General features: G+C 42.7%; 9 protein-coding genes, 3 long non-coding RNA genes and 1 pseudogene across 28 annotated transcripts in view; 5 read left to right on the forward strand and 8 right to left on the reverse strand.

Moving 5' to 3' along the window:
* Positions 1 to 3,599: 3,599 nt before the first annotated feature.
* Kctd14 (potassium channel tetramerization domain containing 14) lies at positions 3,600 to 9,025 on the reverse strand. The gene is made up of 2 exons (XM_013116252.3): positions 8,793 to 9,025; positions 3,600 to 4,727 (listed from the first exon to the last, which is right to left on the reverse strand). Exons 1-2 carry the CDS (start codon positions 8,901 to 8,903, stop codon positions 4,077 to 4,079), a joined length of 762 nt encoding a protein of 253 aa, XP_012971706.1. The 5' UTR covers positions 8,904 to 9,025; the 3' UTR covers positions 3,600 to 4,076.
* A 34,021-nt stretch (positions 9,026 to 43,046) lies between these two features.
* Positions 43,047 to 45,938, forward strand: LOC101844390 (thyroid hormone responsive). The gene is made up of 2 exons (XM_005073944.4): positions 43,047 to 43,650; positions 45,365 to 45,938. The coding sequence occupies exon 1, from the start codon at positions 43,179 to 43,181 to the stop codon at positions 43,629 to 43,631; it is 453 nt and encodes a 150-aa protein (XP_005074001.1). The 5' UTR covers positions 43,047 to 43,178; the 3' UTR covers positions 43,632 to 43,650; positions 45,365 to 45,938.
* Positions 45,939 to 52,135: 6,197 nt separating this feature from the next.
* Ndufc2 (NADH:ubiquinone oxidoreductase subunit C2) lies at positions 52,136 to 59,932 on the reverse strand. The gene is made up of 3 exons (XM_005073943.4): positions 59,626 to 59,932; positions 52,999 to 53,142; positions 52,136 to 52,302 (listed from the first exon to the last, which is right to left on the reverse strand). Exons 1-3 carry the CDS (start codon positions 59,792 to 59,794, stop codon positions 52,253 to 52,255), a joined length of 363 nt encoding a protein of 120 aa, XP_005074000.1. The 5' UTR covers positions 59,795 to 59,932; the 3' UTR covers positions 52,136 to 52,252.
* Positions 59,933 to 67,945: 8,013 nt separating this feature from the next.
* Positions 67,946 to 101,051, reverse strand: Alg8 (ALG8 alpha-1,3-glucosyltransferase). 2 transcript variants are annotated; one of them, XM_040728333.1, is made up of 14 exons: positions 100,889 to 101,051; positions 94,716 to 94,783; positions 86,948 to 87,026; positions 82,894 to 83,087; positions 80,999 to 81,108; positions 80,433 to 80,500; positions 77,512 to 77,638; positions 77,137 to 77,240; positions 76,297 to 76,417; positions 74,510 to 74,649; positions 72,756 to 72,895; positions 70,677 to 70,774; positions 70,212 to 70,284; positions 67,946 to 68,562 (listed from the first exon to the last, which is right to left on the reverse strand). In XM_040728333.1, the coding sequence occupies exons 2-14, from the start codon at positions 94,721 to 94,723 to the stop codon at positions 68,331 to 68,333; spliced, it is 1,494 nt and encodes a 497-aa protein (XP_040584267.1). In that variant the 5' UTR covers positions 94,724 to 94,783; positions 100,889 to 101,051; the 3' UTR covers positions 67,946 to 68,330. The 2 variants fall into 2 exon arrangements, with proteins under 2 accessions (XP_040584267.1, XP_005073999.1); XM_005073942.4 differs by lacking the exons at positions 94,716 to 94,783; positions 100,889 to 101,051 and adding an exon at positions 90,280 to 90,423.
* On the forward strand, positions 90,484 to 128,674 carry LOC121132879. The gene is made up of 3 exons (XR_005869586.1): positions 90,484 to 90,807; positions 126,119 to 126,657; positions 127,500 to 128,674. It is a non-coding gene; the product is annotated as an uncharacterized LOC121132879 (long non-coding RNA).
* Positions 123,960 to 144,677, reverse strand: Kctd21 (potassium channel tetramerization domain containing 21). Of its 2 annotated transcripts, none has more exons than XM_040728340.1 (2): positions 144,456 to 144,677; positions 123,960 to 126,887 (listed from the first exon to the last, which is right to left on the reverse strand). In XM_040728340.1, the coding sequence occupies exon 2, from the start codon at positions 126,856 to 126,858 to the stop codon at positions 126,076 to 126,078; it is 783 nt and encodes a 260-aa protein (XP_040584274.1). In that variant the 5' UTR covers positions 126,859 to 126,887; positions 144,456 to 144,677; the 3' UTR covers positions 123,960 to 126,075. The 2 variants fall into 2 exon arrangements, with proteins under 2 accessions (XP_040584274.1, XP_040584270.1); XM_040728336.1 differs by lacking the exon at positions 144,456 to 144,677 and adding an exon at positions 143,818 to 143,874.
* Positions 144,010 to 166,351, forward strand: Usp35 (ubiquitin specific peptidase 35). Of its 3 annotated transcripts, XM_013116380.3 has the most exons (12): positions 144,010 to 144,357; positions 150,598 to 151,369; positions 152,253 to 152,385; positions 154,407 to 154,536; positions 154,927 to 155,028; positions 156,186 to 156,344; positions 160,316 to 160,509; positions 161,777 to 161,870; positions 162,671 to 162,777; positions 163,206 to 164,478; positions 165,269 to 165,480; positions 165,868 to 166,351. In XM_013116380.3, the coding sequence occupies exons 2-11, from the start codon at positions 150,697 to 150,699 to the stop codon at positions 165,431 to 165,433; spliced, it is 3,030 nt and encodes a 1,009-aa protein (XP_012971834.1). In that variant the 5' UTR covers positions 144,010 to 144,357; positions 150,598 to 150,696; the 3' UTR covers positions 165,434 to 165,480; positions 165,868 to 166,351. The 3 variants fall into 3 exon arrangements, with proteins under 3 accessions (XP_012971834.1, XP_012971833.1, XP_005073998.1); XM_013116379.3 differs by having other exon boundaries at positions 144,010 to 144,381; positions 165,269 to 166,351; XM_005073941.4 differs by having other exon boundaries at positions 165,269 to 166,351.
* Positions 166,352 to 167,494: 1,143 nt separating this feature from the next.
* Positions 167,495 to 332,483, reverse strand: Gab2 (GRB2 associated binding protein 2). The gene is made up of 10 exons (XM_005073940.4): positions 332,299 to 332,483; positions 232,690 to 232,990; positions 193,474 to 193,717; positions 176,594 to 177,168; positions 175,583 to 175,650; positions 174,402 to 174,666; positions 173,713 to 173,803; positions 172,893 to 172,995; positions 171,481 to 171,606; positions 167,495 to 170,854 (listed from the first exon to the last, which is right to left on the reverse strand). Exons 1-10 carry the CDS (start codon positions 332,371 to 332,373, stop codon positions 170,711 to 170,713), a joined length of 1,992 nt encoding a protein of 663 aa, XP_005073997.1. The 5' UTR covers positions 332,374 to 332,483; the 3' UTR covers positions 167,495 to 170,710.
* LOC121132881 lies at positions 178,448 to 179,104 on the forward strand. The gene is made up of 2 exons (XR_005869588.1): positions 178,448 to 178,598; positions 178,734 to 179,104. It is a non-coding gene; the product is annotated as an uncharacterized LOC121132881 (long non-coding RNA).
* On the reverse strand, positions 185,222 to 193,460 carry LOC106021456 (annotated as a pseudogene).
* On the forward strand, positions 208,414 to 209,413 carry LOC121132883. Its single transcript, XR_005869589.1, has 3 exons — positions 208,414 to 208,552; positions 208,628 to 208,817; positions 209,009 to 209,413. It is a non-coding gene; the product is annotated as an uncharacterized LOC121132883 (long non-coding RNA).
* Positions 332,484 to 358,400: 25,917 nt separating the features above from the next.
* Positions 358,401 to 444,975, reverse strand: Nars2 (asparaginyl-tRNA synthetase 2, mitochondrial). The gene is made up of 14 exons (XM_040728351.1): positions 444,589 to 444,975; positions 440,996 to 441,105; positions 437,348 to 437,468; positions 435,630 to 435,770; positions 428,754 to 428,834; positions 413,814 to 413,908; positions 388,517 to 388,649; positions 382,152 to 382,250; positions 382,011 to 382,048; positions 378,845 to 378,911; positions 374,788 to 374,925; positions 365,147 to 365,244; positions 363,143 to 363,169; positions 358,401 to 359,321 (listed from the first exon to the last, which is right to left on the reverse strand). Exons 1-14 carry the CDS (start codon positions 444,727 to 444,729, stop codon positions 359,177 to 359,179), a joined length of 1,434 nt encoding a protein of 477 aa, XP_040584285.1. The 5' UTR covers positions 444,730 to 444,975; the 3' UTR covers positions 358,401 to 359,176.
* Positions 444,976 to 466,254: 21,279 nt separating this feature from the next.
* Tenm4 (teneurin transmembrane protein 4) overlaps positions 466,255 to 576,716 on the reverse strand; it is a 735,641-nt gene continuing 625,179 nt past the window's right edge. For 9 of the 13 annotated variants that reach the window (XM_040728368.1, XM_040728396.1, XM_040728393.1 and 6 more), the window contains 16 exons: positions 569,127 to 569,343; positions 555,651 to 555,770; positions 549,420 to 549,681; positions 546,667 to 546,934; positions 544,273 to 544,416; positions 541,209 to 541,458; positions 538,955 to 538,975; positions 530,749 to 530,981; positions 526,294 to 526,448; positions 520,987 to 521,864; positions 511,290 to 511,462; positions 508,117 to 508,352; positions 503,845 to 504,141; positions 500,448 to 502,062; positions 494,788 to 494,930; positions 486,686 to 491,873 (listed from right to left, as the gene is read on the reverse strand). In XM_040728368.1, the coding sequence (XP_040584302.1) occupies positions 491,115 to 491,873; positions 494,788 to 494,930; positions 500,448 to 502,062; positions 503,845 to 504,141; positions 508,117 to 508,352; positions 511,290 to 511,462; positions 520,987 to 521,864; positions 526,294 to 526,448; positions 530,749 to 530,981; positions 538,955 to 538,975; positions 541,209 to 541,458; positions 544,273 to 544,416; positions 546,667 to 546,934; positions 549,420 to 549,681; positions 555,651 to 555,770; positions 569,127 to 569,343 (5,771 nt within the window). In that variant the 3' untranslated portion in view covers positions 486,686 to 491,114. Of the gene's footprint in view, positions 466,380 to 486,685; positions 491,874 to 494,787; positions 494,931 to 500,447; positions 502,063 to 503,844; positions 504,142 to 508,116; positions 508,353 to 511,289; positions 511,463 to 520,986; positions 521,865 to 526,293; positions 526,449 to 530,748; positions 530,982 to 538,954; positions 538,976 to 541,208; positions 541,459 to 544,272; positions 544,417 to 546,666; positions 546,935 to 549,419; positions 549,682 to 555,650; positions 555,771 to 569,126; positions 569,344 to 576,716 lie in introns of those variants that run through there. The other 4 variants (XM_040728404.1, XM_040728378.1, XM_040728370.1 and 1 more) reach the window with 2 other exon arrangements.

Genomic DNA, 576,716 nt, shown 5'->3' on the forward strand with positions numbered 1-576,716 from the left:
ATGTCACAGTGGCTGTTTTTAGGTTTTTATTTATTTATTTATTATGAATATAACATTCTGCCTCCATTTATGTCTGTATGCCATAAGAGGGCGCCAGATCTCACTATGGATGGTTGTGAGCCACCATGTGGTTGCTGGGAATTGAACTCAGGACCTCTGGAAGAGCAGTCTGTGCTCTTAACCTCTGAGCCATCTCTCCAGCCCCCTCCCATTTAGGTTTTCTTTTGTTTTTGAGGTAGGGTTTCTCTGTGTAGTCCTAGCTGTCCTGGAACTCACAGAGATCCACCTGCCTCTGTCTCCCAAGTGCTGGGATTAAAAGCATGTGCCACCACCGCCCAGCTCCATTTAGTGTGTTTTAAAAGTATTTATTTCTTTTTATTTATTTGGTTTTTTGAGAAAGGGTTTCTTGTGGCCTTGGAGGTGTCCTGGAACTAGCTCTTGTAGATCAGACTGGTCTCAAACTCACAGAGATCTTCCTGTCTCTGCCTCCTGAGTGCTCGGATTAAAGGCATGTGCCACCAACGCCCAGCCTTAAAAGTATTTCTTACTTATTTTTTGTGAGACAAGAACTTTCATGTTTCCCTGAACTCAGGATCCTTCTGCCTCTCTCAAAAAGGAGGTGAAGGACATAGTAGCCAGCTCAGTATGGTTTTGGGGTTTGTTGTTGTTGTTATTTTTTGTTTTGTTTTGTTTTGCTGTGTAACTGTAAGGACAAATCTTAGTTATCTTCTCCTGTTCTGTCTGTACTTCCATACATTGTTTCACATATTTTGTCCAGCTTTTTCATTGTTTAAACTAGAGAGGTAATTCTGGCTCTTGCCATTTAAGTGAAACAGGGAAATCAGAGTCTGGAAAGATAGATAAGTGATTAGGATGCTAAGTTGTTGCATGCTATGTAAGAATGAGGGAAATGTTAATCAAAACAACTCTGAGATACCATCTTACTCCTGTCAGAATGGCTAAAATAAAAAACACCAATGACAGTTTATGCTGGAGAGGATGTGGAGAAAAGGAAACACTCCTCCACTGCTGGTGGGAGTGCCAACTCGTACAGCCACTTTGGAAATCAGTATGGAGATTCCTCAGAAAATGGGAATCAGTCTATCACAAGACCCAGCAACTCCACTCTTAGGCATATATCCACACATTCATACAACAAGGATGTCTGTTCCACTATATTCATAGCAGCATTATTTGTAATAGTCAGAACTTGGAAGCAACCTAGATGCCCCTCAACTGAAGAGTGGATAGAGAAAATGTGGTACATTTACACAATGGAGTACTATTCAGCAGAAAAAAAAACAATGGAATCCTGAAATTTGCAGGCAAATGGATGGCACTAGAAGAAACCATCCTGAGTGAGGTAACCCAGTCACAAAAAGACAAACATTGTATTACTCTCTCATATATGGATTTTAGACATAGATCTGGGGAGTGCCAGCCTACAATCCCACGGCCAGAGTCTGGGAAACAGAACCTTCATTCAGTGGCTGATGGAAGCAGAGGCAGACTCCCACGGCTAAGCACTGAGCTCAAGGAACCCAGTGACAGAGAGGGAGGACTGCTGAACAAAGGGGTTAAGGCTGGGCTGGTTTAACCCCCAGAAACAGCTGACCTGAACAAGGGGTAGCTCTTGAATCCCAGACTGATGGCTGGGAATCCAGCATAGGACTGATCAAGACACCCTGAATGTGGGTGCCAGTGAGGAGGCCTAGGCAATCTATGGGGCCTTGGGCAGTAGATCAGTATTTATCCCTGGTATACAAATGGACTTTGGGCTTCCATCCCACAATGAGAGATGCACTCTCACCCTGGACTCTTGGGGGAGGGTCTAGATCCTGCCCTGGATGAAATGACAGACTATGAACACCCCCATGTAGGACCTCACCCTCCCTGGGGAAATGAGGGGGTGTTGGGGGCATTGGAGGGAGGGTGTGGGAGGAGGGGAGGGAAAGGGAGAGGGACCTGGGATTGACATGTGAAGCAACCTTGTTTCTAATTCAAATTTAAAAATAAAAATAAAAAAAAAGAATGAGGACTCAAATTTAAGTCTCAGCACCGACATTTAAAAAACAAAACAAAACAAAACTGGGCATGTCTGTGTGTACCTGTAACCCAGCACTGGGAGGCAGAGACAGGTGGCTCCTGGGAGCTCACTGACCAGCCAGTCTAGCTTAAACAAAGTTTCCAGTTTAGTGGGAGACCCTGTCTCCAGGCAATAAATCAGAGGTGGTAAGAGTATGGGTGATGAGAACTGTACCCCATAGTCTGAGGCATTTGAACATCTGATCTTCGGTTGGCAGTTGAGGTAGTGTAGCCTTGCTGGAGGAAGTGCGTCACTGGGGATAGCCTCTGACAGTTACAATCTTCCTGCCATTCCCCCTTCACTCTGTTTTGTGCTTATGGCTCTGGATGAGAGGTTCCAGCTTTCTGCAGTCATGCCTGCTGCCCACTACCGTTCTCTCTCTGTCATTATAGACTTCAAGCTTCTGGAACCAAAAGCCAAATGAAATTCTTTTAGAAGTTACTTTGCCATGATGTTCTGTCACAGCAACAGAAAAGCAGCAAATACTGGGAAGCACTTGACATTTTCCCTGGACTCCATATAAGCATGCGCAGGCATGCCACCAGCAACCTCACATGCATTTGCTGCATGCACGCAGGTGCGCACACCACACACACACACACACACACACACACACACACACACACACACACACACGGATACATGTATGCCATGGCATACCTGTGGAGGTCAGAGGATAATTCTTAAAAGTTGGTTCTGGGCACAGAGGACTGAGAAGGCCTTCATCCAGTAATCATGGAACCAGACACAGAGATCCACAATTAAAGAATCAGGCCGAGCTCCAGGAATCCAGTCAAAGAGAGGGAGGAGGGAACATATGAGCAAGGGAGGTCAAGATCATGATGGAGATAACTACAGAGACTCATGAACTCTAGACTGACAGCTGTGGAGACTCCAGGGAACCACACTACACCCTCTATATGTGGGAGACAGTTGTGAAGCTCGGACTATCTGAGGGGCTCCTGACAGTAGGACCCCGATGCAAGTCTGGTACATGAGCCACCTTGTTGGAGCCCATTCCCTATGGTGGGATGTCGTACTCAGCCGTAATGTATGGGAGAGGGGCTTGGTTCTGCCCCAACGTATTGTGTCAGACTTTGTTGACTCCTCATGGAGCCCTTACCCTTGAGGAGAAGTGGACTGGGGGGGGGGGGATGCGGGGGAGCAGGAGGAGAGGTGGAAGGAAAAACTATGGTTGGAATGTAAAGTGAGATTTAAAAGAGTAAGTAAATAAAAAGTTGGTTCTGTTCTTTCATTGTGGGAACTGGAGATTCAACTTAAGGCACTGGGCTTGCAAACCAAGTGTTTATCCACTGGCTTTTATGTTTGTTTTTGACAGAGGGTGTATCTGTATAGCTCTGGCTATCCTGGAACTCCCTCTGTAGCCCAGGTTGGCTTTGAACTCAGAGATTCACCAGTCTCTGCCTCCTTGCTAGGATTAAAGTAGGCAAGGCCTACTGTTGTAAAGATAATGTTACAAACCACTGGAGGAAGTTACAGACCACCACAGCTGTGAGATTAAATAAGAGTCCTTTATTTAATCTGGGACTGATGTTAGACTCCGGCCACAGAGATATCTTGGCCCCTAAGTTGAGCACCACAGAGTTTATAAAGACAAAGTCACAATTACAGCACAGGCTATGGAAGTTTCTAAATCAGGGTTATTTCCCAGAAAACAAGGAGGAACCCTTTGATCTGTTAAACATTTGACAAATTCCATTTCTCAGAAGATGGGAGAAATGCTACTTTGTTCTGGCAGGATGTGGCTCCAGAGGGGAGCAGGTGTGGAGTCAGGATAGCCTGATCTCTCCAGAGCCATTTCAATAGGGTTTCAACCTATATGCAAAGCTGGCCTCGAACTCATGTTAGTATTCTTATCTCAGCCTCCTAAGTGCTGGAACTACAGGCTCAGATTTAGAACATGGATTTTGATGACAAGTGATTTTACAAGTCACCATAGCCCCTAACAAACAGTCCCCACTCCTAGGGATCACCACCAAGTGAAGACGAATATCCAGAAGCATGTGTAGGGGTCCCTATTCAGGTGGTACCTCTGAGGGGACACCTTATACCCCTGGGCTCTAATGTCCTTCTCCAGGCAGTACACAAAGTCCTCCGTCCCGGGGCCTGCCTTCCAGGGCCCAAACTTGACAACAGGTGTCTTTTTGGCCTCCAAGATATGCAACGGCTCCACACACTTTGCCTCCTCTTCCTCTGTGTGCACCACACACACCACCACCTTTGATAAGCGCATTGCCACGGCCTCTGCCCGAGCCAGGTGCAGCAGGACCTCCAGGTTCTCTCTGTAGTTTGGCACTCCCAGCAGGAACTGCATCCGAGCCACTTGTTCACCAAAGATCTGTGGCATGTCCTCCAGAATCTTGACCAAGAGATGGATTTGGTAGAACTTAGCCTCATGGTACACCTCAGGGATGTACTCTGTAGGCACTTTCCCGGTGCGTAGGTAGTCCAAGATGGGCCCAAAGTAGGTACCAGGACGATCGATGAAGAAGCGGCCCTGTGCATCTTTGTAGTGTCTCGCTGATCGGGATAATATCTGTGGAAATTTGGAGTCTGGGTGTTTCATGAGGGTGCCCATGGTGGTGGTATAGAACTGCCCCCCAACATTTAGCTCCACAACCTGCAGACACAAACAGTACAGTGAACCAACAAGGCATGTCCAGGAGACACCGCTACAACTTATTAGGGGATGTGCTGTCTGCTCTACAAAAAAAAAAAATAATAATAACTCTGTTCAGTGATAAAGGTTAAGGCTGGATTTCCAACCTGAAGATTCAAGCACAAGTCATTGTGGGGACCAGGGATGGGGCCAGTCCTTCAGTTTGATTCAGGCATGACCTCATTCTCAATCTGTCCATTTCACTGCCTCTTACGATTTAAGTGAGCCTCTTACGAATTAGGAGAGCCAAAGGCAAGCAAGCTGCGGGGCGCAGAGGGGAAAGCACTGAGTTGCCATGGCAACAAGTCATTTCAGCTGTCTAGAGATGAGATGGTAGAAGAAGGACCCAGAACATACAACTCAGGAAAATAAGCTCAGAACCTATGTCCTTCCGCCTCCCTTAAACTTCAAGGCCCCTTGGCAAGGCTGTTTGGTTGACCTCGAGGTCACCTGTATGAAGCAGGCAGTTTATCATGGAGCACAGACTAACCCCTGAATAAATCAGTATGTTGTCATCCCTATTCCCCTGGAGCTCAGCGATTAGGTCCTCTCAATACTCTGATGTTACAGATGAAGATACCTAGAGAAGAGATTCGCAGAGCATGAAGTGCAGTTAGGTTCAAATGCCCATCAGTCATTCTAACTCACATTGGGGTGGGCTGGAACACCCACCCTAACTCCTGCCTCACTGCAGCCAATATTAGCTCTATGACTGGGGAAGTTCACTATTTTTCTCTACCTTTAGCTTTGGCGTCTGTGAAAATAGAAGCAAAATGGGCAGAGAACTCAAATCCTTCCAACTCTTAAAGTCTAATCCATCAGTCACTTCAAAAATCCTTTCTGCCTAGGCAGTGATGGCACACACCTTTAATCCCGGCACTCAGCTAGCCTGGTCTACAGTGTGAGTTCCAGGACAGTCAGAGCTACACAATGAACTCTATCTTTTGAGGGTTCAAAATAAAATCAAAAAACAAAACAAAACAAAAAAAAAGTTATTTCTGAAGCTAATTTACAGAAACCAGTTTCCTGGCTAGCTTGTACATCATTCAGCACAGGAACATGAGCTGTTGTATCAGGGCTATACAATAAGACCACATTTCAAGCAAAACAAAACAGATAGTCTCTTACACTAACACTCCGTGCTCCGTTCTTTTATTTATCAGCCCTGTCCACATGCTGCTTTATCCTGTTCCTTTTTTATGTTTTTATCCCCACACCCCACAGAGTTCCCAGCCTCTGTGCAAACCTTAGCTTCCTATCTTACCCTGCCCAGTGTGCTCCTATAATGATGAATTTTTTTCACTCTCGGGAGGAAGACCCCTCTTCGTCTTTACTACCAGTCCCCTTGCCAGCTCCTGGGTGGGTGGGAAAGCCTAGAGTGGCTGGGAGAGACTTTGCCTCTGGGGGACACCTGCTGGGTGTCAAGTCAGTGATAGCCATGCAGATGCAGGAGTGGACCAGACTCATCTCTCATCCAGTTCGGTCACAAGGGTCCCTACTCAACCCAGCACTCATACATTTCCCAAGATCCCCTCAGCTGGGTGAATGAGTGACACAAACACTCATACATTTCCTGAGATCCTCTTAGCTGGGTGAATTAGCGACATCAACACTCGGATTTCTTTAGTCCCCGAAGATCTCTCTCTAAGCCCCAACACTGACCTCTGCTATTGTTTCCCATTTTTGCTAAGCCAGAAGCCTAGGATAATAGGGCTTCTCCTCCATCTCAGTCTCCCCCACACACCATTCACCACCAAGTCTTGGCAGTTCTGTCTGCTTGGTAAGTTCGATGATGGCTTACCCCTTGCTAGGGCCTACCCCCAGATCCATTCCACATATTGAAACCAGAGTTCTTTTTCTCTGAAGCAAACCTGAGTCTCCTGCACTGAACACTTGAATGCCTTGAGATTACCAAGGCTCTTTGCAGCAGGCCTACTGCTTGGCCTCAAGCAAACAAAAAACAAAAATCACCTACTGCACCCCTCCTTCTATCCATGGCAGAGTGGAGTCACAGGCCTCCAGGACTACTTCAGTCTTACCTTTCTATCACTGAGTCTATCCATCTTTCTTTCTCTCTTTCCTCCTTCCTCTTTCTCTGTCTCTCTCTCTCTCTGTCTCTCTGTCTCTGTCTTTCTCTCTCCTTCTCTCTCTTTTCCTTTTGGTTTTTTGAGACAGGATTTCTATATAGTCCTGGCTGTTCTGGAACTTCCTTTGTAGACCAGGCTGGCCTTGAACTCAGAGATCTATGTGCCTCACAAGTGCTGCAATTAAAGGCATGGGTCACCATGGTTCCCCAGGGACCTTCCAGAATGGTGGTTTCATGACCCCAGAATGACATATAGTTCTGCTTACAGTAGTTGCTCCCTTAGGATCTCCTGTTTGTTCATCCTCCATTGGCTGTGAGGTTTGAAAGGGGACACTAGGCCTAGCCCATAAGCATCACCAGCACTGACTAGCAGGGCAGAGCACACCAGACACACTCAGTGAATACCTATTAGACTGAATGCCTTGGCCCGGATCCGAAGCACAGCTTGGTACTCTAATAGATGCAGATCTTGCCCTACCTGGCATCACACTCAGTGCTGGCTCCATGCATGATCTTCGCCCACGAACTCATTTAAGCCCTTCTTGAGCAGGGAAGATGGAACACCCTGAGTTTGAACACCTTGACAGGTAGCTCTGAAAACAGCCCACGATGACATACTCATGACCCTATTGGAAAGAGCCACTTTCCCTGCTGCTGGGTCTGCTCTCTCTCCTTACTCTAACCTGATGAGAAAGAGAATTTATTCTCTTACAGTGTACCCAGACCCGCTGTTGTTAGCTGCTAAGTGAGGCAGGCACCGTTAGGGTCTAACTTCTACATTAAAGGGGGACATGTCACCTACTTATCACACCCTGTCTTTTCTTTTATTTCAACTGAAACTCTGGAGAAATTGAGTTTTCTGATATATTCTTTTAGGCAACTGCTATAACACAGAATGAGCATGTCCAAAGAGAATTCATGTTGCCCATCTTTTTTGTTTGTTTGTTTGGTTTGGTTTGGTTTTTCAGGACAGGGTTTCTCTGTATTGTTTTGGAGGCTGTCCTGGAACTCACTCTGTAAACCAGGCTGGCCTCGAACTCATAGAGATCGCCTGCCTTTGCCTCCCAAGTGCTGGGATTAAAGGCGTGTGCCACCAATGCCCAGCTCTTTTTTTTTTATTTTTATTTTAAAGATAGTCTCCAGAAGCCCAAGCAGGATTGTAGGTATATGGTGTGGAATTCAGTTAAAGAATGATTATTAGTATTTGTTGTTCCTGTTTTGTTGGCAGTGCTAGGGATTGAGTCCCGGTCCTCCCGAGTGCTAGCAAGCTGTCTCCACCACGGAGCCTCATCCTGGGCCTAAGTGGCCTCTTTAAGGTTTTGAGCATGTGATCTATGAACTAAAACGGAGTATGTACTTTCCTGTCTGGACATGTAGACTGCTTCAAGAACATGCCCACCGCTCTTGGGGTCTAACTTCCGTTAATCTTTCTCCCTTCTTCTCCTCCTAGCTTTGCACACAGCAAACCTGGCTTGGGCTTCCAAAGTCCTCTCACCCAATCTACGAGAGAAGGCAAGCAAACAGGGTGCTCTTTGGAGCAGAGAGAGTGTGCTGGAGCTGGCTGGCCAGCCAGGCTACTCCTATCATGTGGCAGAGCAAAGGGACTAACTGAAGTACCCTCCCCACCCCCACCCCAACTCCCACCCCCGGACTACACCAAGCCAGACGTTTTCGGAGGGGACACACACAGAAACTAAAACAAAGTTAAGTGGGAGAGCCAAGGAAGATAAAAGCAAATGAGAGACTGCACAGAGCTTGGCGGAGCTGGAGGCAGGAACGCACAGATATAGGAGTTTACTGACAGGCTCAAAAGAATGCTCCCTGGGGGTGGGGGTGGGGATGGGGGAACTACAGGAGGGTGGGCAAACGAAAATGGAACATAACTAGGAACGTGTACGGAGTGGGTTGGGGCGTTCAGGACAACGGAGGGGTGCACTTACGATGTCCGGATCAGAGCAGATGATCCGGGACTCCTGGCTGGGCTCCTTAAGTTGGTTTGCCGGTAGAGACTCCTGGCTGGACTCTTTGAGTTGGTTTGCCGGCAGGCTCATCCTGGTTGGAAAGGACAGCTCGCACTGACTACACAGCACTACCTTGGGTAGCTAACTTGTGGGCGGGAAACAATCCTGCCACGTATCGATAATTTCCCAGCGGGAGAGGCTCGTGACTCCCCGCCCCCAAGGAACTCTATGACTGGACCTCCCCCTAGCCTCTTTTGTAAAACTCTTGAAGTGCCTATTTAGCTGGGTTAAAAGCGCTCTGAGATGTTGAGCATGGACCCCGTTGGTTCTTTGGGCTGTCATCAACTTCAAGTAACCTATAACTTCTCAGGGAAGGGGTACTGGGAGGCAAATCCTGGGGCTCTCAGAGGGCAAACTGTCAGACCAGAGACTATAAAATAGTAAATTAGAAGGAAAAAAAAAAAAAAACCCTGCCACTCAAAGGCAAGCACTGTGAAACTTGCCTGTTCAGTTCCTTAGTTCTGAGTGAGAAAAGTCTTCTCTAAAAAATATTTACACGCCAGGAGCCCAGTATGGTCAGTAACAGCGACAACAACGAGAAACTTAATTCAAACGAAACTGATTAGATAGTGCAATTACACACTTGGCAAAGAAAACAAAACCTGAGAGACTGGGGCATAGCTCAGTGGTAGCACACTTGCTTAGAACGTACAAAGTCTGGGTTTGAACCCAGAAAAACACACACGTGCACACCCCCCCAAGGAAAAAGAAGATATAAGAAAGAGGGAAAGAAGGAGAAAACAGCCCCCCCCCGAGTCAAAGTATAGTCAAACTAAGTTTCAAAAAATGTTCACAGATAACAAGGGGTCCCTCAAAAAAGGTCCAAAGCCACAAACCACAAAAGGAAACGAAGTGTCGAAAGGAAAACAAGCTCAATCCCCAGAGACACTGAGATTGCCTGGCATACAGTGTGAGCATGTTTAGTGTCATTAAATAAGGAAAAGAGGGCCTCTTAAATAAGGACTGCCAGTGTGGCTATGTGGTAGCACCCTTGCCTCGCATGCGCCAGGCCCTGAGTCCTGTCTGAAAGGTTCAGGCATTACACTGGCCTGCCCCTGTTACCTGGCAGAATGCACTCAGGCAGCACTCTGGTCAGCCCAGGGTCCATGAGAACCAGTCTGTATGCAGGTGTAAAGGACCCCTTTAAGAGACAGACCCCCACCCACTCATGCTCTCTTACTCCTCTTGCTCTGCTCTTACCCCCCCACTCTCTCTCTCGTCTCCCCCACCCCCCCTCTCTCTCGTTCGCTCGCTCGTCTCTCCCCCCTCTCACTCTCCCGCACTGTAGTAAACTATAGTTAATGTATCTCTCGTATCTTGTGTTCCATCTCGAGCCTTCTATTTTTTTTTATTTATTTTTTTATTTTTTATTTTTTGGTTTTTCGAGACAGGGTTTCTCTGTGGCTTTGGAGACTGTCCTGGAACTCGCTCTTGTAGACCAGACTGGCCTCGAACTCACAGAGATCCGCCTGCCTCTGCCTCCCGAGTGCTGGGATTAAAGGCGTGCGCCACCACTTTGAGCCTTCTAATTTTAATCTTAAACAAAAGAACAGCATGAGCGACGAAACCCAGGAGGCTCTTTCTGTGGTCTCTCCCGTCACCTGCTGTCACCTTGTTGGCAGTCGCCTGAGACACAAGGATCCTTCTCCCAAGCCCCAACAACCTACTTTTTTCATCTGCCAGTTCGATGCCACCCAGTAAGACACCCTTTCTCCCTGTCAGTACATTTCCCATGGATGAGGCCTATCACCGCATTCATGGAGCAGTGTGTTCAAGCTTTAAGCCTTTGGGGGTTTCGCTGGCTTTCGGAATTTGGGTCTTATTGCTTTTCAGCTTTTTCGCCCTTGGCCGTGATCTCAGGCTGATGAGTTCTGAGATCATACTGAGCCAACTTTGAAATCACCCATGGGAAATACACTTCAAATTGGGAGCTTACATTTTATGGGACCTTTATGGTTACTGCCAGCGGACAGGTAAATGAAAGGAGTTACTATTTTTCTAAGCTTCTACCTCTCTGCTGACCTTCTACCGAGTTTCTTCTCCACGAAGATGCTAGCGACTTGCAGTGGCCCTGCCTGGGGCAGTGTCTGCTCAGGACTCTCTGAGAGATTTTAGTCACATCCTGCCACTTTCCATCATGGTTGGGTTCGGATGCCAGCGGCTCACAGTGAGCTGGTCTGGGGCAGCATCTGCTCAGGATGCTCTGAGAGGTTTTTTTTTTTTTTTATTTTTCCCCCCACAAATGAGGTTTTTGGGTTTTGTGCATTCATTTCTCAGACCCATGAGGGGTCTCGAATTTTGTACACTAGCACTGTCTGTAGATTGGTATATCCATTTCTCAGACCTGTGGTGGTCTTTTTTTGGATGCGTAGACTGGTGCATTCGTTTCTTAGACCTACGGTGGTCACATATCTTTCTGCCTCACTCGTGGAGAAAACAACTTCTGCCAGCAACGGGAATGTGCTTATGGTGGCCTAGCTGTAGGCACACCCACTCGGTCTAGGCCGTTTCTGCTGGCCGTTTCTGCTGACAAACCCTGTTGACAGATACACTTCATTTACTTTTTAACTTTTACTTTTGTCTCTAATTTCTTCTTTCACTGGCGCTGTTGCGCATGGCTTGTTTATGGAATACTGTGTCTTTCCAGGGCCCCCTGTTCTATCTGCAGCAGATCTGCTTTCGTGTCACTGGCAGTTTAAGTCTACTCTGTCTCTTTAAATCTCCTGTCTGTTTGCTACAATGTGCAAATCAGAAATTACACTCTGGTTATCCCTTTCACTCTTATCCAGTCCTGTTTGATATATCTGCTTGTCTCTGTACATGTGATTTAAATTTAACTTTGTATTTAAAAATGTAAGCTAACTCTATGCAACTTAAATTTAACTGTGCCAAGTCTCAAATATTTCTGTATTGTTATGCATCTTTAAATGATGGCAAACATTTAAAGTTATAAAGGTGTATTTCAAATTAACAAAATATTTATACAACCTAGTCCTTCCTGTAAGCTGTTTACAAAGGTAAAGCTTCTATTATATACTCGACATACAGCCCTCAAATGCTCAGAGATCTAGAGAACTCGGCATTTAAATGTTTTATTAAAAAGCTTTTTATAACAGAGACACAAGCCAGCTGCTGACCCTACCCTATTTCCTCCAAAAAGACTGGTGGGCACTGAAGAAACTCCACCCATAAAAGTGGCAACGCTAGCCACTGAACAACCCTGCCTTTCACCCCAACTGCTACAAAGGACTCTTCAGACTGTGAACAAGAGGACAGTGGAATCGACTTTCTCCATGTCGCTTGGGTCATGGCAGGCAAGTCTTCCTATAGTTCTGTTCCACAGGTCCCATGCTGTCTGCAGAAGGCAGGTGTCCTTAAAGCCGTTGCTCTCAACAACTGTAGAGGACCTTAGGGATGACTGTCCATGCAGCCAGCTAGAAAGTCTCTCTCATTCTCTAATCATTAACTCAGGTAAAATTTTATCCTTCTCAAGAACTCTGATACTTTTGACAGCTGGTAGCTTTGGTAGCTTAAAACAACAACCAAGGTTATAACTGTCACAAAACAGATTTCAGGAACAGGTATTTTAAGGTTTATCTATATAAGATGGGGATGTGTATAAATTAAAGTTATGATTGTCTGAAGATAAAAAGGCTTAGGTAATGACAAATAAAGTGAATTGAGACACTAAAAAGAATGAAATATGTTCCAGATTTCTCTTTCTTTTTTTCCTTTTTTTTAAGATTTATTTATTTATTGCATATAGTGTTCTGTCTACACACCAGAAGAGGGCACCGGATTGAACTGTAGATGGTTGTGAGCCACCATGTGGTTGCTGGGAAATGAACTCAGGACCTCTGAAAGAGCAGTCAATGCTCTTAACCTCTGAGCCATCTCTCCAGCCCCTTTTTTTCCTTTTTTAAATTTAAGTTAGAAACAAGCTTGCTTCACATGTCAATCCCAGCTCCCTCTCCCTCCCCTCCTCCCCTGCCCCCCCACCAGGTCCCCAAGTCCCCTACCTAATCCCCACTCTGATCCCCAGGGAGGGTAAGGCTTTCCATGGAGGATCTCCAGAATCTGTAATTTCCAGATTTCTCTTTCACTATGCTGTTCATAGTCTTAATATTAATAAAGTTCTGATAAGCTACTAATCCAACTCTAACAGAGTACTAAACACCAAACTATACCACTATATGATCATAACTGCAAGGTCAAGATTAAGGTACTTTTTATTATGCTAAAAATATCTGTCAGTTTAAAAAATGTTAATGCTTTCAGCCAAGTCATTTCTAACATAAATATGCTGCTAATGTGTCTAATACTTATGTTTTCACAAGCTCAAAGGATTATTGTAAGTTCCAGGGAGTTGAATTGGACCCACCCAAACAGGTCAGATTCACTCCAAATAAATATTATTCAATCTCTCCCTGGTCCCAGCACTCTTTTCCCTCATCTTGGGACCCCTTGGGAACCCTTTCCTCCTCTTACAATCCTCCCCTCAAGTACCAGGACATAAAAAAATATTTTTCCTAAACTTAACCTTATCCTCTACTCTGCTAACATCTTACCAGGTCTAAGAGGCACCAGAGAGTTCCATACAGCCTGGACTGCAGTGGAGCAACCAGCTACCCTAGGACATGGCAGCACCCCAGCTTTCTCAGGTCCTCCAAAGATAGTCAATGTCCCTCAGGTCAGCAGGAAGCCGTCTTGAGAACTCAACATCCTTATTCCCTAACCTGCCATGCCTAACACCCCACCTTTTTAATAACAGGTAAAGGTGAGAATGAAAGGTTCAGGCATTACACTGGCCTGCCCTGCTACCTGGCAGAACGCACTCAGGCAGTACTCTGGTCAGCCCAGGGTTCCATGAGAATTAGTCTGTATGCAGCCATAAAGGACTTCTTTGAGAATCCCTGTTTTGGGACTCTGTCCAACAGAAAAAAACAAAACAAAACAAAAAAAACAAAAAACAAACCACACCATTCTGAAGGAATATGTGAATGGATATGTTTACTACTGATCATTTGTGTTAGTAAAATTAGATACAGCAAAGAGTTGACTAAATCAGGTCTGTCTTTCCCATGCAATGTTATGTGTCTGTTAAGAAGAAAGAGATAGGGGCTGGGGAGATGGTTCAGCAGTTAAGAGTGCTTGCTGTTCTTTCAGAGGACTAGAGTTGATTCCCAGAACCCACATAAGGTAGCTCACAACCACCTGGTAGACTCAGCTCCAGGGAATCTGATAACCTCTACACACACACACACACACACACACACACACACACACACACACACACACACACACACGTGCACACGCACGCCTGGGATTCCAACACTTGGAAGGCAGAGACAGGACAAATAGATATTCAGAAGTTCAAGTCCTTATCCTTGGCTACATAGCAAATCTTAGACAAGCTTGGGGTACATGAGATCCTGTCTCAAAACAAGCAAACAAACAAAGAAAAAAGTAGGGCTGGAGAGATGTCTCAGTTGATAGAGTGCTTGCTTTACAAGCATGAGGACCTGAGTTCCACCCTCAGAAGCCATTAAAAATACTCAGTGTGGCTCAGCATGGGGGCACAAGCCTTTAATCTCTGAGAAGGCAGAGGCTGGGGTTCCTCCATGAGTTTGAGGCCAGCCTATTCTGCATAATGAGTTCCAGGGTAGGCAAGGTTATACAGTGAGACCCTGTATCAAAAGCAAAACCAGAAACAAACAAACAAAAAACCAAGACAAAACAAAACAGCAAAAACAAAAAAGTCAGCAACTCAGTATGGTGGGACAAGTTTGTAATCTCAGAGCTGGGAAAACAGATAAAGGAGGATTCCTGGGGCCCACTGACCTGCCAGTCTGTCTTAACTGATGAACTGCAGGCTATAATAAAGAAATTATAAAGACCTAACTAAGCAAGAAACCTCTGACCGTAGGCCACACACTGTTCCCACAAGAAAAAAGGGAACTTCAGCACACCACCAATTGTGTCAACGATGACCTCTAGCCTAGTTCATTGTCTCTCAGAAAACTGGGAACTAGACTGCCTCTTGACTCCCCCAGACCACGGGACCTGTTCATCAGCCCGCCTTAACAAAAGACAGTTATACTTCTTTGCTCGATACTTATTGTCTTGTGATAACCTTGTATAGAAACTTTGTATGAAACTTCGTGACATGATATCAAGGGTCTCATGAACCCCAACCCCTTTTTTGCTTCCCCTTTTGCTCTTTAAAAATGCCTTGGGTTGTGGCTTGGGGTCTTCAACTCTCCTGACAGAGTGGGGCCCCAGCTAGCTGGTCTCCTTTGGAAATAAAATCAATTTTGTGCTTGCATTTGAATGTCGCTGGCTCCTTGAAGCCTTGGGGGTCTCCCTTGGTGGGCACAACACAGCCCAACAAAGAGACACTGTGTATAGGTAAGAAGTTTCCTGAGGGTGACACCTGAGGTTGCCCTCTGGCCCCCACACACATGCATACACATGCACACGTGCATATACATGCAGCTCCACAAACATGCACACACAGAATTAAAAACAATAAAGCAGACAGTTGGTGGTGGTGCAAGCCTTTAATCTCAGCACTCAGGAGGCAGAGGCAGGTGGATCTCTGTCTAAAGAGTGAGTTCCAGGACAGCCAGGGCCACACAGAGAAACCTTTTATGAATAAACAGAAACAAACAAAAAAGATAAGTAAATAAAATGAAAACTAAAATAGTAAGTATTGTAGTGGTGATATAGTGGGGATCCGATGGTAAAGCCATAACAAACATAGCAAACCATCTCTTCTGTTAGTTATAGCTACATGTGCCAGCACATTATATGAAGCAGAGAGTGCTGGTTAGATTTTTGTCATCATGAGAAGGGGGAACCTAATTGAGAAAATGCCTCCATCAGATTGGCCTGAGGGCAAGTTTGAGGGGGATTTTCTTTATGATGGTTGATGTGGAAGAGCTCAGTCCACTTTGGATGGTACCATCCCTGGGCAGGTGCTCCTGGGGTATATAAGAAAGCAAATTGGGCCGGCCTGACAGAGCAAGCCAATTAAACTTGATGCATGTAAGCAGTATTCCTCCATGACTCCTGTTTCAGTTCTGGTCTCCAGTTTTCTGCCTTGAGTTCCTGAGGTGACTTTTTTCAATGGACTGTGACTTACAATAGATAAACCAAATAAAACCTTTCCTCCCCAACTTGGTTTTGATCATGAGCTTTATCGCAGTAATAGAAACTAGTGTTAACTGTCGTTTTTCAGTTGGTTAGGTGTAGAAATGAAGAGACTTTTTTTGTTGACATTAGTTACAGTAAGAGGGTAAAAAAAATAAATAAAAAGCAATGTCAGGAAGAAGTCAACTTTTCAACGTGAGGGATCTAGAAAGGCTTCAGGGAAGAGGTGGCATGTAAACTCGGTCTTGATGGAGGAAGATACTTACTTGAGAGAGACCTGATTAGATTTTTCATTAGAAAGTTATACACGTGAAGGAGAGAAAGAGTAGGAAAACAAGCACACATTGCACAGTCTTTTTTTTTTTTCTTTTTTCTTCCAGGCTGTCCTGGAACTCACTATGTAAACCAGGCTGGCCTTGAACTGACAAAGATTCACCTGTCTCTGCCTCCTGAGTGCTGGGATCAAAGTTGTGCACCACATGCCCAGCTTGAATGCTGTCTCTTATATAACACCTACAAATATCTAGAAATATTCAATCGGCAAGGAAACTGAAGCTTAAAGAAATTAAATGAAGATCATGTGATTTTCAGAGCCAAGTTTGAACTCTGTGACTGGTAGTGTTGTCAGCTAGGTAGACATTAGAATGACCTCGGAATTGTGTCTCTGGACATGTTTGTGGATGAGTATTTAGATTACATTAAATTAAGACGATCCACCCACTATGGGTGGCACCATCCCCTAGGCAAGGGATCTTCCATTGTGTAAGATTGAGAAATCAGCAGGTCACTAACCCAGATGTGCTCCGGTCATTGTGACTTCCCCACTATTATGGACCATAACCAGAACTGCGTGCCAAATAAACCCTTCCTCTTTCAACTTGCCTTTGCCAGAGAATTTTATCAAAGTAATAGAAAAGTTACTAAGACAATGGCTTTTCTCTCTCAATAGTCCTCTCTCTTGACCATGTAGAACTAATTGCTTTGTATCAGAGGGTATTGGGCCATTTTCTGTCACTCTTGCCAAATTTCTGAAGCTAGGTATTTTTGTTTGTTTGTTTTTTTTAAGACAGGGTTTCTCTGAAGCTTTTGGAGGCTGTCCAGGAACTTGTTCTATAGACCAGGCTGGCATCTAACTCACAGAGATCCACCTGCCTCTGCCTCCTGAATATTGGGATTAAAGATGTGCTCCATCATTGTCCGGCTTGAAGCTAGGTGCTTTATAAAGAAAAGAGATTTATTCAGCTCAGTTTTTTGATCAGAAGTCCCTATTGATTCAGTCTCTGGTGAGGGCTCCTCTGACATTATGGTGCATGGGTACATTTCATACCAAAACCCAGGGAGAGACCAGGAAGGTGTCAATAACAACCTGGTGCACAGAGGTCCTACCTTTGAAAGGTTCAGCCATCTGTTAACATTACTAATGGGAAGTCCTGTGTATATGTCAATAAAGCACTGTTGGCCAATAGGGAAGTAAGATAGGTGGGACTAGGAGTCTAGGAGGATTCTGGGAAATGTAGTGAAGGGAGTCGTTACCATGTGATTCCTGGAAAGAGGAAACGCAAGTCTGTGTTCTTGGTAAGATAAGACCTTATAAAAATATATATTAGTAATTATGGATCAATAATTAAGTCAGAGCTAGCCAATGAGAAACAATAGCAAATGGCCAACAGCTTCATAATTAATATAGCCTCCTGTGTGTTCATTTGGGACTGACGCAGCTCTGGAACCAGGCTGGTGGGAAGACTACATGTTACACATTACCACACTGAATAGAAAGTTTCCAACACACGAAACAGCACGTTTCCAAATCACAGCGCCAGGCAAGGTATGTGCCATCACTCGGAAAGTGTCCAAGCCATGTAGAGGGGCCTATGGTACCCCGGAGTCTGGTTTTACTACTTTACACTCCACAGAGCACTTTGCTTTGAGCAGTTTGACTCCCAGAGGGATTAACGGTGTAGACCGGGATGACTCCGCAGAGAGGCAGAGCTCTCAAGGGCCTTTAACCCAGAGTGGGGGCCGAATCAGTCTGCACTCCTCGCCTTTGCTGCTCCCTCTACTCTGATGCCCTTTCCTCTAGTCTGCCTAGAAAACTCAGACTGAGCTTTGAAGATGAGTTTAGTTGCACTCCTCCCTGCCCCATTTGGTATATATTAGCACATTGGACCCTCACAGTTCAGGTAAGGGAAGGGCACCACCTCTGTTGTATTGACCCCTAGGCTACCAGAGAATTAAGAGTCCCTTTCAGATCTGTAGCAAACAAGAGACCAGAGTGTTAGCTCTGGCTCTGCCACTGGGTCTCAGTATTTCCTTGGCAGTCCCTGTTCATCTCTGGGTCTATTTCTCTACCTGTAACATGGTAGAGGCCGGGGCATTAACTGAAAGGGTTCTTGTAATTTCATCTTGGTTCATGCTATGACCACAAAAGAATTCAAAATGCTGCTTGCTCTTGTCTGTGACTGGATCTTCTCTCCCTCTGGCCTAGTTGCAAGAACAAGCCCTGCTCCCCTTTGCCCTCCTCCCACCGACCCCCAGCCCTTTGTTCTTCCTCCCGAGACAAAGCTGCCAGCCCCTTTACTCCCCAAGCAGTTGGGCTTTGAGCCAGCCAGTCAAGTGGCAGCTGGGACGCAGATGAAAGAGCCCTCAGAAAGCTACCTGTGGCAAGATGCCCAGCCCAGGCTTGGCAGCTTTGAGCACAGATGTCCCGTGAGGCATCCTGTCCACCACTCCTACACAAGGCACTCTTTGTGAGCCAACCCACGACTACCCCCTTTCCTTTCCTCTGTTCCATAATGGTTTGAGAAATAGCCCTTAGGGAGTGCTCCGGGCTTAGACCAGTCTGTCCTGCCTTTGTGCCAGGGAGTTTGGAACGTTTTAACCCATTTAATCTTCAGAACTGCATTGGTAGCAAGGATTGTCTTTTTCTTCTTTTTTTAGACAAGGTCCCACTTGTTATACTAGTCTTAAATTTGCAAGTCTCCTTCCTCAACCATCTGACTGTGACTGAGATTCATTCTCTCTCTCTCTCTCTCTCTCTCTCTCTCTCTCCCTCTCTCTCTCTCCCTCCCTCCCTCCTTCCCTCCCTCCCTCCTATGTCTCTCCCATCCTCCTCCTCCCCTTCTTCTCCATCTCCTCTTATTATTCCTCCTCCTCCTCTTCCCCCTTCTTTTTGAGATAGGGACTTTAGCCCAAAGTGACCTTGAACGTTCTGATGTACCTGATGTACTTGAACTGATGTACCTGATGTACTTGAACTTTTGATCCTCCTGCCTCTGGAATGACAGGCATATGTCACCACAGCTGGTTTATGAAGTATTGGGGCTCACATTCAGACTTTCTTACAAGCCAAGCAAGTCCTCCCCCTGCTCCTGCCTTCCCCCCCCCAGACAGGGTTTCTTTGTGTAGCTTTGTAGACCAGGCAGGCCTTGAACTCACAGAGATTCACCTGCCTCTGCCTCCAAGTGCTGGGATTAAAGGCGTGCGCCACCACTGTCTGCCCCCCCCCACCGCACCCCGGCCACCGCCTTTTTTTTTTTCTTTCTTTCTTTTTTTTTTTTTTAGATAGAGTCAATGTAGCCCTGGCTGTCCTGCTGTCCTGGAACATTCTATCTATACCGGGTTGGCCTTAAACGCACAGAAATTCACCTTCCAGTTCTGCCTCCTGAGTACTGGATGCTGGGCTCTAAAACAATTTTCCTCTTTCTTTCTTTCTTTCTTTAATACAGGGTTTCATATAGCCAAGGCTGGCCTTGAACTCTTTTGTCTCCTGCCTCCATCTCCCAAGTGCTGAGATTACAGGTGTCTGCTATTACAGGTGTATATTATCTTAAAAGAAGAAGAGCACATATCTCTGAGCATCTGCTGAGGCAGAACTGAAGGACAGGGAAAACAGACGAGACATGGGAAGAGAGAGGCACCCTTCACCCTGTTGTCTGGCTGATGTCTCACCCACCCCTCCGGGAAGTTTTATAATCTTAACATATCCTTTTAGCTCTGGTAACCTCTGGGCTGGCAAGATGACTCAGTGGGAAAAGCCACTTGCTAACAAGCCTGGTGAACCAACTTAAGGGCGGAAGGAGAGACTAATGTCCTCTCATCTCTGAACATGCACTGTAGCATTTGTCCACTCACCACTGAACATCTCTCTCTCTCTCTCTCTCTCTCTCTCTCTCTCTCTCTCTCTCTCTCTCTCTCTCTCTCTCTCTCTCTCTCTCTCACCTCTGGGAGCCTCACATTCTCAGTGGTACCCCTATAGGATTTCTCGGAGGAATCTGGGGGCCATGTACTGCCAGTGCTAGGTACAGGCAGGCATCCACATTCTGCTCAGACAGAAAGAATGCCTGAGCTTCCTTCCCAAAGGCCCCAGATCTAACTAGACCCCTTCTGGAGAAGCAGAAACTAGAGTCTCTGGGTATTGGATGTAACTCAGTGGTAGAGCACTTGTTTAGCATGTGGTAAGACCTAGGTTCAGTCACCAGCATTAAAGTCAATTAACAGCTTGGTCAATTTAGCCAGAGAATGGGTCAGGGAGGCCAGGGATACTCTTACTTCACCAGCTCATGGGCCCCTACACTTAAGAACACCCCGGGCTAAAATTCAAGATGCCCAGAGTGTTGAGTATTGACAAGAGATAGCTTTTGTTTCACAGGCAATATCTTTTATTTTATCTGTTTACATAGATTATCTTATTTAGTCTTTGCAACAAATCCATAAGTGAGCCTGAAGGAAAAGTGTCCCTGTTAACGAACCTAGATGATTTTTTGCATTGTGAAGCAAGCCAGTTGCCAGAATGAGCTTTTGGAAAGAAAGTTTATTTGTGAGCAAGGCATCATGAGTAAGAACATGGAGGCGAGAGACCAGGACTCACACCTGTCTCTCTGAGGGGACATTCTGGGTAAGATTTTGGGTTATTTGTGGAATAAGCAAATATGTGAATTAAGGTATGGGGAAAGGTGAGGTTTGGGGGTAAAGCAGTCAGAGACCTGTGCATCCATGACAGGTTTTGTTCCTGATCATGGGATGCAAGTTGTGATGTGGTAGGCAGCATTGGTGCGATCTAAGGTTGTGATTGAGCTTCTGGATGTCAAGAGGGTTCCAGTCACAGGTGAAGAGTCAATGTCAGTTCAAGGCCACACTGAGCTACATGAAATTGATCCAGTCCTAAAGAGAAACAGCTCACGAAAAGGTTACCTCAGCACTTGGGATCGCATGCTTTAAACCCAGCACTCGGGAGCTAGAAAAGGAAGAAGCAAAGGGCCTCATGTGGAGATTTGTTCTCCAGTCATGCAGAGGAGAGGACAGCCCTAACAGTCTGAGGTAGAGGGAAGAGCTAGTGGCCAGCTGCTTTGCTTTTCTGCTCTTCAATCTGAAGCTTGAACCCCAATATCTGTCTCTGGGTTCTTATTAATTCATGTTACACCCAGCTCAGTGGTAAAGCACTTGCTTAGCATTCGAGTAACCCTGGGTTCTATTCCCAGCACTGAAGAGACTAACTTAATCTTCCACAACTGGTTAAATAGTGGGATATGGTTAGAAACCTGCATATAGCCGGGCACACACCTTTAATCCCAGCACTCAGGAGGCAGAGGCAGGCAGATCTCTGTGAGTTTGAGACCAGCCTGGTCTCACAGTGAGTTCCAGGACAGTCTCCAAAACAATACAGAGAAACTCTGTTTCAAAAAACCAAAAAAAAAAAAAAAAAAAAAAAAGAAAAGAAACCTGTATATACCTGGTTCTAAGGGCCTGTGATGGTTAGTGTCAATGTTAACATAATCCAGAATCACCTGGGAAACAGGCTTCTGGACATGCTACTAAATGGTCCTTTGATTACATTAAGGGGGAGGATAAGCACACTGTGGGTTATATTGTCCCCTGACTGGTATCCTGAACTACATAAAATGGGTAGCAAGTGTTATTCATAGCTCTCTTCGTAGGGTTGGTCTAGTCACCTGCTACAGCCAGGCCTCAAATAAATATTTGCTAAGTGTCTTAATTACGTTTGTCTTGTTATGATAAGACACTATGACTAAAGCAACATACAGATGAGTTTATTGGGGGCTTACAGTTCCAGGAATGAGAGTCTATGATCATCACAGCAGGAAACATCCAACAAGCATGCATGGCCCTGGGGCAGCAGCTGAGAGCTTACAACTTGATCTACAGGCACTAGGCAGGAAAAGTGACTTGAAATTGTGTGAGTCTTTTGAACCTTCAAAGTCCCCCACCATCCTCTTCCAAGAAGGCCACAGCCTTCTAACCCTTCCCAAACAGTTCTAACTGGGGACCAAGTATTCCAATATGAGCCTATGGAGTCCACTCTCATTCAAACCACCACAATAAGTTAAAAATGGCAAGGAAAAGAGAGAAATATTCAAGTGCCTGTCCATGTCAAGCATTTTACAGGGTTTGTCCTATTTGCTCCTTGTTGTTATCCTATGTGGTATACCATTGTCACAAACATTTTCATTCTCTGTCCCTCACTCAAGGGTGGACCACCATATAAGAGGAGGGGCTGGAATTCATGTGAATCATTCTTGGACAAATAGAAACTTCGAGAGCAAATGTTATCTATTTTGGACACTCTCCTTAGCCAGCCACTCCCAGACCTTCTCAAGCACAAACTTTCCAGCCCAGCCAGAAATCCATGCCCTCCCATGTTTGCTCTCGGGCTACGGATCCAAGTTCACAAGTCTGTGCCTTGTAGGGATTCTCAGCTCTCTTTTCAGTGTTGTTTAATGAGCAACCTACTCACCAAGTTCCCAAGGGTTGGACCTAAACCCCAGGTACTGTGCATGGTGCTCCTTGGACCCCCAGTCCACCATGCAGGTCAGCTTCCTAAGCTCTAATGATTAAAAAAAAAAAAAGGAATTTCTGCTAAGTCCCCAGACACAAACATCAGCCCAAGCTGGTGCCTGGGGGCGGGGGTCTTTTCTTTCCCTCCTCTGACTCTCATAACTTGCACTGTCCTCTTTAGAAAGCCTAAGAGGGCTTGGTGGCATCCTAGCACTTGGGAGACAGAGACAGGAGGAGCAGGAGCCCCAGGTCTTCTGTGTTTACTTAGTGAGTTCAAGGCCAGCTTGCGCTACATGAGACCCTGTCTCAAGGAAGCAGAATCATTGCCTTGGACTGGAGGGATGGTCTAGTGGGTAAAACGCTTGCCTCAAGGTGTGAAGATGTGAGTTTGGATCCCCAGAACCCATGTAAAGCTGGAGGCGGTGGTGTGCATCTGTTATTCCAACATTCTGGAAGGCAGAAACAGGGGAATTCCCTAGACACGTGCAGGCATAGCGGTGGACAAAGACTGACCCGAACAAGGTGGCAGGCGAGGCTGTCAACTGACATGGCACATTTGTACCCACATTCACACACATGAAGAGAAACATACAGACACACAAAGAGTAATAATAATAGTAATAATAATAACAGTCTGGATGTGGTGGCAAACACCTTTAATCCTAATATTCAAGAGGCAGAGGCAGACAGATCTCTGTGAATTCAAGGCCAGCCTGGTCTACATAACAAGTTCCAGGCTAGCCAGAGCTGCATAGCAAAACTCTATCTCAAAAAGCAAAATAAAAGATATATATAGTTATTTGTATTTTATGTTTATGAGTGTTTTACGTGTGTGTGTGTGTGTGTGTGTGTGTGTGTGTGTGTGTGTGTGTGTGTGTGTATGCATCACATCCATGCCTGGTGCCATGGAGGTTAGAAAAAGTCATCAGATCCCCTGGACTCTGAGTTACAGACAGTTATAAGTGAAATGATCAAGGTAACACCATCTTGTTCTGAGATGCAATGTGGGTAGGAGTAGAACAGCCCCTCCCCCTTTTATCTCTGCCAAAGCCCCCAGGAATCAAGGTACTTTGTCAGCCATTGAGCCCAGGGACCCACTGAAGTATTTACCTTATTATTCTTTATCACTAAAAACTTGGGAGTCAGATACCAGCATAAGAACCTGATTGGTCAGAGAAACGACCCCACTGTTCTTAGGACACACTCACCCTGTACCTCTGGTCTGCCTTTGATTCTGCCCAACCTAGCCTGGACACTCTTGCTTTGGTTTCTCCTTTAGAGCTTTTGGGAAACAAATGCCTTATGGAAATGAATAATATTCAAAATATATTGTCATGTTGCTTTAGTTCATTGAAAAACTGACTCTGGAGATTGGATTTGGCCTTCCTACTTTAAATCCCTGTCCAGAGTCAGGATGGCCCCCTGACTCTGTAACAGGGAAAAGAAAATAAAAACAACAAAACAGCCCAGAAAGAAAGATGTCTCTGTAATATGTGGTTTTAGCTCTGAGTACCTCTCTGTCATTTGGTTCTTTTTTCTTTTTTTGGTTTTTCGAGACAGGGTTCTCTGTATTGTTTTGAAGGCTGCCCTGGAACTCACTCTGTAGATCAGGCTGGCCTCGAAATCACAAAGATCTGCCTGCCTCTGCCTCCCGAGTGCTGGGATTAAAGGCATGTGCCACCAACGCCTGGCGTCATTTGGTTCTTATTTATAAAAGTTATTTCACCATTCCAAGGTCATCCATGTCTCTGAAACTCTTACTGAAATATAAACTTTCTCTTTCTCTGGACTGTACGACCATGATGGGGGAGGCTAAAAAGCTGTAAAATCCCAAGCAGAGAAAAAGTATTCTTTTCTTTTTCTTTTTGGTTTTTCGAGACAGGGTTTCTCTGTTTAACAGCCCTGATTGTCCTGAAGCTCACTTTGTAGACTAGGCTGACCTCAAACTCACTGAGATCCCCCTGATTCTACCTCAGGGGTGCAAGAAAAAGTTTTCTTAAAACTTGCAATAAAAAAGGTTGGAAAATATATATACAGGTAATCTTAATTTGTTACATGCCATGTGTGTAATTTGGCTTCAACTCTTGTTTAGGGAAATGAAATAAAAAGAAAATAGTCAGTAGGTATGAGAAAAATGTTAAAAAAATGGTTGTAATGTATGCGGTTTTATTTTTCAGTAAAAGGGATTAAAGTTGTTTGATTAAGGGTGGATTTTGTACGATGAAATGAAATGTTGTTTTAAGATTGGAAAACAACATACGGGACAAACCACAAAAGCTTACAGTCAGGTTCCAAAGGTCTGAGTATATTAGACAAAGTTTAAGGAGGATGGGACTTAAGGATAAGATATGTTTGATGATCAACATCTGAACATTCCTAAGGCCATATGGTCTGTTGGTGGTAAGAAAAACTGACTTGAAAATGTATGTCTCATCACTTGATGCCTTTCCTAACTCTATCAAGCTTTAACCATTTGGAGAAACTAAGTAGTAACAAAACTGTGGTAAATTATTTTAAGTTTCCATATGGAAACCAGGTTTAAACTGCTGCTCTCTCTGCAATTATATTCTTTGTGATAAATTAAGTTTCTTAAAAGAAAAGGTTCATTAAGTTAATTTATATCTTGTGAAAGTGCATTGTAAAAAAGATCAAGAGAATAAGTTCCCAGTTTCTCTGCATTTGTGACCTGAAGTTTATTTTGGTATTGAAAGAGCTTCAATTTTTTAAAAAAATGTAAATTTAAAGCTCAAAATATTAACACAGATAAATTACCTTAATTTATAAAATTCAAATCTTATGTGAGTTAATTTATTGTAAACTATTAAAACAAGAGTAACTCAGATATAAAAGTTAGTGACCACTCATCTTATAAATGAGTCTTACAAAAATATATACCCAGCAGTGTACACATTAAAGAACTTGTGTCATGTTAAGTAAAATATAATTCATTTACAGAGACAAGATTAAAGGGCAAGAACCATTTATATTTCCTATTATATAGTCTTCTGTATGTATTGTCTGTGTTAAACCTAAAGCAAGAAACTCAAATCAAATTTATAGTAAACTTAAATTTAATATAAAATAATATCTAAAATTAATTTTTAAAAACTGGTTATAAAAATTAAATCCTTAAGTGAAATGGGATAAATTCATCCTTGCATCAGAGAACATATCCATGTTCAAGTACTTACTACCTTTTCTTTGGGAAGGGACACAGACCCCATCAGACTAAATTACATGCTAGCCTCATTACAGGATAAGGATGCAAGGGGAATAAGACCTGCTGAGTCTTCTGCTGTTGCCTCCAGCTATATAGACCAGGCCAGGAAAACCCCTTTCCGTGTCCATAGGGAAGATGAATTGCTCCTCATGTTTTGAGTGACGTGTGTGTGTGTGTGTGTGTGTGTGTGAGTGTGTGTGTGTGTGTGTGTGTGTGTGTGTGTTGACAGGGGTGGGAGGTGGAGTCTTAGAGTCTGCACACATATCCTAAATGTCTCAAACAACACAATTACTCTGCACTCAGTGTCTAAGATGACAGGTGACGATATTGTGAATGGGGGAACCTTGTACATAAGCCTGCAGCTGTACCAGTCTGGGAACTGCATGCTAATTTAATTGGTCACATCCTACACCTGGCCTCTGAGTCACCTACTATTAGCAAAATCTAATTACAAGACTGAGAGATAAATACCTGATTTTGTAAAGACCCTCAAAAGAGTTAAAAAATATAAGACAGAGGCTCTGCCACAAGACCAGTTAACATAGCAGGCTACACCATGGATACTCATTTAATCACAAAGCTGAAGCATGTCATCCTGTGGATCCTCCATGCCCAGATGAAGAAAAGGATCCCTACCCCTCAGGAGGAAGAAACTGGGCCATAAAAGTCTACCCACACCAGCTTCTCTCAGTCACCTTGCTGAGACATCAGGGACCAGTTCTCCAGCCCTGTTTCCATCATAAACCTTTGAACCGGAAAGTCCGTGCTCAGCCAAAGCATAAGAGAGTCAACAGGGGATATTTGGGGCATCACCATGTCCCTTCTGCCCTTTGGACTCCTGGTACTATTAGTGTTTCCTATAGGGTTAACCCCAAAGGCTCCTCAGGACTGGACTCTGACACAAATTTCTATAGGTTCTGCCATATCTCAAAGTAATAAATTTGAAAAAAGAAAGAAAGAAGGAAGGAGGAAAGAAAGAAAGAGAAATCCAGTTTCTTTAATAAATTATGCCTGACTGCATCCAAATAACAGTTAGTCCTTATAAATCATGAAGAACCCTAGTTCCAAGGTAGTTTGATTAGAATCCATGGCTGACCACCTTACTCACAGGCCCCAAAGGGCCTGTCATCCTATCCCTCCTAGGTCTAATGGATCCTGCTAAAATAACTGATTGTTGGATGTAGAACAACAGATAGCTTCTGTTAGATTAATGACCTTAGGGGCCCAGTGCCTGCCCCATCATAAAAACCTAACCCTGAAAGTAACTAGAAGTGAGGGAGGAAATGAACAAGCTAAAACTGTCTTGTCCTGACAGCACCCTGACTCCATCTTGTGTCTGCTCAACCCCTGAAGAGTAAGGTTGGTCAAGGCAATACATTTGAGGCTTTCCACAAACTTGACCAGATGCATAACCAAATATGTGCTGAATATATTACCAGAAGGAATGCCACTAGGTTTCCCTGGCCTTTCCTCCAGCAATAACATTACTCTGGTTTTTGTCTTTAAGAAAATTGTACCCCTGAGCTTCGGTGCTAAGAGTTCTTAGGGGCAAGAGTCATCATCTTCACTATCATCTCCTCATCCTCACTATCATCATAATCATCCTCATCCTCACTATCATCATAATCATCCTCATCCTCATCACAATCATCTTCATCATCCTCATCCTCATCATCACTATCATCATCATCATCATCACCACTATCATCATCATCCTCACTATCACCATCACTATCATCACCATCACTATCATCACCACCTCACCTTCATCACTATCATCATCATCATCATCTCTTCATGTGTATGTCTCCCAAGTGCTAGGATTACACCATGCCAGGAATACATTATTTAAAACTTTTAAAAAGATTTATTTATTTATTTATTTATTACATATACAGTGTTCTGCCTACAGGCCAGAAGAGGGCACGAGATCTCATTACAGATGGTTGTGAGCCACCATGTAATTGGTGGGAATTGAACTCAGGACCTCTGGAAGAGCAGCCAGTGTCTTAACCTCTGAGCCATCTCTCCAGCCCCAGGAATACAATTTTAAAAATATTTTTGAAATTAAAGTAATTATATAATTCTCCTCTTTCCTCTTTTCCCTCCAACCTTTCCCACAAACTCTCCTTGCTTTCCCTCTCAAACTCATGACCTCTATTATTTGTTGTCACACAAATATATATGTGTGTTTGTGTGTGATTATATGTGTCTATATATTCCTAAATATATTAATACAATATACTTGGTCCAAATACAGGTACTTATATGCCTATGCTTTCAGGGATGAGCATTTGGCTTAGTTAACCAATTTGGAGGCTTTTCCCTTGTGAAAACTAATCTCCTGCCCTCAGCATGCCTTAGTACCTTGTAGCTCTCTGTCTAAGATTGAAATCCCATGACATTAGTTCTCAACCTTCCTGTTGCTGGGATCCTTGAATACAGTTCATAACTGTAATCTTGCAACTTCTATGGATTATAATGCAAATATCTGATATGCAACTCCTATGACCAAAGGTGTCACAACCCACAGGTTGAGAATCACTGCCCCAGGAGATACCCTTTTCCATGTTAGCAAGTCCATTGATGGTCGTGCTTGTTCAGGTCATGCTTTTTTTTTTTTCAAAATTTTTAAAGATTTATTTATTACATATACAGTGTTCTGCATGCAGGTATGCCTGCACGCTCTTAACCCCTGGGCCATCTCTCCAGCCTCTCCGGTCATGTTTAAGCAGTCATGTTGATGAGACTTCATGGGTGTAGCTTCTTTGACATTTCTAGGAGGCAAAGTTTCACAGCCAACTCTCTGCTTCTCTGGCTGTTACAATCTTCTGGTCACCTCTTTTGTTACGATCTCTGAGTCTTTATCTGTTGGGTTGGACTACCCTGTCACTTGTTCTGTGTACTTAGATCATGTGTGGTTTTTTTGTAATGGTCTCTATCTGTTGTAAGGAGACAGGTCTTTGATGAGGGGTGGGATCTATATTTACCTGGAGGTATTAGGACAAATATATTTAAAATATAGGTAGGCGGTGTACTGGTCTAGTAAAGTGGTAGGTGTAGGTTCTCCTTCAAGAGCCATGATTTGCTAGTCTAGCGTAGTTAACTTGGTTTCCAATAGCAAACATGGTTTCCCTCTTGTTGTGTGGCCTTAAACCCAATTAGAGAGCTGTTGGCTACTGCTAAAGTATAGATACAACTATTGTGTCCTTGGGAATCCTGTGCCACACTGCTCATAGGGCCTAGGCATCATAGCTGGGTAGGGCCATTGCTAGTTTCCCTCCCTTGGAAGCTTGGATGGAACCATCATAAAGACATTTTTAAGCTGTCTGTTTTCTTGGAGGGTGCCCCAGGGACAAAACCATGTCCTGGTTCATAGCTGATGACCCCTGCTGCTATGGCAACAAGCAGTTTTCTGGTGAATTCAATTACTGGGTTTCCACAGTGAGAGCACAGAGCAGGAGTTGGCCTCCTGCCAGACTTTGAGAAAATTCCCTCCACAGGGAAAGCACAGTGTTTGTAGGGAGGGACCAATCTGGATTTAGATGATTAAAACAATTTACCAAGGGTGGAACCAAACTGAAATCCAAGATGACTCTGAACAGGGTGGGGAGATAGAGGTTAGTGACACCCCATACATGTTTATCCATTCTGAAAATTCGAGTTGTACGGTTTTAAATATTCACGTACACACATATATACATATGCACATTATTTCCCCCTCTAGTGCCATGGGGATTTTCTCATATTATAAAGAGCCTTTCTCTTTTCGTTTTCTTTATTACTGTTTATTCATTTGTTTACATATTTATGAATGGCCCTTACCCTGTTGCCTGGGCTGACTTCAAATTCCCAACCCTTCTGTCCCAACCTTCCAAGTGCTAGGACTATAGATGTGGGCCTCTGCACATGGTATTGTACTATTGTTTTCTTCCAAGTACTATGACTTGCCAAACTTGTATCAACATATTTCTTTCCAAGCCAGAATTTCTTTCTATAGCCTTGGCTGGCCTTGAACTCACAGAGATCTGCTGCCATTGCCTCCTGAGTGCTTGGATTAAAGGTGTGTGCCACCACTGCCCAGCAGAATTTCTAATTTTATTACTTTTAATTATGTGCCTGTGTCTGTGGGTGACTTCAGGTCACCATGGAGGTGTCGGCATTCTGAGGAGCTGGGGTTGCAGGCCGGTGTGAGCTGCTGGATATGGGTGCTGGGAACTGAACTCCCCTCCTCTGCAAGACTAAAACACTCTTGACCACTAAGATATTTCCACTAAGATATGACCACTAAGACTTTTATTTTTTATTTTTTTAAAGATTTATTTATACTATGCATACAGTGTTCTGGCATGCAGGCCAGAACAGGGTGTGAGATCTCATTATAGATGGTTGTGAGCCTCCATGTGGTTGCTGGGAATTGAACTCAGGACCTTTGGAAGACTAGCCAGTACTCTTAACCTCTGAGCCATCTCTCCAGCCCTAGACTTTTATTTTTATTTATTAACTTTTTGGGGTTTTTGGGGGGGGACAAGTTTCTCTGTGTAGCTCTGGCTGTCCTAGAACTCTTTGTAGACTAGGCTCACTTTGAATTCAGAGATTTACCTGCTCAAAGGTATGCACCACCATGCCTGATCTCCTTATTTAAAAAAAAATTTATTGGGGCTAGAGAAATATATCATTGGTTAAGAGCATGTACTGCTCTTCTAGTGGACCTGAGTTTGATTTCCAGTACCCTGATATAGAGATTCACAACAACCCGCAACTCCAGTTCCAGGGGAGCTGAGGCCTCCTAGGGCTCTATACTCCTAGGTACACACACACACACACACACACACACACACACACACACACACACACTTTTTTTTTTTTTTTGGTTTTTCGAGACAGGGTTTCTCTGTATTGTTTTGGAGGCTGTCGGTCCAGCCTGGCCTCGAACTCACAGAGATCCGCCTGCCTCTGCCTCCCGAGTGCTGGGATTAAAGGTGTGCGCCACCACTGCCCGGCCACACACACACTTTTAATTATCTCTTTTTATTTAATGTGCATTCGTGTTTTTGCCTGCATGTATGTTCATATGAGGGTGTTGGATACCCTGGAACTGGAGTTGCACACAGTTGTGAGTTACCATGTGGGTTCTGGGAATTGAGAATTGAACCCAGGTCCTCTGGAAAGCAACCAGTGCTCCTAACTACTGAGCTATCTCCTCAGCACCTCTCAAAATTTTAAAATAATATAGATGAGTAAAATCGTTTGAATTACAAATTTTATATTTCTCTCTCTCTCTTTCTCTCTCTCTCTCCCTCTCTCCCTCTGTGTGTGTGTGTGTGTGTGTGTGTGTGTGTGTGTGTACACCTGCACCTACTTGTGTACTTGTGTGAGCATGTGTGTGAAAGCCATAGTAGGGTGTCGGTATCCTCCTCTAATCACTCTCTCCCTTTATTTTTAGGTTTTGAGACAGGGTCTCAAGCTGAGAATAACCTTAAACTCCTGATTTTCTTGCGTCTACTTCCAAAGTTCTGACATTGCAGACATGTGCCACTGGGTGCCAGGGCCTGAATCCAGGTCTTCATGTATGCTAGGCAAGCGTTCTACCAATTGAACTGAATGAAAAAAAGAAAAGAAAAAAAAAAAAAAAGGAAAGGACATGATAGCTCCTAGGTATGGTGGAGGAGAAAGTTTATTGTTGATAAAAGGGAGAGATAGCCAGAGGCAGGGGCATCTGGGAGAGTCCAGAGTGGCCATGATCCTGAGTCATATGAAGAGAGGGGATGAGGGAGAGGGGAGAGCCTGACCAAGAGGCCAGGAGGGTAAAGACTAGATTTAAAAAAAAAAAGATCAGGTGACCGAAATGACTGGATTATACAGGGAAGGGCAGTCTAATGCTTGGGCTGGAGAAGTTTAGGGTGGGGGCGAGATAACAGGTAGGGACTGAGGGATGCTGGGAGAACCTGGTGTTAGCATCCGCTTTGATATGTTAATGAAACCTCAGTGAGCCACATCCCCAGCCCTGTGCCCACACTATAGCTAAACAGCTATGTTGTATGGCTTTGTCTTCAGTGTGTGAAGTTACATTTCATTTCTTTCTTCTTTCTCTGCATTGTAAACAGCAATGCAATGGGGCCTTCTTATGTCTAAACACTTGTGCAAAGAGTATGCCCTGCTTTGAGGATTCTAGCCTATTGCTAAATTACTGGGACTACTACGCCACCCTCTGGGGGCACAGCGTGTGGGCATCCCTATTTCTGCTTTTGCCTCATGTTCAAAGTCTGGTACCACACAGCTGTGTGACAGTTGTTTTAAAATCAATTCATCTGGGCCAGAGGATGGCTCAGTGGGTAAAGGTGCTTGCCTTCAAGCCTGACCACTCAAGTTCAGGACCCGCAAGAACGGATCCCTACAAGCTGTCCTCTTACCAGGCGTGCACTGCAAGCCAGGTTGGCTGACAGCCAGACCTACAGTGGAGCCAGGACTTCCCCCAGCTGTCTCTTGTGTCTTGCTGGATCTGAGGCAGGAACATTCTTCAGGAGGACTCCAGAGCCCAGCCTAATCCCCTCCCCAGTTCCCACACTTCCTCTTTTCCTATCCCTGTTCTCTCTTTTCTGCTTTCTCTTTCTCCCTGGGTTTTTTTTTTTTTTTTTTTTTTTTTTTGCTGTTTGTGACAGGGTCTCACTGTGTAGCCTGGGCTGGCCTGGATCTCAGTTTTGCAGATCAGGGTGGCCTTGAATTCACAGAGATCCATCCACCTGCCTCTGCCTCTCAAACGTGGCATTAAAAACGTGCGTCACCAGAACTGCCATCTCCTTCTACTACTTTACCTCTGGTCTTTGTCTGGCTCTTTTCTCTGTGTGTCTACCTTTTCTCTCCCTCTTGTCTGTTTCCTTCCTTTCAATGTTTTCTCCCTTGAGACCACCCTTCTTTCTTTTCCTTTCCAGTGGCTCCCTGTCCTTCACCCACCACTTGAGCACTGTGAGTCACTATTTCCACAGAGAGATCAGTCAACCTGGCTTTTCCAAGCTAGTACTGGATTTGAATGAAGATGAGCTTGCCTCTCCCAAGGCAGTGCTAACACATCACAGAACTGGGACCTAACCCAGCGTGCTGCAGGCTTTGGGAGCTTCCAGGATTTGGGAGTCACACATTCCATGGAGCTTGTCTCCAAGGCTCTGCCACCCCAGGCTTTATCACACTGGGCTGATGAGTCATCAGAGGCTCAATGGCAGTGGAGAGCAGACTTCTACATATGTACAGGTTTAAGATGCTAAGCAGGGAGCCCAGCAACACAGCAGGTCACCATAACCTTGCTTCCCACCGTGTGGCCTCACTTCACAATACCAAACTCCTACACTCCCAGACATATGAGGGCAGATATGTCTAATAGCACTGTTTGTTTTAACCCAAGGGTCCTCTCCCACCTATGCATGTATGTGCGCCTGTGTTTGCATGCGTGCACATATCTTTGTGCATGTCTCCTTAATATAACATTTGTTATCAGAAAATGGCTAAACAAATGGTGTCTCCTATTATGAATAATATTAATTCACTAAAGGATATCCACTATTAGGTATCCATAGAAGCACAGAGTAGATTATTGATAACCAAAATTTTTGAAAGGGAAGAATGATGAATTATTGCTTCTGGAGGAAGGGTGTTGTGTTTTGTTGAGATAGGATGTTGAAGACCAGGTCACAGTAAATCTCCATTTCTCACCCCAAGGCACTTCCCAAAACTCAGGCCTCTTCCCACAGATGGCCTGGCACCATAGCAATAACCCATTGCTTAACAATGCTTGTCTTGCTCTCATTCTCCTGTACCCCATTTGTCTCCCCCCCCATAGCCCACGTTGACTTGGTCCTGTGGGTCAGGGTAATAGGAGTTCTCCATGTAGTTCAAGCTGGCCTCAAAGCTTTGTTTCTCCTGCCTCTGCCTCCTGAGTGCTGTAATTATAGGCATGGACTCCCCCAGGTTCTGCTGGGGTACGGAGTTTCTGTTTGGGGTCATTGTATGATATATTTTTAAAAAATATTTATTTATTTATTATGTATACAGAGTTCTGCCTGCATGTATCCCTGCAGGACAGAAGAGAGTACCAGATCTCATTATAGATGGTTGTCAGCCACACTGTGGTCGCTGGGAATTGAACTTAGGTCCTCTGGAAGAGCAGTCAGTGCTCTTGACCTCTGAGCAGACCCCATTGTATGATATGTATGACACACACACACACACTTACACACTGTCACCAAATTACAAATTAATATATGCACTAACATGAAAGATGTTCAAGACTGAGAGTAAGACGTATGGTATAAAGTATAAAAGAGTGTGAGTGTGTTTATGTGTGCTCACAGAAAGGAATAACATCACTTTTGATGGAGGCTGGGCAGGCAAGGAAGGGGGAAATTCTTGATCTTTTATGGTACCGAGAAAAGATACTGGATTGTGGACAGCTGATTTTTAAAAATGTACTCATTTAGTAGTATATATGTGTGTGTGTTTTCCTCTGAAAAATATTAAGCATACTATACCCCACCATCCTTTAAAAACCTCAGAACCAAGTGAGAAGTTATATATATTGGGGCAGCATATCAGAATACTTAGTGTAGAAGCAGGCAGGGGACAGCTTGGACCAGTTGGATGTCAGGAGAGGGACTCCCTGGAAGAGGTGACATTTTGGCTTCAAATGCCAAAAGGTGGTCACCAATTGGAGGGGCAGAGCTCCCAGAATGAGGCCAGCCTTTTCAGATGCCAGTCGGATTCCAGACCCACGGAATATGGGAAGGTGGTTTCCTGTAAACCTCTCTCTTCTGTTGTTAGGTGAGGGGGACGGCAGCTCCTTCTACTCCCGGGTTAGATAGAGGTTGTGGAGACAAGGCAGGAGAGCTTTGACGGTTCTCCAAAGAAAGTTCCCCTCCAAGTTCCTAAAGGTGTTCAGTTTTCTCTCTGAGGTTAGGGGGTGAATTTTAGGCGTTTTCCCTCCGGTTTTATGAGTCCTGTGTCCTGGAGGCAAGATCTCCGCGGAGGCCCACCGAACTGCTCGGCAGAGCCCTCTGTTGGCCGGAACCAGAGCGTCAGGCTCTCGCCCTTGTGCCTGGGTTCGGACCAGTCTGGGTAGCCTGGATGGACTCTTAAAACAGCACGACATCCATTTCCACAGTGGGAGAGGGAAGAGCTTGTCTGCTTTTGGGAGTGAGGCTGGATTTGAGGAGTTAAGATAAAAAGAAGAAAGAATGGGAAAGCTACCTTGGAGTTCGGGAGAGAGCCACAGCTTGCCAAATCCTGTGTGTATAGATGATAGTTTGTGCCTTTAAGCTTTTCCTTTAGGCTGGTATTTCTTCCTGGAACCAACCTCTCTCTCTCTCTCTCTCTCTCTCTCTCTCTCTCTCTCTCTCTCTCTCTCTCTCTCTCATTTGTACAAGAGTGTGTGTGTGTGTGTGTGTGTGTGTGTGTGTGTGTGTGTTCATGCCCATGACTTCTCAGGCTGGAACTTGGCATGGAGGTCAGGTTAGTTCACTGCTGGCAGGGAATAAGGCCAGGAAGGCCAGTGAGGTCAGGATAAGTCTTTGAACTTTAATCAGCAGGTGGTTCTCCAGATGGACTTTGCAGCAGCTTCTCGTTCTCCAGAGGTGACTGGAGAGCTAATGTAAGAGGATTGCAGCCACAGCCTCCCTCATCCTATTGCAGCCATGCCTGCTTCTTCCCTCTCTTGTTTGCTGGGCTTCAACACAAAACTTCACTTGAATAAATATCATAGGCTATGAAATCAAAATTGAGAGCGATGAGCAGTATGGCAGTCATAATAATGACCCTAGAGTGCCGGGCGTTGGTGGCGCACGCCTTTAATCCCAGCACTCGGGAGGCAGAGGCAGGCGGATCTCTGTGAGTTCGAGACCAGCCTGGACTACCAAGCGAGTTCCAGGACAGCCTCCAAAGCCACAGAGAAACCCTGTCTCGAAAAACCAAAAAAAAAAAAAAAATGACCCTAGAGCTATCTTTCCCCTAATCCCTGGGCCTGTGACTATGATGGCTTACATGCCAAAAAGGAATTAAGGTTGCAGAAGAAATTAAGATTACTAATCAGCAGACACCGAGGCTGGGGGATCATCTGGGACTATCCAGGTGTGCTTAGTACAAGTAGGGAAGAAAAGGCAAGGGGGGGGGGGGGTCAGCAGAGTGGTGGGAGAGAGGCCTTGATGGGAGAGGAAGAGAAAGGCATGACTGACAAAAGAACACAACAGATTCTAGAAGCTGTGGGGGCCACAGAGGGAATCCCTCCCCCAGCACCAGAGAGGTCTGCATTCCTGATGACATCTTGATTTTAGGCCAGTGAGATCCATTCTTGAACTTAGACTTCTTCTTTTTTTTTTTTTTTGGTTTTTCGAGACAGGGTTTCTCTGTAGCTTTGGAGGCTGTCCTGGAACTCGATCTGTAGACCAGGCTGGCCTCGAACTCACAGAGATCCACCTGCCTCTGCCTCCCGAGTGCTGGGATTAAAGGTGTGCGCCACCAACGCCCGGCTGAATTTAGACTTCTAAGACTCGGTTGTAATAAATAAATCTGTGTCCCTCTGAGACAGTAGATTTATGGTAGTTTGTGACAGCAGAGATAGAAGAAGCCATGGGAAATGTTTTCAGAAGGAGGAATGGGGCCCTTGCACCTCAAGACTGACTGTGAAGGGAAGATTCGTGGAGAAGCCGGAACAGGAACCTGGCCCTGTGAAGCCCTGACCTAAAGGAAGAAGCCCTTAAGGATAGACAGCTAGGGATGCTCAGGGGCCGGAAGTCTGAGAAGGTTCAGGACAATGGTGCCTGTTGGCCGAGCTTTGTTCCTGAGCTCCCAGATCCTTTGCTTTGTTTTTTGAGACAGAATAGGTTGTGTAGCCCAGGCTGTCTTTGAACTCCAGATCCTCCTGCCACTACCTCTCATGTGCTGGTGGTGTGTGCCATCATCCCTGGCAAGTTTATGGATCTTGATCAAGGTGTCTTCTCACAATGACTCTTGTCAGCAGTTGCCCAGAGTGGGCCAGAGGCTCCCCAATCACTCCCTGGACACTGTCTGGGGCCTTAGCTTGGGGACTGGCCCTGGGGTAAGTCCAACAGTTCTCCTAAATACACCAAACTCATTGAGAAAGGGAATGACCAAGGAAGAAGATACAGGTAAGCCCTTTGGGTCCCGGGTTTCCCAAATGAGCTCTTTCTGACCAGTTCCTCACTCAGGGGAGCCCAGCAAAAGCATGTGGAGTGAAAACAATAGAATTTAAAACACACACACACACACACACACACACACAAAAGCAAAGCAACAACAACAAAACACCTGGAACACAAAGAGGGGAGTCTTCAGGCTTTTCCTTTATCATTTATCCTTTTGGAGCACTTGAGATATGGAGTCAGCAAACCAAGTAGTTCAAGGCCAGCGTTAGCACATAGGGAGTTCCAAGCAAGCCTGAGCTATACATAACCCTGTTTAAATCAATAAATAAGAGCTGGGCAGTTGTGGCGCACACGCTTTAGTTCCAGCACTTGGGAGGCAGAGGCAGACATGAGTTTGAGGCCAGCCTGGTCTACAGAGCAAGTTCCAAGATAGCCAGGACTGTTACACAGAAAAAACTTGTCTTGAAAACAAACAAATAAATAAAATGAATAAATAAATATCACTAACCTTTTTGGTAAGCAAGGAAGGAAACAGGATCCTGAATTGAAGGGCAGGGGAAGAGGAAAGATTTGGACATTGCCTTCCAAGGGTTCCCAGATAAGCACAAAACAGTGAAAGGTATTGTCTGGTGACGGGGTTCTAAAGTGTCAAAGCCTTATTATAGTAAGTGGTAAATGTGGCAGGTGAATTCTCCCAGCACGGGAAGCAAAATGTGGATGGGAATAGAAATTAGCTCTGTTTCCTCTCAGTAAATTTTAGGGGCTGTGTGACCAGATCACCATACAGTCTTGCAGCCATAACAGTTCGATGTTTGTGACTGACAGAATGATGAGGGAGCATTTTGAGGAGGTGCACTCCTTCTCCACAGACTCAGAAGACCAGCGTGGCTTGAGATACCGGCCTGTGAGCCCATTGCATCAGCCACAGGAAGACTGGCTTTTCCCAGAACTGGGGTGAGGGGAGGTTGGATGGAGGAAGTTGGGAGTGGGGCTGGATAGGAAGACCGACTAGCTTCCTGGGTCCTCTCTAGTCCAGACTTCACGCAAAGCCTGCAACAGTCCTGCTTGAGGTTCTCTGAACAGCAAAGACTCATTACAGCCAGCATTAAGTAGAAAGAACCCGGACCTCTTGGTATGACTGAGGACTCCAGAGAACGGTCCCTGTCGCCTCTTTAATGCACAGTCCTTAGACTCTTGATGTCTCCATATCCAGAAGAATTTTTTTCAGCTTGAAAAATTGCCTCATTTAGCTCGACCCCTCCAGTTTCTAGGTAGGAGACTGAGGCCTACAGAGACTTGTGGTGTATGGAGTGTTTTGGGTGTGGATAGCACTTGCTCCTTAGTCTGGGAGGACATACCACAGAAGCTGCCTTCTCAAGGATAACAAGCATCTGGAGTTAGGCCTGAGACACTGCATGACTGAATTTTGAAGCATCTGGGACTGCTGCTCTGCCGTGACTCTGGTGTGTTACCTTCTTTTATCTTCTCCCTAATGTACATCACAACATGGGCAGTGTGGTAATGCAGCCAGATTTCATGTGTTCGTCATGGCTCTCCTGCAGACCTCGACTGCCTACCATCCTGTTAGGACACAGTGCTGACACACAGAGGCCTCTGGTGTAGGGGCTTCTCTAGGGCTTAGAGCACATGGTGTGGGAGCAGGAGCAAGGCAGATCACAGATAGCCTCTGACCTTGGGGTTTGTGTACACCATAAATGGGCGTCAGACTCAAGGCCTTACACTGTGCTACAGACCCACCTGCTACTAAGCTACACCTCAGCTCTGAAATGCTTCTGACTCTGGATCTCACGAGTCAGGACTGGAGAGAAACTGTCAAGGAAAACAGCCTAGGAGGTGGGGGTAGATGGTTCAGCAGTAGGATGCATGCTGGAGAAGGCCCTGAACTTGACCTTAGCCGAAAGGGGGAGGGAGAAGAGGAAAGGTCAGAAGGGAAGGGGAAAGAAGGAAGGGGGGAGGGGAGAGAAGGAAGAGAGAGAGAGAGAGAGAGAGAGAGAGAGAGAGAGAGAGAGAGAGAGAGAGAGAGAGAGAGAGAGAGAGAGAGAGATTCCTAGCAGCCTAGCTACAGGGCGCCTGGTGACGTGTGTGCATGTAGAAATCACTTTAAACTGGAAATGCTGCCCCTACTTTGGTCTGCAGCCACTTGGGCTCAGGGCCAGCTGAGGTTACTTGGGGGCAACCTGGGTAGCATTTGCTCGCCTTACCCTTGCCACACATTCACATGCTGCTCCTGGCCAGGCCCTTGACCCCAGTCCCTCGGGGCTAATTCATTTTTTGTCCAGCTTGGGGTGCTCAGGATGAGGTTATCCCAGGGGTCACATCTGCCAGCCTCAGTTTCTCCATGTGGTTGTAGTCTTGGAAAGGTAGAGAGAGAGAGAGAGAGAGAGAAGAGACACACACACACACAGAGAGAGAGAGAGAGAGAGAGAGAGAGAGAGAGAGAGAGAGAGAGAGAGAGAGAGAGAATGTGTGTGTGTGTGTGTGTGTGTGCAAGCTGAATCTTGGAACCCAGAGTCTCACTGTTGCTAGGCACTGGCTCTACCTGAAGATTATCTCTCTTCAGCCCAAGGCTAGGGAAATTAACCGAAGCTTGAGGACTAGTCCAGCTCCTACACGTCCCTTCTTTCTGAGGGCCTCGTGCCTGCCTCCGCCCAGCTGAATCAGACATGGCATCTACAAGAGCAGGAGCACTATACCCTAAAGACCCTGTCTCCCCGTCCTGCCTCCTTCTTTGTCTAAATCTAGAATTTGCCTGAATCCAGCCTTAGGGCTAATGTCTTGACTTTGGGCAAGTGTGTGTGGGTGTGTGTATGGGTGCATGTGTGTATGCATGCATGTAAAAGTCCAAGTTCAACCTTGGGTGTCATTCCTCAGGAGCCCATCCACCCTTTGGGATTGAGATTCTCTGGGACCTGGTGGTCACCAATTCCAGTTAGGCTTGCCAACCCAATAGCTGCAAGGTTCCCGTTTTCGTCTTCTCAGTGCTGGGATCCAAGCACCCACTAGCAACCCAACTCTTTATGGGGGTGCTGGTGAGCAAACTCAGATCCTCGTGCCTCTGCAGCAAGAACTTCACCAGCTGAGCTATCCCCCAGTTCAGTCTGTCAGCTGACGTGACACATGAGGTGGTCACAGTTTATCCAGGGCTTTCTGGCTGTCATGGAGACCAGGAGGCCGTCTTGCTCAGTAGCTTGCTGTCTGGGTGTTTCTGGTTGTGCAGACACCTCGAGGTTCTTCCTTCGGTTCCCGAGTTTTCTGTGCTGGCTCATGCGCACATTCATTTATTCACCTGATTGCTAACCCACATTCTCCTCTCTGCTATCACACTCACTCGCTCTGTCCCTCTGCTTCAAACCGAGAAACATGTCTGGGAATAGGCCGGCCACAGGAGGGATTTAAAAATGCACAGTGTGTGTGAGGCATACCAGGCAAAGGAGGCCTCACCTCTAACTCCAGCCCTTGGGAGGCAGAGACATATGGATCTCTGTAAATTTGAAGCTAGCCTCGTCTACAGAGTGAGCTCTAGGACAGCCAAGACTACACAGAGAAGCCCTGTCTCACAAAACCAAACAACCAAACCAAAACAACAAGAAAACTGTGAAGCATGAGGGTCAGATACTCCGGAGGAGTCCCTGCCCTTGAATCTAAGGCCTGGAGACCATAGCAAAGACTAGCTCTTGAGTTTTCTAATTGCAGCAGAAGAGGCCCAGGAATGACCTGGCCGCTGGGTGAAAGTGACAGGAGGCAGCTATTCCAGAGCCTCCAGGGGCCCTTCTGGCTGTTCTCCATGCCACGCTGGAGTCAGCTTCCCTAGGCCTGACCACAACAGAACAGTTGTTTGCCAGTTCTCCCTGTGGCCCTGGGCTTGAGCACTAAGGCAGAGGGTAATGTCCTCAGGGACCGGGTTGTGGATTCAAAAGGAGTTACACAACCAGGGCTGGAAAAGGCCTTCCTTTGGAGATTTCCACACCTCTCAGTTACCAGCCCATGCTAGACCCAGGGAGTTTGGCTGCATGGCAGCCGTGAATGGCACCAGGACCCTAATGACAGTGCCCTGCCTCATGACCTTAAGTTGGACCCATGTTCAGCATGAGCACTGGAAGAAATTCTCTCCAAAAAGTATAAAACACATGACTATAAGGCTAGAAGTACATCAGTAAAACATTAACTTAAAAAAAACTCTTTTTGCTGTCACAGAGGACCTGGGTTCAGCTCTCAGCACTCACATGATATCTTGCAACATCTGTCAATCCAGTTCCAGAGGACCCACCATGCTCTTACTCTCTTCTGGCCTCTGTAGGCATCAAGCATGTCTCTCCCTCTCCCTCCCCCTCCCCCTTTCTCTCAGGCAAACACTCATGGACATAAAATAAATTTTTTTTTCTTGGAAACAGGGTAGCCTTCGTGGTCCTGGAACTCGCTCTGTAGACCAGGCTGGTTTCAAACTCACAGAGATCCATCTGCCTTTGTCTCCCAAGTGCTGGGATTAAAGGCATGCATCACCACCTAGCAAAAATAAAAGAGGGCTGGAGTGATAGCTCAGAGGTTAAGAGCATTGGTTGCTCTTTGGAGGACCTGGGTTTGATTCCCGGCACCCACACAGTGGCTCACAACATCTGTAACTCAAATTCCAGTGGTCAAATCCCCTCTTCTGACCTCTGCCGGCACCAGGCACACATGGGGTGCATGCACACAGGCAAAACTCTCATACATGTAAAATAAAATGTTTATGTGGTGCAGAGGCATGCACACAGGCAAAACTCTCATATGTGTAAAATAAAATGTTTATGGACTAACCGACCAAAAACCTCATTTACTTAATTCCGTTTATTTATCTGCTTATTATCTTTGTGGTGATGTGATCAAATGCTGAACCCCTGTATGTTATAAAGCCTATCACTGAGCTACATCTCCAAAGCATAAATTGTTTTTGGATTTACTTTTGGGTTTCTCTGAGGCAACATTTTACTTTGCAGCCTAGGCTGACCTGGAACTCATTATTTAGCCCAGGCTGGCCTCAAATTGATGGTGATCCCACTGCCTCAGACTCCTGAGTGTTAGCATTATTAGTTCAAGTCATCACAGCTGGCAAATTCTTTAACTTTTTTTTAATAGTTTTATTTAACCTTTATATGCATTGGGGTGAAAGTATCAGATCACCTGCAACTAGAGATACAGACAGTTGTGAGCTGCCATGTGGGTGCTGGGAATTGAACCTGGGTCCTCTGGAAGAACAGTAAGTGCTCTTAACCACTGAGCCATCTCTTTAGCCCTCAAATTCTTTAACTTAACATATTAATTTTGGAAAACTGCTCTTCCAGTTCAATCTAGGAAACAATTTGATGCCAAGTCTTTATCTACTGACTGATATGGGCTATACTGGACTAATGTGTCCTGCCAGCAGTTCTGTCACAGACAGGTGCTTGGTGGAAAAGTACTCCTGCTAGGACTTAGTCATGACATCACTCACTATGACTGGACTTCTGGCTCTGGTTTCAGGGCTCTTTGTCTTGCACCAAACTGTTCCATTTCAGGATACTGCTCCTGTGTTCTTTTCACAGCCAGTTACCTAGATTGAAGAACTAAGCTGTGTGCATTAGGAGGGAAGCAAGCAGCAAAGACGCAACTTGACTTCAGATACTCTAAAAGAAGTATTGGTTGCCTGTAGTCAAATGTACCGGCTGCCAAGGGGACAAAGCTTCCTTTTAACTGGCTGGACAAGCTGCTGAAGGAAGAGCTGGCCTCTCACTGAGGCAGTCATGCAGGCCTGAAATTACAAGCAGAAGGCTGGCAGGTTTGTCCCTGGGTGGATGGATCACCTGATAGAGACACTGGGGACCAAACCCTGGGATTGGCTTAAAACAGGGCTGTGTTGATCCAGTGGCTGGGCTTTGGCATCCTGTCAATCTTCTGTCTGCTCAAAAGCCTAGAAATAGTGCTGGGGCAGTCTGCCGGATTCTGAGAAAGGAAGCAGCCATGCAGGTGCTCACTAAACGCTACCCCAAGAACTGCCTGCTGACCGTCATGGATCGGTACTCGGCCGTGGTGCGCAACATGGAGCAGGTGGTGATGATCCCCAGTCTTCTGAGGGATGTGCAGCTGAGTGGGCACGGGGGCTCGGTCCAGGAGGGAGCCCCAGATCTCTATGCCTACTTCACCATGCTCAAGACCATCTGTGTAGAAGTGGAGCACGGGCTGCTGCCAAGGGAAGAGTGGCAGGCCAAGGTGGCCGGCAGCGAAGCCGGCGTCACGGAGAATGAAGCTGTTGAGGCAGAGGAGGCAGAAGAAGAGAGGATCTCGGGGGAGCTGGACCTAGAAGCTCAGTTTCATCTGCACTTCTCCAGCCTCCATCACATCCTCACCCACCTTACCCGTAAAGCCCAGCAGGTGACAAGGAAATACCAGGAAATGACAGGACAGGTCCTGTAGGCCTCCAACTCTAAGGAAGGTAATGGCAGTCCTGCCAGTGGGTTATACTCCATGAAGGGACAGGAGGGAGGAGGCCAAGCGAGCTCTCACGTCAGGGGTATTGGGACTATCAAGTGGGAAGGCCCAGGACTGGGCCTGTGTGCCTAGCATTCGCACCCTGTTGATAAGCAATGACTGTGAACTCCTACAAGGGAGAACACAAATGTAGCCTATGAGCACATCCCTCCTGTGTGTGTGTGTGTGTGCATTTGTTAGTAAATGTTTGTAGATTATGACTTGAATGAGTCTATTCCCAAGGTCAACAGAGTTTCTCTGTGTAACAGTCCTAGCTGTCTTGGAACTTGCTTTATAGTCCCAGCTGGCCTTGAAGTCATAGAGATCCGCCTACCTCTGCCTCCTGAGTGCTGGGATTAAAGGTGTTTGCCATCATGCCTGGCTTTCAAGGCCAACTTTTTGAAAGTTTTTAAATTATTTATTATGTTTTTGGTAATATACATATATATGTATGTACACACACACAGATATGTATATGGATGTGTGTGTGTGTCATGACACACATGGGAAGGTCAGAGAACAACTTGTGGGGGTCAATTCTCTCCTTTCACCGTGTGGGTCTGAGGGATTGAACTCTCATCATCAGACTTGGTACAGGGACCTTCATCTGCTGAGTCAGCCATCTGGCTGGCCTTTCATAAAGTTACTATTATTACTGTGTGTACATTATGTATGCTATGAGGAAGGGAGCTCTATGTGTGTGAGGTCAGAGGACAACTTTGTGGAGTGAGTACTCTCCTTCCACTTTCAACTTGGGTTGCAGGGATCAAATCAAGTCACTAGACTTGGGAGGTGACCTTCACCTTCTGAGCCACCTCACCATCCCAAAGCCACAACTACCTCTCCTCCTCCTTTTCTTTTCCTTTTTTTTCTTTTTGTTGTTGTTGAGACAGGGTCTCTCTATAAAGCTCCTGGAACTTGCTAAGTAGACCAGGCTGGTCTTCTAGAGGAGCTGGGTTCAATTCCCAGCACCACATGGCAGCTACCAACACTCTATAATACCAGTTCCTGACACCCATGGAAAAACATCAATGTCCAGTAAGCATGGACAGTAGTTATCTGAAATTATAGATAATGTCCACAGAGCTCTCCCCCCAGCTTTAATGTCGCCCTCTCAAATCCTCATCTTTTGCTCTCCATAGCCTGTGTACCTCACAGGACAGCTGAGCCGAAGAATGAGGGGCACTCAGAGGTCAGAATCCTTCCATGGACCTAAAGGAATGAGCCTCTGTCTGTACCCACTCCCAACAGTGCTTCAATCCAGGCTTCGACACTACCTTGTTCTGGAAGGTCTCCTGGTAGGAGCCTTGGGCTCTCTAGACCCACAAGCTTCTTAAACTCTGACTCATGACCATATGGAGTCATAACTGAAAATCTTTTTTTTTTCAAGACAGATTTATTTGTACAGTTCTGGTTGTCTTCGAACACACTCTATAGACCAGGTTGGCCTTGAACTCACAGAGATCTACTTGCCTCTGCCGGCCAAGTGTTGGGACTTAAGGCGTGTGCCACCAACACCCGGATTGATTTGATTTGATTACATTCTCTCTCTCTCTCTCTCTCTCTCTCTCTCTCTCTCTCTCTCTCTGTCTCTCTGTCTCTCTCTCTCTGTCTCTCTCTCTCTCTCTCTCACACACACACACACACATTTGACTTTTTAAACATTCCACACTCTACAGGTGACTTTACCCTGAGAGAGGGAAGACTGACGAGGACTCAATGGTGCATCAGCCTTGGGACCGGAAGGGAAGACCCAGCTGACAGCGAAGGGGACTTGTGTCTCTGGGAAGCTTCCCCACCGACAGCTGATGGAGTTTGTGGACTCAGTTGCAGGCTCACCCTTAAGATGTCTGTTTCGATTCCCAACTTCTCCTCCTTAGCAAGGAGCCAAAGTTCACATCTCGTGGATGTCATTTAGTGCCCAGTGTCACAAGTTATTTATCCCAGGAGCCCAAATTCCCCTCATGTATAAAACAGAGATGCTGTGTCTACCTCACAAGGTTACTAAAAGGAAACAGGGAATCAAAAGCACTTGGCACGTACTGACACTCTAACAGCTGGCATCGCTCCTAACGCCGGAATGCATGCTATGTGTAGCTCTTGCTTTTCACCCCACAGAAGAGGCAAAGGTAGCTGAGTGTGCGAGACGAGCTACTCGCCCCGTTGAATCTGATGACCACTGATGAGGCTGAGCACAGGTGAACTATGAACCTATTTATTGCAGTCACAATAAAAAAAATCATGGTGTGTTCATGTTTTTTTCTTTTTTAAAGTACTGTCTCTAATATAATTTCCACAAGTGCACTCTTGGACACCAAATTCTGTGTCTGAGTTTCCCAGAAACAATTTGTTATATCCATACTGTTACCTAATTTGAAATCAAGTATCTACTAATTTTACTCACCTCTAAAACCTAATCTGATTATATATAGGTTTGTAAAGAAAAAGAAGGGGAAGGGCTGCAGAGATGGCTCAGTGGTTAAGAGCACTAGCTGGTCTTATCTAAATTTAAACTGGAAAAAAAAAAAAGAGCACTAGCTGGTCTTCCAGAGGTCCTGAGTTCAAATCCCAGCAACCATATGATGGTTCACAACCATCTATAGTGAGATCTGGTGCCCTCTTCTGGCCTGCAGCTGTACATGCAGGAAGAACATAAATAAATACATATAATGTACATAAGAAAGGACTTAGAGTTGTCCTGAAAGAAGTGTGTGTATTTTAACCTTAGTTAGGGTTTCCATTGAAAAAGAAAAAAGGGCCGGGCGTTGGTGGCGCACACCTTTAATCCCAGCACTCGGGAGGCAGAGGCAGGTGGATCTCTGTGGGTTCAAGGCCAGCCTGGTCTACAGAGCAAGTTCCAGGACAGCCTCCAAAGCCACAGAGAAACCCTGTCTCGAAAAACCAAAAAAAAAAAAAAAAAAAAAGGGGGGGGGGTGAGCAGCATTTGGGTTTGATGAGCTGTAAAGAATTGTTTCTCTGTGAGTTCCAGGACAGCCCAAACTACATACTAAGACCCTGTGGTGACAAGCACCTTCTGTCTGCTAGGTGTGGTTTTCTAGTGTCAAAGCTTCAGCAGACTATGGCAGCTACCAAGTTTTTTTTCCGGCATGATCTATCCTTTACTAGCTTTGTCAAACTATTCACCCTATTGAATCTTCCCAAACCCCACTCTGCATTGTTATAGAGAGAGCTCAGAAATACAAGCCTGTTTTAACGTTTAAGGGGGCGTGGTTAGATGGAGCAGTGGGTAAGGATGCTTGCCACCAAGCCAGAGGACCTGCGTTTGATCCCTGGAAATCACATAAGGAGAGAACCAACTCCCATACACCGTCCTCCACACACCTGCCATGGCATGTGCCTGTGCAGACACCCTAAATATGAAATGTAAATATAAACCCTTTTGGTGAACCAAGAGTGACGTGTCTTAATCCTTATGCTTGGATGAACTGAGGCAGGAGATCAAAAGTACACAGTCAGCTGGGCTACATAGGAATGAGGTCTCATAAAATCCCAAACCCAAACCAAATAAAACCTTCTGGTAACTTCCCAGGACTTACTGGGATCAAATTGAAATCTCTTTGTATGACGCACACACTTCATAATCTCGCTTATTTTGTACCCTCCTGGCACCGGAAGAGTAGGGGGGGGGGATGTTGGCAAGGGTCACATACTATCTCAGACTTCACAGGCACAATTGTCACTACTATTCAAATCCATGGTTGGAGCATTAAAGCAACCACAAACAACACATACACAAATGAACATGGCTGCTTTCTAATAAAACTTTTTCAATACTGGGTCTTCAGATGGTATGGTTCTTGCCCAGGTTGCATGACTTCAGTCCCCAACACTGGGGAGGTAGAGGCAGGAGGAACAGAAGTTGAAGGTCATCTTCTGCTACACATCGAGTTCAAAGTCATCCTGGACTAGAGACTGCCTCACAAACAAACAAAACAAAACAAAAAAAAAAACCAAAAAACAACCGTCCCCATAACTTTATCAGCAGTAAGCCAAATCTGATTCACATACAAGTTTTTCATTTATTTTTTGTGTTACTAGGAATGGAACCAGTGCCTGTAGCTGCTACAAAATATTCTACTGTAGATACATATACTCTACTGAGCCATATCCACAGACTCTAAACTTAAAAATATTCTAACCAGGTGGTGGTGGCACACCCCTTTAATCCCAGCACTTGGGAGGCAGAGGCAGGTGAATTTCTGTTTGAGGACAGCCTGGTCTACAAAGCGAGTTCCAAGACAGGCTCCAAAGCTACACAGAGAAACCCTGTCTCGAAGAAAAAAAAATTATCTTGAAACACCAAACCAAAAAAAATTTTTTTCTTTTCAACTAGGGGCTAAAAAGATGGCCCAGGAGTTAAAAACACTGGCTGCTCTTCCAGAGAATCAGGGTTTGATTCCCAGCACCCACATGGTAGCTAATCACCATCTGTAATTCCAGTTTTTTTATTGACATTTATTTATGCTGGGATTTTATAATGCTGGGACTAAAGGTGTGCACCACCAATGCCTGGCAACATTTATTTCTTTTTATATAACTTTTAATTTAAATTAGAAAATCTTGTTTTACATATCAATCCAAGTTCCCTCTCCCTCCCATCCTCCCATGCTCCCCACCAACCCCCCTCTACTCCCCAGGGAACGTGAGGCCTTCTATGGGGGATCATCAAAGTCTGTCACATCATGTATCTAGGCTGAGAGAGTATCCCTCCATGGGGAATGGGCTCCCAAAGTCCATTCGTGCAGTAGGGATTGGTTCCACTACCAGAGGCCCTATAGACTACCAAGATCTCCTGACACCCACGTTCAGGGGGCCTGGTTCAGTCCTGGTAACTGGTTCCCTGGCTGTCAGACTGGGGTTTGTGAGTTCTCACTTGTTCAGGTCAGCTGTTTCTGTGGGTTTCCCCAGCATGGTCTTGTTCGCTTTGCTCATCACTCCTCCCTCTCTACAACTGGATTCCAGGAGTTTGGCTCAGTGCTTAGCTGTGGGTCTCTGCTTCTGCTTCCATCAACTACTGGGTAAAGGTTCTAGGATGGTGTTTAAGGTAGTCATCAATCTCATTATAGGGGAAGTGCATTTAAGGTAGCCTCTCCACTACTGCTTAGATTCTTAGTTGGGGTCATCCTTGTGGATCTCTGGACATTTCCCTAGTGCAAGATTTCTCTTTAAACCTATAATGGCTCCTTTTATTATGGTATGTCTTTTCTTGCTCTCTTCTGTTCTTCCCCTGACTCAGTCTTCCTGATCGTTCATGTTCTCCCTCTCCTCTTCTCCCTTTCCCTTTCTCCTACTCCCCCCTCACCTCCACCCCTGTGCTCCCAATTTGCTCAGGAGATCTTGTCTCTTTCCCCTTCTCTGGGGGACTATGTAGGACTCTCAGAGTCCTCCTTGTTTCCTAGCTTATCTGGTGGTGTGGATTGTAGGCTGGTAATCCTTTGCTCTATGTCTAAAATCCATATATGAGTGAGTATATACCATGCTTGTCTTTTTGTGACTGGGTTACCTCACTCAGGATGGTTTCTTCTAGTTCCATCCATTTGCCTGCAAATTTCAAGATTTCATTGTGTTTTTTTCCGCTGAGTAGTACTCCATTGTGTAAATGTACCACTTTTTCTCTACCCACTCTTCAGTTGAGGGGCATCTAGGTTGCTTCTAGGTTCTGGCTATTACAAATAGTGCTGCTATGAACATAGTTCATACAACAGATGTCCTTGTTGTATAAATGTTCATCTTTTGGGTATATGCCTAAGAGTGGAACTGCTGTCTTGTGGTAGACTGATTCCCATTTTCCTGAGAAACCGCCATTCTGATTTCCAAAGTGGCTGTACAAGTTTGCACTCCCACCAGCAATGAAGGAGTGTTTTCCTTTCTCCACATCCTCTCCAGAATAAATTGTTCTAGGCTGTATAACTCCAGTTCCAAGGAGACCCAGGGCCCTCTTCTGGTCTGTGCATGCATTGCACACATACACACAGGCAAAATACCCACACACATAAAAAAACTAATTAATATGAAAAAAGAAAGGTCTGTATTGATACTCACTAACAAACTGTTTTAAAAAGTATTTCCAACTGAAAGGAGGGGGCTAGAGAGATGGCTCAGCTCTTAAGAGCACTGGCTGCTCTTCCAGAGGACCCAGGTTCAATTCCCAGCATCTACATGGCAGCTCACAACTGCCTATAACTCCAGTTGAAGGGAATCCTGCACCCTTTCCTGCCTCTGAGGGCACCCACTCTGTGCACAGATATACATGCAAACAAAATAAAATACATAAAAAACGAGTCTTTAGAATAAATCTTTCAAGTGGGCTGGTAAGATGGTTTAGGGGTTAAAGGTACTTGCTGCCAAGCCTGGAAACCCAGGTTTGAAGGATTCCTGCAAGTTCTTTTCTGACCTTCACATGCATACATAATACACAGAATACATGCACAACACTTTATGTAGGTGATGTTTTCCTGTACCAGCAGCAGCTCTCGAAACAGCTACCCAGTGTTAATATTAATTATAAATGCTTGACCAATTAACTCAGGTTTGTTAATAGGTAACTCTTATTTTTCAGTTAACCCATATTTCTTATCTATCCTTTGCCATGTGGCTGGGTACCTTTTCTCAGTATGGCATGCCCATCTTGTTTCTCTGTCTGCTCTTGACCCCCGACTCGCCCTTTTTCTTCCCAGCATTTCTAGTCTGGCTCTCCTGCCTAACCTTATCCTGTTCAGCCTTTCGCCAGTCAGCTTGTCTATTAAACCAATCATAGTGACATATATCCACTCAATGTAAAGGAATAGTCCACAACTTTAAGTCTTTCAAATTTCTTAAATATGGACAAATAAGCAGCCACGGAGGTGGGTGGCTCTATGGATTACTGCACTTGACAAGCCTGGGTCTTAGCTGGTGGAAGAATACTGACTCCTGCAAGATGTCCTCTGAGGGTCACCCATGGCACATACAAGTGTTCTTGCTCTTACACACACACACACACACACACAGACTGTGATTAAAGGTGTTTACTACCATGCCTAGCTAATAATTTTTTGTAATAAACCAAAAACAAAAAAACAAACTAAAAAACTAAACAAAACAAAAACCCCCAAAACCAAGAATTCAGTGGGTGGTGGTGCATGTTTTTTTATTCCAGCACTCAGTAGGCAGAGGCAGGTGGATCTCTGGGAGTTCAAGGCCAGCCTGGTCTACAGAGTGAGTTCCAGGACAGCCAGAGATGTTACACAGAGAAACCCTGTCTTGAAAACCACCACCACCACCACCAAGAGAAAACAACGAATGATTTGAAGAGGGGGAGGAGGAATTGGAGGAGCCACCAGAACACAGCCCACAGAATCAACTAAGCAGGGTTGTTCATAGGGGCTCACAGAGACTGAAGCAGTAGTCACAGAGCTTGGTGTTTTGAGCTGACTTCTGACAGTGGGAATGGGGTGTCTCTGACTCTTTCACCTGCTTTTGGGACTCTTTTCTTCTACTGGATTGCCTTGTCCAGTCTTGATGTGAGGGTTTAGGCCTGATCTTATTGTATCTCGTGTCATGTTCAGTTGATGTCTCTGGGAAGCCTGCTCTTTTCTGGGGGGAGATGGGAATGGGAAAAGAGGGGTGGATTTAGGGGAGAGGGCAGGTGTAGGGGCTAGGAAGAGTGGAGGGAGGGGAAGCTTTGGTTTGAATGTATTGTATGAAAAAAGAACAAATAAAAATTAAAACAAAACAAACAAGGATTCAGAGGCCAGAGTTAGTGCTGGCATACACCTATAATTCTGAATTTCAAAGGGAGGCTGAAGTAGGATCGATGTTTTGAGGCTAGCCTGAGCCACGAAGCAAAATTTTGTCTCAAGATGAGTATGACAGCATATACCTGAAATCTCCAAAGTTGGGGGGGGAGGTTGGAGGATCAGGTGTGCAAGGTCATTTTCAGATACAAAGGGAGTTCAAGGTCAGCTGAGTTATAGCAGACCCAGCTTTGAAACAAACAAATACTCATTTATTTATTTTTGGTTGTTTTTTGAAACAGGACTTCCCAATGTAACCTTGGCTGACCTGGAACTTGCTATGTAGACCAGGCTGCACAAAAACTTACAGAGATTAACTTACTTCTTTCTCTAACTATGTACTAGGACTAAAGGTGTGCACCACCACACCCAGCTAAATACATACATTTTTAAAAGGAGCCGTGGTGGAGAGATGGCTCAGCAGTTAAGACTGTATACTGCTCTTGCAAGGGTTGGAATTCAATTCCAAACACACACACTGGGCAGCTCACAACCACTTCTATAAACTCCAGTTCCAGGGCATTTGATACCCCTTCTGGTCTCCTTGGATGTTCAAGTCTACAAACCTGCACCCCTCTCCCCCACATACATGGAAGCACTCAGTGCACAAGCATACATGGGCACACATAAACAGAAAACAGGAAAGGAACAGAGTGCTTATAACAACTATTTTAATTACATTTACTAACCTAAACTTCAACTGTTACAGAGAGAAATTCCATAAAATTCAGAAAATACTCAGGTTGTGGTGAACAGGAGCCTTTGAAGACTTCAACGCACTGGATGGAATACTTCAAAAATTTCACCGTAAGTTTTCTTCTCTGTGAAAGAATCATAAAAGATTCATTTTAAAGTTATACTTTAAAAATGTGGCGGGTATTTGTGGCACACACCTTTAATGCCAGCACTTGGGAGGCAGAGGCAGGCGGATCTCTGTGAGTTCGAGGCCAGCCTGGTCTACAGAGCGAGTTCCAGGACAGCCTCCAAAACAATACAGAGAAACCCTGTCTCAAAAACAAACAAACAAACAAAAATAAAAAAAATTCTATTTCTTGGGTTAGAGATGTGGCTCAGGAGTGGAACACTTTCTGAGTGTGTAATAAGGCCACAGGCTTATTCCTCAGCATTCAGAAAAAACCAGAAAACTAAGAACCAAATAAAGGTTGGAATCTGGAATGTGACTATGTAGTGAAAAAGGGGCATTCAGAATGGATATGTGTTTTGTTTTTGTTTTCCAGACAGGGTTTCTCTGTGTAGCTTTGTAGACCAGGCTGGCCTCGAACTCACAGAGATCCACCTGTGTATGCCTTCCGAGTACTGGGTTAAAGGCGTGCGTCACCACCTGGCTGGGTATGTTCTTATGAAAGACATTTTATATGGATTCAAGAGATTCTGGTCTACTAAGGAATATGTGGGAGCGCATCAACAAGACAGTATCTGAAGCCATGGACAAGATTAGTCAGGGAAAATGAGACAAAGTCAACAAAGAGGGTTTTCTTTCAATTAACATGAAATACCTTTTTCAGGAAAATCTTCTGGATGTAATTTCATATACCCAAACATGTCATGGTCCCTCACAGCATACAAATACTCTTGACGTTTTAAAAGAAAATATCCAACAAAATAAAAGGAAGTAACGTATAGAAGTTGTCGATGCAAACCTGCAATTGACAAACCCCAAAAGCAAAAAATCAGTCAAAGCACATAAAGAATTTCATTTTTATGTTACATCCAGAGAACACCCCTCCAACCCCATCCCCAGGGTCTCACACAACCCAGATTAAAATTGGTACTTGCTTTCCTTATATCTTATATCATTCTCCATCTCAGAGAACGGCCAGTACTACCATTCACCAAAGAGTTGAATACTCTTCCATTTTACAGCCTCTTTCCCACACCCAGATCAGAACTCTCCCCCTTCAGACCAGAGCCACCTGCTCTGATCCAGCTTTGACTTGGTCACCTTTTACCTCCATCTCAAATTTCCATCTGTGAAATACCAAGCACTGGTGACTGCAGTGCCCAGCGACTACGTCATCATGCTATAGGCTCAGATATCAACAACTCTACAATGGCTTCCTAACTTGTGGAGTTCAAAGGGCGTGGTGACTTGAAAGAAAATGGCCCTCATAGGTCCACAGGGAGAGGCACTATTAGGCCTTGTTGGAGTAGGTGTGTCACTAGGGAATGGAAGGGCTTTGAGGTCTCAGATGCTCAACAAGGCTCAATGAGGCAGTCTCTTCCTGCTGTCTTTGATCCAGAGGCAGAACTTTCAGCTACTACCTCTCCAGCACCATGTATGCCTGTGTGCTGCCATGCCTCCGTGGTGACAATGGACTAAACCTCCGAACTGTAAGTCAGCCCCAAGTAAATGTTTTCCTTCACAAGAGTTACTGTGGTCATGGTGTATTTCATAAATGGAGAGATGGCTCAGTGGTTAAGAGCATTGGCTGCTCTTCCAGAGGACCAGGGTTCAATTCCCAGCAATCACTGGCAGCTCACAACTGTCTGTAACTCCAGTTCCAGGAGATCTGGCACCTTCACACAGACATACATGAGAATAAAATATCAATGTACATAAAATAAATAAATCTTTTTTTGTTTTTGTTTTTTGAGACAGGGTTTCTTTGTATTGTTTTGGAGCCTGTCCTAGAACTAGCTCTTATAGACCAGGCTGACCTCGAACTCACAGAGATCTGCCTGCCTCTGCCTCCCAAGTGCTGGGATTAAAGGTGTGCGCCACCAACACCTGGCTAAAATAAATAAATCGTTAAAAAAAAGTTGTATTATAATTTGTTCCTGTCTCTACCATCATATAGTACCTAATCTATATCTATTAAATTAATTAATGGCTTTGGGCAAGTAAAGTTACTACCTCTGAAAAAAAGAAAATACCTGATAGGCGGTGGAGGCAGCACACACCTTTAATCCCAACATTTAGGAGCAAGTGGAGGTGGATCTCTCTGATTTCAAGGCCAGCCTGGTGTAGAGCGCAAAATTCCAGGATAGTTAGGTCAACACAGAGAAACACTATCTTGAAAAAACAAAACCCAACCAACCAACAACAATGAAAAATACCTACTTTACCTTTCTTATTCTAGTAATCAACAAATCAAGGCAAAAATGTATATAAAGGAATTTTGGAAAATGTGGAAAGCAATAAAAATATAAGATACAAAAAATACTTATTTTTATGTGTGTGTGTGTCTGTGTACCTAAGCATATATGTATGTGCACCAATAAATGCAGTAGCGTGTGCAGGTCAAAAGAGGGTGTTGGATCCTCTAGAACTCAAGTTACAGGCATTTGTGAGCTACCATGTGAATACTGGAAATCAAACCTGGGTCCTCTGTAAGAGCAATCAGTGATCTTGACTACTGAGCTACCTCTCTAGCCTGACAAGTTATTCTTATAGTCTGGGACAGGAGAGAGTCCAAGTTCTTTTGTTGTTTCAAGGCCTGATTTCTTTGTGTAGTCCTGACTGTCCTGGAACTAGCTCTGTATACCAAGCTGGCCTCAAGCTCACAGAGATCCACCTGCCACTGCCTTCCAAGTGCTGGGATTAAAGATGTGTGCCTCCATCACCTAGGTGGGTCCAGGTTCTTCTGCTTCAAACAGCCATGAATCCCCCAAACTGGTTCTCTGAGCTATAGTAAGCTAGTGCTCCAAGCCCTCCTGTGTGCCACTGAACTATACAAAAGCCCAGACTACAATGACCCACACACTTCTCAGCAGAAAACCTTACACATGTTTTAGATATTGAGGCCAGGACCCAAGGCATGGCTTGGTCTTTCTCCAGGTTTCCACTCCCCCAGCTTTCTTTCTGTAGTTTTTCTCCACAATCTTTTTTCCTTTCTTTCCTTTATTTGATGAACCTAAACCCGGAAGCCATCGTGCTATTTACATATGATACATTACCAATATTACACTAAAAATCAACAAACATTTAATTTTTAGACTTAATTACCAACTAACTTGAAGTGGTAAAAATCAACAAGGTTTTTTGTTTGTTTGTTTGGTTTTCAAGACAGGGCTTCTCTGTGTAGCTCTGGCTGCCCTGGAACTCTATGTAGACCAGGCCGGCTTTGAACTCTGAGATCTGCCTGCCTCTGCCTCCTGAGTGCTGGGATTAATGGCTTAAACCACCACCAACTGCAAATATAAGTAGATTTTTTTTTCAACAAAGGTTTTTAAACACAGGTGACAGACAACAGAATAATGGGACAGTGGTGGTGCACAGCTGTAATTACAGCACTTAGGAGGCAGACACAAGCAGATCTCTAGGAGTTCAAGGTCAGTCTGGGTTGTAAATCAAGTTCCAAGACAGACTGGACTGTTACACAAAGAAAACCTGTCTTGAAAACAAAGCAGAAAAAGAAATGCTATTTAGTATTTCCTACAAACTTAAAAAGAGATTTGCATATCATCACCAGACTATTCCATTATTACCTGTAGAATGTCAAGTATTCTCCAAGGCTACAGTCCAAAACTCCATCATTCATCTCACTTCCCACTCAACTCTCCAAGAAACACCACACAGGGTCTCACTTGTTACTGTATATTACGGTTTGAATGGGAAATGTCCTCCACTTAGGCACTTGGTCCCCAGCTGGTGGTACCATTTTAGGAGGCTGTAGAACTTTAGGAGGGTGGGTCTACCTGGGTCACTGGTTTTGAGGGCCTGAGGTCTTATACCCTATTCTCAATTCCTGTCTCACCTTTGTTTCCTGACTTGCTCTGATGTGAGCAGCTCCTGGCAGAATGGGCTACATCTCCTTTCTTTCTTTACCTTTTCTTTTTGAGACAAGGTAATGTTGTAATTTATAAAAAAAAAAGGGGGGGGGTTGAGAAAAAGACAGCCATAAGACAGACCTCACGTGGAGGTTTTTTGTTTTTTAGGGGAAAGGGAATGGGAAAAGGGGGAGACAGGAGCAGCAGAAGAGAAAAAGGGGAGCAGACAGGCCGAGAGACAGACAGAGAAAGACAGGAGGTGGGCAGGGCCCTTTTAAAATGTAGTGAATGTGCACAGGTGGCTGCAGCTGAGGATATATCCTGTCAGAACCCCAAGGACAGGCCAGTACAGAAGCCTGAATACTAACAGGTAGCCCTGGCTGCCCTGGAACTATGTAGACCAGACTGGCCTCAAACTCATAGAGGTCTGCCTGACTCTCTCTCTAATGAGTGAAGAAAACTGTTATCCCTGGCTCAAAAAATTGTTTTAAAATAAACTTCTTTATGACTTATAATCAGTAAATGTTTGATTTATACACCTACTTTAAAAGTCACCTGGTTGTGGTGGTGAGCACCTGTAATCCAGCACTTATGAGGCAGAGGCAAGCAGATCTCTGCGAGTTCCAGTCCAGTCTGGTCTACATACTGAGACCTTTTGTTTTTGTTTTCTGAAACAGGGTTTCTCAAGTAACAGCTCTAGCTGTCCTGGAATTAGCTCTGTAGACCAGGCTTACATACTGAGATTTTTGTCTCAAAGGAAAAAAACAAAGTTGGGCAGTGGAGGCACACGCCTTTAACCCCAGTACTTGGAAGGTAGTTCCAGACCAGCCTGATCTACAGAGCAAGTTCCAAGACAGGCTCCAAAACTATACAGTGAAACCCTGTCTCAAAAAACCAAAAAAAAAAAAAAAAAAACCTACACATTGGGGGTTACTCAAATATTTCTTGGGCAAAGCGTGCTGTGAGTGGACAAGGTTTAAGAACATTGAGCTATACCAACACAGTTCGTCTTCAGTAAATGCTGTAGAGGAAAATGGTCTTCAGACCACCATCTCCAACAGCAATCCAGGTTCAAGGAATTTAGAAGTTTAGACTCCCAGTCCCAAGTGCTGTATACATACCATTTCATTTCTGACATAGATAGAAAATTTCCTTGGAATTGAATCACTAGTAGGATAGAGAGAGTGTCACACTCCAAAGCATATGTTCTTCTGGTTAGCCTGGAACTCACTCTGTAGACCAGGATGGCCTTGAATGAAGAGATCTGCCTGCCTCAGCTTCCCAGGAACTGGGATTAAAGGTGTGCATGCCTGCCACAAATCATATGCTCTTCTCCAGCTTCTTGAAGAAAAGCTGAACTGGAAACACTGAGGTGCCATAAAGTGACACACAGTCCATATCCTAGTCGATCTGTTCTTTCTATGGGATATTTCCCCCCATATCTGTATCTCTTTCATGCTCCCAAAGTACTCTCTATCACGAGATTTCCAGCGTTCTTTTTTTAACATTTCTTTTTTTTTTAAGATTTATTTATTTATTACATATACACCAGATTGAATTGTAGATGGTTGCGAGCCACCATGTGGTTGCTGGGAATTGAACTCATGACCTCTGGAAGAGCAGTCAGTGCTCTTAACCTCTGAGCCATCTCTCCAGCCCTTATCACGAGATTTCTATCAAGGCACATATCTACTACTCCAAGATCAATAGCAGGTATTTATTTGTACTTCTGACTAACTTGCAGCTCTTCACCCCACATAGTCAGTGTGTACCCAGTGTCTGGCACAGGGAAGGTCTAGTCAGTTCCTTCTCACTCAGCACCTTTTGTGTGTTATGCACTGTGTCCATAGAACTCACAGAAATGCCATAACAAATACATGAAGATCCATTCTTCTCATCTGTTAGATGAGGAAACTGGCAGATTGACCACATGACCTGCCAAGGTGACACAGACAGAAAACAATGGAATAAAAACATGGAGTTCCCAAGTGACAGGCTTAGAAGAATGTGGTGTGTGTGTGTGTGTGTGTGTGTGTGAAGAGAGAGAGAGAGAGAGTGTGTGTGTGTGTGTGTGTGTGTGTAGAGAGAGAGAGAGAGAGAGAGAGAGAGAGAGAGAGAGAGAGAGAGAGAGAGAGAGATCTCCCTAGAAATACAAACAAAAGATTGTGTCGAAAAGAATGTCCAAAATAGTGTTTGAGTACTAATGGTCCTAGGATTTCATGTATGTTGGCCTCCAGGCCTAACACAGAGATGATTAACTGGGATGATTCTTAGTGGCTGGGACCATTTCATTAGCTTTCTTGTAACTGTGGTCCTTAGCTTCAATTGATGGTTTGTATACTGACAAACCTGACCCTTACCACTGAACTCCCTCGGCTCTCAAAAGTTTTACTGTCTTACCCACCCAGAGGATAAACTGCCATCATTTACACAATATAACCCCTGCAGTTCTTACCTAGTCATGCACACTGAGCAATCAAACCCACCCAGTTTCACAAGTCCTTTCGCCTCCTCCTCAGGCCTAGGAAGCTCTTTTAACTTTGCCTGATACTCAAAGTTCACAGTGAGATGGATGAAGACACTTGCTACCAAGACTGACAAGTGGAATTCAATTCCCTCAGGTTGTCCACCAATTCCCTCAGGTGGTCATCTGTTTCCCACATACCCCCACACAAATAATCAATAGGACAAAGTTCGAAAACACCCAAAGTTAGCTTCCTTCCTTCCTCTTTAGAATTCTACAGTTCTTAGCACAGTTGTGTTAGCTATAATCAATCTTGACAGGAAGTCAGTGACATACTAGAATATAAGGCTTGCTGGTTTATTGACAGTCTCCTACTCAAAATGTTCTCCGAACAGCCGTAGTAGAAGCATCTGGGAGTTTGTACACATTAGCCCCTTCCCCAGACCTTATGAGTCAAACCAGTATTTTAGCAGGATCCCTAGATTATTCTTATGAGTTTCAAGTCTATGAAGCTGTGGTTCACACACTAATGCAAGCCCCGCTCCTTAACTAGCCATGAGACCGTGGGCAAGCTGCTTTAACCTCTCTTAGGTTCTGGGTCCTCGTTAGTGACAATACTTTCCCATGTCTTTTTTTTTTTTTTTTAACCTACTGTTATCACGCTCATAAGAGTGACAGCAGTGCGAGTATGGAGTGAGCAACAATTTAGCTCGAAGAAGAGCTCGAACTAAGTGTGAAACCTAGAATTCCCTGCTGCGCCGCACCTGAGTTTCTTCAATCTGGTTAGATTGGGTTCTGAAGAGCTACAGGGGGCCTACCGCCTGGGGAAGCCAGGCGCTCGCTCTTAGCTAGGCAGGAAGGCCCCGAAAAGCACGGATGCGGGGGGCGGGCCACGGCAGGCAGCCCCGCAGCCCCTCCTGCGGGCGGCTCCCGCTCAAGCAGCCCTCACCTGCTTTGAACACAGGCCTCAAGTGCAACGCGTTATCCAGCAGGCCGGCGCAGTAGCCCAGGAAGCCGGTGTAGACAAGCCGCGGGTCGTTGAGCTTGGGCGGGGGCAGGCCCCGGGACTCATCCGGCAGGAATGTTAAGGGTTCGTGGCCCGGCCGTCCGCTCATCATTTTGATGCCGGTTCCACGTGAGGTCTGACCTCAAGACCGTAACTATACGAAAATCCACCACGACGACCGCGGCGACCGATACCGTTCTCCTCCGAGCTCCGGGCTGAAGGGCACAGCGCACGGCGGTGCGGCGTCCAAAAGCTTCCCCGCCTGTGCAGCCTTAGGAACACTAGCACTCGAGGTTCCGGGCTACTAAGTGGCCCACAATACGTGAAGACTCGCGCTGACGTTGGAGTGAGGGTTTGGGGGCCAGATGCCAATCCAGTCCAGGGGTACAGTAAATGACCCAAAGTGGGCAAAGACGAAGAGATATTGATATTTATTTTTGCCCATTTCTCACACAGGAAAAATCTTCCCAGTTTCCCTTCACCTGCCCCCCCCCCCCCACCGTGCTTCTTCAGAAAATATTATCTTTGCATTCAACAATCAACACCCAGAAGTGGTCGTGGTGGATAGTTCATTTATTGAATTCCATAAAAGCTAGCTTTTCTGGGGTTCCAACTGTTCATGTGCAGTTACATCCTCCAAAGCCTAAAATTAAGGTACGGTCTGCAGCGATCTGCAGCGAAGTATTCAGAGAAGGCCTGGAGCAGATCGTTTAACCTATTTTTTTTTTTTTTTGAGGGGGGGTGGTTTCGAGACAGGGTTTCTCTGTGGCTTTGGAGGCTGTCCTGGAACTAGCTCTTGTAGACCAGGCTGGTCTCAAACTCACAGAGATTCTCCTGCCTCTGCCTCCCGAGTGCTGGGATTAAAGGCATGTGCCACCACCATCCGGCTAACCTATTCTTGAGATTCAGTTCTGGTGGTAATCTGCTAAAATGATTCCCTCTGGGCCTTCAGGTCTATGTATATAGCTGAGTGGAGTGTTCCCTAAAGGAATAAGGAGTGAAAGAAAGAAGGAATCTATAATAGTTTGTCAAAGGATTGCCCAGTCTCTGCTCACTTTCCTAGAATAAGGGGTATTCTCATATTTGAGCAGTTCCTTTTCCAAGGCCCTTCCTTACAGTACAAACAAACAAACAAAAAGCCCCAAAACAAACAAAAACCCAGAGACTGATATTGGGGCTCAAGTTGATGGTCAAAAAAGCAAAGCAGCCGGGCGTTGGTGGCGCACGCCTTTAATCCCAGCACTCGGGAGGCAGAGGCAGGTGGATCTCTGTGAGTTCGAGACCAGCCTGGACTACCAAGCGAGTTCCAGGACAGCCTCCAAAGCCACAGAGAAACCCTGTCTCGAAAAAACAAAAAAACAAAAAACAAAAAAACAAAAAACAAAAAAAAAAAGCAAAGCCACTAGCTCTTACCTCTACCTCAGGCTGAAAGGACTGTCCTGTCCTCAGCATGGCTGGAAAATAAATCTCTCCACCAAACCTCAGACTGCAATCCTGTCTCCACCAACCTCAGACTACAAGCCCAGACCGCTACCTCTGTTTTTTTTTTTTTTTTGGTTTTTTTGAGACAGGGTTTCTCTGTGGCTTTGGAGGCTGTCCTGGAACTAGCTCTTGTAGACCAGGCTGGCCTCGAACTCACAGAGATCCGCCTGCCTCTGCCTCGAGAGTGCTGGGATTAAAGGCGTGCGCCACCGCAGCCCGGCTACCTCTGCCTTTTATACTTCTCAAATCCTGGGATTAAAGGCATGTGATCCCTGAGATCACCTTTGTGTGAGCTGTTTCTCTTTAGGACTGGATCAATTTCATTTCACTCAGTGTAGCCTTGAACTAACAGAGATCCATCTGTTTGTCTCTTGAGTCCTGGGATTAAAGGTGTGTGCCACCACTGCCTGGCTCTATGGCTAGCTACTATGGCTGTTGGGATTAAGGTGTGTATCATCATTGCCTAGCTCCTGGCTTGTGGCTAGCTTTGTTTTCTGTACCCTCAGGCAATAATACATCACCACACTTCCTGATACTGAAATGTCTTTGCGTCCTATCCATCCATTGGTGACATTTAGCATTTTTATCTAGAAGAATGCTCACTAAACCACAGTTCAATACAAATATATATGCATCAAAGACCTGAGTGCTAGCTGGTGATGGTGGCACTTGCCTTTAATCCCAGCAGGCCAGTCTGGTCTACAAAGAAAGTTCTAGGACAGTCACAGGGGCTGGAGAGATGGATCAGAGGTTAAAAGCACTAGCTGTTCTTTCAGGGTCCAGAGTTCAATTCCCAGCAACCAAATGGTGGCTTACAACCATCTATAATGAATGAGAGCTGATGCCCTCTTTTGTCACGCAGGCATACATGCAAATAGAACACTCATATACTAAAATCAGTAGATCTTTAACTCCCCCCATACAAAACAAAAGAAACAAGCAAAATGCTAAATAACAGGTCAGAGTAAAGTGTGAGAATGTTCCTCCATTTTTGTGCTCTTTTCAGTGAGACACAGAGAAAAGCATTAGAACATGTGAGTGGATCTCTATTAAAAGTGTAGTGGTACATGACCTGTAACCCGAGCAGTTGGCAAGCAGGAAGGTCATCCTTGGGTACAGGAGTCCCTGTCTAAATATTTTTAAAAAATGAATGTATAATCAAATAATACACAAAAGCAATACAGTTGCATCAGCATGTTCAGACTGTGGGTAAGAGGAAGGGAAAGGGAGACTATATGTAGGGTCTGAGAGTCTACCTAACCCTTATGTCAGTCCTGCATTTAAAGTTTAAATGGTTTTCTTTCCCCTGTATCTTTGTTGAGCACTGGTTTGAACTGGAAGTTATTTATTCCTTCTTGAGATTTGCTCACAGTTTTTAATTTGTCCCCACAAAGCCTGCTAGCCTGTCCATGAGGTAAGGAGGAAGGGGACTTAAAAGAACCATTACCAGAGTCTACTATTAGGGCACCCAAGGAAAAGAGTGAGACACTCCTTTCCATGGTTCCACCACTCACCTCTAACTTCTACCTAACAGAAGGCCTGGGGCTGGCAGTGTAACCTGGTGGCATGAGGCCACTGGGCAACAGGTGGACTTGTGTTTGTTGAGACAGGGTCTTTACATGTTTCTAGGTAGCACTAACTGGTCTGGATTTGATGTTTAGACCAGGTGAGCTTCAAACTAGTGGTAGCTTCCAGCCTCTATCCTCTGAGTGCTGGGATTAGAACCATATACCATTCTGGTCACCTTCACCCCATCAAGAGGACTCTTCATGAGGATGAAAAGCACTGCTGGCCCGGCGTTGGTGGCACACGCCTTTAATCCCAGCACTCGGGAGGCAGAGGCAGCCAGATCTCTGTGAGTTCGAGACCAGCCTGGTCTATAGAGCGAGTTCCAGGACAGTCTCCAAAACAATATAGAGAAACCCTGTCTCAAAAATCAAACAAACAAACAAACAAACAAACAAACAAAAAAGCACTCCTGAACTGAAATATTTTTAAGCAATTTTTTTCAAGTAAAAATGAGAAAGCATATATTAGAGTTTTCCTGGAGTACACCAAATGATTTGAAAGTTCACACCTTATGGTCCAGTAGTTACACATATCATAGCCTGCTCTACCATATAACATTGCAGGGTGTGTTGGCTCACATCTGAAATCCTAACTCTTGGGGCCTGAGGAAGCAGGAGTTCTAACATTGAGGTCAGCTTTGGCACCAGAGTGAGACCCTGTCTCAAACAAAACAAAACAAACAAACCAGGAGTTGGGAGATAGCATAGTGATAGAGAGCTTGCCAAATGTGCTCTAAGCCCTGAGTCCCACCTTCAGTTCAAAACCACAGACAGAACAAAAAACTATTACATGAAAACATTTTTTTTGTGGTTTTTAGAGATAGTAGGGTCTTGAGTGATGGAGAGATGGCTCAGTTGTTAAGAGTGTTTTCTGATCTTTCAGAAGACCGGCACCCAAGTTGTTCGGCTTATAACTGCCTGTCACTCCAGCTCACACACCCGTCCCCAGCTCACCACTCCCACTGTCCTCTGGGCCTCAATCTCAGACTTAATTTTTTTTTACATTTTTCTAGCATGTGTATGTGCACATGGACCATGGCACTCTTGTGGTAGACATAGGAAGATTTTTGGGAGTTTGTCCTCTCCTTTGACCTCGTGGATTCTGTGGATCAAATGAAGGTTGTCAAGCTTGGTGACGTGTGCCTTTACACACAGGACCATATTACCTGCCTGATTTTTTTTTTCCTGAAACAGGGTTTCTTTGTACAGTCCTGGCTGTCCTAGAACTATGTAGACTAGGCTGGCCTTGAACTCAGAGGTCCACCTGCCTCTGCCTCCTGAATGCTAGGATTAAATTTGTCACCACTGTTGTTGTGATTTGAAAGAAAATGGCCCTCAAAGGGAGTGGCACTACTAGGAGGTGTGGCCTTGTTGGAGGTAGTGTCAGAGTGGGCTTTGAGCTCTCTTTTCTCAAGCTTCATTCATTGTGACAATCAGTTGACTTCCTGTTGCCTGCTTATGAAGATGTAAGGACTCTCAGCTCCTGCACCATGTCTGCTTGTACACCGACATGCTCCCCACCATGATGGACTGAACCTCTGAGCTCCCACCATGATAAACTGAAGCTGTGAACTGTAAGCTGCCACCACAATTAAATGTTTCCTTTATAAGAGTTGCCATGGTCATGGTGTCTCTTCACAGCAGTAAAAATCCAAACTAGGACAACTTGCCCAGCTCTGATATTTTTTAAGGAAAAAAATTGAAAAGAAAATTACATAGTCACACATATTGGTTGTCTTAGAACTTGAGGCAGGATGATTAGGAGTTCAAGAAAATTCTCAGCTACATAGTGAGTTCAGGGTCAGCCTGGGAAACAGGAGAGCTTTCCTTGGAAACAGTAATAGAAAGATGCCAACCTAACCAACGTAGGGAGAATGAGTACTGAGGATTGAGGGCCTCACCCTAGGCAAGGAAAGCTAGGTAGGAGATGGAGGAAACTGAGGAAGGAAAGGGCCTTTTTCTCCTGTTTCTGGTTTGTCTCTTGGCTGACACTGAGGAATTTTTACATAACTGACCAGTCTACCTGAAACAAAAAGAAGTACAAATAAGATCTTAAAAAATAATTTGTGTGTGTGTGTGTGCCCATGGGGGTCAGAAGAGAGCACTGGATTCCTGGAGATGGAATAGTCACAAGCAGTTTATGAGCCATCTGAAAGGGGTGCTGGGCATTGAACTGGGCATTAATGAATATGCCTGAAGTCCAAGCTCCTTGTGTGTACAAATAAGGATCCTTTATCAGTGTCTCCCAGCACTCCCTTTCTATCTGTAAGTGTACATAATGTACCTGGCAAATCTGTTCAGGGACAGGGTTTTGCAGAATATTCCTCTAATAAAGGAGAGGATTGGCAGGCAGAGAGAATAAACAGGAAGAGAAATTTGTGAGAAGATTAAGGAGCAAGAAAAAGAAAAGAGGACATTGGGGGCCAGCCACCCAGCTACACACAGCAAGCCAGAGTAAGAATAAAGGTATACAGAAATAGAGAAAGACAGAAGCCCAGAGGCAAAAGGTAGCCGGGATAATTTAAGTTAAAAAAAGCTGGCAAGAAACAAGTCAAATTAAGGCTGGGCATTCATAGGAAAGAATAAGTCTCAGTGTATTTGTCTGGGAGCTGGCTGGGTGGTGGACCACCCAAAGAGCCAAAAGAGTAAAAAAAAAAAAAAAAAACAACAACGGTAGTGGTGGTTAGCAAAATGTGGTGGTTCACTAGGTTTCTTGTGTTAGCTTATAGTTGGTTTTTTGTTTTTTGTGTGTGTTTTTTTGTTTGTTTGTTTTTTGAGACAGGCTTTCTCTGTGTAGCTTTGGAGGCTGTCCTGGAACTCTCTCTGTAGACCAGGCTGGTCTCTCAGACTCACAGAGATCCTCCTGCCGAGCACTGGGATTAAAGGCGTGTGCCACCAACGCCTGGCCAGTTGTTTGTTTTTTGAGACAAGGTCTTCCTATGTAGCCTTGACTGGCCTTGAATTCAGAGATCCTCCTGTTTCTGCCTCCCAGTGATGGGATTAAAGGTGTATGCCTTCTTGCCTGACTCTGTTGTGGCACATAGAGAGGTCAAAGGAAAACTTTCAGGAGTCAGTTCTTGCCTTCCATGGGTTCTGGGGACAGAACTTAGGTGGCAGGGTTTGTGGATGACACTTTGCCATCACCTTGATGGGCCTGTTTTGCTGTTTTATTTGAGTCAGGATTTTCATGTATCTCAGGTTGGCCTCAACCTCACTATGTAAACTCCTGATGCTCTGGCCTTTACCTAAATGTTGGGACCTGTGCCAAAAATCTAGACTCCCATGTGTGACCTGAGGAAAACAGGTAAACACATTCAAATGTTACAGCTATTCATGGAAGCAGACCCCTAGTACAGTGGGAGCATATGTGAGGGAATGGAAAGGAAGAGGGAGAGTAAAGGACTCAGATAAATAGCAACGGGCAAACACCGAACACTTAAAATATTTTAGGCTGGGCCAGGTGTGGTGGTGAATGACTAAATTACCACATCACTCAGAAAGTAGAGGCAGGCAGAGCTCTGTGAATCCAAGGTTAGCTTGGTCTACAAATTGAGTTTCAGACCAGCCAGGGCTACACAATGAGACTCTGTCTCAAGCCCCCTTACTCCCCTTAAGTTTAAAACTTTTCTTCATATAATCATTTTAGAGATAAAGACACCATGGTAAAGAATGGTTAAGTAATTTTCCGGGTGGCTCAGTGGGATAAGGTGCTTGCCACTAAGTAATTGGAGTTCAACCACAGTACCCACATGGTGAAAGGAAAGAAACAACTCCCCAGTGTTATCTCAGACTTCCACAGGTGGACACCATGGCAAGTACATACCTACACATACATACACATACAAATGAAAGCTTGATTTCCAAGCAGGCTGTATGGCTCTCAGGCCCCTACCCTTTAATCACTATGCTGTGCTAGGTTTAATATTTAATATTTACACACACACATAAATACATACAAACAAAACAGATTGTTATTTTTGTGTGTGATGCTGGGACTAAACACAGGGTGCTAAGGGGATGGTCAAGCTAGAGGTATGCCTTCCTTTCCCTTTGGCACAGTCTAATTTACTATTACAACAGATAACAGACAGGATGACTGGATCAGCACCCCAAGGTGACACTGACTTTGAACTTTCTTTGTTCTGTAATGGATAAATACCATGGATAAAAGTTGTGAGTCAGCTGGGCGCTGGTGTCACACACCTTTAATCCCAGCACTCAGGAGGCAGAGGCAGGCGGATCTCTGTGAGTTCGAGGCCAGCCTGGTCTACAAGAGCTAATTCCAGGACAGCCTCCAAAGCACAATATAGAGAAACCCTGTCTCGAAACACCAAAACCAAAAAACCAAAAACAACAAAAAAAAAGGTTTGTGAGTCAGTTATGTTGGTTGAATTTGAATGTGCAGCACATGGTAGGAAACCCAAGGACCTAGATAGAGTGTACATGAAGTAGTCTCAAGAAAAGGGAGAAAAGGGGACTGGAGAGACAGCCCATTGTTAGAACAATGGCTGCTTTTGCAGAGGACCAAAGTTTGGTGCTCAGCTTGCAGACCATGTGGCTCACATCACCTGTAACTCCAGTTCCAGGGGATCCAACACCCTCTTCTGCGTTCAGACAGCAAGCACACATATGTGGTGCACACATATACACATAGGTACACACACACATAAAATAAAATAAAAACAAATCTTAAAAAAACAATAAATAGGGCTGGAGAGATGGCTCAGTGGTTAAGAGCACTGCCTGTTCTTCCAGAGGTCCTGAGTTCAATTCCCAGCAACCACATGGTGGCTCACAACCATCTATATTGAGATCTGATGCCCTCTTCTAGCCTGCAGTTATACATTCAGACAGAACACTGTATACATAATAAATAAATAAATCTTTAAAAAGAGAAAACAATAAATAAAGGAAAAGCTGAAAGCACTTCAGTGTTCACAAGAGGAAGGGTTACATGGTATCCTTCTCTGCACTGCAGGGCTTGCTGTGAGACAAATGACTAGAGGTTCCTACTGTGGTCTGGAGTCTCTGTGGCTTTGCCAAAGCATCCCATTAAATATCTCCCGGCTCGTTGAGTGTTATCACCGTATCATTTCAATGAGAACAACTCTCCTGGAACAAGGTGTGCAGAACAGAGACTACACCATCTGCCCATGTGTGTGCCAACAGGAAAATAAATGTAAGAATTAGTAAGGACCCAAAACATTTTGATATTTTATGCATAAATATAAAATGGCATTTTATTTATATCTCTTTAGGTATAGAATCTAATAATGCATTACATCCTAACAATGGTCAGTACCAGCTACAGAAAATTATGCTGTTAATCACCTCCTGGTTCACCTTCAGTGGGCACAGCAGACTATTTTATCAGAGGAAAGGGAGAGCTCTCTCAAATGGGTTTTGTTGTTTAGAGAGGGCAAGTGGCTTCTCACCATGGAAACAATTGGGTTGCTAGGCAGGGCAAGGCCAAGTGTAGAAGAATGGTCCTTAAACAGATCTACTAAATAAATAGATCCTGCCACTGGCAACTTTCTTCAAGTTCTGATTAATAGCACATGAAGTAATTGCTTGGCCTTCATCCAGACACTTCTTTATTCATTGCTTCTTTGTCTTGCTGACAAGACAGCCAGTCAACACTGAAACATACAGCCGGGTCCAGGCGTATGTGATGCCCACTGCACAGTACACGGAGGTCAGTAACAAAGGAATGAAGGGGTACTTCAGCTTCCAGGAGGTAAGAGGGAATATGAATTCACAGAAGACTCCCAGAGGCCCCAGGCCGAGGAGGTAGACAGTTTCCATCCAATTAAAAAGCGGGTTTTCTTTTCTGAAGGAAAAAAGTCTGACTTTAGATGAGTCACACCTGGTTAGCAAACAGTCCCTGCTCATGTCTCCACCCGCACTCCCTCAATGTGAATGATAGCCAACACTGAAGTCGAAGACCGCACCGAAGTTTTACATGTAGAAAATCCATTATGCTATGACACTCTATTACCTCAACACTTTAATCTACTACTTTTAGCTATGCTGCTCAGGCAAAATTAGTTCTGTATTTAGAGGACAGATAGGGTCTGGGTACTGTGACAGTAGAGTAAGAACATAGATGGAAACAGGGATCCTAAAAACACTTAATTCTGGTAAAACATAAGTAACTTATATTTTTGGTTGTAAGCATAGCTTTTAACTGCTGAGTCATCTCTCCAGCCCCCCAAAATTATAGGAATCACAGTACATAGTTTAGAATGTAAAGTAATTCTGACCACAATTTTTAGTTTTTTCCCATTTGTATCTGTAGCTATGTAACCTTATCTGTAATGAATATCTTATATTCTATTCTTTGGTTTTTAAATAAGGTTTTAAGCTAGGTAATCTTCTTCATATAAACCCTTCCCCCCCAAACTAAGGATACAACTTATGCTGTCATATCAGAAGGACAGGTTTAAGGGAATTCCTCCCTTTACTTATCAAGTATATATAACAGTTACATTACTATTATAAATTAGGAATTACTATGTATGTGCATGTACATCTGTGCACATGCTGAACTGAATGTACACGTGTGGAGGCCAAAGCTTGAAGTAAGGTGTCTTCATAATTACTTCTCTATTTTTAAAATTAATCATTTTATGCTTATGAGTGTTTTGCCTTCATGTATGTCTGTGTACTATGTGTGTGCCTGGTGCCCATGGAGGCCAGAAAAAAAGGTGTTGGATCCCCGGGACTGGAGTTAGAGAGTTTTGAGTCACCATGTGGATGCTGGGAATCAAACATGGTTCTTCAGAAGAGCAGCCAGAACTCTTAATTGCTCCAAGCCCCCCTCTACTTTAGTTTTTGAGACTAGAACACACACACACACACACACACACACACACACACACACACACACACACTCAAGAGCGCAAAGAGGGGGAGGGGAGGGAGAAGGGAGAAACAGAGTGAGAGAGGGAGGAAGAGAGGGAGGGGAGGGGGAGAGGGAGGGAGAAAGGGAGGGAAGAGGGAGAGAGGGAGGGGGAGGGGGAGAGGGAGGAAGAGAGGGAGGGAAGAGGGAGAGAGGGAGGGGGAGGGGGAGAGGGAGGGAGAAACAGAGGGAGAGAGGGAGGAAGAGAGGGAGAGAGGGAGGAGGAGGGAGAGAGGGAGGGGGAGGGAGAGAGGGAGGAGGAGAGGGAGAGAGGGAGGGAGGCAGAGAGAATGCAAGCCAGTCTTTTGCTAAACCTGGGCATCACGGATTGGCTATACTGGCTAGTCAGCAAACATGAGCTGCTGTCTCTGCCTACCCAGTGCAAATGGTGCCTGTTTTCTGTAGGGGCTGGGAATCTGAACTCCAGCCCTCCAGCCCTCCTGTTTACACAGAAAGCTTTACCATCTCAAGTATCACCCCAGTCACAACTTGATAATACATTTGAAATCCTCTTTGACCATTTAAGAGCAAATATTTCACAAAAGGGAACAGAACCTTAAATGTACTTTTAAAATTACCTGAATAGTTTCTTCAGAGAGGAGACACTATAAACGGTGAACAGTAACATGAGTAAGATTTTAATGGGAAGCTCTGTTGGGAGACACAAAAATACAGATGACAAACTAGCACGTGGGCATTGCTAATATTCTTTTCTTTTCTATTTTTTTTACACAGAATCTCTCTACATAGCCCAGCTGGCCCAGAACTCTCTATGGAGAGCAGGCTAGCTTTGAACTCACAGAGATTCACTTACCTCTAACTCCTGAGTGCTGGGATTAAAGGTGTGTGCCACCATATCTAGCTAACTATTTTTGAGACAACTAAATAAACTTCAAATTAGGGGCAAACCAGAGGTTTTAAGAGAAATAATAAAAGTCTCTTCTTTTAGAAGTCTCCCAGTTATTTAAGTTAGAGTGCACTGGTTTTTAGGCCTGGATGGAAAGGGCACGGTACCAAACACATCTTAAAGAGAAGCTGCTTACCTGGGGCAGTGAAAAGCAGAGGGAAGAGGGAGTAATGGCCTGTCGTGCTCAGAATCAGAAAAATTGTCGCATCTCCTGCCTTTTCCACAGACAAAAGGCTAAAAATAAAAAATTCTTACAGTAATTTCTTAACACAACTGAAATGTGATTACACAGCTTAAATAAATCTGTCTATTATTATTCTTAGGACTGGCTAGCTAAATGAAATACTGATGATAATTCCACTATAAAATGAATACTGATTCTGTTACAAGTCAACTCAAATGAGAACTGGCTATGTTAGTCTAAAAAGTTTTTCCAAAGTTTTATTTACTTCATTAGTATGTTCCGTGTACACACACGTCTGTGACTGTGTGTATGCATGCCTCATGCCCATGAAAGTCAGAAGGCATCCATCCCCTGGAAGCAGTGTTACAACTGTTAAATGGGTGCTGGGAACTGAGTAGGGTCCTGTGGAAGAGCACCTGGTGCTCTTAAGTTCTGAACCATCTCTCCAGCCCCTGGGTGTTGTTTTGTTGTTTGTAAAGCCATCAATAAAATGTTTCAAAGAGAATAGGGGAGTAAGAAAACACACACACACACACACACACACACACAGACAAAGAGAGAGAGAGAGATAGATAGAGACAGAGACACAGAGAGAGAGAGAGACAGAGAGACGGAGACAGTGAGACCTTGCTTTGTTGAGTTGCTTTCCTCAAAGACATAGGACTGGGAGTTGCTTAGTGGAAAAGACAGGGAAACCCACAGCTAATCTTTTAGCTAGTTCTGGACCTGCAATGTGAGTTCAGACTAGAGTCTGTTCTACTGCATAATCTGGACATTCTATGGTTCCAATGAAATCATACTGATTACAGTTTAAATGATTCCTCATAGCCAGGCATTGGTGGTGCACGCCTTTAATCCCAGCACTCGGGAGGCAGAGGCAGGTGAATCTCTGTGAGTTCGAGGCCAGCCTGGTCTACAAAGTGAGTTCCAGGATAGCCTCCAAAGCCACAGAGAAACCCTGTCTTGAAAACCCAATAAATAAATAAATAAATGAATGAATGAATGAATGAATGAATGAATAAATAAATAAATGATTCCTCATGATTTGGGAAAACTCTCAAAAACACAAAGAGGCAGGTTCCATTCTCATCTTTGTACTGGATTTTAATGAAGAGTCAAGTGGACAATTTCTATTTATAGTACTTTTAAAAAAGCACCAAGCATGGCGCACACCTGGGAGGCAGAAACAGGCAGATCTCTGAGTTTGAGGCCAACCTGGTCTACAGAGGGAGTTCCAGGACAGTCAGGACTACACAGAAAAACCCTGTCTCAAAAAACAGTAACAATAACAACAAACCCCCATTTAACAAACCATAAAAAAAGCAAAACAAGTGAGATGATCACCAAACTCAGCAACATAAGGTCAGGCTGGAGTCCTAACTGCAACTTGCCAGCTCTGTGACTTAGTTTTTAAGACAACATCTTGGTATGTAGCTCAGAATGGCCTTGAACTTACGATCCTCTTGCCTCAGCCTCCTCAGTACTAGGGAATACAGGCATGTGCCACCAAAACAGGCTTAGCTATGTAACTTTGGTAAGTCATAAGCTTGCAGATCTCTGTTTTTTGCAGATTCTAATATGGGATTACATCAATTTATCCTAATTATCTTAAAGGTTGCTGAGCAGCTCAAAATAAAGTATACAAACCAATAAGATAAGAAAGAAACAATTGAATAGCTCTGAAAGTCTAAGATGGACAAACACAAAGACACTGTGTAATGCTTGGTCCTCACTTGACTAACAATAGGGAACAGGGAACCCAGGGCTTTAGTTTTGCTGATGTGACGATACCAAGAATGCCAATTTTTCTCAAGCCATGCTCCCACGCAATACCCAGACCTATTATGGCATTTAATCATCAAATATATAGACACAATGTATGGATTTCTGCATACCTCAGAACCCTCACAGGTCTACAGATACAAGCCAATCAAACCATTACCCTCATTCCTTTCCTCTGCTTATCCCACCCACCAGACAAAACTAGGACAGCTTAATCAAAACATGCAACTCTCTGAGCTATTTGCTTACCTCATTGGGAGAATTGCAAGGAGTATGGCTTTTTCATGGACATGCCACCCAAACATGAAGGAACTCAAGGCACAAAGAACCAGGCATCGGAGAAAGCCTCTGGGCCCTTGGGGTTTAAACCAAAGACAGAAAACAGAGGGCTAGAAACAACAGGTAAAGACAGAGCTTCAGTGTCATTTAAAGACAGCTTGCAGAAGCAAGGCACAGGTGTAAACAGTCTGTGTCATGTTTGAAAACAGCAGAACTAGGGGGCTTTCCACTTCACTGGCATAACCCAGCACTCTGTGCAGCCCCCCAAAGCTAGTTTTACAAAAGAAAATCAAGAACATAGGAACATGTACTTACTTTATCAAAATGAACCTTATCCAAATTAATAAACAGTAAGTTCTGGGATATAAAATTTAATAACTTACTATCTGCTTAATTAGCTAATATTCATTGAACGTACTAGGTCAAACTACAAAAATTCATATGTATTTTGGGGATAGTGCATTAGATTTATCAGTTTTGAGAGCTGCAATGCAATTTATAATAATAAGTCATAGCCCTTTATATATTCAGCTTACGAAGCTGGGGTTTTATTTATTTATTTTAAACTTATTTCTGTCTCTTTCTGGTGTTATATGTGTGTATGTACTTTTGTGTGGAGTAAGGACATATGCACACAGATCAGACAGAGGAGGATGCTGGGCATTGCACACTCCATCACTGTGCTATTCCTTTTCGACAGAGTCTCTTGTTGAACCCAGAGCTAGGCTGGTAGCCAGCCAATGTCAGCCATCTTCCTGTCTGCGCTCCACACTGCTGGGAGCTGACGATCTGAGATCCTCATGTTTGCACACCATGTTCTCACTCTCTGAACCACGGCCCTAGCCCCATGGCTGAGGTTTAGAATTTTTTAAATATCAGATAAAATCTGTGATTACACAGATTAGCAGAACTTAGAAACCGGCATACTAGTACTGCCACAATTAAGTGGAGCCAAGTATTTTGCCAGAAGATTTCGATAATTTAGAAACCAAAATTAAAGCTAATGTGTAATTATCCTACCAAAGCTATCACAATGCTGAAGTCACAGAGCACTGACAGGTGTGAGTGAGGCTCTAACAATAGCCGACCCACAGCAGATTTTTCTTCTTCTTGTCCTCCCTCCCTCCCTCCCTCCCTCCCTCCCTCCCTCCCTCCCTCCCTCCCTTCCTCCTCCCCCCCTTTTGAGACAAAGTCTTGCTGTGGAGCCCAGATTCCTGCCTCCACCTCCCCAGAGCTGGGATTGCAGCCTTGTGTCACCCTGTCTGGCTTCACAGCAGACTCTCATCTGATGTGCAAAGAGCCGCTGCTTCTCTCAATTCATTATCACCATCAAGACAAAATACCCTGTTTTCCAGACACATTTGATCATTTAGCCAAGGATGAGAAAAAACAAAACAAAGCTTGGATGTTCTGCCACAAACATGTTCTCTTTCTCCACAGCAAGCTCCATGCCTCCTACTTGGGTTTCCTTTTTCCTCATGCCAGGATGGACAGATGGCTTAAACTGCCACTGGCAAGACTTTCTCACAGAGGCTTTTCTGGTAATCCTCCCTCACTATGTTCCAAGTTACTGAGAATTGCTAGGAAATATTCCAGTCTGCAGGAATTCAGCCATGGAACTTATCCTGTAGTTGGACAAGCTTGAAAGCCGAAATTCAGCCATCACTGTGATAGGAAAAGCAGAGGAAGAATCAACAAGTGGGCACCACATGCCAAGTTCTTACCAGTATGGCTATCAGTGTACAGATGAGGGTTGCCAAAGGGGAAACTGAGGGAAGGACCGTATGCTGGAACTGCTGAACCAAACCACTTGTCATGGAGGCCCTGGGGATCTGGTTGGGATCAAGAAGCTTCAATTCCAAACCTAGAGAGTAAGCAGATATTTTACTTTAGTCATCAACAGGACTCCCTTTCTTATGAGTCAAAAATGCTACTAAATCTTACAGCTGTTCACAGCTGGATTTCATTGGTTTAAGTCTGTGCTGTGCTGCCTCCAACACATGCTTCTTTCTGGTTTCAGATGATAATCTATAGCTATAGACTAAAATTGGAACGAGCTATTTGTGCAGCCTACTGGAACCTTGTGGGCAGGCAGCATTCGAGTAGCAACCTTCTCCACCACTTACACGATGCAAGCTATTTTAAAAGCAGACCATGCCACAGCGAACTTGAGTCTTTCATTTGCTGAAGTATTAGGTTCATGGCCCTGCATACAGCAGCCGTTGGTGATACGTCACCTTTCTGCCTCTCCAGCCTCATCTGCACTAATGTGGCTCAGTCACAATGGACTAAGTGTGAGTTCACAGCATACTGCCCTGTGGTCATACAACTCCCTTTGAATGACTCACCTACTAGTGCTGCTAAACTTGGTCATGCAAAGAGAACTCCTACATCAAGAGGCAAAGCTGCTCTGCAGGTTCTCCAGCACTGCTTATGTGCTTCCTATCTCTACCATACTATGTCTCTTATATATGTCAGGCGAACCAAGCCTGGAGCAATGATGCAAGTCCCACCCAAAACAGGCTCCAGTGTAAAAACAGTGCAGTCAAGGCAGCCTGAGCACCTATTGCCTTTTCTATTGTCAGCAACATGGGGAAGATGTAGCCTACCAAATGTATTTTCTATTTACCTCTGCCTGGCAAGTGTTAAAATTACATGAGTACACAGTTCCATGACTAGCCATCTCCCCTCTTTTTTTGAGACAGGATCTCATATAGTCAACTCAATCAAGAATGACTCTGAACTTCTCATCTTCCTGCCTCCATCTTCTGAAAGCTAGGACTGTAGGTGTACCCCATACACCTGGTTTATGCAATGCTGGTAGCCGAACTAGGATTTGCTTTCCACCAACTGAGCTACTCCCCAGCTCCTGATTTTCTCTTAAAATTAATGGCTATTCCCCTGAGATTTTGGACCTGATACTGACTCTCCATGTAAGGCATCTTTGGGGAGCAGGTGCAAGGTAAGGTACAGCAGTTTCCTGACGCAGGCCTTGTACTGCACACTAAGCTGAACCGACAACAGCTTGTCACAATACAAATGTTTGAAGTTACTTTGATGCTGGTTTGATGAGTGAGGAATGAAACCAAATTATGATTTCTAAAAATAAGTAAGTAAACAAAATAACCATTTCCTATAAGTACGTAACTCCATGTCCAGGGGATCCAGTACCTCTAGCATCTATGGGCACCAGCACACAAGTGTATACCCTCTACCACATAATTATAGATCATTCTTAAAAAGCGTCTAAATATTTAATCTACTTACCCAAGGAAAGTATCTACAACCTCACTGCCACAAGGAACATTTGTAAGCAATGCAGTCCACTTACTGCACAACAGACTCAGTCTCAAGCAATTCAGTTCTGCTCATCCTGAGCTGAAGTGCAGGGCTGGAGACCAAGTAATCCAGAACACACATCCAAACACAAAACACGGGTAGGTGTTTGCACTTCTCCATGGGACTAGTCCTTTCATTATTCATAATCTAAGGAAAAAGCTGGGTACCATACCAATGACAGACAGTGCTTTGTCCAAAGCATTGTACAAAGCCCAGAAGTTTGGAGCCCAGTAGGCATGGCAAAGGCCCCTCTTGAAAGGAAAGAGTCGGGAAAAGACTTGTGGCAGTTGGTTCTGTTGAAAGAGAAATGAAACAATTTAATAGCCATCAACTTACTCCAAATTCCAAGACAGAACAAGAAAACTGCCTGTGTACAGTGCATAGAAAGTTCAGCATTCTGGGTTCCAATCTTTGTTTCTACAAGTGAATGATCCTAATCAAGTCACAGACTTCTTTTTGCCTAACCTTTTAACTGGCCAGTGAGAATCACAAAAAAATTAGTGAATACCCATTCGTTCTACTAAGAAGTATAACAAAATTGATAAGGTTCAGGGAGAGCACAGGGTGTGGTCCATCCTAGCTTGCTGAAGTGTTGGGGAGCAAGGAACACCACATTAGATGTAGTGTTCTTCCATCTTAATAGAAGTAAAAAACTGACTTTGGGGTATGGAGCAAAGAGAAAAGAAAATATCTGGACATCTGCCCCAGGTACTTTACAGTGTTTACTGTGTACAAAGGATGATCTGAGAGACTAGAGATATTAATAAGTAGATGCATTTAAGTAGAATCCATAATGAGAACTAATTCTCTAGTGCAATCACAGTCTCATGCTTTGAACATGCACAGAAATGTGCAATGAGCACCTAACTTATCTTTGGTAGGAAAGTAAGAAAGGAATTTTTACAGGTGCTTCATATACTTCCTACTCAATTGTTCTTTCTAATAACAACAAAACCAACACTTACACTACTTTTTAAAAAGCAAAAATCAGAAATAAAATAGAATGTCTTACCAAGGCTATGAAAGGGCCCAACGAAAGAGCAGAAACTAGGAAAACAATCAGTCCCAGGGAAATAACACGAACAAAGCTGAAGCTGTCCCATCGGACAGTGCCATCTATGGAAAAGGAAAGCCGTATTACCAAGAACGCGAAGAACTACCCTCCAACAATACATGGGGTTTTAACGGACAGCCCAAATGTCCTCCCACTTCAGCCTCCTTAGTACTGGGATTAGAGGTGTGTGCCACTATGCCCCAGTATACCCTGATCTCTTTGTGGATGGTGAAAGGTTTATAGATCAGGACCCAAGAGACACCTGTCATGCTCCATAACAGTGTCAGCTGCAAGGAAGAAAATAAGGATTCTGCTATCACTGCTAAGACTTGCCTGGTTTGCTTGCAGTGAAACAGTAAGATCGCAGCAGATAGATACCATACGCTGGTGCTACATAGAGGTAGATGTGCTTGAAATGCAGGAGGACAGCAAAGAGAAATGCCCCTTCCATATGCCTTTTCTAGGAGACAGAAAGGAGAATATATCACTTTGAATTCAAGGTGGATGAAAGGGAGACTATAGTATTCTGGAGTGGATCCTAGAACAGAAAGAAGACATTAGTAGAAAAACTGATGAAATTCAAATAACCAATGCTGGTTTCTTAGCATTGCTGAATGGTTGTTCAAGGTAGCACTAGGAGAAAATGCATGAGTGAGGGGTATTCAAGGACTCAAAACTATTTGGGAAACTTTTCTGTGTAGCTAAAATTATTCTCAAAAAGAAAACAAGACAAAATAAAACTAAGCCCACCTATTTTTAAAGTAGACACCTTTAAAATAAACAAGAAAAGACAAAACAAAAACTGGAGTCTTCTATGTTGTTCAGGTTGGTCTCCAGACAGGGTTTCTCTGTGTAACAGTCCTAGCTGTCTTGGAACTTGATTTGTAGACAAGGCTGGCCTCGAACTCACTGAGATCCCCCTGGCTCTGCCACCCAAGTGCTGGGATAAAAGGCATGTGCCATCACCTCCTGGCTAGTCTCAAACTCTTAAGTTCAAACAAATCTCCTGCCACAGGGCCTCCTGAGTATGAGGATTACAATGATGTGTTCTACCACACCCAACTAAAATAAAAACTACTAACATTTTAAAGAATATTTTATTATTAGTGTTTTGCTCCCATGTTTGTCCACATGTGTGCAGTGCCTGCAGAAACCAGAGGAGGGCATCAGATCCCCTGGAACTGGAATTACAGATAGTTGTGAACTTCCATGTGGTGCTGGGAACTGAAGACAGGTCCTCTGGAGGGGCAGCTGGTGTTCTTAATTGCTATGTCATATGTCCAGCCCAATAACTATTTCCTCTCTCTTCTTTTTTTCCTGAGACAGGCTTTTTCTGTATAACAGCCCTGTCTATCCTGGAACTCACTCTGTAGACCAGGCTGGCCTCGAACTCAGAGATTTGCCCTGCCTCCCACTGAGATTAAAGGCATGCACCACCACTGCCTGGCCAATAACTATTTCTTAATGGATATACTGTAAAAATAAAATGAAATGTGGTACCTGGTATCCACAACCTCACTGCCACAGGGAAATTCTGTAAGGAATGCAGGCAGTCCTGCGGCAGGAAAGACTCAGCGGGAACTGCTGCCCTGCTCATCTGAGCTCAAGTGCAGGGTTGGAGACTAAGCAATCTGAACACACAACAAGGGCAGGGTTTTCCACTTCCTGATAGGGCTAGGCCTTTCAGCATTCATTAAGTGAAAAGGCTGGGGATTCCATTTGAAAAAATCCTGTGTGTGTGTGTGTGTAACACTATACAGTTTTCTGTATTTCTGAGATATTTACATTTTCTATAATAACATTTAAAAAATGTGGGGGCTGGAGAGATGAATCAGCAGCTAAGAACATTTCCTGTTCTGTTTTTAGCACTGACATGATGGCTTAACACTGCTTGTAACTCTACTTCTAGAGATATGATGCCCTCTGACATCTGTGGGCACCTGTACACACCTGGTGCACATAAACTCATAGGCATAATACATACACATACAGACAAAATAACAAATAAATCATTACTTCATCAATATATAGTAAGCATCAAGTCTGATGCTAAGATACAAGGTATGTCATACTGGGCAGTGGTGGTGCATACCTTTAATCTCAGCACTTGAGAGGCAAAGACAGGTGGATCTCTGTGAGTTCAAGGCAGCCTGGTCTACAGAGTGACTTCTAGGACAGTGATGGTGGTTACAGAGAAACCCTGTCTCAGAAAAAAACAAAAACAAAAAAACCCCAACAAAACAAAACAAACAAACAAACAAAAAACCAACCAAACAAAAAAAGATACAGGGCATACCATCAGTAACCACAAACTATATTCTAAAAAGACAGAGACAACTCAATTAACTTGGTCAAAGAAGGGCTAGGGTCAGAAGATGAATGAATATAATCTATAATGTTGTGAGAAAAACAATTGTTTTGTGTGAATGGGTTGTGCTGGGGATTGAATCCAGGGCCTAGGGCATTCTAGGCAAGCATTCTATGACTAAACTATATCCTTACCCCATTAAACAAACAATTAAAAACAAACAAACAAACAAACAAAAAGAGACTCCAGTGGTTAGAGCGGTTGCCCAATATGTGTGACACCCTGAGTTCTATCTCAGCATGGTCTCATGATATCATTGCCCAGACTGGCCCTGAATTCCCAGGTCCAAAGGATCCACCTACCTCAGCCTTCTAAGCAGCTTGGACTGCTTAGGGCACACCACCATGTCAGGCTAAGGGGAAGAAACATGGTACTTAATCCACAGAAGTAAAGGTATCCTGGCTAAGATAACAAAACTTCAGACAAGCTCAAGCTAATTTTAACAAAAGACGTCTGAATTCTACCTACCTCATAGGAACTGGAGAAGAACCAAATGTGGCTATACATTTTATTAGCATTAAGACAGAAACATGAGTCTTTTGATTTCAAATTCCATATTTCCATCACACTATTCTAACTAACCAAAAGCTTTTAAACAGCAAGTGCTGCTAGAGATTCTACCTGACAGAACAGTCCAGTCAAACACAGAACTCTAATCCACACCTGCCACACTGTAATGAGTTTTTAGGATATAATTTTCCCATTTGCAAAAACAAAGAAAAATTATCATCCTAAGAGCATGCGGAATTTGTGGAAGTATCAATAAAAGTGTTTATATGGTGAAATTCTGAACAGGGGGTCAAATAATATCTGTCATCCACTACAATGTTATCTTTATAAGCTAAAAACTAAAAGGGGAAATGTAATTAAGTTCTTCTGTGTTTACCTGAAATAACCGTGCAATGGAGAGCAGCATTAATCCAGATAAAAAGCCATTGTACTGGAAATGAATATCTGGATGGATGTCAAGGAAGATGAGGACACTGGATTCACAATGAACTGTAGATGCTTTCTTAAGAGTAAATTAAAAATAATAGTTTAACTGGCTCACAACATTAACTCCTCGGGGACAAAGTATTTTAATAACCAGAATCCAGTAAACTTGGAGAGAGCACTGTAGGAGTGAACCCCACAAAGCTATCCGCCCATGAGGGCGGAGACATGTAAACTGACACAGGTAGATATAAAAGGAAGTGAAAGAAAAAGGAACCTCCCTTTTTTCTCCTGGAAGCCAGCCATGCTTCTAACTCCTGGTCTGTGAGACTCTGTCTCTCTCTGGTAAATAAATATATTGTTTTCCATATATAGCATCGAATACCATCATAGAGCACAGTTTGGGGAGTAAAGTAACCCAGACATCCCCCATTCAAAAGCAGGTCACATTTAATAATCATTACTACATAAAAATTAACTTATTAGTATATACCACAGGATGTAGTATACCAAGGATACGGTCTACAATTAACAACCCAAAGTTCCACAACAGTAGCACAGACAGAATAAACTTTGGCTTCTCTGTAAGTTCTTTGCTTGTTTTTTTTCCATCAATGCATTTACAGCACCTACATGGACACATCAGGAAATAGAAATAGAAATAACTTTAAGCTTCTTATAACATCACAATACTTCTACTTTCAGTCATTTCTGACAAACTGTCTATGTTATCCATGGTTGATCTCAGGGCTAATTCATATCCTTTCCTTGGGTTAGCCGATCAGATACAAAGGTTCATTTAATGAAACTAAAGCCAACAAATAGAAATGTAAGCCCTCAAAGCAAGGATTTTAAAAATGAGAATACAACTGATCGTTGGTGGTGCACTCCTTTAATCCCAGCACTCGGGAGGCGGAGGTAGGCATATCTCTGTGAGTTCAAGACCAGCCTGTTCTACAGAGCGAGTTCCAGGACAGGCTCCAAATCCTTAAAAGTGAAGGGGGTGGGGGGGCAAATATGTAGTAGCTCCATTGGCAGAGTGCTGGCCTCATACACAGGGGACCCTGTACCAACTGAGCACAGTAGTGCATGCCTGTATTCCAGCTCTGATGAGCAGACATCATCAACAACATGGCAAGTTTCAGGCCAACCTGAGCTACATTAAGACCTTCTCTCAAGGAAAAAAAAAAAAAAAAAGAAGGAAGGAAGAAAGGGAAGAAGGGAAGGAGTGAAAAATACAAGCTATGACTCAGTGGCAGAACGGTACATGCTACAAACTAAGCAATGAGAGCAAGACTCTGGCTGGGTTCAACCCCAATGTATACGTATGGCCCATATATTCATACACAGAGTGAAACACTCAGACCAGTCTTGGGCTACACAGTGACACCCTGTATCAAAATTAAATAGAACTGCAAAGCTGTAGTTCCCCACTACCCAGATGACAATGACGACAAGAAAGCTTTATGGAAGGGGCTGGGAGATAGCTTGTCAGAAAAGTACTTCCTGTGCAAGCATGAAGATGAGTTCAGTCCCTAGAACCAATATTAAAAAACACAGCAAACAAACAAGAAAAAAACAGTGCTGTACTTGTAATACTAGTGTCAGGAAGCAGAGTCAGGTGTATCTCTGGGGACTGTCATTCAATTTGTTTTTTGAGACAGGGTCTCTTCCTAGCTTGGAACTTGTCAAATAGGCTGGTCCTACTTGTATCCAACATCTGAATAATGAGATCACAAATGTAAGCTACCATGCCAGCCTTTTTCACATAGTACTCTGTATGTCTATGTAGAATATGCATGCCTGATTCCTGCAGGTCAGAAGAGAACATTGGTTGGTCCCTTGGATATGAAATTATAGACAATTGTGAGCTGCCGGAAGGCGCTGGGAATCAAAACTGTATCCTCTGCATGAACAGCAAATGCTCTAAACTGTTGAGTCATCTCTCTAGCCAACCATAAGATAATCTGAGTTTACTGGAATGAAACTACCTAAGAGCAGACTTTGGTAAAGCACAATGGATATGTGTGTATAAATGTGTATGTACTACGTGTAGTTATGTGTCCCACAAAAGTGTTTGGGAGTGGCCAAGGAAAGGAAGGCATGTGGAGTTATCCTTTGTGAGAGAACTGGTCCTGGAATGCTATCTGGATTTGTTCTTTCAACAATACTCACAGAATCTTCTCATACAGTCACCCCAAACCCTAACTTATCCATATTTTTTCACAAAACCTCTCAAGACTGCTCCCTGTAATTACTCTCAGGCACTTTAAAACTCAACCTGGGTTTTGCTGGTTCAGGATTTGCTATTATATGAACAGAGTTGTGTTTCCTGTAAATCAGCAGCAATACTACAATTTCTCAATATCTTCCACACAAACAAAAGTCCATACAGCATGACATCTGCCACTTACTCGTGAACAGCATAAATGAAGAGTACATCTGTCAAGATGACAGAAAACCTCTGGAAAAGCAATGTTCTTGAGCTGCAGTAGTTCAGGTTATGGATATTAAGCATCTCTTGATCAAAGTATTGGGCAATATGTGATAGGACGTATTCAAACCATGCAAAAAAAGGGGGGTAATCCAAGGTCCATTCTGAAGTCGCCTGTGATAAAAAAAAAAAAGTCAAAATTAAAACACACCATAACTAAACAAGTTATAAACACTTAAAATTGTTCACTCTCAGATCTTTAAAAAAGTAAAATGAAAAAAGTTGCACTTAAAGTGTCTTAACTATACAGAGTTATTTGTATGGAAGGAGAACTAGAAGATGACGAACATGATACACACCTATAATCCCAGCATTAAGAAGGGTGAGGCCAGAGAATTTTGAGTTTCAGGCCAGCCTGAGATTTCTTGGCCATGTATCAAGTGCTAGGCACCAGATTCCCCTGGGACAGATAGTTTAAGTCACTATGTAAGAGCTGGGATCTAACTGTTTCTCTGTAAGAACAAGTACTCTTAACCAGAGCTAATTCTCCAGCAGCCTTTTTTTTTCTTTTTTCTTTCTTTCTTTCTTTTTTTTTTTTTTTTTTTTTTTTGGTTTTTCCAGACAGGGTTTCTCTGTGCAGCTTTGTACGCCTGTCCTGGAACTAGCTCTTGTAGAACAGGCTGGCCTCAAACTCACAAAGATTTGCCTGCCTCTGCCTTCTGAGTGCTGGGATTAAAGACGTGTGCCATCAACGCCTGGCTCCTGTTACTCTTCTCAATGGAAACTTCTTTCTCTACAAGTCCAGTATAGGCTCTCTGGATAATAACTGGTTCAAAGTCTCTCTGTGATTAAAAGATAAATAAACCAAGGTAAGACTCAGGACAAAATGCTTGTTTGATCTCTGCTCATTTTCTTTCTTTCTTTTTTGAAGTCCTGGAGGTTGGATTTAGGCAAGCATTATCACACTTAGCCACATTCCCAGTCTAGACCTCTGCTTACATGAATGAATGACAGACAACTGCTAGGTCTGGAGAAGTCATGACCTATTCACAACCCCTGCAGGTACAAAATACGGACACTTTAGTCACAGGTAAATCCAGAGGCTCTCTGTCTCTAATGAACCCACTCATTGACTTCTACAGTTATGATGTAGTATAGAATTCCTCTCTAATCCCAAGTCTCCAATGTAGGATGTAAGCAAAGCAAAATGACTCACTGAACTGAGGAAAGAAAACTCCAAGTTCTATTTACAGTCTCATTTTTAAAATTACTATTTAAACATATCAACAGAGTAGTGGTTTTGTAACTTACATAGACATATTCAACAGAACATACTCAGAAATGATTTCTTGCTGATAGGGACAATAAAAATGTTTAGGAAAGTTCTAAAATCTCTACTGTTAATTTAGACTTTAATCCCATTTACAAATGGCATAAAGACACTCCCTGGACCGCTCCACCCTGTCCAGGCTATCTCCTGCTGAGCCTCCTTGCCACACCGCTGCACTTTGGTTTGTTAGTTTCCTGCCTTGTTGGCAGAAAGAACAAGAAAGCACCAGCATCTCTTATATGAACCTCTTCTGTGTAAAGTAAGCAGACTCAGGAGACGTCTCAGCACAGGGAGAGGGGCCCTAGGATAACGGTAGTGGAAGTAGGAGGAAGTGAAAACACCTAGGGAGAACAAGAGAATTCAAAGGGAAAGGAGAACAACGGAGCCTGAGAGTGCCAGTTTCTTAAGAGGCATGAAAGTAAGCAAAGGAGACTAAGGAACAGTCAGAGAGAAAGGAGATGGCAAAGCAGAGGACTGCCCTTTCATAATATAATGCTAATAATTAACTCATTCTGAGTACTTATATTGCACTAAGTGCTTCCCATTTGTTTCATCTTAATTAGTGTCACTTCATAATTGGAGACACATATTACTCATCTTGGTCATTAAGTAGGAGAGCTGTCAAACCATCTGAAACCACAGCCCAAGCTCTAGACTACTAGCCTACATAGTACTTTTCCTAGTTGGTATCCACACATGCAAACCAAGATACCTCAAGCAAAACAGTCAATTAAAGTTCCCCAGCACTTCTATGAGATATTTACAGTGTTGTATATAAACATAAGTTCAGTCCCTTGGGACAACTGTGTTTTAGGACTACCCAGACTTGGGGAAGCAAAACCAGCTGAGGATATAGCTCAGTTCATAGAGTGCTTGTCTGTAGGCAGAAGGGATCTCCAGTACTGTGTGTGTATATATATATATATATATATATATATATATATATATATATATATATATATAGGCCCATCCTCAGCTAACGCCTGGGCTACATGAATCGAACTTAAAAAACCAAAAAGAGGTCAGAGAGAGATGACTCAGTGGTTAAGAGTGCATACTGTTCTTGTAGAGGACCTGAGTTTAGTTCTCAACACTTATGTTATGTAAAGAGGCTCACAACTGCCCATAACTTCAGCTCCTGAAGATCTGATGCCCACTTCTGGTCTCTGTAGGCATCTACTTACACACACAAATCCATGCACATGCATGAGTAAAAATAAAAATCTTAAATGCAACCCTGTAAAACCCAGAATAATACCATCCTGTTTTTAGTTGTGTGCTTGCAGGAATGCCTATCCATGAAATGTATGTGGAGGCTAGACACTGCTCTCCACTTTAGTTTTTGAGACAGGATCCTTCACTAAACTTGGGGCTCACCAATTTGGCTAGCTAGACTCACCAGCCAGCGGACTTTATAGATGTGCCTGCCTCTGCCTCCCAGGCATTGAAATTACAGATGCATGCCAATACACCCAGCCTCTTATGTGGGTGCTGGCCACCTTAATTTAGGTCTTCATGATTATGTAATGAGTACTTTACTAACTGAACCATCTCCTCAGTTCTGGAAAAATACCTTCCTGAAATCAACAAAAAAAAAAATTCTTTGGGGGTGGAAGAGAAGGTTCAGCAGTTAAGAACACTTGCTACTACTCTAGTAAAGGGTCTAGGTTCAGTTCTCATTATCCACATGGTGGCTCACAATCCTCTGTAACTCATTCCAGGAGATACATTGCCTTCCTCTGGCCACCAGGCATCTACATGGTGCACATGCATACAGGCAAACCACTCATAAGATAATCTTTAATTCCTTTTGTTGGGGATAGAGAGATAGCTCTTAAGAGCTCTTGCTACTCTATGAGAGGACCCAAGATCAATTCCCAGCATCTACACAGGTGGCTCACAACTGTTTGTAACTCTAGCTCCAGGGGGGATCTAAAGCATCAGGCCTCCACAGGAACCTGCACTCATGAACACACACCCTTCCATGTATATGCACATAGCTAAAAAATAAATCTTTAATATTTTTCCTTTTGTGTGTGTGTGTGTATCACAGTGCACATGTGAAGGTGAGAGAATAGTTTTCTATTTAAAAAAAATTAATAGTGTGTCCACACCACGGAATGCATGTGGAAGCCAACCTGCAGACAGGCTCCCTCCTTCCACCATTGTCAGGTTGTTAGACTTGGCTACAGGCTGTCTCCCTGGCCTAGAGCGGCCCGTTTGCCTGGCAGTTAACAGATCTTTCTCTTTGCACAGAGCTGGAGATCCACGATAGGGCCTGGTGCACAACAGGAAAGTGCTTTACACTGGGCCACATTCCCAGTCCTGAAAATCGGATTTAACAGCTATAGAGATTCTACACAGCATTTCTTTTGCTGTTGTTTCACTTTTGAGATAGTGTCTGGCTATATAGTCCAGGCTGGCCTTGAGTCTTGATCTCTTTGCCTTAACATCTGCAGTGCTGAGATTACAGGCATGTGCTGCAATGCTGGCTTACATAAAATCTTTTTGTTGCTTTTTTTTTTTTTCAAGACAGGGTTTCTCTGTGTAGCTCTGGCTGTCCTAGAACTCACTCTGTAGACCAGGCTGGCCTTGAACTCACAGAGAGCTGCCTGCCTCTGCCTCCTGAGTTCTGGGATTAAAGGTGTGAGCTATGAAGGCCTGGCAGCTTACATATAATCTTAAAGGTGAAAATAAAACTTACCTCATAGTACCACTGAGATACTGGCAAACTGTGAGTAATAGCAAGCCAATTTCGGTGTACTTCAAAATCTGTGGAATGGCTAAACAAGGCAATTACAGAACAAAGTGAGATTTTGAAACAGTTGTATCTCATATCGCATAAAACAACATAGCATGCACACATGCACAAGGTCATTATACATCTATCTCACTTATTAAGAGGTCAGGCCTCCCTCTATGTTGTTGGGGGATCTAGGAGTTTGTATAGGGGTCTGAGATATCCAAGGGCTGACACAAAATGGGTTCTCAGACCACTGCACAAAAGTGACTTTCTCTTTCTTACAAGCAACTCTAACAAAATCCATAATCCAGAAAAAGGCTTACAAAGGAGGGGCTTCAAACATTTAAAATCACATTTATATTATTTTGAGTGTAGGTACATGTGTGAAAGTCAGAGGACAATGAATGGCAGCTGGCCCTCTCCTTCTATTATGTGTGTCTTGAGGGTGAAATTCAGATTGTTAAACTTGCCATTAGGGGTCCTTTTTTTTTTTTTTCCCTGAGACAGGGTTTCTCTGTATTGTCTTGGAGGCTGTCCTGGAACTAGTTCTGTAGACCAGGCTGGTCTCGAACTCACAAAGATCCACCTGCCTCTGCCTCCCGAGTGCTGGGATTAAAGGCGTGTGCCATCCACAATGCCCAGCTGCCATTAGGGGTCCTTTACCCACTGGGCATCTCAGGAGTCCAATGACTTTTTTGTTGTTACATAGTCCTGCCTGGTGTTGAATTTCCTTCATAGACCAGGCCCTGAATTTACATCAATCTTCTTGCCTTTGCTTTCAGAGTGTTGCGATTATTGATATGAGCCACCATATCCAGCTCTTGTTTCATTTAGACCACGCTCTAACATGGACTACACTACCCGCCTCGGAAACTCTCTTGAATTAACATCAATTAATATATAGGTGGTTTTGTGTATTGAACCACACCAGCCCCACTAGACAAAACTAAGACATGTAATCCAGGCTGGCTTTTCTATTTTTTACATTTATTTATTCTGTGTACAGGAACGGAGCAAGCTGTGGCCTGTGTGCACTCATGTACACATGAGTCTGTGTGTTTGTGCTCGAGTGTGTATGCAGATAAAGGGAACAGCTTGGGAGAGTTTGTTCTCTCCTCTCACAAAGTAGTTTCTGGGGGATCAGCTCAGGCTGTTAGGCTTGTCTGAAAGTGCCTTTGCCCTGGCCATGAGTTCTTGATTTTCAGCCTCTACATCCTAAGTGGTGGAATTATGCATATACCCAGCTTAAAGATTCCTCTGCCTGATAAATCAGTTATCATTCTACCACCTGCTTTCAAACTGTGGAATGCTGTTCGTTAACAATATCCTTTATCACACTTACAATTTATGTTATTATTTGAGAAAAGGGTTTGCAATGTAGTCCAGGCTGGCCTCTAATGCATGATGCTCTGACCTTGGTCTCCTGAGTTATGGAATTACAGACATGGGCTGCCATATTTGGATTTAATTCATACTATTCTGACATCATTTTAGTCAGATTTGGAGATGAGTAGTCTCCAAATTACTTTGGTAACCAAAACCTTTCATTAAGTTGTGAGTTTCCCCATCTCTACTGTAAGCAATCAGAAACCCTTTTTCTCCTTGGTGCTCTGATTTAGTCTAGTGCTTGGAATAAAGTAGGGGGGCTGGAGAGGTGTTCACTGCTCTTCCAGAGGACCTGAGGTCAATACCCAGCACCCAAATGGTGGCTGAGGCAGAGTGATCTCCAATTTGAGGCCAGCCTGGGCTACATGGTAAGACCTGTCTCAAAACTAGCAGCAGCAACAAATCAAAAACACATATATAATCATAACACTCAAGAAGCAGAGGCAGGAGGATTGCTGAATGTCCAAAGCCAGCCTAGGACAGTGAGACCTTGTCTCAAAACAAAACAAAACAAAACTTTTTCATATAAGTATAGGTATTTCTTCCTCATTCAATGGTGATATACGAATGAATGGCTATAAATATTCGGAATGTGAAGGTTAGTTTTGCAGTATCAGCAGTTAATTTTTCTAATTAATGAAGAAAAAGAATGAAAGTAATTACAATTTTTTGAAAGTATTTGGGGAAAAAACTACGACTAGAAACAAGATGTCAAATAGCAAGTAACTACAGTGATGTGTTTGCTCAAAGTCAGGGCACTTTCTGGAAAAATGCAACCTTAAGCAATTTGTGCACCCATTACAGAGAAGTTACAGAAACTAAGAAAGTTATGGCATCACAGGAAATTCTTGGTCTGGAGAGATGGCTCAGAAGCTACAAGGACGTGTTGCTCTTACATAGGATCCACACTGGGCTGCTCACAACATCCTGTAACTTCAGCTCCAAGGAATCTAATACCCTCTTCTGGCCTCAAAGGGAGCCCCACAAATGTGGCATGCAAACACACAAATAAAATAAATCTTACGGAAAAAGAAACCCCATAATCTTACAGGACTGTCATTGTATATGTAGTCTATCAGCGACAAAAACACTGTCACCAAATGATACATGACTGTACTTGGTATGCAATGTGTTTGCCACGCTTGGGCCTGTTAGCCCTTCACTCTGTATTTACACAACTAAGTGCTGGTTCCTGTGCTTTTAGTTTGGCTGTACACTCATTTTCTTTGTTTTACACAAGTCTACATGTTTTCCCCAGCCCTGGGAGATCTCATCCTGGGTATGTTGCCCTGTGCCACTTTTCTTCTTTTTCAGCTTTTAACTACAATGACAACTTTCTGAGCTTAGGATCCCGAGCTCTTTCCTACTACAGGGCTTTTGGACTTAGTCTTTCCTACGCCTGAACTTTTTCAGATTGGTTGTTCTTTTTCATACTGGGGATATAAACTCAAACATCACCCCCTAAAAGAAGAGTAAAAGCTCTGCTGTCAGTTACTGTCTCCTTTATACATCTTGAAGAGTCTGAAGTTTGCCTCTCCCACGTCCAGGGAAGATGAGGTCCCAACCATCTTCAGGATTTAGAAAAGCGCCTGGTCCTTTAAGCAGCAGGTCTTACTGTTCGAAAGACTGACAGGTGGAGTTGGGGTTATTGCATTTGAAGGATGAGGACCCCGACCCTAAGAAACTTGAAAGTGGCTTGCCCTAAATTAGCGTAAGGACTCATCCTGGACAGACATAGCTATATTCTAGCTCTCAGGTTAAGTTATCAAGCGGTGTGATAAAAAGCTTACAAAGGCGAAGAAAACACATGGTCTTTCTTCCTCATGCCCAGAACATCCATACAGGTCTCGCCCACCCTGCCGGCCGCGGGGCCTCCCCGCCCAGCCCCTGGCTCTACAGGTCCTTACTAGGTGGGGATGAGGAGGCATTTGAGGAGAGTCACCCCGAGAGCCAAAGCCGAGAACCAGTGGCCACCACTAGCAGCAAGAGAGAACGCCGCCATTCCTGGAGTCCCGTCACTTCCGGGATGCTGCGCATGCGAGTAAGACCTTTAGAGGCGGTGCCGGCGAGCTCTGCGCATACGCCGAATTCTCTAGGCTTTGGCAGGAGAGCGCGCCAGCATTTAAACCTCCCGCCCAGGCTCCGTTGTTTTAGACAGAGATGACTCAGCTGCGCCTGCGCGGACTTCTAGGGTGACAGTTATTTGTTTGTTCGTTCGCTCGTTCGTTCGCTCGTTCGTTCGTTCGTTCGTTCGTTCATTCATTCTGGTTGTTGTTAGTACGTACTTCCATTCAAGTAGTGGCTGGCCGGCTGCTTTGGGTCGTGATTTTGAGTTGGAGATAACAACGTGAGAAAAACCCCCGTTACTTACTAGGATGAAAGTTCTCGAGAGAAAGAATACTGAAACGCCCCTCGGAACCGGAAGTTAAGTCCAGGTACTGAATGGTCTGAGCAGAGATACAGAGCTGAAAACCTTTCTGATGCTAGTAGCGCTTTGCTAGGCTCTCTGTACGGCACCTGCTCCAAGCAGGAGGCCAAAGTCTAGCACTGACCACGTTTTTCTTGTGGTTAGTTCATTCACAATGAATCTCTGGCTGGCTTGGAACTCACAGAAACCTTTGTACCTCTGCCTCTGGGGTGCTGGGACTAAAGACTAAAGGCAGTGGTGGGACACACACACACACACACACACACACACACACACACACACGAGGGAGGGAGAGAGAGAGAGAGAGAGAGAGAGAGAGAGAGAGGAGACAGAGACAGAGAGACAGACAGAGACAGAGAGACAGAGACAGAGAGACAGAGACAGAGAGAGACAGAGACAGAGAGAGAGACAGAGACAGAGAGAGATGCTTGAGATGGTGCCAAGAAAGAATAAATGCCCAGTAATGGGTCAGAGAAATTAAATGCCTCACTAATGCATGGCAAAACATTAATAGGAATTTATGCCTCACTCGCAGCTTCATATACCACCTATATATTTATGATGCTCAGTTTTATACCTCAAACCCAGCCTTCTTTCTCCCGGATTCTTATTTCCAACTGTCTGACATCTCATGGGTGGGTTCCTTCCCAGCCTCCTTGCCTCTCTCCCCTTCCCTTCCTTCCCCTCCCCTCCCCCTTTCTCTCCTCCTTCCTCTTCTCTCTTCTTTTACATCTCACCTCATCTTGGAGATTGAATTCCCAGGGCTTCACACATCTAGTAATGAGCTACATCCCTGCACTTATAAGCATTTTAAATATTTGTTTATTTTATGTATTTTGAGGCAGAGTTATATATATATTAATATATGTCAATATATACATATATATATATCAAACTCACCCTGGATCCCAGGCTGTCCTTCAACTTTCAATCCTTCTGCCTTAGTTTACCAAGTAAATGACATTCACAGGTTCTGGTGATTACGACAAACCTCCCACGTGTTATATCTAAAACTGAATTCATGATTTTTTCAATATTATCCACTTAGAGAAAGATATCAAATATCCCCGTTTACCTCCCTCGCACACCTGTTCAATTTGATATGTCACTCACTACGATAGTGTTCTTCTTTTTGAAAGGAGTCTCTCTGTGTTGCCCAGGTTAATCTTAAACTCCTGGACTCAAGTAATCCTCTCTCCTTGCTGTTCTCCAAGCACACCTCATTCTAATCCCCACCAGCAACCTCATGCTTCATTGTAGGTGACTGGTTGGCCTCCAGGTAGCTTATCATTACATCTACCTGCTTGGTTAAGAAATAATTTCAAAGATAAGCCAACTTGGGATTCTAGCTCCTGGTTCTTTATGTTTTTGTCTATTGAAACAGGGATATTACCTAGGTTAGCCTTGAACTCTCCATCCTCTTCCCTCAGCCCCAAGCTTCAATTACAGTCATGTAAACCACCAAAACTGGCCAATCTCACGAGTCTTCTCCCTTTCTCTTCCTCCTCCTCTTCTTTTTTTCTTCTTTTCCTTCAAGGCAGGGTCTCACTATGAAGCCTCAGCTAGTTTGGAACTTGCTATCTGCAACGAACTTGTAGGTCAAGCTGACCTCAAAGTTACAGCAATCATCTGCCTCTGCCTTCCAAGTGCTGGGTTTGCAAGCGTTACTGCCATAGCAGGATAACTCATGTGATTTCTTTCTTTCTTTCTTTCTTTTTTCTTTTTTTTTTTTTTTGAGACAGGGTTTCTCTGTGGCTGTCCTGGAAGTAGCTCTTGTAGACCAGGCTGGTCTTGAATTTACAGAGATCCACCTGCCTCTGCCTCCTGAGTGCTGGGATTAAAGGCGTGCGCTACCACCGCCCGGCGTGTTTTTTTTTTATAAAGACGTATTTATTTTTATCTTATGTGTATAGATGTTTTGCCTGCCTGTATGCATACTCGGGATGTGCTTGCAGTGCCCACAGAGACGAGAAAGTGTCGGATTCTCTGGAACTGGAATTACAGATGATTATGGTTGTGAGCTTCCGAGTGCATGCTGGGAACTGAAACCAGGTCCTCTGGAAGGGTATCCAGTCTTCTTAACCATTGAGCCATCTCTCTAGCCCCCTAATTGTGCTTTTTATTCAAGAACACCTGAATTTTTTCTGACCCTTCTTTAATTCCTTAGAACCTGGATATTGAATAATTCCTTTTTGTCTTCTCTGGCTTATGCACTAAATCCCATCAGTATTGACTAGGGCTGTGGCTCAGTGGTGGAGTGCGAGCCTAGCGTACAAGAGGGAAAATCTTACCACTTTTTCTGTGTTCAGTCCTTGTGTTGGATAGCATTATGTCAATTTGACACAAGCTATAGTCATCAGAGAGGAGGCAGCCTCAATTGAGAAAAGGCCTCTAAAGTCGGTGGTCGTACATGTTTTTAATCCTAGCACTCCGGAGGAAGAGGCAGGCTGATCTCTGTGAGTTCAAGGCCAGCCTGGTCTACAGAGCAAGTTCCAGGACAGCTAAGGCTACACAAAGAAACCCTGTCCCTAAAAACCAAAAATTTAAAAAAAATGCCTTCATAAGATAGGCAGGCAAGCCTGTAGGGTATTTTCTTAATTAGATTGATGTGGGAGGTCCATTATAGGTGGGGCATCTCTGAGCCAGTGGTCCTGGGTTCTATAAGAAAGCAGACTGAGTAAGCCTTGGAGAGCAAGCCACTAAGCAGTACCCATCCATAGCCTTTACATTAGCTCCTGCCTCCAGGTTCCTGCCCTGCTTGAGTTCTGTCTTGACTTCCTTTAATGATGGACTCTGATGTAGAAGTGTAAGACAAATAAACCCTTTCCTCCCTAAGCTGTTTTGATCAAGGTGTTCTATCATAGCAGTAGTAACCCAAACTAAAACAGCTCCCATGTAGGGAAATGTTTGCATCTTGTGTGTGTCTATTGCATATTCAAACCCACTTCCTTAACTAGGTTTATTGTCTCTGAAAGAAATGTTTATTTATTCCTTCTTTCTCTCATTCCCTCCCTCCTTTGTGCTTTCATTTCTTTTTGTTTTGCTTTGGAACAAGGATCTTACTATGCAGTGGTAGCTGTCTTAGCTTCCTGAGTGCTGGCATTACAGGGGTGTGCCACCACACTCAGGTGTATCTGAATTTCTGAATCGTGTGTGTGTGTGTGCTTGTTGCACACAAGTGATCATGCATTTTGTGTTAGAATCCAGGGCCTTGGCATCCCTATTAAATGTTCTATCATTGAACTACATTCCCATCGCTCTGGGGCTTTTTTTCTATAGGAAGCAGGGACAGCATGAAGCATTTTTAGCAGGACTTTAGCATAGCTGCATTGCCGATGTTCAGTGTCTGTGATAATTAATCTTTACTGACAGTTTGACAGGATTTAGAATTACCTAGGAGATATACCTCTAGGCTTGTCTATGAGGGCTTTTCCACAGAGGTTAACGGAGGAGGAAAAATACCCCGAATTAGACAGCATTTTTCACTGGGTCCCAACTGATTTAAAAGGGAAAAGTGTGCCGAATACCAGCATTTATCTTTCTGTTCCCTGACTGTGGATGAAACTTGACGGGCTACCTTGAATACCTGCCTTCCTTACCATGATGAACTGTGTGTCCTCAAACTTTGAGCCAAAAAAAGATTCTCCTTTCTTTTTTAGATTTATTTATTTATTATGCATACAATATTCTGCCTGCATGTATGTCTGAGAAGAGGGCACCAGATTTCATTATAGATGATTGTGAGCCACCATGTGGTTGCTGGGAATTGAACTCAGGACCTTTGGAAGGGCAGTCAGTGCTCTTAACCTCTGAGTCATCTCTCCAGCCCCAAGCTGTTCCTTTCTTATGTTGCCTCTTGCCAGGCATTTGGTCACAGCTATAACAGCCCCCCCGAGTCTTAGTAGTCCCCCATACCTTAGCATAATTTATACCATGATAGAAGTTCCATTCAAGCCATAAACTTGGCACATAGACATCATCGCCTGCCAAAATGAAAAGAAAGACGTAATTCATCAAAGTCCATAGTTCTGGGAAAGTCTCTAAATATACTAACCTTACTTTTTGGCTTATGTAATTCTGCTTTTGGCTAATATGTCTTGCTATATCAATCTAGGATATGGTTTTGTCCTTAAAATTACATCCTGAGAAAGGCTCAGGGCTACACTGGGATTCCAGTGTAGTCTCCAGTCAGCTACAAAGACTTTCTATGGACTTAAACCCATGTCCAAGTAGTCTTCTCTGGTGGATACCCAACAACAACAACAACAACAACAACAAGCAAAGTAAGTAATGCAAGGTTTGTCTTGAGTCCAAAGGGGCAAGACTGTTCAAGGTGCAAGGTCAGCTGATCTTCTTTCTCATGTTATGATCAAGCCACTAGAATTTGAATAGGAACTAGAATTTGAATAGGAACCAGCCAAGATAATGCTCAGGAGGCCAAGGCAGGATGATTGGGAATTCAAAGTCTGCCTGGCCTATGTAAAAAAAAAAATTACTCTTGGTGTAGTAGCTCACACCTGTAATTAGCACTGGGGAGACAGTAGGGGGATCACCAAGTGTTCTAGTCCAGCCTGGGCTATTAACACACACACACACACACACACACACACACACACACAGACAGAGAGACAGAGACAGAGAGACAGAGACAGAGACAGAGACAAAGAGTAAGCTTTGAATGACAAAGGTTGTTACAATTCCTTGCCTGCATGTTCTTTTGGCACCAGGACCTCAGTTTCAATATTCTTGCTAACATGTTTGCACAATCATCTCTTCTTTGTGGTGGACAATATCTATTTTATCTTGTTTGTTCACTCTGTTTCATTCTCTTCCTTAATACCCTATTTCATGGCATCACTATAATGGATTAGCAACCAAGGGCTAGGAAGGAGGAATTGTATCTAGGACCAGCATCATTTTACTTCTTCCTCCAAACTGAGGGCTCTAGTGTAATCAGTCTGCTCTTAAAAGGTTTCCCTGAGAACTGGAGTTATAATGAGAGCCCAACACTGGCCTGCTGGCTTTTGATTCAGGAGGGACAACAATGACGTAAGCTTTTGTTGAGTATCCATTGCCACTCCTGGGTCCATTGTGTCAGCTCTCGGATAGCTAAGGACACTGACTGACATCAGGGTGAATCATCTTCTGGTTCTTGCGTGTCTCCTCTAGGGCAAGTACTTTCTTGTGGGTGTTGACCTGGGCTACTAAGACCCATGTAGCAGCCAACCCAGATTCGAGACTTTCTCTAGTCCAGGTCTCTTTGGTTTAATCTTCCATCATTAGTGTTGTTGTTGTTGGTTTTTTTTTTTTTTTTGCTTTTCTGGTGCTGCAGCCTGGGGCCTTGCAGATGCCAGGCAAGTGTTTTACCACTGAGTTGTATCCCCCAGGTGGGCCTGGGACACCTCCTATGGCTCAGGCAGGTCTCAGGCTTGTGATTCTTCTGTCTCAGCTGCCTGAGTGGATGGTTGTAGGCCTTCACCACTGAGCTCTGCTTCTTTTTTTTTTCAGTCTCTGACTAGCCTGCCAGGCATTCATTATTGCTCAAGAGACTAAATATAAACTCCAAGCTGCTTTTCTTCCCCTGTTGAGGAAATGGCTAAGAGCCCTCATCAAAGCTGCATTCATTGCAAGGATTTCACTCAACTGTTATCTTTTAAAGATGTAGAGTCATGAAGCAGCTCTCTGGTTTTTGAGGAGTTTGTTTTGAGACAGGGTTTCATGTGTCAGAGTCTGACCTCAAACTCACAATGTAACTGAGAATGACCTCCAACTTTTAACCCTCCTGACTTTACCTTCTAAGTACAGGGATTATAGGCTTGTGTCACTCACTATATGTCCAATTTTATGCAATGTTCCAGATTGAACCCAGGGATTGTGCATACAAGACAAGCACTCTGCTGTGTTGTAATTCCAGCACCTCCGTTTTTTGATCAATACCTAAAAATTTCAACATCCCATCTGTGAAGTAGATTTAAGTTTTCTTTTTAAGAAGAGTGCGTGCGTGCGTGCGTGCGTGTGTGTGTGTGTGTGTGTGTGTGTGTGTGTGTGTGTTTGATGCATGTGCAGGCACAACCATTAGATGACATGCATGTGGAGATCAGAGGACAACTTTCAGGATTTGGTTCTCTACCTCATCAGGCTTGTGCAACAAGTGATATTATCTGCTGAGCAGTCTCATTGGCCAGAGATTTTTTTTCTTCTTTGATAGTTTTTATTGGATAGCCTCCATCTCCCTCCCCTAGGTCATAGGTGTGAGTGGAAGAAGAAGTCTCAGTACAAGGGAAGTAGGTAACATGGGAGTCTTCTATTCTAGGTCAAATGTTTTTATCTTTGCCTTTTATGTCTCTGTTTATGTGCAGTCTCAAATGTCCTGTTTCCATCTTAGAGTGAATTGGCTTCATAGAAATGATAAAATACCCACAATGGGTAGGTACAGATGTATACTAACTTGATGTATAGTTTATTAATGGTTTTTAGAAAAATTACCACAACTTTGGTGGATTGAAACACTGCAAAATTATCTCCTAGTTCTGGGAGTCATACGTTTAAACTCATTATAATTGGGCTGGAATCAAGGTGTCACTACGGCTACATTCCCCCTGGAAGCTCATAGAAGAGAATCTGTTTCTGCCTTTTCCAACTTCTGGAGTCTGCCAGTGTTCCTTGGCTTATGGCTGCATCACTCCAACTTCTGTTTCAAGGTCAATGTATTCCTTACCTTTCTATTGATGTGGTAAAAATCATGACCAAAGCAACTAGAAGGAAGAAAGGATTTTAGGATTATAGTTCTAGAGGATTTAAGAGTTCACGATGGCAACAAGTGGCACGCATGGTGACAGGAACAGAAGTTGAGAGCTCACCTTTGGAACTGGAAGCTGGAAGTAGAAAGAATGTATTGGCAATGGCACCAGACTTTAAAACTTTAAAGCCTGCACACAGTGACATACTTCCTCCAGCAACTCCTAAACCTACCCAAACAGTGCCACCATCAGGGGACTGCAATTTCATATACCCGAGGCTATGGAGGACATTCTCATTCAAACTGCCACACTCACTTTGTCTTCATGTCTCTGTGCGTTAAATCTCCTGCAGCTTCTCTTATGTATAAACTAGGTGTGGTGGTGTACACTTGCAATCCCAGCCTGGAGATCTGTGGTGGAGCACACCTGTAATCCCAGCCCTGGGAAGTCAAGGCAGGGAGGGTTAAGATTTAAAGGTCATCATTGACTATATAGTATATTCAAGGCCAAGTGGGCTTTGTGAGATCCTGTGTCAATAAACAAACAAAATGTATAACTTGATCACATCTGTAAAATTTTTTTGCCACATAAGGGAACATTTATAGACATTAGGAGATTTAGGACATGGATATCTTCTTAGGATATCTTTTTGGTAGGTAAAAGCCTACATCACTCTCCACTAGAACCCTGAGGTAAACCAAGATATACTTTCAGCTGACGAGTTAGTCTCTGGCACTAGAGGTCCTTAGGCTGCAACTCTCCTTTCATAGTTCTCTAAAGATGTTGTGCAGCATCCTTTGGCCCACAGCTCTGGGTCATGTGCCTGTGTCCTTTATAGTACAGACTGAATTTTCTCTAAGTCTCAAACCTGACAGCCTTTCAGGTCATTAGATAGGTGATCAAGCCCATCTATTTTATACAGTCTTCAGAATCCTTCTCCCATGATAGCAATGCCAATGCACAACTTGTCTTTCACCTCAGAAGGAGTGTTCTAGACTACTGCACTCATAGAAATTTCTACCATATGGCAAACCTTTGGATTGTCTTGGAAATTTTCTCCTATTGTCATTGTTTGAACTTAGTCTTTTCTATTTGCCAGGACCTCTACCATTTATATCCTTCCTTCCTTCTTTCTTTCTTTCCTTCCTTCCTTCCTTCCTTCCTTCCTTCCTTCTCTTTCTTTTCCTTCTTTTTCCTGTCTTCTTCCTCTCTCTCTCTCCTCTCTCTCTCCCCCTCCCTTCCTTCTTCTTTCTTCTTTCTCTTTCTATTTCTTTGTGGTGGCAGTGGGGTGGTGGTGTTGAGACTGATTTTCTCCACGTAGCCCCAACTGTCCTGGAACTTATTTTTTAGACCAGGCTGGTCTCGAATTCACAGAGATCTGCCTGTCTCTGACTCCTGAGTGCTTGAATTAAAGATTTGTGCCACCACCATCCAGCCCTCTATCTTTCTAATAGGCCCACATTGATATTCTCTGGAGTCCAAAGATGATAAATTCCCCATAGGAGGGAGGGAGAAGTAGAGAGAGAAAGAGAAAGGAAGAGAGAGATTCTTTCTAGAGAAAAGTGAACTGCTTTTGTTCGATCCTCGGTGCTGATGGAGAGCTACAACACATTTGTCAGATCAGTAACCATATCTCAAGGGCCAGAGGACGTATTTTCCATCCAATACGGTAGCTGCATATTTTAGGTATGATTGCAACCTAGAAAGTTTATGGTAGTCCACTCTCATTTTCCGGAATCTAGTTTCTGTAGTGTCCAGATTTCATGGAGATACAACAGGAGCGAACAGACTTCCACCCTCTAAATTGTTTTTGATGGTCTTCCCTCTGAGATGTGGTACTGCTTCTAATTTACTGTCTTGGCTTCTGTGGGGCTATGGAACATCAATGTTTGCATTTGACCTTTTCTACTATAAAGGCTGTAACTTCTCAGGTGAGAAAGCCAATGTGAAGGTTCTGATGTCTGCCAAATGTATCGCCACCAATGTTTCCTCTCAGAAACTGGAGGACTAGCTGCAGGTTGGGTTGGAAACATATTGAACCATTGTGACATGGACTTGGGCTAGAATTCCTTTTATCATTTGGCTTCTGTAATCCAAATTCATAATGTAAAAGTGGGTTGATAGTCCTTGCCACTTAGAGTTTGGGTACCCATTAAATGATAACTACAAGCATTAACAGCAAGCAGCTCTTGGCATAGATAGTGTGGCTGTTCAAAAACAAAAGGTGCTGGCCTGTCTTTCTGCAGACATCCTGGCTCCCCTTGGAGTGATTAACTTGACTCTTGAGAGTTTTTCCTTCCCAGATTGCCCTTCACAGTAAAGCATGGTTATTGAAAGTGAAGACTGAAGCCTGGCAGTCGTGGTTCATGCCTTTAATACCAGCATTCAGGAGGTAAAGGCAGGTGGATCTCAGTGAGTTCAAGGTCAGCCTGGTCTACAATTCGAGTTCCAGGACAATTAGGACTATTATACAGAGAAACACTGTCTCAAAAAACCAACCAACCAACCAAACAAACAAATAAAATAAGCCAAACTAGGTCCAGATGGTAGTTGATGAAAAGTGAAACTTCTTTGTTCAGACTTTTTCCTGAGAAGTAATCATTATTATCATTATTTTCTCCTATGTGCATGCTCTCTCTCTCTCTCTCTCTCTCTCTCTCTCTCTCTCTCTCTCTCTCTCTCTCTCTCTCTCTCACACACACACACACACACTAGTTAACTAATTATGTGAAAATATTAATTTTATCTTAAAATTGAACTTATCTTAGTGCCTGAGAATATCCCCAGCCCACCCCAGGTGTGTGTGTGTGTGTGTGTGTGTGTGTGTGTGTGTGTGTGTGTGTGTGTGTGCGTGCGCCCACGCGCATGTGTGTTGGTATGGCAAAGTGTCCAGTATGGTGACCAGAAGTCAACCTGTGGGATTCAGTTTTCTCCTACTCTGTAGGTTCTGAGGATCAAACTCAGGTTATCAAGTTTGTAGGCAAATTCCCTCAGTGACTAAGCCATTTCACCACAGATAAATAACAAATAAATGTGAAGAAGCCACTGAGGAAGATACCCACCCAATGTCGACCTCTGACCTCCACACATGCATCATGTATACACACAAGTTCATGTATGCACACACAAGTAATAAAATAGAACAGATATATTTGCACATATGTCACAATGTGCAAGGATATCTGTAGGATAAATTCTTAAGTACAGTGTTGCATTAAAGAGTCTGCACATCTGGAAAGTCACTAAATGGTCTTTCCAAGAGATGGCATTAGTTTGCTACCTGCCCATAGTGATAGTGTATGAGTGCTTGATTCACCCATCACACTGACGCTTTGGATTTAAACCTACTTGTTTTCCTTTGAGCTACCAGAAGAACACATGAACCATCCCCATCATAACAGTCTTTTTCCTGGGTAAGAATTACAGATTTGTTTTATCTGATAGTGGGACTGGATCTTCTGTCCTATCCTGTGGGTCCTACTCTTGAGGGCTTGGTGCAGGTGACCTGACCACAGGACTCAACCAGAATAGCTTCAGGTCGCCTGGGTAATTGAGAGCCAGGCTGGTGCCCTGCCTCATAATGGAAGTGCAAACAAGCCAAGTTCTATAATGGAGCACAGAGCCATTGCCGGGAAACCACAAATTGCTGACTTGCTCTGGCAAAGAACACTTCAGAAGCCAAGTCCAGGAATTCTAAAGATGCATAAAGATCTGGGTTGGGGGAGGACTTGCTTTTAGAAAAGAAGCCAGCAGAAAAGGCCTTGGTGGTACTTCCTAGAGAGCCGGTGAGAAGCCATGGCCCTTTGCCATTCCTGATGATCCCAGGACACTAGACTGCTAGAACTAGAGTGGATGCCACACTCAGAGTTCCTCCAGGAAGTAGCCTCAGAGTGTCCAGACCTGAATGTTTGCTTCCCACAGACAATGCAGGGTTGCATCTGGCCTCAAATCATGATTCAGGCACTCACCAGCTCTCTGACCTTGGTGTAAGGTATATTTTAATGTATCTATGTCTCAAATGTCCCCTCCTTGCTTCAACTTTCTCAGCCACAGATTGATTGCTATAATACCTGTCTCAGAAGGTCATTCAACGAGTAAATATAACTTAGCATGGTACCTGGATATTTACAATGGCCTAATGAATTATTATTAATATCATTAATAATAAGAGGGCCCAGTAAGAGATGTAAGGGGAAAAAGTGTTTGGAGGAGGGACTGACTATCTGAATTAGATCTCAAAGAATTGAGATGATTTGACACATTGGAATGAATGAAGTTAATGTACAAAGGTCTCATACTTTCCTGGGCCCAGCTAGCAGACAGTGCTGGAGCCTTAGTGGCAGAGCAATGTAGAAAAGAGTCAGTACTAAAAGCAGTAAGTTATCCTGCTGTGAAGCATGACCAGTACTCCTGGCTTAAATGGCATCAACAGTGGTGTAGTAGAATATTACCTTCAGGTGTATGACTTTTGTTTATGCTGCATTTGTTTAACTTAGTGAAGCTGTGATTCTTTGCCTGTCTAAAACACCTGATGGTCCTAATAAAGAACTGAATGACCAATAGCAAGGAAGGAGCAAGGGTAGGCGGGGCTGGTAGACAGCATAAATAGAAGGAGAAATCTGGAAGAAATAAGGAGCAGAGCAAGAAAACAAGGAGAGGAGGACGTCAGGACCCAGCCACCCAGCCAACACAGAGTAAGAAGGAATGTAAGATATACAGAAATAAGAAAGATAAAAGCCCAGAGGGAAAAGGTAGTTGGGATAGCTTAAGTAAAGCTGACAATAAACAAGCCAAACTAAGGCCAGGCATTCATAAGTAAGAATAAGCCTCCATGTGTGATTTACTTGGGAGTTGGGTGGGCAGCTCTCTCAAAAGTCCTCAAAAAAGCCAAAGAGTAAAAAGAGTAAAACTTCATACTATGCAGTGATACTGGCATCTTCAGTTACATTGAAGTGTAGGACTGGGTACAGCAGCAATTTCTGTTCAATAGAAACATTTTCTTCAATATGAGTCTCTTTTGAGAAGACTTGGACCTTGGGGTCTTTATTGTATCTTAAGGATGAGCCATGTAGTGTACTTGGTTCTATATTTCATACTTCTTGAAACCAGAAGAGCAAGCACTGGATATCTGCTGAGCCTGGTGGGATCATCATCATCTCCTCCTTGTCTCCTCCTCCTCCTCTTCCTCCTCCCCTTCTTCATCTTTTTATTATTATTATTTGTTACCATTATTATTATTTGTGACAGGATCTCACTTTGTAGCTCAGGCTAGACAGGGAGTCACTACTGAAGCCCATAATGGCCACCTCCTGCCTCAGCCTTTTGAATGCTGGAATTTTAATGAAACTGTCTCAAATATTCCCTATCCAGTCTTGTATTTCAAGATGACACACTCTTCCAGGATCCACCCCTAGCCTTTCATTACCATGAAGCAAGGGACTGAAAGTTTGTACTCTAGGCCAAAATGCATGTGCCATTATATTTGGAAATGAGGCCTTTGGGATGTAGTTAAGTTGTGAGATGGAACGTGCATGATGACATTGTGTATACAAGCTCAGAAGTGGGCCCTTACCAGATACCACATCTGTCGGCACCTGGATCTTAGACTTCTCAACCTTCAGAACTCTGAGAAACAGCATGCATTGCTTAAGTTACCTAATCTATGCTATTTTTATTTCAGAAACCCAAATTTGCTATGAAAGTACTTATTCTCTTTCATCGAAGAAAGTGTAGATGTAGCCATGGTCCAGCATGCTGTGATGTCAACAATACAGGTTCCTCTTCACTATCCTGAGTATGCATTTTTCATATTGTAGTCTCTGATGACTTCTTCTGCCACACACTTGACATTTCAGGTAGCAAAAAGAAGGGAGGGATGAAGAGAGTCATATTCTGTGAGTAGTCATATACTGTGAATGGGGACATTCCCCAGAAAAGTTTGACATCTACCATGTATGTATGTATGTATGTATGTATGTATGTATGTATGTATATCTAGTGTGTGTGTATGTGTGTGTGTGTGTGTGTGTGTGTGTGTGTGTGTGTGTAGACGCTATGGCAAGTGTTTGGTGATAGAGGACAACTTGCTGGAGTCAGTTCTCTTCTTCCCAGGGACAGAACTCAGGTCATCAGTGTTGGCAGCAGACGTCTTTACCTGTTGAACCACCTTGAAAGCTTTTCAGTCATATGACTATAGTTTGCTCTAAGGAAGCAAGGGAATATGATAAATATAAATACACATATATGTGTTTTGGGGAAAGATTGTTGTCAACTACTTGACTAAAATTTGGGCTAACACCTTAGTGGTGTTGCCTCTGATAAGTTGCCCAATAAATAATCCTCATTCATTCTCATGCAGGCAACCATAGTTAATCTTAGTGGGCCCAAAACAACTAAAAGCATCAAAGTAGGAGGGACTTGCTGGGAAGAGGAAGGGTTTCTATGGGAAGGTGGGGGATGAGAGAGAGCCATGGGGTGAAAAATGCCCCAACTCAGTATATACATGTATGTATGAAACTGTCAAAGAATAAAAATTTAAAGGGCAGGGGAAATGTCTCGTGAGAGTATATAATGTATTATTCAAAAGGGCTGCATATATGAGGCCAGAAGGTAAGGCCATGGCTGTGTCTCTAGGCCTCTTTCTGGACTTGAATTCTGAGTGGGAGTTTTGGGTGAGGGTGGGCGATGCTTTTGATGAACACATAGCAGAGGGTAGACAGGAAGTCTTCCCACAGGGAACTTCCTCTGTGAGGATGGTCTAGAAGTAGGGGGTCTGCCCAGGCCCCGTCCACCTTCGGCACTGCTCTCCCATAACTGTTGCCAACTTGGCTTTGTTCTCCTTCCAAGAGCCTTCCCTCCTGGAATGTCTTCCCTCAGTTTCTGGCTCTAGCAACCTTCCCTCTCCCCTTAGAGTTCAGATACTGCCCTCCTGACATACCTAGCTCTCCAGCCAGGGAAGAGGTTCCCTCTTCTCTCTGCATTGGTTCCTTTACTAGTTGCTCCCAACCTTGCTCGAGAATTTTCTGAAACAGCCAATATATGAGGCTGGTGCCTCAGTTTCCCTAGCACTCAGCACAGGGCTTGAATGGGAGGGGCCTGTTTATGTCTTTGGATGAGTGACCCCATTGCTTCCCACACACAAAAACAAATTCAGAGAGGTAAAACAATTGGTACACAATTCATAGCCAGTTAGAGAGAGAGCCGAGGCCAGACCCTGGGACTCCTGACTCCTACCCTACTGTCTTTCATACCGCCTCATGGGCGTGGGATATTTGGAAAAGCTATGAGCGTCTTTGAGCATTCCTTAATTAACCTTGGCATTTTATCCCAAAGAGGACTTCTCAGAGAGTGCCGGTGGGAAAATGAGTCATGAGGAAACAGGGAGAAACAGACAAACAATCCTGAGATGTATTTTGCTGACCCAGTCCTTAGAAACATGAGAATAAAACATTCCAAATGAGCTGGGGATTGGGCTAGCAGGGCACTGAGTCAACTTGGACGAAATTCACCAAACAGATTCTCCTTCTTTTCTCCTTTGGAGAGGAACTGTTTTCTGGTTTGTCTGTATTTAAGAAAAAAATTAACACAGAGCCTCTCTGTGTATCCCTGGCCATTCTGGGGCTCACGGGGACCTGCCTGCTCTGCCTCTTGAGTGCTGGGACTGCACCAACAAGCCCAGCTAGAAAAATCTCTAAGGCAAAGTAAAAATCATGGTAGACTTCATCAGGTTCTAGAATCTTAACAGAAGCTCCAGGTATGTCTTCTTTGTGTCTCCTTCACTGGTTCTAGGTCCTGGGACCTGGGTATGGTTTATAGCACAGACAACTGGGGTGCATGGGTATGGTTTATAGCACAGACAACTGGGGTGCATGGGTATGGTTTATAGCACAGACAACTGGGGTGCATGGGTATGGTTTATAGCACAGACAACTGGGGTGCATGGGTATGGTTTATAGCACAGACAACTGGGGTGCATGATTCTCCCTCAGTCTCTTCCCTGCGTCACCTTCTGCTTGCAGGGCTTCTATGACAAAGTAGTTGGTGGTTTAAACAACACCAGGAAATTTTCTCACTTCTCTGGAGTCTTGGAGCCCTCAAACAACGTGTCAGCAGGGTTGATTTTTCCAGAAGGCCTCTCTGCATAGCTCACAGTTGGCCTGCTTCATGGCCCAGGTGGGCAAATGAGTAGGGAAAAGGCACAGTGAATTCAGAAGGAAGTGAGCCTAAACAGCATAGGGAAACAGGGCACAGACTTGTAATGACTGTGTTCCAGCTAACCCTCGCTCGATTCCACTTCATCTGAAATAACTTCAAGATACAAATGTATTTTATGTTCTATCATGTAAGATAGAAACTGACAATTAGACTATTAATTGCTAAATTTTATTCTGATTTTACTGATGCTGTACTTGAAAAAATATGTGTTAGGATTGATGAAAGATAATATATCCAGTTTTCTGGGTCTTGGCAGCAAAATCTACTGGAGAGGGAATAGGTTGGGTATCTGACTAGTGCCTAAGATTCTGCTGCTATTCAATATCAGGTTTTAGCAGAGGAGTAGAGCGGTAAATGGTCAGGCTTACTAAGGATAATCACTAGCAGGACTATCCACATCCCTGGCCAGGAAAGAAGTAAAAAACACTGCTTATGCCCCATTTGAGGTTTCGTGGACCCTGTGAAATGAACCTATGGCTTGTTTGAATTCTTGTTTCAAAGCTACTACTCACTGACCAAGGGGTTGAAATGAGAAAGACTTCCAAGTATGAAGGAGGGCTTTGTGTGCAAACACATAGTGTATGGGAGAGGGGAGTGGGTGTCAGGGGTCCCAGAGCCTGGCCTTAGCTCCTCCTTCCCTGCTGGGTACGCAGCTTCTCATGGATCAGGCAGTGGAATTGATTTACTCATTCAACAACTGTGAGTTGAGGACCTCCCACAGCAGTGTGCCGAGGGATAGGGACAGAGATGCCTCTGTTTCAGGAAAGCGCTGCCTGTTGTGGAGAGAAGAAAGAGGACAGACAGGAGGCCGCTGCACTGTGCCACACTTCTCCTCTCCTTCTAGCGTCACTGAAGTAGTTAAAACAAAGGTTTTTTTTTTCTTTCCTTTTTTGAGGTTTTACTGTATAGCACAGGCTGGTGGCATCCTCATGACCTTCCTGACCTCATGACCTCAGCCTCCTGACTGCAGGGAATTTCATTTGCGTTTGTGAACAGTGTTGCTGGCTCAGGGTCTAGACTTCCTCTGTTTGACTTAAAGCCAGCTCTATTCCTCTCCACCGTAAGTGGCCTGTCACAAGTTTGCTTTCAACATAATGTTTTTTTTTTTTTTGTCTGTTTGTTTTTTTGAGACAGGGTTTCTCTGTGGCTTTGGAGGCTGTCCTGGAACTCGCTCCGTAGACCAGGTTGTCCTCGAACTCACAGAGATCCGCCTGCCTCTGCCTCCCCGGTGCTGGGATTAAAGGCATGGGGCACCAACACCCAGCTCAACATAATGTTTTTTTTATTTTGTGCCAAAAATAGCCAACAAATGTCACATTCTGTAATTCCCTGTAGGTTCCCCTCTGTCATTAGCCAACTAAGAGTGAACCTGTTCTACTCAGGAGAGGGGGGTCAGGGAGCTTTGCTTGTCTATGCTGGCTTCCTGTTAAGGAGGCAAGGGGCACCATGCCCCGGTAGACTGAGCCACACCCTCACAAAAGCTTCCTGACTATAGTCATGGGAGGGTTCCTGGTGTGACCTACCACCTACCAGCTCCATTTTGCCTGGCTGTAGAGTGCAGTTTTTTCCTTGCCAGCCACCTAGGCCCTGCCACAGTTGTAGTCCCCAAATAACTCATAGGATGCTGTATTAATTATGAAGCTGTTGGCCGTTTGCTTGGTTTCTTACTGGCTATCTCTGACTTAAGTATTTAACCCATAATTGTTAATCTAAGTATTTCTCTTACCGGAGAAAAGGGTCTGCACCTCTTACTCCTATGGCGGCTACATTTTGGCTCCCTCTGCCTCTCCCAGAATCCTCCTTGACTCCTAGTCCCACCTATCTTGCTTCCCTATTGGCCAACAGTCAAACCAATCAGACACATTTTTACAGAATGACATCACCCAACACCTGGCCACTTATCCCTACCAGCACTTAATGCAGTCCAGTGTTTCACACTAGGAAATATGTGTAAAATACAGCCATATGATGGTTCCATCAATTTAACATCTTGGTTATAGGTGCATGCCGCAAGATGAAAGCGTAGTTGCAAACACAAAGGGGCCAGTCTCTTGTCTGACAGCTCCGCAGGACCAAACACGGACATTCTGGGCTCTGCTGGAATGTTTCCATGGGTAAGAGGGTGGTCTTTCTATCAGCTCTGGCTAGAAAAGACTTAACTGGAAGAGCAGATCCCTGCTGTATTGCATTTTGCTGAGGAAGCTTTCAGGCCTTGGATAGTGAAGAGATTCACTCAATGTCATTAGGAACACCAGTGGAAAAGCCTGGATCCGAGTCCTGGCAATTGGAAGCCTGTTCTGTCGTTGGACATAACCTTGAAGGAGGATTCAGTGTGTCAGATCAATTCCCAGGAAGATTTTTTGCCCCAACTTGGCCACTTAAATTAAATGATATTTAATTAAATTTAAACTTAGCTAAGTGTGTATTATGTGGAGGACACTCTACTTACAATGTGGCCACAGGCAAGTCATGTCACCTTCCTGTACCTCAGTTTCCTCTTCTACAAAGTAAAGCCCTTTTGGTCCAGCTTCTCTTGGGAGGTTAAATGAGGAAAAAGAAGTGAAGTGATATATCCATTAGGGGCATCACTAAGCAGGCCATCCCATCTGTGAGGTTCATGCCACCTGGAGCTGCCATAGCGTTGATTTATCTGTGTCTTTCCCAGAAGCCTTCCCAAAGGATGGATATGTATTTCACAGGGCCCATCTCTGGGACTGGTATGTTGTTTAGCAGAACTTGCAGATGTCATAGTTTGGTTGGGAGAATATAATAAACAGAATGGATTATAATTAGAAAAAAATATTTTTGGTGCTGAGGATAGAACCTAAGGCTTTGTGTACACTGGGTGAATACTCTGAGGCAGTTCCTAAATGATAGAAATTGACTTCTCATAGTTTTGGAGGCTGCTAAATACAGCCTGTTGAGATACTATGTATCATTAAATCAGCTTTCCATGATAATAAAAAATATCCGCTATAGGTTCTTATGAAGAGAGATTTGGTTTTGTAGGCAGAGATACAGCCTAGTGGTAAAGTATTTGCCTTGCATGTGTAAAACCCTGGGTTCAATCCCCAGCAATAATAAAGTTTCTTTAAGCTGGATGTGGTGGCACAGTTGTGGAATCCTAGCACTTAGGTTTTAAGGCAGGGGGATTGTCACTTGGAAGCAAGTCTAGGCTTATATTGAATTAAGAGGTCAACCTGGGCTACATAGCAAGCCCTTGTTTCCAAAAAGTTTCCTTTTGGGTGGGGCCTGTGGTGAGGGTAATAATATATCATGGTAGTAGTACATTCCAGAGCAAGGAGTTACACCCAAGTCAGGAAGAAAGAGAAGATTAGATAGTGTGGCAGCCTGAATGAAAATGGCTCCACTAGGTTCATAGAGAGTGGAGCTATTCAGAGGTAAGGCCTTGTTGGAGTAGGTGTGGCCTTATTGGAGGCTGTCTATCACTGCAGGTGGGCTTTGAGGTTTCAGAAGCTCAAGCCAGGCCTAGTGGCTCACTGTCTCTTCCTGCTGCCTGAAGTTCCAGATGTAGAACTCTCAGCTACCTCTCCAGCACTATGTTTGCCTGCTGTATGCAGGCTTCCTACCATGATGATAATGGACTAAACTTCTGAACTAGTCAGACCCAATTAAATGTTTTCCTTTATAAGAATTGGCATGCTTATGATATCTCTTCATAGCAATAGAAACCCTAACTAAGATAGACAGACATAGAGAGATAGACCCACAATTATTTTCTGTTTCTGTTGCCATTTTTTTATTGAGCTATACATTTTCCCCACTCCCCCTCTCTCCTCCCCTTCTACCCTCCTGCTCCACCACACTCCCAATTTACTCAGGAGATCTTGTCTTTTCCCCCATCTTAGGCAGATCCATGTATGTCTCTCTTAGTGTCTTCTTTGTTATATAGTTCTCTGGGGTTGTGGCCTGTAGGCTGGTTGTCCTTTGCTTTATGTCTAATATCCACTTATGAGTGAATACATATTATATTTGTATTTCTGGGTCTGGGTTACCTCACTCAGGATGGCTTTTTCTAGTTTTGTCCATTTGCCTGCAAATTTCAAGATATCATTTTTTTTTACTGCTGAGTAGTACTTCATTGTGTAAATGTACTACATTTTCCTTATCCATTCTTCAGTTGAGGGGCATCTAAGTTGACTCCAGGTTCTGCCTTTTTATTACAATGATGCTATGAACATAGTTGAGCAAATGTCCTTGTGGTATGAGTGCGCATCTCATATTTCCAAAGATGGTATTGCTGGTTCTTGAGGTAGATTGATTCCCAATTTTCTGAGAAAATACCATACTGACTTCCAAAGTAGCTGTACAAGTTTGCATTCCCACCAGCAATGGAGGAGTGTTCCCCTTACTCCACATCCTCTCCAGCATAAGCTGTCATCAGAGTTTTTGATCTTGGCCATTCTGCCAGGTGTAAGGTGGTATCTCAGAGTTGTTTTGATTTGCATTTCTCTGATAACTAAGGATGTTGAGCATTTCCCTAAGTGTCTTTCAGCCATTTGAGTTCTCTTTTTAGATCTGTACCCCATTTTTATTGGATTATTTGGTCTTTTGATGTCTAGTTTCTTGAGTTCTTTGTATTTTGGAGATCAGTCCTCTGTCAGTTGTGGGGTTGGTAAAGATCTTTTCCCATTCTGTAGGCTGCCATTTTGTCTTGTTGACCATGCCTTTTGCCTTACAGAAGCTTCTCAGTTTCAGGAGGTTCTAATTACTCATTGTTGCTCTCAGTGTCTGTGCTATTGGTGTTATATTTAGGAAGTGGCTATGCCTATGCGTCCAAATGTATTTCCCACTTTCTCTTCTATGAGGTTCAGTGTAGTTGGTTTTTGAGGTTATTGATCTATTTGGACTTGAGTTTTGTGCATGGTGATAGATACAGATCTATTTGCATTCTTCTACATGTTGACATCCAGTTATGCCAACACCATTTGTTGAAGATGCTTTTTTTTGCATTTTATATTTTTAGCTTCTTTGTCAAAAATCAGGTGTTTGTAGGTGTGTGGATTGATATAATGTTCTTTAATTTGATTCCATTGTTCCACCTGTATATGTTTATGCCAATACCAACCTGTTTTCATTACTGTAGCTCTATAGTAGAGTTTGAAGTCAGGTATGGTGATGCCTACAGAAGTTCCTTCATTGTACAGGTTTGTTTTGGCTATCCTGGGTTTTTTGTTTTTCCATATGAAGTTGAGTATTGTCCTTTTGAGGTCTGTGAAGAATTGTGCTGGGATTTTGCTGGATATTGCATTGAATATGTAGATTGCTTTTGGTAAAACTGTCATTTTTTTACTATGTTAATCCTACCTACCCAAGATCATGGGAGATCTTTATATTTTCTGATATCTTCTTCAATTTCTTTCTTCAAAGATTTAAAATTCTTGTCATTTGATTGAAAATTTTTTTCCCAACCTTTAACTCTCAGGTAATGTCTGTCTTTGAGGGTGAGGTGTGTTTCTTGTATGCAGCAGAAGGAAGGGTTCTGTCTTCGAATCCATTCTGCTAGTCTGTGTCTTTTTATGGGTGAGTTAAGGCCATTAATATTGAGGGATATTAATGACCATTGATTGCTCATCCTTCTTCGATTTGCGATGGTTGTTGTTGGTGGAATTATATGTGGAATTTCACCCCTTTGTTCTTTTGGCTGTTGGTAGAGAGGGATTCTCTAATGCTTATGTTTTTCTGGTTGTTAGCTTCCTTGGGTTGGAGTTTTCCTTCCAAAATTTTCTGTAGGGCTGGGTTAGTGGACACATATTGCTTGAATCTTGTTTTCTCCGTCTATAGTGATTGAGAGCTTTGCCGGGTATAGTAGTCTGAGCTGGTATCCATGGTCTCTTAGTGTAGGTAGAATATCTATCCAGGACCTTCTGGCTTTCAGAGTTTCCATGGAGAAATCAGGTGTAATTCTGATAGGTCTGCCTTTATATGTTACTTGACCTTTTTCCTTAGCTGCTCTTAATATTCTTTCTTTATTCTGTATGTTTGGGGTCTTGATTATTATGTGGCGAGGGAATTTTTTTTGTGGTCCACTCTATTTGGTGTTCTGTAGGCTTCTTGTACCTTCATTGGCATGTCTTTCTTAAGGTTGGGAAAGTTTCCTTCTATGATTTTGTTGAATATGCCTTCTGCCCCTTTGAGGTGGATTTCTTCTCCTTCTTCTATACCTATTATTCTTAGGTTTGGTCTTTTCATGGTGTCCCATATTTCCTGGATATTTTGTGTTAAGGATGTGTTGGATTTAAGGTTTTCTTTGGTTGATAAATCCATTTCTCCTAGCGTATAACACTTGAGATTCTCTCTTCCATCTCTTCTATTCTGTTGGTAATGCTTGTATTGGTAGTGCCTGACTGTTTGTCCAGCTTTTCTATTTTCTGCCTTTCTTCAGATTGTGTTTTTTTTTTAATGTCTCTATTTCAGTTTTCAACCCTTGCAGTGTTTACATTGCTTCTTGCAATTTTCTGTTTATCTTTTCGTCCGTTTGTTGCCTTTTATGAATTTTTTGGTTTGTTCTTTCTTCCATTTCTTGCATTTTTTGGTTTGCTTTTTGTTCCATTTCTCGCATTTTTTGCTTTGTTTCTTCTTCCATTTCCTGCCTTTTTTGGTTTGTTTCTTCTTCCATTTCTTGCATTTTTTGCTTCATTTCTTCTTCCATTTCCTGCCTTTTTTGGTTTGTTTTTTCTTCCAATTCTTGCATTTTTTGGTTTGTTTTTTCTTCCATTTCTTGCATTTTTTGGTTTGTTTTTTCTTCCATTTCTTTGAGGGATTTTCCTATATCCTCTTTTAGGGCCTCTATCATTTTTATGAAAGTGCTTTTAAGGTCGTTCTCCTCTGCTTCGTTCGTATTGGAATGTTGGGGTCTTGCTGGTGTGGAGTCTCTAGAATCTGGCGGTGTCATATTTGTTTTTCTGTTGCTGAGTGTATTTTTGTATTGTCTCTTTCCCATCTCTCCAAGAATCAAGCAGGGGTAGCAATCCTAATATCTAACAAACTAGACTTTAAAATAAAATCAATCAAAAGAGATGAAGGAGGTCATTACATACTCATCACAGGTGAAACCTACCAAGATGAAGTGTCTATCCTGAACATCTATGCCCCCAATACAAAGGCATCCACATTCGTTAAAGAAACATTATTAGAACTTAAATCTCATCTAAAGCCCCACACAGTTATAGTGGGAGATTTCAACACACCACTCTCACCACTAGACAGGAATACCAGACAGAAACTCAACAAAGAAGCAAAGGGTCTAATAGAAGTAATGACCCAACTGGGATTAACAGATATCTATAGAACATTTCATCCACATAAAAAAGAATATACCTTCTTCTCACCACCACATGGAACCTTCTCAAAAATCGACCCCATACTTGGCAACATATCAAACCTCAGCAGCTACAAAAAAATTGGAATAACTCCATGCATCTTATCAGACCACCATGCTTTAAAATTAGAATTCAACAACAACACAAATTGCAGAAAACCTACAAACTCATGGAAATTGAATAATGCTCAACTGCACCATCCCTGGGTCAAAGAGGAAATAAAAAAGAAATTAAAGACTTCCTCGAATTCAATGAGAATGAAGACACAACATACCCAAACCTATGGGACACTTTGAAAGCAGTGCTACGGGGGAAGTTCATAGCACTAAGCGCTCACATGAAGAAACAGGAGAACAGTTATACCAGAGAATTAACATCACAGCTGAAAGCTCTAGAACACAAAGAAGCAAACTCCCCCAGGAGGAGTAGACGCCAGCAAATAATCAAATTGAGGGCTGAAATCAATAAAGTAGAAACCAGGAAAACAATACAAAGAATCAATGCAACGAAGAGTTGGTTCTTTGAGAAAATCAACAAGATAGACAAACCTTTGTCCAAACTTACCAAACAGCAGAGAGTGAACACGCAAATTACCAAAATCAGAAATGAAAAGGGGGACATAACAGACTCTGAGGAAATCCAGAGAATCATTAGGTCATACTATGAAAACCTGTACTCCACAAAATTCAAAAATTTAAAGGAAATGGATGACTTCCTGGACAGCTATCATTTGCCAAAACTAAATCAAGAACAGATAAGCAATTTAAATAGACCTATAACCCCTATGGAAATAGAAGCTGTCATCAAAAGTCTCCCAACCAAAAAAAGTCCAGGTACAGATGGCCTCAGTGCAGAATTCTACCAGAATTTCAAAGAACAGCTTATACCAATTCTTCTCAAAGTGTTCCACACAATAGAAGCAGAAGGGTCTTTGCCAAACTCTTTCTATGAGGCTTCAATAACCTTGATCCCCAAGCCACACAAAGATACAACTAAGAAAGAGAACTTCAGACCAATATCCCTCATGAACATTGATGCAAAAATACTCAATAAAATACTGGCAAATCGGATCCAAGAACACATCAAAACAATCATTCACCACGATCAAGTAGGTTTCATCCCAGGGATGCAGGGATGGTTCAACATATGAAAATCCATCAACGTAATCCACCATATAAACAAGCTGAAAAACAAAAATCACATGATCATCTCACTAGATGCTGAAAAAGCCTTTGACAAAATCCAACACCCCTTCATGATAAAGGTCTTGGAGAGAGCTGGGATAACAGGGACATACTTAAACATAATAAAAGCTATATACAGTAAACCAACAGCCAACATCAAACTAAATGGACAGAAACTCAACGCAATTCCTCTAAAAACAGGAACAAAACAAGGCTGTCCACTCTCTCCATACCTTTTCAACATGGTACTTGAAGTTCTAGCTATTGCCATACGATAACAAAGGGGGATCAAGGGGATACAAATTGGGAAGGAAGAGGTCAAACTTTCACTGTTTGCAGACGATATGATAGTTTACATCAATGACCCAAAGAACTCTACCAGGGAACTCTTACAGCTGATTAACACCTTCAGCAAAGTGGCAGGCTACAAGATCAACTCAAGAAAATCAGTAGCCCTACTATATACAGATGATAAAAGGGCTGAAAGAGAAATCAGAGAAACATCACCCTTTACAATTGCCACAAACAACATAAAATACCTTGGGGTAACGCTAACCAAACAAGTGAAAGACCTGTATCGTAAGAACTTTGAATCTTTAAAGAAATTAAAGAAGCCCTCAGAAAATGTAAAGATCTCCCATGCTCTTGGATAGGTAGGATCAATGTAGTAAAAATGGCAATCCTGCCAAAAGCAATCTACAGATTCAATGCAATCCCCATTAAAATCCCAGCACAATTCTTCACAGACCTTGAAAGAACAATAATCAATTTTGTATGGAAAAACAAAAGACCCAGGATAGCCAAAACAACCCTGTTCAACAAGGCAACGTCCGGAGGCATCACCATCCCTGACCTCAAGCTCTATTACAGAGCTATAGTCCTGAAAACAGCTTGGTATTGGCACAAAAACAGACAGGTAGACCAATGGAATCGAATTGAAAACCCGAGTATTAACCCACACACGTACGAACATCTGATCTTTGACAAAGAAGCTAAAAATATACAATGGAATAAAGAAAGCATCTTCAACAAATGGTGCTGGCATAACTGGAGACTGGCATGTAGAAGAATGCGGATCGATCCATGTTTATCGCCATGCACAAAACTTAAGTCCAAATGGATCAAAGACCTCAACATAAATCCAGCCACACTGAACCTCTTAGAAGAGAAAGTGGGTGGTACCCTTGAACGAATTGGTACAGGGGACAGCTTCCTGAACATAACACCAGTAGCACAGACAGTGAGATCAACAATTAATAAATGGGACCTACTGAAACTGAGAAGCTTCTGTAAGGCAAAGGACACAGTCAGCAAGGCAAAAAGGCAGCCCACAGAATGGGAAAAAATTCACTAATCCCACATCTGACAGAGGGCTGATCTCCAAAATTTACAGAGAACTCAAGAAGCAAATCTCCAAAACACCAAAGGACCCTATTAAAAAGTGGGCTGCAGAACTAAATAGAGAGTTTTCAATAGAGGAGTCTAAAATGGCTGAGAGGCACTTGAGAAAGTGATCAACATCCTTAGCCATCCGGGAAATGCAAATCAAAACAACTCTAAGATACCATCTCACTCCTGTCAGAATGGCTAAAATCAAAAACACCAATGACAATTTATGCTGGAGAGGATGTGGTGAAAGGGGGACACTCCTCCATTGCTGGTGGGAGTGCCAACTGGTTCAGCCACTTTGGAAATCAGTATGGAGATTCCTCAGAAAAATGGGAATAAACCTACCACAAGACCCAGCAACTCCACTCTTAGGCATATATCCAAAAGACGCCCATTCATACAACAAAGATGTCTGTTCCACTATGTTCATAGCAGCTTTATTTGTAATAGCCAGAACTTGGAAGCAACCTAGATGTCCCTCACCCGAAGAGTGGATAGAGAAAATGTGGTACATCTACACAATGGAGTACTACTCAGCAGAAAAAAATAATGGAATCATGAGATTTGCAGGCAAATGGATGACACTAGAAGAAACCATCCTGAGTGAGGTAACCCAGTCACAAAAAGAGAAACATGGCATGTACTCTCTCATATATGGATTTTAGACATAGATCTGGGGAGTGCCAGCCTACAATCCTATGGCCAGAGAGTCTGGGAAACAGAAACTTCATTTAGTGGCTGATCGAAGAAGAGGCAGACTCCCTTGGTTAAGTACTGAGCTGAACTCAAGAAAGCCAGTAACAGAGAGGGAGGACTGATGATCAAAGGGATTAAGACTGGGCTGGTTTAACCCCCCAGAAACAGCTGACCAGACAAAGGTTAACTCTTGAATCCCAGGCATCAGCCTGGGAATCCAGCATGGGACTGATCAAGACCCCCTGAATCTGGGTGTCAATGAGGAGGCCTAGGGAATCTATTGAGCCTTGGGCAGCAGATCAGTACCCATCCCAAGTATACACACGGACTTTGGACTCCCATAGAACAATGTGAGGTGCACTCTCACCCTGAACTCTTGGGGAAGGGTCTAGGCCCTGCCCTATATGAAATGACAGACTATGGACACCCCCATAGAGGGCCTCATCCTCCCTGGGGGAATGAGGGGATAACGGGGGGGGTTGGGGGGAGGGCACGGGAAGAGGGGAGGGAATGGGAGAGGGACCTGGAACTGACTTGTGAAGCAACCTTGTTTCTTATCTAAATTTAAACTGGAAAATAAAATAAAAAGAGAAAGAAAAAAAAAAAGAAAATTCTTGTCATATAGGTCTTTCACTTGTTTGGTTAGAGTTACCCCCAAGATAGTTTATGTTATTTGTGACTATTGGAAAGGTTGTTGTTTCTCTGATTTATTTCTCAGCCAGTTTATCATCTGTATATAGGAGAGTTACTGATTTTTTAAAGTTAATCTTGCATCCTGCTATATTATTAAGGTGTTTATCAGTTGTCATTCCCTGATAGAATTTTTGGGGTCACTTTTGTAAACTATCAGTAAATAGGGAAAGTTTGACTTATTTTCTAATTTGCATCCCCTTGACCTCCTTTTGTTGTCTTATTGTTATAACTAGAACTTCAAATACTATGTTGAATAGATATGGAGAGAGTGGACAGCCTTGTCTTATTCCTGATTTCAGTAGTATCACTTTGAGTTTCTTTCCATTTAGTTTGATGTTGGCTGTTGGGTTACTGTATATTGCCTTTATTATGTTTAGGTATGTTCCTTGTATCCCTGCTCTCTCCAAGACCTTTATCATAAAGGGGTGTTGAATTTTGTCAAAGGCCTTTTCAGCATCTAATGAGATGGTAATGTTTTTTTTTCAGTTTGTTTGTATGGTGGATTACATTGACAGATTTTTGTATGTTGAACCATCCCTGCATCTCTGGGATGAAGCCTACTTGGTCATGGTTAGATGAATTTTCCAATGTGTTCTCGGGTTAAGTTTGTCAGTACTTTATTGAGTATTTTTGCATCAATGTTCATGAGGAAGATTGGTCTGTAATTATCTTAGGTCTGTCTTTGTGTGTTTGGGTTTCAGGGTAACCATAGCCTCATAAAAGGTTTGGTAATGTTCCTTCTGTTTCTATTGTATGGAACAATTTGAGGAGTATTGATATTAGCTCCTCTTTGAAGTTGTGATAGAATTCTGTGCTGAAACCATCTGGGCCTGGGATTTTATTTGTTGGGAGACTTTTTGATGATTGTTTCTATTTCCATAGGGGTTATAGGTCTATTTAATTTGTTTATCTGGTCTTGATTTAATTTTGGTATTTGGTACTTATCCAGAAAATTGTCCTTTCCTTTATATTTTCCAATTTTTTGGAGTACAGGTTTTTGAAGTATGACCTGATGATTCTCTGAATTTCCTCAGTGTTGTTATGCCCTCTTTTCATTTCTGATTTTGTAATTTGGATATTCTCTCTCTGTCTTTTGGTTAGTTTGGATAAAGGTTTGCCTATTTCGTTGATTTTTCTCAAAGAACCAACTTTGTCTCATTGATTCTTTGTATTGTTTTCTTTGTTTCTATTTTATTGATTACAGCCCTCAATTTGATTATTTCCAGTCATCTACTCCTCCTGGGTGTGTTTGCTTCTTTTTGTTCTAGAGCTTTTAGTTGTTTTATTAATTCCCTAGTGTGGACTTTTCTAGCTTTTTCATGTCGACATTTAGTTCAATGAACTTACATCTTATCACTGCTTTTATTTTGTCCTATAAGTTTGAGTATGTTGTGATGTCTTTTTCATTGAATTTTAGGAAGTCTTTAATGTCTTTCTTTATACTTTCTTGACCCAGTGTTGATTCAGTTGAGCATTGCTCAATTACCATGAGTTCATGGACTTTCTGCAATTATTGTTGTTGTTGAATTCCAACTTTAAGCCATGGTGATCTGATAAGATACAGAAGGTTATTTCAATTTTTTTGTATCTGTTGAAGTTTGCTTTGTTACTGAGTATGTGGTCAATTTTAGAGAAGGTTCCATGGGGTGCTGAGAAGATGGCGTATTCTTTTGTGCTTGGGTGTAATGTTCTATAGATGTCTATTAGGTCCATTTGAGTCAAAACATCTGTAAGTTCCTTTATTTCTCTGTTAAGTTTCTATCTGGGAGACCTGTCCAGTGGTGAGAGTGGAGTGTTGAGTCTTCCACTATTAGTGTGAGGGGCTTGATGTGTGACTTAAGCTTTAATAATGTTTCTTTTACAAATGAGGGCACCCTTGTATTTGGGTGTAGATGTTCAGAATTAACTTCATCTTGACAGATTTTTTTCTGTGATGAATATGAAATGACCTTCATCTCTTTTGAGTAATTTTAGTTTGAAGTCTAATTTGTTAGATATTAGGATAGCTACACCAGCTTGTTTCTTAGGTCCATTTGATTGGAAAGTCTTTTCCCAACCCTTTACTCTGAGGCAATGTCTGTCTTTGTGCTTGATGTGCTTTTTTTGTGCAGCAGGAGGATGGATTCTGCTTTCATATCTAATCTGTTAGCTTGTGTCTTTTTTAATAGGCGAATTGAGTCCATTGATGTTAAGGAATAGTAATGACCAGTGATTGTTGTGATATATTATTATGATTTAATAAAGCTTGCCTGAGGATTCAGGATGCAAAGTCAGCCACACTAGTTAGCTATAGAAGCTAGGTAGTGGTATGCACCTTTAATCCCAGGACTGAGGATTAAGAGATAAATGGATCTCTGCTAGTTCAAGGCCACACTGACTACATGAAATTGATCCTAAAAGAAACAGCTCATATGCTTTTAATCCCAGCACTAGGAAAGTGGAGACAGAAGTGATATGGCTGGGTGAAGAAAGGAATAAAAGGCAGGAGGAGACAGGAACTGAGAACTTTTGCCTCTGGGAATTTGTGGAGACAGGATTGCCATTTTGGCTTGGTAGAGGTAAGATCTACTGGCTTGGCTGCTTTGTTTCTCTGATCTTCAGATTGAAGCTCGAGTCTAATATCAGTCTCTGGATTTTTATTTTTTATGTTTCTTCTATGATTTTGTTGAATATATTTTCTGTGCCTTTGTTCTGGATTTCTCCTTCCATTCCTATTATTCTTAGGTTTGGTCTTTTCATGGTGTCCCAAATTTCCTGGATAGTTTGTGTTAGGAATTTGTTGAATTTAACATTTTTTTTTGACCAATGAATCTATTTCCTGTATTGTAACTTCAACACCTGAGATTCTCTCTCCCGTCTCTTGTGTTCTATTGTTTATGCTTGCATCTGTAGTGTCTGATCATTTACTCAGATTTTCTATTTCAGTGTTCCCTCAGTTTGTGTTTTCTTTATTTCTTCTATTTCAGATGAGATTGGGCACATTCAGGGTGGTATGTCTGTAGACTATTACCTCTGTTTCAGTTTTCAAGTCTTAAACCATTTCCTTCACCTGTTTGACTGCATTGTCTTGGTTTTCTTTAAGGGATTTGTTGATTTCTTCCAGTTTTTTGTCTTTTCCTTCATTTCTTTAAGGGAATTTTTCATTTCCTCTTTAAGGGCCTCAATCATCTTCATACAGTTATTTTTAATGTCATTTTCTTCTCTTCATCTATGTTGGGATGTTCAGGTCTTGTAGAACCACTAGTTTCTGGTAGTGCTGTATTGCTCTTTGAGTTGTTGAATGTATTCTTACCATGTTGTCTACCCATATCTTTGTCCAATAAATTAGATGCAGGCAGGACTGAGCCTCAGGTCATCGCTCCTCCAGGTGCAGATGGGCCCAAGGCTCAGATCGTCTCTCCTCTCAGTGTAGGCAGAGCCATGGCGCACCTGTAGGCAGGTGGGGCTGAGGCTGAGGCTGAGGCTGAGATGGTCAGATGGTCTTTGGCTGATACTGTCTTCCTGCAGGGTCTGGGCCTGTTTCGGGTGCTGACACTGTCTCCTGGTTGGTGTGCCCAGAGGCATGGCTTAAGATAGTTTCTGGATTCTGTTGCTGTGGATTCTTCTGGGCCTCTCACTCAGTTGCTGATGTGCATGCTCTCTCTCTATCCCTCTCCCTCTGTCCCCTGACTTCCTGACTGCTTTCTCATTTGCTGACATCTCACCTTCTATCACACAATTATTTTCAGTGAGCTAAGGACCTCCCACCACTCATCTCTTAAAGGCTCCATCCTGGGAAGCAAGCCTTTAATTCGTGGACCTTTGGGGAACATTTACCATCCAAGGTATAGCTAGCTGCTTGTTCCCTGGCCATTGTTCACTGTGCTCTCATGTAGTAAAAAGGGCAAGGGCATCCTCTATAGTCTCCTTTATAAGGTTACTGATCCAATCATGAGTTTCTACCTTCATCGACCATCTTTCAAAGGTCTTGCCTAAAAGAAAAAGAAAAAAGAAAAAGGCAGTTGTGGCATGCACCTTTAATCCCAGCACTTGGGAGGCAGAGGCAGGCGGATCTCTGTGAGTTTGAGACCAGCCTGGTCTACAAAGTGAGTTGCAGGACTGTTATACAGAGAACCCTGTTTTTTAAAAAAAGCAAGCTGACACCTGCCTTAAAGAGCTTGTCTTAGGGCTCCTGTTGCTGCAGTGAAATACCATGAGCGCAGCAACTTGGGGAGGAAAGGTTTATTTGACTTACACTTCCACATCACAGTTCATCATCCCAGGAAGTCAGGACAGAAACTCAAATGGCAGGAACTGGTGCAGAGGCCATGTAGGGTTGCTGCTTACTCGCTTGTTCCCCATGGCTTTCTTAGTCTGCTTTCTTCTAGATCTCAGGACCACCAACCTATCAATAACACCACCCACAACGGCCCTGGTCCTCTCTCATCAATCACCAATTAAGAAAATGCCCCACAGCCTAGTCTTATGGAGGCGTTTTCTCAGTTGAGGTTCCCTCCTCTGGATAACTCGAGCTTGTGTCAAGCTGACATAAAACTAGCCAGCTAGAGCTAGTGACTGGTTTTTTGTTTTGTTTTGTTTTTTTTTAATTGTATTTACAGAAAAAAATTGGAGCAGACTTTTGATCTAAAGAGAAAGGCAGAGCACCTTCACTTACAAAAAGAGTGGCAGAGATGGAGACCTCTCTCTCTCGACTCCAGAACTCTGTGCCTCTCTTCCCAGCTTACCTGTCATACCCGTCAAGTCACATTGGTGACTTGAAATGAACCACCCGAGCACACTTGTGCCATAGAATGTGGTGAAGGCTACAAGCCAGAGCTTCCCCCAGAGGGGCGGCTATTTTCCAGTGCCACACTGTGGGTGAACAACCGATGATAAACACCTCCCTGGGTGTAGGGTTGGGACTCTTCTGTTGGTGGAGTCAAGAAAGTGGAGCTCATGCAGAGTGTTAGGGGATGGGCAGATGTTTGCTGTGAAGACAGAGTGGTAAAGGAGCAGCCCAGACAAGGGTGACATAGAACAACATATCCCGTTTCTGGAAAGGAAACTGTGGGTATGAAGGAACTGGGTAGCCTAGGAGTTAGTAAAGAGAATTTATTACATAAATTCAATACAACACTCAGGTTGGGGGGAGAGTATCTTTTGCTCGTGAGCTGGATTGATCCCCAGAGGATTTCAAATGTGGCTTAACTGGGCCTTTACCCAGCTCTTGGTAAAAGGGAACCTAGACCTTGGCAGGGTGAGGGGGACCTGGCGTAACAAAGAGAATGTCTTGGAGTACTCTAGGCTACTAGCTGATTGGGAAATGGTTGCAGAGGCTTAGAAATGCTCTGGGAATTGGGGGCAGAGGCGAGGGTCAGACACTCATGGTTCAGATTCACTACCTATGAGACTGGCTGGCAGCACCACTCTCAAATCCTGTTTGCTCATCCTTTGGTTCAGGTGGAACCTGACAGGTATGGGTGCGCTGTGATCCTCTGGTTTATACTAAACAACCTTTTCCCTCAGGGTCTCCAGACCGGGTGAGTTTGTCACCTCTACTGCTCGGCCTGTACTACACTGACCCAAAGGCTCTGAAGGAGACTGAGGGCACCCAGCTGTCTGGGCAGATGGAGCTGTTAAAGCTAGGATCTTTAGGACCTGGAAACCAGCCTGGTGGCTGAGTTGTTTTTTGTTTGTCTTTTGCTCTGGGAAATGATTACAGGGCCTCGTTTCCCTGCCAACCACTGCCACCAGCCCCAAGTCCCTGGACACCTAGGCAGACACAGATGGTCAGTGTGAAGAGACTGCAGCCCAGAACAGGGATGAGTGGTGCTCTGGTCACGAGCTGACCTTGGCTGACCCCCGTTCACAGAGCCTGTTGGGAGTAATTCATAAAAGGAAGCTGTAATCGGGCAAGTTCTAATAAATGCTATGATTCAGGTCACATAGTGACTAATAGCCATGGGATGGCTGCGTCTGGGCTGCACTGTGGAACACTGTGGCGAGGGCAAGGAACTCTGTGGTCATTCCTGCACAGGGAGCATGGCCCCAGTGGCAGGACAGGGTCATGAGGCTGGGCCTTCCTAGAAATGGAAGGATCATTTGGTGGTCCTGAGTTCAGGTCACAGAATGCCATCTAAGGAAGCAGCCACTGCTGGCCTCCAAGTGTGCAGGGACCCTAATGGGGCAGGCCTCATGCAGCGGTTATCAAGGTGCTCTGGCATTCCCATCGGCACCCTTTCTGACCGTATGCTGCATGTGTGGGGACAGAGCAGAGAGCTGACAGAGATGAAACCTCTGCAGTGTAGAGCTAGGTTGACTGGGTGCGCACCCTCTGGGAGTGAGGGGCTCAGAACAGCCCAGCCTGCTCCACTGTCACACCCATTAATGGTACCACACACTGCTCTGTGTGCCTCCTCTCACCTATCAGCTGGGAGCTGGGAGAGCCTGTGTTCAGTGCACCACCTGCCCCCATTACTCCCCCATCAGCGGCTGTGTGGGAGAAGCACCTGCCCCCACGCCTCTCCTGCCTGCCCTCAGTCACTCCTGTCAATTCTGTCGATGGCTAACCCACTTTCTACCATCCATAAAGCTCTATGTGGGAAGAACACTCTCTTTCCCGAATTCCCACAGCATGTGTGAGGAGCTCATTTCCAGGCTTGCTAGCTAACTCTGCCTACACAGGGGTCTGCCATAACTACTCACCAAGAGAGCATCAACTGAGCTGTGTTCCAGGACCTGCTGGAATTCCTACCCACTCTTTTAAGGTGACTGGGGCGGGGGGTGTTAACCCAATGAGGAAACGAGTCAGAGAAGCTCAGTGACATGGCCAAGGATCTAGCAGTAATCAATGGAGCCAATTCCAAACTGGGTCCATCTTATTTAAGACTGGAGATTTCCCCTTTGGAAGCAGACACAAAGTAACTGTCATTTATCCTTTATTTTCACATACATTACTTTGTTTGATCCTCACAACAGTCCTGTGAGGTAGGTAGGGTTATGTATTACTATGTGCCCATTTCGCAGATGAAGAAATGGGGTGGCTCAGTGAGGTGAGTGACTTGCACAGTCACATTGTGTGTTAGTGGCTTCACAGGTTCTGTACTTGCTCTAAAGTCAAGCTACTGAATTAGGAAGCACCAAAAAGATGGAGGAAGCAGTTTTATGGAGAAAAAAAAAATAAAGGGCAGTGCTGATTTCTGAGGTTTTTTTCCTTATTTGGCCATGAAAACAGCTTCTATTGTCCTGGCTGGTTCTCTGATGAACCTTCCAGAATACCACTGGTGCAGTGGCTCAAGACAGCCACGAAGACTCCTGAGCCCTGCTGTGGGGAGAGAGAGGCCTTTAATGCATCAGGATCAGGTTTTGCCTTTTGCCTGTAACTATGAGAACTCCTCATTCACAAGGTGTGACCCTGGAAGCCCTTTGCTTTGTCCACTATGGATGCTGTTCCAGGCTTTCCTGCCTGTGTCTGGAGCTCAGCTCCAGAGGGATTGGGACTCTCAAAGGTACAGTCACTCCAGGGATGAATCTCAACGTGCAGTTTAGAGGTCCATAAGGCTCCTCGCCTGTTGGGGAGTAATGATCTGGGGTTTCTTGCCCTTAATGTATCTCAGGCAGACCCACAGGTAGTTAGGACCAGACAGTATGACGGGGAAGGCTGCTTTCTTAATAGAGTATTAGGGGCTGGGCATTCACTCCAGGGGCAACTGTGGGGCACAGAGCACTCCTGGACTACATCTTCCCAGGTGGTGATCTTCGTAGCAAGAAATAGAAGTGGGCTGAGCCATCGCTGGTGGGGAAGGCTGAACTGGGTGCTATGAACAAGGCAAAGCCATGTAAAAGAGAGTTGGCTTAAGGACAGAAAGGAGCTAATTTTGTTAAAGACAAATTGCAGAGGGAATCTGAGTTCTGAGTAGTGATATGGTCAAAGTGTCTAGTCAAAGCAAGGACAAACATTTGTGTGAAAAGGAAAACCTAGTACGTGTACCCGGCAGGACAGATCTTGGGTCAATATTGAAAGAACTTTCTAATAACCAGCATGGCTCAATCTTGGCAGAGGCTGCCTGGGAATAGAGAGCTTTCTGTCACCAGTGGGTATGCAGGCTGGCAGAAGTGATCCCTTGGAGGTACTCAAGGAGAGGCACTCATCCCCAAATGTACTGGGATGTCCCAGAGGAAGGGGAAGAACTAAAAACTACTGGATTATTTTCCAACCCTGAGAGTTCATAATATATTGGTTTAAACCGACTTGTTTCAGTGATGCTTCCAATTCACGGGAAGAGGGTTCTGCAAGTCAAGCAACAGGCCGGATCATAATGTGTCTTTGTTTCAGCCCCAACACTATCCCATCTTTGCAGGAAAACATCCACTTTCTGAAGCCAAGAGTCCTTTAATTCAGCCTCTTTAGGAGGGTCATCCCCTCCTGCAGAAGCCTAGACACTCACTCCTCTAGGTCATGGGACAGCTTGACTTTCTCCCTGAGTGGAGCCACAAAGGGTTCTGGGAGCATATTGCATTCCAAACCACCCAAACATGGTTGCCTTTGGGCAAAGGTGTCTTGGTACCTAGATGCATCCTCCAGAACAAAGAGCAGATGTGATGGCATTTGCTGTACATGTTACATCCTAGGAAACTAAAAGGAGCCTCTTGTTCCCACCCTACCCCTTGGCAGCCAGGGCTCTCTCTGGAGATGGGTGAGACACTGACTCGGGGTGTGGTGATAACCCATGAGAAAACTGCTCCCCCTTTGTCCCAACCAGAGAGTTCTCCTGTGGGCTCTTCTTGTATCAGCTGACTTATAACTTGTCATAGTAAACTACCCATCACCATCTCAAAATGCCAAGAAAAGGTGGTTCTGTTTCGAGGACATGTGTATTCCAGAAGGTAGACTTCATCACGGGGAATCAAGTCCTGCTATGCAATTAATACAGATTAGTGTAGGTCCCGCTTTGTGCCACTGGTGAGACACTCTCCTCAAAGCCTTGGCTGACATGAGCTTTTTTGGGACTCCTTCCCCAGTGTGGCTAGTGTCTTTTTACCTGTACCGTATTAACCGAATGATCTTGTTGTTCATGAAGTCCAGAGCGTGTGGATGGGAAGAATCGATGCAGAATCCGTCACTCAGAGCGATTTTCAGCACCTCCTCCACAAAGACCTGGAAGCTGTTGATCTGTTTGTTGGCAGGCACCACCCACAGCCTTTTGAGGTTCTGCTTGGTGTACTCTTCCTCTGGAAGGCCTTCCACATTGGCCACCCAGTCAAGAGTCAGGTGGTTGGGGTCCTGCAAGTGGCTGGTGATGGAGGACAGATTGCCATTGGAGCAGTAGAAGAGCTTAGAGCCAAGGAGCTTGAGGAAGAGGCAGGATGTGCTGAAGATGTTGGCATTGAACACCTCCATGCTGGAGGATGACAGGCTGTAGATCTGAGGTGCCTCCCGCACGGTGAAGTGGACTGTCTGCACGCGCTGCTTCAGCGTGATGTTGAGCATGGCATTCTTCTCTGCCTTGGAGAGCTCTATCTCCTTTTCCTGCAAGGCCTCAATCAGGGGCTGTACCTGGTAGAAGTCAGCTTCCCTGCGGAGCAGGCCCATCTCCTGGAAGTCCTCTGGCAGGTCCAGGTGAGAGGTCCGAAGGAAGTTGAGGATATAGCGGAACACTTTGCCATCACGGTCGATGAAGCAGTTACCCTGGCTGTCCCTCTTGGTGGGCATCTTCCCACTGAACATGGCACCCAGCATAGAGTCAGGGAAGCTGGTCAAAGTTGCCAGTGAGGTTGTATAGAGTTTCCCCCCAACATTCAGTGTAATGGGGTCAGACATGGTAGGAGGCTGGGTGCCTGGAAATAGTTCTAGATGGGTAAAATGAGAAAGGATTATTATCCAACCATATCTGTGTAGTCACAGTCCTTAATTCCTAATTATAGGTCAAGCCTACATTGAGGATGAAATGTATTAATGCCTGATGAATGGCTGATAACTGCTGCACATTAGACTCACAGGGGAAGAACCACACACACACACAAAACTGTGTCCTGGTACTCAGGAAGTTTTGAAAATCCTTAGTGATTTCAAATGTTGAGAGGCTAGAGAGCCACTGGGCTGAGGAAGAAAGGAAAACAAGCCTGGGCTAAAAGCTCCCTGAATTCTTTTATAATACTAATTTGCATAGATAAGAGTATTTCATCTTTTGACATAGTGTCTTCATTCATCCCTGTTGCAGACAAGGACAGCTGGGCCAGGACTTATTATTCCTGGCTTAGAGAAGTGAGTGCTTTGGCAGGATTCAAACTCAAGTTCCTTTTTGTGAGAGAAAAATGTGTAAATGATTACTAGCTAGAGAATGTTATTCTTTGATGTAATTAACAAACGTTTTGATTGGGCTCAGTGCTCATCTGAAATGAATTATTTTTCTCTTTCAGTTTACAAATAACTAACTAGTGCCATTTTTATCTATCTTCCAGAACTACCATGGATCACTTAGTTTCTGGCCTCCAAATGACAATCCTTTTTGGACCCCCCATCTCCCCCATCCCTACCCACTCTGTCGTGAAGAGTCTCATCCTCACATCTGAAGCTGACTGCAGAGCAGTGTTCCTCCTGAAGGCGCTTTACCCACTCTTTCAAAACACCCTTGGCTAGTGACGGCCCGGTTGGTGGAACATTCATTGCTCTTGCAGAGGACCGGGTTCAATTCTCAGCACTCACATGGTGGCTAACAACTAAGTGCCTGCAACTCCAGTTCCAGAGAATCTAATGCTCTCCTCTGGCCTCTGAGGGCACTGCATGCCTGTGGTGCACAGACATACATGCAGGCAGAATATTCATACTTAGCAAATAAAAATAAGTAAAATATTTTTGAAAGACAATGAAAACACCCCTCACTGCCTCTAAGCCTTCAGCATCTAGGGCATTTACCTCCTTAAACTGTAAGCCCTGGGTCTTTTTAAGGTTCTTGATAGCATGAGCTATACCCTCTCGGCTTCTACAGGAGCATGTAGAATGGATTCAGTAGTGTTACACTGACATGGAGGTGGGTAGACCAAGAGAAATAAACCTCAGGACTGCCCTACAGAAGAGTATGCTGGGGGATGTGGGGGGGGGGCAGACAACAGCCAGTGCAGGTGTGCTGACCAGACAGACGCATGGAGGGCTGGGGAGACGAAACACCCTGCTCAACACACAGGTCCATGGGGGTGGGGCGAGAGAGGCAGCAAACGCTTCTCTGTGTGCCTGCCATGTGAAGAGTGCGTCTACATCGAGACCCCTTTCTCTCCAGCGATGGGACCAGGATGGACAAAGATCCCAGCTGCTTTGTTCATCTGGCTGGAAGCACCTGAAGGTCTAACGGGGCTTTTTGATATTGCTGCAGAAAAGCATTAACCATCTGGAGTGTCTGAAGAGGAACAGCCCACGTTGAAGTTACAAAACTCTTGGCAGAAACATGGAGCAGATGGGCTGTGAGACAGACATTGGGGAGGGCCAACAGAACTGGGTGGGCAAGCAGCTGTGGAAGGGGTGGAGCCAGCACTTGGAAACAGCAGCTGGGAAGGGTGCTTAGGGCTAACAGCTGAGTCGGGCACAGCAGGATCCAGGAGTGGGTCACCCTTACCTGGATTAGATAAACTAATCCACAATCTTCTCTTTTCCCATTCCTGGACTCTGGTCTCCTCTTTTTTTCTTTTAGACAACAACCTGCATATTTTAGTTTTTCTATCCTTGAGAAATGTCATCCCCACCTCCGCCTTTCTAAAAAACCAAACTTCAAGCCTAGGCTTTGTGAGGTAGTTGATCTCCACAGTCTCAGGGATCAGAGGGGCTGAACTGTATTTCCAGACAGTTCTGTGGCCCAAAGACTCTGTCTCCTTCAGGTGTTAGTGCAGAAGTGGGGTTGGCGGGGCGGAGCACAAAGCATTCCTGGAGATCTATGGGTGGTGCCTGAACACCATTTCTCTGCTTGCAGAGTAGCAGAGGGATTCCCTGGCTCTCGGGCCTTTGTCTGAGGAAGGCAGCAGTTTCAGGTAGTAGGAGCAGATGTAGGCTAAGAAGGCAGGCCTCTTGCCCTAGTTTGGGAGGCCTCTGTGGGGTCTGCTGCAGACCACTGAGTCACGCAGCAGTCTTCTAAGGCCCCAGAGTCACTGTGTCACAGTGTCTACTGTAACAAGCTCACAGACTCTGGTGCAAAATGTACACTGACATGACACAGGGGCAGGAAATGGCAGCTCTAGAGGGCCAAAGAGTTTCCCACGTGAGGTAGTTGTGGTAGTGATGAACTAATACCACTGAGCTGCAGCCTCACCTGTACCCAGCTGCCTGTTGGCGATCTCTACCAGATGTTCACCAGGCATCAGAGCTCAGCAGGATCCCTCTGCACCTGACCCACCAGCTGCTGAAAGCAAGGCCTGGGAGGCAGCCTAGGTTCTTCAGCACTACGGTATGTCTTGAGCCCATTTCAACAAGTACTACAGGAGCTTAGGCCTCACCCCTGCATCCTAGTCTATATATCACCCCTTGGCTTTGTCTTCTGTCTATTCTCTATTCTGGTCTCAGACCAGATTCTCCTGAAGCACTATTCCTCATCTAAACCACTTTGCCCTTCACTCTTATCCCAAGCCCCACCTAGCTATACATTCCGGGCTGCTTTGTTCGATATTCATACATGGTTCTCCCTCTTAGGGTGTCTATTGCTGTGAAGAGACACCATGACCACAGCAACTCTTATAAGGAAAACATCTAATTGAGGGGGCTCATTTGCAGTTTCAGGGGTTCAGTCCATTATCATCATGATGGGGAGCATGGTGGCATGCAGGCAGGCATGGTGCTGGAGAAAAAGCCAAGTGTCCTACATCTTGTAGGCAACAGGAAATCAAACTGACAGTCACATTGAAGGAAGCTTGAGCAAAGACCTCAAAGCCCACCCCTACAGTGGCCCACTTCCTCCAACAAGACCACCTCCTAATAGTGCCACTCCCTTTTCTTTCAAGCTACCACATTCCAATCCATGACCCCCAAAGGGGGCAATATCATAATGCAAAACTGCATTCAGTCCAACTTCAAAAGTCTCCATAGCTGTAACAGTCTCAAACTCACTTCAAAGTCCAAAGTCTCTTCTGAGACTTGTGACAATCAACTATAATCACCTACAAAAATCAAAATCAAAAGGCAGATCACATATCCATTCCAAAATGCAGGGAAGGGAGCACAGCAAGGAAACACTGTAGCAAAGCAAGACAAAAACCAGCTGAGCAAACTCCAAGCTCTGCATCTCCATGTCTGATGTCAAAACGCTCTCTCCATTTTCAACTCCATTCAGCTCTGTTGACTGCAACACACTTTTTCCTCTTGGGCTGATTCCATTCCCTGTTATAGCTCTCTTTGGCAGGCATCTCAGGACTCTGGCATCTCTAACATCTTGGGTTCTCTGAGGCAATCCAGGATTTGCCTTTACGGCTTCACAGAATGGCCTCTCTAGGCCTCCATTCAGGGACGCCCCTTACACGTGCCTGGCCTCATCGGCTTTATTCCATGATTCTTTATTCTATCCTTAATTCTAAAGCCAGAACCACATGGCTGAAGCTGCCAAGTTCTTCTGCTTGCTAGGACAGCACACGCCGGGTCAATTACATCTTCATCAGCTTTCTGTCTTTCACTGCCTAAACTTGGCTGTCCTTTGAACTTCTCTTATACCAGGCTGGCCTCAAACTCTACCTTCCCAGTGCTGGGATTAAAGGTGTGCCCCACCATATCCAGCTCTAAGCTTTTCTTTAGTTTCTTTCCACAAGTTAGAAACTTAGCTTATCCCACATCTTAATCTGTTTATCTCCTTGAACACATAATTTAGCTCTATTCCTATTCCTGGTGCTCTTTTTCTCCTCAAAATTTTCATTTTGTAATTTACCCTGATCAGCTTCCTCCTTTTCATTATGAATTTTCATTAAAGTTACCACTAAAAACTACACAACAGAGTTTATACTAGGCTCTTTTGAGATTTCTTCTGCCAATGGAATTAATCCAATTTTCTTCACTTTATCCTCAGGCAGACTCTTCAGAGAAGGGCAAAAGACAGCCACCTTCTCCACCAAAATATCACAAGAATGATCTCTAGATAACATACTAAAAATTCAAGCCGGGCGGTGGTGGCGCACGCCTTTAATCCCAGCACTCGGGAGGCAGAGGCAGGCGGATCTCTGTGAGTTCGAGGCCGGGCTGGACCGACAGCCTCCAAAACAATACAGAGAAACCCTGTCTCGTAAAACCAAAAAAAAAAAAATCTCCTCTGAAATCTCTTGAATGAACCCCCAACAGTTCAAATAACTCTTAGCACCTGTCTTCCGTGTACCTACTAGTATGGCTTTTAAGCAGTCCTTAAAGCATTCCACTGCTTTCCTAACCCAAAGTAACACAGCCCAAATTCATGGTCAGGCCTATCACAGGGTACCTGATTCCTGGTATCCATTTCTGTCTTAGTGAAGAGATACCATGACCACAGCAACTCTTATAAGGAAAACATCTAATTGAGGGGGCTCATTTGCAGTTTCAGAGGTTCAGTCCATTATCATCATGATGGGGAGCATGGTGGCATGCAGGCAGGCATGGTGCTGGAGAAATAGCCAAGTGTCCTACATCTTGTAGGCAACAGGAAATCAAACTGATAGTCACACTGAGGGAAGCTTGAGCAAAAGAGACCTCAAAGCCCTCTCCTACAGTGACACACTTCCTTTAACAAGGCTATACCTCCTTATAGTGCTATTCCCTTTAGGGGTCATTTTCTTTGAAACCATCATCTTTTCTTTGAAACCCTCCATCTTTTCTACTGTAGCTAATAAGGCCTAAACGAGGAGTCAGTGCATCTGTAAGGCTTCCCCCAAATTTCCAATGTTAAGAGCTCTCTTCTCACTGGGCATAGTGGTTCACACTTTTAATTCGAGCACTCAGGAAGGCAGAGACAGGAGGATCTCTATGAGTTCCAGGCCAGCCTGCTCTATATAGCAAGGTTCAGACTATACAGCATTACATAGGGAGTTTCTGTCTAAACAAACAAACAAACAAACAAGCAAATCTCTTCTGAGGGCTTCAATCCTGCTCAGATTGGTGTTTCAAGCCTGTATCTTTGCCACTTGAGAGGTTGATGCCAAAAGAATTGTAAGTTCAAGTCTAGCATGGTTAATTAGTAAGTTCCTGTCTCAAAATTTAAAAAGGGCCAGGCTATAACTCATTAGAAGAATGCTTACTTAGCATGCAGAAAACCCTAGTTCAATTCCTAGTGCTGGAAGAAATGAAGTCCTCTTGCCCCCACTATGTCTAACCCTTTCTCTAACTTCACAGAACATCTGATGAGCTACAGATTTTATTAGAATGTGTAAATGATGCTTAGTTTCTGAAAAAGCAAAGTGTTTGTCTAGGGAATTACAGGCATTTTCCCAGGAGGTTGAAGTGGATTACGATGATGTCCAGGTCACAGAAGAAAAGGCACACATCTTAGGCGGGGCCTCCCTGCTCGGGTTCATTCACACCACCTTTCCCTGTGCCACTCATCTGCCGGAGCTCCCCAGGATGGTCTATCATCATCATCTCAGAGTTCCAGCCCTTGAAGAAACCTGATTTCCTTCTCACCAAGTCCTCGTCTCATAAGCACTGGCTTTTGAGAGGTGAGCATGCTCAGTCTTGGAATAGGGACAACATGGCAAGCCCCAGACATGGTGGGGTATGCCTGTAATTCCAGCAGCTGGGAAAGTGGTGGACTGACTGGTCGGCACCAGCTGCTCTATGGCAGTTTCCTCTGAGATAAAACAGTTCATCTTGGAAGGAAGGTCCAGATGGGAGGGCAGTTCCCTAAGAGACAGGACATGAAAATTGAGGCAAAACAAAAGGATATTCTAGGGCGGTGGTTCTCAAGCCCCTAGCGCTGCGACACTTTAATACAGTTATTCATGTTGTGGTGCCTACAACCATAAAATTATTTTCATTGCTACTTTATAGGTGTAATTTTGCTACTGTTACAGATTATAATGTAAATATCTGTGTTTTCTGATGGTCTTAGGCAACCTCTGTGAAAGGGCCAACACCCACAGGTTGAGAAATGCTGTTCTTAAGGGAGGTGAAGCATTCTATCCAGTAGGGAAGCTTTTACTTTTTTTTTTCCTTTTTTTAAGACAGGCTTTCTCTGTGTAGCCCTGGCTGTCCTGGAACTTGCCCTGAAGACCAGGCAGACCTCAAACTCATACAGGGAAGCTTCTTAAGCGCCAAACGTAAATAATTCAAGAGTTCCAGGAAGTCCCTGAAACTGACTAGGTTCACTAGGCCTCTCCCTTCTCAAGCATATATAAACTATACGGACTGCAGAGAGATCCTCTCAGACAAGCTAAGCTGCCTGGAGGAGGCTCAGAGCACATGGGCTCCTGAGATACTTTCCAACCTGCTGAGCTGCCTCCACTCTGTGCTGTGTGCTCCAGCTTTCTGAGCTGTCACTCAGCGGTTCTGCTTCATCCAGTTGGACTTTGGTGGTTTCCTACCTGGAGTGAGTAGACATTTGTTAACATTTTCTCATGAAAAGTGTCACACAACACCAGCCTAGGCTACTAGCAGGCTCTAGGCCATTCTGAGCTTTATAAGACTGTTGTCTCACAATACAAACCACAGAAAAAGTAACACAAAGAAATCTTGAGCATCACTACCCATTAGAGGCATGGAATTAACATCATGATTACCATGGTAAGTCTATGAAAATAAAAGTGCTCATGAAAAAATAGCAATTCCAAATGTTGGTGAGCACACAGCAGTGGAATGCGACAACACACTGATGATAAGAAGACAAGAATGGTCTACTGTTGTCACGTGACCAAGTGAGGCCACTCATGGAGAAAGGAAGCTATGTGCCATGGAATTCTTTAGGTTAATGTCTAATGTAGCTTTGTTCATGATGGCTCAAATCTAGAAACTACTAAATTACAAAACAAATTATGCTACAGCATGTAATGGAGTATGACTCAGAAATACACATTATATATAACTTTTATACATACATACACACATAAACACACACACGCCATATAGATGAATATAGATGAAAAGCATTACCACAAGTGGAAGGAGTCAGCCTCAGAGGTGTGTGTGTGTGCATGGCTCTATTTATATAATATTCTGAGAATGAAAACTGGATATAGAGATCTGCTAGTGGCCAGGCTACCGAGAAGGCATGGGCTATGAAGAGGCACAAGTGAATATTTTGGAGTGATAGAAATTCTGTGTATCTTGATGTCATGGTGGTCAAAACTTAATAATTATAACTTAGAAAGAATGAGTTTTATTATGTATAAATTATCTCTATAAACTGGAACAGAGAATGTTATAGCACATTAATGAGTCATGAAAACAATACAGTAAGTGGGCTGTGACCAGTTACATCTATTGCTATGAGATTTGTTTCAGTTATGTGTGTGTACTGATCATAAAATTTTACCCCAAAGTGAGACACTGGCATGCTGAGGGCTTTAAAATAAAACAAAAATGAGGTATGGATTGTGACTATAGGGAGGAGAAAAGAAAAAGCTCCATCTGTAACGTGTAGTTTTCCCGGCCAGCTGCCTGGGCCCTGCTTGAGCTGTCTGAACCCCCCAAATAACACACAGGACACTATATTAATTATAAGCAGTTGTCTATTTGCTATCGTTTCTCATTGTCTAGTTCTGACTTAATTATTGACCCATAATCATCAGTATATATTTTTATAAGGACTTATCTTTTCGAGAACGCCAGACATACGTTCTCTTCTCCGGGGATCACATGGTGATGGCTCCGTTTACTACATTTCCCAGAATCCTCCTAGACTCCTAGTCCCACCTATCTTGCTTCCATATTGGCCAACAGTGCTTTATTGGCATATACACAGGACTTCCCCATCATCCATCCTTTCAAGGTGAGAACGGAATCTATGAAATAAACTAACAGTAAAGATGTTCATAAGAGGAAAACCATGTAAATGCACAGTACCACAAATAGACCACAAAGAAGGGTTAGATTATTGAAGTCTATATAGTACCCTGAGAAAAAGGTAGGAACAGGAGCTGGGAGCTTGCCATACAAGTTGTGTGTGGGGAAAGATCCTTATATGGTAAATAATGATTATCTCAGGTAATAAAAGAATGGGTGACAACCTATGATAAAACCTCTTTTGGGCACTGGGTATAGTGTTCCTCCATCTATTCTATGATTCAGTTTATCTTCCGTGTTGAGATGTGTTGAGACCCAACAGCTAGGGAGCTATTCAAGGCAGTTCTGTCTTTGGCTGCATAAAGGATCTTCAGAGAAACCCCTGCCTGCACCTGGAAGAAGAAGAGCTAAGAACCAGAAGGGTTTTGTTTTAATTCAAAGCACTCAGCATGCCAAGTCATACTTTGGGGAGTCATTTTCTGAGCCCCTAGCTCTTTGAGAACGACAACAGGACGCTTGTCTGTATAGTCACTGTCTAGCACACAGTAGGTCCAGGTGGATTGATGTAATAACTATGCATCCTGCTCCTGACTCTAGGTCTAGGTCAGAGTTCTTTTCTTTTGGTGTAATTACTGATCTTGCCACCACTTCTGAAATACATATGAAAGGGGCATCCTCCATTAATCTAACAAGTCCTGCCACCACAGTGGGATTATGTCAACAGCTGATGTCTGGACAGCCCTTAAGAATAGTGCTGGTTGTCAGAAAAACCAGCTACTAGAGGATGGAATTTCCACCCCTCACCTTCCAGCAGGAACTAGAGTGACAATCACTAAGGCTAAATGATTTAATCAGCCATGTTCACATATTGAAGCCTCCACAAACACTCAACAACAGGATCCTAAATTGGTAAACCCCAGGAGATACCAGGAGGGTGGGGTGCCTGAGGGAAAGAAGCTGCCAGCCTTTTCTCCATACCGGGCCATGTGCACTTCTCTGGCCTTTTCTGAATTATCCTTCTACAATAATGTAAAAATCTACTAAGTAGACTGCCTTCATGCATTCTGCAGGTCACTCTTACAAATCACCTGGCCTGGGTAGGAGGTCACGGGGACCTCTGATACAGTTAGTTGGTTAAAAGCACATGTGACAACTTACAGTTACAACTGTCATCTGAGGAAGAGCAGTCCTCTCTCTGAACCTGTAGGGTCTGCACTAACTCTAGGAAGACAATGTCAGAGAATTATTGTATGTGAGGTATTGGTGTTGGTGTTGATGTAGGAGTTTTTTTTTTTTGGTTTTGTTTTTTGGGGGGGTGGATTGAATAAGAATAACCCCCATAGACTCATACTGAATGTTTAGTCATCACATAGAACTGTTTGAAGGGATTAGAAGGATTAGGAAGTGTGGCCTTACTGGAGGAAGTGTGTTAGTGGGGTGGGCATAAGGATTCAAAAGACCAAGGCAGGTCCAGTGTCTCTCTCTCCCTGCTGCCTGTGGATCAATATGCAAAGCTCTAAGCTCCAGGGCCTTGTCTGTCTGTGTGTTGCCATACCCCCTGCTGTGATGATAATGAACTAACCCTCCAAAACTGTAAGCAAGTTAAATGTTCTTTTTGAAATAAGTGTTGCAGCCAGGCAGTGGTGTTGCATGCCTTTAATCAGGCAGGTGGCAGAGGCAGGGCCTCACAGAGAAACCCTATCTTGAAAAGCCAATACACAAATAAAGAGTTGCCTTGGTCATGTTTCCTCTTCACAGTACTAGAACAGTGACTAAGATGGGGTAGGGGTGTAACTCAGTGGTAGAGTATTTGCCTGGCATGTGAGGTCCTGGGTTCAGGAAGTGGTGCTTAAGGGTTGAGTTGTATAGCTCGGGAGCATCTCCCAAATATATGCAGTCTTGGTTTCCATGCCTAGCACTACAGACAGACAAAGCTGGTGAGAAAGCCATAACCACAGAAGGCGTTAATAGCCTCAAAAAGTCTCGAAGCATCTTGCTCAAAGCATACTGCTCTGCAACCTGCTTGGCAGGCCAGCAGCTGCTACCTGTTGTTGGGCCTCACTTAACACTTGGTAACGCTTTATTCATTTTAATTAATTTCTTTTAATTTTTGGTGGTGGGGAATCAATCTAGAATCTCATGCATGTTAGCATGCATTCTATCACTGAGCTACATTCCCCAGTATCTATTCATGTGTGTGTGTGTGTGTGTGTGTGTGTACGGAAATGAGTCACACTAAGAATGCTGGGCAAAGGTAGTTGGATATTTACTAAGATAGAAGTAACTTACATGAGCAGCTGAGAACTGGGTCAGCGCTCTATGGTTTCTGAACCTCGGCCGGGATCTAAGAGAGCTCGAGAGCCCACTCCTGTCCTTCTTTTATCCTGATTTCTCCCACATACCTGTGACCACACCCCAAGAGGGGCATGGTCAGTGCTGCGGGTATGTGATCTCTCCCTACACATACACACACACACACACACACACACTATTTATTTCCGTGCTGTGGGAGATAAAACCCATGACCTTGGGAATGCTAGACAGTCTCCACTACTGTGCTATACCCTCAGCTGTACTCTAATAATGATAAATGGAAAAGCACAAAGAATGAGTCTGTTGTGCTAAATGCTTCCTCCATGCCTTTACTAGCACACTTTGAGGTGGTCCGGGACACACCACCCTCAAATATGACTACATAAAGCCAGAATACACCATGTCCCCTTTGGCATATTGATTGTTTAGTTATTTTGAGAAAGTGCAGACACAGGAGCAGCTCTGGACAGATGCACTTGTAGAAAGGGAATTTGCAAGTACAAAGGAAACTCATTAGGACTCAGAGACAGCTATGGTCATCTGAGACCATCATCCACATAAGAAGCCAACCCCCATTCACTACACATTTCCTCCCCCACTTTCCCATAATTCCCCACCACTGTCAGAAGCTCAAGCTCTTCTTTCTCTAGCCCAGGATGCTGTATAAACTTAATCACAAGTTCTTTGAGCTTTCATATCTGTGGACCCCCAAATGTGTGCACACTAACCAAAATGGGTTTTCTCCTGTATGCTTCAGCTATCTTAGGCATCTAATACCCATCTTTCTTTCCTACTATTACCCTCTCCAGTTTGCAGAGGAGGGAAACTGAGGCTCAGAGAGGGCAAGTGATGCTCAAGGTCCCCTATCTAGTCAGTGGAGGAGCTGAGATGTGAATCCAGTCAAAGCTCACACCTCTGCCCATTCCCTTCTATCACAAGACCCCAGTGTGCAACCAAAGCAAGAGATGCCCACATTTGCATGCTCAGTGTACACAGCTTGGAGCTCTGCCACTCAAAGCTGAGGACAGGGGAACAAAGTCCCAGAATGATGAACAGCTCTTGCACAATGCAGGTGTCCACTCAACAATCAAAACCTTTCTACAGCAACCCAGGACTGAAAAAGCAACATACAAAAACTAGGTCTTTAAAGGCCAGATTCAAAAGGTAAACCAGGATGCAAACTAAATCAGGAAATAGAAGTTCTAAGCAACAGCCCCTGTGTGTGAATGAACAGTTAGTTCTCTTATGAAGGTTTGCCCAGTCATTTGAAGCACAGGGAGAAAGAAAAACAACCAACCAAACAAAACAGCTTTCTCTCTCTCTCTGGGCAAACCTCAGGCACCAAAGCAGGAGATGGTAGTGCCTTGATCCTTAAGAGCACTTGATGGGGCAGTGGGTGCCCCACCTGGCTCTGTGGAAAGGGGTAATTTCAATCCAGTGCCTGAAAAACACCATCTGCAACCTTTAATTAAGACCCCTGAAATAGTAGTCTTTGAGATATTCCATGAGAGCTGGGCCCTGCAATCCCCAGTCCTTGCAGACTCCAGGAGGCTACTTGTGTGTAGTCAACTTGGTTGTAGGTGTGCTAAATATAGTGACCTCTTTAAGATTCAAAACACTACATCAAGGAAAGTATTACCTCCACTTTACAAAGGGGGAAACTGAGGAGATTCGATCACTTGCCCAAAGCAGTGGCAGGCTGTGTGTGGAGGCTACTCTGTCAGCAGGGTGGGCCCTCTGCAGCCTCTGGGAGTGAAGGCCTTTGCTCCTGTAGGTGCTTTCACACTGCCCCCTCAACTCCATTCTGATCCATATGCCAGGACAGAGAGTGAATATTTCCTGAGTGAACAATGACATGCTCAGAGCCATGTAAAGCACCATTTTTCCTGAAGATTACTTCATTAAAATGGCACAGCAGCAGTATGATTAACATCCTGGTTCTAGATTTATAAAATCAAGGGCAAGAATAATGAAGACAGCTACTTAAGACCACATACTGAGAGAAGGCTGGGCTGGATTTCCAAATGATGACTCTGGAGCCTGTGTCCTGGCCAATTGCGGAAGCCACAGTATTTTACTAAGGGCCAGAGACAGAATTTGAATAAGGCTTGCGATGCTTTTGAGATGAAAACAAAAGACATTGATTGATTAAGTGTTGTGGTGCTAGAGATCAAACTAGGACCCTGTCACTGCTGGGCAAGTGCTGTACCACTGAGATACTGAGCCCAAACAAAAGAGATCAAGGTTGTCCTAAAGTAATAATAAGGGCTAGTGATGTTGACCTTTGATATGCTGTCAGTGAGGACCAACTGTTGTAACAACTGTAAATCTACTATAATAATCCCTCACCTCTCTCTGTTTCATTCACTCAGAGCCTAGAAACAATCTATCACCCATGAGCGCACCTGCATGGGTCTTTCAAGATATCTCCTACAAGAACAAGGGCTTCCTGGAGAAATGGATGGTTCCTGGATTTTTTTAAAGGGAAAGTTGCAGTTGGGCCTGGAACTTCTTCTAACATAACAAAGAACAAAGACTAATAGGTTCACAACAGAAAAATACAGGAACTGGCCTCAAGGGCAGCTTTAGGATAATTTGAGTATCAAAAATAATAGTAACAATAATAGATTTTTAGCACACTGACTTTTTTAGAACAGGTCCAAGGAGGTGAGGGGAACATGGAGTGAGAAAGAAGAAAATGTTTTTCTAAAGGAAGGAATACCAGGCTGGTGGTGGGCCTGGTGCTGGTCTAAGCTTCTTTTCCTGTTGCTGGATAAAATGTCCTGATCAAAAGAACCCCAGGGAGGGTTTATTCCAGACTGATGTTCGAGGTGCAGCTCAGCATGGCCGTGAGTCGGGGCAGCAGGGCATGCAGCACGGCACATGGTTACACTGCATCCACAGTCAAGAAAGAGAGCGCCATGAGCTGCCGCTCAGTTCCCCTTCTCCATTCTATAGGAAGGGAACAGTCCCATCCATCATTAAGATGGGTCTTGTGACTGGATAGAGTGGCAGATGCTTTTAATCCCAGCACCAGGGAGGCAGAGGCAGGCAAGGCAGATCTCTGAGTTTGAGGCCAGCGTAGTCTACACAGTGAGTTCTAGGACAGCTAGGGCTACATAGTGAGATCCTATCTTAAAAACAAACAAACAAACAAACAAACTAAAACGATGGGTCTTATGGTGGTTGGATTGGGAATGATGTCACTAGGCTCAGATGTTTGAGACTTGGTCTCCAGCTGGTGGTGGTGTCTGGGTAGGTTTAATAGGAAGTACATCACGGATGGGGTGGAGTGGGCTTTGAGGCTTCAGGAGTCATGTTCCATTCTCAGTCTGCTCTCTCTGCTTCCTACTTGCAGTTCAAGATGTGAGCTGTCAGCTGCTCCTACTGCCAAGATAGAGTCCTCTCCCTCAGGATAAGCTCAAACTCTTCTTTAAATTGCCTTGGTCACAATTAAAATAATCAAGATAATCTCCCATGCATGCCCAGAAGCCCCCCTCCCAGGTGATTCTAGATTCTAGATTCTAGCACAGTGGTATAGGCCTGGTTTCCCAGTACCTGGGAGGGAGAGATAGGAAGAGCAGGAGTTCAAGGCCAGCCTGGTCTACAGGAGACCCTGTCTCAACTTACTCTTTCACCCAAAATGAACACCAACTAATATAGAAGGAATGGTAGAATTCGAAAAATACCATTTTGCAGCCTTCAATGTTACAATTCAGGCAAAGGTCATCAGTGGATGTGGCATGGAAGGAATATATAGTCTAGGGCAGTGGGTCTCAACTGTCCTAATGCTTCGCCCCTTTAACACAGTTTCACATAATAATTATTTTCATTGCTACTTCATAACTAATTTTGCTACTGTTATGAATCATAATGTAAATATGTGTTTCTGATGGTCTTTGGTGACCCCGTGAAAGGGTCATTTGACCCCCAAAGGGGGTTAAGACCCACAGTCTAGAGATTTGTGTTACTGACGTTTTCCCTGTTACCCTGGAGACATAATGCTGTCATGATGTTAACTACTAACCAAATGGAGGCCCCTGATATCTGTCTTCCAGAGGTGATGGAATCAGAAGTACACATTGCCAATAAGCCTGAAATAAAACTTGCCAAGATCTAATCATTAATGGACTAATCAAATATATATAAAAGGTGAGATGATTTGCTGATTAAAGAGATGCTAACAAATACAGTATGTGGATCACGACTGCATCTGATTGTTAAAGGCAACAACTAAAGATTTTCAGTGAAGGGCAATCTGAGGAAAATTTAATAGCAAGTACTAATTTGGTAACTATTATGTAGGAGAATCCCACTATTATGAGATGGATATATATTAGAGAATTTTCTCAGACAAGGTCTAGAACCCAGGGTGGCCTAGATGCAATCTTCCTGCTCAGTGTCCCAAATTCTGGGATCACAGGCATGTGCCACCATGCCTGGCTAAGATAGTCACATTCTCTTCTTCCCTCTCTCAGCTCACTCTCAATTTCTCTCTCCTTTTGTGTGATAGGTTTCCATAATGCTGCCCTGCCCTAGCTGGTCTGGAGCTCTCTCTCTCTCTCCTCTCTCTCTCCTCTCCCTCTCTCTCTCCTCTCCCTCTCTCTCTCCTCTCCCTCTCCCTCTCCCTCTCCCTCTCCCTCTCTCTCTCTCTCTCTCTCGTTTCTCTGTGCATCCCTGGCTGTCCTGGGACTCAAGAGATCCACCTGCCTCTGCCTTCTGGGGTGCTGGGATTGAAGGTGTGCACCACAACCACCTCGAGAAACAGATACTCTCACAGCCCTGCTATAGACACCAACCATGCACGTCATTTCCTTCCTCTGCAACTTGGCTTCTGTCATCGCCTATGCCAGGAATTCAAATGAATCAAATCTCGTTCAGCTGCCGGGCCTCACATGCGGGACTCATATCCTCCTCTTTGACTTGCAGCTCTTTATGCTCACTCATTGGCACAACTAACCTATGTAGACAGGGCCTGCTGGGGCTGGGAAGCCCCTCTCTAGCCCTGAGACAAGCTGGACAGGGAGCAGGGAAGATTTTTTTTACTCTGTTTGGTTTGAACCATTTTCACCTTACCCGACAGACTTATTTACCAACAGGGATATTTATTTACCTGTCTTGGTGATACATACTTTAAAACAATTCCATTTAAAAACACTTGAATTTTCAATTTGGAATCAAAGTCCTAAGACAAGGTCTCACCGACTGTTGGGCTGTGAAGGCAATGAAGGTTTCCATTGTGGAGGGGAGTGGACAGAGCACTGTGTAAACTTCAAAGACCACAGTCTTAAAAGTGAGTAATGCCTTCCAGTCAAGTAGCTACTTCCCCACCTAACCCAGCTAGGGCTTTGGCTCAGAGCCCTGTGACTTCACCTTCACCCCTTTTACACCCAACAGATGTGTCTTACTTAAGTTGCCTTGCCCTGTTCTGCCTCTAAGAGGCCTATGGACTGCTCCACAGGACCAACTTCACAAAAGAGTAAAGGTACTTCCTGTTGTTCTTTTGTTTCAATTACTGGCGGGCGATCTAGACTCAGTTCACACATGGGACTCTGGAATTTGTCACCATCAGGGCAGAAAGGGAAAAGTGGACTGGAAGAAGAACCCACCCAGCCGGATACAACGTCCCTGCTTGCACAGAAATGCTTTGCCAAAGATGGCCTCCCTCACCCGAACTTTCCTCAGCCATCTTGGCTCACTGTCCTGCTTTGCTGTGTCCTTGCAAGCATTCTCTTCCTGTGGTCTTTCCATGCCTCCCACAAAGATAATGATAAACAAAGGGCTTTGAAATCACTCCCGCCTGAATACAGCATAGCGGGTGCATGGCAGTTGGAGGAGCTGAGGGACCTGGTCCTGGACAACTCTGGAAGGGTAAGGTATCAGAACGTTTATTTCTTCCCTACACTTCTTCAGACCAAACCTCTGTTTCCCCTGCTGCAGAAAAGGGCAGGGTCTTTGAAGGCGTTTGTGGCAACGTGTTCCTCAACTGGAAACAGATATGGTGAAGCCTTTGCAGGATCCAAGAGTAGAATGAGTTCTGTGTGTGACGCACTGAGCTCCAGGGATGGGCTCTTTATTTCTAGTCACATGGAAAGAACGGTGTTGTGTACGTCCACAGACCCTGGCCCACAGCTCAACTACACGTACTGGGTTCGCCAAAGCTGGGAGGGGTCCCTGTCATCCTTGTGGTTTGCCCTGCGCTGCTCCACCTAATCCAGCACCCACTGCTCAGCTCTGGAACCCGACCCTCTGATCAGACAAGATGCCCCTTCTCATCTAGAGATCCCGCTCCTCTCCCCACCCACCAAAGGCTCCTCCCACAGCGCCCCTCCCCAGCCCCGCCTCTCTAGTAGCCCTGTCCACCCCCCAACCCCGAAAAGCGCCCCTCCCCCGCGCCCAAGGGCGGGGCTACCCCACTTCACTGATGAGAACAGCGAGGCTGCGACAGATGACATTTCACGGCAGGACAGGTGCCCCGAGGGCCCCATTATGCGTCTGCTGGGTCCCGAGCTCCCCCTCTCCCAGGCGCACCGCACCCACCTCCAGCCCTCGCTCGGCAGCCTCCCCTCCAGCCAGCGCAGCTTCGCCAGGGGGCGGGCCAGGCGGGGGCGGGGGCGGGGTGTCCCGGGCCGCGCGCTAGCCGCCGGGACTTGTAGTCTCCCCATTGAGCCTCACATCGCCGCGCGGGGCGCGCGGACTTCACCTCCCAGGAGGCAACGCAGAGAGCCAGTTCGCTACTGACCCTCCCCGCCGGCCCTCGGGCCTGCTGGCCTTAAAGGGGACGCGGCCCGACTGGAAGCTCGCGGGGTAGCCCCCACTCTGGCTCCGCCCTGTTTCCCGCACTTCCCCCTTCCCCCCCTGGCTCCGTCCCGCAGCCCCGCGATCGCGCAGCAGAGTTTCACTGCCTAGGTCCGTCTAGGGTTGTGCGGAGCGGGGTGGGTGGAGTTGACCATCACTGTGGCAGCAGCATCCCTTAGGTCTCGGACCCCTCTGTAGGGGAGTCGAGGACCCGCCCTGACCTAGCCGGACTCAGCCTCGTCCATCCTGGCCCTAGCGCCCCGCCCAGGAGTGGGTTCTGAGGTAAGGCCCACTGAAGTCCAGGAGGTAAGAGGGCCTTGGGTGTGAGTGATGGTGGCAAGGAGAGGTGCACCTTGATTCTTCGAGAGCCCCATACTTACCCGCAGGGTTCTGAGAGCTCGAGATTGGGAGGTGGGAGGTCTAGGTTCTTCTCTGGGCCTTGCTGTGTGACCTTGGGCTAGTACTGCCCCTCTCTGAGCCTTAACCATCTTCATCAACTGAGTATAGAGGTGGTCCAGCTCCTGCCCCCCTCAGTACTGAGAGCACTCACACCTATTATCACGAAGTCTGCGGAGAAACCCCAATCCCAGTCTGGGCTGGGGAGGGGTGCTGTGGCATAAGGAAGTGAGAGAGGGGACCCAATGAGAGTACATATCGACGATCCAGAGGCTGTCTGGTCGTTTTAGCGTCCCGGAACCTGGGACTCTTGACAACCCTTGCAGATTGGATAACCGAAGCTTAAGCTTGCATCCTCCCTCCTAGAAAGTCTGGGTTGGGAGAGGGGGCTGCTGGGTCAGCAGAGGTTAGTGAGGGCTAGTTTTGTAGGCAGGGGTGAGTGTGGCCAATCCCAGAGATGGAACAATGCTGTCATCTTCCTATCATTCCTCTTCAGTAATAGGGCACTTGCCTGCCCCCAACAAAACCCTCGCTCCTTCTTTTCCAGGACCCAGGACCTTGAGGGAAGGGTACTGTCTGTGGCTGCCTTGGTCAGACACTAAGTTAAAAATCTGACATTCTGCAGCTCTGAGACCCAAGGGACAAAAGGTGCCCCCAGGAAGCCCTGGCACCCATGGGAGTCAAGGTGTGGGGTATGAATGCAAGGGACTGAGAGAAGATGAATTTCCCCATTCCCAGTGCAGGGCAGGGACCTGCAGATCCTTCCTCCCCCTCTTGAGGAGATCTGGTCACAGCTGACCTAGGGGCTAGCCAGGATCAGGACTTTATTCTGCTCTTCTGCCTGATTGTGTGGATCATTTCTGGGATGGCCTCTTTCTAGTCTAGTCTAGTGGTCTCTGTGGGCTGTCTTACAGCTCTCCAAGGGTTGTGGACATTAGAGATCAGGCCCAGGCAGAGGAGGGCAGGGACTGTACTCAAGGTTAAGCCTGTCTCTGGAAGCTACTTTTCTGGTCACATCCTTGATTTTTATCTTGTGTTGCCGTCACATGTCTCTCATCAATAGCTAGGCACACCTTCACGGCCACCTCTGTACTTGGGTACACTCCATCCTGGGCACTGCGTACAGAATAGGACGGGTCCACTTCCTGCAGCATCAGCCCCTAGCCAGGTGGGTGAGAGGGAGTGAGTGCTGGGGCCAGTTAGACTGTGGAGGATGCAGGAGCCAAGAAGGCCTGGGAGCCAGAGCTCAGACACTAGCTCTGTGGAGAGACAAGGAAGGGCCTGCAAGCCGGGCATTGCAGGATGAGTCAGAATCCATTGCAGGAGAGAAGAGGGAAGCCCTTTCCCATAGAGAGGACACCAGGAAAAATACCAAACGAAACGCAAACCCTTCTCAAATTCCCATCTATGTCCTGTAACAGTGTCATGTCGCACAGACAGCCAGTGACAGGCTCTCGAGTGTGGGCTTTGTCGGAGGGGGCTCGTGGCCTTGAGGTTCTGAGTTGCCAGGCAAGAGGGAAGTTTTCCGAAGTGAGGTTAATCTGATGGCATTGCTGAGAGAGTTGGGGCCAGAGAGAGACTGAGGAGGCGATGAAGGCCGAGCTGATCTCTGGAGGTCTCAGTTTCTTTCTCCTTCTCCACAGCCCCCCAGGTGGTGATAGAGAAGAGCCAGGTCCCCGTCCTGAGCTGAAGCAGGGAACTGTCAACACTCGGCTAACATGCCAAGGGTATCCCATGAGGGGCAGATGAAGGCTCAGGGCCTTCTGGGAAGGGTGTTGCTTCTCCCAGGTGCTCTGGAGCATTCATACAGAATGTACCTGGACACCCAGGTTGGAAGGCTGGCAGAGTGAAGGCACCAGTTCAGGGCTTAGGCAAGGGCATCGGTGCTGGCTGGGAAAGGCCAAGAAGTGAGTGGCCAGTCATCTTCCATTCGGCTCTCAGAGGCTGGGAGGTGAAGGAGCTGCTTCCTCCATAACCAAGGCCACCATAGTGGCCGTGGGCTAAATGAAAATCCTGGACTGCTGTCCTCCGGGATTTGTGCCCGGGAGGATGGATCAGATGAGAGACTGAGGTTTAGAAAACCGCTGTCCAGCCCAGGCATGAGATAAAGAGGGGCTGATGTTGGGGGAGAGTGGAAACAGTTGGCAGGGAGTGCTCACCTCCTTCCCCTCATAGTATGTGTGTTCCCTCCATGACACAGGGCCAATAAGAGACTCAGGGTGCCCAAGCCACCAGCTTTTTTTTTTTTTTTTTTTTAAACACTGGCCTAACCCTAGGAGTGGCAGATGCAGAACAGCTCCCATTTTCCATTGAGAAAGCTGAGGTGCTAGGAGCTTGCCCCAGGCAGGCCTGTAGATCTTAGTGGAAGCCTCGGATCCGCCTCTGGATGCAGGCTCTGGTAAGGGAGGAAGGCTGCTGCACTTGTGTGGAACTGGCTAGACTCAGAGCCTGTGTGGACAAGCCATCCCTGCTGGGGAACGCAGCCTTCTCCTCCGAGAGAGAGGTGGCCTACAGCTTCTTCCCGGAACGACAGCTGGTTCTGCTGTGCCCTGGAAATGTGTCTCCCCCTACTCCCTTCTCCTGCCCTCCGTTTCTGGCATGCAATTGGAGTCAGGTGAAGTCAAAACCTCTGAAGCTCTTTTGCATGAATGCATCCAAGATATCACCGAGTGGGTTTACTGGTAACCATGGTGACAGCTGACCCAACTGCTTGCGTAGGCGTTGAAGCAGGTAGCAGGGCTTGTGCTTTGTGGAGAGGCCAAAGACTGAAGAATGCTGACTTTGGCTACTGGAACTTCTGGTGGTACTGATGGACTGGGCTTCCAGTTACCAAGTGCAGCCCACCTGATGTAGTGGCAGGTAAACCAGCAGGGAATTCTCGGTGTTTGATCATTCTGTTTCTGTGGTTTAATCTAATACCATTTATTCCCATTTTTAAAATGAGAAAAGCAGCCCATATATATGCCTTACTCAGGGTCACACAGTGCAAGTCTCCATTTCTACTTTGATTTTTAAAAAATCATCTTCTAGAACCTTCTCTGGCTCCGGAATTCCATTTGTGCTTGCCCTATGCCCTCACCCTCTATACAAGATGCCAAAATCTCATTGATTAAGGTTTCTTCTTAGCAGCATGCATGCTGGGTTTTCTTGGCAGCCTGGGTTAAAAAAGCATGACCTACCCACTAGTCTACACCGCAGGGGGTGACAGCTGCTGCCTTCTCTTATGCCCTGCCTAAGAAAGAGGGCCCCGGGTGACATGGTGGTGGTGGCAGTGCCATTCTGTTTCTTGTTAATTCTACTTGTTGTGCTGGGGATCCAACCCATGGCGTTCTACACACTAGGTTCTATTACTGAGCCACACCCTCTACCTTGAGGCTAGTCAGTCTTTAAAGGCCTCAGGGTCATGTTTTGCCAGTTGCTCTCTATAAACACATCTGCTTCCACCGCTAGGCATGCATCTCCTTAAGGACCCGAGACTTTCCACATGCCCAGCAAGGGTGTCTTGTTCATTTCATTGCCCATTCAAACCAGTGAGAGGCTCAAGGGGCAGAGTAATCTTGTTGGTAACCAGAGTAGGCCAGATAAGCCTGTCTCATAGTAAAAATGGGGTCTCACCTAGCGTCCTTCCACTGCCTAATTGAGGAGACCTGTGCTGGGCCCTGGGCATTTGACTTTCTTTTTCTAAGATGGAATCTTATTTAAAGCAAACAATGAAACCAGCTGGGTTCACACCTGTGATCACAACACAAAAGAGACTGAGGGAGACGAAGTGAGACTCAGGTTCCCCTGTTCTTCGGAGTAAAACTCCATCTGAAAACAAAACAAACAAGCAAAACGAAAATAAACCACCTCCCCCCCACCCCAAGAAGCCAGGCGTGAGTACTTGAGAAGTGGAAGCAGGAAGATCAGTAGTTCAAGGCCAGCCTGAGTCACACGAGACACTGTCTCAAAACAACAAAAATACCAAGCAACTAAAACTTACATTTCAAACAATAGCAAAATATAAAAAGCAGAAGGGAGTGACACAATGGGAAAACCACCTAAGCAATACCGCTTAGCCTAATGTTAGTGTGCTTGCCTGGGGTACATGAGGTCCTCGGCTCAACCCCAGCACTGTCAAACAAATGAAATGTCACAGGCTTGTGCGAAGGCCCTGCTGACTGAGGCGGCCAGGCTAGCATTTGGGGGCCGCTGGTCTGGGCTGTGTGCACCCTCCAGTCACTGAACTCCGAACATTCTAATTTGTTGTGGGAGATGCTAGCAACTGAGAAGTAAACTTGGTCCCTGTCCCAGGGAGCTCACACCCTGAGACAAAGGGGCCCCTGGAAAGAGACATGCAGTAATGACAGGGTGCAGTTCAAAGGTAGGACACCACAGTGTGCATCTCCATAGAGCCTGGTGTATAGTTGGTTCCAGAACAGCTCAGGCTCTGAATCATGTTTTCTGGCCCACTGTCCAGGAAATGTTCAACCGACTTCACCCAGATGCAGTGTGAAGCTTCAATAGTTTCGTGGAGTCAGTAAACAAAACATCTACTACTTGTTGGGTTTTGCCTAGAGTAGGATTAGGCAGAGAAGGGGCGCCTTCTCTTATGTGCAAGCTAGATGAGAAGTGACCCAGCTGTAGCTATGAAAATCAGCCAGAGACTCTGGAGTCAGAATGGGTTAGTGTGGAGGTTTCCAGAGAACAGCCCAGGTGCAGGGGCTCTTATGCCACAAGGCAGTAAGAACCTCACTTACTCAACACATGCCTACTGTGTGCTAGTCACGTGCCAGCTGCTGGGGAGGCTGATACACAACACTTGCTTCAAGGACCATGCTTAGTATGGTGGGGAGGCTGCCACCAGCCAAGTGCTGTAGAGGGGCCATGCAGGATGTGTTTATCCTGGAGGTCTGAAGCAGATAGGAAGGCCAGGTGAGGCTTTCTTGGAGTACCAGCCAAGTGTCTTAGTTACTTCTCTATTGCTGATAAAACACCATGGCCAAGGCAATTTATAAAAGAAAGTATTTAATTTGGACATATGGTTTCAGAGGGTTCAGGTCCACCATGGATGGGCAAAGGCATGGTGACAGGAACAGCTGAGAGCTCACATCTTGTTTAGGAGGCAGAAAAAGGTAACTTTTGAAACCGCAAGCCCCACCCCCTTGTACACCACCCCCAACAAGACCACACCTCCCACTTCTTCCTGAATAGTTCTTTCTGTGGGGACTAAGTATTCCAACGGGAGCCTGTGGGGGCCATTCTCATTCAAAACACACCAAGCAAGGAGAGGAGGGGGGTGAATGCATGTGACAGTGGGAACCCAGTGGACAAGAGCAGGTGCTGAGGCTGGAGAAGCAGGTATCGCCCCGGGGTGAAAGGCTGTGGAGTCAGGCGGGGTGGGAGGGCATTGGGATGACCCTAGCATCAAGTGGTGGCATCTGTGAGAGGGGAGCAGGCCTATCCTAGTGCTTTCCAGTTGCTGTGGTAAAACACAAAAGCAGCCTAAGGGAGAAAGGATTTCTTGTGGCTCCGGGCTGAAGTGTAACCATCAGGGTGGGGCGGTCAAGGCGGCAGAACTTGAACACACAGGATGATGAGAACAGTGAGGACCTGTGCTCAGGTCGTTTTCTCCTCCTTACACAGACGAGGATCCCAACACAGAGAATGGCGGGTGGGTCTCCCATCTCAAACCAAGCCAGATAACCCCACAGGTGGCCAGAGGCAGAAATCCCTCACTGGTGTGCCCAGAAGCGTGTCTCACAGGTGATTCTAGGTCCTATCAAATTGATAATATCATCCATCACAAGGATAGTATGATGGAACCGGGAGTGGGCTCACCTCGGACAGGTGTTTTAGGCTTTTAGGAAAAGAAGTTTGCCCAGTGACTGGTAGTGACAGGAGTTTAGAGACTGAATCCGGCAAACAGCACAGCACTCACCAAGAGAAGTTTGCAAACTTGTAGGTGATCAGAGAAAAGGGTCCGCCCCCCGCCCCGTGGATTACCCAACACTATTTACTGCTGTCTCTTAAGAGTCAACGCCCACCTATTTCAGGAGTGTCTGTAGTCACCAGAGAGGCTGGGCAGGTGCCGTTCTGATCTACTTCTTTGTGATAAAGATATTCGTGTGTTGTTCCATTTTACAGAAAACCGAGGCCTTTCTCCAGTGTCAGCACCCAGGGATCTGGACTGGGTGTGTGTCAGAGCGCTGCCCTGCTCCCTGCCCCCAGCAGCCTCGGGCGGTCATGGACAAGATCCTGGAGGCCGTGGTGACTTCCTCGTACCCTGCAAGCGTGAAGCAAGGGCTGGTGCGGCGAGTGCTGGAGGCTGCCCGGCAGCCCCTGGAACGGGAGCAGTGCCTGGCGCTGCTGGCCCTGGGTGCGCGCCTCTACGTGGGTGGCGCGGACGAGTTGCCGCGCCGCGTGGGCTGCCAGCTGCTGCACGTGGCGGGTCGCCACCACCCGGACGTCTTCGCCGAGTTCTTTAGCGCGCGCCGCGTGCTGCGCCTGCTGCAGGGCGGTGCGGGGCCCCCGGGGGCGCGCGCGCTGGCCTGCGTGCAGCTGGGGCTGCAGCTGCTACCCGATGGGCCCGCGGCCGACGAGGTGTTCGCGCTGCTGCGGCGCGAGGTGCTGCGCACCGTGTGCGAGCGGCCGGGGCCAGCCACCTGCGCGCAGGTCGCCCGGCTGCTGGCGCGCCACCCGCGCTGCGTACCCGACGGCGCGCACCGCCTGCTCTTCTGCCAGCAGCTGGTGCGCTGCCTAGGCCGCTTCCGCTGCCCAGCCGAGGGCGAGGAGGGTGCTGTGGAGTTCCTGGAGCAGGCCCAGCAGGTTAGCGGGCTCCTGGCGCAGCTGTGGCGTGCACAGCCCGCCGCCATCCTCCCCTGTCTCAAGGAGCTGTTCGCTGTCATCTCCTGCACAGGTGCGTGTGCAGTCCGGGCAGTGGCGGGAGCTAGGACAGGTGCGGGTTTGCACACACGGTGGACTGCCATGCTCACTTTTAGTGAGCAAAGCTACCTTGGGCATTTCCTGTGAGTGTTACCCGTTGGTGGAGCTGGAAATGCAGGGAGCATACCACGTGGGGCGGAGGATGAACTCAGTTTGGGAGGGCAGAATGGTGGATCTTTGGGTAAGGAAGTTTCCATCTGGAGCCATTAATGTCTGGCAGCAAGCAGGGGAGCTTGCAGGTGATACCTATACTCAGAATCTAGCCTATAAAAATAAATTTATTTTTATTTCATGTGTATGAGTGGCGGCCTGTTGTATGTTTGTGCACTGTGTGTGTGCTCCCGGTGCCCACTGAGGTCAGAATATGGCACAGATCCTTTTTCGGTTGTGAACCACCATGTGGATGCTGGGACCCGAACTCCCATCTTCTTCGAGAACAGCAAGAGTTCTTGAACACTGAACCATTTCTCCAGCCCCTGAACTCTGGAATCTTGATATCCAGTTGCCAGACAGAAGTGGATCTTAGATTCCAGTGCGGATGACAGAGTTGTGATTTCCCTGGTCGTAGGGTTGTGCAGCCAGGAGGGAAGAGCCAAGGCTAGCCTGTGTGCCGGGATCTGGCCCTTCCTCCCAGGACTAGCTCCAGTATTAATGCTTCTGAAGGGTTTCTCTTTCCATGCACATTTGGGACTTAGTGTCAGCATATGCCAGTGAAGGGTTTTTGAATTGTGTAACAATGGAATCGGAGACTTTGATGTTGTAGGGGGAGGGAGGTGGCCCCATGTGTTATTTGCAGAGGCCCAGCCTAAGTAGAGGTAGCATGAGGGCATGGAGAGCTCAGTCTAGCCCTGTTCCAGAGGAGGAGCCACCGTCCAGCGCCTTGGCCAGTGTGGTCCAGCACCTCCCGCTGGAACTCATGGATGGTGTGGTCCGGAACCTCAGCAATGACGACAGTGTGACAGACTCCCAGATGCTGACCGCCATTAGCAGGTGGGTGCTGAGGTTAGTGGGTAGGGGGTGGGCTTTTCCCTCACTTCTCTCTGAAGCTCTGGACTCTGGATGGGGACTCAGGCTATCCATGGTCAGAGTCCAGGTTTTCACACCTGTTTACTCATCTGTGAGTTCTACAGTCCTGGCCTTGAGTTGGATGTAAAGGACACAATACTGTCCCAGTGATACCATTGGACTAGGTACAAGCATGTGACTCTGAACCCTCAGCCTCAGTTTCCCTCTCTATGAAAAGCAGAAGTGCGTGGTGGTATGAGAAGTTAGGGGCTGAAGGGATGGCTCAGTGGCTAAGAGTTGCTTGCCCCTGAGGACCTGAGTTCAAATACCCACCACCTGGCACGGCCATGCATACAAGTGACTTTAGTGTTGAGGAGGCAGAGATGGGCAAATCCTTGGTGTTTGATGGCCATTCAGCGTTAGGGTTGGGGTGGGGGGACCCTTAAGATGAGTGACAATAGAGTAGAACACCTGCTGTGCATTAGATTCCATTCTGCAGGTGTAAGAGAGCACACGCACCAAGACACACACAGACACATGCTGTGAACGTAGTTTTGATGTGCTTTATGAGTCTGGAAAAGACCAGAAACAGAGTTTGGCTTTTTTCAGTCTCTGAATCTGTGATTCTCCCTCATTTGAATGTTGTCACCCTGTGAACTAGCTTAACCTGCCTGCCTTGTGACCCCTGACTAGGCTGCCTGCATTCCTCTCTTCAGGCGTTTACCTGTGCAGATCCCATCTACCTGGCATGTCCCCATCTACCTGGCATGCCACCATCTACCTGGCATGCCCCCATCATCTACCTGGAATGCCTCCCTCAGCTGTTCTTCCTGTATCCATACACAGAGCCATCTCCATAGGGCTTTCCTGGATTCCTTGTCTTTAGTGGGTTAGGGTTAGGCAGGAGGGGAGTGGGTTAGGGTGTAGACAGGAGGGGAGTGGGTTAGAGTGTAGACAGGAGGGGAGTGGGTTAGGGTGTAGACAGGAGGGGAGTGGGGTAAGGGTGTAGACAGGAAGGAAGTGGGTTAGGGTGTAGTCAGGATTAGGGGGAGTGGGTTAGGGGGTAGTCAGGATTAGGGGGAGTGGGTTAGGGGGTAGTCAGGATTAGGGGGAGTGGGTTAGGGGGTAGTCAGGATTAGGGGGAGTGGGTTAGGGGGTAGTCAGGATTAGGAGGAGTGGGTTAGGGGGTAGTCAGGATTAGGGGAGTGGGTTAGGGGGTAGTCAGGATTAGGGGGAGTGGGTTAGGGGGTAGTCAGGATTAGGGGGAGTGGGTTAGGGGGTAGGCAGGAGGAACATGTCTCTCAAGAGCCAGTCCTGCCCTAGGCCTCTCAACTGTGGCTTTGTCTCAGCTCTCTAAAGTGGTCATAACTGGAGCCATCAAAGAATGTGTTCAGGATTAGCAAAAGTGAGCCGCCATGTGAGGCGTAGGACAGCATCATGGGAGCTTTCCTAGTACCATTGTTCTTTCTCACTGTGGCACAGTCAGGCCATGTTTGAGTAATGAGAGTGGTGCTGTCTTCCTGGGCATCTACCACATACCAGCCCCATGCTCAGTCCAGCACACAGACCTGGCGCTGTCGATACCGCAGGGTTGGCTACTGCCCTCTTAATGTGATAGTTCTCAGGAGGGGTTTTGTCTCCATTTGCAGATGAAGTCCAGGCTCAGAGAGGGGAAGTGTCTTGCCCTGGTCTCCAGCAGGGGCTTGATGGAGCCAGAGTTCTCAGACCCAGGTGGAGCTCTTTGCCAGGATAACCTGAAAGTCCCTTCCCCGCTGTGGTTGGGTACATTGGGTGAAAGGGTCTGGCTTCCCTCTGAAGGACTGTGAGTCATATCTGTGGGTATGTCTCTGGGCGGATTTACATTTTCCAGGAGTGTCCTGTTTGTCCCGAAGACCCAAGTGCCCTGTGCAGGTGTGAGGCAGGACTTTATGGTCAGTCCCTGGGCTGCCCTTACTCTGGCTTTTGGGCCTCCCTTGTCCCTGTGTCACCGTCACTCCCCTCCCCAGGATGATCGACTGGGTGTCCTGGCCCCTGGGGAAGAACATTGACAAGTGGATCATTGCCCTTCTGAAGGGCCTGGCTGCCGTTAAGAAGTTCAGCATCTTGATCGAGGTTTCGCTCGCCAAAATTGAAAAGGTTGGTGGCCCCTGTCCAAACCTGGCCTTGTGGCCTTTCCCACTGGTCTCTTCTGGGAGCAGTGCAGGTGTGGGATGGTAGAGTACTGGGGTCCCACCCAAGCAAGCTCACCATGTGACGAGGCTAATTCACTGCTCCTCTCTGGGCCTCAGATTCCAGCTCCATTACACTGACCACTCATGCCCCCCCACCCGCCCGCCACTCACCTAACCCTGGCTGCCCATCTCTCCATGGATTGCTCCATCCAGCTCCGAGGCACGTCTGTGTTCTTCCGTTGTCAGCCTGCTGCTTCCCCTCTCCTGTGTCTCTGCTCCCTTTCAGGGGTCACTGTGGTCACACTGGCTTTGGGTAGCTCAGGTCTGGGGACCCCTGACGCAAACTCTTTTTCAGGTCTTCTCTAAGCTGCTGTACCCCATCGTTCGGGGAGCCGCCCTGTCTGTCCTCAAGTACGTGCTTCTGACTTTCCAGCACTCCCATGAAGCCTTCCACCTGGTAAGGGCCCTGCTGCTCTCTGACCTGCCCAAGACCTAACATGGTTTTTCTGCTGGGAGTCAGGGAGTTGGGGCTTTTGGAGCAAAGCTCTGGATCTCAGCACAGGAGGCTCAAGGGCTCTGTTGTAGAGATGGGAAACGGAAGCCAGAGGACGTGCGACTCTGGCGAGCACACTGTAGAATGGCAGAGCCTGGCTTGGTGACAGCTGCAGGCCTTCAGGTCAGGTGTCAGGAGTGGTGCTCCAAATGCTCGCTTACCTAGCTCCCAGACAGACCTTCCTTCCTGAGATGGACGGCACTGGGCAGCGGGTAAGCAAGTCACTGGCCCCAGACAGTAGAGGACAGGGAAGGTTCCAGACCATTTGGTCTGACTCCCAAGCCTGTGTCCCTCCTTCACTTTGTTGCCCACCAGCATCCATTGGCCGGGCCTCCAGCCCAGGCCCCACTACGTGTCCTCCAGGCTCTCTTAGGGGAGTCTTGTGAGACCCTCAGTTAGAGCCTTAGTTTTCACAGCCCCTAGACAGGCAGTAACTTTGCACTTTCCAGTTTGTTTGAAATGAGAAAAGATCAGAACCAGGGATGGGGACTAAGTGTCACCGTGGTGACCTAAATCTGGAATGGGGTAAATCCCCAGGATGGTAGGAGAGGAACAAGGTGATGTGTGCCTAGAGCCTGCCATATATAAACGCTGGCTTCCTACTCCAGGCCCTGCATTCCTATGGCCCAGCTACCCATTATGCCATTGGGATGTAATACCGTGAGGGGTTTGAAAATTGAAACTCCTAACACTGGGGAACTGAATGGGCTGAATGGGGAACTGAGAGCAACCTGACTCAGACACTACCTTCTGTACCCACGACGAAATCCTGACAGGTTATACAGCCTATCTGGGCCAGGGGGTGTAGCTCAGTGGCAGCGCTCCTGCCTGGCACGCACAAGGCCCCAGGTAGGGTCTCCAGCACCGCTAGCCCCTCCCCCGTCATATAACACAAACCAGGTGCTCATGCTGCTCAGCTCACCCAGATGGCTGGCACGGCCTGAGCATGTGCTGCTGGGCAGAGGAGCCTGCGGCTGTTCAGGCCTGTGGCCCTTAGGGCAAGTTGATTGGGTGAGGCTGAACAGCTGGCGGTCTCAGCTAACCCTCCTTTTCTCTTGTAGCTCCTCCCTCACATTCCTCCCATGGTGGCCTCTCTGGTCAAGGAGGACTCGAACTCTGGGACCAGCTGCCTAGAGCAGCTGGCTGAGCTGGTGCACTGCATGGTGTTTCGGTTCCCAGGCTTCCCGGACCTGTATGAGCCTGTCATGGAAGCCATTAAGGTGAGTGGACAGCCTCTTTGACAAAAGCTTGGGCCTTCTTTGAGGTTAGCAGCCTCCATCACCGGAACCCCTGCTGCTTCCTGTCACCTCTCTGGAGCCATTGTATGTGTCAAGAACATGGAGGTCTGCACTGTCCCGCCGGGGTCATCTTTTCTCATGTGCTCTGGGCCTTTGTGTCTGCTAGTCCTTCTGCAAACCTCTCTTCCTCCACCTGATTTGTAGCTATTGCTTTATTGTATTTTAATTTTCTTGTTTTTTTAATTAGCATACAAGATCACAGCACCTCTTACCATCTAATGTGGTTTCCAGGATCTCAAAGATTGTGTTTGTGAGCCTTCTGTGAGCTGTCAGTGTCTGCCTCACTTCCTTCCTGGGTTTCAGCAGGGCCTCTCGGTGACTCCTGCAGCACCAGCAGTGTCTGTCACATGCCACTGTGTGTCCCGAGCACTCCAGAACAGGAGTGACACCTGGTTAATAGGACTAGGCTGGAGTCCTGCTCTCAGCCAAGCTGAGGTTGGAATCTGGGGACCCAGGCATAAAGCAAACCAAGATGTTTTCCTGGAGGAGCTCTTGAAGCTCATTGGGGCGACAGATCTGCTTACAGGAAGTCCAATCTAAGGACCACTGATACAGGGAGAGGTTCCAAGTGCAGTAAAAGCTTCTTTCAGAGCCTCTGCTGTGATACTCACAGTACAGCAGACCCTTGTCTACAACACATCTGGGCATGTGTGTTGAGACATGGAGACAGCTTTAAAAAGGGATTTATTTTATTTTGTGTGTGTATGTGTGCCTGTGTGTGTGTGTGTGTGTGTGTGTGTGTGTGTACGTACATATATGAAGAGTTCAGAAGAGGGCATCAGATTCCCTGGAGCTGGAATGACAGGTAGTTGTGAGCCACCTCTTGCTGTGCCTGTGGGAACTGAATTCAGCCCTTGTAGGAGCAGCCGAGTCATCTCTCCAGTCCATAGCAGACATCTCTTAAAGTACAGAGTGGATCCTGCAGGGGAATGAGGGGGGAGTCTCCAGGGAGCCCCAAGGGAAGAGAAAACTGAGTTCCCGAATGGTGAAGGGGCTGGAGGATGATGCGTGGGGTGGGTGGGGATCAGTAACACTGCCAAGTTCCACGGAGGAATTTGAGCTGGTGTTGACAAGCTGTGATGCGTCCCCACTAAGGAATAGGGGTACTATGAAGCCCCCTGAAAACTAACAAAAAAGGCTTCAGTATTGATAAAAAGAATAGTCCAAAGCAGAAATTGGGAAAAAATTTCTGGCTTGGTGTAGACCCTAGACTAGGAAAAATAAAAAGAAATTTGTAACCACCAGGTTTAGGGGTTGAAATACAGACCATTTGGTGGTGTCAGGATACTGCTCACTGAAGGCTTTAGTTTTTTAAAAGTATTTTTAAACTCATAATACCCAAAAGTTGTCTGGTAGACACAAAATAAGCCAGAAATATAAGGTGGTATTGTAGATGAGTTGATCTAGAAATTACTGTTATAAAAATCTTTCCCAGGAGTCAAAAAGCTATGTCTCTCCTTTCTCTAAAGGCTCTAGTGATAAACCCAGGCACAATTCTGCCAAAGTTCATGCCTGGGAGCCAATGAGTTTATAACGCTTTACAGAGCATAGGAGGGGCTACTTACAGGGTGTGGGTGATCCCCCACCCCCTGTAGGCTCCACCTGGAAAGCCTTTACCCAGCATGTATGAGGGACTTCCCTGTGGCCAAATAGGTGGAGCCCCTCCCCTAGTCTTTCCTAACCTATGTAGTCTAGACGCTCCTCAAGGCCACGTGCAGTTAAAGCAGAGGTTTGTACAACAGGTCGTGGGTGGTGGGGAACTTCCTGGAAAGCCTGGTAGAATAGAAGATAGGAGTTTGACCTTGACCATTAGAGTCTGGCATAAGGAAGACACTTCAGACAATTCATGGGAAGGACACAGGTGGAGGAGGTGGCTCTAGTTTGGTAATATGTCAGTGGTGTGCAGGGGTCTTCAGAAAGCCTTGAATCCAGGCAGAGTCACTACTTGTTTAGATTGGAGTTGCCCAGGCTGGCCTTTAACTTGTAGTCTTCCTTCAGCAATTACCCAAGTGGCTGGGATGACAGACAGCTTTTTCTTTTCTGTTTAAAAAGTGTCATCTGTGAGAAGTGACTTGTGTACCTGATAAATGATCCCGGGAAAGAATCAAGCAAGAGTGTTGGGCACAGTGTGGTCAAGGTCTGCTGCCATAGCTAGAGTGTGCTGGGGGCTCCGGCACTAAGCCCTTGACTTTGTGCTCAGGAGCTGGAAGGATGTGCTGGCTCATTTTATGTCAACTTGACACAAGTGTGGTGGCTTTAATAGGTGTGGCCCCCATAGGCCATGTGTTTGAATGCCTGGCCCATAGGGATTGGCACTATTAGGAAGTATAACCTTGTTGGAGTAGGTGTGGCCTTGTTGGAGGAAGTATGTCACTGTGAAAGCAGGCTTTGAGGCTCATATATGCTCAAGCCACGCCCAGTATAGCAGTCTCTCCTGCTGTGGTTTGTGGATGAAGATGTAGAACTCTCAGCTCCTTCTCCAGCACCATGTCTGTCTGCATGCTACCGTATTTCCTACCATGATAATGGACTAAATGTCTGAAACTGAGCCAGCCCCAATTAAATGTCTTCCTTTAGAAGAGTTGCCACGGTCATGGTGTCTCTTCACAGCAGTAAAATCCTAAGACACCATGCTAGAGTCATCGGAGAGAAGGGGTCCTCAATTAGGAAAATGTTTTCCGAAGATCCGGCTGGAGACAAGCCCGTAGGGCACTTTCTTAGTGATCGGTGTGGGAGGGCCCAGCCCACTGTGGGTGGGATTATCCGTGGACTGAGCAAACCAGTAAGCAGCATCCCCTGTGGCCTCTGCATCAGCTCCTGCTTCCAGGTTCCTTCCCTGCTTAAGTTCCTTCAGTGGTGGACTATGATGTGGAAGTGTAAACCAAAGAAACCTTTCCTCCCCCAGTTGCTTTTGGTGTTTGATCACAGCTATAGTAACCTAACTACAGTTAGAGGAACAGTTGGGAATGCCTTGACACCCACTGTGTAGCAGTGTGCTGTGCTCAGGTGTTTGTCTCTGATGTCACTAGAACTGGCACCAGACAGCCTCTTGGTGCAACTATTGAGTGTAACAAAGGACACTGGGGAAGGCATGCTGGGCCTGTGACAGTGGACCACCTCAGACCCTTTTTTTTTTTTTTAAGATTTATTTATTATATATACTATGTTCTGCCTGCATGTCAGAAGAGGGCACTAGGTCTCATAGATGGTTGTGAGCCATCATGTGGTTGCTGGGAATTGAACTCAGGACCTCTGGAAGAGTAGTCAGTGCTCTTAACCTCTGAGCCATCTCTCCAGCCCCAACCTTGGACCTCTTACCACTGTTGCAGGACCAGTGCCGGGGTGACTGATTTGCCTGAAAGCTGGCTCTGTAATCTCAAACTGGGAGCAGAGTGGGGTCCCCATTGTGACAGCGTAAGTGCCAGACTAATGGAAGGAAGAGTGTCTTCTCTTGGCAGCTGAAGAAGCAGGCATAGGGAGGCCACCAGACTGGATCATGCAGGAGAGTTAGGGCTGGAACTGAGGTCTCCACACCACTAGATCTGGCTGCTGACCTGCGTTGTCATGGCTTAGAATGTTGCCCCTGGGCTCTGCCCAGAGCAAATGTGTTTGTCACTGTGACTACACAGTTCTTTGCTCTGCTGAATCCTGGAGTTTTTCATCTCTGAGATGGGGATTGTTTCTTCAGATTTGTTACCTGAAAGATCACACAGACGGCCCACCTGACAGAATGTAAGACCCTAGAGTGAGTTGTCAGCAGGGGCTGCACAAACACCTCTTCTAGACTCTTCTGTGTGCTTGGGAGGGAGTGGTGGAGTGGGTTGGAGTCCAGGAAGACTTCCTGGAGGAAGTCAGCTCTAAAGCTACCACTGGTGTCTACTGTTCCTCCTCAGGACCTCCACATTCCCAATGAAGACCGAATCAAGCAGCTGCTGGGGCAGGATGCCTGGACCTCACAGAAGAGTGAACTGGCTGGCTTCTATCCCCGGCTCATGGCCAAGTCAGACACGGGCAAGATCGGCTTAATCAACTTGGGCAACACATGCTACGTGAACAGTGTCCTTCAGGCCTTATTCATGGCTTCCGAGTAGGTGCTGTTCTGCATTGCTTTCTCTGTTCTCCGCCCTCCCTCCCTCCCTCCGCCCTCCCTCCCTCCCTCCCCCTCCCTCCCTCCTCCCTCCCCCTCCCTCCCTCCCTCCCCCTCCCTCCCCCCTCCCTCCCCTCTCCCTTCCTTCTTCCCTCCCTCCCTCCCTCCCTCCCTCCCCTCTCCCTCCCTCCCTCCCTCCCTCCCTCTCCCTCCCTCCCTCATGATACAGACTTTTTACTCTGTAGCCTAGGCAAGCTTTGAACCTGCCTCAGCCTCCCAAGTGGTGCCACACTTCCTTTTCTGCCATTAAGAAAGTACAATGTCCATCACCCAATCACCCATGGCTCTTGATACACCTTGTGGCTTGCTTGAAAATCCCTCAGGGCTCCATCTTTGACTCTTTGAGGAAGCATTCTCCTGGTGGTTCTGGTGTGCCTCTGGCCATAAGTAGTTTTCTCTAAGCTGCAGAAGTGGTGTCTAAGATGTGTTGGACTACTGCTGTCCTCACTGCCTGCTGAGGGGCGAACTTTGTGTTCTGGTTTCTGGGATATACAGACGTTGCGTCTATAAAATACAATAAAAGGATTTGCCAGAACAATCCCCTGCTTGACCTATGTGTGGTCATGTGATACTAAGACCTTACAGTCCTTTGTGCAGCTCAGGTTCACTTTGTCTGAGACCTGCCATGGAGTGCCGGGTGCTGTCGTCTGTGCAGTGGCCCTGTATGGAGCCTTGTGGGACTGCTGAGAGGCAGTGTGCTTCAGGGACAGTGGGTCTCAGGAGGACACCCCGACCCCACAGGATCACACACTTCCCCGAGGGCTAGTCTCCCTGCAGTGTCCTCTTGTATTAGGGAAATCCTCTGTTGGAAGTTGCCTGGTTTGAGGGCAGGGGCAGACTTAGCTCAAGCGTGACTCTGGCCAGGGCCCTGAGCGGGGGCTGCAGGAATGGGTTGGAGGGCTGAGACTGGGAGTGAATGGCAGTCCTGATGAGTTATCATGCAGTGTGCCAATGCAATGCTGATGTTAGCAGAACCTGGCACACCAGTGTTCCCACATTTGAAAATTGGCATGTTTGAGTCCTGGAGTCATGGGATGTCAGAGCTGGAATTCATGACCCCAGCCACACCAGGCCAAATTGATCGCCATCTTCTCCATGGTCTTTGGCCTCACCTGGAGCAAATGCCAGAGGCTCTGGGCGGCCTGGTATAGGGGAGCAGCAGCTCCCTGGGACTTTGGCTTACCCGGGGCTCCTGTTTCATTTGAAGCTTTCGACACTGCGTGCTCCGCCTGACTGAGAACAACTCACAGCCCCTGATGACCAAGCTGCAGTGGCTCTTTGCCTTCCTGGAGCACAGTCAGGTGCGTGCTGGCTGCAGAGGGGCAGGGAGGGGAGGTAACGGCAGGCCTGCACTGACACTTGTCATCTAAGACCTGCCTGCACCTGCTACAAGCTTCCGTTCTGTGGACTGAGCTGCTGAGCCCCAGCCCAGGCCAGCATCAGTTTATAGCAAACTTCCAGGCCCATTTGGTGTCCTAATGGCAGGGGGTGCACCTGGTCCTCTTCCTGGGCTGCACCACCCCAGTCCCCTTCAGGGTTCAGTCCCGTGCACTAATGGACTCTCATCTGCTGATGGTAAAACACCTCAGTTTCCTGGGTCTCTGACCTGAGTGACCAAAACAAGCAATGCCTGTGTCCTTCCACAATCCAAAGCCATTGGCCAGGGATGTGGGAGGGGAAACTACAGGCTGGGTGGGGTCTGACGGCACACAGGGGAGGGACAACTGGAGATGATGGAAGTGGAGACAAGGCTTTGGGAAGGTGTCATGGAAGAGGCCTCTGTACTCTGGGGAACTCACTTTGGTAAGGGTGGGGGGTGTTTTAAGCAGAGAAAACAATGAACAAAGGCCTGGAGAGACTTAATGTGGTTTGTGAGGGCAGAGTGGATTCCTAGAGTTATCACCAAGAGGAAGACGCCCCACTCCTGGGCCGCATGGACTTGCCTGATGGAATGTGGGTCAGAGCCAGCTTGGAAGGGGAAGGTTGTAGGTTAGGAGGCTGACATGTTTGGAACACAGTCTTAGATCCTCGGGCATAGTTTGCTGCCTGCTATGTGTGTGGCTTGATCTCCTGACCCCACCTTTTACCTGTCTTGTCCTAGAGGCCAGCCATCTCTCCTGAGAACTTTCTCTCTGCGTCCTGGACTCCTTGGTTCAGCCCTGGGACCCAGCAGGACTGTTCAGAGTATCTGAAGTACCTACTGGATCGGTAAGAAAGGCTGGTGGTTAGGGAGGTGTGGATCCCGCGAATGTTGTGGGGTGACAGCTTGTCCTTCTGAGCTGGGTTGGATCTTTTTGGAAGTAGGAACACTTCCTTGCCCTTCTGGAAGGTAGAGGAAGGTGTATACCATAGGTGTGCAAAGATGCTGAAGTTGGTGAAGCCCGGGAGGGGTCTGTCAGTGTGTGCATGTCACTGTACTGCCCGAGGGTGCCAACCCAGCACACAGCTCTAGGGTCCATGTTCATGTAGGCTTGTGCCAGGTGAGTGTGTCAACACACAAGTATGTTAGCATGCCACTTTGTACGGGGTGGGGATCATCTTGCTAGGCTCTTACAAGTGTCTGAAGTATGGTGGGGAGTGTGGTGGTGGTGGACCTGTTTGTCCTTGTGTCCACCTGGTCTCCCTGCTTGTTCTAGGCTTCATGAAGAGGAAAAAACTGGGACGAGGATCTGTCAGAAGCTCAAGCAGTCCAGCTTGCCCTCCCCACTGGAAGAACTCCCTAGTTCCAATGCAACATCTGTGGAGAAAATGTTTGGAGGCAAGATTGTGACTCGGATATGCTGTCTCCACTGCCTCAATGTTTCCTCTAGGGAGGAGGCCTTCACAGATCTCTCTCTGGCCTTTCCTCCTCCGGAGCGATGTCGTCACCGCCGCCTGGGTGCGGTGATGCTCCCAACAGAGGATATGCGAGCCCAGGAGCTAGCCCTGGCTCCCAGAGCACCAGGGACTCAGAGGCAGAGGAAGCACTGCATTACGGGGCATGCCCCCTGCACTGGGCTAGACATAGAAGGCCGGGGCATCATAGGTACTGGTGGACAGAGTGGGCAGGAGGAGAAGGCGGAGAGGGAACAGGCCGGGAAGGAGGAGGAGGCAGCAGAGGAGGAGCAGCAGGAGGAGGAAGGAGCAAGAGAAGAGGAGAAAGAGGAGGGGGAAGAGAAGGAGAAAGAGAAGGAAGACGAAAAGGAAAAGGAAGCCGAGAATGGCAAGGAGAAGGAGGGGGACAGTTTGGGGCCAGGGACCCACAGGGATACTGCCATCCCGCCCAGGGAGCAGGTGTGTGGCCCTGAGGGTTCCCGCTCTGTACTAGACCTGGTCAACTACTTCCTGTCCCCTGAGAGGCTGACAGCTGAGAACCGCTACTACTGTGAGTCATGCGCCTCTCTGCAGGACGCAGAGAAGGTGGTGGAGCTGAGCCAGGGTCCACGTTACCTCATCCTTACACTACTGCGCTTCTCCTTCGACCTGCGTACCATGCGGCGTCGCAAGATCCTGGACGATGTCACCATCCCCCTCTTGCTGCGCCTGCCACTGGCTGGGGGTCAGGGCCAGGCCTATGACCTCTGTAGTGTGGTGGTGCACTCTGGCGTGTCCTCAGAAAGTGGTCACTATTACTGCTACGCCCGTGAGGGTGCTGCCCGGCCGACCCCTGTCCTGGGATCCACGGACAGGCCTGAGCCTGAGAACCAATGGTACCTGTTCAATGACACCCGGGTATCCTTCTCATCCTTTGAGTCTGTCAGCAATGTCACCTCCTTTTTCCCTAAGGACACTGCCTATGTGCTCTTCTACCGCCAGCGGCCCAGGGAGGGGTCCGAGGCTGAGCCTGGCTCTCCCAGAGTCCGAGCAGAGCCCACCCTCCACAAGGACCTGATGGAGGCCATTTCCAAAGACAATGTCCTCTACCTGCAGGTGAGTCCCCTGCTGAGGGTCAGTAGAGACCCTCTGGCACCCGATTCCATTCTTGGGTGAGGACTTAGCCCAGCAAGACACCCACATAGGCCAGTTATGTTCTTTTGAGTCACCCTCAGTTTTAAATGCATCCACACATTCAGCACTTAGTGGGGATATGTTGGTGGCTGGCCAGGCACACCCTTTAACCTCAGAGGAATGGATGCTGAATAATAGCACAAATTGATGATGCTGAAAGGGGGAGAGGGTTGAATTAATGGGCAGGGACTGCTTCTGGTACCCTTAACGGGGTCACTTTTTCAGTGGTCTTCATATCCCAGTGTCCTGCTTTGTCACCGCCTCAGGCTTCCTTGTCAGAGTTAAGAAAATAGCCATGGGTGGCCACACCAGGGCTCTGTGGGTCCTGCACCTAGAGTTGTCGTTTCCTGTGAGGGGCGTGAGGGCATGGGACACCAGTCTGCCTCTACATTTGTCGGACCCGCAGTGGAGACGTGGTGAAGTCTGACAGAGGCTGACCTTAGTTTAGCAGGGAAGAACTTGCTCATGGGCAGAAGATGGACCTCATACCCCAAGAGAGGCAGTGAGTGAGTGGACAGCTGAGGTCCCTGGCACTTGTCAGCTAGTCATCTAGTATGAACAAGTTCTTCCAAGGGACTTGAGTGATCACTGGGAGGAAAGTGTTGTTTGGAACTTAGACCTGCTTCTCAGTGGGAGCCAGTGTGTGTGTGTGGGGGGGGTCCGGAGATGCTGGCAGGGTTGTGCTAAGCCCACTTCCTGTCTTCATTTCCAGGAGCAGGAGAAGGAGGCCCGGAGTAGGGCAGCTTATATCTCCACACTCCCTGCCCCTCCACACTGGGGCAGGGGCTTCGATGAAGACAAAGATGAAGATGAAGGCTCTCCAGGGGGCTGCAACCCTGCAAGTGGCAATGGTGACTTCCACAGACTGGTCTTCTAATGGGAACTTACACCTGTGGGGTGTCACAGGCAACCTCAGTGGGCCAGGTGGGGCTCAGGGCCCAGGCAGAGTGCTCTGCCATCTGGGGTCTTAGGAAGCTGTGGAGGCGAGCCCAAGGTGAAGCAGGTCCTTTTGAGGACAAGGAGGATGGAGAGGGACCATCTGGGATGTCAGACTACAGCTTGAAGGGCAGAGAAGCTGGAACCCAGAGCTCCTTAGGCAGCCATCCTGTTAAGATGCTATGGGATGTTTCGGTCAAGTGTCCTGACTAACTGGGAGCAGCTTAGATGAGCCCACTCGGGGCTTTGCCTCCCTGCAGGCCCAACCCTGGGAAGCCCAGGCAGCTCAGGAGCCAGGGTGGCATCAGTTTGGTGTCCTGCATCCAGTAGCACTTCCTTTTATTCTAGCTCCTTCACCCAGCTCTTCCTCCATAGGAGAAAAAGCACAGCTGAAGTCAAGTCTTTGCACTAAGAAGGGGACTGACTGTGTTCCCCCTGCCTGACCTCTTATGTCTTCAGGGGGGTCCTAAAACAAGGTATGTGGGTGCCTTCACCCTCTGTGTTTCTGAGGCATGTAGTGGAAGGCAGCATAGCACAGCTCAGAGGGAAGAATCTTCCCCTCCCCTCCCCTCCCCCAAGCAAGTCACACCGGGAGACCTTCCCTCCCCAGCCTGCCTCAGTGCCTGCGATGATGCCCTTGCATCCAGAGTCCTTATTTACTGAAGACACTAGTCTGTCAGAAAGCCATTGTCATTTGAGGAAACTAGCTGGCTTGGCTCCTCTGCTAGAGTGTGAGGGCTGGGTGGGTATGAACTGTGTAATGCACACAACCTCATTGTGCCCCGAGACTACTGTAGCCCTTCTCAGTGGAGAGAAGGAACTCGTGTTCTTAAATAGGAATAAAACTCGCTTCCCTGAAGCCTGTGCAGGATGCTCTTCTTACAGCTTGAGCTGTGGTGTCTGCTATCCTCTGGGATGGTCACTTGTGACTACGCAGTGGCTCCTGGTAGGTAAGATGAGGATGTACCCCTGTCCTGGAGGTGCTTGGTGGTAGGCCTTGGAGGGTCCAGAGCTGGCAGCCTCCTGCGGCAGAGAGCAAGGGTGTGGCTGGGGGTGCTTCATGAGATACCTTGGAGCAGACTGGTTTGTCAAGTGAACACAGAAACCCAACAATGACTTCAGATTCCAAGAACTGTGAGCTGTCTTGAAACATGTGCCACCACCGCCTTCTTCTTTCCCTCCTCTGAGAAGGGGTCATAGCCTGTTCCTGGATAGACAAGGTGTGTGGGCTGGGACAACCTGGAAGCAGTTCTCCAACATTCCAGAGTCAACATTTAGCTCTTTTTAAAAAGATTTATTTATTTTTATTGTATGAATGTGTCTTCAAGTGTCTATGTACCATGTATGTGAGGAGGCCAGCAGAGGGCACCAGATCCCCTGGACTGGAGGTGCTGTTGTGAGCCACCAAAAGTGGTGTTGGGAACCAAATGGCTGAGCCGTCTCTCCAGTCCTAATATCCGTTTCTTTCTTCAGGTTATAGGTCTCAATCTTGAAGCCAAAGGGGGACATGGGTGGTTGTGAGAATGCAGGGAGAGTCTGAGACTGGCCTACACCCCCAAATCCCTTCCTTCCATGCTTACTCATCCTCTTAAGAGGGAAGCGGCTGGGAGGTTGTAATGGTGTCGTGACAAGGGGTTTCAGGGCTGTGGTAGATGTTTTGTTCCAAATGCCAGACTCTGGAGCTGTCAGGGAAACTCTGTCCTGCTCCCGCTTCAGCGTCTGGAGTGCTGGAATTATAGGTGTGCACCACCACTCATGCCAGATGCTGGTCCTAGAAGAGGGTTCATTCCTCTTCCAGACCTGGAAAGGTGCCCAGTTACAGCCCATCAGGGTGGAGCAGAATTCAGCATAGCAGCTCCTGGGCTTATTCATAAAATGACCCTGAAAGGAGTTTGTCAGAGGTGGTGTGGTTGTTTGACAGCATCAGTCCCAAGGCTGCCCAGGATGGGACGAGCGCAAGTTTCCACACCCCTAAAGACCATCTCCAGCAGCCCACTCTGGGTTGCATTTCTAAAGGACTTTATTGTCCTGCTTCTACACCATAATAAAAAGGGACCTCAAGCTCCAGGCCTGTACCATTTGTCACCACTACAAAAACATAACTCACTTGAACACATTTCCCGCCCCACCCCCAGACCTCACAAGATAAATACATGTTACAAATTTCTTTGAAAACAGAATAAATTAATAACTTAAGTGATTAGGCACCAACAATGATTTGAAAAATTAAATGTCAATCTTAAATGGCAACAAGACATGAATATAAGACTAGGCTGCTTCTACTTCATTTTCTCTTTTCAACAAATAGTGACAATCCTGTGTGAAATGATTCTAAGTTTCAAGACACAAGTAGCCAACAGATTACACAAGAACACATACCACCAGATACCATGACAGCACAAATCACCACTTAGGCGCCCCTGTCAAGTCTGGCTGCTCCTGCTGGGCCCAGGCCCCGAATATGGCAAGTTCCAGAAAGATGGCCCTCTGAGGTTAAACTGCTTCCCCACAATTTACAGCCAAAGTCCTAAATGGAAAGGAAGAGCTACTTCCCCTCATAGCCTGTAAAACTCTGTTGTAGGGAGGGAGGGAGCCATGGCTGGGACTATAGAAGACAGATGGCCCAAAGGCAGACTAGACCCAAACCCACATTCCAGTAACTTGAGAATGGTTGTCCTTCTGTTATGGGATGGGGACTGATTTTCATGGTGTCAACTATAGCTATCAGCAAAATACAGAGAGGGAGGGATGGAGTTAACTAGCTAATGTTCTGTGTGCTGCGCCTCCCCTGTGACCCAGACCTTCAAAGGATCCTTCAGGGTCTCCTCACAGCAACACAGCATCAGCTGGGACCATCCCATTTCACAGATTGGCAAGTCTCAAGGAGATGCCATGTCCTTTCTTCACTGTTCCTACTCAACTTTAACCTTGCAGGGTGGAGCTGGAAGTGTCCCTGCAGGACAGGTTCTTGTGGGAGCTATGCCAGCTAAGAGATGATGAGTGTTCTTGGGTCACAATCCTTGACAGCCACCAGGGGAGCTGAATTTTGACCCATAGGTTGGTCAAAGGACTTTATTTTTTTAAAATGGAATTGGCTTTTCCTATTCAGGGTTTGGAGGATGGGTTGGTAGGTACATTAGACATAGTGCTAGGAGACTGGGCATATCGAGTCAGAGCTCAGCTTTCCAAAGGTTGGAACCAGAGCAGGACTAACTAGACTTGAACACCTCGGTCTCGGCAAGTGGCAGCCAGGTCCACCCACATGGCACTATCAACTCAGAACATGCACTCGGGTGGCTGCTGGCGCCAATGATACCTGGACCTGCTATGAGCTCCAGCTCCAGTCAAAAGCTTAGCTATGTGGGAGCCCCACTGAAGGGTCTTAAAGGGTGCCATGAGCATGGGCAAAGCCAGCCAAGTACCCTGTAACCTTGTTCAGTGCCACCAACCACAGCGCCATTTCACTCAAAGTGATAGCACACACTTCCGAGGCTGCCGTCCCGCCTTCAAACACCTTCTGTTCTCAGAGCTGAGGATTCCCTCATCCTGTCCCCTCTGGGGAGCCAGCCCTGTCTGCCTGCCTTTTCTGCATAACTCATTCTGCTTTTTCATGAGGCCTCCCCTTGCTGTGGCCCAGTCTCTCTTAGCACCTTCCCTCCTTCTGTACTTGGGAGTAAGTAGTCTATCTTTTACTTTTCTCACTGGTTGTGACCTCACAAGGTAGGATTCATCCATAGCACAGGGCTTGGCAGCCATTACTAAATAATCCATCCTCGTGTGAGAAGGGCTATTACTGAGGAACTGCTCGTTAGGGCTCTTTAGAGGAGACAGGAGAGGTGTGCCTCTAGTGCCAAAAGGTCCTAGATTTAGAGGATAATGGTCTGATCTTCTAAAACAAAATGAAATGCTGGTTTGTTCCATTTTCTATGAAATGTTTGAAGATTTGGCCAACCACCTTCCACACAAACACGTTCAGCACTCTCTGCCATATCGTAGGAGCCTTAAATGATGTCTACTTCTCATCCCTCTGACCCCACGGGAGGAGAGGGATAGTCTACCATCCCGTAGCTGAGGACACCTTAGAGGAGAGCTGAGAAAAAGACCTGGCCTGGCACTTAGTCACTGCCTCTATCTGGCACAAGCCATTACCCAGATCTTCATGTATTCCCTAGATTTTATCAAGTATGGCTCCTTCCCATTCTCCCTCCTGCAGTGGCCTTGGGCTCTCTATCAGGCCCTCTGGATACCTCCCCACCTGCTGCGTGGCCAGCCTCCCAGCCCCTAAGTCATCTCTGCACCCTCCTACTTCCTAGTAACCTGCTTTCTGTGCCATCACTGCCAGTGTCCCTGGTGCCTAGCACACTCCTGTCCCAGGGCCCTCCCGCATCCCAGCTCCTGCATCACCCCTACTCTTTCTCACTCTCTTATGTCTGTCTGGGCCAGGAAAGAACACTTCCTGTCCCAGAGTGGCTGAGCCCTCTAGCTCCAGGGTTTGTTACTCCAAGCCCTGTTCTTTGTTCCCAGTCGCTTGTCATCACTTTTCCTTCCTGCTGTCCTTCATCCCTTGCCTCTCCCAGTCTACACCAGTGCACCATGGCCTGATAATTGGGTACCACCCTGCAGGCGATTAGCTACCCTTCTGTGCCTGGGAACCCAATTTCTTTGTCACTCAAAGAGACTTCTGACCTTCATTATCAACCTTCTCTTCTCGTGGCAGCTGCCTTTCCTTTGCCAAAAACAGCAGGGAGGTGAAAGCCCATGTCTACTTTAGTCTGCTGATCCTCGGCTCCCTGGGTTATCGATTACTCTGGGAATGGAGAAGCAGCCCTGAGGTAGAGGGTCGAGAGCAGTGAGCAGACAGGAGGCATGGGCCTGGCTCAGAGCCTCAGCCCTCCCTCTAAGAGTCCAAGCAGCAGACAAGTGGGTCCAAAGCAGGAGGGTTTTTTTTTTTTTTTTTTTTTTTTTGGCAACAGCTCCTAACAAGGGTGGTGGAGGCACAGCTAGTATTGAGATGTCACAGGTAGACCCCAAGTGGCAGAGGAAATATCTGTCAGGCCCTTGCCTCCAAGGGGTAAGGGTCAGGGTCCCTGATGTTGAGTGCTTTAAAGGCTGAACGTGGTACAGAGGAGAGGAGATGTGGGGAGGGATGGAGAAGGAGGTGACAAAGAGCCAGCTCTGAGCAGCTGCTCATGGCCCTTGAACTTGGTGCCCCCCTTTATCACAGCTTGGCACCCTTGGAAGGTTCTGAGGACTGCCGCACATCTGTCCACTCCTGCATGGTGTTCTGCAGGGCCTGGGTCTTCTCTTTATCCACTTGGACATAATCTACCTTCTCATCCGACGTGACAGATGATGTGGATGGCTGAGGGGACAAAAGGAATGACTATGAATTACCTACAAGGCTATCACTTTGAATGGCCTCAAGGTCTTGTCTGTGCTGAATGTGGACTTCAAAGTGAAATCCTGTGTTGGAGGCCACAGCCTGCTGGCGTGTGCTTCCTAGCTTCCAGGATAAGCCCACTATGCCTGGGCCCTGCTACTGGTTCAGGCCAGATGACTCCACCTATCTTCCTTTGGCCACACTTCCAGGAAAATGGATGTGCTATATGACAATAAGCTCTCAAAACATGCTGAGGGAAACTGTTCAGGTAGACCTCCTTGCTGCCTGGGCTGAGAGTAGTCCTTATTGAGGCTCTCCCAGGCCCTGAAATTCTTCCAAGGGATACAGTGTTTTCTCCATCAGGGCTCTTGGCCCCATCCAGACTTTTTTTTAAAGGGTATGGAGACAGGATCTCCGTGTCTTGAATTGTTAACTGAAGCCCTTTGTCATCCTGAGCAATCCCTGTGGGTGTATCCCATGGAAAAGAGATAGGTAGACGGATGAAAGTCAATAGACTGAGGGGATTGGTGCCCTACAACGCCAATTAAAGTGCAATGAGTCATAAAATGTCTCTGGAATGGGTCTCCTAATCCCCAACCTCTAGGTACCTTGCGGTGAGGGCTCGGGGAACCCGGCTGGAAGTCCAGGGCTAGGTAATCCACACTGCCAGTACTCTTCTTCGGAGCTGGGCTGTTGGTGCCACTGGGGACAGGGGATGCAGACACTGGGTTTTGCTATGATAAAGAGTAAAACTGGGTAAGTTAAACAGCCCCAAGGTTTTCAAGGTGACACTTATCAGAGCAAGAGCTCCTCTATGTCATGCACTGAGCCATGCACTGTGACTTTTCATATTCTCATGTAAGGCTTTATTGCAGTTCACTGTTTAATTCACTAAAGGCTGAAACACCGAGGTTTAGGAAGGACAGTGAGTCACCTGGTATGTGATAAGAGCCAGGGACTTTTAAAGATGATTTTTTTGTGTGTGTGCATTGATGTTTTGCCTGCGTGTATGTATATGTGGGTATCAGATCCCCTGGAATTGGAGTTACAGTTATGAGCTGCCATGTGAGTGCTAGGAATTGAACCCAGGACCTCTGGAAGAGCAGTGCTTTTAACCACTGAGCCGTCTCTCCAGCCCCCAGGGGGTATTTTCTGACCACTCATGTACCTGTCTGCCTCAATTTAGGGAGCTCTTCCCAGGACACTGTCTCTCTCCTAGAAGGCCCAGCCTCAGTTTGCAGGTCCCTGGTGAGCAACTTTCTCCCACACTTCAGAGTTTCCTATCACATCTGGGCATAAGCAGCTTTTCCACAGGGACCCGAACAAGTCCCCTTGTTTCTGGGTGACAGGTCTTCATTTCTTCATTTCTTCAGCCATTCTCCATGTGAAAGGTTCTAGGGCCCTGTCTTCAGCTTTAAGAGAGCAGTTTCTTTCTTTCATTTTTAAAAATATTATTATTATGTTCTACCTACAATATTTGCCTGCATGCCAGAAAAGGGCACCAGATGTCACTATAGATGGTTGTGAGCCACCATGTGGTTGCTGGGAATTGAACTCATGACCTCTGGAAGAGCAGCCAGTGTTCTTAACCTCTGAGGCTTCTCTCCAGGCCCGAGAGCAGTTTGTCTTAAAGGTGCCAAGGTCTAATTGTAGTAAGAAGCGGTAGTTCATTTTAATGATTGATCTGTTCCCTGGATCTTGGCAGCCTTGCAACCATGTCCTTTTCAGTGACCTCAGAGAGGAACCATAGCATGCTGTGTATGTGTCCACTACTGCCACCACCACAGGAGTTATATATCTGCATGTCTCTCCAAGGGTACCAACCATGCCACCTGAATTACAGTAGTGAGAGAGACAGGCCACCAAGGGTCTTTAAGAGACAGACATTAGGGACAAAGCTGTGTCTTTCTAATGGTGGGTAACATTCATCTGCCCAGGAAGGGTCTGATTAGGAGGCTAACTTCAGCCATTGCAAGGTGGCAGAACTGGGAGGCGGGCCAGTGAATGAGTGAGGACTCACCATAGGGACATAATTCTCCTCGCTGTCTCCCGAGTCTGTGCTGGTGATGCTTTGTGTGGAGATGGGACGGCAGTACTGGGAGGAGCTGGAGTTAAAGGCGTGGCTGTTGGACAAAGAACAGAATGAACCCTGAGGAGATACAGTTCTTATACCCCAGACCTGGGCCGTCAGAGCTTCACGCTTCTGTTATCAGACTGAGATCTAATATAGGGAAATTTTAAATCATTTCTCCTTCACAGATGAAGAAAACAATTCCAACGAGATGAAGACAGATTAATAAAACAGAAGATGGTTGGCATCTGGGAAGACCCACCGTAAATGTGTGTAGGCTGGGGCTGTGTGGAACAGAAGGAACAGCCGGGACAGGCATGCCTTTTGCTTTCTGGCTCTCATGCCCTCCTCCTTACTATGATGTTTCTGCCTTGCCACAGGCCTCAAATGAGCACAGATTGAAACCGAGAACCAAAATAAATCTATCCTCTTGAATTGTTTACACCACATGTTGTGTAACGAAGACCAGGAACCCAACAGAGCCCCTGATGTAACATTAGCATCAAAATCCTGGTGTCAGGTGGTGGCACATGCCTTTAATCCCAGCACTTGGGAGGCAGGTGGATCTCTGTGAGCCTGAGGCCAGCCTGGTCTACAGAGTGAGTTCCAGGATAGCCAAGGGTACACAGAGAAACCCTGTCTTGAACCCCCCACCCTCCCAAAGAAAATTTGCTTTCCAGAGGTGAGGAGGGAAGGGAAACTGGGATTGGGTTGTAAAAAAAAATCCTGGCATCCTAACCCCCAAGATCCTGCTTCTACAGACACTCACTTGACCCTGGACCAAGACTTGGTGACAGGTGACTTGAAAGGGAGCTCATCGATGACGGCATTGTTTCTCAGGTCAAGGGGTGTTGGCTTTGCTACAGTAGGAACAGAATTCAGGAATCAGTGACTAAACTACACAGACACATGCTAAGCACATTTACAAAGGCCATCAGTTATATACAGGTGACCTGGTTTCAGGACTCCCATAGATACAACATGCCAGATATTCAAGTCCATGTCATCACATTAGTAATCCGACTTCCAAATGAAAAAACGGGACTCATGGCCTAACAGTTTCTTATAAAATTAAACAGTGTCCTGAAAATCACAGTGAAAAAAGTTAATGGTACAGGACCCTGCAAGCCTCAACTTCACAAGTTCAGAGTCCTAGTTGGCCAGACCCATGGGCTATATCTCTGCCCAACTTCCCTACTCTTCTCTTTGGATCCCTGTTTCTCAGCTAAGGCCAGCAGAAATCCAGTTTGGACATTTCCTGCTCTTGATGCAGGTCATGGATCTACTACTACTGCACCTCTGTGGTAGACTACATGAGTACTAGATGCTTCCCTTTTAAGCAAATCTGAAGTCTGCATTTGCATCATTTGCACAATTACGCACCCCTAAGTCCAGTATACACAGAATCTCTAAGCAAATGCTTTCCAGAGACAGAAAGGGGGGAAAGAGTAGGCTTACCTTTCCGATCAGGCTTGAGGTTACGATTGACCGGGGGTGGCTGGATCTCACTTCCTCGGCTGGGGCCTCTATGAATAGGAAGGGCTGTGGATGGGTAGCCTAGTGGGTCAAAGTGATGGGGCCCTGGGCTCATGGGGATGTAGACACTTTGGGAATTTTCCCCTGCTCGTTCCATAGCCAGCAGGGTAGAAGAACCTGGGTTCATGGGCACATAGTTGTCATCAGAGCTGGCACTGTTTGATCGACCCACGATAGTCTTCCCTGGCTAAAAAAAAAAGCAAAAGACCTATTTGTAACTAGTGAAAAGAATTAAGGTGAGACTCTACAAGCTGAGCTGTCCCAGTTGGTTGGTTAGCTACACGTTGAAGCTACAAAGGAGACCTTGGGAAGACCAAATAAGGAACTGTAGTGGAAATCGAGGAGAAATAGGCTCTGAAACTTGTTTCATGACCCCTTGAGAGCCATCTATAATTTGTGATAAGACTCAAGTCTACGGCTTGTGGCTAGGAGTATTCAGGGTCCGGATGCCTGGCTAAGGCAGAAGGCAGTCCAGATCAGAAACAGCTCAGGATTCACCACTGGTAAGCCACTCTAGACCCTGGCCAGGGCTCTGGAAGGTGAGGTTTGCCAGCTACACTTCCCCTGTCCAGCACTGAGACTGTATGAACAGCAGAGCAGCCCTAACTTCAGCCATTCTCCAACTCTCAGCATACCACACAACACAGCACATCTGCCTGCACTGATCTTCATTGTCTTTCCAATGGGCCTGTACCTAAGCCCTGATCAGCTTGCTTTCAATCTGGACAACTGTGGTCAACCCTTTCCAGAGGCAGCCTGGGGTCCTCATGTAAGCTGTCATCTCTCATCACTTCTGCGTTCCTATTTGCTATGACACCTCGATTGCAGGGCTGTTGCCTTAGAAGACCCTCTACTTAGAGTGTGCCTGCTGCATTGTATTCCAGTCTGTCTCAGGACCAGATGAGGGTACCTTTTTCACTTGCCAAAAACACTTCCTTAGGGTGCTAGACAGGGACAAGTAGGCAGATCCTGAGGGAAATGCCATCATTCTTCAGGTGCTGTGCTTTTAGTTACATTGGGTGTGGCTTTTTCTCCACCATGACTGACCCAAGGGGCCCTGATCAAATCCCACCCCCCAGGAAAGGACTAACACTCTCACTCACAGATTCAGCAGACCAGCTGGCACTCTCTCCGCCTCGGGTTGGGTACTCGTAGGTCTCACAGGAAGAAGCTGTGATGAAGGAAGGAAGGTGGTTTATACTCATACTGCTCCCCATGTTGACTCTCCCTGTCCCTGTCTAGTGTGGCCATTCTCCTGATTTTCCCAAAGGTACTTCTGTGTCTTTGAGGGACAAAGTGTTGCCTGCTACTCACCCGTCTTGATCACAAGCTTTGCTTAAGTCTCAGGTATGTTCCAGAGTGGCTACCTGCAGAAGGCTTCCCAACTTCAGCCCTAGGTTCTTCTAATACCTCTCACTAGGCCCTTTCTCATTTCTGGGAATACTTTAGTAATGGCACTTAGACTAATTACTTTTGTTGGTTTTCTTTTCCTAGCAATAACTGCGTTTTGAAAGGCAGAGGCATGTTGTGTATGTGTTGTACAGTTCCAAAGCCCAGGGTGACTGCTCAGATAGACTGACTGACTAAACTGGAGGCCTGACCTCAGAGGCTGAAGGCTCATCGGTGCTGCTGTCATAGCAGGGGATGAAAGGATGTGTGAGCTCTAAAGAGAGATCACTGAACAGAGGGTATATGCAGAACTAAAATTCATCTGTGACAAGTGAGGCTAGAACGTAGGGACTTCAAGCCAAAGTTCAGACTACAACCAGAGATTTTGCCATGACTTAGAAGTATCCTGAAGAAAATTTTGTATTATTTACTTTGAGTCTATATAGGTTTGGCTCAAAAAAATTGCCAATCTTCTAAAGTTGTTTTTACATCTTTGGCTTTAGTTTGAACCTCCAAAACCAAAATAACATTTCCAAAGCAGTCTGTGACATTCTGCCACAGTGGGTGTCATGCTGATAGCTGGGGACTGATAGATGAAGCCTTAACTTGTATCACTGAATTGAGTAGGTTTGCCCTAGCCTAGGGGTGACCAAGGGATAGCAATATACTGAGAATGCCTGGGCCACCTCCCTGGCCCTCTGGTCTCAGCTAGGGATTGCACTGACCTCGGTGGAGTCGACTGTTGTCCATTGCAGGGAGGGTATTGCGCCTGGGGATAGTAGCAGCTACAGATCTGCTATTTTCACTGACTGGAGGTCTTTGTTGAGGGCTTCCCCACCGAGGTGTTTCTGCTTGACTTGGCTTGGGAGGTCGAGGAGGGGGAGCTATGGCTGAGTCTCCAGGAGTGGCCACTGTCATGGCATTGTGGTTCTTGTCCAGTGTGAATGTTCTAGGGATCTGGTATGCTGAGAGAGGGGTGGTTGGAACATCCATATTGTCCACTAGGAGGTCTCCAAACTCCCGACACAGGGTGTTGCTAGGTGTCTTGAAGGTATACACATCCTCATTATCTGTCTCAGACCCTGTGAGGCTACCCTTGGTGTGACTGTGTGAAGCCAGGCTACGGGGGAGGTCATAAGTACTGTCTTTGAATTCTGTGTTGTGTCGGCTTGGCTTGGGAAGGCTATAGAAGCCATGGACTTGACCGCTGACTCCGTTGATACAGTGTCCATTGCCCTGGGCAAGTTTTTGCACGGCTGTATCACTCTTCTGCCGGGTGCCCTGAGAGAAGCTGGCACTCCTAAAAGAGAGAAGAGAAAGGGTGCAGTGAGGATAGAGGATGTTCAAAGCAGCCAGTTGGTGTGGGAACCTGAGGAATCAGACAGACTTGAGGGTTATCTAGTTCCTACCACATTAACACGTGATCTTGAGATTTCTACTTTTGGCATCTCCAAAACAGCGATTAAAACCATACTTTGAAGATTGTGTAGGAGGCCAACTCTAGTGTATCTAGCATGTGTATGTTCTAGCAATGTTAACCTTTGTGACCCTCCTTACTCTCATGGCTGTCATTAGCAGGGAACAGGGTCATTCCTGGAGCCCACAGATATAACTAAACCAGTAGTGGTGCTGCCGATCTGTTCACTGTTTGAAATACACAGACACATATGAGTACAAAAGCTGAGACAGTGGCAAGTTGTGGGAGAAAGCAAGTCATTTACCCTCTGAGTTTTAGTTTTTTTCTCTTTAAAGTGAAGTCATATCATGGGCACTGATGCTTGCATTTTACAGAATTAATTTAAATTTAAGTTGTAGGCTTATTTTCAACCAGGAATCATAGTTTGTTGAGAGGAATCTGGTTCATTCCCGATATCTAAAGATATGTAGGTAAAAGGAGTTCTACTTGAGAACTATATTTAGAATAGAAAGAGGTATTATTTTTTATTATTTTAAATGATGGTTGTGGGAAATAAGGCAGGCATTAAAGAAAATAATTGTTAAGAAGGCAACTTATGTTAGGTCCTAGCGTTGCTACTGACACATCCTGTGACATCATCATGATGTTCTCCCAGATGTGACCTAGTATGATGTCTGAGAGTCCACCTGGATCAGAGGCTCTACAAGCCTTTCAGTTCACAAGAGCCTGGGTTCCACATAAGTATTTTGGTAACCTGGAAGGTGAGGTTTGAGCAACAGGGAGCCATGCTCTTCTATCTCTATATTGATCCTTCAGAGATTCCATTTGGGGGGTGGTGCAGAAAAAGGGATCAACCCCTTCAGCAGTAAATCTCAGTCTTTTGTAGACCAGAGTTAGCTATAGAGACCTAGTAACAAGCTCTGGGAGCTATTATTACAATAATGTGCAGTACACACTCAGACCTGTACATTCCCATGGGTGTCATTTGAACTGGGGGCCACTGGTGATCATCTGCTTTCCCTTAGCTCACTTGATGGGAACTTGTTATAGATATGGCCACCAGGTGGTGGTAGAAAATAGCTCCCAGAAGCTTAGAAAGCTGAAAGGAACCAGGTGTGCTGGCCAGGTTCCCCTTAACTCTGGCCACTGGTTGCTAGGAGTACTGTTTCATTCCCCAAATATTTACCAGCTGTCCTCCCTAGGTTTCTGTGTTCTTTCTCCCATTCCAGTCAATTCTAAACACATTACCAGGCCAGAAACTATGGGCCCAGGATAGATGAACAGCAGAGCTGAGGCAGAAGAATCGATGGCAGGTACAGAGTGTGTTCCCATTTGTCTTTGGTGCTTTTAATTTTATTATTGTTTTTGAATTTCCAACCCTCTGCCAGATATCCTCATTTGATTTATTCATTTGACAAACACTTGCTGATGTTCTCTTTCCTGTCTAGGCCAGCCACAATGGTTACAGGGATGCTACCTGCTGTGTGCTTGGAAATCACAGGAGGTGCCATCCCTGCAAATCTCTACAGTCAAGTCTGAATCTGTCTGGTGGTGGGATGAAGTGTCAGGAAGGCTTTTCCACAGACATCACATCCGAGTGAGTTTGGAAAGAAGAGTGGCAAGATAAAGTAAAAGGCATTCCAGTTTGAGGTCAAAGATGTCTAACCCAACTTGGCCAATTTAAGGACCTACACGCTGCTCATGCCAGAGGAAGGAAGACAGAAAGACACATACTGCATGATCTCACTCGAATGGAATCCAAATAACTTACAGAAGCAGGGTAACCACCATTATACACAATAAAATAACACAATGGTTATCTGTCATTTTTTTTTGTTTTGTTTTTACGAGACAGGGTTTCTCTGTATTGTTTTGGAGGCTATCGGTCCAGCCCGGCCTCGAATTCACAGAGATCCGCCTGCCTCTGCCTCCCGAGTGCTGGGACTAAAGGCGTGTGCCACCACCACCCGGCAGTATCTGTCAATTTAAAAAGTTAAGTTAGTTTGGTTTGGCTATAAAAAAAATATGGCAGTCCAGGAAGACTCTGAAGCAGTGGCAGAGCATCACAGGTTTCCTGCAGTAACTACAAACATATTCCAGAATGGACTCGTCACCTTCCTTCTAGTCCATTTCTGCCTTGACTCTCCAGTCTTGGGAAACCAGAATAGAGGCGTTATCCATACTGATTTTTATGCATTCCACTCCAACTCAGTTCCTTATGATTTTTCTTCCCTGATCAATGAAAGGGCTAAAAACTGATCTCCTTCCTTTCTTTTTGGGACCCTCTGGTCATCTGCATCCTGCTAATACTTTCCCAGACTTCCCATCCAAATGTCATCAGTATAGTCTCAATGACTTAGCACTATACCCCAACCTTTAGGTTTATTTCAACTTTTCTTACTGATACTCTAGAATGCACTCACCAAATTTACTATATACACTAAACCCCCACCTGCCTCTGCCTCCCAAGTGCTAGGATTATAGGCAAGTGCAACCAGGGTCTTTTTTTTTTGTATTATTTTTTTTTTACATTTTATTTTCCAGTTTAAATTTAGATAAGAAACAAGGTTGCTTCACAAGTCAGTTCCAGGTCCCTCTCCCATTCCCTCCCCTCTTCCCGTGCCCTCCCCCCAACCCCCCCTTATCCCCTCATTCCCCCAGGGAGGGTGAGGCCCTCCATGGGGGTGTCCATAGTCTGTCATTTCATATAGGGCAGGGCCTAGACCCTTCCCCAAGAGTTCAGGGTGAGAGTGCACCTCACATTGTTCTATGGGAGTCCAAAGTCCGTGTGTATACTTGGGATGGGTACTGATCTGCTGCCCAAGGCTCAATAGATTCCCTAGGCCTCCTCACTGACACCCAGATTCAGGGGGTCTTGATCAGTCCCATGCTGGATTCCCAGGCTGATGCCTGGGATTCAAGAGTTAACCTTTGTCTGGTCAGCTGTTTCTGGGGGTTAAACCAGCCCAGTCTTAATCCCTTTGATCATCAGTCCTCCCTCTCTGTTACTGGCTTTCTTGAGTTCAGCTCAGTACTTAACCAAGGGAGTCTGCCTCTTCTTCGATCAGCCACTAAATGAAGTTTCTGTTTCCCAGACTCTCTGGCCATAGGATTGTAGGCTGGCACTCCCCAGATCTATGTCTAAAATCCATATATGAGAGAGTACATGCCATGTTTCTCTTTTTGTGACTGGGTTACCTCACTCAGGATGGTTTCTTCTAGTGTCATCCATTTGCCTGCAAATCTCATGATTCCATTATTTTTTTCTGCTGAATAGTACTCCATTGTGTAGGTCTTACTATGTAGTCTCTACTAGTCTCTAATTCATGATCTTCCTACCCCAGCCTTCTGGGTGTTGTGATTACATATGTGATTACATGATTACATACATATTACCATATTGGCCTGGAAAGCTTCTAACTTCAACCTGGCAAGGTAAAGATTCTTCAGAACGGGCACAGATGGTTTACTCCTTAAAACCATTTCTATACCTCTGAGCATAATCATCACTTGCTTAATTCTGTTCTTGGAGTAGGTATGAACTATTATTAGTACTATGCCTTATTGTTGCTTGTTCCTTCTACCAGATTGTGACTTCCTTGAGAAAAGAAATTGTGTCATAATTATTCTGCTCTGTATCGGATTACCATTTGCCACATAAGTAGCTAGTGAATGTCAATGGGGTGAAGAGTAGGTGCATGACTATATCAACTTGTAAATAAATAAACTGTGGTGTTGCCATGCTTTTCCCTGAACTTGGCCCAAACCTTCTGGTCTAACATTAAAATCTTTGCTCCTTAGTGATTTTTCACCCAAGCCAGGGTTTTTCTGTGTAGCCTTGGTTTTCCTGGAACTAGTTCTGTAGACCAGGCTGGCCTTGATTTCTTGCTAGCTAAAAAACCTGAATACTGCTGAGCAACTCCTTGTCTCTCAGCTCTAGGGTTGTGGTGTTCCTTATAACAGCTACCATTCAGCCATGTCCATGTAACCTAAAGTTAACTAAATTCAATTAATTACTTTTCTCCTACCTGGTAAGAAGCAACTTATGGGAGGAAGGTCTGTTCTGGCTCACAGAGACAAGAGCATGTAGCAGCTGGTTTTACTGCATCCAAATTAGGATGCAGTCATAAATACTCATGCTTAGCCTGCTCTCTCCTTTCATTCACTCCAGGACCACATCCCATGGAATAGTTCCTCACACACACAAATTGAGTCTTCCCTCTTTAGGTTAACCTTTCTAGAAACACCCTCATAGACAACATAAGAGGCATATTGCCATGGTGATTCCAGATGTAGTTACAGTCAGCTATACTTCAAGTGCCCATTATTCTTGTGTGGCATATGGTTATGACTAGGCAGCAGGGACAGAAAATGTATCCATCATCTTAGAACATTCTAGGACACATTCTAGGTGCAGATCCTATACTTATTTTTATTAGCTTTGTTCTCATTGTTAGAAGAAATAAGCACAGAGCTTTGCCAAAATAAGTTCTCAATTGCAACCATATCCAGATTACAACTCATGTTTCCAAATTAATTTAGTAATGTATAATGCCTGTTTTTAAGGCAAAGGACCAGCAAGATATTTTAGTAGGTAGAGTTACTTACACACAGGTCTAATGACCTGATTTCAATCCCAGATCCCACAAGGCGTCAGGGGAGAACCAACTTCCAAGAGTTGTTCTCTGACCTCCATACATGTTCTGTGGCGCATGCTCACCTGCACCTGTGCACACATATATACTGTAGTGGTTTGGATGAGAATGGTCCCCACAGGCTCATATGCTTGAATGTCTGGTTCCCAGTTAGTGGAACTGTTTAGGAAGGATTAAGAGGTGTGACTTTCTGGAGTATGAATGAACTTGGGGAGCCTATTCCACTCTCTCAGCCTAGGCTCTGCCCTGGATGATATGACAGACTTTGGAGATCCCCCATGGAGGGCCTCACCCCCCCCCTTGGGAGCAGAGGGGGGATGGAGTAGGGGATTGGTGGGGCAGGGGAGGAGGGGAGGGAGGGGAGCTGGGATTGATATGTGAAGCAAGCTTGTTTCTAATTTAAATTAAAAAAAGAAATTTAAAAAAAGGAGGTATAGCTTTGTTGGAGGAGGTATGTCATTTGGGGTGGGTTTTTAGTTTTCAAAAGGTCCAGTCTCTTTCTTTGCCTGCTGCCTGTGAATCAGGATGTAAAGCTCTCAGCTAGTGTTGCAGCATAATGCCCATCTGCTTCCCACCATGATGGTCATGGACTAACCCTCTAAAACTGTAAGCAAGTCCCCAGTCAATTTCTTTCTTTTGTAAGAATTACCTTGGCCATGGTGTCTCTCCACAGCAAAAAAGAAACAAACAAATAAAAACCCCTAAAACAGAAAAAAACAAAACAAAAAACCCCCAAATAGTAATTAAGGCACATGCATTCAAACGAAGTATTAATATAACAATTCTTATGTGTAGAAATATTTTTATCTCACTTGAACTAGTAAAACACTGATAGACAGTCAATATGGGTGACTTACCTCTGTACTCTTCTGTATACCATGCACTCTGCTGCTGTTTTCCTGAGTCACCACCCACAAGAGAGGCTCCCAATATTCAGTCATTGGTGAACATTTACTAGTTTGACCAACTTAAAGATGAAAGCTAAGTTCCACAAAGATAAAATGAAGTAGCCCAGGCCACTGAACAAGTGAGTGATAAATCTATAAGTACTACTTGCTTCTCTAGAGTCACAGGTGAGAGATAGGCAGAGTGATATAGTGAAAAGAATGTTTCAGGGATCAGAATCAGCTATATAAAGCTCAAATTCATGTTCTACTGCTTTGTGATCTTAGACCACTGATTTAACCATATTTACCTTCAAATCCCTTATCCGCAGGATGGAAAAAACTAATGCAAAAGTTCATTAACAATCATAAGAGAAAAAATAATCTAGTATTTAGACACTCAGTTGTCTGTATGATGTATCCTCTTCTACAGCGCGCATAATTTCTTGGGAGCCTAGAGTGAGAGATCACAAATTGCTAATTCCAGTAAAGACTTAAGTACCTACTTATCAGCATTCTGAAATAGCTGTAGGTCTTATTGAAACGGTCTTTTGGATGAGTATGTCTAGTGTGAGTCCTGAGAGTCTGCCTTTCTGTTAAACACCAGTTACTTCCCAGTGCAGCTTGTCTGCAAGTCACACTTTAAGTAGAAGACTTTATAAAATAGTAACATTTCTTCTAACTTCTTCTCCCATGAACTGCTAAAGCATCCGAGAACAAATGCTTAAATATCTCTGATGGAATTAGCAGCTAGAGTGTTCCTGTCCCATCCACTGCCTCCTCTGGAAGCCTATTAGTCTTCCTGGTCAGAGTTCATTTCTTCCATTTCTATTGTAGTTTTTCTTATTTTCTCTGTCTTAATATCATTTGGAACTTTTTGCCTCAGACTGTGCATTTTTTAAACTAACGTGTTACTGGTCTTTGAAGTTATAGTCCAAATAACAGATGGAAAATAAACACTTGAACAAGCTAGGTATGGTAGGTAACACTGTATCACCAATATTCAGGAAGCTGAGACAGGATAATCAAGGCCACCCTGTGCTTCATGGAAAATTTAAGGTTGGTCTGTACTACATAACAAAACCTTGTTGCAGATTATCTAATAATAGTAGCAATAATAAGAAATTTAAGAGAATATTAAACTGAAAAAATTCAATGCCTCTTACTTTACCTATGAAGTCCCTATTGCATGTGACCCAACATGTTCACCACGTAGTTAGAAATGCCCAGACTTGAGAAGAACCTGTAAAAATGTTGACCCATAGCTAAGAAAATTCAGAATAGCCTTAAAGGGTTTTAAATGTTTGATTAATGGTTTAAAAAATGCTTACTAGAGGAAGTAATGGTGAGTTTTAGAAGCAATGTAGAAACTTTGAAAGACATTTTAGGAATTCCAGTTCCACTGAGAAGCATAAGCCATGTCAAACTATGCCTGTCTAAAAAACCAAAAAAAAAAAAAAAAAAAAAGAATTGAAATGGAAGCTATTATAATCAATACCATACAAGCAGAGGCTCATTCTTGCCAAGAAAAAAACTAGGACCAGATGGATTCACTCTTGAATTTTGTGAAACCCTTTAAGTAAGAATTATGCTGATATTTCTTCAGTTATTCCAAGGATCATAAAGTAAGGGACCCTTCCACATTTATTCTGTGAGCCCAGAATTGCTGTTACCAAAACAAAACTGTGGATCAATGTCTTTGATTAAGTTAAATGCTTAAATGTAAAACTTTCCCACAAAATCTTATTCAATATCACATGAATAAATCCCCCCAGCATGCATACACACACATACACACGCACGCACACACGCGCGCGTGCGCACACACACACACACACACACACACACACACACACACACACACACACAGTAGTATACCTTAGCAGATAAAGGTACTTTCTGCTAATCCTGACAAGTTTAATTCCTGGACTCCACATGGTAGAAAGAGAAAATCACTCTTGTAAATTGTCTTCTGACATCCACACACATGCCATGGAATAACTGCCATAACACACACACACACACACATAACAAGTAAGTAAATGAATGAATGTAATAATTTTTTTAAAAAAGAGATCATTCACCATGATCAAAATTATCTCATTCCAAGGACAGAGGTGAAAGGATGGTTTACCAATCAATAAATATAACACACAATGTCAGCAAAATGAAAGGTAAAAATCATGTTATCGTAATAGATCCATAAAAAGTATTGGATAACATTCAGAAACTGCTTATGATAAAAGCCTTTAAAAATTGAGAACAGAAAGCTTATATGATAGTATAGTAAAAGCTACTTATGTAGCCGGGCGGTGGTGGCGCACGCCTTTAATCCCAGCACTCGGGAGGCAGAGGCAGGCGGATCTCTGTGAGTTCGAGGCCAGGCTGGACCGACAGCCTCCAAAACAATAGAGAAACCCTGTCTCGTAAAAACCAAAAAAAGGAAAAAAAAAGCTACTTATGACAGACTCATAACCAACATTATGCTGATTGGGAGAAAGCTGAAACAATTCCTTTAAGTTCAAGATTATCACAAGAGTGTCCATTCTATTAGGATTGCTTTGGGGGTATGTGGGTATGTGTATGAGTGTGTTTCCATATGAATTTTAGAATTGTTTTTTCTAGTTCTGTGAAGAATATCATTTCAATGTTGATGGGAATTATATTAAATTTGTAGATATAGCTATTTCATTTCACTTATTCTGCTAATCCATGAGTAAGAAATGTCTTCCCATTTTCAGGTGTTGTCTTCAATTTCATTCTTAAAGTTTTTTATTGCAGAGGGCTTTGGTTTCCTCTGTTACATTTATTTATTTTTGTTATATCTTATTGTGAGTGTGTATTCTGATTTACTTATTCAGAAAGAATGCATATTTTAGTGAGCTAAGTTTCAGTTCTACATTCTGTCTAGAAAATGAAGTTTCTTTTTTTAGATTCCTGAATTCTGAAGTTGGTTTGAATCATCCCACCTGGAGTGATGTTTTATTTGAGACTTTGAATTATTATCCATATAAGTTGACTTTTCTATGGCTCTTCTGTGAGGAGTATCCAGCCCAGAATAATGTCTAGAGAACCAATGAGGCTTTCACATAAATCTGTGGATTGAGAGAAATTTTTTGCTGTTATACTTTGTATCATATGTTGTTTTGAAGCACTGTTCAGGCTGGGAAGGCAAGGGTGAAGGTTTTGCAATGGTCTTTAAGTTGTATATTCCTGGTTCCAGGGACCCATCAGGGTACTATTCGAATACAAGTTCTTGTTGGTGGTGCATCACCATCCATCCTGAAAGAGCTCGGACATGGCATCCCAATCTGTTCGCACTTTACCATGACCATCTGCAAAAATAAGACTGCCATAGTGTGGGTTTCTGAGGAAACAAGTAAGGTTCTGTCTCTGGAGAAATGTTGAGCAGCTGAAACAATGGGAAGTAGCCACATCAGAGGAGTCAGTGCAGTTACAAAACCCTGTGCCTCTGGAACATGCAGGACACAACCCAGCCTCTCTTGGGCTTCAGTCCCCATCCCACTTTTCACTCAAGACTTCCCTCCTCTGTTAGTGACTGTTTGTGACTCCAAACAGATATGACAAAGATACTCGGAGCTGTCCTTGAACTAAAAAGCAAATGATCCTTCTGAGGAGTGGGAAGATGAGACAAGGCAGGTATTTTCATTTCACATTCATGTTTGTCTGCCCTTAGGAGTAGCTCTAATGGCTTGTCAAGGCAATCATGCATTGCGACATTTATTTCTTGGTTTGTTTCTTTGGTGAGTTGTTGCAAATGGGATTTTTTTTTCCCTGATTACATTCTTAAAAATTCTTTTTTTTTTTTTTTTCGAGACAGGGTTTCTCTGTGGCTTTGGAGGCTGTCCTGGAACTAGCTGTTGTAAACAAGGCTGGTCTCAAACTCACAGAGATCCGCCTGCCTCTGCCTCCCGAGTGCTGGCATTAAAGGCATGCGCCACCACCGTCTGGCTCATTTTAGTATATAGTAAAGGTACTGAACTTTGATTTTTGTATCATGCTCCTTTGCTGAAAGTATTTACCAGGTCTAATTAGCTGGTGGTATCATTAGGGTCCTTTAGAGTATAGGATTTCACCATCTGCACATAGAAATAATTTTATCTCTTCTTTTTCTGTTTGTATCTCTTTTACTTCTTTCTCTGGCATCACTGATTTAGCTAAGACTTCAAGAATGATACTGAATAAGGGCTGAGACAATGAACACACTTGTCTTAGTCCTGATTTTAAAAGGACACTTGATTTTTTCCTTTAATATAATGCAAGCTGTAGGTTTGCTATATATAAAACCTTTATTATGTTGGCATGTTCATATTATTCTTAGTGTCTTCAGGGCTTTATCATCAAGTGGTGATGAGGTTCATATAAGGCCTTTCCTGCATCCATTGAGATTATCATGTGATCTATGTGTGCTGTATGAAATTTATTGATTTGGATATGTTGAGCCATCCTTGCATATCTGAAATGAAACGGTCATGATAATTTTAATGTGTTGCTGAATTTTATTTGCATGTATTTTATTGATAATGTTTGCATCTATGTTCATTAGAAATCAGTCAATAGTTTTTTGTTATGTTCTTTTTTGGTTTTTAGTATCAGCTTGTTACAGATCAGTTTAAAGTGTCTATATCCTCTACATTTTATTTTGGTAAGCCATATATGTCTAAACATTTATCTGTTTCTTGCAAATTTTCCCAGTTTTAGAATATAGATTTTGGAGCTAGAGAGAAGGCTCATAGGTTATGAGCACTGACTGCCCTTCCAGAGGTCCTGAGTTCAATTCCCAGCAACCACATTGTGGCTCACAACCATCTGTGATGAGATCTGGTGTTCTCTTCTGGAGTGCAGACATACATGGAGGCAAGATGTTGTGTTCATAATAAATAAATAAATCTTTTGAAAAATAATATAGATTTTGTTTGATTTATTTTTCAGAGATCATTGTCTCATATATACCAGACAGACCTCAACCTTGCTATGTAGCCAAAACAGGCATTAAACTCTAATCCTCCTGCCTCCACCTTTGAACTGCTGGGGTTACAAAGGATGAGCCACAATGCCCAGGTGAATATATAGAGTTTTCTTTATTTTACTTCTTTTGCTTTTGTTTCTTTAGACAGGCTTTCCTTGTGTAGCCTGGACTGGCATGGAACTCACTATGTAGACCAGATTGGCCTCAGACTCTTAGAAAACTGCCTGCCTCTGCCTCCTAGAACATAGATTTTCAAACTGTTCCTGATGAGGCTCTGGATTCATTAGTGCCTTGTTTAAATATCTCCTTTATTGCCTCTAATTTTATGAAATTGGGGTTTCTCTATTTCTTTTGGTTGATAAGGTTAAAGGTTTGTTAATAATGTGTTTTGTTTTATTTTCCAAGAACCAACCTTTGCTTCATTAATTCTTTGTGTTGTTCTTTTGGTCTTTATTATCTCTTCATATCTACTGCTTTTGAGTTTGGATGGTTTCTATTTTTATAGGACTATGAGTGGCAACACTAGATTGTTTGAGACATTTAAATTTTTAAATGAAGCACAGTTATAATTTTATCTCTTAGAAATGCCTTTTCTATGTTCTTAAGGCTCTGGCAAGGTATGTTTTTATTTTCATTTGATTCTAGGAACCTTTAAATATCCTCCCCAATTTCTTCAACAACTCATTAGTCATTCACAAATATACTGTTGAATGCTTATATTTTTACATTTTCTTTTGCTGTTAATACTTAGTTTTACATGTTGCATGTTTCAGGGAGGGGTATGTGTGTAGGTTACAGGACAACTTCAGATGTCTCCTTTCACTTCATTTGATATAGGGCTTCTTGTTTGGGTTATAGATTCATGTTACTGTGTCCAGTTTTATGTGGATTCTGGAAATCCAAACTCAAGTTCTCATGTTGGCACATGTGGTGATATCTTGCTTATACTCTTACAAATAAAGCTTGCCTGAAGATCAGAGGGCAGAGCTAGCCACTAGCTAACCATAGAGGTCTGGAGGTCTGTACAGACAGACAGAAAGTGATATGGCTGGATAGAGAGAGGAAGTGATAAGGTGGGAGGAGACAGGAGTTCAGTCTCCTTTTGGCTGGGAAGTTGAGTAGGTAAGGTCGCTATGGTTTCTCCTTCCTCTATCTCTCAGCATTTCTCCCCTATATTTGATGCCTGGCTTTTATTACTAAGACCTATTAGAACTCGTGTTACAAGTGCATTAAGAACTTCACCCAATGAGCTATCTCCCCAGCCCTGGATGCTGTTTAAATCTAGTCAGTTAGTGTGTGTCTTTTAATTGTGGAATTAAGTCCATTTACATTATTATTAAGAGGGGTCCTAAAATTTTGTTCCTTGTTTTCTTGATTGGTTGGCTGTATTGTTGTTTGTTCTTTTCTTTCTCCCATTTCTGTTAGGGTTTGACTGGTTTACTGAGTGAGACATAGTTCTTTCCTAGCTTCTTGCCTTTGTTCCTCTATTCTTCTTATGAATTTGTTCTTTCATAGGGTTTCATTGTCTTTCTTTTCCCTGTGTTTAAGATCTTTTCAGTTATCTTCTGCAGTACTGCTCAGTGGTCATGAATTGCTTTACTTTGAGGATGTTTGTAAATCCCTTGATTTCTCTTGAAGTATCTTAAAGTTAAATTGTGCTGGATAAAGCAATGTTGATTGATTGATTTACTTTCAAGACTTGAAATACATCATTCTATGCTTTCCTGGACGTTAAGGTTTCTGTTGAAAAGTCTAATGTTGTTTTTATATATTGCTTTTTGATCTGGTATTAATAGTGTTTCTTTGTTTGGCATAGTTTGCATTGTGATCATGATATACTAGGAGCATTTCTTCTCTACACAGGTCTATTTTGGGCTCTAAATGTCTCTCATGCTTAGATGTCCATTTCTTTCCAAAAATTTGTAAATTTTTCAGCTATAATTTCATTGAACAGGCTTTCTGCACCTTAGGTTTTCTTCAGCTTCCCCATAGTCTCTTGATCACATCTTAAAGTTCTTGGACATTGCTTATTCATGTATTTATTTATTCTATATTAATTCTGAGTGTTGTATTTCTTTGCTCGTGTCCTCCGTCTCCTACTTCTCTCTTCTGCTTGGCTAAGTCTCTTGGCGATGCTTGCTACTGATTGTCTATAAATACACATTCACTTCTCTTACTCCAGTCTGGATTTCTTGCTTCAGCCTCCTAATGGTAGAGTTATAGCCATGTGCCACTGTATCCAACACAACCCATTTTTTTCTTGATGAGCAAAAGATTTGAACAGATATACTTCATTTATAAAATAATAAAGATTTTTAGGAAAGGCCAATAAGTACACAAAGAGATGTATAATCATTTAGGAAATGCAAATTAATGCCTCAGTAATACCAGGCATTGTGGTATATGCTTGATTCCAGGATTTATGAAGATGAGGCATGAAGATTAAAAGTTTCAGACCAGTCTCAGCTACATATCAAAACCCCATTTCCAAGTAAAAAAATTCAGTTCTGTTTGATCTCTAACTATTTAGAATGTTGGTCCGAATGTGAACAGACTTTCACCCTGCCATAGTTCTGGCACATACTAGTGTGGTATGACATATTAGCTGCTCCAGAAGGAAGGAATGGTGTTTGCAGTTTAAAGAGCATTTTTACATTACTTGGCTCACATGATCACCAAAATTCTTAATTCTTAAAGTTACTTTTGAGTCTAGACTATGAAAAGAGAATAATGAATAAATTGCTAAGGTTAGTAATGCCAGCTTCGTATCTATGCCCTTTTAAAAAATTTGTGAGGTGCTCTGGCATAAAGCTATGGTAAGTTTGGCATCTCCTGGAAATAAAAGTGTGTATTATTTATCACTCTTTACTGTAGTAATAACTTCTCTTCTGCCATCAACTACTGGGTAATATATATATTTCTGCTAAAATAGCAAGTTTTCAAGATCTAGGTCTTCCTCTGAGCTAAAATAAGTAGCCATCCAGAACAGCATCTATTGCCAAGGAAATAGTTTTGAACTGGCTGTGTTAAGACAGAACTCTTTTGTCTTTGCAGACAAATTAGTTTCCCTGGATTTATTTTTGCCCACTAGTCTTTGGGGTATCACTACAGATTCTAGCTGATGTCTGTCTTCTGTTTCAAAGATGCTGTTAAGCCTGTGAGAGGTGATACATCGAGACAGATCACATACCCTGAGAAGCCACAATTCTGTTGAAAGTGAAGGGGTAAATTTTAAGTGCTAAAATTCCAGTATCACTGGACCAGCAACAGTTTGAGAGAGAGAAATGGTGGGTAAAAGGTGATCGACATGTTGGTAAGTTCCCAAGATCTTTTCCAAACATCCTTGACTCCTTCACTCAGTTGTTTTGACGAACCAAAGGTATCATACATAATGTTGGATTTCATTTGGCATCACAAGTGCAGCATAGCTTTCTTGTAGCCAGAAGGGTTCCAGATGCAAAGATGGATGGATGGATAGATAGATTGGTCTCCCCACTTTCTTTTTCTTCCTTCCTCCCCCCACTCAGCAAGATTTCACATATCCTGGGCTGGCCTTGAACTCACTATATAGCCAAAGATTAGCTTGAAATCCTGATCCTCCAGCCTCTACCAGCTGAATGCAGAGTACAGGCATTCATGGGAGGCAAGCACTCTATCAGCTGAGCTATACCTCCATTTCCAAAGATTTTTTTTCTTTTTTTACAGATCATGGCACATAGTTTTCTTTCCTCATAGAAGGGGTTCATTTGGGATTGGTACTAGAAGATGATCCAAATGTCTACTACTTCTCCTCTTTTTTTTAGTTTTTCATTCCAGTCAAGGTTTCTCTGTGTACCTTTGAAGCCTGTCCTGGAACTCACTTTGCAGACCAGGCTGGCCTTGAACTCACAGAGATCCTCCTGCCTCTGCCTCCCGAGTTTTGGGATTAAAGGCTTATGCCACCACTACCCAGCAAAAGTGACTTCTTAAGATTGCTAGTGATGAACAATTATAAAATTCTAAATGGAAGTTAATCTTTTTACAACTATTTACTTATTAGGTTTCCTTTAAATGAAAAATACATTCGAGCCACTTGTGGAGGTGCACACCTTTAATCTCAGGACTCAGGAGGAAGAGGCAGGTAGATCCCTGAGTTCGTGGTTAGCATGGTCTACAAAGCAAGTTCTAGGACAGCCAGGGCTATACAGAAAAATCCTGTCTCAAAAAAACGAAACCAAAAAACCTAAAACAAAACCTGAGAGAAATATACTAATTAAAAAATCAAACTGGTCCCTCCATCTTAATATACTTAAGAGTTTAGTAGAGTAGAAGAAAATCAAAATCATAGTACAGTATGAGTTATAAGATTATATGAAAATGTATAAAAATATGAATTATGTGGCTAGAAAAATTAAGAAAGCATTTCTAATAGTCAAAGAGATAGTAAGACCAAGGCATAAATGCAAGAAGGGTATGGCATCTCCATTTGCTATTTAGCCCCTGCAGCAGCCATTAGTCAGGAATAAGTAAGAGTGGCTCTCAGCAAACCTATCAGTTCCAGGCATCCATTCACAGAAGCATCTTCAGATGTCATGGTAAAGAGTTACCTGAAAGCAGGAAAAGCTATAAGGGTTCTGAGTACTTGTATTTCTTCCTGCTGGTTCTCCTTTATCATTTGAATAGAGATTCAGAACACGGGGGTTACTTTATTCAACTCTTTTTGTCTGGATGTTGAAGCAATGAATAAACCCCCTCACCCTGCTTCAGTATTATGTATAATCCACCAGGCCAGTGCCTTCAATAGTGCATCCTTTGGCAGAAGTGGGAAGACACAGGCACAGATAATGGACACATGCAGTATAAGCTAAGTGGAAGCAGAAGAGGGATCATAGTGAAAATGGGAGCTGGGAAGCAACTGCTTTTGTGAAGAGAATGAATCTGTTGTATTAGAGATCATTCCCAAGAGAAATGAGTAACACAAGGTCAGGGCTGGAACATAGACAAGAGGCCCTGTTTAGGAATGAGTGAACAGTTCTATGAACTATAGAGGAGAATTCTGGGGCAGAGGACAGCTGGAACATAACTTAATGGCTTCTAAAGAGAAAGGTTTTGGTCAGGGAAATTTGCTTAACATGTACAGGGCCCTGGTTTAATCTTCAGTACTATAGAAATACAAATAGAAAAAATAACAACAACTAAGCCAGGTGGTGGTGGTGCACTAGTTCTGAAACTTCATCCTTTGATGTTTCTTCTTTTAAGACAGGGATTCTCTGTGTAGCTCTGGCTGCCCTGGAATTCACTCTGTAGACCAGGATGGTCTCAAACTCACAGAGATCCACCTGCCTCTGCCTCCCAACTGCTGGGATTAAAGGAGTGTGCCACCACCACCTGGTTCCTCTAATGCTTCTAATCTGTAAACCAAATACATTTTTTATAACATGATTGCTAATAATGAAATAGTAATTTCTCTGAAATTCAATGATGACTTTGTGGCAACACAGATTAAACTAAAATTTATGAAGCTTACACAAACAATAAAATGCTCTGTTATCTATGTGTTTCTTTGCCTAAAAAGGTAAATTTTTTTGCTCCCTTGTCTTTAAAACTGCAATTCAGGGACTGAAAAGTAATAGAACCTGAGTGATCACATTCCCACATGGTGGCCATGGTCGTCTCCTACCTCGCATTTTCTGTTCTTCGGCTTATGCACTGGTGCAAGTAGAGATACTCCTGAGGTGCACTGGTGGACAAGGCAGGCTGGATGTGACTTGACACAGGGGGCTCAAATGTGAATAAAGTGGGCTGGCTAGAGTGTGAAGGGGCTGAGGACTTCCTTTCTCGGAGCAAGTGCTGACTGGAGCTGCTGAACTCAGCTGGAGAAGAGCGGGGACCATGACTGACTGAAGAAAGGTTTCTCAGGGAGTCTGTGAAAAGAAGAAAGATCTCTGTGAGTGAAATAAGGAAAGGAGCTGTGTGGTGGTGGCGCACACCTTTAATCCCAGTCCTTGAGAGGCAGAGGCAGGTGGATCTCTGTGAGTTCCAGGACAGCCAGGGCTACACAGAGAAATCCTGTCTCAACCCCACCCGTCCCAAACCAAAGCAAGACAAAAAAAATCCCCAAATGATAAAAGAACAACAAAAAATGAATAAACAAACAAAGGAAATAAGGAGGGGTGAGGAAGAAAGTATTCTGGTGAGAGACAGCAATGTGGTGCTACATTTTCTCCTTTATACAGTCACTCCATTGGTGGAATAGAAGAACCACCCGATTATTGGACTTGCTAGCACCCACCAAAAGGGAACTCTGGTCCCCAGACCAGTAAGGGGCTCTTTCTGCACCCACTAGAAGAAGAGATGGGAAAGAGACAATACAAAAACACAGTCAGCAACAGAAAAACAAATATGACACCGCCAGATTCTAGAGACTCCACACCAGCAAGACCCCAACATTCTAATGCGAACGAAGCAGAAGAGAAAGACCTTAAAAGCACTTTCATGAAAATGATAGAGGCCCTAAAAGAGGATATAGGAAAATCCCTCAAAGAAATGGAAGAAAAAACAAACCAAAAAATGCAAGAAATGGAAGAAAAAAACAAACCAAAAAAATGCAAGAATTGGAAGAAAAAACAAACCAAAAAAGGCAGGAAATGGAAGAAGAAATGAAGCAAAAAATGCAAGAAATGGTAGAAAAAACAAAGCAAAAAATGAAAAAAATGGAAGAAGAAACAAACCAAAAAAGGCAGGAAATGGAAGAAGAAACAAAGCACAAAATGCGAGAAACGGAACAAAAAGCAAACCAAAAAATGCAAGAAATGGAAGAAAGAACAAACCAAAAAATTCATAAAAGGCAACAAACGGACGAAGGAGGAGTAGACGCCAGGAATAATCAAATTGAGGGCTGAAGTCAATAAAGTAGAAACCAGGAAAACAATACAAAGAATCAATGCAACGAAGAGTTGGTTCTTTGAGAAAATCAACAAGATAGACAAACCTTTGTCCAAACTTACCAAACAGCAGAGAGTGAACACGCAAATTAACAAAATCAGAAATGAAAAGGGGGACATAACAACAGACTCTGAGGAAATCCAGAGAATCATTAGGTCATACTTTGAAAACCTGTACTCCACGAAATTCGAAAATTTAAAGGAAATGGATGACTTCCTGGACAGCTATCATTTGCCAAAACTAAATCAAGAACAGATAAGCAACTATAACCCCTATGGAAATAGAAGCAGTCATCAAAAGTCTCCCAACCAAAAAAAGTCCAGGCCCAGATGGCCTCAGTGCAGAATTCTACCAGAAATTCAAAGAACAGCTTATACCAATTCTTCTCAAAGTGTTCCACACAATAGAAGCAGAAGGGTCTTTGCCAAACTCATTCTATGAGGCTTCAATAACCTTGATCCCCAAGCCACACAAAGATACAACTAAGAAAGAGAACTTCAGACCAATATCCCTCATGAACATTGATGCAAAAATACTCAATAAAATACTGGCAAATCGGATCCAAGAACACATCAAAACAATCATTCACCACGATCAAGTAGGTTTCATCCCAGGGATGCAGGGATGGTTCAACATATGAAAATCCATCAACGTAATCCATCATATAAACAAGCTGAAAAACAAAAATCACATGGTCGTCTCACTAGATGCTGAAAAAGCCTTTGACAAAATCCAACACCCCTTCATGATAAAGGTCTTGGAGAGATCTGGGATAACAGGGACATACTTAAACATAATAAAAGCTATATACAGTAAACCAACAGCCAACATCAAACTAAATGGACAGAAACTCAACGCAATTCCTCTAAAAACAGGAACAAAACAAGGCTGTCCACTCTCTCCACACCTTTTCAACATGGTACTTGAAGTTCTAGCTATTGCCATACGACAACAAAGGGGGATCAAGGGGATACAAATTGGGAAGGAAGAGGTCAAACTTACACTGTTTGCAGACGATATGATAGTTTACATCAATGACCCAAAGAACTCTACCAGGGAACTCTTACAGCTGATTAACACCTTCAGCAAAGTGGCAGGCTACAAGATCAACTCAAGAAAATCAGTAGCCCTACTATATACAGATGATAAAAGGGCTGAAAGAGAAATCAGAGAAACATCACCCTTTACAATTGCCACAAACAACATAAAATACCTTGGGGTAACGCTAACCAAACAAGTGAAAGACCTGTATCATAAGAACTTTGAATCTTTAAAGAAGCCCTCAGAAAATGGAAAGATCTCCCATGCTCTTGGATAGGTAGGATCAATGTAGTAAAAATGGCAATCCTGCCAAAAGCAATCTACAGATTCAATGCAATCCCCATTAAAATCCCAGCACAATTCTTCACAGACCTTGAAAGAACAATAATCAATTTTGTATGGAAAAACAAAAGACCCAGGATAGCCAAAACAACCCTGTTCAACAAGGCAACGTCCGGAGGCATCACCATCCCTGACCTCAAGCTCTATTACAGAGCTATAGTCCTGAAAACAGCTTGGTATTGGCACAAAAATAGACAGGTAGACCAATAGAATTGAATTGAAAACCCGGGTATTAACCCACACACGTACGAACATCTGATCTTTGACAAAGAAGCTAAAAATATACAATGGAATAAAGAAAGCATCTTCAACAAATGGTGCTGGCATAATTGGAGACTGGCATGTAGAAGAATGCGGATCGATCCATGTTTATCGCCTTGCACAAAACTTAAGTCCAAATGGATCAAAGACCTCAACATAAATCCAGCCATACTGAACCTCTTAGAAGAGAAAGTGGGTGGTACCCTTGAATGAATTGGTACAGGAGACAGCTTCCTGAACATAACACCAGTAGCACAGACAGTGAGATCAACAATTAATAAATGGGACCTACTGAAACTGAGAAGCTTCTGTAAGGCAAAGGACACAGTTAGCAAGACAAAAAGGCAGCCCACAGAATGGGAAAAAAATTCACTAATCCCACATCTGACAGAGGGTTGAACTCCAAAATTTATAAAGAACTCAAGAAGCAAGTCTCCAAAACACCAAAGGACCCTATTAAAAAGTGGGCTGCAGAACTAAATAGAGAGTTTTCAATAGAGGAGTCTAAAATGGCTGAGAGGCACTTGAGAAAGTGCTCAACATCTGGGAAATGCAAATCAAAACAACTCTGAGATACCATCTCACTCCTGTCAGAATGGCTAAAATCAAAAACACCAATGACAATTTATGCTGGAGAGGATGTGGTGAAAGGGGGACACTCCTCCATTGCTGGTGGGAGTGCCAACTGGTTCAGCCACTTTGGAAATCAGTATGGAGATTCCTCAGAAAAATGGGAATAAACCTACCACAAGACCCAGCAACTCCACTCTTAGGCATATATCCAAAAGATGCCCATTCATACAATAAAGATGTCTGTTCCACTATGTTCATAGCAGCTTTATTTGTAATAGCCAGAACTTGGAAGCAACCTAGATGTCCCTCACCCGAAGAGTGGATAGAAAAATGTGGTACATCTACACAATGGAGTACTATTCAGCAGAAAAAAATAATGGAATCATGAGATTCTCAGGCAAATGGATGACACTAGAAGAAACCATCCTGAGTGAGGTAACCCAGTCACAAAAAGAGAAACATGGCATGTACTCTCTCATATATGGATTTTAGACATAGATCTGGGGAGTGCCAGCCTACAATCCTATGGCCAGAGAGTCTGGGAAACAAAAACTTCATTTAGTGGCTGATCGAAGAAGAGGCAGACTCCCTTGGTTAAGTACTGAGCTGAACTCAAGAAAGCCAGTAACAGAGAGGGAGGACTGATGATCAAAGGGATTAAGACTGGGCTGGTTTAACCCCCAGAAACAGCTGATCAGACAAAGGTTAACTCTTGAATCCCAGGCATCAGCCTGGGAATCCAGCATGGGACTGATCAAGACCCCCTGAATCTGGGTGTCAGTGAGGAGGCCTAGGGAATCTATTGAGCCTTGGGCAGCAGATCAATACCCATCCCAAGTATACACACGGACTTTGGACTCCCATAGAACAATGTGAGGTGCACTCTCACCCTGAACTCTTGGGGAAGGGTCTAGGCCCTGCCCTATATGAAATGACAGACTATGGACACCCCCATGGAGGGCCTCACCCTCCCTGGGGGAATGAGGGGATAACGGGGGGGGGGGCTGGGGGGAGGGCATGGGAGGAGGGGAGGGAATGGGAGAGGGACCTGGAACTGACTTGTGAAGCAACCTCGTTTCTTATCTAAATTTAAACTGGAAAAAAAAAAAAGAATGGCAAAGTATTCTTTAGGTGAGGCTCAGAGGTATATATGGCAAGGCTTCCCCGTGGTCTAAGTAACAGTGTTTATGAATAACTGACCAATGTGTGCAAAACTGGCCAGTGTGTGAAAAAAAACTAACAACCTCAACTTCCTCCTTCTGGATGACTGCAACCTATGACTGCTCTCTACAGAGACTTCTGTAGTAGTACACAGGGTAGGATAGGGATGAAGTAGGTTAATTTTATTGGGGAGAAATCACTTATATGAGAAACCGATATCCCAGGGTCAGCGCTCTGAGCATCCAATCTCTGCTTCCCTTCAAGACCCTACCGGAACCCAGAAAGAGTGCCTGTCCTTTCCCTCATGCCTAAATCCCACATGCTCACGTATGCACCTGTGGGTGGTCATAGTTAGATCTCTCGCTACAGACCTCCTTACTTAGACTAGATAACTTCTCCCATGTTGTACATAATAAACACGGTTGAGTTTCTGGTTTGCAGGTGCCCATCAGAATGAACACATCCCATCATATTCCAGCTTCTGTATGTCTGTATTTTGTTTCTGGTTGACCTGGAATTCATTATGTGATAGTTGAGTCTCTAACTCATAGAGATCTGCCTGCCTCTGCCTCCTGAATGATGGAATCAGTTGTGTGTCACCATGCCTGACTGGCTATCCTTTCTTTATTCTCATGTCACTACAGCCAAGGTTTCCAGGACCAAGCCCTGTAGGGTATGACAGGTTCCTGCTGTTATCAGCCCCCTTGAAGCTTTTGGCTTTGCTAAATGAGACATTGCTTACCTAAGACTCACTGATTGAGGTTCAGAACTGTGCCTTTCTGCAATAATGGTAAAAGCACAAATGAATGCTAAGCTGTCCCTTCAGACTAGACCCCTGTTCATCCTGCTCTTCTACAACTACCAAAGGCAGCTTTGTTCTCTGTTCCCCACGTTTCTCTTTCCACTGGTCCTTCTTTGTTTCTTCTTATCTCAAACTCTCCTCTGTTACATTAGAAAGGAAGTGAGGTATTTAAGGACAGATAAAGTCTTAGAGTGCTATACCCCAAGCCCTGAGCATTATTCATTTGACTGTCTCTTTAAGCTTAGTTCACATTTCCTCAGTCTGACCTACTTCCTGCTTTCTCTCCTCACATAAGCAAAGCAGATGGAAGCATCCTCAGTCTCTGAACATAGCAGTCTCTTTTTTTGGTGATTCTTTGTTTCTTCTTACACTGCTCCTTCATCCTGACTTCCATCTCTACCCTTCTAGCTAGCTTATACGAAGACTTCAAGATCCTATGCAGATATTACATTCCCACAAAACCCTTCCTGAATGCTTTTTTAAAAATTTCTTTCTGGGTGCTGACAAACTTCAGCTCGTGTTTCCTTTAGATCAATGGTCACTTTGATTTCCTGCTCTTGGTTTCTGAGAAGTACGTCAGTGAAGTTATTGCTTATACAGCCCCAGCATTTACCTAATAGAAGGTTCTCAGTTCATAATTATATAAGAAAAACATTTCATATTTAAAATTTCCAACAGTGAAACTTATGTTCTTGAGAAATAAAAGTATAAAGAAATAAGTTCAGATGATGTACTAGGTAGGGAGGAATATTTTGAGGATGATGGTTTTCTGGAGTTATTTAGATCCTATTAGAAGAGACAAGGTTCTTTGGCTACTCTCTGTTTTCTGACCTATTTCAGGCTGTACCATCTGAATGGCCCAAGGCAGGATCATCAGCTTATTAATGCTCTATAGTACTAATTACTCTCTAGTCACTCCTACAAAGGGCATCTTCTGTTAGTGCAGAAGAGAGAAAGCCAATGAGCCTCTGGGGAAAAACTGTTCCACGATAGCTGTATTGATCTCCAAAATGAATTCCTATAACAGGTCTCACGGTGGCATAGATGTTTGTTAACAGAATCAATGCATTTATTATTCCATTAGATTTGCAAAATGAACTCTCTAATGGTAGATGAGAGAGGGTTTATACCAGGGACAGAGTAGTCATGGTACCAGGAGAGGAACACACGTTGTTTTGCCTGAGAAGACACAGGAGAGGTATAAAAAGAAACCATTTGATAAGCTTCTATACTCTCAGGTGGCTTTCTGGCTTCCTACTGCTCTGTCTACATCTTCATTCCTTAGAATTTAGTTCTAGACCTTCCTATAAGTTCCCTCTGACGCTAAAGCCTTTCCCTGGAGGATATTGCCTATTACCAAGCTTTTAAAAACCACCCAAGTAATGACAACTCTCACACTTCAATCTCTAGCTCAGTTCTTCCTACTGTAATCACCCCCTACCTGCTGTGCTCCTCCTTTATACATCTTATCAGCAGGTTAAGCTCAGCTACCTAAGTCAATCTCCTCCTTAGTCCTGTGCTTTCTGTCTCAGGGAAACACATCAACACCTCTTCTCATCAGTTGTCCAAGCCAGAATCCTAGTTATCATCCATGACTCTGCCCTGCTTCTCAACAATCATGTCAGTCTGTCTCTGCCTCACTTAGCAATAGCTTCCTGTTCTTCTTAAGACAACTTACAGAGCTTTGTCTCTTTTGAGAACTATCTTCTTGTTTATTTATTCAACTGTGTTTCTTACCAATGCTGCTTGCACTTCAGAGGATTTCCAGGAACATACCAATCTCTCCCACATCATTAGGCTCCTTCTGCAAACTTAGTGAAGTCAGAGATTCGAATACTTTCATAATAGCTGTGGCCTTGTTTAATGCCTACTGAATCACATAACTTTATATTTATTGACCAGACAGATAAAACACATCAGATAATATAGACCTACTTCTTCAATAACAGTTACTAATTTCTCATTACCTTCAGGATAAAGGCACCTTGATTTGACAATGAAGGGCATTTTGTCATAACCTGTATATTTTGTGTTGTTACTCAGTGCTTCCCTCAGCTTCTGCAAGGAATTATTGTTCTGTGTGTATAAATAAAAGGAATGATCATCTTTGTCCTTGCAGTCCTCTGTCTTAAGTGTAGATTGGAGTCAGTTCCGTGACTCAGTATATCTATTTGCAGTTATTTTGCCTCTCAGAGTTTCAGTTTCCTTATTTATAATTCAACAAGGGAATTGGAAGACACAGGCAATCTTTGTTGTCTTTATTTACTTATTCATTTAAGTATGTTTGTGTTGGGAGCTGGATATGTATACTACAGTGCACATGAGGAGGTTAAAGGTACCTCATATAGATGATCTCTACACAGTGAGCTCCTACATAGTGACATAAAAACGAAACACCAATAAAACATCTCTGCCTGAATTTATGTGATTATCTCCTGGTGCTTGGTGTTTTGGGGGTTGGCTTTCCTTCTACCATGTGGATTTGGAGGTGGGGTGGGATGGGGTAGAGTGGTGAAATCAGGCTGTCAAACTTGACTTTTAGTGGCCTTACCTGCTGAACCTTCTCATAAGTTAGAGAGAGACAATCTTGACAAGTGGAGTATAAATAAGCTTACATGTTGCAGGTATATGACACATGTTCCAATTATCTCTATTACCTGTAACTATTACAGCACATTCAATACATATTTATTGAATGAGTGAGTATACTGAATAAATAAAAAGATTTCCCCAAGCACAAAAACCCAAATGTGTCTGTTCCTTGTGGTCAAGCTCTGTATCTTATATGTTAATAAGATGAAGCAGAGAGTTGAGATGAGTTGGGTCCTCTATTGTATCCCATTAAATCAGCCAACATTTCCATGTAAGGATCTGTAGCTTTGGAAAAGTTATGTCAAAGTTGGCTTATACCAACCCTTGCTGAAATCACATTTCTGTTGGCAACTTTAAAAGAGCTCTTCCTGGCCTGATAATGTAGTTCATACCTGTAACAGCACTTTGGAGTCCTAGGCAGGAGAATTACTGCAGTTCTGAGGCTAGCCTGAACTGCAATGTGAGTTCTAGGCTTGTCTGTCTTACAGAGTGAGATCTTGTTTTCAAAACAAAACAAAACAAAACAAAACATCAAAAAGAGATCTCTACCTTGTGGTTGGGGAGATGGCTCAGGGGTTAAGAGCACTTATTGTTTTAGTAGAATACTAGCATTTGGTTCCCAGAATGACATAGCAGCTCAAAAACTATCTCTGACTTCAGTTCTAGGGGATCTGATATCTTTGTCTGGTCTCCTTGGGCATCAGGCACTCACAATGTGCACATACATATGTCCCCAACTATGATATTGTATACATATTTGTCACTTATACTCATGGATAAGTGCAGTCCTCATCCCTCATCAAGGAAATTCTCTTTGCAACAGATGGAGAGTATTATAGAAAACTGTAGCCAATCAAATACAGAGTTGTGGAGCCCACTTTCAAGGGCTATAAGTACAATACAACTTCTGCACCTAAGGCTTAGGGACCATTGCAGAGGGGGTAAGGAGAAGATTGTATGAGCCAAAGGAACAGGGAATTTGTTGTGAAATTATATCCTAGGAATGTCAGAAGCTACATTTATTAAGTCTCACCAACATGACTGTCTAAATAAGAATGGAACGAGGAAAACAACAATAGGCATGCTAACATAGGATGGGGGTGGGCAGAGCCAGGAAAGCTTCAAACCTACACAAAGAACTACAGGCAACTAAGGAATCCTGAGAGTTAGAGAAATAGTTTTCCACAGGCAAAAGCACACTAATTGGTTATCCAACACCAAATGGTCTTTCAAAACATACATAAAGGTGTCATTCAGAATGAAAAGGTTGTATGTATGTATTTAGGAATCAATATAAATACACACACACACACACACACATAACAACAATTAATGAATAAAGAGGCCATGAATTTGAAAGAGAGCAAGGAGAGTGATACGAGAGAATTTGGAGGAAGGAAAGAGAAGGGGGAAATGAAAGAACTATGTTATAATCTCAAAAGAAAGAGACAACAACAAAGCATGCATGGCATGTGTTTATGCATATGCATGCGCACACACACACAAACCAACAACAACCCCCTCAAAAGACCCCCCAAATCAAATGAACTCCAAGCTTCACCCAAGGTTTTCTTGCTTATTTTAGGAATAATAATGATGATGATAATAATAATAATTTGAATTCAGTTTACCAGAATAAGGTCTTTTAACTCTGGACACAGAAGGCACTATACCCTGTAGTCCTGTCCTCACTGAGAGCAGCCTGTGCACTACAGAGAGAGCACTGTGAGGGGTTGCCTTCACTCTCCCTGTCAGCTGCAGGCAGGACATCACACAGCTTGGGTTTTGTGTTGTTCTGCTTTGTTCATTATAGCTATTCCTTTCAGGCAGCAATCGCCTTTGGTAACTGGAGTATGTTTTACATGTATGCTCTAGATAGGGTTTAGGAGTGCTATGACTTGAGACACCACAAGCACTCCACATACCAGACTACAATTAAAAATATCAAAATTATATCCAAATACTTCACAGAACAAAATCTCCATGGTATGATGTATATAATAGAAAAGGACATATCAAGTGAACAACTGAAAGATTGGTTTCCCTTTGTAAGTCTGCCTCTAGCTTGCTATTTAACTCTGAGCAAGTAAGTTGCCTTTGATGAACCTTGCCCACCTCAACTGTGAAAAGTTACTAGTACCATATACCCTACTGCTTATTATAGAGGGTTGCTGAAAGGATAAAAATGAAACACAAACAACCAAAATGTAACACATGAATATTTCTAACAGCATTATTCCTGAAAACCAAAAAAATAGAAATCACCAAATTGGAGCTGGAGAGATGGCTAAAGTGGTTAAGAGTACTTGCTGCTCTTGCAGAAGATCCGAGGACCAGCATCGTGACTCACAACAACCTGTAACTCCGATTCCAGGGGATCTAGCCATCATTTGGCCCTCACAGGCACCAGGTACACATTAACATACAGCCCTCACATAAACAGATAAGAATAAGTAAAACTTAAGAAGAAAAAGCCAAAAGTGCCCACTAACTAATGAGTGACTAAATATAATATGGCAGTCCACAAAGTGGAATGTTAAACATATAAATGAATGAAATACTGAAACACACTATTCTTTTTTTTTTTTTTTTTTGGTTTTTCGAGACAGGATTTCTCTGTATTGTTTTGGAGGCTGTCCTGGAACTAGCTCTTGTAGACCAGGGTGGCCTCGAACTCAGAGATCCACGATCCACGGGCCTCTGCCTCCTGAGTGCTAGGATTAAAGGCGTGTGCCATCAACGCCCGGCTATACACACTATTTTGATGAACCTTTAAAACAATGTATTTTGTAAAGGAAGCCAGTTATAAAAGATGAAGACTATACAGTATAACTTATGTACAGTGTTTGGAACAGACAAATCCACAGAGAGAAAGCAGACAAAATGAATGCTTAAGGCAAACATGGGGTTGGGGGGGGCAGTCAAAAAGGGAGAATGACTGCTAATGGCTATGAAGTTGCTTCTGGAAACATTTTTAAAATTAAGGCTGAGGAGATGGCTTCACACCCATATAAATACACTAAGACCCACTGAACTGTATATTTAATAGGTGAATTTAATGGTATGTGAAATAAATCTCATTAAAAGATTTAAACATACAGTTCGATAATTTCTCAACAAGCTAAATATACCTATCCCCTCCAAAAAGTTAAATCTACATGACCCACCAGTCTCACGTGTAGGTGTATATCCTAGGTAAGATTATGTCTATGTAATGAATTTGTACAGAAATATGTTCAGGGCCAGTGAAATAGTTCAGTGTGTGAATGTGCTTGTTGCCAGTCCTGGCAACCTGAGTTCTATCATCAGGATTAAACTTTACCTACTGAACTATCATACTAGCCCAAAATATCAGAAACTAGATTGTCATAATGATTGTACAACTTGTACACTTCAAATGGGTTAAAAAAGACTGTACATGTCTGGGCATGATGACACATACCCTGGAATCTCAGGAGTTCAAGGTCATGCTTGGCTAAGCAGTGAACTTGAGGCCATTCTTGGATGTACAGTGAGATTGTTGTGGTGATATATTGTTTATGATTTATTAAAGTCTCTGGAGATCAAAATAGCAAAGCAGCCATACTAGTTAGCTATAGAAGCCAGGCAGTGGTGGCACACTTCTTTAATCCTATCACTTGAGAGGTAGAGGTAGTCAGATCTCTGTTAGTTCAAGGCCGCACAGAGCTACACGAAATTGATCCAGTCCTAAAGAGAATCAGCTCACACAAAGATGATCTCAGCACTTGGGAGGTATAAAATGCAAAGTGTCTCACGTGGGGATTGATTCTCCAGACATACTGAGGAGAGGCAGCAGTCTGAGGCTTGGTGAGAGCTCGTGGAGACAGGATCAGCCCTTCTAGCCTGAGGTAGAGGTAAGAAACAGTGGCTTGGCTGCTTTGCTTCTTTGATCTTCAGCTTGAATCTTGAACCCTAATATCAGTCTCTGGGTCTTTTTTTTATAGTGCTACAGACTGTGTCTCAAACATCAGAACAAAGCAACAGGAAACAAAACAAGACCACACACACATACACATACAAATCCTAGCAAACTATTACGTGTGGGCAGAGATTAATGGTAGTCTAATAATATATACCTGCCAGGCATAATAGCTCATGTTTAAAATCTTGGGAGGCTGAGGCAGGAACATGTTTTTGAGTTCAAGGTTAGCCTGAGCTATGTAGTAAATTCTAGGTTGGTCAAGGATAATGAGGCTCTGTTTCAAAAACAAACAAACAAACAAACAAAAAAGACCAGGCATGGTGGCACACCCCTTTGGCCCAGGCACTAAGGAGGTAAAAGCAGAAAAATCATAGTGTGTTTGATGACAACCTGATCTACACAGCAAGTTCCAGGCCAGCTAGGATTACATAGTGAGAACCTGCTTCAAAATAAAACAAAGCTCAACCTACCTTTATTTTTCCTTATTTCCGATGTGAAGTGGAAACTGTTCTCACTAAAGTGGTATATATTTGAGTAAGAGATCTTCCCCCTTTTCTAGTTTCATCATCCCACACCCCTCCTTTACTCCCACTTCACCTCATAATTACAGCGGGACAATATGACTCGGAGACCCAAGTGAGGTGGAAAATCATTTCTGGACAGTGACCCTCATGTCTGGACAGGAGTCATTTCAGCCAGACCCTAAGTCTGGTTTTGCCATCATCAGACTGAGATCCTGCCCAGTTTGGAGCTTTAGTCCTGCCTTTGGAGTTAGGAGGATAATACTTGGCCTAAAATCCCTATGTTATATGGCAGTTTTCAGAGTGGAGGTCAGAGTGTGAAAGAGACCATGCACATATATAAAATGTTAAAAAGATTTGTTTTTATTGCCTGGATTCTTTTAAGAGAAGAAAATATGGTACAAATAAAGGAAAAACATTAGACAATGTATGGCTGGGATGTTTTTGGTATGAGATGGACATGCTGTTGCAATGCTGTGTTCTGGGTCATTAGCAAGGTCAGTAACACAGCAAGAAGAAAAGGGAGGTTTCCAGACTCCTGGCCTGGCTTCTATCTCTAAGTCTAGACTAAAGATAACGGCTGCAAATGTCTGAGTCAAATTGTTTCCTTTTAAACAGGGTTTTATTTTTTTCCTTTTCTTCCTGGCTTCGTTTTAGGGCTCTACAAAATCACTCCCCTTCCTTTCCACAACCACCCCTGGGAAGCCTGCCCAGCATGTAAATACTCCTCCCATCTCCTTGCAAAACTGCAATGTAGGAAAGCTTCAGAGGGTTTCGGCAGAGGGGCTCTGCCCAGGCCAGTCCAGCCATCAACAGCAAGTGATAACAGGAGCAGGAAAGGAGAGCTGGCAAGTGTTTCTGGAAAAGATGATTGGCCATATAATGACCAGTTCCCTTATCTCAATGCCCTTTTTATCTGTATCCCTACTCTACAAATAATCCACATCCCCAAAAGTCTCAGAATCCAGACACAGGGAGAACAAAATCCTGGAGCCTAGGCTGGACTCAAAGCCTGTCTCTTCTAACTCTGACCTCTGTGACTTGGACATGGGAGGATTAGAGAGCTTTCTATAGAAAGTCTTTAGCACAGTACTCACTTCTTCTTACTGTGAAACCTTGAGAGGGTCAAGAAGGATGAGTTGGATGCATGGATGACAAGACAGCAACTGTCATTTTTCTTGTCAACTAACCTAGATGCTACATGGGGAACTGATAAGAACAGAGAGGATAACAGTGACCATAAATTACAGCTACTATTTACTAAAGATTTACCAACTATTTCTAGTTTCCCTGTGAGGAAGGACTCCTACTGCTTTTTGTAGAGGACATGAGTTTGGTTCTTAGCACCACACTGGGCAGCTTACAATTATACATAATTCCAGTTCCAGGGTGATGTGACACCTCTGGCCTCTTTAAGCACCTGTAGTCATATATATATATATATATATATATATATATATATATATATATATATATATATATATATCTCCAAGCCACAGAGCTAAGAAAGTTAAATAAAGAAACAAATACTTCCAAATCTTTTCTTTGAAAGCCATCCATGTTCTGACTGTAGTAACTACTCACATTGTAACTACTCACAGTTAATTCCCAAGCAACAATGTGTAACAGAAAGAATCCTTCAAAGAGCTTTGCAGGGCCTCCTTGGCATTTGGCATGACAGTGAGGGAAATGAGGCATATAAAGACATTAAGAGTTTTGCTCAGAGCAAAAGTAAAGTGATTTTAGAACTTGATCCATGTTTTTAGAGTCTATTTCAGTGTTCTTTCTCTGGGCCACCATTCACTGAACTCTAGATGAGGAAATATAGGCATCATCATATTAGTTTTATTTTGTTTTGCAGTGCTGAGGATCAAACCCAGGGCCTAATACATGCTAGGTGATCGCTCTACCACTCAGCTACACCACCCAGTCAATAAAAGGCAATTATTTAATTCTCAATACATTCCAAGAAGTGGGATAGTAGAAGTGAACTTCTAAAGGTCTAACCAGAGAAAATGGTTGATGAATGAGTTTGGAAAACAGAACGAGAGAGGATCCTAAAGCTAACTAGAAAACCAGATGGGTAGAGAACTAAAAAGATATAAGACCACTGGTAAGTGTGAAGGGCAAGACTGGATTGGCAGTTCCAGATCATTTGAACTCATAATCACAAGCTTGACGTACATACCATAATTAGGTAAGTAATTCTTAATTATAAGTGCAAATAAATAAAGGACTCCACTGAATAGCCTCATCAAATGGCAAACAGAAGATTCTCTGGAGTCTAATTCCTCATTTATCACTGATAGTGTCCCCCAAATCTTTCATCTACAGTTCAATGAATGGTGGCCCAGAGAAGGGAAACTACTTGTTCAAGGCTCTACAGTGAGGTCATAAATGAACTGTGGAATTAGAATTCAAATCTCTTAGTCCCGCAGCAAGCTGTATCACTATGAATGAAGTGGTATTCTCTATAGAGTATGTATCTATATAGAAGTCATAAGATCTGACCATCAGAACACTGGCTGGCTGGAGGATTGTTTTGTTCTAAGTTTATGACATTCCTCATATTTGCATAGTAAGTAAACAACTGTTAGATCAAACTTAAAGACTACTATTAATAATTCTCTAACTTCAAAAATATGTTTTCTAGTGTTTATCATCACCATAAAGCAGAGGAAGTTGAAAGAGGTGGCAGAGACAGACAGCAACATGAGATCCCAGGAAGCCATTCTGTCACTACAATTCTCTAACCCCCTCCATGGAAGAATCTGAGAAGGAACATCTCAGTGCTTAGGACAGCCAAGTCAGAACATCCTGACCTTGGCACATATGATCCTGAGGTATATATTAGTGGAAATTGATTCCATAAAATGCACAGGGGAAAGCAGAGTGGCTGTAGCTTAGTGCTATGACACTTGGTTATATATCCTTGGAGAACTCTTTGCCCCAGAGTACTCCTCTTAGAGACACAAACGCCTTGCATCAGGCCTCTAGTCAGAATTAATCATGCCTTTCTTTCCATCTTTCACAGTACTTAGTTTCACCATGAATTTTAGTTGGGAATTCACAAATCTGTCATACACAACAAGATACAAGCTTTTGAAGTCAGGATCTAGAACACCGTTTCTCCGACAAAGGCACAGTGTTCCAAGCCCTAGCAAAAAGCAGGATTTGGATAAGAAATCAATTAAACCAGAACTTTTCCTCCCTTGATCAGTAGAATGATTGAGCAGCTCCAGGTTCCAAATTCTCTCTGGCTGGAGGAAATTGTTCTCACTTTGTGAAGTTTCCTGGGCTGTGTATGTTTCTGGTTTTGAACAATAATCAGACACTGTTCTGCTCATTAGGTTAATAAGCTTTGTTCTCACCTTACCAAGTCTGTCCTTTCTCCTGTCCCTTTGTGGGGGGATTGGGTTGGCTAGGGTCTTTGTTGAAAGGTAGTCTCCTCAAAGTGTTCATTCATACTTGAAATAAAGCTGTTTTGGGGGGTAATGTGGAAAGGGAGTGCTGGGCATGGAACCTAAAGTCACTTTTTTTTGTAACCACTAGAATGAAATAGTCTTGTCATTTTTGAGAGTCATGAGCATTTACTGTAGGCATTATACTAGAAATCTCAGGCCAGTTTCAAAGGGTGGATCTTGTCCTTGATTTATGAGCTCATACCATAGAAGCAAAGAGTCATTTATATTCACAGGAGTACTTCCATCCTTCCCCCTAAGGAACTCTGGGAACCCATTAGTATTCCTGGGGGCAGGGAGATCAATCCATTCCGTGAGTATGATAAGTTCAAATTTTAGGGATGCATTTTAAACCTTGAAAACTTTCCACAAAAATATATTAAAAAGCATTAACAACAGTTAAAGCTAATCAACTTTGTAAGGGGGAGTTTTTGTTTCTTTCACAGTGACTGTCACTAAGACAGTTGTCAACTTGTGTAAACTCCAGTGTCAGACATAATTGTGGGAATTCACTGAGAATCATTAGTAGTGGATAGCTTAAACAGATCAGTTTGGATGCACGGCTAGGAGCCTAAGAGCTCTAGCTTCCCCTAGAGAACTAGGAGGCACACACAAGCATCTGAAGGAAAACACTGGCTTCAGGAGAGGCAGTGTATTGTTGGGGGAAGGAATTTGAGATTTGGAGCCTGAATTTTGGTGTACTTGCTATGAAACTGAGTAAGTCTAAATGCCCTTAATCTGTAAAGTTTGTAAAGACTGCTCAAGCTTTCTAGGAAGAAACATCAGTGGTCGCTGCACATAGGTGCTCTAAAACCCTTTCAGTATCTCACTGAAAGAGGAATCTGGTATAGAGGGAGATCTGGAATTCCTTTTACCAAACTTTCAGTGTTTGACTAGACAGGACCTGTGCCAGGGTGTGTATGCAGTCGACTGGCCTTTGTGTGGCAAGTCAAGGACTGCAGGTACAAGAGCTTAGCAGGACCCAATTTGCAGCTGCCAGCTGTTCCTTAGCTGCTGTCTCTAGTTCTGCAGCCACAGGGATCTTCTTCTGTTACTGCTCTAGTTTCCTACTCACCCCTCAAATCTTATCTTCACATTTTAGCATCCCTACTTTTTTTCACTACTGTCCAAAAGAAGAGAGCTATATTTTTAATATGACCGGGAGGGCAAAAACATTAATATCATATGTATTAGAAAGGCCTGCCATGCATCACCATCCCTGATTTCAAGTTTTATTATAGAGCTATAATCCTGAAAACAGCTTGGTAATGGCACAAAAACAGACAGGTAGACCAATGGAATCAAACGGAAAACCCTGATATTAACCATACATCTACAAACACCTGATTTTTGACAAAGAAGCTAAAATTATACAACGGAAAAAAGAAAGCATTTTCAACAAATGGTGCTGGCATAACTGGATGCTGGCATGTAGAAGACTGCAGATAGATCCATGTCTATCGCTATGCACAAAACTTAAGTCCAAATGAATCAAAGACCTCAACATAAATCTAGTCACACTGAACCTCTTAGAAGAGAAAGTTGGAAGTACCCTCGAATGAACTGGTACAGGAGACCACTTCCTGAACATAACACCAGTAGCACAGACACAGAGATTGACAATTTGCATGCCTATCCCACAATGAGGGATGCTCTCTCAGCCTGGACAATTGCGGGAGGCCTAGGCCTTGCCCTGAATGAAATGAGACTCTGGAGATCCCCCATGGAGAGCCTCACCCTCCCTGGGGAGTGGAGTGGGGATTGGGGGGGCAAGGCAGGAGGGGAGGAGGGAGAGGGAGCTGGGATTGACATGTGAAGAAAGCTTGTCTCTAGTTTAAATAAAAAATAAAAAAAGAATTAAAACCACAACTGTTCTCATATGACTAGTCAAACCTCAGCAAAGAGGCCTTTTCTTAACCAGCAGTCTAGTCACTCCTTATTACCAGGTCTTACTCATCAAAGCACTGATTGCTATCATTTCATTTCCTTGCTTTCATTTGTCTCTTTCTAATAGGTTCCCTTAGAGGTTTGGGCCCTACATGTCCTGTTCACTTCTGATGCCTCACTGTGGCGGTGATAAAAACATACCTCTGAGCTGGCATAGTGGCACATGCTTTTAATCCCAGAACACAGGCAGATCTCTTGAGCTTGAGGCTATCCTGGTCTAAATAGTGAGTCTCAGACTAGCCAGAGATAGACAGTGAGACCCCGTCTCTGAGATCTCCTGATGTGGGCAGCAGAGCTGAAGGACAATCTGACTAGCCAGCCTTCTGCACTCTTCCTTCCCATGTTCATGGAGGCTATATTGGTGAAATGTTCTTATCATACAACATGGGCCTCGTCCCTTTTCTTGCCTTTGCTCTTTTACAGATGTCAGGCCAGCATCTTACTCTTGGGTGTTACTCTTGCTTTCTTCCTGGACTCCTCACATTACTTCATCTAGTATTCTTTCAGGATATCTAAACTGTCCTAAACACTGGGTGAACAAGATAGTGCTTTATGGCCAAATGATTGTTTCTTACTTACCAATGACCAAGTTTCCCATCTAGACACCTAACTGTGCTGATAATAACATGGATCCCAGTAGGTATGAAGACATCTGTCCTGAGTCTGAAGAAACTGAAGGTGCTGTTTAAGTCAAAGAGGAAAGCTGGCTCAGATTGAAATCACAGGTAGCAAGAATTTTCTGGGATGCCTTAAAGGAGTAAAGGAAGATCAGCCCTCACTAAAGAACAGAGATAATAGCCAAGTGGCTATGGAGCATGCCTTTAATCTTAGCGCTCAGGAGGCAAGGCACATGGATCTCTGAGAGTTCAGCGCCAGCCTGGTTTACAGAGCTAGTTCCAGGACAGCCAAGACTTCACAAAGAAACCTTGTCTCAAAAAAAAAAAAAAGCCCCACAAAACAAAACAAAAAATGTAGATAGTAATGCATGTGGGCATACATGCAGACAGAGCACTTATACCTAAAAAAATTGTGTGTGTGTGTGTGTGTGTGTGTGTGTGTGTGTAAATGAAATAAAAATAGTTAATAGCACAGGTTCTAGGGTTAAATAGTTTGGGTATGAATTTCAGCTCTTTTGTTTTCTAATTGTGTGAACTAGAGAAAATTGTTTAACATCTCTGTGCCTCTGTATCCTTATTTATAAAATGGGAGTGACAGTAATAAAACCTATCTATTTAAGTATTGTAAGAATTACAATCTGGGAGATGCTTAGAACACTGCCTGTTATTTAGTAAACTCTAGCAATTGGTTATTTTCGCTATTAGTAGAAATGCACTTAAAGAGACACTTCCCTAGAATGGGGAAGGCTGTGGGTTTGATCCCAGTGACTGCTAAAACAGACACGTTGGTTACTGAACACTCCAATAACTCAAAAGTATAATGAACTTCAAGTCAAGATTGTTAGTAGTCTTCATTTGTTAAACAAACTAAATACATTCAACAAAAACCATTTCGAGTTTGAATAAAAGAGAGACAAGAGTTATTTAGTCTACTACAGATTTTAAAAGTAGCATTGTATTCAAAGGGCTGTTGTGAGCCAGGCAGTTGGTGGGCACTTATAGCCCTCGATCCTTGGAATATGCTGAGGAGGTGGTAGGATTGCTTTAGCACAGGAATTTGGAGACCAGTCCCAGACAACATTGTGAGACCCTGTCTCAAAAACAAATTGACAAAACAACTGCAAGAACAACAAAGAAACCAGAATAAAATCAAATGAACAGCAGCAACAAAAACTCACTAAGGCTGTATAGAAGATCATAGAAAAGACAGCATCAATTTACTAACCATATATACAACAGGTATTTAATATATGCTTATCTATACTCTATTTTAAGGGGATTCTTAGACTTCATAATAATCTTATAAAGAATTATTATTTTTTATTTTACTGATGAAGATCAAAATTGAGGCACAGAAGGAAACCAACTTAACTGACATATTGAAACTGAACCTACCAACATGATTCTATGATACTGTGTATGAAGTGAGTTTTTTGAGGGCTGAGGATATATCTCAGAAGTAGTCTAGCATATAACAATCTCTTGGGTCTGATACCCAGAACCATAAAAATCAGTTGGCCTTCTATACTAGTGCATACGTATGTGTATATGCAGTGCCTTTTGCTTTTGAGACAGGGTTCTCCAATGTAGCTCAGGCTGGCCTAAAACTAGGATCATCATGTGCCACCATGTCTAGCTTATATATGAACAAATTTGTTCCCCTTTGGATGTGCTGTCATTTGAAGAGTCTGAACTAAGCACGCTCTGAGGACTGCTCAGGATCTTATATTCTAGAAATCTCACATCCTATCCTGTTTATTCCCTTTTGTCTTGGCTGGTTGTTCTGGATAATGGGATTCACCTGCCATGAAGAATGATATTCATTGTCCTCATCCTGAAAAGTGATGAATAAGAAAACAGTTTACATAAATGGTGCATATATTAAGTAAAATTAAGGTTTTCTTTTTTAATTTTACTTTTATGCCACTGTCTCAATATTTAGAATTTCAGTTATTTTGGTCTAACTCCTATGAATAATGTTAGACTTTCCTTTTAAAATGTGTACATGGGTGTTTTTTGCATGTCTGCATATGCACTACATGTATGCCTGTTGCCTATGGAGGTCAAATGCCTGGAACTGGAGTTACACACAGTTGTGAACTACCATGTGGGTGTTGGGAACTGAACCCAGGTCCTCTGGAAGAATTTTTGACTGCTGAACCACATTTCCAGCCCTAAAGTTAGAATTTTTAAGGCTCCTTTCCTATTCCAACAGTGCATTTCTCAAAACAACATTTGGAAATGAGAGTTTTAAAACAAAGTAGGTTATACAACAATTTTCAAAGTTATAGCCAAACACTGTAGCTAAATAATTTAAATTAACTGTATCAAAATATTTATTGGTGGCCACATAGGGCTTGATATTGAAGCTAAATTGAGAAACATAATTTTAAAAATTAAAATTTCATATTTTATATTAACCTACTTTTAAAAAAGATATACTTTGGCACAGAGTTAGCCAATGTTTAATTAATAGTATATAATCTTGCTAACAAGGAGGAAAAGCCATCAAGAAGAGTCCAATCCAAGTGTGGGCTACAATCCCAGCACTTGAATAGCTGAGGCAGTCAATCTGAGCATAAGACCAGCCTCGGGTTTACAAAGGAAGTTTGGCTGAGTTTGACAATAAAAAAGCAGGTACTCCATATTATAGGCTGAACAAATGAACAGAACAGAAACTGAGGCATCACTTAAAACTGTGGGTTGCAGAGTTCAAGAGGAAGAGGAAACATGTTCAGGGGAAGCAGAAGCAGTTTTTCTTCAGAAATTCAGGTGGAAAGACCCAGACATCTTCCAGTGGGCAGTGAGGCTTTGGGCAATGACTTAATGTCTGGGAAGGCTCTGATCTATGAGAAGAACTAAATTAAGAACAGGATAGGCCCATCCCAGGTGAGACTGAAGACTGCAAACAGGTTAACAGGGCAAGGAAAATAAGGCAGAAATCTCAGGGCTAGTTCTAACTAGAACAGAGGAATAGAACCAGAACTCAGTCAAGCATGGATACTCTCTCTCTCTCTCTCTCTCTCTCTCTCTCTCTCTCTCTCTCTCTCTCTGTGTGTGTGTGTGTGTGTGTGTGTGTGTGTGTGTGTGTGTGTGTGTGTGTGTGTGTGTGTGTGCATGATTGCAGAAGCAGAGGTGGGGACCGGGTTATTCTTGACACTTAGCAGCACCTCTAAGGCACTGTTTCCAAATGCTTCCATTCTACTGATGAGTTATAGCACAGCCTCTGTTCATCTTCGTGCTTTTAGAAATGGCCATTTAAAAGTAATAGCCAGAACCTGGAAACAACCTAGATGCCCCTCAACCAAAGAACGAATAAAGAAAACGTGGTACATTTACACAATTGCAAAAACAATGACATCTTGAAATTTGCAGGCAAATGGATGGAACTAGGAAAAAAACATCCTAGTGAGTGAGGTAACCCAGACCTGAAAAGACAAACATGGTACGTACTCACTCATAAGTAGATATTGGACATAAAACAAAGGATAACCAGTCTATAGTCCACAACCCCAGAGAAGCTAGGTAACAAGGAGGACCCTAAGAGAGACATTCATGAATCCCCCTGGGAAGGGTAAATAGACAAGATCTCCTGAGTAAATGGGACAGGGGCAGAGAGCAGGTAGGAAGGGAGAGGAGAATGGAGGAAGAAAATATGGGATGCTTGAGTTGGGGAAAGGACAGAGGGAGAGCAAGGAAAGAATTATCCTGATAGAGGGAGCCATTATGGGGTGAGCGAGTAACCTGGCACTAGGGAAATTCCCAGGAATCCACAAGGATGACCCCACCTAAGACTCCAAGAAATAGTGGAGAGGATACCTAAACTGGCCTTCCCCTCTAATAAGATTGATGATTACCTTAATTGTCATCATAGAACCTTCATCCAATAACTAATGGAAGCAGATGCAGAGATCCACAGCTAGGCACTGAGTCCAGTCGAAGAGAGGAAGGGTCAAGACCATGATGGTGAAAGCCTCAGAAACAGCTGATGTGAGGTGGTGGGAGCTCACTGACTCCAGACTGACAGCTGGGGAACCGGTGTAGGACCGAACTAGATCCTCTGAATGCGGGTGACTGTTTATGGGGCCACTGGCAGTGGGACCAGGATTTATCTATAGTGCATGAACTGGCTTTTTAGAGCCCATTCCCTATAAAGGGATACATTGTTCAGCCTAGATACAGTGGGGAGGGCCTTGGTCCTGCCTCAATGTTTTGTGCCAGACTTTGTTGACTCCCCATGGGAGGCCTCACCCTTTCTGAGAGGTGGATAGGGGTTACAGTGGGGGGAGGCTGAGGGGAGTGAGAGGAGGGGAGAGAGGGAGAACTGAGATTGATATGTAAAATAAAAAATATTATTTTAATGAAAATAAAAATGGGGCTGCCATCTTCTTTCTTTATCTGGATTTGTTTTCTTAATATTTTCTTTTTCTACTTTTGTTTTTACATTCTGACTGCAGTCTCACTTTCTTCCTCCTCTCCTCCCAGTCCCCCCCCCCATCCACTTCGCCTCCATTTCTCTTCAAAAAAGGGTAGGCCTCTCATGGATATCAATCAGCCATGGTATATCAAGTTGGGGATACCACTTTTTCTTTTTTTTTTGGAGACAGGGTTTCTCTGTGTAACAGGTCTGGGTGTTCCTGGAACTCACTCTGGAGACTAGGCTGACCTCAAATTCTCAAATTCACAGAGAACCACCTGCCTCTGCCGAGTGCTGGGAATATAGGTGTGTACCAACACTGCCTAGTTGGGGCTTCCACTTTTTTTTTTTTTTTTTTTTTTTTTTTTTGGTTTTTACGAGACAGGGTTTCTCTGTATTGTTTTGGAGGCTATCGGTCCAGCCCGGCCTCGAACTCACAGAGATCCGCCTGCCTCTGCCTCCAGAGTGCTGGGATTAAAGGTGTGCGCCACCACCCGGCTGGGGCTTCCACTTTTTAATGGTGTCAACTATGGGGAAATCATCTAGTAGGATTATGATTTTATGAACACAAAAGAACATGTTATACACACATACATATACAAAGAGGCTCTGAATAAAGTTCTAAAATCTAGTCACACTTAGTTTTATAAAATCAACTATATCTTCCTCATGCTTTTCAATTTGTTGATAAAAATTTTTCTTAACTTAGTACTGGTGTAAAGGTCTGTGTTTTGAGAAATCTACCATAGCCAGTATTTTCACACTGTGTTTTAGCCTTTGCAGGAAAGCATGGGAGAAGAGCATTTAGGTCCTGATCAACTTTTGGCCTTTGACCCTTTCCCCTGAAATATTCAAAGTGATTCTTCCTTTTCAGGTGTTGTGTTCCATGTAGGATTTTGATTAAAAGCAATTCTTAAAATAGTGTTTAAAATGACTTCTAGTTTACTGTTGAAGAATATGAGATGTACACACAGAGTCAGTAACAAAATGGAAATCTAAAATTGAGACTTTGACTCCCAGTTTAGATCCTGGACTAATGACCATATCTATGGGCTTTGTGGCATTCAGAATCCTAAGAATAATTATCTATAACTGGATGTTTAATCAGACTCAAGATTTTCAAGGATCCAATATATCAACTTAAAACCAATGCTACTTACCACTAAATATAAAAATCTAGTTCAACCTCTGGTCCAAAATTAAAGTTAGACAGAACTTTGGAATGTATTGGCAATTCAACAACCTTCACTATGGAGAATCAGCGAGGAAAAGGAGGTGTGGGAGCAGGGAATCTCAACGCTGTAGTTGGGAGCTATCCAAAGCTGCTGGGGCTGAGAATCTGCGACCAGACTGCTCCTACCTCTCAGTCTGTGGGTTTTGGCAGGTAACACTAGACTTAATCTATGCTGGCTGAGAAGGGGAGTGAAGGGGGAGTGTCTTGAATAAATAGACAGAGCAGGAAGAAGGATCAAGGCTTAGAATGGAAAAAGGGGTCATGTTTTTCCCTGTCACCTTTTTCTCCTCCAGACTCTGGACTTCCCTGAAGGTCAGGGCTGGGGCCTGTTCCAGGACAATGCAGTAAGTTCTATGGAGATTTATGGAGTTTATGATCAACTCAAGACCTGTTCTTTGGGTGACTAGACCTAGCTGTAAACAAAAAAATAAGCAAAAAGCTTACAAAGGAACCATGATACTTAAGAACTACTTAGAACAACACTTTCTAAAAAGACACAGGGATTTTAGTTCTGGCTGGAAACTGGTCTGGATGTTTATTTTCCTCATTGTCTCAGTGGAAAAAAAGGGTGGGTAACTCAGACAGCAGCCTCCTCCTCTGGGCTGGGGCCTGGGTCAGTCTCCACCCTGTTCTTTGCTTTGCTCCTCAACAGCTGGTTCCAGTCTGGGGAGATGCTGCTTCTCACCTCCCACACTGGCTCTCAGCTTCCAAGAAGGGTCCCAAGAGAAGCTAGGAGTCTAAGCTCAGAGAAACACCACCAAAACGTGGGGGAGGGAATAGGGAAGAAAAGGCCTCCCAGGGATAAGGAAGGAAAGATTTCTTCTTTCCCCACCCAATTTAACTCTCAACTCTCCCACCCACTTTCAGCATGGGGTGCCAGGGGTGGGGGCTGGGGGGCAACGTTGTCCAAAGGCATTTGTGTGAGTAGCAGCTCTCCCACAGCTCTCTCTGCTGTTTAGCAGGAACAGGGGGCTAGAGAGGAATGAGCTATTTGATGGCCCCTCAGTTTGAAGACATTCTTCTACAGGATGCTGAACATTTTCCCAAAGCATTCCTGTGAATGTTGTGTGACCCCAGATGGAATCTAAGACTTGAAATATTCTGCTGGGTAGTTGGGAAACTCAAGAATTACTAGAGGTTTAAATATTTATAAAACATTTTGGGGGACAGCCTCATCAATTTTGTAGTAGAGAAAAGGTGGGGGAAGAGATAAAAAGCAGCTAGAACTCTGGGGATTTCATTCCACAGAATTAGGCTAACTACTGCCACAAAACTTTTGCCATGGAGTATAGAAGGGAAAAGCTAATTCTGTGGAGAGGATATGGAAGAGGCTTTGGCCTTATTTCAAAATCTTTACCAGTTACAAAATGGGGCTTTGGTGAGCTAAACTCCGAGCTCAAATTCATTCATAGTGGCTTGCTGGCTACTCTGTGACAGAGCATGTTAGTCTGCTAATTTAGCTGTCAGAGACCACTGTTAATGTATAATAACGCTGCACTTGCAAAGTAATCTGCTCCCAGTGACTTATAAATGTCCCACTGCTCCTCCTTCTGGCTGCTTATTTTGTGACTTAGAAGCAGCTATCCCAGACCTGTCTGTGAAGGGTTTAGACATGAGACAGAAGGAGTTAGCAAACATAGCCTGAGGATGCATAAAAGCTCTGGAGCACCTCTGCTTTCAGACCAGGCCACTCAGTGTTCCAAAAGCTCCCTGTCCCACCTTGTGCAATAGGAATAATGCCAGTTGCCCATGTCTATCTCACTTTGCTTCAAATGAGACTACAGAAGGGTTTGATGACAGGAATGCTCTCTAAAATTGGTAGATATTTAAGTCACACTCTGTTTATCTTGTCCTATAGATATAAAAAGCATCTTTACTTTATCATCATCACCCTCACTATATGGACAGCAGAGCTTGGCAGCAACCGTTCCTACATTTGATTTGGCAGCCACTGTTCCTACACGGTTTCCCGATGTTTCCTCTGTGATCTGGCGTAACCTTCCCAACAACCCTGTGATACATCATTTCCATGTTCCAGATGATAAAACCTTAAGAGGTAAAGTTATATATTTGATGTCAAATAGCAAATAAATAGAAGCCCTGGGTTCCAGCACAGCTGACTTGCCAGATTGAATAGTGACCCTGTGGGTCCTGGACAGCAATTGAGAAGTGAAGGAGGGAGGGGACACAGGAAGGCATTCCTCAGCTTTCAGGATTCAAAGGGGTGAGGCCTTTCTTTCCTAACATTGGCTGACTCCTCAGCACATGAATAATTCATCAAAGCTTTCTGCTTAAAGTTGATTCTTTTTGTATGTGGTACATCTGGTCGGGGACAGTTGCCCATGACTGGCCATCAATGTGAGGACCCAGACTAGTTTACTGGTAAACAAAGCTCAGAGTAGTTATCTACTTCTTTATGCTAAGTTTTGCAGGTAATTTTGATTCCTAGAGGGAAGGAGGAAAGGAAGGAAGAAGGGAGGGGTTCAATTATGTATATACACACAAAACAAAAATGGCCCCTACTTACACTATATGAAATCTTTTTGGCATTTGTTCTTCTCTTTTTGGAGTATTAGCCTGGGCTTTCTTTTGTAAGAAGCTCTTTGTCAGGCTGATGTCTTCTCCAACCTATGTCAATATTCAGACTCTGGTCTGGCATTATGTCTCAGGTTTTATCTAGATGTTTTTGGCTGGGAAATGTGAGGAATTGCAGGGTAGCAGTAGAAATAAGGATCTGGGGGTGGTAAGAAAGTTGAAGAGAAAAAAAAAGACACTCCATCTGCTACAGAAGCTCTTCCAGCTGAAGGTAAAAAGCAGAAGTGTTCAATGGACCCATCACACCCCTTAAGGGGAAGAGGGGCAGATGAAAGAAAAGGAGTGTCTGCTTGAAGAAGGCTCCCATGTGGAGGAATCCACAAGGTCAGGCAGCAAGCAGGTGACCCAGACATGGAGAACAGTGTGCACAGTCCTGGGGAACATGCAGATGGAGTGCTGCCAGAGACCTGTGGTTTGCCTGATGAACCCACAAAGAAGCAGAAGCACTGGCAAGAATAGAAAGAGAGAGACTAAGACTTGGGTCAAGCAACTCTTGCTCACAGTGTTCCAGAGGAGAGATCTGAACCAGACATTCTCATCACAGCCTACAGACACCCCAATGGAATCTGGTCACTGGACTGAAGCCCTAGAGGTCATTATAGAGAGTATTCTAGCCTACAGATGGGAACAATTTGAGGTGATAAGGAGTGACACCTGAGCCTGCTGTGGGACCCCCCATGTGGAGGGGTCAGCAGTGCCTACAGTCTCTTATACAATGCCATCTGGGGAAACACTGTTTAGTTCTGCCAGATAATCCTATTCTAGGATTCAGGGACAAAGTAACAATATCATTTATAGTGTGGAGTCAACCCTAGCACAATCTTGAATCCTGGATGTGTCATTTTCTAGCTGTATGACCATGGCTTGAAATTATTGCTACCTAAAAGGATTACTGCTATTTTTATTAGGGATTTATTTAAAGTCTCTATACTCAGAGCGTATATGGCAGCTATTATTTCTTTTTCATGGCTGCTGAAGGTTAGGTTGAGGCAGTTCAGGGTGCTCTATACCTATAGGTATTGATTCTAGGACACAGGTTCCATCAGGAGAGCTGAGCCATAAGAAAGAAGTTTTAGAGGCTGATGCTAGTTGGGCATCTCACTGCAATGAGCCCAGGTCAGGACAGACAGAAAGAATCTGTAAGTACTGCTGTTTGAAAGTGCTACACAGGAAGGATCAATTACTCATTGTCCTTATTTGAAAATGCAGCTAGGTGTGGTGATGCACAACTGTAATCCTACCACTTAGAAGGTGGAGGCAGGAAGGGCTGTGAGTTCAAAGCCAGCCTGGTCTATACAGCAAGAGCACAAGAGAGAAAGACAGGGAAAGAAGGAAGGAAGGAAATAGGAAGGCAGAAATAGAGGGAGGAAAAATGAAAGAAAGTAAGGGAGAAAGAGAGGTAGGCTGGGAGGGACAGATGAAAGAAGGAAGATAATAGAAATAAAGTGATTTAATAATACAGGTCTGAGCAAAAATGGATACTCAGATATAACTTCCTGCTTCCCTTCAGGCCCCAGCTCTCATCTATGGGCACTTCCTGGTCAGAAGATAACTTCCTGCTTCCCCTGAGACCCCAGCTCTCATCTATGGCACTTCCTGGGTTTTACAGATAAATTTACTTAACTACTGAAGGGTTGGTGAATTGGCTTAGCAGGTGAAAGTGGTTGTCATGCAAGCCCAATGATGTGAGTTAGATTCCAGAATCCACACAGAGTTGGAAAGAGAGAACCAACTTCACAAAATTGGCAGGTGTCCTCCCCAACAACAATAATAAACTAAAGAAAGCTACTTAATAAAAACATAACTCACTATGTAACTTGATCTTACAGCATACTAGAGTCTCCTGTGAGAAGGAAGAGAAGCCTATTGTTTTTCATCTCAAAAAGAACCTCAACTCTATCAGAGAAAACTATGATTCTGCTCTGGTAATGAAACCACTAGACAACCAGTAAAATAATCTACCTTAAAAAAGAAGCTAATTGGAAATGTGGCAGCACATGTCTACCATCCAAGCACTTGGGAGGCTGAGGCCAGCTAGGCTGACAGAGTAAGTAGTTGTATCATGATGATGATGATGATGATGATGATGATGATGATGATGATAAGAAGCTAAAGTTGAGCAAGGTGACACCTGCCTAATCCTAACACTTGGGAGTTGAGGCAGGAAGATCTGAGAGTTGCAGGCTAGCTTGGGCTGTATAGTGACATCAAGGGTAATTTAAGCCACATCTTGAGATGCTGTTTCAAACAAAACAAAACTCAAGGTTAATGGAATATATCTTTTATTTTACTTTTCATTTTTATTCTCCTTTTGAGACCATCTTGCTTTAACTCAAGAAGACTGAGTTAAAGGCCCAGTCTGGCTTTTAACTCAGTCTTCCTGCCTCCACCTCCCAGGTGCTAGGATTACAGTCTTATACCCTTATGTCTGGTGTTAAGGGAATTTATTATTATTAATAAACAAATGTTTAAAAAGTTAGACAAAGCTGTTGACAAAATAGTCACTTATCTGCCACCCTCTAAACATTGCCCATTCTTGTCCCTTACTTACTGATAAAATTGGGGTAATTAATAGTTTCATATACTTATCATTCCTTTATGTTTGGAGCCTTTAAATATCCTTCTAGTTATTTGTAAAATACTTAATATGTAATCATGAATTAAAATCACTCCAAAGAACTATAAAACCAGAACTTATAATTTCCACCCGGGTGTTTCATGTATGGATGTCAAAGGCAAATTCAGGTGTTTTTTTTTAACCTTCTGTCTGACACAGAGACCTCACTGGCCTGATACTTTGCCAACTAGGCTAGACTACCTGACCAACAAGCTCCAATGATCCTCCTGTCTGCACCTCTTATCTAGGCATTTCTAGAATTATATGCATGCTCCATCACACATGGCTTTTTTATATGGGTTCTGGGGATCTAGACATGGGTTTTTACACTTTCAAAGCAAACATTTTACCAACTGAGATATCTTCCTAGCCCAGATATCCATAACATTTTCACACACTGATAAAACATAATAAATCACTAATAATAATCTCATTGAGAAAGAAATTATAAAATCTCATTTATGATCACTACAAATCCTACAAAATAGCACCAAGGACTCTAAAAATAAAAACAAAACATATTAAATGAAAATTTAAAGAATACCAATAAAGAAATTTAAGAGGACACAGAAAAATACAAGTACTTCCATGTTCAAAGTTTGGAAGAATTAATAGTTAAAATATTGATACTACCTAAAGCAATTTATAGATCAAATGAGATTCATATCAAAATACAAATGGCATTCTTTACAGACCTAGAAAAAGAATCTTAAATAGTTAAAGCTATCTTGAAAAAAAAAAGAATGAATGGAGACATTACAATACCAGATTTGGCCAAGAGACACTTAAGAAAGTGCTCAACATCCTTAGCCATCAGGGAAATGCAAATCAAAACAACTCTGAGACACCATCTTACTCCTGTCAGAATGGCTAGAATCAAAAACACCGAAGACAATTTATGCTGGAGAGGATGTGGAGAGAGAGGAACACTCCTCCACTGCTGGTGGGAATGCCGACTCATACAGCCTCTTTGGAAATCAGTATGGAGATTCCTCAGGAAAATGGGAATTAATCTACCACTAGACCCAGCAATTCCACTCTTAGGCATTTATCCAAATGAGGCAGGTTCATACAACAAGGGCATCTGCTCCACTATGTTCATAGCAGCATTGTTTGTAATAGCCAGAACCTGGAAGCAACCTAGATGCCCCTCAACTGAAGAGTGGATAGAGAAAATGTGGTACATTACACAATGGAGTATTACTCAGCAGAAAAAAACAATGGAATCTTGAAATTCGCAGGGAAATGGATAGCACTGGAAGAAACCATCCTGAGTGAGGTAACCCAGTCGCAAAAAGACAAACATGGTATGTACTCACTCATATATGGATTTTAAATATGGATCAGGATAGTGCCAGTCTGCACTTCCACAGATAGAGAGTCTGGGAAACAGGAAAGAACCTAAAAGATATGCATATATGCATAGTACCCAAGAGAAGAGGATGGAGACAAGATCCTCTGAATGGATGGGGAACACGGCGAGGGGGGTAGTGGGACCTGGGAAGAATAGAGGGGGTAAAGAGGAAGGGAGTTGGTCATGGGGGAACAGGAAGTTGAGGGGGTGGGGGTAAAATAGGGGGAAGAGGGAATCATAGGATCGAAGACAGATCAGGCACCAGAGTGACCTCGAGTGATCTAAAGGTATAACATCAATTGGCAAGCTAAGCAATAGTGGAAGGACCACCTCGAATGCCCATTCCTGATAATGAACTTGATGTCTATAACCATCCGGGAGCCTTCATCCTGTGACTGATGGAAGCAGAGGCAAACACACAACTAAGCACTGAACTGAACCCAAGGAACCCAGTGACAGAGAGAGAGGAGTGATGAGCAAATTGGCAAAGAATGGGCTGGCAAAACCAGCAGAGACAGCTGATCTGAACAGGGGAGTGCTCTTGGACCCCAGACCGACAGTGGGGAGGCCAGAATGGGACTGATCTGGACCCCCCAAATGTGAGTGTCAGTGAGAAGGCCTGGGCAACCTATGGGGCCCTGAGCTGTGGATCAGTGTCTATCCCTGGTATACAATCTGTCTTCATGTGCCTATAGCACAAAGAGAGATGCTCTCTCAGCCTGGACTCTTAGGGGAGTGCCTTGACCCTACCAAGAGTAAAATGATAGACTCTAGATATCCCCTATGTGGAAGGATTTGGCAATAGGGTGGGAGGGAGGGTGGAAGGGGAGTGCGGGAGGAGGGGAGGGAGAGGGAACTGGGATTGACATGTAAAACAAGCTATTTAAAATTAAAATAAAAAATGATAAAAAAAAACAATACCAGATTTCAAGTCACACTACAGAGCCATAGTTACAAAAACAACATGGTACTGGCATAAAAGCAGATGCACATGCCAATGGAATAGACTAGAGATCCCAGAACCAAACCCATGTCTTCATCCAACTAATTGGTAGCAATGGCACCAACAACGTATACTAGTCAGTCTCCTCAGTAACTGGTACTGGATGTTCACAGACAGAAGACTGTGACTTGACTTTTACTTCAAATGTAATGTAACTAAAGGCTTCTGTATAGCAGTGGGAACCGTGAGCAGAATGAACCTAGGAATGAAAAAAAAACAGGGCCAGGGAGATGGCTAACTCAGTAAAGTGTTTGTTTCACAAGTATGAATATGAGGACCTGAGTTTGGGTTGACTGTATACATTTAAAAAGCTGGGTGCAGTGGTACGTGTCTATTGTCTCAGCACTGTATGGGTGTTTTGTCTGTCTGTATGTCTGTGTCCAATGCAATGCCTGTGGAGACCAGAGAAGGTCTTGAGTTAGAATGCTGGTTAATGGCCATGTGGGTGCTTGAAATGAAATCCAAGTTCTCTGAAAGAGAAACCAGCGCTATTAGCTGCTGAGCTATCTCTCCAGTCCTGAAAAATCATATTATTTTGTTTATCTAAAATAACATAAAATATATGTGTTCATATGTGTATATGTTAAATGAAGTTTTTCCATGTAGAGTGATACTGATTTCCCCTAAGAATCATAGCCTATTTAACAAAGACCTCAGTACCAAGCCTAAGAAACCTTGTTTTGAGTTGTTTGTCAGGGGAATGCAAGAAACTCCTAAAACAATATAGGCTATTGCCACTGCCCTGGGTTATCTCCTAGAATTTTTAAAAAAAAATCCTTTATTTATTAAGACTCCACATACTTTATACACAGGATTTAGAAGAATTGAGCCAGACAAGACCTGGCAGTCTGCTGCCCAAGGACTAGGTTTTATAGTATCAGAAGGTGCTATGCAAGCTGCCAAGTGGAAAAATAATCATTAGTTGTGGCAGTTTGAATGTAATTGACCCCCATAAGTTCATAGGCATTATTTGGAGGTGTGGCTTTGTTGGAATAGGTATGGCCTTGTTGTAGGAAGTGTGTTACTGTGGTGGAAGGCTTCGAGGTTACTTATACTCAAGATGGTGACCACTGTCTGAGACCATCTCCTGTTGCCTTCTGATCAAGATGTAGCCAGCACCATGTCTGCTTGCATGCTGCCATACTCGCTGCCATGGACTAAACCTCTGAAACTTCAATTAAATCTTTTCCTTTATAAGAGTTGCCATGGTTTGTATATAGAGGGATACTGATTTTTTTTAGTTAATCATATGCAAATGATAAATGAGCTGAGAAAGAAATAAGGGAATCAACACTCTTTACAATAGCTTCAAATAATATAAAGTATCTTGGTGTAACTCTAACCAAGTAAGCAAAAGACCTGTATGACAAAAACTTCAAGCCTTTGAAGAAAAAAATTGAAGAAGATATCAGAAGATGGAATCATCTCCCATGTTCATGGAAAGACAGTATTAACATTATAAAAATGGCCATTTTACCAAAAGCAATCTACAGATTCAATAAATACCCACTAAAATCCCAACACAATTCTTCACAGACCTTGAAAGAATAATATTCAACTTCATATGGAAAAACAAAAAAAAACTCAGGATAGTTAAAACAATCCTGTACAATAAAAGAACTTCTGGAGGTATTCCATCCCTGATCTCAACCTTTACTACAGAGCTATAGTAATAAAACCCATATAGCATTGGCATAAAAACAGACAGGTGGGTGAATGGAATCAAATCAAAGACCCAGATGCAAATCCACACACCTATGGACACCTGATTTTAGACAAAGAAGCCAAACAAATGGTGCTAGTCTAACTGGATGTTGGCATATAGAAGAACCTGATAGAAGAGAAAGTGGGAAATAATCTTGAACACAATAGCACAGGAGACAACTTCCTGAACAGAACACCAATAGCACAGACACTAAGATTGACAATTAATAAGTGGGACCTCATGAAATTGAAAAGTTTATATAAGGCAAAGGATACTGTCAATAGGACAAAATGGCAGCCTACAGAATGGCAAAAGAGCTTCATCAACTCCACATTTGACAGAGGACTAATTTCCAAAATATATAAAGAATTCAAGAAACTATATATCAACAAACCAAAAGAATCAAATTTTAAAAATGGGGTATAAGATATAAACAGAGAATTCTCAACAGAAGAATCTCAGATGGTAGAGAAACACTTCAGGAGATGTTTAACATCCTTAGCTGTCAGGGAAATGCAGTGTCAGCTCATGCTGAAGAGGATGTGGAGCAAGGGAAACACTCTTCCATTACTGGTGGGAGTGCAAATTTGTACAGTCATTTTGGAAGTCAGTGTGTCAGTTTCTCAGAAAACTGGGAATCAATGTACCACAAGACCCAGATATACTGACTGCTCTTGGGCATATACCCAAAGGATGCTCAATCATACCACAAGGACACCTGGAAACAACCTAGATATTCCTCAACCGAGGAATGATTAAAGAAAATGTGGTGCATTTACATAGTAGAGTATTACTCAGCTGTTAAAAACCAGGACACCAGGAAATTTGCAGACAAATGGATGGAACTAGAAAATATCTTGAGTGAGGTAACCCAGACTGAGACAGTCAAGCATGGTATATAATCACTCATAAGTAGATATTAGCTGTAAAATAAAGGCTAACCATGCAACAATCCACAGACCCAGAGAGGCTAAGATTCATGAGTTCATGGAGTGGGGACACCCAAATCTTCCTGGCAAGGGGAAATAGAAGGTATTTCCTGAATGGACTGAGGACAGGTAGGGAACATGAGCAATCAAGTTGTGGGGGTGATGGAGAGGGACAGAACTGAAAGAGACTACCGGAAAGGGGGGGCATCTGGGGGTCAGATAAAAAAACCTGGCACAAGGGACTTTCTCAGGAACCTACAAAGAAAACCCCAGCTTAGATTCCTAAAAATACATAGCCTGAATTGGCTATCTCCTGTGACCAGATTGGTGCTAGCCTAATTAGCATCAGAGAGGCTTCCTCCATCAACTGATGGAAACAGATGCCACAGCCAAACATTAGGCAGAGTTCAGGGAGTCCTGCAGAAGCAGGGGAGGAAAGATTGTAGGAGCCAGAGGGGTCAAGGACACCATAAGAAAACTCACAGAATCAACTAACCTGGGCTCATATAGAAGCTCACAGAGAATGAACTGACAAACCAGGGAACTTGCATGAGACTGGCCTAGGCACTCTGCATATATGTGACAGTTGTGTAGTTGGTCTTCTTGTGGACTCTTAACAGTGGGAACAGGGGCTGTCTCCCACTCCTTTACAGGCTTTTGGGAGCCTACTGGGTTGCCTTGCCCAGCCTTAATACATGGGGAGGTGCTTACTGCAACTTGATATGCCATGTTTTGTTGCTACTCATGGAAGAACTGCCCTTTCCTAAACAGAAATGGAGGAGTGGATTGGGGGTAGGTGGGAACAGAGGGGATTGGGGGTTAGGACTGGGAAGAGAGGAGGGAGTGGAAACTGCATCCAGGATGTTAAATAAATAAATAAATTTAAAGAAAAAAAAAGACTTGCCATGGTCATGGTGTCTCTTCACAGCAATAGAAACCCCAACTAGGACAATAGTCCTACCCAGATATGACAGGGAAGATATCACCGAAGGTTCAATAGTAGCATTTACACCTTGAAGGTAATCAACAGCTGTATAATTGGACATAAAGCCCACTTATTAAGAGGGAATTCATGCTTGGTACTGTGAACCTAGTCAACTACAAAAGGCTGATGAGGCCACAGAACCTAGAGAACTTAATACTGCCACTTTTCCAAACTAGTATAATTTTAACTGAATTCTAAGTACTTATCCTCTTATCCCACAGGTAAGTGTGGTGTTCCCCCTAAAAGAACTTATTGTTATGTTAAACAGAGACCACCATAGAAATCTATGACTTTTCAAAATGAAGAGAACAACTGACTGGGGGTACCTAGCTCCATTAGATATCATTTCTCCCCTTCCTCCCTCCAACTCTTCCCATGCCACTCTACCCCTGCTCCCAAATTTATGGCCCCTTTTTCTTTAATTATTGCTACATGTGTATGAATATATAAATACAACTTGCTGAGTCCATTTAGTGTTGCTCATGTGTATATATTTTCAGGGTTGACCACTTCATCCCTGGGGAAGATTGAATCTTCTTTTCACTGCAGTCATTATTTATGCATAGTTTTCATTTAGGGTCAGGGCCTTATGAGAATTCCCCCAAGCATGTCAAGCATGTGTGATCATTATGCTGGTCTTGGTTAGGTGACCATATTGTTGAGTTTTCATGGGTGCAGCTTTCCTGACATATACAGAAGACACTATATTGAAGCAGATGTTCTAGTTTCTGGCTCTTTCAAATTTTCTACCCCATCTCTTCTGTGATGTTCCATGAACCTTAGGTAAAGGGATTGTTTCTTAAGGCAAATCTTGTTCTGAGGGTGCATGTGTATGTTCGTATGAATTCCCTCCCTTTACCCTGCCACTTCATAGGTTCACTGACTAGGCTAGCTAGCTGTTAGTTTCCAGATGACTCCATGTCTGGGTCCTATTTCCCGTAGGTGTGCTGTAATTACAGATGCTCACTGCCACATCCAGTTTGCACTCTGGGGATTGAGCTCAGGTCACCAGTATTGACTCACTGAGCTTTGTCTCTGGACTCTTTGATTTTTTTTGTTTTTTGTTTTTTTTTTTTTTTTTGAGACAGGGTTTCTTTGTATTGTTTTGGAGGCTGTCCTGGAACTCGCTCTGTAGACCAGGCTGGCCTCGAACTCACAGAGATCCGTCTGCCTCTGCCTCCCGAGTGCTGGGATTAAAGGCGTGCGCCACCAACGCCTGGCTGACTCCTTGATTTTTGAGACAGGTCTAATTCTTGTCACCCAAGTTGGCCTCAAACTCCTGTAATCCTGCCTTAATTTCTTGAGTGCTCAGATTAAAGGCATGAGCCACCATACCCGAATGTGGTTGTGTGCCTCTTTGTGTGTGTGCACACATTATTCACATGGAGATCAGAGGTTGCTATTAGGTGTCTGTGTTAGTCCCTCTCTACCTTTTTTTTTTTTTTTTTTTTTTTTTTTTTTTTGAGACAGGGCCTTTCACTGTTTTGGCTAGGCTGGGTGGTTAGCTAGCAAGCTTCAGGGATCTGCCTGTCTCTCTCTGCAGCACTACTGCTACATCAGCTTCTTTTTTAAAATTTAAATTTAAATTAGAAACAAGGTTGCTTCACAAGTCAGTTCCAGGTTCCTCTCCGTTTCCCTCTCCTCCTCCCATGCCCTCCCACCAACCCCCCTCCAATATCCCCTCATTTCCCCAGGGAGGGTGAGGCCCTCCATGGGGGTGTCCATAGTCTGTCATTTCATCCAGGGCAGGGCCTAGACCCTCCCCCAAGAGTCCAGGGTGAGAGTGCATCTCTCATTGTTGGATGGGTGCCCAAAGTCCATTTATTTGCCAGAGATAAATACTGATCTACTACCCAAGGCCCAATAGATTGCCTAGGCCTTCTCACTGACACCCACATTCAGGGGGTCTTGATCAGTCCCATGCTGGATTCCCAGACATCAACCTGGGATTCAAGAGCTAACCCTTGTCAGGTCAGCTGTTTCTGGGGGTTAAACCAGCCCTCTTAATTCCTTTGGTCATCAGTCCGCCCTCTCTGACACTGGATTCCTTGAGTTCAGCTCAGTGTTTAGCCGGCTACACCAACTTCTTATGTAGGTGCAGTGAACTCAGGTCCTCATGCTTGTGTAGCAAACATTTTAGTGACCAAACAATCTTCTGATCTCGTCAGATACTTGGCTGTTTGTTCTTTGAGTTGCTTTACAGTTTTCTGAAGAAGGACCCCACTAACTATATCCTGCACTGTAACTATCCAGTCATACATTTCTAACTCCTGGCTTTTATTTCATTCTTCCAAATTATAAATTAACAACAACAACAGTGAGATTCTCAGCACTATTTGCATGTTTCTCTGAGAGGACCTGGCATGATATTTTACATTTAATTATTTGGTATGAACAGTCACTGTTTTGATAACAATGCATGTTTTAGCTCCCACTGCTAACAGGTATTTGCTATTTAGAATATCTAGACATTTAAATTGTTAACATTTGAAATTACATGGCAATGGTTTGGAACTATAAAATAAAGTAGTAAAATGTTCATTACTAGCCAGTTCAGTGATGTAAACATAACCTCATATTTTCTTGAATGGGTTATAGTACATAAGGAATAAAATTGTCTTTCAGTGATTTATGAGTTATAGGCTTGAATTATCACCTGTGTATCATTTTGGAATATTTACTTGCTTTCACATGAAGAATCAAAACCTTTGAATTATTTATAGATCTATGTAAATTACATTTATTTTGTAGAAAAAATGATAAGGGCTGGGGATACAGCTAAATGGTAGAGTTCTTACCTAGATACGAAGGTCGTGGGTTTAGTGTCTAGCACCATTAAAAATGATAATGAACTAATAACTACCATTATTATGAATGCCACAGTGAATTTGAGGTCAGAGGCCATTTTTTGAGATAGTTTTTTCTTACCACGAGTCTCCGAGACAGTCTTGTACAGCAGATACTTTTCCTGCATTCAGTCCTACTTTCCTAGATTGTAAGTCATTCAGCTTGGTCTGAGTCAGTCTCCCTCTATATTTTGCTTCTGAGGCAATCACACCTTTTAATGCTAAAAATATTACATGCATGAAGATGTTTGCTGCATTTTACTAAGAGACTGCCTAGGGTTGTTGTTATAGTGGTCATAAAACTTTTGTAATTAAAAAGTCACAGTTATGACTTACAAATAGGAGATACTAATACATTCTAAAATTAGTGGGAAGATTTTTAAGAAGAAAGAATATATGAATAAATAAGGTAGAGAGTGATAGAAGAAGATGCCCAATGTTTGCCTTTGGCTGCTCTATGTGCTTGGATGAGTATTCACACATGAAACACAGATGCACAATTTGAGGTACTTTTTAACAAAGGGCTAATAAAACCTAAACATAAAGTCAGCGTTTCATCCTTTTATCTGTCCTCAAGTGGATATAAAGGAACTTAAGACTGTGTATCGATAACCACAAAAAGATGCCTAAGAAACAAGCAAGCAAACTGTCAGATGGTCTGAAATAGATGGACTAGAACATAGAAATGGACCAGAGGTGTGATCAAAGGAGAGCTTCCCTATGGCATGGCTGACAGATGGCAAGGCACAGTGTGCTAAATAGGGAGTGGGAGAAATGACTGAGAGCTAACAAATGGTGGAAGCATCAAAGCACCTGAAATATCATCACTCTAACCCCTTTTTGATTCTCAATTTGAGGATTATTAGAACCACGAGGTCCCTCTATGTCAGGCCAAGTCTGTTACACTCTTCAATCAGAAATCTTAACGAGAGCCAGCTTTCCTGACTAGAGGAACCTGACGTCTCAGCAAAGTCCCTTGGGGAAGAGCTGTGCTTGCTGTCATACCTGTGCTCTCCTCAGCCTGATTGAAGCCGCAGATCTGGCAGATGCTCTGGACCCACTTATTCATGTCGGCCTCTGTCTCAGCCACCAGGTAAAAAGTGCGTTCACTGGTCTTGATATCAAACACAAAACTATCTTGAAGCTCTTTCTTGTTGAAGGTCAGGCCTGCATCCACCTGCTCACAGAAGTTCAGGTTGATGATCCGCAGGGGTTTCTTGGAGTGTTCATTCTTGTAGTATTCCAAAACATCTGGGTCGCCACTCATCCGGCCGCTCCGCAGGATAAACCAGCGTTTCTTCCAAGCCTAAATCACCAGAGACACAGAAAGAAGAAGGAGAAAATGCCATTAGTTATTTTAAAGTTTTTAGCAGGTCCTCACATATCATTGATTGAGGATGGGTATGACAGGTGGATAGGGCCTGGAAAGAAAGACTCCAAGATCATCATATGAGGGACCCACCAGATTGCTCAGTGGATAAAGGTACCTGCCACCACACCAAATGATCTGAGCTCAGTCCCTAAAATCCACAAGGTATGAACATTATCATTTGACTTCCACGTGTGCATCATGGCATTTGTGTTCCACCAAACAAATATGTAATTAAATAATTAAGATTGCCATATAAAAGAAGCCAATTGGCAGAAGACTGTGAACCTCTGACCATTGGCTACATGTAACAAAACAAGAGCATTCCCCCAACAAGAAAAACAAACAAATAAAAAAAGAAACACAAACCCCCAAAACTCAAGCTCTCTGAATGAGGAAGAAGCAGAGTGTTATATACTACCTATAAAGAAGCCAGACTGTCAAGGCCAGAGGGCCTGGGACCTGTGCCAGCTCTCTAGCCCACTTCATTATTGGTGTGCCTTTCTTTTCTTCATAAACTATCTCTTTTTCTGTCACTACCTTTGTGTTCCTAGTCCCTAGTCTCGTGTTGGGAATACAAGAACCCGAAATCTCAGCAAGTGCTTCCTGGACTCATTTCTATTAACTTAAGGACTGCTGAGCCCTTCTGGCACTCATGGCCTACACTTCCCTTTCAGATTTCTCAGCTCAAAAACAGAAGATGGTTTTAGAACTTGTTAGTATAGGAATACAGTAGTAGTACAATTCTTCCTTTAGACTAGATACATACTCATAAAACATCAGGTTAGAGAGCACTTACAAAGCCATAAAACCTCCAGCTTACAGGTTAAGGCATTGTTGAGTTAAAGCAACAATGTTATACCAAGTGTAGCAGAAAATTAATTTCCTAACTTCCTATAGTATGCCTCTTACCAACCATGATGTCAGTGAAGAATCACTGATAACAAATCTTGGTGGGAATGCTGTGAGCAACTACCTTTATGGCCCCCCTTTTCTTCAGTCCTGACATAGTTTCCCCAAGACCCATGGTAGTTCATTGCTCATTGCCAAGCATCCCATCTATATTACTGAATAGATGTCATATATTATCCCATATTATAAAATTTAAAACTTAGCTACATATGCTCTTAATCTATCTTCTACATTTTATCTCTTCAACAAGACTGAGTAAACTCTTAGTGGACTGGTACACAGTGATAAACCACCCCCACCCACAAACAACCAAAAACTAAATAGTCACAGACCTTTGGGTTGAGTTTAAATTCTACAACAGACTCATTACATAATTTTTCAACTAAGTTCCTTATTTCTTTGGATCTTTCCTTATTTATGGAATGAGAATCATAACCACTACTATCATCACCTACCCTATTTATGAGAGTTTTTCTAATGTAAATGAGCATCAATGATTTATTATTTTCATTATTATCATCATCATCACGATTCTTGCAACCTCCAGGAAGCTATATTAATTCTATCAATACTTCACACTCACCTTTTATTCTTGTTCTCAATTTCCTCAGTAATCAATTCTCTTGACCCCTCCTTATAATTTCCTTGCTTCTTTTCCCATTTCTCTTGTTTACTTGGCAAAACCACATTCTTCAGCTAAGCCTAATGTTCTGCCTACTCTACCTGTTCTCACTTGGCTTTCCTTTACATGGGTCACTCACAATGCCCAATAATCCTATTAACCTAGTCCAGGACTTCCTTGTGCTCTTTGGCAACAATCTCTAATCTTCTCTCTGTAAACCTCCAAGCCCTCTACTCTTTTCTTCTTTCATACAATCAAAAGAGATCCGATTCCACATTTACTAGTGCACCTGCCTCCACGATTACATTCTCTGGTATCTACAGGCAGCTCTCCTAATAATTTATAGCAGCCTACCTCCTAGGTACACACCCTTTCACCCACCTGGAACATCACTTCAACAACTGGGCCCTCTCCAGAGTAGTTGCTTCATCCTTCCCTACTAGAATCATTTCCACCATCTCAGAAAAAAGATAAGAAGTTTTTTTTGTTTTCACATTCATCTCTATGACTCAGCTTTGCAATTCCTCTTCAGTTAAGCTTCAAGCAGTTTCTATAGTACTATACTTATTTGTTTTATCTCCTCCTATATGAAGGCACTTCCATTAGGCTGCTCTCCACTGTTCCTCTTGAATAATTATCAAAGGACTTGAAGACTCCAGTGCTGCTAACTAGTTCTTGGACCTTACTGTGAACTCAGGAACATTTTACAGTGGCCTATTATTGACACACCTTCATTGTGTCACCTTCATTGACATACTTTCTTCGATGGGCTTTGGCATCCACTCTCAATTTCCCATGTGGTATTGCTTTTCCAGATGCCAGTGCTGTTTTTTTTCCTATTTTCTAAGCTCTAAAATGTTCTAATGCTCAGTTCTCTGATGGACTATTTCTACACCCACCATTGGTTCAAAGTCATCTACTTGCTGTAATTTCCAAATATCAGACCCTGGCCTAGCCCTATATGAGGAACCTGAGTCCTATAACCAACTCTCCATTATTAAACATTGCACAACTGGTATGTTAAAAGTGAATTTTCAGCCAGGCACAATAGCTCACACTTGTCATCTCAGCATTTGGCTAACACAGGATTGTTGCCACTTTGAGGTTAGGCAGGGCTACATAGTAAGTACCAGGTCAGCCTGGTATACGGAGGAGACTCTATCCTAACTCCTATTTACCTCTAAAATTTGACCTTCCAATATCCCTCAGACTCATTTCTTTTTTTTTTTTAATCTCTTCTATTTCCTGTTCCCAGGGAAATCCATGCATTCCTCTTTGGGCCCTCTTAATTATCTACCATCTCTGGGGCTGTGAACTGTAAGTTGGTTATCCTATATTTTACTCTTAATATCAACTTATGAGTGAGTACATACAACGTTTTCTTTTCCATATATGGTGATTTGAATGAGAATGCTCCCCCCACCAAAAAAAGCTTATATATTTTCAGACTTAATCCCTAGTTAGTGAACTGTTTGAAAAGAATTAGAAAGATTGGAGATGTGGACTTACTGGAGGAAATGTGTCTCAGGGGTGAGCTTTGAGATTTCAAAAGCCCATTCAAGCCCAGTCTCTGACCCTCCCTCCCCCTTGGAGACTGCTGCCTGTGGATCAGGATATAAAGCTCCAAGCACCATGCCAGTCTGTTCTCCCACATGATGGTCATGGACTGACCCTCTGGAACTATAAGCAAGTCAGACTCATTTCTTACGACAATCTTTCCCATCTTAGTTATGGCTATAACATCCTTCCTATATCAAAGTCAACTAATTCTCATATTCAACATTCAGTCTATCAACAAATTCTGTCAGTGAAAGAGTTCAAAATATATCTTCCTTATCTACCCTGTTGTTCTCTAATTACACTGTGTGATTATGTGCACTGGGGTCAATTATCTCCTTCCACTACATGCCTATTGAGAATTGACCTCAGGTCACCGGGCTTGGCAGCAAATGCACATCTCACCAGCCCATAATTGCATTGATTTTAATACCCTTTATGATTCCATCCAACATTCCATTCACAAAAGTGAGGTCAGAAAGCAGGATAGGATGTAAATCAAGATAGGCTGTAAATCAGAGTAACTGTTCCTTCTCTGCATGAAAACTCTTGTCTATCCACACAGAGTAAAAACAATTTCCTTACGATGGCCCCTAGGCCTAGGTTACAATTTGGGTCTTAAATAATTCCAAATCTTTGGTCTCAGCTTGTGATGCTATTTGGGAAGTTGTAGAATATTTAAGAAATAAGGCCTTAGGTCATTGATGACACAGCATTGAATGGACTATAGGACTGTCTTCTTTTCTCTGTTTGCTCCCTGGCCAGAGATTAGTGACTTGCTTTAACACATGCTCTCTGTCATAAGGTGCTTCCCTACTCTAGCCTAAAACAACAGGGTTGAATGCTGAACCCTCTAAAACTGTGATCCAAAATAAGCCTCCTTTTCCTCTCTTGTTTTTTCCCCTCTTCATGGTGCTGAGGATTGTATACAGGGCTAGTGTTCTATCTTTTCTCTCTATAAGTTGATTATCTCACAGATTTATGAAAACTTGACTAACATAGCCTGGCATGCCTGAACCTCATGTCTCATCTCATGATCTCACATAAATATAGCCCATTTTGTTGCCATACTGGCCTTAAATATTGCCAGGTGCATACCTGCCTCCGGCTCTTAATTTTAATTGTTCTCTCTGGAACAGTCCTTCTCCCACCATTCCCATTCCTTATTCTTTATTTCAATTGTTGAAGAACTGCTCCTCATCTCCCACTCCCTCCCCTTGCAAACATTCACATTCTTCTTTCTCCTTGTCTGGTTTCATTGGTGTCACTGGTTTTACTAGTACTCACACTATTTCTGCTGTCTGCACACTCACTTCCTGGAATGTAAACAGCACTGGCACAGGGACCCTTTCATTCTCATTTGCTATTCCTCCAGTGGGGTTTTTAATGAGAAATGTCCCCCATAGACTCAGAAATCTTAATACTTGGTTCCTAGTTAGTGTCGTTGTCTGAGATATTTAGGAGGCATACCTTTGCTGGAGGATGTATGTCCCTGGGGGTGGGCTCTGAGAGATCATATCTTGGCCCCACTTCCAGTTTGATTTCTCTGCTGTGTTTGGAGATACAAGCATTCAGCTTTCTGCTCCTGCTACCATGCCTGTCACTTGCTGTCATGTTTTTTCCCCATGATGGACTTCTAACCTTCTGGAAGCATAAGCCCAAACAAACTTTTCTATAATTGACTTGGTCAAGGTGTTTTATCACAGCAACAGAAAAGTAACCAATATACCATCTTACTACCATGCCATAGTCACGATATTTAGAATAGTGCTTCGCACATACATAGTAAACAAAAATATGTTCATTAATTGATTGCTTTCTAGCATAAAGTCCTTATGGCACTTAATTCGTTAACGGGAACATACATGAGATCTGATAAGCCTTAGATTAAATTAAAATAAAAAATTGAGGTGTTACCATATACAATAAAGTTGAGGAAAATAAAAATAAAGGGTATTTAATTCAAGTCTCATCAAATCCTGTCCTGGTTAGTGTTTATGAAACTCTATATACTTGTATAGATATAGCCAGCATATATACAGTTATATATGTACAGCTATATATATAGTATATATATACAGAATATTATGCAGTATATATTATACAGTGTAAAAATTGCATGATATTTTTAATAGTTTAACAGGTCAGCTTCTGTTTGAGTTGGAGTATCCCCATCAGTGCATTAATAGTCAAAGCTTATAATTAGGTTAGTTAGGTTTTCTACATATACAGAGATGTATTTGAGATGGATAGACATTCTTTAAACCTTTCAAAGACCTTCAGAAAATGGCATTTAAATGATTTAGGGTCTTTCATGATAGTGAGACACAACTGCTCCTGACACATCAATTACTTCTGAGAGGAAGATGGGCATCAAAAAACTTGTTATGGAGTTTGCTTTCAAGGTGGCAATATTAGCCATTTGGGCAAGGAACTGCTACTGCCTGGACTGTTTGACTATTGCTGTATATACTGGACATGCAGGACCCACAGGAAAGTGGCTGTTGAACTTGGACAGTCCTACAGGGTTCCTGCTTCATGGAAGAGTCTGCCAGACATTCTACAGGACACACACACACACACACAAATAACAAGCTGCCAATGCAGATGGACAGTTTAAAATTTCCTGCTTTGCTGAGAAGTCTGCCAGAGACACTGTGGCCTATGGGCTAAAGATGGATGCCCCAACGTTACAGAGGAACTTCAGGTGACTGTCCAGGTATCGAGATGTCTCTGTCAATTCTAGAGTTTATATATTATCCTTCTGTGGTCTTTGATGGAGTTAAAGACAGCTAGTTATAGTTCTAGTTTTCCTTAGTTATGATAAAATATAAGCTACATATAAGAATTTAGACTCACACAGGATAGATGACAAAATACTTTCTTTAAATCTTACTTTATGTTAATGGACTAAATATTATAACATTGTTCTTACTTGATAACTGTTCTGTTACATATAATTTAACAATGTTAAAGTTAAAACCTTTCTTTTTATTTAGACAGAAAAGAGGAGATGATGAGAAAAGTCCTTTTGTGTATATGTTATCTTATTGGTTTATTAAGTAAAGCACTGCTGGCCAATAGGGAAGAAAGATAGGTGGGACTAGGAGGCGAGGAGGATTCTAGGAAACAGAGGCACAGTCAGTCATGATGTAGAACATGGGAGAAGAGTTCTAGATCCTTTTCTCTGGTAAGAGAAGACCACATGGAAATACTCAGATTAGCAGTTATGGATTAATAATTAAGTCAGAGCTAGCCAATAAGAAACCAAGAAAGCAGCTAACAGCTTCATAATTAATATAGTGTTTTGTGTGCTATTTGGGGCTGAGACAGCTACAGGACCCAGGCAACTGGCAGAAAGAGTACACTTTACAGTTGTGAACTGCCATGTTGATGCTGGGAATTGAACCTGAGTCCTCTGAAAGAGCGCCAGGATTCTGAATCAATAAGTCATCTCTCCTTCCCCAGTGCACATATTTTAAATGCGTTATAGCTTTAGCAGTCAAGATTATGTGTATTGGAGGAAAGCTACAAATATACAGAACAAGGTAACAGAACTGAGAATTAGGTCTATATTATTACTGACTGATTTTTAATTATCTCTATTATTACAATTATTTATTGGGGGGGGGCAAGTGTAGAGGTTAGAGGGCAACCTGGAGGAGTTAGTTCTCTCTTTCTACCTCATGTAGGGCCTGGAGATGAAATTTGGGTTGCCAGGTTTGTTAGCAAACATCTTTACTCACTGAAATATCTTGTTGCCTCCCACTGAGTTTTGATAAAGGTGCAAAAGCAATTCAATAGAAGACAAATAGTCTTTTCAACAAATGGTGCTGGAGAAACTGAGTATCTATATAGAAAGGGCCTGGGAAGGAGTGGTGGTACATGCCTATAATACCAACTGTGCAGGAGGATGAAGCAATAAGATTGTGAGTTCTGAGCCAACTTGGCCCACACAGGGATACCTATGAAAAAAATAGGCTAACAGTAACAAAAGATGAATTATGGATTTGAAAATGTCAAAGCTATAAAATATTTAAAAAGTAAATAAAGAACTGGATGGATCAGCAGTTAAGAGTGCTTGCTGCTTTCCCAGAGGATAGGAGTTAGGTTCTCAGCACACACGTGAGGTGACACACAGTCCCCTGTAACTCCAGCTCCAGGGGATCTGTCCCTGGTTCCTGTGGGCACTTTTGTGCCCATGTGCATGAATGCGTACACAGATCACCCCCAAAATAAAAAAATAAATATTTTTAAAAAAGGTAAATAGATGGATATTTTTATCATATGATGAATCAACAAGTTTTTTTTTCTAAGTAGTCAATGAAAACAAAGATAAACAGAGCTCTATCATAGCTATGTGGGATAAAAAAGAGAGGCAAGACACAAACATCCCTTTTAAGTGACTTAAAATATTTATAAAGTTTCAGGAAGATGAGACATTAATGTATAACCCTAAAAGAAGCAGAGTTTTAAAAGTACCATAAAAGAGACACAATATCCTAGTAGATCACTGAAACAGGAACTCAAACTTTTAGGGACAGATACAGAGAGAGAGGAAAAGGGAGAAAGAGGAGAAAGAAATGAATGACTATAAACAATAAGGAAAGGAGAAAGACTTTTCTTTTGAAAAGATCACATAGTATGAACAAGGCCAAGGCATGAGAAAAAGATAAGACAGGTTTGGAAAATTTGGTGAGTCTCTTAACTGTGGATTATCTTTATTGGTATTAGGAACCACTCAGTGGCTCAGGAGCAAGAAATGCTAAATAGTCCTCTGTACCTACTTGTTAAAATGTTAAATAGTGCTCATCTAGCAATGAGGAAGGTGAGTCAGAAAAAGAAAAATGAATAAGAGACAAAAAGAACAAAAAACAAAAATAAACCAACAACAAAACCCCTCTATTTAGAAAGCCATTGCTATAGCTTTCTATGGCCAGAGAAAGTGGCAATCTAAATTAAAATAATGTGACAGCAGGATCATTAGCTTGGGCAACACATTTGAGACCTTTCCTAAAAACAAAATAAAACACCAGAAAAAACAAATTCAAAAATCACCAAAATGATTACATGAAATGAATAGAATAGAGAGGAAGAAACAATGCTTAAAGAAGTACATAAGATAGATATACCATCAAAAAAAAATGTTGGAATTTGTGTTTAAAATCAAGTAGATATCCCCACTTACTCTGATGAAACAGAAGTGACTGTTTTCCTTTTGTACCCAAATCTAGTCAGAAAACAAACCATTTCACAATTACCCAGACCACAGAGACACAAATGTGGGTACACATGACCTGGAAGTTGCATCACTGCTGCCGTTGAGCAGAGTGCATGTCATGTGATCCTGTCTGTCCTTTGGGTTATGTCTGTATGTGTGCAGAACAAGGTCATGACTTCCTCCTATTGCTCTTTGGCAACTAGAAAATTATAATAGGCCCCAACTGAAACTTAGGATGACTAAATCTTATTTTAAGTATTCTATTGATAGTAAAGGACTTTTAAAAAATCCCAGTATATCAGCCTTTAATGAGATTCCCTGGATCATAAAAGAGTGTTCTAAGTGTAAAGGCTGCTTTACATATGGAACAAGAACTTGATGGTTTTAGGTTGTTCCACATACTGAAGTTGAACTAGGCTAGTTCCTACAGGGGAGTTGTCTTTTGTTTTAAGGAAGAACTTCCTAAAGTTCTTTTTAGCTTCTGTCTTGAAAACTGAAAGTACTTCTTTTTTTCCCTTAACAAATGTATTTATTTATTTCACATCCCAGCCACAGTTACCCCTTCCTCCTCTCCTCCTAATCTCCCCCCTCTTTTGCAACCAGCACCCACTCCTCCATTTATATTTAGAAAAGGGCAGGCCTTCCTTGGATATCAACAAAACATGGCATATCAAGTTGCAGTAAGACTAAGAACCTTCTCTTGTATTAAAACAGAACAAGGTTACCCATTATGAGGAATAGGGTTCCAAAAGCCAGTAAAAGAGTCAGTGATAGTGCCTGCTCTGACTATTATTCAGTCCCATAAGAAGACCAAGCTACATAACTCTCATGTGAGACCAGTTTAGTTGATTCTGTGAGTTTTCTTATGGTGTCCTTGACTCCTCTGGCTCCTACAATCCTTCCTCCCCTTCTTCTGCAACATTCCCTAAACTCTGCCTAATATCTGGCTGTGGGTCTGCATCTGTTTCCATCGGTTGATGGAGGAAGCCTCTCTGATGCCAACTAGGCTAGGCACCAAATTGGTCACACAGGAGATGGTCAGTTCAGAGTACTTCTAAAACTCCAGACTCTTCTGTTTTGCCTTAAGTATTATAAACAGAACTCTTCTTGAATTACTAATGATTTTCTTAGACCCTGTATGGAAACTAGAGAATGTTTACTACTGGAAATTCTGAAAAAGAGACAGCCTAGGGTAGTGATCAGAAAAGTTTCTTGTAAAGGGCAGACAATAAACATTTTAGGGCATAGTCTTTGTTACAACTACTCAAATCTACAGTAGCATGAATGTAGCAATTTATAAGCAAACAGATCTAGTTTGTATTCACAAAACTATTCCAAAATAGTGGTGCAGGGCTGTTTGCTAAGCTCTGGGTTAGGGTAAAGTAGAAGAGACAGGAAGAAAGGTAGAGGGTGTTCTAGGAGAATGTGCTTAGAAGTGGGTGAGAGACCGAAGTCAGTTCCAACCTGGACAGCCTCTCATGGTGTTCACTAAGACAATCTGATATCACAATACCTCATTTAACTAGATTACTCAGATTCTTGGAAGCAAGAGATGTGTTCTTCTGAAGAGCCAAGCTAAGCAGGACCTTCTAATACTTTCTTCCCTGGCAGTTGAAAATATTCCTAAAACTCAACAATCTTCTGCCTTGCCTTAGGTACTATACTATAGATTAACAGAACTCCTTTTTGATGACTTAAATTTTCTCAGTGCCTCCAATCATCTTTCTCCAGATCCTGTGGGTAAAGTTGTAGAAGGGGCAAGGCATTTCTTGGAAGAGAGTTTCACATAACTTCTAGAAATGGGTGTGTCCTTTTAACTTCCCTCTTCTGATGAAGGTATAACCAAAAACTGCCAATAGGCCAAGAATGCCTGTCAAGTGAGGATTATAGTCCATCAAAACCTAACAGAGGCTATCACATATCAATATGTCAAGTTTAGGTATAACACAAAATACTTTATCTTTAAAAATCTCCTCAATTTATTTTTTTTGAAAAAAATCACTATAACTAACTCTAAATCTACCCCCATCCTCCAGACTTACAAATAATGACAGGGTTGGAATTATATTTTAAGCAATCATATAGACATAGCAGATTTATCCAGACTTATGAATACAATTATATCCTAATTTATTTCAGTGAAAAGTACATTAGGCTAGTCTTCTGTCCCATTATACTCAGTATGAGCATGGAGAGAGTACATTCCTGGAGGATTTTTCCCGAACATGGACTGGCTCTGTAGCTATATTCTTCTAGGAATCTTTCAAGTGCTGTGGACCCCTGGGACTTAATAGTCTGAAGGAATCAAAGAAAAACATTTCCTGAGCTCCTGCAACATCCATGTGCTTTCTGTCCCCTATCATATTTAAATCTTAAATTAGCAAGGGATGGTAAATATACATCCCTTTTCATAGACTGGGGGAAAAAAGCTCAGAGACTATACAACTAGCAAACATCACAGTCTCAGATCTTCTTATCCCAGAGGTGTAGTGAGAGCCCAGAAAAGAGCTTGAGGAGACAGAGACAAACTGCTGATAAACTTGGAGGAACACTGGTTATAGAGTTTATGGAGATGATGATGACAGAACACAACAGCAGCACTAGAGTTCAGGTAGAGCTCAGTACAAAGTTAAATGACACATGAAATGCGAACCCCCAAGAGAAGGCAGTATAGTCACTTTTGCTCCTGACTTCCTATATTCTCTCAGACTCCAGATGAACACAGAATGAGCTTTATCTAATCACAAGACTGTTACATTGAGGTCAGGGCTCTTTTTATCTCAGCACTTAGCACAGTACTTAGAATTCATAGCGTACTAGATAACAGTGATAGTCATATTAAAGGAGCAAAGGGAAAGAATATCTGTTTGTTTTTCTGTTGGTAAAAACAGGAAAAGTGAAAAAAGTCAAAGCTCTCAGACAGATGACCTGCCACTGTAATGTCATACCTACCCTGGGTGAGGAGTACTGCTCAGACACCAGAAACACAATGGACATCCAGGAAAAGCTCATGTTCTATATTTGAAACTACACTAATTACAGGTTGTAGTGGGTAGAGCATAAAGCATGGGAAGAACTTCCAGTGAGCCATGGTGGTTGGCTCAGCAATCAGCACACAACCAAGCCAGTTCAGTGGTATTAAGATCCAACTCCAGCACCATTTTATATGTTAACTCAAGCTCCCTCTATCAATGCAAAGGGAGCTGTGATGATTTGGGCCTGAAATTCAGGGATTGTTATTTACAACCTAGGAATAGTCAATCCAGAGAGAGCAGAATTCTAAGATGAATCCTGTTCCAGGTATGGAAAAGAAGCAGGAAAGAGGGTAGTCAGAAGTTTAGCTAATCTAAGCTATGTAGGGATGGAGGTGGAGATAGGAGTGGACCAGTAAGACAGAAATTACTCCTGATGAAATATAAGTCCTAAATCAAATTCATTCAAGAGCTAAGTCTCTCCTTGGGTCTGTTGGCTTAGGTAGCTAGATTCTCATTTAAACTTTTCTCATTGATTTCTTCTCACCTACAAAAATCTTCCTCTTCCTTTCTTCTGACTGTTCACATCTATCAAATCTATTAGTGTCAGGCTCTTTAAGATCTCATGGTCTTCAGAAAGGACAGGCAGGTACAATCTGTAGTATAATTCATTATACATAGGTTATTACTTGATCAATGACATGAACAAAATTTGTGGGTTCTCAGAATTCTATTCTGCCTGGGAAGAGACAGGCACAGCAGAGACGATATTTAGGTTGGATCTGAAAGGATGGAACATTCCACCAGTTGAAAAAAGAAAAATGTTACAGGGAGAAATTTTCAAGCAAAAAGAATGAGTCAAATTGACTCTTGATACTCTAGGAAGTTATGTTTAGTAAAGTCAGTACAATGAACTAGTGACTACTGAATCTTTATTCTTGGGGATATAGGATTGTGCTTCTGTGAGCCTGTGCTTACATTTTTTCTTTGTTTTTGAGACAGGGTTTCACTATGAAGCCTTGGTTGTCCTGGGGCTTACTATGTAGATCAGGCTGGCCTGCCGCTCAGAGATCAGCCTGCCTTTGCCTCCGAAGTGGTAGGATTAAAGGCATGTACCACTACGCCCAGATCTAGATAGTTACCTTAATAAACCTTGTTTTCAGTGTTTCCATTCAAAGACATCTTATTTAATATATATATTGTTGACTAATTAGCACAAACCTCAGGATCAACAGCATGAACAAAGCATATTGAACATAATTCTCAGTAAAACATACCCCAGTCTTCTTTTGCTTAGACACACAAGACATAACACCTCAGCATTTAAAGTACTTAGTAGATCACTAGCAAAAAACATAAGAATCTCTAATAGAACATCACATACACATACCCCACTGTAATAAACAGACCATGAAGCAAACATTTATTTGCAGAGAGTTCAATAAGAAATCAGAGTACTGTCTTGTTCCACATCAGCAGGAAAAATACATATCAGTTAGCTATAATTTTCCACTGCTCTATATATATATGCCTGTAGTCTAGGACTGACTATGAAAATAATGTCTTAGTCCACTTGCTCTGACATAACTCCTGTGACTGGTTTAATTTACCAACAACAAAAATTTATTGCTCATAGTTTTGCAAGCACGATATCCCAAGAACAAGCATTAATAGTTTGGATGTTGAGGGGCCTGTTCATAATAGATAGTACTTTCAATGTAAAAAGGGCCCTCAATAAGTTGTCTCAAGCCTTTTTTTATAATGGCATGGATACCATTCGTGACTGCTTTGTCTTCCTGACCTACTCAATCACTGTGCGAGGGCCCCTCTTTTAATATTAACATATTGAGGATTACATTTCAATATATGAATTTTCAAAGGGAAAAATACTCAATCACATGGTACAGATTGATTTGAGGGATTAAAAAACTTAATGAGTAGTCTAATTAGTGAATATAGAATCTAAAATACATGAACATGAAAATGAATGTGTACTTAAGAGTCTGGTCTGCTAAATTATAAAAACCAGGTTTGGTGAAATTGATGGGGAAAGGAAATCATTGAAAGTAATGCTGGAAAGGTAACCTGGAGCAATTTTAAAAAGGATCTTAGAGCTGCGAGGTGGTGGCGTATGCCTTTAATTCCAGCACTCGGGAAGCAGAGACAGATGGATCTCTGTGAGTTTGAGGTCAGCCTGGTCTACAGAGTGAGTTCCAAGATGAGCTCCAAAGTTACAGAGAAACTGTCTCAAAAAACAAAGCAAAACAGAAACAACAACAACAAAAACAGATCTTACATTCTGGTTCAATTGTTTTCAATAACAAATTACCATGCAGTAAAATATGAGATTTCTTCTATAGAATAATATACTTTTTAATGTTTGCTAATAACTAAGAAAAGTTATTATGAGTAAATTAACCCATCTATTATATTAATCAGGTTAACCTCATATTCTTGTGGGGAAAGGGAGCAAAAATTCATGGAAAACAGTGTATAAGATGCTTGCTATGACAGTATGTGTGTTCTGGAGGACCCAGAACATATTAGCCCACTCCATGGGAATTAGTGTCATGTACCCTGGGAAGTAGAGTAGGCAGAAGGGAACAACATGTGCAAAGGCGCTGAAGAAAAAGAAAGCTTGGCTCAGGGAAAAACAAGCAGGAGGTCCTGGCAGGAGCATACTCAGTAAAGGGAGAAGTCACGGAGGAAAAGGAAAGGAAGATGCCATTTCATGGAGTCTAGACTTTAATCTTAATAGAATGTGATTCCTCAACTAGGGCATAATTAATAAGTTGATATGGTGACAATTGAAGATGCAGGCTTGAGAACAATGCGGTATCATGTTTGTTTATATTAAATACTTATATTTATATGCATATAAACACATTTGTATATCACACACGCACACACACTCAGGCAATTTACAAACACTTAGAAAAACACTCCAAACTAGTACTAATAGTTTCCAATGAGGGGAATGGCTATATAAGACAGAAGGTATGAGGGAATTTTCACATTTTAATACATACTTTAAAGTTCATACAATATGAGGCCAGAATGATTTTCAATGTTTTCCTATCTATTATTATGAAAGGTCACTCTGGCCTGTAGCAATTGAAATAGGGACAGAAGATAAATATGCTTAGCTAAACTACTGCTGGGGACATAATGACAGTTTGGACCAGAACAATGGCAAAATGTACACAATCCAGGATAGATTTCAGAGATTGCAATACCTAATCCTGGTAGTGAACTGATCATGAATACAGAAGAATACAGAAAACTCCACAGTTTCCAGCTTGAACAACTTGGTGGGCTACATTATGACTTTCAAATGGGAAGAGAATTCTAGCTATCTTTCTGAGACAAGGCTATTATAATGCATTCTATCCATTTTGCTCCTACCACATAAAACACAAAGAGAGTTCAGGTGAATTTGGCACATATGAAGAGCAGCAGATCACATCTGGGAAACCAAAAAGCCTCTGCCAGTAATTACACTACATCCTAAGACATTGATTTTTGAAAGACCAGGTCAACCTTCCTGCAGAGGAATCAAAATCCATTAATGGAATTACCTTTTCCATTGACAAAGCATCACATAAGCTGTTGCCAGTCATTTGAGTTTTGGAGAAACAAAGGCCATTCCATTGAGGGACACCACTGTTGTGTCCTTGAATGATCTGATTTAAGTCATATTTTAAAAACTGAATGAAGCAAAGGTTACCAGGAAAAACTGGGCAAAGTTAAGTGAAAGGCAGACAAATAATGTCCGTAATACAGCTAAGTGGTTCTCTTGTGAACAAAGACTTCTTGCATCAATCTCCCACCCCCATATCAGACTGTATTTTCTTAAGTACTATTTAATTGTTTTCTAGCCTTGTCATAATCTTTTCATTAGTGCACTGTCTGTAATAGTGGTATTTCAAATTTGGTGAGAATCAGGATCAATTAAGAGACATACTCAAAATGCAAGTAGGTACACTGGATTCTTAGTCCCAGCAGAGATTCAGACTCAGTAGATTTGAAGTCCATTAATACTAAACACAAATGAATCTAGTACAGAATATCCAGGGCTGTTGTCAGAAACTTACACTAAAGTTGTGAGCAATGACTGCTGGGATGTGGTCCTGAGAATGAATGGATCAGGAATTTGGAGGTTTAGGTTACACTCTAGCTCTGTCTCTAGAAGGTACACCTGGGAAGGAAAACAGCCCTGCTCTGGCTTTCATTTTCTCATCTGTGTAAAACCTATGCTTGGCCTGTTTAACTTCTGACACTGTAAGACTGCAGGTAAAGATGAGGGTTGACTTATGGAAGAGAGAGCTTTTGGAATAGACTCTTAAGGTGTCTAGACTGCATAAACATGAATATATCTCACGATCCAGTGCTTTCTGGACACTTTTGTACTGTCTACCTGAATACAGCACACAGTGGAATGTGCTGGACATGAGTAGGTATGCTAAAAAGTGCTTCCGAGGTACAAATACACTGGGTGTGGAGCTCTTCAGCAGTCTGCTTTTTTTTGCTGGCCACATTGGTGAAAATGTAGTAGTCATTCAAAGGATGACAGTAGAGTTGAACCTAATTCCAAAGATTAAGTCAGAAGTCAGATGATCAAGTACATGACTTAACTCTGTGAAACCCCCAATTTACTGTCCTCTGACTCTCTCTCTCTCTCTCTCTCTCTCTCTCTCTCTCTCTCTCTCTCTCTCTCTCTCTGTCTGTCTGTCTGTCTCTCTCTCTCTCTCTCTCTCTCTCTCTCTCTCTCTCTCTCTGTCTCTCATGATTCTCACCAAATTTTAAATATCACTATTACAGACAGTGCACTAATGAAAAGATGACAAGGCTAGAACACAACTAAATAGTACTTAAGAAAATACAGAGAAAGCCTGTCTCGAAAAAAAAAAACAAAATAAATAAGAAAGTTGAGTACACAATTAACAATATCATGGGGGTTGGAGACACTGGAAATAGTGAGAAATTAAGAGAGGTCACAACAGTGTTGGTCAAGGGAATGGCACCTCAGTAAAGTAAGTGGAAGTAGGACGGAGAGGGGAAAGGGAGGGTTTGAGAGTTATTTAGGAATTAGGTCTTAGTGATACAATAGAAATGGAATCTGAGGGAAAGTGACCTTTTCTTATGGTTACTTCATTGTTATGATGTCTCTATCACATTCTTTCCTGTAATGCATCAAAGAACTTACCACTTCCAAAGAAGCCATGTGTTTCTATTGCTCCAGGTGCTTAAATTTTAGACTTTATTCCTTTCTTTTATTTTGGCATATTCTTAACTCCCCTCTCAAGGTAAAATAGTTGAGTCTCTGTTCTGTCTTCCATAATTCTTTGAACCCATTCTCTCCTTAATCATTTTACTTTGAATTTCATTTATTTGACACACACATGCATGCAAAGGTCATAGGACAACTTAGAGGAAGTTGATTCTCTCCTGCTTTGTGGATCCCAGTATCAATCTGAAATCGTCAGTCTCTGGAGCAAGCTCCTCTATCCACTGAGCCACCTCATCAGCCCCTTTGTTTTTTGATTGACTGGTTGTTTTTAGTTTTTGATTAAAAATTATTCCTATATTTTAATATGTTTTCCTGTTCTCTCCTTCTTAACCTTAACAAGATGTTTTGTGTTAGAATAACAAATTGTTTATTGAGCTTGGCAAACCTACTTGATCATGGTGGATGATTTCTCTGATGTGTTCTTGGATTCGATTTGCTAGGATTTTATTGAGTATTTTTGCATCAATGTTCATGAGGGATATTGATCTGTAGTTCTCTTTCTTAGTTGTGTCTTTGTGTGGCTTGGGTACCAAGGTAATTGTAGCCTCGTAAAAAGAGTTTGGCAATGACCCTTCTGCTTCTATTGTGTTTGAAGAGTACTGGTATTAGCTCTTCTTCCCATATCTTTGAAGCTGCAACTACAACATACAGCACAGACTCCAAGGCAGTGGTTGGACACAGGTATACAAACAAAACCTGTATGGAATAAGTAGTCTTTTATAACAAAGAATTGTCACTTGGCTCCCTTGAATATCATTGGAGTCCATTTGTCCTCAGAGAAATGAAAAAGGCTGAGATCCTATTATTCCTGCAAGTGCAAAAACCAAAATGGAAGTTATGATCTCTTAACCAAAACCAGGCCCATGCCCAAGAATGTGTGGTTAAAAATAGCTTGGAGAACAGCAGATTTAAATTAGCTCACATTGAAAAGGGAGTATTAATAGAAACTTAAGATATTTATAGCAACAAATCTCAGTCAGCTATGGAAGTTGGTGGCCTGAAGTGCTCTGTCTTCACTGCCTTGGAGTCTATGCTGTATGTTGTAGTTGCAGCTTCAAAGATATGGGAAGGGCAAAGGCTGTACCCAATGGTATAAACCTGGGCTTCATATAAGCCAGCAGAAAGAGGACCCACAGGGTTAGGTTCCACAGTCCAGCTTAAGAACAAGCATTAAGGAGCTCTCTACATAAGACTTTTGTGCAATCTAAATCTTTTCTCTCTGTCTAATTACTTTGTCTATCATTGATTCCTTCTTCAATTTAGGATGGAATACTAAAATTGATAATTTACTTTCAGTATTTATTATAAGTGATATGCTGTTAAGCATGTACAATAATTGGAGACTGTTCTCTGATAAAAAGGGCTTCATTCTTCTTGGGGGAAATAACAACATGAACACAACTAAAGAAAATAGGCATTCATCTGTATAATATAGTGGCCCAGAAAAAAAATTAACAGCCAAAAGTAAGTTTTTGGCTAATTTGGTGCTTAAGAATTGTCTAAACTTGGGCTCTTTCATGTACCTAAACCTGTTTCTCCAATTATAACATGAAGATGATCATCTTAATGAGGCAACTATGAGTCAGGAAATAGAAATGAAAGGTTATTTTTATTTCTTTTCATATATGAAGACGATAATAACATAAACTTTCCTATGCTGTTCTGTTCTAGAAGAAGAAAAATTTGTATTTGATATAAGAATAGTTTAACGAAGTAGGCAGCATTTGAACTGGGCTTCAAATTCATACTTAGGATATTAGGACAATAAATATATTATAAATAAAATGGTAATTTATTCAACAAAATCTCATTGAGCTGCATTGTACCAGGCCTTGGGCCAAGCATGGACATTAATATTGGTCAATAAATTGCTTTCATATCACCCTCATATATTTGTTGATTCTTTTCATAAATACCTAAGATACAATATGTTTACCAGAGGAACTAGACACTTAAACCTGTGCCCCTGGGCCTCATTGAGGGAAGTCACTTAGGAGGCAGTAGCACCCTAAATACGAGTCAATTAACTCAATCAGGTTGGGTCATGCAAAGGCCAGAGCTCTGCAATGGATGATACACAGCAGAAAGGAGGCCCAGGAGAGCTCTCTTGACTAGTTTATCAAAAGAATAATGCTGTTCAATATTGGATTCATTGATAGAAAATCCAGGTTCATGCTTTGCTGTAATGATTGAGAATACTGATTCCCCCATCAGCTTTAGACTTGGAAATAATTTGGGGAGGGGGAATTATGTCATAAAGCACAATGCCACACGAGATGCCCTGAGTTGGGGCTGAAGCAAGATGGATGCCTTCTGGTGTTTAGAGAAAATTCTAAGTTAGCTTGACCTGAGAGAAAGTAACATCATCACCATCAACAGCAAAACCCTGAAGGATATGCTATTTCCCTGTAGTTTTTCAATAGGAAAGCACTGATGGGGAAGGAGGAGGGAGATTTTTGAGAGTCCTAAGATGTGGGCCTTTACCTTAGCACTATCAATGAATCCACGGAAACTATAGTAATTGCTCTATAATATTGCTCATTTCATCTTTATAGCTACATTGAGTACTTACTACTATCCCATTTGAACAGTAGATATATAAAGTTATACGATGTCATAGTAGTGATTTCTTTATCCTTCTTACAAGTTCTTTGCTAAGACCCATCTCTGACCAACGGAGTTCTCCCTTAGGCAAATCACACATCTCTCAAAGGTTATTAATGTAAATATTAATGGCCAGGTCTGCTTTACATTTTTGTCTCATGTCAAGTGCCTCAAGTGGTGCTGGCCAGATTTAGATGAGTGAATGGTCCCTTTACTTCCCCTCCTTGCTTGGTGCTTTTGTGAGTGACTGAAATAGATAGGACTTGATACTCCTGTCAGGAGACAAAGTAATAATCCTGCTAGAGACAGAACACAGAATTCTCTGGTATTCCCTTATCTGAGGATCACCGGGGATCATAAGACCTACAACATTCCAGTGATTCAGTTTCCCCACACCCCAAATAGGCTGATTCATTTTATTCAGGGTATACCATGGAGCCCTGCCAAATGCAAATGTGGAACATGTGCCAAGCTTTTCTGGGAGCCAGATCATTACTGCCATAGTCATTACAACAAATAACAACAAAAGCCTCTAGGTGCAAATTATCACACATAATAAACTTAATTTAAGAAACACTGAAGAGATCTTTAGTTGCATTTTAATTTACACAGCAACATTTATCACACAAGTGCCGCGGGGCCACTACACAGTGAAAACAAGACATCAGTATAGAAGAGTTTTTTGCATGTCTCACTAATCCCACCAATCTAAATCCATTTACTCGCCCCCCCCCAAAGTTACTAAGAACACAGGGAAGACTGTAAAGAACCTTGGCTCAACATACTGTAAAGTTCTAAATTCTGTTTCTACCTGGATAAGTTACAGTTTAGATCTGAAATATCCCTAAAAAGTTCATGTGTTGAAGGCTGGTCCAGTGTAGCAGTGTTAGAAACAATAGTGCCTTTTGGGAGGTGACTAGATCATACTGGTTTTCACCACTGAAAGTTAGTAGAAACTTCAGGAGGTGGAATACTTGGAGGATGTGGGTTATTCAGGTGTGTACCTGAAGGGTGTTATTTTGCTTCTACACTTTTTTATCTCCCTTTAGCTTTCTGGCCACCAGGATGTGAACAGCTCTGCTCTACCACACACTTCAAGCTGTAGTGTTCTGTCTCACCACAAAGCCCAGAGTCAACAGTGATCATGGACTAAAATCTCTGAAACTGTAAGCCAGACTAAATGTTTTGCTCGTTGATTTTATCTCAGGCATTTTATGACTCATTAATCTTCAAGACAGAAGTATATCAAGTCCAATGTAATTCACCTAAAAAAGGAACAAGCTTGGAGGGGGCTGTTAAAAAGGACCATTTGGAATCAAACTGGTATCACATGAGGCACTTGACATAGGACTTGTAAATAAATCAGGCTTAGTTCTTGCTGAACTTTCTCCCCAAATACCCAGAGAGTGTGTTACAACAGTGACAAAAATATGTCATATAAGGAAACTACATCAGTTCAATACTACATTCTCCAATATTGATTTTTAACACTCATGGCCCTTAGGAAGCAAGGACTGTTATTTTTATTTTATAGATGAACTAACTTGGTTGATTAAAGTGGTTAAACATCTTGCCTAAAATGAGTCCGGTAGGTATAAATGTCACTTTGATCTTAGGTTAGATATGTGACCAGAGGCAAATCCCTCAATTTTTCTGGGCTACAGACTCCTAATCCTAAAACGAAGATAAACAAAGTTTCTCTCTTCGCGCATCAAATATTGTTAGGGATTACATAATATACCGAAAATTAAAACATAAAGTGCCTATAAAAATAGTATTTTGTTTCAACTTCACTGCAGTTGCTGGTAAGCAGAGACCAGACAATATTTTTTAATTTCTAAAATTAAGACTATATATGTGTATGCTAATGAAGAAAAAATTATTTAGCCATTTTTTGACCCATTAATGGAGCATCCATTTCTGTACCAAATGACAAGTGTGAACTTGTATGCCAACCATGAAGCTTAGAAAGGAAGTAATTCATGAAAGGTATGGTGGTTAAATGAGCACTTATGAAGCTTCTGGTCACAAGAGTGGGAACTAACACAGCAGCAGGAGGGCAGTGAGAACAGATAAGTTCAAGACAACAGGCTTGGGATGGACACCATAATGATAAGATGAATGGTAGAAAGCCCGTGTTGGCAAGAATACAGACAAGGATAAATTGAAGGATGCAGACATTAGTTGCCATAGCTCAGAAACAACAGAAAGAAGACCAAACGAAGGTAGAGCAGTAGGAAAATCAGAAAGCTCTTTGTGCTTCAGCAGCTTGCCCAGACAAAGGCAGGAATAGGGTGCAAACTCCAGAAGGGTTGGCTCCTACACATTGTAAACCTAGAGCCACGTACTTATTTCTAAAGAGTTTTTGACTAACTCTGAATGCTTCAGATCCAGGGCTTTCACTCAAAGGGAGGAAACTGGCATAGCCGTTAATCTGTCTCAGCTGCTGTGCTATCCCCCACCCTGTCTCCAGAAATAATGGGAGGCAGCACTGGAAAAGGAGCATCTGGCTGCAGTGAAGATCCATTCCTCCCTGGGCTGGAGCTGTTGGCTCATTCTTGGAAATCATAACAATTAAGAATGGAGAATCGTTCTTTTCATCCTTTCTCACAGCATTATCCCAGCGACCCCATCCCTAACAATGGCACGGTTTGTGTTATGCCTTCCCTCCATCCCTCCCTTTGCTACACTGCACAACGGAGACACTATGCCCCAGGGGCCACAGAATTTATGATCCCTTACAGCTTATGACAGTCTACAAGGGTCAGGATGCTCCTTCAGAAGGAGCTGTAGGCACACAAGATGGGAAAAGATGTAGAATTAATGAATACGAATGGGAAGAACTATTTTTCTCTCCAACCTTCCAAAGATTTAATAACTTCCAGGGTGGAAAGTGAGATTTCAAAAGATATCCTTGTATGTTGCTAAAGGCTATTTGTTGGCTCAATGTGCTTGAAAAAAAGTCTGGAGTTATTTTGAGAGCTTTAAAAGATGTTCATTTCTCTTCAACAATTCTTATTTCCAACAACTAATTTTAAGGAGATAATTCAAAAGAAAGAAAAAGACATAAAAATCCTTATTGTAATCTATTTAGGGAGAAAATATGGCAGTTTCTGTTCTCTATGCTTTCTCCCTCCTGGGTATTCCCTTCTCACCCTTAGGCTTTAGAATGTTTAGGGGCTGCCGGGCGTTGGTGGCACACGCCTTTAATCCCAGCACTCAGGAGGCAGAGGCAGGCGGATCTCTGTGAGTTCGAGGCCAGGCTAGACCGACAGCCTCCAAAACAGAGAAACCCTGCCTCGTAAAACAAACAAACAAAAAAAAAAGATTATATGAATGTTTAGGGGCTAAGGAGTTGGCTCAGTCAGTAAAGTGCTTGTTCTATAAGCATGAAAATCTGAGTTCAGATTCCTGGCACCCATACAAAAGCTGGGTGTGGTGGCACAAGTCTATAACCCACAACAGGAAGAAGATTCCCTTGAGGTCACTGGACAACCAGACTAGCTGAACTGATGAATCTCCAGTTCAGTAAGGATACCTAATATTGGCTTCTGGCCACCACATACACCCAAACAAACACCACACACACACACAGAAAGAACATAATATTGATCTCTATGGCTCTTGACAGAACTAGATATAACAAAAATTACAAACTTTTACCCAATCTAAAGAAGATGTACTATAAATATAATTTACTTATATTTTTAACTGCACTTAGGAAATATCTATGTTAGAGATTTTATGCTAATTTGTCAAGAAATATTATTCAAATGCATTTTAAATGAACTCACTTATACATTCAGTGTGCTACTGAATTCTAGGCACTGTGCTGAGGATAAAACAGCAACCAATACAAAGTCTGAGGTCTCATATGCTAATATCTAGAAGAGATATCCAGTAGAAACAATAATCATGATAAAGCAGGGTATTATAAAAAGAGGAAAATGGTATGCAATAAAGTAGTTAGAAAAGGCCAAAAGAAGTTAAGAAATTTTGACTTTAGCCTTAGGCTAACATAAGAGAAGAATGTTGTGGCTGGATTTGTATTCTGGTAAGATCACTCTGTTGTTAAGAAAAGCTCAACAGTAAGACAAGGCTTAGTTAAATCAACTGGGAGACAACTATGATCTTAGAGAAAACCCATAGTGGCTTAGACTGTCGTGGGTGCCAAGAGGAGAGAGAAGATAATGAAAAGATAAGAGACACAGCAATTTCTCAGTGATTACTGGAATATGGAGGATGACACAAGCAAAGAGTAATCTGGAGGCTTTTTAGCTGAAATAAGCTGTGGTTCACATAGAGGAAGATACAATCAGCATATAAGGGGTAGCCCTGAAAATGAGAGTGAATCTGACCACCTCTTTACAAGGATTTACTAATTTTAGCAGAGTACTAAGTATAATGAGAAAGGGAGTAAGGGGAATGGAGGTTTCCCTTATCACCTAGCACAGGATGCTTTCCCATAAACCTCCTATTCCTAGCTGATAGGAACAACTCTCATCTATGATCCATTAAACCTTGCAGTTTCTGTTTGCTGTTATCACCCTATATTATTTTTTTTTTTATTTTTTGAGGCAGGGTTTCTCCGAGGCTTTTGGAGGCTGTCCTGGAACTAGCTCTTGTAGACCGGGCTGACCTCGAACTCACAGAGATCCACCTGCCTCTGCCTCCCGAGTGCTGGGATTAAAGGCATGCGCCACCAACGCCTGGCTTATCACCCTATATTATACTGCTGATTTACTTAAACCTCCTGCCTCTCAGATTGTAAATTTCTTACAGGTAGAACCATGTTTGGCATCTTTCGATTGCTAATCTATAGCAGTGCAAAGGGCTCAGCTGTGTGTTTATTAAGCTTCTGGGGAGTGGTGTCTATATTAAGAAGAAGCAACACAGACAATAATAACTTTTTAAAGTAGTTCTCATTTTGCTACTATTATTTTGGAAAAGGGAAATGATATATATTTTTTGTTTTGTTTTTTATTTTTCGAGAAAGGGTTTCTCTGTGGCTTTGGAGGCTGTCCTGGAACTAGCTCTTGTAGACCAGGCTGGTCTTGAACTCACAGAGATCTGCCTGCCTCTGCCTCCAGAGTGCTGGGATTAAAGGCATGTGCCACCATCGCTTTGCTGATATGTTTTAACCAAAATCCACACTTTGGACAACTTTTGAGAATCACTTTACTTCCATAAGAAAAAAAAGCTATAACTTTAAAAATACTTTAATTTTATTGTGTGTGTGCATGTGTGTCTGTGTCTGTAACATACAAACATGCCATGGAATATATGCAGGTTAAAACAAAACTTTTAGGGGCTAGTTCTCTTCCGCCATCATGGGTTCCAAGCACTGAACTCAGGTTACCGGGCTTAAGTGCTGTATTTTTAAAAACATAGCATTATTTTTATATGTTGCCAGGCCTTTTGTCATGAGCATGTACTAGTGGATGTGGTACTCTCAGCAGCCTGTGCTGCCCACATAAGAGATGTTCCTTTTGGTAAGAGCCTTCATAAAAGTTTTATTTCAAGAGTGAGGACTAACTAGTATATGTTCATGGGGATAGTTCAACAGACAGGTCTGATCTCTACTCAAAAGTGAGATGGTAATTTCAGACAGCACTAAGCTAGTATTGAATCAATGATAAATTTAAGTATCAGAAAATCATAACATTAAATATTTACATTTCACCTAGAAGGTTAAGTACATTAGGAGAAAAGCAGATGAAATGGGAATGTCAGAGACGTACAACAAGAAAATGAAAGGGTTGGAGAGAAAGCAATAGCTAGTCTTTTATGAGTATGGGAAAGGCAAAAGACACAGTCCAACACAACAGTCTTCCAACTTGGTAATCAAAAAGGAATAGTATAAAGGCAAAATTACCTACTGGGATAAATGCTAATACAGTCGTTGTCTTAGTTAGGGTTTCTATTGCTGTGAAGAGACACCATGACCACAACAACCTTTATAAAGGAAAGCATTTATTGGGGTTGCTTGCTTATTGTTCAGACATTTAGTCCATTATTATCATGGTGGAAAGCAAGGCAGCATGCTGGCAGACATGAAGAGCTGAGGGTTCTTACATCTTGACCTGCAGACAACAGGAAGTGGTCTGAGACACAGGGCATGGCTTGAGCATATATGAGACTTCAAAGCTCACTGCCACAGTGATTCCAACAAGGCTATACTTACTCCAACAAAGCCACACTTCTTAATCGTGCCACTCCCTATGAGCTTATGAGGGACCAATTACATTCAAACTACCACAGTTGTTCATCATTCATTCTAATTTTAGGCAAGATTTCTTATTCCCATTTTCCAGACATTATAACTAAGGCCCATGGAAGTAGCATAATTTCACCAAGGTCTCATAACAAACAAGTATTTCCATAGTTGAAAGACTGAACAGGGTTAAATTACACTCATGGATATAACTACTACAAATAATGGTCTTTTTCTTTTTAACTTCTGTATGTGACTAGCTTAATTCAAACTCATCAATTTGATGATGATGAGTGAGATTATCTTTTCTTGCCTTAATGAAAACTGCTTGCTAGATTTTCAAGATTTTTGCAACCCAGAGGACTTTATAATGATAGTGTGCAATCAGCCACAGTGGGAATACTGACATCATGAAAGTTAGTAATCTACAAATTAAAGCTGCTGTTGCTATTCCCCCGGCCCCCCGCCAATAACCTGTTGCTAAATAGACAGGTGCACTATTGCTTGAGAGCCTTAGCAGTGCAAAGAAATGACTCCCATCTTACTAGTCAAGTTATACTTATTGGTTCTAGTTGTGATGATGGTTGAGAAGGTTTCTGGGACATCATTTGTGGTTCTCTCTAATAAAGAACACATCAAAAGGTTTTTTTATGATATGGCACATAATTCCAATACTCAGAAGCTAAGATGAAAGAGTTAAGAGTTCAAGATCAGCATGGGCAACTAAGTGAGACACTGTTTCAAAACAACAAAATGAAAAATAAAATCTTTTAAAACTGAGAAGTGAACAATCAGTTGAAATTGTCTTCACTTATGCCATGTACTTTTATTCCCTAACATATCCTAATTTTAGAGGTGAAGAAAAAGTCCCACAGAGGGAAAGTAACTTCTCTGAATCCACAGAGTTAATTAGTGGTAGGGCTGAGGCTGAAGTAGCTTGACTCCTAGTCCAGTGATCTTGAGAGCTAGGAGAGCACAGAGACCATGGAGTTGAACCACTCCTTGGTGTGGTCAGCATCCCTATTAACAACATTAACAACATCAAGAAGTATTAAAGTGATAATGATCACTAAGCAAGAATGCTGCAAAGTGAATACAAATGGAGTGCAGAGAAAATGGGATAAGTTTTTGGCTCCTGGCCCACAGTGTTTCTATCTATTCTCTGATATGCCTTCCTCTTGACTACAGAAATAACTACCAGTCTAAAGTGTGAAGTTTCTAAGAATCTTACACAACTGAGCAACACCCCAACAGCTATTACATTGCAAAAGATTAAATCACAAGATAGAGAGATTATATAGTAAGGGTGATTTCATCAGAAAACATGATGTTAATAATACCGTGAATAACAATTCGAACACAATGAAAATTTGAGAATACTTATTAAAAATACTCTACCCCAAACCATGTTTTGTTCACTTAAAACATTTTTTTAATTTTTATTAAATTAAAAAATGTCAGTGTGTGGGAGATGTGCACACATGTCAATGCATGGAGATAACAAGACAACTTATAGGATTTAGTTCTTTCCTACTCCATGTGACTCCCATGAATAAAACTCAGGTTGTCAGATTTGGTGGTAAGTCCCTTTACCCATTGAGTCAGCTTGCCAGCCTGATTTTTTTCTTTTTAAAATTTATTATTTTTATTTAAACATGTGGGGGGGTAGGGAGGGGCACCCATTAGTATGTGCAGGTGTGCCTGCAGAAAGCCAGAAGAAGGCACTGGACTTGAAGCTACAGATGGCTGTGAGCCACCCAATGTGAGTGCTGGGAACTGAACTAGGGTCCCCTGGAAGAAGAATGGCTATTTTTATATAGAGGCCTCACTATGTTGTCCAAGTTGGCCTCAAACTGCTAGAAATTAGCACTTTCTGCCTCAGCCTCCTGAATAACAAAGACTACTGGAGTGGGGTACCATATCCAGCTTAAATACATTTTTTTAAATAAAGACACATTCTCATATAGCTGCTGAGACTATAGGTATGTGCCATGATATCTAATTTATGTTATATTGAGGATCTAACGTGGCAGGCTAGGCAAATGTACCAACACCTGAGCCACATACCCACTCTAAACACTGTTTTATGATGAAAATGAGGCTTAAGAATCAACAGTGGAGGGTAGTAGAGAAAGTGCATACTGTTTTTGCAAAGAACCTGAGTTCAAGTCCTAGCACCCATGTTGGGCAGTAACTCCCATTCTAGAGGAGCCAATGCCTTCTCTCTCTCTCTCTCTCTCTCTCTCTCTCTCTCTCTCTCTCTCTCTCTCTCTCTCTCTCTCTCTCTCTCTCTCTCTCAAAAAATAAAACTTTAAAAAAATTAATCATTAGAAATACGCAGCAGGATGTGGCAGCATATGCTTGTAATTCCAGAACTATGGAGCATGAGACAAAAGGATTTTGGATTCAAGACTAGACTAGGTTATATAGAGAGACCTTGTCTCAAGAAAACCACCAAAAAGAAAAAAATATGCATATAGAATAACAAAGATTAGCGAGTTTTCCCCACCTTAACCCCAGCATTCTGTTCTGTTTTGTAGAGATAATCATTGCCATCAGTTTCCTGTGTTTCATTTTTGAGATATCTAATGTGTGTAACTATATATATATATATATATATATATATATATATATATATGTTTCCCATTGTATATTGCATCTTACTTTTTTCCATTGAAATAATGTCTTGGAGGCTATTCAATATCAGTATTTAAAGAACATATTTGTTACTTTTCATGAAATATAGAGTCTTTTGGCCTTATTGTTATATAAATGTCTCATTTAAAGTTGTATTACAACTTGATACCAGAAATAAATATCATTCAAACCAGACACTAAAGTAAGCTCACACTGACAAACTTGGTATATAGTTGAGCATGATCTTGAACTTCTGAGCTTTCTGTCCTCTTGTGCTCAAGCTCTGGGATTACAGAAGTGAGCCATCACCCTTAGTTTAAGAGGGTTTATTTTAATATTTATAAAGATTTCCTTAAAGAAAGGAACAATATTTAGAGATCATGTCATTAAGAGGAATAAACAAGTTGGGTGGTGGTGATGCATGCCTTTAGTCTTAAACTCAGATTCTTACACAAACTTCTGACTGAGTCAGCTCCCCAGCCCAACCCTCCTTGTCTCTTTACCCACCCCAACCACCACATATACTTTGGATTTTGAGTCAGGGTCTCATGGCTTTGAATTTGTGATCTACCTGACTCAGCCTCCTGAGTAATTAGATTATACATGTGCTATTATATGTTTTTCAAAAAAGATTTCACAGTTTGTTGTACTTGTTTGTGGTAGTATCTGAATTCTGCTGTGAGCTTCTGGAACTCATGGGTCCAGGTTGTTCGTCTCTGTATTCTCAGTTATAAATACATAATACAACAGGATCTTAGTATCTTTTGTTGAGTTTATGAGACACAGTTACAAGGTGTTTTAGTCATTTGACAACTAATGCATTTTACAGTTTGTTGCTCTCAAGTATAACTAAAGCATTGGCACAGAAGCTACACTTTGGGAAAATATTTTGTTGAAGGTTTGTTGCAGTTGGAAGGCCTAGAAGTAAGGATAAATGGAAAAGAAGGGGAGAGAGATCTCTAATTCAAGGTCATCTTTTGTTATATTGTTATATATGGCATTCTTGGCTAGACTTGACTACATGAGATCCTGTCTCCAAAAAAAAAAAAAACAAAAAACAAAAAACAAAAAACAAAAAAACAAAGAGCAGGGTCTGGAGATGGAGTTCAGTTGGGAGATTGCCTGCTTAGCTATAGATTTCATCCCTATCACCATTACATAAACCAGATATGGTAGTGCAATCTTCTAGTACCAGAACTTGAAAGGTAAAGGCAAGAAGATCAGAAGTTCAAGGTCATCCTTAGGTACATAGCAAGATCAAGGCCAGCCTAGGATACATAAGATCTTGCCTTAAACAAACAAACAAAAAGTTAGGAAAAATAAAAAATATCTTGGATTGGGGTGGGGTGGGTGATTGAAGAAAAAGAGATGGTAGTGCTTATATGGCCGGACTTACAGGCTTTATGTTAACATAAGCCCTTATATTTTTACATGAATATGCACAACTCTTTCATATCCATCTTTATTTTATTATCTAACCTAGTTTACACACTGTCTTAGTTAGGGTTTTCTATTGAAGAGATACCATGACCACAGCAACTCTTATAAAGGAAAACATTTAATTGGGGTGGCTTACAGTTTAGAGGTTTAGTCCATTATCATCATGACAGGTGGCATGCTGGCAGACATAGTGCTGGAGAGTTCTGCATCTTGATCCACAGGTAGCAGAAGGAGTCTGTGTCTACACTGGGCATAGCTTGAGCAAAGGAAACCTCAAAGCCCACCTCAACAGTGACACATTTCTTCCAGCAAGGCCACACCTACTCCAACAATGCCACACCTACTCCAACAATGCCACACCTCCTAATAGTGCCACTCCCTATGAGTTTATGGGAGCCAATTACATTCCAACCACCACACATACCATCCATTTGTGTTCCTGAGATCATCTTTCTCTTAGCATTTATTTATATTTTTAAGATTTATTTATTTTTATGAAAGGGAGTGGTTTGCCAATATGTATATCTATGTGTCACACATTTCCCTGGTGCCCAGAGAGGCCAGGGAGGGCACTGGATCCTCAGAACTGGAGTTACAGACAGTTGTAAGACATCATGTGGGTGATGGAAACTGAACCCAGTCATATTCCTTTTTGAAATTCTTTGTAAGATGGGTCAATATGCTTTATAGGCTGGCTCACTCACCTTGTACTCTGCTCTCCTTCTAGTGAGAAATTATGGAAAACTAACCCAGGTATGACGGTACATGTTTGTAATCCAAGAACTTAGAAGATGGCGGCATAAGAACCAAGAGTTCAAGTTCAACTTCTTCTACACAGCAAGTTCAAAGCCAGCCTGGGCTACATGAAACACTCAAAAAACAACCTACCTCACATCTGTTTATGGTGCTTATGAACTATAACAATTACAATATTAATAGACAAAATAACATGGAAAGGGGATATCTCAATGGTCCCATGCATAGACAGAGAACTGCAGGTAACTAAAGACTGCAGAGAGAGAGAGAGAAAGAGAGACAGACAGACAGACAGACAGACAGACAGACAGAGACAGAGGGGGGAGGAAAGGAGGGAAGGAGGGAAGGAGGGAGAGGGAGAATCAGCTTCCTTTCCCAAGGATGATTCTCTTAATTTGTTAGCAATACAAAGTTGTCAGCCCTGAAACATATACACCAAGCCACATTAAGTAGACTCAGTGGTGTGTGTGTGTGTGTAATAATAAATATCAAAGGAAAAGAAGCCATCAATTTGAGATGGAGTGGGGAGATAGGAAGTGTTGGAGGGAGAAAGTGAATACAAAGTAAAATAAATAAATAAAAATAAATAAGTAAAATAAAGAAAAGTGATATAATTATATTTTAATTTAAAATTTGAAATAATATAAAACAATACCCCCACACCAAACAAAAGGGACAAAAAGAAATTAATTCTGGAAAATTAAGATTCAATTTCCTAAATTTATTTTTGGTCCATGTGCCAATTATTTTCCTTATATAAAACTTGTAAGATAGAAGTGTAGCAGTCTTGCCTGTAACAGTGGCCATACCCCTTTAGGCGTGGCTTCAGGTGGATGGAGTCAGAAAGAGGGAAGCATAAGCATGGTCTAGATTGCCTGGGTCTTTCCCTTCGGTCAGCCAATCCAGTAGAAAAGGCAGAGAAGCACTCTGCTGTTCTTTGTATTTTTCTGTGTAAGTGTTCCCCAATAAAACCCAATTATCATTTATCTTGGGTCTAGTGAAATCATTACACCCTCGCCTTCATAGAAATGAGGCAAAGGCCATTTCCTGGTCTCATTTGGTTCTTTCTTGTTTCTGCTGACGGTTTCCTGAAGCTTTCTCCATGTCCTCAGTGCCATGGGTCAGCTTCACTGGTAGCTTCCAGTCCCAAGAACACAGCTATGAAATTAGTAGCATATTGAACTGATCATTCCGGTGGTGTTCTGGGAGGTCCTTCATGGGATTTTAGACTGGAGAACACAGCTTTAGCTCTATTGACTGTTGGTCAAGCACTGAATTTCTAGTGTTAAATCCTTGCCTATTTAAAGTATTTGCAGTGGTTTTCATTTCCTGAACTGACCCTAGAATATAAAAATGAAGAAGTAAGTTTCAGTGATGGAAAAAGAAAAGTACCCAAAGGTTTACATTTGGGGGCTTGTCATTCCAAGTACCTATAGTATGTACCAAGTAAGTGCTGAATTCTCCTACTTTGTATTAAGTACTGGGATAAGATCTAGTTTGCTTTGAAGTAGGGTAGGCAGCCATGTTAGCAAAGGAAGGAATGGTCAAAATGAGAAACCAGCTGAAAGGGAAGCTTTGAAGAGAAGAAAAGGGATTATCTTTATATCTTAAACCAAGCAGTAACTGGTAAGTATGCACAACATATTCATTTATATCATCTCATTTCACACTCCCTTTCCTCCCTTTCTGGTTAACATGTGGGTGCTTTCCATATGGCAGGCACTTTGCATGTATTTTCCTTTTTAAATTTCAGAACATTTTGTGAAGTAAGAACTATTATTAGGCCCATATCTTACCTGATTTCTAAGGCCTTATAATTGCTAAATGGCAGGCCAGTACTCATTTATTTTTCATCTAAATTGTTCATTTCTAAGGAATAATAAAGTCAGAATTTCAGTTCAAGAGACAATGCACATTCTAATAAATAAACTGATCTTTAAGCTTTTGTACATGTGTATACTGTGTGCTAAGCATATTACCCTCAGACTCCCATCTTCCCTTTCTCTATCCCCTCTTTCCCTAGTCTCCTTTGTTCACCTTAATAGTTTACTTTCATATTATATTAATATACATAGTTTATGTATCTACATAAAATCAGGAAGCTAGAATGAGAGAAAACATATGTATTTGTCTTTCTAAGATGGATTTAATTCACTTCATATGATTATCTTCAGCTGCATCCACTTTCCTTAAAACAACATGAAATTCATTCTTCTCTATGGCTAAAAAGGTTTCATCATTCTCTCTCTCTCTCTCTCTCTCTCTCTCTCTCTCTCTCTCTCTCTGCATCTTAACAATTCATCACTTTGTTACTGAATGCCTAGGTTGGTTCCATAATTTGGCTATTGTGAATTAGTGTTGCAATAAACAGTGTGTTAAAGTATCTTCGTGATAAGTTGACTTGGATAAATATGTTGATATGTTGACTTGACTTTGGGTATATATCTCACAGTGGGATAGCTGGATCCTGTGGGATATCTATCTTCTTTTCCTTCTTCTTTTTTGTTTTGGAATCTTCATTCTGATTTCTATAATGTCTGTAATAGTTTGTATACTTACCAGCAATGTATAATGGCTCCCTTTGGGTCAAAGCACGTTTAAACATCATGTCAACACCAGGACCTGTTATGCTAGTCACAGACAACCCCTCTTCCATGTGTAAAGTCCTCAAGGTAAGAAGGGAGTGTCTGTGCAGTTCTACAGAGACCATGGATGTACTAGGGTACTTTAAGGCAGACTAGACTCACAATGGACAAAGAGACGGGGGCAGTGGCAAAGAGGGAAATCTAGTGGCTGCCAGCATAGCCTCCTCACTGAGACAGCTCTGTATCTCCACACCATTGTTTATAGCTCCTAGGACACCATCCGGACCTAATAAATGAAAGTGTCCATTGGGAAGGGAAAAACACAGACACATGCCCCCTCCACACACAAAAGCACATTTGTGTCAGGGAGCCTCGGAGGCTGACACACACTGAGGACCCGCCTCTCCCTCCCCCTCTGGAGAGGCAGCTTGTCTGGTATTCCACAAAGAAGAGAGGCTGTGGCAAAGAAGAGAACAAGCCTTCTCCAAAACTGCTGACTGGATTCATCCCCAAACTGACACAATGTGAAGAGGAAAACTTCAGGAAATGGGTAGATTATGTCCAAGAAAAGATTTCCTGCAAGCAGTTAACAGGAAGCTAACATGAAAAGCAGTACTAAAAATACACTGGCTATTGGAAACAAGCGGCAAGGGCCTGACATTTCAAGAAGTGGCTCAGGAAGTTAGCAGGCCTCTCTGCACTCTCATCTCATGAGGTCAACTTAACATGGCTTACTCACCTAGAATAAGCTGACTGAGGGCCCCTGGTGTGACTTAAACTTCACCTGAGACTTTATCAACTCTCAATGTGTTTTAGGCTATTTACGGGAGTCATTACAATCCAGAGGGAAGATAAGCATCTCAGTCATCACACACTCAGTTCAATTCACATGATGAGAAACAAACCAGCAGAACAAACAGTGCCTATGTTCACCTGAATATGGGCTCCTTGCCTCTGAAGCAGCTAAGACTTAAGTCAACAGAAAATCTCCATAGAAGGGACAATGAAGTCCAGGGTACCTATCAGCCCTTGGAGTGCTGTGTAAATAGGGAAACTAAAATGTGACATTAGGAGGACAAAAAGGAGCTGTTAAGAAGTGATTATTTGTGAATTTTGAGAAAGAATCTTAGTGTGGGAGAGTAGAGGCAGCTGCTTGACATGGAGTTCTTCGTGCTCTAGGGTCAGAGCAGAAATTTAAAGATGGAGTTGATTTTCAAAGCTTCCCCTCCCATTATACCTACAGAACTCAAATTTTTTTGCTAAATGTTTACTGAACATCAATATCTGTACTTCCCTACAATACTGAACACAATTTGAAAGGGAAGACAGAAGCAGGGCAATGCTGGACTTCACTTCAGAGTTGGCCAGGAACTGTGGAGCCCTCCCTCAGCTGTCCTCAGCACCTATCCACTAACCCAGCCCAAAGGCACCTTCCCAATCTTGTATTATAGGTCTATACAACCAGAAGTTCTTGTTCCCAGGTACAAAGGGAAATTTTACAACTAACCATCCTGCAAACACAGAGGTACATCATGGCAAGTCCTTCTTCCAAGATTAAAATGAGTAATTTGAGAGCAAAGATCTTCCAGGGGTACATTTTCTATAGCCAATAGGAGCCAGATGTGAAGGCACACTGGCAAACAGTATGTAGGTGGTCCTGTGTGATTAGAGTCTAGGGAGACTGAGCAGGGAGAACACAGTTTCCCACAGTCGGTGATCTTTCTTTTGCTGTAAAGCCCATGGACACTTCTGTTGTTGCTGCTCTGTTCACTTCTCAGCAGCATTTGAGGCAGCTGAGCACTCCTTTCCTAAAGGCTTCTTCTAAATCTGTTTCATTGTGTGACATCACAATTTTCTGCATCTTTGTGGTCAGTCTTCACAGGGCCCTTTTAAGGTCTATGGAGGGTGCCTGAGATTTCATCCTCTTACTCTTCCCACTCTTGCCCTCCTTGAACAGTGCACTTCTGGACTTAACTCCACACTGCACTCTGGAAGCTGGTGGGCCATCATGAGTAAAGTTAATATTCTCACCTTAATTTGCCAGAGTGGAAGGTCGATTGACTGGTACCCAAAGCTCTGATAAACTGCTTTACAATTTAAATAATATAATTTTGCATTTTGTCTATGGATATCTGTCTTAATTGGGGTATCATTGCTGTGGTAAAACATCATGACCAAAAGCAACTTAGGGAAGAGATGGTTCATTTCAGCTTACAGCTTGTAGTTTATCATCCACAGAAGTCATGACAGGGACTTAAGGCAGGAGTCTGGAGGCAGGAAATGATGCAGAGGCCATGGAGGACTGCTACTTACTCTCTTGATCACCATGGCTTACTCAGCCTGCTTTACTTATAGCGCCCAGGAATACCAGCCCAAGGATAGCACTGCTCACAGTGAGCAGGATCCTTTCACATCAATCATCAGTCAAGAAGATGCACCACAAATCAATCTAGTAGGGGGTATTTTCTCAGTTGAGGTTCTCTCTTCCAAAATGACTCTAATTTGTGCCCAGTTGACATAAAACCAGCCCACACAATGTCAATGTATTATTTTCTAAATATTGAAAATATGAATACTACAATTGGCTTTTATTTGCTAAATTTAAGCAGTAGATATCATCAAACAGTGAAAAATAAATAACATTAAAAATTAAGTGGCCAAATATATAATGGCAGTCTTACTGTGTAAGCAAGCAGATAATAAAAACAAATTAATTGGATTAATCACTTGAGACTGATACATATTGAACAATAGTATATTAGCAACTACTCTTCTATTTTTATTGCTTATTTATTTATTTTAGCTTTTTGAGACAGTGTTTCTCTGTATAGCCTTGGATGTCCTGAAACTCACTATGTAGACAAGCTGGTCTTTAATTCAGAGATCTCCCTGCTTCTGCTTCCTGAGTACTAGGATTAAAGGTGTGTACCACCACACCTGGCCTCTTATATTTTTTAAAAACTCAAGATCATGAAAAAAAGGAAAAAATATCACTGGATTCAACTGTTCCAAAATATGGTTATGATTTCTCTGATATCTATACTTCAATGTTGAATTTTGCTGACTAGCCCTAGAAAGAAACAAGGTGGATAAAATTTGGGTTGGTCCACTAGGTTTTTACTAAATGACCCTTCTAAACATTCATCTGATACCTCTGGGTGCCAAGATCCCTAACACAGTCTATTCTTACCATCTGGTCTGGTTTCAGTGAAAGGTTATATAATCATTTATAACTCAATATAGATTTAGTCAATGGGTTTAATTCCCTCACCCAATATGATTTGACATTTGAGTCTCCAGAGAGAAACAGAACACTGGTAGTTTTCAAAAGGCACAGAGACACTACTTTGTAAGGACTTTTCTCCTGCGGGCTCTGAGATGGCTGCTAAGTTGGTTAGTTAAGAAGCAGCTGAAATACAATAAATATGGGAAAATGCACTTCCATCTTTCTCCCTTAGGGATAAAATATCAAGGCAGAAGTTGGAAAAAGAATGGTTGAACAATGAGCAAAAGAAATTCCTCACTATAACAGAAACATCATTTTTTTTTTTTTTGGTTTTTACGAGACAGGGTTTCTCTGTATTGTTTTGGAGGCTATCAGTCCAGCCCCGCCTCGAACTCACAGAGATCTGCCTGCCTCTGCCTCCCGAGTGCTGGGATTAAAGGCGTGCGCCACCACCGCCCGGCTCAGAAACATCATTCTAATGACACCCCACCTTTATTCTATGCCTCACGTCCAGCTAACAGGAAGAAGTAGAAATCTTTGTCAAATGTTGTAGGGAATTCTTACATTCTATAAGGCACAGATCCTACAATTATTATTTCAGATCCTATAATTAAGGTTCTTCAAACCTATGCCCTGCAGTGGTGGCACACACCTTTAGTCCCAGCACTCAGGAGGCAGAGACAGGCAGATCTCCATGAGTGGCCAGCCTGGTCTACAGAATGAGTTCTAGGACAAGCTCCAAAGCTACAGAGAAACTCTGTCTCAAAAAAAAAAAAACTCAAAACCATACCAAAAAAGGTTCTTCAAACCTACCTAAGAAGGCATGTGTATTTTTAAAATATAAAGAAGGAAATAAACAGTGCATGCCAGAAGTTTAGTAGAATGAGCAATTGCTGTGGTTCTGGGTGGTCTAAGAAAGCTGTGTAAGCAAGGCTTGGACTTTGCTATTCTTCATGGGTGACCTTTCTTCTTTAGAGCCATCATCAAGGAACTTTTAAACATACAATAACAATAATAACTACCAACAAACTACTTGCATGGGTAAATCAAAGTACTTCATAAAGTACAAAATGTTAAATATGGTTATCACTTCAATTTTCTCAAGAGCACAATGGGAGAGGGTGTCTGTCTCCCTCACCATCATAAAAGCACTTCACATTAACTGAATGTTGCAACAGATTCTGAGCTGGATAACATAACAATATATAATCCTCTTCTACTTTGCTTTCATCATAGAGTCTAGAAAGTCAGAATATTTACTTTCCCATTCTCCCCATTAACATTTCACAGTTCTGATTGATAAGTTACTAGTACAAATCCCCTAGGAGAAATGTTTGGATTTATTTGTATAATGAGACAGAAAACTAGTACTCTGGATGGGAGGATGAATTAAGCATCCTTGATTAATGCTAGTAAATATAAGATACAACTGCTTGTTATGGAATTTTTATAATGTGAAAAGAATGAGCTATTTGTTTAAACTGCTGTCAATCAGCTTTTCTGTTAAATAAACTGAAATAGTCTTGAAATAAATACTTACCATGTGTTTACTCAGGGTTATAAAGTAAGGAGGTGGCAGAAACAGATTTCAAGCCCATGTCTGACAGATCCAAAGCTCCGACTTAACTTCTGTATTAACAAGTAGTTAATGTGTATACACTAACTACCAAAGCTGTTTCTTAATGCTAGACTATTGTTTTTTTGATTAAACAGACTAGTCATATTACAACATTAACATCATCCTGGGTACATTATAATGACATCAACAACAATAGCACTAAATCTAGTTTTACTGGTTCTCAGACTTGGACAAAGGGGCTCAACTTATAGTTATCTCCTGATTCTTTTCTTGATTTATGATATTTGTGCCACAACTTTCTCCACATTTGAATTTTAATATTTTCCTACAGAAAATTTTCTTTTTTTTTCTTTTTCTTTTTTTCTTTTCTTTCTCTCTTTCTTTCTTTCTTTTTTTTTTTTTACCAATTCGGAGATTCAAGATGGTTGCAAATAAGTTCAAGCCCTGCTCTTATTGTCTACCAAATAGTCAAGAGCCACATCAAAAGACTAAGCATCTGATAACACACTTAAAGATAAACAGAAGACTATTTCTGGAGGGTCACTTACCCCTTACAACAGAGCAAACTGGAAGGTTGTTTGGAAATATTTCACAGCAGAAACCACACTGATCTGATGGTGGCAGTGACCAGCTGGTGGCAGTTGTTGGGGTGTCCAAGGATTCTTTCTCCAGGGAAATGTATTCTTCTGTGATTATACTGGCCATTACATAGGAGGCTCAGTGGGGCTGCTCTGGTTGTCATGGGAAACTTGGCACTGATTCTTTATGTGGGTCCCTAAGAGCAGGCAGCCCTTATGCAATGCTGATAGGTCATCTCCCTCAGCCAATTAACTAATTGCCTGAACACTACCCCTCCTCCATAGATCAGTTCATTCAGAAAGCAAAAGCCTTTTGTATCCTTTTGACAACCTTATTCAACTCTAAAACCCCTCCGGCTACACAACATTCTACTAAAATGAACAATCAGCTACAACGAACAAATCCTTCTGACTTTACAGTGAATACATGCATTTTTAAAAAAGAGGAATTCTTTTTAATGTAGCTTCCTGGTGTGAAATGGTAAGTAAAAGAGCAAGCGGTTATGCTGACCATCTTTGGCTGTTCCCATCGAAGCTCAGCACAATGATGTTAATCTTGGTGTTTTCTATTTTGCCGACCAAACTAGGTCTTGCTGGAAACACCTGGGGAATGACTGTCCCATTCTAATCAAACACATCACTGATCTAAATAACTCACGATGTCTGGAAGACAGGTGGCTAGTTCCCCCACCCCAATATGAGCAGTGAATGCCCCATTTCTGTAGCTAATGCTAAAAACTGGAGACAACTTTTGTCTCTGGCCTACTGAGATGCACTGAGTGACCACACTGATAATCACCTTACAGCAAGTGACAGAGCACCTTTATTTATACTATTTGCTCCCTGCCTGTTAGCATTTAGTTTCCTGCTTCCAAATATAGAGTTAGTTTGTTCAGTTTTCTATACTTACTGTGCCATTTCCCTTATTACTTAGAACTCAAATCCCACAAAAACGCACACGAGAAGGGAATACTCTATCTTTCACACCTGGAAACACTGGAACTGCTTTATTGAGGCATGATGTAATAACTAAATAAAGGTCAGAAAGGATTTTAGTAAGTAGGCACTGGGGAAAGAGTACGTGAAAGTTTCCAGGAAGGTGAAATGGGTATTTGCCATGTGACAGATACCATTCTAAGTACTTCTACATAAATTTACATTTATACCCTAACATAAATGACTAGAAAATATAGGTCTTGTTTTTATTTTCTCAAGTACTTTAACTAGTACACAAAGTTACCCCAGTTCACAGAATGAATGAGAGGTGAAGCTAGGCTTTAAGATCAAGTCTAAATTCAAATTATCTCTCTTCCTATTACTCTGGGGAGCACAAGCATGGAAGTAGGAAAAGACAAAGCTTGTTTAAGAATTAGGAATCAAGCCTATATGTGGGCATTTATGTGGTACAATTTAAGTATCTGTTTTGTGGAGTTACTATTTAAAGAAAGAAGCTCTGTGAGACAGATCCCAATAGTGACAAGAGATATAATCAATGAAACTGGTGCCCATTTTGCCCACATGAATCAAAACTGGAATAAAGTTATACCTTTTAAGAAACAATAACTAATCCTGGCGATGACCCTTGTTGAGGACTATTACAGTTATTTCTTTGATCACATCTACTTGCCAGCATGTATGAATGGAATCTCAACACTTACATCCCACTGTGTCCTAGTCACCCATCTTAGCATATCCCAAGGATATTCTAGGAGACTACTTGAATTCTTCTTGTCTTACCTATATATAATGCTATGCTGATTCTTCAACTAAATCTCAGTTATTATTTATTTATTAACTCTATCCCCTTTCTTCTCTTTCTACAGTTTCTAAATTAAGAACTAAACTACAACAGTATGAGTTTACTGAAAAAGGACACATAATAGGCATTCAGTAAGTATTTGTTGCATAAATAAATGAAGGATATACTTGTGTTAGAAACAGATGAAAGGTCATGGTGTAGATGATAAATGCATATTGGAGCCTCCAGTTAGACTGAGGCCATCTTAGATACCAGACATGGGAATCTAACTTTATTTTATAGGCAACGGGAAAGAAAATTTCTGAATGCTGCTAAGAAGAAAAAAACCTTGGGCACTGAGAAAGGAAAGGTGGGTACTAACAAACAACTATTGTGAGAGGACAAGGAGTTTCCAAAAAGTAAAGAGTCTGAAGGATAGATGGAAAACAGAATCCTCGGATTTCTTTCCCAAAACTCTTAGGCTTTATATGATGACACCAGAGATCTACCTTTCTTACTTTTCCTTTACCAAACTATTTATTGTGCTCTGTGTTATCCTTTTCTTTATGGATCTTCAAACTCCAAGCACTGCTCAGAATTGCTGGCTCAAGTTGTCATCTGACTGCACAATGTCAAATAGTCCCAGACTACCTAAAATGGCTTAGAAACACTTCCTCCACCATTCCCACTCCCAGTCTTGGTGAAGGAAGAAAAGGGCCAGGTGTAACTTGTTCTTATTCCTGGAGAATTTGCTTAAAAATTTGCCTAACAAATTCTGGCTAGACCTAAAAATAAAGGGAATGATTTCTTTCCATCTTCTCTATTGAAGTACTTTACTGCAAAAACTGAAAGATTACTACCCTCACCTGGCACATCTGAATAACTCTACTCATGGTGATGAATTGCAATTTTCCTTGTCTTTGCTTATGACTCTAGGGAATGCTCTCAGTTGAAGTGCATGGACACCATTTTCAGAGCTGCTTCGGCTCGTCCTCATATCTCCAAGGCAACTCCCCAACTGTGTGAAAATTATATTCATCCTTCAAGCCCCACCTTAAATGCCACCCCCTCAGTTGACACACTGTCCTTGATTTTGTAAGTGGAATGTAAACCTTCCCTCATCTAACCTTTCCAATAGTTTGCTTATATTTCTTAGCACATATCACAAAAAGATAGTACAGCAGCTTCTCATCTCCTGTTCAATTCATAAAGAATCAGTTTGAGGCCAGGGTCTCTCTGTCATTGAGACATTTTTCATAGTTTTTAAAGTAACACACATAAAATCTGCTCAACTAGAGGGCTCTCAAACCCTCACAGATGTGAACTATTGACAACACTACCTTAGTAAAGCTCTTCGGGACACTGTTATCCTAATTTTAAAAATAAGAAAATGAAAGCTCAGCCCTGCTCAGGGATTCAGAAAACAGGTTCTACTTTCCAAACATAAGTCGATTAATGGTGTCCATTAATGGGTTCAGGTGTGACGTGTGTTCTTCTTGGGTAACTGTTCTTATCTTTTATTAAACAGTCCACTGAAAACAGACCAGTCTCTGGGGCAAGGGGTATAGAGGAGCAGCCTGTCAATATTTATATCAAGAGCCTTAAGGAACTAAGGTTGGTTAGTTCTTGCTGACCAAGCCTGGAGATCCAAGTTCAATCCTCAGAAACCACGTGTGCCATGGTGAGAACCAGCTCCTCAAAGCTGTCCTTGTGCCTGTGCACACTCATGTGCACACACAGGAAAGAAATTGAAAAAGTTAACCCAATTTAATAAATCTGTTCCTAGAGAACCAGGCAGTGGTGTTGCATGCCTTTAATTCCAGCACTCAGAAGGTAGGGGTAGGTGGATCTCTGTGAATTTTCAGGCCAGCCTTATCTACAGAGTGAGTTCCAGGACAATCAATACTACACAGAAAAACCCTGCCTTGAAAAAAATCTATTTCTAGAAATATATCTTAGGGAACTATTCAGAGATACATACATACATACACACACACACACACACACGATGATTATGAGGATGATCGTACTGTTGTGTAAAATATCAAAAAAATAGTAAAATCACCCATTTCCCAGTTCACAGATTAAAAATATTGTTGTCTCTAAAATCTCAAAGAAAAGGAGAAAGTAATAAAAGAAGAAATAAAGCAATTACTGTGTTTAGGATAGAAAGAAGAAGAGAAGAAAGACTAAAAATTATTTTTTCTTTTAATTTTTATTATTAAATTTAAATTAGAAACAAGGTTACTTCACATGTCAATCCCAGGTCCCTCTCCCTTTCCCACCCCTCCTCCCACACCCTCCCACCAATCTCCCCAATACCCCCTAATTTTCCCAGGGAGGGTGCGACCCTTCATAGGGGTGTCTATACTCTGTCATTTCATCCAGGGCAGGGCCTAGACCCTCCCCTAAGAGTCCAGAGTCTCTCATTGTGGGATGGGTACCCAAAGTCCATTTGTATGCCAGGGATAAATACTGATATATTACCCAAGGCCCCATAGATTGCCTAGGCCTCCCCACTGACACCCACATTCAGGGGGTCCTGATCAGTCTCATGCTGGATTCCCAGCCATCAGTCTGAGATTCAAGAGCTAACCCTTGTCAGGTCAGCTGTTTCTGGGGGTTAAACCAGCCCAGTCTTAGCCCCTTTGGTCATCAGTCCTCCCTCTCTTTCACTGGGTTCCTTGAGTTCAGCTCAGTGTTCAGCTGTGGGAGTCTGCCTCTGCTTCCATCAGCCATTGGATGAAGGTTCTGTTCCCCAGACTCTCTGGCCATAGGATTGTAAGCTGACACCCCCCAAATCTATGTCTAAAATCCATATATGAGAGAATACATACCATGCTTGTCTTTTTGTGACTAGGTTACCTCACTCAGGATGGTTTCCTCTAGTGCCATCCATTTGCCTGCAAATTTCAGGATTCCATTGCTTTTTTCTGCTGAATAGTACTCCATTGTGTAAATGTACCACATTTTCTCTATCCACTCTTCAGTTGAGGGGCATCTAGGATGCTTCCAAATTCTGGCTATTACAAATAATGCTGCTATGAACATAGTGGAACAGATGTCCTTGATGTATGAATGGGCATCTTTTTAATATATGCCTAAGAGTGGAATTGCTGGGTCTTGTGGTAGGCTGATTCCCATTTTTTTTGAGGAATCTCCATACTGATTTACAAAGTGGCTGAACAAGTTGGCACTCCCACCAGCAATGGAGGAGTGTTCCCCTTTTACCACATCTTCTCCAGCATAGACTGCTGTTGGTGTTTTTGTTTTTAACCATTCTGACAGGAGTAAGATGGTATCTCAGAGTTGTTTTTATTTGCATTTCCCAGATGGCTAGGGATGTTGAGCACTTTCTCAAGTTCCTCTCAGCCATTTTAGAGTCCTCTATTGAGAATTCTCTATGTAGTTCTGTAGCCCACTTTTTAATTGGACCCTTTGGTGTTTTGGAGACTTGCTTCTTGAGTTCTTTGTAAATTTTGCAGATCAGCCCTCTCTGGGATAACAGGAACATACCTAGATATAATAAAAGCTATATACAGCAAACCAACACAAACATCAAACTAAATGGACAGAAACTCAATGCCATTGTGCTAAAATCAGGAACAAGACAAGGCTGTCCACTCTCTCCATACCTTTTCAATATTGTACTTGAAGTTCTAGCTAGAGCAATACGACAACAAAAGGAGAACAAGGGGATAAAAATTTGAAAAGAGGAGGTCAAACTTTCACTATTTGCAGATGATATGATAGTTTACATAAGTGATCCAAAAAACTCTACCAGGGAACTCCTACAGCTGATAAATACTTTCAGCAAAGTGGCAGGCTACAAGATCAACTCAAGAAAATCAGTAGCCCTACTATATACAGATGATAAAAGAGCTGAGAAAGAAGTCAGAGAAACATCACTCTTTACAATTGCCACAAACAACATAAAATACCTTGGGGTAATGCTAACTAAACAAGTGAAAGACCTGTATCACAAGAACTTTGAGTCTTTAAAGAAAGAAATTAAAGAAGATATCAGAAAATGGAAAGATTTCCCATGATCTTGGATAGGTAGGATCAATGTAGTAAAAATGGCAATCCTGCCAAAAGCAATCTACAGATTCAATGCAATCCCCATTAAAATACCAGCACAATTCTTCACAAACCTTGAAAGAACAATAATCAATTTTGAATGGAAAAACAAAAGACCCAGGATAGCCAAAAACAACCTTATTCAACAAAGCAACATCTGGAGGCATCACCATCCCTGACTTCAAGCTCTATTACAGAGCTGTAGTCCTGAAAACAGCTTGGTATTGGCACAAAAATAGACAGGTAGATCAATGGAATCTAATTGAACACCCTGATATTAATCCATACATGTATGAACATCTGATCTCTGTCAAAGAAGCTAAAAATATACAATGGAAAAAAGAAAGCATCTTCAACAAATGGTGCTGGCATAACTGGATGCTGGCATGTAGAAGAATGCAGATCGATCCATGTCTTATTGCCATGCACAAAACTTAAGTCCAAATGGATCAAAGACCTCAACATAAACCCAGCCACACTGAAACACTTAGAAGAGAAAGTGGGTGGTACTCTTGAACGAATTGGTACAGGAGACAGCTTCCTGAACATAACACCAGTAGCACAGTGAAATCAACAATTAATAAATGGGACCTCTTGAAACTGAGAAGCTTCTGTAAGGCAAAGGACAGTGTCAACAAGACAAAAAGGCAGCCCACAGAATGGGAAAAGATATTCAAGACTAGAAATTCTTAACACTTTACAAAGACTGAAATATATGGCATTATACTAATAGGTACATAAACTATAGATTACTACAACATCCATGTATCAGCCAAAGTGAAGGAAACAAGGTTGAGGAAAATGAGGAAAGGCTGCCTATGTCTTGGGCCCGGAAATGTATTGGGCTGGGGAACACGGAAGCATGACTAAAGAGAAACATAACACATAGCACACATGTGATTTCAAAATTTTCTAATAGACATGTTTAAAAAGTAAACCAGAAACAGGTGAGATTAACTTTGATGCTGTTTTAGCACACTATATCCAAAATATTACCATTTCAACAAATAATCAACACAAAAAAATGAGATTTTATTTTCTGTTTATAGTTCTGTTAAGTCTTCTAAATATATTATGTATTTTATACTTATAGCATATATCAGTTCAGATGAGCTAGATTTCAAATACTCAAGAGACACACATGGCTACAGATAACAACATTGGACAGGGAAGATTTAGAGAATAAGGGAAGCAAGACAGGAAGAGGAGCAGAAATGACTCTTAGAAGAAACTGACTAAGAAAGGCTCAGTAAAATGTTCTATGTGGGCTAAGAGGGCTTATATGTTTTATATGGGCTAAGAGGGCTTATATTCTAAGTAGTCTTTCTAAAAAATTACCAAGGATGCCTATAAAACATTAAAAAATTATCTCAAAATGCTCTTAATAAAATGCTCAGTGACTCTGCACTGACAGCTGGGGAACCTGCATAGGACAAAACTAGGCCCTCTGAATGTGGGTGACAGTTGTGAGGTTTAGGCAATTAATGGGGCCACTGGCAGTGGGACTAGGATTTATCCCCAATGCATGAACTGACTTTTTGGAACCCATTGCCTATAAAGGGATACCTTGCTCAGTCTAGATGCAGGGGGGAGGGCCTTAGTCCTGCCTCAATGTGATGTGACAGACTTTATTGACTCCCCATGGCAGGCCTCACCCTCTCTGAGGAATGGATGGGGATTGGGGTAGGGGAAAGATGGGGGGGGTGACAAGAGGAGAGAGTGGGGGAACTAGGATTGATATGTAAAATAAAAACAGATCATTTAAAAAATAAGTATCACAGAACTATGTGTCTACGGTAATTAAAGATTATCTTTCTCGAAAAAAACACTGAAAAATTAAGAAAGGATAGGGGTCAGTAATATAGTTTAGTATGTAATACAAGGAACTTGCCATCAAGCCTAATGACCTGAGTTTGAGCTTCAGAACCCATGTGGTAGAAAAAGAGAATGGACTCCTGAAAGTTGTCTTCTGACTGCCACATACATGCTGTGATGCACACACATTCATGTATACACACACACACACACAAAGACACAGACAAACACACACACACATACACACACACAATGAATATAAAAAAGAGATGGGGGTGGCCTGGGTTGCAACTAATGTGATTTAACTTAGAACTTCAAATAAATGGTTGTAGGTCTTAAAAGTAGAAGAGAAACTATAAGGATTTAACAAATGTATCAGGAGGAAAGTCATTTTGACATACAAATGGTATGATTAAGACACTAAATGATCTTAGTAGTAGATAAAGTCACACATTTCTTTCTTCAATCATGAAACAAAAAGGCCATTAGAAACTCCAAGGAAAACACAAGGTATATGAATACAAAACTTAAGTCCTACTTATTCTATAAATGTGAATATAAATATTGTTGTCCCATATGATTTATAACTTAAGATAGAAATTCATTTCCTCATTTTACTTGTTGAAGTAAAAATACTCTATACACAGTTATAGAAAGGGTCAAATTTTAGGTATAAATAGAAGTCTGCAATAAGACAAATCTATCTAATGATTCAACAGTAGTCATCTTACCTAAGAATACCAAACTTCCAATGTCTTGGTGGCATGATGAAAGTCACAGTACCGCCAGTAAATTATCCTCAAAATTTATAATATACAAAATTGTGAAGACAGTAGGAAAGCTGGTGCCAGGGAAACACTGTACTGTGAAACACTTTCTGCTTATTGAGTATCAATCAGACATTTGGCACTGTGCCAGGCATTTAAGTTTTGAAAATTTGATAAAGTAGTACTATTATGTCTAGTATAGGTGGAGAAATAGGCTCAGAAAACTTAAGGACCCTTAAAACTTTACTCAGATGGAAAATCGCACATTTGAATTTTGTGATGGATCTGGAGTTATATCAGATAGCTTCAAAGAGACAATGATATTTCCTCTACTGCTTAGGTACTCCTCATTGCCAATGGCCTAGGACAGGAATGAAGGTCATCTCTAGATAGGAGTCGGTTATCCTCTTATGTGTGAGGTTTCTGTAGCCTTTTTTCAAGACAAAGTTGCAAGTGGGGTGCACCTCTGCTCATGAAACAAAGGAAAAATCTCTTGCTTGGATCTAGCATCTGCTGGTATTTTGCTAACTCTTAGCTTCTCCAAAATTACCCACCCACTGGTTTCCCAGAGTCAAAAAGCCAAAATATCTTGGCTGAAAGGGTGATGGATCACAGATGACAGAAGTTCAAAAAAAGGTCTGTAATTTGTTTCTTTTTTAAAGACCAAAACATATCACACACTTCTCATTCTTATTCTCTTTGCGTTCTGTCTTGTGAAACATTCTGTTGTCTGTATTTTCATTCATCAGAGTGGAAAAAGGCAAGTAGGTCATGCTGAAAGCTTAAATAAATTTACTGTCTCCTTATTTCAGACCAGCTGTAGTCTATCTTCACTGAAACCAGGCCCAAAATCAAGGAGAATATGGATGGAGCTGCTGACACTGTACCCCCAAAGAAGAACTCTGGGAAAGGGGGCTCTAAGGGAGACCAACACTGGAGACCAGAATGAGATAGGGCTCTGAGGTTTCCTTTCTACTTGCCCATGTCTCCTTTAACCTTATAACCCATGAATACTGGTTTTTAGTGAAGCACATTTTTCAACTTTTTTAAAGGTCATTCATTTCTAACCAAATATAATTTCCTTAAGCCTTCAAATTCTCATGCACTTCCTTTGTGAGCTGCTCTGCGGCCTGCTTATTCCTCAACAGCCAAGCTTCATTCTCTGAATTCTGTATTATAAAAATAGGCAGCTTTCCACTGTCTCATTATAAATTATAATACCAAATAAAAAATTAAAGTATGTACAAGCATCCTCTGAATTATGCCATAATCTAAGTGTTATTGAGAGCCAGGGATTAAAGCCCTTTAAAAGAAAAACTGCAGTATTTTGTGTTGTTCCTCGTTTCTATTCCTGATTTAGCCTGAGCTACAATTTTACTTAAGCCCCTTTGCCCCCTTTCCCATGCACAAAGAATTCGCAATAGGGTTATATGTTTTTGTGCTCATTTGACTAAAGCCTCTTCCCCAGCGTGTACTTGGTCAAACTGTTTCTGGTAAGCAACTTTGGAAAATAAATATTTTGAACAAGGATGTGAAAGGAAGGCACACAAGGGGGCAGGGAACTGAAACATACCCCTTCACGTCTACTTCTGTCCTGCGAGGACTGGGTAGGAGAGCTGCAGAAGATCGATTGTTAGAGGAAGGAGACTGCAGGATTTGGGCAACAAACAATTGGGTACTATATCCAGCTGTTGGCTGGGTAACTGTCAGCTCAGGAACAGGTCAGGGTTCCATCTAAAATAGGAGAGTACCACACTCTGTTTCACTAGTTGCAGTTTCTGCATGGTCACCCTTGAGCACAATGACAGTGTTTGAAAGGTTCTTAGAAACCATTTAGCCTGTTTATGTCTTTCTACATCTCCCTTTGTCCCTCCTTTCTGCCCGTTCCCATTCCAAACTTTCTCCCCCTTTTTGAATACTATATTTCTCATAGAACAACAGGCTTTAAGTCCACACTATATGGCTAGATGGGGGACGCAGGCAAAAATGTTTACATGCCTAGCTGCCTTACCCCTTTCACCCTTTAATCCCAGAACTTGGGAGCAGAGAGGCAGGTGGATTTCTTTGAGTTTGAGGCCAGTCTAGTCTGCAAAACAAGCTCCAGGTCAGCCAGAGCTCCACAGTGAGGCCCTGTCTTGAAACAAAACAAGGTCTGGATTTTGGTCTTGATTCTGCTAATTCCCAGTCTTAGGCTTACAGTACAATGGAGTCTCTGATCAGATCTTAAGTGTGGTTCCATAGACTCAAGTAGATGTGTTTAACTTTCTTATATATTCTCTTCTGATAGCGGTTCTCACATTAGACCTTTAAAATGCTATCTCCCTACTTAGCAAAGAAGGGATCTAAAGAACACTGGCTAGAGGAAATGAGTAGAGACACAGACAAGTAGATAGGGATCTAGACGTCTAGGACCAAAATCCAACTGCTTGGTCTGAAAATTCAGGACCAGATTTCTAGCTTCAGAGGACCAGTGAGAAAAAAGAATAGCAGACCAAAGTAGAAAATGACCACGGAATCAAAACATAAGGACTTGCACTTTGTCAAGGACTTAGCCAAAAGAAAGCAAATAAGAACCCATTTTAGAAATTTAGGGCCTTAGCAGAGAGGGATCAGCCTTAAGACTTACTGATACTGACTCCCAGAGGCCTAAAGCAGGTTCTTAAATTCCACACTCTCTTACGCTATCAGAACAGCTTTGCAGAATTCACAGTAAGGTAGAAAGGCAAAGCCCAGCAGGGGTCACAACATAGTTTGTTTAGGCTCTCACTTGCCTAGCATAATGAAACAAGCCAGTTGCTGAATGATACAGACAGATGGCCCTCTTTCTGGATCATTCACTTAGAGACCCAAAGCCATTTTCCTTCCTGTAATAGAATACAGATATAAAGCAAGGCATGGTGGTATACTTCTACGAATGCACCACTTAGGAAGTAGCAGGAAGATCAGGAGATCAAGGGAAGGCCTCCACTATATAAAGGCTAGCCTGAGTCACATGAGACCCTGCCTCAAAAATCAAAAATCAAAACCAGAAAGGTTACAGGGAAGGTAGACTCTTCTAGTTGCAGGAATTGAAACACAACTGGTCTAAAGGTACATGTTACATAGTGATAGTCAAAAAAATAAAAATAAAATAGAAAGAATGAAAAGGAAAAGGAAAAGAAAGATTCTCAAAACTAAACATAATGGTTTTTCTGGAGGACAGAAAGTACCTAATTTTCCTAGCAATGTGCTTGAGCCATAAAATAATAACAAACAAATAAGCAAAACCCTGAAACTTGTTACCTTTTAGTATATGAAACATGTGTCAATGTCCTTATGATTTAAGTCACTACTGGTCAGATTTTGTTAACTGCATCTGAGTTTTCCTGACTTGCTGAATAGCTTAGTAATTAGGCTAAAACCATGAGCCTTATTTCCTGTATATAACTCTTATATCCATCATGTATTATTTGATCTTCAAGTTTGAGAGGCGTGTTGTGCATGTCTTTAATCCCAGTACTTGGGAGGTAAAGGCAGACAGATCTCTGTGAGTTTGAAGTCAGCCTGGTCTACTTAGTGAGTTCCAGGACAGCCAGAGCTACAACAGTGATTGAGAACAATATAGTATCAGAAATAACAACAAAAAGAGTCTCAACACATGGTACCTGGACCATCAGCATGAGTATCACTTAAAGGCTAGGTCTTTATCCCTACATTTTACCAAATGAATCAGAAACATCAGGAGTGGGGCGCAGCAATTGCTATTTCACAAAGTCCTCTAGCTGAAACTATTCATGCTAAAGTTTAAAGAATATTGCTCTGAACTCAGCTTTTATTCAACTGGACTTTCTACAGTAAGAGCATGCTTGATTTGAGATATCTAGTATAGTTGCCACTAAACACAAATGTCTACATAGCTCTTGGAAGGTAGTTGGTGCAACTGAGAAAGGGGATTTTTAAATTTTATTTAGTTTTCACTTAGTAAAATTTAAATAAGTGTTCATGGTCAGTGGCCTATGTATTAGAGAGACTCAGTCCTAATTTAAATAAGGAATTTTACATAATCAAACAGCTCCTGATGCTAAAGTAGAAAAACACTGGTGTGCAACTAAATCTATAGAGAGAACGCTAACACACACACTAAAGTTTCCCATTCCCGGAATTTATGATCCAGTAGGCCAGACTTAACCTGAGACCCTGCATTTCTAATACGATCCTGTGACCTGAGTGTTCCTAATCTTAGGATTGCACTCTGAAAAGCACTGAAATAAGTAAACGTGCTCATGCTCTCCTATAGACTGTGCCTTGGACCCAACATGTGCTTGATATAACCAAAAGAATACAGCTACTTTCTTATAGGAGAAATATTTTACAAGGTCTGCTGTGTTCCAGAGACCACTAATACCTCCTCATAATCACCAGGTAGCAGGATCCATGCTTTTGAAGACAGGAAGGTTAAGTGATTTACACAAGGTACCCCATCTAATCCTTTTATTTCCTGATTCAGAGAGAGAGAGAGAGAGAGAGACAGAGACAGAGACAGAGACAGAGAGACAGAGAGACAGAGAGAGACAGAGACAGAGAGACAGAGAGAGACAGTGACAGAGACAGAAAGAGTTGCTGAAAACTAAAATATTCAAGCTCATGAAGACTTGACACTAGAATAAAGTCAGGAAAGACAATTGGACTGGTGATCTGGATGGGGGCTACGCCTTCTGGAACAACACTGCAGAGGAAACCATCTATGCCAGAGACTGGGTCTGGCCAGCAACACAGCTTTCAAGTATTAATGGGAAAGGCAAAAATCAAGGACAAACACACAAGGGACTTTTCTGAAGGTCAAAAAGGCAATAATAAATGCCAAGCCCAGAAAAGCTTTTAAATCTGACCTTTCCCTCTGCTGAAGCCATTCGCCTTCCAGCATCTTCAATCTAATAGACTGAAGTAGGCTCTTAGGAGAGAACGGGGCTAGTCTTTTCCTTAATGCTGCCTCTCCACCACTACTCAAGCAGAAGCAGTATTCCTGGTAATTACATCATTATACCGTAATGGAACACATGTGGTGCAAGTGAACCAGCCCAGCAGCTCTTTAGTTGAGGAGAGGAGAAAAGGACTCCCCATCCACTGTTTCATTTTTATTAACCCTCCAAGTTCTGGCTTGTTTTTAAAGACAAAAAGACCTTAGGATAGTTCACAATCACAAAATAGAGACCACAGAGGTGGAGCTTTGTTGAAGGCCAGGAGTGAACTTAGTACAATGGCAATTATCCCTGGACTAGGAATAGTAAGTCTGTGTCGAGCTCAGTCTGTTGTGAATATGTGACTGCAAATAATTTGCAGCTCCTAAGTTTCAGTTTCTTCATCTCTGAAGAACAGCAATGCTCCAGTGCAGCCCATCGGAGACATCGCTGGAAGCAAGTGAGATTGGATCAAATGATCACAGAAGCTTGCTCCCCCCACTCTCAGCCCTGTCACTCTATTATGTAAAAAGACTCCAATAGGAAAGACAAAGTGAAGGGAAATATGGGAGGCTGACTCCATTTGGATTCTTGCCTCTGTTCCACCCATACATTAGCATCAGATCATTGTCAGCAAAATCCTCAACATCTTCAAAAGTCCAAATTCAGAACATACAAAACAATCACAGAACGTTTCCTCCAATAGAGAGAGTAGTGAAACAAGTTTCCAATGCTTCTTTCTATAGGGCACTTGAAGGTAGGTCGGAGATTAGCATAAATGACACACTAACAATGCCAAATACAAAATAGAACAACTCCTCCTCTTATTATTATTCTTATTTTGTTTTTTTCAAGACAGGGTTTCTCTGTGTAGCTTTGGAGCCTATCCTGGCACTCACTCTGTAGACCAGGCTGACCTTGAACTCACAGAGACCTGCCTCTGCCTCTGCCTCTGCCTCTGCCCTCTGCCCTCTGCCCTCTGGCCTCTGCCTCTGCCTCCCGAGTGCTGGGATTGAAGGCATGCACCACCAACGCTCGGTTTTCTTCTAATTTTTTAAAAGGTTTTCTTATGTATAAGAGGAAATTACCTAATAGAGCACAAAAAAGAATCAAAACACAAAAAAAACCCTACACATTAACTGTTCTTTATCTCAGAACCTTAGAATCTTCTCTTTCTAGTGCAAAGAAAACCAATTTAACAAATCAAATGAAACAGTCCTAAAAATTAACTTTTAAAATATTACTATGTAAGATATCTGTAGAAAACAAAAATTTAATGGAAGCAGGTGGAAACAACCCCAAAGTCATTTAACAATGGATGGATAACCACAAATTAAAATAATGTGGTATATATAGCTTTCTTTCTCTTTTCCTCTCATATTGTGCCACCAAAAGAAATGAACTTCTGACACAAACTACAACAAGAATGAATTTGAAAATATGCAAAGGGAAACAAGCTAAGTCACAAAAGGAGAAATACTGTATGACTACACTAATGTGGCAAACTTAGGGTAGTTGAGGCAGAATGAAGTCTGGGAATCAAGATTTGAGGCCAATGGGCAATGTGCAGCTATTGTTCAATGGGTGCAGAGTTTCAGTTTTGCAAGATGAGAAGTTCTGAAAGTGGATGTTAACACTATTTGCTCAACACAGGGAACGTTAAAATCACTGGACCATTCGTATAAAAATGTTCAAGACAGTATAAATTATGAAAGCAGAGCTCCTGGGAGGAGAGTAAGCACTAAAATAACCTTCTGCATCCAGGCTAATGAAGAGACACTAGTGACAACTATGATAACCATGGACTCTTGGAAAGAAATTATGAAACCTAGGATTCACTGTAAGTGACAGACTTACAAAGACTTTTATGAATCTGGATTACCAAAGGATTACCTCCTCAGAGTAAGGATAAATCATAAATCTGCCATGCTGATGACGACACCACAAAGAAACAAGCAAATGTTTCCCATAAGACTATGTAACCCAAAACTGGCTCTACTATAGTTTTTTGTTTTGCAAATCCAATTGGTTTTTACTAAATATCCCAAAAATAATCCAGAATTATCAATAACTCAGTCTCCTGGAAGAAACAACCCTCAATCCTAGTAGAAGAAAAGTAAGCAAGCCTAGGCTTCAAATAATTTCCATAAAGTTGTAGGCAACATTTTCTCTGAAACAAAATACAAAGACATGCATTTCAGATAAAAGCTATGAGGACAGCTAGGAAAAACAGTCAGAAGAAGCCTATAATATGGGGTTTGCTCCTCATGGTACTGGAGTTGGATGTAGTACCACTGTACTATATTCCTTATCCCTTGTTTTCAGATTTAAAAGAGAAGCTTAAAAAACAGCAAAGAAAAAAGGAATGTAGAATTATAACTGAATCGGGAAAAAAGTCAGTATCATCAGTCAAGTGTGGTAACACAGGTCTGTAATCCCAGGACCTGGGGTGTGAAGACAGGAAAATCAGGAGTTCAAGGTCATCTTCAACTACAAACAGTTTAAGGCCAACAGGGACTACAAAAGACCTCCTCTCAAAAAACAGAAGTCAATGGTCAAGTCAACAGCAAATAAAATATAGCTAAATATGTAGTGAGACACAGAGAGAGAGAGAGAGAGAGAGAGAGAGACAGAGACAGAGACAGAGACAGAGACAGAGATCTAAAGATATTCTATAAAAGCTGGGGCTAGTAGCACACACCTGTAACCTTGTTACTCAAGAAGCTAAGGCCAGGGATATTGCAAATTCAAAGCCAGCCAGTGTGACTTTGTGAGATTCTCAAATTAAAGCTGTAAATAGAGCTCCGTAGTAGAATACTTGCCTAGCACTTGGAATATCCTAGGTTCAGTTTTCAGCAAGGGATGGGAGCGGGGGAGGACGGGAAGGGGGAGGAGGAAGAGGAGGAAGAGTAAAATAAAATCAAGAAATAAATTATAAGGCTGGAGACAAGGATCAATGGTTAAGAGCACTTGCTGCTCTTGCAGAAGAACTAGTTTGATTCCTGGCATTCACATGGCAGCTCACACCCATCTGTAAGTCTGGTTTCAAAAAAAAATCCAAATGCCCTCTTCTGGCTTATGTGGGCACCAGGCACACATGTGGTGCACATACATACATGCATACAAAACATTCATACACATTAAATAAAAACAAACAAATCTTTTAAAAGTACATTAAAGTTTTAAAGACATGAATGGCAGAATAAGAGGATTTAAAATATAACTAATATTAGAACTTAAGCTGAAAGATTAAAGAAGAGGATAGAGAAAGACATTATTCAGTCTTTCAATAAGACTTTTACAGAATCACTGAAAGAATATCAAACCTCAGGTACGGGAAATTCAACATTTTTAAGCAGAATAAACAGGACTAAAACCACATATTGCTATAAGGTTGGTGAACTGAAGGCAAAAAAAGATATTGAACAAAATTACAAGTTACCAATGAAAGAGTGTCAATTAGACAACTAACAGACTCCATAGTGACACTAAAATTCAATATGGGAAAATGAATTTTCAATGTTTATAGCCAATGAAACTCCTTCAATATGAGAGTAGAACAGGGATGAGTGTGGCTAGGTGAGAGAATGCTTACTTAGTACATAGGAGGCCCCAGGTTCCATAGCACAAGCGAGCATACACACACACACTACAATCTTTCCAGAAAGAAAAAGAAAACAGAGTGATTGCCATAGACAGATTCTTATTAGCAGCAATTCTAAAGTATGTACTACACACACACACACACACACAAACACACACACACACACACACACACACGATCCCAGGTGAAAAGTCTGACAAAAAAACTAAAAAACAAAGAACACAAATATTATTAAATATGAGAAACATGACCACTGTCAGTATAAAATATGAATAACACTTAATTTGTGTGGTATGCACAAGACAGAAGTATATTTGGACAATTTGGGAAAAGTAATCAGAGCTTAATTTTTAAACTATCCAGGAGATGAATGTAATGAGGACATTGGTAATGACTCCAAAGACACATTCACATCCTACTCTCCAAAAACTATGGACACTAATTGGTGGCAGAAGGTGTGCTCTGTATGTATGTAAGATCCTGGGAGTAAGCACAAGAAAGAGACAGAAAGGACAAAGATTCACAGAGAAAGCAGAGGAGGCTGAAATGGCATAGCCACCTGCTGTGGTGTTTCATCCCTAGAACCCATAGGGGAGATTAGCCTTATGGCACCCTGAGTTTGGAATTTAGACCTCTGCAATTGTGAGAAGAAATTTCCATTGTCTTAAGGCAACACATTTATGGAAACCTGTTACAGCAACTATGGGAAATTTGAACACAGATTAAGTATATTACTTTATGCCAAATTAAAATATGTACACTAGTAAGGTACTCATTTTCTCTGTGGTGATTTGAATGATATATGTCCCCCATACTCTGAGACAACTGAATATTTGGTCCCCAGTTGATTGAGATGTTTGGGAAGTTTAGGAAGTATGGCCTTGGAGAAAATATGTCCCTGGAGGTGAGTTTTGAGAGTTTTTTTTAAAAGACTCCTGCCATTTTGAATTAGCTCCCTCTGATTTGTGCTTTTGGTTCAAGATGTGAGTCTTTAACTTCTGCTCCAATTTCGATGCCTATAGCTCTGCCGACTCTGCTCTGCCATCATGGACTCTGACCCTGGAACTGTAAACCCAAATAAACTCTTCCTCCTACAACTTGCTTTGATCATTGTGTTTTATCACAGCACAAGAAAACAACTAATACACTCCCCAAGAGAATTTATTAATTTTATGCACATTAAAATCAGAAGGCAATTTTAAAGTTAATATAGAAAAGACCTAAGAACATTAATAAGGGGAGACCACTGCAACTATGATAAAAGTACTTTATAGAATATTATTAATAAAATCAAAGTAGATTGCCATATACATGAATCGACCAATGGAATTTAATATTTAATTAACTCCATAAGTATTTACTAATGCATCAATACTTAGATTATGAGAGAAGTAGAATCTCAGATCCATGGGTAAAAGATTTGAGAAGGCATTTAAGTTTAAATATAGTGCAAAATAAAAGTGACTGAACAGATCTGGCTATGCTGGTTCACACCTGTGATCTCAACATTTGTAATCTAAGCTAGGAGGCTGAGAGTTCTAGGCTGCTGGGTAACACAGGGGAGAATAGGGAGAAACAGAAGGAGCAAAAAAGAGGGAGGAAGGGAAGGAGAGAGAAGACATACAAAACACAGAGTGGCACACTGAAACCCTTTCTTGAAATTCAAACAAACCAACCAAAAAAGATCATAGTGATTATAAAAATTTACAAATCGTATGTGGTAAAACACACATGTATACACATATACACACAATATGCAAATACTCAAGATTTGCATATTGATAAACAAACTACAAACTGTTAAAAATCACATATTTCATCATAGTTCTTGTTTATAAAAGAACCATCTCATATAAAGAGTACCTCCTATCAATGAGACCAGCTAATCTGTAAAAAATATATGTAACATACATTTAAAGTTAGTGAAAAGACAACCAGTGCTGACTTACAAAAGCAATACAAACTAAAAGTATTCTGAAATATTGTTTTGCTAGTAGACAGGCAAAGATCCAGAAATTCAATAATGTTGGCAAGACTGTAGAAAAACAGGTATTCTCTTGCCAGAATGGTCCTATTATCTCTTTGGAGGGTAAGATGACAAAGTAACGTAAAACCAAACAGACTTATAATAGTATATATATATATATATATATATGTATGTATGTATATATATTCTCTAAACGAGCAAATTTTAATATATAAACACACACACACAAATACACACACACACACACACACACACACACACACACACACACTTTAACCAGGCAACTCCTTTAGAAATTAATCTTAGAAAAAGCACATGTATAAAATGTACACGTGGTTTACAGTTTGCTTTTTAAAAAAAATAAGATAGAAAAAATGTAAATGTCTATAAACAAATTTAAGTGGGATGGCATCATGGCAAGGGATCACATTCCTGGTTACTCAGTAGGCTATGGTAGCAGAATTTCTTGAGTCCAGGAGCTCTGAATGATCCTGTAAGGAATAGGAAGAGGGAGATAAATAGATACTGAGATTTAGCTATGACTCCATTAATTTCTGTAATACCACTCAAAAACTTAAAGATATGGGAAAAGAAAAATTTAACATATTAATATGTAATGACTATCAAGATGTGTTAAATGAAAATAAGTATAAATAAAGTTGTGCTGTGTAGTATCACAAGAAATGAGTTAACCAGAATATATATATTTGTATTTATAGCTATGACTTGTATTAAAACATATAGGTTAATGTAGGTTCTACAGATTTAATTACCAAATGATTAGAATTGAGCAGATTGAGGCAGAAGAGTCAAAAGGAGACTCATCACATGTATTTCTTAAGTAATTTATGTTTAATCCATGTGCATATATTTTCTATTAAAATTTTAAAACTTAGTAAGCATTTTCTTATATGTCAGACTGCAATAACAATGCTGAGATTGGTGATTTATAAAGAATAAAGTCATTTAGCTTTTACAGGTCAAGGGGCTCACAGCTGGCAAAGGTCTTCTTGATGTATCACCCTCCATTGTAAGGCAGAAGAGCAAGATAAGCAGAAGCAAGCAAAGAAGAGCTGAATGCACATATATAACAAACATATTCATGGTAATATTGATCCATTCATGAAATCAGAGCACTCATGACTCGGTCACTTCTCAAAGGTCCCACTTGCCAACATTGTTACACTAGGAATTAAGTTTCCAACACAGGAAACTTTGGAATACACTTTTAAACCATAACAAGTATGGTTTGAGTATGTATAATAGTATATCTAGGGAAACGAATAAAGTGCATAGAATTCAATGTCCAAATTAGTAGAGGAGCAAACAAAGTGAGAAAAAGGCAAAATATTCAGTCCAAAGATCAAAAGAGGAAATAGAAAAGTCAGTACAATAGAAGGCATAACACTAGATGATTTAGGTAAGTCTGAATATTTTATAATCACAGCAAATATAAATCAGTTAGTCTCCTCAACTAAGAGTCAATTACCTTACTGTCTTAACCACAATAAATGTGAATTAGGTGAATTCACAAGTTAAAAGAGAGCTTCAGATTCAATAAAACACAACCTTGTAGCTAGCATATTATTTTCAAAAGGTACCTCTAAAAACTTACCAGCCCAGAAAGGGTGAAAGCCAAGAGATGGAAAAACTTACATGTAATGTATCTCTCTAAAAGAATGCTGCGGTACCTAAGTGAACAGTCAGCAAAAGATGTTAATGCTAAAAGGTAAAGATTTATTTTCAAAGACAGAAGGTTAAAAGTCCAACCAGATATATTATTCTAAAGGTATATGCACTTAAAAAGCATAGTCACAAAATATATTAAAGCAATAACTTCTGTCTCTGTGAGAAAAAACCAACAACTAAATTATTATTATGGGTGGTAGTAAGAAATTGCTTACTACTTGATATATAAAAGGGTAAGACTTCTCTTATGTCCTCCAATTAAACTTTCTTAGAACTGCTCCGTCATTATATCAGAAAAAAAGTTTTGCTTCTACATTCCTGAGAAAATTTATCAAGATGGAAAGACATGCTTCCTGTCTGGTTCTAATGACTAATATTCAAAAACAGAAATGGGAACTTACACATTAGCTGCATAAACAATCAGGCAGCTACATGTGAACATGGTGTCTGTGTCAGCAACTCTATGTGCTTCTGGTTCCACCTCTTAGCACTCTTAGATGACCGTGCTTTCTTACACTATATCTATACCTATCCACGCACCAACCACAATGCCTGATACACAGTAAGTGTTCATCAAGCCTTTTATTAACTAATTCATCATGTGCTTTTCTTTCTTTCTTTTTCCCCCTCCTTTTAAAAATTTATCTTTTTACACATGTCACTTTCAGTTCCCTCTCCCTCTCCTTCATCCCTGGCCCCCAAACCTCCCAAACACCCACCCCACTCCATCTCTCTTCCACTCCCCAGGGAGGGTAAAGGCTTCCATGAGGGATTTTCAGTCTGTCATATCATCCTGACCAGGGCTTAGGTCCTCCCCCATGTGTTCAGGCTGAGAGAGCATCACTCCATATGGAATGGGCTCCTAGAGTCTATTTGTATGCCAGAAATAAATACTGATCTACTCTCCAAGGTCCTATAGATTGCCAAGGCCTCTTCTCTGACACCCAGGTTGGCGGGGTATAGATCAGTCCCATGCTGTACTCTCAGTCATCAATCTGGGGTCCATGTGTTCCCCCCATTATGTGCTTTTCTTAAAGATATTCACGCAAGAACTTTTGAAGAGCCCATCTGTACTAGATGTCAATTACTGAGAACATACAGATGAATAAGGGAGTTTGCTCTCCAGAACCATAAACGTTTTTAAAGTAGAAGAAAATAACCAACCACACACACACAAATAACCAGACAACACAACCTATCAACAAAGCACTAGGTGGGTAAAAATGCCCAAAGAAAGGACTTTATGTTTGAAGGAAATGTTCTAAAGTATATGATGTTTTTATTAAGTACTATTGATGCCAGAATCGGGAAGATACTAAAGAAAAAAACTTTAAGTTAACCTGGAGAAACTAATGTTGGGTAAAGTCCACAAGAGAAATGCAAGGTGATGAGAAAGAATGTAAAGCTTGGGAGAAAATGTAATTGCTCAAAGTCAAAAGTCTTGGGCATAGAACACAACCTACATTCTAATATCTTTTTTACATTGCCTATTAACACTTTTTCCTCCTAGAATTCTCTTTACTCCAATACTCTCTCTTTCTAGCTCAAGGGCTATTAACTACAAACTAATCAAATATTTAAATTGCAGCACAGTATTTAGAAACACATGGAACTTTAAAGTTAGTTTGCTTATTTATTTATTGAGATAGGCTCTCTTTATGTAGCCCTGGCTGTCCTGGAACTGGCTCTATAGTCCAAGCTGGCTTTGAACTCAGAGATCCCCTTGCCTCTGTCTCCCAAGTTCTGTGATTAAAGGAGTGTTCCACTATGCCCAGCTTGAACTTCAAAGTTTTGTGAATACTGTTATTGGAAACAATGTATGTCACTTTTAAATTGACTTCATTTTTCATTTTTTTTAAACTGACTCAACAACAGCAAAGACCTATTAAGGGAAAACTAATTTCTCTGGCCAAGAGAATGAAATCTCTGACCTAGATGGAGACTTAATACTTCAAGATATCCAAAATATAAATGAATTATTCTGTAATTAATCCGATTGGACTAGTTAATCACTGGCTAAGGAACAACTCTGGAAGATAGACCACTCATAGAAAGGCCAGATCACTTAACCCATTCTGAAGAGATAGGCGGAGTAATTATCTCTTTAAGGAGATACAGTCTTTTTCTTCCCAGAATTTCTGCTACCCAGTGCAGTCTCCTACAGAGAACAGACACGAATTCATAAGTGATGGCCTTTCTCTTCTTTCTACCTCTTTTCTAAGCATGCTTTCCCTACCACTTAGGACTTCATTTTTTTTTCCTCTAAAGCCACACACCATCATGTGACTGTCAGTCAACACATGGCTGACTTCTGTGATGGATTAATACCAGCAGCGTAGGATTTTCTCCTTCTCTTCTCTGGATAGCTGCTGGTTACCTGCTTACAGTTTACGTATCCTGGGCTTTTTCTTCTAAACTCTAATAAAATTGTCCTCTTTGAATAAACATGTGCTTTGTTTGATTCCCAAGCTGTTGCTGCCTTTTAATTCTTTAATCAGCAGAGAAAATGAACACATCCCTGCATTCCAAGATGGTACCAAAAGAATGGTAGCAACTTACTACCATTGACTTCACTACTCATTGATTGCTCTCAAGCCCCCACGGTGTAAAATACTTATTGTTATAATCATCTAGAATTTCACCTCTAGGTATTTTAATAAACTTACTTATGTTATGTGTATGAATATTTTTCATGAATGTACATCTGTGTGTATGTCTAATGTCCAAGGAGATCAGAAGAGGGCATCAGATCCCCTGGGTCTGGAGTTACAGGTGGTTTTGAGCTAACATGTGGGTGCTGTGAATCAAACTTGGGTCTTCTGCAAGAGCAGCCAGTGCTCTTAACCACTGAGTCATCTCTCCAGCCCCTCCAGGTCCTTTCTCAATTCAGGAAAAGACCACACACATACACTAAACCATTATAATAGTTCAAACAAGCATGGTGCTAGGTGTCATTGAGCTCTCCATAATTAAGCCTTTAAAAGCATGAAAATTTCATCAAAATTTCCCAGAAAAACTTTCCCAAATTATGTATTTACAACAGAGCTAATGATAATTCAGCAGATACAAAGTGTGATTCAGACATGGGAATGTTGGGAAAAGCTTACCAAGTGATAGTGCCTGGGTGATTTGAGGCCCCTTCCCCTCTTAACAAAACAAATATTTATATAGGAAGTGGGGCCTATCAAAGGCCTAGACACACACAAGAAAGAACAAAATCTGAACTGCACAGATGGCCTTTACTTATAGTCAGTCAGCCAGAGCAGAGTCTAGAAGCCAGCTCATCCGATTCCCACACCATTTCAGGAAGTTCCCACCATGAAAAAAAATGAAGTCTTTCTATGGTTTGCACTGACCTTTTATTTTAAATCAGAAATTCCCCCAAGGGACCTTGGCATACTGAATGCCAATTAGATTTCCTCCACCTGCTCTGGGATTTAGAGGGCAGTGCTAATTCAGTGCCCTCCCAGGCTAACAAAGCCACTGGCATTCCTGGTATGCAGGGGCTGGTCTAAAGATCTTTTTTTTTTTTTTAAGTCTAGAGCAATTAAAGGGCTCCTGTTCAAGGCCCTAAGGAGGAAGTGGAGAGAGGAGGGGTATTAGTTGGTCCAAAAGAAATGGAAGTACAGCCACACATCAGATTGATTGTTGTTGCAGAGCTGGGTGGGAACAAGGAAATTCTGGGAGGTAGGAATGGAATCAGGGTGAGGCAAACAAACTAAATATTACTCACAATCCTCACTCCCCTAAGGAATGCTATTGTCCTCCTGATTGAAGGGATGAGGACTTGGACAGCAAAAATGAAAAACCCCATCCAAAAATAACTCATCACAAAATATTTCCTTTTCTCTTCTTGTCTTCATATATACAAATCCAAATTGCCCAGTCAAGAATGGCAAGCACTCTGTAATACAATTGATCTCTTTATGGGCAGCACTATTCTGTGGAAGTTCAGTGTGGACATTCAGTTATTTGTACTGTGACACTGGCCTACTTTCTCCATACTTTGGCTTTCTCATTGTAGCCTGCAGAGTTGACTTCTCGACCCAATGGACAATAAATATACAAATGTCGTATAAGTAACAACATGGTGGAGAGTTTTAAGACAACTCCTAACACAGACTGAATCAAATTCAGATATTGAGTCTCTAGAAGAGTGCCTATACAAAGTGAGCATGGAATGTAACATAAACAGTAGCTCTCAGACACACAAGAAGCAAACCATACACAGTTTTAACTAATGTGGCAATTATGGCTTAGTTTTGAAGATAAGATTGCAAAATAATATAATGAGCACTGAAATAGATTACACACAAAATTTAGGAGGAGGAGCTAATCTACTCTGCTACTGAAAAGTAAGGGTAATTGCTAATAACCTTCTATGGCCCTGATGGTGAACAAATACGTTATAGTGTATACATACACAAGGAATATATGGCTAACAAATAGCTAACTGAGCCATCTCATGATCTCCCACCACAAATAAACATTTAAATTTCCTTGCCTTCACTTACAAGCCTTTTTTAATGTTTATTTTATGTTTATGAGTATTTTGTCTTCATGGTTGTACCTGGTGCCCATGGAGGTCAGAAGAGGTGAATGGAATTGGAATTATGGATGGTTGTAAGTCACCATGCTGATGCTGACAAACAGAACCCAGGTCCTCTGGAAGAGTAGCAAGTGCTCTTTGCTGTTGAGCCTTCCTGACTTTTAATCTTTCCTCAAGAGAAATCATTCAAGAAAGATTTCAGCATGTATTATTTGCAAGGTATTGTTAAGCACACAAAGCATTACAAAGCAGACCCTTGAGGGATGGTGAGATGGCTCAAGGGTAAAGGACTTACTGTACAAAAGTAAGAGCCTGCCGGAAGTTGGTGATATGTGTCTTTAATGCCAGCACTTGGAAGGCAGAGGCAGGCGGATCTCTGTGAGTTCGAGGCCAGCCTGGTCTATAGAGCGAGTTCCAGGACAGCCTCCAAAACAATACAGAGAACCCCTGGCTCGAAAAACCAAGACAAAAAAACAAAACAAAACAAAACAAAACAAAAAAAAAACAAGAGTAAGAGTCTAGACCTAAACTGACAACTACATAAAAGTTGGGTGTGTTTCTGTAACCCCAGCACTAGGGGATAGATACAAGTGGATCCCAATCTGGTGGTATGTATGGAGTGTTTGATGGTCAGCCTGTGTAGCCATAAAGGCAAGCTACAGGTGCAGTGAGCAACCCTGGCTCAAAAAATACAAGGAAAGCCATACCTGACAATGACCAAATGACTAATGACTATTGCCCTCTTCTCTCTCTCTCTCTCTATATATATATATGTGTGTGTGTGTGTGTGTGTGTGTGTGTGTGTGTGTCGCAAAACAAACAAGCAGATCCCTGATCCCAATACATTTACAATCTAGTAATTGAGATTGAGATAGTAATATATGAAGTATGATCTAGCAGATGTTTGCAAGGTCAGGGTACCTCTACCATGTGGGTTGGCTCTCAGAGAAAGCCTAACTTTTCCTTGCCTTTCTTTCTTTCTATCATTTTTTTCTAATAATGACCAAAGTCGAAGCATTCTTTTCAAGGCACTCTGAGCTTTCTCACTGGTTCCCTAAGACACCTCACCTGAATTCTCCTATGCTGCTGCTTACTGACCTCCTGCTCTCCTTTGTTAAACGTGCCAACCTAATTCAAAAGGCATGACATTGTCTCTTTCTCCTCTCCATATTCCCCCTCCCCCACAATGGCTGCCAAAATTCACAGCTTGCCTGCCCTGCTATTTTTTTCTCAAACTTTAATTAAATTGTCCACACGCTCAGGAAAGAGAGACAGAGACAGAGAGACAGAGACAAATTACCCTAAGTCATATTGGCCTCTTGGGGCAAGGGAGAATCCAGTCCCCATCTCTGGAAGGATCAAAGTTGAAAAGTTCTATCTCATCCCTCTTTCCCATAAACTTAAACCAAGAGTTACAAATTAGTTCTTTTCACCAGTCACCACCACCACATCTAATATGGGCAGAAGATTTTCTGGTCATGAGGAAGAGCAATGAACAAAATAGACAGAAAGGCATGCTTTAAGGGACATACGTTCTATGTTCTATAGGAATACATATATGAGAGATGAGAAGAAGGGAGGGTGGAAGGGAAAGAGAAGGAAGTCAAGACAATAGGAAAGCATAAACTATGGCCAAAATAGACAGCTGCCACCCAATGTCAGCTAACTTGCTATGCAAAAATTTGTGTCCAATGTTTTCAGATCTAGAAGCTAATACCTCAGTTTTTAATACTTGACAATTAATTAAAACTTTAAAAATTTCTACAGGTCAAGCAAAAATACTTAGAATTCTAGCTAAAGATGTTTATTTAGGACACAGTAGAATACATTTCATGACATTGGTTTAGACACTACCAAGAAAGGTCCTTAGTAAACACAGTGCTGTAAAATAAGTACTCCTAGATTTGAGGAGGCGCCACTTTTTTATTTGTTTGTTTTACTTTGGTTTTTCAAGACAAGGTTTCTCTGTGTAGCCCTGGCTGTCCTAGATCTGTACTTATTGTTATGATTTAGTCCTCATTCAAAATTCATGTATTGGGAAACTTAATCCCCAAATTTGTATGTTGATGGTATTGAAAATTGACATTTTATTGAAAATTGAGATTTTTTTGAAGCAATTAGAGTGAAGTGAAATCACAAGTGTTGGGATTAAAGTCATGTGTCACCACCACCCGGACAAGGAGGCACCACTTCTAGCAGAGGTGGACTGGATAAGCATCATGCAGTTAAGGGCATTTAGCCTGAATCTCCTACAAAACATATCTTAGAGCATTTCCAGTTCTTAATTTCTTATTCATTTCTCATTGTTCTTGTGGCTCACCACGGTGCTACTTCTTGCTTGGGGGCCGCCTTCCTAAGGGTGACAAAACCACTTTACTCAACCAGAAAATCTATAAACAGCAGTACTACTAAAGCAGCTGTCTTGCTGGTTTGTCTGGCTGTTCTATAAACTAGCACTGTTCATTAATATGATTAATCACCATCTGCTCTGTCACAGGCTTGCTTTCTGGAAAGTTTCTGAGGAAGGTTCTGTCACCTCAAGTTCTCAATGAAGGGATATTTTTCAAATTATTTTGAGCAAAAAGTTGCCTACAACTAAATCATGTTTCACTCAAAGTCACTGAAATACAGTACTGGCAATTAAGAAGCAAACTACAATTTAAAATTAAGTTCCACAAATTGTTATATAGTTACAATAAAAATATTGTAAAAAATTGAAACAAGGTATACTTTAAAAAGCAAGAATTTCGCAGGGAGGTGGTGGTGCAGCCTTTAATCCCAGCACTCAGGAAGCAGAAGCAGGCAGATCTCTGTGAGTTCAAGGCCAGCCTGGTCTACAAGAGCTAGTTCCAGGACTTATCTTACAGGCCTCCAAAGCCACAGAGAAACTGTCTTGGAAAAAAAATGTAATGGGATGGCTCAAAATGTACCTCTGACCAGCTATGCGGCCTATGGCTTCTTTTGGTTACTAAACTCTAGGATGTGAAACTTGCATGTCTGTTGTATTTTCTGTTTCTATTTTACTCTGATAGAGAAGTCATGCCAGGCCAGATCAATTTGTTTGAGTTCTGCCTTGGTCCAGAGCCTTTCATCCGAAAAACAGTTGTATTTGACACATGCTAATATCTGTATAAAAATTTTCAAAGCAATACACACATTTCCAGCTAATTACAGAAACACAGAGGCATTCATAAGGACAATCAGCATTTAAAAAGCAATAAAGAAATATTATAAATGCTTATTGTTATGATTTGAACCTGGTTCAAAGTTTAAGTGTTGGGAAACTTAATACCCAAACTTGTATGTTTATGGTACTGGAAAGTGAGGTTTTTTTTTTTGAGGAAATTAGAGTTAAGTGAAGTAATAAGGGTGGGGGCCCCCACAAGGATATTAGTAGCTTTATAAAAGACTCTCTTCTACCACTGTTGATGCCTCTCACTATTTAATGATACAGTAAAGTTTTCACCAGATGCAGCTATGTGACCTTGGATGTCCTAGTCTCTAAAAGTATAAGAAATAAATTGATTTCCTTTAAGAGTTACACAGTATATGGTGTTGTATTACAGAAACACTAAAATCATACCAAGACACTTATCAACTGTATACAGGTTAAATCAACTTATTCACACATTACTATAGAGATAGCAAAAAAATGAAAGTGATGGGAACATTGTTTGTGAATGGTTATTTCTAGATGATAAGATGTGGAACATGGGGCTAGAGCAATGATTCTCAACCTATAGTCTGGACCCCTTGGTGGGGGGTGTCAAAATATCCTTTCACAGGGGTCACATATCAGATGTCCTACATGTCAGATATTTACATTACAATTCATAACTAACAAAATTACAGTTATAAAGTAGCAACAAAAATAATTTTATGTTTGGGGGTCACTAAAACATAAGGAACAGTATTAGAGGGTCATAGTATTAGGAAGGTTGGACTAGAGGGATGGCTCATTGGTTAAGGGTTCTGTTCTTACAGAGGACCAGAATTTGGTTCCCCAAATCAGTGCAATGAGACTCACAACTACTATAACTTCAGCTCCAAGGGATTAAACACATTCTTCTACATGTATCTGCATGTAACACATGCATGCACATACATATACATACACATGTTTATAAAAAATGTGGGATGGGTTTTTGCTTTCTTCTAATTTTTCAGTGTATTTTGATTTATAGTGAATATGTGATTTTAATAAGAGTGAGAATTACTCCTTTCAAAAAATAAAACATACAATTGACCTATATATACTATTTGAAATTATTACTATGGTTCTTCTTATCTCACAGGGTTTTGGTGCACATTAATTAGCAGGACAGCTAGGCAAGGTAGCTCTAGAGAGGCTGAAGCAGGAGGGTTCAAAGACCTGCCTGGGTTACAGAGTAAGAATCTTCCAAAATACAAAAGCAAAAAACAAAACAAAACAAACAGAAAACCAAGCAACAAACAAAAACACCAACCAAACAACATCAAAACTATAAAGGCTTAGAGCTACTAGTATGCTGTCAGTGAAAAATAATATACATTATTTTTGTGGTTCAAAATAGATTATTTTTCACTGGGTAGTGAAACCCTCAGCCCCTATAGACTGTCATTTGAACCTGGAAGTGGTGGGACAAACTTATGTTTGGCTAGTTGGAGCATAGGCATCAGATATGCTGTAGCTATCCACAAGGCACATGCAGAACACATAAGAAAGAGCTCAGTCTTCACCCAGAGAGAAGTTGAGACAGCTAGCAATACTAGGAAAATACAACAAAAGCAGCAGCAACTCAAGAGTTCCCTTTCAGTAACAGATTAGAGTCTGGAAGGCAGAGGGAATCAAGGGATGTGGGTAGGTAGACTAAACTCCACTCTACACAAACACTTGTTTTTACAATGGGGTTTTATTATAATGCATATGTCATTTCTTAAAATATAGTGGGGGTGGGGAGAAAAATCTCTATACTTAGTCTTTAGCCTGTAGCTTAATTCAACAATTACTTGCAGCCAAACATTTCTGACTCTAAGAAATCATACCTGCCTGTTACTTATGAAATGTTGAGTATGTTGCTCATCAATAATCAAAATGCATCATGGTGACTATGAAGCCTGAATGAAATAAAGTGGCTCTCCCATGAGAAATTCTGACCCTTCTCTCATTCAATTTTTCCTCACTGCTCTTCCAGAACAACTTCTAACATTATTCTGCTCAGGATTGTTTATGAGTACTCTCCATACAAAGAGGTCTATGTGTAGAGAATTATTATGGCATTATTTGATGCCTAGTACAGCTCACACATATGGCTCAGGCTGAGCATGTTAGTGAATGCAATAAGAACTTCAAACAATACTCAGGAGACAACTTGTCAGATGATCATTATAGTTACTCAAGGGACTCTTGAGACTTCAATTAGAGACAGGGTTTCACTCTGTGGTGCTAGCTGGCCTGGAACTCATTATGTAGACTAGATAGGCCTCACTTTTATGGGATCCCTCCTATCTAAATGCCTCCTGAGTGCTGGGAATACAGGCTTAAGTCACTGTGTCTGTCTGCCTTTCATGAGATATCTTAGATTTGGTCTGACAGCCATCTCTTCCTTAAAGGTGTATGTGTGTTGGGGGTATCAAATGCTTTGAAGACAGATTTGTATGTCAATCCCAGTAACAATTGATCAAGTGACATACACTCTAAAACATTAATAATGAACTTTAAACATAGACTGGAATTAAACAATAAAAGCTATAAACTGACAACAATAATCTTAGCACTTAGGAATCTGAGGCAGGAGGATCACTGTGAGTTAAAGGCAAGTCTGGGGTTTATAATGGAACCCTGTCTCAAAAACAAACAAACAAGCAAGCAAGCAAACAGATTAGAACTGGCAGGGGTCTGACAGGCCGGGCCCTGCCTTTTCAGTATCTCATCTATGGTGCAGGGCACTAAACCAATCTCTAAAACTGACAAAAGTGGGAAAAGCAGAGAAGAAAGGATTCCTGCTATGAGTCGACGGTGTCTGCTTCCCTCTCCTCCACCTCTCATTTTTCCCCTCATCTAAAACATTTTCATTAGCTATGAGCTCCATACCAGACTATGTTCAAAATTCCATCCTCTGTGATTTGCCATGTCATTTCACATTAGCCAACGGGTTTAAAATTTTTATTTAGCCTAGTTTTTTGAGGCAGAGTCTCATGTACCTAAGGTGGGCCTCAAACTAATTATACACACGAAGATAGCCCTGAACTCTCCCCCTTGTGTCTTCTTACAAGTGCCAGGATTCAAAATCATTCTTCCCTCTATCCTGTTCTTATTCCTTCTCCTTCCTCCTGGTCACCATACTTGGCTAACTTATATGTAAGTATGTATGTGTGTGTATGTAAGTAGGTGCATATTCATGTGTGTGAGTGTACATTTGGTAGCCAGAGACTGACTTCCAGTGTAGCGTCTTCTTTAATTATTATCTACCTTATTTTTTGAGATGAGCTCTCTCACTGAACCTGTAGCTCAATGACTTGACAAGATTGGCTGGCCAGAGAGCTCCATGAATCCACTTATTCTACCTCCTTAACACTGGGATCACTGGATCCTGGTGCTGCACTTGGCTTTTTATGTGGGTTCTGGGAACCCGAACTCAGAATATCATGCTTACACAGAAAGCACTTCACTAACTGAGCCATCTCTCTGCCCCCTGGATAACTCTTTATTATAGAAATATCATGTATATTCTTGATTTTTATATTTTTACTTTATTCAACCTATCAGACAAAAGTAGAGTCCTGGAAGTGATCAAGAATCATTCCAATGGATGGAACTTGACAAAAAAATCATCCTGAAGCTGGGCGTTGGTGGCACACGCCTTTAATCCCAGCACTTGGGAGGTAGAGGCAGGTGAATCTCTGGTAAGTTCGAAGCCAGCCTGGTCTACAGAGCAAGTTCCAGGACAGCCTCCAAAACAATACAGAGAAACTCTGTCTTGAAAAACCAAAAAAAAAATCATCCTGAGTAAGGTAACCCAGACCCAGAAATACAAGCATAGTATATACTGACTTGTACATGGATAAAGTAAAAGATAATCAATCCACAGACCCAGAGAGGCTAAGTAACAAGGAGGGCTCAAGAGTGGACACAAGAACCTCCTGGGAAAGAGAAAGATTTTGAGGGTGGACTGGGGGCAGGTGGAGTTGGGAACACGAGGAATCATTTGGGGGACAGGGATAGAAAAAGAAAAGACTCATTCCACCTTAGAAGCCAGGGTTGAGAAACGGGAACTGTCAATACAAATTATATATAAATAATAACTATACAATTATGAGCCAAATTAGCCTTCTCTGTTATTGCTTTTAAAATTGATTTATTTCTGTTTTATAAGTGTTTTGCATGCATGTATTTATGTGTACTATGTGTGTGCCTGGTGCTCATGGATGTCAGAAGAGGACTCTGGTTCCCTAGAAATGAAGTTACAGATGGTTGTAAGCTGCCATGTAGGTTCTGGGAACTGAACTTGGGTCCTCTGAAAGAGCAGCAAGAACTCTTAACTACTGAGCCATCTCTCCAGCTCCTCTTTCTCTGTTATGTACATATATAAATAGCCAACTCTAAAGCCAGGTGATTACAATGACTCATTAATTAAATAAGTGAGAAGCCACAAAACAAAATATCAAAGTTATGAATGCAAAGTTAAAAATTCTTGACTATGTTAAAGGGACTTAGGATAGGGAAAAGTTCCCAAAATGTAGGCAAATACTAAATATGTATCAAATACTTATTAGACTGGCCCTGGTACTGAGTTGATACCGCAATTATTATTATTGACCACACTCTTTTTATTCTTAGCTTCTGTGTGGCTAGATATCATATGTATGGCAGAATTCACCCTATGTATCATTCAAATTTGGGAAGAAATATTTACCTAATAACTCCTCTGAAGCAGAACCCTTTTGCCTATTTTAAAATTCTGATTGCTCTAGTATTGCTCTGAGAAGTGTTGTATGGTTGGGATGAACCAGAGCTTGTTGAAGAAACAAACTTGTCCCTCCAGCTCTATTCTGAAGGCCTGAAACTTCTGCATTTAAAATAATCAACTCCCAGTTAACCTTTCATGAGATTCACTTTTAGTAGGGATATGATAAATCAGGAGATTTGTCTGGCTTATATCATATACGTACTATATCATATACACACAATAAACAGATTAACTAGGCACATCTTCCAATAAACGACTTTAAAAATCATTTTGAGTTGGGTGGTGGTGGCATATGCCTTTAATCCCAGCGAGGCAGAAGCAGAGGCAGAGGCTAGAGGCTAAAGGCTAGAGGCCAGAGGCCAGAGGCCAGAGGCCAGAGGGCAGAGGGCAGAGGGCAGAGGGCAGAGGGCAGAGGCAGGAGGATCTCTGTGAATTCCGGGTCAGCCTGGTTTAGAGTGAGTTGTGAGATAGCCAGGGATATAATGGGGAAAACCTGTCTCAAACTCCCACGCTCTCCCCCAAAAAAAGAAAGGAAGGAAGAAAGAGAAAGAGAAAGAAAGAACAAACATATACATACTATATCATATACACATGATAAACAGACTAACTAGGCACATCTTCGAATAAACGACTTTAAAACTCATTTGAGTGGTGGTGGCACATGTCTTTCATTTCAGCACTCAGGAGACAGAGTAAGGTGGATCTCTGAGTGTTCAAGACCAGCCTGGTCTACAGCATGAGTTTCAGAACAGCCAGGACTGTTTCACAGAGAAACCCTGTCTCAAAGTCCCCCTCAAAAAATCAAGTTGATAACAGTTTACTTTTGTACTCCAAAAATATCACTTTCTCAATAAACATTTCCCATGCAGTTGACTACTTACATGTGTCTCTCCACTTTTATGACCTCTTCATCAACTCTCAAAGAAAAGGCAGAACTTTAAAACATACAGGCTAGAGCTGGAGAGGTGGGTCTTGGGCAAAAGTGCTTGTCGTTCAAGCATGAAGACACATGTTTGAATCTCTAGCACCCATATAAAAATCTAAGCACAGTGGTGCACTAGGAAGATGGAGACAGGAGTATCCAGGTTCAGTGAATAACTCAATCTCAAAATGTAAGGTAGAGAGCAATTGAAGAAGATATCTGGTATTGGTCCCTGGCTTACACACACACACACACACACCCTAAGACCTAGCATATATATGTAATCCTGGATTTATCCCAGGTTGCTATGCCTTATCTGGAATCATTATAAAATTGTGTCTATTTAAGACTTCACTGATATACAGGGATATTTCTAGTTCTAGGTTCTAGTCTTAATTCTGCTATTGCTTAGGTACAGTTAGGCAAGTTGTATTCACTAATCATTTTGTGTGTGTATATGTGTCTGTGTGTATATGTGTCTGTGTGTATAAGTATAAGTGTCTGTGTGTAAGCCAGACAACAACCTCCTCAGGTGTTGCTGCACTGTCTACTGGCTTGGTTTTTGTTTTGTCTTGTTTTGGAGATAGGGTTTCTTACTTGTCTTGAATGGGTGCCAAGGCTAAGCTGGCTGGCAGTGAGTCCCAGGAATCCTCTGCCTCAGCTTCCTCAGTTCTAAGATTACAGGTATACATCTGCCCTTCCTTTCTTCCTTCCTTCCTTCTTTTCTTCTTTTTACAGGTCTTTGGGATTTAATACAGGTCTCCAAATTTGTGTGACAAGTACTTTATCAATTTCTTAATGATTGATGATTCACTAAAATATTTGTTGAATACTTATTATATAGTAAGCAATACACCGAATGCTAAAAAATACAGACTTTCCCATCCTAAAGGTTCTGATATCCTTTTGGAAAGCATAAAGTGTGGGAAGCACTGCAGTGAAAGAGTATACACAGTTCTAAAAAGTATAAAGGTAAGATCTATTATTTTTTCTAATAGGTGAGTACACCAGAGAACTAAGAATTAAGAGAGAACCTGCTGGGAATTTATTAATTCTAAGTGTAAAATAAGCCAGAGCCTAGAGAGTGAAACAAATATCACAACTAGATACTTTCAATCACTAACAACATAGAGTTTACTTAAATAGTATGAGGGTTTAATAGGTGCTCAGGGAGTAAGATAGGGCTTCATACAGTCCAGATTGTCCTCAAACCTAGTTTACAGTAGGATCTTTCTTTTTCTCTTCCTTTTTTTAAAAATTTAAGTCAGAAACAAGTTTGTTTTACATGTCAATCTCAGCTCCCTCTCCCTCCCCTCCTCCCAGTAAGGTCTTAAGTTCCTGATACTCTTGCCTCTACCTTTTAATTGCTGGGGTTAGATGTATGTATCATAACACCTAGCTTAAATATTTTTAATTGAATCATATAATGAAAACTTGTAATAGAACCAATATTTAGGTAACTGAGTCAAGCTACTACTGCTACAAAATATTCTCAGTCCACTTTATGACATTTTTGAAAGCAAAGACTAAAACTATTCACTTTCATCTTGAAATAGTTTTCTTCATAGAAGTATTCATTGTAAAATGTCTAATATGAAAAATAATTTAACAGTATAAACAAATATATGGTTACATTGCCAACAAAGTCATAATCAGATCAAAAATTACTAAAGAGCTTAACATTTAATGATATAGTTTCTAATATGCCCAATGATGCATAAGCAAAAGAAAGTCTTGAGATTTGTCAACTACAAATGAGGCTCATGTCCTAATATCAGGATCTAATCTGGACTGAGCTAGAAAGAAGTATAAAAGGGGCCCAGAAATAGAGAACTCCATAATAATTATGATGGCTATTCTTGGTTATCAACTTGATAATATCTGGAATTAACCAAAACCCAAGCTGCCAGGTACACCCATAAGGGATTTTTCTTGATTAGATCATTAAAGGTGGGAAGACCCACCTGAAATCTAGTGCGGTCTACATAAGGGACATGGAAGAAGGAAGCTTTTGTTCTTTATCAGCTTGCCCTCACTATTGCTGTCAAGTTCATTCCTTCATTGGCATTAGAAACTACTTCTTCAGGGTTCTGGTATATATCAAAAACGACCTGAGATAGCCTCATAGACCAAACAGCTATTAAATAATTGGTCTTTCTGTTGGAAGATAGCTATTGTTGGAATAGTCAGACCACTGACTGTAAGAAACTCTAATAAATTTCGTGTGTTCATTATATTAGTTCTGTTTCTCATAGAGGAACTTGACTAATGACAAATCTCCCATTTCCCTCTGTACCTTACCAGTTGGTGTATCGCATAGTATGCTCAGGTTCTCTGGGGGAGTCTTCGCAAACTGGTAATTCAGCCACGGTGTTCCAGCTCTTTACCAAAGAAATCACATTCCATGTCATTCAGAAGCTACATACATGAAATCTCCATGGCTTCTGGCCTCGTCATATAAGTTCAGATCACCGTACTCCTTATACCATATAATTTCCGTCAAATCACCCTTAGCACCTGCAAGGCAGCAACTCTGCATGTCGGATTCATCAATGCCCCATAGGCTGACAGAGGAAGTTTAATATTTAAACTTTCCTGTTTAAAGATCACTATGCAAGTGCAATAAGGTGATACATATGGGAATTGTACATGTATACACAGCACAAGAAGGCATGGAAAATGCTTCTCTCTTAGTGCTATTCACTCCAGATCACAATTAGTTTATATTGCCTTAGATTACAATGAGATGGGTTTGTTCCTCTGTGAGCTTAGCACATACATCCCAGCCATGAACCAAAGTAGCAAAATAATGATTCCTTAAGCAAAGGTCCATCTGTTTTGCATTAAGCAGAGGAGGGCATCATGATGAATAACAATGATATCCCCAATAAAGACAGCTGATATACACTTGTTGTGTACTAGACACTGTTCTCAGCATTTTATACATTGACTCATCGAGATTTCACAATAAGCCTAATGAGCTAAGTTCTATCAAAGCCTCACTTGAAAGTTAAGGAAGCCAAGACACAGAATACATTACCTAGTAAGCAGTAGGCTTAAATTAAAAAAAATCCTGCTCATGCTACAACTTTCAAAAATCAAATAAAAGACCATGTTCAGAAATGTGTTCTCAAGGTTTAGGTCAATCACAGTACTACTGCTTTTGTTTTCATTTATTTTTGAGATTACAATTGCATTCATTTCTTCCTTTCCTTTCCTATCTCTGAAGTCTCCCACATACCCCTCCTTGCTCTCTTTCAAATTCATGTTTTCATTTTTATTCTTACGATTATAATAATATAGTACTCCTTTATAGGTTTCGTTTTGTTTTAATTTTGTTGCAGTACTTGGGAATGAACTAAAGACCTTGTGTATGACAAGCAAGTATCCTAGCATTGAGCTATATTCCTATCCTAGTATTCTTGTTTAGAAGAACACTTCCTTTTTCTACTGTGGAGATGGAACAAGAATGACATAAGTTTGTAAAGCCTACAATTCAATTTATTTCGATTAATTAATTAGTTGTGTTGTGTACATGTTCATGTGTTCACATGACTTATTTTATTTTTACTTGTTATATGTATGTGCACATACATGCAGGTGCCCAAAAGAGGCCAGAAGAGGTTGTTAGATCCTCTGAAGCTGGAGTTACAGGCAACTGTGAGATCCAGTTCTCTGGAAGAGCAACAAGTTCTCTTAACTGCTAAACTATTTCTCTAGTCCTCTATATCTTATATGTCATTGAGCTCCAGAATCTTCCTGTTTCTGTCTTGCTGGCATTGGGATTATAAATACAGGCAGATGCTCCTGGCTTTTTATGTCACTGTTGGAGGTACAAGGTCAAGTCCTCATGCTTCAGTGGCAAGCACTTTTGACCAATTCATCTCCCCAGCCTTCATTTCAAGTTCTTTAAAATTTTGAAATTTCATTTTTATTTTATGTATGGGTGTTTTTCTTGCATATGTGTCTTTGCACCACATGTACGAAGTGCCCTCAGGCTATCCCAGGCTTTTCGATTTATAGTTCTAAGAGCAGAGACCTTGTAAGAGACTGAGACATAGGGTAACTAGGGGGAAGGAAGTGGTACAAGCTGATTGCAAACTTCATCTGGAGAAAGCTTGTCTACAGGGAAAAAGCAAACCAACCATAAGAAACAGTAAGGAATGTAGTAAGAGCTTTGGAAGCACTAAGTATGATTGTATGTCCAAGACCATCAGAGTTTCCCTGGTATCTGAAAGACTTCTTCCAGTTTTATGAGCTTCCTTACTATCATTCAAAGACATTTCTATTTCTTTCTTAAGTTTGTCTGAGTTGGGGTTTGTCATTTTGTAATTTTTTTAAAAATTTAATACCCAAGTTTATATTTTATGCTAGGTTTTCTGTAAGGTGTTTTATAATAAAGATCCCATGCAATTCTCAAAGCAAGCCTAATGGGAAGGCATTGCTGCATATCATAACAATGTGAACTTCTCGTTAAGCCCAAAGTCAGAATTGTCACTTCTTATATCAATCAAATTGGTAGCAGAATGAAGACTTTACACCCACCTATCCCACCAACGAAAATATATTCAGACTTTACCTGCTTAGGGCACATTAGTTAAATAATTATGGAGGCCTGGGGATGGAATATACTGTCTAATCACACTGAAACATGGTAGATGAAGCCAGTTTCTTAAGAACCACACAGACAGCTACAGAGAAACTAGGTGCTACCAAAGAGAAAAAAGGGATGACTTCAGGGGAAGCAATCAGTAAGTGTTCACTGAATATTCAACAAGGAAAGTTAGAATGGACAACTTTTTTCAGACTGTTTAGATTTCTGAATCATCTGATCAATAACTCCTCCTATTCACATCACTTCCTGCTGCAAAATAGCATGTCTTTAGTCTAATTTAAGACCATTGTTCTCTGGAGATCAGGTATTTCTACAGGGAAGTCAGCTAGTTTATCACTGATTCTCTAAGCACTCATTCCGAGTACCAAATTGAAGTGCTAATATGGCAAGAGCATGACATCTAAAGATACTTTCTAGAAACTGCAATTATGAAGATCTGATTAAAAGCAAGTCCCCCTTGACTTAATTAAAATGTCCCTGTTGTCTCCTTGCCTTGGCTTCTTCCTTAGTAAGTGTAGGCACATGATCACAGGAAAATAATGCAAAGCTCACTGGGAAAGGGTTTTGACCACCAACACAACAGGTTTCTTTCATTGGACTGTTAACACTGAGCAAGAGAGTTTTCTCTTTTTAAAATAGAAATGTCTGTTAGTGCAATGAGTGGATGGTATCATTGTCCAGCACTGGATGGGGACACAGAAGACCTTGGTTTGTCAACTGATCAGCTTCTCATTACCTTCAGAGTGATGACCTCTCATCTTGAATAAGGCTAGTTTTTCTATGTGAATCCTTTCCTGGCTTATAAAAATAAGAGTTCCATAACCCATCTCCTCTGATTTCTAAGAAGATTAAACAGGAACTGGCAAGGTTGATCAGTGGTAAAGGCACTTGCCACCAAATCTGATGAACTGAGTTCCATCTGTAACATCCACATAATGGGAAGGAGAGAACTGATTCTGTCAAATTGCCTGCTGCACACACACACACACACACACACACACACACACACACACACACACTTCCGGAGAGACAGACAGACACACAAGCATAAGGAGAGGAAGAGGGAAAGGGAAATAAAACATAAAACAAACTTTTAAAAAGACTGAATACAGGGTGGCTATGGTTCACATCTATTACTTGAGCATGTGACATGATTATGAATTGTTCAATTATGGAATATAGCACCTATTTAGGTAGTTTCTAGGTTTTGATTATTATAAATAACAGTGGTATAAACATTATTATACAAGCCTCTTTTTAATAGTTGAGGTATATTTACAGTATGATAAAAGTATGATAAGTGTTTAGCTGGAAGGGTTCTAAGAACTATATATACACTCATGTAACCACTATTCACTAGAAATAGACTATTCCTAAGAACTTCCTCTCTTCTTTTCTTCCCTCCTTCATCCTTACTTCTTTTTAATACCATTGTACTCTGGTTAAAACCTCTAGTGATGCTGGGCGTTGGTGGTGCACGCCTTTAATCCCAGCACTCGGGAGGCAGAGGCAGGTGGATCTCTGTAAATTCGAGACCAGCCTGGACTACCAAGTGAGTTCCAGGACACAGAGAAACCCTGTCTCGAAAGACCAAAAAAAAAAACCTCTAGTGATTCCAACACTATATATAAGTACACAGACTGAGGAAGTACATTCAAGGCAAGTCAGCAACTGCTGACCCTATACCTACAACTAACACGCTTAGTCATGAAATATTTAATGCTCTGCTCTAAGATCAAGAGCAAGGCAGGGTTGTCTGTACTTTTCTTAAGAATTCAAGTATTTTGTTTTTAACATTCTAAAATGTAAAAGCAAGACAGTTCAGGTTAATGATATAATTTTCCAGATCTGATTATGCTCATTTGGAACTCAGAATTCCTGTCAGAAATGCAAAAGCAATCCAAAAATTCCTAGTTGGAAAGATTGCCATTCATTTTCCCCCTTGATAAGGGCTTTAAAAACATTAGATTTACTGGTCTAATCTTAAACAGTTTCATTGATAGATAATAAGACTGAGGATATTTCCTTCTACAACTATAACTAGTATTCTAAGACCTTCTTCTTTTGTTTTGAAACAGTTTCATATAGCCCAGGCTGGCTTCAAATTTGCTGAAGTATTTAGCATTTCTTATATTGTAGATTTTCTGTAACAATTTTCTCAGCTTTAAAATATATGACAATGGCTGGGTGGTGGTGGCAGACGGACTCTCTGTGAGTTCGAAACCAGCCTGGTCTACAGAGTGAGTTCCAGGACAGCCTCTAAAACAATACAGAGAAACCCTGTCTCAGAAAACCAAAGTATTTACTTTGCTTTAGGACCTAGAGTGATAGCACCACTTACTTTGTCTATGCACTCTATGCCTTTATTTCCTCAACTGAACAATAAGAACAATAGCATGTCTATGCTATAAAGATGTACTGAGGACATGAAATAACTCAAATTAGAGCTTTGGTACAATGTCTCACATCTAGCAAACACGCAAGGAGCACTTAAAAGAAAAACACATGCAAGCCTACATGATATTGTGCTAGGCACACAAGGCAAAATTCACAGATTCCAGACTCAAGGACCCTGGAGTATTTCTCAATATTCTAGGTATCTAGAAGTACATTTTTCTCCTGTCTCATTAACAGGATCACATTGTTCTAAGGTAGTGAGGTGAGTAAGGGAGGTTGAAGAAAGAAAGTGGGAATAGAATGGGGAGAGGAAAAAAGAAACAGATATTAAATATATTTGCCTAAAATACACTGGTAAAACAGCCAAATTCAAACCAGGTGAGTCTGATTCCAAAAGCTTTGGCTACAACCACAGATAATGTCCAGTCAGGCTAAATAAAACCATTTATTCAAGAATAGTCTCCATTATCTTGTCAGTGAAGCATCTGTCTATAAACAGAAAATACATCTATGAGATGAGTCTAAGAGATTTTACTGAGGAAAACAGTTTGGAGAGAAATGTTTCATGCTATGGGATCTCAAACCAGGACTACCTTGTCTCTGTAGTTGGCTCTGTCCCAGCAAAGCCAGTTTCTGGTCTACTTTATGTCTTTGTCTGGCCCTTTAACTCTGAAACTGAATCTTTATTTTAGACACATGTCTACGTGTTCTATGTGTTCATTACAGAAATTTCCTTTCACGGCCTCAGTTGAGCCTTGGTGCCTGTGTTGGCATGTGTCTTCTATCTTTATATTGAGGCTCCTAGTAAAAAGAGACAATGAAGAATGAAGTGTAATGAAGGAAGATATGACCCCAGATAATTTATTATACTCTGCGTTTCAAGGCTACAGAGGAAATAGAAGGTGGTTACAAAACCCAGATTATTCAGAATCTTGCAGGAGCTAAGCCTGGGATTAAGGGATGGGAAAGGAGCCTCTTCTGTGTATCTTGCTCTTCCAGAGAAGTTTCTCTTGAGTCTCCACCCCCTATCTCTGCTTACAGGGAGAAATAAGCAGAAACATTAATAGTCAACCAGAGGCATAGCTGGAGAAAAGTACTATAGGAGCCTTTACATACTTGGCAAGGAAAAAGCTGATGTGGCTTTTTGAGAAAGGGGACAGGCCCTGTCATTTCCCAAACTTCAGCTCACAGGGTCTACCCAAATCTGATATGTAATACCAGATACAACTTCCCTACTATATTTTAAAACAAATGAGTGAAAACATTCCCGTCAGGTGAATAATGTCTGTGTATTAAGCTCAGTTCAGAAAACTAGTGATTGTCAAAAAAAATAGAGCGAGTCCAATCTTTGATAGACAGTACTAAAGCCAGAATAATTCCAGCATCCTCCAATGTGTAGACATACCAAAAATGAAAAGACCAGTATTTCTTCTAACTGTAGGCTAGAACTAAGAAAGAGTAGCCACAATCTTCTGTCTATGTTCCTGATGTAACCAGTAGAAGTGGAGACAACATACAAAAATGGAAAGAATCAAAAGCCACATGTTCCAGGTCTGCTGTGGAGTAGCTATGAGGCTGTGAGGGAATTATCTCTTTGTGTTCCAAGTTACTGTCTACTGAATAGGTCTGAAGATACACTGAAATGCTCTACAAATAGTAATTCTATGTAGACAGACAGATAGATAGATAGATAGATAGATAGATAGATAGATAGATAGATAAGATGGGGGAGAGAGCATTAAGAGGTATCAGACACTAGTCTAAATACTTTGTAATTATTCTTCTCAACAACTCTATAATGCAAGTGTTATTATACAAATCTTCCAGTTGAGGAACTAGAGGTAAAGGAACTTGCCCCAAGCCACAAAACTTACAAATGAAAGATTTTGGCATGTAATGGTTCCAGAATCTATATTCCTTACTTGTAAGTTCTGGTTCTAGAATCCCACCACTGTGAGATTTCCAATGAATACTATATTTTATTAATAAAAAACTGATATCCACATTAGAATGTTTCTTCTTGTCAATGATGTCTTGCAAGCTTCAGTCATGCAAGTTGTCACTGTCTGCATGTAATTGGTTGTCATTTCTGGAAATGCAGTATGAACAAATAATTTAAGGGCATTTCAGGGGAAAACAATGAATCTCTATAGATGTTAAAATACAGTTAAATTTATGGAATATGTAAATAACTTAGAAAAAACTTTTAAAGACTGCCATGAGTCACCTTGCCGGTTTAGACAACTCAGTGAATAAGGGTATACTCTGCAAAGCCTGGAAACCTGAGTTTGATCCCTAGAATCCACATAGTGGACAGAGTCAACTCCTGCAAGTTGTTCTCTGGCTTCCACATGCTTGCTGCATGCTCCACAGCCCAAAAATAAATACACAAGTTGTTCTAAAGAAGTATTATATCACCAATACTCCTCTGGCATAGAAGGTAGTTAATTATTTATGTAGATGAATATGAACAATAAGTCAAAAGGTTATTAAAAGAAGAAATTGAGTATGAAGATATTTTAGGAATACATAACCAGTATTACCAGTTTGCTTTGGAACAGGTTTTATTCCGTAGCCTAGGCTGGTTTTCAGCTCATAGTTCTCTTGCCTCTGCCACTAACTTCTGGATTATAGATATGAGCTATCATGTCTAGCAGTCAGGCTTTTACTTGTATTTTTCCTTATTGTAAAGGTACATATGTGACAGGCTACAAATCTATGTCCAGTAAAGTTTAAGAATGCTCTTTCAAAGCTGAACATGACAACATATTCCTATAATCCCAGAACCTGGAAGAGGCAGAAGGTGGAAGAGTTCTGTCATGGCTATTTGGTGGTTTTCAGGCCAGTCTGGGCTACATTCTGAAACTATGGTTTTTCTTTTAGGTTTTTTTTAATTACGTGTGCACCCATGTACGTAGCATGTAGGTTTGTGCATGTGAGTGCAGATATCTACCAAAGCAGACATTTTGGATCCCATTGGAGCTGGAGTAATGTGCAGTTATGAGCTGCTTGATGTAGCTGAGAACCAAACTTCAGTCATCTGCAACACCAGTGACCGATCTTAGCCACTGAGTCATCTTTGCAGCCCCATGTCCTTTTAAGTCATTTCTTCTGAACTTATTCCTTCCTGTTCATCTCATTTACTAGAATGTAACCCTCAGTATTTTCTTTAGTCTTTCTATTTCTTAATTTTCGTATCTCTAAAATGTATTTAATGAGCAAATGCATGCTGTTATTAGCATAGAATCCAGCTACCTTGTGGTCAAGCAGTAGTGTCTGTTTTTGAGGATGAATCTCAATAATTAGTGAACTGGCCAAAGGCACAAAGTTCAGTTAACATCAGATATAGGATAAAAGCCTCAACTTCCTTACCTGGAGAACAGGGGCTGCCTATGGGATTAAGAAACACCTCCCAGCCCTGACTTACATTGACTGATTACTGAGCAAGTTTCTTGTCCCTATAAACTTTTCCTCACTCTTCTTCCTTCTCACTTGTAAGTCAAAAATATACTACTAAAAAGCAAAAGAAATGTGTTTGAATGTTTGACCACATTAAGTAATTAAAGGATTTACCATTCAAGAGCCTTCAATGTATTTATGTACAGAGTCTCAAAACTCCTAACATTTAGCTTGCAAATCCCACCTTTACTCCCATATGTCAGCTCTATTCAGTCATTCAGCATGCTACAGCCAGCCTTAACAAGGTGTATGCTCTCATGAAGTTCCTTCTCTTCTGCTAGTCCAACTCTTACTAGTCCTTCTAGACCTAGTTCACATTACATCTCATCAAAACCTTCTCTGATCATCCTATTCATTAACTATCCTTCTGGGCTCTCATGTACTTTATGTCAACATTACAGCACTTTCTCAGTGGTTCTCCATCTGTTACCCATTAATTGATTATAGTCTAAGCACCTGAAGGCCAAGGACCACATATTTTACATCTCCAGTGAGAGGCATCCTGTTTGCAATAAGTAAAGAGTCTATGTTTTCTTAGTACTCCTTTTCTGGGTCACAGTTTTCCAAAAGAAAGCTTCTTTGGATCCTCAAAGGGGAAGATTTATACATAATGGACCTTCCAAAAAATAGCAATTATGTAAGTCTGTGTGTATTGCAGAGTCTTCAACACAAAGTTAAATCACTATGCACGGAAAAGGATTGGTTCTCTATTTCAAAGCTAATTGTAATTAGAAGCCCCTGTAGACTTAGCCATAATAAGGTCTATTTCCCTAAACATGCAAAGCACTGAAAAATACCATTCTCCCAATGTGGTAGAATATTATTTTAAGGTGTGTGACTTTGTTTATGCTGCATTTGTTTAACTCTGTCAAACTGTGATTCTTTGCCTGTCTAGAACACCTGATGGTTTTAATAAAGAGCTGAATGGCCAATAGTGAGGCAGGATCAAGAATAGGCAGAGCCAAGGATGTTACACAGGGAAATCCTGTCCTGAAAAACATATACATATGTTTTTCTGAACTTATATATATATATATATATGTTGTTTTGCTTGTTTGTGGGGTGGGTTGCATTTAATGTTATGCACGTGAAGAGGATATGCTATTTGTGGAAGTCAGTTCTTTCTATTATGTGGGTTCTGGGGATTAAATTTAGGTTGTTAGGTTTGGTGGCAAGAACCTTTACTTTTTTTTCGTGTGTGTGTGTGTGTGTGTGTGTGTGTGTGTGTGTGTGTGTGTGTGTAAACACTTTTTGAGACTTTCCCTATGTAGCCCTGGCTGACCTGAAACTTACTATGTAGACTAGGCTGACCTTAAACTCACAGAGATCTGGCTGCCTCTGCCTCCTGAATACTGAGATGAAAGACACACACCATCACAGCTGGCTCCAGAGTTAATATTTTTAAACCTCATCAAATCATTTGGAAATAGTGTTAGAAACCTTTATAAATAATGAGATGGGAAACTGGATTTTGTCTGAGTTTTCATGTAAATCATCCAAGTAGCCATTTAACAATTAGGTCAAACTTGTCAATAGCTTTAAGTCAGAAAACTTATCATATATCTTTAGAGAAAAGAAAACTGAGGTCCAAAGATTTATTCCTTAAAGTGAGTGGCAAGGACAAGAATTCTTAAAGTGTTCTTAGGATTCCTCTACATCTTCCTGTACATTATTTCAAGCGCCTGCATGATGCTGGGATCGTAAAAATGTGACTTGATGGGAGGAAGTTTGTCTATAATCATTCTTGCAACAGCTTAAGTCATTTTTCTGAACCTTGAAATAACAGAATTATTACAACATTTTTGAAAGATTTCCTAGCTTGTGTCTTTGTGTCAAGGTAACTTTTCTTTATTGTTCCTTCCAACAAGTGTCTCCCTACTTGCAGATGGGTTTGAGGTAGAAAAGGCTATATGATCAATGGAAGTAGACTTGTGGTGGCTATAGTTCATTCTGTGGCAACAGACAGCATGGGAGCAAATACTTGGATAAAGCAGAAGGAAGAGGACAAAGACTAGCTTGGTGTACCACCACAAACTCTACATATAGACAGAGCATAACATGCAGTATATCTAGAAGTTGTTTAGAGATGAGCAGATCAGTATAGATCTTGGATGGAACTCAGTTCTCATTGGGTACAGACTCTGAAACAAATACCAGCATGTCTTCCACAGTGGGTTTCTATACAGCATGCCCAAAGACAGAAAGCATTGGTTACAACTCAGTAGATAACTCCAGGGCACATCTCTGATTAGACATAAAAATAGAAGTTGCCACATATAGGTATTATACACATATCACATAGACACCTTCTCTCACTCACAGAAAAACCAGTAAGAGTCTCTTCCATAAGTCAGATATATATACTAAGCAGTAATGTTTTTCCAGATGTTATTCTCAACTGATGAGATCTGGAGACATATAATACAGACAAACTGCTGCCCAACCAGGGAAGATATGGGATGGAGAGAGGGAAGAAGACACAACTATCAAGAAGTTTCAAATTTGTGTTTCTTTTCCTTGAATCAAAAGGGATTTGTGAGTCCTTCAACCAATAAATGATGGCAAAAGTAACACACAACTTCTGAGGCTAGCTCATTATAAAATGAAATCCTGACCATAAAGATACTTGAATCTCTGAGCTACCACGTATAGAAGTCTATCTTCTTTGAGTGTTTTGAGGAAGTCCAGGCTGCACGTACGTACAAGATATGTACAAGTGTGTGAAAGTTTCAGTCACTATAGGCCTGGTGACACTTGAAGACAGTTCTAATTTCTAGCTATTAAGTCATCCCAAGCCTTTCCCTTTCCTAGCTTAGACCCTGGATACTGGCAAGTACATAGAAGTTCTCGCTGTGCTATCTGAATTCCTGACCCACAGAGTCTATGTGCAAAATAAAAACATGTTTATACCACTCAGTTTCATGCTTTAGTATGACCAAAAGTTTATGATAATGTAGCTAGGATAATTGACAGAACAAAAGAAAAATATGTAACTATTTCCTTCTTCCTATTCTGTAATATGGAAATAATGGTAACTTTAGTTGGTTAGTTGAACAGCTCCAAGTAATGCAAATGTAGAATGATACTGCTTTTCTTTATAACTGGTAAAGTCTCCCTTCTCCATGAACCTGGTGCAGAGACCACACAACTTCCTGGCCATGTTGGATTATTCAAAATCCACCACTGAAAAATTTCCATGCATCTAGTCTCCCTCTGACTAGACTACTCTAGTGGTTCTGCAGACATGAAGGGTAGATTTGTTTTATTTCCTCCCCTGACTCCTCTGTTCTGTTTCCCACTGTGGAGAAGGTATTCAATCTCTGATATTTCTTCCCCGAGCCCTTCTAGATTTGAGTTGTTCTGGAGTAAGGAGCAAGAACTTACAGCTGCTGGAGGCCTTGGATTCTCCTGAACAGAGTTCCCAGCTGCTTAACCAGCATTACCTAGATGTGCATTAGGAGGATGACTTTCTTCACTGTATGGTCTTCAGACCTGAAGACCAGTATTCAGCTCTATTGTTCTCTGTCAGACAGACCATTTTATGCACTCCTCTACTACACTGAACCCTCTTGGGTGAAGAATTGGCAAGAGGGCTTAACACCAGAAATTTCCATGAGACCACTAGACCCATCAGACTTCTATCTATACTAATGGTGGGGTGATAGCATTCCTTCCCCTACTTGTTCCATTTTCCTTTTGTTTAGATTGAAGCAGGCAGATCTGTAAGTTGCCTGCCTAAAGACATATTCACCAGGCATCAGCCCTCTCCTTTTTTTCCTTTTCTCTCCACTCAACTCCTATAATTGATTTCTCTTTGAACCCACTGGATGAAGGGTCCCACAATTGCTTCCTAGTCTCTTTTGTATGTATAGGGCAAAGGCTGATGTACACATGTCATGATTGGATTAGAAGATCTCATATAACTTCTTTAAGTCTTAGAATTATGTCAGTCCTTTTTACTGAGTGCTCTCTTTACCTTGTGGGATCTTACCACCACTGTTTAGCTGTATATTCCATTTAACATTTGTAGGGTAACTGGGAAAATCCCAGTTGGCATTCTCCTACACAATTACTTTGTAGGTTGCTGTGATATTGGATATAATTTCAGGAATATTTTAAATACTATAAATAGTAAGATAATTACAGTGAAATATGTATGTGGTTCTTCTGTTTTTGGACACTTCGGTACTTTACTGTTTATTTATTATATTGCTTCTTTGGCTTTTGGCTAAGGTCTAGTTTGTTTATTTTGCTGGCAAATTGAACCCAGGGCTTCACTCATGCTAAGCACACTTTCTACTGATCCTACCAGATCTTGACTAGTTTAAATGATATTATGATCCTTTAAAACCAACATTTCTGTAGTTAGGATGAATTCCTATAAATGAGATTTTTAATTCACAGAGTAGAGTTATTCATACCTTTTGATGCACTGTAACAAATAGACTTTCAGAAAGGATAGGTAGAGTTTTGGTTTCTAGGATTCCTCTTTGATACTAGATATATATTTTTCAAATACTTGAAAATTTCATTTAAATTTCTTTGATTGCTACTGAGTTTGAATATATTTTCATGTATTATCAACTCATATTTTTAAAGGAATTGCTTGTTTAAATGTTAGATATTCTGTGATATAAATAGATCATGTAGTTGGGAAGTAACTTTGGGGGTTGTAGAAGAGAAAACATGAAATAACCTGAAACTAGATGTGATATCACATGCTTCTAATCCCAGCACTCAGATGGTTGATACAAGGTGGACCAGGAGTTCAAAGCTAGCCTCATACACTTATTAAGTTCAAAGCTACCTAGAATATATATGGTCCTGTCTCAAAAAGAGAAAAGATAAATAGCTTGAGCAAAGAATCTCCTGTAGTTCAGTAGTAATGAGTGAGTGATCTGACCAGATGTGCATATTAATTTAGTGGTTCTCTTTTAAGGGCTTTTCAGTTGTTATTCTGTAGACTTACCTCATGTGACATTTGATTATGATTCATTTTAGAGGTCTATCTCAAATGCCACCCACTTCTGATTTTCCCCTAAGAAGATATGCCTTCCCACCAGACCTGGCATCCCCATGTGCAGCTCTTCGGATACTACAGTAAGACTGTAGGTCAACCACACTCCAGGTGATGGCCTCACACCCAGGAGTATATTGGAAAGCACAAATGAACTCCATGGTTTATTTTTTAAAAACTCAAAAGAGGACAAGAAGTTCAAGGGGTTAGGGAGGTGGGAATTAGGTGGGAGGTAAATACGATCAAAATACATTAAGTGAAATTGTCAAAGATTTAATAAAAATACATCTTTAAAAAGGAGCATGAAATGGGTAAAAGTGACCTTTCATTACATATACGTGAGAAGCTCCACATTAATGCCGTTCTTGACTTATATGGTCAATAAAAAGCCATGGCTTACTGGGTATGGTGGTGAACATCTTTAATCCCAGGATTAGATATTACAAATATTATAAAATATAACAAATATTACACAGCAATAAGGAGGCAGAGGCAGGTGAATCTCTGTTAGTTTGAGGACAGCCTACTCTACATAGTGATTTCTGGGCTAGCCAAGGCAATACAACAAATAAACAAACAAGCAAGTCATGTCTTAGGAGGCTATTTTATGGCACAGAATATTTTTTAATATACCAACTTAAGGTAATTCACAGGGTGAATAGTCTTTTACAGTATGTAAACTATACAAATACATAAATGCAGAAAAATTAGACAAAAGAAATACATTTACATGTTGTGTATCCCTTTGCTGCAGGTGCTGTTAATATGGTTACTTTTCTGTTGTCTATGTTTACAATAACTATATTATAAAAGTAAAATTTAAGTATCACTAAAATTCTGTTTTTATGTATTATTAAGCATATATTAATTGTACATTTTCATACACGTTTACAATATATTTTGACCTTATTCACTCCCTTTATTATCCTCTCTTGTCCCTCTCCCACTCCTGTTGATCTCCTTCCTCTTTCCAAGTAGAACCCCTTTTACTTCTATGTGTGTGTGTGTGTGTGTGTCCCAGTGAATTTCATTAGAGTTGGTTATAGGAGCATGATGACAATAGGAGCCTAAGCATTCTACCAATAATTACACCACTGAAGAAAATGTTTCCTCCTCCTCTAACAACCATTAACTGCCTATACACCCTGGAGTAAGGTCTCATGAGAACCTCCTCCTGTTCAGTTTTGAGGTTGTATCTCACTATGTTGCCCAGGTTCAACCTCAGCCTGCCAAGTAGCTAGGACCAGAAGGCATATGCCACCATGTATGGCATGAAAAAAACAAACAAACTAATTTTTAACAGCTCACCCTGTGAAAGTTTGCAGAACCTTAGCTTAAACAATCTAGTTTTCAACTCGGTTCTTATTCCAGTTGTTTCCTTTTTAAAAACATAACTAATTAGTCAATCCATTGCTTGTATGCAAGGAGGAAGACATACATATGCCACAGCACATGTGTGAAGAACTTCCTGAGGGAAGTTAGTTCTTTCCTTATACCACGTAGGTTCTGGAGATTAAACCCAAGTCACCAGGCTTCAGAGCAAGAGGTACCCACTGAGCCATCTCACCAGCCCCCCCCATTCTTTTTTATTCAAGGAAATGTCATCAACACTAATGTTTGTTCAAAACTTTAAAGAATAAATAACTGGGCTGTGCAAACTACCAGAGCTCCAACTGTCACATTCTTTTAAGGCAGACTAAAGAAAGATGCTGATTTTCTTTCCAAGAAATCTCCCATGTGAACTGTAGTTGTATATATAAATGGTTAGCAACTAAGTGAAGTGTTAGAAGAGTGCCACCTATATGACATGCACATTGCATATGATTGTAAGTCACTGAAAGCAACACCAATGTCCAACGGGGGAGACATATACATAATATATGACATTTTCACTAAGATGATACTTTTAAGATTTATATATACTCCTAGGATTTGTTTTATAATATTAAAGCAAAGATATATTAAAAGGAGACCACATCGGATCTCTTCTGATCTTGGAAACTAAGCAGGAATAGGCCTGGTTAGTACTTTGATGGTCGGTCACCTGGGAATAACAGGTGCTATAAATCAAAAGAAAGAAAGAAAGAAAGAAAGAAAGAAAGAAAGAAAGAAAGAAAGAAAGAAAGAAAGAAAGAAAGAAAGAAAGAAAGAAAGAAAGAAAAAGAAAGGAAGGAAGAAAGAACTAGGTGGTAGTGTTTCACACCTTTAATCCCAGCACTTGGGAGGCAGATTCAGGCAGACCTCTGTGAGTTCGAGGCCAACCTGATCTACAAAGGGAGTTCCAGGACAGTCTCCAAGGCTACAGAGAAACCCTGTCTTGAAAAACACAAAAAACAAACAAAAAAGAAATAGTAAAGGAATAGATGAAACAAATGTGATGTTTTGATAATATGTGATGCCATATAAATCTTCATTCATTTCACAATTTGCTTTTTATGTAATCAAGATATTTAATAATTAAAAACTGTACAGAAACCTATTCATAATTGCAATGTATGGGGGGAGCAGAATACAAAATGCTAGCTTATTGATAGTTGATTACCATGTAAAAACCAACTGTGTAACCAACATAATGACAATATTCTTTACTTTCCACAGTGAGTTCCTATATAGAATTTTTTTTCTTTTCAAAACAGGATTTTTTTTGTGTAACAGTCCTGGAACTCACTCTGTAGACCAGGCTGGCCTCGAACTCAAAGAGATCCGCTACCTCTACCTCCCAAGTGGTGAGATTAAAGGCGTTCATCACCATGGCCCAGTTCTATATAGCATTCTTCATAAAAGGAATCAGGATCTATTAATGAACTGGATAATTCCATATCTGCATCAAGATATGTGCAAAATAAACCTGGAAAACCTTGTCATACCACACAGTAAAGAAACCATTAGACTAGTAATATAATATCAGAAGCCAATTTGTATAGGGTCCCACAGGCTAAAAGTAGTACAATTTGAACTTCAAAGCCAAAAACAAATACATATTGAATATATTTAAGTTATGTGAGTTCATAATTATAAAAAATACTGAGAGTCAGATTATAGTGCATGCCTGTAGTCCCATTTACTCAGGAGGCTAAGGTGGGAAGATTTTGACTTTATACTAAATTCAAGATCAGCCTGGGTAACACATATAGATACTATCTCAAAAATATCACAATTGATCTGTTTGGAGGATATTATAGAACCAGTTCACTGTTCTGTATGTGTTTTGTGCATGTGTGTACAAGAACTTGTGGAGGCCAAGGACAGTATCATATGTCACTCCTCAGAAGCTATCTCACATATTAGGTTAGGCTGGAACTCACATATTAGGTTAGGCTGGTTGGCCAGTAAGCTCCAAAGATCTTCATATTTTTTATGTCCCCTGTACTGGGAATGCAAGCATGTGCCACCAGACCTGGCTTTGTGCGGGTTCTGGGGTTGAACTTAGATCCTCATTTTTTCATGGAAAAATGTTTTATTAACTCAGATATATCCCCAACCCCTTACCTCCACTATTCCAACAACTTGTAAATCAGTAAAAGTAGTAAGCATAAATTGAGAGTACAATAAATTAGTGACAATGACTGATGGCACCTTGCTTTGAGCTGTTGTCCAACAAATGGCACCACACACATACCCTGTGCTAAATGAGACATTACATTGTCTGCAAGTGCAAAAGGAAACTGAGAGGCCAGTATCAGAATGATAGAGGTAAAAATGTATTTTAGAAGCAAGTTAAGAAAAAGACTCACTTTGAAGAAATGTGGAGAGGATCTCTGAGTTGAGTTTGAAGGATTGCTATTAGTAGTAGTTAGAATGAGAAATGTCTCCCATAAACTCAGATATCTGAACATGTAGTCCCCAGTTGGTGGGCACTGTTTGAGAAGGATATGGAGTCTTTAGGAGGTACCACCTTGCAGGACACTGGGGGTCAGCTTCCAGTTCACTGTTTCCTGGTGTGTAGATGAAATGCGATTATCCAGCTTCCTGCTCCAGAACCCTGCCATTATGGACTCAAACACCCTTAACTATAAAACAAAACAAACTCTTTCCTAAGTTACTTTTAGTTGTAATATTTTATCAGAGCAACAAAAACAAATGCAGCACTCCCTAGAAAGTTTTTGCACTCTAGACAACTCTCAAATATGGGTTCCAGAATCTCGAGTGGGTCACCATACTCCCAGCACACACACACTTCTCAAGGTCACAGCTTCGGGCAATTCTCTGTAACTGAATTTCCATTCCCTGAAGCTGGAAGACCCTTGAGATGTTCCTCCCCGGAAACACCTAATTCCTCAGCACTCAACTGTAGCTTCAGAATCCCACACACGTTGCAGTTCTGATCTGGCCCCATGGACAAATGGATGTGAAGACACTCATGCTCATGGTCAGATTTTCTATGGAAGGAAGGCTTAATAAGTGTAAATTTGCATCGTCCCATTCTGCTACCTCCTCCGACACTAACTACTTCCAGCCACTAACTACTTCTCTGTGCTAGAAAGTGCTTGAGAATCCTTTCCCACGTTCTCCTGGTAAATTCTCAAACTCAGTGGAGTAAAAAACATCATTTCAGTTTTACAGGCAATAAAGTGGGAGGCAGAGAAGGAAATAATCCACTCAAGAACCCAAACACTGAGGCAGGTCTTGTGAAGACAAACACTGTGAGGCAAAGAGTTACTAAGAGGGATGCTCCTCACCAGTAGATACTTTCCTACCATCAAGGGCCTTCTAGAGAACATCCTTCCTCAACGCTCTTTCAGTTTTCTTCTATGGACTTGATGTCTCCTTTCTGGATGGATTTCTGTTTCCCAATCTCATATTCACAGCCTATGTCATACTACACACCATTTTCCTTTTAGCTCATAAACTTCTCAGTACAATTCAGGTTCCCTTCTGCCTCAAAACTCCTGTCATCTTCTAAACCTACAGCTCTTGCCATTGCAGTTTGTTGCCTGGATAATATAAATCCACATAAGAGCAGTATTCTGCTTCTCATGTCTATTTCTTGTCTTCATAGTCTGCAAATTCTTTGAATGCAGGGTTAAGTACTGATTTATTCCTTTAGGAAGAGAAAGAATGGGATATATTCTCTAGCTACAGTTGTCAAAATTAATCTGGATGCTGACAAAGCCTGCTTTACACTTCTGCACATCGTGCTGCAGCACCAAGTTATCATATTCCATTATTCCCTGTGATCTAGAGAAAGGCCAGGCAGAGATAGAAAGCTATGCCAGTGATGTTTCATTTGGTGAAGGAACAGATGTATTTTCAAACTTGGTGTAAATTCACTGCCTCTGCCTCTCAGATGTTGATAGCTAAGGCTATGGAGAGTCCATCCTGTCTTTTCTCATGAAATTAGAAATATCCACAATAAAGATAAGTAATACCAGCAACATTCCTAACCCCTATCAAATGCAGGGTTTTTTAAATTAAAATTTGTTATTATTTTATGTGTATAGGTGTTTTGTCTGCATGTATGTTTGTGTACCATATATATGGCCTGGTGCCCACAGAGGCCAGAAGAGGGTGTCAGATCCCTTGGAACTGGAATTATAGATGGGTGTGAGTCACCACGTGGTCCCTGGAAATTGAACCCAGAAACCATCTCTCCAGTCCTACAGAAGTTTTTTTTTTTTTGTGGTAAAGTACACAAAATATAAAATCTACCATCTTGACGGTTTTTAAGTGGTTAAGGTAGTAAATGAAATACCCTGAGCTGGCATTAATGACATTCATATTGTGTGTCACCATTACTACCATCCTTATTCAGCACTCTTTCGACTTGTACCACTGAAACTGTGAATCCACTGCAAATAAATAGTTCCTGACTTTCCAAGTCACCATTCTTTCCATCACTAATCTAGATACATTCTGAAAATAGTCATATAATATTTGTCCTTTTTGAGTAGCTTATTTATCATATCATCATCAGGGGTCACATAATTTTGTGTCAACATTTTTAAGGCTATTCTTTTTTTGGTTTTGGTGTTTTCAAGACAGGGTTTCTTTGTGTAGTGTGGCTGTCCTGAACTCACTCAGTATACCAGGCTGGCCTTGAATTTACAGAGATCCACCTGCCTCTGCCTCCTGAGTGCTAGGATTAAAGGCTTGCGCCACCACCGGCCAGCAATAACATTTTTCTTATCCATCCATTCACTGATGAACATGTGGCTTACGTCTACATGAAGAAACAGGATATAATGTTAGTAACAACAAGCTCAGGAGATTCAAGGGCAATATGGACTATATAATATATTCAAGACTATCATGGGTTACGTGAGCTCCTATCTCTAAAATAAAATAAAATAAAACTCAGGGACAGAGAGATGAGTCAGCAGGTAAGAGCATCTGCTGCTCTTCCAGAGGACCTGGGTTCTGTTTCCAGTTCTTATTGTGGTTTACAACCATCTATAACTCCAGTTCCAGGGTATCCAATGCCCACTTATGGCTTCCACAGGCACCAGGACATACCTGCAAAACACACATGTGAAACTCAGGAGAATGTCCTGAGTTAAAGTAATATTTTTGTTGCATTTTGGAGACAGTCTTGCTCTGAAGCCCTAGGCTGACCTCTCGAACTCTCCATGTAACTGTAGCTATCAAAGTCATAACTTTCCTACATTATCACCTCAAGTGTTAGTATTATATACATGTGACACCTGATCTAATTGGCATTTGTAGACTACTTTACTTCATGATAGAATAAACATCATTTCAAGTAGTCAAGAAACATAAAGGCAGAAAAATCCCATGTTCAGCCATAAAATAAATCTCAACAAACTATGTATTTTATTCCCACAATGGAGCCAAACTAAGAATTGGGAACAGAGAAATAATAAGAAAGTCTTTAAACATTTGGAAACTAAGCAGCATACATCTAAATTATCAAAAGAAAGTCTCAAGAGAAGTAAAAAATAGACATTGAACTAAATGAAAATATAAATTATTAAAAATTTTAGAATAAACTAATACAACCCTCAAAGGGGATTTATAGCTCTAAATGCATATATTAGTACTAGAGGGAAAGTCTCAAATCAATAATTTAATCTCCCACATTTAAAAAAACTTAGAAAAGTAATATACATAAATCAAATGCTACTAGAAAAAAGGCAATAATAAAGAACAGAAACTAATGAAATTGCAAACAGAAAAGCAATAGATAAAATCAGTGAAAAAAAACAGCTGGCCCTTTAAAATTATCAATAAGATAGCCATGGTGGCACCCTTCAATCCAGTGCCTGGCCACATATCAAGGCTTATATGGGTGACACATTAGACTTGTTGGTTTGGGGTGAGACTGGGGCACAAAGTTGGGTGGGTAGGGAAGGGGCTGGATCTGGGAAGAGACGAAGGAAGGATGACTATGATCAAAATGCATTGGACAAAGTTGTTTTCAAAGAACTAATTTAAAAATTGCCAAGAGGGGCAAGAATTGTCTGAGAAGGTAGGAGAGAATATGAGCCAAAGAACAAGCAGTAGAATTAGCTCTGACAGTGGAGCACCTCATCTACTCTCAGAGAAGGAGAAAAGGAAAGAAATCATGGAAACACTGAGTAAATTGGGACATTTGACTGTGATTTGTGCAGATGGCCATACCCTGATCGATTTTCCTTGTGATGAGACGGCAAGGTCATCAGCAAACACTGAAGGGATGGGTCAGTCAACTAATCCAAAGCCAGGAATACACATATTTCATAATGATAATAAAAGAAGAACAAACAGTTACTCTTTGCTTCCTGCAGCTGTTCATTAGAACCAACACAACTTTCTTCAAACAAACCACCAGGGGGCAATGCTGTGACCAATCTTCTATTCCCTCAAATCTTGCATCACTATGAAATTATAATAGACTATAATGCCTTATATGTTGTAAGTCTACCCTCCACAAAACATTTAAGTACATATATCCATGTGTTCTCATGCATGTGTGAACTCACAGCTATGCATGGGAATGATGTTCTTTATTTTGTCAACTTCTCAGTGTAATCCCATGATGTACCAGGGATAATACTCAGTATGTTCCTTCTCCCCACCCAGTTTCTTTAGGACACATAACAAATATTCTCTAGAGCCGTGGTTCTCAATCTTCCTAATGCTACACTCTTTAATGCAGTTTTTCGTGTTGTGGTGACTCCCAACCATATAATTATTTCGTTGCTACTTCGTAACTGTAATTTTACTATTACTATGAATCATAATGTAAATATCTGATAGGCAGGATATGTGACCCCTGTGAAAGATTTATCAATCCACAGGTTGAGCACTGCTGCCCTAGATCATTTATTTGTCCTTTATTATGGGTAATCAATTAGAAAATCCAATGAGAAAAAAAGTCCCTAAAAACAAAACCCAATATCCAGGTGTGGCGGCATATGCCTTCAATACCAGCACTTGAGAGAACCAGGAAATTACCCCAAATTCAAGGCTAGTGAGTTTCAGGCCAGCTTGAGGGTGAGACCCTATCACAGAACAAAAACAACAGAACACATCCCTAACAACATAGCTTCTTCAGAGTTGGTATTTTTCCCTATTGCCTACCTCTCCCCACAAATTAGAAAGTTATGTTTTCAAAACAGCCTTAAACTGTCATGTATTTAATAAGCTACTTTCTCCTCTCTCTCTCTCTCTGATGCTTGATGCACCCTTGAAGACACATCAATTTACAATACCACATGACTATTAAGTATACCGATCACAGCAGCTATTTAGGGGTTATGTACATAGCAATCTGGCTGGGAAATATCTCTAAGTTTGAGTCTAATTAATTTGAGCTTCTAAGAAACCAAGAACAGAACTGTAATGTAAAACAGTTGGCTGAGATTTTAAAAGGAAAAGTAAATGTAAGGGCTGGGGATGGGCTGGGGATTTAGTAATAGACTGTTTGACCAGAACAGGCAAGAATTTGAGTTCACAGGCAAGACCTTTAGTTCAATCCCTAATATGAAGATGTATGGGTAAAAGCCAACTGTTTCCCCCAAGACACTTAGTGGATGTAGAAGGAGGCTGTGTTCTGCAAGCATAGGTTATTTAAGATTAACTGTTTCTAGCAGGAGGACTGAACTTCTACAACTGGAGAGGCTTCCAGTCACACCAGGCTGTTGCTTATGTCAGATGCCTGAGGGGCTGGAGCCAAAGGGAATGTGTGAAAGGGGGAGGCTGAGGTCATCAGAAGACCAGGAAAGCTAAGGAGTTTAAGTGGGTAAAACTGGGTTTGAAACAAGCTTCCAAACTTGGCTATTTTGAGCTAAAGCTGTTCTAAAAAATACTCAAGAGCTAGGTCATGAAGAGAATCTACATGGTAGGGTTGATGTAGCCATGAGTCAAAGTGCAACAGTGTCAATTTTTTTGCAAGCTGTTTCAAAAACAAAGTTTCAAAGATTTCTAAAGTAGTATTATTTTTGCTTGTTTTTTTTTTTTTTCAATTCAAGGATGATCTGAACTTCTAATCCTCTTTCCTTCTCCTCCTTGGAATGCTGGTATTACAGGCTTGTGCCATCCAGCCCTGTTTATGCTGTACTGGGATAAACCCCAGGACATCTTGTATGCTAAGCAAGCATTCAACTATGTTACATTCCCTTCTAATTAGAAAGTTGCATTTTTTTTTTTTAAAACAGGACACTATTCCCCTGGCTGGTCTTGTAGTTTGGACTGCCTTGGGCTCACTATGTAACCAAGGATGGTCTTGAACTCTTGATACTCCTGCCTCCACCTTCCAAGTGCTGGGATTACAGACATGAGCAACCATGCCCCCTGAGACAAAAAAATCCCCCCCAATTTCCTTAATTATCATTATTGTGTATGTGAGTGCATGATCGTGGAGGTCAGAACTCTTCTTCTATCTTTATATGGCCTCCAGGGGATCAAATTTAAGTCACCAGGTTTGAGGGACAAGCACTTTTACCCACTGAGCCATCTTGGTGTTGTTCACTTGCACAGCGTGTGTATTGTTTGTTGGGCTGGGTTGTGTGTGTTCGAATGAGAGACAGGACCTCATCTAGCTTAAGCTGGCCTAGAGTGCTGGAACTATGCTGGCTTTGAACCCGTGATCCTCCTATCTCTGTCTCCCAAATGCAAGTGCTGAAATTACAAGCCTGGGTTACAGCAACAGGCAACAAAACAAAACACCACAAAACCCTCTCTTAGTAATAAAAATATTTTATCCACATCAGAACCCCGCCCCCAATGAGCGTTAAAGTTTAAACACCTCTACCCTATTACTATATGTCAAATCTTTGTTCATGTTCAAAAACCACGGACTAAATCCTTAGATTCCCCCACTCCCACACAAATGACCTAAGTCAGAGTCTGATTTCATTGACACACTCGCACTCCCCAACAACAGCACTTCCTTTGAAAAACAGAATGTCACTTCCTCAGTCCAGAGGCCAGAAGTCCCTTGATTCTGATCTGGGGAGCAGAGACAGGAAACTCTGGTAAGCTCTGTCCCCCATGGCCAGCCACTTGTGCAGCTGACAGAGGGCAGGGTCTGCTGGGAGCTCCCTTGATGCACTGCAGCTGGAGCAACCGTTCGCTCACTTCCAGGCTGTGGGAGTGATTTCTCAGAGTCCAGCACTCCCGGGCAGCATAACAAGGACGTTTCTTGGCAAGTGAAGAGGGAGAAGATGGGAGAACCTGCACTCCTTTAACGGACTTTCCGTTTCTAAACTCTCGGACTCCTCCAGTCTCAGATCTTGGCACCACTTTGTTCCTTGACCTCGCAAGGGAAGGAGCCGGTGCACCTTCCCCCCACCCCCACGGTTGTCAGTTTCTCACCTAGAGGGGACAGTTTGTCCCAGCAATTTCAGTAAACATTGTCAATTAGCACCACCTAGCAAATTCAGAACCATGATCTCTCCAGACCCTAGACACCAAGGGCTGCACAACACAAAACTCTGGCCAGTTACAGCGGACCAAATTGCAGTGTCACCCGGTGGGGGGGGGGGGAGTGAAGGGACTGTGAGAGACACATGGAATAATGGGAAAGAAGGGGGACAAACAAATGAGTCACTTAATACAAGCGCTGCACATGCCGCTGACGCTACCGGTGATGCAGCGGCCGCGGACTGGAAGGAAGCCGGCGGCCACCGGGGAGGGGCGGGCAGAGAAAGGGACCCGGAGAGGGGCGCGGCGCCTCGCCCTTTGTGGGCCCGGGACCGCGCGGCCCCTCAGCCTACCCTCCCGCTCGGGGCGACTCGGGCCCCTCCAGTCCCGGGCGTCAACTCTCCGGATCGCCCAGAACGATCGCTACAAACTTCGGCACCGCGCGGAGTTCCCGGGGAGGCCGGCGACGAGCAGCGGCAGCCGCCGAGCCGCAGCCCCGACCTGCGCCCCGCCCCTCGGCGGCGCACCTGTGACAGGTGTGCAGCGCCCCGCTCGCGCCCCGCCGCTCGCACCCTCAGAGGCCGCTGGGCCCCCGGGCCGGCCGCTCCCGGCCTCTCTCAGCGTCCCCACCTCAGAGGCCACGGGACGCCCCCCCACCTCTCGTCCGTCCGCTCGCCCGCCCGCCCGCCCGCCCAGCCGGGCCGCGCCCGCTCGCCTCACTCACATAGCGCCTCAACTTCTTCTCGGGAGGCGATTTCCTCAGCCAGCCGGTGCACACCACGTCGTCGCCGCCGCTCATGTCGCCGGCTGACTGGAGCCCGCCGCCAGCTCGCGCGGACAAGGGCGCGGGCTGCTGGGTCAGCCGGCTGCCGGTGCGCAGCTCGCGGGGGAGGGGAGGGGCCGGGCAGCCCCGGGCGAGGACGAGGAGGCGCGGTGCGCGGGCCCGGCTGCGCGTGCTCCACACCCCCCCTCCCAGCCGCCGCCGCGCGCGCGCGCGCGCACATACACACAAGGGCCAGCCCCACCAGGGCGCCTCAGCAGGCGGGCGCTCGCCACGCCCACAGCCCCCGCGGGGTCCCTGAGGGCAGCCTGCGCAAAGGCCAACTAGCCAGGCTTCGGACCCTCCGGGCCTGGAGGCCAGGAGGCCAGCAGAGCTGTCGCCAGCCGGTGCGCCCTCAGGATCTTGGCTGTTTTTTTGGTTTTTTTTGTCCTCCCCTCCACCTCCCCCCCCCCCAGCCTAGAGCTGCAGGCGGGGTCGTGAAGACCTGCTGGCTGGTGCTGGTGTTGGCGCTAGGGCGAGAGAAGGGTAGAGGCTGCCCACCCTAGATCAGACATCGATCCTACCCCTCCCCCCACCCCCACCCCAGGGTCGTGTGGGAAAGAGATCCGAGGACTGCTCCAGTTTCCTGTCCATTCTCACAGTTTCAGGTTTCACTAAGTCCGATTCTGGCTGAAATGAGTGCCCTGCTTCTTCCCTGCAAGTTAACTCTCACAGCTCTAGGCCAGAGAAGGAAAGGCACCTACTGTGTGCTGCGAACTTTTGCATTCATTGTTCACAGTGATTGTCTTCATTAACCTACCAATCGGGTAGGCAGTAATTATACCCATTTTACAGATAGCCTGAAGTCCCACACGGACACAATGCAGCCATTTCTAATCCAGGTGTGTCGGGAGGGAGGCCGAGGATCGGCTCACCTGGTTTTGTTTTTTTTTCCTGAGTGGTGGATTGCTGTAATGCCTGCAGATCAAACGTGGGGGCGGGGAGGGGAGGGGGACAGGACCTTATTGCTAGGAAACAAAGTCCAGCTGGCTCTCTCTCATATTGCCTCTGGAAAAACCGAATCCAGTAAAAGGAAATTGTAAGAGTTGCAGAATGGAGGAAGCAAAAATTAGTCAGTGTATTTCACAGTGAATGGAAAAGCAAGGCAGTGTAGAAGAATAAGAAAAAAAACTTTCGGAGTTTCCACTCACTCGCTTAGGCAATGAGATCTCTCATATATAAACGTGAATATAACGATCTCTTTCTCGCTGCTTTGTGTTGAGAAGGCTGAGCTAAATACAAGGAAGCATACACCTAACATCAGTGCTCCAGGTGGGGAGGTGGAGGTCAAAGAAAGCCCAAAGCTGATCGGTAACTCACAAAGCACCCTTACAAACACCACTAAGAGGTAGACTCTCCTCTAGTTTCTCTGGGAAGTTGCTTAGTAACCCACTTCAACGGTAGGGAGTTGTACAGTTGATGATGACCTGGAGAAGCAGTACTTACTCCCAATGCCTCCACATAAGATTATGCTTCCGGATACTTTGTTCATTTCTCTGTTTTGGTGCGGCTAAGCTAGTTGTTTTAGATAGCTGGCATCCTTTAGTCCCGGAGATTTTGATTGGTTTGGAGAATTCTTCAACTATTCCAATCAGTTTGTGAAATCCAATCCTTTCCAGGTGCTTAGCTTTTCTAGGCACCCTGGCAGGTGAAGAGACCACTCCTCTTGCCCTCATTTACACAGACCTTCAAGTAACCAGCGTGCTGCTGGATGGACTATGAAACCAGAATGCTTAGACTGTATCTGGTACCCTATCATCCTTGACTTTTTAATTTAGGGATCCTTAAGCCACCAGTAGGATTATGGCTATTTTAAACTTCTGGATCTCAGGACCTTAAACTCTTTGTGAGATATAAATATCGAAATACTTAGTCTGCCAAATCAATTGGGAGGCAGTGACTCCCAGTCAAAATAAAGAAACCCTGACTCCATTTACATCCGAGTCTCCAGGATTGCAGCCTGAGAAATCTGCAAGGATTGGCCACCTCTAGGGTCTGTGACAGAAGTCAAACAAAAATATGCCCTATTCTTTCCTAGGAGTATAGGAACACTTATCTGAGAACTACATGATTCAAGACAAGGCTGGGAGGCTCTTTAGTTGCTTTTGTTTAACAAAGACCCGGGTTGTTATTTATAAGTCCACATGGAAACAAACAGAAGTCTGGTGTTTTGTGATCAAAGACAGGAAGGGTCTTGAAATACAACAGTTACAGAGCATGGGTTTTGGGAAGTCCGATGAACACCCTGATCCTTCCCCAAAGCTTAGAGGAAGGGGCCCTGCTGGCTCTCCTGCCCTGACTCTCACCCTCCCTTTCTTATCTCTGGCTGCCCAGGATGAGCTGCTGCATACCACAAGCAGGACTGTTGTGGGGTCCCTGACTCTGTCTTCAGAGTCTCAGAAGTCTGTTAGGCATGGAAACAGTCCTTGGATAGAACGCTCCCATCTGGACCTTTACCGAGTCCTTTCCACGCGCTGTTGTGTCCCCCAGCCCCACCCCCATCTCACTGGAAAAAAAATGAAAAACACAATTATGCGAATGATTTATTTACATGAAAGTGGGCGCCACCTATCGGAAATAGCTGGAGTGACAGCCGACCCCTAAGTCCTGAAAGGGCATGCTTCACTAGCTTGTAATTTAGGCAATTTTGATTAAAGACCACTGGTATTTCCTGAGGGGAATTAATAGCCAGCCCCAAGAGTTCTTTGGGACATTAATCCTATATTCTCATTAAATTCCCAGGAAATTACCATTCTAGGGGAGGTTACTCTGGAGGGATTAAAGACATGCATACCTTGGGGGTGGGGGTATGGGAGGAGGTCGGGTGCAGACATCACCTATGCCTTTTTTCCTTTCTCCTTCACAAAGCCTGGGCTCCAAAGGGTTCAGTGAGGCTTTGAATGTTATCAAAGGCAGCCTGCATTCGTGCCTGTCTCAGAGTTGAGGGTTTGTGGCCAGCAGCAGGTGCATGGTTGGTGGAAGGATCCCAGGACTGGATTGGGAGAGCTGGAGAGAGCTGTCCTCAACTGCTCACCAGGCCAGCCTGATTAATACCATTCTCTTCAGGCTTGACGTCAGTGACTGGCCTGCTAGTCAGCGTGCATGTTTGTGACCTAGACCTTCTGCCTTTTCTCCTCTTCAATTTAGCTGACAGGTTAATTTCAGAGCTGAGAGCTGCTGTGAGAAAGTCAGTGTGACCAGATGAACCATCTTAGCTGGTGGCTTTCAGAACACTCACCTCTGGGGGACAGTGTGTGCTCCTGGTTACTTTGGACCAACTTTATAGCCCTCATTAAATTACCCTCTTTCTTACCCCAGGCTGAGGATGGTGGGCTTGGGGGGTGACTGAGACATAGTTGGACTTCCTCTATGTTGATGAGTTGCTTGATAAACTTATTTGAAAACTTTGGGTTCATCCAGTTTTCCAATTCCACCTTTGTCAATAACCAGAACCAACCGGGCATGCACACCTTTAATCCCAGCACTTGAGAGATAGAGGCAGGCAGATCCTGGTGAGTTCAAAGCCAGCCTGGTCTACAGAGTGAGTGCCAGGATAGCCAGAGCTACCTAGTAAGTTCCTGTCTCAAAAGAAAGAAAGAAAGAGAAAAACAAAACAAACACAGACCAGTGCTACATGTTCTATGACAGTTAGCCTCCTAGGATGTGGCATCAACAGCGGTGGGGATGACAATGAACTAGAGCCATTGGCTGAAAATCTAGTCCCTGGCTACCTCAGCAAGCTACAGTCACCTGTCCTCATATACTAATAAAGGGACACTTAACAGTGAGATGCTGAGAAAGGAAATGTATTCAATGTGGCCATATTGAGAAAAAGTGTCAGTGACCCATGTCCCTAACCCCAAGTTCATCCTGTGGGGAGCCCTGACTTAGGTTTAACCAGAGGGCAAGAGACATAGGTAACTAAGCAATTCTGGTCAAGGTGTGGTCCTGTCTATCACTGACCTATCTATCCCCTAAATTGTAAGAACTGTATGGAATTTCTTACAAGAAGGCAAGTCCCTACTCTGGCTAACACAGGACTTCAGCCTTTTCCATCCTCTAGCATGAAGATGAAAGAGGGGGGGGAGAGAGAGAGAGAGAGAGAGAGAGAGAGAGAGAGAGAGAGAGAGAGAGAGAGAGAGAGAGAGAGAAAGAGAGAATATGCATGTGTATTCATTTGTTTAGCAGTCTAATAGCTGGAGGAAGGGAGAGCCATCAGTGTTTCTTTAGATAACCTTTCTCTTGCCGTGGTGGTCAAAGCAACATCTCTCTGTTACACAGATCCTGCTGAAAATCCAGTTGTCATTCTCCTAAAAAATTCTGAGTATTATAAACAAGGAGCAGCGCCTTACCTTGCTCCACAGAGAAAGAGCTCAAATTAGACCTTGACTTCATGTCAAGACCCATTTCCCTAGAGCTTACCAAACATTCTTTACTGCAAATACTTGGCCAGAGTTATGAGTTCCTTGAGGGCAGGAGTATATCTTCATTTTTAAGGTCAGATACACAATACATGGTCATTCTGTATTTGTTGTGAGATCAAAAGAATCCATCCTTAAAAGGATGACAAGTAGGACTGTGGACTACTGGAACACTCAGAATGCCAGAGAAGGATCATCCTACCACAGCCACCTGCCCAGATGGAAAGGCTGAGAAGATTCAGGGAATCCTGAAGTTGCCCACCCCCCAATATGGCTATTAGCTGGGAGTATAGCTTAGGGCTGGAGAGTTTGACCAGTTAACAGCTGTAACTCTTGGGGGAGTTTCAAAATCTGTGGTTCATTTGACCTTTTGATTTCTACCCTCAGGCTCCAGAGAGCTAACTCTGTTAACCTTTAGTTTCCAAATCCAGCCACTGTGGTAGATGCCTGATTTCTTCCTCTCTGGGAGTAAGCACTGACTCTTTCTGGTTAACCTGACTCCTGGCTTTACTGACAGCCCTACAGTTCTAGCACTAAACTTCTCTCCACACATAACACTAGAAAACCAGAAGAAATAATGTCCCAAATCAAAGTAGTTTCATTGAACATGTACTGTGATATTTTGTTTATGATCTAACAAATAAAGCTTGCCTGAAGATCAGAGTGCAAAGCTAACCACACTAGTTAGCCATAGAGGCCAGGAAGGGGTGGTACACACCTTTAATCACAGGACTTGGGAGACAGACGCAGAGGGATCTCTGTGAGTTTAGGTCACCCTGGGCCACACGAGATTACATCTGTCTAAAAGAGAAACAGAGCTCACACAAAGGTGATCCCAGAGCTTGGGATCCCACGCCTTTAATCCCAGCACTAAGGCGGTGGAAACAAGGAGTGATATGACTGGGCAGAGAGAGGAATATGAAACAGGGAGACAAGAGAGGATACAGTCTGAGGAGCAGTGCAGTCTGAAACAGTGCAGTCTGAGAAACAGTGCATCTGAGGAGCAGTGCAGTCTGAAGAGCAGTGCAGTCTAAGCAGGCTGAGGAGGCAGCCTGAGGGCAGGAACTGCCCTTTGGTCTGAGCATTGGTAGAGGTTAGAACTCTCTAGTAGCTGGCTGCTTTGCTTCTCTGATCTTCAGCATTAACCCCAATATCTGACTCTGAGTTTTTATTATCAAGAACAATTAGAATTCATGCTACAAACGCGAGCAGAAATTCTTCTGCCAGGTATGATGGTTTATGATTCCTGTAATTCCAGCCCTCGAGAAGCAAAGGAAGGAAGATTGCCGTGGGCTGGAGGCCTAACCTATGCAGAAATTCTAGGCTTTGGACTGTGAAGCACTCTGCCCACCCCCGCAAAGGAAGCAACCACTTGCCCCTGAACCACAACTTTCATTGCATACTCTGTGGGTCTGAAGGCTGTAGATCTGCTCTTTGGTTTTGTAGGGGATACAAAGGCCTCAGGTATTTCTTCTCAGCTCTCCAAGATGACTGGCCCAGGCCTTGTGAGGAGCTGTTGAGTGCTTTAAAAACTGGCTTTCTGGTAGACAAGATTGCATTATAGCATTTGCCAGTAAATATTCATCTACCCACCCCCACCCATGGACATTTCAGGCTATCAATTTAATGTCCTTGAATACAGAGTCAAGAGACTCACACTAATACACCATTATTTAGTATTTCCAGCGTAAAGAACAGTAACATGAATAACACTAACATAATAGTGCAATGAAAAGTCAAGAGCAATGATGGTTTGGGGAGCATGTATCCAATGCCTCTTTATTAAAACGCAGGTGTCATGTACCCAAGGCCTTGAGGCACTCTAACTGAGGGTGAGCTTGGTCTCCATCACCTCCTTCCTCTACTTCTAGAATTACAGATGTGTGTAGCACCCTATCCAGAACATTCCATTTAACTGCAGACTTATATGACTCAGTGTTTTGAGACATCATTTCTTTTTGTTGTTGTTGTTGTTGTTGTTTTGGAGGCTATTGGTCCAGCCCAGCCTCGAACTCACAGAGATCCGCCTGCCTTTGCCTCCCGAGTGCTGGGATTAAAGGCATGTACCACCACCGCCCGGCCGAGACATCATTTCTTAAATAAACAATTTTCTTTTTGAGAGAGGGTCTCATTATGTAGCCCTTGCCCTGTAACTCTGTTGTCTTAAACACAAGGATATCTGTCTGCTACCCAAGTACTGAAATTAAAAGAATCTTTCACCATGCCTGACCACTTTGTATGTGTTCAAGGCATATTCACTGTTGTAGCACTTTTTAGAATTTCATTCTTTACTTAAAAACAGATGAACTATATTCCACTAAGTGGATATACAAAATTTTACTTACTTGTTCATCAACTGATGGATATTTTAGTTGTTTATATTTTTAGGCTATTACTAAAGCTATGATGAACATGTATTTCAAGCTTTAAAAATGTTTTTAAGGGGTATGCGTGTGTGTGTGTGTGTGTGTGTGTGTGTGTGTTGCCTGCATGTATATATGTATATCATATGTGCCTGATGCCCACTGAGAAGAGAAGAGAACATTGGATCCCCTGAAACCGGAGTAGTAGATGGTTTTGAGCCACCATCAGGGGTCTAGGGACTAAATTCTCGTCCTCTGAAAAAGCTGTAAGTACCCTTAGCTTCTGGTAACTCTCTCCTGCCTACTCACCCCACTTTTGTTTCTTTTTTTTGTTTGTTTGTTTGTTTTTGTTTTTTCAAGACAGGGTTTCTCTGTGGCTTTGGGGCTGTCCTGGAACTAGCTCTTATAGACCAGGCTGGTCTCGAACTCACAAAGATCCACCTGTCTCTGCCTCCCAAGTGCTGGGATTAAAGGCGTGCACCACCAACGCCCGGCCCCACTTTTGTTTCTTAAAGACAGTGTCTCCTTTCCATGATGGTGGCAGCCATCAGGTGAGCCAAGATGCGTACAAATACATCTAAGGGCTGTGGAAGAAGAAGCAGTTTTACACGATGTACTTCCTTCTGAGGGTTTGCTCTGGCGACACCTCCCACTCTCTGTCCTTCACAGGGTTACCAGCCCCATCTATCCAGATAAACTGCAGAGGCAGGGATATAAGGCCCAGCAAGGTCATGTCATGTACAGAATTTGTGTCCATGTGGTGGTTGCAGCTACGGCAAGCCTATCCATCACGGTGTTACTCAGCTTAAGTTTGCTGGAAGCCTTCAGTTTGTTGCTGAAGAGAGAACTGGATGCTTTGAGAGCCTTGAAATTGGGTTCCTAAAAATCCCATATATAAATTCTTATAGGATAACCTCATTGATTCATTCCATAAAGCTATTAGAAGGAACCTGACACCCAGTGAATCACCAAACCAGTCCACAAGCACAGAAAGATGTGTGGGCTGACATATCTGGACTGACATTTGTGGACTGCAAGAGCCGTGGCCTTGGAAAAGTGCTGCAATCGGTGGCTGCCTTGCAGCCTGGAGAAGGCAAAATACTCTCCAGCTTTGCCATTACTGCTAATACAAGCAGTATTTGTAAAATTCATACCCAATAAGCAACTTAGGACAGAAAAAAAGGAAAGAAAGACAGGATCTCACTATGTAGCCCAGGCTAGCTTGATGCCATATATTTTAGTCTTGAATTCCTAAGAGATCTGCCTGCCAGCTGCTGAGACTGAAGTAGGCTTCACCACACCTGACTTGCATTTCAAGCTTTAGCATAAACTCTAAAGTTTCTGATTCAAGTCTCTGATCAACTTTTCTTCCTTTCTTTCTTTCTTTCTTTCTTTCTTTCTTTCTTTCTTCCTTCCTTCCTTCCTTCCTTCCTTCCTTTCTTCCTTCCTTTTTCTTTCTTTCTTCCGTTCTTTCTTTTTTTCTTTTTTTTTTGGACAGGATCTCACTAGGTAGCTGTATTAGTTACTTTGCGTCATGGTGACCACACTACTGATAAATACAGCTTCAGGGAAGATTTAATTTGGTTAGTGGTTTCAGGCCATCATAATGGAGAAAGCACAGCAGATTAGCTAGCGTAGTTGGTGACAGTGACAGTATGTGGCAGAAAGTCTTCATAGCACAGAACCAGGCAGAGAGAGTGCAGTTGGAATGGAGTGGGGGATGGGAGCAGGTATAGTCTTCAAAATCCTGGCCCTAGTGACCTACCTCTTAAAGGTCCCACAGCCTTCCAAATCACCAGCTTGGGAATAAGCACTCAGAACTCTACAGAGCCTATAAGGGACATTTCAAAACCAAACCATAATAGTAGCCCAGAGAGATCTGCTCTTTTCAACTTTAAAGCAATATTTATTTTCTTATTTTATGTGTATGACTTTTCTTGAGGAGTCTACAGAGCCCAGAGATGGTGTTGGACCCCTGGAACCAAAGTTACAGGCGTTTGTGAGCCACCACGTGGGTGCTGGGAAGCAAACCCAATGTTCTGCAAGAAAAGCAAGCATTCTGATCTGCTGAGCTCTCTCTCCATTGCCCTGTTCAGATTCTGGATTATTTTCCATAGTAAACACACCTACCTGCAATGTATGAACTAGGTTCCAACCTGTCCACATCTTCTCCAACAGTTACTTTTCATTTTTCATGACAATTTACATATTGCTTAACAACCAACTAATCTTTTCCAACTGAACAATCCATTCTCATCAGATGGCATGAGCCAGCTCTAGCACACCACCCACGGCACACAGCCTAATGAAAAGCCCACCTTTTCTCTAGTCGGGTCTTAAGGTTGACAAGAGCATACGTAATGGATTTGGCTTTCCTTTCTTTGCTACAGAAAGGTCTTGGGTCCTTTCTCTTTGGGAATGGAGATGACTTTTAACTGCTGGACAGTCACAATGTTTTCAGCTCACACCAAGCATTGGAGAGAGAACAGGGTGTTTTCCCTCACACATTTGTATTTCAGAATAAAAATAAACCCCAAACATATCTTCCTGACACTCAGATGTATCTTCTAGAGGAGCCCTCAAGCAGTTGCTGCAACAGGGCAAACATCTGTGGTCTGTTTCAACATAATTTGATGTAATCAGGGTAAATTTTGATGATGTAGTAACCCTGAAGACTTTTTTTTTTAACTGGATTACTGTTGGGTCAACAATCATGTGGCATTACATTTAGTGGCTGAAACAAAAGCCAGAATTAAAACAGCTTCCGGCTCAGCCCCCTTCTAAATGACAGCTCCACTGGGATTAGAATTTATAAAGCATATTAAGCACAATTGACTAAAAAAGGAAAGCAGTTGAAGTCAAATGACATGCAAACATATCCAGGGTCCAGTATATCTCAGAAGAGTTGGGAATTCATTTGTTGTTTTCTTTTCCTAGAGTGGTTAGAAATATGTTGGCAGCAATCGTAATTTAATATTTTCACAATGTTCTAGGAAAAAAAACCTCAAAGATTCTCCTCTGAAATTTCTCTGATTCAATCAATGAACTTGGAAGTTAACAATTCCTGTTTTTTATAAATGTTTTTTTAAAAATGTTTGGGGTGGCAAGCGTTAGCATACACCAGGGTTCAAAGAGAGATGGCCAGGTGTGGTGGCACATGTCTTTAACCCTAGCATCCAGTAGGCAGAGGCAGGTAGATTTCTGTGAGTTCCAAGTCAAGACAAGTCAAGAGCTTGTCTGGTGATGAGAAGCATTTGGCTTTGTTTTTGAAGATTGAAGTCTTGCTCCTACTTTTGTAGGTCTGGCTATCATTGCTCATGATGAAGTCAATGGCATATCCTGGGCTGTTCCAACCGCACACACTTGTTTAAGTCTCTTCCAGTTTTTAGTTTAGACTGGCTTGATACATAGGTAAGGCCTATGACAAGGGATCTCCTAATATAGCTCCCGAAGGCAGAACCTTTATAGATGCTTGGGGAAGCTGTACAACACACTATTTTTTGTTTGTTTGTTTGTATGTTTGTTTTTCGAGACAGGGTTTCTCAACGTAACCCTGGCTGTCCTGGAACTCATTATGTAGACCAGGGTGGCCTCTCACAGAGATCCACCTGCCTCTACCTCCCGAGTGCTGGGACTAAAGGTGTGTACCACCACTGCCCAGCACAGTACACTGGTTCTTTTTGTTTGTTTGTTTTCCGAGACAGGGTTTCTCTGTGGCTTTGGAGACTGGTCTCAAACTCACAGAGATTCCCCTGCCTCTGCCTCTCAAGTGCTGGGATTAAAGGCATGTGCCACCAACGCCCAGCAGTACACTGGTCCTTAAAGACCTCTTTAATCCAGAATACCTGATCTCTGTCAGCCTCCTCCATCAGTATCAGTAAGCCTTGTACTGTTCTGGTTTGCTGTTGTTTTGGTTTTTTTTTTGTGACAGGATATTAAGAATCCTAAAAATTGAAGAAGACACTTACCGTGTTACTGTATCATATTTATCAGGAATTCTCCATCTAATTAATCTAAATAATCATGATTAACACAATTTCTGGGATAACGTGTGAGTATGACAAAAAATAACACCTAAAAATAGAGAAGAGAATTCTATAAGTCGCACACAGTCTAGTGAACCCAGGGCCTCACGCATGCCAGACAAGCACTCTGCAAAATTACATTCCCAGCTTAATCTGCCTTCCTTGAACTGTAAAAGCAGATACTCATTTTAAATCTATTTAAGCTCAAATGGGCACCCTTATTGATAGGAAGGTGAATTATAATAAAAACAAATATTTTTAACTAAAAAAGGTTTGCAGAGACGGTGCAACAGTTGAGTACTCTCTGCTCTTTCATTGAATCCACGTTCAGTGCCTAATAGCCACATTGGGCAGCTCACAACTGCAGCGCCAGGGAATCTGATGCTATCTCCTGGGTTCCATAGGCACCCACACACATGTGGCATACACTCAGATACATACCCACAAATAAAAAAATAAATCCTTAAAAAACAAGAGTCTCCCATCCAACTATTAACCAGGGACACAGCCAGATAACTGTCCCCACCCCTTGCTCATAGGTGCAAGGGCTGAACCAGCCAGGGCAATTCTGGAGAGTGCACCCTGGTGGTGAAGTGGAGAAAGTTTACCGCTGACCAACTCTGCAAGTACCCAGGCCCAGAACCAGGGTTATGTGTTGACCCACCCCAACATCTACCCCATCTGTGACCCACTAGAGCACGCTGTGTGTGTGTGTGTGTGTGTGTGTGTGTGTGTGTGTGTGTGTGTGTGTGTGTGTGTCTTGTGGACCCAGGGCTGCAGGATCTCCATGACACAGGGCAGCAACTGGATGTCCAGGAAGAATCCCAGTGAGGGCCCAGCATCAATGGTACAACAGAGATAAGGGTCCTCAAATCAGACCAATGAGTCTTTTTTGACAAATGCCTGCATGTAAAAAACCAATGGACAACGGGGTGTGCTGCTCGACTCACGGTGTCACACTGCAGCTTCCCTGATGAAATTTCCCCTTTCTTCCTTCTTTTTCTCTTAATTTTTACATTGTTTTATTTTGGCGTGGGGAGGGAGATAGGTGGGATCGGAGGCATGATGTAAAAGACTCACGTGCACTCGCGCGCACACACACATACACACACACATACACACATACATACACACACACACACACACACACAGAGTCAGCCGTGGTCGTATACACCTTCAGTCTCACACTGGGGAGGTAGAAGCAAAAGGCCAGCCTTGTCTAAATTAGAAGTCCTAGGCCAGCCAGAGCTACATACTGATACTGACAGTATCAGATTTAAAAAAGCAAATTTTATCTAATGGAACAAGTTGATGGCCCAAGGAAGGATAGTAACAAGAAAGTAAACACAGTAACAACTGGCCAGCCAGCTTTTGTGTCTCTGAGCACTGCCATTTCTTTCTCTTCCCAAGGCTATGTTCTCTGACTCTTGAGGCCCTTGGTTGCCTGACAATTCCTAACTTTGTGTTTCTGGTTCTAGCACTTGATCCAAGATCCCTAACTCATTTCTCAAGAGAAAATGACACAGGTCCGTTTTGGGTCAGGTGTCTACCTGTCTGTTCAGCAAAGGGTTCAAGAATGCTTTTTAGGAACCCATTGGCTAACAGGAGGGGGTGGTGGGTGTAGGCATTTTGGGCAGATCGGGATAGAATGGGTATTCTGGCACTCGGGAGTCACAGAATACTGAGTGCTACACAGCTCAGGTGGAAAGGTATCCTGGAACTTGGGAGCCACAGATACTGTTACACAGCTCAGATGGAAAGGTATCCTGGAACTTGGGAGCCACAGATACTGTTACACAGCTCAGATGGAAAGATATCCTGGAGCTCGGGAGCCAAGGACCACCACAGGTTGCAGTAAGCTTAGCAGCTTACAGCCCTGCCTCAGAGAAAGGCTTCCCTAGTGTACCGGCTGTCCTTTGCCACTCTGACAGAGGGCAGCCACTCTCCTGGATTCTTCCCTCCCAATAAACCCCTTCAGTGATCTTTGGGTGAAGATCTTCTTTTTGCGGCAGCGGCTGTAGAGCAGAGGCGACCCTGGGCAGAGCAGAGCAAGCAGACAGAGCAGAGCTAGCAGGGATGTAACACTTTTGCCCGGGAAACCTTCCCTTGGCAGAGCAGAGTTGTTACACTCCCCTCTCGGCTCCCTGCTCTCTGCTCTCCCGGAGCAGCGACTTCACCTAAGAAACCTCTTGCCAAGCAAAACTGCTACACTGGGTGAACATCCCCAGCTGGAAGACCCAGCCGGGTAGTGTGAACAGCCACAAGCTGAACAGACACAGGGTTTATATCGGGCTCCCAGGGTGGGATTGGTCAGATTTTAGGGCTGAGCTCAGATTGGCTAGAACTCTGCTCGAGGATTGGTTAGTTTCCTGCACAGCATTAGGGTCAGATTTGGCTCTCGTTTCAGAGCCAAAGTGTGTTTCTTTCTCTGGTCCTTTTTAGCCTTTTGGTTCCAATTTTAGGGCCAGGGTGCATTTCTTTCATTGACTCAGATTCCAGGGACAAAGTGTGTTCCTTTGGTACTGGTTTCAGGGTCTTGGTACATTTCTTTGGTTCTGGTTGCAGGGCCAAAGTGTGTTTCTTTGGCTCTGCTCAGTGTGTGTTTCTTTGACTGGCCCCTTTTCCCTACAGTGGGCAAAGGAAGTGTATTTTGTTTGACTTGGTGTTTAGAGACATAGTCTTCATGTCCCCCCCTCCTTTTTTTTTTTGGTTTTACGAGACAGGGTTTCTCTGTATTGTTTTGGAGGCTGTCGGACCAGGCCGGCCTTGAACTCACAGAGATCCACCTGCCTCTGCCTCCCGAGTGCTGGGATTAAAGGCGTGCGCCACCACTGCCCGGCTTCATGTTCCCCTCTTGCTGAGTTGTTACTATGTACCCAGGCTAGCCTTGAAATTATGGCAATCCTGTGCTTTACCATCCTTACTGCTGAAATTACAAGGTGTCTGACACCGTGACCAATTTAAAATAATGCTTACTTTTTATTTCTGTTGTAATTCTGGAGATTTCAACCTAGGACCTTGAGCAAGCTAGGCGGGCACTCTCCTATGGAGCTGCACCCCATGCTGTACCAATAGGTTGTTACTGAGTAGATACTCCCAAGGGGAAACAAAACAAAATAAAAAATGCCACTATTTTTGAGAGAGTCTCTTGTAGCCAAGGATGATGGTAAACTTCTTATCTTCTTGCCTCTGTCTCCTAAGAGGTATTATGGATTTAGGATTATAGACATGTGCCACCATGTCTGGTTGTATGAGGTCCTGGGACCCAAACAAGAGCAAGTGCTCTCTCTGTAGCTGAGTCCACATCCCCAGGCCTGCTTTTTCCTCCCCTCACTCCACCCTCTCCAGAGTCTTGCTATACAGGCTGTCCTCAGATTTGTGGGTCCTCATTTAGGGTTCTGAATATTGGGATTATAAGAATGTGCCTTGTCAGGCCTGAAAAATAAAATTTTTTTCAGCATGTATCTAGTTATCATTTAAACCTCAAACCACTTAGAAAAGCATGTATTTCTTTCAAATACAAAATATTATGCTTATATCCAAATATCTGCTACATAGGAATGGTTAATTATGTGACTGGTATTCTATTCTCAGTAAGGATTTGCTAAGAAACCACCACGTCAAGTGCAACAGCAGAATACCCAGATGAACAAAGACTAGTTTCTTAGAACTTCCAGATCCTTCTGAGGAAAGAGGTGGGTAGATCTCTGCAGTAAGATCTGAGCATTGTACAAAAGAAGTATGCCCAGATGGAATCAGAAATTATTAACCACCTCTATGGGGACTGAAGACAGATCAACTTACATTTCAACTTGCTTTTGGGTCATCAGCATGGATAGGCAGAGTAGCCAATGGACATTTGTTGAATTAGATGATTTAAGTAGTTACTGCTTTAAACTGGAGGCAAGAAACTTGCCTAGAATTAGAGTAAACTTGGAGAAAATAATAAACTAAAAAATCTCAGAAGTTTCAGCCCATTCCCTTGGAGTTTGCCTCTGAATTTTTAAAGCTGAATAATATTAACTGAATACCATATGAATGGGTACATATTTAGGCCCTGGGGATATAATGGTGAAGCAATACAGATCTATTTATCCTTGAGAAGTCACCTGCCAAGTCTTTGTATTCAAGAAGCTATGCCAGGAGAGATGCCATAGAAATCACCATTAGAAACATGGATCATAAAGACAATTAGTTGAGTCTCCAGATCTCTGTCTGTTTTGAGAGAGCATCTCTCTATGAAATTCAGTTGACCTAAAAACTAACTATTCTCTTGCCTTTGTTTCCTGAGTGATGGGATTTCAGGCATATACTATCAGATTTGGTCCATTACTTTAAAATTGTTTTTAAAAATAAGAGAGCCTCATGTAGTCTTTGCTGGACTTGAGCTCATTATGCAGCTGAAGATGACCTGGAACTCCTCATTCCTCTGTATCTACCTCTTAAGTGCTGTAATGATAGGAATGTATGACTACACCTGGCTTATACTGTGTTGGAAATCAAACCCAGGCTTCAAGTATGCTAGGCAAGTACTCTACTGTCGCACCTGCTGTGCGGCCTGCATCCAAGAATGTAGCGAGGTGGTCGGGATAGATGACACAGAGACCGGTCGGTTGCTTTAAGAAAACTTTATATTTCCCAAGTCAGCTTAGGAGGGAGACCCCAGTCCGCTTAGGAGAGCTCTCAGGCCAAATCTCAGGAGAAGTCTCTCCAAGAAAAAGGGCTTCCCTTTTTTAAGGACTTTTGCCATCCATTTACATACCATTCTTTCCACTTCTCACCCTCCTGGCTGGTGGTTTAATCTCCGGCCCCAGAATCGGGGAGACACCACAGGGGGCAGGAAGAGGCATCTAGCCATAGGAGGTGTGGAAGGCATGGTATTTCAGTGAGCCAGCCCTTATCTGAGCCCTATCAAGCTTTAAAGCACTGAATTGTTTTCAGTAAACATTACATAGATGCCTGCTCCCAGGCCGAAGGGGAAGTGGGTTTCTGCTCAAGGTCTGGTGTCCCCACACTCTACCAACTGAGCAACACTCTCAGACCCAACATTACTTTTGATTCCTGCTTTGATCCTATGGGTTTTTGTTTTGTTTTGGGGGGGTGTGGTCATTTATCAACAAACAGTCCATTCTGATTAAAAAAAAAACCAACTAACTGGCACTTGTTAGTACCTAGAAAAAACGATAGAAGTTGTTTTCAATAAAATTGACATGTCTAGGGGTGCTGGAGTGGAAAGAGGAAGGGGAAGCACCTGGACACTGATATATTGCTAATATAGGAGGAACCAGAGTGTGAGAAAAACACATACACAGAGAGGAGGAAATATGGGAGAAGTGTTGGAGAAAGAGCAATGTGGGGTAAGAGCTGTGGAGGGCTGTGATGCAGGAGTTCCCAGGGTATCATTCTGCAGATTTGTTTTCCATATTTCATACAGAGGCATAAGAACTAGCTTAGAAATCCAGGGAACAAACAGGCAAGGTAACACGGTTCTCTAATTCCAGAAAGTGAGAAGCTGAGGCAGGTTGTCCCAAGTTTGAAGCAGGCCTGGTCTATATGTCCTGGCTGACATGGGAAGAATAAGTCTCAAACAGCAGCAACAACAAAGAATACAGAGGACACACCTGCTATCATGTTCATTGAGTATTAATTATCCTTTATTATATACACAAAGAATCAAAATCCCTCTGAACTTTCCTCAGGGCAGAGTTAAACTCTTACGTACTAGTTACTTGAGATGACTGATTAAGAAAATGACAATTATGGGCCGGGCAGTGGTGGCACACACCTTTAATCCCAGTACTTGGGAGGCAGAGGCAGGTAGATCTGTGAGCTCGAGACCAGACTGGTCTACAAGAGCTAGTTCCAGGAAAGCCTCCAAGGCCACAGAGAAACCCTGCCTCGAAAAACAAACAAATAAACAAAAAGAAAGTGACAATTATGGGCTATTCTATCCCAGATATACTCAATCAGTATCAGCAGTAGTCTCTAACAAAGACCGTATGAACCGGGAGTCTCTAAGACCATTGGGCATGTCATAGTTATCTCTATCCAGAGAGTGTATTGCTGGGTGTGGCACAGTGAGTGGTCAATAAAAGTTTATTGACCTGAACTGAGTACTCAGAAAGACTTTAAAGGAAAAGCCACTACTTCTCTGAAATAACTGACTCTCCCCTTTATGAATAGAGCATTTAACTATAGATCAAAACCTAACTGTCAAAATTTTCACATAACCTTACTATCAAACAAAAACCAACAAACCCTCATTTGACATGGATACATAATATATAATACATATATACATTAGTTAGTATAGGTATGCTTTTATTTTTAATTTTGAAAGAGTTTCCGTTGACAGTCCTTACAATTGGACAGCACTTTCAATTTATGCAGCCCTGCTATAATCTCACTGCTCAACCAACACTATAGGAGCTTTGCTCTTTTTTTGTTTGTTTGTTTGTTGGTTGGTTTTCTCGAGACAGGGTTTCTCTGTATTGTTTTGGAGGCTGTCCTGGAACTTGCTCTGTAGACCAGGCTGGCCTGGAACTCACATAGATCTGCCTGCCTCTGCCTCCCAAGTGCTGGGATTAAAGGCACACACCACCACGGCCCGGCTTTTGGGAGATTCACTCTTATTTAGTAGGTGGCTTGTAACTTCTGAGTGTAACACAACCAGAAAAATAGAATGTCAGACTTAAAACTAGGGTCTTCTACAACTTGTATCATTTTCTTGTCACCAAATACTCAGAAAATGTTCTAGCAGGAAACTTAGCCTATCAGTTTCCCAGTGCAAGACCTTATAATGTAGAATATAACAGGTAAGAATTACATTTAAAGAGATCACTGGCCGGACATATACTAACTGAATGGAACCAGGTCTTGTTTTATATTTTTTGAGACAGGGTTTCTCTGTGTGACAGTCCTGTCTGTCCTGGAACTCTGTTTTTAGACCAGGCTGCCCTGGAACTCACAGAGATCCACATACCTCTGCTTCCTGAGTGCTGGAATTAAAGGTGTTCATGACTACCCCATGGCTCAGGTACTGCAAAGAAAATGTTATGTACTAGTGGTAATGGTCAGTGGAACACTGTGGTGTGCTTCAACTGTGTCATGATGTGGGTAAATGACCTATGGCTGTTTGTCATCCAAAAGTGAGGGAGACTGGAATTGCTTTGGAGTCCTCTCAAAGTGTAGTTAAGATACTTTAGTAGTATTTCCAGGAGATACAGCAACCACCACAGGCTATAAGGTAAACGGCAATGCACAGGTGACTTCAAAGTTCTTCTCACTTCAAGCATGACAGGACACATACTATAGGAGCCATGGAGGGGACAGTGGAGGGGAGCTTTCAGATGCCAAAAGGGCCACATTTGAAGGACACACTTCTGAGGAGTGGCCTGAAGGGGAACACCACCTCAGGAAAAGACAGACTTGTCCAGCTGAGTTCTGTGTTGGAGAAGAGAAGGTATGGGAGAAGCAAAAGTGTACTATTTTTCAAGACAGGGTTTCTCAGTAGTTTTTGGAGCCTGTCCTGGAACTTGAGGTTGGCCTCGAACTCACAGAGATCCGCCTGCCTCTGCCTCCTGAGTGCTGGGATGAAAGGTGTGCGCCACCACCACCAAGCCTAGAAAAAGTTCTCTTAAGGAGGTGAGTGTAAGGTAGCCTAGCAAGTGGGAGAATGTCTGTTGAGCTTGTGTGAGGTCCTGGGTTCAATGCCAGTACTGGTACTGCAATCAACCAATCAAATAAACCAGGAAGCAGCCCACCCAACCGCTTTCCTATTAGAGTGGAATTAGGGTAGTAAGTTGCTATTAACTAAACTATTTACAAGGGTAGTTGGCAAGTCACCAAGAATGGGGGAAAATACACAGAGGGTAGTTTATATAAGATAGCTTGGGAATGGGATATGATAGCTAGTAAAAGGGTTTTTTGTTTTTATACTAGGATCCTAACAAAAACAGAAAACCAGCATTTCTTGTTGGGCCAGCATATGGACAAGGATGAGTCAGTCATAGTTGAAATAGCCCAAGTACTGCTAAATATACTTAGAACTGTGTACTTACAATTTTTAAAAAAGCCAAACCAAACTTAAATAAGAGAAATAAAACAAAGTACCAAACCTTTTCCTAAATAGATCTGCTAAGTTTCTATTATCAGAGGAGTATTTTTCAAATAACAAATGTCCATCACTTTGGGAGAGTATCAGTAGTTCTCAACCAAGTCCTTCCATCATTCTATTTACATTCTAAAATAATCCAAAGAAGGAAACAGGGAAGGTATAATTAACTCATTTAAGAAACTGAGGCTGGCTAGAGATGGACCTTAGTTGGTTGAGTGGTTGTCTAGCATGAAACGAAGCCTGAATTTGATTCCCAATATCACACAAACTTGGCATGGCAGTGCAAACCTGTAATCCTAGCACTTGGGAGGGAGGAGGATTAGGAGTTCAAGCCCATCTTTGGCTACATGTGAGTACCAGGCCAGTCTGGGCTACATAAGACCCTATCAGGAAGGAAGGAAGCAAAGGTGAAGCAAAGCAGAGTGGTGCATGCCTGTAATCCCAGAACTTGGGAGGATGAAGGAAGAGGATCATAGGTTTGAAGTCAGCCTAGGCTACACTGTGACCCTGTATCCATCATCCATCCATCCTGAGGTATACTAAACTAAAGTAAATTGTTTGACCTAGTATCCTTTGCCTCATTTTCAGTTTCTTGTTACTAGAATGTATTTAAGTTCAATCATGTTTTTTTTTTTCGTTCAGTTTTAATTCCCTTCTCCCTCTGTAGACTAAGGAAATAAGAGGCCAAAGGTATGTTTTACAACATGCTGGGGTTTAAGTTGCAACATTCTTTGGTTACTAGGAAGTTCTGGTTTTAGTTTCTTTGGAGGCTGAGGGCTTTATTTGTAGTCTCTCTCTCTCTCTCTCTCTCTCTCTCTCTCTCTCTCTCTCTCTCTCTCTCTTTCTCTCTCTCTCAACTACATTATCTTTTATTTAACCGAATAAATTCCAAGACCACTCTGATACAAGAGAGCAAGGTTCATAATATACTACTTTATGAGTTATGAAGATAAGACACATGAAAACATTTTAGAAATTATAAATTGATGTCCAAATGACAGTTATGCCTAACAACGACACAGACTTAAGGCTTTAGGAAAAAGTTACTAAAGAGTCTCACTGAATGTCACTTTAGGAAGCACCTGGCAGTTCTTTTATAAGGGCCACCAGAAACTACCCCAAGTGCTAATAAAAGCTGTAATTTCACTAGACTCCAAACAGAACTCTTAATAAGAGCTCTTTGAAGCAATAAGTGATAAGAGAATTCAGGGTTCCTACTTGCCACAAGAACATCCCTTCCATGCCGGGCAGTGGTGGCGCACGCCTTTAATCCCAGCACTCAGGAGGCAGAGGCAGGCAGATCTCTGTGAGTTCGAGGCTGGGCTGGACCGACAGCCTCCAAAACAATACAGAGAAACCCTGTCTTGTAAAAAACAAAAACAAAAACAAACAACAACAACAAAAAAGAACGTCCCTTCCTGGAGGCAGTGTGGACCATGACCTGGTAAAATGTTACTCATGGTCATTCTAGTGACTCACTTTAACATAGGATAATCTAGGAGGTTTTTGCTCATTTCAAGACAGGGTTTTTCTGGGGAGCTTTGTAGTCTGGCCTTGAACTCACAGAGATCCTCCCGAGAGCTGGGATTAAAGGTGTGAGCTACCACCGCTGAGCTGCTTTTCCTAACTCTTAATTTGCCATATAAATTGGGAAGAAGTTACAGTTGAATATTAATCTCACCTGTTTTCTTTGCCTGAATACAAATATTGATCAGAAGCCAAAATACCCCATGCATTTACCAATTCAATCAGTCTTCCAGCTGTGTTTTTATGGTCTTACCTCATCTACTTACTAAAACAAACATATAAATAAGCAGCAATGTGATCCAAATGAACATCTTTCGTCTGTAATTATCTGAAGCAAGAAGTCTCAAGATGGATAGAGTTACTCCGTTTCACCAAATACATCTTGGATGCCTGTTCAGTTATGCTTGAATGTCTAGATTCAGTTTGTACAGAGGATGAATGGAAGATGTTGGAATTGTAAAGGGAAGCTTCTGACAGTTACATAAACTCCTTGCCAATCTGTGACAGTTAGGCGGTTTCTGGGATGGGCCAGATGGTGTACAGATCTATAGAGTATAGATCTGGAATGGACTGCTCACACAATTATGTTCTCCTCAAATCAAAAAAACATGACAACTGCCATCAGCCAAGAGGACTGTAAAAAGGAAATTCCAAATTCTGAAACGACAATGGAAACTATTGATAAAGAAAATATAAGTCTGGTGGTGGTGGCTCATGCCTTTAATTCCATGTGAGCATTTGGGAGGCAGAGGCAGGTGGATCTCTGTGAGTTCCAGGCCAGCCTGGTCTGCAGAGTGAGTTCCAGGACAGCTAGGGCTACACAGAGAAACCCTGTCTTGAAAAACCAAACCAAAACAAACAAACACCAAACAAAACTCCAAAAAGCAAAAAGCAACCAACCAACAGACAACAACAACAAAAAACCCCCAAACAATCACCATCACCACCACAAAACAAAACAAAACCCACCTCTAGAGAATATACTCTTGAATTGCTGGGGTTATCATTTCAAGATGAAATTTGAAATTTTGGGGGAAATTGAATCTTATTTTTTCTCATTGGAAACTAGTCTTTCAAAAAAAAAAAAAAGAATACTCTTACGGGCTAAAGAGATGTCTTGGCAGTTAACAGTATTTGCCACTCAACCATGAGTACCAGAGGTGTTCCCCCCACCTCCATCACCACACACACACACACACACACACACACACACCACACACACACACACACACACACACAATCTCCAGCTGAGAATCCAAAACCATCCTCTGGCACCAGAGGGGAATATTATATAGTATAATTCTATGGTATTAAACTATACTTTTTTCCCCTCAAAAATTATTGGTGTGGTGCCAGCTGTGGCTTTATGTGCATGCCTGTAAATCCCAGCACTCAGGAGGCTAAGGCAGAGGATCTGTACTTAGGCCAGCCTTGGTAATATGACGAGACCCTGTCTGAGCTACCTTTCTATTGCTGTGACACCATGACCAAGGCAACTTAAAAAGGCCCCATTTAATTGGAGGCTTCTTTCAGCTTTGAGGGTGAGTCCATGACCGTCATGGGTGGGAGTAGGGCAGCAGGCAGGCACTGGAGCAGCAGCTCAGAACTTCTGTCTTATCTGCGGGTGGGAGGCATGACTCCTCTTCCAACAGGCCACACCTTTTGATCCCTTTCAAAGCAGTTCTATCAACTGAAATACATGAGTTTACAGGGCCATTCTCACTCAGACCACCACAGATCCTTTTTATACACATACTCAGGTTGATTGAGGCATAGTGAGTTTTTAAATTGCTGGCCTTCCTCATAACATTTTCATACATGTATACAGTTTATTTGGATCACATTCATAGCCCTCTTTACCCTCTTTTCTTTGTTCATTCCCACTGGTTTCCATTCCTTTTAAATAGACTGTCTTCTACTGTTATCTTAAAAAAAAATCTATATTCTAGAAGGGGATGGTGGCCTTTAATCCCAGAGTTGGTCTACAAATTGAGTTCTAGGCCAGCCAGGGTCGCACAGTGACACCTTATTTCAAAACCAATAAAAATCTAGAGAAAATTAGAAAAAATGTGGTATTTGTCTGAGTTAGGTTTATTTTGCTCAATGGGATGTCTGATCCTACCCATTTTCCTGCAAATGACTAATTTCCTCTGTTTAAGGTGGATGGAATACCCCCTGTGCATATATACTACATTTTCTTTGTTCTGTATCTTGGCTACTGTAGATAGTGCAACAGCAAAGATGGGTGTGAGGTATCTCTGTGGTAAGCTGCTTCTAATTCCTTTTGGTATATATCCAGGAGTGGTACAGCAGGACCATATGGTGGTTTTATTTTTAGTTGCCTTTTTAAAAAAGGAATCCCCAAGCTGATTTCATAGTGGCTGAACTAACTTAAATTCTACCAGCAGCATATAAATGATTCTTTCTCTCCATCCTCACCAGCATTTGTCATTTTCTTGATGACAGCAATTCTGACAGGGGTGAAAGGTATTCTCAGTGCAGTTTTGATTTTCATTTCTTCTATAGCTAAGGATGTTGAGCAGGTTTTTGAGTGCACTTATTGGTCATTTGTATTTCTTCTTTTTTAAACTTTATATTTCTTTTGAGAATTGTCTGGTCAATGAATTTGCCCACTAATTAAATTATTTATTCTATTAATGCTAAAATCATGTTTTTATTCTCTATATGCAGACATATACAGGTATTTACATGTTAGCTGGTAAGTGGACATTTTAAGTTGTTCCTTGTTAGATTACCTAAAAGTCAGTTTTGTTTTGTTATTTCATCATTTTTCATAAATAATATCACCATCTGATACCAGTATTTGTTTTTGTCCAACTATTTGTAAAACGTAAGTACTGGGCCAAGATGGAAATCATTAGGTGTGTGACAAGTGTTTAGCTTCAACCAGGCAATGTGTGAACAACAATCAGGAAATGAAGGATTAAGTAGGAAGCTTTGGAAAGACACTGATTGATGGGAGATGCCATTCTGTAAATCTGTCTCTCTTATTGGTTGTTGAATAAAGCACTGTTGGCCAATAGGAAAGCAAGATAAGTGGTACTAGGAGTCGAGGAGGATTCTGGGAAACAGAGACAGAGTCAGTAACAATGTAGGATGAGGGAGAAGCAACATGTGGATCTTTCCTCTGGTAAGCGGAGACCACATGGAAATACTCAGATTAGCAATTATGTGTTAAATACTTAAGTCAGAGCTAGCCAGTAAGAAACAAAGCAAACAGCCAACACTTATAATTAATATAGAGTCCTGTGTGTCATTTGGGGGCTCAAACAGCTCAGCGGGGGCCCAGGCAGCTGGCCGGAATACTACTGATGAAGGTCTTAGCAAAGGGTATGACAATATATTTGATGTTCTAAAATCTCTCAAGCCCATACCACAAACTGAACATCCTTAAATCTATGTTCAACTGTCAATTACTTGACTTTACTATATACCTTTAGAAGCTCAGTGTGTACCAGGCACTGTGAATGATCTGCAGATTAAACAATTCTTAGTGACTATGTCCAACACAGACTGAGAAATGGAAGGGTCCTCAGAGTTCATCTGCTTCAAAGTGAATTCTGCTGATGAAATAATTGCAAACCACACAGATTATTTTGCTTGCCTAAGACTCCTCAGATAGTAAGTACTGAAACTGGAACATGGAACTTCTAATCCAATACTCTTTCTATCATGGCTTTGTGATGTCTCGCCACTCTTCAAGGTTAGTTTCTTGAAAATCATAAGGCATGATTTCTGGTGGCTTTGGAACTACCAGTGCCCTAAGCTCCCTGAACTGTGGGTGTGGGTAGCCCTACTCTACAAAATTATCGCCACTATGTCAGTGCCAGTCAGGCTTGCAGATGTTTTAAAGTGTCTTCTATGGTACAGTGACTTGGCTCGATCAGTAAGTAAAAGCTTTTGCCGTCAAGTCTGACAACCTGAATCTGATCCCTGGGATCCACATGATGGGAGAACAGACTCTGGAAAGTTGTTTTCTGTCCTGACACCTGGACTACAGCATGCATACCTTGCATCCACCAATAAATAAATGTAATAATTTAAAAATGAATGTTTTCTGCCTTTAGTCATCCAAGTGTAAAGTTAAATATCTCTGTTTTGTAAAGGTGACTTCTAGGAAGCTTATTATCTTTTACATAGCTTCCTTTCTCACATTACATTTGAAATAATACACTTACTTCTTATTGTGTGTCTTTTTCAATAGATTATAAATTCCACTAAATTCACAACTGTTTAGCACCCAGCACAGTACTGGCACACAAAATAAGTTCAAACAGTATTCTTTTAATATACAAATGGGCTTTGTTCTCTAATCACAGCTACAGCAAGTCTTATGAAAGTCCTAAGTATTCCCTTAAACTTTCCTAAACTTAGTATGCAAGCCCAGGGCTTAAAGTGCCAGGGAAGTAAACTGGAGCTGGGATTTTAGCTTAGCGGTCATTCTGATTAGAGAGATTCAGCTGTGGAATGAACATCTTTTCAAGAAAAAGCAGATGGCCCAGGTACAGTTGCTCCCTGCATGAAGGTCAATCCTGTCAAGTGCTTAGGTGTCTTTTAACAACAAGGGTCTGAAGTTCACCCTTTTCAGCTGTTGTTTTGAATTAGGTTATAAAAAGGAACATAAACAAACTGGTTAAGTACTAACCTAACAGAGGGCCAGGTATTATGGTGTGCCCCTAAGGTCAAGTTCAGTTTGCTCTACTTAAGTTCCAGGACAGGCAGGCCTACACAGAGAGACCCTGTCACCTCCCAACCTCCAAAAGAGAATAAACCTCAGAGGGGCTGGAGAGATGGCTCAGAGGTTAAGAGCACTGGCTGCTTTTCTAGAGGATCTAGGTTCTATTCCCAGCAACCACACAGCAGCTCACAATCTCTAACTCCAAATTCCAGGAGATCTAATGTTCACTTTTAGCTTCTGTCAGTACCAGGCATGCAACTGGTACACATACACACACACACACACAGACAAAACAACCATATACCTACAATTAAATAAAAAAAAACCAATCTGAAAGAGTTCTCTAATGAAACTTTAAAAATAGTTATTTTAGGTATGTATAACCTTTTAAAATTATTTGATACATATAACTTCTACTGAGTATACAACCAATAATAGGCCCAGGTAAATGAAGCTCAGTGAAGACTAAAGCACTAAAACAAGTCATTTTTAGATGTGTGAGACACCCCTACCCCACCCTCGTACTGCAGACCAAACCCAGAGCCCAAAGCATAATAGGCAAGTGCTCTGACCCTGAGCTACACTTTCAGTCCAAGGAAACTTTTAAACATACACATAAACACAAGCATGCTCAATTACTGTAATAGCTCTGAAGAAAAGGATGTTTCAGTTTACACAAATAAGTGGCTTTGTCCAAAGTATTGGAACTGTCAAATTGGCACTTGTCTCATTGGAGAATTATTCATTGCATAGGTTTGGCCATTATTTCCATCCCCATCTTGGATTAAAGAATAACTTTCTTCCAAATTTCACTGGGAAAGGAACAAGACAAATTTAAAAATAACATCAAAGATATCAATAAAAAGTATTTATTGACTAATACAGTATTTACAAATATCTAATATAAATGAACTAGAACAATGGCTAAAGAGTTTAAATGACTAATATGCCCTTAACTTTTATAACTAAAGATCAACAGTTATTAAATATGATTTCTTTTCATCACCCATTGAAGACTGCTTCAATTCAGAATAGCAACTTCATTAATCAATTCAGACCCTGAAAAGGAATTTTCTCTTTTATAAAGTTGAGTAAAGCACTGAGAATAAGATTGGCATTTATTGAGGCTTAAATGGCAAAGGAGAAAAGAGCCAACAACATTTTATTTTTGGCCACTAGTTGTTTTAAAAAAATGCAAAGGGAAGTGAGTTACCGAGCAAAGACAGAGCAGGGTGAAACATTTCCACCCTGTCTTGGCGTTTGGGAGGAACTTCCATGTCTTCCTCTCTTCTTCTTCAGATGTTATTCAGGCTCAAGTTACTCTCCTGTGTCAGCTTCTCCAGCAGCTAGACAACAGGCCCAGCCACTTCTTTTCTCCCCCTCCCCTTAATTGAGGTAACAGACTTGAAAGTTCATGTGCTCTGAATAGCTCTTGGGGAGTTTATCTGTCCATGCAAAGCCTTTGACGTTTAAGAAAACCAAGACCATCACTACTTTTCATATATTATCCCTCACAGCACAAGAACTGTACACTGAAAGCCACATTTCTAAAACACAAACACCCAGTCTTCTCTCTGTACTCATATACAGCGTCCTTGCCTAAGAGTTCTTTTACTCAAGCAATCTTTCAGCTATAGAAGACACGAATGAGTAAATCTTGGAAAAGGGATAACATCTTTGATGTTGTCAACTCCTAGGATGCATTGTAAGTAGCGTTCAAATCCCATCCCAAAGCCTCCGTGTGGCACTGTTCCAAACTGACGAAGGTCCAGGTACCTGTTTTTAAAAAGAGAGAATCATTACTTATAAACTCTTGTAAGCTCTATATGAGGTCAAATATTATAATAGGAACTTTTGTATTTATAGTCATTTGCTGTTTACATCACTGCGGTAGAGCACCTCCAACTTTTCACTCCACAGAGACCATGAAAATGCAGAAGTCAGAGAGACCTAGCTATCCAAGGATACCCAAACAAGCAGCAGCGGATTCTGTTGTGCAGTTGTGGGCTTTGGTCACTTGACCTTTTTCCTTTTCAAGTTACTTATACATCATGTACAGAAAACTTGCCTCATGATACCTTTAAATACTAGCTTTCTGTTTTCTATTCATGTCCCAACTTAATGATATATTTTTACTATCTTATTTTATACTAGTCCCCTCCCACTCCCACCCTAAGACAGGTTTTTTTCTGGATAGCCTTGGCTATACTGGAACTTGTTCTGTAGACCAGGCTGGCCTAGAACTCACAGAGCTCTGCCTGCCTCTGTCTCCCAAGTACCAGAAAACACACTTCCTTTCTATGTTTTTTTTTTTTTGTATGCTAACAGCAGCATTTTCTTTCTCACTCATCTATTTAATACCGAGAGGACAGTGAAGAATTAGTTGCTGATATTGTTTGTGTATATCTATGTACATGTGCTTATGTGGGTATACGTGGAGGTCACTTACCATGCTTGTTCTACTCCCACTTAAGACTATGATTGAAACTCAGATTCCAATAAGTTATTTTAGGAGGAAAGGAAAAGGACTGCCATGTAAATATTCTTATTATACGATCTGACTGGGAATTTCTTTTAGCTTACCTTTTTTTTTTTTTTTTTTGAGACAGGGTTTCTCTGTGTAGCTTTGGAGCTTATGTTGGCACTCGCTCTGTAGACCAGGCTAGCCTCAAACTAACAGAGATCCACCTACGTCTGCTTTCCCAGTGCTGGGATTAAAGGCGTGCACCACCAATGCCCAGTTTAGCTTACATTTTTTTTATTACATATGTGTGTGTGTGTGTGTGTGGTTTGTGGTACTTGTATAGAGGTTGGAGGACAACTTTTAGAAGTCATACCTCTCCTTTTACCACAGTGGCCTAGATAGAGATCATACTAAAGTTATTAGACTTGGTGGTAAGTACTTTTACCCACTGAAACATCTCATTGCTCCTAGCTTGAAAATTTTTGACTCATATATATATAAACTAACACAAATTCATAATTTCTCAAATACTTTGTGAAATCAGCTCCACAGTATGACTTTGAAGTACCATAGCTGGAGCCGTTTGGCTCTTCAGGCATAGAGATGACCTATCAACTGCTTCCTCAGTGCCAGTGCTGACACACTGACACTTTACAGTAAAGATTCTAACAAATGATAAATAGCAACCGGATGAGCTGTGTCCAGGAGAGACCAATATGGTAGGGGTTTTATTAGAAAAATTGATTAGTAAGAACTAGTCTTATTTGTGTAGTTTTGAAGGCTGATTTCACTTTAGTTTACAAGGTATAGAAACAAGGTACACTTTGACTCACTGACGATCTGAGATGAAGGCATAACAAACCAGTTGTCATGAATACCTGCAGGACCAAGGTTGGCTGCAAAGGTTCAGTAAATGGGCTTCATGTATAAATTTCTTCTGTGCATGGATGTTAATAAGCTGTATTAGCAGGAGGATTCAGCTTACTTGCTAGGTTTGCCTGACTTTGTTTTGATAAAGGAAACAAAAATCTACTTCCCCCCCCCCCCAAGACAGGGTTTCTCTGTGGCTTTGGAGCTTATCCTGGAAGACACTCTGTAGACCAGGCTGGCCTTGAACTCACAGAGATCTGCCTTTCTCTGCCTCCCAAGTGCTGGGATTAAAGATGAGTGCCACCACAGGCTGGCTGAAAATTCTACTTTTAACAAAAATAGAGGGTGTATTTTTGTTTTTGTTTTTTTCAAGACAGGGTTTCTCTGTATTGCTTTGGAGGCTGTCCTGGAACTCATTCGGTAGACCAGGCTGGCCTCGAACTCACAGAGATCCGCCTGCCTCTGCCTCCCGAGTGCTGGGGGATTAAAGGTGTGCGCCACCAACACCCAGTGAGGGTGTATTTTTGAGTGTGTGTGTGTGTGTGTGTGAGAGAGAGAGAGAGAGAGACAGAGAGAGAGAGACAGAGAGAGAGAGAGAGACAGAGAGACAGAGGGAGAACAAAGTATCACTATGTACTCCCAGTCGGCCTGGAACTCACTCTGTAGACCAGACTGGCCTCAAACTCCTGCCTTTGTCTCCCAGGTTCTGGGATCACTGTTTACTACCGTGCTATGTTTCAGATCTGTATTTTGAATCTAGCGAAAGCAGGAAAAGAAAAGATGCCAGAAGATATCTGGAGCTGGTTTTGTGTATGTGACAGCAGAAATAGGAAGTGAGTGCACTGATACCTGGCTTCTCAAAGCCCAGAGGAACCTTTATAGAGATCATAGGTGCAAAACTTTCTGAAGTTCCTTTCACCTTTAACATGCTATGCCTACCACATAAGAGAAAGGGGATTCAAGTCATTAATATTTATATCTGAAGATCCTATGTGTGTGAAACTTTTAGTCAGAAAAGCAGTCTAGGAGCTGGAGAGATGACTCGGCTGGTATAGTAGCTGTAGTTAAGTCCCTTGTCCTATCCTGGGACCACAAGGTAGAGAGAGAACCAACTCCCAAGGACTGTCCTCTGACCTTCACATGCTTGTTGTGGCATGTGAGTTCTCTTCTTCCTCCCAAAAAGCAAAGTTAAAATATTAAAAAAATATAGACATGATTTAATAAATATCATCTTATTTAACTAATATGTAAGATTTTAAAGTTTTAAACACTGTGAATATTAGCTGATAGAATCAGAGGGGGAAAACAGCATAGTTGGCTCAAGAAATTGACCTAATAAATAGCAAAACTTAGAAGAAAAGGAGAAAAAAGGTATAGAAACCAACATTTAGTGAATTGCTTCTACTCAATGTAAATACACTGTCTATACTTTTTCATTTCATACCATAACTGTGAAACAGATATTATCATTTCATTTTATAATCATGAAAAACAAGAAACTAAGAAATCAACAAACTTAACTACCAGGCAGTCAAAAGCCATTAGCTGAACTTTGAAACTCTGAAACCTATTGCCAAAAGGCAAGAGTACAATTTGTTATGCCCTCCTAAGAACAACAAAATGGTTAGTGGTACTGCTGATATTATTATATTATCAAGACCCTAAAGCAGCACTATTGTAGGCATGTAAACAAACATTTGCAAGGACTGGACAAGTCTGAGGAAAGAAAACCAGAACAACTTTGTGGAAATGAACGTGACTTCGGACAGGTACTTGTTCTGAAGCAGCCCAGGGCTCATAGCTCTCGGCTATTTAAGGCATCACTTATCAAAGCTCCCAATGTCAAACATAGGGAAACTGAAGCATAGCGGGTTAAGAGCAAAGGCCTTTTGCCTGGCCTATCTAGCAAGACCTTATTTCAATAAATGAACAAAAGCATAAAGATAGATGGAGTATGGAGGAGTTCTCGGCTCCATCCTAACTTTGTCTTGGTTAAGTTAGTTCACGTCTGGCCTCATATTTGGAGGGGCAATAAAGGGATAACAACAGCATCTACCTCTTTAAGGGTTGAGATGATTACAGGAAATACAAATGTAAGAAGGTAAACAGTATTTTCTGATATATAAGAAGTAGTAACTAAATGGTAAACATCAGTTTTACTGTTTTCCACAGACTGGAAGGGAGTAAACAGGTCTTAGCATCTGCTCACAGGGGCATGGGAATGACATTCAGAATGCACGCAGAACAGGGACCACATCCTTACCATTGGTAGGCTTTCTTAAGTCCTGATCTGTAAAAAGAAAAAAATTGAGACATCAAACATTTATTCCATGTTGTATATATAGGGACCTTTGTAAGGAAGCACACACAGAGAATCCGGTGTCCTCCAATCATATGCCATAGAAATGAGGAGTTGAAGTTTTCTATTAGAGAGGAGACTTTCTATTAATAATAAGGCAATCAATATTAACAGTAAACAATGGGGTATTATAAAATAAAAGGCATAGGCAATAATGCTATAGAATCAAAACAGAACTTGAAGGAATTGGTCTGACATGAGCTTACTATCTGTCAGAGAAGAAAAGCAGAGTCTCTGCTTAGTCAAGGTGCCTGGGAGCACACACAGACAATGCACACTTGGATACAACTTTTATTCCACAACATTTAAAATAACAGTGTAATTCTGTGGTTGCTTTCATAATACTACTGTAATTTAACTCTTGTCAAGAGGAACGTGAGCAACATTTTATGTGCTTCGTGGTTATTACAATTAATCCTAGTCCTTTAAAAACGTATTTAGAACAGTATCTGAAATGACAAGAACAATCGAAGTTCTAATTTTCTGAAGTGTAGAAAACATGAGCTACAGCTACAGATGGATCCACGAAACAGAGGAATGTGCATCTACTTCACTGGGAAAGAAAAATGTGGATAGTGTACGATATTAGGTAAGGTTTCCTGAAGGAAGCAGGGCCTGAGGGAAATAGACCAATTAATCTATCAACAGATCCAGTTTCTCGCCATGTGTGATTTTTACTGTGCTTAAAAAATTTGTAGAGAAACTTCAAATTCTTTTATCTAAAGATTCTGACTTTTAATTCGACAACTTTCCCAGGACTATCTAACAGTGAGTGGCGGCAAGGAGGTGGTAGTCTAGTCAAGAAAGGAGATCTTTCACAGCTCTTACTTCCCTTCTTTTGGAGCTTAATCTAATGGAGCAGCTAGGAAGAGTGGGATTGCAACACCAAGTTACTCAGGAGATTTAGACTGGGATCTTGGAAAAGTGTCAACTTTCAAGTATGCCTCCATTAGGAAAAGGTGGCCTTAAAAATGGCTAATTTAATAGGATGTTTTCTAAATGTTTTTTTCAAGTGTGACAAAACCCAGTACTTTTGGAGAGAAGGATTAATACAGACAAGGAGAAAAAAATTAATGTCTGATACAGCAAAAGTGGAAACCACAGAAAACAGACTTATAACCATGGTCAGTTTAGGAAGTCATTGTGGTTTTCGCTCAGATCATGCGTATGGGAGTGATAGTTCAATTAGAAATAGGATTCCTTACTCTCTATCTCCAAAATATTTTTATGCAACATATGGATTCATTTTACAGATCTCAAAAAGTAAATTGAAACAAAGTTATTCAAATAGCTAAATGAGGACTCGTGCATATGAGAGAATTCAAGGCAAAGGGAATCTACTTATAAATGCTAGCTTAGCATTTTTCTCTCTTTATTCTTTTCTTAGTCTGTCTTTATAACCCAGTGGGATCATGACATTCATAAAACAGAGTACATAAAAAGTACACAAGTAAGAGAAAACTGAAGGAGAAGCTTTGAAGGACTTGGAAATTTCTCTTGTTTTTTTAAATTTTAAGATAAGATCTTAAATTTTACACAATTGTGTCTGACCTGGGCCACATTACGGAGACCAGGATGGCCTAGAAACTTAAGAATAATCCTGCTTCTGCCTCTGAGTGCTGGGCCTATAGGCATGTGCCATCATGTTTGCTTGTCTTTTTTTTTCTTGCCTTGACCTCTTTCTGAGACTATAAGCATGCACTCCTATACCTGCCAACAGATCAGTCTTCAAGAAAGAGATGCTTATAGTTGTGAGGGAAACACTCCCCAGGATCACATGGAGCCTGAGCGCCAGGCTTGTCAGGTGTGAGGAGTTTTTGTTACTGTGTTTTTGTTACTGTGCAGGGACTGCCTTTGAGGAACACCTTCCCCAGTTACTTCAGTGTTTCTTTTAGGTCTGACCAATACCTGGATAGTTGCTGTTCTAGGACATGGTACCGTTCCTCCCTGAGGCTTCCTCCAAAGAGCTCCCCAACTCCAGGAACCAGAAGATCAACAGCAGCGACCTAAAGAAGGAACCAACCAACCATGAATAGCACTATTTTGCCTTGTGACTCCAACCACATTTGGATTTTCAAGCAAATGGAACATTTTCTTGAAACAGTTTTAAAATTGACAGTTCAACTGTTTATTAGAATCTTATTTTGGGGCTACGTCTTAAACCAGCTAGAGCAGAAGTTCTTCATATCCTGCACATCAGATATTTACATTATGACTCATAACAGTAGCAAAATTATAGTTACAAAATAGCAACAAAATAATCTTATGATGGGGGGGTCACTGCAACATGAGGAACTGTATTAAAAGGTTGCAGCATTTAGGAAGGTTGAAAACCACTGAGCTAGAGCTACAAGTTTTGAAAGTTCCCTTTGGAAAATATCTGTATCTTTTAATTATGTGGCTAAAAGCATATTCTCTTCTTGTTTATAAGCTTCATTGTGACTACTCTGAACAACAAATGAATGGCACAGGAACCCTCAGTGCTTCTCTACGTTAGTCTTTTTCTTAGAAATTTATCAAGTCCCTGGCAAAATTCAGCCCATAACCTTGAGTTTTTGAACATCCTCTGTATTAACAATCATTTCTACTTTAAACAGAAAAAAAGGTTCTAGAAACAGAATACAGGACCAGACTACACAGCATTGGTGTAGGTCTGGTGGTTCCAGGGAGTAATAAGGTAACAGAAACCAGAGCTAAACATCTCATCAAAAATTTGCCAGTTACAGAGAAAAATGTCTTAATTCAAAGATGACCAAGTTTGAGCCATTTTAGTATGAATGTCCACCGTGTCTCTCTGCAGCCTTGACATTTGAATAATGGAAGGACTTCGGTTCTGCCCTTTCATTCCCCAGCTAAGGGGATACCAGAGGCAACAGAACATTCTTTTGCACATCTCCGTAACTCTCCTAGCTTAAACAAAACCTGTTTCATTCTGCACATCTTCTAGGCCCAGAATGCTTCCTAGCCATCTTCCTCCACTGGGTATGAGTTTTGATTCTGCTTAAGTCACACAGCTGCAGCAGCAAGCTGACTAGAAATAGTTCATGTTGGTATTCAAGCTGAGCGAACCCTGGTTTCTATTTATGATGTTCCCTTCTGACTCTGACTTTGTGATTCCAATCAATGTACTCAAAATAAAACTTAGATTTTCAATTAAAAAAATAGGTTAAACAGGACCAAAGCCTTTGATATATGACTTTCTTCTGCTACCTGACCTTCTGCCCCTAGAAAGAAGGTAAAATGAAGGAATATCTTCTGATGTCACAATCAGGGAATGCAGATGGCCAACGGTAGCAACACTGAAATTGACTTGTAGTCTTATAAATACTGAGTCAATCTCATTACTTGTGTTCACTAAACAGGCAAAACGTTATAACTTACAAACATACTAATGGTTTCTCACCTTGTCTCAAAATATGTTTCCATTCCCTCAGGGTCAAGGTAATTACCACACTTCTCTTTTCCTTAGGGAGTTCTAAATTCCAAGTTAGCCAGCAGAAATCAGTTGGGAGCTACATAAACCTACTGAGTTCTTCCTCTTGGAGAAAAGAAAACATTTCTGTAAACACCACCTTTAGAATTAAAAGTCGGACTTGTGGGAATCACCTGGGACTCTACCTTCCCATTCAGTTCAAAGACCATCAATAGTTCTTTAGAATAGTGTGTGTGCCTACGTGCATATGTGTGTGTGTGCCTACGTGCATGCATGCATGTACATGTGTGGAGGTCAGAGAATAACTAGCAGGAGTTTGTTCTTCCTTACACTCAGGCTGTCAGGCTTGGTGGCAAGTACCTTTATCCATGGAGCCTGTAGAGGTACCACCTGCAGAGTTTAGTTTGCAGAGATAACTAAGCAATTTTATAAATGTTAGTTCTGACTTTCACAAACCATTTGCAGTGATAAAAGAACAACATCCCCTTTGAAGTGAACTTACTTCTTAAAATATAACATAAATATATTAAAGTATACAAATAAACAGTGTATAGCTCTATTAGTTTCCATAAAATGAGCACACAATTGTCACCAATCCAGATCAATAAAGAGAACAGGATTAACATGCCAATAAGTCCTTCTTGTGCCCTCTTTTGGTTATTACACCTACAAAGAATTATGTTTTTCTTGACTATCATCATACAGGCTCAAGTTGCTATTTTTGAACTCCCTATAAACAGCACCACATAGCACAGAGATCTGGGGGTTAGCTCCTTTCACTGATATATGTCTTTGTGAGACCCATCATGCTGACATCACTCTATCTGCTGGTCTCATGAACAGGCTATCATGATGAGTTTCATTAGTCTCAGCCAAAAAGATTCATCAACTATCTCTTGATTGAAGTTTTATTCTCATTGTTATACCCCATTATATAATATCCAGTAGAGCTATGAGAGTTGAGTATGATTTGTGTCTCCCAAGGGTCTGAATGAAAATTTGATGCACAGATGTTACTGGAAGGAGGTGAACGAACACCCAATAGAGGGTCACTAGAAACATAAGGCACTTCTCCAGTGACTCCTATGATAGTTTTCCTGAAACTGCTGAGAGGACTGTGGAGGAACAGTAGCAGGCCAGGTCCTGAGGTTGTGGAGAACAGGGGCTCAATCAGGAACTGAGGGGCATTTGTGCTATATTCTGGCAAAGAATATGACTGCATTCTGCCTGTGTCCTGAGAGCCTGGGTGGAGCTTAATTTCAAAGTAATGGACTAATTTCTTTGGTGGAGGACATTCCAAGACAACACAGCATTCAGACTGTGGTACAGCAACTGCTCACTGGTCTTATTCAAATCTACAGTGATAAAAAGCACAAAATGGAATATAAACATGAAAAATGTGACGTCTGGTGAGGAAAGGTGAATGAGTAAGTTTAAAGCTGCGGACAGAGGCAGTAAGACTCCAAATTCTGCAATTGCTCAAAGGCAAGCCCCCTCTGCTTCCTTGCTAGGGAAGTAATGTGTCCAGCCGCCTCCCACTCCTGCTGTTATACCTCCCTCACCATGATGCAATGCGTCCTCTCAAATTATAAGCCAAAACAAACCCTTTCTTCTTTAAGTTGCCTTTTGTCAAGCATGTTTGTCACAGCCATGAGAAAAATAACTAATGAATTTTTAAGTCCTGCAAAATGGGTTTAGTTATTTAAATAAGATGATTAAGTAAGTTCTTGATTCTGAACTACTTCTCTTGATTTTTTTTTTTTATAATAGTGCAGTTTCCTTTACAATCTCTTCACCTTAAGGCTTAGAAGGCATCTGTATTCTCTTTTATAGCTATTACTTTAACTCAACTCATCCTTTCTAAGGAAATGGAGAGAAAAGGAACAGCAATACAGGTTTAGAAATCTATCATCTCTCTCTCTCTCTCTCTCTCTCTCTCTCTCTCTCATATATATATATATATATATATATATATATATATATATATATATATATATATATATTCCCCATTCCTACAATTCAAAGTATACATTTCATTATAAAGAACCTGAGAGCAATCTGAGACAGGCTGCAGTGTATACTTTTATTTGACACAAAATGCCAGAACGATCATTAGTCCCCACTAAGTAAAATTAGCAGTCCCTTCACTATTTCTGCTGGTTCAAAGATCAAGGTATTTTGACATAGGCCAGTTCATTAGGCCAGGGAAATTCACTAGGTATCCTTTTGTTTGCCTGTCCAGGTGACTTCATAGTATATACTTTACTGGATGTCCACTGATGTTTAACTTTTTCTGATGTAATACTTATACTGATGTATATATCACTGACACATTTTTGAGAATCCTAACACTACCTGGTGGTCTTGGCCTATCTCATTTAGAACTGCTCGGTAGTTAGTTTTCCCTATCAAATTTGGAAGTAATGAACGAATATTCTCTAAGAAGCCACTCACATAGCTGAGTATTTTCTACTTGCATTTAGGGTATTTATCAATGACCTAAACCCAAAGGCACATATTTTCCATGTTCCCTTAGATTCATTATAATAGCCCTTCAAATGACAAAATTATGCTTTGTAAATTTTATGTAATTTTTCCATTTGCCAATAAAGAAAAACAGGTAGCATGAAGTCAGAGACTCTTAAGAGACGCACCTTGGAGGTTATCGACCCCGACACTCAGGCCTGCAGAGCCTTATATAAGGTCACACAGATACATTGTAAGAGTGCTAGATTTCAAACCTACAGCTCTCAATTCAGTGTACTTTTCATTATGTCAGGCTGCATATAATCATTATCTTGGAGTAGGTGGCAGGAAAAAAGAAAGAAAACAATTACCGTAGAAACACTATTGTTTAATTTATCACTGTAAGCCCAATTAAATATAGGTTAAATATTTCTCTATTTTTATCTTTCACTTGCTTAGAGAAAACACCAGTGGAGCACCTCTATTTTGCTAGGCTTTTTTTGGGAGGTGGGGATATTGAGATAAAGTTTCACTCTGTAGATTAGGCTAGTTTGTAACTCACTATGTGGTCTAGGCTAGCTTCCAACGCAGGGCAACCCTCCTACTGCATGAGTGAGCCACTGTACCTGTCTTTATATCTGCTTTACTTTTTAAGATTTCACTGATCTTGTTCTAGCTTGCTTTCTGTTGCTGTGACAAATACTATGATGAAAAACAACTTGGAGAGGAAAGGGTTTATTTTATCTTCTGTTTGGGGGCCATGAAGGAAACTGCTCACTGGCTTGCCCTCTAGCTTCTGTTCAGCCGGCTTTCTTTTTCTTTGTTGTTTTTCTTTTTTTTTCCTCTTTGTGATAGGGTTTCACTAAGTAGCTGTGTCCAGCTTGGAATTTGCTATGCAGACCAGGCTGGCTTTGAACTCACAGAGAGATCTGCTTCCCTTTGCCTCCTATTTTAGCTTTCTTTTTAAAGTTATTTATTTTTATGTGTATGGGTATTTTGCCTGCATGTGTGTCTGTGTACCACGTATGTACCTGGTGCATGTGGAGGGCAGAAAAGGGCACCAGAGTCCCTGGGACTGGAGTTACAGACATGAGTTGCCATGTGGGTGCTGGAAATTGAACACGGGTTTTCTAAAAGAGCAGCTAGTGCTCTCAACCACTCAGCCATCTCTCCATCCCAGCAAGCTTTCTTAAACAGCCTAAGTTCTCTTGCTTAGAGATGGTACTATACAGTGGACTTGGCTTGCCTATATCAATTACCTGTCAAGAAATGCCCCAAAGACATTCCTAAGGGCCAATGTGATGGAAGCAATCCCCTGAGAGAGACATTCCCCAGTTAACCGTGGGCTGTCAAGTTGTCATTTAAAGCTAAACTCCTGCAAACCTACCCCAAACCTGTAATTGGAGTCTCAGTGAAATACAGTACTTATTCATGCCCCAAGGTTTTTGGATTCACTACTGAAGCTTGTGTGTGTGTGTGTGTGTGTGTGTGTGTGTGTGTGTGTAGAAATAGGCACTTTTTATAGACTGGGGGGAGGGGGTGACCGACCTAGGTTGCTAATATAAATGCCACTATTTATGGCTAATGTTAATACCTTTTCTTTTTCCTTTCCCTGGTTTTTCGAGACAGGGTTTCTCTGTGTAGCTCTGGCTGTCCTGGTACTCACTATGTAGACCAGGCTGGCCTTGAACTCATAGAGATCTGCCTGTTTCTGCCTCTCAAGTGCTGGGATTAAAGTCATGCACCACCAACACCTGACTAATGTAAATACCTTTTATTTATTTTTATTTTATGTGCGTTGGTGTTTTGCTATGGGTGTTGGGTCCCCTGGAACTGGAGTCACACATAACTGTGAGCTACCAAGTGGGTGCTGGGAACTGAACCTAGGTCCTCTAGAATAGCAGTCAGTACTCTCAACCGCTGGCTGAGCCATCTCTCCAGCCCCATAATGTAAATATCTTAGTTACTGATGTTCAAATAATATGGTAAGAAGTACTATATGCTACAGTACTTTAAAAATATGCAAGTGCACTAAAGTCTCATTACAGTGCACATATGGTCTGAGGCATCATCAAAGAGTCTGAAGGCCTCCTAGAATTTACAAAGGCGAGAAGGAACTATGAGAGCAGATTGTCTCTTCAGGATTCAGGTTACAGCATATCAACTCATATACACAAATACTGAACATTACAGAATCTTTTCATAATAAAGTTATCACAAGTTACAATGGATGAGAGGCAATGTCATATTTATTAACTTCCTACTACTCCAAAAGTGCTTCACACTCTTCATATGCTACAAATTCTCAGATCCACAGAGTGGACCTCAGTCCCACTCAGAACCCTGTTGTAGAATATTACTTTAACTATGTAAAGGTGCGTTATGTTTGTTCATGCTGCATTTGTTTAATTATGTAAAGATGTGCTGCTATTTCACCTTGCCTACCTAAGGCACTTGATTGGTCTAATAAAAAGCTGAATGGCCAATAGCTAGGCAGTAGAGAGATAGGCAGAGTTGGTGGGCAGAGAGAATAAGTAGAAAGAGAGAGGAGAGACGAGAAAGAGGGAGAAAAAGAGGGAGATGCCTGGGGCCAGTCAGTTAGACAAGAGTTCGACATACAGAATGAAAGAAAGGTAAAAAAAAAAGCCCTTATAATTTAAGGTATAAGAGCTAGTGGGAGAAGCATAAGCTAAGACTGAGCATCCATAACTAATAATAGGTCTCCGTTTCATGATTTGGGGGTTGGTAGTCTGAGAAAGCCTGCTACAGAACCCTGACTAAAACTTTTTGAAAGACCTAAACTAGAACTGCCCAGATAGGTCAGTTCCTAACTCCAAGAACCAAGAGTGATCATAAGCATTCATTGTTTTAATTAAAATTCAAGGAGATTCAGTGGCTCGCCCAAGATTACTTTTATTCCTTCTGTTTGTCTTGTTGAGACAGCATTTCACTATGTAGCTCTGGCTGTTCTGGAACTCATTAAGTAGACAGTGCTGGCCTTGAAAGTATGTACTACCATACTAGGCTCTATCAGATAATGTATAACATACAGATCTGTAATGTGAACCCAAGAGTATATAACTTTGGGTCATTATACTTTCCTTTATATCACCACAGTGAGAGAAAGATTTCAGAGATACTCAGGTGTGGAGTTTCCATAATTACAAGGAGAGACAATATTAAAAGAAGATCATGGCTAGACATGGTGACATACTCCTTTAATCCCAGAACTTGGGAGGCGGGTGGATCTCTTTGAGTTCTCGTTGAGCTTCGGGACGGAAGGAAGGAAGGAAGGAAGGAAGGAAGGAAGGAAGGAAGGAAGGAAAAGAATATATCAAATATGATTGAGATGGGAAAAGATAAGTCATTTGACAAGCCTTTAAGATCTTTAAATAGTAGTCACTGAGGCAATAAGAGATGAATTCTGGGCAGATGGGATGGTTCAGGGGATAAAGGTGCTCACCGTTAAGGCTGATGGCTGGGGCTGGATCTCTGAGCTCCTCACAGCAGGAGAGAACCTACTCTTTTTTTTTTTTTTTTTTGGTTTTTTCGGGACAGGGTTTCTCTGTGGCTTTGGAGGCTGTCCTGGAACTAGCTCTTGTAGACCAGGCTGGCCTTGAACTCACAGAGATCTGCCTGCCTCTGCCTTCTGAGCGCTGGGATTAAATGTGTGTGCTGCCAACGGCCCGCTTGAGTAGAGTTCTTTAAACTGAATTTCTGAGTTATTTGAGAAGAAATGATAGGTTATTAGAACATAGGAAATCACCTGGCAAGGAAAGAAGATGCAAGGTTTAGATTTAAGGAATTCTAACATCTGACAAACCGGGAGAAAAACAATCTGCACAGAAGACTAATTAGAGTAACCAGTGGAAAAAAGAGAGGAAGTGAGAAGACAGGATGCCACAAAGTCAAGGGATAAGAGGTTTTAAGAATAAGAAGTTGACGGTGCTGGATCCCGCACACAGGTCAAATCAAAAAGACTTCTTAGAGTCCATGGGCTTAATGTCATGGAGATCGCCACTGAACCACACAGGAGCTACTGCAGCAGATGACAGAAGAAGAAACCATGTCAGAGGTAATGATCAAGCAGCAGAAAATGTGGTTGATCTGAAAAGTGAAAGCAAATAAAGTGCAATCTTAAGGAAGAGTATAGACTGAGAAAGTTACATTCAGACTACAAAAATTAAACATATTTGATGTGCATTGGTATGAATGTGCCAGATCCTGTGGAACCACAGTTACAGACAGTTTAAAACTGTCATGTGGGTGCTGGGATTTGAACCTGGATCCTCTGGAAGAGCAGTCAGTGCTCTTAACCACTGAGTCATCTCTCCAGCTCTGCTATAAAGTTTTACCAATACTTTACATGCTATACAGATCCTAGTAAGGTGGCTCAATACTGTAGGGTAACCCAAGTAAATCTTTACACAGAAGGAAAGGCTCAAGCAGAGGATTTACGGCAGTACAGGGAAAAATACTAATTTAGGGGCGTGACATGGAAGAATATACAGCACAACTGTGGGTAGGGATGGCATAATGTTTTTCATTTGTAAATAGAGAAAACAAATTTCTTGGTAATATTGTTGTAGGATTTCAGACAAGAAGGGGAAATGTGATTAATATTGTCTTACAACACTATAAGAGAAAATAGGGAACTTTCAAACAAATATCCATATGTTCCTAAAATGGGAGTGTTTTGTTTACTGGTAGGCTATAACCTTAATCTTCTACATGTGATAAGATATGGGATAGCAGCTGGGTGGTAGTGGCACACACCTTTCATTCCAGCACTCAGGAGGCAGAGGTAGGCGAATCTCTTTGAGTTCGAGACCAGCCTGGTCTATAAGAGATAATTCCAGGACAGCCTCCAAAGCCACAGAGAAACCCTGTCTCGAAAAACAAAAACAAAACAAAAAAAGATATTGGATAGCAAAATTTAGATTTTTGACCTATTTTGAGATAAATGTGTCTCATAGACTTATAATTAATGATATTGCATATATAGTGATTCAGTAAGTATATAAATCAAAAGTATATTTTTATATTGTAGCTCATCTTGCAAGTAGAAAGAGAATAAGAGAAAGTACATTAGAGGAGTAAAACCAATTTGAAACAGAGTGAAAAAACATGGGAGGGTAGAGGGGCCTGAAGAGATCAGAGAACCGATATAGGCAGATGGAGAAGACAGATGAGGCCTGAGAGAGGCAATGTGCTAAGACCTCCTCAATCCCTCCATTGCCTCTCTTCACTGTTTCTATATATAGTGCAGACAAAAGAACTCTAAGCTGACTGTTCTTCTGCCTTATCACGCCAGTGACATTATCTGTGGCCCAGCAAGCTTTCTCTCCCAGGAGTCTTCTAATCAATACTGAACTTGACATCGACCTGGTGTTGTTATTTAGTGTTCTAGGCCACTCCTGAACTCAGTCAAACAAAAGCAAAAGCAAAATGAACCCCACTTACATTTGGTTCTGCTAAACTAAGAACCCCCTGTGAGAAGAATGAGAAGTATGTTTATAGAACACTGAGCTCTGTGGGAAGACTGATAGATGTAATTTAAGAAAATATTCTTAACGTTAATGAAATGAAATAAGGTGTGTGTGGGGGCAGGTTTAGATGATGAGTCACACTTATTTAATATTCTTCTTACTGTGTGCTGAGGAGCATCTTCATTATCTCGCATGTAGAAAGGCTTGAGTGCTAACGGGTAGTTAATGACAAAGACTGGGATGTTGCCACAGTGTTTCACCAGGTACTTCTCATGTTCCGTCTGTAGATCAACACCCCACTGTAATGAGAAACAAGGAGATAGGATAAAACACACACATAAAAACAAGCTGTACTAGTTCCAAGGGCTTTCTCTCCTTGGGGCTCAATGATGTGTGCAGCTGTCTGCCAAGGTTACACAGCTGACTAAACTAAAGGAAAATACTTGCTAATAACAGCGGCCAAATGCCTGGAAAGATGAAAGCTGAAATCACTAGATAAACACTATTGTTTCTGCGCCCCATCTCAGGGAATAGCATTCAGCCAGTGCAGCACAGGCAGGAAAACAAAATACTTTCCAAAGAGATAAAGCAGATGCAGAATTATAGTTTTTATTAATATTGCCCAGCGTTTCTCCCCTAGTTACCATTCCTAAATCTTAGGAAATTAAATGATGGGTGATAGTACTTCTAATACTGAGCCTATCTTTAGCGAGATGGCTTTTCTCAGTGAATTTCTATTTTAATAAAAGAGTCAACTCATATGAGATGTTCTTTGATGAATATGTAATAATACTATTCAGTTTATTTATTTAGTAAATAATACTGTGACTATTAAATTCCAGGTGGCATATTAAGTGTTGGATGTGGTAGCAAAACGAAACAAAACAAAAGGGTATCATTCCTGATTTCATAAAGCTTGGTAGGAAATATCAAAAAAGAAATTACACAACTAATTATTATAAAACCAACAAGTGCTGGCTGATGGTGCACACCTGTAACACCAACATCTATAATCCCAATAGCTGGGAGACAGAGGCAAGAACAGCAGTTCAAGGTCATCCTCACTACACAGAAGACTGTGGCAAGCTGGACTGCATAAGATCCTTTCTCAAGAACTAAAGCAACAACATCAAAGAGGCTCAAGCTACTGTTATAATTTATAAGTGCATCTAACAACTGGAGATGGGACTGGCATGAAGGACTGTCCAAACACATCGTATTACTTTACTATTGTCATGTTTCCCAGTATCCTCCAGCCCACAAACACTTTAAACAAGAAGTTTAAACAAGGCGCTTAATTAGGGAAAACTATTTCAGATTTATTTTCTAAAGAGTAATTTCCCCTACTTAAATATAGATTGGCTTACATGTAACAGTTATACATAAGCAAAAATTACAAAATTGTCCTTGATTTTATAATGATAAGTAAGAAACATTAAAATTCTCCAATCAAGGACATTTATTTGTATTATTGGGCTTTTAGTATGATTTTATTCTCAGTCTTTAATTCTACGATGTTTGATTAGCCACAGAAAGCACAGGGGTCTCTTCAGCCACAGACTGCCAAGGGGTACAGGTCTGCACCAAGTAAGCATACAAATGACTTAACTGGAAGATAATGCTGAATGAACATGTCACTAATTGGAGAAAGGAGATATCATCATACAACTAGTATTTTCCCCTGCCCTGTCTTCATTTGGTATCAATCAAAACATCTATTGGCAATTTAATTTTTAAAAAAGTATCATAAACCAGTTACATTATGCGTAATAAAGGAATGTGGATGGAGAAAAATCAAAGTATAAGAAAACATCACTCATTTGGGCAGCACACACCTTTTTCCAGCACTTGGAAGGCAAAGACAGGCAAATCTATGAGTTAAAGGCCAGTCTAAGAGGTTAGCCACACTCCAGAAAACACATGGAAGATTTATCCCAGACCAGCAAATCAAAATAGGATTCTCTGTCTCTCTCTGTCTCTCTCTCTCTGTCTCTCTCTCTCTCTCTCCCTCCCTCTCTCCTTCCCTCTTTCGCCTTATAAATAAATAAATAAAACCACCTCAACAACACAACAAATACTACTCTCAACATTAATGGTCTCAATTCCCCAATAAAAAGATGCAGATTAAGAGAGTGGATGTGAAAACAGGATCCATCTTCTGCTACATCCAAGGAACATACATTGACATCAAGGATAGGTTTCACCTCAGGGTAAAAGGATGTGAAAAGATATTCCAAGCAAATTACCTAAAAAGCAAGCTGGTTTAACCATTTTAACATCTGACAAAATAGACTTCAAACCAAAACCAGAAGAAATAGGGAAGGATACTACATACTCATCAAAGGAAAAATTCAAGAAGACATTGCAATTCTTAACATTGATGCACCAAAGACAAGGGCACCCAAGTTTGTAAAACAAACACTGCTATAGTTTAAATTACATACTGACCCTCCACACTGATACTGGGAAATTTCAGTACCCCACTCTTGCCAAAAGACAAGCCATCTAGACAAAAACTAAACAGAGAAATGCCAGAACTGACACTATACAAATAGATTTAACAGATATCTACAGAACATTTCACTCAAACACAAAAGAATGTATCTTCTTCTCTGCACCTCATGGAACTTTGGCCACGCACACAAGACACAAAGCAAGTTTCAACAGATACAAGAAAATTGAAATAACACTCTCCATCCTAATCTAACCAACATGGATTAAAGACAGTACCAACAGAAACAGAAAAAAAACAGAAAGCTTACAAACTCATGGAAACTGAACAAGAAAGAAATGGAAAACTTTCTAGAACTGAATGAAAATGAATACATGGGACACAATGAAGTCTATGCTAAGAGGCAAGCAAGTTCATAGCACTAATAGCCTACATAAAAAATTGGAGAGAGTAAGGCACTGATCTACAAGTGTAGCAAAATGTCATTAGAAGTCATTTTGTTTTATTTTACTCTTTTTTTTTTTTTTGGTTTTATGAGACAGGGTTTCTCTGTATTGTTTTGGCGGCTGTCGGTCCAGCCCGGCCTCGAACTCACAGAGATCTGCCTGCCTCTGCCTCCCGAGTGCTGGGATTAAAGGTGTGCGCCACCACCGCCCGGCTTTATTTTACTCTTAAAGACCAGTAATATTTGGTTTTACTCTAGGTCTCTGGGCTGTCTAGGCTCAACATTGTCTAAGCAATGTTGGGCATGGGTTCCATCTCTTAGAGTCAAATCTCATAGCAGTAACTTAATCTCAGAGATCTCATAGGAATAACTTATCAGTGCATCTGAAAAATCTAGAACAAAAAGAAGAAATCAGACGTAAAAGACATAGACATCAAGAAATAATCAGCCAGACAGTGATGGCGTACACCTTTAATCCCAGCAATTGAAAGGCAGAGGCAGGCAGATTTCTGTGAGTTCAAGGCCAGCTTGGTCTACAGAATGAGTTCCAGGATGCCCATGCCTACACAGAGAAAGTCTGTTTCAAAAACAAAAAACAAAAATCAAACTTGGGGTTAAAATCAACGAAATAGAAACAAACAAATAAAAACAATAAATACAAAGAATCAATGAAACAAAGAGTTGGCTCTTTGAGAAAATCAGTAAAACTGACAAACCCTTAACTAAATTAACTAAAAGGCAGAGAGAGAATATCCAAATTAACAAAATTAGAAATGAAAAGAATTCAGAGAATCACAGGGATACACTTAAAAAAAACCTGACTCTACCAAACTGGAGAATCTAAAAGAAATGGATAATTTTCTTGATATATATCACTTAGCAAAGTTAAATAAAGATCAGAAAAGCAATTTAAAAATTCTTAGAACTCCTAGTGAAATAGAAGCAGTCATTAAAACTGAAAAAAGCCCAGGGCCAGATGGTTTTAGTGCAGAATCCTACCAGACTTTCGAAGAAAAGTTAATGCTACTAGTCCTCAAATTATTCCAAAAAAAAAAAAAAAAAAAAAAAAAAAAAAAACCAGAAACAGAATTTTGTGAGTTCCAGGACAGCTTGGCCTACCAGGGCAACATAATGAGAAACGACTTAAAATTATTTTTAACCACATCTAACAAAAACTTAAAAAGCCTATGTACAGATCCACAAATACTTACATTACTAATAAAAGAAATAGTTATTTAATGAAGCTAAAGACAACAGGGAAACACACACACACACACACACACACACACACACACACACACACACACACCCCATATACTACCTTGGGTGTAAAGGAGAAGTTCTGGGATGCTTGCTTTAAGATTTCAACTGCCTCTGTATAAGAAATGCTGGGAGCAAACAAAGCAAAAGTGGAGAAAGGTTAGCACAGTGGAATTACTCTACACTAGGCCATTTTAAACTAGAAAAAAAGTGAGGTCATACATGAGTACTGAGTAATAAGGAATTTAGGCTGATCTAATCCTATGAAAATGTGGCCTGCATGAAGAGAAATGGCTGCTCAACAACTCCATTCTTGCCCAGCATGCAATGTGCACAAAAATCACATCAGAAAGCAGTTTCTCAATATTCGTGCTATGCCAATACTCTACTAATAGGTATGGAATCCTGAGGCCAAAAGAACCAAAGACTTTTATAAAAGTTGTCACTTACTCATTATTTATTCACTGAGCAAACATATATGTCACAGCTCCTAGAGTTAAGCATTATTCTAGGTACTGGAGACACTACAAACAACAATAAAGCCCCTGCCTTCTTGGAGCCAAGATGTGTGTGTGTGGGTGAGGGCACAATTAAACAATTAGTAACAGTGCCAGGTAGCCATTATGAAGAAAAAAATACAGTAGGGAGGTGTCTGGGGTACCATTTTAGACAACATGTTTAGGAAAGGCCCACTGAGTTGATGACATTTGAAGAGAAACCTGGATCAGAAAATGAACCATATTAATAACTGGGAAGAATATACTAGACAAAATGAACACTAAGTACAGGACCTTCAGTGAGGAACAGTTTGTCCCACTGCAGGGACAAAAAGGTCAGTGTGACTGGAGCATACTGAACAAGGGGACAAATCCTAGGAAAGCAGAAGGAATGGCAGTCAGATCACAAGCATGCTTCAGACCTCGGCGGAAGTCTTGGTAATGTATTCTAAGCTTTCCAAGACTGTTGAGTAAAACTGGCATTGGTTTTCTTAGTAAGGAACTCTCATGCCTATGAGAAAAACCACTGTGTGTGTATCACACCAGGAGGCTGAGGATTGCTGAGCTCAGGAGTTCAAGGCTAGCCTGAGCTAAAAAGGGAGAGGAAGATGGTAAGAGAGGAGGAAGGGAAAGAAGGAAAGAAGGAAGAAAGGGAGAGAGGGTAGGAGGGAAGGAAAAAAGAAGAGCACATATATCTCCCACCTTGTTCCACAGTTGCTTTACTCTCACATTTTTAAATTTTTATTTTATGTTGTATTTATGAGTACCTGTGTGTATGTATTTATATCACATGTGTGACTGGTACCCATTAAGGCTACGAGGTGTTGGATCATCTGGAACTAGAGTTAAGAAAGTTTTGAGAACCACCATGTGGGTGTGAGATTTGAATCTGAGTCCTTTGCAAGAACAGCAACTGTTATTGAGAAATCTTACCAGCACTTCCTCTCAAATATTATATTCACTGTTACCACTTTCTTGTGTGCCCTTTTAGAAGATTATAGATGTGAAGATTTGTAACACCTACTTTAGTAAATATCAGAGCATATGTCATATACACTTTTATTTTACTTAACATTGTATGTTATAGATCTTTGCATTGTGATGAAGAACCTGTTTCATTATACAAGGTCTCATGTAGCCCTGGCTAGCTTCAAATACACTATGTAGCCAAGGGAGACCTGAATTCCTGATCTTCCTGTCTCTATTTCCAGAGCACTGGGATTACAAGCATGTGTCGCCACATAAAGTTGTATGTGCTGCTGAGGGCTCAACATGATAGACAATCTTCATGCAGGAGAGAGAAGCTCTCCACTAACCAAGCTACAGCCACAGTCCAAGAACTTCGTGTTTTTACTTAAAATGTAATATTCAAATTATGTATGTATGCATATTTACTTTAGTTACCCATTAATGGTATTTCAGATGGTTCTAATCTTTTGCTACACATACCTATCTAATACAACTGAAAATAATTTTACACACTGAGTTTGCACATAAGAAAATAGGATTACTGGATTAAAACTAGCAATTTTTAATGTATTCTGAAGTATACTGCCAAATTTACTGACCTCCCTTTCAAAAGGTCATTAAAAATGTACACATACCAGTAGCATATGACTATAAAAATATCCTATGAACACACTAGTAACATATGAACACACCAGTTTCCTTGTAAATTACAAGGAAAAAATACTGCAACAATTTTTTGGGTGATTAAAAACAAATCTACAAAACATTCTGAAGGACTATGAGCTCAATCTACCCAGCACAAACTCGTGTACCGAATTTTGTACCTATGCTAACTAGAAAATATCTTTACAATGCAAATACAGCCAGACATGTCTTGAGTGACAGATTCTGTCCTAAAATGAACATTCTATTCAAATTCCTCTGTGTAATTTCTAAGGAAATGGTGGGATTTAGTTGTAGGAGTACTAATAATGTAAAAGCTGAGGATTCTGCAGAAGTGAATCTGAATCAGCCCAGGGAGAACATGAGAGACTTTCCAGAGATCTCTCCTATTATGCAAGAAGCTGCTCTGATGACTCAGTCCATGCTTCCAAAGGCTAAGACAATATTTAACACTTGCATGTTCATGTATATCATCAGAACAAAAGATAGTAGGTGCTAACATCTGCTTCATTCCCCCCTCACTCCACTCCCTCTTAATTTAAAGCACTGCTTTCAAGTTCAGATTACAGCTCTGACACTGGATAGCTTTAATGGGTTTTTCAAAGTCTCTCTACTAAGTATGTTTCTTGATATGCATAAATAATATTTCTTTGCCTTTCCAGAAACTGTTTCCCAAGTGCTTTGAGGAAAAAAGGAAAGTCTTTGCAATTTATTTGAACTGCTGGGGATCTAATTATACTATTTGCTATACTTACTTTCGTATTGTGTATTAGATATTATAAGTACCTTTCAGATTTTAGTGTACTTGGGGTTCTGGGAACCAATCTCCAGGGATACCAAGGAATTACTGTATAAGGTATGAATTTTACTAATATAAATCATAATTACTATATTCATTTATCTTGCTACGAGTCATTTACTACTGATATATAAGTTGTCAACTATGAATTAAATATAAGAGCAATAAGAAGTAATTAGGATATGGGCCATTATTCAAATCTGGTTTGGTAAACAGAGATATATAAACAAAATTATAACTTGATATGATACAATAGTCAAGTATGAGCAAAGTCCAGAAAAATTACAATTTCTACTTACATTAGGAAGTTGTTTTTTAGCATATGTTCTAGTCTGTCCTTGATAAGACAAAAGGGAACAAAATTTAAATGTAATTATATTCATTACAAATAATTAATACTTAAAGAGTCATGAATTTAGCCTTATCCACAAATGTATTACCTTCTGGCCAGGAGCTATGAATTTGTGACACAGTGCAACATCTTCAGGACAATTTGAGAGAACCATCTCAGTGGTAGCCTTGAAGAGCTCCTCCATAACCTAAGAGAAATGAGACATAATTGCCTGAGCAGCAGTTTTGCACAAAAGCCTTCAGGGCTTGAAAGACCATCCTCTAGCTTCCAGCAACTAAAAATCCATTAAGCTTGTTAATCTTTGAATGTACTATAGCAATTCAGATCAATACTGGTATTGAAATGAGTTGTCAAATGAACAGCTATCATTGACTGATACTTCTTTACTTATTAATGAACTCACTTGCAGAATTCAGACAATCGCAGCACCTCATTCACTGGATTGTTCTGAGAATTATAGGAAATAATCTTGTGTATTTAGTTTAGTTCCTGGTTCAGAGAAATATATATTATTAGAGAGAACTTTTTGTATAGCTGGGCCAATCAATAGTAAATAAAAGGAAACATAAAAACAAGAGAAGCAACAACATGCATCTAAATGATAATGATATATACTTTTGTATGTTAAAATATAAAAATATATATTAGTATATAAGAATTAATTCCACCATGGATATCCCTGGAAGACTAATGGGAGACTTGTTTTCCTTAGAAGGAAGCAGGTACTAGAATGGAAAATTTTCTGAAATTATTAATTTATTTACTTACTAAATTTATTTCTCTTGATACTAGGTCTCACTGTGTAGCCCTGGCTAGTCTGGAACTCACTATGTAGATCAGGCTGGCCTCGAACTCACAGAAAGTGCTGGAATTATTAGTGTGCCACCACACCCAGGTAAGAGTTTGAGTTTCTAAGTCACCAATAGCGTAAACATCAATGACAACTAATTTGGGGGGTAGAAAAGCAAGATACAATTCAAAAATAATAAGTTAAGAAAAAGTTGGAGGGAATAGATAAAACCAAACCAAAACTTTTTAAAAAATTATTTTTATTTTACATTCATTGGTGTTTTGCCATGGGTATCAGGTCCCCTGGAACTGGAGTTACAGACAGTTGTGCCATGTGGGTGCTAGGAATTGAACCCAGGTCCTCTGGAACAGCAGTCAGTGTTCTTAACCACTGAACCATTTCTCCAGCTTTGCATTCTAAGGAGAGGAGAGATATTTAACTATTGTAAAGATGTGAACTATTAATATAAATAGCCCTGGGTTAGGGCTTAGTGGGGAGTGCTGCCTAGTTCCCAGCACTGCATCAACTAGGAGGTGCAGCAGTGAGGTAGCAGCACACCTATGACCCTAGCATTTGGGAGGTGGAGACAGGATCAAGAATTCAAGATCACTCTTGGCTATATGAGATCCTGTTTCAAAAGCACCAAAAGTCCAAAAGCACCACGTACAGGATGTTTAAATTCTAAAAGGAAAAGAAGGGCAGATCAATCTAATGGAGAGGAGAGTAGAGTCAGGGGCCTTGAAAAAGGAGGAACAATCAGTGGTTAAAGGTCCTTCACTTCAGCTGCTATGTCCTTGCAACACAGCAGTGAGATAAAGACACAGCCAAGTAAAGGAATGATTTACCAGGGCCATAGCCCTCAGCTATGGAACAAAGCCCACACATAGTAGGAGGGCAAAGAGCAGCTGCACTGGGTGGTCCTTCTGTACTGTGGAGGAACAAGACTTTGACCACCTGGTTGTTAAAATGATGTCTTATGAGCAGTAAATTTAGTTTGAAGATGCAAGGCTCTGCTTCCTTCCTAAAGTCTGACTTTCAGACTAAGTTCTATAAATACATCTGATAAAAACAGAAACTGTGGTGAAGGGCGAGTATAAGATGCTTTAAAAATTTACTCAAGTAGTCTTTAGGAATTAGTTACTTGTAACTTATGAAGGAAAAAAATTTCTAACATTCCAAGTCAAAACTTAAAAGCACTGAATAGAACAGAAGAAATGGTGTGTGCCACCATATCCTGTGAATCGTGAATATTTTTATTTTTTTGAGATTTTATTTTTATGGTTAATTCTTGTTTTGTCTTTTTGAAGAAGTCTCACTTTGTAGCTCAGGATAGATATATTATAGATATCTATTTCCTCCAAAGGAAGAAAACGAGGAGGAGACTTTTTCTGTCTTTAGGTAAAGGATTTATAGTCTAATTGGCCAAGTTGAATACCACTATTAGAGTAACTCAAGTAGCAAATCTGTCACCAAAACCTTTATTTTATCTTTTAATACTTGAGTTTTATTTTATTTTTTTTTAACTGTGTGGGTGTGAGCACGTGTGCACCACAGCATAGGTAGAGCTCAGGGAACATCTTTCAGAACTTGGTTCTCTCTTCCCACGATGGGTTCCCAGGATTGAACTCAGGTCATCAGGATTACATGGCCAAGTGCTTGTACCCAACTCAGAGCCATCTTACTGGCTTTTGAACCTCATTCTCATCCAGTGTCAGTGTTCAGTTGTTACTGGCTTCATGAGTCAGCACTGAGACAATTAGTCAGAGGTCTTCTTGTGCAATTATGTAGGAAACTGCCCAATTCGGGTGTTCCTTCTTTCTTGAGATAGAATCTTTCTACATATGCCGGGCTATCCTGGAGCTTGCTATTTGGACTAGGATGATCTCAAACTCACCAAGCTCTTCTTGCCTCTGCCTCCCAAAGGCTGGGATTAAAGGTCACACCACCATGTCTTGTGAACTATAGATTTTTATACTAATTCTTGTTTTGTTTTTTTGAACCAACCTCACTTTGTAGTTCAGGCTAGCCTGGATCTTATAATATTCCTGCCTCTGCCTTCCAAGTCAAGGATTATAGATGTGTTATAAACTGGCAAATTAATGATTATCAAAGATAAACCTTTTTCTCTGTGTATGATATTGCTAAGAGAGAGAAAAGATTGGGAGAAAAATTTGCAAATTATGTATCTGAAAAGGAATTTACATTTGAAAATGAAGACATTTCAAAGCTCAACAACAAAGGGTCAAGTGTGGTGGTGTAGACCTTCCCAGCACTCAGGAGGTAGAAAGGGGAGAGTTCTGAACTCAAGGCCAACCAGGGATACACAGTGATGCCCCGTCTCAAAAAAAAAAATTAATCAAAGCCCAACAACAAGCAAGCAAGCAAGCAACTTGACCAAAGACTAGAAACTGATGGCTAATAAGCAGATGAAAAGATGTTTAACATAGAGAGCCTCAAGAGATATGGGGGGAAATACAAAGTAAAACCATATGATACTTGTGCACAGCTAACAGATTCACACATTCATTCATTCCCTGTGTGAACACATGTACATGTGTGAGTGTCTATGTGTGTGTATGTCTGTCTGTCTCTTTCATAGACTCATGCATTCAAACATACCCTGACTAAGTACTGGTGGTGAGTAGACAAACTGGCCTTTGCATATTCCTTTTAGGAATGCAAAACAGTAAAGTCACTTTGTAAACCAGACAGGTTCTTGAAAAAAAAAACTCACTCCTAGGACCTCACCCAAGAGAGATGACAAATACGTTTACACAGAACCTGCACACGAAGGTTTATAGCAACTTTTTTCATTGCTTTCAAAGACAGAACTGTATCAAATGTTCTCCAGTGTGAATGTTAAACTAGTGAGGTGCATCGGCATCAGGGCACTGCCCAGAAAACAGGAGGATTTGATACACAGTACATGAAATGGCAATAGACAGAGTCAGGAATATGCCTACTTTGCTAAAGTTCACATGACATTCTGCAAAGGGCAAATTACTTAAGACAGGGCAGACCAGCAGTTGACAGTGGGAGGGGTTAGAATGGAAGGCAGCAGCAAGTTGGAGTTGTTTTGTAATATCAAAATTGTTATGTATTTTGACTGCAGCCATAGTAACAGAGGTGAACACATGCTTTAGAACTTAAAGTTTAAATGAATTTGATGCTAATAAAACAGACATAAATCAAAACTGTCATAGGAAGTCACTGTGTGCGTCTCAGGGTGTAAGCGTGGTTGCCTGTGCTCTCAGACCCATTTCATCCAAAGCCATCTAACACATTCACCTCTCTGACATCATCTGGCCTTCTTTATTGCTCTCAGACTTATTCTGAAATATATATGAATAACACCAGCAGGAGTATCTTAGGTGGTAATGCTCTGAATAAAATGACTACATTCTGCCTCACATTATTCTTGGACATTTATCATTAATGCTTAAAAAACCATCAGCAGCCAGGCATGGTGGTTCACGCCTTTAATCCCAGAACTTGGGAGGCAGAGGCAAGAGGATCTCTGTGAGTTCCAGGTCAGCCTGGTCTATTGAGCAAGTACCATGACAGCCAGGGTTGTTACACAGAGAAACCATGTCTTGAAAAACAAGACAAACAAACAAAAAATTCATCAGGTAAAATAAACAACCATAACAACAGCTAGTGAATGAATTAGAGAAAAACAGAATGGAATAATGATATATATTCAAATATGCTTCATATTTTGTAATTACAATCCTAGGAAGTACTGGGATTAAAGGCATGTGCCATCACCACCTAACAATGTTACTACATTTTTAATTTTAGATGTATGGGTGTTTTGTTTGTATGTGTGACTGCACACCACATGAATGCCTGATGCCTATGGGGGCCAGAAGAAGACATCAGATCCCTTTGAAGGACTGGAGTTAAAGATGGTTGTGAGCTGACATGTGGCTGCTGGGAATCAAACCCAGGTCCTTTGGAAGAGTAGCTATTGTTCTTAACCACAGAACAACCTCCAGCTCCCATTATTGCATTTTTCATTAATTTTGTGATGCAATGTTACTTGAGTGAAGGTCAGTGGGAATCAGTGGAAATCGAGAACTGATTCCCACTATGTGGGTCTCAGTTATTAGGCTTGGCAGCAAGTACCTTTATCTACTGTATGAAAATCTGGAATCCAATTCTGTTTACATTTCCTAAAGTGGTATTTACATATCCATTTCTCAATGTTCTTATGAAGAAATTTGAGGAAATAAAGGTATTTTGCAATCCTGTCATGTGTAAAGCATATCATCTTCATAACCTTTCCCTTTGGTATGTATGCTGAGGCAGTATAAATTCGGTGGAGGCAGATATGGGGTGGGTCTGAGAGTGGTTCCTTTCCTTACAATGCTCTCAGGTCCAAATGAAGAAAAAAACTGGATGGTGGGCTCAAATAAAGCTGCTTAAGGAATGCATACTGTCTTTTAAGGCTCAGCCCTTAGCTCCATACAATCAACATCAGGATTACTCCAGAGGCACTATTAACATTTGAACTAGATAATTCTTCTGGGGAAGAGAATTAATTCTGTGAATGACAGGATGTTGAAGGGAATCTCTGTCTTTAGCCGTTACATACCAGCAGTAATTACTCTGCCCATCACCACCTGTAGAGATAAGCAGAAATGTCCCATGGGGGATACTGATCTAAAAAAGTCAGTGGAAGCCATTACAATGCATGGCCAAATGTGCTACCCCACAATGCTAACTGCTGATGGACTCTTCAGGAACTGTCAGCCTAAAGCACTGCTTTACTCACAGTAATGTTTCTTTGAGGCTAGCTAACCATATCAAATAACTGGTTGGTAGGAGAAAGCACAAAAACTCATCCCCCTGTTCTTCCAAGGGAAATTATTTCTAGCTTCTAACTTTCTCATTGAAAAGGTAAAGTTCTCTCTAAATACACCACAGTTCAACTTTCCCCTCTATTCAATGCTTCTCCAATCCTTTCCTTACAGATACTGTTCCCAAAAGCTTCCCTTAGAACCTCTAATAGCAGGGGCCAGAGAGATGTCTCATCAGTTGAGAGCATTTGCTGTTCTTACGTGGGCTTGATTCTTGATACCCACATGGTAGGAAGCTCACAACTGTTTGCAACTCTAGGTTCAGGAGCTCTGACACCCTATTCTGGCTTCTGCAGGCACTAGGCACATGTGTGGTGCATATACATACAGATAGAACACTCATACATATAAAATAAAATGAATCTTAAAAACAAAATCCTGGGGTACAGAAATGGCTTAGCTGTTATTTACTGAAGACCCAAGTTCAGTTTCCAGCACCTATAATGGATGGCTTACAACTGCCTGTAACAAGTTCTGGGGATCCAACACCCCTGCCACTGGCCTGTTTGAGTATTCATACTCATATTCTTCCTCTCTCTCTCCCTCTCTCCCCCTCTTTCTCTCTCTCTCTCCCTCCCCCATCACACACACACACACACACACACACACACACACACACACACACACACACACACACACACACCCTCCACCATCTGCCCAATTCTCAACTATTCTGTGAAGTAGGAATGTAGGAATTAACGTAAACCAATTGGATACCTATTTTCTCCACCCCATGAAGCACTATCATGCACAAGCACTATAATGTCAGAGATCCCTGAAAATGACAAACTGTATACCTACCTGCATGAGATCCTGAAGGCTTTCAACAAAAGAAATCTCTGCTTCAACCATATAAAATTCTGCCAGGTGTCTCCGGCTCTGAGAATTCTCAGCTCGGAATGTTGGACCAAAGGTAAATACTTGGGTAAAAGCTCTACAATTCAAGATTAAGAACATAAAAATAGAATACACATAATTAAAGTATTTAAAATACCCTTAGATCTTAAGAAAATATGTTTTGCATCTATGCTGTGTCCGCAAACCTACATATATTAGCTGCTCTATTTCTCTAATGGAGGATAATAATAGTTTCATTAAAAATGTTACATTTATAGAAACCATTTTATCCCAAAGGAATCTGCAACTGCTTTATAAACTCTATAGTTTTCTAAATATAGAAATATAACCACTTCTGAGTGCATTCTACTGCAGCTGCCTTAAACAGCAGGCAACTACATTTCACAGCAATCCACAAAGTAAAGGAAAACTATCACAGCCCAATAAACAGAATTGTGTTAATAACAATGAAAACCAGAATTTCATGTGGATAAGGCATGCTCAACTTGATTTTTAAATACACAAAGAAAGGGCGTCATAAACAGGTTAACATCCCCTGGTAGACATAGGTTATTAAATCAAAATCTCAGTACCAGGCATAGGATGCCTCTCTTGGAGATGGTGATCTAGAAGGCCCCGGAGGCCCCCAAAACAACAGACTATTGCCTTTGCTTTTGGCTGTTCACCAAAATTAGTCTATAACACCCAATTTTCAAAGACATAGCACACTTTAGCTGCGAGGACACAGAGAAATCAAGCTGGAACTGACTTGAAATCTTCTTCCTTGCTAACTACTTTTCATTGTGCTAGATAGAGCTATGCAAGCCACTGGGAGAAAAAGACATCAATCATTTTACCCAGCACTGGACCATGAATGTTACAATACTGATCTGCTAGGCAAGATCTGACCCACCACTGTTACAACAGCTGTATGAAGGCTATGGTGGTAACCAATTGCTTTTTGACTAGATCTCAGGCCTGCTCCACAGGAGTGAACTTATGCCAAAGTCCATGGCTTGGAAGGTCATTGGCCCTAATGGGGAACCAACTATTGTTTTGCTAAATGGGCATGTTGTTAAATTACCTCATAAATATTTATGTTTATACCCACTAATTAATGTGTTATTCTCAAACTTGTCTGGAGAAGCCCTTTTCTGCGGTGGGCCATAATATAGGGACTCATAACTAGTCAAAGTGCTCAGAATAAGTAACTGTTGAGTGCTCATTCCTAAATGAGACATCTATATCAAACCCCTGCCACAAGGTTAAGGGAACATCAAAGAAGATGTTGCAGAAAGAATGTAAGAGCCAGGCAGTAGAAAAGTGTGATGTGAAATGTTTTTGGATATGACATGACTACTGCACTCAAGAATTCGCTGCAGCTATGGACAAGACCACTAGACAACACTAGCTGGACTCATTGGGTTACAGACAGACACAGATACACAGACACAGACAGACAGACGCACGCACACACACACACACACACACACATACACACACTCTCTCTGTAGGGGTGGGGATAGGAGGGGGATATATTGGGAGGTGTTACTCAGAAGAGTGAGGTGAGAACTGGAGGTGGGTATAATTAAGATATACTGTATACATATATGAAACTGTCAGAGAATAAATAAAAGATAATCTAAAAATAATAACAATTCACCTATTTATAGCCTGTTTAAATCCTTTATAACCACCTGTATCTTTTAATTGACATCAGATTTGGGGTTAGGAATGGTTTTTGAAGAACTGTTTACTCTCTCAATTTCAAAAAGGAACACAACTCAATTACTTAAATGGGGGAGTGTCCTGGTTTTTAAATTCCTCCTAAAGTAGATGCTGTAGCTTCATTCTTTAATATGTAAACTTTCTCTCATATTCACCAAGGAAGCAACTGATACCATATAAGCATATAAATTAAGAATGAGTATTTCTTAAGGATTTAATTTAAAATTTTGTTTTTGCAACAACAAAACAAAAGATTTAAGGATTCCTTACCTGTGATCCTGAACTTACTTCATTTGTCATGGTCAGTACATACACTATAGAAAATACATGAATTAAAAAATATATGCCATTTCACCTTCAGCAAAGTGGCAGGATACAAGATCAACTCAAGAAAATAAGTAGCCCTACTATATACAGACAACAAAAGGGCTGAGAAAGAAATCAGAGAAACATCACCCTTTACAATAGTCACAAACATTGTAAAATACCTTGGAGTAATGCTAATCAAACAAGTGAAAGACCTGTATCGCAAGAACTTTGAGTCTTTAAAGAAAGAAATTAAAGGAGACACCAGAAAATGGAAAGATCTCTTGGATAGGTAAGATCAACATAGTAAAAATGGCAAGCTTGCCAAAAGCAATCTACAGATTCAATGCAAACCCCATTAAAATCCAAGAACAATTCTTGAAATAACAACTCTTAACTTCATAAGGAAAAACAAAAGACCCAGGATAGCCAAGACAACCCTGTTCAACAAAGCAAAGTCTGGAGGCATCACCATCCCTGACTTCAAGCTCTATTATAGAGCTATAGTTCTGAAAACAGCTTGGTATTGGCATAAAAAATAGACAGGTAGACGAATGGAAAACAATTGAACACCCTGATATTAACCTATACACATATGAATACCTGATCTTTGACAAAGAAGCTAAAATTATACAATGGAAAAAAGAAAGCATCTTTAACAAATGGTGCTGGCATAGCTGGATGCTGGTATGTAGACTACAGATAGATCCATATCTATGGCCATACACAAAACTTAAGTTCAGATGGATCAAAGACCTCAACATAAAGCCAGCCACACTGAACCTCTTAAAAGAGAAAGTGGGAGGTAGCCTTGAATGAATTGGTACAGGAGACCGCTTCCTGAACATAACTCCAGTAGAACAGACACTGAGAACGATAATTAATAAATGGGACCTCCTGAAACTGAGAAGCTTCTATAAGGCAAAGGACACAGTCAACAAGACAAAACAGCAGCACACAGAATGGGAAAAGATATTCACTAACCCCACATCTGACAGATCTCCAAAATTTACAAAGAACTCAAGAAGCAAGTCTCCAAAACACCTGTTTTGCCCAAATTCTGAACCCCAAAATCACCAAGAGGCGCATTTCGAAGCAAAAGCAAAGAGTCTTTTATTGTAGATATTTAACGAGCTAACCCCATTAGCTCAGGCCCTCCACCCAGCCACCATGGCGAATGGCTGGAGAAAGACCTCAAGCAACCTTGAGGCAGGGATCTTAAAGGGTAGCATAAGGGGAGTGTCTAGGGGTATGAAACAATCTCAGGATTGGTGCACTTCCAGGTTTGGGTGACCTGCCCTGTGTTGATTGGTCAATTGGTTGTTATGGCCCATAGGCTCTCCCAGGGCGGTTGCTATGCTCTGCAGGTCACTGTTGTGCACTTGTCCTTAAAGCACACCCAGAGCCATAAAGCACAGCCCTGCCAGCTAACTTCTGATTGGTTCCTTGCCATGAGGAGGGCATCTGACCTTAGTGACCAGGACAGGAACAACAAAGTCATGCAAGCACATGTTAGCCTGTAATGGCTGCTAAAATGGGGGACTGGTCACTACACACCAAAGGATCCAATTAAAAAGTGGGGTACAGAACTACATAGAGAATTCTCAATAGAGGAGTCTAAAATTGCCAAGAGATGCTTAAGAAAATGCTCAACATCCCTAGCCATCTGGGAAATGCAAATCAAAACAACTCTGAGATACCATCTTACTCCTGTCAGAATGGCTAAAATAAAAAACACCAATGACAGTTTATGCTGAAGAGGATGTGGAGAAAGGGGAACACTCCTCCACTGCTGGTGGGAGTGCCAACTCGTACAGTCACTTTGGAAATCAGTATGGAGATTCCTCAGGAAAATGGGAATCAGTCTACCACAAGACCTAGCAATTCTTAGGCATATACTCCAAAGATGCACATTCATACAACAAGGACATCTACTATGTTCATAGCAGCATTATTTGTAATAGCCAGAACCTGGAAGCAACCTAGATGCCCCTCAACTGAAGAGTGGATAGAGAAAATGTGGTACATTTACACAATGGAGTACTATTCAGTGGGGGAAAAAAAATGGAATTTTGAAATTTGCAGGCAAATGGACGGCACTAGTTAAAACCATCCTGAATGAGGTAACCCAGTCACAAAAAGACAAACATGTTATGTACTCATGGATTTTAGACATGAATCAGGGGAGCGCCAGCCTACAATCCCACTGCTAGAGAGTCTGGGAAACAGAACCTTCTTCATTCAGTGACTGATAGAAGCAGAGGCAGACACCCACAGCCAAACACTGAACTGAACTTCTGGAATCCAGTGACAGAGAGGGAGGACTGATGAGCAAAGGGGTCAAGACTGGGCTGGTTTAACCCACAGAAACAGCTGACCTGAACAAAGGGGAGCTCTTGGACCCCAGACTGATGGCAGGGAGGCCAGCATGGGACTGATCCAGATCTCCGAATGTGGGTATCAGTGAAGAGGCTTAGGTAATCTATGGGGCCTTGAGTAGTAGATCAGTATTTATCCCTGGCATACGAATGGACTTTGGGTGCCCATCCCACAATGAGGGATGCTCTCTTAGCCTGGACTCTTGCGGGAAGGCCTAGACCCTGCCCTGAACGAAATGACAGACTCTGGAGATCCCCCCATGGAGGGCCTTACCCTCCCTGGGGATGGGAGTGGGGATTGGATGGGGGGCTGGGGGACCTAGGTGGGGGGGTGGGAGAGGAGGGGAGGGAGAGGGAGCTGGGATTGGCATATGAAGCAAGTTTGTTTCTAATTTAAATAAAAAATTTCTTTTCTTCCCCCAAAGGTATTTTTGGGAAATTAAAAATAATTGTAATAGAAACCTACAATGTTTTTTTCTTTCTTTCAAAGGCATTTTCAGTTGATCAGAAGATTAGGAATTTATGTTTTGATTCTGCAATCAGCTTCCTGAGATCAAAATCAGTAAATGTTTGAGAACCTTAGTATTTAATGGGTAAATAGAGGTTAAAAAAATCAAAATATTGCTACAGTTACCCATCCTCCAAGATTCAGATCCAGACCTGCCTACTGGAAAGTTCTTAAAAATTCAAAATCTACCATGTGCAGAATAAAAAAATCCTCTTTTTTTAAAAAACATTTTTTTCCAGCTCTGCTAATATACCAGTCACTAAGTCAGACTTCAGTCCACCATTCCTTTTTGCCAACAGGTCCAGTATCATTTTGATCACAAAAATTTACTTGTTGCTACTTTGCAAAAACACTCTGAAATCTAGTGACTTTTTTTTTTTTTTTTTTTTTTTTTTTTTGGTTTTATGAGACAGGGTTTCTCTGTATTGTTTTGGAGGCTGTCGGTCCAGCCCGGCCTCGAACTCACAGAGATCTGCCTGCCTCTGCCTCCCGAGTGCTGGGACTAAAGGCGTGCGCCACCACCGCCTGGCCAGTGACTCTTATCTTGAAGTGGTTGCCAGCATAAACCTTTGTCTTTTGCTTGGAAAATAAGTGTTCTTTTGTTTTGATGCTGTTGTTTGAGACAGGGTTGCTTATGCAGCCCAAGCTGTCACTGACTCTCAAAATGTTAGCCTCCCGAAGAGCTGAGATCAGAGGCACACATTAAGCATGCCCAACATGTTTTGTTTTTGTTTTTTTTGGAGGGGGTTTAGACAGGGTTTCTCTGAGTAGCCCTGGCTGACCTGGAACTCACTCTGTAGATCAGACTGCCTCCTGAGTGCTGGGATTAAAGGCACATGCCTCCACCACTTCTTAAAACTGGGGTTTGCTTCCTGGCTTCCTCTGATTCCAAACTACTATGAGTTCTCAAAATACAATTTGATTATGTCAGTCAAATTTAAAAATCTTCAATCGCCAAAAGGATAACACCCAAACTCTTGTCTCCTCAGGCAGCTTTTATCAGCAGCTCTCTGTAGACATTTTCCTTACCTAGAATGTCTGTGCCTTACATGTCTGTTCTTGTCCCTCTAAACACAAACTCCCACCCAACCTTCAAAATTTGTTCTAAATATAATGTCATTTTTGAAATTTACCATCCCTCCCCCAACTTATTATCCCTCCTGTATATTACTATGACACTTTATCCATAAAAGACTATATAAAGTGTCTCCATTTGATATGTAATTAGGTTTTTAAATATTGCCCTCTCCCTCAGAAAACTGAAATTTCCAGAACAGGAATCATGTTTTATTCATGTCTGCATCTTTAGTGCCTAGTTAAAACAGGTGTTCATACTGAATGAGTGCTGATGATGATGACAGGCTTCCTCAGCATCAACTGGGAAGGCACAGCATCCTCACACAGCAACATGATAAAGAGCAAAACACTCAGATACTTTTTTGGGCTGCTACTTAGTACCTAAAATGGATGCTGAAATAGGTATTAAAATGGATCAAAGATTCTGATCTGTTCCAAGCATAAATGCAAATGGTACAAGCTCAGTTTCCAGTTTAGGGTTATGTTCTTCCAGATGGGCTGCCAATTGTATCTACTTTGTAAAAATGGTAATTCTGGTATGTCTCACAAGGATACATTGTATTAACACAAGTGTTTACATTCAAGTGCATCTTATTGCAATTTTCCAATAAACACACAGGCAGCACAGCTAAAATTTACTTTGGAAGTTCTGATATATAAGGAAAGGTTTGCTACTCAAAAGATACATGCTATTTGTACTAGAGAATTAGGTACAAGGAAAACTGGTTTTCAACCAGAACTCCAAATTCAATCATTAGTGTAACTGCCTCTTCCATGGCAATTCTATGTAGGATGCTATAGGATAAGTAGCAATAATTGTTTATTTATTTATCCTAGGTAGGCCTCAAATTTCTTTTTTTCCCTTTTTTATTTAAATTTTTTTTCATTTTACTAACCCTAGTTCCCCCTCCCTCCCCCTATTCCACCCCCATCCACTCCTCAAAGGGGGTAAGGCCTCCCTTGGGGAGTCAACAAAGGTTAGTATACCAGGTTGGGCTTCAAATTTCTTATGTAGTTGAAGATAACTTTTAACTTCTGATCCTCCAGACTCTACCCTTCCAGTTCTGGGATAACAATAACAGGTATGCACTCAGAGTTTTGTGCATGGTAGACATACATTCTATAACTGAACTGCATCCCTGGACTCAGAATTTATAATTATAGTAAAATTCAGGCTCTAATTGAGATGGTCAAGATTTAAGTAACACCCTAAGCCAGAAATTGTGACAACAGCAATTACTCTGATTAACACAAAGATAAAATAAGCTAGAAGATATTAAAAAAAAAGAAACTAATCCAGCATCTAACTTTAAGTAGTTTGAGCCAAGAAATAATGGTCACTCTACATGGGCACCCAGCATTCTCCTATGAAATAGTGACTTTAACAGTAGTAATGGTAGAGACCACCATTAGAAAGTGATCTTTGTGGGTTAGGAATTGAAAGTAAAGGACCTTATAGTTATCTCTTTGGAGTTGACTCATATATATTTGCTTATATGTATTATTACTTGTTTATATGTATGTATATGTATATGTATTACTGCTTGTTTTCCAGAACAAGGAATTGAAGTTCACAGAGGTTAGTTAAGAAGCTTTCCTGTAAGTCTCAGAGTCATAATCTGATGAGTGGTGGAGGCTAGACTCAAGTCCAGATATACTGTTATACCAGCCTGACAATAAAAACAATACAATTGTGATACTAAATAAACACTTATAAGCTCAGAAAATTAAAAAGAAAAATTTATAGCACTTTCTCCATTATTGAAGGTAACTAGATTAAGTAGTGGTTTTACTGCCTTTATGGATAGTTTGTATGTTAGAACCAGAGCTGATATATTGTCTTTTATTAACATATTCTCATTACCAGTTTATAACTGTAGCAAGTGATTCAGCCTTTCTGGTTTCAAACTCTTACAGGCAGAGAGGCTTGGTATGGATCTGTAGTATATTTTGTGATAATAATTTTGTTTCTGGATCTACATGAAAGCATTCATTTTAATTTATTCCACACACACCCCCCCCCCCCGGCAATTTTTTCTGCCTTCCACAATCGTGAGCTTAAAAACTGCTTTTTGGTCTTTTGGTTAGATTGAGTGTAGCAAGGTTTAAATCAAGTGACATTTAAAATAAAACCAGAGAACAAGGCCGTTTCTAAAATAAGACACAAAACCAGGTGAAAGGTCAGCGCTGCTTCAAGAAGAGACCAGCAGAAAACACTCAGCATTAAAAACCATTTTTGTGCCAAATTATGGAGAGATGAGAGCTATATAAGGAAAGTCATGAGCTTAGAGTAGATGTTTAAGATAGCAAAAGTACATTCAATACACATCAATCAAGATAGCTACAAAAATGGCTTTGGGAAAAAAAGTGAAATTACAGAGAAGGCTCTGAAGAGGCCTCTCTCTGTCTGTCTCTCTCTGTCTGTCTCTCTGTGTTTCTCTCTCTGTCTGTCTCTCTGTGTTTCTCTCTCTGTGTCTCTCTGTCTCTCTGTCTCTCTGTGTCTCTCTCTCTCTCTCTCTCTCTCTCTCTCTCTCTCTCTCTCTCTCTCTCTCTCTCTCTCTCTCTCTCTCTCTCTCTCTCTCTCTCTCTCTCTCTCTCTCTCTCTCTCTCTCTCTCTCTCTCTCTCTCTCTCTCTCTCTCTCTCTCTCTCTCTCTCTCTCTCTCTCTCTCTCTCTCTCTCTCTCTCTCTCTCTCTCTCTCTCTCTCTCTCTCTCTCTCTCTCTCTCTCTCTCTCTCTCTCTCTCTCTCTCTCTCTCTCTCTCTCTCTCTCTCTCTCTCTCTCTCTCTCTCTCTCTCTCTCTCTCTCTCTCTCTCTCTCTCTCTCTCTCTGAGTTTTCTGAAGCCTCCAAGTTGCTAAGTAGATTAACACCGAATGGTCACTGATTGTGTGACCATTTATTCTTTCTGAAGAACTAAGCTTCACAGTTAGAGAGACTACAGATTTTATGATCTTTAGCTAGAGAATTTGTTTAATCAATACGACCCCAGTCAGCTTCCCTGGTAATCCCCCAGCCTCTGTATCACCCTTTACTGTGCAGGCACTGCTGTTTCCTCTACCACCCAGAAAGTGCCTGATTTCACCCCATCTCATTAGTAGTTGGATGGGAGAAAGTGACTGTCAGCTGCTTGCATGTAAATCCAACAACTGTGGAAGTTAAAGCAAGAAAGTACAAAATCAAGGCCCGACTGAGCTACAGAGCAAGTTTAAGGGTAGCCAGGACAGCTTACTGAATCTACATACATGAGGACCTAAGTCCAATTTTCAGAAATGCAAAAAGATAACCTATTTTACTATCTTGTGTGCAATGCAATATTAATACCACAATGTATTTGTCATTCATTATTGGCACACACCCAAGAGTAGATTCCAGACACTCCTTTTTCAGCTTTCTCCCATTATTTATCTTGTACTTGTAGAAGGTATAAAAATGTGGCCTCATCATTTCATTATGTTGGGTGCTTTAGGGAAAGACTTCTTTCTGGAACCGCTAAGTTCTCCTATACATACATTGTCACATTTTCAAAGTTTTACAGGCAATCGAGATGATTTTGTGGGTGAAGGAACAAGCCTGAGTTTAATTCCCAGGACCCATATGGCAGAAGGTAACCAACATCTGTAACCTGTTCTCTGACCTCCACTGTGTGTGTGTGTGTGTGTGTGTGTGTGTGTGTATACGCGCACATGTGAACACATACAAACACAATAAATAAATGTCATGAAAAGATTGATTTTCTTTAACTTGTCTTTAATATTTTACTTGGAACTGAATTTGAGACCCAAGCAAAATTTAACTTTAAGCATACAGTGAAATAGAACAAACTACTGCCAACAACAGTTACAAGGGCTTCAGTGCTAGCTACTCCTCTCTGACATAGATTAAAAGGACATCCCAGCAAAGGGAACATGAGGCACTTATGCTGTGCTATAGTAAGAGCCTGGCACTCACTAAAAGCAAGAGCAGGCCAGTGCAGGGTGACTGGTAAGGGGTGAGGTCAAGGAGGTGGCAAGTAGCCAGAACATGAATAGCCTTCCCTGTACTCCACAATAAGGAATAAATGGTCTTATTTGTTACTCCAAACATCCCATTTGTTTGAAATACTTAACACTGTACTCTTAGTTTTTCTCCTATTTACTTGGCCTGTCTTTTCTTTTTACATGCTTATTCTACCTGTTCATTAAATACTAACATTCATGGTATGTACTCACTCATAAGTTGGTATTAGCTGTAAAATAAAGGTTGACCGTATTACAATCCACAGATCCAGAGAAACTAAGTAAGAAGGAGGGCTCATGAGAAGATGCAAGGATCCCCTTGGGAAGGGGAAATAGACATGATCGATCAGGTTGCAGGGGGGAACAGATGGGGAGAGTACTGAAAGAGATTACTGAAGGGGGGTATGTTTTGGGGTCAGGCAAAAACCCGCCACAAAGGAATTTCCTAGGAATCTACAAGGAAGACCCCAGCTAAAAGTCCTAGCAATAGTGGATACATAGCCTGAACTGCCCATCTCCTGTGACTAGTTTGGTGCCAAGCTGAATTGGCATCAGAGAGGCTTCATCCATCAACTGATGGAAACAGATGCAGACGCACAGCCAGACATTAGGCAGAGTTCAAGGAATCCTGCAGAAGAGTGGGAAGAAGGATTGTAGGAGCCAGAAAGGTCAAGGACACCATAAGAAAACTCACAGAATCAACTAACCTGGGCTCATAGAGACCAAATCAACAAACCAGGGAGCCTGCATGGGACTGACCTAGGTACTCTGCATATATGTGACAGTTGTGTAGGTTGGTCCTCTTGTGGGACTCCTAATAGTGGGAACAGGGCCTGTCTCTGACTCTTTTATTGGCTTTTGGGAACCTATTACTCATACTGGGTCACCTTGCCCCGCCTTAATACATGGGGAGGTACTTATTGAAACTTGATATGCCATGTTTTGTTGCTATCACAAGAGACTGGCTCTTTCCTAAACAGAAGTGGAGGAGGAGTGGATTGGGGGATGGGAACAGAGGGAGAGGGAGGGACTGGGAGAAGAGGAGGGAGGGGAAACCGTGACTAGGATGTAAAATAAATAAACAAATTGAAAAATAAATACTAACATTCACCAATGCTTATCCCTAAACCTTCTCCTTTGCTGTACTGACACTCAAACTTAGGGCTCCAGGCATATTAGGTAAGACCTCTACTGCTAAACTTTACTCCCAGTTCTAGACTTTCTCTCTTCTCACCTTGTCCCTCTATGATCTTCCTCAGTCAACAATTCTAATTCACAATCCTACACTCTCTTTCTGGGTCTTTTCTCTAAGGTTCAGATGCAGATACCCATCAATTTAACCAACTGTTTCCTTGTCCCAACTTGAACTCATTCCTCTCCTGAATTTGCAGTTTGTCTTCAGTGTTCTCCAAACATCCCAGGTCAATCCTAATATGAGCTTTAGTAACACCATGAATTGCTGTTCACAGTGGCCTTTTAAAATCTAATTTTTACATATAGTACAGTGGCCATCTGATACTCATTTTTATGAGATTTCAAATTTTGTGACAGATTGTATTTTTATTTTAATTTAAAAATTTCTTATCTTATGTGTATGGGTATTGTGCCTGCAAGTGTGTGTGTGTGTTTGTGTATGTCTGTGTACCATGGATATGCCTGGTACTGAGGAAGTCAGAATAGGGCATTGAATTCCCTGAGACTGCCACTGAATTAGATGCAGGTGCTGGGAAATGAATGTGGGTCCTCTGGAAGAGCAGCAAGTATTCTTAACTGTTAAGCTATCTTTCCAGCCTCCCTCCCCCCCATCTTTTGTTTTTATACTTATTAGATTTTACTCTTAATTGTTGTTAATTATGGTATCCCTCAGTTCCTGGTTATTTGTCAAATGAACAAGATAACTTTATATGAAATATGCTAATCTCCGTCAAGAGAATTTTGAAAGGCATTGAGATGGGATGATGGCAGGAGAGTAAGACGTTAAGCTAATTGCTCTAAACTGCTCCTTTCTGAAATAGCTGTTCTCAGAAGCATTGGAAGACACCCGCTAATAGTCACCATCCACAGCTGTTTCTGACTTGCCTTTTCCCCACCAGCACCTACCTATCATCTCCAGGACGGCCATTCCCTGTTCTTCATATTTGCTCTTTTTCTTTACCCCAAATCCCTTCTTGTGGTCCTGACAGTTAGTCAGGACATCTTTGCCTTCCATTTTAGGACACAAGAAAATGTAAGACAAGGCTGGGGAGATGGCTTAATGTTGTGTAAGCATGAGGACCTGGGTCCTGATCTCTAGTGTCCACATAAAAGCTGGGTTTGATCTCTGTGAGTTCCAGGCCAGCCTGGTCCACACAGTGAGTTCCAGGACAAGGACTGTTTCACAGAGAAACCCTGTCTCAAAAACAAAACAAAACAACCAAACCAACCAAACAAACAAAAACAAGCAAACAAATAAAATGTTCCAGAAATATAATCCAGTCTCAATAAAGGAATTCTCAAAACAACAAAAGCATTTCTATCATAAGTCATGAGCTAAACCTGCCTTTTAAATGTGAAAAGAGGCTTGCTGGGGTTTTGCATATACTCCCAAGTTATAGAGATTGATGTAATTCCACATCTGCTTATCTATTCTATCCACCTGTTTCAAATGGTACAATGTTGTGTTTTATTTATTTCTTTTGCTTTTTTTCAGGATCCAATATATCATGGGAGTTATAAACCAATATCTATGCAAACTTATTTGTTATTAGCTTTTGCTCATGAGCTAGAAGAAAAAAAAACAACGAACCAGTTTCTTCACTAGCATTTTTTTTTTAAAAAGAGCAAAGATGAAGCCCCTCACTGCCCTGTTCTTAAAGATCTCTTATATCTGCACGTATGGTGCCCAGAGGTCAGAAGGCATTGGAACCCTCTGGAACTGGAGTTACAGAGTCACCATGTGGGTCCTGGGAAATAAATGGAATCCTCTTCAAGAACAGCAAATGCTCTTAGACACCGAACCATCTCTGCAGCACCCTTTATTTTATTTTAGTAAAGAAAACTTACTATACTTCCCGCAACATTTCTACTAGGGCCCATCAGGCAGTCTATAGAATAATTCCCTTAAAACAAATATAATACTTGTGAAGACAGATATTTAATGCGTTCATAGTTATGGACTTTAGGATGACCATAAATCCTTATTTGGCCAGAACCTGTTTCATGCCAACTAACCTGGAATGATCACCAGTGCTTCTTTTAGTCCCTCTCACCATTGCTGGTCACATAAAAGAGACTAGTTACTTCAGAATGCTGGCTGCCAGTTTTTCTAAAGTTGTTTAGATACTCCATCTGCCCCAATCCATCCTTAAGTCTGTCAGGTAGGTTTCAGTGTACAGAAAAAAAACATGTTTTGATTTTTAAAAGAATACAACAAAAGTTTTAAGTTAACACAAACAGAAATTCACACTTATGTGAAAATGATAAATAGAAATCCATTTTTAATGTCTTTTTTATTTTTAAGTTTAAATTAGAAACAAGGTTGCTTCACATGTCAATCCCTCTCTCTTCCCTCCCACCAGGCCCCCCACCCTCCTCCCCCAACCCTCACTCCTTTCCCCAGGAACGGTGAGGCCTTCCATGGGGTGTATCCATAGTCTATCATTTCATCCAGGGAAGTGCCTAGGCCCTCCCACAAGAGTCCAGGCTGAGAGAGCATCTCTCATTGTGCAATGGGCACCTAAAGTCCATTTGTATGCCAAGAATAAATACTGATCTACTATCCAAGGCCCCATAGACTGCCTAGGTCTCCTCACTGATACCCACATTCAGGGGGTCTGGATCAGTCCCATGCTGGATTCCCAGCCATCAGTCTGGGGTTCAAGAGCTCCCCCTTGTTCAGGTCAGCTATTTCTGTGGGTTAAACCAGCACAGTCTTGACCTCTATGATCATCAGTCCTCCCTCTCTGTCACTGGGTTCCTTGAGTTCAGCTCAGTGTTTAGTCATTGGTGTCTGTCATTGGTTGAAAATATTTCAGTACATCACTGGGCGGTGGTGGCGCACGCCTTTAATCCCAGCACTCGGGAGGCAGAGGCAGGCGGATCTCTGTGAGTTCGAGGCTGGGCTGGACCGACAGCCTCCAAAACAATACAGAAAAACCCTGTCTCGTAAAACCAAAAAAAAATTTTTTTCAGTAGATCAACAGAATAGTATTTGAAGCTTTTAAAACTTATTTATTTACCTATTTATTTAGTTTTTCAAGACAGGATTTCTCTGTGTAGCTTTGACTGTCCTGGAACTCCCTGTGTAGACCAGGCTGGTCTCAAACTCACAGAGATTCACCTGCCTCTGCCTTCCAAGTGCTGGGATTAAAGGAGTGTACCACCACTACCTGGCGATTTTTTTTATTATGTATGTGTGTGCCCGTATGTAGGTTATGTGCACATGAGAGTTAGTGTCTGCAAGGGCCAGAAGTATTGGATCCCCTAGAAGTCACAGGCAGTTATGAGACACCTGACAGGGATGCTGGGAATCAAACCTGGGTCCTATTCATGAGCAGTACATGCTCTAATTGCCTAGCCATCTCTCTGATCTCATATTCCAAGGCTCTCTGCACCCAAGACAGGGTTTTTCTGTGTAGATCCAGCTGTCCTGGGACTCCCTTTGCAGACTAGGCTGGTCTTGAACTCACAGATATCTGATTGCCTCTGTCTCCTGAGTGCTGGGATTAAAGTTATGCTCCACCGCTGTCTGACCAAGTTTTACATGTATTTTATGGTATAGATTTCCCAAGATTTTAGCTAATTTTTTTCCAACTAGAAAACACTGATGAGCTAAGCCAAGAGCACAGAAGCAATCACGTTTACAAATCACAGCAGCCAAGACATGCAGAACACTGTCAAGGGCTTCCCTTGGTACTGAACAACCACCATCACCTGTCATGAAATCATATCGAGCTATTTCTTCACCCAACAAATATTTAATCACAATACTATCTACTATGAAATACACAAAATGTATCATACCTTGCCTTTACTGTGAAAGGGAGCTTATAGACAAGCAGGGAAGATCATAGTCCTACCTACTACCTACCTACCCACTACCTACCTACCTACCTACCCACTACCTACCTACCTACCCACTACCTACCTACCTACCTACCTACCCACTACCTACCTACCTACCTACCTACCTACCCACTACCTACCTACCCACTACCTACCTACCTACCTACCTACCCACTACCTACCTACCCACTACCTACCTACCTACCTACCCACTACCTACCTACCTACCTACCCACTACCTACCTACCTACCTACCCACTACCTACCTACCTACTACCTACCTACCTACTACCTACCTACCTACGTACCTACGACCTACCTACCACATACCTACCCACTACCTACCTACCTACCCACTACCTACCTACCCACTACCTACCTACCCACTACCTACCTACCTACCTACCCACTACCTACCTACCTACCCACTACCTACCTACCTACTACCTACCTACCTACCCACTACCTACCTACCTACCTACCCACTACCTACCTACCTACCTACCCACTACCTACCTACCTACCCACTACCTACCTACCTACCTACCACCTACCTACCTACTACCTACCTACATACCCACTACCTACCTACCCACTACCTACCTACCTACCCACTACCTACCTACCTACCCACCTACCTATTACCTACCTACCCACTACCTACCTACCTACTACCTACCTACCCACTACCTACCTACCCACTACCTACCTACCTACTACCTACCTACGTACCTACGACCTACCTACCCACTACCTACCTACCTACCCACTACCTACCTACCCACTACCTACCTACCTACCTACCTACCCACTACCTACCTACCTACCTACTACCTACCTACCTACCCACTACCTACCTACCTACCTACCTACCCACTACCTACCTACCTACCCACTACCTACCTACCTACTACCTACCTACCTACCCACTACCTACCTACCTACCCACTACCTACCTACCTACTACCTACCTACGTACCTACTACCTACCTACTACCTACCTACCTACCTACCTACTACCTACTTACCTACTACCTACCTACCTACCCACTACCTACCTACCTACCTACCTACTACCTACCTACCTAAGTACTACCTACCTACCTACTACCTACCTACCTACTACCTACCTACCTACCTAGGTTTTTTGAGACAGGGTTTCTCTGTATTTTTGGGGGAGCTGTCCTGGAACTTGCTCTGTAGACTAGGCTGGCCTCGAACACACAGAGATCCACCTGCCTCTGTCTCCCGAGTGCTGGGGCTAATGGAGTGTGCCACCAACACTTGGCTACAAAGGTCTTTTTTAAAAATTTGGGAGAAAAATCTTTATAATAAAAAAAAATCTGTACACGCATGCACGCACTCACGCACACACGCCATAGTGCAGAGGTGGAGGTCATACCTTGTTTGAGACAGGTTGGATTTCTCTTTGTTGTTCATGGCTGGCATTGTGTACACCAGGCTAGCTGGGCTAAACCTTCTAGGGATGTCTCTTGTTAGCATCCTATCTTCTTGGGATTATAGATGCCTGCACTACTATGTCTATCTGTCTTACAAACATGGATTTGAACTTAGGCTTGTGTAGTAAGCACTTTATCCACTGAGTCATGTCTCTAATTCAATCTTTGTAATCTTTTGGATAGAATTCCCAACACATGAATCACTTAAGACAAAAACTGATATATAACAACAAAACCAAAACCAGTCTTGGCCATCAAAATATACCACCTTAATATTATAAAATACAGGCAAACTGGGGAAAATAGTATTCATAGATGAAAAAGGGCTTAAATACAAAGCATACAAAGAGCTCTCACAACTCAAAGAATAAAACAACAAACTAATCAAAACAGGAAAAAGAACTGAAAAAAACAGTTTGCAAATTAAGGAATACAAATGGAAAAAACGGAAGAAAAACTAAATAACATTAGTCACAACAAATATTCAAATTAAAACTACAAGAAAAGGCTGGACAGTAGTGGCACATGCCTTTAATCCCAGCACTTGGGAGGCAGAGGCAAGCGGATCTCTGTGAGTTCAAGACCAGCCTGATCTATAAGAGCGAGTTCCAGTACAGCTTCCAAAATAATACAGAGAAACCCTGTTTCGAAAAACAAAAACAAAAAACAAAACAAAACAAAAACCCTACTGACTCACTAGAACTGCTTAAAATTTAACCATTGAAAACATTTTTTCCCTTAGATATAGAGATCTATCTCCTACTGCTGCTAGAATGTTCATGACTTCAGAAATTGCCTGGAAGCTTTTCATGAAACTAAGCATAACTTTATCATATGGGCCTAAGTATTTGTCAAAGAGATACAAAACTCTATTGTCATTATTTAGATAGTGTGGTGTTCTGAATGAGAATGGCCTCCATAGGCTCATATATTGAATGCTTTGTCCTCAACTAGTACAACTGTTTGGAAAGGATTATGAGGTATGGTGTTCAGAGCAGGGATCCTTAGAAGTTTTTCTTGTCCTGGGCGCCCCCACCCTGTCCATCTCTGGTTTCTGGCTGCCATGTGAACAAAGCTGTGGGATATTATGATGTGGAATTTCATGGGGCGGTAGGGGAGGCAGAGGGTACCAGGGGGTTGGCTAGGTCAGTATAAACTCTGACACCAAAGCCTGGTGACCTGATTCAATCGCTAGAACCAATAGGAGAGAACTGACTCCACACAGCTGTCCTCTGACCACACGCGTATATCATTTTGTCTCACTATTATTATTTTTCAGAGGACCTGGGTTTGCTTTTCAGCACCTACACAGTGGCTGACAGCTGTCTGTAACTCCAGTTTCAGGGAATCCACTGCCCTCTTCTAACCTCTGAGGGTACTGCAAAACATCCACACATAAAACAAAAGGGGAGAGGGAGGGGAGAGAGGAGGTGAAGAGAGGGAGAGATGGGCAGAATGAATTAAATGAATTAGCAATCAGCCTAACTAACTACAGATGTGTTTTGATTTACACTATAGTTAACTTCCAATAAAATCATCCTTTAAAATATCTCAAGTTAAAAATGCAGTTAGGATGGGGCAGGGCCTAGGCTCTGCCCCAAATGATATGACAGACTTTGATGATCCCCCATGGAAGGCCTCTCTTGCTTCCTGGGAACTCCAGTCTATTCTGTTGTAAAAAAATGACTTGAAATTTACCTGCCAGCTGTTTCTTCCTGGTCACATTACTTTCACTAGTTCTTTGTGTCAACCTATCCTCCAGAGAGGTCCCAACTGTCAGTCTAGCCACCAGCAGAGCACCTAACAAGTCAGTGTCCACACTGTCACAAGTGCTTGGTTTTGCTTGGTACCCAACTAATTTTCACAACAGCTCTAAAAGAGAGTTGTTACAATTTGCTTTTATAGATGAGAAAGTGGAGGCCAGACATTAAGCTTATGACATAAATATGTAAAAAAGACAGGATTCCAATTTAACTCTGACTGCTTTACTTTAGCTAATAGGACCATTTATTTGATTGACAGGACCAGTGCTTTTGGCAAGGATAACATTATTTTGGGAACCCTCTTCATATCGTCCTTCATGTCCAACAGTTACCTACCATTTAGGTGAATATTAAAACCATTGTTGAATAAATGGATAAGCCATTTTATTTTCAGAGGAAAGCTAGGGAGGTAAAAAAATTTCAAAATGACAAAAATTCTGTTCCCAATCTAACTTAAATGCACAACACACACACAGATTTTCTTTCTCCTAAAAAAATTAACTAAAACTACCTGAGCACTTTGAACAAGATTATACAATAATTGAAAGAAGTAACAATATTCTTTGCTTTTGATAGATCTAATCACTGTCCAATACTGTTCTGACTACTAAGGATTAATTTGATGTCTCCCTAGTTAGCTGATCAGTAGCTGCTTCTAGACAGCGCCAACAGGCATTGTATTTTATGAACAGTAATTTTTATGTCTATTGACCCTCAGAGGATGGACTTGAGGGTGTGTGTGTGTGCCCTCAAAGGATGGACTTGAGGGTGTGTGTGTGTGTGTGTGTGTGTGTGTGTGTGTGTGTGTGTGTGTGTGTGTGTGTGTGTGTGTGTGTACAGAGGCCAGAAGTCAACTACAGGTGTCATTCCTTAAGTGCCAACCATTCTGTTTTCTTGAGATGATCTCTCCCTAACCCAGAGCTCACCAAGGAGGGAGCTAATGATCCCTAAGGATCTACTTGTCTTTGCTAGTCTAGTGCTAGAATTGCAATCACACACCACTACCCCGTCTTGCTTACACACACACACACACACGCACACACACACACACACGCACACACACACACACACACACACACACACACTGGGAACTGAACTTGTATCTTTGTGCTTGCATGGCAAATACTTTTTTGTTTTTGGAGACAGTGTTTCTCTATAGCTTTGGAGGCTGTCCTGGAACCCACTTAGTAGTCTAGGCTGGCCTTGAATTCACAGAGAATCACCTGTCTCTGCCACCCAAATTCTGGGATTAAAGCTGTGTACCACCACCAGGCACAAATACTTTATTGACTGTGCCATTTACCTAGCACAAAGGGATGCATTTTATATGTTGAATTATGACTATATATATATACATATATATATATAGTGCTCTTTTATAAAATCACCTGTCCTGTCTTCCCTATGTTAAATATATTCAGAGTCTTCAACTACTTGTTTAGCCTACCCTAGCCTTCATTATCCTAGCAATTCTCCTATAAGCAGACAGAACACAAAGACATGACTTAGTATGTGTACCAGGGACTGACATTAGGGTTCAAACTGAAGATCTGAGAAGCAAAGCAGACAAGCTACCAAAGATCTCAATGTGGCTGGGGACTAACTGCCCAAGACTGACTACTGAATGCCCTGGTCCTATCTTATATACCTCTCTAGTGCTTCTACTAAAGGCATGAGCTCTGTTTCTCGTTTTAGACTGATTCACTCTCATGTAGCCCTGGGTGGCCTTGAACTTACAGAGATTCATCTGCCTCTGTCTCCAGTGTGTGCTATCCCTGCCCAGCTTCTATGGCTCTGGCTAGCTTTGCAATCTGATCTTCAGTGGCTTTACTAGATCATAAAAAATATATCACCACACATATTATGTTAATAATAGATTCAAAGTATCTCGAAGTTGATAAAGGAATAGGACAGAGAAGCTACACAATTTTCTAGCTTTCAATGATTTGACTAAGCATAATTCATTCAATAATACATCTATCATAACAATAGATATTCCAGAGCCAAGTGGGGAAAACACGTACAGCAATCTAAAGATTATATATTATAAATGCTCTATAATAATGGGGAGAAAATTAACTGAACTTCTCTGGCTTTAAGAATACAAAAGCAAAGCATTATATCAAATATAAAAGTCATAACCATTAAATACAGATGTCATTTTAAGGTGTATCTTCACATAAACACTGAGATAACATTTCCTCAAAATAAATTAAACCCAGGCAAGGTAAAATTCCCTTGATATCTGTTCTTGTGCTTAGGACAATCATTTTAAATAATGGCTATCATACTTACAACTCCTTATTTAGTGCATATCTTACTCTCTGGAGTTCATGGGGTAATAAATATTTGTACATCTTTGTAGCCACGAACCTAGATCTTGTGCTTTACATACAGTTTTCAAGAAATGCTAAACTGACTAAATGTGTATAAATGAACAAAGTTCAGAAAAATATGAAATGGATGAATGCTGTGCAGCAATCTTTATACACTGTAAAAGTGCATTGCTCTCATTGCTAATAAAAAGCTGATTGGCTGATAGCTGGGCAGGAAGAGATTGGGTGAGAATTCTGGGAGGAAGAAGGGCGGAGTAAGAGGAGTTGCTGGCAGATTGCACAGTGAGCTGGAGGTGAATGTGCTATGCTAACAAAGGCATTGCCATGTGGCTAAACATTGATAAGAAATATGGGTTAATTTAAGTGTAAGAGTTAACTAGTAACAAGTCTGAGCTATCGACAGAGCTTATATTATTATATAATATATTACTTATATTATAAGTAATATAAGCCTCTATGTGGTAATTTGGGAATCAGCTCTGGGACAGGAAACATCCACTTACAGATGAAGACCAAGGAAGTCATATGAGCAGATAGGAAGACAGGTTCACACTCAGTTACAAGGGGAACCTGGGTTGAGTTCCGTTCCGATGCCAACAGTCTTACCACAGGAGGGTGGAGCACAGCTCAGGAGCTCACTGTAAGACCTGATGAAATGACCTGAGGATGGTTCATACCCGTCACAAAACAGATTCACCAAAGTTGAATGAAATCACTGCAAAGCCCAAGCTGATTTCCCCCTCAAAATGGAAACAGATTTTTCATTGATTATAGTGATATTAAATGCTATTTTTAAAATCTTAAAAAGAAGAAAGGCTAAAGGAAAGAAATAAAATACCACCTGGAGGCTGGCACAACTGTTCAGGTGGAGGTGCTTGCTGCACAAGCCTGGCTAACTGGGCTCAGTCTTGGGAACCCACAACAAGTTGGGTGGAGAGAAATGACTGCAAAGTGGCACTCTGACCTTTACTCCTCTATCATGCACACATATGCAATAGTAAAAATGTAAAAACTGACATTCAAAACATGCATTTAACCATGTGAGTGAGGGAAGTAAGCCCAGGAAAAGTGCCCAGGCTTCGAAACAATAAAAAGATGTCCTTCAGTGGGTGAAACAGATAAACACTATTATATATGAACACTAGAATATGGCTCAACATTAAAAAGTAGTGAGGTATCAAGTAATGAAAAGACACAGAGGAACTCAATGCATATTATTAAGTAAAAGAAGTCACTCTGAAAAGGCTCCATATTGTATGACTCCAAATGCATGCGGTTATAGAAAAGGGAAAACTATGGAGACACAAAGCAAACTAACAGGAGAATTTTCACAGCAGGGCAGCTATTCTGTATACTATAATGGTGGGTACATGTGTCAAAAGGCATGAAATGTACAACACTAAGAATGAACTCTCATGTGAACAATGGACTTCAGGTGATAATGACATGTCAGTGTAGATTTATCAAAGGGAGGGACAATAGTAAAAATGGTAAACAAGCCTAAAAACAAAAGAAAAAAATGAGACATCCTGTAGTATCAGATGATACGAAAGTACTTACAGGAAAAGAGACACAAAAAAAGGCACAAAAAGATTCAATCTGTATTGAGTTTCCATAATTAAAGTAGTTTAAGTAATTAAGTAGATAAAACAATATTGAGTAACTCAAATATTCCTGAGTCTATTCTAATATAAATGACAGACTAAAAAAGTGACCAAACCTTCCATATAGAATTTCAGATATCCCCTCCCCAAAGGAGCTTTGGTTAATACCATTTCCTATACCCCAGGTCCCCACCCAAGTGAGGGTACCCTTAGTGACTCCCTTATAAAGAACAAAGCAGAGAAAGGGGAATGCAGCCCATCTTCAGTGGAGACATCTGACAACTCCTACTGTAACAGTGCAGTCTACACCACCACACAGACTACGTGTACCCCCTAGGACGATGTAATGAGAACAGCACTTCACCTCCGCACTATTCTTTCCAAAACCAACTTGGAGGAATCAGGCCTAATCTAGAGAAAAACATCAGACAACTGAGGTTAGGTTTACATTCTACAGGCCACACAAAGACTGGGAAACAGCTGAGAAGAGACTTGGGAACAAGACAACTGCCTTTCAGATATCTTGAACTGAATCCTGGAAAAAGAAGATATTAATAGAGAAACTAGTAAAATCCAAATAAAGCCTGGACTCTGCTTAACAGTTGTTCACTAACATTGCGCATTTTAACAAATGCATCACAGTAATGGAAGATTTGGGGGAATGGCAAAGGGGCAGATGGAAATGGCAGCACACTTGTCTATACCTCCAGAAAACAAAATGAAAAACCTTGAAAAAAGAGTCATAAACTCATTAGACTCACAGAGGTTCTTTGGAAAATGCCAGCCTTCTAAATTTAACTAATTTATGCCTTTTATAGTCAGTCTTTTAAATAAAATTAAGCAAAATACAAAGCTAAGAGAAAGAATACTAAAAATTTCTTATTAGGGTAAATCACAAAACATGATGTACTATGTATTAATAGTTCAAGAACTACGCATACTTAACTAGGAACATTTGCATGACATTATTAGACACACATAAATTTAATACCTAATATTCCTTCATTAAGTTTCATCGTACATTGTATTTTATAGATCACTGTACTGAGAAAGAGGCATGTTTATTACATTAGTGGTCTTATAATACAGACACAAATGTTTGGTACACATCCTACACATGATCCTTGAGGAGGAGATATCATCTTGTCTCCACTGGTAGAGGTTAAAGAAATTAGTACCGTTTGGTTTGTTTTGAGGCTTCAAACTTGCTCTATAGGTAAGACTGATCTTGAACTACTGGTCCTTTCTCCACCTTCTAAATGCTGGGGTTACAGGCATGTGCCTAGCCTGGAAGGTTATTTATAAGGCTCATCTATATCTTGGATATAATAAACAGCTTTTAAAAAGTAATGTCTTTTCAATGCAATATGGAAATAAAGAACAGTGCAAAGGTTATCACTGAAGAGCATGCCCTTGCTCTATTATTTCTTTACTGTGAAAGAAGTATCTTACATTATGAGGAGTTACACACAAATTTGTACATTTTGTCCTCTATAGTATCCAATAATTTCAGAAATAATATCAGAAGTTAGGGTTTATTGGTCTGTAGGACATCAAGCAGTTTATAGTTAATATAGACTTCTTAATTGGCCAGTTGATAAGACTATCTATGGCCGTGTGGTGGTGGCACACACCTTCAATCCCAACACTTGGGAGGCTGGAATTAAATTCAAGGTTAGGCTGTTCTACACGGTCAGTTCTAGGACACTCTAAATAAACAAACAAACAAACAAACAAACAAACAAACTAGGTCTTGAAAAACCAAAAAAAAAAAAAAAAACCAAAGAAATTAGTTATAGAAATACAGAAAGGAGACTAAGGAAGGACTCTAAAGAGTCTGTTGTCCAATCTTTTCTTTAAGAAAAGGGAGTAGGAAGTTGGGTCCACAGGGATACACAAACTTTCCAAAGGTCTGACAGTGATAGAAATATACTCAATTTAACTTAGAAGACTTGCTAGTGGATTCCCAGTGTCGTGTGTTAATTTCCTTTTTAAAAATCAACTGCTGGTGGTTTGGAGAGAGGGCTCAATGGGTAAGAGTGATTGCTGCTCTTATAGAGAGAGGGCTCAATGGGTAAGAGTGATTGCTGCTCTTATAGAACACCTAAGTTCACTTCCCAGTTGGAAGCTCACAAGTGCCTACAACTCCAGTTCTATGGGATCCAATGCCCTCTTCCGGACACAGACACACAGGAATGCACACACATGCACATACACACACACACACACACACACACACACACACACACACACACACACACACAAACTAATTACTGAGCAAAAATGTTTCCTACTTTTTTGTTTTGATTTTTGAGACAGGGTTCCTGTGTAGCTTTGGAGCCTGTTTTGGAACTTGTTCTGTAGACCAGATTGTTCTTAAACTCATGGAGATCCTCCTACCTCTGCTTCCCGAGTGCTGGGATTAAAGGCATGTGCCACCACTGCCCCACCTACTTTTTTCCCCCAAGTGAAATGAGCTAGTATCTGGCTCAGGCATAAACTGTGAGCAGTTGGTACTTCCATGCATATGGTTAATTACTTTGGAATTTTGATTGCATGGTTAGGATTTAAGCAAGAATAATTAGGAATAAAAAAATACAAATTCACATTTTTACTAAAATGTTACACTTTTACTAAAAACAGAAGTCTAGATGCATGTGATTTTACTTGGAAAACATTTGGATATCTCCTTTGTCTTTTCTTCTTAGATTATTTATTTTATATGTATGAGTGTCTTGCCTGCATGTGTGTATGTGTACTATGTGCATACTTGGTACTGTCAGAGGCCAGAAGAGGATGTTTGATTCCCTGGAACTCGACTTACACACAGTTGTGAGCCACTAAGTGGGTGCTGGAAACCAAACCCAGGTCCTCTTCAAGAGTAACAAATACTCTTAACCACCGAGCCATCTCTCTAGCATCTCACTTGGACATTTTCCCAATTGTGCATTAAATCTACTTTTGGTACACTAATGATAAGAGTAACTTCAGCTTTTAGGTTTGAGCAGTTTCCTTTGGCCCCAAATCACAGCCAGCATACATAAGAAAAAAATAAAATTTGTACCCTGACATCACTTCTAGGTGAAGTTGTCCTGAGACAGTTAAGAAAGCAGGAACATTGAAGAAATTCTCCTCAGGTACCTTTATTTTTCTTGAAGGCTGTAAAAAAAAAAAAACAAAAAACACAAGTCACAAAAAGCTATTATACATCTTGCATGCTTTTTACAATTACATACATATGATCCATAGCTAAAAACAATATTTCAATTGAGCCTGTGTAAGGACTATTCCTTCTCACTAAAAGAATTGCATATTCCTAAACCAGAGCATACCACTGTAGGCATTCTAACTGCAAAGGAACTTACCATGTAATTTCAAAACACAATAACCACAGGACATAGCACTTTTGGTTTTGTTTTTTGCTTTTCAAGACAGGGTTTTTCTGTGTAATAGCCCTAGCTGTCCTGTAGATCAAGCTGGCCTTGAACTCACAGAGATCTTCTTGTCTCTGTCTCCCAAGTGCTGGGATTAAAGGGCATGTGCCACCATTGACCGGCAGGGCATAGCATTTTTTCATGAATTTTTTTCCCTAAAAAGTAATTCTGATTAAGGGTAAACAAAGGCAAGAGATGTTTTGTGAATTAAAAACATTAAATAATGCAGTTCACATGACCTCTTTAACTTTGACCTACAATTAAGACCTAATTTTCTCATGGGAGTAGCCTATAGAACAGTGGTTCTCAACCTGTGGGTTGTTGGGTGACCCTTTCACAGGGGTTGCCTAAGACCAGAGGAAAACACAGAACAGATATTTACATTATGATTTGTAACAAAAGCAAAATTACAGTTATGAAATAGCAACAAAAATAATTTTGTGGTGGGGGGTTACCACAACATGAGGAACTGTATTTTGGGGTCAATTACATAAACATATATGGAAAATGAACTCATGCAATCATTTACAAGCTTCAGTAGCACACATCTGTTTCCAGCTACCCAATAATAATCATATATTATTTATGATTTATTAAAGCTTGCCTGAGTTTCAGAAAGCAAAGCTAGCCACAATCTATAGAGGTTAGACAGAGGTGACACACCTTTAATCCCAGAAGCCATACTAGTTAGCCAGGCAGTGGTGGTACACACCTTTAATCACAGGACTCAGGATTAAGAGGTAGAAGGATCTCTGTTAGTTCAAGGCCTCACTGACTACATGAAATTGATCCAGCCCTAAAAGAAACAGCTCACACAAAGGTGATCTCAGCACTTGGGATCACACGCCTTTAATCCCAGCACTAGGGAAGTGGAGACAGGAGTGATATACCTGGACAGAGAAAGGAATAAAAGGCAGCATGAGACAGAAACTGAGAGCTTTTTGCCTCTGAGGATTTGTGGAGACAGGATTGCCATTTCAGCTTGGTAGAGATAAGATCTATGAGCATGGCTGTTTGCTTATCTGACCCTCAGCTTGAAGCCCAATACCTGTCTCTGGGTTTTTTATTTTTCATGTTACACAAGGCTGAGGCAAGAGGATGGCTTGTACCCATGAATTTAGTGTAGCTGGGAAAGCAAAGCCTAGCCTCAAGAGTGGAAAAAAAAAAGAGTAATTCTGAACCTCACAAGTACAAAATCCACTGCCCCAAGGTTATAAATTTACAACTCTATTACTAGTAACTGACATACTGATAGATGAATCTGTGAACATCAAAGTTAAGGAATTTTATTCAATAAAGCAAAGACAGACAAAACTAACAAAGGAATGTTGGATTAAGAAAAACAATATTTGCAGCATGTAAAATCATTAAGTGCTAGTGGTAGAGAGATGGCTTAGAGTGGTTAAGATAGAAAGGGCCTGCATTTGGTTCCCAGAACCCCAGAACCGACATCAGACAGCTCAAAACCATCTGTAACTTCAGCTTCCAGAGGCTCAATGACCTCTTCTGGCCTCCGTGCGCACCAGGTACACACATAACATATATTCACACAGATTTACATACATACACATTAGTGAAAAATAAAATAAATCTTTAAAATTAGTAAGTGATCAATGGGCAGAAGATATAAAGTATCTCCTGCCTGGAAAACAAGAAAGAAAATAATCTTCCTAACAGGAAAGTAAATTTACAGAAAAGTATGGTTAAATGGCTAAGATATATGTGAAGAAGTTCTCAAGCTGAGCAAGAAACTTAAAACAGCAAATTACAAGAAGGGATGCTAAGAATACTTGACAGATACCAGACTGCTAAAAAAAATAAGAAAGTTGTATTTAAAAAAGTTCTATCTCCGGGTGGTGGTGGTGGTGGTGGTGGTGGTGGTGGTGGTGTACACCTTTAATTCCAGCACTCAGGAGGCAGAGGCAGGAGGATCTCTGGTCTACAGAGAGAGAGTTCCAGGACAGGCTCCAGAGCTATAGAGAAACCCTGTCTTGAAAAACCAAAAGTTATATCACGTACAGGTAAAAATTCAGTGTGGCAGGCAGAACTCTAGGAGGTCCTTATGACTCCCAGATCCTGGTTATTTTCAAATACCCATCCAGTTACTGATGTAAATTGATTTTATAAATTCAATTGAAGCTCTGTATTAAGCAGTTTAAAGATCCAGAGTTTATCTGGGTATACCAAACTAGTCACATGAGCACTTTAAAAGTCTGATGAAGCTTTCCCTGCTGGCTTCAGGGTTCAGATCTGTAAGATGAGGATGTGATATCATGCTGTGCTTGCAGGCAGAGACACATGAAAAGGCCTGAGATCAGTCTCTAGAAGCTTAGGGCAACCTGGGCAAGAGCTGCAAGGAAACAGAGGCTGGGCACTACAAATGCAAGGAACTGATTCTATGAGTAAAAGGAGCATCCAGAAGACAGGTTCCGGATGAAACCAGTCTGCTGAGACCTTGATTTCAGTCTTGTCACATTCCAGCTATGCCATTCTGGACTTCTGATACAGAAGTTTAAGATAAATACTACAGGTTAAGTCACTAATCTTATAATTTCTTATAAAGCAATAGAAACCTATTTCATAAGAAACAGAAACCAAAGCTGGGTGGTAGTGCTTCACACCTTTAATCCCAGCACTCAGGAGGCAGAGAGGCAGGTGGATCTCTCCAAGTTCGTGACCAGCCTGTACTACAGAGGGAGTTCCGGGACAGCTAAGGCTACACAGACAAACCCTGTCTTGAAAAACAAAAAAAAAAAAAATAGAATAAAATAAAAAAGGAAAAGGAAGAAACAAATGCTGGCACAGTATAAACAATTACTGCTAATTCTATAGAACTTGTAAAAACACTTGCTGCCAAGTGTAATGAGCTCAATCCCTGGAACCCACATGGTGAAAGAGAGAACTGACTCCTACAAGCACAGGCACACACATAACAAATAAATAAATGTTAAAAACAAACCAAGAACCTTAGGTGGAATTTTTAGAAAGTGAGCATGTCTGGATACTAATGAAGTCCTTACTGAGTCACCCAGTGGTATACTGTCTCAAAGGAACTTAAGCCTCTCCCCAGGCTCTTGCTTCTTCAGGGATACTAAGGAACTCTGGGTCACAGACTGCTGAAAATACTACTGTTCATTTTAATAGCCCAGGGTGGAAGTGGATGAGCCATGCAATTCACAGAAAACGACTCAGAGGATATTGGTCAAGCACCCTGAAAAGCCTATCAAGATCATCACATACCTAGAACAAAGGTCAAAATCCAGAACACTGACAACACAGAATGCTGGAGAAGATGGGAAATAGCAGACTCTCATTTACTATTAATGGAAAGGCAAAATGGCAGCTACTTTGTAACACACTTAGTTTCTTACAAAACAAACAGATTCTCACCATGAATCAGTGATTGTGTCCCTTTGTATTTATCCAAAAGAGCTGAAAACTTCTGTCCATATTAAAAAGAAAATTGTATAGGGATGTTTACAGCAGCATTATGCATAGCTGCCAAAACTGGGAAGCAACTAAGACATCTTCCAGAAGGTGAATAAGCTGCAATAAACTCAGAGGATGGAATACTATTCAGGGCTCAAAGAAATGAACTATCAGTCCTGGGCCAGACTGAGATGAACTTTAACCCACTTCTACAAGTAAAAGATGCCAATCTGAAAAGGCTGCATATCAGCTATTTCAACTAAGTCAAGTACCTCACAATTATGTTTTAGTCAACAAAAGACTACATGTACAATGGTAGTCCCCTGAGACTGTAACAGGCTGGGCATGTTAGCTCATGTCTATAATCCCAGCTAAGGATGCTAAGAAATGGGAGTGTAAGACCAATCTTGGCTCAGAGTGAATGTTAAGATAGCCAGAACTATAAGAGACTTGTCTTACTGCTGTGCTACGATATCATGACCAAGGTAACTTACAAGAGAAGGCATATAACTTGGGGCTCACTGTTTCAGTGGGTTAGAGTCCATGACCCTCATATGGAGGAGCATGGCAGAAGCAATAGAACTGGAACAGCACCTGAGACTTACATCTTATTCACAGCAAGTTGGAGAGGGAAGACACATGCAAGCATGTCAATGAACAAGCTAACTAGGAATGCTGTGGGCTTTTGAAACCTCAAAGCCCACCCCCAGTGACACACAGACATACCGATACAGACAGACAGACAGACAGACAGACAGACAGACAGACACACACACACACACACACACACACACACCTGAAAACATAGATCCTACAGTGAAAGGACTTCATTAGTGGGGAAGAATATTCATGATGTATTTTCTTACATGGAAATCTCTGATAAAAACAAAAACCCGAACAACAAGAAACCAAAGATACCAGGTAAGCCACAAGTATATTTCAGGAAAGACCGGCTCAGGAAGAGCCTCAGGCAGGTCTTCAGTAGGGAGCCAGAAGTGGTTACTGTCATAGGAGATGCCTCAAGACCTTCCTACTAGACTATAATAATGTTTCTAAAAAATATACATACATACATATATACATACATACATACACACACACACACACACACACACACACACACACACACACACACACACACACACACAGAAACAGTCCTCTATCAAGTTCAAATTATTTTATAAGGGAGACTTTCTCTACAATCTTCCAGGATTCTAATGTCATCTACTCATATGAATGATTAACCATGTGATTCAGACATATGCCACCTAATTAATACCTATTACTTTTTAGTCTATTTTATAGATTGAGTTTCAGTGTAAGATTTTATTTGGACAAGACCTTTGGGTAAAAACATGAAACTAACACAACAAATAATTTCTTTTTAAAGCCTACTCAGTGATCCAACCAACTTATCCTGGTCATATAAAAGCTATTAGAGCAATTTCGTTTAATTTAGCCTTTATCACATACAACAGGGGGGGGGGAAAAGCTTTTCAAGGTTATTCTGCCATTTAAAAAATAGTGTACATAGAGACAGGAAACCAAGAATCACCAAACATTTAAAAAGGTGTAGAACCAGTGTTTTGTTTTTTCCTTTTTTTTTTTTTTTTTAATCATCAAGGTGTAAACCCCTCTGCTTCTTTAAGGAATTCCAAGAAAATCTTAAACAAATATTTTGAATTGCCTCCCAGTTATCTGTTCTCAGAGCAGAACAAATATAGCTGAGTAGTTTCAGTCTCGAGGGATTGAAAGAAAAACCCACACAAGTCAGCTGTCTGCATGTAAACCAGGCAGCAAGGAGAGAGCAAGCGCAGTGAGCTAGCACTGGAAAAGAACAGTCAACGGGGCAGAGCTTACTGAGCTCCACAGCCTCCCAAGTGCTCGCACGCCACTTCCCTCCCTCCCTCTGCCTCCCCGTCTTCTGTTTTGGTGCCTCTCCCTCACTTCTGTTTACTCGAAATCCCAGAGTGGAAAAGATGAGAATAAAATGAGTAAATAAGCAGCATGCCACAGAAACCTGAAAGGCCTAAAGTCAAAACTGCATCCTGATGCCCTGTCTATTCTAATCTGTAATTTCAGGATCATGAAGGAAATGGAAAAATACTACCCACCTGTATGCTCCACACTCGTGTGTGTGTGTGTGTGTGTGTGTGTGTGTGTGTCTGAGGGCTTCTGAAGAGGCTAAAATTTCATGTTACAGATATAATAAAGAATCAAAAGACCTGAGCTAGATATGACTTAGCAACCAACGCTTAAAAATGGGAACAGTAAGTGTTTAGGTCAAATGTCTGCTGCACACATCCAGTTTTGAGTAAGATCAGTACTAGAATTCAGGTTCTTGGGCTCCAGTACTGATAATTCAGGTTGCTCCTATATGGTTTGTTTTTCGGCAGAGCGGAGCTGAAGGTATAGTATGGTAGCAAAAAGCATAGTATAGAACTCTCCGCCACCTCCACCTGTGTGTTGTATTTATGTGTCTCTGTGCCTGTGCCTTCCTCAATCACTTGCCCAGTCAGGGTGTCTGACTATACTGGAGTCCACTGGCTAGCTGGATATCTAGGAAGCCCTCAGGATCTTCCTCCCTCCATTACCTCTAATATGTGGGTTACAGGTAGGCACATTAGCACACTCAGTTCTTTACACCAGTGCTGAGGATCTGAACTCAGGTCCTTATGCTTGTACAGCAAGCCATTTCCCCAGCACCAAAGTACAGAATTCCAATCACATAAAACAAAAGGACAAACTTTGCTATACAGTCTCCAAGGATTTGCAGTTTGGTAACAGAGAAAAGTTTCCTATCAAGCTTTCTCTTAAAAAGGCTGCTAGAATTGCTAAAGAAATTGTTCTGACAAGTCCTTAGAGTGCACTATAGAAATAAAATGAAACCCAATGGAAACAGGAGCAGCAATAAACTGCATTTCACTTTGTTAGGCACGTTACCAACGAGACCTTTTACTACCTAACCATTCCCAGGGTGTCCAGTTTCTTTCCATGGTTTTGTTTTGTTTTTTCCTCGAGACAGGGTTTCTCTGCATTGTTTTAGAGGCTGTCCTGGAACTCACTCTGTAGACCAGGCTGGCCTCCACCTGCCTCTCGAGTGCTGGGATTAAAGGCGTGCCCACCAAAGCTAGGCCTTTCTTTCCAGGTTTTTCATTGCTACAAATGAGTGTCTTGGTACACACTGAGTATCTAAAGTAAAAATAATCTTCCTTAACATGAGCTTTATTAGCATTACAAAACACCCATTCTCAGTCCTGAGAAAAGTTTCCTCCTAGCAACTAACTGCTGTACAGGAAAGGAAGTTGTGAGTTCCTACTGTTTGTAAACTGCCTGCTTTCCTGCTGAACATCAGGGAAAGAACAAGAAAAATAAAAGAAAGGGCCTGTTACCCTGCTGAAGATCAGACTATGAGGTTGGGAAAAAAAAAAAGCAAATTAAGAAAAGAAGGGCTTCTCAAGCCAGGAGGTGGTGGCACACGCCTTTAATCCTAGCACTCAGGAGGCAGAGGCAGGCGAATCTTTGTGAGTTCGAGACCAGCCTGGTCTATAAGAGCTACTAATTTCAGACAGCCTCCAAAGTCAAAGAGAAACCCTGTCTTGAAAAACCAAAAGAGTGTCTCTCTTTTCTTTTTTTTAAGGGAGAATCAATGTGAATGAAAAAATAAAAATAAAAGGAAAGTACAGGACTGCTCCTAGGTATGGTGAAGGAGAAAGTTTATTATAGATATGTGGGACAGCATAGCCAGAGGCAGGGACATCTGGGAGAGCCCAGAGTGGATATGACCCTGAGCCATGTGGGGGTGGGGGAGCCAGAGACAGGAGTGCCAAACCAACAGGCAAGGAGGGTAAAGGGTAGATGAAAAAGACCAGGTAAGCAAAATGGCTGGATTACATAGGGAAGGGCAACCCAGCCCCCAGCTGGAGAATTTTAGGGTAGGGAGTGGGGTATGCCAGTCAGCAGATCTCTGTAACATGCAGGGACTAAGGGATGCTGGGAGAACCTGGTGGCCAGTGGTCAGCACCTCAGCCATTTATCCCATGTTCCAAACCTAACCCAATGTTAAACAACAAAACACAGGCTGAAGCTGTGGATCATCACACTGAATTTTACATGAGCCAGAGCAGCACCCAATGTACTTCTCTTAATCTGATAGTTCTTTCTCTTTTTAAAAGTTCTTTAAAATTAAACTAAAAACATACCAAATTAAATTTTTAAAAAATTAAAATTAGTTTCCATAATCTAACAACTGATTTGTTAAAATCCAAACCAAAAACAACTCCCCCACAAATTAACGTCACATGTCGCTAATAGAAATAATGATGAAATGTAGATCACAATACAAGATAAATGTCTTTTCCACATGTAATTACTGTAGTGATTTGAATAAGAGCAGTCCCACATAGGCTTATTAGAACACCCGTTTGTGGTGCTATTTGGGAAGGTTATGGAACTTTCAGGAGGTGTAGCCCTGCTGGGGGAAGTATATCACCATGCGGCAGGCTTTGAGGGCTTGAAACCTCACCCCTATCTTGCCCGCCCTCCCGCTTCCTGTGTATCCATGAAAATATGAACATCCAGCTTCCCCACAATGATGGACTCATCCCTCTGGAAATGTAAGCTACAGCAAGCCTTTTCTTCTTTAAGTTGCTTTTGGTCAGGATATTTTCTATCAGCAACACAAAGGTCACTAATACAGTGCTATAGTGTATAAAATAATTAGAATATAGTAGTAGTCAATGAAACTTTACTGGTAACGGTAAAAGAGTGGAAACAATCAAAATTCCATCAGTAGAGAATAACTTCAATGTGCTAACGTGAACATGATAGCTCTGTGGAACAGTTAGCAGCCGTAAAGGCACAAGGCAAATTCGTAGAAAGAGCAGTAAGAACTACTGCATTAAGGAAGCAGATATAGTACACTGAAAACAGTACTATTTGGGCAGTAAACAGAGATTTAAAAAAGACATATCTACTAGAAAATACATAGCAACAAAAGTCTTTAAATATTCCAGGTTCTTCCTTAAGGAATTATATAATCTGGAGGGAGAACAAAACTGTCCAAGAAATTTTTAAACCACTGAATGTTAAAGCCAAAGCAATTAAATACAATATGAGTCAGGGAAGGGAAATCTAATGTTAGGTTTTCTTTCTGAAGACAGCTGACCTGGGTTAGCTCACCTGCCATCTATAAATTTAATAGAAAATAGGTAAGAATAGTTAAAAAGTAAGAGCATCAAACAGGGTTAGAGAGATGGCTGAGAGGCAACAGGTTCTATTCTCAGAATCTACGTGGGAGCTCACAATCATCTGTAACTCAATTTCGGGAGATCTGATGTCCTCTTCTGACCTCCTTGGTCACCAGGCATGCAAGTGCTGCACAGACATACATACAGACAAAATATCCATACACATGAATTTAAAAAAATCAAGCAGAACCGGAATGAGATGGAGCATAAAAATGTAATCAGGACATTTTATAACCACCCAAATTCCCAATGAGTAATAATGTCTGTTTATTCTAGAAGGGGCAACAGTTGGGGAAGAAGAATGCTACTGTCAGCCTGCTAATGGTACTTTGTAATTAAGTTTTCCTGTGGGCCATTCAGTTAGTTCTTCTAGCCTCTACGTATGACATTATTCACACTCTACAATGGAGAAAGCTGAGGATCAATGAAGTGGTAAGTGTGTTAACTTTTTCTCTCCCATACTTCTTGGTCAACTGTGGAAAGCTCTTTTGACCCATTCTTCAGTGAAACTGGTTGCAACTATTTAAAAAAAAAAAAAAGAAGAAAACAACCACTAAGGGATCTCTAGAAACAGTTCCAAGAATGTGTAGCAAACAAAGAGAGACCCATTTAAAACAATCTACCCAAAATTAGTATGAACAGAGGAGCCTATAGTGTTTGCATTAGAGATCTCTCCTGTTCACACCTCCTCACAGCTTAGAATAGCAAAAACTCTACCTAGACCAGAGGCTCTCATGTTGTGGTAACTCCCAACCATATAATTATTTCATTGTTACTTTTTAATTGTAATTTTGCTACCATTATAAATCATAATGTAAATATCTGATATGCAACCCCGCAATCCACAGGTTGAGAACTACTGACCTAGACTGAAACAGTAAAAAACCACACGCCTGTTTGCCCTGTAGGGCCCACCCAGGTGGAATGTGGACTCCAGGCCAGGTGAGGCAAATCCAGGACACCTGGAGTTGCTGTTCCCCTCAGTACTCAGTGTCTCAATGAGGAAGTTATTCAGTCTTCTTCGTCTCTGCCTCTAGCATCAGAGCCCGGCTCCAAGATCTTGTCTCTGCAGAGAAGCAGGCCATGACGCACCGGTCCAGATCTGTCCCCAAGGCAGTGGTGCGCAATAGTATGGGAAAGTTCAGGCAGAAGAGTGCTCTCCAGAAGGGTAGTGATTGCAGTGATAGGCAACAGGGGAGGGCAGATCCACTGAGGATAAGGCTAAACTGTAGATCTGTTAGTGTGCTGGAAAGAAACTGGGGGAGCTGGCTGGAATGGTACTTCTGAGGTCAGAGCAAACTTACATGCTGACCGTGAGAATGATCCCTATACAGGAGTCTGAATTTGGTTGAATTATTTTGGGATGCAATTTATGGGCCATGCCTTGGTTGAAAATAATAAAGCAACAATCCTGTGGCCAGGGGAAGAAAACCCTGCCCAAGTTAGCAAGTGCTAAGTCTGTGTAATGTGAGCATACTCAGGGCTGTGCCCCTGAGGATACAGTAGGGCTTCACACTGCTGGGTCAGGAGGAGTAAGGGAGGGGGTAGACAATCTCACATCTCTAGAATATGTAAAAGAACTTCTACAACTCAACTGACTACAAAATGACAAACAAATGCAATTTCAAAATGGTCAAAGGGCTTATATACACAAATATTCAATACATGTGGGAAAAGCTGCTCACCACTAAGACAATGCAAATTAAAGCCACAATGAGCCAGCACTTCACACAGCAGGAGAACTAGAGACTGAAAACAGCAGGTAAGGATGTAGTGAAACTGGAGGCCCCTTAACATTGTAGTTGGTGATATAACAGCCACCTTGGAAAATACTGTGGCAGGTTTTGAAATGTTGAACAGAAAGTTACCGAATCTGAAAGATGTGAAATGTTCATCCACACAGAAAATTTGCACTAATCTCTTCAGTATTACTCATACTACCCACAAAGTAGAAAATAACAGAAATGTTCATCAAATGATAGATTGATAAATATAGTGTGGGACGCCCACACACTAGAATATGTAAAAACTGAAGTAGATACATGCTCCAACATGGATGAACCTCAAATACTACAACAAATGAAAAGACACTACATTTATGAGTCCATGGATATGAAATATTCTGGGAGAAGCAAATGTATACAAAGTAGATTAGTGGGAGCTACAAATAGGAATGGACAAAGGCTGTTAATGAGTTCTCAGTTTGTTCTTGAGGTGATAAAATGCCCTCATACTAAAACATGGCAAATGACTGGAAAACTCAGCAAGGACACTAAAAACAATGGACCTATTTTTAAGTGAGTAAACTTAACGTGAAACATGTCTCAAAAAGTGTTCTTTCTCACTTTGAGTCTGTCCTCAAACTCGATATATAGTGAGGATGATTTTAAACTTTGATCCTTCTGCCTCTATCCAGACTGAGCCCAGAACTTTTTGTTTGCTAAACAAGAGTTCTCCAACTGAGTGACCTTACTAGCCACAATAAAACATTTTTAAAACACACACACACCCTACCTTTATCTTCTGTAATTCATCAATCTGCACCTTTCTCCCATGATTACATGGAGTCTAGTAAAAGTCCCCACTCAATTCAATTCTCTAAGTCTTCTCCCACAGTTCCTTTGCCCTGGAACACCTTCCTGAGGCACAGTCAAGTCATATTCATTTAAGAACTACCTTTAAGATTTCATTTGATGCATGCAGAAAACCACCAAGGCCAGAAAAGAGAGCTGGAGTTATAGCCTGCTGTGAGCTACCATGTGAGTACTGGAACTGAACCTGGATCTTCTGCAAAATGACTAAGAACTCTTAACTACTGGGCCATCTCTTAAGACCCTGAAGCTTTTTATATCTCCTCAGTCATTGCTGGCCTAATTTTGCCTGAGATTCCCTATCACCTCTAATCGGTGACCTCAACTGTATATATGAAACACTGTCACCCCATTCTCTGGTCAACTTTGAGTACACTACAGTCTCTGATTCATGCCTTGATCTCTTTTATCTGTTCAGGGACAAATCACAGACACTTTTGGGCTTACATCAGGATTGCATCTGGCAAATTCCTCATTAACTGAAAGCACTGAATACTGAAAAGTACATTTAATATATGTAACCCTTGAACATAATGGCTTAGCAAACATACCACAATGAAGTGTTGGTATACCAAGGAGCGTGGGGCTGAATGGTAGTTGTGGACTGCTTGCTACTGCCCAGCAGCATGAGAAAATATTCCTGCCACATATTATTAGCCCAGAGAAAAATTAGATTTCAGAATATGGTTTCTGGGCTGAGGGTTCAGTGGTGGAGTCCTTCCATTTAGCATGTTCAGAGCTTTAGGTTTAATTCCCAGTAAGGCGAAACCCAAGTTATGTTTCTGTTGAATGCTTATCACTTTTGGCAGCTGAAAAATCCCAAATTGATCCATCCTAAACTGGGGACTATCCCCAGATGCTCTAGAATTGTGAAGATCAAATATAATTTTGAATTCAGCTGGGACACTGTGACCAAGCAGGAAAAAGATACAAAAGTGTAAAATAAAAATCAAGGATGAATAAAAAGTGTGCTCCTCCCTTCATCACTTCCTGCCAACTTACCAACTTACAGGCTAGAAGCTCAACTACATCATCATATCCTTTACAATATTTAACACAGCATCTTGAACACAGATGGTATCAAATGTGTGCTGAATCACAAACGAATGCCTTGAATACAACTTTTACATATGTATGTAATAGTCCTTAATCTTAACAAATATCCAAAGTCTTAAAACTTTCATATAGAAAATAAAGATGACAGAAAGAAAACTCAACTAAAATTAAAATGCTAGGGCATGCACTCACTTCTCAAGAGTCCTGGAAGTACATATTTTAACTTTTGATTTTGCAAGATGCTTCAATGCTTCCCTCAAATTATCTTTAAATGCTTAGAGATATTTCAATACTGTCAAGGGTGGTGGTGGGGTCATTAAAAAAAAAAGCAAGAATTTAAACACCAAAGTCCATGCCCATTTAAAAGGAGATGCCAAGAATTGCACCATAAGTTTGAACAAGCAGCTAGGAGGAAATTAGCTATGAATCCTGGAAGGATGGGGTGATGTAAGGTGAGCCTGGGGAGTTCTTCTTCCAAACAATAGAGAGTTTTCAGGTTACTTCTCAGTAACTTCTACAAGTAATGAAGACAGCAAGCCATACATAGCACATGCACTAGAGACTGCTGAAATCTGCCCTAGTGGACTGTGGATAAATAAAATCAGTGAATTGGAGAGCATGTCTTTAGGGTACTCTATAGTCAAGTCTAATTGTGCTATGTAAAATTCCTGTGTCTGGTCCTGAAATAATATATGAGCACAGAACATTTCTCATGTGTTAGCCTTAGAAATATATTTTCCTCTTCTTAGTAATGCCCATCTGGTTAACTTGCCTTCTTGAGTTATTTACAGGTCAGAAGACAAATGATGTAATCTACCAGATCTTCTCAAGAGATTTCCCTGGAAGCAAATCAGTTATCTACAAATTTATCATTAAAGCTCAAGAAAGGCAGTTTTTAACTTGTCAGAGTTCCTTTAAAAAAATTCCCGTTTTATTTGTATCAATTCTTTTAATCCTCACTCTTTTTAAGGGATTATGATTCGTATTTAAGGTAGATAATTTTTATTTAGTTCACATTCAGAATCTAAGAGGAAAAGTAAAAGAACAACTAGAAGACTATTGTTGTTTTTAATAATTTATTTAACTTTATTTTATGTGCATTGGTGTGAAGCTGTCAGATCCCCTGAAAGTGGAGTTTCAGACAGTTGTGAACTGCCACATGGGTGCTAGGAATTGAACCTAGGTCCTCTGGAAGAGCAGCCAGTGCTCTTAACCGCTGAGCCATCTCTCCAGCCCCTAGAAGACTATTTTTAAGAATACTTTGTTTTTAATTTGCTACTTTCTTTTAATTCATAATTCTACCACTTCCATCTCCTGAGTGCTAGAATTATGAACACTCACCACCACACCCTGTTTATGAGTTGCTGGGAACTAAACCTAAGGCTTTGGCAAACATTCTACCAAATGAGCTACTTTCCCAGTTTACACAATGAACTTTTTTTAAAACATAAAGGATGAAGATGCCATTTGCAGGAAAATGGATGCAAGCAGAGCTATTATGTCAAATCTACTTTAAAAAGACAAATATCACATTTGCTCTCATTATTGGCTTCTAGATTTTATATAAATGCATAAAATCATGTATGTATATATGACATGAGAACAGAAGTAAAAATGTGTAGGGGAACAAGGGAGATAATTGGGGGAGCAGAGAAAGGAGAGGGCAGGGGAATACTTTGGGGAAATGCACTCAAAACTAAAATAAAGATCAATAGAGAAAAAAGCATTTCAGGAAGTGTATGTATCATTTCTTATGAAAAAATCTACTCCTTTACAAAGTTGGAAAATTTTCTTCTTACATGCACACTTTTCTATTTTGTTAAACCCTTAGTTTTTTATTAGCACACAAAGAATAACCCTTAGTTTTTTGATTAGCACACAAAGAAATGAATGGGTTTGAATATGACATTTTATAGATATATATTATTATACTTTGTTCTTATTTACAATCCTTCTCTTCACTCCCCAGCCATTCTGGTCCCATTCTTGCCTCCTCTGATTTCACTGACATATATTCCATGAAAAGTAAATAGAATGCTAAATTAAAAATTCATCCCTTCTAGTTACAGTGGAATAACAGGATTGGATATGTAAGAAATCAGAGCAATTCGAATGCTTTTCGAGGATTACTACTGACAACTTAAGGTGCTAGTCATGGTCTTCAGTCCACAAAACCATTATTAAATTTAAAGCAAATCCTTAAAGAAAAATACCAAACAGCAATAATAGGGGGAATACAGCTTACCTCCACTTGGAAAAGCTCCCCAGCTCCCTCACAGTCATTGGATGTGATTACTGGGGTATGAATGTGCACAAAGCCATTGTCCTAGAAGAGAAAGAAAAACTCTTAACTACATTTGTATGTAAAACAATTCCAAGATATGCTGTGTTTTACTATTTAAATGGCATCAAAATAACGCCATCTCTTGATAACTCTCCAAATACAAAACTGTTCAAAGATCAGTTAAGTGGCTTTTTGCTTGTCGGTATTTGGGAGTGGTTTGTTATGTATTATAGGCTGGCCTTGAATTCTCTACCCTCCTGTGTCAGCTTCTTGAGCTGAAATTACAGGCATGCATTATTACCTCTGGCCAGATGAATGTTTTATTATGCATAGAAGCATACAAAAATGTTAAATATGGAACAGACTTAGATATATCTTGTCTAACGACTTCATTTCAGAAATAAGCCAACCCTATCCCAGAGAGATTTCATTAGTTTCCAAATGAGACAACTAGTCAGTAGCTAAGCCAGGGATGGAAGAGAAGTCTTTCCTCTCTCTCTCTCTAAAGCTATTTCTTCTGCCCACATTCCTAGTATTCTGGTGATGGTCTAATGAATACACAGGAACACACTTTCATCCAGGCTAATGTGGAATGATTTGGCCCACATTGCTAATGGAATGCAAAGTGAACAATATGAAGTTCAGTTATCCTGAAATGAAACCTCAGCATTAATGAACCATCGAAAAGGAGAAAATAAAGGCTGATAAATAGGGACTAGGGAAGTAACTAGGAAGAGGGAGAAGTCTCTTGTCATTCAATCGACCGCATGATGCACTGCACATGACACAGGCAGTGAGTGTACTTCCTTTGCCTCAAGAACGTCTTTAGCAGCAGCAAGCCCATCCATCACTGAGGCGCCCAACTGCAGTCCTTCCGATCAAAAGTCTGCGACTTTCCATTAGTGAACCACAAAGGCTGTTGCTAGCAGGATTGAAATAACTCATCAACTTCAAGGTTATGCTTTTTTTCCTTTTGACTGTACATGTAGGCAAAGGTTACATTCAGAATCGATGTGGCAGGGTGGGAGCGCAGGTAGTGAAAAGTGAATGTACAGCACACAGGCAGAATACTATACACTTAGTGCAGAATTTCAGCCTTGAAATCAATACAATAAATTCATACATTTGCATCCCTGCCAGGGTCTGCCTACCACGAGTAGAATATGAAAACATCTTTAGGCATAACCAGAGGGAGACCTTCCAAGCATGACCCTCTCTGAATTAAAGAGTTCTGACCACAAAAGAAATTATTTAATCAGCAATTTATCTAGATACAGCCTGGTTAAACATTCAGACTCCCAGAAAGTATTCAAGTATTCACTTAACCGGAAAGCAGCATGTTTAGAGGTGCTGCACACAAACACAGCACATTATAAAGAGCCAATGAAATTCAATCAGTAAGATTATTGCATAAAACTTTTATTTCTTACGAGCCAAGAATTATGGGCATGAATCATTTATTCCACGTGAATGTAGGCAACTAAGCATGAGCACAGTAAACAAAGAAAGGAAGTGAAAAATCCAAAGGAAATGAGGGTGGAGAGAAGAAATGTAATAGCTAACTATCATTGCCAACATTAGAGCTGGTGAAATGCCATGTGAAACAGCACTGCACATGTGAGGTAAATGACATTAGGCTTAAAAGCAAAATCAAATGAAACATGGGGCTTAATTTTAATGACTAATATCAAACTCTTCCAAGAGGCCATCAGCTTCTTAAGTTTTAATGCTGCCAGCAAAGCTTCTCAAAGCCCGCATTACCAAAAGCTATAAAGGAGAACAGTAAAGGCAGCACAGAAAATCTGGAAAAAACACGATGGGAGAAGACTATGCAGATCACATGGAAAGTGAAAGCCAAGGAGAGGTGGAATACACCAGTGTCTGCCTCACAGAGCTACGACTGAAGCCATCCAATAACAAAAGGATCCCGAATAAGAGATGTGACAGCCAGAGAAAGGCCTGAAACAGAGGCAAACATTTTGTTTCAAAAATCTCACTTACCACCTCCAAATATCGGCACACATCTCAGAACCAGGTATTTTACACAGTTCTTAGTACCCGAAACTTAACAGTCTATGCCAAGCCCTGGTTAGAAGACTAACAGGACTATATTCTTACCATACAAAGCTAAAGCAGCCATTATTATTTAATCATCAGCAACCAAGATAGAAATGAGAGAGGGATTCTAATCACCAACACACCACTGGCAACAAAACAGTGACCTGAAGAGGAAACAAGAAAGCCCGTAACACTGCATTTTATACTGTTAAAATGCTGCAGATTGGGGCCAACAACTACTATGCTCCAAGGTGGGCTTTGGAGGCACCCTCAGGGGATGACACCCCCGAGATTCACAGGAAGAACCTTCATTCACAAGGAGTCTTTTCTACTGCCACACTTGTGAAGGACAAGGAAATACGCATTCCATTTTAGATAAACCCAGAGAAAAACTCCAGTTATGTGAGGAACTTGGCTCTTCTAAAAGATGTATCCTTGAGGATTCTAATAGCCGAGTTTTAGAACACAGCAAGAGTAATCTGTGAGTAAATCAAGTTATACGTACTGTTTATGTGACTATGTGTTTTTAATTTTCATTTTTAGAGTTAGAGTCGCATGCAACCCAGGCTTGTCTCAATCTTGCTAATGGAGCTGAGGATGACTTGAACTCCTGATTTTCCTGCCTCTAGCTCATGAGTGCTGGGATTGCAGGCATACACCCTACTATGCCCTGTTTTATGTGGTACTGGGGATCAAACCCAGAGCTTTGTGAAAACTAGGTGAGTACTCTATCAATTGAGCTATAACACTATCCCCTACACAAAATAATTTCTGATACTCAAACCAAAAAATAGCTCTACACCGTTATAATACCCTAGCTTAAAACACTACTCATATCCCCAGTCTTTACTATACTAATAAATGTTTGATAGGTCTAGAATTTATGAAAATTTTAACATCTTTTAAGGAACCTACAGCAATAAACCAAAGAAACAGTATCAAATACTAGGCAATGTGTAACCATTATTTCTAAGTACAACAATAGACTTTTTGTTGATTCTTGAGACACAGTCTTACTGTGTAACCCTGGCTAAGGTGGTAATTATTTACTATAACTCTCAAAGTCCTCCTGCCTTGGTGTCCTGAGTACTGGGACTACAGCCGTGAACCACCACACTCTGGTTGTAGTAACATCTTGAAATACACAATCCTAATTGTCACATACCAGACAACCACAGAATGAAACATCAGCATTATATTTTTAAAATATGATTAAAAATTTAAAAGTGAGGGGCTGCAGAGATGGCCTAGCATTAAGAGCACACTTGCTCTTCCAGAGGACCCAGGTTCGAGTCACAGAACCCACATGGTGGTTCACAATCATCTATTAACTCGATTTCCCAGGGATCTGAAACACTCTCTTGCATAACATAGGCCCCAGGATGCATGTGCGGCACAGACATACCTCCATGAAAAACACCCATACACATAAAACATGTTTTTTAAAAAACACTAAAAAGTAAATTTACACTAAAATATGCCTTGACTTTATAACCACTATATTAACGCTAAAATTATTTAACTACATAAATGCTTATAATTTTTATTTCATTTTAATTATTTTATTATTTCAGATTTTATACTTTGCTCTATATTTTAAATTTTTTTCATATTTGTAAAAGCTGTAAATAATAAATATATAAAAGGAGGCAAAATTTACTTGTCAATGGATTGCCAATACCACCATCTAGTGGCCAAAAATGTATCAAATGTATAAAACTGCTTCAGCATTAAAGCAGGTCCATTTTCTCAGTTGTTGAGTCATGAGGAGAATGAAGCAAAGCAAAACAAAACAATACCCTATATTTTTAGTTCTAAAGAGATTCTGTTATTTGTGTGGGTCAAGCACTACTAAAAATACATGGAAGGTGCATAAAAATTGTGAGATCATGTATAAATAGATCCTTTCAAACTACAATGGGATAAAATTGCATACTATAATTTATTTTCCTTTTTTAATCAAAACTATGTGCCTTAAAGCTATGATGCTCTTGGTTAGTCTTTCAGAAATGACCTCTAGCAGACAGATCTTTCCAAAAAGCATAGTCTCCTGGTGAAGAACAGATTGAAACTGCATGCATTCAGATGCACCCAGAAGACGACAGTGTTGCATCGCCTCTGTAAACTAGCAGAGTCTGAAGAGGTGACATGGGAAAATAGCATGGGCTTTATCTGCTGGATCACCACTGGCCTTTGGTGGCCTCCCATTGTTATGACCAAAATACAGAAACAGAGATCAGATTTACCTCTTATATGAACAAGCACAAAACAAATACATTCAAAACAGGAAGCAAACCACATGAAACGATTTTCAAGACACTACATCAAACAACAAAGGCAGAGAGTGATCTGTGGGTTATGAGAAACAAACATGGTGACCACTACACGGCTCCCATCTTACTATAGTATAGTATAGTGAGGTCCTTCTGGACACAGCACAGGAAGGAGGTGGCTTGGGGCCCAGAAGACTCCGAGTTGAGGAGAAACTGTCAAAAGTCTGAAGAAACCAAAGTGGCTACAGTCATAGACCAGAATATCAGATAGGTGAGAACACAGGCGGCTAGAGTGTGATACAGGAGTTTCAGGTACAGAACTGATCAATACACAAATGGGAGGAATTATCCAGGGCTGAGGAAAGAATAACCCAAAGAGAATAGCGGAGACAGGGTCTGGTATGCGCATGTTGGTTGGATGTTCCCACAGGCAGACTGAAAAATCTTATAATTCATAAGGTACTAAGTAGAATACTCAGGAAAGCTTTGCCTAGACCATTAGGAATAACCAGTACTATACTGAGCAGTGTTGCAGACATGATAAGCAAAAACTGTTGTGGAGTAATTTTTTGTACACTGAGATTTGTTACTCTGATTGGTTTAATACAAATCTAAATGGCCAATAGCTAGGCAGGATTTTCAGGGCAGAGAGAACTCTGGGAAGAAGAAGGTGGAGTCACCAGTCGGATGCAGAGGAAGCAAGACATGTAGGATGAGAGGCACAAGCCAGGAGCCATGTGACACCACATAGATGAATAGAAATGGGTTAATTTATAAGAGCTAGTTAGAAACAAGCCTAAGCTACTGGCCAAACTTTCAGAGTTAAAAATAAGTCTGTGATTTGGTAACTGGCTGCAGATTAAGATGAAGACTCACTACAAACAAAACAAAAACCCAGAAAACCACAAGCATTGAAAAGTTTTAAGTAACTTAATGGTATACCAGAACAGAGCTTGAGAACCTTTAAAATATACTGTACTCACAAGGTAAATTTCATAACATCTGGCATCAACTGAAAGTCAGAAGGTATACAAAGAGGCAGGAAAACATAACCCAAAACAAATTAACCAAAACTAATCCGTAAGTGACAGACACACTAGGCATTAGACACACACAAAGTACATAGTTTTAAAACTAGGCCTGTATTCCGTATTTGAAAAGTAGACATGAAACACAAAAAGAAAAACATACAAACAAACAAACATGTCCCAGGTGGGTGAAGTGGTACAAGCCTGTAATTTCAGCCGAGGTAGGAGTATCACAAGTTCAAGGCCAGCCTGGGTAACTTAGTGAGACTCTGTCTCAAAACAAACAGGGGTTAGGAATGGATCTTTTGTCCATGAGCGCACTTTCTAAGCATACTTGTGGCCCTGGGTTCAATGGGCTATGTGTTGTCATTAAGTGTTCTAACATGGACATAATATTTAAAGAAACAATGACAAAAAAAAAAACCCTTCAGGAAAAAACAAACCTTCAGGAGCTGGGTACAGTGACACATGGCTAGCTAGTAAGGGAACTAAAATCAGGAGAATTACAAATTCCAGGAAATCCTCAGCAAAACAGCAAATACAAACAAACACACACCAAAAAGCCCAAGTTGATAAAAATGACAAACTCATGAATCTAAGAAACTTAACCAATCCTAAAAGAGAAACGAAGAGAGCTATGCCAAAACACATCATAACTGAACTTATAAAAACCAGAGGTAAAGAGAAGCCAAAGAAAAAAGGCATTATTCAGAGGAACCAAGATAAAGACAACATCAGTTCTCACTGGAAACAGCAAGAAGACACGGTGGTAACTTTCAAGAATCTGGACTCACGTCTGTAGCCCAAGTACTTGGGAAGCTGGGGCAAGAAGAGCTTGGGCTTGAGGCTATCTGGGCTACATGTGACTTCAAGAGAAGCTTTGCCTAGTTAACCATACTTCAGGGCTCAGTGGTTAAAAGAACTGCCCGCTCTTCTAGAGGACCAGGGTTCGATTACCAGCACCCACATGTGGCTGACAGCCATCTGTAACTCCAGTTCCAGGGTAATCTGATACCCTCTTCTGGTTTCCACAGGCACCAAGCAAGCAATAGTACACGTACATACATGCATGTAAAACTATACAGGAAGAAAAGTAAAAAAATCTATCAACCTGGAATTCTATATCCATAGAAAGTATCTTCAAAAACGAAAGTGAAATAAGAGCTATTACAGATATACAAACCTTCAGGATCACAGATGTATTTACTACCTTCATTGTGGCGATGATATCAGAACTCATCAGACCATACACGTTCATTATGCACAGTATTTCATGCAAGCTACTCCTCAATGCTATTAAGCCACATACAAGAAAAGAAAAGGAGAAAAGGGAGAAGACACATATGGGTGCCTGTGACATCTAATTCTTTATAAAATAAAGGATGTTTAGAACAAATAAGAGCTTTCAGGAAAATTCTCTGGGCTTACAATGATTCACATTCTGCATTAAAGAGAACACACGAAGCAGAGCACCTTACCTTAAAGTAGGAATGAATAGCAGCCGTGGCTTCACTTCGAACCCGCAGTATTGAACCCAGAGTATTAGTCCTACACCTCAGGTGAGGATACTGTCTCAGGTACTCCAGGGGATGCCTCTCCTTATATTTTATAGGGAATTCCTGACAAAATTATAGGGGAAATTTAGATGAAAAACAAAACAAAACAAGCTACCAAACAAACAACAAAACCATTTTACAAGCCAGTGTCCAGAGTACTGTTTCTTAAAACAGTAGTGTTTTGGGACAAAACTAAGACGCTTTCCTTCTTTATTATTTTTAAAAAGTAATTACATATATTTTCATGTGCATGCATGCATACATCTGTACACACACTACACCATACCACACCACACCACATGTTCAGAGATCAGAGAACAACTTGGAGTTGGCTCTCTCCTTCCACCATGCAGGTCCCAGGAATCAAACTTCAGGTCATCAAGCTTGGAAATAAGCAAGCAGCTTTATCTGCTAAGCCATCTCCCCAGCTCTTCTTTATTTCCTAATAGACTGGATTGGAACCCAATTACTTATACCCAGTAAACAGAATGGTCGGGTGGAGTTAGGGAGATGCTAGGTTGAAGCCAGCTTCATGACTTGGTAGCTAATTGACTTAATGTCACTGAGGCTCACCTGTTACTTATCAAGTTTCTATCCATTAGCTGTCAGTTTCTTACAACTAGAGAGCTTAGCATGTAATTATTCAAAATAATTCACTTTGGCACATGATTTCAAAACATTACAGATAAAAAAGACCTTTCCTAACATCATACACACACAGTTGGTATTTAACTTCTTTCCAATGTCTTGAAGCCACAAGAATAACCGATTAAGGTTGCTTATTGTTTATCAACTTTTGCTGGTACCTAACAGCATGAGGGAGACACCACAGCTTTCTGTCATTTAGCACAGTACTGAAGATTTGGAAAAAATTAAAGGAAATTATGGCCGCAACTCGAAACATCGCAAACCTTGCTATACTCGTGTTGCAAAATTAAGAAGACATATATCTTTTCCTGAAGCTTCAATTAAAAAGGTAACAGCAAATTAAAAAAAAAAAAAAACAGCACTGGGAGACTACTAGTCTCCTGTTCTTTAGGTGCTGGGTAATTATTTCTTTTTATGTTGTACAGAAACAAATATCATACTTACTGAAGGTAAATTGCAGCCCCATTAGTAGAGATACAGAATTCTCTCATGTCTGAAACATTAAGTAACACTAAGCCAGGGCCAGGGATGTATCGCTTACCCAAAGCAGAGTTTGAGGCTAGATTCTCAACACCACTAGGGCAGGGGGCTGGGGATACCATCCATTTACATGCAGGAAGTCTTATATTTGAGATTAGGAACAATAAGAATTTAAAATAATTATATAACACTAAATAGAAAGCACAAAACAACAGAAGCCAAGGGATAACAATTTTGCTCATTAAATATTTAAAATTATAGCAAAAACAAGAAGCCAAATGGATAGAAGATGAACTTCAGATGTGACAGGTACCACAGAGGTGCATAGATTAATTAACTTTTGGCTCCCAGAAGATGAAGCAGTCTTTATAACGCTACTTCACACTAAGCTCAGTAGTCTGTTTCAATGATCAGGGAAGGCACAAATGAAACTGCTCTAAGTGCCATCCTCTCAATAGACTTAAACAGACCACTGATGTTTAGATTAAACCTAAAATTATGAGTAAACATACCTTGGCTTCACAATTTCCAATAACCTCAATTTTTTCTGCCTTCAGTTCCACATTTTGCCTTTTAGATGGACTTTTGATCAGCTGCCCTTGGACTTGCACGGAACTCCCAAAAGCCAATTCTCTATAGTAACAAAAAACTAGGATCAGAAAAGATACTGCATATAGCCTTCAAGTATATAATGTCAAAAGTCTCTATCCTGAGTCAAGTTAAATAATCTGCAGGTGCTCTTTTGTACGAGGACTCTAAAAATAAATTCCATGTTGAAATGGGAACAAGGGGAGTTAACAATTTGCTCATGTATTTAGAACTAAGAAATTATATAACTATTATTATTGTTTATGGTTTTTTTTTTCCGAGACAGGGTTTCTCTGTATAGCTTTGGAGCCTGTCCTGGAACTCACTCGGTAGCCCAGGCTGGCCTCAAACTCAGAGATTTGTTTGCCTCTGCCTCCTGAGTGCTGGGGTTAAAGGTGTCTGCCACCACCATCTGGTTATAGAACTATTATTATTTTTGGAGGGTGTGGGGAGAGATAGACCTAGAACTTACTATATAGACCAGGCTGGCATGGAACTCACAGAGATCCACCTGCCTCTACTTCCAAAGTACTGGGATTAAAGGTATGTGCCATCAGTCCTATCATGTCTTCTTACCAAATATACTGGCCCAGTTACTTTAAGATGGCAGGCTGTGTGTAAAGCCTGGGCCTTGGGCCTATAGTCTGCCTGATGGCACTGCACCAATGCCATTGCCATCCTGCTTTGATAACACCCAGTACTATCACAAGATGCTAACAACACTGGGAAATGGAGGGATGTGAGATCTTGGTACTACTTTTCACACGTATGCTCTTTGTTGTTGATGTTTATTTGTTTTTGTGGTTGTTTGTTTCTATTTAAGAGGAGGTCCCAAACCCAGCCTAAGCTGGAACTTACTCTGTAGCCCAGACTGACCTCAAACTCAAAACTTTCCTCTTCCATTGTCTAAGGGCTGGGATTGCCTATATGTGCCAATATGCCTGGCTTGAATTGTACTTATTTTTTTATTAGTTGGCTGATGGTTTGAGTATATAAACAGTACCTTCTTGTTATGAATTTATGTTCTAATTCAAGTTTATCCACAAATTAATTGCATGACTGCCACAGAAAGAAATAGGCATCAATTTTTTTAAGAATCACTTATTAGGGAAGCTAGGCTAAATGATTACATATCCTTGCTAATTCTAATATTTTATAATCATAATATATAGAAAGACAGACAGAGACAGAGACAGAGAGAAACAGACAGAGAAAGGGAGAGAGAAAGAGAGAGAGAGAGAGAGAGAGAGAGAGAGAGAGAGAGAGAGAGAGAGAGAGAGAGAGAGAGAGAGAGAATGAGAGAAACTGAGCCAGGTTGTGGTGGTGCACACCTTTAATCCCAGCACCTGGGAAGCAGAGGGTAGTGGATCTCTGATTTTGAGGCCAATATGGTCTATAGAACAAGTTTCAAGCAACCAGGGATACACAGAGAAACCCTGTCTCAAAAAATGAGGGGGGAGGGATTGGAGATATGACTGAGTGGGTAAAATCACATAAGGCTGATAACCTGAGTTATCATATGACTCAGAACCCCATAAAGCCACATATAATATTCAAAGTGTCAACAATCTCAGCACACCCCAAGGGGAGATGGGATGTTAAGAAGGACCCAGAAGCTCTTGAGCCGGCCTTCCTGGTGAAAGCAGGAGCAAAGCCACTGTTTCCAACAAGGTAGAAAGAAACAAGGACTGACACCTGAAGGTTGTCTCTCACCTCTACATGCACACCTGTGCTCATGAGCAGACACACAGAAAGACTTTAAAAATTAAAAATTCCTTCAAAATCAATTAGCAAATATCTTCCTTTAAAATGTGTATTTAAATAACAGAGTAGGGGCTGGAGAGATGGCTCAGTGGTTAAGAGCACTGGCTGCTCTTCCAGAGGTCCTGAGTTCAATTCCCAGCAACCACATGGTGGCTCACAACCATCTGTAATGAGACCTGGTGCCCTCTTCTGTCCCGCAGGAACACATGCAGGCAGAATGCTGTACACATAATAAATATATAAATCTAAAATAATAAATAAATAACAGAGTAATATATTAAATAAATGTGTCAGGAGATTTCCCCACCGAGTTTTATTTGCTTGCTACATTTAATACATGGTATTTCCTTTTAACATTTTAGTCATATGCAAATGTATCCATGTAAAATTGTTCATTACTATATCCACTGGAAAAAAGGAGCTGGCATACTTCGTCTGATGACTATAGCACATTTGACATGGTCCTGAATTTTCCTGTAAGGGCTCTTGCAAATACTTAAAAGAGGTAGGTAGTCATCTCCAGAACTCAGGTGAAACAGACCCATACAATTGTTATTCTCACAGATATCATCAGAGGAACACAAACTTATTTTAAAAGGTTGTTACAGTAGAACAGTGTGCTTGTTTCAGAATGGCCTCTAGAAGCTCATATATTTGAATGCTTGGTCCTTACCTGGTGGAACTGTTTGAGGATTAGGAGGTAGCATTATTGGAGGAGGTGTGTCATTGGAATGAGTTTTTTTCAAGCAAAAGTCTAGGTCATTCCCAGTTAGCTCACTCTTGCCCTCCTCTCTCCCTCCATTCCCCTCTCTCCAGTCCATCTGTCCCTCCCTCCCTCCCTCCCTCCCGCCCTCCCTCTCCCCTTCATGCTCTCAGTTACTGTTCTAGCACTATGCCTGCCTGCCACCATGCTCCCCCTGCCATGGACTCAAACATGAAACAGTTAGCCTGCAATAAACTTTTTTCTTCATAAGTTGCTTTGGTCAAGGTGACTTAACACAGCAATAGAAATGTAAATAAGACAAATAGATCTTGTTGTTCTGCCCACTTGAGACCCATCAGTCTTTGTAATATGTAGGCAAGCATTATTTTTAACAGTCCTTAGAATAGCAAAGAACTTTTATTCTAGCAGAGTAATGTTCTGCTCCAGAGAGGTTATACTTCAACACAAAATGGTATTCGATTTAACATCTGATGAATGAGACTGTAAAGGTCCCTTCCATTTATTCAATAATAGTTGGTTATTATCCAGCACTGTGACAGAGTTAGGGACAGAAAACTGAATACATCATTCCTAACCGTAAAGAACTAAGAGTCAAAGGAGTCTAATAAGAATACAATTAGTTTCCAAACAATGGTATCCATTCTATGACAGATGCCGCACAGGGTGCTATGGGAACAGAGAAGCAACTGCCATAGCCTCAGATGATGTTTAAAGTGGAACCACAAATGAGACAGCATCTCATCTGGCTGAGGAACCAACATGTGCAAGGTCTAGAAGACAACAGTTTAGGGAGGTGTAAGCAGTTTTAAAAAGACTGGAGCAAAAAAAAAAAAAAAAAAAAAAAAAAAAGACTGGAGCAAAACATGAGCAGAAGACTTCGGCATGTGAAGGTGTTAGAGCTTGAAGGTTCTTGATTCCAAGTTTATTTGGATTTCATTCAAAGCTATTTTTCACAGATTTGCTTAGAAAGAGATCATTTGGGCAGCAAAGAAAACTCGATTAGGAAAGTAGAGAACACTAGAAAAGAAAAAACAAAATGAAGATCTTTTTAAAAAACAAGGAAAAAAAATACCCCAAACCTCACCTACTGTCAAAGCTTGCATCAGCAACAACCTGAAGGCTTTCCAAAGAGGAACCGTCATTTATATGCAGGAACAGAACTTCCTTCTGGGATCTGACTGAACGGACCCATCCCTGAAAAGAAGCATTTTTAAATATGAGCTTAAAACCAAACACTTTTACATTTTCATAGTATACTGTGTCTTTTAAAAAAAGTATACATATGAAAATGTCACAAAGAAATCTATTTTTCTTTTTAATTTTTGTGGGTTTTTATTAGACTAAAAAAGTATGTGTGTATCTGTATGTGTACAGGGGTGTCAGAAGAATGTGTTGGATCTCCTAGAACTGGAGTTTCACAGGTATGAGCAGCTCAATGTAGGTACTGGGAATCAAACTCTTGTCCTCTTGAAGAGCAATAAGTCCTCTTAACTACTGAGCCATCTCTCCAACCCCAGAAACCCATTCCTTTGTTTGTTAACTAACAAAATAAAATTTTGGAAATATTATTATTAAAAACAGTCTCTTGATCATTTTATAATTGTAATATTTTGATACAGCAAAGACTGAGTATTATCTGCTCTGCAGCAGGAAAAACTAACAAGAAAAAAGTAAAAATACATGATAAAAAGAAAAGTGTCATTATGAACTCATAGAAACACATAAATTTCAAAGACAGTCTTTACTGAAATAACAGGTACATGCAAGTAAAATGAGAAGTCTTCAAGTAGACTACTAATACTAGTAACAGCTACACATGCAACTTGAATATAACCAGTATAGGAGTTAACAGACATTTTCAAAGACATTTGACCTTTGATCTGCATTCCCTGGAGCTGGACTTAGAGGTGGTTGTGAGCCTCCTGATTTAGGTTCTGCCAATGAACTCAGTTGCTCTGGAAAAAAACCTCTTGTTCTCTAGAAGTATGTTAAGTGTTCATAACTGCTGAGCCATCTCTCCAACACACGCTTTAAGTGAAAGAATATTTACCACCTATTGAAGACGCATTATGTCAAAAAAAAGTTTACCTCTTTCATACACTGTCTCATTTCCTTCTTATAAAAGTCCTAACGATTATCATAACTCTTTTACAAACAAGTAAATAGTGGCTCCAGGATGTTAAATAACAGACTGAAAGTCAAGGCTGACGAACTAGTATCCCAATCTGAACCCAAGTCTATGTTACTAGAAAGTGCTTGATCTTTGGCCAGAGTGATACAGCATGAAGTGTAAACCACTTCAGCTTCATTTACAAGGCAATTCATCTCACCACATCCTCCAAAGACAGTCTCAATTAATAGTAATTTCCAAAGTGCCATTCTCTTATTTTTACTTACTGCGAAGTAAACAGCAAGCACTTTTAGTTTGCTTCTGTCCTAAACTCTTTGTAAGTATTATGCTATTTAATCCTTACAAAAGCTAAATGAAGTGATGATTATCACTTGTGAAATGCACAGACATTTAGGAAAAAAATTTAAAAGATAATCCAGGTCATAATGATCAGGAACTACACTTGGAATTCAAACAGTTATTATTCTCAAGTTCACATTATCAATACGCTTTCCTGGAATGCTATTTTCTCCTCATCTTCTGCCTGGAAACACTCCCTGCTGCTGCTTCCACTCCATCAGTTACTGTACCTGGGGATACCATCCTCCAGGACAGCTGATGCTGGTAACATCTTCTTGACCTCCACACAGTTCAAGAACTTCCTCTGTGTCTTCTTATAGCTCTTATTTACACCATTAATAATCATCACATCGTGCCGGGCGGTGGTGGCGAACGCCTTTAATCCCAGGACTCGGGAGGCAGAGGCAGGCGGATCTCTATGAGTTCGAGGCCAGGCTGGACCGACAGCCTCCAAAACAATACAGAGAAACCCCTGTCTCGTAAAAACCAAAAAAAAAAAAAAAAAAAAAAATCATCACATTGCTGTAAACTGGGGCTTACAAAAATGTAATGTGAGTTACATAATTTAAAAAATAATTTAGGGCCAGAGAGATGGCTCCAAGGGTAAGAACACTTCCTGCTCTTACAGAGGACCCAAGCTAGGTTCCTAGTACCGTCTGAGGAAACTTACAGCTGCTTCTAGCTCCAGGGGATTCAGGCACCTCTATGGCTCTCACAGGTTCTCCTATGTACATGACATAAACTCATGTAGACACATATACATAAATACAAAATAAATCTTAAGAAAGATTTGTTCCTACATTAAAAGTAAAAATAGGTAATGAGTAACGTTATTCAACCAGTTATGCTCCAAATATCACTCATGTAATCAATAAAAAAGTATATTCAGATCTTTCTTTTTCTTTACTCTTCAAAGTTATTATGTATTTTACAGGTACCACACATCTCCATTCACCTGAACCTTTTCATGCACTTGAACCTTTTCAAGTGCTCAAGCCAGAAACGGCTGACAGTTTCCATATTATACTGCTAAGCACTGAAGTGAAAGAAAAGTCTTACTTGGGTAGTAGGTTCAGTTCATCTTTGAATCTTCTTTTGATTATCACACCAAAGGCCTCAGTAATGCATGTCAAACTAATCGATGAGTACAGTAAATGGTTTTGATAACTTTGATTTGGATCACGGAACAAGTATGAAACCGAAATAAATGCAAGAAAAGAAGCGTGGTCATACTGCTAAACATCAAGGATATAGGAGAGACAAATCGGCGTGTTTCAATAACTTAAGAAGAAACAGCCTATTCGAAACGACTGCAAATGCTATTGGGAGAAATAACAGTGGCTAATATTGACTAAGAGGTCTCTGCTCTAAGTAGCCTGTGTCCACTATCTCGTTTAATCTTCAGTACTCTCCGAAATCGAATCTACTATTCATACGAGGAAACTGAGGCCGGGAGCACTGTAGTGGCAGGCCCATAATTAACAAGATACTTAGGGCAAAGGAATTAAGCCATGGCAACTACAGCCCTGAGTTTGCCAAACTACAACATTCCACTCTTTCTCCTAGTTTATTAATTACATGGAAGCCTCAGATTAAGAGTCAAGGTAGCTAAAACTTGAGAAGGCATGGGTTACCATGTGTCCAACTTGTGTCCGCGGACCACATGAAGCTGTGACTCAAGATAGCTATGAGTGTAGCCCAAGACGAAACAGTAAACTTTGAGACCTTTTTAATTGGAAGTGGTGTGGGATGATTTGTTTGTTTGTTTTCGTGATTTGATGGCTCAAGTACAAACTTGGTAGGTGACAACATCCTGTAGCAATGTCAGATGGTTGACACACCTGGACCTACTATTTCTTGCCAGCCAGGTAAACAGGGAAACGGGAAGATCGGATTTCTGCTCTCAAAGAACTAGGGCAAGACATCCCACGCTATTACCAGATAAAGGTAGAAAAGGGGGGCGTGTTGGCTGAAACTTCTGCATGATTGACAAGTTTACAGGTGTCACAAAAAACTGCTGCCGCACTCCTAATAGACAGAAAGATTTGCAAAAAGTAAAAGTACGGTCCTAGAGAAGCGTGGACACTCGCGACGTCTTCATTTCCAACTTTGCTCTGCCCACCCTTGGTCCGAAAGGACCGCGCAGAGTAAAGCCAGTCGCGGCCGGGTCAAGCAAGCTCCAGCAGCAGCCTTTTCCACACACCCACCTGCACCGTTACACACTCCCCACTCGCGTCCTGGACCCCAAGGGCGTCCCGCACGCGCAGTTTGGCAGACGCGCGGGGCCTGGGGCAGGAAACGGAGGAGCAGAGGCGCAGAGCGCCGAGCAGGCGCCGGGCACCGAGCATGGCGTGGCCGGCCGGGGCTCCGCGGGGCGGCCGGGGTCCTGACTCGCAGTCCGCCGGGGCAGCCCTCTTCACTCGCGCAGTCCTGGCGCTAGCGTCGCACTTTCTTCCAAGCTCCGGGCCGTTCCTCTCCTCAGCTTCCAGCTCCCGAAAGCCTGGGATGGGGATGGGAGGTCAAGGCTTAAGGTGCACAGTACGGGTGCTGCTACCTGAGCACCCAGAGTTAAAGCACGCTGCAACTGGCCTACGTCACCCCTTGCGCGCTCTTACGCCATCACGCTAGGTGGGGTCTGAGGCTGAGCATGCGTAATTGTGTTCCGGAGTTTGCACGCCCTCAAGGGGCAGGGTGGGGGCGGTGGCAGGAGCTGACGTGGGCGGGGCTAAGGCACAAGGCTTTCAGAGGTGTCTGAGAAATATGAAGCTTTCTCCGGGTCATCTAAGCGTTCCTTCATAAGATGCCGGGGAGACTGAGAGACAGGATTGACGGCTGCAGAAGGCAGCATGATCTAAGGATGATGACTCGGGGAGACAGGGAGACAGACAGAGACAGAGGCAGAGACAGAGAGACATTATAAACCAGCAAGCATACACATAGATATGTATGTGACAAGTGGCATGGCAGTCCAGAAAAAGAGTTTTGAGGAAAGTCCGAATTTTGCCAGATGAGAGTGACAGAAACTGCTGGGAAGACAAGAGGCCTGAAAGAACTGTTAAGTTCTTCTCTAGATAGACTTGAAAATATTCCTAAAATCTGATTTGTCTTCAATGCTTGGATTCACACTTCTGTCTTTAGTCATCACTTTCCAGATAGTAGCAAGAATGACACCTCTAACGTGAATATTGTACCATGTCAGTCATAACTATTGGTAGAGTGTGATAAAGTGATTATTATATGCCAAGAACATTTTTTGTATTAACTCCATGGTCGCAATAGTCCTTTCTGTCCCGAAGGTTAGAAGGAACTAAAGCTTTTGTAATACACACCAAGTTACTTAACAGTCTTGTTGAAGTCCACGCTCTTACTCATTCTGTTATGCTAATGATTAAAAGCCATGAATTGTTCACCTTATACCATAAGAACACTTATCATCTATAGGATGTCTATTAGACCTTCTGTGATCCATGAGGTTCGCTGAAGTGGTCTGGAATGAGAGACAGAAATGAAACAGTGTTGTTAAAACCTCTGAACTTTTTTTTTTTTTTTTTTTGGTTTTTCGAGACAGGGTTTCTCTGTGGCTTTGGAGGCTGTCCTGGAACTCGCTTGGTAGTCCAGGCTGGTCTCGAACTCACAGAGATCCACCTGCCTCTGCCTCCCGAGTGCTGGGATTAAAGGCGTGCGCCACTAACGCCCGGCTAAAACCTCTGAACTTTGAATCTGTTCAGTGAATGGCGTCTGCATTATTTCTGAACTCTGGAAACTTACTTTTTTTTAAAGTAAAAAATGTTTTATGTGTATGGGTGTCTTGCCTGCATGTATATCTGTGTACCACATGTATGCCTAGTATCCACAGACGCTAGAATAGGGTATTGTATAACCTGAAACTGGAGTTACAGACTGTTGTGAGCTTCCATGTGGGTGCTGGGAATCGAACTCAGATCCTCTGGAAGAGTGGCTAGTACTATTCACCACCGAGCGTCTCTCTAGCCCCTCTGGGAAGGTTTTAACAGGGTTCTACACAACACATTTTAACTAACTTGAGCCAGAAATATCTTATAATTCTTTCTTTTACTCTAAACTAGCATTTATTTATGCTTGTGGTGTATTCTTTTTCTTAAGGAAAGTACTCCAAATTCAGAAGGGTCAGGTTCCATGAAACTAGATATGACTTTGATTTAAAAAATACTTCAGTAAATATACTGGGCACATTTAAATGATTGTTTATGTGTTATAGCCTAAAGTATATTCATGTTGAACTTCACAAGGTCCTCATAAATTGCTTTCTGAGTTTATATGCCCTCTGACATGCTAGAGTTACCTTCAGTGACAATTTCTAATTTTACCACAAGGGGAAGGTGTTGGTGCTTCAGATGTTTATGCTTTGGTTGACTTCGACTGTTCATCAAAATTCCATTTTATTGTGTCTCCTTTTTTTTTCAGTAGCACAAACAAAACCATGAAATCAAAAGTCTTAGCTGTATGACCTATTATGGAATATTCAAGAAGTCACTTGTTCTCTCAAGTTGGAGGGTTGGAGAGGAAAGAGGAAGGTGTTAGTGTGTGTGTCGGGGGCAGGGGAGTAGTCTCAAAGCTAGATTTGAATGGACTCTTTGTTTTGTTCATGGTACCTACCTGAGGTTAATATCACCACAGGAAACAGAAGATACTTATGGTCAGTTTGAATACATTATTATAAACTTAGAGTCACCAACAATGTGTCACTGCTGATTAAGTGAAGGTTACTAAGTGAAGGTTACTGAGGCACTGTACATAGTGTAATTCAACTGAGATTTGAATTCCCTACTTCCCTCTCCTTTGTCTTCTATTGTTCCTGTCTCCCTGTTGGGTCTGGATCTGCGCCTGCTTGAAGACTGTCTAATGACTCTAATTGTCTGTGCTTATCCATAACAAAGGGCTTTGCTTCCTATTTACTGACAAGCACAGGAAGTATCACACAGAGAAGGAATGAGGAGTGTTTTACAAAATGTTTCAGTTCAGTTTTACAAGGGATTAAATCACTGACTCTGCAGACAAAAACAGTATTACAAACATCATTGTTTATCAAGCAATATCTTCATGTTGTGGTCAGTGTTTACAGTGAATGCTCATTTTATAATTTCATCCTATTTGCTATTTTCAGAAAATGATTATTATGACATTACGCATGGGGTCAGATCCATGAAAGAACACATAACTGAAAAATACAGATATGCATTAACTTGGGTTGTAAAGCTGATCACATGGGAAATGTAAGGCAAGTAAGGTTGGTTGTTACATTGTTCTCTTACAGGCATGTTAAGTAAACAGGCTGAGCATACAGTAAGGTAGCAGTCTTAAGTGACCGCAAGGTTTATTATGGCTGTGAGGTTCAGCAAAAGCTTAGAATGTAAGTGATACATTTATCTTTTTGTCTGAGTAGCCCTGGCTGTCCTGGGACTCACTCTGTAGAATAGGCTGACCTCAAAACTCAGAGATTCACCTTCCTCTGCTTCTCAAGTCATGGGAGTAAAGACATACACCACCATTCCTGGTGGGATATATTTGTCTTAATGCATTATCACAATAATATTGCAGACAAGGAAACCATGAATGCTCAAGATTTTTTTAAAGCACTCTTTAAATTTAGGAGTGATTGGGCATAACTAGAATGGACTGCTGCTAATTCTGATTTTGTTCAGCTAATTCTAAATAGTTATTAATTAGCTGACTCATTGGCAGACAATTGCATTTCCCAAAAAGGAGTTGAACGTGAATCATACGTCTACTGCAAATAGGTCAGTGTGTGAAGCATACCAATTTTTATGCCTTATTATTTGGGGGTAAATTGTAAAATAATTGCCTGGGTTTTCACTGCTGAGGTCGAAAGGAGGTTAAAATGCTTTTGTTATTCCATGAATAAAAGAAAAATGCATAAAACATAAATTTACAGTTAAGGAATATTTATAAAAATGAAACTTGTGTCAACACTATGTGGGTCAAGGTAAAGATCATTGCCAAGCAGCATTCTAGCTACTTCACCTTCCCAGTTACAGCTTTCCTACCCACAGGGGCTGCTAATTATATAAACCTTTTTGGTTGCAATTTTCTTTATAGTTTAACAATCTAAGTATGTAGCCTAAACATTATAATTTTATTTTCTCTATATTTGAACTCGTGCAATTAGAATCTTGCAGAATGTATTACTTTGTGTGTGACTTGTTTGCTTAACATTATTTTCATGAGGCCCAGCTACACCATTGCCCCTAGCCACACATTAGTTTTATCCACTCATCTCCAGTTTCATCCTCTATAATTTTAGGTTGACCTGTGGTCAGCCACGGTCCAAAGATGTTAAGCAGAAAATGACAGAAGCAGTTCAAAGGTTTTAAATAGGATATCATTCGGAGGAACATCATGAACTCTCACACAGTCTGCTCCCTCTCACATGGGACATCTCTTTGTTCTGTATATCCACCCTGCCATATATACCATCTCTCTGCTAGTCACTTGGTAGCCGTTTCATTTACCAAGCTAAAAAACACATAAGGCTGGGAAGATGACTCAGCAGGTAAGGTTGGTTGTTACATTGTTCTCTTACAGGCTGAGTATACAGTAGGGTAGCAGTCTTGAGAGAACCCATGTAAAAGCTGTGTAGGTGTGGTAGCCAGCCTGCGATCCCAATGCACTGGGAGGCATAGATGAGGAATCCACAGAGCAATCTGGTTAACCAGACTAGCGGAAACAGAAAGCTCTTGGTTCAAGTGAGATCCCAGCCTCAATATGTAAGATGCAGAGTGACTGAGGAAGACACTCCGTCAGTCTTGGACCTCCGTATGTACATGTATACATGTAACACACACGCATGCACATAACCATGCATAGATGCAAAAAGAATCCATGGTATAGATGAGGTTTGAGATGCTATTTGACTTCAGGCATTCACTGGGGTACTAGAAGATTCCCCAAAGAAAAGGAACAGCACCAAAGCTTGTTCATTTTTTCATGATGTGTATTATCTCATTTAGTCGATGTAACTGCATTAGTCCATTTTTGGTTATTTGAGCAAACAAACAAGCAAACAAACAAAGGAATCATGACCCCGAGTAATGTCTATTGAAAAGAGGTTTATTTATCTCATAGTCATGGAGGCTGTAACTCCAAGGTTGAGCAGTTTTATCTTTTTCAGCTCTGGTGAGATCCTCTTTGATTATGTCACATGGGGGTGGCATCACTTTGGGAATGTGTGTGGGTGAGAGATTGCATGGCAATTCAGAGAGGGGTTCAGGGCCCACTGATTTTGTTTGTTAGTTTTGTTTTGTTTTTTGTTGTTGGTGCCACATAGTCAATGCCAGACTATACGACGAGCTTCAAGGAAGGAACTTAAAGCTTGAAATTTCCCTGTTCACTATTCAAGGCTGATTCTGGCTACTTGTAAATATTTTGTGCATGCTTAACCTCAAGCTTCAAACCAGAAAAGAATATGATGCTTTAAAGAATGAACTCACTCCATTAAACCAGAGTTAACCCCTTCTCAAAGCAGTGCCCTTAGCCACTAACCACTTCCCACTAGATCCATTTAGTTCATGCTTCACAGTCCTTTAATGCCACTGCATAGTACAATCAAGCCTCCGGCACATGAACGCTTGAGGGGCAACCTACCCCTAAGCTGCAGCGATAACTACGTCTTTTTTTAATCCATTTTTGTTAATGGACATTTTGTTTGTTTCTACATCAGAGCTCTTAAGAGTAACATTGTGTATATAACTCATTACATCAGTTAATCTGAGAGTAACATCTAAGAGTGAAATTACTGTATTATAGGATTTGAAATCTTTGCCTGTGATAAAAACAGCTTTTCCAAAGGGTCACCTTCCAGACTTTGTGTTACTTCACAGCCTCTTGACTTACCAGTGTGTGTGTGTGTGTGTGTGTGTGTGTGTGTGTGTGTGTGTGTGTGAGTGAGTGAGAGAGAGAGAGAGAGCGAGAGAGAGAGAGAGCAAGCAAGCTTGGGGTAAAATTTAGGGCTCTGCACATGTTAGGTAAAAGCTCCACCACTTCCCAACCCCCCTCTCAGACTAAAAATAAATTATGTATATGTGTATGCTCCTGCTTGTCTATACACACATATTGTGTATACAGTGTCCAAAGAGGCCTGATGACATTGTCAGTTCCCCTAGAATTGGAGTTGCTATATGATATGTCTGCTAGGGTGTTAGGAACCAAGCCCTGGCCCTCTGAAAGAGCAGCAAGTGCTCTTACTGCTGAGCCACCTCTCTAGCCTTGGTCAGACTTTTCGGTGCATTTGTATTAGTAAAGGTGGAGGTCCAGCTCATGCTTATTTCTTCCTAGCAGTTTAAATTTGCATTTGTCACATCTGCTGCGCGGCCTGTGTCCGAGAACGTGCGGAGGGTGTCGGGTATTGAAAACACAGAGACTCGTTCAATGATATAAAGAGAACTTTAAACAGGCTCCAAAAAGGTTCAAGAAAACCCCCTAAGAAAAGCTCCCACCAGAGAAGCTTCTGCTCTCTCCTCTACCCTCGCTGGTTCTGCTCTGACACCAGAGGTGGATGTGTGTGGGTTTTTGAAGGTGCGGTTAGTCTTTGGACAAGGTCGAGGTCAGGGCGGTTTCTGTGGGAAGGCCTTTCCCAGGAACTTATTGTATCATTTTTAGTAAACATGTTTTTACTAAACATTGCCTTACAGCTGCCTACTCCCAGGCAGAAGGGGAAGTGGCCAGGAACTTATTGTATCGTTTTTAGTAAACATGTTTTTACTAAACATTGTCTTACAGCTGCCTACTCCCAGGCAGAAGGGGAAGTGGGTCTCTGCTCAAGGTCTGGTGTTCCCACATGCATTTCCATTATCTTTATTCTTGCTGAGTACCCAGCTCAGTGTTTATTTTTATTGAGCACTCTTGGATAAATTGACTAAGTATTTTGCCCATTTTCTATTGAGTGACCTTATTTAGTCTTACTGATTTTCTTTTTAAATCTATACAAAGTCTAAGGTATGTCTTTGGATGTATGCGCTCTCCTCAGTTAAATGCATGGCTAGAATCTTCAACAATGCTGTGCAAAAAGGACTGAGGGAACATTGATAAACATCCCTTGCTTTAGAAATAACACTCGGTTCTTAAGGAATATTAAGACACCTTATACTTTTTTTTGATAATGTAAGACCAACATCTTTTGTTGTTCCACCTGTCATTCTTTGAAAGTGGATTTATTTTTAATTGAAATGCCTAGTTCCTTATGTTCTTGTGTTCCTTGTTGTATGGCTAATGCTTGTCTTTATGATGATCTTCCTGGAACAATCTATAAAGCTTCGGATGTTGCTGTGCATCCTTCAAAGCTGGTTCTGGCTGTTTGCAAATATTCTCATGCATGATTAACTTCTAAAACTTCAAACCAGAAAATAATATAATTCAGAAAAGTAAAATTGTATATAGCAGATAACAAAATCTGAGCCTATCCTCTTGTGTTCATATTTTCTTTTGAATTGTACAGAACTTCAAAGGTTGTGGATAGCTTTTGAAAATGTGTCTTACTGAATACATAGCTTTATAATGAGCACCCCATCGTGTCTTGGAAGTCTTTTTTATTATGATACCTGCATTTTGCAGCTTTTTCCATTGATAGGGTGAAATTGAAAAGAAAGGACAATTTTCTTCCTAAAGTTCCCCAAAATATGAACAAAAAAGGACATGCTTCAGAAACAGTATATTCTACAAATGGTCATACTGTTGTAGAGATTCACACTTTATTAGTGATCTGGTTTTAGTTCATAACTGTAAATACTGACCTTTGGTCAGTTTTTGGTGTTTTTTGTTTGTTTGGTCATTAAATTTTCTCTGATCATGCACCCAGTTACTGTCTACAGCTTTGGAAGACCGCTCCCAGTTCTCCACTCTTGGAATGACTTTACTAAACGTCTGTGAACGTTTAGTAAATTCCTCATCTCACAGGGAAGTTCCCTTGCTATCCTGAGGGATTGCAGCTCCATGGTATATGCTCAACCTACATAATGTGAATGATGAAATATTTCTCTGACTCTGATAAAAAATCTGCAAATTCTAAATTTGAAAAAGTACCGTGCTTATGATGGGGAATTTGGAAGCATGGTCTTCCTAGAATCCATGCTGTCAGCATTGGTTAACATTGAGCAGATAATTGTGCAAGCATTTACGACACCAAAAGGAGACAATGTTAGACCTTATTTTTATAAGAAGGAAAAATCAATTGACTATTCTGTATAACTGGTTGAGTGTCCTGCAGAGGAGGCTTGTGAAAAAGTACATTGGAACAGAATAGCAAGCTGATTCTCTATATAACTAATCACACCCAGGATTTCAGAGATCAGAATGCTTCCTTGTAGATTTGTTCCTTCAGCAGAGTCCCCTTGAGTTCTACTAACTTATACAAATAGTAGTGAGGAAGACTGAAGAGCAATGTGGCTTCCTCTGAACAGAACTTTATCCTCTTCTCCGGTTTTTGCTTTCAGAACTGTGTATCCTGATAGATCTGGGAATGTAAACTTTCATTTTCTATGTACAAAATTAAGCAGTTTTAATTTTATTTAAGCACAAATGCCACAAGAATTTTGTTTATGTGATTTTTTTTGCAAATTACACTGAGGCACTGATATGATGCACATTTTGGTCATATTTTACTATTTATTAATTTGGAGTTCTGGTGAGGCTAAGGCAGGAAGATCACAAGCTCAAGGCTAGCCTGAGCTACATAATGGGTTTAAAACTAACCTGGGCTATATAATGAGTTCTCTCTCTCTCGCTCTCTCTCTCTCTCTCCCTTCCTCCCTCCCTCCCTCCCTCCCTCTAGCTCTCTTTGTCTGTCTCCCTTTATATAATAAGTTTTACTTTTCCTAGTGACTTATGGTAATGATGATATTTGCCTTCTGGTATTCATATCCTTGTGTATTAATCACACTGGATTAGTTCAGGTAACCAAAAGAATACAAATATAAATGTGTTTTATATTTACATGTGCGAGATGTCTAATGATATATGTATATGTGTGGTGTGCATGTGTGCATATGTATATTTGCATGCTTGTGGGCATGTGTGTATGTGCAGACATTCATGCGCAAGTATTCGTGTGTGTGTGTGTGTGTGTGTGTGTGTGTAGTCCAGAGGTCAGTGTCTTTTTTTATTTCTCTTCATTTTATATATTGAGGCAAAATTTCTTTTTTTTTCCACGTTTAATACTTTATTGTGGTAAAATACTCATATTGTAAAACTGACATTTTTAGCCACTCTAAGGCATTTGACTCAGCAGTATAAACTGGTCTGTAACCATCACAAGCACCTAGTTCCAGGGCATTTTTATCATCCTAAAGGGAAGCCAGTAAACAGTCACTCCCATCCCTCCTTGCTCCCAGTGCTGAACAGCCATTCATCTGCTTCCTACCTCTGTGAATTGCTCTGTTTGAAACATGGAATTAGATCCAAATAACATGTGGCCTTTTGTGGCCGCCTTCTTTCTTTTAGTAGTTTTCAAAGCTCATCTGCACTGCAGGTGCATTCATATGCATTTCTTCTCCATTCCATGGGTCTATTACGAACTTGTCTATTATTCATCAGTTATCGGCACATGGGTTGTTCTTTTCTTTTCCTTTTTTAAAGAAACATACTTTATTGATTCTTTGGGAATTCCACAGCATGCACCCTAATTCTGCTCACCTCCCAGTCCTCCCATATCCCCTCTCACCCCTGCAGTGCCCCCAAAAAGAAAATTAAAAAATCAAAACAAAGCAAGCAAGCAAACAAAGCAAGAACAAACCAAGACAAATAAAAAAAATAAAATTAAAAGTAACCCTCTTCGATTCTCCTTTCCCACCTTTCCAACACACCTCTTCATTTGTCCTGGTGGCACTGGGAGCAGTGTGTCACATGGTATGCCCTTTTGTCCAATCAGCTTTACTAGCAAATGCTCATGCAATAAGTCATTGGTTTGGTTCAAGACCTCTGGTTTCTGGTACACTCTCATCACTGGATCCTCACTGAAACTCTTCAGGGACGTGCTGCAACCACCTGAGTCATGAAGATCCTGTGGGTATCATTTCATAGGAGTAGTTTCTTCATGATCTCCAGCAGGTTCTAGATGGATCAGATGTTTGGGTGGGTCAACCCAAGGACTGGTTGTGGGCCTGGGTGGTAGCTGAATTTTTCAGTCCAGGCCACCAGGGCTGCCCACCTCAGGCAAGGGGGCAGAGCCAGTTCCCCTACACCCATGCCATCAGGGTTAATTCTCTCTGGCCTGTGATGAGGGGCAGGGACATTTCTCCTGATTGCAGGGCCAGCTCTCCTGTGGTGGTTAGGAATCATCATGATGGCAACAGGAGCCGTGGACATCAACATAGACCCTGACTGCAGACTTGGCCCCCATCTGCGGCTGTGGCCTGGATGTCATCATGGCACCAGGCAATATGTGCCACTCAGATCTATGTGGCCCTGGCTGTAGCATGGCTCCTGGGCACCAACATGGACCATATGGCTTTAGGCTGCAACAGGAGCCACAGAAATTGATTCAGATCCTACTGTAGGGCCATGAACCCAGAAATAGACATCATCATCAGCCCAGGTCTGGAGAACACTATGACCAGCACAGGACACTCAGACCAGTGTGGCTCCAGTAGCAGCATGGCCCTTGAACACAAAGACAAAAGTTGCAGCCCAGACCTGGGCTTCCATGTGACTGTTGGTGGCAACATGGGCAGTGGATGTCCATTCAGACCCTGGCTGTGGCAGGACCACAAACCCAGACATAGCCCTGGCAGCAGTCCAGGTCTGGACAGCACTAGGGCCACAGATGGCAGCAACAGGCCACACAGACCAGAGTGGCTCCAGCGGCAGCATGGCCCTAGGATAACAACAAGGCCACAGTTTGTGGCCCAGACCCAGGCTTCCATGTGGCCTTTGATAACATGGGCCAGGGACATTAACATAGACCTTGGCTGTTGTAGGGCCATGTCTGGTCCACGGCCCTTGACAGTAGCCCAGGCCAGACGTCACCATGGCCACTGCTGACAAGCAGGACACCCACATTGTCTACTCCTCGTCACCTTTATTTCTTCCATTCTGCCTCTTTCCACAGCATACAAACCATTCTGCTTTTCTTTCTCTCCTGTTTCTCCACCACATATTTTCTTATCATAATGGGACCAACCTGCAAGGTGATGGGGTGGCCTGGTGGATAGCTTCACACCAGCCTGTACCTTAAGGGTCCTGCTGGCCTGTAGGTGGCTAGCACCTGACTGGGCAGAATTACATCAGGAGGGCTGTGAATGTCTTCCTGTCAGCCTGGGTCTTGAAGGTCCTGGCTGGCCTGTGGGTGGCTAGCACCTGCCTGAGCAGAATGAGGCCCAATTTCTTACTTGAACTCAGAGCTCATTGATTTGGCTAGTCTAGCTAGTCAGTTGGCTCTTGAGATTTTGACTCTGCCTCCTGCATGCTAAGATTACAGGGCAGAACCATGCTCATTTGGCATCTACATGGGTCCTGGAGCTCCAAACTCTGGTCCTCATGCTTGCACAGCAAGTGCTTTATCCATGAGTTATCTCCCCAACCCTGTTGGAGTAATTTCTTCCACAATAATTGGTAACTTGTATCCTGGCAAATAGATCTCTTATTAGTTTTATGCAAAATATTGGTTCTCACAGTTTCCCATGTCCTTTGAGCAAAAGAATAAAATGCATTCATAATACTGCCTCATGGTAGTAAGGGAATGGGGAAGAGAAATCTGAAGCCTTTCAGATTCTTCCTAGAAAAGCAACCCCAAATTCCTCCAGATTCAGATATAATTCCTTGGGGGTGGGTGGGTAATAGCCCTTCTCCTCCTCATCCTCTTAGAACCAGTGATGTGGAACACTATCCATTATCATACAGCTGAAAATGAGTAAGTTCTTTCCCTTAAAAATCCACGTTCACTATAGAGCCTTTCTTACAGCTAAGGACATCCAATGCTGGCGGTATGCAGTTGTCCTTAAAATTGAATTTATTTGGAACTGGAGAGGTGGCCTAGTGGTTAAGAGCATTTGCTGTTCTAAAGAGGATCTGGGTTCAGCAACCATATTGGGCCTTACAAGCATCAGTGACTCCAGTCATTGGGTATCTGATACCCTCTTCTGACCTTTGCAGGCACTGCATGCAGGTGGAACATGAATGAATTCAGGCACTCCACTCATACACACAAATGTAAAAACTTTTCTTAGTCTCAAAAAGCTTGAAATTCTCTGTGGGGCTGGGGAGATGACTTGGTTAATAGCAGTTACTGCTCTTGCAGAGGACCTAGGTTCAGTTACCAGCATCCACATCAGGCAGCTCACAACCGCTTTTAACTCTAGTTGTGGGGAATCTGATGCCCCCGGCCTCCACGGACGCCTACATACAGGTGGTTACATGTACTCATGTAGGCACTCATACATACACATAAAAGGAAAGGTTAATACATCTTAAGGAAATGAAGTTATCTGAGAAAAACACCTTTATGTCCTTTAAAAGAAGAGGAGGAGGAGGAAGAAGAGGAAGAGGAAGAAGAAGAAGAAGAAGAAGAAGAAGAAGAAGAAGAAGAAGAAGAAGAAGAAGAAGAAGAAGGAGCATGTTACATGTTACCAAGGAAGCCTCAAGAAACTATTGAACACCATGCTGCTACCTGCTAGTTGCTTCTTCCAACTCATTGGTTTGAGCTTTCCATTTTAGGAAATACATAGAATGCTTTATTTATTTTGTAAGGACTCTTGAGTATCTTAATTACTATGCCCTCAAGATGATCATCCATATTTTATTAACACTTGTCAAATTATCAGTACATTGCCATATATAGCTAGGAACTGGGCTTCTCAGAATTTTTTTTTTCTGTATGGAGTTCCAGATTAGAGTTTTCCAACTTGGGGAATCTCATGACATCTAAAAGCAGATGTATTCTCAGGGAGTGCTCTTAGTTGGCTATGGATACTTTATCATTTTGGTAACTTTGCAGGCTTGTCTGCCTTGTTGGTCCACTTGGCAAACATATGGGTGAAACATTCAAGGTGAAAAAAACTTGATATCCTTGAAAATTTGGAAGGAAACAGGCACACTCAATGATATTTGACAAGATCATAACTAAGAGTTTTCTAAAACCAATGAAAACCATTGAACTACATATTCAAGAATTTTTATGAACCTTGGGAAGGATGAAGACAAAGGGTAGCACATCTAGTGTACAGCAAAGCTACTGCCAACCAAGTAAAATGAGAAAGTATTTACAATTATTCATTATTTCAAAGAAACTAAAAGTAAGGCTGACAAGTGACTGACTTTTCAACAAAAATAACAGAATCAAATGAGAATCCTCCTTTTTAAAAAATTTTAAAGGCACTGTCTGCCAACCTAGGCTTGTATACCTTAGCAATAGCCTTTAATAGTAAGAATAAATAAAATTTTCAGACAGGAAAAATGAAGCAAATCCATCGCTATCAAATCCACATTAGTGTGGTTCCCGAGGCATAAAAAGATATTTTCTAAGCAGAAGAATAAAGAACAGCAGAAAAGGCAAAGTGGAAGAAACATTGGCTATATATATTAAACTTCAATGGCAAGTTTACTTAAAATGTTGGCTATCAAGCTGGGCATTGGTGATGCACGCCTTTAATCCCAGGACTCATGAGGCAGAGGCAGGCGAATCTCTGTGAGTTCGAGGTCAGCCTGGTCTACAAAGGGAGTTCCAGGACAGCCTCCGAAACAATACAGAGAAACCCTGTCTCAAAAAGCCAAAAAAAAAATATGTTGGTTATCTTTTTATCAGAGTTATCAATAGCTTTGCTGTGTGCTAGATGTGCCCGCAACTCCAGCTCTAAGGGATCCAGTGCCCTCTCTGGCCTCCGTTAGCACCTGCACATACACACACACACACACACAAATATAAATAAATACTTTTCTAAAAAGAAACAAAGAGTGCTTCAGAGAAATCAAATGGTCAACAAGGAAGGTAAGTGTTTTTCTGAACTGCGAAATTCCACTAAATGAAGGCAAAGCGGAAGGGGGAAGCAGGAAAATTACCATCTTGCGATTGTTAATGAGATTTTGAGGCACCAGCCATTGGTGGATACTAAAACCATTAGAAGAAGCATTGATAGGGAAATCTGTAAGGAATGGCTCAGGCTGATGCCTCTGAAACATGGATTGAACTTCACACCATTAAAGGCGGGACAAGGAGACATTGTCCGTCTCCTAATGTAGCACAGCAAGAAATAACTAGTATACTATGTGAAGTGTTCTTGAAAAATAAACACAAACGAAGAAAACTTAAAGGGGGTTGAGGTTTGCGATCATGGTGGACAAAATTTGTAACGGGAACACTTGAAGCTTCACAGGCAGGTGTGGCCTGTCGCCTTTCCCACATGTTTTTTGTTTGTTTGTTTTGTTTTTCTTGTATTTCAGATTTGTTTCTATACCTCTTTAAAACAGTAAATGCCAAAACACAGAAAAATCTCAGAAGCATATCACAGGTGTGTGGCCAGCTGATCTCCAGTGATTGTGTTATGAACAGACAAGGGGGAAAGAGTCTCTCTACAATGGTGCTGGGAAAACTGGGTAACTACACATATAAAAATGAAACTGCACTCATATGAAGCAAACTCAAAATGGAGTAAGGATTTAAATATAAGATTGAAACTATCATTCAAAGTATTACTTGGCTGGCCAGTGGTGGCGTACACCTGTAATCCCAGCAATCAGGAGGCAGAGGCTGGTGGATCTGTGAGTTTGAGGTTAGTCTGGCCTACAAAGCGAATTCCAGACTGTCTCAAAACAAACAGACAAACAAACAAGCAAATGTTATCTATTTGTATGTGTTGTGTATATGAGCATTTGTATGCCAGTGCCTATGGAGGTCAGAAGAGGGCATTGGATGCCCTGGAGCTGGAGAGACCTGATAAAATTTGCTGGGATGTGGGTACTGGGAACTGAATTCCAGTTCTCAGCAAGAGCAATGGCACTGTTGATCACAGAGCCATATTGCCAGCTCCTGAAACTGTAAAAATTTTCTACTAAAGTCTAGAAAAATGCTCCAGTGCATCATCCTGGTCAATGGTTTTGGTTTCAACATTAAGAGAGAAAACACAGGCAGCAAAGGCAAATACGGACAAGCCAAGTTCTCTCAGGTTAAAAGCATCTGCACAGCAAATAATCAAACCACAGAATAGACTGTTTGAAACCCTTATATTTAATAAACTGAAATATGTGAGATGTTAAGTTCAATATTCAGAAAACTGTACGGAAAAACTGGAACAGACATTTTCCTGAAGAAGACATGAAAATGGTTGAGTATGTTAAGATAAATAAATAAATAAATAAATAAATAAATAAGAGAAAGCTCAACATCACAAAATGTCAGGGGCATGATTGTGAGGCATAAAAGCCTCAACAAGCTGTCACATTATATCAGCCAAGACGACTGTCATTGGAAAGACAAAGAATAGCAAGATTGTTAAGGATGTAGAAAAAAGGACACTCTGGCACATGGATGATGAAATTATACATTATTCTACTGTCGCACCTGCTGTGCGGCCTGCATCCGAGAATGTAGCGAGGTGGTCGGGATAGATGACACAGAGACCGGTCGGTTGCTTTAAGAAAACTTTATGCTTCCCAAGTCAGCTTAGGAGGAGACCCCAGTCCGCTTAGCAGAGCTCTCAGGAGAAGTCTCTGGCGAAATCTCTCCAAGAAAAAAGAGCTTCCCTTTTTAAGGACTTTTGCCATCCATTTACATACCATTCTTTCCACTTCTCACCCTCCTGGCTGGTGGTTTAATCTCCGGCCCCAGAATCGGGGAGACACCACAGGGGGCAGGAAGAGGCATCTAGCCATAGGAGGTGTGAAAGGCATGGTATTTCAGTGAGCCAACCCTTATCTGAGCCCTATCAAGCTTTAAAGCACTGAATTGTTTTCAGTAAACATTACATAGATGCCTGCTCCCAGGCCGAAGGGGAAGTGGGTTTCTGCTCAAGGTCTGGTGTCCCCACAATTCACCCCTTTTTATTTTTAAATGAGGCACTCCTGTCTTAGGTCAAGTAGGGTCACCCTCCCTGGCCCGTCTTTGGGGGACCTTGAACCCCTGTTAGGTGGGAGTGGGTCTTCCCCACAAGTTGCCCGTCATAAGAGCGCCCCAACTTTAAAATCATTTGTAATAAGGCTTTATGGCTATCGGGATTGCCATGGGCTAAGGCACTTTGAACTCAGCATGAAGCCAGAACGCCTACTGCCACTGTTACCATTCCTAGGACCCCCACTGACATAGCGCCTCTCTGTCACCTGCCCATCCCCCCCCCAATCTGGGCCATAGCATTCTACCACCAGCCTTTCTTTGCTACAAGGGTGATTTATAGTTACAATTTGACGGTCAAAACAGTGATAAAGTTTACAATTATTTTAAGATCTACTTAGGAAAGCATTAGAGAGTGCACTTGCACAGATACATTAGGTACAATCATTGATGTTACACATGTAGCATTATAAAAAATATGAACAAGAGGCTTGTTGCACTATTTACAGAGTATCAATTTGTTCCTGTGGTGATGTAGTCTGTCGATTTAATGTCAGTAGTATCAGCCGAACATGCAACCCGAGTCAAAGTCTTTTTGTCGCACCAGGACAAACCATATTTCTCCAGAAAAACACATTGTGATTCCAAAAACAGGAACTACCGAGTCTGATATTCCAAGTGACCATGTCCTGTTCAAATACTGAAAAGAGGCTTTTGTCATTCATCACAGTCCATACCAATGTCCAAATGTTTTAAATGGGTCTTTTTTCCCCCAAAGGGAAAAGCTGGCAAAATGAATTCTGTTGTTTTAAGGTGTATCAAAGGCTAGCTGCTAATCTTCCAGTTTTGTTGGCTTTGGGATGAAAACTCACGGGTCCAGGAGGTTGATGTAGCAAGCCTGATGAGACACTGGAAATCTCGAACTGACTGTTTTATTTCTTTCTCGGGCTGTAGATTTGATGACATCAAGGGTCAGGAGCACTGATTTAGGAGATCTCGAACTGGCTTGAGCAGGCTCCCACGGTCTCAGGTCCAGTTTTTTCTGCTCCATGCATCTCACCAGATGTTGTGACCGCTACTGAAGCTTTATTCTTTTCCTGTAAGAAAACACAAACATGCCCTCGACCCCAAATTAGGGTCTTCTCTACTGTCTAGTGTATGGATGTTTCCATTTGGCCTGAGTAATAGTTATTTAACTTTCATTATGTCAGAATCTGTCTGAAGCAGATTCCTCACTGGCATTTATATTTTATAAATATTTAAATGAGGAGTGGATTATTTAATGAATCATGTGGAGACTGGGGACATTACTCCCTTTTATTTTTAAATTTTGTTTGAACTGTTGAAGTTGGACCATAACAGTAGAAGGATTTGTCTACCCTCCTTAGTCAACTATCTAGGTGAATTGGGATCACTATTTAAAGTATTAGTAGATGTCCTTTAAAAGGGACATAACCATTAAGTACCTTTGAGAATCATTTAAGGATTGTAAACTATACTATGTCCCAAATAGTCCTTTTTTTTTTTCTAACCTGTAGCTCTCACTAGCTGACAAGGCCTCGTTTGCATCTGAACTGACAAGGCCTAATTTGCATCTACACAGACACCTTTGGGGGTGGGGGCCTGCCAAAGCGGCAGGACAGTTCCCTGAAAAAACCTCTCTTTCTCTCTCTCTCTCTCTTTCTGACTGGCTCTGAGGGCTTAACTTGAATTTTTTTGTTAAAATATTAACCGACTGACTGGATGTTTCTTTTGGCTATATCTAAATCGATTTAGGTAGTTTTTAACTGTTTGAAGGGATTTAAGTATCCCTTTAATCATATCCAAGGCAATTAGAACAGTTGCTTTTGTCAACATTCACGCATTTACATTTCACACTTCATACATACTGACGTGGCCACGTCCATACACACAGACCATGCATACATATCTCTCCTTGCCTAGGTTATGATTAGTTTGTTGAACTGAAACTTCTTTAACAGAACAACTCCAGTCAATCTTTTATTAAAACTAAAGGTTGAAAAAGTCCTGTATGTCCCTTGTCATTTCTTCATTAGAGAAGTTTTGAGCTACACTCAGGGGCTACAGCCATACCCACTCCTTGTAATTCTGTAGATGCAAAGTGGAAAGACCAGGTTTTTGCCAAAAGTTTTTAGAGATGACTCACAAAATTCAATAACCTACCCTATATAAATGTAACCAAACATTTTTATTTTATATACCTTTGTCTTTTTCTTTACTGAATACTAATACCTCATTTATTAACTGTTACCAGTTTATTTAATTTACCCATCTTTAATCTATCCTCCCATTGAGGATGATCCTCCAATCCACCCTCCAACTGAGGGCAACTTTTCATCTTAGGTTCCCTTTCTTTTCTGACCTTTAATAGGTGAGGGCCTATACATTTAATCCAATCCACCCTTCAACTGAGGGTGATCTCTTAGGTTCCCTTTTTTCCTGACCTTTGTCAGGCAAGGTCCTAAACATTTAATCTGGTACCCCTAGCTTGGTACCCCCTTTTTAATACATACTTATAGCCTTACTTGTTGGCTATCCTTTTAGATCTCTGAGTTTTCCTTTACTTTCCTGACCTCAGTGGATCAGGTGAAAGACTGGAGATTTCTTATTTTACCCTCCCTTTTTTTTTTGACTGGGTTTCTCTCTATCCTTTTGGAGGCTGTCCTGGAACTTGCTCTATATACAAGAATGGCCTCCATCCTACCTACCTCTGTCTCTCAAGTGTTGGGATTAAAGGCACATGCCACCAACACCCGACTCTAAAGATCATAGCGAACATCCTTCCAATCTGGGACATTTAAGCCTCCCCCAGTAATGAACCATGGACTGGCACGTTCAATCCATTTTAAAAAGCCTTCCAAGGTTTTAGGCTTTACTGTAGTCCCATGTCTTTCAAGTAACTTTTAAACTTGATACTGTAATTTAAGCTTCCCAGAACTATTCCCCATGGTTTCTTTTCTTTTTTTTCCCCAATCTTTCCCTGGCCAGAAAAAGAGACGAACCCGCTCACTCACCTCGCTTTCATGATCTCGGTGGGATCCTCCAATTGTCGCACCTGCTGTGCGGCCTGCATCCGAGAATGTAGCGAGGTGGTCGGGATAGATGACACAGAGACCGGTCGGTTGCTTTAAGAAAACTTTATGCTTCCCAAGTCAGCTTAGGAGGAGACCCCAGTCCGCTTAGCAGAGCTCTCAGGAGAAGTCTCTGGCGAAATCTCTCCAAGAAAAAAGAGCTTCCCTTTTTAAGGACTTTTGCCATCCATTTACATACCATTCTTTCCACTTCTCACCCTCCTGGCTGGTGGTTTAATCTCCGGCCCCAGAATCGGGGAGACACCACAGGGGGCAGGAAGAGGCATCTAGCCATAGGAGGTGTGAAAGGCATGGTATTTCAGTGAGCCAACCCTTATCTGAGCCCTATCAAGCTTTAAAGCACTGAATTGTTTTCAGTAAACATTACATAGATGCCTGCTCCCAGGCCGAAGGGGAAGTGGGTTTCTGCTCAAGGTCTGGTGTCCCCACATTCTACCTGTTGTTGAAGGCAGTCCCTCCCCAAAAAATTAAAAATGGAATTACCAGATGTTTCAAAAAAGTTGCTTCTGATATACATCCAAAAGAGCACTGGCTGCTTTTCCAGAGGACCTGGGTTGGATTCTCAGCATCCACCTGGTGGCTCACAGCCATCTGTAACTCTAGTTCTAGGGGATCTAACACCTTCTGATTTCCACAAGGCCTGGCACACACATAGTAAACAGACATGCATTCTGGCAAAGCACCAGAGGTAAATAACTTTAAAAAGTAGTAATGTATTGTATCCCTAGAAATTGCTGAGACATTTTCATCTCTAAAGATAAATATATGAGGTGATATGTTTGTTAATTGTCTTGCTTTAATCATTCTACAACATAAATATTCATCAATGATTATGTTATTAAAATATGCAGCTGCTAATTTAAAATATAATTAAAATAAATTCAGAGAGAAAAATTGAATATATAATGAGTATTCTTAACTTTCAAGAGCCATAGAGACAGTCTATGGGCTAGGGTTATGTTACTGGCCCAGGGAAGGGAACAAAGATTCCTTGCATGGGTTTCTTGTATACCTATTATGTCCATGAGTGTAAGAATGCATTCAAATTTGTTATAAGTACCTACTATGTGCTCATACAGGTATTGCTGTAGGCTTTAAGAGAGACAATAATGAGCTATTCTGGAAATTCCCATTAGATTTCCTCTCTTGCCCCAATGACTAGGTATCTGTCTCAGGCTTGGGAGTCATTCAGAAATAGTGAAAATAAGAAGGAGTCATTTTGACCAAAGTTGTATTCCAATCATGGAGTGATCCCTGTTCTAGCATTTATCAAGTTTCCAAGTCTATTCATCTAGAGAGTTTGATGACACTTCTTATAAACTTATCCCTTTTTTTCTTTTTAAATATTTTGAAAATTTACATTGTTTAAAAGTAATATAGAGAGCCAGGCGTTGGTGGCACAAGTGTTTAATCCCAGCACTTGGGAGGCAGAGGCAGGCAGATTCTGTGTGTGTTCGAGGCCAGCCTGGTCTACAGAGCAGACTTCCTGGACAGCCTCCAAAACAATACAGAGAAACCTGTCTTGAAAAACCAAAAGAAAAAAGAAAAAAAAAAAGAAAAAGTAATATAGAGTTATAAGAAAAGTTGAAAGAGTTCCAATACTCTTTTCTTAGTTTTGTATTTTATTGATTTCTGTCTTCATATGTGTATAAATGCATGCTAGAATGTTTATTGGAATGTGTGTATAGAATATATACATGTAGATGGATAGTTTTTTTTCTTGATCTTTTTGAGAGTTTCAGACATTGTGATCCTTTATTTCCAAATTCAATACTGTTCATTTTTCAAGAGTCGGGATTTTCTCTTGAGAGCTTGTTTGGAGGTTCTAGCAGGAGAGAACTTGTATCCTGTCATGATTTGAATGAGAATGTCCCCATAGGCTCAGATGCTTGACTACTTGGTCTTGAGGTGGTGGTACTATTGGGCAGGTTTAGCCAGTGTGGCCTTGCTGGGGAAGTATGTCACTGGGGGGTAAGCTTTGAGGTTTCAAAGCCACAGACATTTGGTTCACTCTCTCAGTTTCCTGCTTATGGTTTTAAGATGTGAACTCTCAGCTTTCACGTCCAGCCAGTAGGCCTCCATTCCCCGTTATGGACTCATATCCCTAGGGAACCACAAGTCCAAATAACCGTAACTTCTATAAGTTGCTTTGACCATCATGTTATATTTATCCCTTTTATCTTCCTCTACTGGTCTAAGGGACAAATATGAAGTGGTGAGAGAGAAAAAGATGCCTGCCCAGTTCAGTTGAATCAACTCTGGTGATGAATGGGTGATAAATATTTGCCTTTATATCCTTGGGGGACTTCCTTTTTTATAACCCCAATTCAATGATATGATTTAGAAAGTTTAAGATTGATGCTGTTTTATAATACACATTCTATTTTTCAAATTGTACCAATTATTTCAATGATATTCTTTATATAAAATTACTCCGTGACCTAAGATCTAAACCCACATTATCCATTTAACTTTTATGTCTGCTTTTCCTCATTAGCTAGAGCTTATTTCTGTTACTTGTAACTGAAGAATTTTACTGATATACAGTCTGTTGTTTATGACCAAAGATCCAACACAATTCATCATTCCATGTAGGCATAAAGTCTCTGCTTTAGAAACCAGTACTGTTAGGTTCATTTTCATATTTGTTTTATTTCTATTTTTACATATAGATAGATATGTATTATATATACACATATGTAAAGATATCTGAATACATATTAAGAAATTTATTGAGGATAACATTGTACATTCTCAGTCTGTGATTTAAATCCAAGCCAATTGCATTACAAACCACTGGCTTATTTCATTAGAGACCTGGAGATGTTAACAAACTGTAATCCCTCAGAAATCTTCCATGCTGGTTTGGAAAAAAAAGAAAGACAAGTAATTAGAATAGATGACAGTGAATTTTAAACAGAGAAGTGTGTACAAGGTGGATATGCAACTTGATCAATAAATTTATATCAAGAAATATGGTCAAGACTTCAATAGCAATGGAAGAAGATAAAATCAGTTTTCTTCCCTAGTGAAACCGAGTGTTTATAGATTGCCTGTCTACTGTCCAAAGTGTGATTAATATCAATGCTGACCAGCTAACCTCCACCATCTGCACTGACAGTTACATGTTTAGTTAGCTCACATTGTTAACTTTGACATCTGCTAATGTGACATTACCTCAGGAATGTTCAGGACTCAAGCAGTTCCTACACAATTTCAATTCTTAGCTCGCTATTCTGATTAATGTTGACATTATCCAGTACTGACATTTAGCTGTAACATATTGCAAAGATCCTAATCTGTAAGCATGGATAAAAATCTGCCCTGTTTAGTCTGATGGTTTAAAATATTGGCATTATAGAAGGAGCTCTGAAGGCAAAGTGGTCTGATCCCTTCAAGAAAACTAAAGGGTTTTTTTTCCTTTCTCTCTCTGTTTTTGAAAAGTCAAATGAATGAAAAATAAGCATTAGGCAGGAAGAAAACCAAAGCATTAGGCAGGAAGAAAACCAGAGCTTCAAAACCAGAGCAAATAGCATCTGCTGCTTTGTGGTTTTAGTTCTGAATCTGGTGACAAAGAGAAAATATGTAAAGGTGAGGAGCTTAGTTGACTGGGCATCTAAGGAGTTGGTGGAAAAAAAAGTATGAATAGTCCAAGGGAAGCAAGAAGATGCCGACTAACCAATGGGCCCCCTGCTCAGCCAGAAGCCTGAGAATTTGCTGAGGATCTCTGGATGGATGTGGGACATCAGCAAAGGACAGGAAGCACTGATTAAATGAATATTGGTATCTTATTGGTACCAATAATGTACATTTAGAAGATAGGTTATCTTGTAATGCTTAACTCTATGTTGTTTATAAGTAACTTGCCTTGTAACAGTAGTCACTCAAGCAATGTCATATATTGAATTGAAAGATTGATCTTGGCTTGGCAGGGGCTGAGTGGTCATGCTTAAACACCAAAGGGAGTGCAGGAGTGGTTACCATGGTAGATATCAGATAGCCATCAGAGCAGCCTGGCTCATGTAGATTGCATCAGCTGGGGGATTGTGGGATTTCTATTAAATTCCTACTTGATTTTTCATAAACCAGAAGATTCTAGGTCAAGGGAAGAAAAGTTTAATCTCAATCATAAAAAGAGGCTCATGACTTGCAATCAGTTCTCAGACTTGAGTCTCTTATAGAATCCTTTGGATGAAAGGGAGACTGGGTACTCTTAAGGAAAGACACTACTAAAATTTATGTGATTAGTGTTTCCTCAGGTTTTCCTCCAAAGGACACACAGCCTTTTATCTGAGTGACTAGACTGAGGAGAGAAAATAATCAGAACCTTTGGATACTACAGCACAAAGTCTCTAAACGGACCCTAATTCTTAGGGACCCAAAGCATCACTGTGGTCTAATGAGTCCTTGGACTCACCCTGTGGTCATTTCCCCAGATACTGAAGTATAACTCTAGTAGATATACTGAGCAATCGACACAATCTCCACACTGGCATTCTAACCTGTAGAGGTCTGACCACGGCCTTGGTGAGAAGTAGTACTCATTGGCTAGTTGAGCTTCCCCTTCCTAGGAAAATGACAGGACACTCCTCCAAAGGTGCTTTATCCCAGGAAGGATGGCAGAGTTCAGTGTTAACATCAAGGGTCTGGCTGGGCGGTGGTGGCGCACGCCTTTAATCCCAGCACTCGGGAGGCAGAGGCGGGCGGATCTCTGTGAGTTCGAGGCCAGGCTGGACTGACAGCCTCCAAAACAATACAGAGAAACCCTGTCTCGTAAAACCAAAAAAAAAAAAAAAAAAAAATCAATGGTCTGAAAGATTCTGGGGTGGTGTCCCACTCCCTTCCCATTTTCCCATTCCAATTATTTAATAGGTTTGTTCAGGACACAGAACCTAGAGAACAAGAGAAAATTGTCACAAGTACAAACAGGTGCTATGCCAGTTATGGTTTCATCAAATAAATTAGCACAGCAATTGAATTCAGCAAACCCAATTTCCTATTATTTTCTTGCTAAGAAAGACTTCAAGAAGCAGTTTCTTTCAGCTGATACAGCTAGCAATACATCTTCACAGTCCTTCCCTAAGAATGTTCAACTTTCTAGTCCTATGTCATAATTTACTACACAGGGATCATTATCACTCTTTCCCTCTTCAAAATGTCACAGTGGTCTATTCTGTTCCTGCCATGCTATCTGTTTATGAGTGGACAGAAGTAGAAACTACTTCAGGCTTATTGGTAAAGATATGCGTCAGAATACAGGAAAAGTTTCGACAAAAACTCAGGGGGTTGGGGCCAGAGACATGGCTCAGCAGTTAAGAACATTGATGGCTCTTGCAGAGGACCTGGGTTTGGTTCCCAGAGCCCACATAGTGGCTCACAAGCATCTGTAATTCTAGTTCCAGAGGATCTGATATCCTCTTCTGACCTCTTCAGGTAGTGTTCACTTGCATTTGTATGCAGGCAAAGCACACATGTACATAAAATGAAATGAAATTTTAAAAAACCAACCCAGGGACCTTAGTGAAATGTCTAATGTTCCTTTGATGTGAGGAAGATTTTCTTCCTGGGGTGCAGGACATGGTGATGTATATGGCTTCTCTTACAATTAAAAAAAGAAAGATACACTACGTAGTAGGCGCTTTTGGATTTTGGAAGTGACATCCTCCAATTTTCATGCTTTCTCCTTATATCATGCGACCAGAAAATATGCTGCTAGTTTTGAATGGAGGCTACATTAAGAGACTTCTTTTTATCAAGTCCAGGCTACTCTGCTACTTGAACCACATGCCACAATATGTCAATGGAGCCTAAAATTCCAGTGGAATTACAGATGCTTGTCAGCCACCGTGTGGGCTCTGGGAACCAAACCCAGGTCCTCTGCAAGAGCCGTCAATGTTCTTAACTGCTGAGCCATGCCTCTGGCCCCAAGCCCCTGAATTTTTGTCAAAACTTTTCCTGTATTCTGACGCATATCTTTACCAATAAGCCTGAAGTAGTTTCTACTTTTGTCCACTCATAAACAGAACTCATAAGCATGGCAGGAACAGAATAGACACTGTGATGTTTTGAAGAGGGAAAGAGTGATGGCGATCCCAGTGGAAAACAGAGCTGCTGTTTGGAGTCTTTGGTAGACTCCTTTGATGAACCTCAGAAGAGTCCTTTACCACTAATGCCTTTGTGGACAATCATTTTCATTTTTACAACACCTGTGGCTAGCTACTAGGCCACAGAGATTGAATCCCTAGCCATGGAGCACCAGCATACCAGGCAAGCTGAGCTGCCCATCTTGTGCTGAGTGTCAGTTGAACCATCAAGTTATAAAGCTGGGTGTACCCAGCTGTATCTAATAACACATGACTAGGCTTGCACTGACTCTGAAGGCTCAGAAAGTTACACGAAGTCACCCAGATATTCACAACTCCTAAAATTGCTTCAATACCTTCTTGTGCCCAGCCTGTTTCTATGGCCTCAGAGATTTGCTCTCTATAGTTCTTTGACAGAGAAAGAGAAAATTCAGGCCTGATTTACAGCTGTTTCCTTGTTTCCCCAAGACACACAAGCATCTCCTGAGGGTTCATGGTGACTGTACTCTTTTAGGGACAATCAGGAAGGATGTCCATGAAAGAAAGCCCTCGTATTGGCTAAAACGTCACAGCATACCTGGCTGTTCACTTTTGCATGGAATGATCAGACATTCGATACTACAGAGAACAGCAGGTTGTGGGGGATGTTCGGTTGCATGATCCGAGACTTGGGAGGAACTTAATTGGAAATTTGGTGACAAGGGAATTAAGGACAGAGCATGCATATAGACCTTCCTTCCTTTCCTCCCTCCTTCTCCCCCTCCCTCTCTCTCCCCCTCCCTCCTTCCTTCCCTCCTTCTCTCCCTCTCTCCTTCCCTTCCTTCCATTGTTAAAAACACCTTATTTTACATACCAATCCCAGTTCCCTCTCCCTCCCACATTCCCATTCACCCCCCCCATACAGTACACCCCTAGAGAGGGTGAAGCTTCCCATGAGGAATCATCAAAGCATGTCCTATCATTTGGAGAAGGACCAAGACCCTCCCCCCTGTATCTAGGCTGAGCAAGGTATCCCTTTATAGGCTCCAATGGGCTCCAAAAAAGCTAGTTCATGCACTAGGGATAAATACTGGTTCCACAGTCAGGGGCCCTGTAAACTCCCTAATCCCCCCAACTGTCACCCACATTCAGGGGGCCTAGTTTGGTCTTATGCAGGTTCTCCAGTTGTTAGTCTGGGGTCCATGAGCTCACACTTGTTCAGGTCAGCTGTTTCTGTAGGTTTCCCCAAGATGGTCTAGACCCCTTTGCTTATCACTCCTCCCTCTCTACAACTGGACTCCAGGAATTCAACCTAGTGCTAAGCTGTGGATCACTGCATCTACTTCCATCAGTTACTGGATAAAGGCTCTGTGATGGCAATTAAGGTAGTCATCAATTATAGGGGAAGGGCAGTAGAGTACCTTCTGCACTCTCCACTACTGGTTAGATTCTTCCTTGGGATCATCCTTGTGGATTCCTGGGAATTTCCCTAGTGCTAGGTTTCTCCTTAACCCTATAATGGCTCCCTCTATCAAGGCATCTCTTCCTTGCTCTCCACTGGCCTTCCTCCAACTGGGCCTTCCCAATCCCTCATGCTCTCCTCCTCCTTCCCCTTCTCCCCTCCCCACTCTCCTACTACCCCCACACTCCCAATTTACTCAGGAGATCTTGTCTATTTCCCCTTCTGGAGGTGGTAGATGTATGTCTCTCTTAGGGTCCCCCTTGTTTCTTGACTTCTCTGGGGTTGTGTACTGTATGCTAGTTATCCTTTTTTATATCTAATATCCACTTATGAGTGAGTACATACAATGTTTGTCTTTCTGTGTCTGGGTTACCTCACTCAGGATAGTTTCTTCTAGTTCTGTCCATTTCACTGGGAATCTCTAGATATCATTGTTTTTTACCAATGAGTAGTACTCCATTGTGTATATGTACCACATTTTTTAAATCCATTCTTCTGTTAAGGGGCATCTAGTTGATTCCAGATTCTGGCATTTTATTAAGAACAATGCTGATATGCTGCTATGAACACAGTTGAGCAAATGTTCTTGCGGTATGAGTATGTATCCGTCTGGTATATGCCCAAAGGTGGTATTGCTGGGTCTTGAGGTAGACTGAGTCCCAATTTTCTGAGAAACTGCCATACTGATATCCAAAGCAGCTGTATATGTTTACACTCCCATGAGCAATGGAGAAATATTCCCCTTACTCCATATCCCCTCCAGCATAAGTAGTCATCAGAATTTTTGATCTTAGCCATTCTGACAGGTGTAAGATGGTATCTCAGAGTTGTTTTGATTTGCATTTCTCTGATGACTAAGGATGTTGAGCAATTCCTTAAGTATCTTTCACCCATTTGAGTTCTCTTTTTATATCTGTACCCCATTTTTAATTGGGGTACAGATCTTTTGATGTCTAGTTTCCTGAGTTCTTTGTATATTTTGGAGATTTACCCTCTGTCAGATGTGGGGTTGGTGAAGATCTTTTCCCATTCTGTAGGCTGCCATTTTGTCTTGTTGACAGTGTGCTTTGCCTTATAGAAGCTTCTCATTTTTAGGAGGTTCCAATTAATAGTTGTCAATCTCAGTGTCTTGCTACTGGTGTTATATTCAGGAAGTGGTCTTCTGTGCATTCAAGGGTACTTCCCACTTTTCTGATATTATATTCAGGAAGTGGTCTCCTGTGCATCAAGGATACTTCCCACTTTCTCTTCTAAGAGGTTCAGTGAGGCTGGATTTATGTTGAGGTCTTTGATCCATTTGGACATAAGTTTTATACATTGGGATGGACATTTATCTATTTGCATTCTCCTACATCCAGTTATGCCAGTACTATTTGATGAGGATGCTTTTTTTTTCCATTGTATATTTTTAGCTTCTTAGTCAAAAATCAGATGTTCATAGGTGTGTGGGTTAATATCAGGGTCTTTAACTCAATTCCATTGCGTCACCTGTCTGTTTTGTGCTAATACCAAGCTGTTTTCATTAGTATAACTCTATAGTAGAGCTTGAAGTCAGGGATGGCGATCCCTCTGGAAGCTCCTTTATTGTACAGGAATGTTTTGGATATCCTGGGCTTTTTGTTTTTCCATATAAAGTTTAATATTGTTCTTTCAAGGTCTGTGAAGAATTGTGCTAGGATTTTGATGGGGATTGCATTGAATCTGTAGATTGCTTTTATCTATTCAATATTATACTTGAAGTTCTAGCTAGAGCAATAAGACAACAAAAGGAGACCAAGGGGATACAAATCGGAAAGGAAGAAGTCAAACTTTCACTATTTGCAGATGAAATGATAGTTTACTTAAGTGACCCAAAATTCTACCAGGGTACTCCTACAGCTGATAAACACCTTCAGTAATGTGACAAGATACAAGATTAGCTAAAAAAAAAAAAAGCAGCAGCTTGCCTATACACAGGTGATAAATGGGTTGAGAAAGAAATCAGAGAAACATCACTCTTAACAATAGCCACAAACAACATAAACTATCTTGGGATAACTCTAACCAAACAAGTGAAAGACCCATATAACAAGAACTTTAAGTCTTTTAAGAAAAATTAAGAAGATATCAGAAAATGGAAAGGTCTTCCATGCCCTTGGACAGGTAGAATCAAAATAGTAAAAATGGCAATCCTACCAAAAGCATATAGTCCTTTCTTAATGCGAATCTCCTCTAGTGTCCTTTCTGTTGCTGTGATAAAACACCCTGAAAACATGCAACTTAGGAGAGAAAGGGGGATTCTATTGTTTTTAGATATGTATTTATTTTTCACACAATGTACTTTGATCATATTATTTTGTCTACTTTCCCAACTCTTCCCAGATCCTATCCACTTCCCTCACCAACTTCAAGATCTTTCTCTAAAAGAAAAAACAAAATCCAAGGGAAAACAACAACAACAACAACAAAAACTAAAGATCAAAAAGAAAATAAAAAGACAAACTAAAGGAAAATCAATAAGAAAAAACAAACAAAAAGGCCCCAAACCAAAAAGAAAACCCAAAAAACCCAAAGGACAAAACCAAGACCAAACCCCACTAAAACGAACAGACAAACAGAAATACAAACAGAAAGTACACACACACACACACACACACACACACACACACACACACACACACACACACACACACACACAAAGCCATGTAGTCTTTCAACTCCTGGCATAGATCCTGCCCTATCATGTGATGATACACCCAGTGACACTCCATCAGAGAAAATGGATATTCCCTTTCCCATCAGGTATAACTTCTTGGTTGTGGGTGGGACTTTGTGTTGTGCAAGTTCACATACCTATCTATACTCACCTCCATACTCTTACACTCACACACATTCCCACAATTACACACACCCTCACCAAACACACATACACACACACACTTATACACAGGCATCCATCCCTATGTATTAACTACAGTCACACACTCACAGTCACACACTTATACACATATTCATATGCAGACTTAAAGTCAAATAATAGCACTCGCCCCCACATACACACACTGCCACTCATACAAGCACACTCACTATTCACACTCAGACATTCATACAGGCAGTCTGTGTTGGTTCTATTTCTTTCAAGAATCATGATTACTACAGCAGGCATTGATGTTTGTGATGAGAACACTGAATTTCTTTTTTTTCTTTTTTTCTTTTTTTTTGGTTTTTCGAGACAGGGTTTCTCTGTGGCTTTGGAGACTGTCCTGGAACTAGCTCTTGTAGACCAGGCTGGCCTCGAACTCACAGAGATCTACCTGCCTCTGCCTCCCAAGTGCTGGGATTAAAGGCATGCGCCACCAACGCCCGGCCTGAATTTCTTTTTAACAGGTAGGTTTGCTTCCCGTACTTAGTCCTGGTAAACTGCTCATAAGTTACTTTTCTTGCACTACTAGGTACTCAAAAGTATTGCATGGGATTAAGATGGCATTGGATAGAGTTATGCTACACAAATTGACATCAATTACTCAAAGCTCCAATAAAGGGATTTTTTTGGCATGTACAGAAACTATTTATTGGACAACTGTTGTGGGATAAATCTTACTGAGCTGCCAGGGACACAGACAAATAAGATCATTTTCTCTACTTCCACAGAGCTTGCTGACTAGGTCACACTTATGACTGTTGGTTGTCAATTTTTTTCTCCTTATTCTTTCAGTTTATGCATTCATTTTCAAATTAGAAGTCTTTAGATTAGAACCAGGATCAGAATGAATGTCTGAAGTCATTTTGGTGGTACAGCTCTGATTTAACCTAAACAATGGTGATGCAGACATCACCTCTGTTTTGGGGCCACACTCATACTAGGCAAACTCTCTACCATTGAGCTGTGTCCCAGCCCAAATTCTTTCATCCAAAGCCCTAGTAAGATATAGTAATGTACTTCCTGTGTGATCTAGCCCATTGTCTCGAAACCAGCCCTGTGAAGTCTTTTTGTTATTTGAACCTTCCAATCTGGTGAATGTAGTATGTGTTTCCATTAATGTCTTTGATTTCTTTTGAATGTGGTATACCTCTCCATTTGTTCAGTATTTTTTGGGGGGGTTGTTTAATGTTGTCTTGTAATTCTTAGCATATAGAGTCTATGCATGCTTAATCAGAGTTCTGCCTACATTTTTTTCTTACAGCAATGGCTTTTAGATTTAGGGTTTTCAACAGATAATTACTACTAAGTGGAAATAAAATTCATTTTGTCAATTGACTTTGTATGCTTGCTAAAGTCACTTGTCAGATACAGTATTATAGGAATAGATTCCTTGAGGGGAGTTTTCTATGTAGGTAATTGTGTTATCTGCATGTAGGGCCAGTATTATCTTTTTCTTTTTGAGCCATTTGCTATGTAGCTCAGACTGGCCTCAAACTCATGCTCCTCCTGTCTCAAGCTTGTGATCCTCTGGGCTGCTTCCCCAGTGCTACAACTTCCTTTTATGTATTTCATTTTTGTTTTGCCTTATTGCACAGGCTGGGGCAGGGAATATATGTTTATTAGGAATGGTGTTAGCAGAAATCTTAGTTTTATTTCTGATCAAAGAGACAGGATCTAGTCCTTCATCATTAACTGTAACATTGTTGGCTTTTTAGACTATCTTTGCCAACTTGAAGTAATCTTCTATTCCTATTAGATAGAGGGCTTATTTTTATTTTTTTCCTCAATATATGTTTTTATTTAAATTAGAAACGTGAATGTTTCACATGTCAGTTCCAGCTCCCTCTCCCACTCCTCCTCCCTTGTCCCTCCACCAGCCTCCCAGCCCCCCCCACCCAATCCCCACATCATTCCTCAGGGAGGGTGAGACCCTCCTTGCGGGGGGGATCTCTAAAGTCTGTCATTTCATCCTGGGCAGGACCTAGGGAGGGCTTATTTTTAAATCACAAATATTGAATGTGTTTAGAAGCTTTTTCTATCAGTTGATATGATCATGCGATTTTGTGTTTAGATTACTAAGGAACTGTATAATGTTGATCTATTTGTGAATATTGACCCAGCCTTGAATTGCTGAAATAAACTTCTTAGTTGTAGTATATTATTTTTTTATATTATTACACTTGCTAATATTCCTTTGAGGATTTTTGTATGTATATTTATGAGGGATATTGCTTTATATTTTTCTTTGCGTGATATCTATATTTTATTTTGCTATAAAAATAGTGTTGGTTTAGAAAGGGAACTAGGAAGTATTCCATCATCTTTTGCTATCTGGGAGAGATTTTTAATTCTCTCTCTATCTCTGTCTCTCTGTCTCTCTCTGTCTCTCTGTCTCTCCCTCTCCCTCTCCCTCTCCCTCTCCCTCTCCCTCTCCCTCTCCTTCTCCTCCCTCTCTCAAGTGAACAGACATTTTGTAGCTCGGACTGGCTTTAAACTTGTTTGGCATTACATATGTCCTCCCATGTGCTGGAATTATGTATGTCCCACTATGTATTCCTCTTTCTCTTTTTGTGAGACAATATTGCTAAATTGGTTTCAGACTAATGATTTCCCTGTCTCAGCTTCCCAATTGCATGGATTACAAGCATGTGCCATGATATCCAGCAACTCTTTTAATGTAAATGCTTTAAAGAATATATTAGTGAAAACATCTAAACCTGAATATTTCTTTTTTACAAACTTCATTAAAACTTTGGATTCGATTAAAATTTATCTTGGGTGAGTTTGGGTGGTGGTTTGTGGCTTTCAAAGAATGGGTCCATCTCATGAAAGTTGTAGAACTTGGGTGTATAAAGTTGTTCATAGTGCTCTAATTATTCTTCTAATTTTTGTTGAATCTCTGGTAGTATTCTTCATTTCATTCCTGATATCTTCTCTCTCCCTCTCTTGGCTTATTACATTTTATTCATAATTTTAAAATATGATTTAGTTGATTTTCAGGGCCTTGCTTGTTGTCTAATTGATTTCTTCATCGTCTCCTTTCTGCTTGCCTTAGGTTTCTTCCGCCCTTACTCTCCAGTTCCTTAGGGTGCAAGGCTTATTGATTTGAGAGCACACTCTGCTTCTATTACATTAAGTTTGTGGGATTTTATTCTATCAATCAAGTAACGGAACTGTGTGGTGACCATCCCACATGAATTGGGAAAGGACATGCACTGTGCATTGCTGGGCAGAGCACAGAGTCCATCAGATCTAGTTGGTTGATGGTTGGCAGAGCATCAGGTCTACCAGCTCCAGCTGGTTGATGATGGTTGGCAAGCGCTGAGTCTGTCAGTCTATCAGATATAGCTGGTTAGTAGTTGACAAAATACCGAGTCCATCAGCTCTAGCTGGTTGATGATGGTTGGCAAGCACCAGGTTGATCAGATCTGGCTGGTTGATGGTTGGCACAGTTGTTTTACAACCTCGCTGATTTTTCTGCCCACTAATTCTACTGATGACTAACAAAGACACACATGTTGATGTCTCCAATTACGACCGTGGCTCTGTCTCTATCTTCTTTCATTTTTGTCAGGTTTTCCTCATGCAATTTGAACCTGCTTTCAATGCACGCACAATTAAGTACATTATGTCTTCTTGGTGGATTGAGTCTTTTATCATGTAATTCATCCCTGTCTTTGAAGTCTGCTTTGTTTGATGTCCATCCTAGTCACTCTGACTTGTTTTTGATTAATGTTTTCATGGTATATCTTCTCCTATCATTTCACTTTTAACCTATGCATATCATTAGGTTTCAAGTGACTATTTCACAAAGCATATAGTTGGATCATATTTTTTTCTGCTTTCTAGCGTCTCTTTTATTTTGATGTGCTTATACCAGCTTATGTTTGAAGTCATCACTGACATATTTACACTTAGGCTTTTTACTGTATTGTTTTTCTTAGTTTTCTTGATTTCTTTGAACTTGTAAAGGTTTGTCATGTTTTCACCACTCTTTGCTTTTTAGTAGTTACTTCAGGGCTTAAAACAGATGTTCCTGCTTTGCCCAGAAACAATATCTTATTATTTCCAGTGTTTTGCACAAATATGCTACACAAGTTCCTTGTAACCTTTTGTTGAAAGTCTATCCCAGAGTGCTGACCCTTCCACTTTCAACAGTGAAACGTATTTTAGAGAACTTAAAAAACAATTTGTATTTACTGAAACAGTTACCACTTCTGCTGTTCTTCTATTCCTGAGGTTGCAAGTTTCTTTCTAGCTTCAGTTCCGTTGTCTGAAGAGCATCCCCCAGCAGCTCTGTGAGCACAGGCACTCAGGAGAAACTCCTTAGCTCACTTCATCTAAGAATTTTAATTTTATCGTCTTTCCTGAACGTTCTTTTCACTGCACTCAGAATTATGAGCTGACATTTCTTTTCCTTCAGCACTTTAGAAATGTTAGGTGTCCTGACATAGTCATTGTTTCTCTGTAAGCCATGCATTATGTTTCCCTCTGAATACTGTTAACTAAAAAAAAATCTTTAATGTATGTGCGTGTGCATATTCATGTGTGCATATGTGTGGGTGCACGCTCATGTGTGTTCGTGTGCATGTGGAGGTCAGAGGTCAATGCTGAGTGTCTTCCTCGCTCTCCTCCACCTTCTCTTGGGTCAGGGTCTGAGCACATTAATTTTGTTAGACAGTGCTAGCCAGTGACCTCTAGGGACTACCCCTGTCTCTGCCTCCCCAGTTGTAAGATTTCAGGCTTACAACTTTGCAGATGGTCCCAGTGACCCTGGAGAATCTGGCTCATCTTTTCAATCATTTTCCTCTGGATGACCACACTGGATACTTTAATCAGTTGGCTTTAGACTCACTGATTCTTTTCCTTTTCTTTCCATTCTTCTAAACCTGGCCTGGCCAGGGGTTTCCCGGCTACTGATTATGCGTACCTTAGTTATTATGTTTCCACTTAATCTGCTTTTTATGTATTTATGTTTCAGATGTGGTCCCTACACCAATTTTCAAGGACTTTGTAAACTATTTGGATCTGCATGTGTCACTGGATGAGTCTAGGACTAGGTCATGGTCTATTTCTTAGCTCAGGTCTCAAAGCTTAGGGACAGACCTGAGCATGTGGTGCCAGGGGAAGACTAGGCATCACTTGTTCACCAACAGCTTTATGGGTTCCCTTTTGTGAGTTCCTTCCTCCCTTGCCACTGTACTGTAGCTCATATTTTCTGTTTCCCCAAGAACCCTCTCAGGTTTACAGTAAAAAAAGCTCAAGCTTCTGCAACTGCACAAACTGCTTCTGGGGACAATGGGTGGGGAGCTGGAGAGAGATGCAATGGCACTGCTGCATTCTTTTTAAAATTTTTTAAAATTTAAATTAGAAACGTGAATGCTTCACATGTCAAACCCGGCTCCCTCTCCCATGCCTCCTCCCTAGTCCCTCCACCAGCCCCCCAGCCCCCCCCATCCCCACATCATTCTCCAGAGAGGGTGAGGCCCTCCTTGGGGGGGAATCTCTAAAGTCTGTCATTTCATCCTGGGCAGGACCTAGGCCCTTCCCCGTGTGTCCAGGCTGAGAGAGCATCCCTCTATTTGGAATGGGCTCCCAAAGATCATTCATAAACCATGATAAACACTGATCTGCTACCCAAGGCCCCAGTGATTTCTGTGGCCTCCTCCCTGGCACTACATTCATGGAGTCTGGATCAGTCCCCTGTTGGCCTCTCAGGCATCAGTCTGGGATTCAAGAGCTCCCCCTTATCCGGTCAGCTGTCTTTGTGGGTTTCACCATCATGGTCTTGACCCCTTTGTTCATCACCCCTCCATCTCTGTCACTAGGTTCCAGGGCACTGCTGCATTCTTGAGACCACTCTCCAGTCAGAGGAGCAGCCCCTATGCGTCCTAGTCAGGGTTAGTAGTGTTGTGATGGAATACCATGACCAAAGCAAGTGAGGGAGAAAGGGTTTGTTTGTCTTATACTTCTATGTCATTGAAGGAAGTTAGGACAGAAACTCAAGCAGGGCAGGAACCTGGAGGCAGGAGCTGATGCCTAAGCTATGTAGGGTTGCTGCTCTCTGGCTTGCTCCTCATGGCTTGCTCAGCCTGCTTTCTTGTAGAACTCAGAACCACCATCCTGGGGATGGCACCACCGACAATGGGCTGGACTCTCCCCCCATCAACCACTAGTTAAGAAAATGTCCTACAGGCCTGCCTACAGCCCAGTCTTTTGGAGGCACGTTTCCGATCAAGTTTCCCTCCTCTCAGATGACTCTAGCTTGTGTTGACATAAAACTAGCCAGCATACCCTAACAGAGACGGTGTACCTGTGGGCCTCTGAAGTCAAGTCTGACCACTCTAGGTTTTGTCCCCGTTCCTGTCACATGAAATAGTTGGTTCTCCTGCGCACTCTAGATACCCGGGTTCCCTTGGGCACAGGCTGTGGGAACTCCAGCACTGAGAAAGAAGCATGCTCAGTGTCAACTCAGTGGGACTCTAGGTTTGTATCTGTGCCCCCAATTCGCCTGCTTAGATTTGCTTTTAGAGCATGTACAGCTCTGCTCTGCACATTCTAGCATGTACTACCGCTGTTCCTTTCTTGGTATCAGAACCTGAAAGTTCTTCCAAGAGCAATTGAACTGTACCATGCTTGGCTGATACCCCTGGGAAACCTGCCTTTCTCTGAAGGAAAGAGAGGAGTGGACCTGGGTGAGATGTGGGGAGAGGGACTGGAAGGAGAGGAGGGAGGGAAAGCTGCAGTTGGGATGTAATATATGACAGAAGAATAAATAAAAAAGGAAAAAAGAAAAATTGTAAGCAATAAAGAGAAAACAAGCTTAAGAAGTGAGTGTTTTTACATTGCACCAGCACCTCCAAATCTTACCACTCCTAGGAGAAGAACCAACAGACCTGGTTGTTGTAATGGTTCCTACAAGCCCGAGGAGCTTGTAGGAAATTACAAATAGATTTCAGAAATAGAACAGATATCAGGGAGGTTAAATAACTGTCTTTATGGTATGCAAGAGGTGACTCAATGAAGTCAGTGTGAACTGCTTAGTGCCTCCTGGCAAATTGTGGATGAAAATTATTGCTACATCTAGCCAAGTCTCAGCGTGCCACCTCAGTCTCTTCGTTTGTAAAGCACTGGATTCCATGTTACCTGTGCAGAAAGGCAAGGTGTCACCAAAATCTAGTGTAATACTTATATGAACCACTAGATGGCAGATCAGGCCAGTCTATGTGAACCCTGGGACCCATGAGATGCTGGACTTGTTTTTGTATTAAGAAGCTGCTCGATTACCCATGGCAGCCAGCATGCTTCTTTCTCTTCCTATGTAGGCAGCATGAAGCTAAGAGTCAGAATGGGCAGGGTCTTTAGGTTTAGCAAGTTTGCTTAGAATTCATGTGCAGGGCAGAGAGGCAGTCCTCAGATCCATTTGGACCAGAGTTCAAGCATTTCCTGACTTAGCTGTGTCTGGATCTTGCATCTTGTCATCAGAATCCCACTGCATTCCATCCCACCACGCATCACCTGTGTAGAAGCCCAGTCTGGTTCAGCTCTCTTCCTCCCCAGAGTAGAGGCAAACTGTACCTGTGTACCTACCCATACTTGACATCAGATCCCTATCAGGGAGAGTTTACTAAGTGACTAAATAAATGTACCATGGTTATTCAGTTGGATTCTCTAGTAGACCCTCTGATGGTGTTTATACATTTCCTTTTTTTTCTGTGTCCAAGAGGTAGTCTGGCTAACAACAGCATGTTAATCCCTGAAACTGAATTGCTTAGGCTCAAATCATAGTTGTTGCATTTGCTAGCTGTATATCCTTCCCAATGTGGCTCAGTTTCTCTACTCGAAGACCAGGTATACCAATGGCACCGCTTTGAGTACCCTATGGCCAGGGTTCAATGAGCTGATGTACTTAGAGTGCTTAGAAAGTGCCCGGCATGCCCACAGGTTCCTGAACTTGTTCACTGCCTTCTGAAACTTGCTTTGCCCTGAGGAAGACTTAATGCAATTGCAAACGCATCCAAAGTAGATTTACCAAGGGCCTGGCATGCCTTCCTGACACTGGTAGCAGCATCTAAGGAAAAGAGGTTCCTCCTTCTCTTCATTATCACTGTCATTGATGGTTTGAAGGTGCCCAGGGTAAGTCTCCAAGCTTCATGAGTCAGGGACACTGCATTGTCCACCTTCTTCCAGTCTTAGGATCAACAGTGACTTCTGAAGGTGACTAGATGAGAGTTCTGGGGACAGCACACTTGCCATAGGATTATCTTCACAGTGCCTTAAGGATCAGAAAATAGCAAGGCAGAAGAGGAAGGACCCCAAGACTTGCTTTCCTCACTAGAGCCAATTGTGCTTTTGAGGCAGCTTCTGAGAGTCATTATCTAGATATGAGTGGAGCCAAGGACCACGAGGAGCTCACCTTATTTGTTTTTAAAGCTATGTATGTATGGAGCCAGGCGTTGGTGGTGCATGCTTTTAATCCCAGCACTCTGGAGGCAGAGGCAGGCGGATCTCTGTGAGTTCGAGGCCAGCCTGGTCTACAGATCGAGTTCCAGGACAGCCTCCAAAAAAGTACAGAGAAACCCTGTCTCGAAAAACCAAAAAAAAAAAATTAATCAAACAAACAAACAAACCAAAACAAAAACTATGTATGAATGCATGTGTGTGTGTGTGTGTGTGTGTGTGTGTGTGTCTTCATTTGTTTGTGTGCACATGGGCATGGAGTTCAAGGAACAATTTTCAGTAGTGAGTTCTCTCTTTCCACCATGTGGATCCTGAGGATGGAACTTATGTCGCCAGGCTTTTCTACAAGTAACTTTACTTGCTGAGGCATGTTGGAGGCTCTAGTCCTTTATTTTGTCATAGGAAACCACACTCACACGCTAGGTCAGAGGCATACAGAAAGCTAAGGTAGAGAATCAGAGAAGCCATTTAGATATAGTACATGACTGGTTGTAGGTCACTAGGGATGTTGCATGAAGGTCACCTGAACCCTGGGAAGTGAAGGGACTGGACAGCAGACTGGGGTTAATCAGCTTTTCTCCACGTCAGGCTGAAGAGATGGCAAAGTGTGGCAGGTGACCAGAAGGTGGTGCTATCAGTGTGAAGAAATCACGAGTGTGACTATTAGTGTGTCAGCAGGAGAGCTGGCAAACATCTCCAAGTGAGAATCAGTCCTGTCTAAATACATCCCAGCCATCTAGTGGGACTTGGGGTGGAAATGGAGACTGGCTCCGGAAACACTCAGGAGTGTGCAAGGTGGGGGAGGGGACTAGGAGAAAATGAGGGGAAGTCAAGACTATGTGTCTGTCTTCTATTCACTTCTGTTAAACCCTCAGGCCCCTCTGCTGCCTCACTCATGCGATGCTGTCTCCCAGCATGCCTTGGTACCTTTGCTCCACCACATCTTCTCCCTGAAACACCCCTTTGCATTCCTTTCTCTTTTGACTCAGTCCAGCTGTCGCCTTCTCCGGGAAGCCTCCCATGATCTCACCCTCGACGGAAGAACTGGCTTATAAGAACTGGTTCATATCATAGCTTCTTTCCAACCCACTCTCCTTCTACCTCCTCCTGTCACCTTGGTAGACCCAGATGTTTATCATCAAGTGAGGATTTTCTGGGTTGGCTTGGTGCAAAGATCTTGGCTGATCTTAGTCAGTGCCAACCCAACATATGCAGGGACTTTCTGACCCATGGCATAGCCACTCCTTGGAAATCCAGTGCCCACTTTGTCTCGGGGTCTTGAGAAAGTCCCAGAATGCGGAGAGATTATCAACACTGGATATGTAATATGGGCATGACTGGTCACATGGCTTGCATAACCCAACATAAGATGAAAATAGAGGGTCCCCTCCCTTAAAAAAAAAGAAAAAGGAATTCAAGATGGCGACAGTGGAACGTTGAACTAAGAACTGGGTCTTTCTAAGCATGGAGTTCTGTAGGGTTGCCCTGGTCATGCCTATGTGGCTGCCTCCAAGTGAAGGAATGCAATAGAATCTCAGGTGAGCCTGCATCTGCTGATGGGGACTTGAAAGGTGGTTGCCCACCTCCCAGTCTCTTCAGTGTATGAAGCCCTTCTCAAGGGACATTTCTTGGTTCCCCAACCTTAGTAGTAAGACAGATAGTTTAGAATGTGCCATTAGGTAATCTTGGATTCATGTTCTGATTCCACCATTAAATGCAGATCATGAACCTACAGCTCATCTGCAATACCACCTATCACCCATGGGTGTGGCTTCAATGAAGATGAATGTGGGCAGCACCTGGTCTAGAGGCAATGCCTACTGTCTACTGAGACCTCACCATTAAGACATACTACTTGTCCCCAGAAGTATTTAGTCAGGGAGACTGGGGCAGACATTGGACCTGAGAATTGAGTACTACTTGCTCAGTGGGGAGCATCTTCTATGTGCTTTTGGAACACCATAGGGTCAGGTAAGGAATGGAGGGGAGAAGTCCAGAGACCCAGGAAAGGTTGTACAGAATCACAGATGTGTGCACCATTTATCTGACAGTTATCTGTGAGTGCTTCCTGTGCCCGTTGCTAGATGAAACCAGATGGAGTCCTGTCCACTGTTAACTGGATATAGCCTGTCCCTTTATCTTGGCTGCACTCATTACTAACCAGTGGACATGTATCAGGACTCAGGACTCTACCAGTCTCTCTGGATGAAATGAATGAAGGCTGTGTGTGTTCATTCTCAACAGCCAACACTGCGGAGTCTTCGTGAGCTGTCTTAGCAACTTTCTCCTAAGTGTATAGAGAGCCAGGGCAGCTATGGACTGATGGCTCTACACTTCAGGGACTGACCCTTCGGACAGAGGGAGGCTGACCTTAAGCTGATGATTTTAGGGCACTGGTGAGACTCAGAAGATGAGATTTAGTCTCAATTGACCCCACCTTGAACAGTTCAGGCCAGGCTAACCGCATGTACTGGGAGAAACTCTGAGGTGGGATGAGTCTCAGGAAAGTTCTGAGAATTTATTTCAGCGGGGTGTGGAGATTGTGCTTGAGAGACCGACAGGTATGAAAACCCGAGGGCTTGACCGGGTGGTGCAAGTTCTCAGGCAGCCTGTCGTGGCACATATGAGGGGAGGATGGCACAGAGGCTTAGTGCGGCTGCCCCACGGGAGGAAGGGGAGATTTTGCTGACTCTGAAGTGCCACACCTGTAAAGAGTTTATGATGTACAATACATCAAAGGTGGTGTAGTTGGTTACCCTCAGTTCTCAGAGCAGCAACACCTGGGAACCTGTTAGAAATGCACACTTTGGGGGCTAAACCCCAGGCCTGCTTACTCCGTAATCCAGGGGGAGGTGGGAGGTGCTATATTTTTATAAACTGCAAGACATTGAGTATAGCATAAAGAGCGCTAAGCTTCAGACAGCAGTTAACTGGCGGGGGTGGAGGTGGGGGTTTGGAGAGGGTGGGGGCTAGGCTGGCTGGCCTGGGCTGGAGAGGGGGTTTCTGGTGTTCTGAGCAGTGTACTACTTTATAGACTTCTTTCTTCCTTCCTTCCTTCCTTCCTTCCTTCCTTCCTTCCTTCCTTCCTTCCTTTCTTTCTTTCTTTTCTTTGAGACAGGGATTTTCTGTGTAGCTTTGGAGGCTGTCCTGAAACTCACTCTGTAGATCAGGCTGGCCTCGAACTCACAGAGACCTGCCTGCCTCTGCCTCCTGAGTGCTGGGATTAAAGGTGTGTGCCACCACTGCCGGGCCATACTTCTTTAAGTGATACAAGGAGTAACCAACCAAGAGGTCTGTGTCACCATCTCTCATATAGATGCAAGATCTGAGGCTCAGAGTAATAAAATGACCCACCAAAGGTCAGCTCTCAGCGCTGGGGTCCCTTCTGTGCCAATCTGACTCCCAGTGGAAAGTCTTCACTGCTGCAGATGCTGCCTGCCCCTCTGCAATGGAGCCTCCATCTGGCCTGGGTGGAAGGACAGGGCCTGTATCTTTTTTTTTGTTTGTTTGTTTTTCGAGACAGGGTTTCTCTGTGTTGTTTTGGAGGCTGTCCTGGAACTCGCTCTGTAGACCAGGCTGGCCTTGAACTCACAGATATCTGCCTGTCTCTGCCTCCCGAGTGCTGGGATTAAAGGCGTGGGCCACCAATGCCCGGCTCAGGGCCTCTATCTTGAAACTCCTTTCCCCAGAGCTTGGTGTGAGCCAACCCCGAGACCAACGGGAGTTGTATGACATCAGTGATTTGAATTTTCATAAATTTTGCCATGCACACGCAGGAGCAGGACTTACTAAATAACCTCTTCTAAACCACCTACTTTCATCCCTGACTCAGGGCTCAGAGCTTAAATGAGGGAAGGACCCATGCACCGAGATTTGTTAGGTTGGAAAGAACACAGTGAGGAAACACCTATTCTGCTAAAAGAGTTGTTTTCCTTTCTCCCTAAGTTGTACCAAGTGATTATAATTATGTCTGAGTTGAACATGTAAGGTGCTGTATCCCTGTGGCAGGTCCTGTGTCTGGGGGTGGACAGAGCCAGGTGTCCCTGCCCTTTGGAGTCTGTGAGCATAGGAACCAGGATAGGAACCATGGCTTTGGGGCAGTTTGGCACTACCTGAGGTAAGAATTGCTTTTAGTAAAGTGAGGTCTTGGGTTTTTGTGGCCCTCTAGACATCTCTGTCCATGACAGGTAGGTCCTGCTAGGGACTGCAGGACTAAGGTGGGTCTTCCTCCAGCCCTCCTGGTAACAGCAACTGTCTCCCAACAAAGACCACTGCACGCCTTTAAACACAAAATAGTCTTTTATTTGTCAACGAAGGCTACACGGGATCACTTCTGGTTTTCTTTTTATGCTTTTTTTCCCCCTTTTTTTCTAGAAGGTATCTACATCTGCATTTATTTACAGCCTTGTTGTTATTTACACAGTCAAGAATACAGTGTTAGAAACACAAAAGTGTTGAGAAAAAAACTTCTCAAAATTAGTTCCAGACTTCAGGAAAACATTTCCACATGGTAAGGCCAGAGTCTCCAGTGTCGGTCATCCAGAGGCAGCTCAGAATTGTCCCTTGCCAGAGCTGCGGGTTCAGAGGTCCTCAGAACAACGGGCACATTTAGAACAGTGGGGTTCTGGTGGTGAGTGGATCAGAGCTGCTGGGGACCACCAGACATCTGCGGGTCCGCTTCTGCTGGGATAGTCGAGCCTGCTCATGGGCAGTCATCCCTGAAATATCTGCCCTTAGAATCAATCACATTTTTCTTAGGGACCAGGAAGTAGCCCAGTCTTATGCCTTTGGCATTCCCCAGAGGGTAAGAAACACAACACAGGGCCCCACCAAGGCCTCCCAATGTAACACAAGGTCCCCACCCACGCCTTCCACTTTTGATCTTCCACAACACCGTGAAACCTCAGAGCGCACCACTGTTCAGGGCAGTCAAGTACACAAGGCTGGTTTTTGAGAATGAAAGGTTGGAGAGGATAAAGTTTCTCTCTGTCACCTGAGCAATGAGTCTTTAAAATGAGTTTGCTGTTTTGGGAAGGCGAAATAAAAAGGCCTTGAACTACTGAGTTCTTTTTTCACTTCCTTCCCCTCCCACAAAATATAGACAATGGTTTTGACCTAGCTGGGGATGGCATGCCTCACACGGAGGGCTTGTAGTCCTGATGAAGATCCCAGGAGAAAGGAGAGGCTGGGTCTTTCGGGGACCCCATGGGAGGTGAGTCCTCCCATCCCCAGGATCGGGAGCAACGTCTCGGGCTAAGCGGCTGCTGTGAGGGATGAAGACCATTATCATCCTTGTGTAATGGGTGATTGAATCCCAAAGCTCAGCACCCTGCCGAAAGCCAGCAAGCTCATCTTCCTGGGTGTACAACCCAGTGTGGCGGCTCTCACCCACGTGGCCACCAGACATGCGGGGGCTGCAAACGGCAAAGGTTTTTCTACGATGTCACATTGAAAACCTTGTCTGTAAAGGCAGCACTTAGAAGTCACAGCTGAAAGGCCCTTTCTTCTTCTTCTTCTTCCCTTGCTCTGCGCTTATAAAGCCCTGCCAAGTAAACTCAGTTCTTCTGCTTCTCCATCATCTGTTCCCCGCCCCATCCCATCCCTCTTATTTACAGGCACTTGCCCAGCCTCAATCTCCCATTAGTTTCCTAGGGTTTCTTTCAAACCTTGCATCCCTCAGTAGAGTCAGGCACCAGTGCGGAACTTGGGCTAATTCTCCACCAGGGATTCTGAGCCAAGTGCCGGAGGCTAAGGTGTGGTTTGCCATGGAGTCAGTGTCACCATTGTACCCTCTAGTGATGCTTGTCTGGGTTGTAAAGTAGGGGTAGGGGGTGGGGCGTGGATCTCAGGGTATAAAGGACAAAATTGGGAGTTGCTAAAGTTGTGGTTCAGGTCGTGGAGGAGGGGCTGAGGCTGGCAGTTGAGGAGACAGGAACTACTTGAAATGAACCTTATAAGTTTAGAGGCGTTTCAGAATCACACACGCCGACCAGTGAGGGAGACCTGGCCACTCTATCTAGTGGATAGATGTAGTTAGTGCCCAGAAGACAAGTGCTGTCCAGGATGACATTTAATACTCAAAGTCTCCAACGCAGGCAAAAGGAACTGGGGCTTATGCCCTCAAACCCACCTGGGAGGTGGAATCCAACTTAAGGGGGCCAAGGCCAGAGTAGCCGTTTGGAGAGGACAGCACAAGGTAGAGAGAGGCGCATGGTGCTGTCTAGGCTGCAGTGAGGTCCTTTAGAGCACAGGGAAGCTTTGATTGTTTCCCCTGCAGAAGCCGGGTGCTCTTTCTTGGATGAAGCCTAGGAAGATCCAATAATTCATTGTTACTGATCCCTAAAGGGAGGAAGGTAGCGGAGGAGGAAGATACAGGCTGAACAGGTGAAAGGACATGGTTCCCTTGGGCCACATGCTGTCTCTGGCTTACAAGTAAGTGTCCCCAGTGGATTTCAGTCAATGTTAGGCAGCCATCATGGGGTAAACCAACTAGGCCAACTCACAGAACCCTACCCAAAGGACCCTTACAGCAAAGGTACATTTTGAGAGGCTTAAGTCTTTTGGATTAAAAAAAAAAGAATTATGTTTTTCAGGTCAAACTATTTCTATCCCATCCAAGAATGATCATGCCCCCATTACCAGCTCATGCTGGGTACAGCAGGCCTGAGGGGGCATTGGGTCTGACCCAGGAGAGCTCTGATTCGGAGGCTATGAGCAACCAGTGGATGAAGTGGACTGTGACACACCATTGCAGCAGTGTGACATATTTTTTTTTGGAATCAGGAAGGGCACTTAGCGGAAACACATCCTCTAATCCCAGCGGGACATCATAAGGCGAGATCTCCCCTCCCCGAGAAGCTTTGGCCACCTCCTCTGCCAGGCAGAACACAGACTCCACATTGCTCCGATTCTCATGCAGTAAGAGACCTTCTTGGTTTCATTAACTCATGCCATATTCTGAAGACTGTAAGGCTATAAAGGTGCCATGAGCTTATCAGTCCAACAAGGTTTCCACAGGGAATAGCTTAGACTCAGAATTCATTTTCCACACTTAATGTAAATGTAACCCATAAAAGTCCTATTTTCTAAGAAGCCCAGCTCAAAAGGAAGCATTTGGCTCCCCCCCCATCTCCCAGAGCCTCCAGTGAGTGCTAATGACAACCGTCTCTAGGCAGACAAACCACAAAGGAGTGAGCTCCCAGCTCTTGCTATTAGACTCTTCTGCTCTCGTACCTTCCCTAGTCTGCTGCATGCTGCCTCCCTCTGGGCAGCCCTCCAGCACTGGCTGCACCTGTGCCTAGCTTCTTCCAGATGACGTGTGCATATGTGCAGAGGTCTTCACAGGAACAATGCTAGCCTCACTTTCCCAATTCATGGGCACCAATGTCTGGCACCACCATCCCTGGTCCCAGGTGGGGGTGGCATGACACTGATAGGCCATACCAAATGAGCACTTTTCTCTTACATAAAAAACAAAACAAAACAAAAATCCCAAACAATCCTGGCTGGGGTTCTCCAGTGAAGAACTCCACAGAACAGATTTCCTGAAGGTCCAGACTCTGGGACTCCAGAGCCTCTGGGGAAAGCCTGTAGAGGGAAGGCAGAAGAGAGGCCAGGAGCTGGCTAGAAGGATTCCTGGCTCTTGCCTTTGCTGACTCCTTTCTTTGGTTGACTTGTTTCTTAAGCATCTTTCCAGGATCAAAGGCCATCAGGCATCTCTTGCCACACTCCTGATTCTCAGTGGTGGCAGTTGAGCACTGGAGGGGACAGGGCTTCCTCACCTTTCCTGGACTTTGAGAGCTGGCTGTGTGGTGCTGGTTCTCACATCTGACTTTGGGAGAGAGGAGGAGATGTGCGAAGGACATCATGGAGGGTCAATCACTCACAGACACCCTGGTGCTTTCGCCTCTTGGAAAGGATGGGGCTGGTAGCCCCAGGATGTTATGTCATCAGACTGGGGAAAGGACCTAGGAGACACTTTCTCTATTTCATTATGGGAGTGGGGGTGGCACTGACAACTACACTAGAGATTTGCAAAAGGGAGAGGGGGGTTCATTTAGCATCAAAATATAAAGCTTGGACGGGAGTTTGGGGTGGTTCGTAAAGGTGCTGAACATCATGGAATTCTTCAGAGCATGATGTAGGTCCTCAGGAGGCACAAAACAAGGCGAAGAGAAACTCACCACTTTCTGTGGGAGCCTAACCAAAGCTCCACAAGGCCCGGTACTCTCTGCACCCCTCACTCCCACTGAACCCCAGTCAAAGGAGAAAGGGTTACACATGAGACAAGTTAGCACAGACCCTCGAGTCTCACATCACACTGGGTACCTAGGGATGGATGAGGACACACCCAAGGAGATGTGTACTCCCAAGGAGAGGAGAAATGTACCCCAAACAACAGGGAAAATTCCTCAAGGAGGAAAGGGAACAAAAGACAATAAAGTTATCATTGTGATCACACTACAGGAAAAAAAAATACCTTCCGTTCTTTGCAAAACAAAAATGTGTGAAGGCCAAATTTGTATTTTTCTTTAAAAACAAAAAAAGGAATGTTGCACTAATTAACAATGCAACCAATATCTTTCTGTTTTGTTTTCTGCACTTGTTAAAAGAAAAGTTTTTGTTTTCTGTTAAGTACAACACAGTCAGGTATACGGACACAGAAGAGTAGCTGTCTTTGGCAAGAAGTCCAGGCCTTGGCCCTTTCTGTCACCTTCGGCCCATCTCGCTCTGTCTCATGAAGTGAATATTGTTGGCGCTGTCCGACAGTTCTGGGTACTGCTCAACGGAGGTCACAAAGAAGCCGTCATAGCCTTGCACCCGCCCCGTGTTCAGCACCTGCTGCCTCTCCCCCTCTGTCCAGGCCCGCAGGCCTTCCTCCCCTTCCCGCAATCTTTGCTGCTCCCGGGCCCAGGCCTGGCGCACAGCTCTCTGCCTGGCCAGCTCCAGCACCCGTGCCTTCTCCTCATCCACTGTTGTCCCATAGCGGGTGTTCAGGCACAGCGCCCTGTACTGCAGCTGGATGTCAGTGTAGCGTCTAGTCCTGCCACTGAGCATGGTGTTGATCTGGGACACAGTGACGTTGACCCCGTTCTCCAGGGTCCGCCGCCCCCCACTGAGGCCCAGGATGGCCAGGTCACCTTCAGAAGGTCCTGGTTTCACAAAGTAGTGGGTATCCACCCCATCAATGGTGAAGTGAAGGTTCTCTAGGTAGTGGGCATTGTTCAAGATGGCCGCAATCCTCCGCCCATCCTCATTGGCCACACTGATGATGTCTGTGGTCACACGACCATCTTTCAAGGCAAACTTGACCCCCTTGCCAAAGATGGAACCACTGGAGGCAAACTTCTTTGTCTCTGGGGTCTGTTGGCAGCTGGTGATGGTGGAGCCATAAAGCTGGTCAAAGCGTTCTAAGGTAACGAAGGCCTTGAGTTGCTTCTGGACTTCGCATTGTACCCCAAGGATAGACTGATGGGAGAGAGCCATGAAGAAGAGAGAGGGAGAGAATAAGACATGGGGAAAACCAAACCCCCAAGAGTACCGAGAATCAGTGCAAATGGTAAAGTCAAGCCTACAGGTATTTATTAGCTTGCAGCATCTGTCTTGATAGTGCTGGCCATCAAACACCCAGCCCTCCTTCATCCACTCATCCCCATACCCTTCTATTTAGGGCCAGTTGAGAGAGCAGCTGCTCTGGCCAGGTCCTTTTCTGAGCAGTGGAGATACAGAATGAACTGGACATTACCTTTGCCCTCAAAGAACTCATTTTTTTCATAGGTACAGACAGACGTGACAACAATATTGCAACCAAGTGTAATGACTGGTTGTCTAAAGGACATAATAGCTAATAGATATAGTAATAGAGCTTGATCTTCAAGCTCAAGAATTACCGCTCAACACCCTGCTTGAGCCCCATAGCAGATTCTGTCATTATTTCCAGAAAAATGTTTGTGAGTCTCACTATATATCCCTGGCTGATCTGGAACCCACCATGTAGATCAGGCTGGCCTCAAAACCACAGTTATCTACCTGCTTCTGCTTTCCAAGTGGTGGGACTAAAGTCGTTTCTAGTTCACTTCTAAGGAAACTAAGGCTGTCACAGCTCCTCACTGACCTACATTCCTACTACTCACTCCCTGTTAGCATTAACACCTAGGTCTGTCTGACTCCAGAGGCCAGTGTCAAGGGCAGTTGCAGTGGTGAGAAGCAAACAAGGCTCAGAAGATGCTCAGCCTAATGGAGAAGTGAGGGAGAAGGCAAGGTTCCAAGGAGAGGGCCAAGTCAGAGTTAGGACGCAAAGGATGGGGGAGGTGACATGAGTGACAGTGGCAAGAGAGGCATGGTGTTGGGAAAGCCACTGCTTGTCTCAGGCCTCTCACTTTGTTCTATTGCTCTGCGGCCCCACTATCCAAGCTTTTCATAGACAGTCTTTGCCCCAGAAAGCCTCCACGGGCCTCCTCAAGTATCCCCACACGTGGCTGCTGTGGGGTCAGGTTGGACACTGAAGACTTGGTTTAGCATCTGTCTGCCCCTCCCATTCTCAAGGAGCTCAGAGAAGCCATATTCAGGGCTTCAGGGCTTTATCAGCGACTTAGGGCACAGGCTTTAGAAACAGACCTCCCATTGAAATTAAGTCCTCTTTATAATTAATAGAACCCTGTCTGTGAACAATTATTTCCTAGAGTTTCACAAAAGCCGGAGTGCTCAACAACAAAGATCTCCAATGCTTGCCAAGGGCAGAAATCAATAATTCATTGACAGGCAAGGTTGGCAAACAGGCAGTCAGAGACAGGGGCTCTTGGGAGCCCAGAAGAAACCTGGGGGTGGGGGAGGAAGCTGTGTGGCTGGAATCAACCTTGGGGACAGCAGATGCTGGGACATCTGGACCCAGGGGCTGGGGTAGTAAGGTGTGGGACAGGCTAGGGCAGAAAGAGAGTCTCTTGGCCAGGCAGACTCAGGTTTATGCCATCTTCTGTCATTTCCTAGCTGAACATTCGTGGGTAAGTTTCTCTGAGCCTAGCCTCCATATTTATGAAATGGGCTGTTTCCATGGCCCAGTTGTTGTGTCAATGAAGCACCTACAGTGTGCTAGCCTGTATGCTGGGCACTAACTGAGACACATGACTTAATCTGTTAGGGTTCAGCATCTAGTAAAGGAGTAGGAAAGAAAACAGAAGTTGGCCAGAACAAACCGCTAGAGCAGGCTCATCCACAAGTTTGGGAGGAGATAGCTAAAATGAGCCCAAAGGAATTAGTCTAGAACAAGAGATAGGAATGTGGTGCTGGTGAGTCAGCTCAGTTGGTAAAGGGCTAGCCCCAGGCATGAGGACCTCGGGAAAGAGCTGAGCATGGAGGCACACATCTATAATCCCGGTGCTTAGGATGCAGACACAGGAAGATCACTGGCTGTTTTGGCCAGCTTTTCTGAATCTGTGAGCTTCAGGGTTAGTGAGGGACACACACAAACACAATCTCTCTCTCCAAAAGGTTATTTATGTACATACACACACACACACACACACACACACACACACACAGTGTGCCAAGGTAGGGGAAGCAGGAGGAGGAAGGAGACGGGGGTGTGTCGGGGAAGGCTAGGAAATTTTCCAAGCACAGGATCATGCCAGGGGGCATTGCTACTTCTCCCCAGAGTTTTCTGTTCCTGGCCTGGTGTCCCTTAGAGGACTTGGCTTCTGCTAATCTACCTTTGCATTCCATGGGTCACAGTACAGAACTGGGCACAGAATCTGTTCCTGGGACAGGATTTATCAATGGAGGCTGAGTTTGGGATGAGAAATGCATGAAGTGAGCAGCAGGTGGGATGAGACGCTTGCAAAAGATCTTTCCAGCCATATAATTCCAAGTCTTTGAAATCTGGTTATAAAAGGAAGATTCTTTTTTTCTCTCTTATAACCTTCCTAGCCATGTTCATCCAGATGACACAAAATGGATAAAACTGGGTTTGAATTGTCTCATGCATTAAACATGCACAATGAGAAGAATAATGACATGGTTTATTTGTGAACTAACTTAAGTAGAGGTGCATCAGGTGCTCAAAGGAAAAAAATCACATCTGTATTCAGAACACAATCTTCTCTCTTAGAGCTTTTGTCCACATAGTGACAAAGACTTACTATTTTTTGTGGCACTCTGAACTTGGTGGATCACACAGAACTCCTTCATGCAGTCTATAGGTGTCCATGTGCTGTTGCAGCTGGGATCTGCTTAGCCATCAATGTGTTGTTTTCTGAAAGTTGTCTGGCAGGAACCATGAAGGTGCTGCCCTAGTTTCCATCACTAGTTTGAATTTTCCTGCACAGATGGTGGGACCCTCCTTTAATGTCAGAATGGCCTGAGGTGTGGCTGTCATGTGGGGAGTTACCTTGCTGTTGTCCCATTCCTGAGTTTTCATCTGTGTGTGCACAAGCTCGTAGGATGGTTCCATGGCATCTGTGTCTGGTTTGGGATAGCCAGGTATCACGTTGTGCAGCTGGAATCCAAAGGTGAGTAGCCAGCTGTTGACATCTGGGAGGAGAGAAGCAGAAATATGCGTAGGGAGTAAGTGGACCTTTGCCCAGGGGTCACAAGGGGAATGTGACAGAACTGACTGCTACACACACTGGACAATGATGTCCTAGTCATAAAGCTGAGTGTGCTGCTGGGCCCCCAGCAATCCCTCTCCTAGGCATATACCTGTTCTCTAATGGGATAGATCCAAGAGAGAGGAAACCTAGGCAGAACCTAGGCAGAACCTAGGCCTCCAGATATCTCTTTCTTCTCTCACCCATGTCTGTTTACCCAGAGATAGCTACTGATAGATGAAGCTCTCCCAGGCACGCCCCCAAAATCAATAAGAAACCCTAGCAATGGTCAGTTGGACCCAAGAAAGGATCTTAATGGCTGACTTGCAAAGAGAAAAATTCACTTAAGAAACAAACTGCCCCTCCTCTACCTGCCCTCTTTGTAGCCATTAGATCCTCAGGGCCAACATGCCTCTGGGCATGCCGTTGGCTAGTGTAAAGATCAAAGAGCTCTCCTGTTTGTTACAGTCTTATTTCTGACAGCACAAGGAAGTCTCAACTTTCTGGTGCCTCAGCCTGCATGCTTCTAAGCTTTATAAATCACATTCCTTGGAGTTGCAAGGTATGGATAAGGTATTTTGGTGGGCATTTGATTCAATGAAGAATGGACTTAGGAATCTATGATCCTGGGTTGGGGTGTGGTGCAGTTGGTACATTGCTTGCCTACCATGCATGAAGTCCCGGGCTCAGTGCTACATAAATTGATGCTATCCTTGGCTACACAGTGAGTTTGTGGTTAGCCTAGGTTATATGAAGTCCATCTCAAAACAAAGCAAAACCAAGGATGACAACAACAAAAATCCATCTAACTAATCAACCAATAAAAAACTCCAAAAGACCTTAGATGGGAGTGTTGAGGTGGGCTATCAGTCACTTAGCCCATGTGGCAAAAGGCCTATTGTGCTGGTAGATGCTGTGCCATCACAGAACCTCCCCTTGAACACTTATGACCCCAAAGGGAGATGAGACCTGGGCTCATATATCTTTTAAATATGATAAAAATCAGACATGGCAAAGGTGTGGCATTGAAGTCAAACAACTAGGAAACCATTGCTTGTCTGGCATCCTTGGAGTTGGAGGTTACACTCCAGGCAAAGATGGTTACATGAGGTGAGGCACCCTAGAGGGGACAGTGTAGAAGGAAGCAGAAAGTAGTTCATAAAAGCTGAGGAAGAGCCAGAAAGGACAGCCAGGGATGGCAAGGTGATCAGAGTCTTGTTGAAGTTAGTCTGTGTTGCAATGCGGCTCAACCTTCTTTGGGAAGGGGCAGTTTAAGATGCTAAAGCACCTGACAGACTCTCTGTCCAAAGTCTCAGTGGCCGGGGTGGGGGCATTGGAGGGTGGGAAAGGTGTACAAGGTTTTATGGCCAGCCTCAGAGCCAGGAGCTATTCGTTTTCTTTCCAATGGAAACACATCTCTCTTGGGGGAGGTCCAGGTGATGAGCCTCACCAAGGAGGAAGTGATATCCACCCTCCCACAGCTGCTGAGTGGGAGTGACCAATGGGGGTCAACAGTCAACAGTGTGCTCTTGACACTGTTGAGAGCCCATGTTTCACCTTTATCTTTGCCTCTTCGGTTGTTGTTTTCAGTTGCCCCAGGTCCCTCCACCGGGGACCCTGATTTAGATCCTTCCTTCAGTCTTGCTATGCAGGTAACAGAAGAGAAAGCGTGTGGTAGCTGGGGCCACACCAACCCACCTGCTGGCTCCCCAGTGTACAAACAGTGAACTTGAAGAGTTTATGTATTAACTTCTCAGAGGTTTAGTTCCCTTGACTGCATACTGACAACAGGAATGGTTTTGTCTAAGTCTTGGAGGAGAACAAGGGTATCGCTTGGAGGTAGTTACTTATAGCAGGGGCTGTTCTAAACTTGTACCTAAGACGTTGGGCTTAATTCACAGTACCAAGATCAGGCTCACAGATGGTTTTCTGTCTTTGTCTATCCCAAGACCCCCCTTTTCTTATTTGTAACAGGGGGCTTGGATGACTTCTCCATGGCCCTTTCCTCACTGAGTTTCCAGAAGTCTCTCATTCTATGGTTCTCAGCAGATGGGTCTTTGGGAAATTAAAACAAGTAGAACACAGGGACAGAACACCTCACAAAGCCCTCTTGCTTCAGGCTGAGAATGAGCATTGGGATTTGTGGTTGCAAAGGAAGCTTCTATCAGGAAAGCAGGGGGATGGGCTGGGCGTCAATTATGAGTGACGCAAGACGGGACCAATATTTTTGTTGAAGTGGAATAGGCTAGACTAGAAAATATATAGACACCAAACTTAAGAATTGCTTTGCAAACCTTTGGTTTTAGTGTTTTATTGTGATATAAAATCTCTTGTCTTTTTTGAGATAGGCTCTTATGTATTGAGGCAGTATAGTCAGGGATGACCTTGAACTTCCGATCCTCCAGTCTCCACCTCTAGGATACTGGGTTACAGGTATGTAACACCACACCTCTTTTACTTGGTGCCAGGGATGGAGTCTAGGACTTCATTCACGCTAACAATTGGATGCTCAGGCATGCTTAACTAATGGAGCTACATCTCTGGCTTCAAAACTCCTTTTCCTAAGGTGGGCTCACAGTCAAAGACAATCTATGAAAAGTAGGATGGGTTCCATGAAGGCAGGAATTAAGCCTTCGTCCCCTCTGGATCCTCAGAGTGGGCCTGACACGTTGAAGGTATAACTAATACGATATTTGTTGACTTTAACTGTCTGAGAAGAGAAACACAGACTGTAAGGGTCCCCTTGCATAGTTGAGAACTGTGTTGAAAAGCGAGATTTAGAGACCAGTGTGATTATCATGGGAGATGTTCTGAAATCAGAGCCCTGTTCTGTGTGAGGCTATACAGACCCTTGGCTCTTCAGAGTCTCACAGGTCTCATCTGTAGGATGCAGACAATTGTTGTGAGCTCACAGGATGGTTGCCAGGCTTAAAGGAGACAGTATCTCCAAGTGCTTGGCACAGAGTGTTTAATCATGCCAGTGCTATTCTGGAAGGAGACTATATGCATATGGTAGTGTACGAAGGAAGAGGGGGAGGGCAATAATACCTTGGCAAGTTTTGACAATTTTTTATGGAAAGTTACATTTCCTATTACAGTATTTTTCCCCCCAGCTATAGTAACATGCCAAGATGTCTCACAGGAAACTCACTGGAGGGTGAGGCAGGGGGCGTGCTTTGTGCAGACAGATGTAATGGAAATGTCACCCTAACCTGTCAAGTCTCTCTAGTGCTAGCAGCCAAGTTGAGCATGGGAACACTGTCAAAAATATATGTATTTATCCCCAGGTCCCAAGTATGTTTTCGTGACACCTGTGTACCAACCTTGTTCTCCCTTCTAGTCCGTGTTTGGGACTCTTTCTCTTAAATGAACCTAGAATTTTTCCTGGAAAAGGAAATCCTCCTGTTGCTGTCAGTAGAAAGAGGACCCAGGTGAGGCCATCCAGTTTTAGAGTGAGGGAACACACCCATGGGGGACTGACTACTCAGTGAGCTAGACACAATGCCCTCTTTCCAATTTTGTGCACTGGCCCCCACTCTCCTGAATGCCTTTCTTCTGCTATTTGATGAAATCTCTTCAGAAGCCATCCTCAGGGATCAGCTACTCTTTGAAGGCTTCCCAGAACCCTGTGGGCAGAGCCAGTCAACGGTCTTGTGTGTTTCAATGGCCATGCACGCAAACCTTCCTCAAGGCCCCTCACACTGGACACAGCGTGCATTTCCTCTGATAGTGAGGATTCCTGGAGGGTGGGGATCATCTTTCTATTCTCAGTGCCTGAGCCTGGGGACGGGGTGGAAGGAAGGAAACACACGCAGGAGGGGCAAGAGGATTGGATCACAAGATTACCAGGCTTTCTCAGTACAGATTCGCACAAGGAACTGGCTAGCTTTATCCAGATCCCATAGAGACTCTCCTTGTGTGACTTGCTGGTGACGGTAGCAGCCTGAGACGTCTCCATGTGAAGGACCTACAGGACACTTTACACTCCAGTTGGTTTCAGGAAAATGAAAGCTAATGTTCCCCTTTAAAGCAAAGGGGGAAGGAAAGGGAACCAGCACAGCTGCATAAGGCATGGAATGTATATCTCACCTCACCCTTGCCACCAGACTTCTATTTATTCCCTTAAAAAACTTCCTTTATTGCCTGCTTAGGATGCATGCACATATGTTCACACATGCACACACATGTGTGTGTGTGTTTGTACGTGCGCGTGTACACACACACACACATTTTGAGACATAGTGTCATGTATCTTAGGCTAGCTTCAGACGCACTGTGTAGTCAAGGATGACATGTAACTCTTGGTCCTCCAACCCCCACCTCCTCGGTGCTGGGATCCAATCCAATGCTTTGCCATGCTAGGAAGTCCTCTACCAAATGAGCTCCATCCCCAGCTCTGATGTTTTCTAAATTTACTTTATCTCCATGATTGCTGACTTATTAATGATGTCTATTTGTGTCTTATTTAGTTTTTTTTTTCATTTGAAACAGGGTCTCCTACAGCCCAGAACTCCTAATTCTCCTGCCTCTACCACACTCCCAGATTATCTGTTTTAGTTTTAGTTTTCTGGTGGTTGCTCTAGGGTAGCATACGAACATTTATCCAACCAGAATAGGGAGGTATTCTAACATTTGATTTATTTTGAGACAGGCTCAGGGTCTTACTATAGCTTGGATAGCCTGGAATTTGTTATGTAGACTAGGCTAGCCTTGACCTTACAGAGACCCCTGCCTGTTGCTGCCTCTTGAGTGCTGGGATTAAAGGTATGAACCACCAGACCTAGTCTGGTATTCTAACTTTATTGTAGGCACAGAAAACTAAAATTCAGAGCAGTAAAATAATGTGTCATAGTTGAAATACAGGATCCATTCCCTTAGTTCTGTCTGTCTCCAAAATCTACGTTTTCCATTTCATTATCTTAACTTGAAAAAATTTGATTTTATTTTAGCCACACTCTAACTCGTATTCCCGAGGACTCATAGTCAGCTGTTTTCCAGTGAGACATTATGATTTTTTGTTGTTGTTTTTTGAGACAGTGTTTCTCTGTGTAACAACCCTGACTGTCCTGGAACTCTCTTTGTAGACTAGGCTGGCTCTGAGCTCATAGAGAGATTCCTGAGTGCTGGGAGTAAAGGTGTGCACCACCACTGCTTGGCTGAGACATTAGGATTTTATGGTGAATAATTTAGAAAAGCTATAAGTAAGTATACTAAAGAGTTCTTTTTCCACTGCAGAACCTCTCAGAGCCTGCTGAAGTATATTATGAAAAGTTAAGAATGTGCTCCTGTCAACTATATTTGATGCCAGAGCCATTATTTCTAGAGTAGTCTCCAAACTAGCAGTTTTAAAAATAGACTCTGGACAACATTGCTATTAGGGACAGTGTCTCCTGCTACCCCATACCAGATTTTCAAGGAGCAATGGGATAGTTCCTGACCAGGGATGTACCTCAGTCCTCACCTGTCATGAAGCACTTGATGTCCTGAGAGTTGCTGATGGGGTTGTTGTTCTTAAACATGTAGAGATGAAAAGGCACGATGCTGCTGCTACTCAGGCGTTTCCAGAGATCATGGTCTGGGCTTGTCCAGCGTCCAGCCAGCACATCATAGTCCCGTCGACCCATGTGGACAAGCTTGGTGAGTGGATCATAGAGGCCACCATGGTAGCCAATGATGATCTGGAAGTTGGGGTTTGTGTCCATGTAGATCTCCCCATAGGCTGTGTATAGTATCTGCTTAATCATTAATCCAGTTCCACTAAAGACAGCAAGAGGGGTCCCAATGTTGTCACAAGCTATGTAAAACTCATCGCCACTGCTCAGCTCCATGGCAAAGAGGTGTCCTTGCAGATCATAGTAGAGGGATGTGATCTCAGAGCTGGAGTGGTTGTAGAGGTGGGTGACTTTGGTGGGGTTGGTCAGGTCTGCATAGAAGAACTGTAGGTGGTGACTCTGGCTGCTCTTGCTGGATACTCGCCGCCCCAGGCCATCATAGCGGTACCTGACACTCCAGCCACTAGCCCGGTTGTAGGCTTTGATGAGCAGGCCAGCTGAATTGTACTCAAAGACATCCCCACCCCGCTGCCTCAGGAAGCCATCCTCATCCATCTTGTACTGCACATCACCCAGCCTAGTGATGCGGTCACGGAGGTCATACCGTAGCGGTGTGAGCCGTGCGCTGTTCCCAGGGCTTAGCAGGTGTAGGTTCCCATTGAGGTCATAGCTGTAGCGCCAGAGAGGTTTGTCATTGATGGAGACTGTCTGCAGCTGGCCATCAGCATCGTACTCATAGGAGTAGCGGGTGGTGTTGGCGTAGGGTCCCACCTTCAGCTCCTTCTTCACTACCCTCCCCATGTTATCATACTGAACAGTCATCCAGTACATGAGTGACCGGAAAATCTCATACTGTACTTCCTTCATCCTGCCATAGGCATCAAAATGTTTGGTATGGGTCATGACGGCTGTGGTAATGATCTGGTTGATGTCATAGTAGATGACACCAAACTTCCCAAACTGTTCCGTCTTCCCTGACACGTCATCATAGCGGTAGAGATCGATGGGCAGTGGGGTCTCATTGATCACAGCCTGCATGCTGGTCACACGGAAACTGTTGTCATAGTTGTAATCAAAACGTGCATTGACCATGCCTTCCTCTGTGAAACGGAAGATCTGACGGTCAATCAGGGGCCCAATCTGACGGTAGCGGATAGTGCAGGTAAAGCCCTCGTTCTGTAGGTTGATGGTCTTCAGCATGCCTGCTGTCTCATCATAGGTGAAGCTCACCTTGGTGGTATCATACAGTGTCTCAGCCAGCTTTGACAGCTTGCCATACTTGTAAATCACCCTGCGGCCAGTGCCCAAGTAGAAGGTGTGCAACAGGTGTCCGTCCTCAGTGAAGTCCTGTATGACGGAGGCATTGCCTTCCGGGGGTTGGTAGATATTTCTGTAGTAGCCCACTGAGCGGATGGTCTCCAGTGTCTGCCTGGCTACATTGGGCATGGTCACGGAAGAGAGACGGTCATTCTTGTCAAACTCGAAGATGTACTGCCTCTGGCTGTGAAGGTGAAGCACCATGGACTGGAGGGAGAAGAAAATTATAGATGAAGAAGGTGGGGGAGGGAAGGACAACCCAAGTGCCCACAACTTAAAGAAATGGAAGGCTGAGAAAAGTGCTGTTTCTGCATCGTGCCCAAGCAGAGCTTTCCAGCCTGTGCACCATGGGATGCTGTCATCAGGTTAGAGAGGTGCTGTGTCTGGGCTTTCTCTCAACCTTTGGCCTTGCAGGGTCCACTCGGGCCATTTGTTTTCCTGTTGTGAACAAGCAGTCTGCATGTCTGCTTTTTTGTGAGGTATGGATCAGATCACTTCTGCACTCAATAGGGTGTGACACGGGGATGCTCTGCCCTAACGTATTTGTAACAACTTCCCGACTGCCTTCCCTGACCCAGACTTCTGACCTCAGTCTTTCTATCCAAGCAAGAAGGAGCACTCTGCAACAAAGCTGGAAGGTCTTAAAGCCTGGAAGCCTTTGCCTGCTAAACAGCATCTGTGGCTTCCCTGAACTTGTAGCATAAAGACCATGTTTGAGAAGGGCTCTTTAGACTTTCCCCACCTTTTATGCAGTAGCAAGCCATGGGCTGACCCTGGGGTAGGGCAGGCTGGGATGGGAAGGGGGAACCTAGTTCTGTCAACGCACTCAGTGTGCAATACTGGCAAGTTCTGTCCTCCCTAGGCATGGCATTTCAGAACATGGACTGACTTCCACAGTCTGTTGTGTAGCCCTGCAATAGACTCTTGCTCTCAGGGATGCTCCCGGGCACAGACAGAGATATTTACCACAGAACAAGCAGAACCTGAATAGGTACCAGGGCAAGAAACAAAGTGCGGGTCTGGATCAAGAGGTGGGGCATAAAGTGAGTATTCTTAGGAAAGTCACCAGATAACAAGCCTACATCTACTATAAATCTACCCGGTGAGTGGTGGTGGTCCACACCTTTAATCTCAGCTCTCAGGAGACGGAGGCAGACAAATCTCTGAGTTTGAGGCTAGCCAGGTCTACAGAGCAAGTTCCAGGACAGCCAGGGCTATACAAAGAAACCCTGCCTTGAAAACAAAACAAAACAACTCTCCCAACACAAAACCAAGTCAAAAATCTATTATCTTTCTCCCTAATATGAGATCAACTTCTGGATTTAGGTAATTTAAAAAAAATTACGAAACATGTTTAGGATTTAGGTCTTTTTTTTTTATCCCTAGTGAAGTGAACCCTGATTCAAAACGGAAGGGATTTGCTAGGTCCATACCCAGTACTAGCAGCAAGGGATTGATTAAGCTTGCTGTACCTCAGATCTGACTTCCAGGCTACTGCTAGGATCTCTATGGTGAGGTTGCACTGTGTGTCATAATCCTGGGAGTGGGAACCCATCCTGTGCCAGCACCCTCCTAGACCACACTATGAAGGTCCTGCCCCATGGTCCAGCTAGGGTGGGCCTATTCTTCTCCATCAGCAAGACTTTGATGTTTTCCTGGCTTAGGACCTGCTATACACCACACTAAACCCAATCTCCATCCAGATGTGTCCTGGGATTGCCTCTCCTTTTGGAAAATGGCCATCTCCCCTTTTGGCAACCACAACAGTCAGATTTATCTCCCTGAGGTCAGCAGGCTAAGCCTGGCCATGGGGAGCAATGATGAAAGCAGGTGTAGTGGGTGCCTTCAGCTGTTCAGGAGGCCAAGACAGGAGATCAGTTGAGAAGCCCATGAGTTCAAGTTCACCTTGGGTAGCATAGTGGTACCCATCCTAAAAAAATAAAGCCACAATGAGCAGCCTTCTGATTGATGGAGGGGACAGACACCTACCTTCTCTAAGTATGTGTAGCTCCACATCTTCCCATCTGCAAAGATCCGGGACGTGATGCGTCCTGCCTGATCATATTCCATTCTCTCAGACATGATGCCCCTTTGGATTCCAGCAATGTGACCCCCTGGGGAGTAGGTCACATTAACACCATTCAGCCTGCTGCTAGGTGACCAGAGGCTAGGCCTCCCTGCCTGGTCATATAGGATCCGAAGGGTGAACTTGCGATGGTCATCATAGATCTTCTCTGTGCGTGTTACACGGTCAAAGTCCAGAGACAAGAGGTTTCGATTGTGAACCTGGGAAAGGGATAACAAAGAGAGAGACTATGGATGTGGACATTGAGGGCTTGGCTCTGAGGACCAACAACTGTGTCGAGCTCCTGAGAATAGAAGGCAGCACAGGTTGTGGGCATCAACACTCACTCTGCTATCCGTTAGCTCTTTGAGGTTTCCTTATCTGTACAATATAAATAAATGGACTTCATTGGCCTTTTGTAAGAATAAGGACAACATGGGTGATGAACATACAGTATTTCTGGCCAAAGAAGACACATGATTTTATCATGTGATATATCAATGAGGACTCATTTAAAAGAAGAGGAGGAGGAAGTCAGATCCTTCTTAGCTCCATCCTAAAAACAGAACTACCAAGTGGGCTAAGCAAATCAATACCTGACCCAACTGTCCTGTGCCAGACACTGTGTTGTATTGGATTCCAAGGCTACCAGGCTCAGGGAAGCTGCAGATCTGTGAACTTTATTCTCATTAGTGCGATAGACACTTGATGGTTTTCTGAGACAGTCCCAGCATTCCTAGAACTCTATACTGGCTAACTTTTGGATCTTTCCTGCCTTTGCCCACAGTTAAGGCTTCTGGGTCACCTGCTGTCTCCCAAGATATCTCCTCTTGTTTCTTTTCAGAGGTGACCGGAAGGCAGGGGCATTCACATTTTCAGTGGTTTCTCTTGTAGTCTGGTTGGAACCAGTCCTAACTCTAGAGTACTTTGCTCTTACCTCCAGGATGAGGAGCCCCGCTTCTATAGTTTCCTTGTGGTCTGTGAGACCACCACCAACTCAGTTTCCTTCCTGAGTCAGAAATATAGGCTCCCACAGAGGAAGCTGCAAGTTGGAATGTTGTGTGTTTGTATGAGTATATAGGTATGAGTGTGGATACACAGGAACCTGGAACTTTCTGTTTAGGCTAGGCTTGCTGCCCGGTGAACCCCATGGGTCCACCCTCTCTGCCTTCCCAGAGTTAGTATTACAAACATGTACCTCCATGTCTATTTTCTGTGTTTTTTCCCCCACATGGGTTCAGGGGAATAAATTCAGACCCTCAAGCACCTTACTGATTGAACCATTTCCCCAGCTTTCCTGCTCTGTATTTTAATACAGAAATGTGCTCTGGAGACCATGGATTTGACCCCTAGGCACAGGCTGTCCCCAAATGTTAGTAGATTCTTTAAAGCTAATGCTTCACTCTGGGGGTTGGGAGGGGTTTGGCCCCCCGAAAGGGCACAGGGGCACCTTTACTGTCTCTTTTACTTGTCATTCAGTAAGTTTGACAAGCAGGAAGACCCAAGAGGAAAGCAGGCAATTAGGTTGCACAATATAAGATAGCATGTGTGGCTTGAGGAAGTCACAGGCTCTGTTGGAATCTGTATGTGTAGAGGAAGGTTTGGGGGCGGGCAGGTGTCAGGGTTAAGTCTGGAATTTCAACCTCGACTATGTGACTAGCTTTCTGTGTGACCTTGGTCAAGTGTCTTTACTTCTCAGAGACTCAGACTCTTCCTATGCACACACTCCTGGACTGTGAGTAAATCACCAGTGGACTACCAGGTGCATAGAAGTCACTGGATAAATGGTTATAATTATTTCCACTAAATGACGGCACATGATCCAGGACCCAGTCCTAGAGGAAGGAGAAATGTGTATGTCTTCCCCCACTCTCCCCATACAAATGTCAAGGCCCCGAAAATAAGGATTTATAATGATGATGCTGAGACGGCTTTAGCTGTGAATGGCCTGGTTATAATAAGCTTGCCTTCCCCAGGGTAATCAAACACAATTGTAGAAGCAAAAACCGTGTGGCAGACAATTCCCATGAAAAATCAGAAGCACTGGAAGCTCAAACCGTGTTCTTTGCAGAGAGGGCACGTGGAAAGAGGGGGGCCACATTGCCAACAATGGTGGTGCCTTGGAAAAAAACACCTTTTGGGAGATTCTTTTATACCCCCAGTATTGGTACTACCTAGATAGCCTCCCCTCTACCCAAGGACCCTAGTGAAGAAGGGGATCTATACCTTTGTGACAAAATTAATAGAATTGAGTTGAGCAGTTCACTGGGGGAAGCACCTTGTGTCTTCTGTGTTCAGCAGTGGCGGCAATGAGATTATTTTACATCTTTCTTTATTTAAAAAAATTCCCAGCTGTATAAAAAATGAGCTCCATTATGGGGAGGCACACCCGACTAACATTCTCATTCCACACACTGCCACTGTGGGTGGCCATTTATTTTGGGAGGAAGCAGAGACGTGGCCACCCGACTAGAGTATCATCTATCTCCGGCTGGGAGAGGGACCAATTAAAGCCTGGGAAACTTCTGGTCGTGTTCACACGGTAGAGAGAAACTCTTAATAGCACTAATCACTGCCCTTTACTGAGCACCTGGGATCTGCAGCCCTGGGCTAGGTGCTTTGAATACATCATCATCATCCTGCATCTGCAGAGGAAGTTTAGGCTCAAAGGAGTTGCTAGAGGCTACATACAAGGCCCAGTGGGAATCCAACCTAGGTCAAACTTCCCATTTGGCACACTGCCTCAGATGTGCATGGAAGGGCTCTTGAGAATGCCGATGAGGGTTTAGTGAGCCCACAGATGGTGTGGTGGGAACAAAGACAGCTAGGCCTTCCACAGGAACTCACAGAAGGCAGGTTTCCACATTAGCTAGCTAGCCATGGAGTTCTTGGCTGTTGAGGGTGCAAAGGAAGCCCGGTGTTCTGGGGCTCTAGGTTTTGCTTTTGGATAAGTCACATAACTGTTGTGCTTCTGGCATGGATCTGTTTTCCAGGATTTACTACCACCCGATTGTATGAGTCTGAAACAATCACTTATTTTCTGAACTATGAGCGTGTAGAAGGCGGGAACATGTATACATTTTCTTGGTTGTAAGGCAGGGAATCGAGAGTCCACTGTTGCTGTGAGGATGTTTCTGTGGTTCACTTCAGCTCAGCAGTGGTCTCCTGAGCACCTGTGCTCTACGAGGTACTGGGCAGAAAGCCAGGCCCAGGTCACCAGCTGTCCTTCTGCACGGCCCCTGCCTTCTGCTTTGTATTGTGCATTGCTGGGCAATCTGCTGGATAAATACTCAACCGCTGAACTGGAGCTCCAGGTTCCCTTAACCCTGGTTTCTTCTTTGTTCCCATCTTAGCCACCTGCTAGGTTAGACCTTTGCTCTTTAACCCTTTGCCTTTGAAACATGGGTGGGTGGGGGCTGCTGGGCAATGAGTGCTGGGCCAAGGTTTCACTCTATAGAAACAAGGGAGGGAAGTTCAGGGCTCCACATCCTGAAAAACGCTACAAAATACTGGACCGCAACCCAACCCTCAATACCAGGAGCTCCTCCCTTCCACAGTGACAGCTACAGTAAGGTCATCCTGATAGGCAAGGACTTGGTACATAGGCAGGATAGCCTTGAACTTGTAATCTTCCTGCCACCATACTCAGTCCTTTTGATCATTAGGAAGGGTCATCCTAATTGGAAAGAGTGGGAAATGCGGCTTATTTTCCAAATAGCTGAAATAAACTTGGGGACGTATTAGCAATGACAGTAACAACACCATAGTAATAACAACCCCAGCAGCAGAGGTTACTGATCCCTGATGTTGCAAAGCTCTGTGTGAGACACTGTGCACGACACTTCTAATCCTTGAAACAGCATGTAAAATCGGCTTTATCTTTCAGTGACAAACTGGGGCTCTAAGATGACTGACATGCCCAAGGTCAGTCATGGAATAAAATAAACTGGAAACTCAGCTCAGACTCAACCCCAAAGCTAGCTATGTTCCCATCAGTCAAAACTGAAAAGGACATCCCTCAGCCTTTTGTTACATGTGGTTCATGGCCTCAGTTCTCCCATTTGGCAGATGAGGAAACTCACATTTCGGTAAGAGTTTAAAAAATGGAGCCTTGTTCTCTAGACAACGCCCCCCCCCACAAACCGCGCCCCCCCCCCAGCCTGCCACCAGATTGGTCCCGGCAAGATTCTGCTCACCCGCAAACGACGCCCGAAGACTGTGACCTGACCACGAGCCTGCTCCTTGCGCTGCCGCCATTCCACCAGGTTGAGGCCATTGTCAATGGGCAGTGTGACATTCCTCTTGCCCACAGTGGGGTTGACAGTGCCAGCCAGCAGGTGTGGCTCAGTCTGCAGAGCCACTTCCATGCCATTGGCTAGAAGCAGCCGCAGGGAGCCATCGGCCCCGATGTAGTAGCTGTTCCGGACTTGGTCTGAAGGGGAGGAGAGCAGAAATGGCTTAAGAGGAGGAAAGATGGAGGCTGGGATGGGAACTGTAAGTGCATCTCCCCAGCAACTATAGAAGCAAAACATTGTCACTGAAGAACTCTAGGATACATTGTCACTGAAGAACTCTAGGAAGATATATGGAGACTATGCATAAGTCCATTACTCAAAACCATTGGAAATATTTTGTATATTTGTGGAATTTACAATATTTCCTAGTGCATTTACAGAGCCAAATAGTTACTATGAAGTTTTTCATCAGCCAATGTATCATATCATGCCATTAAATAAATATTTTAATAAATATTTTTCATAATAACTACAGTCTTCCATTATATGGCAATACAATTTATTTAACAACACCAAACAGATATCTAATTTGTTTCAGTTTTTTCAACTACAAATACCACTGTAAGAAAATCTATTATCAATATTACTAAGTAAAAGAAGTTAGACACAAGTGGTCACATCCCTTTTAACTGATGAGTGTTCAAAACATGATAGCTAGCATTACTATTATTGTATGAGCTCAGTGAGTATTTGGTGGATTAAATTAGGTATGTCCCAAGCTGGCAATTAGAGAGAGGCGCATCTGTGGTTAAGACATTTGCTGCTCTTGCAGAAGACCCGTGTTCAATTCCTAGCACCCACATGGGAGCTCACAACCATCTGTAACTCCAGTTCCAGGGGATCTATCTGATCCCCTCTTTTGACTTCCGTGGACCCAGACATGAATACGGTGCATATTTACACCTGTAGGCAAAATGCTCATACACATAAAACAAAATAAATATCTCTTCTTAAAAAGATGTAGTTTACATGGGAAACCCTCACTGAATCTTCCCCGCTAGACTAACATCAAATCAGGCCTTTCCTCTCTCCTTCCCATTCCATCTTTCCACACTTTAGCCCTCACAGGGATTCTAAACTCTGCCTCAGTGTTGCTAGGCATCATTCACTGACAATCTGTATTTTGCTTCCATTCGAAGAGTGGAAAAGCCTGTGTCAATTTATCTCGTAAAGCTTCTACTCGCTGAATGCACATATGTCTATTACTGTTGACTTTGGATGGACCAGCATGTGGGGAGGTCCATCTCACACGATCCTAGTTAATGTTGGCTGTGACTGCCCAAGGCTGCTACTCATTAGCAGCTACTTCTCATTATTTCTCGTAGTTCAGGCCTGAGCTGAAACTGCAAGAGCTTCTTACGAAGACTCTACTGAGATGGCTGCCAGGCTGAGCACCCTGGACACGGAACAGATGGGCAACCTGCAGTGCTACCAGGCAGAAAATAGATACTGCGTCCCCTGTATTCTATGATGTGCTTTTCCTCTTTATGCTGTGATGTTTCTAGAATTGGGGTGTGCCTTACAATCTAGGCATGTATGTTGAACATTGTACTTTTATTCTTCACCAAAAAAGCTGTGATTAAATGGTGGTACATTTTAAAACTGAGAAATGTGGCACTTTTGAATTTTAAAAAGTTGCCCAAACATAAACATTTATTAAAGCTGGTGTAACAGTACAAAGTGGGCAGATGCAACGATTCTTGGGGAAGAAACTAGGTTGAAGGTCACACATCTTAACAGTCATTGGCTTTACTGTCCTAAGTTGTGGAGCATTCTCATCAGATGGGATTTGGCACCTTCTTTTGGCAATAACCTTGCCATAGCACACATGCCGTGATGTATACCAACTCTTCATTAAAGAAAGAAATTTGCGGACATGGTTTCTCTTTCTTTAATAATTGCTATTTTTCATTCAGTTTTCTGAAAGATGAAAACTATGCTTGGGAACAAAAGCAGTAATGCAAATACACAAACATTTGTTTCCTTGTGGTAAACTCAAATGCTTACTAATAAATGAGTTAATCCAGCAATTATTTTCTGAACAATACTCTGTGCCTGGCCCATGCTGGTCACTTTACAAATGCTGTCTATAATGTGTCTAGGCAACTCTGTGAGACAGATCTTATAATGAAGCCCATTTCCAAAATCAAGCAACTGAGGCTCAGGGAAGAAAAATTGACCCCCTCCATATAATTGACCCCTTTCATATAATCGGAAACTTGCATTGCACAGCAGGCACAGATGCCTCAGGGGACTCCATAGTAACCAACACCCCTTCACCATGCTCTCTTTCCCTGGAGAAGAAACACAAGGGCTATGGATGAGAAGGTGGCAGAGACCCAGCTAGACTGGACCTTGGACGCCAGAGCAAAGCTCTTTCCACTATTCAATGTCAAGTCTTTGGTTGTACATCGAGCCAGGGAAGAAAGGGAAGAGGCAGCAAGGTTTTCCTAAGTGATGCTGACTTTTCCTTTGTGTTTATTAAATCCAACAAAGCTTCAGGCACTACCCGGGGGCCACCACTTCCTGTGGGAACAGTCTAGACAGGGGATTCACAGCAAGATTCCCTTACTGTCATTTACCTGAAGCTAAAATCCCAATCCATATCTGGGATGATTTGATGGATGCATGGAAGTGTCTCTTTCCCTTGGAGTTCTAGCAGAGGCACAAGCCTCTACTGGAGCTCTGGAAGGATTTCTCTATGCCACAATAAGGTGTAATTACTCGTGTCCTTTGTCTCCCTTACACCACTGTGAGAGGAAAGTTTTTTAATCTGGGAGCCATTACAACAGCAGAGGAGGAGGTCACCTGGATTAACAGCTAACGGACTCTCTCCCCTTTGTTCTGACGATAATAGGATGGGACAATGAAAAATCACTCCCAAACTTCTGGGAGACAATTTACAGGCCTCTGCCTAAAGTGTTTTACAAATGAGGTGGCAGCGCAGAGAAAAACCAAGAGGGAGTCTTTCTTGGTCTTCGACAGCTACTGTACTAGCTTACTCCCCTGATCATCTTCATCCAAAGGAGTCTTCACCTCTGGGTCTCAGAGGCCCCAGGCCCTGACTGACTTACCTTGTAACAGAGTGTAGAAGGCACCTGAGGCAGACAGGTTGGTGGTTATGGTGACGTCATCTTTGCTGGAGGTCTCCACCTGCACATGTACTGAGCTGTCTGTATCACTTCGGAAACTGCTCACCTGGCCAGTTGGAAATGTCACATTTGTCAGGCGACCAAAGCTGTCATACCTAGAAACCAAAGGGGTGGCAATTAGTGACAGAAGTATGATGGTTCATGTCATGGTTAGCTTCAGCTGTCAAACTCACATAAACTAAAGAGTTATCTAGGAAGAGGAAACATCAATGAAAGAATTGCTTTGATCAGACTATCCTGTGACCATGTCTATTGGAGCAGTTTCTTAATTGCTAATTGTGTTATGAGGACCCAGTCCTCTGTGGGTGGTGCCATTCCCTAGGCAGGTGGGCATGAGTTGCCTAAGAATGCTAGCTGCGCTACCCAGGGGATCCAGCCAGTAAGAAGCATTCTTCCGTGGTCTCTGCTTGAGTTCTTCCCTCAAAGTTCCTGTCCTGACTTCCCTCAGTGATGGATATGATGTGCATGTGTAAACCAATCAAACATATTCCTCTTCCAAGTTAGCTTTGATCATTGCAGCCATGATAACAAATCAGAACAGTGAGCTACCTGTGCTCAGGCTGTGGCTTTGCATGTCCTGTCCTTTCTTTCTGGTCAAATCTGCTCCCCAGTCTCCAACTTCTCCTTGTTCAAGGTTTGGCATAGTTTCCTAGATGCGACTTCATCTACTGACATCCATCATGAAATAAACCATTTATCTGAATCTTTCCTAGTCCATCAGGTAGGAAGGATATCCTGGCCATGCCTGCAGCCCAACGTGGAAAGGGCCCTGCTTTCTTCTGGAATGTTTTGGAAGGCTGGTGTACAACTTAGTTCCCTCTAGGGACTATAAGTGCTCCAGGTCAAGACAGCTCTGTGGCATTAGACACTAGGATGAGAGTCTGGGCTCTGTCATCTGCTACCACTGTAGTCCAGGGGTGCTGGCTCCCAGTTCATCCCTGCTTCAGCATCACTTGGGATGAACATTAAGGAAACAGTCAGAAAATGAACAAACAAATGCAGAAGTGGGCATGGGGAGAAAGAGACCACGGTCATTCAGACACTGCCTCCTGCAGGACTTGGCAGACCTGGGCACACAGTAGGTTCATGATAAACTTCTGCTGAAAACACAAATCTAGAGGCAACCACTCTCATTAAATGGTACTTTCACAATCTCCCCAGGCTTCTCCCTTGAGTTTTAGTCTCCAAACAGAAGGAGGCTTTGCATCAAGGCAGGCAATTGTAATTATAATGGAAGGTAGCTTGTAATGCATAATTAAATGGAACCAGAGGAAGATACAATGAAAAGGCCCTGTGCCTTCAAGATCTGGTTTTCATTTTACACGCGACAGCCCAAACCCAGTTATTTCCACTTTTCACATATTCCATTAGAAGAACTGAACATCTTAATTAAATGAACATCAAATGGAACAGCCAATTTATAAATTTTTGTCTCATATTCATTAATTTCACTATCTCCCAGAGCTTGAGAAATGCCAATGGATCCCCCAGTCTCTTGATCAATACCTGTGATTATCCCATAAGAGTACTGCTCTATCACTCTGTGGGGAGAATGGGAGCCTTCCATCCTCCAGTCCCTGAGCCCTCTGCCCTGTGGGCTGCATCTGCAGAACCCCCATAGTCCTGCTGAGAGCCACTGCAGCATGGTAGAGGGACCAGGTAAAGACAGTTCTCTAAGCAATTTAGGCTCCAAGTGGCTGCTTTGGGCCCTGGGTCTATTTGGGTGATGTTGGGGGCATTGTCTTAATTCCGATTATCATGACTTTTATTGTTTGTTGGTTTGTTGGTTTTTGTTTTTGTTTTTGAGACAGTGTCTGGTGTAGCCCAGGCTGGCTTTGAGCTGACTGTGCAGCTGAGGATGAGGTAGAGCTTCTGATCTTTCTGCGTCCACCTCACAGGTGATGGGATGACAGGCATGCGTCACCACTCTGGCTTGACTGTCCTGCTCTCTATTACAAAAACTCCCAAAGGACTGGCAAGTTTTCTTCCAAACCAGGAGAGGCGGCATAGTCTGTGCTGGGAGTCTCGTCTCTACCCCTGACAGAGGTGAACCGGAAGACAGCACTCAGCTCTGTTTCCTCCTAGCCATTAACCACAACCAGTAGTAACACAGGCAGGCTCATGGTATAACCGTGGCAGCTATGCTTTCTCCTCCATGAGTGAGAACACTAACACCCATCTCGCAAATACACAGGGAGGACCAAAAGAAGTGATGCACTTCCTGTGGATTCGAACTCTTACCAGGGACTTCAATATCCTCGGAGACTATCCTCAGTTGGCTCCTAAAGGGAGAGTTCCAACTGGTGATGGCTGAATGCCTAGAACTCGGAGTGCTTAATAATATGATTGAAGGTTGGCTGTGTGACCTGACTCCCTCCTGTTTCTCTTTCTGCCTTTGCAAAGAAAATTGTTCTTCTGAGCTTCTTTGGAGTCACTGTGCTTCTGTGACATGCCATGCCCAAGTGTTGTGCTGGGGTGCTGCTATATACGTAGAGGTTGCCCTTTTACTATTACTACTGGCACAGCCCGCTCCTACCATCATCTGTGTTTCAGTTCAAATTCCCTAACTTCACAGTGAGGTCATCCCTGACTGTAAAGCAGACACCTCCCCCATCTCTACCTCATGATTGTTCTGTGTTCTCGTCACCATATTCACTATCTTGTTTACCTGCCTCCTCATATTGGAGGACAGGGACCTTGTCGGTATTCTCAATATCTAGAAGATATTGCTCTGCAACGTTCACTGACTGAGTAAGGGAGTGCTACTTATTTTTGCTGATTTTTTTGGTCTTATTAAGAACAATCATCTGTTTTATTTCCCCTTCCTTTTTCTGATTTTTTTTAAGAGACAGGGTTTCTCTGTATTGTTTTGGAGGCTGTCCTGGAACTCGCTCGGTAGACCAGGCTGGCCTCGAACTCACAGAGATCCGCCTGCCTCTGCTTCTTGAGTGCTGGGATTAAAGGCGTGTGCCACCAACGCCCAGTTTATTTCTCCTTCTTATATGAAGAACGGAGAGCTTATTAATGTTTGCAGTGCTTTTCAAGTATCAAGCATAATGTTTGTTAGCATCTTTCAGAGTAGGGACTGTTATTGTCATTTTACAAATGGCAATGACAGAGGCCAGAGAAGATGATCAACTTGCCTAAAATGCCACAGCTCATAGAAGGTTACAGATTCAAAATCAGGTCTACTTGACCATAAAGACTGTGTTTCTTGATCAAACTTTCCATTAAAAATGATGCTGTTTCAGATGAAGACAAAAAATCCGTTGTGTTCATCTCTCCCTTTAAAGGGGAAAAAATCCTGTTAGGAAGTCTCAAGTGGGTCAAGAAGACTGACAGTTTTCAAGATGTTCTGCTTGGCACAGGCTGCAGCTCACTTTGCTGCAGAGCCAGGTCCCCATTGGGAGGGGTGAGGTAAAAGATGGCCAGATGATTGGCTTGCTATGATTTCCTTCCACTGACTTTTTTTTTTCACGCAGTCTTCCGAAGCATCTTTACAGCACAGTGAAAGAAAACACATAAAAGATTCATGGAGCTGCCGTGAACTTGGCTTTCAGAAGAGGACCGCTAAAGGGTACTTTCACACACGCTGCAAGGCTTTCTTCACACTGCACACTTCATTGCTAGCCACTCGCTACGTGTAGCAAGTGAGGAAAATGCCAAATTGCCTCTGTGATACGCAACTTTTTCAGATCTTGACTTTTCGGTTGGATAACAAAGATGTGACTTTTAAGACTTTCATCTGCAATTGCTCTAAATACCAGTGTCACCAGCAAAAGATCTGGTCACTGTTGTCATTTGTAAATAATTAGAGTTCAAAGCCAGCTATAATAGTAGTTCTCTTGGGCTCGGGTCACTGTAATGGATGACATCACATCGCTGGGCATTCCCTAGGGCCAGGCAGAGACGGAGTACCTTCTGGATTTTGTGATCTTGACTTGTACTGAGTATTTATTGCATGATTGAGTCCCGACAATGAATTCTAGCCTTCAGGATTACGGAGATGTGTAAGATCTGCATAAGCTCACTGATGCTGTCCCAAGGCCAGGTGTTTTGTGGGGAGAACACTTAGGAGTTACATCTAGCAAGGATGGTCCTGGCTCTCCCTCTTAGACGGAACATTCATGGGGCCAGCCGGTGTCTATGTTGTGTGTGCTGCTCCCTCCTAGGCCCAGCCTTTGGCATTCTTTGCTCCCGGACAGGCTGGCAGCTGAAGTCTACCCACTGGGCACCTCCGTGAGTTCACTTCACTATGGGATCAAGTCAGTGGTAGGCACTTGGAAAGAGGTGAGATCAGGGCATGGTTTCCTTCACTTTCTCCCGTAGCCCTTTCGCAGCTGCATCAAACACATCTTCTTCTGAGTGATGTCTCTCCCCATGCCTACAACTGGAGTGACCTGTCCTATGCCTCCCTTAGCCTGAAGTCTAGGAATGGCTGCCCATTATTCTTAGTGCCTGTGGGTCTCAGCACCTTTTGGTGATTCCTTATCTTTACCTGTCCCTCTAGACGCCTTCATCCAAATGTTATTTTTGAAATCATGTCTCAGTGGACAAACACTTGTTTTTGGCTTTTTTTTTTTGAGACAGGGTTTCTCTGTAGCTTTGGAGGTTGTCCTGGAACTCACTTTGTAGACCAGGCTGGTCTCAAACTCACAGAGATCCGCCTGCCTCTGCCTCCCGAGTGCTGGGATTAAAGGCGTGTGCCACCAACGCCCGGCTTGTTGTTGGCTTTTTAAAAAACATTTATGTCTTTTAGTTTGCATGATTTAGGGTGAGAATTTGCTGAGTTCTCCTTATTCTTTTTTCCTCTTATAAAATATCCCATCCCCTCTTTTGGGCTGTCTTCAGAAAATTCCCCTTTCTCAACAAGTCAATAGTTTGAATGTGATATGCTTAGAAGTTTCTGCCTGTGGATATATGTGCGTGTGTGTGTGTGTGTGTGTGTGTGTGTGTGTGTGTGTGTGCGCGCGTGCGTGTGCGTGCATATTTTGCCTGCCACTCTGAGTGTTTTTGGACTGTGGCGCACTATTAATTATGAATATGTCTTGGTCATTATTTGCTCAAGTATTTCTTCTGCCTATTTTCCCTTTTCTATACTTCTATGACATGTACATTTAGCCATTGGATAGTCTCCCCATAGCTCTTGAATGCCCTGCTCTGTGGGTTTATCTTTTCTTCTTTGTGTCTTTGTCTGGGTAGTTTCCATTGACCTGGCTCCTTTCCTCAGCTGTATCACGCTGTCATCAAGAGCCGTGGGCCCAACAAAGACATTCTTCATCTCTGTGGCCGTGTTTCTCATTTCTAGCATTTCCATTTAATCGTTTCCCCCCACATCTCTGCTGAAATTGTCCATATGATTTTGTCCCACTGCCCACCTTTTCTATTAGAGCTGCTGATATAATTACAGTTGTTTTAAATTCCCTGAAATGATTTTCAACATCTGTGTCATAGCTGACTATGGGTCTGATGACTATATATTTTTGTTTTGTTTTGTTTTTGCTTTTTCTTGCCTTCCTACACAGTCAGTTGGAAAATGTGACATCTTGTGTAGCGCAGTGGAGACTGGGGTGAATTTCCTCCTGTGAGGTCATTAGTGAGAGTGTGTGAAGTCATCGCCTTAGGATTAGGACTGGCATTGAAGTTCACTGTTTCTATGCTTCACCTTGGTGCATCCAAGGCATTAAGTTCTTCTAGTGATAATTTGATTGAGAAACTGCTTTGCCAGAGCTGTTATTTATTTACTTTTCTCTCTACCTCCAAGTCATGCCACCTTCAGCTTTGGGTTGGTTTTCCCTATGCGCTGCCTTAGAGGGATGTCTCCTTCTGTGTTCTGGTCCACTCCTTACCCCTTTCTCTACTGCATTCTGCCTCTTGCTTTTGCTCCAAGATTTCAGGCAGCTGTGGGTGGTAGCGGAGCATTCTCTGTCATTCTGACAGGACTTCCGGGGAGGTGCTCATGGGTGCCTGAGCTGTTCCATGCTCTTGGCCCTTCTTAGGCAGCACCCTGGGCTGGAGACCTATCCTCGCTCTTCTCTCAGAAGCAGTTATTACGTTCTCCTCTTTGTCTCTCATTGAGCTGAATAGATTTTCACCAGTGTCTAAGGAGGATGCGCAATTGTCATTTTCCTTTGCTCCTTAGGGAAGATAGGGTGACAGAGGCGTGGGTAGAATGCACAGATACTGTGCTTCCCCCTTAGCTGCTGGCTTGCTGCTCTATCATGTCAATTGTGAGAGACATGTCTTTAAGTTTTTGTGCGTGTGTGCATGTGTGCCTGAGTGTGTGTGTAAACACCCCTGTTGTAGTTTGCAGGGATGGGGTGGATAATGAAGAGGACATGGACTCCCCCATCAATTTCTGCAGCTGTCTACTCTGGTGTTTAGCTGTGTCTACCCAGGCAAGCTGGAGCTTAAACGTGGTCCATTTCTGTAGGTTGAGTTCTTGAATTTGGCCAGTTGCTTGCCCTGTGACCTCCGAGAAGGAATTTGAGAAAAACTCATAAATTTGTCCCTTGTTGGGCTTATTTTCATTGTAAAGCTGGGAGGGATGCTCTTTTTTAGCTCTCCTATCTCTCAAGCACAGACTGAAAGCCAAGTTTTCCATTTGAACTGTGTGAATTGAATTCTATGTCCTGCCAGGTGCATTGATAATGCTGGAGCCAGGATCTGATCTAGTATTCTCACTGCAGCATGAGTCCCTTCTTTATCTCTCCTTCCTCCTGAATCTACACTTCACCCATAAGCATTTACTAAGCACCTATGAGGTGACAAGGCCCTAAACTTGAAGCAGAAGTAAATATAAAGAATTAGTAAGGGACTCACATATTGAATGCAGGTGTAGATTGAATGCAGGTGTAGTTATAAGAGGAGCTGTCATGGGGCACTATGGGAAGCTAGGGCCACTTCCCCTGTTGGAACATATGGAAGTTTGTTGCACACTCCTACCCAGAGAGTTAATTTTGGAACTAGCCTCATTATGTCAGCTCCCTTCCTTGCTTGCTTTTTGTTTTTGAGACAGAGTCTCCCTATGTAGTACAGGTTGGAACTCACTATGCATGTAGCCCAGACTACCGCAGTTTCAAGAATACTGAGATTACGGGTATGTGCCACCACACCTGGTTTTAGCAAGACATTTTCTTGGCTACTAAGGTCCCTGTGACCTGGAGCTAGGTTTGAAAGCAATGGTGCCCCTTCCACAGAGCTAAAGATGTCATTGCAATGTTCTAGAAGGGTTTTCCCAACAGACGTGGGGCCTAAGTAGGAGTAGCCTTGACTTTCAACAACAGTAGGCTTTCCAAGTTTCTCTAGAGTACATCCTGTTTACATTAGATGTTCAATCTGTTGAGAGGATTGATGAAAGCAACTTAAAACTTGTTTCACTAACAGCGCACACCACAGGCATCCCTGGGCTTTCATATTCATGCATACTGGGTTTGCATCCTGTAAGCTGCCTTATGATGCAAAAGGGAGACACTGTACTGGGTTAAGAGTCTGGCACACAGCAGGATCTTTAAAAAAGTGAGTTTTTCTTTACTGTTAGGTATGATACCTTTCACTTTTGGTTTGTGCCAAGGATCAGTGCTCCTCCTCTGGTCTGATATAAAACGAATTTAAAAAGATTTACATGCTATTTAAAAATACAATTGCCAGTTTCTTTCTCTTAAAACATCAACTATGGGTGCTAAATTGCTCAAGAGCTTGCCTTGCAAATACGAAGACCTAAGTTTGGTCCCCAGAATTCACATAAAAATACTGGACTTGGTAGTGAGCACTTGTAATCCCAACACCGAATGAGGTGAAGAACATCAGATTCTGAAGTGCATTGGCCAGTCTAGCTTAATTTCTGAGCCCCAAACTAATGAGAGACCTTGTTTTAAAGGAGGGTGACTGAGGCTGTCCTCTGGCCTCCATACACATGCACACGTTCCCACAAATGCATGCAAGCACTTGCAGGGGTTTACACCCTGAATCATAACAAAACCACCATCACCTGTGGCTGTGATTTATACAGCAGGGCGGGGGGGGGCGGTGAAAGACAGGCTGGGGTCCTTTGTTGATGAAGGTATAAGAAAGGAGTTTTAGTTTTCAGGGATGGTGAAAGTGACAGTAACAGTGATGTGTTAGCATTCAGTTAGGGACTTGAGGGGGTGACCTTGAGAACTAATTGCGTGAATGGATTTGCTCTGACAAAGACACCCCTGTATTGGCTAAATAATGTATAAGGAGTTTCTACCAGGCAATGGGGAAAATTGAATTATTTAGTGTATTTCCATTTCAATGAGTTAATCAAGATAATTGCTATTTTCCTGGATCTTTGTCTTTTCTTTGCAATTAAAAAGGCCCCTGTTTGGAGAAAGGAATTTAGCTAGTGAACTTTGTACATGGGGCTATGACATTTTTTAGTGTAAATCATATTTAAAAATCAATTATAGGCCCTCCCATCACTGGATTCACTGTAGTATTCTCACTATGTTAAATCCTGCAAATGAGTCTTTCTTGGCCTCACTTTTTGTAAAAAAGAAAATATTACCTGTCACCCCCACTTCTGTGAGGATTAGCTCAATGACTCAGTTTCTAGAACATAGCTGATGTTCAACAGGACTAAGTTCCTTACCAGCTCCTGCAGCCTGTCTAATGCTGACATATCCAGCTGGCTCAGTCGTCTTGAACATGACAAAGAAGAGAAACTTAAAAAAAATCTCATATCAAAAAGAGATGTTACAAGGCCCATTCATTAAAACAGTGTCTCTGTCTTCTTACATATGTGAGATGAATAATTTGCCTAGGATTGTAATGAATTGACCTCCTGCCTCTCTGGCCTCACTGCTTTGAGATGCCTATCTTGTGTGAAGAGTAGGAAGCAGTTATTGGAAGCGAGCACCACATTACACCTGAAATCAGAGAGTGTGACTGTGGCACGGCAGGGAGGAGGAAGACAGGCAAAGCACACCCACTAGATGTGGATGCAACAGACAAGTAGTTCAAAAGCATTTAGTTCATCTAGGGGAGAAGGGTTCTGCGTCCCCACTTCCGGAAGTTATTTATGTAGTACAGCGCAATACACAGCCATTCTCATTCCTTAATGAACTTGACTTACTGAAGAAAAAAAAAAAAGGCCAGGTGATGTTTACATCATGAGTTTGAGAAGTGGGAATCTAATGAATACCATAAGTTCATCCAAAATTTAAAAAAATGGGACTTCAATTATGTAGAAAATTCACCCATGTGGAGTTTTCCTTCTATTATCTCCTTTCTGCTTTCAGGGAAGTATTAACACTTTAAGTACTTTTGGTGGACATCATGTTCCTGTGGTAATCTAAATGAATGCCTACTGTATCCATTCTACAGGCATGGAGAGTGAGATCTACAGAGATTAAGCCCATGGTAGAGCTGGGATTGAAGTCTATGAATCCAAAGCTATGCCTTTCCCACTATACCATTTCCCTTTTAGGATAAATCATTCAGAACATGAACATGCAGAACCTATCACTGGTAATGAATGATTTTAAGTCCCAATCTTGAATTAAAATGAAGCACATGAAAAATTACACTCTATCAATTCATTCATCTTCAGTTGTACAATGCATATCATAGAACACGACCAAATCTTGATACTTACTCATAAAATGTTGTCCACCCATTTTCATTGCTTTTGGTCGCCAAGAGGCCAGAGTTGCCATGGTATGTCATCATAGCCAGTTCGTGTCCTTGTGTGGTCACACTTCTGAGTGCACTGTTGGTGCCCATGGTTACCCAGTATACCTGGCCATCTGGGACTACCAGCCAGAGGGGCATCCCGGTAGAATCTCGGCGGACGTTTACCATGTTGCCATTGTTGTCTGTGATGTGTGTGATGTCTCCATCCCCCGTGTAAGTAAAATTGTACAGGTAGTCTCCTGTAGGCAGGCTCTGGGTGTACAGATGCTTTCCACTGGTGTCAAAGAGGTACAGTTCCTGGTCAATGGGGGAGGACAGCTCATACATGTTCTGGGTGTTGAGGAAAGGCTTGTTCTTCCGGATGAATCGGATTCGGATGTTTCCAAGGTCAGCCACGTAGAGTTCGCCATCAGCACACACAGCCAAGGAAGATGGGGTATTCAGCTTTGCATCCTTGGCATAACCATCATCTCCAGAGAAACAGTCACAGTTGGCATCATTTTTACAGTCACAACCACTGGGGGCACCAGCGACCAGTGAGATCTCACCACTTGTAGTGACCTGCCTGATGCGGTTGATCTTTTTCTCATCCGTCTCGGCGATATACAGGACTCCGTTGTGTGAAACAGCCAAAGCAGTGGCTGACTCCAGGGTTGCATGAATGGCCACCTTGCTCAATAGGAAGTGATCGATGCCAGGAACCTGGCAGTGCATGGGCCTCCCAGCCACAATGCGTACCTGGTGGTTTTCAGAGATTTGTAGGACCACGTTGTTGTCGAGGACATATAGGGAATTATCCATTGGGTTGATGGCTAAGTCTGTGGGCCACTCCAGGCGAACCTGACAATGGAGACACCGACACTCAATTGATGTCAAGATGCCTACTACTAGTTACCCTCAAACTCCCAACAGCCAGCCTGACTGAAACTGAAGAAGGGGACCTTATCCTCAAAAAGCAGTAGTTGAAATGGAGACTTTGGAGTTGGCTTAGGTTCTAAACCTAGACCCATACTTACGGCCTCAGGCAGGTTGCTTTGCTTTCTGAGCTTCAAAATTCGTACTGGGAAAATAGGAGTGGCGACTGTACTTCCTGACACACAGTAAATGCTTAAATGATGGATACAGAAGTAGGAGGGAAAGGAAGATGGAGTCTGTGTTATAGGAGCTTTGGGGAGTATTTAAAAAAGATCTCCATAAAATGCTGACATGACTCATGTATGAAGGTGTCTAACACAAAGTTAGGCTTGGAGGAATGTAGAGTCAAAGCACCCATGCCCCTGTCTGACATGTGGTTCTAGACTAGTGGTTTTCAGTTTGGGCCCCATATTCACACTATCTATGGAGATTGCCAGAAGCCTTCTGAGTAGTCAGACAAGCAGGGTTCCTGTTGTGGTTGATCTGCTCATTGGGGCTGCTTAAAAGTAACTTCCTGGGTGTTGTTTCTTGGGTTGGGAGCCACACTTGGGTTCTTTTCTTACAAGGGAAATAATCAGACCAGCAGCATTGTTATCCCCTTGGAGCTGGTCAGAACGCGTAGAATGGCAAGTTAGCCCCAAATATACTGAATCTGTACATAATTGAGTTCACACTGAAGCTCAGCAAGCATGATTGACATGGGATCCCTAGGACTCCAAAGAGCTGGTCCTCCTAGAAGAGACTACTGATCAGAGCCCCAGCCTCACATGGAGTCTCTCTTAAACCAGCCTGGAAAAGTGGAGGAGTCATGGTGAGTCTTCAAGTGGGTACCTAGGTGCTACAGCCATCAGGATCTGGGGTGAACAATATTTTACTCCAAGAATTGCTGGATGTATGGCTCTTGGAAGGGCTGGCTAAAGGAAGCCCTTGGCCAATCATGTTCCCAAAAGAGGCTCAGTTATTCCTGCAGCTGGTTTTTCAGCTCTACCTGAAGACCCATCATCTTGACATTCCTGGGTTTCCCATAAACACTCGACATTTGGTACAATTTGGGGTTTACTCAACATGAATAATGTAATTAGAAAGTTTCTTTATGAGGAATTTGCTCTTGTATGCTAGTGTCTATAATTTGTTTTGCCTTAAATCACAGCCCTTTCAATAATAGCAACAAAACAACAAAAACCCCAAACCAAGCAGAACCAACTCAGATGCCCAACCATTGGCTAAACAATTATAACACATTTGCTTTACTTGTAAATTAGAATACTGTGAATAATCTTTTAACATTATGCCCTAGGCCAGCTGTTCTCAACTTTCCTGATGCTACGGCCCTTTGATACAGTTCCTGATGGTGTGGTGATGCCCAACCATTAAATTATTTTGTTGCTACTTCCTAACAGTAATTTTGCTACTGTTTTGAATTGTAATGTAAATCTCTGACATGCAGGATATTTGATACGTGACCCCAAAGGGGTCTCACTCCACAGGTTGAGAAACACTGTTCTAGGTAGCTATGCAATGATGTGGAGAAGTGTTTGCTATATGCTAAATAGAAAGAACAAACTACAGAGCTTAAGGAGTAAATGAAATCAGCTAAGGAAAATACAGAAGTTTGTTTAGGGACAAAGAGGAGATAAAAAGCTGGAAGGAAACAGACCAAACTGGGATCAAAGACGATGTTAATATTCTTTTTCTTTTAATTTTTAAAAAAAAAGTTGCCATAGTGCATATGTGGTTGTTGGCAAATGTAAAACAATAACAACAAAATAAAAACAAGAGCAACCAACCAATCAACAGCAAAAATCCCCAAACTAGTTTATGAGGTTGCCTCTGTCTCCTTAGCTTAGAGCTGTTCCCAGGATGGGCCAAAACAGTCAGTGCTCAGCGCCTGGATCCTAAAGCTCTTGGCCTTCACCCAGCCCCAGCCCCAGCCCCTGTCTGTCTGCAGAGCAGGGGAGCTTGCAGCCCCTCCAGAGCTACTGCTGCCCACACTCCCCACTGCTCTCTGGGGCCTGGTCCCGCCAGCTTTCGGCTACATCAAGAACACAGTTTGCTCTAAAGTGACAGGAGGATTTTCAATTTCCTAAAACCCATTCCTTGTCAACACTGGCCGCTAAATATTTTATGCCCTCTGGTCCTGTGGCACCTTGGAGACTTACTTGCAGAGACCTCTCTGCCTGTCATTATGATGAAAAGATGGCGCCCTGATGAGTGGGGGTGGGTGGGAGGGAGCAGAGCGGGAGCCAGTGGGGAGATGGGAGAAGAAGAAAGGAACAGGCGAGCATTTTAGCATTTTCTGCATGTTGCTTTATGTTACCATGTGCCTGGGAAAGAAAGCCGCTGCTCTCAGCTGCTCCAGGCTCTGGCATACTGCTGGCTTGATGTCTCTGCACCAGATCCCATGCAGACACCTCTTTGTTTCCTCCTCTGGGTAATGATAATGTTGCCACAGCTTTAATTCCTATCACCTGAGTATTGTGCCTGGACCATAGAACTTCCTTGGTCCTCGAGCTCCAATGTTCAAGGAGCCTGTTGTGGAGGGGGTTCCCTTTCCCAGTTGTCCTGAGCACTCTGTATCTCCTTTAGGTTATTTTGAGGCGACTACTTTGCCACAGAGTGATGAGTGTACTCAAATGTACAGGAATAAATGAATGAATGTCTACAATGGTACACAGAGCAGGAGGGGTGGGGCAGAACACCTCATTTCCTGTTTGTTTCCATAGTCACTAATGGGTCAGGTCATCTCACTCAAGTTTCTTACACTCCAGCTTCCTTCCCCATATGAAAACCAGAGCAATCAGCATTATCCAGGGGAGTTGTAGCAAATGAGACAATATACAAGGAAGTTCTTTGTAGAGTTTCAGGGAACTAATATTTACATTCTATTACCAGCTGGTGGCCCTGTGCTAGGCAATTACGTTCATGATTTCATTAGAAAGATTCATTTCCCCGTCCTTGATGAAACCCAGTGCAGGACTCTGTATACCATGGCATTTCCTTTCGCCCAGCCTCAGTTTCCTTCATTCTACCCCAGGGACTATGGTGGCAACTAAACAAGAAAATCCGAGTTGTATTCAGTCGTGCCCCTGTTTCTAGCAGAGTACCTAGCAAATAGCAAGTTTTCCTATTGGCTCCACAGCACGAGTGGTGGCCCCATCTGCAGAGCTGAGGACCAGGTTCCAGGGCTGTGACAGCTGCTTGTTACCACGTGCTGCCCACAGTGTCTTTTGGGGTTTGGTCTTTGTCTCCTCTCAAATTCCGTGCTTATCTGCTTTGCAGGCTTTGGACATGGTTTCTGTGGTTTTCCTTCCTGACCCCCACAGGAAAGCCAACTGGCTGCGTGTTGTTAGTAGAGTGAGCTCTGGAAACAAACACCACCTTCCATATGTGTATGTAAAAATATATGCCCATGGTAAGAGTTCATTGAAAAAAAATCCAATTCTTACATTCAAACAAAGGCAGCAAGGACCAGGAGTAGAGATTTCACTCCATGATTTCTCAGTGTGTGGCTTTTGCGTTTTTTCTCTCCTTCTACATGCCAGCTGCCTTCCAAAGCCTTTGGTGTGAGAGCCTGGCAGTGCCCGTATCTAAACCTAAACAACTCTCCAATGTGTGGATTGAAAATGTTCGGCACCCTGTGCTGGCTGGTTGAGGGCCCATTTAGAGGAGCAAAAATACTTGTCTGCACATCCTTGGGTTTTGGCGGCTTCCTCCTGGGTAATTCTAGCTTGCTCACAGACTGAAGAGAGAAACTCTCGAGCCAGCAAGGCAAAGCCTGCCAAATTGCAAAGACGAATGGCAGAGAACAGATTCTACCCTGGATCGCATCATCACAGAAGCTGGCACAGGGGGACACTGCACCAGCACTGGGCTGAGATAGGACGTGGGTGCTGGGACTGCCAACAGTGTGGTCATGGGGCTTGGAGGAAGTTCAGAGATATGTGTTAGCAACAGAGGAAGGCATGGCAAGTGAGGCTGGGAGGGAGCTCCTGTCAGCTTCTTTATATTCTCTAGGCTCTGATAATCTTAGTAGGATGGATGTTCACCAGCTTTCCTCAAGTCCTGCTCCAGAGACCTGGCAGTAAAGAACCTGGTCCTTGCCAAGTCATCGTAGGATATACTCAGGATATACTGGATAACCAGTCTCTGGGTCTCATTTGGGTTCCTGCTGTCTACTTGTTGAGGCCCAAATTTCTTGGTATAATATGAGGTCCTTCTCTCACTGGCTCTAGACCACACTCATATCTCAACTCCCTTCAAAATGCCCCCTGCTTTGGCATTCAACCTTCCAACGTTCTTTGAGACAGGGTCTCATGTATCTTAGGCTGGTTTTGAACTTACAAAGTTTTCTCACCTGAGAAATATCCATGACGGAGTCGCAGCTGAGGGGTCTGGCGGAGGTGAGGTCATTGGAACCCAGCAAGGTGGAGATGATCCCATTTTGATCAACACGTCTGATCATCGTGCCATCCACAAAGTAAATGAGCCCAAACTTGTCCACTGTAATTCCTGGGGTGGAGAAGGCCAAACAGGGATTCAGCATTGGAGATGAGGAGGAGTCATACAGTATAAAGCTTTGGGATTTGACATCTACTCTCTGTCCCTCTGCTAGGGTCTCTTACACAGAGGTAAGCACTATGGCATTGAGCTACACCCAACTCCCTCTCGTTCCTTTTTGTTACTTACCGTCTTATTTACTACTTTTAAATTTTAAGAAATAAATCTAAAATTGTTATTATTTCTTTGAGACAGGACCTCATATAGCCCAGGCTGGCCTTGAATTTTGCATATAGAGTAGATGACCTTAAACTTTGAAAAAAGAGTGCTGGGATTATATGTGTGCAGTAGTGTGTTAAGTGTTACACAGTGCTGGGATTACATGTGTGCACTAACATGCTCAGTGTTACCCAGTACTGAGTACTAGGTAGCATGTTCAGTGTTGGGGACTGAACCCAGGACAATGCGCATGCCCGGCAAGTACTCTATCAACTGAGGTACGCCCCCAGCTCCTCCAGAGGGGCAGGGAGCAGAGAAGGTGATTTGAGTGTCCCGTGAACTAGGGGTTAAAATCCAGTGTTCTCACTTTGCTGCCACAAGACACAGTTAATCTCTCACTTGACTACAGGCAGAAGCTGGGTTTGTGAAGCACTTGAGGTAGAGGTAGCAGAGACATTTTCCAGGCTCACCATGAATTATTTAAATTAACCCATTTCTCAAGTCCTGCAAACACAATAATGGATCTCCTTTTTAGCAACAATTTCTCTTTCCTTCAAGTTTACTAAACCTTATTATTTCAGTTTCATTGGCCATTATAGAAGCCCAGTCTAAAAAGAATCCTACGGGTTTGTTGACATTAGGGTTTGAGGAAGGCGTACTGAAGACTGGGGTTCAGGCTGTCATTCAGCATCTCCCTTTCACCTGCTAGGCTCTTTCAACTGGTTACCCTTCTCCAGGCCTCTGTGACCAAGTCACTGGACCGCTTGACATCTGCTTCTTACTTGTTAAATCAAAGGGCTGTTTGCAGCCTACATTTCTGACCCAGGCCTGAGAACTCATCAGAAGTCCATGGCACCCTTGGGTGACTGCTTGAGAGGAGCTCATGAGAAGCTTGTATTTCTGAAAGGCACCCTAAGTGACAGTGGTACAACACAGTCAGAAGGCCATTCCTCTAGGCCAGGTACTCATTTCAGAGTCACCTGGAGAACTTTTGCTTGGCTTTACATCTGGCAACACCACTCAGGAGATGGCAGGGACCGGGGCTGGTATATGTGTTCAAAATTTCTGGGTGGCATCTGTCACCCGTGTACACAGTGAGGGGTGACAGGTTTTGAAGGAATGAGTCGGAACCACATGGCATACCATGGAAAATAACAGACCTAGGAGGGGGGTGGTGACATAAAGGGTAATCTGTTCACTTTATATGCTCTGTTTCCTTCTGTCCAGTCAGTTGGAGGAGGGTTAGAGGAGGGAGGCATGGGGGGGAGGGCAGGCCTGAGCTATGAGGCTCCCGGCTGTGTGACTTCACTACTGACTCTTGGTCTCCTCATTGCTGTGTGGGATGACAGCTTCTGCATAGGCAGGTCAGGGAGAGACATCAGTTGATAGAGTGAGGACCTGGGTTCTAGTCCCAGAACCCACAAATAAGAAGCTAGGCATGGAAGCACTTTCCACTGCTGACACTGGGGAGGTGGGGACAGGTGGGTTCCTGAGGCTCCCTAAATTCTGGGTCAATGAGAGATCCTGTCTCAAAAAAAACACCCCAAAACAAAACAACCAAAATTAACCAATTCTTCCCCCAAAATCCCAAAAGGTAGAATGACACCTCTGGTCTCTGGCCTCCATATACACAATTGTGTATTCCTGACATATGCATGTATACTTGCACGAACCACACACACACACACACACACACACACACACACACACACACACACAGACAAAGACACACAGACACACACAGACATACACAGACAAAGCCACACAGACACACACAGGCATACACAGACACAGACACAGACACAGACACACACACACACACACACACACACACACACACACACACACACACACACACACACATGGGTGGGGGCACAGCTGACTTGGAATTTTTAATTCCCAACATTCGTTAGTGACCACTGTGATTGTGAGACAGTCAATGCTCTGTGTCTTTCAAGGCCTGGGTGGATTCTCAGCTTCTTGGGTCTCTTCCAGGTCAGCGGGATGGGTTAAGGCCTCCAGGGATCTCTGAGTGATGACCACACCAGAACACTCATTCCATCCCTCTTGAAAGGGCTGGAAAACTGGAAGACGATGTCATATCAATGTTTAGGCAGCTTCAGGGCTGGGAGTCTTTGCTGTGGTCCTGCCTAGAATGTCAATTACTTTTCTTCCTTAAACAGCAGGACATGAGTCTGCCTGTCTGCCTGGCTATGCCCCGTCTCTCCCTTCCATCTGCCAGGACTGATGAGTGCTCCATGAACAATTGGGCTTCTTGTTTACAAAGTTGGCTGCGCAGGCTAATAGAAGTGATCTGTCCCCTGATTAATTACTTCATTTTTTCTCCTTTTGTTGTGCTAAATAGATGGACATCTTTTCTCCTCCTGCTGCAAAGTGACTGCATATTGCAGCACCCTTGTCATTTCTATCTGGGTTAATTACAGGCTTTTGGGCAATGGTACTGCCACTCCATCTGTATGGGTGAGGGAGGGGACCACAGGCGTTCAGAACAATGGAGAAATGCCAGGAGAGAAGAAAAATCTCTCAGCAAGAAACTGTTTTAATTTGAAGAGAGTAGGATGTTGCAACTGACAGAGGCCTTGGGGGATCATTTGGCATAACTTGCTTATTTTCGAATTGGGAAACTGAGGTGTGAATGGGGAGAAACCTCTATTGAGAGCCTACTAGTAGCAGAGAAAAATTGCAGTGCAAGCCTATGCTTGTCCTCTACTGCTCACTCGTTCCAAAGGAGTCACAACCACCAGGGAGTTTAACCATTGACGACACAATACTTCCCCTGCAGAGTTATCACCTGACCATTCCATTAGGTTGTCATTTCATGACAACCTGCCATGACTCTATGCCATACTATAGGATTATGTAATACACTATAATGATAGTAACGGGGATCTCCTTGGATGCTATGCTTACCATGTACCTAGTTGTCTGTACATATATTCCTGACATTTAAGTTGGATTATGACTATGTGGTATAGCCTTGTAACACAGAAGAGGAACATGAGGTTCAGAGAGGTTAAGCAACTTGCCCAACCTCACACAGTTACTGGATGACAAAGCCTGAATTTGAACACATGATTTTTTCTGGAGCCTACTCCTTTTGATTTGAAACCAGACCTTGAAGTCTGGTATTCCTTAACAATATAATAATTTCTAGGAGTTTTACAGGACAGCATGTGAAATATATCAACTTTGACCCCTTAATAGTCTTAGGAGGCAGGCATGGATGGTATTATTATGCTCATTTTATCGAGTTGGTTTATAGGCTGGATGTCTCTGGCTATGCACTTGTAACACAGTAACTGCTCTACTGAAGGACGCTTGTTGGCAGTAATGGCATCTCTTCTGTCAGGTCTCCTCAGTCTCCAGGCATACAGGTCTCTCAGCTTAGAGCCCCAGACAGAGCTCTTCCTTCTTACATCTCAGGGCATGTGTCTCCTCACTTCTCCCAGAAGGCTTCCCATCCAAGATTCCTTTATTCTGCCACAGTGAGCTTTGCTATGTATTACGAAGCTCCGCGCACTTGGTAAATGCTTGATGAGTGGAAAATTAGAGACTCAGCTCTTTGAGTCTATCTGATATGCAAGGAAGACACAGGGCAACGTCTTTGTGTAGCAACAACTGAGCGAAAGCCTGCAAGGAACGGGGCATTGGTTTGTTAGAATCCTACATGGCTGTTAAAAATGAGTAGCTAGGAGACTATTTACTGTCACGGAGAAATCATGCTGTGTCGTTTAGATAAAAGCAGTGTGCTTGGTGTGGTTTCATCTTGTTTGACTACTGCAGTGACTAATGTGCACAAACATTCAGAGAAAAAGACGAGCAAAGACAGGTATTGTTAACTGTGGTGGTTTCCGGCAGGTGGAATTATCACAGTTCCTCTGTATACTCTCTCTCTCTCTCTCTCTCTCTCTCTCTCTCTCTCTCTCTCTCTCTCTCTCTCTCTCTCTCTGTGTCTCTGAGGCCTCTTGATAATGATTGCCTATAACACACACACACACACACACACACACACACTTGAAACATATAATTTCAATGTCAAACAAATGCTACTGTTTTAAATGCAAGGCCTTACCCCTGGGATTAGTGAGCGTGGCTTCTGTGGCTTTCCCACCATCTCCGCAGCGAGTATCATCAAAGGGGAGGCACTGGTCACCAGTCCCCGCTACCACCTCAGAGTTCTTGACCAGGTCCTTCACCACTGTGGTGGACTTGACCTTGAAGACCCGCCGGCTGTTGGTGTCAGACAGGAAGACAGCCCCGCTCATGGGGTCTGTAGCCAGGTAGTATTTGTGTGCTGGGCTGTGACTGCAAGAAAGGCAGGGCTAGGTGAGCGCTTTTCTTGTCTCTGTCACATAACTGTATGACACAACTGTGTCCATACACCCTAAATGTGTCAGGTCTCATGTGGCCTCAGAAACTAAGAAGGGTTGGGCCTGCTAAGTACGTGAATGGGGATATACAGCATGGATCTCCAACCCATTTGACTCTAAGCAAAACACTCTTATGAGGATGCTATCTTTATTGTGGATCACCTGAGAGCTTGGCCTGATGATCCCTCCCCTTTCAATAACTAAGGCAAAACCTCTTTCCTGGTCTGGGCATATGGCTCAGTCAATAAAGTACTTGCTTTGCAAGTACCAGGATTTGAGCTCAATGCCCAGAACCCATGATTATTTTTTAAAGCCAGCTGTGGGAATGTGCCTTTGTAATCACAGAGTTCAGGAGGCAGAGATAGGAACATTCTGGGGCTCACTGGCTAGCTAGTCCACACTCCTTGGTGAGCTTTCGCCATTGAGAGACTAACTTAGAAAAGAAAAAAAGTTGTATGTTGCCTGAGAAACATCTCTCGAGGTTGTCCTTTGGTTTCTACATTCATGTACACATATCTGATGCCTACCTGAACATACATGTGCTCTCACACACATATACACATATAAACACCAACCCCCACCATGCCTCTTGCTGATTATTGCTTATATCAAATGATAAACACACGCTTTCTTTTTCTTTTTCCTTTTATGTGCATTTGTGTTTTGCCTACATGTATGTATGTAAACCATGTGTGTGCAGTGCCTACAGAAGCCAGAAGAGGGCAGACTCCCCATCCCCGAACTAGAGTTACAGACTGCTGTAAGCCACCTGCCATGTGGGAGCTGTCATTTGAACCCAGGTTCTCTGGGAAGAGCAGCAGGTATTCTTAACTACCAAGCCATCCCTCTAGTCCAGCACATGTTTCCTTAAAAAGATTACCAATAAAGTTTTCACAGGAGACAGGCTAATTCAAGATTGGGACATGGAGGTGCTTGGTTTTAAACAACACCCCAAGGATTTAAAACAGGCCTTTCTCTTTAAGGGTTTTACAGCAGCTTCCTGTTCCATTCTGGGTCTGACAGATAAGACATAGGCTAGACCTGTCTCCTGCCAGTCAGTGTCCACCCATTTCCCGTTGTCCCCAGGATAGATTTCAGGAGACCAGGTGTCTCCTGCAGGAGTAAATGAAACGCAGGATTGGTTTCTAATATGCAGGGACTCCAGGTAAAAAGAACAGCAGGAGTGGTGCTGATGGGGTCAGTTTCTGGAAGAAAGTCATAAAAACTGGGCTTTGGTAACAGGAAGGAAGCCAGACCATGCAGAAACACAAAGGGAGGAGGTACTCTAGCCAGAGGCTGGGGAAAACCAGGGTATGAAACCAGATCAGTCTCCATTCCAAGGCAGGCTCTGAAATCTGGGTGTGTCATGTGACCCCTGCACCTCCAGCTTCCTTGGCTAGAAGACGGGAGTGTTAGTGCTTGCTTAAAAATTGGGGACAGCCACACGAAACCACAAGTGCCAAACACGTAGTGTGAAGCCCAGCACATGGGGGGGGGTGCTCAGCAGTCACGTCAGCTGTTGAGTGATGGTGTTTGCGCTTGCCTTTGGAGATGAGTAGATCCTGCTTCTCAGTGGTACTCATGACAACGTCTCCAAACCTATAAAACTCGTGGGTTCTGACTCACCGCTGGGAGTGCACTGTGATGTCGACTTTCATCTCTGTTGTGTGGCTTGATCATTCACCGGTCCCTCAAACTACATCTCAACATTGTACATTTATCAAGCATAGAGATTAATCCGGGTCCTTTGGAAAACCTTTACATTTTACATGCTGTTGATTATCATATGTGAAGCTTGGGTCGCTCGGTGTGTGTTGTGAGTGTGTACTGTGGTGTGTGGTGAGCAGTGAGTGGTTCCACTAATATGGCATGCTTTTCTCCAGTGGTGTTTCCTCTCCAGCCCATGCTGCTGTCCCATTGCTTCTTTGTGAACAAGGGCAGGCTCCCCTTCCTGCCCAGGCCTTCTTCAGGCCTTTTTTCTGCTCTGACCTGAATCCCACCAGGTTGTTAGCATGTTTCATCTTGCATGACTCTCCCATCTTTCAGAGGAAGCACAGATCTTCCAAGTCAGATGCCCCTGGGGCCTTCCTCACAGACATCTCACTCTAGGAAACCCCATACCTCAGTGCATTTGGCCTTCCTGCATCCACTCCTCTGCCCTGTTCCTCCTCTTTGCCATTTATTCTCCAGGTGCCTCATCAGAGACCTTTTCTGACAAACTTCCCTGGACATTTTTCCTTGTGCCCTAGGGTTCATACTAGCTCATGTCTCACATGAAATACAAGGCCATGGCTATTTATATGTCTTTCATTCCACCTATCAGTACTTAAAGGGAAATGGCCAGATTTTTATTCACTTCTGAATTTCCAGTGCTCAACTTGCAGCCTCCCAGCCCTTTGGAGCAGCTTGTCTTAAGTAATGACCATTTAAGTAATGTCCATTTTCAGTTTATTTGGTGGTATTTGCTTCCCTTCTACTTCCCATGGGGCTTGTGGTGATAGCACAGACATCCTGTTCATCTTGAGACATCCCCTGGGACTTAGAAGGTGGCACAGAATTAATCTTCCCAGACAACCCTGGTCCTGACTTAATAAAAACACAGTGACCTTAGAGCCCGCTCTGTCGTGCTGGAGCATCCTGGACTCCCATGACAGCCAGGAGGCAGGGGGATGATTTCATTTGTGTGTGCATCACTCATCATAAACTGGTGATATCTCCCTTGGCAGAAAGAGGACCCTGAGGGAGGCTGGTGGAGGCCCTGTCCACTTAGGTTAGCTCCTCGAGTTTCCAGTTCACATCACTGTGCACTGCCCTGGAGAAGTGTCACTTGTGTGGAGCTTCTCAAATGGGTGAATTTCAGGAGAGGGCAGCCATGGTAGGATTGTTCCACATCCTATAAAAGTTATGGCTGCATCTTTTATGCTTATCTGGTGGGCAGCAAGGAAGGATAGTGCTTGCTCTGAATGGAGAAAGTGAAGGTTTAACTTGGGCAAATCAATGAAATAGTTGCATCTCCTTCAGCTGTCCAATGGTTAGGTCTCTGCTCTGCCCACACATGTATACATACATACATGTACACACACACACACACACACACACGATGGTTGTTTGTTTTGACACAGGGGCTTATTTATCTCAGGCTGAACATCAAACTCACATGTAGCTGAGGATATCCCTGAACTCGGGATTGCCCTGTCTCTGTGTGTCTGTGGTTCCCACTGGGTCTTCCCCCAGCCTTCAGCCCCAGCAGCCTATGGAACAGAGTTGGGGAGCTGATCTATGGATTGGTGTGTGTCTGATACTGAAGGATGTGGATTCCATCCTAGCCTCTGTGCCTACACTTGACACACATACCTCAATCCCCCATAACTATAACCATCACATTATGTAGGGGACTGTCTTCTTACATTTCAGCCATGACTATCACATTATGTAGGTACTGTCTTCTTACATTCCAGACACCTGAGATGGACAGAGATGAAGCATATGACCAGGACCACAAACTGCTGAGTGAACTTCAATCTACATCTATCTGCTCGGCTCCACAGTCTGTTCTTTCTATACCCCACATGACTGCCACAGTTCTCAAGCATGTCAGTGCTGCATCCTAAAGGCCTGGGGATCTGCTGCAAGCCATACATCCTTGAAAGCATGTGATGAAAGAAAGATCCAGGGCCCCCTTTGACTTGCTCAAGTCAGGAGATTCAGCTGATCACTGCTCCCCACCTGTCCTACCCCCACTTTTCTGTTGTAGCACACCACATCCTCATGTTTCCACTAGGGCTAGGGCAGATCTTGCTTTCAGTGTCTAGCATTTTCACAGGTTCTTCTCTGCTGAGTTGTCTGTCTCCTCAATAAGACCTTGAACTTGGGATTGGAGAAATGGTTCAGCAGTTAAGGACACTAGCTGATCTTCCAGAGAACCCGAGTTCAATTCCCAGCACCCACCTGGTGGCTCATAACCATCTGTAACTCCAGTCCTATTGGATCCAGTGTTCTCTCTGGCCGCCAAGGGTACAGCATGCATTTGATAAACAGACATATACAGACAAAGAGCCATACATATAAACTACCATCATCTCCTTGAACTCTTCTAGGATACGGACTGACTTCAAGTCAAGTCCTATAATGATTCCCACTGTACAAATTCAGAAGAATCTTTCTACTGAATTTATGTGTGAATGAATGAATGGCTGACAAGATGAATTTGTTGCTGGAGTATTCACAGGAAGCACCCATTGCTAATGATCATGGATTGATGGTTCTGTACATCAGAATCACCTGGAAATTAGAAGTGGCCTGAACAAAATAACTGAGGTGCTGGGCTCTGCCTATAAGGTCTCTTCAAGTGAGTCCTAGGCACAGCCAGACTTGGGAACCAAGCAGAGCTTCTCAAGCTTCATTGTGCTAAGGAAGCACTTGAAGACATTACTAAACTGCAGAGCTCAGTTCCATAATGCAGAACTTGGCATTTCTGACAGTTCCTGAGCATGCCAGTGCTGCATGCATAGGGCCTGGAGATCTGCTGCAAGCCATACCAGCCTGGAAGGCATGTGGCAGAAGATGGCTGGCAGCAGAGGCTCCATGGACAGGGAGCATTTTCAGGCTCCACAGACTGTGTCTAATCCAAATCTGATGTCCAGGACTCCGAGCAGGATCAGGCACAGAGCTGATCACAGCCCTGCTTCATAGCTTGCTAGAGGAAATGCCAAGGTCTCACGTTTTCTCACTCTGGAAATGTAACTTTGGCTATGGTAGTGTTCCTGAAGTCAGTGAGTTGAAGTCAACACCCCCAACCCCTTTGAGAAGAAGTAGGGAAATTCTTGGTAGGGACTGGGAACTTTGGAGTCTCTTATGACAAAAGATAACTCTCTTCCTACTTCTGAGGGTGAAACTTCCTTTGGTCGCAGAGCAAGAACTCCGTTGAACAAGGGAGCCTTAATTTAACCACTCTGGATGCAGCTCTGACAGAAACTAGTTCATTTTTTTTCCCACCAGTAGTTGAGGTGAGTCCTGGAGCCAGATGGGTGTACTGCTTTGCTACTCTGAGTCTCTGTATTTACATCTGAGAAATGGGGGCAATTGCATCCACTTCAAGGGTTATTGCAAGGATTTTAAAAAACACATAATGAATATAAACCTCTGCATATAGTGTCTGTTCCAATAAAAACTGAGATGGTTAATAAATCGTGGCTTTTTTATTTTTTGAGATACCGTCATCTATCCCAAGGGACCTACAAACTACTGTGTAGCCAAGAATGATCTTAAACTTCTGATCCTCCTTCTTCTGTCTCCCAGGTGCTGAATGACCATGCTCAGTTTCTGTGGTGCTGGGAATCGGACCCAGGATTTCAAGAATACTAACCAAGTACTCCACTGTCTAAGTTATGCCCCAGACCCAAATGGCAGCTTTTAAGTAAATCTGGTGACCCTGAGAACTCTCTAAAATATTTATGTTGCTGCATAATAGGAGAGCTATATATTCTTAACATAATGCTGTCCTGTTAATCTATTTTCCATGACAGTTAGGGGTGCCTTTGAGTCAGTACAATATGTGCAGCTTGATTTGAGGGAGATTATTTTCATGCATACTTCTAAAGCTTCCAACAGTCTTCCTTGACCCCAGAGAAGAAATCATGCAAGAGACAAGGGTGCTTATCTCCTGAGCAGATCCACAGCAACAGTTGCGAAAGTAACTATGGCTGCTGGGAATGCCCAGGACAGCAAGGGGCATGAGGCTTAAAGAGTCAAAGACAGATAAATCTATCCTGGGTGTATACATACACAGGCCAAGGTTCCCATTGAGCCAAATGGTGTTACTGGAAGAAATTGAAGGAATTGACAGATGAAAAGGTAAACTAGAATTTCTTTAGTCCAATATTCAGTAGAGGGCACTGTGAGGCTCAGAGAGAGGAAAGTATTTGCTAATATCCAGGTACCAGTAAAAAAAATCTCAGCTGGAAGCCTTCTTATTATCTCAGGAAAGTGGCTGGCAATGGGTGAGTCCCCCTTCCCACTGTGGTTTCCTTTAGAGATAGGTTTCTCTCACCTAGAAGACATGGGCTGAAAGAAGAGAGGGACCTGGTTTTGATCCCATACTGTGGCTGTATCAAAAGGTCACTGAAGAGGCTGGAAAGATGGCTCAGTAGTTAAGAGCACTTAATGCTCTTCCAGAGGAGCCTGGTTTAATTCCCAGCACCCACATGGCAGCTCAAGCCTGTCTGTAACTCCAGTATCTGATACCCTCACACAGACATACATAAGGGCAAAACCCCCACACACACACAGAGACAACCAGGACTTTTTCAACTGATTGGTGATGTGAATGGAAACCAGAAAAGCTGGCAGGTCAGCCAATGCCACATATCATAAGATTTCCCAGCTGTGTCTGCCAATACCACAGACATGTCCCAGGGGATGTCACCATGGACTGAATGTTAAATGTTAGGTTTTAATTTAAGGTACACATGATGTGTACCTTTGCAATACAGAAATTCAGAGGACAGATCAATGGGCAGTTCAGTGTCATCCATACAAAGCTACTGAACATAGGTTTCAGAGTGAACAAAGAATACTTCTGCACTGGAAAGTGCATTTTCCCCACTGGAGACAGTGTAAACCAGGGAACCAGTTGTGTTTCCATGATTACTTTGCTGTGGTTTAGAGTTTAAGGTTTGACCACTGCTTTTCTTTGTTTTTACTTTTGGTCCCAATTTCTACTGAATTTATCTTCTTATATGTGTCTTCGGTTGTAAGAGGGCTAATTTCCTTTTGGGGGAAAGATGGAGGCATCTTATCATCACGATTATCATAATTATGCTAAGCTGTAATATGCTAATTACAAAACCAGTGTATAGAGACTGTAACAGTTATTAAAACCACTAATAATGTTTTTTCCATAGTAATTTCTGGAACTTCTCTCTGTGCCTAAAAATGCTGAACAGTTTGTAGAGATCCCCTTTTGTTCCTTACAATAATTTTTAATAACTGTAAGATAAAAATAATGAGATGAAGCAGTTATTTCAGGGTAATACCACTGGGAAACTTCACCAGCCTTGTCTGTAAACTGGCTATAATCACAGATGTCTACCTCACAGCGTGGTTCAGACATAAGATGGCATTCATGTGAATTGTCTAACTCTCTGCTATGCAGTAAATATTCTACACATAGGAATTATTACTTAAAATAATATACAACTACACATATTCCTACTGACATATAGTCATATAGAGGTAAATTCAATAATGACTGGTAGTTCAGGCTTTGTCTGTCTTATCACTCTCCCAAAGAATCTTCTTGTATCTCAACCTGGGACCATTCCATGAGTCTTATGTAGATACCCGAGAGTCTTCCCTGTTACTGTGCAAAACATAGCTGTTTGCTCATGGTCAGTTTTCAAATCTACACACTGACACAGCTCTGTGTGAGGACTGTTGTCTGCACCAAGTCACAGTGATGTCCTCTCTGGAAGAGTCTCTGGAGGGGGCCCCTGGCATTCCAAGTGCTCTGACTTCGAGGTCTGGAACCAGTCTGTTTTCATATTCTTCACATCCATAAGATGGAGTCGGCCCTTCTCATCATGATCATTAAACTCACTCAAGTCTAGAGGATGTGCTATTCTAAGGATTAATCAGGCTGTGGCTCTCAGCCTGTTACTGCAGCCTGTCACATCTATACTTGTCCTGACAAGTGCCTCAATTTGCCACAGGTAGAAGGAGTTCAGACCTTCGCCACCTACCCCACCATCATTAGTGGTGTGTTCTAGTTGCAACTGATTATCCCCTATTAGCTTCTAACCACACAGGGTTCCTTTGCCATTGAGCCATCTGAAATTGACAAGTGTGGCTTACCATACAGCATGCAACAAGGCAGGGGAGAGGCAGGAAATTCTCCACTGGTTGGCTTACCTATGTCTGAAATCTTTATTTCTGACAGAAGACAGGAGAGCAGGGAATAGAAGAAAGAATGAGGTGTTAGCAGCAGGGTTAGACGCATTATTAGCAGCCGAAAACTTGACAGCAATGCTACCGTACAACGCTGTAATAAATAAAGACTTAGCAGCCATGACACTGATACATTTTATATTGGATACTCCTTGTCAGTGAGTTCACTTACAAGCAGCTACACATCACAGAAGAAGCCCGGTTCCTCCTGCACCATACTGCTGACTTTGGGAAGTGGGTAGGCCTGATACAGTGTGCTGTCTTAGCAGGGGCTCAGAAGAGATGGGGCAGTTGATTCTCTTCCTTGGACAGATATACACCCAGAGATACACAGGCTTGCTGCTCCAGGTCTCCGCATGTGTGCTTTCCTATGAGAGTTTCAAAATGTGGGGAGCCTACCAAAAGTCTACTTAAAATATGGGATTGGAGAATGAGTGTGATTAGGTAGGGTGTGACACAGAGAAAAAGGCCCAACAGGAAAAGAGTGGAGGAAGATGCTAAGATGACAATATGCTGAGTTTTCTTTCCTAATTTCATTTATTCCTTCTTTCTCCTCTTGCAGTCTTGTGTGATCCTCAACAGTGGTAGGAGGGAGGGAAGAGGGGAGGGAGAGAAATAGGACATCTTATTCGGAGGATATGAAAATGGGAAGCCTCCTTTTGCATGTGAGCTGTCAAATGATATTCATTCAGCAAAGAATAACTTTACAAGATGGAAAAACTCCAACTGTGCCAGGTGACTACTCTTTGGTGGGGCAGAGCTGTGTAGTGGTCTTCTAGATTTGGATTTACCATTTTAGATACTGGACTTTGAACACATACTTTAAATTCCCTGAGCTTGCTTTTCCTTATTTGCTAAAGGTTGATAATAGTTACGACTTCACAGAACTGTCACATTGGTGAACAGTAGGAGCCTAACTGCCCTTCTATACCCTTTGGAGGATGCCCTTACATCTCAAGTCATGCCTTGCTCCTGTGGTTCCAAACCAGGATACGGGCAACTGTTTTACTCCAAGATAGTTGTAAAAAATTTCCTGCAGTTTCTTTTAAAATTGAGAGTGGGTTTCCTTGTCTTTGAAGTGTAGCTTCTCTCTAATTGTAGAGCCCACCTTGTATCAGGGCTTTGGTTCTAAAGAGCGCTGGCTTATGGTGTTGTGGGACATGTGAACACTGCAAACCCTGAGTTTGCATTTGTGTTAATTAAATAAAATCAACCTTGGTTCAGGGGGTGGAGCTAGAAACTTGTTGACTGAAATTAGCCATAGACAGAAATATGGATAGAGAGACACATGAGAAAGAGTAGGATGGGGACCTGGAGTTTTATGCTTCTTTTTGGTTTGGTGGAGAGACTTGTCTCTTGCTGGGTCTCTGGTCAAAAGGAAAGGTTAGCTGCTTGCTTCTTGATTACTCTGAGCTAGCAGGTGTTCACCCCCACATCTGTCTTGCAAGTCTTTGTTGGTAAATAGAATAATAGAGACTTAGTTTAAACCTATATATTTTGACTGCTGCCAAGCTGAGGCCATGGGACCAAAAGTCACTCCAGGCTGCATCCTGAGTGGCTGGTAGGGCATTAACTGCAGGGGCCATGGAGCCACAGATGGTAATTAAAATATCAGATTCATATACAGCCACTAAGCCGACAGAAAGACATCATAGGGACATAGGGAAAAATGCAAAGTTGAGCTGTTCTCTAGCTGAATGGAGGGTTGCAGTGCTCCATCATTTACGGTCAGTACTGAGAGTCTCTCCCTGGGAGGCTCTACTGCACCCACAGAGCAGAGAGGCATAGCCTGCATCAGCCTCGGGCCTCACTTCACCTCAAGCCTGGCCAGACAGAGGTAACTGCTGAGGAACACTAAGGAACAAGGCCAAATGTGGTGACGTTTGCTTGTTGTGCATCCTTTGTTCTTACAAGAAGACCCTTATAACCAAGTCTATCAGTTAAGTGCAGGAAGAAGGTACAATGGCTCCAAGGGGACTAATTTTCAGCTGTCAGCAGCCTTCCACATCATCTGGATGTAAAGGACAACTCACTGTGTCTTCATCTCAGAGCACGGGGAAGGCAGCACCTGATGGAGCTGGGAAGTGGAAAGTCCCATAGTCTGGCAGGTGTGGCTCTGTCCTGTCCTACTTCTCAGGTCCACATAGGTAAGACTGTTTGGCTTCATGATGGCAAGGGCCATTACCAGGAATCATGGGGAAGGTATCCCCTTACATACCTCATCTCCAGGATGTTGGTGACATTTCCAGAGGGGAAGATCCTGCGGATGTAGTTGAAGTCTCCCACATAGAGACTCCCATCAGAGCCACAGGTGAGGGCCACGGGTGCCAGGAGCTTGTTGCCATCAGCAAGGCCATTGCAGCTGGGGCAGGAGATGCTCCTCCTGCGCCCATTGCCCATGATGCTGCCGATGACTGGTGGCTGCTGAGACACGAACTGGTTCTCTCCATTCCCTTTGTGCAGGATGCCTGGGACAAGGAGAGGAGATCCCGATCAGTGAGGGAACAGAGGCTGGGTCCCTCTTCCTTTGGTTGGCCATTGTGATTTTGCAAAGTATATGAGACCTTGGCCAAATCCTTCCAGGCTTGTCTTACTATAGTGAAACCCAGGAGGACCTGAGAGACTCCAGTGTTTACTGACTGAATTCTCACCCTAGAGCTATGAAGGCTACATTCTTATCACTGCTGTGACAGACAGATAAGAAGTGGGCAGCCTAGAGTCTCTCTCTCTCTCTCTCTCTCTCTCTCTCTCTCTCTCTCTCTCTCTCTCTCTCTCTCTCTCTCTGTGCGTGTGTGAGTGTGTGTGTGCATGCAGGGTACATGTGTATGTAGGTGTGTAGGTGTATGTAGGTGCACTTGGAGTCAAGAGGACAACTTCTGTCACCCTTCCTCAGGTGCTATCCTCCTAGTAAGTTTTTGCAGGGCCTCTCATGTCCTTGAACTTGCCAAGTAGGCTAGGCATGTCAGTGATCCCCAGGGATCCTCCTGTCTCCTCCTTTTGAGGGTTTGGATGGCAAGCACATTCTATCGTGCCTGACACTTTAAAACATATATTTTATGTGTATGACTGTTTTGCCTACATGTGTGCCTTGTGCCTGCAGAGGCCAGAAGAGAGCACTTGGAATCCCTGGAACTGAAGTTACAGATGGCTGTGAGCCATTGTGTGGGTGCCAGGAATTGAACCCAGGTCCTGCACAAGAGCATGTGCTCCTAATGACTGAGCCATCTTTCCAGTTCCCAACCTCCTTCTGGCAGTTTTTACTTGTGTTCTAGGGTGGAACTGAGGTCCTTGTGTGTGCAAGACCAACACTTTGTTGCCTGAGCGATCTCTTCAGCCCCAGGGTGCAGCTCTTGACCATTCAGACTATGCATCTCTCTTAGGCTGCTTCCGAATCTGTGTACCTCAGCTTCTTAGGTACACCTACTTGCTTTTCTCTCTTTCCACCAATCCCATTTCAAGTGTAGAGATTGTGTCTTTTTCATTTCTGAATCCCCAGGGTCTAGCATAGAATCTGACACAGAGTAGATACCAATAAATGTTTATAGAAATAAAAAAGGGAAACACAATTTCTGCTCACCAACACACACCCAGGTTTGCCTGGTATTACAGTTGACAGGCTGATCCTACATCTTGTAGAGATCTCCAATATCTTTACTAGTCTTCATGCCCTGGGGCCTCAGTTTCCCACCAACCAAATGAAGGAACTGACCTCAATGTCTTCTCTTCTTTCCCAAGCACCTACACTGTTGCTTCATTCTTGCAATCTTTCTCTCTTCCTCACTAGCCTTGATCTCCCCTTTGTTCCTAAACAGGTACCTTCCTACTTCAACATCTTTTAAGAGAAAAGGCTAGATTCTTCACAGGAGAAAAGTGAGGTATTTGAATCTAGTTTATTTTACTTAACACTATTATCTTCAGTCCTATCCATTTCCCTGCAAATAATGTAATTTTGTTCTTTGTTATGGCTAAGTAAGACTCCATTATGTAAGACATGGTTTCTTTATCTATTCATTTATTGATGGCTTGCTAGGCTGGTTCCTTAATGCGGCTATTGTGAACAGTGTAGCAGCAAATGTGTTACTTAGGCATCTCTGTGGTAGGATGAATTACATTCTTTGGGGTATCTATTCATTTGGTTGTTCTGTTTTTAGTTGTTTGAGGACCTACCATACTGATTTCCATAGCAGTAACAATGACTTACATTCCTGCCAGCAGTGTATAAAGACTCCCTTTCCTGTATCCTCTCTACTATTGTTATTTTCTTTTCTCCATTTTATTTAAAGTTTTAAAAATATAAATATGTACTGTATGTTGGGTGTATTCCCCCTCATACTATGCTCCTGCTCCACAACTGATCTTCTGGATGCTGGCCACTCTGACTGGGGAGAGATGGACTTTCACTGTGTTTGGATTTTCATGTTCTGATGACCAAGGATGTTAAACAATTCTTTCTCACATTTGCTGGTCATTTGTGCGTCTCCTCTGAAATCGTTCTGTTTACTACTGGTCCATGCTACTGATCCTGTACAGTTCTATACTCCCTGATCTGCCCCATGACTCTATTTACTTGTTTCTGTGCCAGCACAACACAGCTTCAGATTTTCATCCTTCTAACTTCATTGTGTCAAGTCCCTTCCTTTGCTTTATCGTTATTTTAAAGACTCAGGGATGTGCACGTCTTTTATTATACATTCTGATTTAATTTTTCAATTTCTTTAACCTTAAACCTGGCATGAGATTGACAAGTATTCCTTCCACTTTTAGAGTAGGCAAGAGCTAAGCAACATCATTACTATGGCTCTTGTCCCATGGCAGAGCATTGTCAGACTGCTCCCAAAGTACATATATGATTGACACCTACTGTTGATCAAGTCTGAAGTCCTAATTTTCTTACCCTGGGCTCCAGTTGCTTATGCCTGAACTTTGGAAGTTCTTCCTTTGACTCCACTCTTAGCTTAAATTACAATGGACCTTCTCTTCAAGTCCTTGTCTTCAGAACTCAGTGACTTGACTCATGCCCCGCCTTCTTAGAGGATCTCCCACTTGATAACCTGGGCTAGTCATAGATCTTCTGGGATGCTGCTCAGGGCTCCTACCTCCATTGTGGCTTTGGTGACCATGAATGAAGTGCTTCTCCTATGCCTCGCTGGTATTTGTTGACAACCATCTGAATGATCACCTTGGAGCCCATGTGTTCACTGTATACATTTTTTGAGGATACATAGGCTAGCAGAGAAGGTGGCACCTTAGCTGAGCTCAAGGGCTTCCATGGTTCCACTCACCACTCTGGATGTTCAGGGCATGGTGCTTATCCAGGCTCCAGCCCCCCAGCTTGGAGGCATCAATTTCATAGCCCTGTAACACTGCTGTCCTTTTCTCCCACAGGATCAGATCTGGGCAGGACTCGTATTCATAACCCACGGAAACTATAGGAACAGAAGAGCAAATGTATATGTGAACAAAACCTCTGCCCTGACCCTTGGTCCTATAGGCAAGGCCTCTGATTATCTTTTGTAGAAGAGAAAAAAGGATCATGCATTTACTTGGGCACTAGAACCATGTGGAATACCAACACAGGGATGCTGGGCCTTAAAAACATTTTTTAGAAGAAGAACAACTGCATATTATTAGGAAAAGTTAAATGTGCCACATACCTTCAAAGGACCCAAGTGAATTGATTCTGGGGAAATAATCCTTTTAAATGTTTTGCATATGTTGTGATGCTATTCATATGTGTATGAGTGTGTGTGTGTGCACGCACACACATATGTGGAGACCACTTGACTTTTACATGCATTTTGAGTATCCAAACTCTAGTCACGCTTGCATTGAAACTGTTTTTACTGTTGGCACCATCTCCCAATCCCGGAAGTAATACGGAAGTAATCTTTAATAAGGAAAGCACCCCCAATAACTCATCAATGCAGCCTTACTTGTGGCAGTAGATAATTGGAGGTGACACAATGTTTAATCAGGTGAGAATCTAATCATGTACAATCCAGAAATATTTACTCAGCCCCTGGCCACCATGGTAATGAAGACCAGCTCATGGCATTGGAAATATTTCAAGAAAGGGGTCCAGTTGAAAGGCTGACTGTTTTGGTCATCTGTGAGTTTAAAAGTTCCTAGGTCCCTAAGCTTGGCTTCTGAGGAAGCCTGGGCAGTGGCCTTGGAAGAGAATCAGCTGAGACAGGCAAGCAGCTTCTGAGCAGCTCCTCTAAAAGGTCGCTGTTTTCCAGCTGGCAATATCTGACCATGTGGTTGAGACAAGAATGAGCATTTGGTCAGCCTCTTTGAGTTGTTCACGGATGCCTTGAAAGATGGCTACCCACCTGCAGCAACAGGGGGGTGGGTTAGAAGATGTCCCCACATCTCTGGCCATGATGATCTCAGCAAATGAGCCCCAGTACTATGACATGGACCTTTTGAAACTGCCTGGTAGGCACTAAATAATCATATCATTGGAGGAGGCTTTAAGGCCTTGGCTTTATTTTTGTAGATGGTAGATAATAGAAGGGAGTATGAATGGTGAGATATGGCATTTCTTCTCCCAGAGAGCTCTTGCATTAGGATGAAAATCCTAATGAAGAGCTGGATGAGTCTAGCTCTGTTCTATCTGTCTGTGTATCCTTGGGGTGTCACCTTAGCATCCTCAAAAGGATGCGGCTGTGAGGATTCATTGTCATACTAATGTGCATGACAGCACAACCATGGAAGAAGAGTTTAAGAGATGCTCTCCTTTTCTTCCTGCCTCCCACCACTCCTACCCTCTCCCTTCTTCCTTTCCTTTCTAAGTGCATCTTGACTTCTCAAGTCCTATCTGTCTTTGCTGGGTAGAGACAACTGAATGAGAATAAGGTTCAAGATGAAGGAATTTGCTGGGCTGTTGCTCCTCAGCCATCTTGGTAGGCATTATGACTGCTGACTGCCCATCTCTGAAGCTCTTGGGACCCTGCTCTAATCTAGAAGTTGAAAGGGGACAGTCATCCTGCAAAGCCCAAGAACCTGGTGAGGTAGCCAACTTCTTCTTCATCCCTAAAGAAGATAGTGAAAATAGTAACAGAGGCAACCTCTCTCGTGGAAGAAAAATCATGAAGACAGCTGGGCATGGTGCTGCACACCTACAATCCTAGCACTTAGTTTATGCTGAATCAGGAAGTTTGTGAGTTCAAGGCCAGTTTGTGCTACACAGAAAAATCTGAAGATACTCTGGGTTACGGAGGGAGGCTCTGTCTCAACAAGTCAAAACAAATATGAGGCCCAAAGCAAAGTTTTGACTTCAGCTCTTATAACTGAAAACATAGAATCAGCCCAACCTTAGCTCCTCTATTTTAATTTTAGAATTCTGCAGGATGGTTGTGGGGCGGCCAGATAACATATGCATGTTGTGTGTTTCTGGCAAACAGTGTATTTTTGCCCATCACAGTGCTTTCCCAGGACTGTTCTGGATCTGTAACAGTTTTCACATGTGGGCTTTGTACAATCCAGGTCTTTCAATGCAACCTTCAAGTTACGGATGGCCACTGAGGTCTTACAGCCCCATTAACCCCTAGGTGGTTTTGACCTAAAAAGAGAAAGGAAGGAAGGAACATCTGTGAAGGAAGCTGCTTCCCTGGTTCTGCTCTGTCTCTGCCAGTGTGTGGAGCCTGTGTCGCAGACACTTAGGGGAGCCTTACCAAAGGCTTCCGAGAGCCCGAACACCTTCTGGTTGTAGACATCTGTCTTGTCCCAGATGAAGTAATAGGATAGGTCAGGGGCTGCAGCAAACCACTTCCTGAAGAGGCGACCCTCGACAGCCACCATGAGGTGGACCTTCATGAGGTTGAAGGGGATGGTGGGGTGTGTGAGGCTGATCCTTAGGACAGACTTGTAGCCAGGTGTGCGGCTGCTCAGGTAGCTCAGCCTCATCTTGCAGCCAGCAATGGTGATTTCCTCTTGTAGGGCCTACAGCACAGACAGATCACAGCAGGGATGTCACTGGAGGTCATGGGGGAAGTGACATCCAAGACCTTGTGGACTTTGGATGTCCAGGGGGCACAGGAGGAAGTGAAAGGGAAGGAGGTGAGGAGGAGAAGGAAGGATAGCAGAGAGAAGATAGGGGGAGGTGAGAAATGAGGAAGAAGGAATAGCCCTGGCCTCCAGGTCAAGTTCCTACCCGGTGTACCTGCATTTACACACTCACCTCCATGAGCCTCGGGCCCCTCCCCTGTGTAAACATGGATGAAGATATTTTATCATGGCCCTGAGAGGACATATAAGATAATGCACATGAGATACTCAACAATGTTCACCTCTAACTCATTAGCTATGCCAGTCAGGAAAACACAAGAATCTGGGAATCTGTACTTCTTTACTGGATCAACACCGGTAAGGCCACATATGCAAAGTGCCCAGCCCATCACTGTCATTAGCAGGACAGTGGCATTGCTGGTACCTAAGGCACAGAGAGCAGGGGTGCCATGTATGTAAATAACTGTCTAGGCTGATACGTGGTTTCAGTCTGAAGCTTTCTTAAAGTGAGATGTAGTTTCAATTGTCCTTTCCAGGAAGGTCAACAGAGACCACACAGGGCTGAACACAACATCATCAGGCAGCACTTGAGGGCCTGGCAAGAACCTGTTCCAGTGTCCCAGTTCATCTCTAGAGAGGTCAGGCTGGCTACATGGAGTTTTCAGTGCATACTAGTTCCCAACTCCAGTGCCTTCCAGAAGAGCAGAGCAGGGAAGACAGCAGGCTCAGACTGAAGATGACAGTCAGTGAATTCCAGATGATCACCCACAAGGCAAATGCAAGGGACTGTCATGAACTTGAAGCTCTGGGCTCTTTCTCAAGAAGGGAACATTAAATCAATCGAGCCTAACACATCCATTCAAGGGACGACGGTGATTTTTACCCCATGTTCACAGAGGAATCACGCCTTTTTCAATCTGTTTATTCCATAGAAGGGTGTAGATTTTTTGTCTATGCTTCTTTCTTGAACACAGGAAATGCTATGGATTGTAAGGGACAATCCACTGTTGTGTCCCAGGCCATAGTTTATAGTTCCAAGCAAAGTAGTCTATACACCCGGGTGAGCCAGGGGCAGCGTTTGAGTGCTGGCCTGATGCTCTCATAAATATTTTCCTTCATTAATGCGCCCATCACAATTTCCACATCCAAGTACTTGAAAAGACTAACCAACAATGGAACTGGGAAAACAAAGAGTTTGTTTTTTATGTGCTTTGCGAGACTAATAATAAGCAAGGTCTGTGTCCCCGCTGAACCTGTAGGCACCTAGCTCAGAGAGCACTGGAAAGAGGGTGTGACCTTGACCCTCGTTTGTCCCACAGTCCCTGCTCCTGGGAAAAGATGTCTGGCTGGAGCTGAGGCAGGGAGGTGTAACAAATTACTTCTCTCCAGCAAGTTCTGTCTCTACTGCTGACAAGCATTTCATACAAAAGGTCAGCCTGGCCATTGAGATGGGAGACAGGCACTGAATCTCTGAGAAGGAGTACGATGAGAATTCAGAAACGGTTGTTTCCTTACTGGGAACTGGCGTTGGAAACTGCTCATCAGGGCACACTCAATGAGACATGTTTGCTCATCTAGGCGTGAAATACACACACATAAATGTATAAGCACTCTATTCACCAGCACAGGGCAACCCATTAGCATGCATGTTGCTGGAGGGCTCGTTAGGCAGGCAGGTGACCTGGGCCTCTCTGGGCTTCGGCGCCACCATTTCCCCTGTGCCTTGGGCCTTCCTTTCTGCCTAAAGACATCAGACTGGGGATGATGGAGGAGATCCAACCCAATATGGTTTTGCTCAGCAAAGAATCCATCTTCATTTTCATCAGATTAAAATACATTTTTCTCAATTACTCCCCTTTAATGATAATTAAGTAAAACATTTGTGTGTGTAGATTTGATCCAAAGCAATCCTTAATTGGCATGAAGGCAGCATGTGTTAAATAATCTTAGTAATAATAATAGCTAAAATTTATCGAGCACTTAGTAGGTGTCAGACACTGCGTTAAGTACCTCATGTTGCATTTTTCTTATTTACTCTTTATTAAAATGCTTACTAGCTGGGATCCCATGGCTTATTCCTATTCATAGAAACTATTATTATAAATGCTTTTAGCAGAGGAGTGAGACTCTGAAAGCTGAGGAGGAGCAAAGTAGAGTGAACAGGATGGCAGAGTAGGAAGAGCCAAGGAGTTTATTGTAAACTCCTGGTGTGCCAGGCAGATTGTAGGCATGCACCAGTCTTTAGCATGTAAGACAGGCCGCATATCATGATGCCATATCTGTACAGCCCTGGGGTTTGACCCTTGGGTTCTCACCCAGGCCTGTACAGATGTTTTCTTGCTCTCAATCATCTCTGAGATTGTCCTCTGTCCCCAGATAAAAGAAAAGAATGGCCTGACATCATCAAGAAACCGAGTACCTGGATTTCTGGGACAATGGGACCTTTCTCAGCACAGGAGCTTGCGAAGGATGTCAGTGGGGATGGAGACACCACAGGGTTGGGGCGGGCGAAGTTGCTCAGGTCACAGCTGGGAATCTCATTCTCCTCGTGTCTCATGATGATGGTTTCCATGACAAAAAAGCGGTCCCAGGGTAGCCAGAGGGTATGCTCTTGTGTGATGAAGGGTGCCCGTTCGAATCTCAAGATGATGGAGATGCCGCCATTTGTGACAAGGTCAAAACTGCAAGTGGGGACAGTATCAGAAGGGAGAAGATGATGATGATGAGAACAATGAGATACTGGAAGGTGAGAAAAATCACAGGAAGGGGCTGAGTACTTGGTTGAGGGCTACTTTAACATCCAGAGACTGGACTACAGCTACAAATAGTGACAATGACTTCAGAAACCATTAGTTGTTGCTATAAAATGATTGGTCAGGGAGGGTTTACAGATGCCAAATTAAGCACAGCACCAGGGGCTACTTAGCAGGACCCAGGGCAGCTGGTGAGCCTCTGCTATGGAGCTCCTGGTGCTGTCACTGAGTCAGAGCCAAAGCTCACTAAGGAACCAGCAGGATGAGACTGAATAAGTACTACCTGGGCATTGGGAACCCTGAATCCAGTCTTTACTGCCATGAATGGACAGTATAGCCCTGAGTAAAACAGTCAGCCTCTTTGAGCTTTAGATTTCTCATCTACAAAACCCAAGTTTCATGTGGATTACTTTTCTGTATGTGTGCATGTGTATGCACATATACTGCCAGTGTATGTGTATATATGGAGATCACAGGTTGATATGATTGTCTTCTTCAATTGTTTCTGTACATTATTATTATTGATGTTGTTAATTGATGTAGCTCTCTCTCTCTTTTAAAATTAAAAAAACTTTAATACAGGGTCTGTCTATAGTCCTGGCTGTTCTGGAGCTCATTATGTAGACTAGGCTGGCCTTGAACTCAGAGATTCTTCTCCTGCCCCCAAGTGCTGGGATTAAAGGCATGTGTCACCATGTGCGGGCACTGAGACAAGTCTCTTACTGAACTGAAAGCTTGCAGTTTTGTCTGGACTAGCTGGTCAGTAAGTCCCTGGGATTCATGTGTCTCTACCTCCCAGCTTCTATGTGGGCGGCAGAGATCTGAATTTGGGGTCTCACATTTGCACAGAAGCACCCTCTCCACTAGGCCATCTGTCCATCTCTCAAATGGATTGTTCTTAAGTTCTTAGTAGCTAAGCAGTTTGAGACTGTGCAGTTAGAACTACAGTATCTTATAGTGAAAGGGGGATGGAAGCCTGAGTGCCTGGCTGAGATGAAATCACTGTGACCAGAGCCAGTAGCCCAGCTTCTCTTCATGACTCTGTACTCTCCTTCACTGCCCCAGACAGCTTCCCACTGGGCCTCTTATTTCAGGTTTATGCGTGAACATGTAGGCAAAATCCTCTTACTTTGTCTCACTTCCAAATAGGACTCCCCACCCTGAAACATATTAGCAGTTTTAGGGTTCTGGTGCCTCTGTCCCTATCACCTTCTGAGAAACCTTGACAGGCACTTGATCTTATGTGTACTTTTCAGTTTTGAAAGTCCAAGGAGTGTGAGTCCCCACTTGCATACCTTAATGTTTCTGCCAGTTGCCAGCCCTGAAGGGAGGCTGGCTTCTGTTCTATATACTCATGCTCAGAGGCTGGGTGAGCTCAGGCTATGGACACAGGGACTAGAAATCAGTGTGTGACACATATCCTGCAAGATGCATCTGCTTAGCCAAGAACAATGCTTGGCTGTCACCTCAGGCCCTGTGCTTGGTGTGCAAGAGTCCAGCCCAGAGTTTGGGTCTTTCCCTAAAAAGATAATTTGAAGTCATGTAATAACTGAACCCCTGCGATGGATCCTAGTGGTCATGTTCCCAAGTCTCTCCTAATACGATGGACTAGTCACTTTTATTGATCACCATCCAGGGGTCATTAATTTCATACTTGCCCATCTAGTTAGCAGGAGCTTGCTACAGCCACGGGAGGACAGGCCCATCTTTAGATAATTCTGACCATTAGGGTTTTAGTCTTTGGAACATAGCTGTGTCTCCCCCATTCTAGTTCTTATTTATTGGGCTTGTTTTTTATCTGCTATGGTGACCCTCGACCAGTGGCTCTGGCTCTGTCTACCAGCTATCCTCCTTGTACAAAATCTTCTTAGGAGGTACATTTAGCTTTACAATTTTATTTATTTATTTATTTATTTATTTATTTATTTATTTATTTATTTATTTCAGTTTTTTGGAGACAGGGTTTCTCTGTATTGTTTTGGAGCCTGTCCTGGACCTCGCTCGGTAGACCAGGCTTGGTCTTGAACTACAATTTTAGTTTTTGAGGCAGAATCTCTCTATGTAGATCAGGCTGACCTTCAACTCAATTCTTTTGCTCCAGTCTCAAAAGGTGTGAGATTTCATATGTGTGCCATCATACCTAATTAGGTGCAAAGCCTGTAGTCACCTTCTCTACAAGGCCTTGCTCAAGCAGAATTGTAGCTCCCTCCTAGAGCTCTGTTGTACCATGGAGACTCCTAAGAGCCCCCACTGCAATACACTGTAATTGTTCCATTGTGTGGGTCATCAATTTCTCTGTCCTTCCAGGGACAGATCTATCCCTTCAGTTACAGAATGAATACATGAGAGACACTGCCACTGCTCCTAAACTGACTGTCAAATGCTGTGAGTCCCTTCTTTCTTCAGCTACTAACACACATCAACTCTGTGATTACCTCTGTATTTGGTTTGAGATCCCTCAGTGCAGGATGCTGTCGATACCTTGACCAACACTACTTTGTAAAGCTATGACTGCTGCTCAGCTTGCCCTTTCCTTCCTTCTTACATTTAACCATCCTGTCCCAGAGGCATCTGCTCATGGGAGATGATACCCCCAGTTTTGGTCATCTGCTCATGGGAGATGATGCCCCCAGTTTTGGGTCCTTAAACTCCAAAGACAGGCTCTTCTTTCTTTGTGAACTTTCCACATACTTGGCTGCTCATGGCCATTTTCATGCTCATGGCCCTCTCTATGCTCATGGCCTTTCTATGCTCATGGACTTTCTATGTTCATGGCCTTCTCTATGCTCTATGGTCTTCTCTATGCTCATGACCTCTATACCCATGTCCTTTCTATGCTCATGGCCCTCTCTATGCTCATGGCCCTCTCTATGCTCATGGCCCTCTCTATGCTCATGGCCCTCTCTATTTTAACCTTTAGAAGAAGTTAGACACCACCATCCTTCAGTAAGCGATGGTGAAGAAAACCAGGGTGGGCATTTATTGTAGTCCCAGGGTCCTGGCTGTGGTCCTCCAGGAGAATACCCACAGTTTGGGGGAAACACTCGCAGGACAGGCTGATACTCTTACCACAAAACTAGTCAGTATCTGTACTTTGCCAGAATGTTTTAAACACCCAAACAGAAAGTTGGCCAGACTCAAAAGGTAGCCTCAAGAGAGGCAGCATGGAGGGAGGTCGTGGTAACAAATGTGTAAAGATCTATCTTCAAGGCCATGAGCAGGCCAGGGCAGCTGGCCATAGCAGGAGATGAGTGCAATGGGCTGAGGCCAGGCCTGCTCATCTGGCAGGGAAACCCTGTTACAGATGTGAATGTGGACCTGACCCCAGATGGAAGGCCTGGTTCTCAAATGGAGCCCATCTCTCACTGGTCCAACTAGCACTGCTTATATTACAGGTGAGTTATACCACTCTTTCAAGCCTCAGTTTCCCCATCTTTAAAATTAGGCTGACCATTTTAATCACTTGGCAGGGTTACTAATTAGCTAGATGGGTGATGGATGGGCAAGCCCGGGGTCCCTGGAATTCCCTGGGCATCACACGCAGCACAATCCCATGTTTCAAGTCAATGAGCCTGACCTGTTCCCCTTGTTAGGAGTTCTCTTAATTTTTCTCCATGACTTATATTTTCTGTCTTTTAAATGATCATTTCTGATAATTTCAATGTTATTATTTTCTGTTTGAACCACTGTTAAAATTTGAAGTCATGTGTGTGTGCGCGTGCATGTGTGTGTGTGTGTGTGTGTGTGTGTGTTGGGGGTGTGAAGTGGATGGGGAACTGGTGAAAGTGTCATGGTGCTGCCCAGAAAGCAAAGATTACACAGGCAACTCAGATGCAGCCTAGGCCTTCAGCGCATTCCCACTCATTCTCAACTCCTCACTATCTTTAACATCATGGCTTCTCCTAAATGTATCAGGGGTAAGAGAAACTGAGTCCAGGGAGGGAGGAGGGGAGTGGACCAGATGCATACACCAGAGGGAGTTTCAGACGCTATGGGAACAAGTGACAGCTTTCCCATACTTTATGTTGTCCATGTCGGAAGGAGCGTTTTAGCCCCTCAGTTCATGGGCAAGAACTGATTTGAAATGCACGTTCTAAGCGGCAATCTTTCTGACTAGGTCACATTGTCGGAGGCTGATGCAGGAAACCTCCCTCAGCACGTAATGCCCCAAGAAGCAGTACATATGGCCAGCACAGCACACAAAGGGAGATCATATCCCAAAGGGTCAAAGAATGGGTGATTGCTAAGGTCACATGTAGGATTACTATGGCATGTTTCATGGACCTAGTCTAAGCAAGTCCAGACTGACAGTTTGCTCTTTCATGTGGTAAGTTCATGGCAAAAAGAGCAGTCTGGAAGAACTCCATATTTGGCGACTGTTCCCCTGTGGGTGGGAGTGTTCTAAGAATATCCATAGCCTAGGATACCCACAGCTGCCTCTTCCGTACTGTCCCAAGCCTGGAGACAGACATAGTCAATAGTGGAAGCTCCTTCTTGCCTTGGTGGGTGTCTGCTGAGGGGCTTCTGGACAGGAACTGTGTAGGGCAGGGAGAGGTGGCCTGGCCTAGCCAGATTGCTCTCTGGGGACTGGCACAGACCTCTTCCAGCTGGGCCATTCCCACTGCCGTGGAGGAGGGGAGGCTCCCCACACCAGGCTTGCCAAGCTGTCTAGGAGGCACATGTCTCCAAACAGATGAGTCCTGCTTCATTATCACCTCGGCTGGGACATGCTCACATCTGATATTGGATTAAAGAGGTGCTAAAATCAATCAGGCTGCAGCATAATTTCTAACACAGAGTGAAGAATCAACCTTATGGGCCCACACTCAGCCAGATGGACTGACACCACCTGATTTCATTAAAAATAGAGGACTTATCACCACTGACAGGCTAAATATTCCACTTGCCTTCCTTTTTTTTTCTAAAATATTTGTGCTACTATCTCCTTGTTATTCAGTAATTCGGTTATTCAGTATTATAAATTTACAATTTGTAATTTTAACATCTATTACTTATTTACTTACTACGTGTCGCACTAGGAAGTGAATCCTAGTGTGTGGCAGGAAATCATGATTTATCTATTTTTATTTATTTATTTTGGTTTTTCAAGCCAGGGTTTCTCTGTAGTTTTGGAACCTGTCCTGGAATTTGCTATGTAGACCAGGCTGGCCTTGATCTCACAGAGATCTGCCTGCCTCTGTGTCCCAAGGGCTGGGGTTAAAGGCATGCGCCACCACCACCTGGTGAAATCATGATTTAATAAACACATACTATGTGCTAGGTGATTCCTTATTCATTGTACTATCCTATCCATTCCTCTAATCCTCATACCCAGTTTATGAGATAGATAGTGTTAGAATCATGCTATAGATAAACAAGCTGAGGGTTGGGAGGCAATATTTGTCCAAGAATACTCTAGTCACTTGGGGAGATCCAGGGCCATCAAGGAAACCCTAGCTTTATTTCATACTGTTGATGGTTCTCCGGGAACTAAAAGTCAGAATTTGCTATCACCCAAACAGCTTCCATTGAAGCAACTTCTAAGCAGTTGAAAGGTAGAAATTATACAATGAGAATGTTTAGATATAATGGGAACCACCTGATCCATTATAAAGTAGTCCATGTGACAGTATTCCCATGAGGAGTCACTGAAAAGATAATGCAGATAAGCAGCCCTGTTTATGTGAGAGCCTCAAGAGAAGGAAGTGTCTACAGCCAAAGGGACAGAGGACAGAGTTGGGCACAGGTCACAATAAGACAGTAAGCTGCAGAGCTGGACGTGAGAAGGTAGGCTATCTGGGTCTAAGTCTGAGCCCTGTTCACATAACCAATTCAGAGGCAGCTATGTTGCAAGACCACAGGGCCTAGCTCTCCCTGGCCCACGAAAGGTCTCCTACCTGCCATCTTGCCTGCTGATTGTGTACCCAAAGAGAGGATTATTGATGAAACTGATGTTCACACCAACCAGCGGGGTCCCATCTGATGTCATCACTTGTCCACGGATGACACATGCATGCCTGTGGGAAGAAAAGGGGGAACAGCATGAGGTACCTTTCATGGTCAACAAGGAACCCCCAGAAATCATAGCCAGAATGCTGGTCATTTAGACACACCTTACATTCAGGAGCCCTGGGTGTTCACTTCTGATAATAATCTATCATCTCTCAAGGTATCAAAGTGTGAGAGAATCACTCTTGGGAAATGTTTGAAATATCTCACTCCACCATTATTTTTCTAAGGCCATTATTTGATATAAGGAGAGAAAGCTGATCCCAGGGAACAACTCAATATAGTTAAGATGGGACTACAAAGTAAGGTGCCCTAGGTTCGAATCCCAGATCTGCTACTTCCTAGATCTCTAACATATACAGGTATATGAGGGTTCTTTGAACCTCATTTTTTGTTTGTTTGCTGTTTCAGCTTGGTACAGATTAAGTGACAATGACCATCATCACATTACTGGAAGAGATCGGGATGGAGGAGTATGCTTCCTTCCACCTGGCATTAGAAAGAGAAGGATAGATGATAGCATCTTCTTGGGGTGTCTCCTTAGGAACCTGTCCCCACTTCCAGCTCCTACTCCCAGCCCCCACTCCCACTTGTTCCCTGTACTCTAGACAACAAACCATGTGCGTTCCCTGCATTTGCCAGAATGTTGTGCTTGTGTGTGTGTGATGTTCTCCCATCTGCCTGAAATGTCATTCCTGCATGCACCTCCCAACATTCTCATCCGTCAACACCCACTTCAAAGAAAGTCTCTTCTCTAAAGCCTTTCTTGATGTTCCTGCTCAGAACCCACACCTCACTCCCTCGAAGCCTCACACAGATGCTTTGGTACCTTGCCAAACTGTACACCCCTCTCCTCTCCACCTATACGTCATGTGGCGTGAGGGCATGGCCAGGTGTTCTCCATGGTGCAGTGCCTGGACCATAACTAGCAAGTACTTGGTCACAGTGAAAACAAAACAACACAACACAACACAAAACCAAAACCAGGGGACTGAGCAAATGAACAGGACGATTTGCCATCATCTAGAGTGATGGTTTGTATGTATTTTGGAAATAGAATCATTTATTCCCAAATGAATGCTTTGAGAGACCAGGGCACTAGGGACACAATCATTGATGACAGGTCTAGGGCAAAAATGCAGGTACTGTTGCTCACATTCTCTCTATTTTCCTAGTTCAGGAACCACTTTTTTCCTGACCTATGGAAGAGCTACTGATAAGGCCTATGGGCATTTATGAGAAAAAAAATCTCAAACTCTATCCCATCTTTATTAGGCACCCAGATCCTTACTTCCCTCAAGTGATAAGCTTTTCTCTGTTTGATGAGAAAAGCAATTAACACCAGGCTTGCAAGCAGCTGGTCTCACTAGTGTCAGCTTGTCCTTTCTGAAGGCAACAACAACTACCCACAATGCACTACAAGCCTCACCCCTCCCACCCCACCCCACCTCACCTCACCTCACTCTGCACAATCTGGCTAGTGGTAATTCAGTCAGTGGTTTCCTTCCGAGGCCCTTGGTCTAAATGCAATTCCATGGTAAGCCAGTGTAAGCCAGTTAAGTAGACAAGGCTCAGCGAAGACTTGCAGTTCTGTTCTGAAGGTCTCTCAATGTATTTATGTGAAATTATCTTTCCACTAATGGGAAGGATTTATTCCATCAATTGCATTCAGTTGGTACTGAGAGAGGCTTTCTTTAATGGAGGACAATTGAATTTTGTATTGCTGGAACTTTGTCCTTTCAGTGAATTACTAACAGATCTCAGTGCCTGGTCCTGGCTACTCTCCAGCCTCCTGACATGCACAGCACCTTTAGATTCTGCCTGGATGGTAACCAGCCCTCTGAAGGCGGTTTCCTTCATGGGGCTGCCCTGTACCCCCACCTCATGCTCATGCAGACCAGCATCTTCTGATTGATCTCTCTTTTGGGGATTTCCTAGTTGTTGGGAAACATCAAATCAGCACCATTTGGCTATCATTTAGTCTCCGTTCGGCAAACCAGAGCAGATGTAATGTTAGTGCAGGCTCCTGCGGATCGCTTTCGATTCTGGAGAAGATTAAGTTGACTCACCAAGCCCCTCCAGGCCACTGAGGCCTCATGGCAAGACACACTTTTGGCTCAGAAACCAAGGCCTCGAGGAAAACACTTCCATTCTCTTTTTGTTTAGCCATGGTTTTCAGTTGTCAAGAAAGCCCTGTTTAACATTAAGACCCCTCCCTGTGACAAAGATGATGGGGAAGTCACTTTGTGGAGGCCTCTGTATGTGTTTCATACTATGTGCTTTTGTCTAAGGAGGTTTGAAAATATGTGAATGCAAGATTTCCCAATGATTTCCACTTATGCAGTTATTCAATGGATACGACCAGTGGGGTATTGGTAAATGTTGAAGGATAGATGGGAGAGTGAGAGTGAAAGAGATTAGGAAAGGGAGAGGGTGAGGGAGAGGGCAGTTGTAATTTGTAGCATTTACTCATTCCTGTGGTGTCCCCCATCATGGCTGAATTCAAGCTGCTAACATGACACCACTTAATACAGACTTGGGAAGAAATCCACAGTAGTATACTAGTATGTAGTATTTCTATCCCAGGGTTATATTAGTCTCATATAAGCTCAAAAGCAATGATAATTATAAAATATAATCAAATTCCTAGGAAACAGTAAGTTTTGAGTGTTTATAATCCTTTGATATCACTCAATTTTATATAGTTTAGATTTTAAATTGAAACTGAAAATTTTATTTTGTGTGTATGAGTGTTTAGCCTGTTCACCACATGCATGCCTGGTTCCCAAGGAGGTCAGAAAAAGGCATAGACTGTTGTGTGGCACCATGTGGGTACTAGGAATCACACCAGGGGCCTCTGGGAAAGCAGCTATAGCTCCAAGATGACACAGTTTAATTTTCAATAATGGCTATTTAGCAATCAGCTTACCAAACTCCTAAACATTTAATAACTGATTCTTTCTGTTCTTTTTTTTTAATAAAATAAACCAGGTTTCTCTGTGTAGTCTTGACTGTCCTGGAACTCACTCTGTTGACTAGACTGGCCTCTAACTCAGAGATCAACCTGTCTCTGCCTTCAAAAGATATGGGCCACCACCACTGGGCTAATCATCAGTTCTTATGAGCCCAAAAGAGTTGGTGTTTACATTCTCCTGGGACACTGACCTCATTCTGTAAGTCAGGCTTTGTGTTGTGGATGGGGCTAAGATACACTAGCTGCTTCTTTGACTGTAAAACTCTACCTTGGAAAGAAACTACTGACCAGAGGTGAGAATCATTGTTACTCTGGGTTTCCCAGTTAGTGCGTATCACAGTCCTGTGTTAAGTTAGTTTTTTTGTTTTGTTTTGTTTTGTTTTTCTCCATTGGATATGAACTGGGGGCATCTAGAAAGACAAAACGTCAACTGAAAAAAATGTCTCCATAAGATTGGCCTATAGGTGAGTCTGTGTGGACATTTTCACGCTTAATGGCCGATGTGGGAGGGCCCAGACCACTGTGGGCAGCACTGCTCCTAGGAAGGTGGTCTTGGAGTCTAGAAGAAAGCAGGCTGAGCAAGCAATGGGGAGCAAGCCAGTGAGCAGCATCCTTCCATGGTCTCTGCTTCAGATCCTGTCTCCAGGTTCCTGCTTTTAGTTCCTGCCCTCAAACCCTTCAGGATAGACTATGGTGGGGCATGTAAGCCAAATAAACCATTTCCTCCCCAAGTTGCTTTTTGGTCCTGGCTTTTTATATAGAAGTAGAAAGCAAGCTAGGATGATGCTACTTACCAGTGACTTTCTTAGGATAATGGAGGTTGGAGGTCTTATTTTCTAGTCATCCCTAGAGTCTCTTCCACTGGCATCACTTCAGTAAGGCTGTCACCAACTCTTCTTGGTCCAATTAATCACCCTTTCCTCTGGGCTCCTCTATACCTCATGATTATCTCTCCATGACTTTGATTGTCCCATGATTACACTGTTCACATTTACAAAGCTGTCTCTCAGGTCTGGTGGGGCTGTGACTCCAGTAGGTAGAGCAAGCATTGGATGCAACTTCCTGCTTGTTAAGTGAATAATGACCAAGAACTTGAAACTCAGAGAGGAAAGTATTTGCTCAAGGTCACCCAGAGATTAACTTGATTGGCTTAGTTCTTACTTCTGAATCCTTACTGCGACTGCTATAGTGACAAAAATTCCAGCTATCTCCTATGAGCCAGGCATTGTGCTAGGTGCTAGAGTCCCTGAGGTAAATGAATCCCAGTTACTTGCTAGAGCTCACAAAAACCATTTTTGAACCACCCTAGTGTGTTTGTCCCTGTTATCAGAGTGTCAACACATGGAATTAGCATATGTCAGGCAGCTGGGACACAAAACAAGCAATTAGGCTGGTTGAACCCTGCCAGGAGGCAGCACTTCTGCCAGGCCAGCAGGGCTGGTGTCACACATGCTGGCGTTATTCCAACTCTACACTCAGTGCCTGAACAAGGTGCCCTTGCTGGTGGCAATGAGATCTGCCTGATTGCTTCCCGAGGCCAGAGGCCAGGCCTGCGATCAAGAGAAGAATCTGCCAGAGAGACAACAGATGGATTGCTACCCAGCCCTCCACTAGACAGAATGGAGCAGATTAAAAAAAGCAGCCTGGACTGTCACTCAAGGGAAAAGAGCAGGAAGAACTGTGGCTGGGAAGTCACAGTTCCTTGTTCTGATGGGGAGAGCCACCACCCCACCTCTGAGTCCCCATCCTTTCAGCTGTTAAGTGTCTTGAAGTTTTCCCCAATCTGGTGTAAAACAGAATCCAATGTGTGCCTAAGAGTTGGGGGTTTTGTTTTTCCAAAGAGTTTTGATAGCTTTTACCTGGTGCTATGCAATTCAGTTCAAGTGGTTGTCAGAAAAAGGGGGCTACAGAATCTTAATGGGTTCATAACAATGCTCACTCTTGCCTCTGGGCTGTTCCCACTGTCTTCCACTGACCTTGCACCCTGGAAATCTGCCTGCTCATCTTTCAGACTCAGCCAGAGCATTTACCAAGCAGTGGCCACCATTCCTGCCCACTAGACTACTTCTGTAGAAAATAAGTCCTACTTACTCCCAAAGTGGGCTAAACTCCACGTAGACAGGACCAATCACATTTCCCTCATGCACTGGGCGTGGCTGGTGCTCATTTTTAGTAGGACAAGGAAAACATCTTTCAAGAGATTGTCCTAGAATTTGAATGTGTGGCATGGTGTAAGCTCTTAATAAATTATTTACTAAATCAAGAGATGAGATGATTCTCTTAGAGGGTGGTGTCAGAGGACCTTGAAGCCATTTGACCTTGAAGGGGATGTGTTTAGAGACCCCAGGCTGAAAGCACTGAAACTTCTTCCCAAGGTGGGGATTCCTGCCCCTTGATGGTTCACTTGGATTCTGCTTGTCCCTCTTGTTTGAAAAACTTAACAAAAATGCTAGGAATGAGTTAGATTTTGGGTCTGCTGTTTGAGGTATAGCGTACAAATAGATAAAGGAAATGTTAAGTGAAGGGAGAGAATCTGAAACTCCTTTTTTTTTTTTTGGGTTATTCAAAGAAACTAGCTGGTATTCAGGGTATTGGAAAAACCATAGGGATCTAGGTAGCAAAATACTAACTGCATGCTTTTCCTGCCTTACAGTGTTTGCTGCTCCATGCTGCTATTGGTTATGTAAATCACCACACTGCATAAGGCACTTTAAGTGGATTTATATGCCTGACTTGTACAAACCCTTAAACCGTCTTCTGTGAGCTCCTGCTGACTGAATGGGATTTTTCCAGCACCAACCACAATTTATCCGAAGTCTGTAAGAGATGTGTCTACAGTCATACTGCTTTTAAAGGAGGCTGGGCTCCAGGCCCAGGCCAGGCTGCTCTCAGCCAGTGCTCTGTAGCGTGAAGCCTCTTTGTGTGTTGTGCTGTGTTGTGTGGCATTAACGAGCTGGTTAGAGCCAGCTGGAGATGTCGAGTGTAGCAGCATCTTGCTGTAGAGATTTTTGAACTGAAGATGCTGAACTTGGAACACACGAGACTCAGCTGAGGACAGCACAAGTCTATGACCTTGACTTCCTGATTCAGTTTCTCTGGGCCTCAGTTTTTCAAGTTGTAAAACAAGGGCCAGTAATTGAGTCCTTCTGCACTATGGTTTGGGAGTTGGAGGTGGAGACTTAAGCACATCACTGCTTATAAAAAGTATTCCTAGCAATGCCCGACAAAAAGCACAGGATGGTGAATGTTTTGTGTTAGTTCTATATATAAGCTTCAAACAGCAGTTGGGTTTCTGGGCATTTTATCTCACTGAATCTTCAAAACAACCCAGTGGGAATTAGGAACCTCATGGTACAGAGAAGAGCAGGCCTCCTTTGTCCAGGGTTACTTGTGTGACCCGCCCAAGAACTTGATCTAGGTCTCCTCTCCTTGTGCACTAAATTGTCTCCTCATCACCATGGCCTCCTCTGGTAATGCTTCCTGTGATGGACAAGGAGGAACACGTAAGCAGCAAAGCAAACAGAGATGGTAATTCCTTTTTGAAATCAATAAAGGGATGATCAAGTGGCCGAGGAGGAGTTGTTAGCTGCTCATCAGGAGGCTGTGAGCCATGGCTGCCTGCACCCTCAATTGAATCCACCTTGTTGCTTTATCATCATAAACATTCATTTCAATGTGGGGAGGGATTTTTAAAAACCAACATGAATAATATATTACGGCTGACATTTTGGAGGAAGCAGGATCTTTATCTTTTTCCATCTTCCAGTAGGTAATTTATCATTGTCTTTCTTTCCTTTTTTTCCTCTCTTTGGTAACTGATGGGGTAGCCTGTCAGCTCAGTTTGTTTTGAAGGAGCAGGAGTGTAATTCAATAATAAATTCGCTCAGAGGCCAGCTGTCAGGAAGCTGGTGTTTATCCGAAGTTCATTAGGAGATCCCTATGGCTCAGCCTCTTGGAAGGTCTTGGTGGCTGTCTGAGGCCTGGGACAGAGGTGGGGGCAGGAGTCTGGGATGGGACACTCATCTGTAACTCAATGGCACCAACACTTGGGTGTAGTTTATGCTTGGCAGTGGACTGGTCAAAACGATATCACATATAGGATCATTTTGTTTTTTCCCATTACTTTTTCCTTTTTAAACTCTCATATTGAAAATTTCTGAAACCTTTGAGTTTTACTTAAGGGTGTAAAGGAAATTCTGACAGCTTAAGAGCCATGATGGTTATTTCCTCTATGCTTAGAGGTGACTTTGAGTCTTGAGTCAGACACAATGCTTTAGCATGGATGTGGGCCTTTCTGGGTCTGGGTCCCTGCCCTTACGTTCCCTTTCTGGTCTCCATTTACAGTGTGTCTCCTTCCCCCACAGGACCTCTGTGCTCTCCATGCTTATTTACTTGACTTCCTAAGTGTTAGAGCAAACCTCCTAAAGTATGCCACCATAATTATCTTCCAGCTCCATTAAAATCCTCTATTTTCTGATTACCCTGGAAATTCACACTGTTCCCAACTTGGTTTCTCAATCTAGCATGCATTTCTAACTGCCGTGTGACTGAAACCCACAGGAAGTAATCCACACTCACTCACACACATATCCACAAACACACATATGCATGCACATTTCACACACCCACACACTCTCATGCACACATATGCTCACACATCCACACACTCCAACTCACACCCCTTACCATTTGGGGTCTTTCTCCTCTGTGCTCACCACGTCCTATTACCTGAATCTTGTAGCATCCTGTCCACATCTGTCTTCTGACGGAGTGAGCTGACAACCAGCAAGTCTTGTCAATGTCATGTCCTTCCTCAGATCTAGACAGGGTTCTCAAATGTATTCTCAACCTAGACTCAAGTAGCTTTGGGTGGTTATTCTGTCAGCACATCTTCTGTCACTAGTGACTGTTCATGGAGGTTCTTTCTGCCCTGCATCCAGCTTCTCGACCTTCTTAGTCCTGCTCAGACATCTGCATGGCCAAAAGACATTCAGGCTACTGTACCTTTCTTGGCTGTCTGAGTCCATGCTCCATAGTCTATGACCTGTTTTCTTTCCTTTCTGCTTGGACACCTGAGACCCTTCTTCCATCTGAGACCCTAGTAGCTCCTTCTCTGTCACTCAGGACTCAATAGCAAGTGCCTTCATCATATTCACCTAGGACAACATGTAAGGGCAGCTAGCTGGGGGTCCTGATACCCAGGTCAGAAGGGACAATGATATTTAAACTACCTAATCTGGTGATGGTGATGCCTAGGCTTGTATGTGACCCCCCACTTTAGGATCCCCTGGGGCTATTCAGAGCTCTATCACTTTGTGCGGTCATTATGCTTGCAGTGGAAGAATGTCAGAGCTACTGTCTTTGTTAAACCTATGCTGAATATGTGGTTCAGTCAAGCATTGTGTTGGGGTCTGGGACACAGATGAGTGGTGTTACGGTTTGGATAGGAGATGTTTCCTAAAAGAAACTGGTGCTGAAGTCTCAGGCCTTAGCTGGTGGGTCTAATCCATAAGAGATGACTGGTTCACAATGGCTCTAGCCTAATTGGTGGATGGGTCCACTGAAGGAGTCATGATAATTTCCCCACATTATTGGGATGGTGAAAACTGCAGGAGGTAGGGCTCTAATTAGAGAAAATAGTGGACTGAGGGGCACATTCTTGGGGCCATTGTCCCAGGTCCCTTCCCCAGTCACTCTCTGCTTCTTGGCTACCATGGCTGCCACACATTCTTGCCCTCTGATGTTCTGCCTCAATACAGTCCCACAGTGATGGAGCAAGACATGCATGGACTGAGCCCTCTAAACTGTGAGCCAAGACAAACGTTTTGTCCCTTTAAGGTGCTCTCATAGGTGTCTGCTGACACAAAACTAACTTTAACAGGAGGCTAGGGAGGCCTTCTCTCTTCTTCATTCTTCTCTGAAGTGCTTCCGTCTCGGCTCCGAATCACCACTGTGGTTTCTTCCATGGAGTCTAGCCTCCCTTCCTGAGGAGCTGTGGCCTACCCCTCCCTATTCCATTACTTCCAGCACCATGTGGGGGTACTGTATAGAAGCATGAGAATGGTAACCCTATCATATAGCTTCTAGAGTTATGTATCTCCTTGAAGTCTCTCCTTCTTCATACCAGGTACAGGGTGGCTGCTGAGGAGAGGCCTGTACTATGAGAATGGCTTGTTTAATTCCATCTCTCATAGAGGTCCATCCAGTTCCAAGCAGTGGTCTTGAACCCCTCACTCTGAATCTCTCTGGGCCTGAGGGAGTGATAGTCTGCATCTTGATAGCTGTTGAATGGAATCCTATTCAAACTATGCAACTTGTGGTATAACATATAGTATGTCAGGATGTGTGTTAGGCACAGGCTTATTACTATTATACATGAGGCAGGCCTGTCTGTCCATCAGCTGCATCCTGGAGAAGTGTCTCTGGTTTCCTCACTAAGAAGGATCCTGATGTCAGCTGGCTGGCAAGAATACAGCCTTTTCTTATCCTCAGATAGTGATCCAACAGTCTAAACCCATTCCTCCCTGTATGGTGGCTGGACTTTTTTGGAGAGCAGTTGATTCTCAAGCTTTGCTTCCAATTAAGAAAGTGGAGCTGGCAGCTCTTAACACTGTCGCCTCCATCATCATGCCATTAGGTAATTATCCGAGGTGTTTCTGGGTGGCAGGTGCTTCGGGTTGAGCCTTTGTGGACTTATTTCCAGTTAATTCTCCAGGCAACCCTCTGACACACACATCACTCACCCAGGCTCTCAGATGAGGAGACCGGACCTCTAAAAGCATAAGAGGTTTTCTTCCCTCAAGGTCATACAGTAGGGAAAAGGATGCAACTGCCCTCCAGTCCAGGTCTGTCTAATTGCAAGGCTTGTCCTAGTTTGTGATATGCTACCACTATAAAAGTCAGCATCTACTGATCTGTTAGGTGTCAGGCTCAGCCTGTAACCAGGACACGCAGGGGACATGTTCCTGCTGGCACGGAGCAGGCTGGCATGAATAGGGCATTCCCTAAACAGATGCTTTATTTTAATCTTTTCTATGGCTGCTGTGAAATATTGACTATATTTCACGCATGCATGGCTTGTGGTAAAGCCAGGAAGGAAACACGGAGCCTTCCCGATAACACATGTACCCGCCCTCTCACACAAGAGGAAAGAAAGCAACAGCTTGAGCTGACTCCACTTCATCCCAATCGACTAAGAAGGGTTTTACCTCTAGACCCATTGGAGACTATGTAGTAGTCACATGACTGGTCACCAAGGTTTATTCGACAGAGGGATGTTTGGGGACCATGGTGATTGATGGCTATTTTTTCTGAGTCTAGAACAGCAAGGAGCAGCAGGGACATACTGATTCAGGAAAGTGCCAGGAGAGAGGGATTTCATACTAACATTTTGGAGCCTTCCATTACCTGCTCATTTGTAGAACAAATACCATATTCCAGGCCCTTCGTGACGTGTCAAAGATTTGAATAGTCTCTGCCTTCCCAGTGTCTGGAACTTAACTGAAGGTAACAGGTGTGTAAAAAGGACCTAGGAGCTGTCTTCTCCAGCTTCTGCTCCTCTCCTCCAGTGTGGTGTCTGGCAGGAGATTTAACCCTGCTGGGCCCCCAACCCTCCATATAAAACCAAGTAAACTAATATATTCATCTGCTTCCCCTTCCCTCCACTCTTCCTTTTGTCTCCTCTCTCATCTTCCTCTATTCCCTTCCTTTCTCCCTTTTAATTTTTCATTCTTTAAGGCAATTTATGTGCACATATATTCCTTGAGCAACTACTGAGTGCTCTAATAACTGAGATGCAGGATTTGCCTGGAGAACACAGATTAGAGGGGTGGGAGATATGGCATGACTCATCAGTCCCTCATTGGAGCTATATTGGGGTGGCAGAGCCAGGAGCTGAAGCGGAGCTTGGCTTTGGATCTTGCATTAGCACAGGCTTCTCAAGTCCATGCAAGCCTTGTCTACTGGAGAAGCCGTGCCGAGAACCCAGTGCAGGTCCCACAGGATCTCATAGAGCTTAAGCAGCAGGCTCAGCATGTCACTAGGAGGACACCCAGGGGACATGTTACTGCTGGCATGGAGCAGGCTGGCATGAATAGGGCACTCCCTAAGCAGAACAGCTACAGGCAACTGACAAACCGTAGCCCTAATCGGATGCCATATGGGCCGGTCATGAAAGGCTGAGCAAGTAACATTTTCCTTGGTGGAAATATTATTTATATCTGCGGTTGATTAAAAGAACTCATGCCAGGGGAAGGCCCACAAGCATATATACAAAATCACACAATTGAATAAGTTAGCAGCAGCTTCCTGCCTAGAAATAAAAGCAGCAGCTCTGGCTAAGAAATGTCATTTTTTTCTCACTCTTGCTGTTCCTAGCTCTAGCATGTGACTGGACTTGTGCATGTGGAAAAGCCGCTATACCCCTTTTGGGGTATGTTTAAGAATGCATCCTCTAATGTATCCGCATAAGTGGTGCATGCTTGGGTATGTGATGCTTGTAGAAGTGAGGCCGAGGCTAGGTCTTCAGTTCTCTCCACTTGATTTTTTCAGACAGGGTCTATCACTGAAACTGGAGCTTGACATTTCAGGTAGGATGGCGGCCCAGAAATCTCTGGGTATCTGCTTGTCTCTGTTTCCTCAGCACTTGAGCTCCGTGACTCTGTGTGCAGCATTTTGTGTGGGTTCTGGGGGGTTGGAACTGAGGCATTCATTCTTCTGCAGCAAACACTTTACTGACTGAGCCATGACACCCACACCTCTAAAGAGTTGACCCTTGGAATGCTGCTGTGTGTTATAACTCCTCTCTGGGCATAAAGTAATTCAGTCTCTCCTTTCACTTCTCTCACGGCCCTGGAGTCTTTTGGTCTCCATCCACCCTTACACCTGCTCCTGGAGCTAGCCCTGTGTGTTCACTGGTTGACCTTCCGCCTGTTGTAGAGTCTTCCCAAATCAAGAGCTTTGAACTCCAACCATGGTGTCACCTCCAGAATGACTTCAAACTGCCAACAGATACTTCCTCCTGTGAGTCTAACTACATTGCATCTTTTCCTTACCCTTTCTCTGCTCAAGGGGAAGCCACCATCTTCCTCCTACCCCCTTGTCCTGCTTTTAGCTCCTTATCCTGATGACATCACCACTATCTACCCTGGCATCCACAGACAGGAGACGCCTTCAACTTCACATCCATCTCTATCCACGCCATGTTGATTCCTCATCCCCACAGTCTCATCACTTCTCATTTTCCCCTTAGGATAGGGCCCCCTTAGCACAGATGTCCTGAACACAGAGGCAAACAATCAGTGACTTCTGGATTCACTGTGCTGACTCACAGTGCAAGCTGTGCACACATGAAGCATCACTGTATTGGAAGACACTCTGGAGAAACTATTATAAATCTTTCTTTCTGTGTTTGTTCAATGCCCTGACCAGAGTGGAGACCATAGGCCATCTTTTGCTGGCTCATGAATGGATCCTGCTATGCCTCGTGCTTTTATGTGAACTCTCTTCTCTGAGCATCCCGTGTTTCACTGGCCTAGTTAACTGCCTCTCATCTTTAAGACTTGTTTCTCACCAGGCACTGGGGGTGCACACCCTTAATCCCAGCACTCAGAAGGCAGAGGCAGAGGCAGGTGGATCTGTGTAAGTTCAAGGCCAGCCTGGTCTACAGAGTGAGTTCCAGGACAGACAGGGCTCCACAGGGAAACCCTGTCTCAAATAGCAAACAAAACAAAACACCTGCCCCCTGCAAACAAAACAAAGAAACCCAAAAGACTTGTTTGTCATACTCATGGCCTGGATTCTCCTGCTCAAGAGCCCCTCCGTCAGTGTCCCTTAACTCCTTTGCCACTTATTTCTGGTCAAGCATAGCATATCATATCATAACTATATTCATCATAGCTCGGGAGGCAGCATGCTCTACTCATTTCTGTCATCCTAGCACCGTACCTGGCACAGAATGGGTCTCAGTGAGAAAATGTTCAACGGATGACAGAAATGTCAAAGAAAGATTGTGTGGACACGTGGCCTGAGGTGCAGCAATGGTCCCTGCCTCCAGGTTAGTAAAGCCTCCCATCAGCTCGGAGGGCAAACAGTGTCAAAACCCTTCAGCTCACGTAGAGACCACAGGATCAGAAAGAGCTGACTGCAAAGTGGGTATTGATCCAAGATTCCCCTCAGACCTTTGATTTTTCACTCTCCCCATCTATCACCCAGTGGGAGCAACCCTTGGACAGCAGTCTTGTCAGTGTGGGTGCTGGAGGCTGCTTCTTTGCCTCTCTTGCAAACACATTAGAACCTCTAGGGCCCACCTACCCTCTCAGCCTCCTCATACCCAGACATGACTCAGTCTCCCCCCAAGAGCTGCTGCTAGATATGAGCCCCATGGACTCACCCTCCGTCAAAGGGGTTCTCCCCAGGGATGATATGTGTGCTGTCCCTGCCCACGAGGAACTTGATGCGGTCATAGAAGGAATGCAGGTTTTGCTGGGATACCGGGGCTTGTGTCTCTTGGATGATGTCCAGAGGGTCCGGAGAGCCTAGGCACAGTGGGTTGACGTGACAGAGGGGCTGCAGGCAGCAGTCAGGGTCCATGCAGTCCACCAAGCCATCTGCAGGGGTGACAGAACATGTGGTTTATACAGCTATGTTCAATCAGCCATCTTTGCGTATCTTTCCCTCACTGGCAAACTTCAAATACAGACAGTAGCCAAGGCTCTTTCTGAGCACAGGAAGATCCAGGTACTTCAGGTGCTTCTGGCCCAAGCCTTTCAGTCTAATAGGTGATGCAGATAAGTCAGTATGTGGTGTGTACACTGTTTTTCCTCTTCTAAAGAGATAGTGGGAAGAATGCATGGGAAAGCTCAGAGGAGAGAGAATGCGTGGCCATCAGAGATGCAGAGCCAAAATGCTGGTGTTTAGGGAAAGCAGCAAAGGATGAGGCTGTGGTGTTGGATGGGGTAGATGTCCTGGGCCGTTTAGTCCATGTTAGTGAGCTGCAATTTTGCCATCAGGCAATAGGTACCCCTAAAAGGTTGAAATAGAAGGTGACTTCATTTGAGACACACTGTTAGAACTCACAGGCCAGATGGAAGGTGGTGGTGCTGAGGCTGCCCCCGTAAGAAATGAAGAAGCTTAGGTTAGAGTGGTACACAGGCAGAGAATGAAGAGTAGATGCTTCTGAGAGACTTAGAGTAAAATCTAAGACCTGGTGACCACCTGACTCCGACGTGAGGAAGAAGAAAGGATGGTGAGGCCCTGTAACTGTAGAATCTCCTTCAGCTGTGGGATCAGAGGCCCTTCAGCTCTGCCTTCCATGAATTCTCTTTACCACATGGATGGATAGCTTCAGGAGCCCTAAACTATTATGGCTCTCTAATTTTCAAAAAATGCAAAGAAAGACATTACCCCAGGTTGCGGATTTTTTGACCTCATTATTGCAAGGTACTTTTATAGTTTCCAAATAACAGTCTGTAAAGGCCAGAAAAATGGTACCTTCACCCAACCATATTCAGCAGTATGATCTGAAGGCTCATGAGACATGGAGACTGAAGTTCGTGTCTCAGCACTGTTTGTAAGGCTGACCCCAGACAACTTGCCAAGTTCAGTCTCTCCGACTACCATGTCCTCACCAATAATGTAGGAGTAATGCTGGCATATCCATCTCACTGTTGTTCCCCTACGGTTTATAGTGGAGAATCTGCACCCACAGGGCATGGCATTCACACTGGCTACCCTCGGATCCTTCTCACTCGCTTAGTCGCCTCAAGCCTACCCTTCTGTGATGTGTTCAATGGCAGAATGAGCAATGCTTAGGGAACTTACCTTTAGTCAAATGGCCAAGCCTCCTGGTTGACCCCAATCCAGTTTCCCATGCCCTCTTAAATAAATTAGGGACAAACATCCCTGGCAAGGTTCCCTTTTTTGTTTGTTTGTTTTCTATTTTTTCCCCATTTTCTGTGTAGTAGCCAAGGACCTCCTGAGCTAGACAACTGGAGGGTCGATGTTAGCTGTGAATCTTCCCATTGAATGACCTTGACCAAGTCACTTAAACTGTCTGGTCTCAGATTCCTACATCTTTCTCTCTTTTTAAAATTACTGCATTTTCTTCACGTGTGTGTGTGTGTGTGTGTGTGTGTGTGTGTGTGTGTGTGTAAAAGCACGTGCCATAGAGTGCATGTAGAGCTAAGGGATCAACCATGGAGTCTCTCCTTCCACTCCTGTGAGACCTACGGATCAAGCCCAGGTTGTTAGGGTTGGCGACAAGTCCCTTTACACACTGAGGCATTTTACTTACCCTGCTTCCCATGTTTCTTATGCAGATAATAAGACGTCATGTAAGTGTCCATTCCACAATAAACTATGTAGCCCTACGTCCCCAAATCCAACACAGTATTGAATACACAGTAGGTGCTTAGCAAAGGGTGGTTTCCCCTTTGACCCTGAACCTAGAACATGGTTTACTAAAATGAGGGACTATTTACCTGGCAGAACCGCCCAGTGTCCCTCACCCTAGCGTTATTTTGGGTGGTAACCCTGGCTTGTCTTCCAGCTCCCAGGTCCCACTGCCTAGCCCAGCACCCACCCTCTCCCGCCATCAGCAGGTTTCATCACACGTTCTTCTGCTGCCCCCATCAGACGTTGCTTAAACACATAATTACAGCCCAAGCACAGGGCTATTTGCATTCTGCTATTGATGTTAGCATGACATCTTCAGCGGCTGTATCCATAACTCAGCAGAGACACTCCATTATTCAATCCCAGCGAGCAGAGACGTTGACCATCAAATCAGCTAGCACAATTGAAGGGCTGTGAAAAGTCATGGCTAATTTGAAATTTTATTAGCTCTTGCCTGCTCTTGTTTACCAGCAAAGTAGTCTCTGGAAGCCAGTCTTTTACCTCTTATAAACCCTCTGCTTTGTGGCAACCTGGGAGGGACTATTTCCTGTCAGTGAGGGATGTCTACTCTCCGGCTACCAGGAAGGTGAACCAGGAATAGGGTGGTTCTCATCGACAATTGTATTAAGTTGATGACAATGACAAATGACAATCATGTCAGGCCCTGCATCGTGCTAAATACTTTATAAGGACTAATGGCCTTAGCTCCTATCCGTCCTGTGAGGTAGCCCCTGTCATCACTGGCAGTTCAGAGAGAAGGAATTACAGGTCAGAAGTGATAAAGTTGGTGGTCATAGAGGTAGTTTGTAAAGAAGTTGAGGGGGGATTTGAACTCAGTTCTTTCTGACATACGGAATGCTCTTTGAGTCAACCTGGAGAGACTCGTGGGAATAGTTTTGTAAGTGGAGAATAGGAACTTAAGAATCCTACTGAAACAATGCCCTACCATGCCATCCTCAGCACTCAAAATGATTTCTCTCTAGCCAGATGGCCACACCCCATCCCCACATGAATTGTGTGAGCTGTACAAGTCGCTTAATGTCTCCAACCTCAGTTTCTTTAGCTATGTATAACAACAAAGAAAGATGCTTCATTCTTTAAACTCATGAATCTGTCCCCATTGCCTGTATGAGGCTTTCTTTGTGTATCTTGTGACAATGAAACAGATTGTCTAGAAAAGTTGTAGCCTGCCTGTCTCCAAGCCCAGGATACAGCAGTATGCTCTACAGTGAACCATATGCCATACCTTAGGCATTTTATTTAGGATTCCATCTTGCATGAGTTCTGGAAAATTCTCTTATAAACTGGGAATATTCCTTTCTTTATTTCTCTTTTGCCTTTTCTTTGGGATACTAATAAAAGTTTAAAGGGCCGTCTCCTATTTCATGCCTCTTAACCTCTGCATTTCTATCTTTATATTTGTGTCTAATTTTGATATATTTCCTCAGACTTCTATTCTACTTCTCTTATTTTCCCTTCATTTGTGTCTGGTCTGCTATTTAATTTGTCCCCTGGGTCATTAATTTAAATGACCATACTTGAAGATTTATAGATGGTCTCTTTGGGATTTTTGGAAATCTTCCTGGTGTCCCCCTTCCCATCCTCCCACCCCCACCCTTGGTAGTATCTTGTTCCATCCTTATGGTTTTATATTTCAGCTATCTTTGTAGTTGTATAAAAGCTTATTTATGGTATAGTCTCTCTTGGATTACATCCCTGCGAGTGGTAATCCTCTTGTATGCTATAGTTGTTAACTCCAGCCTGTAGTCAGCCACTTCCTGCCTGTTCTAGAATTCTCACTTGGGGATCTCACATGGTTGGTTAACCCTCTAGCATGACTTCCGGTGACTTCTGCCTGCCACACCAGAGTACCACTCACGCAGGACAGCTTTGGGGGGTGGATGTTTTTAGCTTGGCATTAATACTCTGGTATAAGATTATGACAGGACCTTTATTCTGTGAGCTCTGTCTCTCACAGATGCCTGTTTCTGTACCCCAGCTCCATGCTACTCCCTGTGCTCTAGCAGGCACATGGTTCAGAGCTCACCTCTGAGGGTTCCAGTTTTCTGTGTGGTGTCAGGGCAAAATGCCCCACTGTGAGCATGCCCTGTCAGTATGAGTGCATCATGGCTTTTGTGCTGCTGCCCTGGCTTTCAGTTTCATTTTATTTCTGAGTTCCAGGGTTCCTGATCCTCCTTTGTCTTTCTCTGAGTTTTAAAAGTAAGTTGTTATATCTTGTGGTCAGTAGGGTGCTATAATGATCTACTTGGGCATTTTGCTGGAAATAAATGTCCCAGCAAAAGCTCTGAGCTTTTTGCCTCCATCTGTTAGATGACTCACCATGAAACCTACTTCACAGAGATGCTGTGAGTATCACAGAGGGGGGTGGTGAGAAGTTCCTATGTGAGAACCAACCAAGGACAGTTACTGCGGCTTTGGAGGACAGGCACTTCCCTTCAGCGAGTATCTTGGCAACCAGCTGCCATTTGATCAAGCCCTGGTCTCTTCCTTTGCACACATTCCAGGAAGGATTCTGGGTACAGTGTGATCTCAGAGGACTGAACTGGATAAAGCCAGCCATGGTGGCACATGTAAATTAAGTTACTGGAGCTCTCAGGGCTCTTTCAAACTAGTGTCTAGGAAGAGGAGATACCACATAAACCACATTCTCACCAGAAACTTCGGAACTGTGGAATTGCCCACTATGTGCACGGTGGGTTAGTGATTGGTGCCAGGTCAGAAATTCTGCCTGCCTGCACCTTGTTATGCTGATGTTTCATCCTTATACATTTGACAAATATTTTCTGAGAAGTAAATGTGGGCAATTCCTCTGCTATCATCTTTAAATAAGGCATATATTTTTAAATGAATGGGACCCACAAACTTCACTCTCAAAGCTGCATTAGATAAGTCCAGCATTTGTGCCAAACCTTTGTTTTCAAAGTAGCATATGGCAGCCTACAACACTGTTCATGTCGGCTCTACAGTGTTTGCTTATATATGTGTACGTGTGTTATGTTTGTGTGTATGCATGTATGTGTATGTGTGTTCTTGTGTATGTATATGCATGTATGTGTGTATGTAAATGTATGTGTGTATGCATGTATGTTTGTATATGTATGTGTGTATGCTAGTGTATTTATATGCATGCATGCATGTATGTAATTGTGTGTATGTAAATGTGTATATACATGTGAGTATGTGTGTGCATGCATCTGTGTATGTGTGTATATGCATATGTGTGTATATGCTCCTTCACAATTCAATATTCTTGGCCATAGATGATAAGTTTTAGAAAACATATATGATAAGGAAAAGTGCTTTGGACAGAAAAGTGAATTCTGGGAAAGAAACAACCAACCTGGAATTTTGGAGCACCTCTGGTTTGGAAATACTTATATTTTCTGGGTACCTTTTGACTCATTTAGCTGTACATTACAAATACATTGGGATTCATAAACTGTCTATGTTTCATATATTTGGTAGTTTCATTTCGGGATCCTCATTTTATCATAGAAGGAAAAGCTAGTCAAACAGAATTACCCTCAAAGTCCTCCACTTTTTTTCAGCAACATTCTCCTAACTTAAGAACTTAACTTTTGGGAGGGATTTATTTTTCTCCAGAAACTTCCTTTTTTCTTTGAGTTTCTGAAACCTCACATTCTTCTATGGTGGCAGTCTAGAGGAATGGAAGAAAACGTGGGTTCCTGGAGCGTAGAGGGGCATGGCAGGGTCATGGCAGGAATGGCCTCAGATGCGAGTGGAGGGCAAAACAAAGGAGAGAGAGGGGTGTGGCTAGGAGAAAAGCAGCAGGGTAAGGAGTGGGGAAGGCCATGATCTCTGGGATGGCATATTGAACTTTCTGGAGGGGATCATGTATTCCTGGCCCTTGAACTTGAGACTCGGGTACTCAAATACTGTGCACACTCCCACACGAGGGTCTGTGCCACCTCATCTCAGTCCTTTCCAGTGCCTGCCCTGCAGGTAGGTATCAGATGGTCTGCAGAACTGGGAGAAGGGAGACATTTAGGCTGGAAGCTGTCGCTCTAGACGTGGACATCGTAGGACTGAGCAGCAATGTGCTCATGAAAGCCCCTGGTTGGAAGCTCTCCAGCTTCTTGGGATTATCCAGACACCAGTGCTGTAAAGGATGGACTTAGCAAGTGAAGGCTTGGTGTCTTCCCCACACAGTGACTATACCCAGAGCTTTACAGTCAGGGGCTGTGGCATGGAAAATGGGTGGAGCCCTCTGCTGGTTGCCTGGCTCTTCTTTGGGAACCTATCCTAAGGACTTGATTAGAAATGGCTTCTCCTTTGCTATATGACCCCCAACAACTACTCTCCCTGAATGGTCAGTTGGTAATAAATTCCTTTCTCTCCTGCCAGCATCCTCCTTGGTAAGAATGAATGAAGCTGCCTGCCTAAGAGTAATGGCTGAGCTAATTTTTTCATTGTTACAAATGAGGGTATTGGTTTGGGGTTGAGAGGGAGTGATATACTCTATGTACTCTGCGAGTCAAGTGGTAGAGATGGAATTCAGTCCCTCATCTCTCGGCATATATGGATGTTAGCCTTTTCCACAGTCTACTTTTTTTGTTTGTTTTTTGAAACAGGGTTTCTTTGTGTAGCTTTGGAGCCTGCCCTGGAACTACCTCTGTAGCCGAGGCTGGTCTGGAACTCACAGAGATTCACTTGCCTCTGCCTCCCCAGTGCTGGGATTAAAGGTGTGTGCCACAACTCACAGTTTATATCAATGCTTTGGGTGTTCTGGTCCCCCTCACCCGTGTTCATTGGGACAGGAACTGACTTGCTTATTTCTGCATCTCCAATGCATAGTACAGCACTTTGCCCATGCAAGCATCCGCTCACCATGTAAAAGAACAAATGTATGGATGGTTATGTGAGGCTCCCACATCTAACAGATGAATCAGTTTGTCCAGGTCCATTGAGGGTATGAGCTGTGACAGAAACCATACAGGAGGAGCTCAGCCCTCTCATTGGGAAGAAGGGATGCTCAGGGGGTATTGGAGATCCCCCAAGTGAGGACCCACCTCAGCCTAGGGTGGCATATAGCCTAGAGAAGAGACTGCTTAGATGCAGACCAGGATTGCTGAGAAGAAACTGTTTTACTGTGGCTGTTCCAGGTTTGCTTAAACTGGTGGTTGTAAGTCGGGGAAGAGCCCATTGCTCCCTCTGCAAGCTTGCATAGGCCAACCTCATCTGCTGTTGTCTGCAGTCTGGCCATAGAACTATCTTACAGCAAGCTGTAAGCTGCCCTGGGGGAGGCCCAGGGGAGGGAGGGTAGGGTGCACCTCCCCTTTCTGTACACATCTCACAGAAGTTTTTGTCATTTGCTATAATGAATTCTGTGCCTTCTTTCAAAAGGGCTTGTGAAATCTTTATCTGTTCCTTGGAACACAAGATTTTTAAAGGTCAATTTCTCTCTTGTCTCTTATCATGAGAAATGCGTGGTTTAGAGATAGTCTGGAGGGTGACCAGATTCTAGGGCTTTGTGTGAGCGCTCCATTCCCACAGTGGGAGATGGGGTGGAGCAGAAGGAAGGATGGAGAGCTTTGTTTGCAGTTTT

Source organism: Mesocricetus auratus, unplaced genomic scaffold (assembly GCF_017639785.1).
Source record: "Mesocricetus auratus isolate SY011 unplaced genomic scaffold, BCM_Maur_2.0 Super-Scaffold_4256, whole genome shotgun sequence".
In the NCBI taxonomy this organism is placed as follows: Eukaryota; Metazoa; Chordata; class Mammalia; order Rodentia; family Cricetidae; genus Mesocricetus; species Mesocricetus auratus.

Bases quoted from the DNA above. Each gene is read 5' to 3' on its own strand.
- Kctd14 (XM_013116252.3), bottom strand. From the start codon at position 8,903: ATGAGCCTGCCGGCAAACCAACTCAAAGAGTCCAGCCAGGAGTCTCTA. The intron at 4,728-8,792 runs GTAAGTGCACCC...TTGTGTCTGCAG, and splicing joins TCTGCTCTGATCCGGACATC to GTTGTGGAGCTAAATGTTGG.
- LOC101844390 (XM_005073944.4), top strand. From the start codon at position 43,179: ATGCAGGTGCTCACTAAACGCTACCCCAAGAACTGCCTGCTGACCGTC.
- Ndufc2 (XM_005073943.4), bottom strand. From the start codon at position 59,794: ATGATGAGCGGACGGCCGGGCCACGAACCCTTAACATTCCTGCCGGAT. The intron at 53,143-59,625 runs GTGAGGGCTGCT...TGTCAATTGCAG, and splicing joins GAGGCCTGTGTTCAAAGCAG to GTTTGCATCGACAACTTCTA. The intron at 52,303-52,998 runs GTATTTCATGTT...ATTCTTTCACAG, and splicing joins AGAAGATTTTCCTGAAAAAG to AGAAGAAAACTTACGGTGAA.
- Alg8 (XM_005073942.4), bottom strand. From the start codon at position 90,374: ATGGCGGCGTTCTCTCTTGCTGCTAGTGGTGGCCACTGGTTCTCGGCT. The intron at 80,501-80,998 runs GTATCCTTGGTA...ACATCCATCCAG, and splicing joins TGGGTTGTTAATTGTAGACC to ATATTCATTTCCAGTACAAT. The intron at 76,418-77,136 runs GTAAGACATTCT...CTCTTTCAACAG, and splicing joins TGGGCCCTTTCATAGCCTTG to AACCAACTGCCACAAGTCTT.
- Kctd21 (XM_040728340.1), bottom strand. From the start codon at position 126,858: ATGTCTGACCCCATTACACTGAATGTTGGGGGGAAACTCTATACAACC.
- Usp35 (XM_013116379.3), top strand. From the start codon at position 150,697: ATGGACAAGATCCTGGAGGCCGTGGTGACTTCCTCGTACCCTGCAAGC. The intron at 156,345-160,315 runs GTGAGTGGACAG...GTTCCTCCTCAG, and splicing joins CTGTCATGGAAGCCATTAAG to GACCTCCACATTCCCAATGA. The intron at 161,871-162,670 runs GTGCGTGCTGGC...GTCTTGTCCTAG, and splicing joins CCTTCCTGGAGCACAGTCAG to AGGCCAGCCATCTCTCCTGA.
- Gab2 (XM_005073940.4), bottom strand. From the start codon at position 332,373: ATGAGCGGCGGCGACGACGTGGTGTGCACCGGCTGGCTGAGGAAATCG. The intron at 174,667-175,582 runs GTGAGTGAGAGT...TTTTTTTTTTAG, and splicing joins CCAGCTGGTCTGCTGAATCT to CCAGGGAAGACTATCGTGGG. The intron at 170,855-171,480 runs GTACCTAGAGGT...TTGTCCCCTCAG, and splicing joins CCCCGAGCCCTCACCGCAAG to CCATCCACATCATCTGTCAC.
- Nars2 (XM_040728351.1), bottom strand. From the start codon at position 444,729: ATGCTCGGTGCCCGGCGCCTGCTCGGCGCTCTGCGCCTCTGCTCCTCC. The intron at 441,106-444,588 runs GTGGGTGTGTGG...GCTTCTTTTCAG, and splicing joins GGGAGTGTGTAACGGTGCAG to GGATGGGTCCGTTCAGTCAG. The intron at 435,771-437,347 runs GTATGTTTACTC...TAATTTTGTCAG, and splicing joins TTGGAAATTGTGAAGCCAAG to GAATTCCCTATAAAATATAA.